The sequence below is a fragment of the Zophobas morio genome, unplaced genomic scaffold (assembly GCF_036711695.1).
Source record: "Zophobas morio isolate AGI-343-1 ecotype UQ-CSIRO unplaced genomic scaffold, CSIRO_AGI_Zmor_V1 ptg000010l, whole genome shotgun sequence".
Lineage (NCBI taxonomy): Eukaryota > Metazoa > Arthropoda > Insecta > Coleoptera > Tenebrionidae > Zophobas > Zophobas morio.
Window position 1 is genome coordinate 1,303,613 of NW_026972115.1, and position 524,691 is coordinate 1,828,303.

Consider the following 524,691-nt stretch of genomic DNA (forward strand, 5'->3'; position numbering starts at 1 on the left):
ACCCCTCTCTTAATTCTAGTCACCACTCTTGATATTGTTAATTAATGACAACATTATTATCTTATTAGTATTTACTCAAATCTGTTAAACCGTTGCTGAAAAAATAGATAAACTGTAAACGAAACATCTTTAAAGTAATGAGCTGGTGTTAATTAAACTTACCAGATGTGGAAATTATATTTAAAACGCAATATTACTGATGCTCCTCCCACTTGCACAAGCTCCACCTTAATAAATCGTTTCATTGGCTCGGAAAAGAAAGGCGGCGTTTACAGTTGTACCTGACTGTGTCTACTTTACATGATTTTCTCATATTTATATATAAACGCTGACTGCAAAGTCGTTTTTGGAATGAAAATAAAAATTTTATAAAAAAATATTCAGTTCTAGATTATATTATTTGTCAATATGAAATCGAATTTCCATCTCAGAGCCAATGAAATGAGATATCAAAAGGGAATAGGGGTGGGGCCAGACTTGACTTTGCTTTAAAACTTAGATTCTGTCGCTTTTTAAATCAGAATTTAATTCCTATTTTACAGTAAATAAAATAAGTCAGTGAAATGGAGAAAACTTGTGGGCGGAGCCAAGTTCAACTTTTGGTCACAGAGTCCGAGGAATAAGCAATAGCCCCACCCACCCACCCCCTTTTGATTCTGGTCACCTCTCTTGATATTGTTATTTAATCACAACATTATTATCTTCTTAGAATCTACCCAAATCTGTTAAACCGTTGGTGAGAAAATAAATAAACTGTAAACAAAGCATCCCCAAAGTATTAAGCTGGTGTTAATTAAGCATACCAGACGTGGAAATTATATTTAAAACGCAATATCGCTGATGCTCCTCCCACTTGCACAAGCTCCACCTTAATAAATCGTTTCATTGGCTCGGAACAGAAAGGCGGCGTTTGAAGTTGTACCTGACTGTGTCTACTTTATATATGATTTTTTAATATGCATATATAAACGCTAACTGCAAAGTCGTTTTTCGTTTAAAAGTCAAAATTTTATTAAAAAATATCCCGTCCTAGATTCTATTGTTTGTCAATATTAAATCCAACTTTCCTTTCAGAGCCAATAAAATGTGTTATTATTATTATTATTATTATTATTATTATTGAACAAGTGGTCAACAGGTCAAAACCCACTTACAGACCAACAGTACAATAAGAATCAGCGATCCGCAGCTGAAAATCACTACGTCTCCAATTTGGAGACGGCATGATCCTTATCGAATAAAATAAGGTAAAAAAAGATGTAGATTTAACAAAATGGACAAGTTTGGGAATAATCAAATTCTTTAACAGCACGTAAAGGGGCGGAGAAAAGGTCAATTTTATTGTGAATACAATTACCAATACGACACATTGTAAGCAATGGAGAAAATTTGGCAACATCTGTCCTTGAAGCCGTTAAATGAAATATTGCAGGGTGACGAGATATTATACTCCTAGGGCCCACATTAAAATGTAGTTGCTCTAAAATTAGGGAGCAATCAATGCAATTGTGTAAAAGTTTAAATAGAAAGACAGCATAGAATTTTTTACAAGTGTCCATAAAACTAGAAATATTGAAACGGTTCAAAAGACTAGACTGTGAAAAACCAATAGGGGGATAAACACCATCCTTGCGATAAGTCAGATATTTCAGAAATTTCCTTATAATACCTTCGAGTTGAGCTCCATGGATATTGTAGTGGGGACACCAAATTATGCATGCATAATATAACTTGCTTTCAAGAAGGGCATTATAAATCCGAATAATTGTATTACAATCCTTAAAATCTCTAGAATTTCTAATAATAAAGCCTAAAGTTTTAGTGCAATCAGTAACCACTTTACGTATATGGTCAACAAATGAGAGCTTGCAATCAAACACAACTCCAAGATCTGTAACCGTCTGGGGTCTTGCTAATACGACCGCATTGAGTTTGTAATCAAAACTGATCATTTCTCGTTTCAAGCCAAATGACATGACAAAACATTTGTTTTTATTTAATAAAAGTCTGTTTACAGAAGACCATATTAAAATCTTGTTTAAATTTTGCTGTAACACAATGCAGTCTTTAGTTGTACTGATTCTACTATATATTTTGATGTCATCTGCATAAAGAGCGTATTCAATATCCAATTCATCAGTTATGTCATTAATGAAGAGTAAAAAAAGAAGGGGGCCCAGGACAGAACCTTGGGGTACTCCCGATGAAACATTAATATAACGAGAGTTATACCCAAAACAATGAACATACTGTTGCCTGTTATACAGGTATGACATGAAGAAGCGAATGAGCTGGGGGCCAAATCCTAAAACGTCCAATTTATTTATCAAAAGGGAATAGGGGTGGGGCCAGTTCGACTTTGTTTTAAAACTTAGATTCTGTCGCTTTTTAAATCACAATTTAATTCCCATTTTACAGTAAATAAAATAAGTCAGTGAAATGGAGAAAAGTTGTGGGCGGAGCTAAGTTCAACTTTTTGTCACAGAGTCCGATGAATAAGCAATAGCCCCGTCCACCCACCCCCTCTTGATTCTGGTCACCACTTTCGATATTGTTGTTTAATGACAACATTATTATCTTCTTAGAATCTACTCAAATCTGTTAAACCGTTGGTGAAAAAATAGGTAAACTGTAAACAAAGTATTTTCAAAGTATTAAGCTGCTGTCAATTAAGCATAGCAGCCGTGGAAATTATATTTATAACGCACACTTGATGCTCCTCCCACTTGCACAAGCTCCACCTTAATGAATTATTTGATTGGCTCGGAAAAAAGAGGCGGTGTTTACAGTTGTACCTGATTGTGTCTACTTTATATGATTTGTTTATATTTATATATAAACGCTGATGGCTAAGACGTTTTTGGAATAAAAATCTAAATTTTATTAACAAATATCCAGTTCTAGATTTTATATTATTTTTTAAATTTACATTTTTAACAAATAAGATAAAATTTCGGCAATTTTATTAAATTTCTTTAAATATTTAACAACATTTGAAGCTTCTATCTTAAGCCATTTTGACAAAATATAATCAAATAATTCTAGTCTATTTCAGAAATGAAATTTTGATTTTGAAAAATTCACCTAAAAATCCTCAAAAAATTCTGGAATCTAGATTTGGACCTGCTGATTCGTAAAATATGGCTTTTCTGTTGTCCTGATTCATAGTTTTAGGAATATTTCTTTTGGAATTCAAATTTTACGAAAAATCCAAAAATTTCCAAATTTCGACTGGCGATTCTGAAAATATGGTCACAGTTATCGCAGAAACGAGCTCAAAAATAATTTCTGGATGTCGAAAACCACAAGAAAATGCTTTTAGGTAAATTTCGAAAATTGTCAAAAAACGGTCGAAACTGTCACAAGACGGAGAAAAATTTTGATTTTAAAAAAGTCGCCTAAAAATCCGCAAAAAATTCTGGGATGTAGATTTCGATGTGACGATTCGTAAAATATCACTTGTTCGTTGTCTTGGGGCATGGTTCTAGAAATATTTCCTTTGGAATTCAATAATTTTTACGAAAAATCCAAAAATTTTCATATTTCCAGTGGCGATTCTGAAAAAATGGTCAGTTATCAAAGAAACGAGCTCAAAAATAATTTCTGGATGTCGAAAACCACAAGAAAATGTCTTTAGGTAAATTTCGAAAATTGCCAAAAAACGGTCGAAATTGTCACAAGGGGGAGAAAAATTTTGATTTTGAAAAAGTCGCGTAAAAATTCGCAAAAAATTTTGGGATGTAGATTTCGATGTGACGATTCGTAAAATATGACTTGTTTGTTGTCCTGGGGCATGGTCTTAGAAATATTTCCTTTGGAATTCAATTTTTAAGAAAAATCCAAAAATTTCCATATTTCCAGTGGCGATTCTGAAAAAATGGTCAAAGTTATCGCAGAAACGAGCTCAAAAATAATTTCTGGATGTCGAAAACCACAGGAAAATGCCTTTAGGTAAATTAAAAAAATTGACAAAAAATGGTCGAAATTGTCACAAGGGGGAGAAAAATTTAGATTTTAAAAAAGTCACCTAAAAATCCGCAAAAAATTCAGGGATGTAGATTTCGATGTGACGATTCGTAAAATATGACTTGTTTGTTGTCCCGGGGCATGGTCTTAGAAATATTTCCTTTGGAATTCAATTTTTACGAAAAATCCAAAAATTTCCATATTTCCAGTGGTGATTCTGAAAAAATGGTCAAAGTTATCGTAGAAACGAGCTCAAAAATAATTTCTGGATGTCAAAAACCACAAGAAAGTACCTTTATGTAAATTTCGAAAATTGCCAAAAAACGGTCGAAAGGGGGAGAAAAATTTTGATTTTAAAAAAGTCGTAAAAATCTGCAAAAAATTCTGGGATGTAGATTTCGACGTGCTGAGTCGTAAAATATGACTTGTTTGTTGTCCCGGGGCATGGTTCTAGAAATATTTCCTTTGGAATTCAATTTTTACGAAAAATCCAAAAATTTCCATATTTCCAGTAGCGATTCTGAAAAAATGGTCAAAGTTATCGCAGAAACGAGCTCAAAAATAATTTCTGGATGTCGAAGACCACAAGAAAATGTCTTTAGGTAAATTTCGAAAATTGTCAAAAAACGGTCGAAATTGTCACAAGGGGGAGAACAATTTTGATTTTGAAAAAGTCGCCTTAAAATCTCCAAAAAATTCTGGAATGAAGATTTCGACGTGCTGATTCGTAAAATATGACTTGTTTGTTGTCCCGGGGCATGGTTCTAGAAATATTTCCTTTGGAATACAATTTTTACGAGAAATCCAAAAATTTTCATATTTCCAGTGGCGATTCTGAAAAAATGGTCAGTTATCGAAGAAACGAGCTCAAAAATAATTTCTGAATGTCGAAAACCACAAGAAAATGTCTTTAGGTAAATTTCGAAAATTGCCAAAAACGGTCGAAACTGTCACAAGGGGGAGAAAAATTTTGATTTTAAAAAAGTCGCCTAAAAATCCGCAAAAAATTCTGGGATGTAGATTTCGATGTGACGATTCGTAAAATATGACTTGTTCGTTGCCTTGGGGCTTGGTTTTAGAAATATTCACTTTGAAATTAAATTTTTACGAAATATCCAAAAATTTCCACATTCAATTGGCGATTCTGAAAAAATGGTCAGAGTTATCAAAGAAACGAGCTCAAAAATAATTTCTGGATGTCGAAAACCACAATAAAATGTCTTTAGGTAAATTTCGAAAAATGTCAAAAAACGGTCGAAACTGTCACAAAGGGGAGAAAAATTTTGATTTTAAAAAAGTCGCCTAAAAATCCGTAAAAACTTCTGGGATGTATATTTCGATGTGACGATTCGTAAAATATGACTTATTCGTTGTCTTGGGGCATAGTTCTAGAAATATTTCTTTTGGAGTTCAATTTTTACGAAAAATCCAAAAATTTCCATACTTCTAATGGCGATTCTGAAAAAATGGTCAAAGTTATCGCAGAAACGAGCTCAAAAATAATTTCTGGATGTCGAAAACCACAAGAAAATGCCTTTAGGTAAATTTAAAAAATTGACAAAAAACGGTCGAAATTGTCACAAGGGGGAGAAAAATTTTGATTTTAAAAAAGTCGCCTAAAAATTCGCAAATAATTCTGGGATGAAGATTTCTACGTGCTGATTCGTAAAATATGACTTGTTTGTTGTCCCGAGCATGGTTCTAGAAATATTTCCTTTGGAATTCAATTTTTACGAAAAATTAAAAAATTTTCATATTTCCAGTGGCGATTCTGAAAAAATGGTCAAAGCTATCGAAGAAATGAACTCAAAAATAATTTCTGGATGTCGAAAACCACAAGAAAATGTCTTTAGGTAAATTTCGAATATTGACAAAAATCTGTCGAAATTCACAAGTGGGAGAAAAATTTTGATTTTAAAAAAGTCGCCTAGAAATCCTCAAAAAATTCTGGGATGAAGATTTCGACGTGAGGATTCGTAAAATATGACTTGTTCGTTGTCTTGGGGCATGGTTTTAGAAATATTCACTTTGAAATTCAATTTTTAAGAAAAATCCAAAAATTTTCATTTTTCGATTGGCAATTCTGAAAAGATGGTCACAGTTATCGAATAAACGAACTCGAAAATAATTTCTGGATGTCGAAAAGTACAAGAAAGTGTCTTTACGTAAATTTCGACAATTATCAAAAAACTGTCGGAAATGTCATACGCTCATAAGGTATGGAAAAATTTTGATTTTGCAAATGTCGCCTAGAAATCCGCAAAAAATTCTGGGACGTAGATTTCGACGTGCTGATTCGTCAACTATGGTCTTTCTGTTGTCCCCATTTATAATTTTAAAAATATTCCTTTGGAATTCAAATTTTAGGAAAAATCCAAAAATGTTCATATTTTGATTGGCGATTCTAAAAAAACGGTCGATGTTATCGAAGAAACGAACTCAAAAAATATTTCTGGATGTGAAAAACTACAAGAAAATGTTTTTAGGTAAATTTGGAGAGATATCAAAAAACGGTCGAAAATATCCTAAGAATGTATGGAAAATTGTTATTTTGAAAAAGTCGCCTAAAAATCCGCAAAAAATTCTGAGATGTAGATTTCGACGTGCTGATTCGTACAATATGGCTTTTCTGTTGTCCCGATTCATCGTTTTGGGAATATTTCCTTCGGAATTCAAATTTTAGGAAAAATCCAAAAATGCTCATATTTCCATTTTCGATTCTGAAAAAAAGGTCCGCGTTATCGAAGAAACGAGCTCAAAAATAATTTCTGGATGTCGAAAACTACAAGAAAATGTTTTCAGGTAAATTTCGAGAGATATCAAAAAACGGTCGAAAATATCCTAACACTGTATGGAAAATTTTGATTTTGAAAAAATCTCCTAAAAGTCCACAAGAAATTCTGAGATGTAGATTTCGACGTGCTGATTCGTAAAATATGGTTTTTTTTGTTGTCCCGATTCGTAGTTTTAGGAATATTCCCTTTGGAATTCAATTTTTAGGAAAAATCCAAAAATTTCCATATTTCGATTGGCAATTCTGAAAAAATAATAGGAGTTATCGAAGAAACGAGCTCGAAAATAATTTCTGGATGTCGAAAACTACAAGAAGATGTTTTTAGGTAAATTTCGAGAGATATCAAAAAACGGTCGAAAATATCCTAAGAATGTATGGAAAATTTTGATTTTGAAAAAGTCGCCTAAAAATCCCCAAAAAATTCTGAGATATAGATTTCGACGTGCTGATTCGTAAAATATGGCTTGTTTGCGGTCCCAGACCATGCTTTTAGAAATATTCGCATTAACATTTAGGTTTTATGAAAAATCCAAAAATTTCCATATTTCAATTGGCGATTCTGAAAAAATACTCGGAGTTATCCAAGAAACGAGTTCGAAAGTAACTTCTGGATGTTGAAAACTACAAGAAAATATTTTTGGGTAAATTTTGAAAATTGTCGACAAACAGTCGAAAATTTGATTTTGAGAAAGTCACCTAAAAATCCCGAAAAAATTCTGGGATGCACATTTCCACGTGCTGATTCGAAAAATATGTCTTGTTTGTTCTCCCAGGTCATAGTTTCAGAAATATTCCCTTTCGAATACAATTTTTACGAAAAATCCAAATTTTCGATATTTCGATTGGCGATTCTGAAAAAACGGTCGTAGTTATCGAAGAAAGGAGCTCGAAATAATTTCCGGATGTCGAAAACGACAAGAAAATGTATTTAGGTAAATTTAAAAAATAGTCAAAAAACGAAGTATGGAAAAATTTTGATTTTGAAAAAGTTGCCTAAAGATCTTCAAAAAATCCTGAGATATAGATTTCGACGTGCTGATTCGTAAATATGGTTTTTTAGTGGTCCCGGTGTATGGTTTTAAAAATATTCCCTTTGGAACTAAATTTTTTCCAAAAATCAAAAATTTCCGTATTTCAATAGGCGATTCTGAAAAAATAGTCGGAGTTATCCAAGGAACGAGCTCCAAAGTAACTTCTGGATGTCGAAAACTACAAGAAAATGTCTTCAGGTAAATTTCGAAAATTGTCAACAAAGAGGTATAGAAAAATTTTGATTTTGAAAAAGTCACCTAAAAATCGGCAAAAAATTGTAAGACGTAGATTTCGACGTGCTAACTAGAAATATATGGCTTGCTTGTGGTCCCGGAGCACAATTTTCCTTGGAATTCAATTTATTACGAGAAATCCAAAAGTTTCCATATTTTGATAGGCAATTCAAAAAAAAAATGATAATTGAATAATTTCGAAAATGATCAAAAAATTGTCTAAAATGAATATTTAACAAAAAAAAAATGTAAAAGACAAAGGGCAATAATGATAAAATCAAGGCAGACTCATAAAGCACAAGTACATAATAATATTGTTTTGTAAAATTTAGACAAACTTTACCGAGCAAAATGATGAGAGAACATTCCTAAGTTGTTGTGGGGATGATTAGAAAAAGACAACAATCGGTCAAGTAGTTTTCTAGATTTTTTGTCTAATGAAAATCTTCAAGACAAATAACAGGGACATATTATCTCGTACTTTAGGCATCATGAAACGTCGAGAAAACAATAAAGTAGACATTCACTCAATGTATCCTTTTACAATACTTCCTAAGCTAGATATAGCTAAGCTAGCTTAGAAGATATATACATATATTTATTTAAAAAAGCAAAATATACTTCCTTACCTGTGGTTTGTTAATTGAACTTTATTTTTTTTTTAACAATTATGGAGAACTTATAAAAAACAAAATTCCTAAAATCCAGTTTTATAATGTTCCTAGGAAACTGAACTTCTTTGTTATGCCTTAAGATCACGAAAATCTAAAGCGCATAATTCTTTATAAACATTATTACTAAATAAACCCATACGCCGCCCCGGTACGACGCCTATGGGCCAAGAGCCTGGAAGTGGAAGTCGCGACGGCAACCCAGAAAAACCTCGAAGCGGCGTTCTCGATCCATCTAGAGAAACGTATACTTTTAAATAGATGCCACCATCGGGAACAAGGAGCATTCAGTTGGTCCAGTGAAGACAGAGTCTAGCCAAGTTGCGCCGGAATTATTTTGTACATAATCGCTGTGCAATCAATCGTGTAAATTCGAGTTATTAAGAAATAAATTGTTGAGTTTCACCCACGCCGATTTTAATTGCCCATTCAACGTAACAGTATGTATTTTTTTTATTCTTCTTTTTTTGTTTATAAATTATAAATAATAGAAGCCAGCTTGCATTTTAGTGGATTTTATTGAGATGTTTTTATTACATTTTAACAACATTTTTAAGAAACATCAAATTTTCATCAATGACAACCTCAAAAATAGACCAAACGTAACGACCAGTGTTAACCTAATAAACTGTGAGATACAAGAAACAAGAACAACGTGAATCATCCCTACAATGAATAGATTTCCTTTAAAAAAATAACAATATCCCTTAAGAGTCTCATATAAATGTACAATATATCAATAAGTATAGATATGGCCCTAATAGTATATACAAACTCACCATTACATAACGACTATATAATCAAGGACGTCGAAAAAAACTCGTATAAGTACCTCGTATGTAATATCTGAATCATAGTAAAACCCTCAATGATTACTGTGTTATTTACAACAACGTGTAACTGGGAAACCTAAAGTACAAGAAAGTCCATCGATTGTCCACGTCACCACACTAGTGTTACAAAATTTTGAGCTCAAAGCACTTAAACAGTAATGGAAATCGGTCTCTGAAACCCGTGGATGGGCGAAGCGTTTCCGGTGAATTATTAATGAATTCAGGAAGTCCGAACTTTCTGCACCGCAAACGTCACTTCATTCTTCCTCCTCGTGCTTAAATCTCCTGTCCGGGCGGCGTCCACCACTGCACTATTTACACATTTACACACGTTTCAGCGACTTTTTCCTCGACTTCTTGAGTTTGTTCCCCGGAGATGAGTTTATGGGCCCGCCACCGCCACCAGCACGCTGAGCAGGCAGGCCGAGAAGGGATACTCGAGGCGAAGCTGCCCTCCGTGCTGCATTGCTGCAGGATGTTCCCCTGAAAACAAGAAGAAAACAATCAGTCTGGGCTGCAAGGAACGGGAAGACGTTGCAAGATTAATCATTGTTGGTGTGGCGGGCGAGGGCTGAAACGGGTTACGTTCCGCAGATTTCGGTGGCAGGGAGAACGCAAACTACTGTTGTAACGCGATAGAATAAAAGAAAATTGGTCGACGGTTATTTCGAGAGAACCTTCCTTACCTCTGAAGTGCCGCCCGCTTCTTTGAAATGTTATTAAGATTTTTGGAAATTTTAATTTCCGATAACCTGTATAAAGTGAAAACCAGTGGCGTAAATATCACTCCCGCAGCCTTTTTGACTTGAATTTCTTCAATTTTTCACTTTGTTTGTTTCTTCTTTTTCGAGTTTATATGTTTAAATTTTTCAGTTTTTCGATTCCCTAACTTTCGAATTTTCCAGTTTGTAGACTTTGCAATTTTTCTATTTTAAAGTTTTTAAATTTTAATTACTCAATTTTTTTCCTTTATTTTTCAATTATTCGATTTCTCTATATTTATATTTTACAATCTTTTGTTTATTGATTTTTTTTTTCAATTTTCCGTTACTACAATTTTTTGATTTGTGATTTTTCAATTTTTCATTTTTTTTGTTTCTTCATTTCCCATTTATAATTTCCCGAGTTTTCAATTTTGAATTTTTCAGTTTTTCGGTTCTTTTTCAAATTTTCATTTTTCATTACGATTTTTTATTTTCTTTATTTTTACAATTTTTCGAGTTTTCAATACTCCGATTTTATAATTATACCTAGAATAGCTCACAACATTGATATATTTTATGATAATTTCACTTCTGCTAAGATGAAAATTAAATTGCTACATTTATGATATATCCCTCTTATTTATTTTCATTTTATTCTTCCTATTTGCTCATTATTAATTTTATTAGTAATTAGAATTTGAGTTAGACTTCATTATTTAGTTGCTTATTAGTGCTATGTTTCACTATAGAATTGTAGTCTGCTGGAAATAAATTATTATTATCATTATTATTATTATCATTTCGATTTTTCAATTTTTCATTGCTTCAGTTTATGGATTTACAATTTATAGTTTCTTAATTTTTTTACATTTCAATTTTTAGATTTTTTATTATTTTTATTTCTACAGTTTTTCGAGTTTTCGGTGTTCTTTTCTTTTGCAGTTTTTAATTGTTTTGCTCCTCTAGTTTTACGACTTTGAGTTTGCATTTTAACGTTTTCAATTTTTTCGATTTATTCTAACTCCTGAATGTTTCAACTTTTAAATTTTCCAGTTTTTCGATTTGGAATTTCACGAGTTTTCAATTTTTAATTATTCGATTTTTCGATTTTTCAATTTTTCATTGCTTCAATTTGTTGATTTGTAGTTTGTATTTTCTTCATTGTTTCAATTTTTAGGATTTCCATTGTCCTGATTTTATAATTTTTCGTTTTCAAAGTGGAATGTTTCAATTTATCAATTTTTATACTTTTTTATTTTTCAGTTTTTCAATCTTTTTCTGTTTCTGGATTTTTAATTTTTGTTCTTTCTTGCGACTTCTTAATTTTTATTTTTTTTTTCGTTGCTTAAATTTTTAATTTTTTAATTTTTCACTCTTTTAATTTTTCATTTCTTCAAATTTTTCTTGTCCCTTTCTAATTTTCTTTATTTATACAATTTTTCGAGTTTTTGATGTTCAGATTTTATTTTTTTTCCGCTTTGCACTTTTCCAATTTTTCACTTTTTTTTGTTCCTTTAATTTAAGACTTCGAATTCTCTGGAATTTTCAATTTATAATTATTCAATATTTAGATTTTTCAATTTTTCAATGCTTTAATTTTTGGATTTGCAATTTGTATTTCCTTATTTTTTTCAATTTTCCAGTTTTCCAAAGTTCTCATTTTTTTTTCTCATTGTAGAATCTTTTAATTTTGAATTTATAGACTTTTTAATTTTTCGGTTTTTTAATTTTAGATCTTTTAGTTTCTCGAATTTTCAATTTTTGTCAATTCAATTTTTCGATTTCTGATTTTTAATTTTTTTTTCTTTTTTTTGATACTTCAATTTCTAAATTTTTCTATTTTTCTCTTTTTAATTTCTCATTTTTTCAATTTTTCATTTAGCTTCATTTTTTTTTAATATTAAATTTTTCAATTTTCCGTTTCTTTAATTTCTCATTTCTTCAAAGTTTCCCTTTTAACTTTTTTATTTTTTATTTACACAATTTATTCGAGATTTCGATGCTCAGATTTTAATTTTTTTAATTTTTCGGTTCTTGAACATTTCGATTTGCAATTTTTAATTTTTTTTTCATCAATTTTTTTTTCAATTTTGCGACTTTTAATTTTCATTTTTATTCAATTTTTCGATTCGCGGTTTTTTAATTTTAGTTTTTTTTTTGTTCGTTCAAATTCTAAAGTTCTCAAATTTTCATTTTAAATGTGATTGTAAATATAATTTTTAAAATTTTTCACTTTTTCAGTTTTACGGGCAAGTTGAAAAATTAAATATCGAGAAACTGCAAAATATAAAAAACGAAAAATCGAATAAAAATTTAAAAAAATTAAAATCCAGTAATTGAAAAATGGGAAAATTTTAGAATTTTAGAGTTTTACCAATTTTCAGTTATTGGATTTGAATTTTTTTTTATTTTCATTCGATTTTTCAGTTTCTTGATTTTTAATTTCTCAATTTTTTTATTCGTTTTTTTCTTCTTTCCAATTTTTGATTCATTAATTTCTTTCGATTTCGAATTATTGAAAACTAAATAAATTTGGAAAACCGGATAAATGAAAAATCCAAAAATTGCAAAATTGAAAAATTAAAAAATCAAAAAACCGTCTAATCCAATCAAAGACTGAAAATTCAAAAAATTAAACAAACGAAAAATTATAAAATCAAAAAAAGTATCAAAAAAATAAGGAAAATAAATAAAAAAATCGATAAAATGAAAGTCCAGAAATTGAAAAACTGAAAAAATTATAGTTGGAAAAACGGAAAATTATGAAATCGAAGCACTGAAAAATGGAAAAATTGAAAAATTAAAGAAATTAAAAAGATTAAAAATTTTGATATCAGAAAATCGAAGAAAAAGGAAAAACGAAAAACCCTGGAATCAAAAAATTGGTGCAAAGTAATAAATCCAATTTTTTGGAAAAATTATAAGATTTGTTTTTCTTTTTAATATTTATATAAGTAATTTTACCCTGTATAAATAATTCTGGAAACTACGAGTACCTACATAACGTCTTATTTTATAAAATTAAAAAGAAAGTCTTACTATAAATTTCGTAATGACGTCATCCCATTGGTGGTGGGGATGATTAGCTAAATTACCATTAGTGTCTAAGAAAAATCGACACAGGCGCCAAACATAAGACAGACAGACAGACACACGGAAACGGGAGACTACTTTTTCCGTACTCTAGAGGTCACGAAACATCGAGAAAATATGAAAGTAGCAAATCGTCCGATAGACTCGATTACCATACTTCCTTAGCTTACGCTCAGAAAGTAAAAATGTGAACTCAGAAAACGGGCTTAGGTCTAATTTTTCGATATAATAAAACAGGTTACATTTAATCCCTTTCCCGCTTTTTTATGCTTCATAATTTCTGAAAGCCCGCACCAACAACAAACCTTTACCCGATTTTATTTACTGAAATACCTGACCCCGCCCCCGCCCCCAAAAAATTCCCCTCGCCTGCGAAGCCGAAAAATTAATTCCCATCCACAATCCCGGCTAAAATGTCGCTATTCACATCAGCCACTGCCACAGAATTAAATTGAATTACACCACAACTTCCTGATATTCAACACACATAAACGAATTTCATCAGTGATGTGCGCATAATACCGACGCCAATGGCAAAATCTCCTTAAATTTGCTCACTGTGAAAATCATTAAGTTGCCGGGGGAGCTCCTGATTAATGTTGTCCTTTGTTGCCTTCTTAATAGTCCCGGCTCTTATTTTGATAGCAAAATGTTGCGTGTTGTACTGTACATGTTGGGTTTAATCTGGGCCCTCGGCGTCCAATTTAAATGGGCCGAGCCGATTGGGCCGAAATGAAGTGAAAGATGGCGGGTAAGCCGAGATGGATGTCTTGTACATCTCCATCAGAGTGCGGTTTTTGTGAAGGATGGCACTTTCGCATGTTTGGGGGAACAATCGGCGAAAGTATGACGCGGGAAGTTCAACAGCGACGAATTAAACTGGAGTAAGAATCGCCACTACGAGTTCGAGGTTGGCGGAAAATGCGGTATCGCAGAGTTCGTTTTTCCTCGTAAATGAAACGTTATATTTCAATTACTCTTCCGGCGAAATCCACTCCCTGGAGCAAAGTTTCACCGCTGATGTTTCAGAAAATGTCAAAGGCTCGTAATATATTTATGAATTAATTTTGCTGATGAGAAATTCCTTACTACGGTGTCATGTCGGGAAGCTGCTTCATTACGCTGCCGCCCTGACACACGACAATAGGTTTACATGTCGATGACAAGCTTTCCTATTAATTATCGCGGGCCATAATGAGTGGAGAGCAGCCATTTCACCTGTGCACACTAATTACGCCGTGCTAGGGTGACTGATAGGATTCACGAAGTTTATTAGACCTAGGGTTGGAGTCGCAACGGGTTTTTCAGGCGAGTTGCGAATGTCTGAAATGTCAATTCGGTGTCAGAAATAATAACAAAGTTCGAACTATTAGACGATTTTATGCCGTTCGATTTCATTGTGTTAGTTTCCTCATCCGAACACTCTTGTTTTTTTAACTAGGTAGTAGTGTCCACGCGTAGTTTTTAAAGGCATCACGTACTCTGAACCACGATCTCATCTAACAATATCTTGCAATTTAACTTTGAATATGCAAATCCGAATGCTTTGAAACCTTGCAGAGGTTTTAAGGTTATCGTAAGCATGGTAATTTTATTCGAAAGATATCTGTTCAACCCTTACGAAAAATTGATGACATCATCTCAAAATTTTTCCGAATAAATCGTACCTAAAATGTGCAAAATAGGATTAGTTGCAAAAAAAGTGGTGACGTCACTACAAAATTTTGTAATGGAATAAACGCCTAACACGCTTCTTTATATTTACTTTAACATTACGTTTATATTTTTTTAACTTATAAGGGTGCTCTCAAAAAAAATAAAATTCGAAAAATCTTGAATTGTTTTATTGATTTCAAAGTCCAGCGAAATTTTTGATGACTCAATTTTGTAATTTTTAATTTTTGTACTTTCCGATGAAATTTTTAATTTTCTCAAGTTCTTTTCGATTTTTCAATTTTTCCATGGTTCAATTTTTCGAATTTTCGATTTTTGATTTTTCATTTCCGCTTCCATTTTTTGATTTCTCGAGTTCTCAATTTTTTATTGTTCTACTTTCCGGAAGATTTCTCAGTTTGTTCGATATTTCTAACGCTGAAATTTTCGATTTTTCAGTTTTCCCCTTCTTCAGTTTTTCGATTTTTATTTTTTTAATTTCCGATTTTTTCATTCATCGAGTTTCTTGTTTTTCGAATTTTCGATTGGATATTTCTAAGTTTGATTCTTGAAGTTTTCGATTATTCAATTTTTCCATTTTTCAGTTTTTATATTTTTCCAATTTTTTTATCTTTCCGATGTTTTGATTTCTCGAGGTCTCAGTTTTTCGATTTGTCAATTTTTCAATTTGTGGAAGAGTTTTTTAGATTTTTAAAATTTTCGAAATTTTGGATTTTTGGTACTTTTCAATTTTCGAGTTTCCAAACTCTCCGTTTATTCAATTTTTCCGTTTGTCAATTTTTTTCAATTCTTCATTCGAGTTTTCAATTTTTTATTTCCTTTTCGGTTTTCAGATTTCTCGATTTTTCATTTTATCCATCGTTCAGTTATAGACTTTTCAATTTCCTTTTTTTTTTCAATTTTTTAATTTCTTGAGTTTTCGATTTTTCAGTATTTTGATTTTTTACGTTTCGGAACATTTTAAAATTTTTTCTATTTCTCAAATTTTCGAGTTGTCGAAATTTTAATTTTCAATTCTTTTTTAGATTTTTGAATTTTTCTTTCTTCAGTTTTCCGATTTTTTCAGTTTTATAATTTTTGGATTTTCTGATTTATAGACTTTTCGATTTTTCGGAAATTTAGTTTTGATTTTTATTACTTTTCATCGTTCAGTTTTTGGTTTTTTCTGTTTTTTTTCATTTCGATTTTTTTATTTACCCAGTTTTGATTTTTCAATTTCTTTTTATTTCAATTTTTTGATTTCTGCGTTCTCGATTTTTCGAATATTTGAATCAAGTTTTTGATTTTTCAGTTTTTCCATTCTTCGTTTTACGATTTTTCAATATTCGAATTCTCGGTGATACTTCAGTATTTAGGTTGTTCAATTTTTATCTCTTCGATTTTTTGATTTCTCGATTTCGCGATTTTTCGATTTCTGGAATTTTTGGAAATTCGAATTTTCAATATTTTTACTTTTCGATTTTTCGATTTTTTTATTTTTCAGTTGTGCAATTTTTCAATTTTTCGACTTTTCGATTTTCGATTCCCCGAATTTTTGATTCGTCATTTTCGATTTTTCAATATTCGGGTTTTCAGTCTTACCATCTTCAGTATTTAGGATTTTCAATTTTTTTTCTTTTCGATTTTTTGATTTCTCTATTTCCCTATTTTTCGATTTCAGGAATTTTTAGAAATACGAATTTTCATTATGTTTATTCTTCGATTTTTCAATTTTTCGATTCTTCAGTTTTTCGACTTCTCAATTTTTTTATTCCTCAGTTTTTCTATTTCTCAATTTTTAGTTTTTGATTTTTTGACCTTCCGGTAGATTTTTGTACTTTTTGCATTTTCGAAATTCAGAATTTTCAAATTTTAGATTTTTCGAATTTTTCAATCAAGTTTTGATTTTTCCATTTTTCAGTTCTTCGGTTTTTAGACTTTTCAATTTTTTTAGTTTTTCGATTTTTCGAGATTCAGAATTTTCAAATTTTAGAGTTTTCAAGTTCTTGAATTTTTGATTCTTCATTTTCGATTTTTCAATGTTCGAGTTTTCAGTTTTAACATCTTCAGTATTTCGGTTTTTCAATTCCTTTTCTTTTCGATTTTTCTTTTCTCGATAGCTCAATTTTTCCATTTCAGTAATATTTAGAAATTCGAATTTTCAATATTTTTACTTTTCGATTTATCAGTTTTTCGATTCTTCAGTTTCTCGATTTTTCAAACTTTATAACTTTAGAAAATTTGTTGATTTGTTGACTTGTGGAGTTCTCGATTTTTTGATTCGTATTTTCAATGTTTTACTTTTCAATTTTTCGATTTCTTGATTTTTCAGTTGTGCAATTTTCAATTTTTTGACTTTTCGATTTTCGATATTTTGAATTTTGATTCTTCGAGTTTTCGATTTTTCAATGTTTTGTCTTTTCAATTTTTTGATTTCTCGGGTTCTTGAGTTTTCAAACTCTTTACTTTTCAATTTTTTTATTTCTCGATTTTTACTTTTCAATTTTTCGAGTTTTCGATTTTCGATTCCCCGAATTTTTGATTCGTCATTTTCGATTTTTCAATATTCGAGTTTTCAGTCTTATCATCTTCCGTATTTAGGATTTTCAATTTTTTTTCCTTTCGATTTTTTGATTTCTCGATTTCTCTATTTTTCGATTTCAGGAATTTTTAGAAATACGAATTTTCATTATGTTTACTCCTCGATTTTTCAATTTTTCGATTCTTCAGTTTTTCGATTTCTCAATTTTTTTATTCCTCAGTTTTTCTATTTCTCAATTTTTAGTTTTTGGTTTTTTAACTTTCCGGTAGATTTTTGTACTTTTTGCATTTTCGAAATTCAGAATTTTCAAATTTTAGATTTTTCGAGTTCCTGAATTTTTGATTCTTCATTTTCGATTTTTCAATATTCGAGTTTTCAGTTTTAACATCTTCAGTATTTCGGTTTTTCAATTCCTTTTCTTTTCGATTTTTCATTTCTCGATAGCTCAATTTTTCCATTTCAGTAATATTTAGAAATTCGAATTTTCAATATCTTTACTTTTCGATTTATCAGTTTTTCGATTCTTCAGTTTCTCGATTTTTCAAACTTTATAACTTTAGAAAATTTGTTGATTTGTTGACTTGTGGAGTTCTCGATTTTTTGATTCGTATTTTCAATGTTTTACTTTTCAATTTTTCGATTTCTTGATTTTTCAGTTGTGCAATTTTCAATTTTTTGACTTTTCGATTTTCGAATTTTTGAATTTTGATTCTTCGAGTTTTCGATTTTTCAATGTTTTGTCTTTTCAATTTTTTTATTTCTCGATTTTCAGGTTTCGATTTTTCGACTTTCCAGATGATTTTTATATTTTTCAATTTTTGATTTTCTATTTTGATTTTTCAATTGCCCCATTTCTCAGTTTTTTTCGCTTTTCTACTTTCTTCATTTCTCGATTTTTCGAAATTTCGATTTTCGATACGAATTTTCAATCTTCTCAGTTCTTGATTTTACGGATTTTTTACTTTTCGATTTCTCAAATTTATTATTCTTTATTTTTGGATTTTTCAGTTTTCAATTTTTTGACTTTGCAGATGATTTTATATTTTTTCGATTTTCGATTTTTTGATTTCCGATGTTTCGATTTTCTATTGTGATTTTTCACACTTTCTGATTTTTCAATTTCTCAGTTTTTAATTTCTTCTGGTTTCTATTTATCGATTTTTCGAATTTTCAATTTTTTCACCTTTTGATTTCTTGAGTTTCCGATTTTTCGATTGTTTTCTTTTCGATTTTCTGTTTCTTATAATTCTTAATTTTACGAGTATTTGATTCACTGAGTTGTTGATTTTTTCATTTTTCATTTCTTCAATTTTTACTCTCCAAATTTTTTTTTTAATTTTTAGTTTTCCCGAGTTTTTGATTCTGCGTTTTTCATGTTCAAGTTTTCAATCTTGCCATTCTTCAGTTTTTCGGTTTTTCAAATTTCTCTTTTCGATTTTTTGATTTCTTGATTTTTCAGTCATGCAATATTTCAAATTTTCGACGTTTTCATTTTCAACTTTTTTAATTTTGATTCTTCGAGTTTTAAATTTTTCAGTTTTTTACTTTTTCAATTTCTAGATTTCGATTTTTTTACCTTTCGATTTTTCTATTTCTCGATTTTCAGTTTTCGATTTTTCAACTTTCCAGATGATTTTTATATGTCTTCGATTTTCTTATTTTCGAATTTTCGAATATTTGAATCATGGATTCTTCGATTTTTCGGAGTTAAAGGTTATCACAAAAACAGAAATCTCAAATTCAACTGAGTCATCCATATCCAACGAATTAAAAGCTGAAACAGTTGATTAGTATTATCGACCGCCATTCCGCTTAACAAGTTTAGGGTTATCCCAGCTCGCATAACGCATCGACTACACTACTACTCACAGTTAGATACAGAAGAATGTTCGGATGAAAAGACACAGCACAATTGCATAACTAATTGAATCATTTGCACCTACAGCATAGACAACCATTAATTCAGACTCGAATAACCTCATGCATTGCTTTATTACCGTTCTAAAAATAACCCATCCGTGTTATTTCCGCAAAAATCTCCCCCGTTGTGCGCCCACTACATTTTACTAAATTTACCGGAACATAAAAGCATTGTTCCAACTTTTTAAAAGCACTCCATTTACCCATATTATGTAATAAAGCGCCATAAGCCAACAATACACAAACAACCACACGTCTGAAAATAACGCTTTTGTACATGCATCCAATTACCACTTCTAACTTCACCCGGTATGTTTCATCATTACACCGACACAAAACTAGCGAAATTTATTCCCTAGTTATTATGCAGTCACCGTAAAAATATCCCCACCCCAATTTCGGTTCCACAATTGTATTAAACCCAACAAAAATATAAATGCAGACAGCGAATTTCCCACAAATAATCCGCAAAAATGTACTGCTTACGTGTCGTAAACATATTCAAATTGAGGTCAGCTTCGACTAGAATACTAAAAATCGGGAGAAATAGTGCCTCGAACAACGAAATTTAGCCGTTTTTAATAAACCGAAAATCACCCAACGTTTGTTTGGCACGCCGCCGGAATTAGAATGGTCACAGAGCTGGATTTCGTGCTTTACAAGCGTTATTAATATTAATTGTTTACTATTTTCTATTGTGGGAAGGTGAGGGTTTTTGCAGCTGGCGTTTTATACTGGTTTTCGGTATTTGCATATCAGTGGACTGTTTTGATCGTAATAAAATTGACGTTCGCTTGTAATGCTAATATCTGTATTATTTACCGTAATAGTGAGTTGGCTCGTTTCAAAGCTTACCGTACACTGAGTATTTATACAACAGCAAGCACTGCGGCGTTTGCACAGTTTCCAACAATGCAATGCAAATTATGAATAAACATCTCACTATTAATTCCGCCAAATTGCCCCGTAGTGCTAAAACAGTAATAACTCTGTGTGTGGTTAAATTGAATTTTAATTAAAATTAGGGATAGTTCTCGCCCTGGTTTGTGGTGTGAAATTTGCCGTAGGTACGAATTCCGGACACTGAAAAATAATCCGGACTCTAAAATGGCTCCAGGCGGTTCTAATTTTTTTTTAATTTTTTAAATTTTGACGTTCCTGAAAAAGGACACCGTCTGGTATTTTGCTCAGTAAATTCCGCAGGGAGGGTATTTCAACTAAATAACTTCAGGGAATCCACTGGTGACAACAAAAAATCGGAATTTTCTATCATTTTGAAGTTATGACCCTTCAAACTTGAAATCTCCTATTGATTTAAGAAGAATTTCGTCTAAACTAATAAGGATATTCAACAATTGACACCAGACACGAATCAGCGTAGAAAAGTTAGTTAAAAAACTGAATTTTGGTCACACGGAAAATTTTTTTTCGACGCTTTTTTTTTGAACTTGTCAAAAATTTCCAATTTATATCAAGTTATCTCGCTTAAACAGGCCCCGAATTTTGTGAAAATTACTGTATGTACAAATTTTGGGCCCATAAAACATAATCTGGACGCTAAAAATCTCTCCGGGCTGTCTTGAAGATTTTTAGAATTTTGTTTTCTTCGACGCTCCTAAAAAATGACACAAATTTATATTTGGCTCCGTAGATTCCAAACGGACATCGATTTATAAGTGAAAATAAACCATCTGAACTAGATGGCTTAGCCGAATCCAATGGTGAAAACGAAAAAGCGGCATTTCTTACCATTCGAAAGTTACAGGCTTTTAAATTTTAAATTTCCTTTTTGACTACTGAAATAATAATAATTTTGCCCACAATGATGAATTTATTCAAAAATTGGCGCAAGAAACAGGCTCAGCGGTGCAGAATTAGTCCAGAAACTGAATTTTAGTTTCATGGAAAAATGTTTTTTTTTGACCACTTTTTTTCGAATTCGTCAAAGATTTCCAATTTATATTATATCAAGATATCTCGTTTAAACGGGCCCTTATTATTGTAAAAATTGGTGTATGTACAAATTCTAACCCCGTGAAAAATAATCTGGACTCTAAAAATGTCTCCGAGCGGTACTGAAATTTTATGAAACTTTTTATTCATCGATGCTCCTGAAAAATGACACCGTCTCATATTTTTCTCAGCTGATTCCAAACGTAGATCGATTCGGAGCTGAAAATCAAGATTTTCAACTAATAACTTCGGGGAATCGAGCGGTGAAAACGAGAAATCGGAATCTTTCACCATTCTGGAGTTATGACCCTTCAAACTTGAAATCTCCTTTTTGACTATTGTTTTAAGAAGAATTTCGTCTAACCTAATGAGGATATTCAACAATTGACACCAGAAACGGACTCAGCATAGAAAAGTTAGTCAAAAAACTGGATTCTAGTCACACGGAAAAATGTTTTTTCGAAGCTTTTTTTTGAAATCGTCAAAAATTTCCAATTTATACTATATCAAGTTGTCTCGCTTAAACAGGCCACGAATTTTGTGAAAATTGCTGTATGTACAAATTTTGGGCCCATAAAACATGATCTGGACGCTAAGAATCTCTCCGGGCTGTCTTGAAGATTTTTAGAATTTTGTTTTCTTCGACGCTCCTAAAAAATGACAACAACTTATGTTTTGCTCCGTAGATTCCAAACGGACATCGATTTATAAGTGAAAATAAACCGTCTGAACTAGATGGCTTTGTCGAATCCAATGGTGAAAACGAAAAACCGGGATTTTCTACCTTTCGAAATTTACAGGCTTTTAAATTTCAAATTTCCTTTTTGACTATTGAAATATTAGTAATTTCGCCCACAATAATGAAATTATTCAAAAATTGGCGCCAGAAACAGGCTCAGCGGTACAGAATTAGTCCAGGAACTGAATTTTAGTTTCATGGGAAAATGTTTTTTTTTGGCCACTTTTTTTCGAATTCGTCAAAGATTTCCAATTTACATTATATCCAGATATCTCGTTTAAACGGGCCCCTATTATTGTAAAAATTGCTGTATCTACAAATTCTGGCCCCGTGAAAAATAACCTGTCCCCGAGCGGTCCTGAAATTTTTTGGAACTTTTTATTCATCGATGCTCCTGAAAAATGACACCATCTCGTATTTTTCTCAGTTGATTCCAAACGAAGATCGATTCAGAGCTGAAAATCAACCTTTTCAACTAATAACTTCCAGGAATCGAGCGGTGAAAACGAGAAATAGGAATCTTTCACCATTCAGGAGATATGGCTCTTCAAACTTGAAATCTCCTTTTTGACTATTGATTTAAGAAAAATTCCGTGTAAAATTACGAAAATATTCAACAATTGGCCCCAGAAACGGTCTCAGCAGTGCAGAGTTAGGCTATAAATTGAATTCTCGTCACATGAGAAAACGTTTTTTTTTCTTCGTTTTTTCGAATTTGTCAGATTTCCAATTTATATCATTTCAAGCTATCTCGCTTAAACGGACTCCAAATTGAGTAAAATTGGTAAATGTGTAAATTCTGGACCTTTGAAAAATAATCTGAACTCTAAAAATGTCTCTGGGCGCCCCTGAATTTAAAAAAAAAATTTTTTTTCATTGATTCTCCTGAAAAATGACACCGCCTCATGTTTGGTTAAGTGGATTCCAAACGGAATTAGCTTCAAAGCTAAAAATCAACCGTCTCAACTAAATAACTTCGAGGAATCGAGTGGTGAAAACAAGAAATCGGAATCTTTAACCATTCTGGAGTTATGGCCCTTCAAACTTGAAATCTCCTTTTTGACTATTAATTTAAGAAGAATTTGGGTTAAACTAATGAGGATATTGAACAATTGACACCTGGTATGGACTCAGCGGAGCAAAGTTAATCAAGAAACTGAATTTTAGTCAGATAGAAATATGTTCTTTTTCCCTCTTTTTTCGAATTCGTCAAAAATTTTCAATTTCTACTATATCAAGCAATCTCGCTTAAATGCAAACAGATTTATGTAAAAATTGCTGTATGTGCAAATTCCGGCCCAAGAAAAAGAATAATCTGATGTCTAAAAATGTCTCCGAGCGGTCCTGAATTTTTTTAATTTTTTTTTTTCATTGAGGCTCCTGAAAAATGACACCGCCTCATGTTTGACTCAGTGGATTCCAAACGGAAGTAGCTTCAAAGCTAAAAATTAACCATATCAACTAAATAACTTCGAGGAATCGAATGGTGAAAACGAGAAATCGGAATCTTTCACCATTCCGGAGTTATGGCTCTTCAAACTTGAAATCTCCTTCTTGACTATTGATTTAGGAAAAATTCCGTGTAAAATAACGAAAATATTCAACAATTGGCGCCTGAAACGGTCTCAGCAGTGCAGAGTTAGGCCATAAAATGAATTCTCGTCACATGAGAAATCGTTTTTTTTTACTTCATTTTTTCGAATTTGTCAGATTTCCAATTTATATCATTTCAAGCTATCTCGCTTAAACGGACCCCAAATTGAGTAAAATTGGTGAATGTGTAAATTCTGGACCTCTGAAAAATAATCTGAACTCTAAAAATGTCTCTGGGCGCCCCTGAATTTAAAAAAAAAATTTTTTTTCATTGAGGCTCCTGAAAAATGACACCGCTTCATGTTTGGTTCAGTGGATTCCAAACGGAAGTAGCTTCAAAGCTAAAAACCAACCGTCTCAACTAAATAGCTTCGAGGAATCGAGTGGTGAAAACGAGAAATCGGAATCTTTAACCATTCTGGAGTTATGGCCCTTCAAACTTGAAATCTCCTTTTTGACTATTAATTTAAGAAGAATTTGGGTTAAACTAATGAGGATATTGAACAATTGACACCTGGTATGGACTCAGCGGAGCAAAGTTAATCAAGAAACTGAATTTTAGTCACATGGAAAAATGTTCTTTTTTCCCTCTTTTTTCGAATTCGTCAAAAATTTTCAAATTCTACTGTATCAAACAATCTCCTTAAATGGAAACAGATTTATGTAAAAATTGCTGTATGTGCAAATTCTGGCCCATGAAAAATAATAATCTCGTCTCTAAAAATGTCTCCGAGCGGTCCTGAATTTTTAAAAATAATTTTTTTCATTGAGGCTCCTGAAAAATGACACCGCCTCATGTTTGACTCAATGGATTCCAAACGGAAGTAGCTTCGAAGCTAAAAATCAACCGTCTCAACTAAATAACTTCGAGGTATCGAGCGGTGAAAACGAGAAATCGGAATCTTTCACCATTCCGAAGTTATGGCTCTTCAACTTGAAATCTCCCTTTTGACTATTGATTTAAGGAAAATTCCGTGTAAAATAACGAAAATATTCAACAATTGGCACCAGAAACGGTCTCAGCAGTGCAGAGTTAGGCCATAAAATGAATTCTCGTCACATGAGACAACTTTTTTTTTTTACTTCATTTTTTCGAATTTGTCAGGTTTCCAATTTATATCATTTCAAGCTATCTCGCTTAAACGGACCCCAAATTGAGTAAAATTGGTGAATGTGCAAATGCTGGACCCCTGAAAAATATTCTGAACTCTAAAAATATCTCTGGGCGGCCATGAATTTAAAAAAAAATTTTTCTTTATTGAGGCTCCTGAAAAATGACACCGCCTCATGTTTGGCTCTGTGGATTCCAAACGGAAGTAGCTTCAAAGCTAAAAATCACCCGTCTCAACGAAATAACTTCGAGGAATCGAGTGGTGAAAATGAGAAATCGGAATCTTTAACCATTCTGGAGTTAAGGCTCTTCAAATTTGAAATCTCCTTTTTGATTATTAATTTAAAAAGAATTTGGGCTAAACTAATGAGGATTTTCAAAAATTGACGCAGAAACGGACTCAGCGGAGCAAATTTAATCAAGAAACTGAATTTTAGTCACATGGATATATGTTCTTTTTTCCCTCTTTTTTCGAATTCGTCAAAAATTTTCAATTTCTACTGTATCAAGCAATCTCGTTTAATGGAAACAGATTTATGTAAAAATTGCAAATTCTGGCCCATGAAAAATAATAGTCTGGTCTCTAAAAATGTCTCCGAGCGGTCCTGAATTTAAAAATTTTTTTTTTCATTGAGGCTTCTGAAAAATGACACCGTCTCATATTTTTCTCAGTAGATTCCAAACGGACGTCGATTCAGAGTTGAAAATCCACCTTTTCAACCAAATAACTTAGAGGAATCGTGCGGTGAAGACAAGAAATCGGAAACTTTCACAATTCCGGAGTTATACCTCTTCAAATTTGAAATCTCCTTTTTGACTATTGATTTAAGAAGAATTTCGGCTAAACTAATGAGGATATTCGACATCTGACACTTGAAACGGACTTAGCGGAGCAAAGTTAAACCAGAAACTGAATTCTAGTCACACGAAAAAATGTTTTTTCCACCCTTTTTTTTTGAACTCCTCAAAAATTTCCAATTTATACTATATCAAGTTATCTCGCTTAAACAGACCCCGAATTTTGTGAAAATTGCTGTATGTACAAATTTTGGACCAATAGAACATAATCTGGACGCTAAGAATCTCTCGGGGCTGTCTTGAAGATTTTTAGAATTTTTTTTTTCTACGTTTCTAAAAAATGACACCAATTTATATTTTGTTTCGTAGATTCCAAACGGACATCGATTTATAAGTGAAAATAAGCGGTCTGAACTAGATGGCTTCGTCGAATCCAATGGTGAAAACGAAGAACCGGAATTTCCTACCATTCGAAAGTTACAGGCTTTTAAATTTTAAATTTCCTTTTTGACAATTGAAATAATAGTAATTTCGTCCACAATAATGAAATTATTCAAAAATTGGCGCCAGAAACAGGCTCAGCGGTGCAGAATTAGCCTAGAAACTGAATTTTAGTTACATGGGAAAATGTTTTTTTTGACCACTTTTTTTCGAATTCGTCAAAAATTTCCAATTTATATTATATCAAATATCTCGTTTAAACGAGCCACAATTTTTGTAAAAATTGCTGTATGTACAAACTCTGGCCCCATGAAGAATAATCTGGACTCTAAAAATGTCTTCGAGCGGTCCTGAATTTTTTTGGAATTTTTTGTTCAACGATGCTCCTGAAAAATGACACCGTCTCATATTTTTCTCAGTTGATTCCAAACGGAGGTCGATTCAGAGGTGAAAATCAACCTTCTCAACCGAATAACTTAGAGGAATCGAGCGGTGAAGACAAGAAATCGGAATCTTTCACCATTCCGGAGTTATGGCCCTTCAAACTTGAAATCTCCTTTTTGACTATTGATTTAAGAAGAATTTCGGCTAAACTAATGAGGATATTCATTTGACACCTGAAGCGGACTCAGCGGAGTAAAGTTAATCCAGAAACTGAATCTTAGTCACATGGAAAAATGTTCATTTTTATCTCTATTTTTTCGAATTCGTCAAAAATTTTCAATTTCTACTATATCAAACTATCTCGTTTAAATTGAAACAGATTTATATAAAAACTGATGTATGTACAAATTCTGGCCTGTGAAAAATAATCTGGATTCTAAAAATGTCTCCGAGCAGTCCTGAATGTTTTTGGAATTTTTTATTCATCGATGCTCCTGAAAAATAACACCGTCTCATATTTTTCTCCGTTGATTCCAAACGGAGGTCGGTTCAGAGGTGAAAATCAACCTTCTCAACCAAATAACTTAGAGGAATCAAGCGGTGAAGACAAGAAATCGGAATCTTTCACCATTCCGGAGTTATGGCTCTTCAAACTTGAAATCTCCTTTTTGACTATTGATTTAAGAAGAATTTCGGCTAAACTAATGAGGATATTCAACATTTGACACCTGAAGCGGACTCAGCGGAGTAAAGTTAATCCAGAAACTGAATCTTAGTCACATGGAAAAATGTTTATTTTTACCTCTATTTTTTCGAATTCGTCAAAAATTTTCAATTTCTGCTATATCAAACTATCTCGTTTAAATGGAAACAGATTTATCTAAAAATTGCTGTATGTACAAATTCTGGCCCATGAAAAATAATCTGGATTCTAAAAATGTCTCTGAGCGGTCCTGAAATTTTTTTAAAATTGTTTGTTCATCAATGCTCCTGAAAAATAACACCGTCTCATATTTTTCTCAGTTGATTCCAAACGGAGGTCGGTTCAGAGGTGAAAATCAATCTTTTCAACCAAATAACTTTGAGGAATCGAGCGGTGGAGACAAGAAATCGAAATCTTTCACCACTCCGGAGTTATGGCCCTTCAAACTTGAAATCTCCGTTTTGACTATTGATTTAAGAAGAATTTCGGCTAAACTAATGAGGATATTCAACATTTGACACCTGAAACGGACTGAGCGGAGCAAATTTAATCCAGAAACTGAATCTTAGTCACATGGAAAAATGTTCATTTTTACCTCTATTTTTTCGAATTCGTCAAAAATTTTGAATTTTTACTATATCAAACTATCTCGTTTAAATGGAAACAGATTTATCTAAAAATTGCTGTATGTACAAATTCTGGCCCATAAAAAATAATCTGGATTCTAAAAATGTCTCTGAGCGGTCCTGAAATTTTTTAAAATTATTTATTCACCAATGCTTCTGAAAAATAACACCGTCTCATATTTTTCTCAGTTGATTCCAAACGGAGGTCGATTCAGAGGTAAAAATCAACCTTTTCAACCAAATAACTTAGAGGAATCGTGCGGTGAAGACAAAAAATCGGAATCTTTCACAATTCCGGAGTTATACCACTTCAAATTTGAAATCTCCTTTTTGACTATTGATTTAAGACGAATTTCGTCTAAACTAATGAGGATATTCAACAATTGAGACCAGAAACGGACTCAGCGGAGCAAAGTTAATTCAAAAAACTGAATTTTAGTCGCATGGAAAAATGTTTCCTTTGACGCCTTTTTTTCGAATTCGTCAAAAATTTCTAATTTATACTATATCAAACTATCTCATTTAAACTGACCCCGATTTATGTCAAAATTCTTGTACGTACAAATTCCTAACCCCTGAAAAATAATCTGGACTCAAAAAATATCTCCTGACTTTTTTTTATTTTTTTATTCATCGATACTCCTGAAAAATGACACCGTCTTATATTTTTAACCATATCAACCGAATAATTTCGAAGAACGGAACGCTGAAAACGAAAAATCTGAATTTGCTTACAGTCCGGAGTTATGGACCATAAAACATGAATTTCACAACTAACGTGTGTCTATTCGTTGAATTCTAACCTAAAAATTTCTCAACACAGTTATTACCGCAGTTGGAATATCGTGTTTAATAACATGAATTTTGATCTCGTGCGTAATCACAAAATGCGCGCCTGCAGCTTTAATTAAACCCGTTTCTCACATTTCCGCTCAATAGGCAAACCGAACCGCCTTTCCTATCACTGTAAGAATTTAATTAAACCCTTTCCTATCAAAAATCGATTTTTTCCCCGTATCTCCCGGGAAAAAGCGGCCCTTCTCCGCAAATTGCCGCCCTAAATAATTCAAAGTGCGCTGCATAATCTCGGCCCTAAATGCGCAAGGGCCGGGCCGCGACACGGATTCGCATTAATTTCGTTCTAAATATTGCACATAAAACAGAGCCCGCGTCTGTTTATGTATCGTCGAAAATTAAATTGGCAGTTTATTCGTCGCGAAACGGTGGCTTCAGTCGATATAATGATATCAGCCGGAGATTACAAGACGTTGAGGAAATTTGCGAAGCTCATTGTATCGACGAAACGTAATCCAATATTTCAAAGTTAATTTTTCTCGAGCGGAAGAGACATGTTGTTGTTGCGCCGCTCCCAGCGAAATTTGCAGAAAAAGAGACTTTGTCAAGTCGGGCTTGTTGCATCTCATACATTATTCAGTCGCGGCGGGAGCAAGATTAATTAACCTTTTTCCTGGAGTTTGGGCCGACGGAGTGCTCGGAATTCCTCGCACTTGACGCACAAAACCGACTGTCGTGCACCATTTTTGCATACTAATAAAATTTTGCAGCCGGGCGGCGAGCAACCTCCACAAAAACCCTCGACCTTGAGCCTTGAGTGAAAGGCAACTACGACTACACACGAATCCGTCCATGTTCGCCGTCTGACGACCGACAAAGTATAGCTAAAGTAATTTTTCCACACTAGGCGGAGAATAATCGACGAAAGTCGTTTGAACCTTCGTAAGGTCGGCCACGGAACCGCAGCGCATCATCGAAATGGGTTCTTTGACCGGAACGTGAAAGTGTAAAAGCAATTAAAAAGCCACTTTTAATTAGGCGCTTCTGCAAAGTTGTTACGCCCTCACACAAAGTGAAATTGTGGAAGGTTGATAATTAATTTACAGTTTTACATTAATAAAAGATGGAAACAAACGAGCGTTCTTGCTACTTAAATTAATCACTTTTAGACGTAGAACGTAGTTGATTTTGCTCGCGATAAGTGCTACTTCTATCGGGAATTTATTATCCAATTTAATTTCAAAGCTGACGAGAGATAAAAGAAAACTGGTTTTTGCTAGTGTTTAGGTTTTCAATGGGCGCTCTTTTATTTTTGCAATCTTGTCTGTTGTGAGTCCTCTTTGACTTGGCAGAGTACAAAAGCTGTAGAGTTTTATATGGGAGGATCCGGGGTGAGGTAAGCTCTGCCTAAATAAGTGTAGACAATTTTTTTATAAATTATAAATATATAATTGTAAAAGTCAAACTGGGTGTACTTTTTGTTTTATTAATTCTGAGAGAAATTGCATTACCTACAGCCGCTTGCGGTAAAAATGAGCTGTTGTATAGTTTTGCCGCCTCTTAAAAAAATGACTACTACTAGAATAGGCGTGACGATGAGTTATTGTTCCAAAAGTTTGTTTTAGGCTTATTTTTGGTTGCATATTGTTCATTTTAATGAATTTCCGTGTCAGTTTCGACTGATTAAATCGAATCCGTATAATTTCAGTCAATGTCTATTTCAAACCGAGTTAAAACGATTTTAGATCGTGAAGTATGTTGAAGGTGCATTTCGCTGAAAACATGAAACTTAAGCCTTAATTGAAGAATTTACTTTGAACTCTGCTCCCGCAGCTGGATTTAAAAGGAGCAAATTACTTTGTGCTTTGGTTAATTTAAATCCCGTTCATAGCAACTAATTATTCCGCGTAATTGTTTTGTTTACAGTTGAAATTTAAAAACAAGGAAACCACGGTAAAATTTACACATGAATTATAAAAACACTGACTGAAATTTGTTAGTATTCCACAAATACAGCTTCCATTAAAAATTTTCATAAGCGAACCGCCCCCGACCTCTAGAAAAAGCAAATCGTACAATTAAAACGTTTTTTCTCATCAGGCCGTGTACGCGGCTGAAAAAATCTGTAGAAATGTTAATGAGACAAATCCCGGAACGGGAAAAAGACATAAATAACAGCAAACCCATTACCATTCCCGCTGTTCGGCAAAAGCTCAGTGCGTGTGGGTCCGTTAACATCGATTCAATCCCGAACTTTGTAACAGAGCTTTCACCTTAAAGCTCCACGCACTCGGAGTGCTTTCTCGTGTCGGCCGAGCCAACTTCGCCTCGTTATGATTGCATTAAAAGACAGAAAAAATCATTTACTAATTAAATCCGCCATCTTTTGTTCGATAATTGGGTTATTTTTCTCGGAGCTTTTTCGGCGGAATTTTTCCGCGCCGAGCCCGGGAAATAGATTGCCTGAATAATTAATGTTATTTTAAAGGGATGTTTGCGGTGGCCAAAAAAATCCCTTCACGAGGAAAAAGCTCGGATACGCTTATCCCTTTCACAATTGAGAATATCAACAAGGCAGCGACTGGCTGGGACATGATCTATTATTCAGGGGACGGCCGGAGGAGCGCATTTTTAGCAGAAACGCGGCCAATTTGATAAAGCACGAAAAGGAAGGTAATTAATGCAGTTCGGACACTGTAGTGGATTAAATTTTCAGTGGGCGGAAAAACAAGCCGCAGGAATTTTCCTCTGTTTAATGTTATCATATAACGCACGCCGTCTTTTTATTAAATCTGCATTTTCGTGGCGCAACTTGTCTCGTAAACTTCGGAAGTTCCGCCCCTGACAAATTGAGTTGCAAAACTCTTTTGACGTCATCGTTATCGTTAAAGCCAGCCCTGATTGACGGAGTAAATAAAATGCAGTCGAAGAGTTGCAGCGACTAGAACGTAACATAAATCCCCGTCGACTCGCCTCACTCTTTTATTCAAATTTCAAAAAGTGGCTCCGAGGCGGACTTCCTTCCCTGCAATTTCCGCATCTATCAAGGTTTAATTAAGCCCTTCCACCCGGGGAACCCTCCCTAAACAAGTTGATGTTTTACACATTCGGGATAAGTGGAATTGCCCGAGGGCGTGTAAAAAAGGGCGAATGTGTCCGGCCGCCCAGCTAAGGTCTGCTGATCGATCCTCTTTCACCTCAACTATTTGTCTTCGCCCCATCCCGCCATCTCTCACGGGAATTGGATCCAGACGAAATTTACATGAACACTTGCTCTTCGTTATTCGAGTCCCACAAGGTGTTGGGCGAGATTTATCAGCCAATCAGACCTACGGCGCGGAAAATTATTAAGAAGGGAGGAGAAAGTCTAATGGAAGGACATTATCAGAATCTTTTCTTGTGATTAAGGCGCGGAAATTTGGGCCATCGTGACTGATTTACCGGCAGTTTCGGCGAGAAGCACGTTTTAAAGGGACCGGGGAGGAATTAAAACCCCCACGGTGCCCAAAACCCGAAAAATCTCGTAGGGACATGCTTGGTAGTGATATTCACCCAGTGAAAGTATGCTTTCATTCCTCGTAGCACTGTTTTACATGTGAAGCGTTTTTCATCGATTAAGTGTCTACCCGGAAAAATCCTGTCAAAGCATCAACGTTCTCCAGTATCGCCGCTTGGAGTTGGAATTTGATATTTCACAGGCAGTTTTGAACAGTTTGTAATCATAAAGTGCGTTCCTGGGACAACGTATGTCATGTACAGGTGAATTCTGAGAAAAATTGTTCGGCGAAACTAAAAATTTTGTATTTTCATGACCGTAAGAAAATTGGTGACATCACAAAATTACTTGAACCTTAAACCTGAAAATCAGGAATAGTCGACGATTACTCAATGGAAAGTATCTTTAGAAATTTGTTTTTGCCGACAGTGCGCGAATTGTCATATCTGGGTTAAGTGTCCAAGTTGAAAAATACGGCGTTTAAATCCCCACCACGCCAAATTGTTATAAATCGTCCCTGCGAAGTCGCTTTGGGTTTTTGCAGCCTCTCGAATTCGGCCATGAATGCAGCCTTTGTCGTCGTCCCATTCCGAATTTATGACTTCTATTTAATTTTTGCTGCCGATATTTCAGCCTTACATCTGAATTACGTGATCAATACAAGCCGGAATAATCAGAAAAACCGGTCGCTCCATTAATAGACGAGAAAATATGGATTTCAGTTCCGTCTCATCAATCCCGCTATTTGTTTCTCGGAGCCAACATGAATTGCCTCCGTCGCGCGAACAAACAGACTTTTTCTGTCGTCGAGTGAATTAAAATCCGGAATGGCAGAAATTCCTCAATAACATGGCGAAATTTCGCATTCAGTTTTCAACCGGAACAGTTTTTCGTCATGCATTACCAATTCCAGAAAACAAAGCTTTATCGAATTTCCTGTCGGCATAATCCGGGAAATAAAAACTAACAACGCGAAGATTGAAACTTCGCTTACTAAAATATGCATCGACTTTTTGGTAACGCGAATCGCTTGTTTTAGTTGGGTGAGGCGCATTCAATAATGGACGGCCGCTGGGAGTCGAGCTCATTAAAATTACCGAGTTGATACTGTACTCTAGTACCTATGTGTGTACTTTATGAGGTTAGTTGTTTTAACAGTTGTAGTTGAGGTAAACTCGACCACGTCTTATTTCCTTGATTGAATCGCACATTTCAGAATTAATGTACGTTTTCGTCGTCTTGGCAAATACGAGCGATAAATACACATTTCGCCCTTTTTTTATTTTATTTATTTATTATGAAACTTTCCCGGCTTGAGCCATTTTTCTTGTTAGTGAAAAAGCGCCTTTTTTATCTCTCGACGGTCCTTTGCCCCAAAGAACTGAAAATTCGTCAAGGTCAGGCGGGAGCTTTCGGCCACATCGAAGCGAAAAGCACGCTTGGGAAATTATGGGGCGATTCCCATATATCCCGGAAAGTCCATGAATTTTCGTTAACAGGCAGGGGTTGCCTCCGTTGTTTTGTTGTATAATTCGGATGGTGGGAATTTTTGCCGGTGATAATTGCTAAGCAGCGTGAAACCCACGAAATGGAAAACTGTGGAGCGGAGCTGCTCTATGTGGGTTCTTAAGAAGCTTACACCATCACCAAGGAAGCGAAACGGATTAAGCTTTTCAGGTGGTTAGGGTGGAAGAAAGCCCTAATCCGGAGAAATACACTAATTATGCTCACGTCGATAGAAGTAGTGGGAAGCTGTTAATCACTCCGATATGAAGCTCAACTTCTCCCGAAAAAATGTTTCCGGGATGTGTAAGCTCACATTAAATTCCGTCTGATTGCTAAAGTGTCCTGTTTCCTAATCACTAGAGAGCGGAAAATATGCAGCAAAATTTTGGGAAATATGATCATATGATATGCACGAAATTTATGGAAATATGCAGTAACTTTCTTAATATATGCAGAGATATGCATTTGCATATGCTCCAACAATTAAAAAAAAAGCTTAATAAGTGAACTAAATTGATTTACAAATTACAAAAACAGGTTTCCGTTTTATTACAAAAAATACATAAATCATAAATATTAATATTCTTATACTAAAAATTAAATATAAACAGAACAAATCGAAAGATAGTAGTAATCGACTATTTAATTACTATTTTAGTAACAATTTATTTTTAAATATTTTTCGAAATATTGAACAAAAAGTGATTCTAAAGTATGTATTTGTAAATAGAAAAACTGTGTACCTACTACGTCCACAGATGTAAAAATAAATACCGGTTTAGAGCAGACGCGACAAAACACAGTTGCTTCTTGAAGAATAAGTTCAGGAAAAGGTTTAATCCATAAATTAATTTGAGTTATCTTCGACATATTGACACACCTGTATCGCTTTAAATGCCTCAATGCAAACTCACGATGAAAAATAATAGGATAACGTCCCTTTGACCACCACAAAACATGTCATTAATGCACTGAAGTAACGAACAAAAATATTGGGAATGAACGTAAGGCTTGTCCCAGAAAGTTTTGCACCATATTTAAATTCTGCTATTAAAGTTGTTTAATTGACATTTGAATTAAGTAAAATATATATGCTACAGTAGGCCATAGTCTACACATCTGTCATTAGTTTTTTTGTTTTAATCAGTCGGCTCTCAAAATGTCGTCAAAAAGAGTTAGTGTAAGACAACGAATTTTGCAAATTTGGTCCGAACATTGTCAAAAATCTTTAAATTTAATAGTGAAAGAGGCTAATGCGACGCAGTGGACGGTAAAACGGACCATTGATAAATGTCAGAGACAAAGAAAAATAATTTTTTTTGCAAAAATTTGGCCGCAAAGTTCTTGTTTGGCAAGCAATTTGCCAATGTGGAAAGAGAAACAGGATTTTTTTGTTGAAAGCAGCACCAACACTGATTTTTGTGTCCGAAAATGCCTTCAAGCTCGATTACTACCTTTTTTAAGAGCTCACCCTGGTTCTACTTTCTTTTGGCCAGACCTAGCTACTTTGCATTACTCACAATTAGCGAAGAATTGGTTTGCGCAGATTAGAGTGCAATATCCAGACAATGAAAATAACCCCTCAAACTTACCTGAACTCCGGCTTGTTGAAAGATATTGGGTTCTAGTTAAGGGAAGAAGGGAAATGCGCCAAAAATTTTGAATTCTTCAAAAAATTGTGGATGATGGGAAGTAAAAAAGTTTCTAGTGCAAATTTGCAAAAAATAATGCGTCGCATTAGATCTAAAGTGAGATTATTTTCCCGTAAGCCGTTAATTTTAAACAAGTAATTAAGAAATTCATAATTTTACTGCTGTTGTAGTATACTGTAAATAAATTTGATTCGATTTGTTGAGACGTTCTTATTTTATTCAAAAACAAAATATATGCAAAAGTTTCTGGGACAAGCCTTATTTCCAAAAGGAATTAGAGCGCGAATTTACCTGCTGGATGGTTTAACACCCAGTGGTTTCTCCAAACTACCATAAAACCCAAACCTTTCCTAGTTATTTGAAGCTCAGGAAAATATTTGCTATATGATGAATGAAATTTCGACTTTCTAGATATAGTCTTCCCAGTTTAAAGTGGTTTTTATGATAGGTCCATTGTGTCGAAGCTGACGATGGGGACAATGAAGTCATTCCCTAGCCATAAATAAGAACGTGGTCGGTTTCTTTGCAAGGCCGTACTTTGTTATTTAATATTGTCCGTCGTGGGGTAATAACGAAGTGATAATGTTAATTATCTTGTCATAAAAACCGCTTTAAACTGGGACTACAATAAATGCCGATAGAATGATAATCTTTTTTTTTTCAAATTACCACAAAAATGGATAAAAATGCAAAATATGCACCGGTTACGTGAAATATGCAGCAGAAGACAAATATATGCAAATATGCAATTTTTTTATAGCTGTATTCATTTTTAATTAGCATGATTCGTTCACATATTAAATATCAAGACTTATATGCAAAAAATAACGGATATGCAAATTTCATAAAATCCGCTCTCTACAGTAATCACTAATAAAATTTATATTTAGAGTGAAAAATGTTTTTGCTTTGAAGTTTTTAATTCTTGTTTGGCTGAGTTGTTTTAAACCACCCCTTCTGCAGAACTACCCCCTCCCGGTCCGCGCCTCATAAAAATTCTTCCCTAAACTGTTCCACTTTTCCCTGCAGCAACTAATCTACAAACAAAAAACACGGCCGCTGCGAGCACGCCCCAGAAGAGAAAACAGCGAAAAGAATTTTAATTTTATGACCCGGAATATTATTTACAACCCCCGCCCCAATTCTCATCGTCATCTGCAGCAATGATACAAAATGGAAGCGAAGTGGAGCGGAGCAAAAAAAGCGTCGCTCACAAAAGGGAAGGGCAAGCAGGGAGAAATATCCGAAGAGCAGCACCGTCTAGAGTGGTTATAAAACAAAGAACTTGACACTCATTTACGTTTAATTGTGTTGGAAAGTTCCATAACTCGTTACAGCAAGTTAAATTGTCTCAGTGCTAAGAACGACCCATCTAGATTAAAACGTCATAAAATACCCTTTATCGTTCTCTCCGATGCCGAAAATTCAAATGTTGGAGCAGGTCGAGGGCGGCGATCGATCACGTGATGCGAACGTCACGCGGTTAAGCCGCCGGTTAATATTCCGTATTCCGGGACGAAAGTTTCGCAGTTTTACATTTTATTAAAATCGAGCTGCAGTCCGGGGGCGGTTTGTTTGACTCCGTGCACGTGACGTTTTTACAAATCGTGAAGAAGCCAAGTTTAAATTTAATAGCAGAATTTGTAGCTCAGCGTAATTGACTTGTCCGGCGAACTAATACAACTTTGACAATTTAATAAAATATTCACGCCGCCCCCGATAAATAACCGACAATATTTTCGAGCGCAGGTGCCGGCGCGGAACTTTCGATCCGGGCCATTTCCATAAATAATTATTTATTTCTATTAATTCCCATAAACCCTCGTCAAAAATTAATCCCCCGTTAAAACTTCCCCGCTTTCCAAACTAAAAAAGTGAAGCCTCCGAAGACTATCTCGGCCCCGCCCCCCATGAATAATATACCCGAGAAGTTGTAGCGACCGTCTCCAGCAAGTGTCACAAACTTCGCCCCTATTACATAAATTTATTATTTACGTTATTTAGGGGCGTGTAGTGTGAAACCCCGTGTAAGTGAAAGAGCGAGCGGCACACCTGCAGCTCACCGGAAAAGCTTTTATGTAGTTTCCTTTTATGATATTATTTACAGCAGTTTTCTTGTAATGGAGGGTTGTAATGCGATTTTGCGGCCTCGAGGCAATTTATGCGATTTAAATCATCGAACGGGCTGGAAACAATTTCCTCACCGTTTAGCACGTGCACGATAACCGTCTTGGGGTTGGCGTTCGAGGGGTTGCATGTGTACTTCCCGGAATCGGAATCTCTGGCCCTCTGGACGAGCAGGTAGCTGAACGTGATGTCGCCCTTCTCGGTGATGACGCTCACGCCGCCGCGGGGCGAGTCGTAGTTGATCTCCTGGAAAAAAGTAGGTCGTTCAAATATTGCAAAAAAACAACAGATCTAAGTTTAAACCTTGCGTATCCCAGAACTGAGCAAAATGGAACGAGAAACGGTTTATTAAGCGGTACGTGAGAAATGTGCTCTATGATTCTGCAAAATTCCGCGTCAGGTTCTAACAGTGGAACAAAGCGGTTATTTCCTTTCCTCGTCCTTAAAATCACTGCAGCTTTCAGTTTTGTCTGAAAGCTTACTATCTTTTATTACGCTTTTAAATCAAATTTTTCTCTCATGCAGCGTGTAATCATTTTGAAATTCTTACATATGACAGCTAAAACTAAAAGTGAACAAATTAATCCAGTTTGGTACAGGACTCGCGAAATTGCCAGAAATAATGAAGTTTACGTGAGTTTCAGGATTACGTTTATCGGATATACTGCTAGGCAAATTTAGTTTAACGAGATCTATTGTTCTCCTTGAATATCGTAATTTCGTTTCCAACTAGCCAGACTGATATTTATTTCAGTTTTAGCGTTTTTATAAGGGGCAATTTGCATGGGACTTCTGTCGAGTGAAATCGAGATGCCGTTAAAACTTGGGGAAGATTCGAGTTTCAGAAAATTACGCAAGGCAGTGGTTACGTTAATAGCGGAAAATAAACAAAGTTTTACTGGACGACGACAACTGCTTTACTTTTGTAGGGTCGGATTTGGCAAGTCTGCAAACAGAAGGTCTTGTGATTGTTATAACTGAAGTTGTACGAATTTGTGAGACTTTAACAGCATCTAAATCTAATTGATCGGCATTAGAGGTAGTTTGGCTCGTCTTAAAACCTTGTTGGTAATGGCGAACTTTCTTTTCTAACGTTGTGGAGTCTCTTGAATAATGATATCGGTTTCCACCTGTGAACTCGTGTTCTACGAATATAACGATTAAAAAGTTAATTGGATTCACAGCTTCTAATTTCTCAGAATTATGTCGTAAAGACACGACGATCGGTCAGGTTAGATCAGGTCTGACAAGGTCGTTAGGTTTGACCTAGGCTGACTTAATCTAATTTGAACAGGGACGCATCGAAAAATATACAGGTCAGGTCAGGTCAGGTCAGGTCAAGTCAGGTCGAGTCAGGTCAGGTCAGGTCAAGTCAGAGACCGATGGACCTGTTGAACAAAGTAGTGGAAGAAATTGGTTCTGGTATCAAAGGAATAGTAAGAGAGTTTTATTACGATACAAACTTTGGCGCCCATCGTGTCGCTTTTGGCGCACCGTTCCCGTTTGATCCCTGTTTCCCTTGACCGAGCTTGATTTTCTTTTGCCCGTATTTCTTTATTCCATAAATTTTTATCTTAGATGTGTTTCTCCAGCTTAGAGTACTCCCTTTCCAGAAGGGAAACTGGCGCCCGAGCAACCGCCCCGTAGAAGACGCCTTCCACGTGGTATGAAAATGACGTCATAAACAAGGCAATAAACCCAGTTTCATCACAGGAAAGTCAGAATCACATATAGACATAGACATAGCATCCGAAAAAATGAGTGACGAAGAAAATCTAAATTTTCATAAGATATTAATGATAATATAACTAGGAAAATGACAAGTCGAGAAAATCGGGAACAAGGAGAAAGATTGAACAACTACAAAGGAAGGAACAGAGAAATGCGTACAGACAATAAAGGCAAAGTCAACAAAGAAAAACAAAGGGAAGAGAGAAAAAGGAAGACGTTTACGACTGGGAGTGATGCAACGAAAAAGTAATAGAGGCCTGCAACAGATCATTTTTAATGAAAGGAGAAAGGAGAAAAAACAAAAATGAAGTATATTAGTGAACAGAAGAAATTGCCGTCCTGGGAAAAGAGCTAAGAAAAATAGAGAAAAAGTAGAAGAGGAAAAAGGACATTTCACGAAATTTTAATATGTCAGAAAAACCCTACATTGGACCACAGAAGGAGCTTTCTTTATAAAATAAAAAAATCAAATACCCAAGTCTGAAGTACTCATGTAGAGCGACGCAGCCCTGTACAGTATTATTTGATAAGATAAGACTGATTTTGGCAAATGACATACCCTTTAAGAAAATAGAGGGTGGGTGGGCGGGATTAGTACTTAATAAAAAATGAGTGATTTTGGCAGATGACATACCCTGTAATAAAATTAGGGTGGGTGGGCGGGGCTAGTATTTCATAAGATAAGACTGAATTTGGCAAATGACATATCATCTAAGAAAATAGAGGGTGGGTGGGCGGGGTTAGTACTTGATAAGGAAAGAGTGATTTTGGCAGATGACATACCCTGTAAGAAAATTAGGGTGGGTGGGCGGGATAGTATTTCATAAAATATTCTGACTTTGGCAAATGACATATCATCTAAGAAAATAGTGGGTGGGCGGGCGGGGCTAGTATTTATTAAGATAAGACTGATGTTAGCAAATGACACTCTCTAAGAAAGTAGAAGGTGGGTGGGCGGTGCTAGTACTTACTAAGGTAAGACTGATTTTGACAAATGGCATACCCTCTTCGGTCGGGTCCCTGGTAAAGTTAGCGCGTTTCTTCACTTCGCCTTTTACTTCTCGAGTGTAAGCTAAGAAAGTATAGTAGTCGAGTCCATCGGAAGAATGGCCACTTTTATATTTTCTCGACGTTTCATGACCCTTACAGTACGAAAAAAGTAGTCTACCGTTTCCGTTTGTCCGTCTGTCTGTCTGTCTGTATCCATATGTAATCTCCAAAACTGCTGGACCGATTGTTGTCAAATTTTGTATTTTAAAATGTATTGAATGTTACACAAAAATATACTCACATACTTAAATATACTATATATGAATACATTTTCACTTTTTTGTCGAAGCGTTTAAATTTTCTCAAAAAGATCTGGAAGGTATAATGGAGAGATGGCGACCCTGCGGTAATGCAACTGTGGGTTCGATGTCGAATTTGGTCGTTTCCTTTTTTCTACGGGACATTCTTTCGATGTATAAACATAAATAAACACTCGAGCTTCAGATTGCTTTTGCCAGCTGCTGAAGGACAAGGTGTGTTATTTATGCCTCTGGTTTTTACTTAACACATTAATCACAAAACGAAAATCGCAGAAACAAATTTTATAATTTTTTTAAAGAGCTGGATTTGTCGAATTATATTTATAGCTTTCGACCAATTGTTAGTTGATCAAATTAAGAACCCCATTTTTTAGCTTTGCTTATGCAGAGTCACTAAAAAATTAATGAATCGGTCAATTTATTTTACTGAATAAATCAAGAATTGCAAAATGAATAGTTTGAAATATTGCAGACGCTTTAAAGTTATCGTCAGCATGGTAAATTGTTAATCAAAATCTGCCTGTTTATACCTCCCAAAAAATTTACCTAATAAATGCTAAGTAAAATGTGCAAAATATGATGAGTTTTTATTTCTGATTTATCATTGGGTTCGTATTTTTTTGATTTGCTTAGACAAGTGGATCAAAAAAATGTATGAATAAGCCAGTTTAATTTACTGATTTAAATCAGGAACGGCTCACTCCATTTCACAGAAAATTTTGGAAATACACTACTGTCAATTGCTAACATCAGTCTTATCTTAATAAATACCAGCCCTGCCCGCCCACCCTCTCTTTTCTTAGATGATATGTCATTTGCCAAAGTCAGTCTTATCTAATGAAATACTTGCCCCGCCCACCCACCCAAATTTTCTTACAGGGTATGTCATCTGCCAAACTCAGTCTTTTCTTATCAAGCACTAGCCCCGCCCACCCACCCGCTATTTTCTTATGTTATTTGCCAAAATCAGTCTTACCCTATCAAATACAAACTCCGCCCACCCACTCTCTGTTTTCTTAGAAGGTATATCATGTGCCAAAATCACTATTTTCTTATAAAGTACTAGCCCCGTCCACCCACCCTAATTTTCTTACAGGGTATGTCATCTGCCAAAATCAGTCTTTTCCTATGAAGTACTAGCCCCACCCACCCACCCTCTATTTTCTTAAGTTATTTGCCAAAATCAGTCTTATCCTATCAAATGCAAACCCCGCCCACCCACTCTCTATTTTCTTAGAAGGTATGTCTCTGCCAAAATCACACTTTCCTTTTCAAATAATAGCCCCGCCAACCCACCCTCTATTTTCTTAGACGATATGTCATTTGCCAAAGTCAGTCTTACCTTATGAAATACTAGCCCCGCCCACCCACCCTAATTTTCTTACAGAATATGTCATCTGCCAAAATCACTCTTTTCTTATCAGTACTAGCCCCGCCCACCCACCCTTTATTTTCTTATAGGGTATGTTATTTGCCAAAATCAGTCTTATCCTATCAAATACAAACCCCGCCCACCTACTCTCTATTTTCTTAGAAGGTATGTCTCTGCCAAAATCACTCTTTTCATATCAAGTACTAGCCCCGCCCGCCCACCCTCTATTTTCTTAGATGATATATCATTTGCCAAAGTCAGTCTTATCTTATGAAATACTTGCCCCGCCCACCCACCCTAATTTTCTTATAGAGTATGTCATCTGCCAAAATCACTCTTTTCTTATCAAGTAGGAGCCCCGCACACCCACCCTAACTTTCTTACAGGGTATGTCATCTGCCAAAATCAGTCTTATCTTATCAAATACAAACCCCGCCCACCCACTCTCTATTTTCTTAGAACGTATGTCATCTGCCAAAATCACTCTTTTCTTATCAAGCACTAGCACCGCCCACCCACCCTCTATTTTCTTAGAGGGTTTGTTATTTGCCAAAATCTGTCTTATCCAATCAAATACAAACCCCGCCCACCCACCCTCTATTTTCTTTGCCAAAATCAGTCGTTTGCCAAAATCAGTCTTATCTTATCAAATATTATATAGAGAGCAAATCAAGTTAAGTTAGATCTGACAAGACCTAACCTGACAAGAACTGACCTGACAAAACCTGACCTAATCACCGTTCCTAGGTTAAAATTTTTAAAATGTTAAAACGTTAATAAAATTGTTGTGATATTATTTTATTTTATCATGCCAGTATTACTATAATTTCTAACATTTTGCAAATTTACGTCACACCCGTGACACTGTTTTAAATGATGCAGTGTAAAATTGCATTGGTTATTCCAAGTAATTTATAACCAGAAATTGTTACCTATTTTTCGATAGTTTGTGTATTGGAGGAACAGCAATAATGTCTTTGATATTCGCAGAAATAGTAAAAATTTTCTTAAGGACATTGTACTCAATTTTCTACGAATCAGACCCATGACGCCATATATTGTTTTTTCTGTCTCTTACCCATTATTATATCTTGTCAATTTTTTTATAAATAATTCTTGGTACTCTGATCTACATGGTACCAATGGTATTTGTTCTAAAATATCTCTGATTTAAAACAAAAAATACAAAATGCCCTCATTGTGCCACACACGTGACATATGGATTTAGTGTTTGTCATTTGTCAAAATCAGTCTTATCTCAGTAAGTACTAGCCCCGCCCACCCACCCTTTAATTTCTTAGAGAACATGTCATTTGCCAAAATCATTCTTATCTTATCAAATACTATATAGAGAACAAATCAGGTCAACCTGACAAAACCTGACCTGACAAGTCCTGACAAGACTTGACAAGACCTGACAAGACCTGACCTGACAAGACCTGACCTGACCTGACCTGACCTAACCTGATAAGACCTGACCTGACAAGACCTGACAAGACCTAACAAGACCTGACAAGACCTGATCTGACCTGACCTGACCCGACCAGACTTGACCTAACAAGACCTGACCTGACCTGGCAAGACCTGACCTGTACTTATTTAACTGGAATCTAGTTATCACCAAATCAGTCTGTAAATTCGCAGAACAATCCACGTTTTTGACAAGACCTGACCTGACCTGAGAAGACCTGATCTAACCTGACCTTACCATACTTGACCTGATAAGACCTGACAAGACCTGATCTGACCTGACCTGACCTGACCAGAGTTGACCTGACAAGACCTGACCTGAACTTTTAACTGGAATCTAGTTATCACCAAATCAGTCTGTAAATTCGCACAACAATCCACGTCTTTGACAATAAGCAAAGCATTAACTGAATACGCTTTACTTAATCGTCCCATAAAAGTACAAAAACAGCTTTACGACTTAAATTTTATTATCAACGGATTACCCGAAAAGTTCCATCCGGTCCATTACGCTTGTATTTCTAACCCACTTGAACTAAATCACAATAAATAACTTACGCCACTTGCGCCACATACGTTCCAGAACTCTAAACAAATAATAAACCACTCGATCACTCCGTCCAAACAACCACATTAAAAACGTCCGACTTTCTCCCAAGTCGAGCCCATTATTCCTCAACCGAGTTACCCAAAGAGATGCAATCTCGCACCTCACTTTCCTCAACTTCTCGTCCCATTTTTTCGGCGAAACGATCAATTCCGCGCCGCTCGGTGCGTAATTAGCGTCGAGATGTTATCGAGTTGAGGTGTTTAGAGTATTTGCGAAAAATCTCCACGGAAAGCACGGCAAAGAAAACGGCGAAAGTAACATTTTATCACAAATTTCTTAGCGATGTAAAATATCAGCTCGTCCCCAGTGAGATGTAAAGCACCGTTTCATGTTGCAAGACGCCATTAATCATAGATATGGATTGCCTCTCAACAATGTAAGATAAAACCACCCTCCAGACTTATTCTGGAAGACGAAATATGCTGCCGGCTTGTGCACAATGGTAATTTTCGACAAGAGCCGGGGCCTAATTGACGAATAAATAACAATTATAAGATAAGAACGGTATTGTTGTGTTTATAAAGCTGCGAACAAAGCAAAGTGCGGCGTGAGGGACGCCGAATGTAAATAAATCACACTTTTTCGAAGCCCGTGCTAATTGCCCTTATTGGACAATGGGACGTTCCGCCCTTGTGCATATATACGCAGTGCGTTTGGTTAGCTGATTGATTAATCAATTAATTGGCAAACAGGGTCTCAGGTCCCCTGTTTGCGAGGCCTTGAACATTAACGCATTGTAGATTGTGTCAACATGTTTCGAAAATTCGCCGAAAGCTAATGAAGGTGTTTGCGCCAGCGACAATAATTTAAAACAGCGCCGAATTTTTATTCGCTTATTAAGAGAGGAATTACGCGGAAAAAGTTGTTTTCGAGGGTTAAAATACGCGCAGGAATTTTAAATAAATTTAAAATGACACAACATTTTCCCAGGGAGCGCTCGCCGCTAAAGTGGTAAACACAAAAATTGCGTTCCGCTTGTTCGGCCTGAAAAAATGCAAATTAGCGCCGCGGACGGAGAATGAAAGCCCGAGGACGATCAGGTTGAAAAAGTCACATTTTACTAGTCTGAAATCGTCACTCACGTATTTATTTCCAGCGCAAAATCCGCCCTTCCATCTCGCTGGTCGCGAAAAACACCTCCCATTCACGGCCCGCTCATTGTCGTTAAATTTACCCAACCGCATAATTTATTTTACGACTGGCATCGGGATCAAAACAAACATATTTAATAAATTTTCCCGCACAAAACGGGTCCCCAGCCCCTGAAAAACACTTTGATAAATCATTAATTAAATATCTCCAAAGCCTGCGACACGCCATCAAAAAATACTTTCGTTCGTGTAACCCGACATCAAAGGGATCCTACCTAAATAATCACCCTCATCATAATGGCCCAACAGCACGAATTTCCCTTCGATCAAATCCTCCAGAATCAAGCACCAGACAATGAAATTAACCTTTCTGTAACCCTTTAAACATTTCAAACAAGGAATCCACTCGCTGGAGGATTCCGCCCACTTTATCACGCCGAGAATTTCAATTTTTCGAAGGGTTCGGCCGTGTCCTGTTTAGGATGCACATACCTACGCAACGAGGAATGCCGAGTCGAAATGAAATTATTACGGTCTGCGTCGAAGGAGCAGGGTACCAAAATGGGAGCAAAGTGGCCGAGTTACGAAAGTTTCTTGACGTTTTTACCCCCCAAGAAGTAAGATAAAAGTGTCACACAACGTAGGCTACGAAAAAGTAGATTTTCCCAGTCCCGCGGGTGTCTAATTACTCCAAGAAACCACCACACTTTCTACTACATCAAACTAAAACTATCCCGGTTATCTATGACACTTAGTTTTAGTAACAAGGATGAAGGCAACAGTTTGTGTACTGAACCTAACTCTTAAACACCTTAAGAGTGGCTGGAGATTGGACTGGGACTTATTTGTGTTCCGGGGATTAGCTGTTCCGCAAATCTGTCTCGTGTTACTTAAGGGGTCAGTTTTAATTCGGTTGCCGGGATATAGGCGTAGGAGGGATGATTTGTGTGTTGGGGGATGATAAATTGGTAATTTTGAGTCACGGGCTTGGATTGTCAATAATGGATGAGAGTTTAGCCGGACAGATAATAACCGGAAAGGGATAATAATGACGTTATTTAAGGGTTTTTCGACTGAATAACCAACAGTACTAGAACAATTAAAGGATGCAATTGCCATGATTACGTCGAACATTCTGTATATAAACTTGCACAGTAATTTCCGCTTTACAATGTCTAGACGAAGTTCTTGGTCAAGCAACTTCTAGTTATAGTTAGCTGCTATCAGATACGTGTTTGATGTGTCCTCCAGGGAAATTCTCTTAAGTTAAGTTAGTCTTAGTCAAAACTGCTGAAATATCCAGTGTCAATTATATCGTAATCACAATCCTCTTCTCTAACACTATTGGTGGATGCGCCGGGCGAGTCCACTCCCACCTCCTCTTCTTTTTGCTCGAACGCCAGCAGGAATCGGGGCAGAAAATAATTACGTTTTGCGTTATTAGGGCACGATAACAAGTCGTCTGTGATTAAACAAAAACCTCCTTAATAAATTTCGCCGTGGCCTGGATCCGGGAAACTCCGGAAGGCCCGAAAAAATAAACCCGCCGCGATCTCTTCCTGCAACGGTTTTGACAGATCCTCGGCGATTTTTAACCGAGACTCCGGTCGATCAATCAGGACTTTCCGCCGTGGAGCAAAAACAGCGTGCCGACGCCGGGCCAACGAGAATAACTGTCAAACGCACTCGTCGACGAAATTCCCAATTTTAAACACCTAATCCGGGCCTGTCCCTCTGCTATTTTTCTTGTGTCGTTATTTCGCAGATGATCTTCGTCAAGGGTGGAGTTTTATTGGAAAGCTGTCATTCCGCGTCAGTTTATTTACACAACAAGTATGAAAAACGTCCGTTGTGGATAAGTGAATTAGGAAGAAAAAAAAAGATAAATAGGGAGCGGGAGCTCGATGGGACGATTACTTTACAATTTCTGTCATAATTTTTGAATGGATTATGTTGGTTTAATTTTTCAACGTCGGGGATAGGGGACGGCATGCGTGGCTTAATATGGCTGCTATCGTCTGAGGATGAATAATTGATGGAAAGCCTTCGCAATTACGCCGTCTACAATGTAATGACGGAGTGGTATTTTTTATCTTAATTTGCGTAATGCAGAAAGGCTCCCTGCGGGGCTTTTGCCTGGTAATGCGTGCTTTAACAAGCTTAGGATGTAATAACGTTTTTTGCATTCGTTTGCCGCAACGATAATTACTATCAAAATTGGTGTAGGAATGGCTTTTGTGCGAGAATTTCGCGCTAGATTTTTTTTTAATGTTGTACTTTTTTAATTTCGTCTTGGGATACCACGCAATTTACCGCTGGAATAAGCTTTTGGGTAATAACGTCACGTTAATTGTGGTTTTCGTTCGCTAATTCCTCTCGACAGTTTTTCTAGTTAACGCTGAGTGACTCGACATTTTTAGAATCAGAAAGTAAGGTGAAATTTTTTCGCGTCTTTGATTAAATTTCCGTAAAGAGAAAACATTCGAACTTGTCGAAAGCAAAAGCGAGTATTACGGCGGCAAAAAAAGTTCTGAGGGGTTTGACTTTTATTTTAATGTTCATGAATATTTAAATGTGTTGTTTACATCGTGCGTATTTGATTTTTTCTTTGTGATGATTTTCTTTTGACGAGTTTTTTTTGTTCGTTGTTTTTGGGAAAATAAAGATTACGACATTCAAATACACGTTATAGATTTTATAGCAATTTAGCAAAAATTTTCCAGATTTAAAAACAACGCGGGTGGAATGAACGCCCATTGTGGATAGTTAAATCACAAAGATTTTGCAAAACTGTTATTCGAAAAGGTGGTCTATATTTCTAGAAATTTTCCCAGGTTTACGAATCTGTGCTAATTTTTGCTGTACATCCTCAATCAAAGGAGGAAAATGTGTCTTAGCCTGGAGGATTTTCATAAAATTTGAAAATGGCTCAAATTGTATGGAAAGGTGGTCTACTTTATCCAAAATTTTCCCAATATTATGAATATGTGCTAATTGTTCCTATAAAAATCATCATAATTGAGATAGAGTGGGTGGGCGAGGCTACGTTTTTTTCTTAGTATGTGTAGTCATATAACTTAAAACATGTTTAAAAATGGTAAATTTGTATAAGGAAATATCGATTTTGCAATTACGCTCCGCCCCTCCCTCTGAAAACGGTTAAGGTCAAGACGAATGGGTGAGGCTTCTCTTTTGGTTTTCTTTTTTAATTATTACATTTAGTTTTCTTTGTTTACTTAAGTACATATTTCACATGGTAATTTGTCGTAGAAAATTAAGAATTTTACAATTAAGCTCGGCCCCTTGGATTACGACAAATAAAAAAGAATCGTCAGAATGGAGATAGGGTGGGTGGGCGGGGCTTATATTTGGCCTTTTTTCTTAATATACATAGCCATCTTTTAATAACAAAGAACGTAAAACATGGTTAAAATGGTTTTTACAAGGAAATACGGATTTTGCAACTAGTCTAATTGCAAAATCGATATTTCCTCATAAAAATTTTCCATTACAACATCTTTTAAGCTTCATGTTGTAAAAAGAAGTCTATACACATATTAAAACAAAAAAGGAAAATGCAAGCCCACCCACCCGCCCTATCTTAACAGTGATTTTTTTTTGTTCGCTGTGAACAAAGGAGACGGTGCTTAACTGCAAAATATTTATTTTTTTTATAAGTAATAAAAACATGTTTTTGAGAATCGTGTTGTTCAAACAATACTATGTATAATAAGAAAAAAAAACAAAATATAAACCCCGCCCACCCACCCGTCTCAATTGTGGTGATTTTTTTTATTCTTAAAAACGTAAAACATGTTTAAACTGGTAAATTTTTGTAGAGAAACGACGATAAAAAAAAATATATCACAATTGAGACAGGGCGGGTGGGCGGGGCTTATATTTTTCTTTCTTCTCAATATACGTAGTCGTTTTTTCAGAACAAGAAACTTAAAACATGTTTCAAATGGTAAATTCTTGTAGACAAATACGGATCTTGCAATTAATCCCAGCTACTCGATCTCAATCTCTCATCACAATTGAGAATTGAGTTCGGGGCGGGTATTGGTGTGGCCTAATCTTTGGCTTTATTTTTTCTTAGTATACAAAGTACTCTTTAAACAACAACATACTCATTAAAAATATGTTTTTAATTTCTCGTAAAGGATTTTGCAATTAAGTTCTTTCCTCTTGGCTAACGACGAATAAAAAAATCGTCGCAATTGAGACCGGGTGGGTGGGCGGGGATATATTTTGACTTTTTTCTTAGTATGTGCAGTTATTTCGACAAACAATCTTTCCATTTTATCATTTTCCCCAAACAAATGCGGAAAATAAATTTTTCTTCTGGCGACTCCACCATTTTTTCATATTATATAGCAATCGCTCAAACTGGTTCGAAACTTGGTCTATATTATCGCAAATGTTTCTAGGATTCCGAATGTATCCTAATTTTTCCTATACGGGCTCAGATAATGGAGAAAAGTGAATTTTTATTTTGGCGCCTCCACCATTTTTTATAAAATTTGAAAATCCGGCAAATTGCAATGGAAGGTTGTCCAGCTTATCGAAAATTTTCCTAGGATTACAAATCTATACTGACTTTTGCTCCAGGTCCCCAAATAACTCAGGAAAATAGATTTTTATTCTGGCGCCTCTACCATTTTTTCATATTTTATAACAGTGGCTCAAACTGGTTCGAAACATGATCTACACTATCGGAAATATTTCCAGGATTCCAAATCTATCCTAATTTTTTCTATACGGATTCAGATAATGGAGAAAACTGAAATTTTATTAAGGCACCTCCACCATTTTTTCATAGAATTTCAAAAACGCTCAAATTGTAATGAAAGGTGGTCTATCTCATCCGTAAATTTCCTAGGATTACTAATACGTGGCAATTTTTGCTCTAGGTCCTCAAACTAATATGGAAAATGGATTTTTATTCTGGCGCCTCCACCATTTTTTCATATTTTATAGCAATCGCTCAAACTGATTCGAAACATAGTCTATGTATATTATCACAAATCTTTCTAGGATTCCGAATGTATCCTAATTTTTCCTATACGGACTCAGATAATGGAGAAAAGTGAATTTTTATTTTGGCACCTAATCCATTTTTCCATAAAATTTCAAAATCGCTCAAATTGTAATGAAAGATGATGCATCTTATCGAAAATTTTCCTAGGATTACAAAACTATAGTGACTTTTGCTCTAGGTCCCCAAATAAATCAGGAAAATAGATTTTTATTCTGGCGCCTCCACCATTTTTTCATATTTTATAACAATGGCTCAAACTGGTTCGAAACATGGTCTACACTATTGGAAATATTTCTAGGATTCCAAATCTACCCTAATTATTCCTATACGGATTCAGATAATGGAGAAAACTGAATTTTTATTAAGGCACCTCCACCATTTTTTCATAGATTTTATTGATAAATGTTCAAATTGTAATGAAAGGCGGACTATCTCATCCGTTATTTTCCTAGGAATACTAATACGTGGCAATTTTTGCTCTAGGTCCTCAAACTAATATGGAAAATGTTTTTTTATTCTGGCGCCTCCACCATTTTTTCATATTTTATACCAATCGCTCAAACTGGTTCAAAACATGGTCTATATTATCACAAATGTTTCTAGGATTCCGAATGTATCCTAATTTTTCCTATCCGGACTCAAATAATGGAGAAAAGTGAATTTTTATTTTGGCGCCTCCACCATTTTTTCATAAAATTTGAAAATCGGTTAAATTGTAGTGAAAGGTGGTCCATCTTAACGGAAATTTTCCTAGGATTACAAATCTATTCTGACTTTTGCTCTAGGTCCCCAAATAAATGAGGAACAATGATTTTTATCCTGGCGCATCCACCATTTTTTCATAAAATTTGAAAATCGCTCAAATTGTATTGAAAGGTGATCTACTTTGTCCGAAATTTTTCCAGGATTATAAATATATGCTAATTGTTGATATAAATCCTCAAACAAATGAAGAAAATAAATTTTTATTCCGGCGCCTCCACCATTTTTTGATAAAATTTAAAAATCGGCCAAATTGTAAAGAAAGGTGGTCTATCTTATCCGAAATTTTCCCAGGATTACGAGTATATGCTAATTGTCGCTATAGATCCTCAAACAAATAGACAAAATAAATTTTTATCCTAGCGCCTCCGCAATTTTTTCATAAAATTTTAAAATCAGCCAAATTGTAAGGAAAGGTGGTCTACCTTATCGGAAATTTTCTTAGAATTACAAATCTATACTGACCTTTGCTCTAAGTCTGCAAACAATTGAGGAAAATGGATTTTTATTCTGGCGCATCCACCATTTTTTCATAAAATTCGAAAATCGGTCAAATTGTAATGAAAGGTGGTCCATCTTATCGGAAATTTTCCTAGGATTACAAATCTATACTGACTTTTGTTCTAGGTCCCCAAATAAATGAGGAAAAATGATTTTTATCTTGGCGGATCCACCATTTTTTCATAAAATTTGAAAATCGCTCAAATTGTATTAGAAGGTGATCTACCTTGTCCGAAATTTTTCCAGGGTTATGAATATATGCTAATTGTTGCTATAAATACTCAAACAAATGAAGAAAATAAATTTTTATTCCGGCGCCTCCACCATTTTTTCATAAAATTTAAAAATCGGCCAAATTGCAAAGAAAGGTGGTCTACCTTATCCGAAATTTACCCAGGATTATGAATATATGCTAATTGTCGCTATAGATCCTCAAACAAATAAAGAAAATAAATTTTTATCCTGGCGCCTCCGTCATTTTTTCATAAAATTGGAAAATCGGATAAATTGTAAGCAAAGGTGGTCTACCTTATCGGAAATTTTCTTAGAATTACAAATCTATACTGACCTTTGCCCTAAGTCTGCAAACAATTGAGGAAAATGGATTTTTATTATGGCGCCTCCACCATTTTTTCATAAAATTCAAAAATCGGTCAAATTGTAATGAAAGGTGGTCCATCTTATCGGAAATTTTCCTAGGATTACAAATCTATACTGACTTTTGTTCTAGGTCACCAAATAAATGAGGAAAAATGATTTTTATCTTGGCGGATCCACCATTTTTTCATAAAATTTGAAAATCGCTCAAATTGTATTGGAAGGTGATCTACCTTGTCCGAAATTTTTCCAGGATTATGAATATATGCTAATTGTTGCTATAAATCCTCAAACAAATGAAGAAAATAAATTTTTATTCCGGCGCCTCCACCATTTTTTGATAAAATTTAAAAATCGGCCAAATTGTAAAGAAAGGTGGTCTATCTTATCCTAAATTTTCCCAGGATTATGAATATATGCTAATTGTCGCTATAGATCCTCAAACAAATAAAGAAAATAAATTTTTATCGTGGCGCCTCCGCCATTTTTTCATAAAATTTGAAAATCGATCAAATTGTAATGAAAGGTGGTCTACCTTATCGGAAATTTTCTTAGAATTACAAATCTATACTGACCTTTGCCCTAAGTCTGCAAACAATTGAGGAAAATGGATTTTTATTATGGCGCCTCCACCATTTTTTCATAAAATTCGAAAATCGGTCAAATTGTAATAAAAGGTAGTCTACCTTATCGGAAATTTTCCTAGAATTACAAATCTATACTGACTTTTGTTCTAGGTCCCCAAATAAATGAGGAAAAATGATTTTTATCTTGGCGGATCCACCATTTTTTTAAAAAATTTGAAAATCGCTCAAATTGTATTGGAAGATGATCTACCTTGTCCGAAATTTTCCCAGGATTGTGAATATATGCTAATTGTTGCTATAAATCCTCAAACAAATGAAGAAAATAAATTTTTATTCCGGCGCCTCCACCATTTTTTGATAAAATTTAAAAATCGCCCAAATTGTAAAGAAAGGTGGTCTATCTTATCCTAAATTTTCCCAGGATTATGAATATATGCTAATTGTCGCTATAGATCCTCAAACAAATAAAGAAAATAAATTTTTATCCTAGCGCCTCCGCAATTTTTTCATAAAATTTTAAAATCAGCCAAATTGTAAGGAAAGGTGGTCTACCTTATCGGAAATTTTTTTAGAATTACAAATCTATACTGACCTTTCCTCTAAGTCTGCAAACAATTGAGGAAAATGGATTTTTATTATAGCGCCTCCAACATTTTTTCATAAAATTCGAAAATCGGTCAAATTGTAATGAAAGGTGGTCCATCTTATCGGAAATTTTCCTAGGATTACAAATCTATACTGACTTTTGTTCTAGGTCCCCAAATAAATGAGGAAAAATGATTTTCATCTTGGCAGATCCACCATTTTTTCATAAAATTTGAAAATCGCTCAAATTGTATTGGAAGGTGATCTACCTTGTCCGAAATTTTCCCAGGATTATGAATATATGCTAATTGTCGCTATAGATCCTCAAACAAATAAAGAAAATAAATTTTTATTCCGGCACCTCCACCATTTTTTCATAAAATTTGAAAATCGGCTAAATTGTAAAGAAAGGTGGTCTATCTTATCCGAAATTTTCCCAGGATTATGAATATATGCTAAATGTAGCAACAGATCCTCAAACAAATGATAAAATTAAATTTTTATTCTGGCGCCTCCACCATTTTTTCATAAAATTTGAAAATCGGTCAAATTGTAATGAAAGGTGGTCTACCTTTTCGGAAATTTTCCTAGAATTACAAATCTATACGGACTTTTGCTCTAGGTCCCCAAACAAATGAGGAAAATGGATTTTTATTCTGGCGCCTCCACCATTTTTTCATATTTTATATCACTTGCTCCAACTGATCCAAAACGTGGTCTATATTATCACAAATGTTCCCAGGACTCCGCATCTGTTGTAATTTTTCCTATGCGGACTCAGATAATGGAGAAAACTGAATTTTTATTAAGGCACCTCTAACAATTTTATTTCTATTGAATATAAGATCCACCTTTCATTGAGACCTAATAAAATAAACTACTGAAATCGAGACGGGATATGTCATTTGCAAGTCAATCTTATCTTATGAAATACTAACCCCGCCCACCCACCCTAATTTTATTACAGGATATGTCATCTGCCAAAGTCACTCTTTTCTTATCAAGTACTAGCCCCGCCCACCCACCCTTTATTTTTTTATAACGTATGTCATTTACCAAAATCAGTCTTATCTCAGCAGATACTAAACCCGCCCACTTGAACTATTCTCATTTTAACGATTTTATTTCTGTTGAGTATAAGATACACCTTTTATTCAGACTAGATAAAATTAATTACTGAAATCTAGGCGGGGTGGGTGGGCGGGGTTAATTATATGTCCTTTTGTAGAGTGGGAATAGGAATTAATAGAACATATGCTGTTAAAAAAAATCCACTCGTGATTTCCCTCCCATCTTCTTTCTTTTTTTTTCCTATTCTCTTAAAGGGTATTTCAATTGCCACAATCTGATGCTTCCAGAATTTTTAGACAACATTTTAAAATCATCCAAATCGACCCAAATTTTGGCAGAAATAAATTTATGCAAATTTCGACGTATAGACCAGGAAAACGAACAATTTTCTCAAAAAATTCGAAAGGAACAATTTTGTTATTGTAGATTATGTACCAATTTCCAAAACCGTCACTTAAATAAAAAATAAAAAATTACTAGTCTAGCAGCGAAGGCCAACTTCATCGCAATAAGTTGAAAATATTTAACCGGACCTGGTTCCAGTTTAGTTAGGTACTAATTGGTTCCAGAGCAGACTGGTCGGGAGCAAATCGCCACAAGCAACTATTCCAACGCCAACTACCGCTATCCCAGCAATTAGCCTCATTATTCCAAGTGAAGGGCAACCAAAGGGCCGAATTTGCAGGTCCGGCGCACCCGCCACTATCCACCCCCTCAAGCAAACTTCCCCCTCTAAAAACAGCCCAAAGAAAACTCACTTCCATGTTGTGCGTCCAGTAGATCGTGGGCGGCGGCTCCGGGCTGTGCTTCACTATACAGGTCAGGTTCATTGTGCTGCCCTTGTTGATGTACATTTCCGGACCGCCGAGGAGGGTCGTAATGGGCTCTGGAACAAAAGCTTACATGCACATGTGTGTACAGGACGCTTCGAAGATTATGTCACCGGCAGGGGACAACATCGTCTCGACCCGCTTTTATCTCGTTTCATTTATCACGAACCGCGCCGTTTCGAAACTTGAAAATGGCCGCTCCGGAGACGTTATTAAGAGCGAATTTAAAAAGGTTGCGGCTCAGCGGGTGCGTATCGGACTGCCGGGGACAGCCTGTATAACACATTATGTCCGTTATGTTTTGTTTAATTCCGGGCATTTTTTCCGGGGCCCGGCGCCGCCCGAAAGCTCGCAAATTCGCCTTAATTAAATTTTTACAGCGACATGACAGGAGTATCTTGCTGTGACGTGTTAATTAGGTCAATTTTTCATAGTGGCGAAGCGAAAATACGGTTAATTTGGCCCGTTTCTGCGGGGAGTTTCTGCTTGTGATATTGCCGAAAGTGATACCGGCCTTAATTGGCGCTTTGTTATGGGGCTTTTAGGTGCAGAGTGGGAGTGCGATAACTTGTTTACCTAAAATTGTATCGATCGGGACGGGGCGGATAGTTTGCTTTGAAATGGCAAAATTTCAAACGAGAATAAACAATTACAGCGAGGTCACAAAATGCTGTTTTACGCAGGGCGAATTTTGTTTGTTTTACAGCATTTTTAAAAAGCGAAATAAACTCTGCATGCTCTCAATTATGGATCAAAAATAGCTTTCAACATTAATTCGGTTTAAAATGTGCATTTATTTTGTGTTCTTTAATTGGTTCGGGGTGAATATGGACGCTGGAAACGCGAATTTTAACTATGTAAATGTAGCCCAGGGTTTTTAATGCAGTGCGCGCTTCCATTTACACAAAATCCCCATCTTTTCATTTTCTGCGAACGAAGTCAATTTTCATAAAGTCAATTTCAAACTGACCAATTCAACCACAAACTCGAAATGATTCAGCTGTTTAAATTAAATCTACATGACGACAGACAGATGGAAATGTGAAATGAATGACCGCAATAGTTCCTGCATTAGACAATTGAAAAAAATTGGTCCAGGGTTATTTGGGCAGAATTTCCCACTTCTTTGAAAAATTATATTTTTTTGCAATTTTTAATTTTTTTTGTTTTTTCAGTTTTCCGATTGGCAATTTTTCGAGTTTTCAAGTTTACGTTTTGCAGGTTTTTAATTTCCTAACTATTGAATTGTTCGAATTTAAAATTTTATTCGATTTTTCGGTGTTTCGATTTTATAAATTTGTTTTTCAATTTTAATTTTTTTCAGTTTTTCGTTTCCTTAGTTTTCCATTTGCAATTGTTCAATTTTCCATTTTGCTGTTTCTTGAATTTTTCGATTTTCAGATACCTTAAATTTTCATTTCTTGAAATTTTGATTTGGAATTTTTCGTTTCTTCAATTTCCCGTTTCCTCAATTTTTCGTTTCTTCAATTTGTTGTTTCTTCAAATTTTCGATATGTAATTTTTCAACTTCTCATTTTTTTGATTCTTCAATTTTAAGGTATAGATCTTGTCAAGTTTTTATTTTCGAATTTTTCATTTTTCCAACGTTTGAAATTTTCAATGTTTAGATTTTGCAATTTTCCGATTTGTACTTTCACGAGTTTTCAATTTTTTATTATTCAATGTTTAGATTTCTTATATTTTCATTTCTTCAATTTTTCGTTTAACAATTTTTCGTTTCAGTTTCATATTTTCTTTCTTTATACAATTTTTGGAATTTTCAATATTTCGATTTTATAATTTTTCAATTTTTAATTTCGTTTCGGTTTTCCATTCTCCTTATTTTTTAAATTTTTCTGTTTTTCAATGTTCTGATTTTATAATTTTTTTAATGTGAAATTTTTAAACTTTAGATCTTTTAATTTTTGGATTTAAAATTTCTCTAGTTTTCAATTTTTACCTTTTCAATTTATAGATTTTACAGTTTTTCACTCAACTTTACGAATTGCAATTTTTGGCTTCGGTTTTTTTATATTCTTTATTTTTACAATATTTCGATTTTTCATTGTTCCGACTTTATAATTTTTTATTTCCTCAATTTTAATTTTTTCAATTTTTTGTTCCTGCATTTTTTCAATTTTCAATTTTTCGAGTTTCAGATTTTTAATTTTTCATTTCTGCAAGATTCTCGATTTGGATTTTTATTTGTTTTTATTTTTACAACTTTTCGAATTGTAAATATTCTATTTTTTTTTCTTTAATTTTTCGTCTCTTCAATTTTCCGATTTTTTGGGTCTTCAATTTTACGATATTTATCTCTTACAGTTTTCATTTTAAAATTTTTCATTTTTCCGAAACCTTGGGAATTTTTAATTTTTTCGATTTGCAATTTCGCCAGTTTTCAATTTTTTGTTAATCAATTTTTGGACTTCTCAGATTTCCATTTCTTCAATTTTTCGATTTGAAATTTTTGGTTTCAGTTCTTTATTTTCTTTATTTTTAGAATATTTCGATCTTTCAATGTCCCGATTATATAACTTTTCGTTTTTTCAATTAGAATTTTTTTAATTTTTCGTTTCTTCAATTTTTCGATTTGAAATTTTTCAAATTTTCATTTTTCCGGTTGTTCAAATTTGGAATATGCTTCTCTTCGGATTTTCATTTTTAAATTTTTCAGTTTCCGATTTTTCAACTTTTTTATGTTTCAGTTTTCAGGTTTTGCAAAATTTTCGATTGGCATTTTCACGAGTTTTCAATTTTCAATTTTTCAATTTTCAATTTTTCAATTTTAATTTTTCAGTTTTTCATTTCTTCAATTTTTCGATTTGCAGTTTTTCGTTTCGGTTTTCCATTCTCTTTATTTTTTAAACTTTTCTGTTTTTCAATGTTCTGATTTATAATTTTGCTTTTTTGTCAATGGGAAATTTTCAGATTTTAGATTTTCTATTTTTCGGATTTAAAATTACTCTGGTTTGCTATTTTTAGTTTTTAAGTTTATAGATTTTTCGGTTCTTCATTCTACGTTTCGAATTGCAATTTTCCACTTCGATTTTTTATTTTCTTTATTTTTCAATCTTTGGATTTTTCAGGGTTGCGATTTTATAATTTTTTGTTTCTTCAGTTTTTCGATTTAAAATTTTTCGAATTTCCAATTTTTAATTTTTCGATTTTCAGATTCTTTAATTTTTCGTTACTGCAGGTTTTCGATTTGGAATTTTCATTTTTTGACTTCTGCTTTTTTACAATTTTGTTTTTTCAATTTCAAGTTTTCGATTTGACATTTTACAATTTTTCATTTTTTTTTTCTTCAATTTTACGATATGTAATTTTTTGTTTCACTTTTCATTTACTTTATTTTTACAATATTTCCTATTTTTTAAATTTTCGTTTTTTCAATTTTTCGATTGGAAATGTTTCAATTTTTTATTTTTTCTATTTTTTGAATTTTACGATATGCATCTCTTCAAATTTTCATTTTTAAATTTTTTAGTTTTTCAATTTTCCAACTTTTGGATGTTTTAACTATCAAGTTTTGCAAATTTTTGATCTGCATTTTTAGGAGTTTACAATTTTTAATTTTTCAATTTTTAGATTTTTCAATATTTTCCTTTAATTTTTCGTTTTGGTGTTATATATTCTTTTTTTTTTCAGTTCTTCGGTTTTTCAACGTTCCGACTTTCTAATTTTTCCTTTTTTCGACCTGAAATGTTTCAATTTTTTAATTTTTCAATTTTTCCATTTTCGATTTTTCAATTTTTAAATTGTTCCTTATTTTAATTTTAGATTTTTCATTTTCTCGATTTTTCCATTTTTTGTTTCATCAATTTTTGAATAATTATAATTTTCAATTATTGCATTTTAAAAGTTTTTCAATTTTTCGGTTTTTAATTTTTCAATTTCTGGAAAATTAGTTTTTCAAATTTTCAGTCTTCAATGTTACAGTTTTTCGACTTTACAATTTTGACCATTCTACAATTTTTCGAATTTAGAATTTTTTTGTTTTCCAATTTTAAAATTTTTAATTTTTCAATTTTTAGATTTTTCACTTTATTATATTCCTTTTTTCCAGTTCGTCGGTTTTTCAACGTTCCGATTTTCTCATTTTTCCTTTTTTCAATGTGAAATATTACAATTTTTGAATATTTCTATATTTCGATTTTTTAATTTTTTAATTTTTCGTTCTTCCAATTTTAGATTTTTCATTATTTTTTTGTTTTGTCCTTCTTTCGTTTCTTCAATTTTTGCTTTATAATTTTTTCAGTTTTCATTTTAAATATGTATCTAAAAATAATTATATTTTTCCAAACTTTTCGCTTTTAAATTGCAATTTTAATATTTTAGAATTTAGCCGTTTCAATTATTGGATTTTAAAACGTTTTCATTTAATCTATTTTTCAATTTTTTAGTTTCTGGAGATTTAGTTTTTCAATTTTTCAATCTTCAATGTTACAATTTTAATGTTTTTTCGACAATTTTGACAATTTTGCAATTTTTGGGTTTTCCAATTTTTCGACTCATTGACTTTTTCGATTTTTAGTTTTTCAGTGTTCCGATTTTTCGTTTATTCAGTTATTCTATTTGCAATTTTTCGTTTTTCAATTAATTTTTTTATAAATTGAAAAAAATCTGAAGAATCAAATTTGGGAAACTTAAAAATCAGAAAAGTGCAAAATCGAAAAAACTAAATATTGAAAATTAAAGAAATCGGAAAATCGGATAACCGAGAAATCCAAAAACTGCAAAACTGATAAATTTAAAAATTGGAAATTCGGGGAATAAATAAAAAATCCAACATTGAACATATGGGGATTTGAGTAAACGAAAAATCAGTAAATCGAAAGAAACATCGAAAAAATAAATGGAATGAAAGAAAAAAAAATTTTTATATAAAGTCCAGAAACTGGAAATTAAAAAATCGGGACAATGAAAAATGGAAATCAAGCGCTTGAAAAATTAAGGAAACAAAAAAATGGAGAAATATTATTATATCGAAAAAATTGCAAAATTGAAAAATCGCAAATCGAAAAATTGAAAAAACGAAAAATTATGGAACCAAAACATTGAAAAATGTAAAAATTAAAAAATTAAAAAAAATGTAATACTAATATAAATACAATAAACTGACTTATTCATTTTTTTTTTCAGTAACCTTATATAAATAATAATTATAAAAACTGTGAGTGCATTGATAAAAAGTATAGAATCATAATATTTTGCTTATTTCAGAAATTTTAAATATATTACGTATGAAATAATAAGCTTTAAAAGGATTACGTATCTCATTAAAGTTCTTTTTAATTAAAGAAACAACATAACGAACATAAAATTGGATAAAATTAAACGACCTCTTATCGGACCGATTAGGCCAACCCGAATTACAACTTCTATTTCTTTTATATGATAAGATACTAGGAAGATAAGCACGGATTCGGAATCTTGAGCAAATTTTCGGTAAGATTGACTCATTTTCGGCTTAATTTGAAATTCTTTAAATATTTCGTTACAAATGGTGGAGGCGCCGGGTTAAAAAAATTTATATTTATATATTTCTCTAAAAGTTTCTTTATCTGACTAAAACTGCAACACTTTTATAGCTCCAATTTTTTGGTTGAAAATGATGGAGGTGTCGGTTAAAAAAAAAGTAATTTGAATTATTGGTGGCTATAATTTACGAATTTCAGATCATAACTTGTTACGAATCGGGAGCTAAAATAAAGAGGAAGGGTTTGGCATTTATAAAATTTATTTGAAATAAGGGAATAGGTTTAAATATACATGTTTAGAATATCGCAGCAAACAACTGCATTATTCCACCCTGTACTGCAATTTAAAAATAGCCGTTCTTTCACCTCCTATCTGGTCCGATGGCCCCGAGCCAACTGATTCGAAGCTGCCTCACAAAGCACTCCACATCTCAAATATGTAAATCCCTCAACCTCATTTGACAACAAAAGCTCCATACAAGAATACAAATTCGCGCAATGTTTACACAAACAGCATGTCCACGCCAGATCCGCAACTGCGATTTCCTGTGCTCGGCCGAATCGCTTGCCAAAATAAAAAACTTGACACGAGTCCAGTTACTACAAAGACGGGGCTTTTCAGAAGCCATAAAACGTGTCATAAAAATTTTCGAATAAAATTCAGCTGAAACATATCCAGACACGTTTATTATGTGATATTAGATTTCAGGAGTTGGATTGTTGCAATAACTCCAGAGCCGGCTGGAACGCGTTCAAATCGAAAGGTCGACGCTCACATAAAAGCGTATTTTATCACTTTTTGCGAGTAATTGCCGCCGCTTTTTCCAAAAAAGTGTACAAGACGGCTAGCAATTAAGTGGAGGCTTGTGTATTAACGAGGCGTCTTTATGCGCACCGCCAATTCATTAGGGGACGTCGCTTTTATTCTGTTCTTTTAATTTTATATCGGCTTTGTTCGCCACTATCGCCGTTTGTACTTTTAATTAAAAAGTGCAAATTGCAGTTATGCCGCCTTCGGGATTCGAATGGGGGTAATTTCGGACGGCGGAGAGGGAGGCGGCTTTATGATCAGTGAAGGTGGAAATTTAAATTAAAGATCTATTAGCGTTTGCGTTTATTTCCTATTGTATCTCTTCTCTTAACTAATTCAAAAGAATCCGTTTAGAGTTTTAAAGTCAAATAACAGAGTCGAGACTAAATAGGTTCTTCGAATAATGAAATAACTTTTTGTATCTCGAGCGTACGCTAAGGAAGTATTGTAATCGAGTCCATCGACCTTTCATGACCCTTAGAGTACAAAAAAATAGGTCTTCCGTCCAGACCTTGATCAGACAGACAATCTTCGAAACTACTGGACCGATTGTTGTCAGATTTTGTATGCATATTAGGAATATTATCATATAGATGGTAAAACGCCAACCAAAAATTACCTAATCATCCCCACCAACAATTTGATGACGTCATTTCCAGAATTTACAATAGTAAATTGGTTGTTATGTTTACAAAATAAAATATTACTACGTTTGTGGTGTACCAATCCGACTTAATATATTATCGTAAACATGGTAAATCGTTAATCAAAACGATGTACAACCATTTTCCAGAAAATTTGGGGATACATTGCTGTTATTATTAGTATTACACAAAAATATTGATGACGTCATCACAAAATTTTATAAAGGAAAAACTCACTAGAAACAGACGCATAGCATGCTTCTTTATGTTTACTTTGACATTACATACACATCTTCATTTTAACTATGAACACGTACCATAAAAATAAAATTCACTATTTTTCGAAAAATCTGGATTCATTTACTTTCGACCAATTTTTTATAACAAAATATTTCGTTTTTTAAATTTTTCAATTGTCTAATTTTTCCATTTTTAAATGTTTTGGTTTCATAATTCTTCAACATTTCGTTCTTCAATTTTTCAAGTTTTTGCTTTTATTTTTTTCATTTTCCCGATTCTTTAATTTTCATTTTCTCGATTTTATACCAAAATTTTTCGTTTTTTCATTCCATCTATTTTTTTGATGTTTCTTTAGATTTAATATTTTTTCGTTTACTCAAATCCCCGAATTTTCAATGTTTGATTTCTCAGTTATTCCTTGATTTTCCAATTTTTCAATTTTGCAGTTTTTGGATTTCTCAATTTCGTTTTTCTATTTTACATTTTTTCTATTTTTAAGTTTCCCAAATTTTATTTTCCTTCAACTTGGAAGTTCTTGATTTCCAAATTTTAGATTTTTCAAAATTTTTTCTTTATATTTTTTGTTTTTTAATTTTTGGTTTTTCTATTTTACTATTTTTCAACTTTTTGATGTTTGAGCTTTCAATTTTCAATTTCTCAAATATCAATTTTTCAATTTTTAATTTTTCAATTTTTAATTTTTCAATTTTTAACTTTTCAATTTTTAATTTTTCAATTTTTAATTTTTCAATTTTTAATTTTTCAATTCTTAATTTTTCAGTTTTTAATTTTTCAATTTTTCATTTATCAATTTTTGGATTTGCTGTTTTTCGTTTCGGTTTTCCATTCTCTCTATTTTAAAATTTTTTCTGTTTTTCAATGTTCTGATTATATAATTTTGCCTTTTTGTCAATGGGAAATTTTCAGATTTTGAATTTTCTATTTTTCGGATTTAAAATTACTCTGGTTTCCTATTTTAAATTTTTCAGTTTATAGATTTTTCAGTGCTTTATTCTACTTTCCGAATTGCAATTTTTCGCCTCGGTTTTTTATTTTTTTTACTTTTCAATATATCGATCTTTCAGTATTGCAATTTTATAATTTTTTGTTTCTTCAATTTTTTCTGTTTTTCGATTTGAACTTTATCAATTTTTCATTTTGTTTCTTCAGTTTTTCGATTTAAAATTTTTCGAGTCTTTAATTTTTAATTTTTCGATTTTCAGATTCTTTAATTGTTCATTCATGCAAGTTTTCGATTTGGAATTTTTCCTTTTTGTTTTTTATTTTACAATTTAAATTTTTTCAAGTTTTCGATTTGAAATTTTACAATTTTTCATTTTTTTTGTTTCTTCAATTTTACGATATGCAATTTTTTGTTTCACTTTTCATTTGTTTTAATTTTACAATATTTCTAATTTTATAATTTTTCGTTTTTTCAATTTTTCGAATGGCAATTTTTCAATTTTTTATTTTTTCTATTTCTTCGATTTTACGATATGCATCTCTTCCAGTTTTTATTTCTAAATTTTTTAGTTTGCCAATTTTACAACTTTTGGATGTTTCAGTTTCCAGATTTTGTAAATTTTCGATTTGCGTTTTCACGAATTTACAATTCTTGATTTTTCAATTTTTAGATTTTTCAGTTATTCATTTCTTTAATTTTTCGTTTAGGTTTTTTATATTCTTTATTTTTTCAGTCCTTTAATTTTTCAACACTCAGATTTCCCGTTGAATTTTAAAACTTTCTCATATATTCGATTTTCCAATTTTTCGATTTTTAATTTTTCAATTTCTGTAGATTTAGTTTTTCAAATTTTCAATCTTCAATGGTCCAGTTTTTCAACTTCACAATTTTGACGATTCCACAGTTTTTCGATTTCACAATTTTTGAGTTTTCCAATTTTTCGATTCCATTCGTTTTTCTTCCTTCCAATTTTTCGATTCATTGACTTTTTTCATTTTTTGATTTTTTGTTTTTTTCCTTTATTCAGTTATTCTGTTTGCAATTTTTCGATTTTCCACATTTTCAATTTAGCAATTTTTCGAATAAAACAAATGAAAAAACCTTAATATTGTCAAATAGAAAAACCAAAAATTAAAAAACAAAAAATATAAAGAAAAAATTTTGAAAAATCTAAAATTTGGAAATCAAGAACTTCCAAGTTGAAGGAAAATAAAATTTGGGAAACTTAAAAATAGAAAAAATTTAAAATAGGAAACCAGAGTAATTTTAAATCCGAAAAATAGAAAATTCAAAATCTGAAAATTTCCCATTGACAAAAAGGCAAAATTATATAATCAGAACATTGAAAAACAGAAAAAATTTTAAAATAGAGAGAATGGAAAACCGAAACGAAAAACAGCAAATCCAAAAATTGATAAATGAAAAATTGAAAAATTAAAACCGAAAAATTAAGAATTGAAAAATTAAAAATTGAAAAATTAAAAATTGAAAAATTAAAAATTGAAAAGTTAAAAATTGAAAAATTAAAAATTGAAAAATTAAAAATTGAAAAATTGATATTTGAGAAATTGAAAATTGAAAGCTCAAACATCAAAAAGTTGAAAAATCGGCAACTGAAAAATTTAAATTTTAGATTTTCGAATTTTTATTTCTTGATGTTTGGATTTCTCGCTTTTTCAATTTTGCCATATTTTAATTGTTCAATGTTTTAAATTTTAGGTTTCTCAATTTCTCGATTTTTTGATTTTTTATTTCTTCAACATTTTTATTTTTCAATTTTTCACATTTTGACGTTGCTAAATTTTCAGTTTTCCGATTTCTTAATTAATATATTTTAATTTTCCTATTTCCCGACTTCTCGAAGTTTTGATTTTTGACTTTGCTTCTTTGGTTTTTCGATTTCTCAATTTTCCAAATTTTTAAATTGTCAATTTTTGAATATTTATATCAGTTTTGGGTTTTTCCAGTATTTTGATTCTTTGATTCTTCGATTCTTCGATTTTTCGACTTCAGAATTTTTCGATTTTTAATTTTTTGGATTTTGAGTTTTTCGTTTTTTAAACTTGTTGATACTTCAATTTTTAGATTGTTTCGATTTTTGAATTTTCCCATTTTTCAATTTACCAAATCTTTAAATTTTCGAATTTCGATCTCTCGATTTGTTGATTTTTCACTTTTTCGATTTTTAAATTTTAGATTCTCTAATTTTTTTTTTGACATTTAGATGCTTGGATTTCCCCATTTTTTAATTTTACGATATTTTGAATTTTATATTTTTCCATTTTTCGATTTTTCAGTTCTTCAATATTTTTTAATTTTTCAAATTTTAACGTTTCTGAATTTTCAGTTTTCCGATTTCACAATTAACCTATTTTTCGATATTCGCATTTCTCGACTTCCCAAAGTTTCGACTGTTTAGTTCCTTAGTTCTTCAATTTTTCGATTTTTCAGCTTTTTGATTTTTCTATTTCTCCGTTTTTTAAGTTCCGTTTGCGATTTTTCGACTTTGCTTTCTTGACATTTCGATTTCCCAATTTTTCAATTTTTTTAGTTTCCTTATTTTTGGATATTTCCTTCAATTTTGGGATTTTCAGCTTTTCGATTCTTCAATTTTTTTATTTTTCAATTTTTCGATTCTTCAATTTTTCTATTTTTCAATTTTTCGATACTTCCGCTTTGGGACTTTTTAGTACATATTTCGACTTTTCGATTTTTCGAGTTCTGGATTTTTCGATTTCTCGACTTTTTCCTTTTTGGATTTTCAACTTTTCGACTGTTTTATACTTCGATTTTTCAATTTTTCACTTTTTCGATTTTAAAATTTTAGATTTTCTGATTTTAATTTTTTGGATGTTTCGATTTCCCGATTTTTTAATTTTACTATATTTTGAATTTTATATTTTTCCATTTTTCGATTTTTCAGTTCTTCAATGTTTTAATTTTTCAAATTTTAACGTTTCTGAATTTTCAGTTTTCCGATTTCACAATTAACCTATTTTTTGATTTTCCTATTTCTCAACTTCCCAAAGTTTCGATTGATCAGTTCCTCAGTTCTTCAATTTTTCGATTTTTCAGGTTTTTGATTTTTCAATTTTTTCGTTTTTTAAGTTCCATTTGCGATTTTTCGACTTTGCTTTCTTGACATTTCGTTTTCCCAATTTTTCAATTTTTTAATATCTCTATTTTTGGATATTTCGTTCAATTTTGGGATTTTTTAGTTCATATTTCGATTTTTCGATTTTTCGACTTTTTACCTTTTGGATTTCAATTTTTCGACTGTTTTATACTTCGATTTTTCAGTGTTTCAACTTTTCGATATTTTAACTTTTCAATTTTTAAAATTTTAGATTTTTCAATTTCTCGAGTTTTCAGCTGATATTTTTTATTAATAAATAAAAAAAACATTTAATAAGACATTTATAAATTATAAACAAAAACAAACCTAATAAAAGAAACATCCATTAAAACATAATCAACTAAACACTAGAGAAGATGTTCAAAATTCCTGATTTGTACATACAAGTAAGCTCGTAATGTTTCCAAATTTTTATCATTTTTTGTAAAAAGAAGCCAATATTTTTCAGTTATATTTTAGCAAGTTTTAACCCCGCCCACCCACCCTCTATTTTCTTAAAAGGTATATAATTTGCCACCATCAGTCTTCTCTTAGTGAATACTAGCGCCACACACCCACCCTTTCTTTTTTTAAAAATTATGTTATTTCCCAAAATCAGTGTTACGTTAACAAGTACTAATTTTGGCAGTTTCCAATTGAATAAAGAAAATACAGAATAGCAGGTAAAACAACTTTAAAGAAAAACGTACAAAAGCAAAAATTAAATATATAATTTTTTATCCCGGCGCATCCACCATTTGTATCGAACAAATTAAAGTTTTTCCAATTGGTCGGAAAATGAGTTATTCTTACAAAGAATTTCCTCAGGATTACGAATCCGTGCTTATTTTCGCAGTTTCTCTTCATATAAAGGAGCAACGGGTTGTTGTTCGACATAGAAATTTAATCTTTCTTGGTCTAATCGTGTCCAGAAAGAGTTAGGAGGATTTAATTTGTTGTTCAAATCTGCTCTCTTTGACTTGTTTTGTTCAAAAAAGGGAATATTTAAAAAGATGCGTAATCTCTGTTAAAATATATAATTTCCTGTGTAATTTCTCTAAAATAAACCTGGAGAACTCACAAAACACAAAAAATTGTTTCACAAACGGCTTTCTTTTAGAAATAATCGAAATTGTCGACTATCTTAATACCGAACTGAAAACTAATTTCCTACTATTCATCACGTCCTCCCCATCCCGCACGCATATTTACCCCAGCGCCACCCGGAAGCACCGCATTATCATTTCGCGACTTTTAATATCAATGATAAATAGACACCGTATAAAAAATATGAGCACGTTATGCAATACTCTCGATGAAAAATGAACACTTTTACCTATATGCGACGTCCCGCATATCGCACGAGTTCGTGGAGTTTTATTGGCCAATTTAAGCAACTCGGGGATATATTTTTGCCCAAGGATAATTGTTATTTATTCAGATCTGAAACGACAGTCGCTCCAACTTTTTCCCTAAGTAATCCCTTCAGTTCCGGTTTATCTGGAGATGTCAGGCTTCCGCAGGAAGTCGATGCACCGTGATACTTCTACGCTTTCCAATAATCGCTAGTCTAGAGTTAAAGTTTTAATTAATTCAGCCGGATTCTAGTTCTCAGTCGCATTTTCTTCCGAGTTCCGGTCTACCTAATAATAGCTTCCTTAATTGAAGTAAGGTATTGGGTCAAAATTATGCCACGCTTATGTGACGTATTGCAGATGGAACTGGTCCCTGAAATTCCACCACAGCAACTAATTCCGAAAGTAAAACTAAACTAACCACAGTGCGTAAATTGAATCCTTGACACTACTCATTATGACATTCCATTATCTCCTCTGGTTCCATCATGCCTCCCAACGTCTCCCATTCCCGTTAACTCCTTATCTTCCCACACATTCTCGGCGGATTGAATGGCGTACTCGAGGCAAATTTAATCAGACGTCTGCAGTCTCTATTCAATTTTTCCTACGATTATTTGGTAGGAAACTAGATGTCTCAATTATTCATAAACGACGCACGAGCAAGTCGCAACGAAACACAATTCCCTTTCGATTGATACAACTCCATTGGAGTGCGGTTTTGTTTGATGAAACGTCGCACACACGCCGCCCGGATTTCTCGTAAATTATAGATAATGAAAGGAAAGAAAGCCCCGGAATTGCCTTAACTACGAAGCACTTTTACGAAGCTAAACCGGTTTGCCGACTCTTGGAGGGGTCGGGTCTTATTTCGCTTATGCAGTGATGAGGGGTTTAAATTCAAATGAAGTGGCGTTGAGGAGAAACCCGGGACGACTACGCGTTACTAATTTTATGGAAACAGTACGTGGGCTGAGTCTATTGTGGGCGCCAGCGAGTTTACAAAAAACGGGCTTATGGTTTTTAGAGCACGTTGAACATTGTTAACTGTTTGGACCCTTGTTATAATAAATATATTTACAAGTTCGAAAACATGGAAAGTTCTAACTCAAGCAGATCCGTACTGACAGAGAACCTTGGGCGTGGTTTCTACACGTAATCCCGTTTTAAGACAGTTTAATGACGTTGTCCCCGCGACATGTTGACGCAATGAGGCGCGACTCCGACTTAATAGCCCTAACGCACTAAACCTCCAACGTGTGTTCTTAATTACGCTAAAAGTGGCTTCTTTTCTGACCCTCGCCGGTTTTTCCTAATCAAGGCACGTCCTCCCCGAATTCGATAGTCCTGATTATAGAGGTAGCGATAATGTTTCAGTGGCGTGGCGAATTAGCATGCAAATTAAAATGATAGGTATTGGAACGGGGCGAGCATCTGAGCAGTTATTTTCGCGATTTCCCGTTCGGGGAGGCGATAAATCAAAGTTACTCCCTAAATTGCCTTCACTTAGAATAAGGTTGCGATTAATGCGTCTTACGCAAGGTGGCTGCAGCTGCGGCGGATGAAGGAACTTTCGATGAATACAAATTTTTTAAATGTGAGGTGATAGCGGGTGTATTGGATTGGGCTAAATGGAGCTGTTTCGGGAGATTGCGGCTGCTATAAGAGGGATGGTTTCGAGGGGGCGCGAATAGTGATTGACAGTTATGTTTTTGAAGTGTTGGCGTCAACCAAGACTTGTTACTTGATCAAGACCCTGAAGATGTCGATTTGGATTCTGAGATGGCAAAAATAGATGAGTACATGTGTAAAAAAAAAGTGTTTATTTCATTTGTAAGGAACAAACACTAAAATTTCACTTAAACATTGTTTTTATATGAATGGGGGCTCAACATACGTCTATTGTCGCATGCCACATTTAGCATCTGATCTTTAATTCTCAATCATCAGTTCGTTCTGCTCGCCCAATCTTCTTAGAAATGGAAATTTCGATTTTTCTGAACAGCCGATTTCCATATTTTCCAACTCCTTTTTTCACTTTTCTAAGATTACTAAAAGGGTTGGTAAAAGACAACAACCTTGCTCAAGTGCTTTGATGGGTTTAGCTCTTCTGAAACATTTTTCCGGCCTTAAATTGAATGATTTATCTATATAGCTATTACTAATGCTTACGTAAGTGCTCTTTATTAAGTACTTCCAAACGCTTATTAATAAGAACGTTACTATACCCCTTCTCCAGGTCCATGAAGAGGTACAAAAAAATGAAAATGCTTAAAATTTGGTGCAAGTAACAACGTGGATGATCTAACTAAAATTATACTTATTTTGTTGTACGTCAGGTAGTTTTTCACTCCCCGACAAGCTACAATTCACTCCATTTCCATTATTTCGCTACAAAAATCTGTATCATCACCGTCATTTTCAAATTCAGATTCTGAATCAGATTCACCTAGCGAAATAATGAAAGGAGGTATAGATTCGTACGAATGGTTTCCCATATTTTTTCCCAATCTGCCAAAATAAGTTTCTCACAATGTTTAGAAAAATTTTGCCACATGCTTGGAGTACATTTAGAAAGCGCCTCAAGCCATAAATTCTCCACCCTATTTTTTTATGAAGGTTGAGAATTTATATGCTTGTTGTAATAGTTTTTACAAAATCCCCACGCCATTTCAATTGGATTAAATTGACAATGGTACGGAGGTAATCTAAGAACTTCATGGCCACTTTCTCTTAATGTCTCGTTTACCAAATTTTTTTTCTATTGTTTCTGAAGGGTTTAATTAAATCCCACAACTGTTTCTTCGAAAATTTTTTGTCAAATTCAACACTACGAGTATGTTTAAAGACATTTTTTACTACAAAAATTGGGTGGTTTATCCAACTGAACCCAATGATATGGTGCATTGTCTAAAACCACCACACATTTTTGGTTCAACTTTGCCAAAGCAGGAATGAGCTGATTAACCACCCAATTTTGAAAAATTGTCCCGTCCATCGTTTTATGATAGTCTTTATCCTTATTTTTTTCATTTAAAAAATTGTTAGAACCCCGTTGAACAACCCGCGTGGAGAATAGTAAACCTTGATCCTTCACTTTTAATTTTGGTGGGATTGCTTTTTAGATCAGTATCGTGCACCCAGCGACGAATGGACGAACCATTTTGATAGATCCATGTTTCATCCAAATACACGAAAGTCAAATTTTCACAAGAATTTAGAAACTGGAAATATGTTCTCCAAAAAGTAATTTTGGCTGCAACGACATGTTTTGTTCACATAGAATTTTGCGACCATTTACTTCCCTGTGTTTATAACCCATTGACTTAAGAATTTTGTATTATGGTGTCGCCCCCCTTTAAATTCAAACTGTTCCCTAGAATATGCCAAAAGAGTATCTACAGTGAAATATTCGTTTTTTTCATTAAGTTGCCAAATTTGTCGTTGCAGGTCTTTCCGAAACATATAATTTGTAAATAAATCCGTTGCATGGTTTTCGCTTTCCAGATGGTGATGTTTTTAAATTTTGGTCCCCTGTTGATAAAATTTTCGCCACAGTTGATGTTCCACTTACGAGAAAAAAAGTTTTTCAAGAATGGTTGGTAACTCAGTTCACTATTTATCTCATCGTCATGTGGTAAAATTATCAAGTACTACAACTAAGTTACGACGCATCCGCCAGAGGAAAAGACAGTCCATCACTGAACTAATGCTCAGAAAAGGGCATTAATTTGCTAACTTTGATAACTTCTTTACTAATGAATTTTCGATAATCAAAAATTGGTGTCATTTCTGATATAAGAAAGGCCTTTCTACAAATCAGTCTTCATCCATCCGACAGAGATTTTGGCCAAATTAGTCTTATCTTGGTAAATATTGCCCCCGCCCACCCACCCTTTATTTTCTTAGAAAGTAGGTCATTTCCCAAAATCAGTCTTATCTTGGTAAGCACTTGTTCCGCCCACCCGCTCTTTATTTTTTACGATAGCTTGGCTTGTACCTGCTAAGATAAAACTGATTTTGGCAGATAAGATACCCTCTAAGAAAAGAGAGGGTGGGTGGGCGGAGCTAGTCCCTGCTAAGATAAGAGTGATTTGGGCAAATAACACACCCTCTAAGAAAATAAAGGTTATAGTGTCTATCATTTGACAAAATTAGTCTTATCTTGGCAAGTATTGGCCCCGCCCACCCACCCTTTATTTTCTTTATTTGCCAAAATCAGTCTTATCTTGACAAGCACTTGTCCCACCCACCCGCTCTTTATTTTTTGCGATAGCTTGGCTTGTACCTGCTAAGATAAAACTGATTTTGGCAAATAAGATACCTTCTAAGAAAACATAGGGTGGGTGGGCGGGGCTAGTAGCTGCTAAGGTAAGAGTGATTTGGGCAAATAACACACCCTCTAAGAAAATAAAGGGTAAAGTGTGTATCATTTGGCAAAATTAGTCTTTATTTTCTTAGAGAGAAGGTCATTTGCCAAAATCAGCATTATCTTGGCAAGCACTATCCTCGCCCATCCGATCTTTATTTTCTTAGAGAGATATCACCTGCTAAGATAAGACTAATTTTAGCTAATGAGAGCCCTCTAAAAAGCTAGAGGGAGGGTAGGCAGTGTAGTAGCTGCTAAGAGCTGTTTTGGCAAATGACATACATTCTAAGAAAAGAGAGAGAGAGTGGATAAGGTTAGTACTGTTAAGAATGATTTTGGCAAATGACAAATTCTCTAAGAAAATAGAGGGCGAGCGGCTGGGGCTAGTAGTTGCTAAAATAAGATCGATTTTGGTAAATGATATACCTTGTAAGATTATAAAGGTTAAAATGTTTAACACTTGGCAAAATCAGTCTTATCTTAGCAAATATTGGTCTCGTCCACCTGCCCTTTTTCTTTTTTACCAAAATCAGGCCTATCTTGGCAAGCACTAGCGGAGCCTAATTACAAAATCGATATTTCGTTATACAAATTTTCCATTTTTTACATGTTTTAAGCTCTACCCCTCGGCTTACGACGAATAAAATAAATCATCAGAATTCAAATGGGGCGGGTGGGCGGGGCTTATATTTGGCCTTTTTTTTTTCTTAATATTCATAGCCATCTTTTCACAACAAGAACCTTAAAACATAGTCAAAATGGTACTTTTTTGCAAAGAAATATGGATTTTGCAATTAGGGGACGGAGCCTAATTGCAAAATCGATATTTCCTTATACAAATTTTTCATTTTAAACATGCTTAAAGTTTCATCTTGTGAAAAGAAGAGTACACATATTAAAACAAAAAGGGAAAATGTTAGCCCGCCCACCCACCCTATCTCGATTGTGATGTTTTTTTTTATTTACCGTGAACCAAGGAGATGGAGCTTAACTGCAAAATACTTATTTCTTTACAAAAAATTAAAAACATGTTTTTGAGTATCGTGTTGTTCAAAAAATACCATGAATATTAAAAAGAGGCAAAATATTAACCCCGCCCACCCACCCTATCTCAATTGTAATGAAATTTTGGTCCCCTGTTGATAAAATTTTCGCCACAATTCATGTTCCCACCTACGAGAAAAAAAGTTTTTTAAGAGTGGTTGAAAGAAGGTATAATCGAAGAGGTTGACGACAGCGAGGTTGGTAATTCAGTTCACTATTTTCCTCATTGTCATGTGGTAAAATTATCAAGTACTACAACTAAGTTACGACCCGTGTTCGACGCATCCGCCAGAGAAAAAGACAGTCCATCACTCAACTAATGCTCAGAAAAAGGCATTAATTTGCTAACTTTGATAACTTCCTTACTAATGAATTTTCGAAAATAAAAAATTGGTGTCATTTCTGATATAAGAAAGGCCTTCCTACAAATCAGTCTTCATTCATCCGACAGAGATTTTTTAAGATTTTTGTGGTATGACAAAGATGAATGTATCATTTGGCAAAATTAGTCTTATCTTGGCAAGTATTGGCCCCGCCCACCCACCCTTTATTTTTTTAGACAGCTTGGCTTGTACCTGCTAAGATAAAACTGACTTTGGCAGATGAGGTACCTTCTAAGAAAAAATAGGGCGGGTGGACGGGGCTAGTACTTGCTAAGACAAAAGTGATTTGGGCAAATATCATCCCCTCTAAGAAAATAAAGGTTATGTGTGTATCATTTGGCAAAATTAGTCTTATTTTGGGTTGGTGTTTGGGAAGAAAGTAAGAAAGGAGAAGGAAGGGTGGGCATGTAGAGGGAAAAAATTGAACAGGTGACAGAGTTCCACTACTTAGGATATACATTAAAGAACAATAACTCAGAGAGAGAAAGTATATTCAAAAAATGGTCCCAAAAAACGAACAAAGTGAGGGGAATAATATGGGGAATAGGAGAGAGAAAATTTGGACAGCTGAGATTTGGGGACGGAGGGGATATGAAGAAATAGAGAGAGTGCAAGAAAGATACTTAAAATGGACATTGGGATTGGAAAAGTATACGCCGGGGTATATAGTGAAAGAAGAAACAAAAAGGAAGAAAATGACAGTGGGAGCGGGTAAAAGGGCGGTTGGATTTGAAGAGAAGTTTAGTGAGAGAGGTGATTGTAAAATATTGCAAGAATGTTGAAAAGAAATAAGAAAGGAAGGGGGAAAACATGCTTGGAACGAAAGAGGCAGATATTATGGAGAAAAGGGATATGCAGGTGTAGAAATAGAGAGAAATGGGAAGGAGTATGAAAGAAGAATTGAGTGTAAGAGATAAGGGTATAGATAAGCAAGAACGCAGATCGAGAATATCGGAGTCTAAATATAATGCAGAGTATAGAAAAATAGTAAAGGATGAAGTAACAAAGTACACACAGAGAGAGAGAGTATAAAGGAGAAAAGAATGACGGCGAGATTTAGATGTGGAAAGGAAGAGAAAGAGAATAATTTTTGGAGGGATAAAACTGACAGAAAGTGCAGGATATGTTGGAAGGTTGTGAAGGATTGAGAGAATCGGAGAAAAGTAGAAAAGAAGTGCTAAACGAAGATGGAAGAGGACTGAACTTGATGAAAGAAGTATGGAAGACAAGGGAACTAAGACAAGGGGTGGACAAGCAGAAAGAAGAGGGCAATTATTATTATTATTATTATATAAAACTTGAATATTTATTTTATTTATTTTTTATTGACTTATTTGTATTATGTAGATTAAGTTAATTTGTACCCCTACTGGGAATCCTATTAAGATGGTAAGGCAAATAAAAAATTAATAGTAGTAGTCTTACATTGGCAAGTATTGGCCCCGCCCACCCACCCTTTATTTTCTTAGAGAGTAGGTCATTTGCCTCCCATCCGCCCTAGACTGATTTTAGCTAATGAGATCCCTCTAAGAAAATAGAGGGAGGGTGGATGCGGGTAGTACATGTTAAGACTGATTTTGGTAAATGACAAATTCTCTAAAAAAAAATAGAGGGCGAGCGGTTGGGACTAGTAGTTGTTAAAATAAGATTGATTTTGGCAAATGACATACCCTCTAAGAAAATAAAGGGTAAAGTGTTTATCATTTGGCAAAATCAGTCTTATCTTGTATCTTGGCCCCGCCCACCCGCCCTTTATTTTCTTAGAAAGTAGGCCAAAATCAGTCTTACCTTGGCAAACACTAGTGGAGCCTTTGAAAATGGTAAAAAGTGAAAAAAAAAGAACAGGATGATACCCATTGGAAAAGGAAGAAAATATAACAAAAACAAAAGGAAAAATAATTTACAGGCAATCTGAGGTCGGGAAGTGGAAGACGGGGAGCTTTTAAGGGTAGAAAACGGTTCATCACGATTTCCGGCAAAACTACAAGTCCTATCGAAAAATGTTAAGTGGAAAAGTTCTAGGTAATAAGAGGATCTAGAACTTTTGTATTTAGACTTTTTTGCATAACCTCAAAATTTATGCCAAAAATGCAAATAACCGAGTTTTTGGTTTTTTATTTTTATCTCCCACAAAAAAAATTTTTTTTTCGCGAAATTCGGTGAAAACTTTACCTATTTATGTCGCAAACTCACTGTAATTTTTTTGATTCAAAATATTTATTTTTTCGCCTTATTTTGATTTAATATCGAAAAACTACCCTAATTTTCAATCGAAAATTCTCACGTCAAAATATTTGCTCTTTTTTTTTAAATCGGTGTGCTTTTTGTTCGCTGAAATCTCTACTTTCTGATGGTGTAAAAAAAATTATACATTACTACGGCAAATTTTCACAAGAAATGCAAAAAAACGAAGAAACTCGAATTAAAAATTTCTTAATTATTATGTAAAATTTGGAGCTGTTTATTAAAATTTACACGTTAATTACTCGAAAAACATAAGAATTCCATGTTACATTGATATATTAAAAAATTGCAAATCGAAATATACTACTATAATTAACAACCAAATAAGTTAATAAACTTAATACATGTAAACAAAGAAGATATCGCAAAAAATGGATTACAATTAATCAAATATATTTATAAATGTATAAATGACAATATAACCCTGAATCAATTAAGATTTCGAAAATCAATTGGCAAAAATTAAATCATCTTTCATATTGACAAATCTCTTACTTTTTTCGAATAATTAAAGTGTAAACTTTAATAAATATCTCAAAATTTTACATGATTAAAAAAAAATTCGAATTCGAGTTTTTTCGTTTTTTTGGATTTCCTGTGAAAATTTGCCATAGTAATGTTTTTTTACACCATCAGAAACTAGAGATTTCAACGAACAAAAAGCACACGGATTTTTTTTAAAAAGCAAACATTTTGACGTGAGAATTTTCGATTGAAAATTAGGGTGGTTTTTAGATATTAAATCTAAATAAGGGAAAAAAATAAATATTTTGAATCAAAAAAATTACAGTGAGTTTGGGATATAAATAGGTAAGTTTTCAACAAATTTCCTAAAAAAAAAATTTTTGTGGGAGATAAAAATAAAAAACCAAAAACTCGGTTATTTGCATTTTTCGCATATATTTTGAGGTTATGCAAAAAGGTCTAAATACAAAAGTTGTAGATCCTCTTATTACCTAGAACTTTGCGATGTAACTTTTTTCGATATCGTAGTTTTGCCGGAAATCGTCATAAACCGTTTTCTACCCTTAAAAGCTCACACTCTTTCACTTCCCGACCTCAGATCGCCCGATAATTATTTTTCCTTTTATTTTTGTTATATTTTCTTTCTTTTGCAATGGGTATCATCCTGTTCTAAATTTTTTTGTTCTCAAAAATAATCGGCACTGGCCTAAATTGCAAAATCGATATTTCCTTATACAAATTTTCCATTTTAAACATGTTTTAAGATTCATGTTGGGAAAAGAACACGTATTAAAACAAACAGGCAAAATGTAAGCCCGCCCACCCACCCTATCTCAATGTGATGATTTTTTTTATTCACCGTGAACCAAGGGGATGCAGTTTAACTGCAAAATACTTGTTTCTTTACAAGAAATTAAAAACATGTTTTTGAATATCGTGTTGTTCAAAGAATACCATGGATATTAAAAAAAATGCAAAATATTAACCCCGCCCACCCACCCCATTTCAATTGTAATGACTTTTTAATTCTTAGTAACTTTAAACACGTTAAAGATGGTAAACTTTTGTAAGGAAATATGACCTCTATGTCTTCCAACGAATGAAAACTTCATTACTGCTTTCATCAGGGCAATTATGGGTGGGACTTAATCTTTGGCTTTAATGTATAGGCTTAGGGTATATCGACATGTTAGAGTAGTATCTGGCGTCACATGCAGTCCCTTGTTATTGAATGCAGTTATCAAGAAGATTATTTGGAAGTTCAAGAACTCGTTTTATATTGACAATTGCGAATTTGGTGTTGACACACAAGAAGAGCTACAAGAATTCATCAAAAAAGATACTGAAATTTTTGCTGACCTCCGGTCATTTTCGGGTCAGTGGTGTCTCTAAAAATGATAATAAGTTTGCAGACTTGAAAGTCGCCTCTTTACTAAGTCGGTTCCATCCTGTCGCACTAAAATTTAATTATCCCGGATTTGCAAATTGTTGGTTCGGTATCGCATTAAATCCATCCCGGCGCATCCGCCATAATGCCACCAGCATGCAACAGGAAGTGCATAACCGAGTTTAGAACCGGCCAACCTCTCACCTGCCGTCGTAAATTAATTCCCTGACCGGAACTCCAGGGACTCGATGGAAATAGTCCGGACTTACCCATTAAATTACACGAGCTTTAAACACAGATAATCTATCGCGACTTTTAACCTTATCTGCAATTCCGGGTTGGCGCCCTTGTTTTTTCTGCACTAAGCTCGCCGTTCGCGCTTTGTTTGTGAGGAGCTTCAGCCAGATTGATCGTGCATCTAGTTTGCTTAAAGAGGCGGAGAAATGTTTGCACTTTGCAGTTTTCCAACTTCATTATGCTCATCGCTGTTTAATAGTTCTCGGGATTAATTCGTCGTAATGTTGCTGAAAACCGCTTGGGAAGTATGACGTTCGAGGATGGCGGAAAGAATTCCGAGGCGAGCTTTTATTAAAATAATTTCCATAACAATACAACTCGAGATTGGGTTTATGTCGGATTTTTGTAAAAAATCGGTTTGTATGTTCGGAATAATCACGGCTGTATACTTTCGGATTTGCGGGATTTTTCTATTTGTACATGTTTCGGATTCAGTTGGAGAACGGAGCGTCTCGTTCGTGTTGCAGCTGAAAAATACCGTTAAGGCTGTTATTGTTTTGAGTTAAATCGAATAGCAAACTCGTGTCTGAATTACGAGTCGGTTCGAGTTGGTGCAATTGACTTGGGCTGAGTTTGCCGGGGGGTTTTATCTGGATATTGTCTTCGGAAACAAAATGTTTAATCGGGGTTGACTATTGTTTACAGATGTGAACGAAGGGTTTTGGGGGTAGACTAAACTAATGAATTATCTGATATTACGCGATAAAGGTTAACAGTTAGTGCGGTTGTGGTTCTAACTTACGCTGAATATACATTTATAAAAACATTTTAATGTAGAACTTGGAAATATAAGTTGCTAATCTCTAGTTTTCTGCTGTTTACCTTACCAGCTTGAACATTTTCTCATCGATTGCATGTCTGCAGGGTATTTGAAACCTTTCAGGCGTAGAGAAATCTCGAACGAACATGTAAACTGGCCAAAATCGTAATGTTCGGAGTCTGGGATGATTTAGGTCAGTTGCATCGGTTCAGAGATCCAGAATGCGTATCAGTTGCGGCTAATTTGACAAGAACACTGATTTAGGGATCTCTTGAGTTTAAGAATTTCTTCGATATTTTTGTACCGTGCTTAAGATTATATGGCTATAATTATTTAGCCAAAGCTGCAGGCCTGAGAACATGGAAACAGCTACTGAAAATTGACAAGAAAACTGATTTATGGTAGAATTTATTTTTCCCTCGATGTATTCGAGATCTAATATTATTCAAAACTTGACCTGATCTGACCTGTTTTTGTTTAGCCTGCTTTTATAAATATATCGCACAAAACCGTTGCCAAAAGCCCCATGTCCGTTAAAAGTTCATTAATTTTCCTTTCCCTTTTGAATATTTTCTTTCGTTATTTCTAAATTAACCCGAACTGAATTGATCTTAACTGACCCGACTTGACTTATTCTGGCCTGATATGATCAAATCAGATCACTGACCTGGCGTGACCTAACTTGATCTGACCTCATTGGACTAGTCTAGGCCTGAACTGATTTATTTTGTCCAGTTCTGACTTGTTCTCACTTGACCTGATTTCGGGCGAACTAATCTGATCTATTCACGTGATAACTTTGTCTGACCTAAGTAATTCTGACCTAATCTGACCTGACTTTGTTTGATCTGACCTGACCTGATCTGATTTACCTTGTCCTAACCTATTTAACCTGACTCGGTCAAAGATGATCTGACCTGACTTACCCTGACTATGATTGAACTTGATTTCATTTGACCTGATGTCTGGAAGATCTTGTTCGAATTGACCTGCACTGACATAACTAAATCTGCTCAAACCCAATCTGAGTTGATCTAGACCTGACTTAATTTGGCCTGACTTAATTTGGCCTGACTTAATTTGGCCTGATCTACCTTGTCTTGTCTAGACCCGCCCTCTGGATGATCCAGGATAATGAAAACTATTCCGATCGCATCTGACCTGATCTAACATGATCCGCCCTGACCTGAACTACTTAAATCTGTCGTTAATCTATTCTGACTTGACATGATTTGACTAGACCTAATCTGACCTGATTTACCTTGTCCCATCCTGACATGATTTGAAACAAACTGAACTAAGATGACCTAATTTGATTTAACTTGACTTGGGTTGATTTGACTAGGTGTTTTAAATATCCAGGAAAGTGAAAACTGATCAGATCTGATCTGATCTGACCCTAAGTAAATTTGATATAATCTGACTTAACTTGGTCTCGTCTGACCTAAAATAGCCCGATTTGATTTGATTACACAACACGTAACTTGATTTTTCCTTGTTGACCTGACCTGATCTGACCTGACCGGTCTGAATTGATCTGACCTGACTTGACCTGGCTCTGATTTAACTTGATTTCATTTGAACTGGTGACTGGAAAATCCAGCATAATGAAAACTGACTGGACCGGATCTGATTTGATCTGAACTGATGTGCTCTGGCCTGAACTGACGACTAAATTTGTTCTAATTTAAACTGGGCTGATCTAGCTTAACCAGATTTAACCTGACCTTACTTGATTTGTATTGTTCCTTCCTAACTTGATTTGACCAGATTATCTTGTCTGACTGGGTCTGATTTGATCTAATCTGAAGTGACATAAATAGGTAATTATGTCTTTGTCTAATCTGACTTGGTTTAGCCTCACCTAATATGACCTCATCTAATTTAACTGGCTTGATTTCATCTGACCTGATCTGACTTGAACGTAACTAAATCTGACTTCATGTACCCTGATTTGGCCCGATTTGGCTAGCTTACTAAATAACTAAATCTGAATTAACCCGACCTAAGCTAACTTGACCTGAGTTGATTGAACTACTCTTGGCCTGAACTAATTTACCTTGCTCTTTCTTACCCTGTTCTTACCTAATCTGATCTGACCCAATCTGGAACTAAATCTGACGAATCTAACTGTTTGATTTATTTTTTCCAGTTCTGACCTGAGTAAATCTGACCTCATCAGAGATGATCTGACCTGACTTATCCTGATTCTTACTGAATTTGATTTAATTTGACCCCGTATTTGGGAGATCCAGGAGGATGAAAACTGACCGAATCGAATCTAATCTTACGCGAATTGACGTGCTCTGACCTGGACTGACTTAACTAAATCTGTTCAAACCCAATTTGGGTTGATCTGACTTGACCTAACCTGACCTGACCAGATTTAACTACACCTCACCTGACTTGATTTGCCTTGTCACCTCGTAATTTATCCTTACCTGACTAGATGTGGCCGGGTCTAACCTGAATTAATTTCACCTGATTTGATCTACTTAAATCTGTCTTAACTTGGCTTAATACGATTTGACTAAGTTGACATAACTTGATTTAACTTGAAATGGCTTGATTTGACTAGGTGTTTTTGAAAATCCACGATAGCGAAAAATGCACGGATTTGATCTGATCTAAACCTAAGTAGATCCGATATCATCTGACTTGACTTGGTGTAGTCTGACCTAAAATGGCCCGATGTGATTTGATTAAACAACATCTGACGTAATTTAACACCTGACTCTGTATTGATCTGACCTGATCTGACTCGATCCGGTTTGAGTTAATCTGATCTGACTCGCCCTGACTTTGATTTAACTTGATTTGATATGACCTGATGTCTGGAAGATCCATGATAATGGGAACTGACTGGATCGTTTCTGATTTGACTTAATTTGACCTGATTTATCTTTTATTGATTCGAACTGTCCTGTGGTCTGGATCATATCTAGTCTGATTTGATCTGACGTGATCTGGCCTGACTTGATCTATTTAAACCTATCTTAATCTAATCCGGCTTAATATGATTCGACTAAGTTGACATGGCTTGATTTCACTAGGTGTTTTTGAAGATACAGGATAGTGAAAACTGGACGGATTTAATCTGATTTGAACCTAAGTAGATCCGATACAATCTGACATGATTTGGTGTAATCGGTCCTAAAATGACTCTATTTGATTTGATTAAACAACACCTGACCTGATTTGACACCTGTTTCCGTGTTGAACTGACCTGATCTGCCACGACCCGGTCTGAGTTAATCTGATCTGACTTTCCCTGACTCGATTTAACTTGATTTGACATGGCCTGGTCTCTGGAAGATTCATAATAATGAAAACTGACTGGATCGTTTCTGATTTGACTGAATTTGACCTGATTTATCTTTTATTGATTTGAACTATCCTCTGATCTGGATCATATCTGGTCTAATCTGATCTGACGTGATCTGGCCTGACTTGATCTACTTAAACCTGTCTTAATCTAACCTAGCTTAATATGATTTGACTAAGTTGACATAACTTGATTTAACTTGACAGAGCTTAATTTGACCAGGTGTTTTTGAAGTTCCAGGAGAGCGAAAATTGGACGAATTTGATTTGATCTGAACCTAAGTAAATCCGACATAATATGACTTGACTTGGTGTAGTCTGACCTAGAATTGCCTATTTGATTTGATTAGAAAACACCTGATCTGATTTGACACCTATTCCCGTGTTGAACTGACCTGATCTGCCACGACCCGGTCCGAGATGATCTGATCTGACTTTCCTTGACTCGATTTAACTTGATTTGACATGGCCTGGTCTCTGGAAGATCCATGATAATAAAAACTGACTGGATCGTTTCTGATTTGACTTAATTTGACCTGATTTATATTTTATTGATTCGAACTGTCCTCTGGTCTGGATCATATCTGGCCTGATCTGATCTAACGTGATCTGGCCTGACTTGGTCTGCTTAAATTTGTCTTAATCTAACCAGGCTGAATATGATTTGACTAAGTTGACCTAACGTGATTTCACTTGACATGGCTTGATTTGACCAGGTGTTTTGAAGATCCAGGATAGTAATAACTGGACGGATTTGATCTGATCTGAACCTAAGTAAATCCAATATAATCTGACTTGACTTGGTCTAGGCTGAGCTAAAATGGCCCGATATGATTTGATTAGGCAATATCTGACTTGATTTAACACCTGATTCTGTATTGACCTGACCTGATCCTACCCGATCCGATCTGAGTTAATCTGATCTGACTTGCCCTGACTATGATTTAACTTGATTGGATATGACCTTGTGTTTGGAAGATCCATGATAATGAAAACTGCCTGGATCGTTTCTGATTTGGCTTAGTTTGACCTGATTTGTCTTTTATTGATTCGAACTGTTCTCTGGTCTGATCTGATCTGATCTGACGTGATCTGGCCTGACTTGATCTACTCAAACCTATCTTAATCTAACCTGGCTTAATATGATTTGACTAAGTTGACCTAACGTGATTTAACTTGACATGACTTGATTTGACCAGGTATTTATGAAGGTCCTGGATAGTGAAAACTGGACGGATTTGATCTGATCTGAACCTAAGTAAATCCGATATAATCTAACTTGACTTGGTCTAGTCTGACCTAAAATGACCCTATGTGATTTGATTAGACAACATCTGGCCTGATTTCACACCTGATTTTGTATTGACCTGACCGGATCTGACCCGATCTGGTCTGAATTAATCTTATCTGACTTGCCCTGACTCTGATTTAACTTGATTTGATATAACCTTGTTGTAACTTGAAATCTGGTCTAATCTAATCTGAGCTGATACTGAATCTTTCAGACATCAGGTCAAACCAAGTCAAGTTAAATTAAATCAGGACAGATCAAGTCAAGTCAGATCAGGTCAGGTAGGATCAGGTCTAGCTAAATCAGATGACGTCAGACCAAACCAAGTCAGATTAGATAAACACATAATTACTTATGTGTTTATCTAAGTAATTATATATTAAGTCAAGCCAGCTCACGTCAGTTCAAATCAAATCAGATCCAATCGGACTTAATCTGATTTGACCTGATTTGACCTGACCTTATTTTAAGTCGACTTAACCTAGTATCTAGGAGATCTAGAATATTGAAAACTGTCCGCACCTTATCTGATTTGAAGTGACGATGACTTTGTCTTGGTTTGACCAAAATAAATCTGTCCTAACCTAAATTGACTTGGTCTGCTCCGACGTAACCTGGACCTTTTTTAACTCAACCTGACCTGACTTAATTTAATTTAACTTAATTTGACCCGGTGTCTGGAAGATACTTAACCTGGACTTGATTTGACTAGACCTGACTTGTCCTGATTTGTCATGCTCTGTTGTAACCTGTTCTTACCTCACCTGATCTGACACGACTTTGTCTATGACGACTTGACTTGATTTGACTTAATCTGATTAAAATTTAGTCTAAATATGAGCTAATTTGTTCTGACTTGAAATTACCTACTTAGGATAAAATCTGATTTAGTTTTGCGTAAATATAGTCAATTTAATCAGATGTAATTATTACAATTTAAACTGAAAATAATTATTCTTGATTAAGTAGCAATTAACTTTGTCCAAAATAAATCAAAAGACACCAAACCACCAACTCTGCTTTGATTTTTGTCAACAAGCTATCGAAATTTCACCATATTTCAAACACTGAACTCGTACATGCAGTTGCAAGGTTTTATTTTCCACCGCGTGTAAACATAAATGACAACTTCCCCATCCGGCTTCGGCAGTCTGAAATGTTTACTCCGATGTTTAACAACGAACCGCTACTGAAGCACACATTGAAACTCGACTGCTTACAATTACAAAGAGAAGAGTTTCGTAAGCTTTCCATTATTTACCGCGTCGAAGCAAAGATTTATTTGCTTGCAACAAAAAATTGTATTGGGAGGTGAAGTAGGTACTCAGACTGGCGTAACCTACTCGGCTCGTCTTTGTTACAAAATACACAGCAATATTGTACTTAAGCGTCGTCTTTTTAAGAGCACAACAATTTGGGCCGTTATTCACAATCGGCTTTCCAATTGGAGTCCCTCATTTTGCCGGATTTGCCTTAAGCGCTCCCAAGTACAAGCCCTCGAAGACTGCTCGCCATATTTCGATTGTTCCCATATTTAAATCCTCCTTGAAAATAATTTTTTGTATTTTAGAACGAATGGGGAGTGGAATGAGAAAAAAATTACCAAGGTATGACGAATATTATTTCGTAATCAAAGTAATGGGTTCAGTAGTTTCGGGACACTATGCATAATCAAGTTGCAGTTTTCAGCGACCTGTGAAATTATAGCCACATCTCTGGGAATAAAAACGCGATTAAACTGAAACCATTCTGAATAACTCTGCAGTAATTCTCATTTCCCATCTGGGCCCTTTCCACTCCTAATTTTATCCGGTTTAAGTTTCCCATTTCGCCGCCACTATTTCTTTTCTAAACATCCACTCAAACTGCACTCGGTGGCAAAACGAAACCCGCAACCCCCACATCAAAGGCTTGATCAAAACCCACTGCATCTCCACTACTTAAACCGCTAAAACATCATTTCCGCTAATCTGGCGGGAAAGCTGCATGTCCCGGAAACTGGGTACCATTACGTCGCTGTCTTTCCCCGTGTCAATTATCCTTTCCGGGGCGTGCATTCGATACAGAATGATAATGCGGTCCTTCTGCATTATCCTGTCAAACGGGCGCATCGGGCGCAGACACTCTTATTAAATTTCATCGATCGTCCACAGCGTGTGAGATTCTTCGACTTATCCCTAAATTCCCTTTTCGTAACCTTGATCTGGCCATAAGCCGGGACGTGACTTTGCAGAGTTGCTGCAAGCTGGCGAGTGGGTTAACGTTGTTACAAACAGGAAGGGATGCTGGGACAAAAAGTAATTTGTCGGAGTGTGGACATCGGGAAAATCTTAACGACGCGAGGTCGTAATTTGGTTATCAAGTGAGGAAAAAATTGGGCGCAAATTCGTCGCTTACCTCCGCTACGAGGGTTATATCCAGAGAGCGGATTTCTAGCTTTAATGCTTTTTGTGAAAAATGTAAGCGCGTCAAAACTTTTTTATATCTGTAACTATGATACAATTTGGAGTCATTTGACACATTTTTTTTATGCTTATTTTTTTTTCAGTTTTATATATTTATTTATATTAAAACTTATATGCTTATTTAATGCTTTTTTCGACGAATATGAGTTTCAATGCATATTTTGTTCAAATGCCGGCCTTGTCGGGATGACAAATACTGGTTAGTTAGGCCTATCGTATCGTATGCATTTTAGCTGGACTTGACCATTGAAGTACACTTACTCAAGACCATTTCTGTGAATAGGTTCCGGTCATTTGGGTAATAAAATTTTATTATAGGATTGGAAAAATACTCCATAGATTTTATGACTTTAAATCCTTACTTCCGTTGATAATGAATTAAAGCTTTTAACCAGATGTTCTTTTTCGGCATTTTGCGGCAAGACCGTTGAAGATTTTCTAGAAAAAAGGATTATTGTACCCAACTACCTACCTTAAAATTTTTCTAATGGAAACTTTTAAGTAAATGAACCGTTTATTTCACAACCATCAGTCTATGGCATCTGTCGTAGTACCACGTATAACACTGTACAATCGCACGCAAATGTTTTGAGCCTATGGGCGGATCGTTTTTGCCTGCCCTCACCGAAGAAGGCGGTCCAAATCCTTCAAGGGCAGAATTTGTAGGTAGGCTCAAACTACAACGAAATTCACATTTTACCCAATAAAATTTTATTGACAATAACGGGACGGACAGTAGTTACAATTGGTAAGAAATATGTATGGTTTACACCAGTTCTCCCGAATTTGTCGGAGAAGATTTAGCAGGTAGTTGTTCCCATAAAATAATGGTCACTTTCGTTCGTGAGTAACGATGGTCCGGACATGAATTATTTTGCTTTCTAACATCTTTCGACCAATTGTTCCGTATAAAAAATTTCATCACTTTTTCAAATAAAATACTCTAAAAAAAAACGATATTGTCGTTGAGTGACATGTAACTGGCATAAAAATAAAAACGTGCCATTTTTGTTAACTGATTTTTTTTTTCATAAATGTCGCAAATTTATTAAATTTGTCTAATCATCCCCACCAATAATGTGATGACGTCACTTCAAATTTATGCATAGTAAATGGGTTTTAAATTGTATACAGTAACATAGTCCTACACATGTATGACTCCGTGTGCCAAAAGTATAAAACAAAATTTTGATATTTAATTTTGAAATTGCAAAATCGAATACTTTGAAATCTTGCAGATATTTTAAAGTCATGATAAACATGATACATTTTTAATTAAAATATATTTGGTTATCCCCTCTAAAAAAAAAAATTATGACGTCACCTCAAAATTTTGCAGAATAAATCCTTTCTTAAATGTATACAATATGATGAGTTTTTATACTTGTGATTTATCACTGCATTAATATTTTTTAGATTTGGTTATACAGGGTGTCTCAAAAAAGTTAATGAATACTTTGAAATATTGTAGATGTTTTGAATTTTTTATAAGCATGGTAACTTTTTCGAAAATTTGATTAATCAAATATGCGCAAAATCAAAAATCGGAAAAACTGAAATTCACTAATGCAAAAAACAGAAAATCTAAAAATACAAATCGTAAAAATCGAAAATCTAAAAATGGCTAATCAAAAAATCGAAAATTCAATGAATCAAATACCTAGGTTTATCGAAAAGTGGAAATTCACAAACCTCAAAAATCGAAAAATCGAAAATTGAAAAACGGGAAAACCAAAAAATCGAAAAGTCAAAAATTTGTAATATTGAAAATTAAAAAAATCAAAAACAAAAATAAAAAAAATCGGAAATTAAAATAATCAAAATATATAAAGTAGAAAAAATTGCAAAGCCTAAAAACTGAAACGAACAGAAAAATCGAAAAAGCAAAAAATTGGAAAAACAAAAATTCGAAAAATCTAAAATCTAAAAAGTGGAAAATCGAAAATCTGAATAAAGAAACTTGGGAATTCTGAAAATTGGAAAATCGAAAACCAAAAAATCGGGAAGTAACAAAATTGAAGTCTAACAGTTGAGAATGGAAAAATTGAAAAACCGAAAATTCTAAAAATCGACAATGGACAAATTGAAAATCGCAAAATTTAAATTGAAAAATTGAACATAGAAAAATCGATGAATTGAAAAATCGAAAATTCGACTACTTAAATTTTCTAAAAATCGAAAGTCTGAAAACTGAAAATCGAAAACTCTGAAAAGCGGAAAATAGAATATCGAAAAATTTAAAAGAAAGAAAATTGAAGTCTAAAAACCGAAGAATGGAAAAATTAAAAATCAAAAATGCTAAAAATCAAAACGGAAAAATTCAAAGATTTAAAAAGAAAATCGAAAAATCAAAAATCTGAAAATTGAAACTCGAAAATTTGGAAAATCGAAAAGTAAAAAAATTGAAGACTAAAAGCTGAAAAATGGAAAACTGAACAATCGAAAATTGGAAAATCAAATATCGAAAAATCGAAAAGCCGAAAAATTGAAAATTTGAAAAATCAGATATGCGAAAAACAGAAAATCTGAAAATACAAAACTGGAAAATCAAAAATCTAAAAATGGAAATACCGAAAATCGAAAATTCAATGAATCTAATACGTAGGTCGATCGAAAAACTGGAAATTCACAAATCTGAAAAATCGAAAATTTGCAAGATTGAAAAACCGAGAATTGAAAATTCAAAAAACCGAAAAATGGAAAAATCAAAAATCGAAAAATAGGAAAACCCAAAATTCGAAAATTCATAATATTGAAAACTCTAAAAGTCGACAATTCAAAAATCAAAAAATTGGAAAGTAAAATAATCGAAAAATCGAAAAGGTAAACAAATTGCAAAGCCTAAAAACTGGCGAACGGAAAAATCGAAAAATCGTAAAATCAAAAAGTGGAAAATCGAAAACTGGAAATTGAAAAATCGAAGATTGGAAAATCGAAAAATCGAAAATCGGAATATCGAGAATCGACAAATTAAAAAACCGAAAAATCGAAAAATTAAAAAATCGGAAATCGAAAAATGAAAAAAAAACGAAAATTAAAAAATCGAATAATCCGAAACTAAAATAATAGAAAAGTGGAAAAGTAAAAATTACAAAGTCTCAAAACTGACGAACAGAAAAATTGAAATATCAAAAAAATCGAAAAATTGAAAATCGGAAAATGGAAAAACCGATAAATCGAAAATCGAAAACTCGAAAAATCGAAAATTCGATGAAACAAATACTCGAAAAAATTGCAAGGCCTAAAAATTGAAAAATCAAAAAATCGTAAAAATGAAAATCAAAAAAACCACGATCGAAAAAAAATAAAAAAATCGAAAAGTGGAAAATCGGAAAGTAACAAAATTGAAATCTAAAAGCTGAAGAAGGGAAAATTCTAAAAAGGAACAATCGAAAAAAACAAAATTAAAAATTGAAAATTTGAAAAATGGAAAATCGAAAACTCGAATATCGAGATTTTGAAAAATCGTAAAAATGATAATCGAAAAATCGAAATGCTCAAAAATCGAAAATTCGATTAATCAATATTCTAAAAATCGAAAAAACGGACACAAATCCACAAATCTGAAAAATCGAAAATCGAAATATGAAAAATTAAAAAACCGAAAAATTGAAAAATCCCAAATCGAAAAATGGAAAAACCGAAAATTCAAAAATCAAACTATCGGACAGTAAAATAATCGAAAAATGGAAAAATAAAACAAATTGCAGAACCATAAAAACTGAAACAAACAGAAAAGTCGAAAAACCACAAAAGCGGAAAAACGAAAATCGAAAAATCGCAAATCGAAAAATCGTAAAATCCGAAAATGGAAAATCGAATAATCGAAAGTTGAAAAATCGAAGGTCGAAAAATAAAACAACCGAAAAATCGAAAAATTTAATGATTAATGGAAAATCGAAAAATCGAGAATAGAAGAATTAAAAAACCAGAAAATTGAAAAATCGGAAATCGAAGAATTAAAAACGTAAAATCGAGAATTCAAAAATCAAAAAAATCGGAAAGTAAAACATAATCGAAAATGCAAAAAAATTGCAAAGTCTAAAAACTGACGAACAGAAAAATCAAAAAATTAAAAAATCTGAAAATGGAAAGACGAAAAATCGAAAATTCAAAGAATGGCAAATCAAAAAATCGAAACATCGAAAAATCAAAAAATCGAAAAATTAAAAAATCGAAAAACGAAAAAACTGAAAACTCGAAAATTCAAAATACCGCAAATTTGAAAAATCAGAAAATTGGAAAGTAATAAAATCGAAAAGTTGATAGAAAAATGGAAACTGAAAAATCTAATTCGATGAAACGGTTGGTTGAAAAAACGAAAAATTGAAAATCGAGGTGACCTTTTTTTGAGACAGGCTGTATAAGTAAATCTAAAAAATATTACTGAAATGATAAATCACAGGTATAGACTCATCATATCAAATTTTACGATGACGTCATGCATTTTTTGGCGAAGATAAGCAAATACATTTTGATCGTGGCTTTGAAAGTATTCTTCGAATTTCGTTCCATTTCAAAATTTACTCTTTGTATATTTCAGTGGTCACAACGAGTTCACTAACTACGCTGAAGTATAGAAAGAATAAATTTGTCACCGAAAAGATGTCGGAAGTAGTAAATTATCCTATCGGTCGAAGAACGTTCGGTCCGGTGTTACACCTCGACCCAAGAGAGGCCGCAGTAAAGGATAACAAATGGAATGAATAAAATAAAGTGTCAAACATGATTGATAAACTTTAAACCAAAATTATGAAGTTTATAAACTGAACATTTTTTTTGCTTTTTGAAATGTAGTACACTTCAAAAAATGTCCGTGACTTATTTTAATGTGAATTTTATAACTACGGTCGGCACAATTAGACCTAATATTAGTGTGATTTTGAGCATATTCTCGATGTTATTAGAGCAGGACAGGTTTTTTTTTTCTAACTAATTGACAAGATTTCAAAGCATTCAGTTTTGCAATTTTTGATTTCTTCAATAAAATAAATTGACTCGGTCATTATTTTTTTTTTGAGTCACCCTGTATGTATAAACAAATCCAAAAAATATTAATGGAATGGTAAATCACAAATATAGACTCATCATATTCTGAATATTTTAGATAGGGTATTTATAAAATTAAAACTAATTCCAAACATACCATTGCCCCCACAGCCGATTATAACGAGGTGGGGAACATGGTTACAGGCCACATTTTATTATGACAAATATATCAAAGAATTTGAGGAAGTAGTTAGGGAGTTTAGCCAAGATTCTTCTCAATCGATTAAAGATTGCATAAATATTTTGGAAAACAAAGATTTGCGACAAGATCTAGTTTTTCTAAGAAGCAATTATCAATTCGTATGTGAGGTAATAGAAAAGTTAGAAAAACCCAACATGTTGTTGGTAGATGCCATAAACTTAGTGAAAGAATTTAAACAACAAGCAAACGCAGTAAGGGGTGATATTGGCACTAGAGTATCTCAAAAACTTGACGAAGTGTTAAATAAAAATGCAGGTTTCGGTGTTCTTTCCGACGTTGCTCGTGTTTTACAAGGCCAGAAGGTGGAAAATTTGGAGTTAGATTCAACATTAGTTGCAAAATTCAAATTTGCGCCAACAACGAGTGTGGATGTTGAACGCACATTCTCCAGTTTTAAACACATTTTAAATGATCGGCGAAAAAATTTTACAGTGGACAACATGGAACATATTACAATCATAAATTGTTTTAAAGAAAACTGAAATACGTGTGTAAAATATAAAGTCTAGGATTATTGTAATAATATTTTATCCGAAGTTCTAAGAAGTGTTCTTTGATTTGTAATATGATTATGTTTTTAATGCTTTTTTGCTTAAAATAAAACTTTTTTATTGAAAGTGTTATGCTTATTTAATGCTTTTTTGCTTAAAATAAAACTTTTTTATTGAAAATGTTGTGCTTATGTAAGCGCTTATTCTTAATTTTTTTGTGCTTATAAATCCGCTCTCTAGTTATATGTTTGTGCGAGACATAACCCCCCTGCACCATGCAAACTACCCCATTCATCCGCTCTCGAAACTTTATTAAATTTCCTCGCAGAGGTCATCACCGGCCGGGTCGGACTTCCGCCCAGATTAGACCGTCCAGTTAGCGAGACAATAAGGACTCCGACGACAGCTACTCACCTACGACGGACAGTGACATGGAGAATCCTATCGGGGGCGTCGTGCCGACCTGACACTCGTAGACGCCGCTGTCCCGACGCTGCGGATAGCGCACTTGAAGCGTCCAATCCTCCGTCATGGGATTGTGGATGCTGGTGAACCGCTGGTCGGAGGTGTACGTCGATCTGCCGACGGTGAGCAGGTGCAGGTCGCGGTGGCGGATCCAGGACACCTGGAACAAGAGGAGGTGTATTGTTGGTTGTCGGAGACGGGTCTGGGTTGCGCGAAGAGTGTTTATTTTTCATTTGCATCTGAAATGGGGCCGTGCTGTTTGATGTGTGTTGTGAGTATTTGTTCGGGGTAATTATAGGGCGGGGGAGTGGAAGGGGTGGGGTCGTTGGACTTGGCGAACGGGGATGTTTTGTGGGGGTTTTGGGGGAATTGACACTGAGAGAAGTGTAATTTCTCTCTGTCTGTTAAAACAAAAATAACGATCGCGACAGAAATGGCGGACCTACTTTTCCAAGGCGCAAAACGAACCATGCGTTCATATTCATACGTTTCACCTGTTCTGTATAAACAAAAGCAATTTTTATAAGTGACTAAGCACAGACGGTGAAAACATTTACTTTCTTGGAATGTTTATTCCGTACTTGGTCTGGAATAATTTTGACTGGGAAGGCGATATTTGTTGATTTAGCCATGTGAATTTTGCGCTCGAGTTTGGCAATGGCAGAAAGTGCATTTTAATGGCGCAGTTAGCAACAGGCGTCTTCATAAACTACCGTACTTTAGTTTGCGAGTTAAAGAATTTTCTACGAAACTGGGATCGTTTAAAACTCCATTACGTTGTGGCAGTAACAGTAATAATAGTAGTGTATTTTCGCTAGTAAAACACTTGAGTCTCCTGAGATTCTTAATTTTTTTTAAATTGAAACACCAAAGATTCCGCAAGATATTTTTCATTTTTTCAAAAATAAAACATCAAGAGATCTGAGATCCTATACGGGAAGAGTAACACACCAGGGATCTTCGACATTCTTATTTTTATGAATATAAAACATCCAAGCTCTTGCAATTGTTTTTTTTTTTATAAAACACTAGGCCTCTGAGACTTTTTGAGATGCCTATTTTTTTTTTAAATTGAAAAATCCAAGGTTCCTTAAGTTTCTTTAAATTCTATCGAAAATAATACATTAAGAACCGCTGACATTCTTTAATTTTTTTTCAAAATTAAAACACTGAAGCCCCCGAGACTATTATCTTTTTTTAAATTGAAACACCAAAGATCCAATAAGATTTTTTAAATTTCTTCAATAATACAATACATGGGACGCCCAATTTCAAAATTACCACATCGATAAAAAACAAGGACCTCCCAGCTTTTTAAATTCTTCCAAAAATGAAACACCATGAGGTCTGAGCAACCTTAAAATCTTTCCAACACCAGATAGACCAAGATTCTTTTAAATTTGTTCGATAATCAAACACTCGGGGCCTCTGAAGATGTTGAATTCTTTTAAAATTTATACACTAAATACAAATAGTACACTAGGGACCTCTGAGATACTTAAATTATTTTAAAATTGCAGCATGGAAAATCCTCGAGATTCTTAAATTTTTTCAATGATAGAACATTTCGAGGTTTGAAATTTTTAAAAATTTTTTCAGTAATAAAACACTTCGGAGCCGTGAGATTATCAAGTTCTTTGAAATATAAAACAAAGCACTCCGAGATTCTTAATTTTTTTTTTAAACAGAACACCATGAGACCCGAGATTCTTTAATACGTGAAACACTAGGGTTCCCTGGCATGCTTAAATTCATTTAAAATAGAAAAACCCAATATCTCCCGAGATTCTTCCAAATTCCTAAAAAATACATCTGGATCCTTCGAGATTCTTTCAAAATTTTAAAAAATAAAACACCAGCCCCCCCCCGAGATTCTTAAATTTTTCAAAAACAAAACACCAAGTGGCCCGAGATTCTTCAAAATTTTTACAATAGTAAAATACTGGCGACGCGACGCCTGAGATTCATAAATTCTTTTAAAATTAAAACTACAGATTTTTTTAATTTTCTAAGAAATAATAGACAAAGGAACCGACATTTTTTTTAAATTTGTTCAAAAAAATATAATACACCTCTGATCATTGACATTTTTCAAAAAAATGTCTAAAATAAAATATCAGGGCTGTTGGGATAATTATTTTTAAAAATAAATATCTGGACGCCTGAGATTCTTTAATATATTTTTTTTTAAATAAAACACTGTAGGCGCCCTAGATTCTTAAATTCTTTCAAAATTGAAACACCAAAGACATTGGAAATATTTTAAATTCCTTCAAAAATAAAACAGTAGGGGCCCCTAAGATTGTTAAATTATTTTAAAATTGCAGCATGAAAAATCTCCGAGACTCTTAAATTTTTTCAATGATAGAATATTTAGACGTTTGAAATTCTTTAAAAATTTTTCAATAATAAAACACTTCAGAGTCCTGAGATTATCAAGTTCTTTGAAATATAAAACAAAGTACTCCGAAATTCTTAAATTCTTTCAAAAACAACACCATGAAACTCGAGTTTCTATAATATGTTTTCGAAAGTGAAACACTAGGGTTCTCGGGCATGCTTAATTAAATTCATTTAAAATTGAAAAACCCAATATCTCCCGAGATTCTCCCAAATTCCTGAAAAATACATCTGGGTCCTTCGAGATTCTTCCAAAATTTTTTAAAATAAAACACCAAGCGCCTCCGAGATTCTTAAATTTTTAAAACATAAAACACCAGGTGGCCCGAGATTCTTCAAAATTTTTTCAATAGTAAAATATGGCGACGCGACGCCTGAGATTCGTGAATTCTTTTAAAATTAAAACTACAGATTTTTTTAATTTTCTAAGAAATAATAGACAAAAGAATCGACATTTTTTTTTAAATTTGTTCAAGAATAATATAATACACCTCTGATGATTGACATTCTCTAAAAAAATTTCTAAAATAAAATATCGGGGCTCTTGGGATAATTATTTTTAAAAATAAATATCTGGACGCCTGAGATTCTTTAATATATTTTTTTTTAAATAAAACATTATAGACGCCCTAGATTCTTAAATTCTTTTAAAATTGAAACATCAAAGACATCAGAAATATTTTAAATTTCTTCAAAAATAAAACAGTAGGGGACCCTAAGATTTTTAAATTATTTTAAAATTGCAGCATGAAAAATCTCGGAGACTCTTAAATTTTTTCAATGATAGAATATTTAGACGTTTGAAATTCGTTAAATTTTTTTCAATAATAAAACACTTTGGAGCCCTGAGATTATCAAATTCTTTCAAAAACAGAACACCATGAGACCCGAGATTCTATAATATGTTCTCGAAAGTGAAACACTAGGGTTCTCGGACATGCTTAATTAAATTCATTTAAAATTAAAAAACCCAATATCTCCAGAGATTCTCCCAAATTCCTGAAAAATACATCTGGGTCCTTTGAGATTCTTTCAAAATTTTTTAAAATAAAACACCAGGCGCCTCCGAGATTCTTAAATTTTTAAAAAATAAAACACCAGGTGGCCCGAGATTCTTCAAAATTTTTTCAATAGTAAAATACTGGCGACGCGACGCCTGAGATTCATAAATTCTTTTAAAATTAAAACTACAGGTTTTTTTTTATTTTCTAGGAAATAATAGACAAAGGAACCGACATTTTTTTTAATTAGTTCAAAAATAATATAATACAGCTCTGATCATTAACATTCTTTAAAAAAATTTCTAAAATAAAATATCATGGCTCTTGGGATAATTATTTTTAAAAATAAATATCTGGACGCCTGAGATTCTTTAATTTTTTTTTTTAATAAAACATTATAGGGGCCGTAGATTCTCAAATTCTTTTAAAATTGAGACACCAAAGGTCACAGAAATATTTTAAATTTCTTCAGAAAAAAAACACTAGGGGACCCTAAGATTCTTAAATTATTTTAAAATTACAGCATGGAAAATCCTCGAGATTCTTAAATTTTTTCAATGATAGAACATCTAGATGTTTGAAACTCTTTAAAAATTTTTCTATAATAAAACACTTCGGGGTCCTGAGATTATCAAGTTCTTTGAAATATAAAACAAAGTACTCCGAAATTCTTAAATTTTTTTAAAAACAGAACACCATGAAACTCAAGATTCTATAATATGTTTTCGAAAGTGAAACACTAGGGTTCTCGGGCATGCTTAATTAAATTCATTTAAAATTGAAAAACCCAATATCTCCCGAGATTCTCCCAAATTCCTGAAAAATACATCCGGGTCCTTCGAGATTCTTCCAAAATTTTTTAAGATAAAACACCATGCGCCTCCGAGATTCTTAAATTTTTAAAAAATAAAACACCAGGTGGCCCGAGATTCTTCAAAATTTTTTCAATAGTAAAATACTGGCGACGCTACGCCTGAAATTCATAAATTCTTTTAAAATTAAAACTACAGATTTTTTTAATTTTCTAAGAAATAATAGACAAATGAACCGACATTTTTTTTTTAATTTGTTCAAGAATAATATAATACACCTCTGATGATTGACATTCTTTAAAACAATTTCTAAAATAAAATATCGGGGCTCTTGGGATAATTATTTTTAAAAATAAATATCTGGACGCCTGAGATTCTTTAATATATTTTTTTTTAAATAAAACATTATAGACGCCCTAGATTCTTAAATTCTTTTAAAATTGAAACATCAGAGACATCAGAAATATTTTAAATTTCTTCAAAAATAAAACAGTAGGGGATCCTAAGATTTTTAAATTATTTTAAAATTGCAGCATGAAAAATCTCGGAGACTCTTAAATTTTTTCAATGATAGAATATTTAGACGTTTGAAATTCGTTAAAATTTTTTCAATAATAAAACACTTTGGAGCCCTGAGATTATCAAATTCTTTCAAAAACAGAACACCATGAGACCCGAGATTCTATAATATGTTTTCGAAAGTGAAACACTAGGGTTCTCCGGCATGCTTAATTAAATTCATTTAAAATTGAAAAACCCAATATCTCCAGAGATTCTCCCAAATTCAGGAAAAATACATCTGGATCCTTCGAGATTCTTTCAAAATTTTTTAAAATAAAACATCAACCACCTCCGAGATTCTTAAATTTTTAAAAAATAAAACACCAGGTGGCCCGAGATTCTTCAAAATTTTTTCAATAGTAAAGCACCGGGGACGCCTGGGATTCTTGAATTCTTTCAGAAATAAGAGACCAAGATTTTAAGATTTATACAAAAATAATATAACAAGATTTGTACAAAAATAATATAATACACTTGCGATCACTGACATTCTTTAAAAAAAATCTAAAATAAAATATCAGGGGTCCTCGGATTATTAAATTCTTAAAAATAAAAGATTGGATCCCTGAGATTCTTTAATATTTTTTTCAAAAATAAAACACCAGCGGGGCCCTAGATCCTTCATTTCTTTTAAAATTGAAACACCAACGACCGCAGAAATATTTTAAATTCCTTCAGAAATAAAACACTAGGGGACTCGGAGATCCTTAAATTATTTTAAAATTGTAGCAAGGATAATCTCCGAGATTCTTAAATTTTTAAATGATAGAACATTTAGAGATTTGAGATTCTTTCAAATTTTCTCAATAATAAAATTATTAGATTCTTTGAAATACAAAACGAAGGACTACGAGATTCTTAAATTCTCTTTCAAGAACAGAACACCATGAGACCCGAGATTCTTTAATATGTTTTCGAAAGTAAAACACTAGGGTTCTCTAACATGCTTAAATTCAGTTAAAATTAAAGCACCAAAGATCTCTCGAGATTCTTCCAAATTTCTAAAAAATACACCTGGAGCCTCTGGGATTCTTTCAAATTCTTTAAAAAGGAAACACCAGGGGCCTCCGAGATTTATAAATTTTTAAAAATAAAACACCAAGTAGCCCGAGATCCTTCAAAATTTTTCAATACCTAGTAAAATACTGGCGACCCCTGAGATTCATAAATTCTTTTAAAATGAAAACAACAAGTCTCCCCCGAGATTTTTTAACTTTTTTTTACAAATAATAGACAAAAAAACGATGTTTTTTTTAAATTTGTTTAAAAATAATATAATACACCTCTATTAAATTTTTAAAAATAAAACTCTGGATCCCTGAGATTCTTTAATAATTTTTCCAAAAATAAAACATTACCCGCGGTCTAGATCCTTAAATTCTTCTAAAATTGAAACAGCAAAGACCCCAGAAATATTTTAAATTTATTCAGAAATAAAACACTAAGAGCCCCCCATATTCTTAAATTTTTAAAAATTAAAACACCAGGTGGCCCAACATTCTTCAAAATTTTTTCAGGACTAAAATACTAGCGACCCCCAAGATTCATAAATTCTTTTAAAATTAAAACAACAAGAGTCCCCCGAGATTATTTTTTTTTTTAAATAATAGTCAAAGGAACCAATATTTTTTAAAATTTGTTCAAAAATAATAAAACACACCTGTGATCAGTCATTCTTTAAAAAAAAATTCTTAAGTTAAATTTCAGGGTTCTTGGGATTATTAAATTAAAAAAACAAAAATCTCTGAACCCCTGAGATTCTTTAATATTTTTTCAGAAATAAAACACTAGGGTACCCGGAGATTCTTAAATTATTTTAAAATTGCAGCATGGATAATCCCCGAAATTCTTAAATTTTTTCAATGATAAAACATTAACAGGTATGAAATTCTTCTTTTTTGAATAATAAAAGACTTCGGGCCTCTGAGATTCTCAAATTCTTGGAAACATAAAACAAAGGACTCTGAGATTCTTAAATTCGTTTAAAATTGAAACACCAAAGATTCTTCGAGATATTTTTCATTCTTGTAAAACTAAAACACCAAAAGATTTGAGATCCTCTAGTGGTCCCTAAGATTCTTAAATTCTTCTAAAATTGAAACATCAAAGGTCCCACAAAAGTCTTTAAATTCTTTCAAAAATAATACGCCAGGGGCTTTTGATATTCCTTTCTATTAATATAAAAATCCAAGCTCTAGACATTTTTAAATTTTTTCAAAATAAAACACTAGGCCTCTGAGCATTTTTAACATTTTTCAAAAATACAAGACTTGTGGCCTTGAGATGCCTAAATTCTTTTAAATTGAAATATCAATATCAGGTTCCTCAAGTCTGAGATTCTTTAATTTGTTTTTTTTTTTTTTAATAAAACATCAGCGGCTCCCTAGATCCTTAATTTTTTTTTAATTGAAAGACCAAAGATCTCCCCTGATTCTTCCAAATTCCTACAAAATACATCTGGAGCTTCCGAGATTCTTTCAAATTCTTTGAAAATAAAACACCAGGGGGCCCCCAGGATTCTTAAATTTCTAAAAATGAAACACCACGAGATTCGAAATTCTTCAAAATTCTTTCAGTAGTAAAACACTAGAGGCCCCTGAGATTCATAAATTCTTTTAAAATTAAAACGACAATGATCAGAGATTATTTATTTTTTTTTTTAGAAATAAGAGAGTAAGAGACCGATATATTTTTTTTAATTTGTTAAAAATAATATAATACACGAACATTCTTTCAAAAAATTCCTAAAATAAAATATCGGCGTTCCTGGGATTATTAAATTTGTAAAAATGAAAGTCTGGACCTCTAAGATACTTTAATATTTTTTTCAAAAATAAAACACTAGTGTCCTAAATCCTTAAATTCTTTTAAAATTGGGACACCAAAGACTCCCGAAATATTTTAAATTCCTTCAAAAATAAAACACTAGGACACCCTGAGATTTTTAAATTATTTTAAAAGTGGGGACCCCTGGGATTCTTAAATTCTTCAAGAAATAAAAGACCAACAAAGAACTGACATTTTGTTAAATTTGTACAAAAATTCTTTTAAAATAGCAGCATGCATAATCCCTGAGAATCTTAAATTCTTTCAAAATAGAACATCAAGAAGTATGAGATTCTTTAAGTTTTTTTCAATAATAAAACACTTTAGGCTCTGAGATTCCCAAATTCTTTCAAAAACAGAACACCACATGATACCCGAGATTCTTTAACTTGTCTTCGAAAGTAAAACACTGGGGTTCTCTAATACACCTGAAACCTCCGGGATTCTTGCAAATTCTTTAAAAATAAAACACCAGCCTCCCCGAGAATTTTAAATTTTTAAAAAATAAAACACTAGGAAGCCCGAGACTCGTCAAAATATTTTCAATTGTAAAACACTGGGGACCCTTGGGATTCTTAAATTCTTTCAGAAATAAGAGACCTAGGGGCGCACTTTTTAAAATTTGTAAAAAAATAAGATAATGCGCCTGCGATCACTCACATTCCTTAAAAAAAATCTAAAATAAAAATATCAGAGCCCTTGAGATTGTTAAATTTTTAAAAATAAAAGACGTGATCCGCGAGATTCTTTTTTTTCTCAAAAATAAAACATCAGATACTTAATTTTTTTTTTAAATTGAAAGACCAACGATCCCCGAAATGTTTTAAATTCCTTAAAAAATAAAACACTAGTGGACCCTGAGATTCTTAAATTATTTTAATATTGAGACAGTTAAGGTCCACCCAGATTCTCTAATATTTTCAAAGATAAAGTAACAAGTGGCCGCAAACTCTTGAAATTTTTTGAAAGTAAAACACCAATTAAAACACAGAACATCCTTTAATTTTTTTATTTTTTTTTTTTTTTCAAAAATAGAACATTAGAGTGTAGTGAAATTCTTAAATTCCTTTAAAATTAAAATACCAAAGGTGTTTAAAATTTGCTCAAAAATAAATCATTAGGACCGGTTACGATTCTCAAATAACTTTAAAATTGAAACATCAAAAACTTCAAAATTCTTCAAATTCTTTCCAAAGTAGTACAGCAGGAAGCTCTGACATTCTATGAAAAAAAAATCAAAAATAAAACATCAGGGGCTCTGGAATTTTTTGACCTGACTAAGCGTCCGACATTTTATTAAAGTTGTTCAAAAACAAAACTTTAAGGGCCCTTGAGATCTTAAATTCTTTCAACGATAGAACACCGAGGGGCTCCGAACTCCTAAATTTCTTTCAAAAATAAAACTCCAGGAGCTCCGGAGTTTCCTTTCAATTTTGATCTTAGATTTTGACAGTTTCATCTTCCTGTTTTCCTAATTTCTTCAGAATCTATGAACCTACCAAAATTTGCTTTTTAGAAAAACCCAATCTGCCTTTCGGTTTGCGGTTTGTCTAGAGGCAATCGTTTTTTCTTTTTTCTGACAAAGATCATGACTTTAGAGTATCTTAAGCATTGGTATATTTTTCAGCGAGCGAAGCTAGCGTCACTAGCAAATACCAACTTAAAAATAAATCACTGCTCAATTCGACGTTGTACAAACACAAATCACTCATTTATTAACACATAAAATAATAATTATCCGTTATAATTGAACACGTTCCTGCTTGTTATTTATTTGTAATTATAAACATATCACTGTTCCAATTTTAATAAATCCAATTATCCCCGTTATCTCCCATCGCTCGCATTTACCTCCACGTCGAAACCCAAATAAATTTAACAAAACTTACAAGGGGACGAGTTGAAGTTTATGAAACACGACATGTCAGGGCAGGCTTTCAGGGGCATCATTTTTATTTAAAGTTTCCTTAAAGTGAGCAGGAATCCATTAGGTGACAACGGTTTCCAATCATTCTCTTTCTTCAGGCTTCTCCTACGTTTGATGTTCTTTTGTGTATTGATTTGGCAGCTCGGTGGTACTAAAAAGATCAATACCGACTCTTGTCTTGATGCGTTCGCTGTTTTATTCATAGCGAACGGCCATAAATTTATTAATAATTGACATAGGCGGACTGGAAATTGGTGAAGCCAATGTCGGTTACGTGCCATGTTGAAAAGTAATCGGCTCTCATTATTAATTTCAAATCATGTAATCCATTCTATATTATGCGATTTATTGCATGTAATGGCTGCTGAAATTGCGATTAAATGTTGTAATCGAATCACGTATTTCGAATGAAATTCTGAAATTCTTGTTTTAAATTGAACAATTTCCGGCAATCGGATGTTGACAAGTGGTAAGGATGCTTCTAGACGACGCTGGAATCAAAATTGATTTGCTTACTCGAGCGCCAAGGGTTCTGTAATTTTAAACAGTACAAGATGCAGAAACTTAGCTCGAGGTGTGATACTCGAGTTGTATTTGTCAATGAAATTATGTGTCCGGGTGATTTTCCAACCGGAAAAATGCGAATAATAAGCGCACTAAAGCAAGCGATTTCCCACCACCGTCCTAATAGAAAAATTGATAGCCCTCCTGGCATCCCCTTCCGAAAAACATATCGATCACCCCAGCAGCGATTTTTCCGCCATTAATTATACGACGACCCAAGAACAGGGAATTCCGGTGGCAGAAAAAGCACCCATCTCGAGGTTATCTAGTCGATTAATCGACTCTTATTCGACTTCCACACACGCAGTTACGCCTAATGGAAGCGAAAATAATTTAGCATAAACACGCCAATAAATCACTCGAAAAATACCAAAAATTGAATCAACAAACATACGGCTGAGATCGGTGTTGACTCAATAACGGTCTCGGTTGATTTACATCACAAACGAGCCAAAGCCGCCATAATTAATTGAAAGCCGGCCGAATTAGGCGCGAAAAGATGAGAAAAAATGTCTTTTACGTGGAGAATTTGATATTAATTCAATGGTGCGGGTTCATTAGGGGCCTCCGCAGGGTGTAATCAGTAATCGGAGATTTTTCGGTCGAACCGGTGGACTAATTAGTGGGGCTGTGTGCCAGACAGATGAATCAATAGACCGGCAACGGGGGTTTGTCACCTAGTGGCAGAATGTTAAGCCGGGAACTAAATTGTGAATTAATGTAATTCGACGCACATGGGAAATTTATTGAATTAATTTGGGGTGGGTTTTCGACGGGTGTCTTTGCCGATTCGGAGAGGTGGAAATAAATTATGGCCGCGGCGGGCTTACGTGGGTTTGTGTGTTGGGGTGAACGGGACGGGGGTGGGAGTGCTGGATGCAGCGCAAAATTGGGTAACGAACTGCATGTAAACTCACTGGGGGAATAAGAAGAGGATTCGTGATTTGGCTAAACGTGCAACTGCTCCTAGAAAGAATGATAGCGTTTCGTGTCCTAATCCGGGTTTCATGTTGTTTTCTAGAGCTGACACTAAAATATTTTCAATTTTTTCACACTAAATCAGGTCAAGTCAGGTCAGGTCAGATCAGAACAAGTCAAAAATAGTTCCAATGTCTATCTTGTTTTTCAAATTTTGATTATTATTGTAAAGGTCAAAGTCCACCAGTTTATTAACAAGAAAGAATTTGAAAAATCTCGGGAACTTTTGATTTTTCAATTTTAAAAGAATTTAAGAATCTCAGGACTCCTGTTTCATTTTTGAAAAAAAATTAAAGAATCTTGGGACACTTGGTGTTTTAGTTTTGGAAGAATTGTTTTATTTTTAGAAAAATTTTAAGGCAGCTCAAGAGCCCTTGGTGTTTTCTTTTTAAAAGAATTTGAATTTTAACCCTTTTACCTTAAAAAAAAATTGAAATAGTCTGGGAATCTCCTGAAGGATAATTTTTGAAACAGTTTAAGGATCTCGGGAGTCTCTGGTCATTTCTAAAAAAATTAAGGAATCTCAGCGAACCCTAATGTTCATTTCCAAAAAACATTTTAAAGAATTTCAGGAGCTCCTGGTGATTAATTTTTGAATGAAAAATTGCGGGAGACCCTAGTATTTTATCTTTGAAAAAAGTGAAAATTTATTTTTGGAAGAATTTAACGGTTTCTAATGTTTTATTTAAAATAAATAATTTCAAAGTATCTCGGGATTCTAGGTTTGTTTTTGGGAAAGTTCTAGAAAATCTGTGAATATTTTGTGTTTCAATTTTAAAAAGATTTAAGAATCTCAGAGAAAATGAGTACTTTTTTATCTAAAATAACTCAAAGAATTTCGGATCTCCTGTTGTTTTATTTTTAAAAGAATTTAATTAATCTCTGGGGCTCTTTAAACTTTCAATTTTAAAAGAATTTAAAAATCTCAGGGTATCTTAGTATTTTACTTTTTTTAAAGAATTTAAGAATCACAGGGACCCCGACTGTTTTGTAGTTGAAAATATTTTCAAGAATCTCGGAACTTTTGGTGTTTTATTTTTGATTAAATTTAAAAATCTCGAGCCTCCCTAATGCATATTTTTGAAAGAATTTGGAAGAACCTCATGGGCTCCAAGTGTTTTTTTTTAAGAATTTGGGAGAATCTAGGAGGATATTTGGTGTTTCAATTTTAACAGAATTTAAGCGTGTCAGGGAATTCTGTGTTCAATTTTTGAAACCATCTTAAAGAATCTCTGGTTTCGTAGTGTTTTATTTTTGAAAGAATTTAATAATCTCAGGGGCAGTTAGTGTTTTATTTTTTAAAGAAAGTAAGCATCTCAGGCCTCCTTAGGGTTTAATTTTCGAAATAATTTGAAAGAATCTCGAGACTCGAGGTTTTTTTTGGAAAAGTTTTAAAAAATCTGTGAATCTTTTGTGTTTCAATTCTAAAAAGATTTAAGAATCTCATAGCAAATTATTGCTTTATTATCTAAAACAGCTTAGAGAATTTCGGATCTCCTGGTGTTTCATTTTTTAAAGACTTTAGAATCTCGGAGCTCCTTCTTGTTTTATCTTTAAAAGGTTCAAACAATCTCAGGAGTTCCACTGTTTCATTTTTTAAAACATGTAATTAATTTCTGGGGACCTTCAATGTTTCAATTTTAAAAGAATTTAAAAATCTTAGGGTCTGTTAGTATTTTACTTTTTTAAAGAATTTAAGAATCTCAGGGACCCTTGGTATTTTATTTTTTAAGAAATTTGAAAAAAACTCGGGAACTCCAGGTCGAAGAACTCTAGTTGTTTTCGAAAACATCTTAAAGTACCTCAGTTCTCCTGGTGTTTTATTTTTTTTTATGTTAAGAATTTCGAATCCCCTTGTTTGTTTTTTTAAAGAGTTTCGCGAATCTCAGGTAATCTTAAATGTTCCAATTTTAAAAAAAATTTAAGTATCACAGGGGCCCCTGACTGTTTTGTTGTTGAAAATATTTTCAAGAATCTCGGGACTTTTGGTGTTTTCTTTTGAATAAATTTAAAAGTCTCGAGCCTACCTAATGCATATTTTTGAAAGAATTTGGAAGAAGCTCATGGGCTCCAAGTGTTTTTTTTTAAGAATTTGGGAGAATCTAGGAGGATATTTGGTGTTTCAATTTTAACAGAATTTAAGCGCGTCAGAGAATTATGTGTTCAATTTTTGAAACCATCTTAAAGAATCTCGGGTTTCGTAGTGTTTTATTTTTGAAAGAATTTAAGAATCTCAGGGGCAAGGGAAAGTAAGCATCTCAGGCCTCCTTAGGGTTTAATTTTCGAAATAATTTGAAAGAATCTCAGGACTCTAGGTTTTTTTTGGAAAAGTTTTAAAAAATCTGTGAAAATTTTGTGTTTCAATTTTAAAAAGATTTAAGAATCTCAGGGAACATTAATGCTTTGTTATCAAAAACAACTTAATCACTTTAGGATCTACTGGTGTTTTTATTGTTTTAAAAGTTTATAATCTCGGAGTCCTTGTTGTTTTATCTTTAAAAGAATTGAACAATCTCAAGAGCGCCGTGTTTTATTTTTAGAAGAATTTAAGGAATCTCTAGGAACTTTTAATGTTTCCATTTTAAAAGAATTTAAAAATATCGACGTCTACTAGTATTTTACTTTTTTTTAAGAATTTAAGAATCTCAGGGAGCCTTGGTGTTTTATTTTTTAAGGAATTTGATAAAAACACAGGTCGAGGAAAACTAGTTATTTTCTTATAAATATCTTAAAGTATCTTAATTCTCGTGGTGTTTTATTTTTAGAGTTTGAAAGAGTTTTTTTTTTAAGAATTTGGAAAAATCTAGAAGGATATTTGGTATTTCAGCTTTAAAAGAATTTAAGCATGTCAGGGAATTCTGGCGTTTTATTTTTGAAGGCATCTTAAAGAATTTCGAGCCTCCTGGTGTTTTATTTTGAAAAAATTTAAGAATCTCAGGTTTCCTTAGGGTTTAATTTTCTAAAGAATTTGAAAGATTCTCGGAGCTTCAGGTTTTTTTTTGAGGGAATTTCGGAGGATCTTTATATTTCAATTTGAAAAGGATTTAAGATTCTCAGAGAAGATTAGTGTTTTATTTTCTGAAACAGCTTTAAGAATCTCGGACCTCTTAATGTTTTATTTTTTAAAGAATGTAAGATGTTTTATCATTAAAAAAAATTAAGAATCTCAGGAACCCTAAGTGTTTTATTTATGAAAGAAATTAAGAATCTCGGGAGAACTTTCATGTTTACTTTTTAAAGAATTTGAAATTCCGGGAGCCCCCTGGTGTTTTATTTTTTAAGGAATTTGACAGAAAGTCGGATGCTCCAAGTGTTTTTCTTAAAGCATTTGCGAGAATTTCGTGGGATCTTCCACGTTTCAATTTAAAAATAATTTAAACATATCGGGGAACCCAAGTGTTTTATTTTTGAAAACATCTTAAAGAACTTCGGGTCTCCTGGTATTTTATTTATTTATTTTTTTTTATTTTAAAAATGTCGGAGCCTCTTGTTGTTTTATGTTTGAAAGAACTGAAAAGTCTCAGGAGTTCCAAGTATTTTATTTTTGTTAAAATTTAAAAAATCTCGGGGAATCTTTGATGTTTCAATAAAAAAAAATTAAGAATATCTGGAACCCCAGCTGTTTTATTACTGCAAGAAAAATTCTAAAATCACAGGACTCCTGGTGTTCTATTTTTCTAAGAATTTAAGAATCTCAGACCTCCTGGTATTTTATCTTTGAAAGCATCTCAGAGGCCGCTGGTGTTTTATTTTGGAAATAATGTAAGAATCTTGCCGCCTTAGGGTTTCATTTTTGAAAGAATCTAAAAGAATCTCGGGAACTTCAGGTGTTTTGTTTTTGAAAGAACTTGAAAGAATCTGGAAGGATCTTTTGTGTTTCAATTTTAAAAAGATTTAAGAATCTATAACAACATTAGTGTTTTATTAACTAAAACAGTAAAGAATCTCGGATCTCCTAGTGTTTTAATTTTTAAAGAATTCAGAACCTCGGAGATCCTTTTGGTTTTAGTTTTGAAAGAATTGAACAATTTCAAGTGCCCCATTTTTTATTTTACTTACCATTTTTAGCCTTTTACTTTTTTGTAAGATTTTAAGAATCTGGAGAACCCTTGGTGTTTCATTTTTGAAAGAATTTGAAAAACACTCGGGGACTCTAGGTCGAGAAACCTTAGTATTTTATTTTCTAAAACATCTTAAAGTATCTCAGTTCTCCTGGTCTTTTATTTTTGAAAAAGTTTAAAGAATCTCGGGGAATCTTTTATATTTTAATTTTAAAAGAATTTAAGAATCACAGACTTTATTATTGAAAACAATTTCAAGAATCTTGAGACTTCTAGCGTTTTATTTTTTAATAAATTTAAGAATCTCGGGGGCCTCTAGTATTTATTTTTAAAATAGTTTGGAAGAATCTCATGGGCTTCAAGTGTTCTTTTTAAGAATTTGGAAGAATCTAGGAAGATATTTGATGTTTCAATTTAAAAAAAATATATATATTTCAGGAAATTTTCTTGTTTTATATTTAAAAGCATTTTAAACAATCTCGGGGCTCCATTTTTTTTTTAAATTGAAGCAATCTCCAAGGATCTTTTGTGTTTCCATTTTAAAAGAATTTAAAAAAACTCAAAAAAAAAATGTTTTATTTTCTAAAACAGATTTTCTGGTGTTTTATAATTTAAACAGTTAAGAATCTCAGAGCCCCTCGTTGTTTTATTTTTGAAAAAATGAACTTTGATTTTACTTTTTAAAAAATGTAAGAATCTGGAGGCCCTTGGTGTTTTAGTTTTTAAAGAATTTGAAAGAAACTCGGGTGCTCCAGATGTTCTTCTTCAAGGATTTGGAAGAATCTCTGGGGATCTTCAATGTTTCAATTTTAAAATAATTTAAAACTTGTGGAAGAACCTAAGTGTTTTTTTATTTTTTAAAACATTGTAAAGAACCTCGGGTCTCCTGGTGTTTTTTTTTTAATTTAAGAATCTCAGAGCCCCTTGTTGTTTTATGTTTGAAAAAATTTAAAGAGCTCAGGGGTTTCAAGTGTTTTATTTTTGTTAGTATTTAATAAATCTTTAGTGTTTCAAAAAAAAAGTAAGATTCTCAGGGAGATCGCCTCATTTATTTTTGAAGAAAATTCCAAGAATCTCGGGACTCTTGGTGTTTTATTTTTCTAAGAATTTAAGAATTTCGAAAGCCTCTGGTGTTTTAAATATTTTTTAAAAATTTTTAAAAATCCCGGGATGCTCAAGTGAAAGAATTTGGAAGATTCTCGAGGGATCTTTGGTGCTTCAATTTTAAAAGGATTTAAGAATCTCAGAGAAGATTAATGTTTTATTTTCAGAAACAACTACAAGAATCTCGGATTTCCTGGTGTTTTATTTTTTTTTAAATTTAAGTATCTCGGAGCCCCTTGTTGTTTTATATTTGAAAGAATTGAAGAATCTCAGGGGTTCCAAGTGTTTTATTTTTGTTAGAATTTAAAGAATCCCGGGGAATCTTCGATGTTTCAATTAAAAAAAAATAAAGATTCTCAGGGACATCAACTCATTTATTTCCAAGAATCTCGGGATCCCTGATATTTTATTTTTCTAAGAATTTAAGAATCTCGAAAGCCTCTGGTGTTTTCAATAGTTTTGAAAAATTTTGAAAAATCCCGGGGTCTTCAAGTATTTTATTCTTGAAAGAATTTGATCTTTGGTGTTTCAATTTTAAAAAAATTTAAGAATCTCAGAGAACAAAAAAGCTGCGAAAGTGTTATTTACGCCACTGATTTTAATTTTATAAAGGTTATCAGAAAAGAAAAATCGCAAAAAATGTTTATAATTTTTCAAAGAAATGGGATTTGTTGTGTTGCACATAACTTCAACTTTTGGCTATATTTTTAAGCTTGGCTTACGGTACTCAACTGAACATTATTATTATTATTATTGAAAATTAAAAACATGGTTTGTGTGTTTGTAGCCAGCATCGATTTCAAGCTGCGCACACAGGAATATTTATTGTTTAATGAAAATATGTATTGAAATGCAATGAGCATTTATTGGGATTTTCGTATGTCGCTGCAAAATTGCTTCCATTATCGAGTTTCATCAAAATATGGAACGAAATTTGAACACCAGGATTTTAATAAAATTTGATTGAAACTAAAATAAAATCATTAAACCTATCCGCGTTCCCAACTTTCCAAGTTTTATCGCTCTTCGGGCCGCCATGCGACGAGTTGTTTATTTTGTCGGTGTGCTTGCTACACATGTCAAAGAAACAGAATTAAAAAAATTGATCAACGCGGCTGAACCGCATAAGTTATGCAACCAGTAAACCAACCCCCCCTCTCCCACCCCTCGTGAAATATCGCGCGTCGCCCCTGTGAGTTATAAAACACATCCATCCCGTCGCGACATCATGTGCGTTTCATATTTGATACATTACTCTGTATAGGGCTGAAGGTATAACAAAGTACAAGACCTAAGGGAAGAGCCGGCGCCATTAACATGCCCAAACAGTTCCGGGGCATTTTACTTATTCATGGTCGACGTCAACTCGACGCTGTTTTTTGCGATTTTTCATCATGGCTTCATTACCATCGGGATAGGCCGGGCCTACCTGGAAACCTCTAATCTACAAATCGAAGAGTTCGACGGCTGAATTTTACCCCTGATTTCGAGGGTAAGCACGGGTTGTGGATTATAGATGAGCTCGGCGGTCGCTCTGAGCCAGAGAGAGACTAATTACCTCATGAAATTAAGTCGGCTTGTTTATTAAAATACGGTTTGCTGTGCACGTGCGAGGGGATAGATCGGCGGTTTAAGGGAGCCGGGCGATGGGGCAGGGATGTGTAATTGCAGAAAAGAAAAGGGACGGGGTAATAACATTTACATAATTATTAGGTCGTGTTACAAGTGCTGGTCACGACACCTTTAGATTATATAGTTTCGGTTTTTGCTGAAAGCGGAAGGTGCGGCAGGGCACGCCACTGGAAATTAATTTTCGGAATATTTAATTATTTAGAACTTGCTGTTGTTGAGGATTTTGGAATTTTCAACTTAACTTATTAAAATATTATTATTATCGTTGAAAGTTATATATCAGTCATCAAGTTCTTAGAAATCTTCTTTATGATATAATTTTTCGAATAGTTTTATTTTTAAATTCTTCAATTTTTCAATTTTCCAAATTTTGCGATTTGCATTTTTTCGTTTCGGTATTTTTTTCTTTATTTCTTGAATTTTTTGAATTGCAATTTCAAAATTCCCTCGTTTTCTCAATTTGAATTTCTTCAATTTTTCGTTTCTTCATCTCGTCGAGTTTTCATTTTTAAATGTTTTATTTTTCCGATATTGCAACTTTTAGATGTTTCCGTGTTTTGATTTTGCTATATTTCGATTTTCAGTTTCAAGAGCTTTCTGATTTATCAATTTTTCGTCATTTGTTTCTCGATTAGCAACTTTTCGTTTCGGCTTTTTATTTTCCTTGTTTCTGCAATTTTTCGATTTTTCACTGATCCGATTTTATAATTTTTTTATTTTTCCAAATCCAACTTTTTCAAAAACTTGTTTCTTCAATTTTTTGATTTACAGTTTTTCCATTTTTTATTTTTATTTGTTTATTCAATTTTACGATATGTATATCTTCGAGTTTTCATTTTTAAATTTTTTAGTTTCCGATTCTCTAACTTTTGAATGTTTGTTTTAATTTTTAGATTTGGCAATTTTTCATTATCCAATTTCTAGATTTTTCAATTTTTCATTTCTTCAATGTTTTGATTTGCAATTTTTGGTTTCGGTTTTTTATTTAATCTTTTTTTTTAACAATTTTGCGATTTTTCAGTATTCCGATTTTATAATTTTTTGTTTTTTCAATTTCAATTGCTTCGATTCATTGTTTCTTCATTTTTCCGATTTTTCAACCTTTGGATGTTTCAGTTTTTACATTTTGCAATTGTTCAACTTGCTATTTCACGAATTTTTTTCAATTTTTAGAATTTTTCGATTTTTCAATTAGTCGATTTTATCATTTTTTTGTTTTTCGAATTTCAACTTTTTCAAATACTCTTTTCTTCGTTTTTTCGATAATTTACAGTTTTTCAGTTTTTTATTTTTATTTGTTTAATCAATTTTACAATGTGTATCCCTTCGAGTTTCGTTTTGAATTTTTCACTTTTCGGATTTTCTAACTTTTGAATTTTTCAATTTTTCAATTAACAATGTTTTTATTAACAATTTCACTAGTTTTCAATTTTTAATTATTCATTTTCTAGATTTTTCAATTTTTCATTTCTTCAATTTTTCGACTTTCAATTTTTCGTTTCGGTCCTCCATTCTCTTTATTTTAAAAATTTTTCTGTTTTTCGATGTTCTCATTTTATGATTTTTGGATTCAAAATTTCTCTGCTTCTCAATTTTTAGCTTTTCAGTTTTTTCAGTTTTTCATTCAAATTTTCGAAATGCAATCTTCGGCTTCGGTTCTTTATATTCTTTACCTTTACAACATTTCCATTATTTATTGTTTTTTCATTTCTTAATTTTTTCAATTTTTTGTTTCTTCAGTTTTTCGATTTTCAATTTTTCAATTCTTCATTTCGTTGTTTCTTCAATTTTTAATTTAAAATTTTTCGAGTTTCCAATTTTTAATTTTCTGATTTTCAGATTCTTTAATTTTTCGTTCCTGCAAGTTTTCGATTTGGAACTTTTCATTTTTGTTTTTTATTTTTTTATTTTTACAATTTTTCGAATTTTCAAAGTTCTGATTTTATTTTGTTTTTTCAATTTCAAATGTTTTAATTTTTCGAATGGAAATTTTACAATTTTTCATTTTTTTTTTTTTTCAATTTTACGATATGCAATTTTTCGTTTCACTTTTCATTTGCTTTATTTTGACAATTTTATAATTTTACTTTTTTTCTATTTTTCGATTGGAAATTTTTCAATTTTTTATTTTGTCTATTTCCTGAATTTTACGATACGCATCTCCTCAATCTTTTTTCAATTTTAAATTTCTTAGTTTCCAATTTTCCAACTTTTGGATGTTTCGGTTATTAAGTTTTGTAAATTTTCGATTTGGATTTTCAGGAGTTTACAATTTTTAATTTTTGTTTTAATATAATTTTTTGTGTTTCCAATTTCAACTGTTTAAATTTATTATTTCTTCAATTTTACGATTTACAATTTTTCAGTTTTTATTTTTATTTGTTTAATCAATTTTACAATGTGTATCCCTTCGAGTTTCATTTTGAATTTTTTACTTTTCGGATTGTCTCACTTTTGAATTTTTCAATTTGGCAATTTTTTTATTAACAATTTCACCAGTTTTCAATTTTTAATTATTCATTTTCTAGATTTTTCAATTTTTCATTTCTTCAATTTTTCGTTTTCCAATTTTTCGTTTCGGTCCTCCATTCTCTTTATTTTAAAAATTTTTCAGTTTTTCGATGTTCTGATTTTATAATTTTTCTTTTTAAACGTGATATTTTCAAATTTTGGATTTTCTAATTTTTGGATTTAAAATGTCTCTGCTTCTCAATTTTTAGCTTTTCAGTTTTTTCAGTTTTTCATTCAACTTTTCGAATTGCAATTTTTGGCTTCGGTTCTTTATATTCTTTACCTTTACAATATTTTCATTTTTTATTGTTTTTTCATTTTCTTTAATTTTCCATTCCTGCAAGTTTTCAATTTGGAATTTTTCATTTTTGTTTTTTATTTTTTTACTTTTACAATTTTTCGAATTTTCAATGTTCTGATTTTATTTTGTTTTTTCAATTTCAATTTTTTCAATTTTTCGAATAGAAATTTTACAATTTTTCATTTTTTTTTTTCAATTTTACGATATGCAATTTTTCGTTTCACTTTTCATTTGCTTTATTTTGACAATTTTATAATTTTACGTTTTTTCTATTTTTCGATTGGAAATTTTTCAATTTTTTACTTTGTCTATTTCCTGAATTTTACGATACGCATCTCCTCAAATTTTCAATTTTAAATTTCTTAGTTTCCAATTTTCCAACTTTTGGATGTTTCAGTTATTAAGTTTTGTAAATTTTCGATTTGGATTTTCAGGAGTTTACAATTTTTATTTTTTGTTTTAATATAATTTTTTGTGTTTTCAATATCAACTGTTTAAATTTATTATTTCTTCAATTTTACGATTAACAATTTTTCAGTTTTTATTTTTATTTGTTTAATCAATTTTACAATGTGTATCCATTCGAGTTTCATTTTGAATTTTTTACTTTTCGGATTGTCTAACTTTTGAATTTTTCAATTTGGCAATTTTTTTATTAACAATTTCACCAGTTTTCAATTTTTAATTATTCATTTTCTAGATTTTTCAATTTTTCATTTCTTCAATTTTTCGTTTTCCAATTTTTCGTTTCGGTCCTCCATTCTCTTTATTTTAAAAATTTTTCTGTTTTTCGATGTTCTGATTTTATAATTTTTCTTTTTAAACGTGATATTTTCAAATTTTGGATTTTCTAATTTTTGGATTTAAAATGTCTCTGCTTCTCAATTTTTAGCTTTTCAGTTTTTTCAGTTTTTCATTCAACTTTTCGAATTGCAATTTTCGGCTTCGGTTCTTTATATTCTTTACCTTTTCAATATTTTCATTTTTTATTGTTTTTTCATTTTCTTTAATTTTCCATTCCTGCAAGTTTTCTATTTGGAATTTTTCATTTTTGTTTTTTATTTTTTTATTTTTACAATTTTTCATTTTTTTTTCTTCTATTTTACGATATGCAATTTTTCATTTCACTTTTCATTTGCTTTATTCTGACAATTTTATAATTTTTCGTTATTTCAATTTTTCTATTGGAAATTTTTCAATTTTTTATTTTGTCTATTTCTTGAATTTTACGATATGCATCTCCTCAAGTTTTCAATATTAAATTTTTTAGTTTCCAATTTTCCAACTTTTGAATGTTTCAGTTATTAAGTTTTGTAAATTTTCGATTTGGATTTTCAGGAGTTTACAATTTTTAATTTTTATTTTAATATAATTTTTTGTGTTTTCAATTTCAACTGTTTAAATTTATTATTTCTTCAATTTTACGATTTACAATTTTTCAGTTTTTTATTTTTATTTGTTTAATCAATTTTACAATGTGTATCAGTTCGAGTTTCATTTTGAATTTTTTACTTTTCGGATTGTCTAACTTTTGAATTTTTCAATTTGGCAATTTTTTTATTAACAATTTCACCAGTTTTCAATTTTTAATTATTCAATTTCTAGATTTTTCAATTTTTGATTTCTTCAATTTTTCGTTTTCCAATTTTTCGTTTCGGTCCTCCATTCTCTTTATTTTAAAAATTTTTCTGTTTTTCGATGTTCTGATTTTATAATTTTTCTTTTTAAATGTGATATTTACAAATTTTGGATTTTCTAATTTTTGGATTTAAAATGTCTCTGCTTCTCAATTTTTAGCTTTTCAGTTTTTCATTCAACTTTTCGAATTGCAATTTTCGGCTTCGGTTCTTTATATTCTTTACCTTTACAATATTATCATTTTTTATTGTTTTTTCATTTTCTTTAATTTTCCATTCCTGCAAGTTTTCGATTTGGAATTTTTCATTTTTGTTTTTTTTCGGATGCTTCAAATTATAGATTTTTCAATTTTTCATTTCTAAAATTTTTCGATTTGCAACTGTTTTTTTCGGTTTTTTATTTTCTTTATTTTTACAATTTTTCGATTTTTCAATGAACCGATTTTATAATTTTTTTGTTTCTCCAATTTCACCTTCTTCAAATATTTGTTTCTTCAATTATTCGATTTTAAGTTTTTCAGTGTTTTATATTTGTTTGGTTATTCAATTTTAGGGTATGTATCTCCTCAAGTTTTCATTTTTAAATTTTTTAGTTTTCAGATTTTCTAACTTTTGGATGTTTCGGTTTTTAGATTTGGCAATTTTTCCATTAAAAATTTTAATAGTTTTCAATGTTTATTTTAATTATTCAATTTCTAGATTTTCCAATTTTTCATTTCTTCAATGTTCCGATTTGCAATGTTTGGTTTCGGTTTTTTATTTTTTTTTTACTTTAACAATTTTTCGATTTTTCAGTATTCCAATTCTATAGTTTTTTTTTTAGATTTATTGTTTCTTCAATCTTTCCAGTGCTAAGTTTTTCAGTGTTTTGGAGTTTTAACTCCTTTCTTGTCGTAATATAGAACACGTATACGCGCCGGAATAGGAATGTCCAGTTCCAGCTACGAGCTTGGTGTCGATGTCGGTGTCGGTGTCGAGGTCACCGAGACCAGTCTAAACTGAGTCTGAACATCGGCATATAACGCTGCACTATAGAAAGAGAAAGAGAGAGATTCTATTATTTTTTATTTTTCACTCTTTGAATGTTAAAATTTTTCAATTCATTCGTTTTTTCTTCTTTCTAACTTTTCTATTAGTTATTTTTTATCGATTTTTAATTTTTCAATGTTTCAATTTTTTTTCTTCTCTGATTTTATCATTTTTCGTTTTTCCAATATGAATTTTTTAAATTTTTGGGTTTACAGTGTTCTAATTTTCTAATTTTTCTTTTTTCAATGTGAAATTTTTCGGTATTGAAATTCGATTTTTCGAATTTGAGATTTTTCAATTTTTCGTTTTTTCAATTTTAGATTTCTCGATTTTCTCAATTTGTCGTTTCTTTCAGTTTTGGTTTGCAATTTTTCTAGTTTTCGTTTTAATTTCTCTGTTAAAATAAATATGTATCTAATAGTAATTATACTTTAAAAAAAAAATCGTTTTTTCAGTTTTACGATTTTTGAATTTTTTCATTTTTCAGTTACTGGATTTTGAAACGATTTTTAATTTCCAATTTCTCAATAACAATTAAAATTTTTCAATCTATTTTCAATGTTACAGTTTTTCGACTTTAAAATTTCGAGGATTCTATCTATAATTTTTTGATTTTCCAATTTTCCGATTCAACTCGTTTTCTCTTCTTTCCAATGTTATGATTTATTGATTTTTTCCAATTTTTAATTTCCTCGATTTTTAGTTTTTAATTTTTTCTTAAGCTCTTCGATTTGCAATTTTTTGATTTTAAAATTTTTCATTTTTCAGCTTTTCGAATCAAAAAATTAAAAAAATGTAAGACTGTAAAATGGAAAAATCAAAAATGAAAAAACGTAAAGGATAAACAACAGTTTAAAACTCATCAAAAAATTGGAAATCGAAAACTTAAAAAATTCACGGAACGAAAAGTTGAAAAATCGAAAGATTAGAAATTGAGAAACATAAAATTTAAAAAAAACGAGATATGCAAAATCGAAATAATGAAGATTGAAGAAATCGGAAAATGAGATAAATCAGGAATTGAAAAATCAAAGATTGAAATTTTGAAGAACTGAATAAACGAAAAATTATAAAATCGAAAAACATCGAAAAAACAAAAAAATGAAAAATTGGAAAAATGAAAAATTGTGATATCAAATTGTAAAAACGAAGGAACAGGAAAAACGAAAAATTGTATATAAAAAAAATTGGTTATTTTACATTAAAGTTGGGAAAACACACACGGAAGCAAAAATGTCTAGTTTTCGATTTTGAAAATTTCAGAAACCTGTAATTTTTTTCTAGTAAAACTTCCAGCTACATTTGACTCCACCACCACCCAATCATCTCAGACAATTTAATTCGAACACACTCACGCCACCCTCTCCATTCCATACCCTAATTCAATCATCTCATCTAATTATTAACAACACGTCTAATTCCGCAGCGAAAATTCCCCTCTCCACCTAATTAAACATTTTCACTTGTTCGAAATTTCATCCAATTAAAACAATTTCGTGATACATCAAACTGTTAAATTACCAATTAAAATTCGAAATGAATTTAATTGTTTAGAAACGATTTCAGACAGCCCCATTAAACTTACCCCCGTTTCGGTTGTCCTTTGAGAAAAAATTTCAACTTATAATTTTATTACTGGCCACAACACGCTTCCCGGCCCGTGCACAACAATCCATTTTGCGAAGGCTCCCACTGATTTATGTTTCAAATTTTATTAACAGGATCCGCGCTCTTCCCTTGGATAATAAAGTAATGATAATTGGACGTCTGGTGCTTGGGTTATTGTAAGAATAAGAAAATAGAATTTTAGAGTGGCTGTGTGGGCGCCGACAAGGGATGACATCGCGAAAGACGATGATAATATTTTCAGGGAAAAAGTGCGGCTGTTTTCTTTGCAGCCGATTAAATTACGGAGGAAAGAGGCCTTTGGCGAAAAATGGCATCGTAGATAGTTTTTGCTGTTTTAAGTTGGTGTAGAGGAGATAGAATTCGGGCTTTAAGGCTTGAGCGGAGACGTCATTTGTATCAACAATGCCCGAACAACCTCCTGGGTAAAGATCCTCGTTAATATGACGCTTGCGCTTTGAAAGCTAAGTAAATAACAAGGGCGTTTGAAATATATGTAATAATGTTTGAAACTATAGGAGAGCTTTAATCACGACTGTGTACATGAAATTCTATCAAACACCAAGTCTGATATATCAAACCGGTTTATTTGAATAGTAAACAAACAGTAACTGAACGTTAATTGAATATTAAACTAGCAGTTTGTTTTTATTTCGTTGTACAGTTTGATTTATACCCTCAGGCACTTATTATTAATACGTCTGATTGATTTACCTTTTGATGAAACTGTTTTCATGATTTGAAGCGACTACTGAACACGGAACAGCCGGTAGAAATGAGTCATAATTGATTTGTTTTTTTTTTAGTAGGCTTTGACGTCAGCGACACGTTGCTAAGCATAATTGGGTTTTCGTTTGTCCTCAATGTGGATAACACAGATTTAATTACTCAAATCAAGTGTGTCAGCGATGGCCCGTGTGACTTAATTTTAATTATAAAATATTCTGCGTAAAGAGAAATTTCACCCCAGGTGATGTGGAAATATAATTCGTTTCGGCTGACACGGTGAAAATTACGGCGAAAGTAAGCACAGATTCGTGACCGTGGGAAAATTTCAGATGTACTTTTAAAGCACGAAATGTGAAAAAATTAGTTTTTTGACAGTAGCGAACTATGCACAGATTTGGACGCGATAAATACCCTTTCAAATTTTTTAAGTTAACAATTTTTGTATAGAAATGGTGAAAGCACGTCGACAGAAATTAATTAAAAAAATCTCTTCAGCATTTTCAAAGATCTTCTTGATAGAATAATGCGTTGTGAAGGTAAGTGGAGTCCTTGAGACATCTTGAGATCCAAATAAAATTACGCAGAAAACACAGATTTTCGTTCTAAGAAAGCTTAAGTTTTTCAGGCCAATTACGCCGAATTAAATTTTTTTAGACACTCGTTTTCTTAAAAAAAAATGTAATCCAGAGACAATTTTTATTAAGTCTCCTGTGGTTCAGCTATTTATTTTTTGTAAAAAATGGTGGATGCGCCGGGTCAGAAAATAAAAAAAAATTGCCTCAAACAACCTTTTTGAAAAAAAAGTACGCATTTTCTTATCAAGAAAACTCAGCTGCTTTCAAGCCGATTTTTCCCAATTTATTGTTTTTATAAAAACGAATTTTTTGTGTAAAAATGGTGAACAGAAAATAGTAAAAAATCTCTTCCCCAAAAATTTGTAAGCGTCTTATTGATAAAATAATCCTTCGTACATATAAGTCGAGACTCTTTAGCCCTCTTAAGACCTAAACAAACATATACAAAAAATACAGATTTTCCTACTGAAAAACTCAACCATTTTCAACTCGATTTCATCGCATTGAATTTTTTCCACAAATACGGTTTTTCTCCATTTATTTAGACAAATTGCAAATATTAGCACAAAATTGTGATTTTGAGACTGTTTTTGGACAGAATTGCCTGTTTTCTGAAGAGTTTCAAGAAGTCAAACTTTTGCATAGAATGGTGGAGGTGCCGGGCAAGAAAATTATTTAAAAAATATTTTAGAAGAAACAGCAAATTCCTTTAGACATCTTAACATTCGAACAAAATTCGCCAGCAAATTTATTGCAGAGAAATACGAATTTTGAAATTATGCTCCACCCCTCTCTGAGGATTGCAATTAAGCTCCGCCCTCTCAACTTGCGACGAATACAAAAAAATCATCACAATCGGGGCTTATATTTTGCATTTAATTTTTTTTAATATACATAGTCTTCTTTTCACAACAATAAACTTAAAACATGTTTAAAATCGTAAATTTTTGCAAAGAAATATAGATTTTGAAATTACGCTCCACCCCTACGAATGAAAATTTCATCACAATCGAGATGAAGGCGGGTTTAGGTGTAGCTTAATCTTTGACTATCTTTTTTACTTAATACATAGAGGTTTCTTTGACTAACACGATTACTTAAGAACGTGTTTCACATGAAATTTTTTGGAAGAAACTGAAGATTGCAATTAAGCTCCGCCCCTCGACTCACGACGCATAAAAAAATCATGACAATTGAGACAGGGCGCGTGGGCGGGGCTTATATTTCTTTTTTTTTCAATATACATAGTCTTCTTTTCACAATAAGAAACTTAAAGCATGTTTAAAATGGTAAATTTTTGCAGAGAAATATGGATTTTGAAATTACGCTCCACCTCTTCATATGACAACGAATGAAAAATTCATCACAATCGAAATGAGGGCGAATATACTTTCTTTTTTACTTAATACATATAGTTTTTTTTGATAATACGATTAATAAACAACGTGTTTCACACCGAAATTTCTTGGAGAAAACTGAGAATTGCAATTAAGCTTCGCCCCCCGACTCACGACGAATAAAAAAATTATCACAATTGAGACAGGGCGGGTGGGCGGGGCGTATATTTCTTATTTGTTTTTCTTAATATACATAGTCTTCATTTCACAACAAGAAACTTAAAGTTTAAAATGGTAAATTTTTCTGGAGAAATATGGATTTTGAAATTTCGCTCCACCCCTTCGTCGGACAGCGAATGAAAAATTCATCACAATCGAGATGAAGGCGGGTATAGGTGGAGTTTAATCTTCGACTTTCTCTTTTACTTAATATACATATAAATATAGTTTTGCTTGAATAACACGATTACCGAAGAACGTGTTTCACCTGGAAATTTCTTGGAGAAAACTGAGGATTGCCATTAAGCTCCGCCTCTCGATCCACGACCAATAAAAAAATCATCACAAGGGAGATAGGGCGGGTGGGCGGGGCTTATATTTTACATATGATTTTAATGTTTCTAATTTACGTAATCTTCTTTATTTTGAAATTGCGTCCCACCCCTTCGTCTGACCACGAATGAAAAATGCATCACAATCGAGATGAAGGCGGGTATGGGTGGAGCTTAATCTTTAACTTTCTTTTTTACTTAATACATATAATTTTCTATGATTAACAGGATTACGTTTTTAACTAAGTAAATGTTTCACATTGAAATTTCTTGGAGAAAACTGAGGATTTCAATCAAGCTCCACCTCCCGGCTCACGACGAATAACAAAAATCGTCCCAATTGAGATAGGAAAGGGGGGCAGGGCTTATATTTTGCTTTTTTTCGTAATATACATAGACTTCTTTTCACAACAAGAAACTTAAAATATGTTTAAAATGGTAAATTTTTGCAGAGAAATATGGATTTTGAAATTACGCTCCACCTCTTCGTCTGACAACGAATGAAAAATTCATCACAATCGAAATGAGGGCGGATATACTTTCTTTTTTACTTAATACATATAGTTTTCTTTGATAATACGATTAATAAACAACGTGTTTCACACCGAAATTTCTTGGAGAAAACTGAGAATTGTAATTAAGCTCCGCCCCCCGACTCACGACGAATAAAAAAATTATCACAATTGAGACAGGGCGGGTGGGCGGGGCGTATATTTCTTATTTGTTTTTCTTAATATACATAGTCTTCATTTCACAACAAGAAACTTAAAGTTTAAAATGGTAAATTTTTCTGGAGAAATATGGATTTTGAAATTTCGTTCCACCCCTTCGCCGGACAGCGAATGAAAAATTCATCACAATCGAGATGAAGGCGGGTATAGGTGGAGTTTAATCTTCGACTTTCTTTTTTACTTAATATACATATAAATATAGTTTTGCTTGAATAACACGATTACCGAAGAACGTGTTTCACCTGGAAATTGCTTGGAGAAAACTGAGGATTGCCATTAAGCTCCGCCTCTCGACCCACGACCAATAAAAAAATCATCACAAGGGAGATAGGGCGGGTGGGCGGGGCTTATATTTTGCATATGATTTTAATGTTTCTAATGTACGTAATCTTCTGGATTTTGAAATTGCGTCCCACCCCTTCGTCTGACCACGAATGAAAAATGCATCACAATCGAGATGAAGGCGGGTATGGGTGGAGCTTAATCTTTAACTTTCTTTTTTACTTAATACATATAATTTTCTATGATTAACAGGATTACGTTTTTAACTAAGTAAATGTTTCACATTGAAATTTCTTGGAGAAAACTGAGGATTTCAATCAAGCTCCACCTCCCGGCTCACAACGAATAACAAAAATCGTCCCAATTGAGATAGGAAAGGGGGGCAGGGCTTATATTTTGCTTTTTTTCGTAATATACATAGACTTCTTTTCACAACAAGAAACTTAAAATATGTTTAAAATGGTAAATTTTTGCAGAGAAATATGGATTTTGAAATTACGCTCCACCTCTTCGTCTGACAACGAATGAAAAATTCATCACAATCGAAATGAGGGCGAATATACTTTCTTTTTTACTTAATACATATAGTTTTCTTTGATAATACGATTAATAAACAACGTGTTTCACACCGAAATTTCTTGGAGAAAACTGAGAATTGCAATTAAGCTCCGCCCCCCGACTCACGATGAATAAAAAAAATATCACAATTGAGACAGGGCGGGTGGGCGGGGCGTATATTTCTTATTTGTTTTTCTTAATATACATAGTCTTCATTTCACAACAAGAAACTTAAAGTTTAAAATGGTAAATTTTTCTGGAGTAATATGGATTTTGAAATTTCGCCCCACCCCTCCGTCGGACAACGCATAAAAAATTCATCACAATCGAAACGAAGGCGGGTATAAGGGGGGCTTAATCTTTGACTTTCTTTCTTACTTAATACATATAATTTTTCTTGAATAACACCATTACCGAAGAACGTGTTTTACCTGGAAATTTCTTGAAGAAACCTAAGGACTGCAATTAAGCTCCGCCCCTCGACTCACGACAAATAAAAAAAGAACGATCGCAATTGGGATAGGGCGGGTGGGCGGAGCTTATAGTTTGCATTTGTTTCTCTTAATATTCGTAGCCTTCTTTTAACAACAGAAAACCTAAAACATGTTTAAAATGGTAAGTTTTTGCAGAGAAATATAGATTTAGAAATTACGCTCCACCCCTACGTCTGACAACGAATGAAAATTTCATCATAATCGAGACGAAAGCGGATTTAGGTGTGTGGCTTAATCTTTGACTATCTTTTTTACTTAATACATAGAGCTTTCTTTGAATAATACGATTACTTAAGAACGTGTTTCACATGAAATTTCTTGGAAGAAACTGATGATTGTAATTAAGCTCCGCCCCTCGACTCACGACAAATAGAAAAAGAACCATCGCAATTGGGTTAGGGCGGGTGGGCGGGGTTTATATTTTGCATTTGTTTCTCTTAATATACGTAGCCTTCTTTTCACAACAAAAAAACTTATAACGTGTTTACAATAGTAATTTTTTGCAGAGAAATATAGATTTTGAAATTACGCTCCACCCCTACGTCTGACAACGAATGAAAATTTTATCACAATCGAGATAAAGGCGAGTTTAGGTGTGTGGCTTAATCTTTGACTATCTTTTTTACTTAATACATAGAGCTTTCTTTGAATAATACGATTACTTAAGAACGTGTTTCACATGAAATTTCTTGGAAGAAACTGAAGATTGCAATTAAGCTCCGCCTTCCGGCTCAGGACCAAAAAGAAAATCGTCACAATTGAGATAGGGTGGGTGGGCGGGGCTTGTATTTTGCTTTTTTTTCTTAATATACGTAGTCTTTTTTTCACGACAATAAACTTAAAATATGTTTAAAATGGTGAAAGATTTATTAAGAAAACTGAACTAGTTTTTAAACCAATTACATGAGTTTTCTTTTTTCCGCATAATTAAGTTTTCTCCATTCCTTGGAGATATACAATGGAAATTAGACACAAGACCGTGCTGACGAAAATGTTCTTAAAACTATTCAGCCCGTCTCAGACTAGTTTCACAATTTTATTTATTTACTTGTTAATAATAATAATAATTAAAAACATATTCATCAGAATTTTTTAAAATTTACTTCAAAAAGAAAATATTTTCAAAAATTAACTATCAATTTCCTTAGATAACTTAACATTTGAATAAAAGTACACAAAAAACACAGACTTTCCTTTCAATAAAATAGAGCGCTTTTCAGACCGATTTGATCAAATTTGCTATAAAAATAACACACGATTTCTCCGCTCCTTGAAGATGTACTGCAAAAATCCGTCACAAGATCTAATTTCAAGAAGGACCTGGAAGCGATTTAGTCATTTTTAAATTAGTTTTAAAAAATTCAAAATTTTTTACTCATTTCATCAAATTTCTTTTTTTCACGAAAACGCGTTTTCTCCGTTTCTTGGAACCATACTACACAAATTAAGCACAAGATCGTAATGACAAACAGGTTTTTGAAAATGTTTGGCATTTTCAAACTTGTATCACAATTAAAAAATGCTTCGAGCAAAAATGGAGGAGGCGCCGGGACATTTAATAATTAAAAGTATTTATATTAACCATATTTATAAATCTAAAAAATTAATTGTAAATTGTCTTAAATGAAACACCGATTTCCTTTCAAGAAAACAGAGCTTTTTCACAACAATTTGATCAAATTTGCTCTAAAAAAACGCGTCTTCTCCGTTCCTTGAAGACATTCTGCGAAAATTAGATACAAGTTCTTAACGATAATGTTAACGTTAACGATTTAACGGAATTCCTTTTTTCTACAAAAATCGGATTTGTCAGACTTATTTCATGGTTTAAAAATGCTTTGAATAAAATGGTGGAAGCGTCGGGATGTACAATATTTAAAATATAATTCAAGAATTTAAAAAAATTTACTTTATAAACAAGATGCTTCCAAAAATTAATTATAAATTCCCTTGGATATCTTAACATAATGAATAAAATTACACAACAAACACAGGGTTTCCTGCCAAAAAAAAAACTGAACCAATTTCAGACCGATTTGATCAAATTTGATCTAATAAAATCGCTTTTTGTCCGATCCTTGAAGATATTCTACCAAAGTTCTTGATTTCGAGAGGATCCTGAAAACGATTTAGTCCTTTTCAGATTTGTTTCACAAGTTCAAATTTTTTTAACGATTTCACGGAATTTCTAGTACGTCAATTAAGCACAAGATTGTCATCACAAACAGGTCTTTGAAACGATTTGGCATTTTTCAGACTTATTTCATAATTTAAAAATACTTTGATTACAAATGGTGGAGGCGCCGGGATATAACACAAAAGTATATACTTCCAGAATTAAAAAGAAAATACTTTATAAACAATATGTATTCAAAAATTAATTGTAAATTTACTTAGATATGTTAACATATTTAATACACAAAATCGCACCAGAGGTTTCCTGTAAAGAAAACTAAACCTTTTTCAGATCGAGTTGATCAAATTTGCTTTTAAAAAAACGCTTTTTCCCCATTCCTTGAGGACATTCTGCGAAAATTATGCACAAGATATTAATTTCGAGAAGATTTTGGAAGCGATTTAGCGTTTTTCAGATCAGTTTCACCAGTTTTTTTTATAAAAAAAACGCTTTTTCACCGATTCTTGTAAACATAATACGCAAATTAAGTGTAAGATCGTGATGATAAACATTTTTCAGGCTTACTTCATAAGTAGTTTAAAAATGCTTTGATTAAAAATGGTGGAGGCGTCAGGATATCCAATAATGAAAAGGATATGCTTCAAGAATTTTTAAAAATTTACTTTATAAACAAGCTATTTTTAAAAATTAATTATAAATTCCCGTGGATATTTTAACATAATGAATAAAATTACACAACGAACACAGGTTTTCTTGTCAAGAAAACTGAGCTTTTTTCGGATCGATTTGATCCAATTTACTAAAAAAAACGCGTTTTCTCCGTTCCATGAGGACATTCAAGATCTCAATTTCGGGAAGATTCTGGAACCGATTTATCCTTTTTCAGGTTAGTTTCACCAGTTCAAATTTTTTTTACGATTTCAACAAATTTCCTTTTTTTTCTAAAAAATCGCGTTTTTTCCGATTGTTGAAAACATACTACGCAAATTAAGTACTACGAAAGCTTTTTGAAAAGATTTGGCATTTGTCAGACTTATTCCATAGTTTAAAAATATTTTGATTAAAAATGGTGGAGGCGCCGGGATATTCAATAATTAAAAGTATATCTTAGTTCAAGAATTTTAAAAAATTTACTTGATAAACAAGATGTTTTCAAAAATTAATTATAAATTCCCTTGGACATTTTAACACAACGAATATAGATTTTCCTGCCAAGAAAACTGAGCCTTTTTCAGACCGATTTGATAAAATTTGGTCTAAAAAAATGCGTTTTTTCCGTTTCTTGAAAACATCCTACGCAAATTGGCACAAGATCGTGATGACGAATAGATTTTTGAAAAGATTCGGCATTTTTGGAAATAGTTTAGACATTTTCAGAAATTAATTTTAAATTTCCTTGGATATCTTAACACAATTTCAATTTTTTTTAATAATTTTACGGAATTTCCTATTTTTCTATAAAAATGTGTCCGATGCTTGGAATTTACTATGCAAAATAGCCACGAAATTATGATGACGAAAAACGAAAAGATTTAGCCGTTTTCTGCCTAATTTCATGATTTCAAATTTTTTTAATAAAAATTAAGAATTTTTAAAAATCTGCTTTCTCAAAAATTACTCGTGGATTTCTTAAATATATAAAATTATACAACAAACACAGGTCGAGAAAACAGCCTTTTTTAAACCAATTTGATAAAATTTACTTAAAAAAGTTCAAAATTTTTGCCGATTTCATCGAATTTCGTTTTTTGAGAAGATTGTGATGTCGAAAAGGTGCTTGAAAAGATTTAACCCTTTTCAAACTAGTTTCACAATTTTAAAATTTTTTAATAAAAATGGTGGAGGCGCCGGGATATAACAAGCATAAAATCATTTATTTCAGGAATTTTTCAAAATTTTCTTTATGAGATTTGCAAAAATCAATTCTAGATTTCTTGAGATATCTTAACATTTGAATAAAATTACGCAAATAACATAGACTTGCTTGCAAAAACAAAACAAATCATTTTTATAATTTTTTTGTAGAGAACACATTTCTAAAAGTAAATGTAAATTTTCGTCAACTTTAAAAATGCTACGTCTAGAACAAAAATAGTCACAGGTAAATTGTCAATATCAGGAAAGACATTCGCTGTCTTACTGTTGTGATGAATAGGTATTTACACTGGTATAAAAAACCTACTTCGAACAACACAACTCCCCTCATTCCTACCACATGTTTGTCTACAAACATGCGACATGTGTAAACCTAGTACCCATCAATCAACCCCGACCAACCCTCTAAATTTATCCGCATCATCAATTACACTCTATTCCGTTTCCAATTATCCTTGCATTATTTTTGCAACAAGAAACACCCATTTAATTAAAAACACCACATTATTAGTCCATCGAACGAGCACCCCGTCCAATTAACTTTATACTGTTTTTCTACCACACCACCTCAAGCAAAAATAAATTTCCACTACACTTTTTTTCCGAAATAAACACACATTCGATTTTACGGCAAATTCCTTGCAAACACGCGTTCTAACCCACATCATACTTCATGCTATAAAGTCATATTACGCTTTACGTCCTGTTTTCATCACCACACCCCAAGCCACTGTTTAAATCTCCAATCATCTCGCTTATTTAGCTCATGAAAATGTTCCGGTGTATTAAAACCGGGCTGATAAAAGCGGCGCTGCCTAATTCGCAAGATTTATGTTCGCGAAAGAGGGAAAATCCGTCCTAATTAGGCCCCAGTAATTATCATTTTTCTTCGGCGGTTGCTGAACGAGCGGCGATTTGACTCAGGAATCGATGCTTGAGGAATGCCGGAGATGGACGACAGCGTCGGAGTGTGCGGATATCCATTACTGAGACTCTTACTGTTACTTTATGGGTCACGGAATACCGTTAAATGCGTTTACGGCGAGCCTTGAGCTTAGTTTGGAATGGACATTGTTTAGGGTAGTTTTGGGGATGATTTAGGTGAAGTGCCATTGCGGGAGCGAAGAAGAGACGGAAAAGGGTACTTTCGAGGGCCATTTTTCTCAACTTTGCTAATTTACTACATAATGAAGTTAAAAAATTCGAAACTGAACACGGATTCATAAACTACTATAAAAATTAACAAGTAGCTTCACTCAGGAATTAGAAATAATTTTAATAATCCAGCAATTAACAATGTCGAAGTTCTTGGATTAACTCTTAACAAGAAGATTTACAGTGATGTGTAACTCTGCTTTTATGGCTTGAACCACTTTATTCCCAGTAAAACACAAAGCTTGAACAAAGTAAATGCATCACGCTGTAAACGGCAATGCAGTTTAGACACTTAATCTACCCCGACGTCCTCAGCTTATAAAACTGTTTAGCAATTCCAAAGAAATCTCTCAAACTTAACTCATCAAACTATAAAAGCAACCATTTTATTTCTCCTCAATACGAATATATTTTCGACTCGCGCCCACTCACCATCAAAAAGTATCTCCTAAGCTGCTTTTGTGTGTACTTCCACGCTTGTACGGGGGCGTTTCGAAAAACCCGAAGACGATTTTACACCCGAATATTAAATAAATGACGATTTATATTAGGTTTCGATCCTTTCGCGAACCTCCCTCGTATCTCGCATCCACTTCCAGCTTCTTCGACACTCACCACATCCGCTTCCCCTCCCACGCATCCCATCTCCCACATACTCCAACAATAGCAAAAAATCCCTCAAAAGCGCTTTTCTATAAGCATTCCACTTCTTGAACGCGGATATTGCTTCTACTTAGTCGTAAATTGTTTCTCTTTCCCCTCGCCAGGCAAAAACAAGATTTATTGCGACGAAGGAGGGGGTTTTTATTGTTTTCGAAAATGCTGGCGGTGGTTAGGACCAGGAACAAGCTGTTTCTGACGGGGCTTCAAAGACAATGTATGCGGGGTCTTGGAACGGAACGTCAGTTTCCTGACACGAGATGTGTTTCACTCGATGCAGCGCTCGTTCCGCTAAGATGGAACTAATTTCGCTGCACCAATGGGGTTGCGGGCCTGTGCAGCCAAAGGTTGAATCGAATCAAGGAAATTGGAGCAGGATAAGAAGGGCCGGTGGAGTCGGAGAGGAGCTTGAGCACGAAATGAGAGTCGGGGCCAGGGAGCTGGAAAGAAGCACAAATTTGGTTATGTTTTGGAATCTAATAAACAAAAGGATAAAGAGTTTCGTGAAATATTTGGGCAAGTTTTATTGCTAAACCTATTTAGATGTTTGACATTGTACTTTTGTAGGTGATTAATAGGGTTAGAACGGATATTGGAGTTCAGGATATTTGGATGGCACTAGATGAAACTATAAATTCTAATGGGCAATACGTTGCAGATATTATAGTAGGAAAATTGTCTGTAGAGGCAGCTGCTACACCACATTTACTGGCATCGAAAATATTAGAAAAATGCAATAATGTAAAAGTGGCACGTTTTATCAATGAGCCGTTAGGCAATTCTATTAATTATAAACAAAAACCGTGTTTCTCTCAGATTCGGTCCAATTTTTTCGGATTATTTCGGGAATTATTTTAGATGCTTTTGGATTGTTCCAGATTCTTTGGAACTTTCAATATTCTGTCAAATTATTCAGTTCTATTCAGATCATTTCAGATCTCTGCAGTCTAGTCAAATTTTTCTAGATTCTTCGAGATTATTTGAGATTTTCTCAGATTCCCTCAGATTCCTTTAAATTCTTTCAAATTCTTTCCAAATCTCTCAAACTGCTCTCGAAACTGCTAATTTTTCTTAGATTCTCTCAGATTTCCCTAGTTTCCTCTAGATTCGCTGAGATTGCCCTTCAGATTCTTAACAATTCTTTCAAATTCTCTCAGATTCCTTCAAATTTTTTCCAACTTTCTCAGATTCCCTCAAATTCTCTCCGACTGTTCCAAATTTTTCCAGATTTGTCTAGATTCTTCTAGATTTTTTAAGTGCTTCAAAATTCCTCTATATTTTTCTATATTTTTCTGATTCCCTGATGTTCTCTCAGATTTTTTCCGATTCCCTCCGATTCCTTTTGATTCTTTTTCCCAATCTTTGTCTCATCTTCCCTCAGCTTCTCTCAGATTCTTCCAGAATCTATGTTCATCTAAATTCTCTGAAATCCTCCCAGACTTTTTCGATTCTTTCCGATCCCTTCTGATTCTTTCTGATTTTTTACGATTCTTATTTTATGTTACTTCAGATTTTCTTAGATTCGTATAGATTCCCTCAGACTCCTTCAGATGTTTTTAGACTCTTTCATTTTCTTTACGATTCATCTTTCGAATTACTTCTGATTCTCTCATTCAAAAGCTTTGGAAGTTTTTCAGATTCTTATTATTCTAGATGTTTTCGATTTGTTTCTGATTCTTTCGATTTTTTTTTTAGATTTTTTCAAATTCAGGGTCAGGAATCCCCAAGATTTTTTCAGTTTTTTCAGTTGTCTTCAAATCGTTTCAGATACCTTCAGATTGCTTCAGATTCTGCACAATTTTTTTAGATTATCACAAACTCTTCCGGATTTTTCAGGTTCTGTGGGATTCTCTCAGATTCTGTCAGATTACCTCAAATTTTCTCAGAATTTTTCACTTTTCGTTTCAAATTCTTCAAGATCGTTTCAAATTTTGCCAGATCGCTTCAGATTCTTACAGATTGTTCCAAATTTTTGCAGACTTGTCTAGATTCTTCTAGATTATTTAAAATTCTTCAAAATTTTTCTAGATTTTTCAACATTCGTCTAGATTTTCAAAGATTTCCTAAAATTCTCTCAAATTTCTTCCGATTTCTTACGATTCCTTTTGATTCTTTCTGATTTTTATCAATTCAGTATTTTATGTTTCGTTAGCTTCTCCCAAATTCTTCCAGAATCTAGATTCGCCTAGATTTCCTGTAATCCTCTCAGATTTCTTTCGATTCATTCCTTCCTTTCTGATTCTTTCCAATTCTTTGCTACACGTTCCTTCAATTTTTTTCAGATTCTTCCAGGTTAATCTAGATTCGTCTAGATTCGCCCGGATTTTCTGAAATTGTCTCAGATTTCTTCCGATCCCTTCCAATTCTTTCTGATTTTTTACAATCCTTTTTTTATGTTTTTTCAGATTTTCTTAAATTCGTTCAGATTCGTTCAGATTGCTTCAGATAGTTTCAAATTCGTTCATTTCCTTTACGATTCTTCTTTCGGATTATTCTAGATGCTTCTGGATACTTCCGGTCTGTTTCTGATTCTTTCACCGTCATGAAACCTCAAGATTTTTTCAGATTTTTCAGTTGTATTCTAATCGTTTCAGATTCTTTCAGATCCTTTCAGATGCCTGCAGACTTTTCCGAATTCTTGCAGATTCTTGGAGATTCCTTTAAATTTTTGAGTATTCGAGATAATTTGAGATTATCTCAGATTCCCTCAGATTCCTTTAGATCCCTTCAGATTCTTCCCAAATCTCTCAGATTCTTTCCAAATCTCCCAATTTCTATTAGATTCTCTCAGATCCCCTCAGTTTCCTGTAGATTCGGTCAGATTCCTTAAGATTTTTTCCAACTTTCTCAGATTCCCTCAAATTCTCTCAGAATTTGTCACCCTTCAAACCGTTTCAAATTCTTCAAGTTTTTTTCAAATTTTTACAGATCGCTTCAGATTTCTGCATTCTGTTCCAAATTTTCCCAGAATTGTCTAGATTCATCAAGATTTTTTTTTAAATATTCAAAATTCCTCTAAATTTTTCTGCTTTCTTCTAGATTTTTTCAGTTTCCCCTTTCTGATTTCTTCAATCCTTTGTTTCACTTTCCCTCAGATTCATCTAGATTCCCTGAAATCCTCTCAGATTTCTTACGATTCCTTCCTTCCTATCTGATTCCTTTTGAGTCTTTCCGATTCTTTGCTACACGTTACCTCAGATCTTATCAGATTCTTCCAAGTTAATCTAGATTCGTCTAGATTTGGCTAGATTTCTTGAAATTTTCCTACGTTTCTTCGGATTCATGTTTTTCAATTTCTTGCTGATTATTCCAGATGCTTCTGGATGCTTTTCGTTTATTTCTGATTCTTTTGATTGTTTTTAGAATTCTTTCAATTTCAGATTCTTTCAGATCCCTGCAGACTCTTCCAAATTCTTCTAGATTCTGCCAGATTTCTTTAGATTTTTGTAGATTCTCCGAGATTATTTCAGATTCGCTCAGGTTCCTTCATATTGCTTCAGATTTTTTATAATTTTTCCACATTATCACAAATTCCTACAGATTCGCTCAGATTCTGCTCGATTCTCTCAGATTCTTTCATATTCTCTCACATTCATTCAGATATTTTCCAACTTTCTCAAATTCTCTGAAATTCTTCCAGATTTTTTCGGTTCTGTCCGATCACTTTTGATTTTTTCTGATTTTTCCGATTCTTTGTTTCTCATCTTCTCTCAGATTTTTTCACAATCTAGATTCGTCTCGATTCCCCGAAATTCCCTCAGATTTCCCTCGAGTCCTTCCGTTCCTTTCTTGTGATTTTTTCCGATTTTTGTTACATGTTCCTTTAGATCTCCTCAGATTTTCTTAGATTCGCTCAGATTCCCTCAGCATCCTTCATTTTCTTCACGATTCTTCTTTCGAATACTTTCTTATTCTTTCGAAGTTTTTCGGATTTTTTCGAATTATTCCAGATGCTTCTGGATGCTTTCAGTTTGTTTCCGATTCTTTCGATTGTTTTTAGATTCTTTCAAATTCACCGTCAGGAATCCTCAAGTTTTTTCAATTTTTTCAGTTGTATTCAGATCGTTTCAGATTCTTTCAGAGCCTTTCAGATCCTTACAGACTTCCAAATTATTCTAGATTCTTTCAGACTCTTTTAGATTTTTGTAGATCCTTCGAAATTATTTGAGATTCTCTCAGGTTCCCACAGATTCCTTCACATTCTTTCCAAATCTCTGAGATTTTTTTCGATTCTTCTAATTCAATTCAATTTCCTGAAGATTTGCTCAGATTCCTTCAGGTTGCTTCAGATTCTTTACAGATTTTTCAGATTATCACCAATTTTTTGGATTCTCTCAGATTCTGCTGGATTCTCTCTTATTCCTTCAGATTTTCCCAACCTTCGCGGATTCCCTGAAAATTTTTCACCTTTCAAATCGTTTCAAATTCTTTTCCAGATTGCTTCAGATGACTGCAGCCTGCTCTAAATTTTTCCAGATTTGTCTAGATTTTTCTAGATTTTTTTAAATTCTTCAAAATTTCTTTAGATTTTTTTTACATTCTTCTAGATTTTTCGAGATTCCCTGAAAGTCTCCCAGATTTCTTCCGATTCATTCCGATCCCTTTTGATTCCCTCAGCTTCTCTCAGATTCTTCTAGAATCTAGATTCATCTAGATTCCATGAAATTCTCTCAAATTCTATTTTTTTCTAATTCTTTTTTATTCTTTCCGATTCTTTGCTAGAAGTTGCTTCAGGTTTTTTCGGATTCTTCCAGGTTAATCTAGATTCGTCTAGGTCCGCCTAGATTTCCTAAAATTCTATTAGTTTACTTCCGATTCCTCCTTTTTTTAGATTTTCTCAGATTCTTTCATACTCCTTCAGATTCCTTCCCATGGTTTCAGCCTCTTTCATTTTCCTCACGATTCTTCTTTCGGATTCTTTCGGATTATTCCAGATGCTCCTAGATTCTTTCTAATCCACCGTCAAGATTTTTTCAGTTTTTTCAATTGTATTCAGATAATTTCAGATTGTTTCAGATCCTTTCACATCCCTCCAGACTTTTCCAAATTCTTCTATATTCTACCAGATTCTTTTAGATTTTTGTAGATTCTGCGAGATTATTTGAGGTTCTCTCAGAGTCCCTCAGATTCCTTTGGATTCTTTCAGATTCCTTCCGAATCTCCTAATTTCTCTTAGATTCTCTCAAATTCCCTCAGTTTCCTATAGATTCGCTCAAATTCCTTCAGATTGCTTCTGATTCTTTACAAATTTTTCATATTATGACAAATTATTTCGGATTCTCTCAGATTCTGCTGGACTCTCTCAGATTTCTTGAGTTTTTCCCAACCTTCTTAGATTCCATCAAATTCTCTCAAAATTTTTCACCTTTCAAATCGTTTCAAATTCTTCAAGATCCTTTCAAATTTTTCCAGATAGCTTCAGATTCCTGTAGACTGTTCCAAACTTTTCCAGAAATGTCTACATTCTTCTAGATTTTTTTTAAATTCTTCAAAATTTCTCTAAATTTTTAGTTTTATCCAGATTCCCTGAAATTCTGTCAAATTTCTTTGGATTCCTTCCGATCCCTTTTGATTCTTTCTGAATTTTTCCGATTCTTTGCTTCTTGTTCCCTCAGCTTCTCTCACATTCTTCCAGAATCTTGATTACTCTAGATTCCTGAAATCCTCTGAAATTTCTTTCGATTCTTTCCGTTCTTTGCCACACGTTTCTTCAGATTTTTCCGGATTCTTCCAGGTTAATCTAGATTCGTCTAGGTTCGCCTAGATTCCCTGAAATTTGCTCAGTTTGCTACCGATTCCTTTCAGTTTCTTACGAAGTTTTCCGGATTGAGTCGAATTATTTTGGATGCTTCTGGATACTTTCGGTTTGTCTGTCATCAATCCTCAAGATTTTTTCAGTTGTATTCAAATCGTTTCAGATTCTTCCAGATCCTTGCAGATCCCTGCAGACCCCGGATTTCTTTAGATTTTTGTAGAATCTCCATGAAATTGTCTCAGATTCCTTCAGATCTCTCATTTTCTCTCAGATTTTTTTTGTTTTCTCTATAAAAATGTCCTAACAGACAAAAAGAAAAGCTCCTCTGATTATGTAAAATAATAAAATAAATGTAGCTCTCAAAGAAAACCAGAGAAAGTTCAATAAAACTTTTAGACAAATTTTGTAGATAAATTATTATCAAGTTCATAATGTTGGGAAAGGTGAAACCGTTAAACCGATGGTAAATTAATAGCAGGGATTATTACGTTATCTAGAAATACAACCGTAAGGCGATTAATTTAACCTAAGGCGATAAAACCATCTCAAATTGAGCGAAAAATAACAATAACACTATTTTTGAACTTGAACTTGAACGCGGATTTGTTCTGAATGATCTTGACTTAAGTATTTTCGACGCAGCGATTCAGCAAAGGTCACCGACTCTTACAAAATTTCTCCAATGATGCAATATAACACCAAAACTAAACAATGACTGGCATTTATGGAAACAAGTGTTTTAAAAATTTTCCAGGACCAAACACCAAAGCGCTGCGTCATTCTCGACTGATAATACAACTAATAAAATGCAGTCTTGAATCTGATAATTTCAGCGTAGTCGATATAAATGTCGTCACATATTAGCTCATTGCAGTAAACAGTGTGGTACGCATTTAACAACAACGCTGACATGGTAAAAGCGAAAAAATTCGTCCTGGAAAAACCATTCAACGGTTTTCCTAAAGCCAGCGACTTGAAACTGGTAGAAGAGGAATTACGACCCATCAAAAATGGAGGTAAATGATAATACATGAAAATTGTTGAGTGTTTCTATTGAACGATTTCTGCCAGAATTTTTGACAGAGGCGGTTTTTTTGAGTGTGGACCCGTACATGAGGTCCTTAGCACACGATGTAGCTATCGGACAGACATTCATAGGCTCTCAAGTGGCAAAGTAAGTACTAGGAAAAATAAAACCGTAAAAACATTTTTGGTTTTAATTATTATAGAATAATAGAAAGTAAGAATCCCAAGTACCCGGTGGGCAAATACGTGGTGGGTGAATTTGGGTGGAGGACTCACACCATTGCGGACGAAACACCACCACTACCTAAAGGGTACCCCATCCCATGGATCATTCCAGATCTGGAGGGGCTGCCGCTTTCCTTGTCCTTAGTAATTTTGGGCATGCCTGGGTAAGTACTCCCATTGCAACGTTACCATGGTTTTTATATAACCTGGCTTTAGCAACACGGCCTACTTCGGCTTCCTGGAAATCTGCAAACCCCAACCCGGGGAAACCGTGGTGGTGACAGGCGCCGCAGGCGCCGTTGGCAGCATTGTGGGCCAAATCGCGAAAATTAAGGGATGCAGAGTCATAGGGGTGGCCGGCTCGGACGACAAGGGCAAATGGTTAACCCAAGAACTAAAATTCGACCACTACGTCAACTACAAGGACAAAGATTTTGAAAAGAAGTTAGCAGAAGCCGCTCCTGATGGCATCGACTGCTACTTCGACAACGTGGGTGGAGACCTTGCCAATAAAATCATGAGACAGATGAACCTGTTTGGAAGGGTGTCTGTGTGTGGGGTTAGTTCAGCCTACAACAACAAAGACGGAGCCAAAGGTGACTTAGTTTCCACTGAGGGGGTGGTTTTAATTTTGAGTATTTCAGCTGATGTGGTTCAGTTCGCTGTGCTTTTCAAGCAACTGAAAGTGGAGGGATTTATTTTTACGCGATGGCTGGATAGGTGGTTTGAGGGTGTTTTGCAAAATAAACAGTGGATTAAGGAGGGAAAATTGGTTTATAGGGAAAGTGTGAGACAAGGGTTTGAAAACATGTTCGACGTGTTTGTGGAAGTGCTAAAAGGAGACAATGTCGGAAAAGCTATTGTTAAAGTTTGACGATTTTTTTTATTGTACTTACATGAATCTTTCGTTTTGAAAAAATTATTAAATTTATCTTCGTGTTTACACCGCAATCGCGTCAAACACCCCATATTAAGAAATCCCTTTCATCCAAACAAACAACCCTGTTAAACTTTCCGACCACACACGTCTCACACCAAATCCAGAACGTTCTAACGAGCTGCGAAGTAAAAAATATCGAGAACGTTACGTTTCGACGTTTCGAGGTTTAGAGCAGTCACGTGAGGTTGCAGCTGGATGCAAATTCTCTCTGATTCCTTCAAACGTTTTCCAACTTTCTCAAATTCCCACAAATTCTCTCAGAATTTTCACTTTTCAAATCATTTCAAATGCTTCAAGATCCTTTCAAGTTTTTCCAGATCGCTTCAGATTTCTGCAGACCGTTCCAAACTTTTTCAGAATTTTCTACATTCTTGTAGATTTTTCCAGATTAACTGAAATTCACTCAGATTTCTTTCAATTCCTTCCGATCCCTTCTGAGTTTCTTAGATCCTTTCAGGTTCCCTCAAGTTCAGACCCTTTCATTTTCTTCACGATTCCCCTTGCGAATTCTTCCTGATTCTTTCGAAGTTTTTCGGATTCTTTCGGATTATTCCAGAAGCTTCTGGATGCTTTCGGTTGGTACTGATTCTTGAGATTGTTTTTAGATTCTTTCAAATACACTGTCAGAAATCCTCAAGATTTTTTCAGTTTTTTCAGTTGTGTTCAGATCGTTTCAAATTCTTTCAGGTCCCTGCAGATTCTTTCAAATGCTTCTGGATTGTTCCAGATTCCTTTAGATTTTTGTAGATTCTTCAAGATTGTTTGAGATTCTCTCAAATGCCCTCAGACTCCTTTATATTCCATCAGATGCTTTCCAAATCCCAAATTCTTCCCGAATCTTCTAATTTCTCTTCGATTCTCTCAGGTTCCCTCCTGTGAATTCACAGAGATTTCTTCATATTGCTTCACATTCTTTACAAATTTTTCAGATTCTCACAAATTCTTTCGGATTCTCTCAGATTCCTCCAGATATTTTCCAATTTTCTCAGATTTCCTCAAATTCTATCTTCTTTCTGATTCTCTGATATTCTCTCAGACTTCTTCCGATTCCCTCCGATTCCTTTTGGTTCTTTTCACATTTTTGAATCTATATTCGTCTAAATTCGATGAAATCCGCCCAGATTTTTTTCGATTCTTTCCGATCCCTTCTGATTCTTTCTGATTTTTTATAATTCTTTTTGCATGTTTCTTCAGATTTTCTTAGATTCGTCTGGATTCTCCCAGAATTACTTCTGATTCTCTCATTTTAATTCTTTGGAAGTTTTTCGGATTCTGATGGATTATTCTAGGTTCTTTCGTGTTGTTTCTGATTCCTTCAATTTTTCGTTGTTTTAGATTCTTTCAAATTCACCGTCAGATTTTTTCAGTTTTTCAGTTGTATTCAGATCGTTTCAGATACTTTCAGATCCTTTCAAATACTTGCAGACTCTTCCAAATTCTTCTAGCTTTTTCCAGATTCCTTTAGATTTTTGTAGATTCTTCGAGATTGTTTGAGATTTTCTCCGATTCCCTCAGATTCTTTCCAAATCTCTCATCTTCTTTCCGAATCTGCTAATTTCTCTTAGATTCCCTCAGTTTCCTGTAGATTCGCTCAGATCCCTTCAGATTCTTCGCAATTTTTTTAGATTATCAGAAACTCTTCCGGATTCTTACAGATTCTGCTGGATTCTCTGAGATTCTGTCAGCTTTTTTCCAACTCTCAGATTACCTCAAATTTTCTCACTTTTCAAACCGTTTGAAATTCTCAAGATCATTTCAAAGTTTTCCAGATGGCTTCAGATTCCTCCAGACTGTTCCAAATTTTTGCAGACTTGCCTAGATTCTTCTAGATTATTTTAAATTCTTCAAAATTCCCCTAGGTTTTTCAACATTCTTCTAGATTTTCAAAGATTTACTAAAATTCTAGCAGATTTCTTCCGATTCCTTTTGATTCTTCAAAATTTTTTCAGTTTTTTCACTTGTATTCAAATCGTTTCAGATTCCTTCAGATCCCTGAAAACTCTTCCAGATTCTACCAGACTCCTTTAAATTCTTGTAGATTCTTATAAATTATTTGAAATTCTCTCAGATTCCCTCAGATTCCTTCAAATTCCTTCAGATTCTTTCAAAATCCGTCAGATTCTCTCCGAATCTCCCGATTTCTCTTAGATTCTTTCAGATTCCCCAAGTTTCCTATAAATTCGCCAAGATTCCTCCAGATTGCTTCAGATTCTTTACAAATTTTTCAGGCTATCACAAATTCTTTTGGATTCTCTCAGTCTGCTGGATCCTCTCAGATTTCCACTGATTTTTTCTAACTTTCTCATAATCGCTCAAATCCTCTCAGAGCTGTTCATCTTTTAAATCGTTTCAAATTCTTCAAGATCCTTTCAAATTTTTCCAGATTCTGAAATTCTCTCACATTGCTTCCGATTCCTTCCGATCCCTTTCGATTCTTTCTGCTTTTTTTTCGATTCTTTGTTTCATGTTCCCTCAGCTTCCCTCAGATTCTTATAGAGTCTAGAGTCATCTAGATTCCCTTCTTTACGGTCCTTCTTTCGAATTTTTTCTGATTCTTTCGGATTATTCCAGATGCTTCTGATTCTTTCGGTTTGCTTCTGATTCTTTCGATTGATTTTAGATTCTCTAAACTTCAATTCCACAAGATTTTTCCAGTCTTTTCAGTTGTATTCAGATCGTTTCAGATTCCTTCAGATCCTTTCAAATTCCTGTAGACTATCCTAAATTCTTCTAGATTCTTCCAGATTCCTTTAGATTTTTGCAGATTCTTCGAAATTATTTGAGATTCTCTTAAAATGTCTCAGATTCCTTTAGATTCCTTCAGATTCTTTCCAAATCTCTCATCTTCTTTCTGAATCTCCTAATTTCTCCTAGATTCTCTCAGATTCCTTCAGTTTCCTGTAGATTCGCTCAGATTCCTTCAGATTGCTTCAGATTTTTCCCAAATTTCTCAGATTCCCTCAAATTCCCTCAAAATTGTTCACCTTTCAAATCGTTTCAAACTCTACAAGATTCTCTCAAATTTTCCCAGATCGCTTCAGATTCCTGAGGACTGTTCCAAATTTCTCTAATTCTAATTTTCTATTTTTTTTTTTTAATTTTTCAAAATACCTCTAGATTTTTCTTCATTCTTCTAGCATTATCCCGGTTTTCATCCGATTGCTTCTGATCCTTTTTGATTCTTTCTGATTTTTCCAATTCTTTATTTCTCAGGTTCTCTCAGATGCTTTCACAATCTATATTTGTCTAGATTCCTTGAAATCCTCTCAGATTTCTTTCGATTTCTTCCTTCCTTTCCGATTCTTTTTTTCTTTCCGATTCTTTGCTACACGTTTCTTTAAATTTTTTCAGATTCTTCCAGATTAATCTAGATTCGTCTAGATTTGTCTAGATTTCCTGAAATTCTCTCAGTTTTCTTCCGATTCCTTCCGATTCTTTCGAAGTTTTTCGGATTCTTTCTGATTTTCTTAGATTCTAACACATTCCATGAAATTGTCTCCGATCCCTTCAGATTTTTTCCGAGTCTCCCAATTTCTCTGAGATTTCAGTTTCCTCTGACATTTTTATTCTAAAATCTGAATTTTCTATAAGCATAAGCACATTTTTCTTGCAATGGTCACATTTAATATTTCCTGTTGGAAGGGTTTAGATGTGTGGGGTTAGTTCAGCCTACAACAACAAAGACGGAGCCAAAGGTGACTTAGTTTCCACTGAGGGGGTGGTTTTAATTTTGAGTATTTCAGCTGATGTGGTTCAGTTCGCTGTGCTTTTCAAGCAACTGAAAGTGGAGGGATTTATTTTTACGCGATGGCTGATTTTTACGATTCTCTTTCATGTTTTTCAGATTCTTTCGGTTTATTCCAGATGCTTCTGGATGCTTTCCGCTTATTTTTGATTCTTTCGATTGTTTTTAGAATTTTGCCAAATTCATCGTCGGGAATCCTCAAGATTTTTTCAGATTTTTCAGTTGTCTTCAGATCCTTCGAGATTCTTTCAGATCCCTGCAGACTCTCCCAAATTCTTCTAAATTCTTCCAGATTCCTTTAGATTTTTGTAGATTCTTCTAGATTATTTGAGAATCGCTCAGATTCCTTCATATTGCTTCAGATTTTTTACATTACTTCAGATTATCGCAAATTCTGTTCGATTCTCTCAGATTCTTTCAGATTCTCTCACATTCCTTCAGATATTTTCCAACCTTCTCAGATTCTCTGAAATTTTCTCAGATTTTTTTAGATTCAGTCCGATCCCTTTTCATTCTTTGTTTCTCATCTTTTCTCAGATTCTTTCACAATTCGTCTAGATTCCCTGAAATCCCCTCACATTTCTCTCGACTCCTTCCGTTCCTTTCTGATCCTTTTGATTCTTTCCGATTCTTTGCTACATCTTCCCCCAGATCTCCTCAGATCCTTCCAAGTTAATCTAGATTAGTCTAGATTCACCCGGATTTCTTCATTTTCTTTACGATTCTTTTTTCGAATTCTTTCTTATTCTTTCGAAGGTTTTGAGATTCCTTCGGATTATTCCAGATGCTTCTGGATGCTTTCGGTTTGTTTCTAATTCTTTCGATTGTTTTTAGAATCTTTCAAATTCACCGTCAGGAATCCTCAAGATTTTCTCAGTTTTTTCAGTTGTATTCAGATCGTTTCAGATTCTTTCAGATCCCTGCAGACTCTTCGGAATTCTTCTAGATTCTTCCAAATTCCTTTAGATTCTTTCCAAATCTTTCAGATTCTTTTCGAATCTCTTAGATTTTTTCAACTTCACCGTCAGGAATCCTCAAAATTTTTTCAGTTTTTTCACTTGTATTCAAATCGTTTCAGATTCCTTCAGATCCCTGAAAACTCTTCCAGATTCTACCAGACTCCTTTAAATTCTTGTAGATTCTTATAAATTATTTGAAATTCTCTCAGATTCCCTCAGATTCCTTCAAATTCCTTCAGATTCTTTCAAAATCCGTCAGATTCCCTCCGAATCTCCCGATTTCTCTTAGATTCTTTCAGATTCCCCAAGTTTCCTATAAATTCGCCAAGATTCCTCCAGATTGCTTCAGATTCTTTACAAATTTTTCAGGCTATCACAAATTCTTTTGGATTCTCTCAGTCTGCTGGATCCTCTCAGATTTCCACTGATTTTTTCTAACTTTCTCATAATCGCTCAAATCCTCTCAGAGCTGTTCATCTTTTAAATCGTTTCAAATTCTTCAAGATCCTTTCAAATTTTTCCAGATTCTGAAATTCTCTCACATTGCTTCCGATTCCTTCCGATCCCTTTCGATTCTTTCTGCTTTTTTTTCGATTCTTTGTTTCATGTTCCCTCAGCTTCCCTCAGATTCTTATAGAGTCTAGAGTCATCTAGATTCCCTTCTTTACGATCCTTCTTTGGAATTTTTTCTGATTCTTTCGGATTATTCCAGATGCTTCTGATTCTTTCGGTTTGCTTCTGATTCTTTCGATTGATTTTAGATTCTCTAAACTTCAATTCCACAAGATTTTTCCAGTCTTTTCAGTTGTATTCAGATCGTTCCAGATTCCTTCAGATCCTTTCAAATTCCTGTAGACTATCCTAAATTCTTCTAGATTCTTCCATATTCCTTTAGATTTTTGTAGATTCTTCGAAATTATTTGAGATTCTCTTAAAATGTCTCAGATTCTTTCCAAATCTCTCATCTTCTTTCTGAATCTCCTAATTTCTCCTAGATTCTCTCAGATTCCTTCAGTTTCCTGTAGATTCGCTCAGATTCCTTCAGATTGTTTCAGATTTTTCCCAAATTTCTCAGATTCCCTCAAATTCCCTCAAAATTGTTCACCTTTCAAATCGTTTCAAACTCTACAAGATTCTCTCAAATTTTCCCAGATCGCTTCAGATTCCTGAGGACTGTTCCAAATTTCTCTAATTCTAATTTTCTATTTTTATTTTTTTTAATTTTTCAAAGTACCTCTAGATTTTTCTTCATTCTTCTAGCATTATCCCGGGTTTCATCCGATTGCTTCTGATCCTTTTTGATTCTTTCTGATTTTTCCAATTCTTTATTTCTCAGGTTCTCTCAGATGCTTTCACAATCTATATTTGTCTAGATTCCTTGAAATCCTCTCAGATTTCTTTCGATTTCTTCCTTCCTTTCCGATTCTTTTTTTCTTTCCGATTCTTTGCTACACGTTTCTTTAAATTTTTTCAGATTCTTCCAGATTAATCAAGATTCGTCTAGATTTGTCTAGATTTCCTGAAATTCTCTCAGTTTTCTTCCGATTCCTTCCGATTCTTTCGAAGTTTTTCGGATTCTTTCTGATTTTCTTAGATTCTAACACATTGCATGAAATTGTCTCCGATCCCTTCAGATTTTTTCCGAGTCTCCCAATTTCTCTCAGATTTCAGTTTCCTCTGACATTTTTATTCTAAAATCTGAATTTTCTATAAGCATAAGCACATTTTTCTTGCAATGGTCACATTTAATATTTCCTGTTGGAAGGGTTTAGATGTGTGGGGTTAGTTCAGCCTACAACAACAAAGACGGAGCCAAAGGTGACTTAGTTTCCACTGAGGGGGTGGTTTTAATTTTGAGTATTTCAGCTGATGTGGTTCAGTTCGCTGTGCTTTTCAAGCAACTGAAAGTGGAGGGATTTATTTTTACGCGATGGCTGGATAGGTGGTTTGAGGGTATTTTGCAAAATAAACAGTGGATTAAGGAGGGAAAATTGGTTTATAGGGAGAGTGTGAGACAAGGGTTTGAAAACATGTTCAACGTGTTTGTGGAAGTGCTAAAAGGAGACAATGTCGGAAAAGCTATTGTTAAAGTTTGACGATTTTTTTATTGTACTTACACGAATCTTTCGTTTTGAAAAAATTATTAAATTTATCTTCGTGTTTACACCGCAATCGCGTCAAACACCCCATATTAAGAAATCCCTTTCATCCGAACAAACAACCCTGTTAAACTTTCCGACCACACACGTCTCACACCAAATCCAGAACGTTCTAACGAGCTGCGAAGTAAAAAATGTCGAGAACGTTACGTTTCGACGTTTATGGCCGGAACGTGGTGTGGTCCTGCGGAATCCGAGCAGTCACGTGAGGCTGCAGCTGGATGCAGACGATTCGTGCAGGAAAATCGGCTTAAAACCGACTTCTTCCATTAGGAAATTACCTATTTCATACCGATCCTCGACTTCGCCCCTTTTATGAATAAACAAATTAAAGGGCGCTGAATGAACTCATCAGGGAATTGATTTTCAAACGGGCTTCCTTCAGGGAGCCGGGCTCTGCGAATCATCGGATATAATTGATGAGACAGCCATGAATAAAACTCAATACTGATCTGAACTTTTTCAATTTGAAAAGAAGCAAATTAGGCCTGCGAGGGAGTCGAGTAAAGGGTGGTGTAAAAGAGTATTTTAAAATCGGGCGCTTTCACTCACTGAATCTGATTTCGTGCTCGAAAGCGAGTTCCGCAACAAGAATTTTTTATCTGAATGGAGCATCACGTTGTGATGCATTAACGGATAGCTCGCTCCGCGAGCTCATCTCGTCTGTCATTTTCAAACAAATAATTACCGCGTGACCTTTTCGAGTATTATTCGCTTCTTCGTTCCTAATGAATACACTTACAAAATACCCTCTTAACGAAACCGTCGTTGTTACCAGCAAATAACATCTCCTTTATTTACCTCCTCACATCTTAAACACCCTCTCAGCCTTTCAGGCGTACTCATGATTTACGATTCCGAAAGCGTAACAATACTTGTTTAATCAACGATCCGTTATAAACGCAAATCGTCGAATTGAAAACAATCGCGACCTCCTCGGAGACTTGCAAACAAGAGACAATAACGCACCCTAACCCCAGCCAATCGATCGCGACGGAGACGTGCCAAAATTTACCAGGAAGCTAGGAGTGACACGGAATGTGCGTGCTGGCTCCGAACGGCGAAATGATCTAGATACACCGGGTGGCCAAAAAAAATTAAAAATATCAAACGATTAAATCTACGTTAAGAGGCGAGATTTGTGCGTAAGGTTAAGTTTTACAACCTCGTTGGTAGAGGTAAGCATTACGTTTGAAATGATTACCAACAAGTTTCTTTTAATTTAGGAGTTGTTTTTAAAATGCGTCTGAAGTACAAATTTTAAATCACTTTACAAATAATATAGAAGGTTCATTGTTATTATTATCATTATTATTATTGAAAGTCTGATTAAATAATAATAGGTTTAAACTCCAGGACTGTTTGTGTGTTTTTAGACAATTTTGTAAAAATTCAATTTTTCAACAATCTTTTGAAATTTTTGATTTTCTTTGGAGCACTTTCAAATATTTCCTGAAGACATTTTTTATTGTTATTTCCACTATGAAAAGTTATTTTCGACATTTCTTGGAAAATTCCAGTTACTTTTCCAAAATGAAAAAGTGATGTATTTTTGTGATATTTTAAAAGTTTGAGTTTGAAATCGAAATTTTTGAAATCTTGTCCTGAGTGGATCAACAGACGTATATTTTTCTAATTTTTTAATTGAGATTTATATCCCAGAAGTATTTGTGTATTTTTAGACAACTTTATAAGGAGCTCATATCTTCAACGCCCTTGTGAAATTTTTGACTTTTTGGGAATTCTTTGAAAAATTTCCTGAAAACCTCTTTTTTGTTGTTTTCCTCTAGAAGTAGTTTTTAGCAACATTTCTTGGAAAATTCCAGTCACTTTTCCAAAATCATTGGAATGAAATCAAGTCATTCTTGTAATAATTTAAAAAAAATTATTTTGAAACCGAAATTTCCGAAATCTTGGTTTGGGAAATCTGGCTAAGTTTCTCGAATTAGCTCATCGAATTTTATATTCCAGAGCTATTTGTGTATTTTTGGGCAACTTTGTAAAAAAATCGAAATTTCAACAATTTTTGGAATCAGCGTGTCGAGATCTATGTCCCTGAATTTTTTCATTATTTTTAGACAACTTTTTTAATGTTGAAATTTTTTAAACAATTTCGCAAAAATTTTGACATTTTCAAAACTCAACTAAATACACTTTCTTGTAGATTAGAGCTCTAGAACTCAAATCCGGCTTCGGTTTTTTGATCCCTGCAACCGTTTTTCCTAAATCGACCCTTGAAATTTCGAAATTTTTGAAGTTTTCAAAAATTCGCATTTCGTAGCAATTTTTTCGAAAATGTTTCGTGACCATCCACATGCTATATTTTTGGAATCAGCGTGTCGAGATCTACGTCCTTGAAGTTTTTCATAATTTTTAGACTACTTTTTTAAAATTGAAATTTTTTAATGGTCAAATTCTTCAAATTTCGCAAAAATGTTGACATTTTCAAAACTCAACCAAACACATTTTCTTGTAGGCTTCGAGCTATAGAACTCAAATCCGGCTTCGTTTTTTTGATACCTGCAACCGTTTTCCAGAATCGACCTCTGAAATTACGAAATTTTTAAAATTTTCAAAAATTCCCATTTCGTAGCGATTTTTTCGAAAATGTTGTTTCGTGACCATCAACATGCTATATTTTTGGAATCACCGTGTCGAAATCTACGTCCCTGAATGTTTTCATAATTTTTAGACAACTTTTTTAAAATTGAAATTTTTTAAAAATTCTTCAAATATCGCAAAAATTTTGACATTTTCGAAACTCATCTAAATACATTATCTTGTAGATTTCGAGCTGTAGAACACAAATCCGGCCTCGGTTTTTTGATACCTACAACCGTTTTTCCAGAATCGACCGTTGAAATATCGAAATTTTTTAAATTTTCAAAAATTCGCATTTCGCAGCGATTTTTTCGAAAATGTTGCTTTGTGCCCATTAACATGCTATATTTTTGGAATCAGCGTGTCGAGATTTACGTTCCTGAATTTTTCCATAATTTTTAGACAACTTTTTTAAAAATCTTTGTGAAATTTTTGACTTTTTTCGAAATTGTTTGAAAAATTTTCTGAAGACATTTTTTTTGTTGATTTCGTGTTTCTACCAGATGAGCCAGAATAATTTTTAGCAACATTTCTTAGAAAATTTCAACAACTGTTCCAAAACTATCAAAATGAAATAAGATGAATCTTGTGATAAATATGTATTTTAAAAATTTGATTTTGAAATCGAAATTTTCAAAATCTTGGTCTGGGTCCATCAAAAGATATGTTTGTCAGATCATCTCGTGGGTATTATATACAAGAAGTTTTGTGAATTTTTTTTTGGTAACTACAAAAATTCGATATGAAATTATTTATAATGAAATTTTTCAGCTTTTTCCGACATTTTCAAAAAGGGCGAAGAGATTTTTTTTTTGTTGACCTCGATTTGCAAAAGATTTTTTCGTATTCATTTTTTCGAAAATTTCAACCAGAATCGCCAATATGAAATAAGACAATTTTTGATTATTTTTAAAAACGTTATTTTGAAACAGAAAATTTACAAAATCTTACTCTGAGCCCACAAACAGACTATGTTTTCCGTGTTAGCTAAAAGACAGCCATCTATGGTCCCAGAACAAGATTTTCTAAATTTTTGGTTTCAAAAACAAATTTTTAAAATGTGTCAAAAATTGTCATATTTATTTTGAAAATTTTGCACAAGTGGTTCGAATTTTTGCCAAAATGCCTTCCGCAAGTCGAAATCAACAAAAAAATGTCTTTGGGTAATTTTTGAAAGTTCTCGAAGAAAGTTCAAAAATTTCACAATTAGGAGGTATTAAAAATTTGACCTTTTTGCAAATTTGTTTAAAAATACACCAAATTTTTGGAATATACATCTTGATGAAAGCACCTTGTCATATCGATATCCAAGTATTTTTTGCCACTTTGCACAAGCTCAATTTTTGACATTTTCAAAAATGTCCAAAAAGAATTTTTTGTTTTTATTTTCGTCTTCATTTCTTCGAAAATTTCAACCATTTCTCCCAAGCTACCAAGATGGAATATGTCAATTTTTGACTTTTTAAAATTTTATTTTGAAACCAAAATTTTGAAAACCTTGCTCTGGGTCCTTCAATAGGCAATGTTTTCCGAGTTATATCCTAAAAATATTTGTGTATTTTTAGGCAACTTTGCAAAAAGCTCAAATTTTCAATACTTCCTACTCGTAAAATTTTCGACTTTTGTCCGAAAACTATCGAAAATTACCCCAATTTTTTTTTTATTTCGACTTACAGAAGACGTTTTCGGCAAAATTTCTTAAAAAATTCGAACCACACACAATATGACGAACTTTAAAAATTTGATTTAACACCAAAAATTTCAAAAGTCTTGTTTTGGTAGTTGGGACCATAGAAAAAATCAGTTTTTCTAAGACGAAATTTTTTAGCTTTTTCGAGCATTTTAATAAAGACCGAATAGTTTTTTCATTGATTATGATTTGCGGAAGTTATTTTAGTTTTCATTTCTTCGAAAATTTCAACCATTTCTCCCAAATCACCAAGATGAAAAATGTAAATTTTTGGATTTTTTAAAAAATCGATTTTGAAACCAAAATTTCAAAAATGTTGCTCTGGGTTCTTCAGACCATGTTTTCCGAATTACTTCGTCGAGATGTATATACTAAAAATGTTTGTGTATTTTTAGGCAAAAAAAAAACACAAAAAAGCTCAAATTCTCCACACTCGTAAAGTTTTTGATCTGTTTCCAAAAACTTTCGAAGATTACCTAAAGACATTTTCTTGTTAATTTCGAGTTGGAAAAGTCATTTTCGGTAACATTTCTTAAAAAATTCCAACCACTCTTCCAGAATCATCAAAATGAAATAGGACCATTTTGTAAAATTTTAAAAATTTTATTTCAAAACCAAAAATTTAGAAAATCCTGTTGTGAGACCATCACAAGTTACGTTGTTTAAAACATCTGCTCACCATCCATTTCCAACAATTTTTGTGGATTTTTTTAGCAACTTTGCGAAAGCTCAAATTTTCGACACGATGAAATTTTTGAGCTTTTTCCGAACATTTTCAAAAATCACCGAATAGAGTTTTTTTGTTGATTTCTGTTTGTAGAAGTTATTTTCATATTTATTTCTTAGAAACTTTCAATCATTTCTCCCAAATCGCGAAGATCAAATATATCAACTTTTGGATTTTATCAATTTTTCGACATGATAAAATTTTTGAGCTCTTTCCGAGCACTTTCAAAAATCACCGAATAGAATTTTTTTGTTGATTTCTATTTGTATAAGTTATTTTCGTCTTCATTTCTTCGAATCTTTCAATTATTTCTCCCAAATCGCTAAGATGAAATACGTCAATTTTTGAATTTTTTAAAAATTTTATTTTGAAACCAAAATTTCAAAAATCTTGCTCTGGGTTCTTCAGCAAGCCATGCTTTCGAACTATTCCGTTGTAAATGCATATCTTAAATATGGTTGTGTATTTTAGGCAACTTTCCAAAAAGCCCAAATTTTCAATACCTTGTGAAATTGTTTACCTTAAGACCTTAAGACCTTAGAACTTAAGAAAATTACCTAAACACATTTTTGTAGATTTTGACTTGGAGAAGTTATTTTCAGCAACATTTTTTAAAAATCCCACCATTTTTCAAAAATTATCATAATAAAAATAGCAATTTTGGGAATATTTTAAAAATTTGATTTTGAAACCAGAAATTTCCAAAATCTTGTTCTGGAACCATAAAAAGACTGTGGTTTTTTAATCATCTCGTCGATTTCCATATCAAAAAATTTTTATGAATTTTATTGGCAACTTTGCAAAAAGCTCAATTTTCGATACCCTCATGATGAAATTTTTGAGCTTTTTCCGAACACTCTAAAGAGAGTGTGTTTTGTTGATTTAGACTTACAAGTTATTTTTGTCTACATTTCTTCGAAAATTTTAACCATTTGTCCAGAATCACCAAGAAAACTAAATACTTACTGCGAAAATTTGCACAATTTCGCCAAGTTTAATTTTTGGTATAAAAATTTTGTAGGGACCGAGATTTTTTGATAACATATCACCATATCAGTCACATAAGGTAAATATTTTAGCTTAGAATAGAATTAATTTAAGAAACCAACTGCTTTATATCGCTAGTACCATTAAGAAAATTCCAGTTAACGCCCCAAATTGCAAAATAGAGATCCTGAAAATGTAATAATGATTTCAACAGCAAAATATTGCAATTAATTAGATGGCTGCAAGTAACCTTGATAATGATAAGTAAGAAATCTATATATCTTGGGCAAGTTCATACATACCAATTAATTATTTAATTTAGTAGCCACTAAATAATACACCTTATGTCAACAAATTATCAAGAAATCAGAGACAATTCTGGTATCAGCGGAAATCTTGACTACTTCAGATGGAATGACCGTAATTCCGACTTTCTGATGTTTCCCGCCCCAAAAAAATCCGTACACTTTCACCCCCCAAACGATACTTTATCAGTGATTCCATTGCCAAATCTGAGGAAGCGCCTTAATGGCCTCAATAATTTTTCCGCAACGGCATTTGCACCATTTAACCCCGATGTAATAGTCTTGCAGGTGTTGAGGCCTCCCCGAATCATATTTTCCTCAGTAAAATAAAATTCGTCCGGCTATTATTTATCGACGCCGCGGGAATAGGAACGGTTATGATTACGGTTCCATAATGGACATTTCCAGCCGTTAAATCAAGCAATGATCGACTCCTCCGATAACCTAGTCTATTACCTAACAAGACAAATGACGAGGTCGCTCACGCACCCGAAAACGGCTTTCCGGGGCTCCGAGGGGATGACCACCAACCCTATAAATATCACGCTCGATTTGAGACATCAACGAACGAAAATAATTCACGCCTCTCCGAGAGTTTTAAAAAATTGAAACTTAGTGCTAGAACGAGCGCTCTAATTATGTTAATGCCTCATTTTTGCCGAAACGATCGCCTATAAATTGAAACATTCACCGAGGGTGAGCAAAGCGAATTTATTGTTTGCGAGCTGGTGAATTTATTCGGGTTGGTGTAAGGGTTGAGGAGGCTCTTATTGGACCGCAACTCCCTATAATTTACACTTTATTAGGTTTTAACTGAGAAAACTGGTGGTTTTTATTAAAATCGAAGCGGCGATTGCTTTACGATCGTTTTTACTAGGGGTGGTAATGTGGGGCCATCGATCTAGGTGCCGCTGGGAAGGCTCGGAGCGGCGTGTTCTTTGTTTTACGAGTTTTTCGGTTTACGTGTCGTTTGGCCAAATGGGCTGGGGGAACTCGGACGGGGTGGGAACAGGTGCGATGGTGTGACTGATTAATCAAGACGCCAAAGAAAATTAAAGTGGGGGTTATTTTTACAGAATTCAGAAATCCTCTCCAACCCCCACACCAATAATCAGCTTGATATTTCCACAACGGTTACCTCTCTGTTTTCCCCCCGGTTTGTCTCTATGCATATCAAAAACGGTCACATCACTCACATCACACGACCCAGCATCAAAGCCCAAGCCTCGCTTTGACTAAAACAAACGTCACGTTCCAGCTTGGCTAAAAATCATCCCCGAGCCTGCGACAGGACGCCACCAGGACTCCAATCCCTGCTCCTGGAAAATCGACCTTCGCACAAAGGTCGCAGGCATCTCCTTCTCAATAAAATCCCGAAATCATGAGCCGACACGAAATTTATATTTCGCTCCAAATCTACCATAAAAGCAACGAAATAAATTGATAGCCGTCGACAGATTCCTTTGATTTTTTTCTTCGCACGCACTTCTCGCTTCAAATTAGATTCAACGAGACGTTGTCTCTTCGGATCGGACCTTTTTCGTCTGGATGCACATCTCCAGTGTCCGAAGTTTTCGCCGAAGCGAGTAAGAGGGGGTTTATTGCGCGAGGGGTCGGTAATGTGGCGATTATTCAGCGTTCGAAAATATTACGAATTAAGGGGATTTCGCACCGTGCAGTCTACGCCGGGAACAGCCCTTTGAGGGTTTAGAAATGCAAGGCTGCGGCTTGTCGTTCATTGAAATGCATGGAGGGTCGTTTCGAAGTTTCGTTATTTAAATAACTTCCGAACGATACGCTGCAAAGTTTCCTTTAAAAATAATAAAAGCAACTTTATTTTCTTAAGGGTGTTTTATTTATGGTCGTATGCATATTTCAGTGTTGCATGTGATAATAGGGAAAGGTCGTTTTCCCGTGTTTTATTGCTCGTAAATGCGAATAACGAAATTAGAAGGGTGGGTGGTGGTTTACATATGTGGGGAGTTGTGCAGGGGTGGGATGTCGGCTGGATTGCATGCTACTAATAACTAGTTCCTGGAATGTGGGACGTGTTAAACGGTTTCAATCGCAGATTTGAATAAATAGGTGCGTATAAGTGGATGTAAATTGTTTTCTTTGACGCCACTTAAAAATAAATTCAAGTTGGCACTGGTGTTAATTAGGCAACCCCGAAGGGTTGATCACAGTACAGCAATTCTTATACACCACATTTTTTCAACACATAAAGCATAAGCTAGAGTACGAAGAAATAAGTCTCCCGTTTCCGTCTGTCTGTCCGTGTGTCTGTCCGTCTGCCGTCCCGATTTTTATTAGACAGATATTCTCCGAAAGTGCTGGGTAAATTGTTATCAAATTTTGTATTTAGATTATGAATATCATGTAGATGGTAAAACGCTAACCAAAATTTGTCTAATCATCCCCACCAATAATGTGATGACGTCACCTCAAAATATAGCTGCATAAATTTCTATTTTAAATGTGCAAAATTTGGTAAGTCTATACTTATAATTTATCATTGCATTCATATTTTTTAGATTTCCTTATACAGAGTGACCCAAAACAAAATAATGAATCAGTCAATTTATTTTATTGAATAAATTAAAAATTGCAAAACTGAATATTTTGAAATCTTCCAGATGTTTTAAAGTTATTGTACACATGGTTAATTGTTAATCGAAATATTAACACCATGTTTATTCCACGAAAAAAATTAATGGTCATCTCAAAATTTTGCCGAATAAATTCTATCCAAAATGTGCAACATATGAGTTTTTAATTATGATTTATCAATGCATTTATATTTTTTTAATTTTCTTAAAAAGGTGGCTCAAAAAATTAATTAATGAGTGAAGTTATTTTATTGATTAAATCAGGAACGGCTCACTCGACTTTCCCAGAAAATTTTAGAAATACAATGCTGTTATGTTTCAATTTCCACTTTACACTAAATTAAATAAGTCAGTGAAATGGAGAAAGTAGGTGGGGAGGGCTAAAATTAGCGATATTCTAGATTTATGAGAAAGTAGTAGCCCACGCATTCGTCGTTCCAGTGACTACTCTAAATATTGTTCAGTCCTATCTTAGCAAGTTTTAGCCCCGCCCACCCACCCGTTTTTTCTCTCAGAGGATATCTCATTTACCAAAATCAATCTTATCTTAGCAAATACTAGCCCACAGATTCTTCGTTTCAGTGACTACTCTTAATATTGTTCAGTCCTATCTTAGCAAATTTAAGCCCCGCCCACCCACCCTTTTTTTTCTTAGAAGATATTTCATTTACCAAAATCAATCTTATCTTAACAAATATTGGCCCACGGATTCTTCGTACCAGTGACTATTCTAAATATTGTTCAGTCCTATCTTAGCAAGTTTTAGCCCCGCCCACCCACCCTTTTTTCTTAGAGGATATCTTATTTACCAAAAACAATCTTATCTTAGCAAATACTAGCCCACGTTCCAGTGACTACTCTTAATGTTGTTCAGTCCTATCTTAGCAAATTTAAACCCCGCCCACCCACCCGTTTTCCCTCTTAGAGGATATCTCATTTACAAAATCAATCTTATCTTAACAAATACCACCCACAGATTCTTCGTTCCAGTGACTACTCTTAATATTGTTCAGTCCTAACTTACCGAGTTTTAGCCCCGCCCACCCACCCTTTTTTTTCTTAGAAGATATTTCATTTACCAAAATCAATCTTATCTTAACAAATATTGGCCCACGGATTCTTCGTTCCAGTGACTATTCTAAATATTGTTCAGTCCTATCTAAGCAAGTTTTAGTCCCGCCCACCCACCCTTTTTTCTTAGAGGATATCTTATTTACCAAAAACAATCTTATCTTAGCAAATACTAGCCCACGTTCCAGTGACTACTCTTAATGTTGTTCAGTCCTATCTTAGCAAATTTAAACCCCGCCCACCCACCCGTTTTCTCTCTTAGAGGATATCTCATTTACAAAATCAATCTTATCTTAACAAATACCACCCACAGATTCTTCGTTCCAGTGACTACTCTTAATATTGTTCAGTCCTACCTTACCGAGTTTTAGCCCCGCTCACCCACCCTTTTTTTTTCTTAGAAGATATCTCATTTACCAAAATCAATCTTATCTTAACAAATATTAGCCCACGGATTCTTCGTTCCAGTGACTATTCTTAATATTGTTCAGTCCTATCTTAGCAAGTTTTAGCCCCGCCCACCCACCCATTTTTTCTCTTAGAGGATATCTCATTTACCAAAATCAATCTTATCTTAGCAAATACTAGCCCACAGATTCTTCGTTTCAGTGACTACTCTTAATATTGTTCAGTCCTATCTTAGCAAATTTAAGCCCCGCCCACCAACCCTTTTTTTTCGTAGAAGATATTTCATTTACCAAAATCAATCTTATCTTAACAAATATTGGCCCACGGATTCTTCGTTCCAGTGACTACTCTAAATATTGTTCAGTCCTATCTTAGGAAGTTTTAGCCGCGCCCACCCACCCTTTTTTTCTTAGAGGATATCTTATTTACCAAAAACAATCTTATCTTAGCAAATACTAGCCCACGTTCCAGTGACTACTCTTAATGTTGTTCAGTCCTATCTTAGCAAATTTAAGCCCCGCCCACCCACCCGTTTTCTCTCTTAGAGGATATCTCATTTACAAAATCAATCTTTTCTTAACAAATACCACCCACAGATTCTTCGTTCCAGTGACTACTCTTAATATTGTTCAGTCCTACCTTACCGAGTTTTAGCCCCGCCCACCCACCCTTTTTTTTCTTAGAAGATACCTCATTTACTAAAATCAATCTTATATAAATATTAGCCCACGGATTCTTCGTTCCAGTGACTACTCTAAATATTGTTCAGTCCTATCTTAGCAAGTTTTAGCCCCGCCCACCCACCCTTTTTTTTTCTTAGAGGATATCTTATTTACCAAAATCAGTCTCATCTTAACAAATACTAGCGCCGCCCACCCGCCCTCTATTTTCTTAGAAGGTATGTCATTTGCCAAAATCAGTCATATCTTAGCAGATACTATAGCTCCACCCACACACGTTCTTATTTCTGAAGAAAAAAATGAGAGAACGGGTGGGTGGGCGGAGCTAAGTGTAACTTTTTCCTACAGAATCTTTTATCAGCAAGCAATAGCCCCGCCCCTCTTCATTTCAGTGATTATTCTTAATATTCTTCAGTTATTTACCAAAATCAATCGTATCTTAGCAGATACTATAGCTCCGCCCACACAAGTTCTTATTTCTGAAGAAAAAAACGGGAGAACGGGTGGGTGGGCGGGGCTAAGTGTAATTTTTTCCTACAGAATCTTTTATCAGCAAGCAATAACCCCGCCCATCCATTTCCTCTTCATTTCACTGATTGTTCTTAATATTCTTCAGTCATTTACCAAAATCAATCGTATCTTATAAGATACTATAGTTTCGCCCGCACACGTTATTATTTCTGAAGAAAAAACGAGAGAACGGGTGGGTGGGCGGGGCTAAGTGTAACTTTTTCCTACAGAATCTATTATCAGCAAGCAATAGCCCCGCCCATCCATTCCATCTTCATTTCAGTGATTACGTTTAATATTGTTCAGTTATAATACCAAAATCAATCTTATCTTGGCAGATAATATAGTTCCGCCTACAGACATTCTTATTTCTGAAGAAAAAAAACGGGAGAACGGGTGGGTGGGCGGGGCTAAGTGTAATTTTTTCCTACAGAATCTTTTATCAGCAAGCGATAACCCCGCCCATCCATTTCCTCTTCATTTCACTGATTGTTCTTAATATTCTTCAGTCATTTACCAAAATCAATCGTATCTTATAAGATACTATAGTTTCGCCCGCACACGTTCTTATTTCTGAAGAAAAAACGAGAGAACGGGTGGGTGGGCGGGGCTAAGTGTAACTTTTTCCTACAGAATCTATTATCAGCAAGCAATAGCCCCGCCCATCCATTCCATCTTCATTTCAGTGATTACGTTTAATATTGTTCAGTTATAATACCAAAATCAATCTTATCTTGGCAGATAGTATAGTTCCGCCTACAGACATTCTTATTTCTGAAGAAAAAAAACGGGAGAACGGGTGGGTGGGCGGGGCTAAGTGTAATTTTTTCCTACAGAATCTTTTATCAGCAAGCGATAACCCCGCCCATCCATTCCCTCTTCATTTCAGTGATTATTCTTAATATTGTTCAGTTATAATACCAAAATCAATCTTATCTTAGCAGGTAGTATAGTTCCGCCTACACACATTCTTATTTCTGAAGAAAAAAACGAGAGAACGGGTGGGTGGGCGGGGCTAAGTGTAACTTTTTCCTATAGAATCTTTTATCAGCTAGCAATAGCCCCGCCCATCCATTCCCTCTTCATTTCAGTGACTAATCTTAATATTGTTCAGTCATTTACCAAAATCAATCTTATCTTAGCAAATACTATGGCTCCGCCCACACACGTTCTTATTTTTGAAGAATAAAAGGAGAGAACGGGTGAGTGGGCGGGGTTAAGTGTAATTTTTTCCTACAGAATCTTTTATCAGCAAGCAATAGCCCCGCCCATCCATTCCCTCTTCATTTCAGTGATTACTCTTAATATTGTTCGGTCATTTAACAAAATCAATCTTATCTTAGCAGATACTATAACTCCGCCCACGCACGTTCTTATTTCTGAATAAAAAAAAGAAGAGAGGGGTGGGTGGTCGGAGCTAAGCGTAACTTTTTTCTATAGAATCTTTTATCAGCAAGCAATAGCCCCGCCCATCCATTCCCTCTTCATTTCAGTGATTACTCTTAATATTGTTCAGTCATTTCCCAAAATCAATCTTATCTTATCAGATACTATAGCTCCGCCCACATATGTTGTTATTTCTGAAGAAAAAAACGAGAGAACGGGTGGGTGGGCGGGGCTAAGTGTAATTTTTTCCTACAGAATCTTTTATCAGTAAGCGATAGCCCCGCCCATCCATTCCCTCTTCATTTCAGTGATTACTCTTAATATTGTTCAGTCATTTGCCAAAATCAGTCATATCTTATCAGATACTACAGCTCCGCCCACACACGTTCTTATCTCTGAAGAAAAAAACGAGAGAACGGGTGGGTGGGCGGGGCTAAGTGTAATTTTTTTCTACAGAATCTTTTATCAACAAGCAATAGCCGCGCCCATCCATTTCTGCTTCATTTCAGTGATTACTCTTAATATTGATCAGTCATTTATCAAAATCAATCTTTTCTTAACATATAATAGCCCCGCCCACCCGCTCTCTATTTTATTAGAGGGTGTGCCGTTTACCACAAGTAGTCTTATCCTAGCAAGTACTAGCCCCTCCCATGCATCCTTACATAAAGTTAATTTACCCATCTTCCAAATCAAAATTAGTTTGCCACTATTCAGTAGGAGTTGTACGCTTAGCTCGCTTCAGGAAACATAAATTACAATTAAACTCATCTTCATTTGTAATTTCTGATAACGCATCATTTATCCAACAGATACTAAATTTTAATGGACAGCCACTCTGATAAACAATTACAACTTCTTATCACTAAACACGATTGTTCGTAATTAGATAACACAAAACGACACAAAAATGGACCAAACCACAGTTAGCTGTATCTTCTGGGTCGCTCTATCTCTAACAGTCACCCAAACAACCTCACAAGGTACCTTTCCAACCCCATTATCCACAAATTTAACGCATTTTAGGTTGCAGCGTCGATTTATTTCAACGCCCGGACACAGGCCCACTAATCCTCAAAGTACTAAATAATTCATACTACTTTCCCGAACCATCGCTATCCGACAACCGAAGCGTCGACTTCGACTACGAAGAAGAAGCAATAGTGGCGTGTCCTGGTGGTCAGTTCACCCAATTAGGCTTCAACACGAACGGCCAACATGGTAGTTGCAAAGGTGGTACCGGTTTCATGGTTGCTGGTTATTTGTACCTCTACCACCGCTTGAATTGCACGCTACCCGACGTGAAAAGACCTGCACTAAGTGAGTCGTACGACAATCCAAACCTTGACGACACGTTAGTACCAGTTCTGGATGTTTGTTTCCACGAAACCACTCTAGTGACTTCATACACCAAGCACCGTCAACGTACCACGTCTTCCAAATCGAGCTTTCCCGTGTCGACGTTCAATCGTTATACAGGAGCGTCGACTCGATTTTGGCAAGTCTAGACCTTGACGGGTACATCAACGACACCCACTTTATCAAAATCGGGAATTTAGCACCATATGAACACTTCTTCTATATTTTCCAGCGGGACGCGACGTACCACCTAGCGAACTCAGCCCCTCAATGGAACACCTTCGACGAAGGCAACTGGAAGGTGGTAGAACAAGGGGTTTTAGACTTTTCTCAAGACGCTTTCGTCTATGGAGACGCCACGGTACTAACTGGTACTTTGAAAGTGGCCACACTTGCTAATTCCTCTGGTGTTCCCGTCGAAATCTATTTGTACTACGGTCGAGTACCTGTCCCCAGGTGGTTCTGGAAGCTAATTTACTACGACGATTTCAACGTCGGTGTGATTTTTTTCGGCTTTAATAATCCGTACGCGTCTAAGAATGAAGTGGATACAGAATTTTTGACAGAAGTTTGTTCCGTTGATGTTTTTGAAAGCGCGGCGACAAGTTGGCATTTGGAGGACGTCGACAATACGGATCCAGCTTTGGGGTACATTTACGCGTGTCGGGTGAACCTGGACGAGATTTTGGACCCTCTTGTCAACAGTATTGTTAGTAATGTCCTCCCGATGGAGATTAGGAGAGCAGATATTTTCTAGTCAATAAAATTATCTATTATCATGAACCTGATTACGATGAGATAACATCAACAAAATCACAACCCAGAGTAGTGTACATTATCGTCACGACGACGACAATATCACCATGTTTAGTACCAATCTTGTCACAATTTGTGTTATTTTCACCCCAATAGTGACACAATTGGCGGCTCAAAGTACGTCCCTTTTAACCCATTTCATTACTTAACTAAATCAAATTCTAGCTTGTCAACTCGACCTTCTCGTCAGGCCAGAAACCATCCCTCTAGTAATCAAAATCAACAACAACTCCTACTACTACCCCGTCCCCACCGCCTACGACGACCGACTTCTCGACTTCCTCTACGAAGAAGACGCAATTTTCGTATGTCCCGGTGGCCACTTCAACCAACCCGGTTTCAACCCAGATGGGCAACATGGGTGGTGTAAGGGTGGCGGGGGTTTCATGTGCGACTGGTTACTAACTTTTTACCACACCATGAATTGTACCATGATTGACATAATGAGACCTTTTTTAAGCGAGTCGTACGACAACTCGGGCACTAGTTGCCAAAACTCGGACCGAAACATCCAAGTGGGTTACCAAATCGACGACGTGTTGGTACCAGTTTATGATATTTGTTTCAATGGAGAAACCTTGATGGCCACTTACACCAGACATGTTCTTACCCGTTTTGCCCCCTTGGCTAGTGTCATGCGACCACCACCGAGTCACTATTTCTTCTTGGTTTCTCTTTATCAAACAGATGTAGAAGCAATATACGACAACTTTGTCACCTATTTTAGTGAATTGGGAGTCCAGGACTATGTAAATGACACGTACTTTCTGACACCCGGGCACTTGGTACCCTACGAGGACTTTCTGAGTCCGTTTCAGAAGGACGCGGCGTACCACTTCGCCAATGTTGCGCCTCAATGGAACACGTTCGACGAAGGCAACTGGAAAGTACTAGAAACCGGAATTTTGACTTTTATAGCAAACTCGACAACGTTCGAAGGGGTACTAATTGTGGGAGACGCCACAGTACTAACCGGTACTTTGAAAGTGGCCACGCTTGCGGGTTCAACTGGTACCACCACAGAACTATATTTGACACAAGGACGATTTCCCGTTCCTCGATGGTTCTGGAAGATCATTTACTTCGCTGCTGTTAACACCGGTGTTATTTTCTTCGGGTACAACAACCCGTTCGCTACAAAGGGCGACGTCGATGCCGAATTTGTAGCAGAAGTGTGTTCCGTTGACGTGTTTGAACTAGTTAGGGATGAGTGGTACTTGGACGACGTTGATAATGGGAGTCCAGGTTTGGGTTTGATGTATGCTTGTCGGCTGCACCTGGACCAGATCCTGGACCCTGTGGTGAACGGTGTTGTCGATAATCTTCTTCCAGAGGGTGTTACAAAAGCGGAATTGTTGTAAAATGATAAATAAATCTCGACGGTTTAAAATTTTATTTTTCCATTAAGTGGTACCTGTTGAAAAATCTCCACACTCGAAAAATTAAGATAACGTAAAGTGGCGAGATATAAACTCAAATCAGAACTAGTATAGATTAAATTATCACCAGTTTAACAACGACAATGATCGGGAAATTAAAATTAATTATAATCTGCTTATCGGTGTTTCCGTTAACACTAGCACAAGGTAGGTACTTTTCTCTATTTGTAGCCCTAGTGTCTAGTTCTAGATTTCAGATTGTCAAATCGACCTCCTCGCTAACCCCACCGCATCACCTCTACTTCTAACAGTACTCGACGGTACTTACTCCTTCCCCGACCCCACCTCCACCGATAACCGAACCCTAGACCTCCTCTCCAACCAAGAACTAGTTTTTGCTTGTCCCGGAGGCCAGTTCACCCAACCCGGTCTAAACACAAGAGGCCAACACGCTTTCTGCCAAGGCGGTACCACCCTCTCTTCCAATTCGTTCCTCTACGACTACAACATCCTCAATTGCACCCTCACCGACCTAACAAGACCAGCCCTCGCCGATTCGTACGACGACCCATCTCTCCTATGTGAAAACTCCGAGAGACCCGTCCGAGTGGGTTACAAAATCGACGGTACTTTAGTACCAGTACTCGACGTTTGCTTCAACGAAGCCACCGCGCTAGCAACATACACCCGACATCGACTGACCGGCTTTGCCCCTCTAGCCCAAAGCACTGCCCGTTCGCCACCAACGTACTTCCAGTTCTATTTATCACTATACAACAAAGACGTCCAGTCGGTGTACGACAGTTTCGAATTCTATTTCGAGAAACTGGGACTTGAGGAGTACCTCACTGACGCGTACTTCTTGCGAGCAGGTCACCTCGCGCCGTACGAAGACTTCTTCCACCCGTTCCAGCGCGATGCGGCGTACCATTACGTAAACGCGGCTCCTCAATGGAACACTTTCGATGACGGGAATTGGCGGGTTTTGGAAGATGGGGTTTTGCAGGTGGTAGCGAACGGAAAAATGGGTGATGGGGTGGTGGTTACAGGCGATGCTACGGTGGTGACTGGGACCTTGAAGGTTGGTACTTTGGTTTCAAATGCCACTGGGACGCCGGAGGTTGTGGAGTTGATTTTGCGGTACGGGCAGTTCCCGATTCCGAGGTGGTTCTGGAAGGTGGTTTATTTTGGGGAGGTAGATATTGGGGCTGTGTTCTTCGGGTTTAATAATCCGTACGCGGGGTTGAAAGATGAAGTTGATGCGGAGTTCGTGGCTGAAATTTGTTCCGAAGATGTGTTCGAGAGTTTGAGGGCGAAGTGGTACTTGGACCATGTGGATAATAGTGGGCCGGGTTTAGGGTACATGTTTGCTTGCAGTTTAGATTTGGGTGGACTACTGGACCCTACTATTAACAGTGTTGTTACAAATGTTCTTTCTAAATAATAAAAATGTACTTATATACTTGTGATTTATAAATCCGCCTTGATTTCTTCCTCTTGGATTAATAATTGCATTACACGGCTAAGTATCGGATTTCCATCGCAGCTCTGACCGCTGAAGGACGCCCCTTTTCTTGATTCGTTGGAGCTCAACCAACCCCTTTTTTAATTTAATTTAAAACTACTCTTATCTTAGTAGCAACTAGCCCCGCTTACCCACCCTCTCTTTTCTTAAAGTGTATCTCATTTGCCAAAAGCACTCTTACCTTAGCAGGTACTACCTACCTGTTGAAATAAGACCGATTTTGGCAAATAATGGACCTTCAAAGAAAGAGAGGGAGCATGGGCGGGGCTAGTACCTACTAAGATTAAGCTGATAATGGCAAATGACCTACTCCCTAAGAAAATGAAGGACGAGTAGACGGGGTTGGTACTTACTAAGATAAGACTGATTTTGCCAAATGACATACCCTCTGACGAATGGACGGTGAAGGATATATGATTTTGCAAAATCAGTCCTATTTTGGCAAGTATTGGCCCCGCCCACCCACCCTTTGTTTTCCTCGGAAGTATGTTATCTGCCAATATCAGCCGTATCTGGACAAGCACTATCCCCACCTACCCGCCCTTTGTTTTTTTAGAGAGCTAATATCTGCTAAGAAAAGACTGATTTTGGCAAATGAGATACCCTCTAAGAAAAGAGAGGGTGGGTGGGCGGGTCTAGTACCTTGTAAAATAAGACTGATTTTGGCAAATAACATACCTTCCAAAGAAAGAGAGGGTGGGTGGGCGGGGCTATTACTTGCTAAGATACGAGTGATTTTGGCAGATGAGATACCTTGCATGAAAGAAAAGAGAGGACGGATGAGCGGAGCTAGTACCTGCTAAAATAAGACCGATTTTGGCAAATGAGATACCCTTTAAGAAAATGGAGGGTGGGCGGAGAAGGCTAGTACCTACTGAGATAATATTGATGTTGTCAAACGGCATACCCTCTGATGAATGGAGGGTGGAGGGTATATGATTTGGCAAAATCAGTCTTCCGTTGGCAAGTATTGGCCCCGCCCACCCACCCTTTGTTTTCGTAGGAAGTATGTTTTTTGGCAATATCAGCCGTATCTGGACAAGCACTATAAACACCCACCCGCTCTTTGTTTTTTTAAAGGGCTAGTATCTGCTAAGAAAAGACTGATTTTGGCAAATGAGATACTCTGTAAGAAAAGAGAAGGCGGGTGCGCGGGCCTACTACCTGCTAAAATAAGACCGATTTTGGCAAATGACATACCCTTTAAGAAAATGGAGGGTGGGCGGGGAGGGCTAGTACCTACTAAGATAAGACTGAGTTTGCCAAATGACATACCCTCTAATGAATGGAGGATAGAGGGTATATGATTTTGCAAAATCAGTCTTAACTTGGCAAGTAATAGCCCCGCCCACCCACCCTTTATTTTCTTAGGAAGTAAGTTATTTGGCAATATCAGCCGTATCTGGACAAGCACTATCCCCACCCATCCGCCCTTTGATTTTTTTAGAGGGCTAGTATCTCCTAAGAAACGACTAATTTTGGCAAATAAGACACTCTGTAAGAAAAGAGAGGGCGGGTGGGCGGGGCTAGTACCTTCTAAAATAAGACTGATTTTGGCAGATAACGTAACTTCCAAGGGAACAGAGGGTGGGTGGGAGGCCCTAGTACTTGCTAAGATACGAGTGATTTTGGCAAATGACATACCCTTTAAGAAAATGGAGCGTGGGCGAGGAGGGCTAGTACCTACTGAGATAAGATTGATTTTTGCAAATGGCATACCCTCTGATTAATGGAGGGTCGAGGGTATATGATTTGGCAAAATCAGTCTTATCTTGGCAAGTATTGGCCCCGCCCAGCCACTCTTTATTTTCTTAGAGGGCTAGTAACTGCTAAGATAAGACTGATTTTGGCCAATGAGATATCCTGTTAGGAAAGAGAGGGCGGGTGGGCGGGGCTAGTAACTTCTAAAATAAAACTGATTTTAGCAAATAACATACCTTCCAAGGAAAGAGAGGGTGGGTGGGCGGGGCTAGTACTTGCTGAGATAAAAGTGATTTTGGAAAATGAGAGACCCTGTAAGAAACTCTCTTTTCTTGTGTCATTTGCCAAAATCAGTTTTATCTTTAGCAGCTACTAGCCCCGCACACCCACCCTTTCTTTTCTTAGAAGGTAGCTCATTTGCCAAAATCAGTCTTATCTTTAGTAGATACTAGCCCCGCCCACCCACCCTGTTTTCTTAGAGTGTATGTCATTTGCCAGAATCACTCTTACCTTAGAAGGTACTAGCTACCTGTTCAAATAAGACCGATTTTGGCAAATAATGGACCTTCAAAGGAAAGAGAGGGTGGGTGGGCAAGGCTAGTACCTGCTAAAATAAGAGTGATTTTGACAAGTGAGATATCCTCGAAAAAAGAGAGGGAGCGTGGGCGGGGCTAGTACCTGCTAAGATCAAGCTGATAATGGCAAATGACCTACTCCCTAAGAAAATGAAGGAAGAGAAGACGGGGCTGGTACTTACTAAGATAAGACTGATTTTGCAAAATGACATACTTTCTGACGACTGGAGGGTGGAGGGTATATGATTTGGGAAAATCAGTCTTATCTTGGCAAGTATTGATCCCGCCCGCCCACCCAACCTTTATTTTCTTAGAGGGCTATTACCTGGTAAGATGAGACTGATTTTGGCAAATGAGATCTGGTAAGAAAAGAGAGGGCGGGTGGGCGGGGCGAGTACCTTCTAAAATAGGACTGATTTAGGCAAATAACATACCTTCCAAGGAAGGAAAGGGTGGGTGGGCGGGCGTAGTACCTGCTGAGATAAAAATGATTTTGGCAAATGAGAGACGCTTTAAGAAATTCTCTTTTCTTGTGTCATTTGCCAAAACCAGTTTTATCTTTAGCAGCTACTAGCCCCGCCCACCCACCCTTTCTTCTCTTAGAGGGTATCTCATCTGCCAAAATCAGTCTTATCTTTAGCAGCTACTAGCCCCGCCCACCCACCCTGTTTTCTTAGAGGGTATGTCATTTACCAAAATCACTCTTACCTTAGCAGGTCCTAGCTACCTGCTCAAATAAGACCGATGGCAAATAATGGACCCTCAAAGGAAAGAGAGGGTGGGTGGGCAGGGGTAGCAACTGCTAAGAATAGAGTGATTTTGGCAAATGAGATACCCTCCAAAAAAAAAAGAGGGAGCGTAGGCGGAGCTAGTACCTGCTAAGATCAAGCTGATAATGGCAAATGACCTACTCCCTAAGAAAATGAAGGACGAGTAGACGGGGCTGGTACTTACTAAGATAAGACTGATTTTGCCAAATGACATACCCTCTGACGAATGGAGGTTGAAGGGTATATGATTTGGGAAAATCAGTCTTATCTTGGCAAGTATTGATCCCGCCCGCCCACCCAACCTTTATTTTCTTAGAGGGCTACTACCTGGTAAGATGAGACTGATTTTGGCAAATGAGATCTGGTAAGAAAAGAGTGGGCGGGTGGGCGGGGCTAGTACCTTCTAAAATAGGACTGATTTAGGCAAATAACATACCTTCCAAGGAAGGAGAGGGTGGGTGGGCGGGCGTAGTACCTGCTGAGATAAAAATGATTTTGGCAAATGAGAGACGATTTAAGAAATTCTCTTTTCTTGTGTCATTTGCCAAAACCAGTTTTATCTTTAGCAGCTACTAGCCCCGTCCACCCACCCTTTCTTCTCTTAGAGGGTATCTCATCTGCCAAAATCAGTCTTATCTTTAGCAGCTACTAGCCCCGCCCACCCACCCTGTTTTCTTAGAGGGTATGTCATTTACCAAAATCACTCTTACCTTAGCAGGTCCTAGCTACCTGCTCAAATAAGACCGATGGCAAATATTGGCCCGTCAAAGGAAAGAGAGGGTGGGTGGGCAGGGGTAGCAACTGCTAAGAAAAGAGTGATTTTGGCAAATGAGATACCCTCCAAAAAAAAAGAGAGGGAGCGTAGGCGGAGCTAGTACCTGCTAAGATCAAGCTGATAATGGCAAATGACCTACTCCCTAAGAAAATGAAGGACGAGTAGACGGGGCTGGTACTTACTAAGATAAGATTGATTTTGCCAAATGACATACCCTCTGACGAATGGAGGTTGAAGGGTATATGATTTTGCAAAATCAGTCCTATCTTGGCAAGTATTAGCCCCGCCCACCCACCCTTTGTTTTCTTAGGAAGAATGTTATTTGGCAATATCAGCCGTACCTGGACAAGCACTATCCCCACCCGCCCTATGTTTTTTAGAAGGCTAGTATCTGTTAAGAAAAAACTGATTTTAGCAATTGAGATACCCTGTAAGAACAAAGAGGGCGGGTGGGCGGGACTGGTACCTGCTCAAATAGGACTGATTTTGGCAAATAACATACCTTCCAAGGGAACAGAAGGTGGGTGGGCGGGCCTAGTACTTGCTAAGATACGAATGATTTTAGCAAATGAGATACCCTTTAAGAAAATGGAGGGTGGGCGGGGAGGGCTAGTACCTACTGAGATAAGGTTGATTTGGCAAATGACACACCCTCTGATGAATGCAGGGTGAAGGGTATATGACTTTGAAAAATCAGTCTTATCTTGGCAAGCATTGGCTCCACCCCCCACCCTTTATTTTCTTGGAGAGCTAGTACCTGCTAAGATAAGACTGATTTTGGCAAATGAGATATCCTGTAAGAAAAGAGAGGGCGGGTGGGCGGGGCTAGTACCTTCTAAAATAAGACTGAGTTTAGCAAATAACTTAACTTCCAAGGAAAGAGAGCGTCGGTGGGCTCTCTTTTCTTGGGTCATTTGCCAAAATCAGTTTTATCTTTAGCAGCTACTAGCCCCGCCCACCCACCCTTTCTTTTCTTAGAAGGTATCTCATTTGCCAAAATCACTCTTATCTTTAGCAGCTACTAGCCCCGCCCACCCACCCTGTTTTCTTAGAGGGTATGACATTTGCCAAAATCAGTTTATCTTAGCAGAGTTTTGGAGAATGTGGTTTTGCAGGTAGACGGGAATGGGAGAATGGGTGATGGGGTGGTGGTTACAGGGGATGTTACGGTGGTGACCAGGACGTTGAAGGTGGGTACTTTGGTTTCTAATGCTACTGGGACGCCGGAGGTTATATTTTGCGGTACTTATATACTTGTGGTTTATGAATCCGCCTTGATTTCTTCCTCTTGAATTAATAATTGCATTGCATGGCTAAGTATCGGATTTCCGTCGCAACTCTGACCGCTGAAGGACGCCCCCTTGTCTTGATTCGTTGGAGCTCAAACAATCCCTTTTTTAATTTAAATCATCGGGCATCCCTCCAGCCTCCTGTAGTCAAAAAGCGCCTCCAAAGCATTCATGTCGTTTCCAAATTCCAATTAAATTCCTCTTTTATGTGAAAAACTAATTAAGAAAAGCTTCACACGTAACTTTCACTTTGATAAAACAATACACGTACCCTCGAGGCGCCCGCATGCCGCCGCCCCCGCAGCCTTATCTCCGACATAAAAGTGAGTTTTGACTTCATAAAGCGATTTACTCGAGCCTTTCTCGTGCTAAAAATCAAGCAGCTTCCTTCCAATCGATTTGATTCTGGTGCAGCTGAAAGGGGGGCCACATTGCTTGTTAAGGAACTGCTGCAGCGGCGATATCGGAATTTTCAGACAGTAAGTCGAGATTCTCGAAACACAAAAACATCCGCGACGGGAATTACTAATCAGTCTCCAAAAATCCAGACTAAGTTGACCGTGTTTTAAAACAAAACAATTCGATAAAAACCCATTTCGGCGTCGCCGAAAATTGGTAATTAAAGCGGTTTCGGGTTGCGAACACGTCAAAGCGTGCCACCCCGCCGAGGCGGCTCGATATTTCACCCCCGAAGTTATTTCCCGACATCTCGAAGCTTCTGCATCGCTTAACACCGCAAACATGCGATTCTTTTTATTCACCACAACCCAATTGAGTGGTTTTATTTCATTTACAATGCAGCCAGCGGAATGTGGAACACACAAATTCTCGGCCTGTCAATGTTGGGGTTTTATTTTCTTCATGTTCAACACTTCTCTCCTTCCCGCTTCATTTTTTATTTACTTATTTATTTGATAGACTCGAGGTTTTATTGGGTTTTTACGTTCGCTTTTTTCGTAAATATTTATGGAGTTTTGTTGTGGGGGTGCGGGCCGCTGACGTCAGAGGGGAGTGACGTCACGATGCATGCGGCGACCGATCGGGATAACGGGATAACTAATTTACAGAGTCGTCCCAAAGTAGCGCGCTTAACCTCCGTCGACTATTATTTTTTCAAATGATGGTGGGAGACTGTTTCGCAAATTTAGAGCTTTCAGTTATTTCTCTTCCGAGAGACTTCAAATGAGTTTAATGATTGCGCTTGTGTTATGTAACGTCGCTAGTGCAACTGCAGTGCATTTTGTGTGTAATTTCAGATTCAATTGGCGCAAAGGAGCGCTTCATAAAGCCCTCTTATCACGCGCTGCCGATTTCAAACCGTCATTTGGATCCTCTAGAAACATAACCTATAAATTCGAGACATAACCTCAATTCAGACATCCATTCTGAGTTCAATTACAACTCCGGTTTGTTATCGCAGACACTCGCTTTGTATCTGCAAGTACGGGTTTAAGATATTCTATACGTCAAACTGCAGTTTTTTTCATGTACAATCGACCAAAAAAATGTGACAGAGAGATATCGTATAAAAAGCACCATTGTCTTCTCGTCGCCTGCGAACTTGTTTGATCTACAGACCAGAGCTCAATCAGGCCAATGTCGACCTTAAGCGTTCAGAAGCGATTTGATCTTAAGCCAATTATGTTTGGTACTGGCAAAATTCCCCAAATTAACAGTAATCTTAAAATCGTCATCATGTAGTAGATTTTTTTTCGGGAAAGTATAGTTATCTGACTCTTTTGGAAACATTAGGATCTACTTTGCATGATTTTTTTTTTTTAATTTAAATGTTTTCATAGTTTCCCGAATGACAAAATTTACATTTCAAAGCTCTTGACAGCTGGTTTAACTTAGTATTGTAGCTTAGTATTACAATCATACAAATTATTCAGTTCAAGTAAAATAACTTGACTACTCTAAATGTTGAAAAGTAACATTGTGGTTTATGAAGCCGCGTTGAATTTTTTTTTTCATGTTTCAGTTTTCTGAATTTTCTAATTTTCGGCTTTTTGATTTCCCGATTGTCGAATTTCAATTTTCGATTTCTCGATTTTTTATTTTACGAATTCCCAATTTTCCGATGTTTCATTTTTACGAATTTTTAGTTTTCCTAGTCTTCTGTTTTGGGGTTTTTAAATATTTCGATTTTTCAATTGTTCAGTTTTTGACGTTTCTGATTTTTCAATTTTTCGATTTTCCCATTTCTCGACTTTCGACTGTTTCGAATTTTCACTTCTCCGATTCTTCAGTTTTTCGATTTTTCAACTTTACTTTTTGATTTTTCAGTTTCTCAAATTTTCAATTTTTGGATATTTCAGTTTTGGGATTCTCCAGTTTTTCGATTTTTCAGTTTTTCTTCCAGTTTTCAACTTTTCGATAATCACGTTTGGGGTTTTTGAATTTTTCGATTCTTCAAATTTTCGATTTCTCAAATTTTTTAATTTTTCGAAATCCCAATTTTCCGATGTTTCAGTTTTACTATTTTTTAGTTTTTCTTCTCTTCAGTTTTGCGATTTTTAAATATTTCGATTGATCAATTTTTCAGTTTTTGACGTTTTTAAATTTTCAATTTTTCGATTTTTCAGTTAATCGGTTTTTTGATTCTTCCTTTTTCTCGCTCCTAAACTTTCGACTGTTTCGATTTTTCGCTCCGTCAATTCTTCAATTTTTCAGTTTTTGATTTTTCAGTTTTTCGACTTTTCAACTTTGCTTTTTGATTTTTCGATTTCGCAATTTTTCAATTTTTTTATTTCTCAATTTTTGGACGTTTCAATTTTTCTTCCAATTTTCAATTTTTCGATGTTTCATTTTTCGGATTTTTCCATGTTTCAGTTCTTGGACTTTTCAATTTTTCAACTTTTGGATTTTTCGATTTCTCGATTTTTAACTTTTTGTATTTTTCAACTTTTCGTATTTTTTATTTTAGATTTTTTAACTTTTCGACGTTTCAATTTCTCAATCTTTCGATTGTTCGATTTTTCGGTTTTAAATTTTTTTTGACTTCTCGATTTATCAAGATTTGTCAATTTTTGAATTTTTAACTTTTCGATTTTGGCCTATTTCCGTTTCACAATTTGTCGATTTTTCGACTTTTTACTTTTCGAATTCTCGATTTTTTGTTCTTGTGATTTTCCGATTTCTTGATATTTCAATTTTTCAGCTTTTCGAATTTTTAAATTACAGATTTTTCATCTTTTTGATGTTTCGGTTTCTATCATTCGATTTTTCGATTTTCCGGTTTAATTTTTTTTTTCAATTTTTCAATTATTCTACTTTTAAAATTTTCGGATTTTCAATTTTTTGATTTCTCGATTTATCAAGATTTGTCAATTTTTTAATTTTTAACTTTTCGATTTTGGCCTATTTCTGTTTCCAGTTTGTCGATTTTTTCAACTTTTCGACTTTTAGAATTCTGGATTATTTGCCCTTGTGATTTCCCAATTTCTTGATATTTCAATTTTTCAGCTTTTCGAATTATTAAATTATTGATTTTTCATCTTTTTGATGTTTCGATTTTCCGGTTTATTATTTTTTTTTTTTCAATTATTCAATTTTTCGATTTTTCAAATTTTCGATCTCTCGATTTTTATTTTTTTAGTTCTCAATTTTCTGATGTCTCAGTTTTACGATTTTTTAGTTTTTCTCCTCTTCAATTTTGCGATTTTCAAATATTGCAAAATTTTCAATTTTTCAGTTTTTGACATTTTTAAATTTTCAATTTTATTCGATTTTTGGATTTTCCCATTTATGGACTTCTCGACTTTCGACTGTTTCAATTTTTCATTTCTTCAGTTCAATTTTCCGATTTTCAGGTTCTTGGTTTTTCAATTTTTCGACTTTCGAACTTTGCTTTTTGATTTTTAGATTTCTCAATTTTTCAACTTTTTAATTTGTCGACTTTTGTATATTTCGGTTTTGGGATTTTTCAGTTTTTCTATTCTTCAGCTTTTCTCCAAATTTTCAATTTTCGATATTTCGATTTCTCGATTTTTTACTGTTTGTATTTTTCAGTTTTTCGTATTTTTCAGTTTTATATTTTTTTGTCGTTCCGATTTCTCGAATTTCCGGTTTTAAATTTTCTTTTTTTCGATTTTCTGACTTCTCGATTTGTCGATCTTTTGATTTTTCGATTTTTCGATATTTCAATTTTTCAAATGTTCGAATTTTTAAATTTTTGATTTTTCAGCTTTTTGACGTTTCGATTTTTTGACTTTCCAGTTTTCATTTTTTATTTTTTCAATTTTTCGATTTTTCAAATTTGCACTTTTTCGATTTTTTGAATTCTCGTTTTATCGACTTTTTAATTTTTACCTTTTCGATTTTGGTCAATTTCGGTTTCTCAATTTTTCGGTTTCTCGATCTTCCGATTTTTCGACTTCGAGGTCTTAGATTTTTTTGTTTTTGAATGTTTCGATCTTTCAAATTTTCGAATTTTCGTTTTTTGTTTTAATCTTTCAATTTTTTAGTTTTCCAAATTTCTGATTTTTCTATTTATCGAGATTTGGATGTTTCGATGTTTACTCGCTTTTTCGACTTTGGCTTATTTCGGTTCTATTTTTCGATTTTTCGATTTTTAAATTATGGAATTTTTCATTCTATTGCTTTTTTGATATTTCAATTTCCCAATTTTTCGATTCTTCGAATTCTTGATTTTTCCACTTTTCGATTTCTCGATCTTTTGATTTTTCGATTTCTTGATATTTCAATTTTTCGGTTTTTCGAATTTTTAAATTTTAAATTTTTCAACTTTTTGACGTTTCGATTTTTCGACTTTCCAGTTTTCATTTTTTTTTTTCAATTTTTCGATTTTTCAAATTTACGCTTTAACGATTTTTTGATTTCTCGATTTATCGATTTTTCAATTTTTACCTTTTCGATTTTTCGATTTTGGTCAATTTCGGTTTCTTAATTTTTCGATTTCTCGATCTTCCAATTTTTCAATGTTTAACTTTTCGATTCTTGGATTTTGGCCTCTTTTGACTTCTGAATTTTTTAATTTTTCGACTTCTTGACTTCTCGATTTCTCGATGTTTCAGTTTTTGAATCTTTCGTTGTTCCGATTTTTCAATTTTTCGCTGTTTAACTTTTAGATTTTTGGATTTTGTCCTCTTTTGGCATCTCAATTTTTCGATTTTTCGACTTTTTGATATTCAAATTTGTCAAATTTTTGGAACATTAGAATTTTAGACTTTTTGAGATCTCGATTTTCCAGTCTTTCGATTTTTCGACTTTCCGGTTTTAAATTCTCTTTTTTTCAATTTTTTGATTTTTCAAATATTCGGCTTTTCTTTTTTTTTACTTCTCTATTCGTCCATCTTTTGATTTTCGATTTCTCGATGTTTCAGCCTTAGAATCTTTCAACATTTCGATTTTTCGATTATTTATTTTTCGATTTTTAACTTTTCGATTTTTCGATTTTGGCATATTTCGATTTTTCGGTTTTTCGATTTTTCGACTTCTTGACTTCTCGATTTCTCGATCTTTTGATTTTTCGATATCTGGATAATTGAATTTTTTGGTTTAGTCTTTCAGTTTTTAGTTTTTCAATTTTTTGATTTCTCGATTTATCGAGATTTGGATGTTTCGATTTTTACTCGCTTTTTCGACTTTGGCCTATTTCGGTTTCATAATTTTTCGACTTTTCGACTACTGAATTTCTCGATCTTTTAATTTCTCGAATTCTCCGTTTTTCGATTTTTCAATTTTTCGATTTTTAAATTTTGAAATTTTTAATTTTATTGATTTTTTGATACTTGAATTTTAGTTTTTTCAATTTATCAGTTCTTCGGTATTTCTATTTTTTAATTTTCCGATTTCCAACTTTTGATTTTTGATTTCTCGATGTTTCAGCCTTAGAATCTTTCAACGTTTCGATTATTTATTTTTCGATTTTTAATTTTCGATTTTTCGATTTCCACATATTTCGATTTTTCGGTTTTTCGATTTTTCGACTTCTTGGCTTCTCGATTTCTCGGTCTTTTGATTTTTCGATATCTAGATATTTCAATTTTTTGGTTTAGTCTTTCAGTTATTAGCTTTTCAATTTTTTGATTTCTCGATTTTTAAATTTTGAAATTTTCCATTTTATTGATTTTTTGATACTTGAATTTCTCAGTTTTTCCAATTTATCAGTTCTTCGATATTTCTATTTTTTAATTTTTCGATTTTTTAAATTTTACATTTTTCGATTATTCAATTTTTTAAAATTAAAATTTTTCGAATTTTCGATTTTTAGATTTCTCAATTTACCAGATTTTTCAATTATTTTAATTTTCCATTTTTTTTATCAATGTCACTAAAATAAAATTGTCACTAAAAACTTTTAAAAATTCATAGGAAGTAGAACCCAACATTTCCAAAACATAAAAATAACTTTATTTTCCCGAAAAAAATCCATTGCATTATTACAATTTCAAACAACTTAGTTAAAAAGCATGTTCACTTATTCGTTAACCAAATCGCTTCTGAACGCTTAGAGTCGACATTGGCTTGCTCACGCGCTGGTCTCTAGATCCAACAAGTTCTTAAACGAAAGAAACCGAACTCGAAATAAATTACCTTGCATCTGCGTAAATAAATTCCACTGTATCTACTTTATGTAAAAATTTAACTTATCCCATCACACAAAAAAAAACCGTTACAGAAAGTACAAACACAGCAGATACACAATAGCAGCGTACATAAACTTAGATTGTATTTTTATATTTATTCGGCAAATTTCATTAGCAATGTAGATGTAATACTAAAAAGACACTGTCAGTCCGCAACAATAAAAAATAATCCCCGGCATTATTCAGCCTTTGTTCTCCCTCCCGATAAACCCCCTCATTGACAACAAATGCATTTATGTTTGTATTTTTCGTATCGCCCAGATATCGCCTCCCAATTTCCCCAATCTCCACCCTTTCCCCATCCGCAAATGATAGATCTGCCGTTTTTTCGTACATTAACCCTCTAAACCGCTTTCCTCGACACACTCCCCCTCTCCATACAAGAAAGCAAACAAAGGAAGCATTGTTTCAGCCCGGCCCTATCAGCCAATTGCCCTTTTCCTCGTTGTGTTATTGTTATATGGGAGAGGGTTGATTTTTCAAGACGGAAATGGGATTCGTATCTAATCTGAGTAAATATTTTATTATTCCGACAACGGGTGCCACTAGTGGCGTAATTAATAAGCGCGGTAGGCTGAACCGGAGCTTAATGAATCCGGTGCGCTATTTTTGGGTGATGAGATGATACTCGAACGCTGGTAATTCAATCGGCCGGACCGACTGACCTTCGTCAACACTGTCAACACCGAAATGATTAAGATTGGGCGATGGAAGGGTGAGTGAAAGCATCGGCTAAATTAGAATGGAGATAAACAAGGTGGCGGCTTTGATCAGGGAAGACCAGGTTAATTCGGGAGACTGGAAGCCGCTTTGTGCTGTTATTTGGAAAGTTGAGTTTGATTGTGTTTCACATAATTTAAAGCTTCTACCAAACACAACCTCATTAGTGAGGGGAGCCGCAGGTGGGGGATAGATTAGGAAGAGACGTCTGAAACGAAAATAAAGTGTCTTTTGTTTCTTTAGAAACATATATACAAGTCCCGATTTTGTCTCTAGTCCCCAGCTTTCGCGTTCTGCTAATAATCGAAAGAACGGCTCCAATCTCACTCCCTTTGTGATTATTGCGAAATGTATCCATTACAGTGGGTGTTTATAGCTACAGAAATGGATTATTTTGTGGCCTAAACGAAAACCGATAATGGCTATTGTCATGAACTCATCCACAAACACCGAAAGTTATTTGTCGGGACTAATAAACGACTTATTGCTACAATAACGATAAAACCAACACGAATCAAACTCAGATATCCGAAATCCATTAGCATCACTGGCGGTACTCACCGTTCTGTTCCCTAAATTCCTAATTCGGCAGTTTAAATAAGTGGTCTTGCCGACGAGGGCCGTCACATTTCGGGAGGCGGTTTTATCGAAGTAAGGACCTCGGTCTATGATCAAAGGCTCAATTTCGGCGTCGGTGTCGCCGTTTTCGGAGTCGTCTTTCGTCTTAGGCCGGCTCCAACCTGTTGACAAAGAATTTCATTTTTTTAACTTCAACTAATAATTTCTACTACTCAGACTACAATGCCGGTAGTAATTTTTTAATTGGGCGATTTTCCGGCACTTCGGGCGGATGATATCGTTGCAGGAAAGTTGGTTCAGGACGCCTTAAACAACAATTAAGGAGCAATGGAAGTTTTACAGGTAACATAAAACCCAGGTCAGGAGATAAAAGACGCCATTGTGTTGACTCATAATCCTTACAAAATTAGAAATAAAGTGCTTGTAGTGATCGTAAAGGGTAAAATTTTCAATGCTACAATGTCGCAGGATTGTGAATGTAGCTTTGGTCGGGAAACACTAAAACCAGTTGCTTTTGATTGTGGAATTCTATTACGGCTATTCCTGGGGAAACGGAGAGTGGAAACGTTGTTTTAGAATCAGTAACGCGTTGAAGTGTGGGTGGACTTTAATTTAAAATCGATGGATTAGAGAAAAAGTGACTAAATAATTTGCAGGAAAGGTCGACAAATACAAATCGATAATTATTTTTATGAAATGACGGGGTTATTGTAAATTTAAACACGAAACTTTATCACTAACATTTAAGACAATCTCAGATTTATATTAAAAATTAACATGAATTAACTCAAAATTAAACTGAAAAAAGAAATTATTTTGGTAATTTTCGACGATACCTACGAAAAGCTCAAAAATTTCATATGTAGGGATACTGGGAGACCGAGCTTTTAGAGGAGTTGCCTAAAAATCTACAAAAAATTTCAGGTCATAGATCTTGACAAGCTATACTAATAAACATAACGTAATAACCTTTGCGGATCAAAATTTTTCAAATAAATTTTCGGTTTCGAATTCAAATTTTTGAGATCTCAAAAATTACCATAATAAGAAAATTGGTTTTCGAAAAAGTCGGGCTCAAAGTCAATTTTTAAATGTCTGAAAAATTCTCAGATTGCATTTGGAGATTGTACGTAAAAATAAAAAAAATCCAGGTCAAAGATCTTGACGATCTGAAGCAAAAACCAAAGCGTGTTGAAATTACTCATCCGAATTTTTCTCTAAGTCAAATTTTAAGATATCCCAAAAATTGCCACATTTCAATTTAGAGATTCTGAAAAAAGGATAGAAATTTAGAAGTCAAGGAACTCTTTAGAGAATTTTCGAAGGTGTTCGATGAAAGGTCAAAAATTCAAACGAGGGAGTATTTAAAAGTTACCTAAAAATCTACAAAAAAATTCAGGTCATAGATCTTGACAAGCTGTACTAATAAACATAACGTATTAATATGTCATTTAAATTTTTCAAAAATTCGTTCTCTAAATCAAATTTTTAAGATATCTCAAAAATTACCATATTTTAATTTAGAGATTCTGAAAAAAGGGTAGGTATATAGAAGTCAAATTTAACAAAAGAATCTCTTTAGAGAATTTACGAAGGTGTTCGATAAAAGGTCAAAAATTCAAAAAAAGGAGTATTGAAAAGTTGAACTTTCTTTGACACAGATTTTGACGAACGGGCTCAAAAAATATTTCGTGTTGATGATTCCGGACCAAGAGTATAGGCAAATATCGAAAATTCCGGAGGAATCGAAACAGGTATATCTTCTTTAGAATCATTCCTGAAGAACTGGGAGTCCAAAAAATGACGAAAAAATTGTGTTTGCTCAAGATGACACATCTATCGAGGGAAACTAATCCCAAATTAATAAGAAGATTGGTCTACGAAATATTCGAACTGAAAATCAAATTACTAAAATGCTCAAAAATTTCTCATATCATATTTTGTATTTTTTAACAGTAGGAATTTCCAAGAAATGAAAGCGAAACCAACCTCTGGAAGTCAAAATCAACAACAAATTAATAGGTCAACAATTTTCGAAGGTGTTCGATAAAAGGCCAAAAATTCAATGGAAAAGTTGAACTTTTGTCAAAGTTGCCCAACAATCCACAAAAATTCTTAGAGAGAGATTTTAGCGAACGGACTCAAAAAAAAATGCGTGTTCATGATCCCGGACCAAGATTTCAGGCGAACATCGAAAATTCCGGAAGAATCCAAACAAATATATTAAGGAATTCTTTAGAATCATTCCTGAAGAAATGAGTGTCCAAAAAGTGATGAAAAAAATTGTGTTTGCACAAGATCATACATCTATCTGGGGAAACTAACCCCAAATCAACAAGAAGATTGGTTTCCGAAATATTCGCATCCAAAATCAACTTTCTAAAATGGTCAAAAATTCTCATACTTTATTTTGGGTATTCTAGAAAAATGGTAAGAATTTTCAAAAAAAGATGAGAACTTGAAAAACTTCTGGGTGTCGAAGATAGCAAAAGAAATTATTGTGGTAAATTGCAATGGCACTTGAGAAAAGTTCAAATTTCATACGTTGGCGAAATTGTGTTAAAAATCTATAAAAAATTTTTGGAGCAATCGTAGCATTTTTACCATTAAGCGAAAAACTGAGTGAACAAAAATTGTGACAAAAATATGTGTTTTGTAGAAATGACACGTCTATCAGGAGAAAATAAACCCAAGTCGATTAGGAGACTAATTTTTCAAATGTTCGGTTTCAAAATCAAATTTTTATAGTACTCCAAAAACCTATTATTTTGGCCAGTCTGTAAAAACCGTAAAAAATTTCGAAGAAATGAAACCGAAAACGACTTCGGTAGGTCGAAATCAATAAAACAATCTCTTTAGATCATTTTCGAAAATGGTCAGGAAAAGGTCAAAAATACGAACGAGACAGATTGAAAAACTGAATTTTGGCAATTTTGCGTAAAAATAAAAAAAACGGGACATAGACCTTGACCAGATGAACCAAAAAAACATAACGTATTAAGCATTAATATTGCCAGACCAAAATTTTTCAAATATTCGGTTTCTAAGTCACGTTTTTAAATTACAAAAATTGACACATTTCGTTTCAGAAATTCTGGAAAAACCGTAGGAATTTTCCAAGAAATGAAACCGAAAACAAGTTCTGTAGGTCAAAATCAACAAAAGAATCTCTTTAAAGAATGTTTGAAGGTGTTGGATAAAAGATCAAAAATTCAAAGGAGGGAGTATTGAAAAGTTGAACTTTTGGCACAAATAATAAGTCCCAAAAATTGACACATTTCGTTTCAGAAATTCTGGAATAACAGTAGGAATTTCCAAGAAATGAAAGGGAAACCAACCTCTGGAAGTCAAAATCAACAACAAATTAATAGGTCAACAATTTTCGAAGGTGTTCGATAAAAGGTCAAAAATTCAATGGAAAAGTTGAACTTTTGTCAAAGTTGCCCAAAAATCCACAAAAATTCTTAGAGAGAGATTTTAGCGAACGGACTCAAAAAAAAATGCGTGTTCATGATCCCGGACCAAGATTTCAGGCGAACATCGAAAATTCCGGAGGAATCCAAACAAATATATTAAGGAATTCTTTAGAATCATTCCTGAAGAAATGAGTGTCCAAAAAGTGATGAAAAAATTGTGTTTGCACAAGATCATACATCTATCTGAGGGAAACTAATCCCAAATCAACAAGAAGATTGGTTTCCGAAATATTCGCATCCAAAATCAACTTTCTAAAATGGTCAAAAATTCTCATCCTTTATTTTGGGTATTCTAGAAAAATGGTAAGAATTTTCAAAAAAAGATGAGAACTTGAAAAACTTCTGGGTGTCGAAGATAGCAAAAGAAATTATTGTGGTAAATTGCAATGGCACTTGAGAAAAGTTCAAATTTCATACGTTGGCGAAATTGTGTTAAAAATCTATAAAAAATTTTTGGAGCAATCGTAGCATTTTTACCATTAAGCGAAAAACTGAGTGAACAAAAATTGTGACAAAAATATGTGTTTTGTAGAAATGACACGTCTACCAGGAGAAAATAAACCCAAGTCGATTAGGAGACTAATTTTTCAAATGTTCGGTTTCAAAATCAAATTTTTATAGTACTCCAAAAACCTATTATTTTGGCCAGTCTGTAAAAACCGTAAAAAATTTCGAAGAAATGAAACCGAAAACGACTTCGGTAGGTCGAAATCAATAAAACAATCTCTTTAGATCATTTTCGAAAATGGTCAGGAAAAGGTCAAAAATACGAACGAGACAGATTGAAAAACTGAATTTTGGCAATTTTGCGTAAAAATAAAAAAAACGGGACATAGACCTTGACCAGATGAACCAAAAAAACATAACGTATTAAGCATTAATATTGCCAGACCAAAATTTTTCAAATATTCGGTTTCTAAGTCACGTTTTTAAATTACAAAAATTGACACATTTCGTTTCAGAAATTCTGGAAAAACCGTAGGAATTTTCCAAGAAATGAAACCGAAAACAAGTTCTGTAGGTCAAAATCAACAAAAGAATCTCTTTAAAGAATGTTTGAAGGTGTTGGATAAAAGATCAAAAATTCAAAGGAGGGAGTATTGAAAAGTTGAACTTTTGGCACAAATAATAAGTCCCAAAAATTGACACATTTCGTTTCAGAAATTCTGGAATAACAGTAGGAATTTCCAAGAAATGAAAGGGAAACCAACCTCTGGAAGTCAAAATCAACAACAAATTAATAGGTCAACAATTTTCGAAGGTGTTCGATAAAAGGTCAAAAATTCAATGGAAAAGTTGAACTTTTGTCAAAGTTGCCCAAAAATCCACAAAAATTCTTAGAGAGAGATTTTAGCGAACGGACTCAAAAAAAAATGCGTGTTCATGATCCCGGACCAAGATTTCAGGCGAACATCGAAAATTCCGGAGGAATCCAAACAAATATATTAAGGAATTCTTTAGAATCATTCCTGAAGAAATGAGTGTCCAAAAAGTGATGAAAAAATTGTGTTTGCACAAGATCATACATCTATCTGAGGGAAACTAATCCCAAATCAACAAGAAGATTGGTTTCCGAAATATTCGCATCCAAAATCAACTTTCTAAAATGGTCAAAAATTCTCATCCTTTATTTTGGGTATTCTAGAAAAATGGTAAGAATTTAAAAAAAAAGATGAGAACTTGAAAAACTTCTGGGTGTCGAAGATAGCAAAAGAAATTATTGTGGTAAATTGCAATGGCACTTGGGAAAAGTTCAAATTTCATACGTTGGCGAAATTGTGTTAAAAATCTAAAAAAAATTTTTTAGAAATCGTAGCATTTTTACTATTAAGCGAAGAACTGACTAAACAAAAATTGTGACAAAAATATGTGTTTTGTAGAAATGATGCGTCTATCAGGAGAAAATAAACCCAAGTCGATTAGGAGACTAATTTTCTAAATGTTCGGTTTCAAAATCAAATTTTTATAGTACTCCAAAAACTTATTATTTTGGCCATTTTGGAAAAACGGTATAAATTTTCGAAGAAATGAAACCGAAAACAACTTAGGGAGGTCCAAATCAATAAAACAATCTCTTTAGATCACTTTCGAAGATGGTCAGAAAAAGGTCAAAAATACGAGACAGATTGAAAAACTGAATTTTGGCGATTTTGCCTAAAAATAAAAGAAATCCGAGACATACACCTCAACAAGCTGAATCAAAAGTTTTCGAATATTCGGTTTCTAAGTAAAATTTTTAAGATATACCAAAAATTGCCACAATTCGTTTCAGAAATTCTAGAAAAACAGTTGAAATTTCCAAGAAATGAAAGCGAAAACAACTTCTGAATGTCAAAATCAACAAAAGAATCTCTTTAAAGAATTTTGGAAGGTGTTCCATAGAAGGTCAAAAATTTTCGAAAGTGTTCGATTAAAGTCAAAAATTCAAAGGAGGGAGTAATGAAAAGTTGAACTTTTAGCAAAGCTGCACAAAAAGTATAACTAAATAATTTGAAGAATAGGTTGATTTCCACATGTGGTTTTCCACAAATTCGGTTTTAGGGTCAAATTTTTAAAATATCCCAAAAACTGTCATATTTTGTTGTGGCGATTCTAGAAAAATGATGGAAATTTCAAAAAAATGAATCGGAAAACGATTTCTGGAAGTCGAAATTAGCAATAGGATCTCTCTCATTTTATAAAATTTAAATAAAATTCTGAAGAAGTAAGACGAAAGAAAGTTTTCCCTGTGGCAAACAACGAAAACAATTAAATCCACGTATACGGTCCTGTAATGCTGTCACGACAAGGGTCTGTTAAATAAACACTTTTGCAGCCCTCACGGATACTAGTAAAGATTTGTGAAAATTAATACCACTCTAGGTCATAATTAACCGAGGTTCACATGTTTAGAGACCCGAGTTGTTCTTTTCAGAACTTGTTGTTATCCTCAACGACACTAAGCCCGTGGCACGACCTCTAATTTATATCTTCCTTGTTAACATGGCAAAGTCCGGCTCTGCACCACCCCTCATTGCCTCCCCGCCATTCTCTCGCCGCCCCCGAAAATGATCTTGGCTCAAAACCGACCGATAATCCCGCTCTTGTCCCCCTGACGCGACTTATCTGCGATAGACCGCAATTTACGACTTGCTGAAGCCGCAACATGCGCACATACTCCGTTTTCATTAAATTTTTTTGGCTGTGATAAGTGAAGCATGTCTGATGTTGTGAAATATCGATCCTCTTCCAAAATAAAGCCCCGAGGGACGGGCGAAGTGTAAACCGACCGGCAGCGGTTATTTTTATTCGAATCAGCAACGATGAAGGCCGTTGTTTAGGGTGGATTACACATTTTTCCGGATTAATCCAGCAGTCGAAATGTGTCGACTTTGCGGAACGGCCCGGACCCTTTCCGGACACGATTTATCCCGGAATCAGCCGGAATCGGGAATTTTAATGGTAATAAAGGCGATTATTGTCTGCACGTGACACGGAGATAATAGCGTCTTTCGGACGATTGAGTGCCGGGGTGGGTATTTGCATTTTTGTGGGGAGGATTCGCGGTTTACAGGGGAGAAGTTGGAGGGCGGAATGTAGCGGCTGTTTCACCTGGAAGTTAACATTCCGGGTTCTGGGAACTTTTTACACAAATGAAATGATGGGAAAAATTGTTTAAAATTTAAAAACCTTGTTACAAGAAAAATTGAATTTGATTCGCAATACTTCGAATGCTACAGTCGTTGGAACTACGATACGACTCAACTCCAGGGAACACTAAACTGAAATTGCGCCATTTTACTAAAAGATAAAATTCTTTGTTTGGTGGTGGAAACGCATTCATTGCTTTCCGTTTTAACATCACGTTAAATTTTAAAAGTTAGCCAGCTGTCGTGCTCTACAGAGTAGGCGGCCATTCGTTGTGAAAATAAGACGGCAAAATGTGTTTATTGATTCTAAGAAAATAATTTAAAATCAATTAATTGAAAAGTTTGAGTGATGATTAAAACAAGTGTTATCTTTTATCTAGCATTGTTTTCGGGTTTTTAGTGTTTTTATTGGAGTTTTAACTCCTCTCTTGTCGTAATATAGAACGCGCCAGAATAGAAATGTCGAGTTCCAGCTACAAGCTTGGTGCCGGTGTCAGGGTCGGTGTCGGTGTCGGTGTCGAAAGATAGAAAGAGAAAGAGTGAGAGAAAGAGAAATAAGCTATCAAAACAACGTCTTCTGGACATATAACACCTTTTTTAAAATAATTGGCTTTAAAAAATGCATATTTATACATATTTCTGTAAAATTATCAAATTGTACCTTTATTCAGGAAATACCAATACATTTTGGTAGAATTTAATTACCTGCAAAAACCCGTAATTAAGACGTTCTAATCACTGATTTTAAGGACAATTTTGAGTATCCCCACATATGTATTTTTTTAGCTTTCTCCAAGTACCCTCGAAAATCTCCAAAATATTGTTTTTTCTTTGAAAATTCTTGTCACTTTTTCAGAGTGAAATTTGGAAATTTTAGAAATTTGATTTTGAACTCAAATGTTTCGAAAACCAATAATATTTTTAGCACGGTTTTTTTCATCATTATTTGCCCACCTAGATTTTACGGAGTTCTGATAAAAAAGTCCTCCCGAATTTTCGATGTTAGTCTGTAATCTTGCTCCGGGAAATAACACGCAACTGTTTTTGATCGAAATCTATTTCTGACAATTTTGCGGGTTTTTGGACAACTTTCCCAAAAATTTTATCTGATCAATAATTCCTGCTTCGATTTTTATCTTCATCAACTACGAACGTTTTCTAACGAGATCTTTCTCATGATTTCGACTTCCAGAAGTCGTTTTCGGATTCATTTTTTTGAAAATTTCACCCATTTTTACAGAATCGCCAAAATAAAATATGGCAGTTTTTGGAACATTTTATAAAATTTGACATTAGAACTGAATCTGTGGAAAACCAGTTTTCCTATCGACTTGAAAGTATTTTCTGCTGATAGACGTGTTATTCCTGCGTAAACACTATTTTTTTCATAATTTTCGATCACTCAGTTTTTCCGGTCTATAACAAAAGTGCTATCGATTGTTCAAAAATGTTTTTCTAGATTTAGGGACATTTTTGAGTAACCATACATATGAAATTTTTTAGCTTTTTCCAAGTACCATCGAAAATCACTGGAATAATTTCTATTTGCTTACTTCGAGATTCAGAAATTTTTTACACTTTCATTTCTTTGAAAATTCTTATCATTTTTCCAGAATGGCCAAGTGGAATACGGAAAATTCTCGGACATTTTAGAAATTTGATTTTGAACTCGAATATTTCAACAAGCCATATTCGTATTTAATTTCCCCTCATAAACACGTCATTCTTGAGCAAGCACGTTTTTTTTTCAGCATTATTTGGTCACCTAGTTTTCACGGAGTTATGCTAAAAAAGTTCTTAATAAACATATTACGATTTCTCCGGAATTTTCGATGTTCTCCTGTAATTTTGGTCCGGGAATTAACACGCAATTTTTTTTGAGTCCCCTCATCGACATATTTTTCTCAAAATTTTGTAGATTTTTGGGCAAATTTACCAAAATTTTATTTTTTCAATACCTCAACCTTTGATTTTTGTTTTTCTATTGAATAGCTACGAAAATTCTCTAAAGAGTTCCTTTTCCTGATTTCGACTTCCAATCGTCGTTTTTGGATACATTTTTTTGAAAATTTCCACCATTTTTCAAGAATCGCCAAAATAAAATATGGCCGTTTTTGGGGCATTCTAAAAATTGGAAGTTTGAACCGAATCTATAGAAAACCAGTTTTATTATCGACTTGGAAGAATTTTCTGCTGATAGACGTGTTATTCCTGCGTAAACACTATTTTTTTCATAGTAGTTGATCACTCAGTTTTTCCGGTCCTGTAACAAAAGTGCTATCAATTGTTCAAAAATATTTTTCTAGATTTAGGGACATTTTTGGGTACCCTCACATGAAATTTTTTAGCTTTTTCCAAGTACCATCAGAAATCACTGGAATAATTTCTATTTGCTTACTTCGAGATTCAGAAATTGTTTACACTTTTATTTCTTTGAAAATTCTTTTCATTTTTCCAGAATGGCAAAGTGGAATACGGAAAATTTTGGGACATTTTAGAAATTTGATTTTGAACTCGAATATTTGGACAAGCCATGTTCTTAAATTAAAAAATTTCCCCTCATAAACACGTCATTTTTGAGCAAGTACGTTTTTTTTTTCAGCATTATTTGGTCACCTAGTTTTTCCGAAGTTATGCTAAAAAAGTTCTTAATAAACATATTACGATTTCTCCGGAATTTTCGATGTTCTCCTGTAATTTTGGTCCGGGAATTAACACGCAATTTTTTTTGAGTCCCCTCATCGACATATTTTTCTCAAAATTTTGTAGATTTTTGGGCAAATTTACCAAAATTTTATTTTTTCAATGCCTCAATCTTTGATTTTTGTTTTTCTATTGAATAACTACGAAAATTCTCTAAAGAGATCCTTTTTTTGATTTCGACTTCCAATCGTCGTTTTTGGATACATTTTTTTGAAATTTTCCACCATTTTTCAAGAATCGCCAAAATAAAATATGTCAGTTTTTGGGACAGTTTAAAAATTTGACGTTCGAACCGAATCTATAGAAAACCAGTTTTATTATCGACTTGGAAGTATTTTCTGCTGATAGACGTGTTATTCCTGCGGAAACACTATTTTTTTCATAATAGTTGATCACTCAGTTTTTCCGATCCTATAACAAAAGTGCTATCGATTGTTCAAAAATATTTTTCTAGATTTAGGGACATTTTTGGGTACCCTCACATATGAAATTTTTTAGCTTTTTCCAAGTACCATCAGAAATCACTGAAATAATTTCTATTTGCTTACTTCGAGATTCAGAAATTTTTTACACTTTTATTTCTTTGAAAATTTTTATCATTTTTCCAGAATGGCCAAGTGGAATACGGAAAATTTTGGGACATTTTAGAAATTTGATTTTGAACTCGAATATTTGGACAAGCCATATTCTTTTTTAATTTCCCCTCATAAACACGTCATTTTTTAGCCAGCACGTTTTTTTTTTCAGCATTATTTGGTCATCTAGTTTTCCCGGAGTTAGGCTAAAAAATTTCTTAACAAATTTATTGCGATTTCTCCGACATTTTCGATGTTCTCCTGTAATCTTAGTCCGGAAATCAACACGCAACTTTTTTTGAGTCCCCTCATCGACATATTTTTCTCAAAATTTTGTAGATTTTTGGGCAAATTTACCAAAATTTTATTTTTTCAATACCTCAACCTTTGATTTTTGTTTTTCTATTGAATACCTACGAAAATTCTCTAAAGAGATCCTTTTCCTGATTTCGACTTCCAATCGTGGTTTTTAGATACATTTTTTGAAAATTTCCACCATTTTTCCAGAATCGCCAAAATAAAATATGGCAGTTTTTGGGACATTTTAAAAATTTGAAGTTCGAACCGAATCTGTGGAAAACCAGTTTTCCTATTGACTTGGAAGTATTTTTTGTCGATAGACGTGTTATTCCTGCGTAAACACTATTTTTTTCATAATTTTTGATCACTCAGTTTTTCCGGTCTATAATAAAAGTGCTATCGATTGTTCAAAAATATTTTTCTAAATTTAGGGACATTTTTGGGTACCCCCACATATGAAATTTTTAGCTTTTTCCAAGTACCATCGGAAATCACTGGAATAATTTCTATTTGCTTACTTCGAGATTCAGAAATTTTTTACACTCTCATTTCTTTGAAAATTCTTATCATTTTTCCAGAATGGCTAAGTGGAATACGGAAAATTTTGGGACATTTTAGAAATTTGATTTTGAACTCGAATATTTGGACAAGCCATATTCTTTTTTAATTTCCCCTCATAAACACGTTATTTTTGAGCCATCACGTTTTTTTTTTCAGCATTATTGGTCACCTAGTTTTCCCGGAGTTATGCTAAAAAAGTTCTTAATAAACATATTACGATTTCTCCGGAATTTTCGATGTTCTCCTGTAATCTTAGTCCGGAAATCAACACGCAACTTTTTTTGAGTCAACTCATCGACATATTTTTCTCAAAATTTTGTAGATTTTTGGGCAAATTTATCAAAATTTTATTTTTTCAATGCCTCAAGCTTTGATTTTTGTTTTTCTATTGAATACCTACGAAAATTCTCTAAAGAGATCCGTTTCCTGATTTCGACTTCCAATCGTCGTTTTTGGATACATTTTTTTGAAAATTTCCACCATTTTTCAAGAATCGCCAAAATAAAATATGGCAGTTTTTGGGGCATTTTAAAAATTGGAAGTTCGAACCGAATCTGTAGAAAACCACTTTAATTATCGACTTGGAAGTATTTTCTGCTGATAGACGTGTTATTCCTACGTAAACACTATTTTTTTCATAATTTTTGATCACTCAGTTTTTCCGGTCAATAACAAAAGTGCTATCGATTGTTCAAAAATATTTTTCTAGATTTAGGGACATTTTTGGGTACCCCCACATGAAATTTTTTAGCTTTTTCCAAGTACCATCAGAAATCACTGGAATAATTTCTATTTGCTTACTTCGAAATTCAGAAATTTTTTACACTTTCATTTCTTTGAAAATTCTTATCATTTTTCCAGAATGGCCAAGTGGAATACGGAAAATTTTCGGACATTTTAGAAATTTGATTTTGAACTCGAATATTTGGACAAGCCATATTCTTTTTTAATTTCTCCTCATAAACACGTCATTTTTGAGCCAGCACGTTATTTTCAGCATTATTTGGTCACCTAGTTTTCCCGGAGTTATGCTAAAAAAGTTCTTAACAAACATATTACGATTTCTCCGAAATTTTCGATGTTCTCCTGTAATCTTAGTCCGGAAATCAACACGCAACTTTTTTTGAGTCCCCTCATCGACATATTTTTCTCAAAATTTTGTAGATTTTTGGTAAAATTTACCAAAATTTTATTTTTTCAATACCTCAAACTTTGTTTTTTGTTTTTCTATGGAATACCTACGAAAATTCTCGAAAGAGATCCTTTTCCTGATTTCGACTTCCAATTGTCGTTTTCGGATACATTTTTTGAAAATTTCCACCATTTTTTCAGAATCGCCAAAATAAAATATGGCAGTTTTTGGAACATTTTAAAAAATTTGATATTAGAACCGAATCTGCGGAAAACCAGTTTTCCTATCGACTTGAAAGTATTTTCTGCTGATAGAGGTGTTATTCCTGCGTAAACTCTATTTTTTTCATTATTTTTGATCACTCAGTTTTTCCGGTCAATAACAAAAGTGCTATCGATTTTTCAAAAATGTCTTTCTAGATTTAGGGACATTTTTGGGTACCCTCACATATGAAATTTTTTAGCTTTTTCCAAGTACCATCGGAAATCACTGGAATAATTTCTTTTGCTTACTTCGAGATCCAGAAATTTTTTACACTTTCATCTATTTGAAAATTCTTATCATTTTTCCAGTGAAATACGGAAAATTTTCAGACATTTTAGAAATTAGATTTTGAACTCCAATATTTCAAAAAGCCATATTCTTTTTTAATTTCCCCCCATTAACACCTCATTTTTGGGCAAGCACGTTTTTTTTATCATTATTTGGTCACTTAGTTTTTCCGGAGTTTTGCTAAAAAATTTTTAACAAACATATTACAATTTCTCCGGTATTTTCGATGTTCTCCGGGAATCTTGGTCCGGGAATCAACACACAACTTTTTTAGAGTCCCCTCATCGGCTTCTTTTTCTCAAAATTTTCTAGATTTTTGGGCAACTTTGACAAAATTTAATTTTTTGAATATCTCTTCCTTTCATTTTTGAACTTCTATCAAACACCTACGAAAATTCTATAAAGAGATCCTTTGCCTGATTTCGACTTCCAGAAGTCGTTTTCGGATTCATTTTTTTTTAAATTTCCACCGTTTTTCCAGAATCGCTAAAATTATATTATATTGCAGTAGTTGGAATATTTTAAAAATTTGACTTTGAAACCGAATCTGTGGAGAACCAGTTTTCCTATCGACTTGAGATTATTTTCTGCTGACAGACGTGTTATTCCTGTGTAAACATTATTTTTATCATAATTTTTGGTCACTTACTTTTTCCGGTCTATAGCAAAATGCTACCGATTTCTACTAAAATTTTGTTTAATTTTCAGCACATTTTTGAGTACCCCCACATATGAAATGTTTTAGCTTTTTTCAAGTACACTCTAAAATCACCAGAATAATTTGTTTTGCTAACTTCGAGATCCAGAAGTTTTTTACGCTTTCATTTCTTTAAAAATTCTTGCCATTTTTTCAGAAGTGAAATTTGGAAAATTTTCGGACATTTTAGAAATTTGATTTTGAATCCAAATATTTCGAAACCCAATGTTCTTTTTTAGTTTCCCCTCATAAATGCGTCGTTTTTTGGCAGGCACGGTTTTTTTTTTCATCATTATTTGGTCACCTAGTTTTTCCGGAGTTATGCTAAAGTCTTTAACAAACATATTATAATTCCTCCAGAATTTTCGATGTTCTCCGGGAATCTTGGTCCAGGAATCAACACGCAACTTTTTTTGAGTCCCGTCATCGGCTTCTTTTTCTCAAAATTTTCTAGATTTTTGGGCAACTTTGTAAAATTTTATTTTTTGAATATCACCTTCTTTCATTTTTGAACTTCTCTCAAACACCTATGAAAATTCTCTAAAAAGATCCTTTGCCTACTTTCGAATTCCAAAAGTCGTTTTCGGATTCATTTTTTTGAAAATTTGCACTGTTTTTCCAGAATCGCCAAAATTATATATTGCAGTATTTGAAATATTTTAAAAATTTGACTTTGAAACCGAATCTGTGGAAAACCAGTTTTCCTATCAACTTGAGATTATTTTCTGCTGACAGACGTGTTATTCCTGTGTAAACATTATTTTTTTCATAATTTTTGGTCACTTAGTTTTTCCGGTCTATATCAAAATGCTACCGATTCCTACTAAAATTTTGTCTAATTTTCAGGACATTTTTGAGTACCCTCACATATGAAATGTTTTTGCTTCTTTCAAGTACACTCGAAAAACACCAGAATAATTTCTTTTGCTATGTTCGAGATACAGAAGTTTTTTACGTTTTCAATTCTTTAAAAATTCTTGTCATTTTTTCAGAAGTGAAATTTGGAAAATTTTCGGACATTTTAGAAATTCGATTTTGAACCCAAATATTTCGAAACCCAATGTTCTTTTTTAGTTTCCCCTCATAAATGCGTCGTTTTTGGCTAGGCACGATTTTTTTTTCATCATTATTTGGTCACCTAGTTTTTCCGGAGTTATGCTAAAAATTCTTTAACAAACATATTATAATTCTTCCGGAATTTTCGATATTCTCCGGTAATCTTGGTCCGGGAATCAACACGCAACTTTTTTTGAGTCCCCACAGCGACTTCTTTTTCTCAAAATTTTCTAGATTTTTGGGTAACTTTACCAAAATTTTATTTTTTGAATATCTCCTCCTTTCATTTTTGAACTTCTATCAAACACCTACGAAAATTCTATAAAGACATCCTTTGCCTGATTTCGACTTCCAGAAGTGACCCAATTTTTCCGGTCTATAACAAAATGCTACCAATTGCTACTAATTTTTTTTCTAGATTTTAAGGGTATTTCTGTATACGCCCACATATGAAATTTTTCATATTTTTCCAAATACCCTCGAAAATCACCAGAATAATTTCTTTTGCTAAGTTCGAGATATTTTTTACGTTTTTATTTTTTTGAAAAAACTTATCATTATCGTCTCAGTTATAATTTCTGGTCAAGTATTTTCAAATGTTTTATTATTAATTTTCGAGTGACGAAAATTATACTAATTTAAATTTATAAATGTACATTTTCCACATAAATGAGTTGTACCTGTAATTGGTGCATTTTACACTGTTCCGCAATAAAGAAATATTAAAAATGAATTAATTCATTTAATATATTAGTTATTTATGAAATTCGGCCAGCGTTCTATTAACATTAATGTGAAGCTAAACGTGTCAAAGCCGCAACCACAACACCACCTGTTCCTCCCAGCCTTCGATAACTCCCCTCCTCATTGTTATTTACACCCACCTTAGCAAAACTACCCAATTTGCAGTTTCAGCGTCTTCTCCACTTCCATATTTAACAATGTCGTAAAATATCCGCTTATTCACCAAGACAACATTTGCAACCGTCCCCTCCATCGGATCCACCTCCATTCGGCGCCGACTAAGACCGTAAATTCGGCATTGTAAGCACGTGTCACGACCATTACCATATTAATTTTGTGGCGATTATCAAAATCAAACACGAAACGTGGCTTGTTTTGCGATGAATATGCATGATGGATATTAATCGCACAGATACGACTTGGTGGATACGTGTGACAGAAGCCACGTTCAATTATATCTCTGTCGGATTCCGGCAGGCTCCGCTTAAATTGAAACGTTATTCCCGGACGGGATAATGTTGTTGTAAAAGCAGAGAATAATGCGGGGAGTACGGACCAATCGCTCGCAATTTACAATAAATATCCTCTTATATTGTCGGATCGATTTTCAATAAGCCGGCCCGGATAGCTTACGCACATAATAAGCTAAGCCGCAGGATGCGATGACCCTTTGCGACGAGCGAATGCGCGATTTTCGCGTGCGAGCGGACGTGAATGCGACAAAGGGATGCGGCGGCGGGGCGGGGAGGGATGGAAACACAAAGAGCGAAAGCGGATGAGAAATAATCCAGTGCAAACTTAGTACATAAATTTTTTTAATTATTTACTCGGAACCCGGCGCATCCACCATTTTTACACAACAAGCTGAAATTGGTCAAATCGAGCCGAAAGTGTGCTATTCTTAGCCGAAATGAGGCCACAATCACGAATCCGTCTTTATTTTCGTCACAGGTCGTCACAAAAAGGAGAGAAAATGTTATTAGGAAAAAAAAGTCGCCCCCAAAACAATTTATTTACCTCAGTTCCAATTTGTGCGTGTTTCGTTGTTTTATTCAGAATGAAAAATGAAATCTTGAAATAAATATTTTTAACTAGAAATTCCATCGGAACGAGTTTGGGCTGTATTTGTGGCTTATGAATCCGCCTTGATTGTTTACCTTACGTATCCACGCTTGCATAATAACGCCGCATTTCATAATAAAATGTAAATCAAAGTCAATTTTCTCTCAATAAAGCACTTTTACGGATTTTTATTTTTGCGAAACGCCGTCAAAGCTACAACATATTCCACTGTATTATTTAAAGCAAAAATAAGAAATAAAGCAAAAAACTACTCCAAAATAAAATGTTCCATAACAATACAATATTTTCTCGTCGACGATGTTAGCTGCAGCTGCTGCCTCTGATACGTCTTGCACGAAATGATGTCCTAAAGCAACAACAAGCACAAACATTTTCCCTGTTATTTTATTGTGTTGCCGAATTTAAAAAAATTCAACCAGCACATTTTATTCGTAATTGCTTTTATGTTGATGGGGAAATATTTACCCACGACTGCAGAACAAACCCAATTAAAAATAGTGCACTATGGCAAATTTTATTTATACAAATGTGCACTGATTTTATGCTTTGTTTATTTTACGCGGTATTGGGGCGAAATAAAGTGCAAAATATACTCGTACATAACGAATATTTCATTACATTAACATCGACCGGAAATTGTAATTGAAATGTATTTAAATAAATAAATTTTAATTTGGGTCGTCGTGCGTCAATATGCATTTGGAATTTGCATCAGGTCGTAGAATATGAATGTGCAGGTTTTCTTTTTTAGTTCAGATTTAATAAATAACTAGCTTGTTTTTTCCCCCGATTTGCCCCCGACAAACAAATAAATAACGTCCAAAGCAGCACTATTCGGCAGATTCATATTTTACCAAAGTTTTTATTTATTGAGTCCTGGCGCAGTGGAAAAGTATAGGAACAGCACGGCATTTCGCAATTATTAACACCCTCCGAGTATCACTACATCCCTTGCTTAAACACTATTATTTCATGAGAGCTTTCGTTCCGTCTACCTGCACGATATCGACTCCGAATCATAATACCCACCAAGAGAAATTTTTATTTCCATTCAAAGCCTGTGCATTTCCTCCATAGATTTACCCCTTCGGTGCACTCTGCACAACAACGCAATACTCTCCCCGAGATTGAACCGATGAAATTTCGCCCCCCGAAAAACTTCATCTCCTCGACTCAGTCATCCACTAATTCACTCTAGTCGTTGCGAGAAAATTAAAACGAGCAACAAGTCTCGGCAGTCCAATTCGTGCGCTACAATTCTCCTATATTAAATCTATAAAATGGAGGAAGAGTCCGTAACGCGAGTCCATTTCTGCCAAGAGAACGACTCTCCTTCAGGCAAATACCCCGACAATAGAACTCACGTATTCCCGACGACATGAAAAAACAAGCGCGAATCGTTTGAGGGGCTCATCCCGAGTTTTGCATGTGGACGCCTTGGGCCTAATTCGGGATCTCGTCCGGGAAAAAAGACAAGGAGGAATTGCAGGCGCAGGTGGCGTTCTTTACGCGAAATTAAGGACATCAGCGTTATTTCGACTTATTACATCAATTTGGGCGCATCGTAATGGCGGGATTAAGCGGCGACATAGATTACTTCTTGAGGGGATGTGAGCGATTATTATCACTTAGGAGGAGCGGTGATGGATCCTGGCTTGATTGTCCATTATTAAATTTTTAATTAATTATTCTGTTTGGATAGAGGAGTCGGGAGTTAGGGGGAAGTTCGGCCTAATCCGGGTTTAAAGTTCGGGAGTTCGGATGTACGAAATCGGGGCTCGGCTGGATTTGGCTGCTCGTTTAGAAACAATCGCGATTTGAAAGAAAAATGGATTTCGGTTCAAAAGCCGACTTTGGATCGCGATTCTGTGCTAATTTTCGCCTAAAGCATCCAAGTAATGAAGAGAAGCGCATTTAATAATGAAAAATTGATTTTTTTAACAAAAAATTTGTCTTTGTTATGTAATTTTGAGCAGACGACAAAATGTCTAAAACTACGATTAAAGTATGTAATTTTGTAAAAATTTCTAAAGATCCATAAACGACGTACTTTTGTAATTATTTTTTATCTCGGCAGCCCCAAATTTTTTTTCCAAAAATTGAAGTGCATGAAACTATTCAGAAAAACAAAATATCGGTTGAAAACCTTTTCAGAAATAAAGGATTTCTGTTCGGAATCCTTCTTTAATCACAATCTTGGATAAATTTACTTCTTATAACTTCAAGTAAAACAAAAAAAACGCATTTTTTATGAGAAACATTGATTTTACTGACTCAAAAATCTGTATTGGTTATGTAATTTTGTCCAGACGACATTTATCTAAAATTACGTTTAACATAAATAATTTTATTAATAAATATTTCTAAACGTCCCTTCAAGGAATATTTTTTAAATTATTTCCTATCCCGGCCCCTCCACCAATTTTTGCAAAAATTAAACTTTCTGAAATTATACAGAAAAAAAAAGGATTTTGTTAAAAATTATATTTTATATGAGGATCTTGTTCTAATGTCCGTGATTTAACACCAGGAAATGAAGAAAAATGCAAATCTGTGAAAAACATTGATTTTTCTGACTCAAAAACTGTGTTTGTTAAGTAATTTTTTCCAGAAAACATTATATCCAAAATTATGTCTACAATATACAATTTTGTAAAAAAGATTTCTAAAAATCCGCACGAGGAATTTTTTTATTATTTTCTATCCCGGCGCTTTCAATAGTTTTAAGCACAAAATTAAACGTGATAAAACTATTCAGAAAAAAAAGATTATTATTCAAAATTTTTCTGTAATCACAATGTTGCAATTTACTTTTTATAACATCAAATAAGAATACAAAAAAAAACATTTTTTGAGAAATATCGATTTTCTTCAGTCAAAAATCTGTACTGGTTATGTAATTTTGTCCAGACATTTATTTAAAGTTACGTTTAACATAAATAATTTTATAATAATATTTCTAAAAATTCCCTCAAAAAGTATTTTTTAAATTATTTCCTATCCCGGCACCTCCACCAATTTTTGCACAAATTAAACTTTCTGAAATTACCCAGAAAAAAATGGGATTTTTGTTAAAATTCTTGTTTTATATGAGGACTTTGTTCTGGTGTTCGTGATTTAACCCCAAGAAATTAAGAAAAATGCAAATCTATGAGAAACATTGATTTTTCTGACTCAAAAAGCTGTATTTATTATGTACTTTTTCCCAGAAGACAATATATCCAAAATTATGTCTACAATATACAATTTGGTAAAAAAGATTTATAAAAATCCACACGAGGATTATTTTTATTATTTTCTATCCCGGTACTTACACCAGTTTTAAGCACAAAATTAAACGTGATGAAACTATTCAGAAAAAAAGGATTTTTATACAAAATTTTTCTGTAATCACAATGTTGCAACCAATTTACCTTTTATAACATCAAATAAGAATACAAAAAAAAACATTTTTTATGAGAAATATCGATTTTCCTCAGTCAAAAATCTGTACTGTTTATGTAATTTTCTCCAGACGACATTTATTTAAAGTTACATTCAACATAATTAATTTTATTAATAATACTTCTAAAAGTCCCCTCAAGAAATATTTTTTAAATTATTTCCTATCCCGGCGCCCCCACCAATTTTTGCACAAATTAAACTTTCTGAAATTACTCATAAAAAAAAGGATTTTTGTTAAAATTCTTGTTTTCTATGAGGACTTTGTTCTAGTGTTCATGATTTAACCCCAAGAAATTAAGAAAAATACAAATCTGTGAGAAACATTGATTTTTCTGACTCAAAAAACTGTATTTATTATGTACTTTTTTCCAGAAGACAATATATCCAAAATTATGTCTTCAATATGAAATTTTGTAAAAAGGATTTATAAAAATCCACACGAGGAATTTTTTTTTAATTATTTTCTATCCCGGCCCTTTCACCAGTTTTAAGCACAAAATTAAATGTGATAAAACTATACAGAAAAAAAGGATTTTCATTCAAAATTTTTCTGTAATCACAATGTTGCACCAATTTACTTTTTATAACATGAAATAATAAAAAAAAAACATTTTTATGAGAAATATCGATTTTCCTCAGTCAAAAATCTGTATTGGTTATATTATTTTGTCCAGACGACATTTATTTAAAGTTACATTTAACATAAATAATTTTATTAATAATATTTCTAAAAGTCCCCTCAAGAAACATTTTTTAAATTAATTCCTATCCCGGCGCCTCCAACAATTTTTGCAAAATTAAACTTTCTGAAATTACTCAGACAAAAACTGATTTTTGTTAAAATTCTTGTTTTATATGAGGACTTTGTCCTAGTGTTCGTGATTTAACCCCAAGAAATTAAGAAAAATGCAAATCCATGAGAAACATTGATTTTTCTGACTCAAAAAACTGTATTTATTATGTACTTTTTTCCAGAAGACGATATATCTAAAATTATGTCTACAATATACAATTTTGTAAAAAAGATTTTTAAAAATCCACACGAGGAAATTTTTTTATTATTTTCTATCCCGGCGCTTTCAGCAGTTTTAAGCACAAAATTAAACGTAATAAAACCATTCAGAAAAAAAGGATTTTTATTCAAAATTTTTCTGTAATCACAATGTTGCATCAATTTACTTTCTACAACATCAAATAAGAATACAAAAAAAACATTTTTTATGAGAAATATCGATTTTCCTCAGTCAAAAATCTGTACTGGTTATCTAATTTTGTCCAGACGACATTTATTTAAAGTTACGTTTAACATAAACAATTTTATTAATAAATATTTCTAAACGTACCCTCAAGGAATATTTTTTAAATTATTTCCTATCTCGGCGCCTCCACCAATTTTTGCAAAAATTAAAATTTCTGAAATTACTCAGAAAAAAAAGGATTCTTGTTAAAATTCTTGTTTTATATGAGGACTTTGTTCTAGTGTTCGTGATTTAACCCCAAGAAATTAAGAAAAATGCAAATCTATGAGAAACATTGATTTTTCTGACTCAAAAAACTGTATTCATTATGCAATTTTTTCCAGAAGACAATATATCTAAAATTATGTCTACAATATACAATTTTGTAAACAGGATTTATAAAAATCCACAGGAGAAATTTTTTTTATTATATTCTATCCCGGCGCTTTCACCAGTTTTAAGCACAAAATTAAACGTAATAAAACCATTCAGAAAAAAAGGATTTTTATACAAATTTTTTCTGTAATCACAATGTTGCACCAATTTGCTTTCTATAACATGAAAAAACAAACATAAAAATGCAAATCCATGAGAAACATTGATTTTTCTGACTCAAAAAACTGTATTTATTATGTACTTTTTTTCCAGAAGACAATTTATCCAAAATTATGTCTACAATATGCAATTTTGTAAACAGGATTTATAAAAATCCACGCCAGGAATTATTTTTATTATTTTCTATCCCGGCGCTTTCACCTGTTTTAAGCACAAAATTAAAGGTAATAAAACCATTAAGAAAAAAAGGATTTTTATACAAAATTTTTCTGTAATCACAATGTTGCAACCAATTTACCTTTTATAACATCAAATAAGAATACAAAAAAAAAACATTTTTTATGAGAAATATCGATTTTCCTCAGTCAAAAATCTGTACTGGTTATGTAATTTTGTCCAGACGATATTTATTTAAAGTTAAGTTTAATATAAATAATTTTATTACTACTATTTCTAAAAGTTCACTCAAGAAATATTTTTTAAATTATTTCCTATCCCGGCGCCTCCTCCAATTTTTGCAAAAATTAAACTTTCTTAAATTATTCAGAAAAAAAGGTATTTCTGTTAAAAATCTTTCTTTAAATCACAATCTTGTCCTAATTTTTGTGTTATAACTTCAAGTAAAGAAGAAAAACGCATTTTTATGAGAAACATTGATTTTCCTGACTCAAAAATATTTATTTGTTATGTAATTTTGTCCATTTGATATTTATCCAAAGTTATGTCTAACGTAAGAAGATTTGTAAAAGTTCCCTCAAGAAATATTTTTTTTAATTATGTCTTCTCCGGGCGTCTCCACCAATTTTTGCAAAGAATTAGCTTTCTGAAATTATTCAGACAAAAAAGGGATTTTTGTTAAAAACCCTACTTTATATAACGATCTTGCTCGAATCTTCGTGATTTACCCCCAAGAAATGAAGAAAAATGCATTTCCATGAGAAAAATTTATTTTTCTAAATCAAAAAACTGTATTTGTTACTTAATTTTTCCAGAAGACAATTTCTCTAAAATTACGTCTAAAGTATGCAATTTTGTAAAAAAGACTTCTAAAAATTCACACGAAAAAAATATTTTTAATTATTTTTGTCCCGGCGCTTCCACCTATTTTAAGCATAAAATTAAGCATGATAAAACTATTCGGAAAAACGCAATTTATTTCCTTGATTCCAAAATTTGTTTGCTATGTAATTTTGTCCATTTGACAATATATTTAAAGTTACATCTAAACGATATTCTTTTATTAAAAAAACATCTAAAAATTGCTGCAAGAAACACTTTTTTAATATTTTCTATCCCGGCGCCTCCACATATTTTAAGTACAAAATTAGACTTGATAAAACTATTCCGAGCAAGGCATTTCTGGTCAAAACCTTCCTTTAGGTCACGATTTTCTGCTAATTTTTACGTTATGTCTCCAAGTAAGAAAGAAAAACGCAATGTTGTAAAGAAAAATTGATTTTCTTCATTCCAAAATCTGTGTCTGTATTGTAATTTTGTCTACATGACAATATATCTGAAGTTACGTCTAAAAGATATTATTTTATAAAGAATATATTTAAAAATCCCCGCAAGAAATATTTTTTTAATTATTTTCTATACCGGCGCCTCCGCCAATTTTAAACACAAAATTAAACGTGACAAAACTATTCCATAAACACACAGAAAAGCGCAATTTTGTGAAGAAAAATTGATTTTCTTTATTCCAAAATCTGTGAATTTCCTGTCTTAAAAATCTGTGTTTTTAGTTAATTATTCTGTTTAAATAGAGGAATCCGGAGTTAGGGTTAAGTTCGGCCTAATCCGGGTTTAAAGTTCGTGAGTTCTACGAAATCTGGCCCGGATTTGGCTGCTCGTTTCGAAACAATCGCGATTCGAAATCCGAAAAATCGGCTCAGCCCTAAACATCCGGCGACTTCTGGTGTCAATATTTTTCGGCAAGTTTTCCATTCGTCTATTTTTCCATTTGATTTGTTTCCGCTCCGCCGAACAGAAAAACATCAAAACTAACTTGCGTCTTCCGACCATTAAGAAGTTTACTTAGAAAGACTGCTCTTCCGTCCGCCGGGGGCCCGGCGAACTTATGGCCCCTCGGCGGCTTTTCATAAAATCGGCCGATTCCGCCGAACTTTCCTACCTTTTGGCGCTAATCCCGCGCATCGATCCTGTTTCGTTAAAAATTTGACATTTCAATTAGTCCGCCGTTGTTTTTTAAAAAGCCCATTAAACTTTCGAGGCGCGCTCGCAACGATGTTGACATGTAAAGAGGAATTCTTTTTCTTTTCCATTTTTAATATAGCGATTCGGAGTGTTATTAAAATTCTACAAATGATGTTGTCTTGGGCGATTTTCACTCTCCTTTCTTTGAATCGCGGACGGACGAACTCTAACTAATTTACTTCGCGACTTATTCGTGCATTCAGTGTAATCTTTTTTCTTTGTCTGTAGAATAAGATGCAAATTAATCATTAGGAATCAAGAGAGGTGGCAGACGGGCATCGGGCTCCTTGAATTTTTCATAAAATCACCCCTGTGCGAGTTTTCGCTGCGAATCTCTGTTTTATTATTTTAATCACTGGGCCTTTCAGACGCACGACGGAGGGCGGGAATGACGAAAAAAGACCGTGTGACTAATTATCCCGACTTTAAACGAAAAATATACAGTTTAATCGCTGGAGAAAGCTCGTTTTGGCTGAGTCGAACCGGAACTTATTATGATAAGCAGAAAATTGGAAAATCAACTAGAAGCGCAATAATCCACACCCACTAAAGCCACAGAAATATACAAATTAACACCACAGCGTGACTCTCGAGGCGGCTCTTTGATGTACGCTTAATAGTTTCTCTGGCCTTGAGCGTTCAATCTACATTACTATTCAGCTTCAGGAACCGTTGCGCGCTTAGGCTGGGTGAGCAATCTTGTCGGATTCAAGGTTCACCCCAAACCGTTACATCTTTCGTTTCTTCTTGTTTATTTTTCTTCCTCCATTGCCATCGTCATCCTAAATGTCGCAGACTTATCTAGATCGATCGAGCGATGTAATCAGTACGACCTACTTCGACCCGAGTTTTCAGTCTCCTTCTCGTCTTGGTAAAAATCAATAACAATTACTAAATCCCATGAACTCTATTTAAATTCATATACACACATTTCACGTATGAAGCTTGAACTTCGCAAAATAAATACAGAACGGTGTAATGTCAATTTTCCATTTAAATAATAAATATTATCATTTTCCATCAACTAAATTTATATTTTGTTATAAATTAAAAGCAAATATTATTAAATTTCTAATAAGATAAGCAGATAACGTTAAAATATTTGTAATGCGATGAGATTAAAAAAAGATTATCGGGATGCTGAAGCGCCGGCTCGATTTGTTTGCTTACAGGGGATTTTAAAAGGGTAATTTTATACTTATTCAGATGCACAATTTCGATTTTTCCAAAAATGTATATGTCGAATTAAAAAATCAAAATGGATTAATAAACCACAAGTACGAAACGACAAAAGACAAAAAATTTATAAATAAATCCCTCATAATAATGTAGTAAAACACTGAAGCCGCTTTCTGACTCCCTATTAACAACTTCCACCCACCACTCCCCCGTTTATTTAAATTCCGCACCCCGGAGCCTCACATCAAAAGTAAAACATTTTGTTAAATCTGATCTCCAAATCTCCCGGTAGATTTTTTGTCAAAGCCGGCACTCCTCGTGAAAACGCACATACACATCCCAAAATAATACGTGTTGGGGGTTGTTACTCACCGTTTTTTCAGCCGTGCTCATCTAGAGCCAAAAAGCGGCAACTTTTTGCCTCCGGCAGCAAAGCAGCTCGAGCTTTTCACTTCATTATCATCGCACTGAGCGGCTTTGACAAAATGCGCTTTCCTCTTCTTTGCAGTGAAAAGTTCCAGCTCGGCTGATCGGTCTTGCATCGAGCCGATACGGGGCCGGAAAATGGGATTGGAGCGTCTGCGGATTTGCATTGTGGGCTGGTGCAGCATGCGATCACGCATACTTCTTGTAATGTTTATGATAACGCCGCCTCCTTACTTAATCCATCATCGTCCCGCTTTTACTTATCGTAAAGCGTGACGTGCTCGTGTGTTTCCGCCCGATTCGCCATGAAAGCGCCGCTAATTACACGAAAACGCCGCTTGGAGGGCTCGGCAAATTTGAAATCTATATGTCTGAGGGGTTTAAAGAGGGGTGTTGCTAAAGACGTGATAGTTGAAATGGTGGTTTTACAGGTATTGAAGTCAGGGTGAATAGCTCACTATTACCCTTACGGAACTCGGGTTAAAAGTTCATTCAAATATCCTGCAAACACATCTGTGGTATTGGCGTGACTATAATATATAAGTATACATAATCGTAACTTTACAATGGAATACATAGTGGATAATTTCATTTTTGAAAAAAATCGCCTAAAACTTCTTAAAAAATTCAAGCTTGTACACCTTGAAGTGCAAATTCCAAAAATATAGCGTGTTAGGGTCGCGAAGTAATTTTCCAAAAAATTCGGTATGAAATTAGGGTTTTTGAAATTTTTGAAAACTGCTATATTTCAATTAAATTTGGAAATAGCCAATTTTTTACTCACAAATAACATCTTCCTATATATCTCTCTCAGATTCTATACTGACAGAGTTTTCGGTCTGGAAACTTGGCTCTAGAACTAGAAAACATTAAGAAATGGATTGCTTTAACCCAAAATGCCGTTTCTTGTGCCGTTTGGAAATTATATTTCATTAAATTTGAAAAAAAAAACAAATTTTTAACTCAAAAATGCTATCCTCCCATATATTTGTCTCTGCGATCTACACTGATAGAGCATATAGCCTCTAGAACTAGAAAACTTGAACGAATGGAGTGCTTTAACCCATGATGCAGATTTTTGTGCCGTTCTGGATTTATTTCTGGTTATATTTGGAAAATGCCTATTTTTTACTCAAAAACGACATCTTCCTATATATTTGACTCTGCTATATAAACGAATATGGCATCCGGTCTGAAAATTTGCTTGTGGATCTAGAAATCATCAAGAAATGTAATGCTTTAAACCATAATGTTGGTCCCTATGCCGTTTTGGAGTTATTTTTCGTTAAATTTGGAAAATGCCTATTTTTGACTCAAAAATATCTTCCTATATATTTGTCTCCGTTACTTAAAGGGACAGAGCATCCAGTCTGAAAATTTGCTTGTGGAATTATAAATCTCCAAGGAATAAAATGTTTTAACCATAATGTTGACCCCTGAGCCGTTTTAGAATTATTTTTTGTTCAAATTAAAAAGTGCTTATTTTTGAGTCAAAAACAACATCTCCCTATATATTTGTCTCTGCTACCTAAACGCATAGAGCATCTGGTCTGACAATTAGCTTCTGGAACTAGATATCTTCAAGGAATACAATACTTAAAACCATAATGTTGAATCTTGTGCCGTTTTGGAGTTATTTTTCCTTAAATTTGAAAAAAGCCTGTTTTTTACTTAGAACTAACGTTTTCGAGTATATTCGTCTCCGCGATTAAAACGGATAGAGTTTTCGGTCTGTAAATTTGCCTCTAGAACTAAAAAACATTAAGGAATGTACTGCTCTAACCCAAGATTTTCTTGTGACGTTTGGGAGTTATATTTCATTAAATTTGAGAAAGAGTGTATTTTTAACTCAAAAATGACATCTTCTTACATATTTGTCCCTGCGATATACACTGATAGAGCATTCAGTCTGAAAATTAGACGCTAGAAAAAGAAAAATTCAAGGATTCGAGTGCTTTAAACCATGATGTGGGTTTTTGTGCCGTTCTGGATTTATTTCTCGTTACATTTGGAAAATGCCTATTTTTGATTCAAAAACGACATTTTCCTATATATTTGTCTGTGCTATTTAAACGGATAGAGCATCCGGTCTGAAAATTTGTCCCTAGAACCATAAAACTTTAAGGAATGGAATGCTTTAACCTGAAAGCCCTTTCTTGAGTCGTTTGGAAATTATATTTCACTAAATTTGAAAAAAAAAACATATTTTTAACTCTAAATTGCCATCTTCCTATATATTTGTCTCTGCGATCTACACGGATAGAGCAACCAGTCTGAAAATTTGCCTCTAGAAAAAGAAAACTTCAAGAAATCGAGTGCTTTAAACCATGATGTGGGTTTTTGGGCCGTTCTGGATTTATTTCCTGTTATATTTTGAAAATGCCTATTTTTGACTCAAAAACGACATTTTCCTATATATTTGTCTGTGCTATTTAAACGGATAGAGCATCCGGTCTGAAAATTTGCCTCTAGAACCATAAAACTTTAAGAAATGGAATGCTTTAACCTAAAATCCCTTTCTTGTGTCGTTTGGAAATTATATTTCACTAAATTTGAAAAAAAAAACATATTTTTAACTCTAAATTGCCATCTTATTATATATATTTGTCTCTGTGATCTACACAGATAACGCATCCAGTCTGAAAATTTGCCTCTAGAACTAGAAAATTTCAAAGACTAAAGTGCTTTAAACCATGGTATGGATTTTTGTGCCGTTCTGGATTTATTGCTCGTTATATTTGGAAAATGCCTACTTTTGACTCACAAATGACATCTTCCTATATATTTGTCTCTGCTATTTAAACGGATATAGCATCCGGTCTGAAAATTAGCTTCTGAAACTATAAATCTTCAAGGAATACAATACTTAAAACAATAATGTTTTAATCTTGTGCCGTTTTGAAGTTATTTTTCCTTAAATTTGAAAAATGCCTGTTTTTCACTTAAAACTAACATTTTCGTGTATATTCGTCTCCGCGATCAAAACGGATAGAGTTTTCGATCTGTAAATTTTCCTCTATAACTAGACAACATTAGGGAATGGACTGCTTTAACCCAATATTTTCTTGTGTCGTTTGGGAATTATATTTCTTTAAATTGGTGAAAAAGCGTATTTTTAACTCAAAAATGACATCTTCTTATATATTTGTCCCTGCGATATACACTGATAGAGCATTCAGTCTGAAAATTTGCCTCTAGAAAAAGAAAACTTCAAGGAATCGAGCGCTTTAAACCATGATGTGGGCTTTTGTGCCGTTCTGGATTTATTTCCCGTTATATTTTGAAAATGCGTATTTTTGACTCAAAAATTTTCCTATATATTTGTCTCTGCTATTTAAACGGATAGAGTATCCGGTCTGAAAATTTGCCTCTAGAACCATAAAACTTTAAGAAATGGAATGCTTTAACCTGAAAGCTCTTTCTTGTGTCGTTTGGTAATTATATTTCACTAAATTTGAAAAAAAAAAACATATTTTTAACTGTAAATTGCCATCTTCCTATATATTTGTCTCTGCGATCTACACGGATAGAGCATCCACGGTGAAAATTTGCCTCTAGAACTAGAAAATTTGAAGGACTAAAGTGCTTTAAACCATGGTGTGGATTTTTGTGCCGTTCTGGATTTATTGCTCGTTATATTTGGAAAATGCCTACTTTTGACTCACAAATGACATCTTCCTTTATATTTGTCTCTGCTATTGAAACGGATATAGCATCCGGTCTGAAAATTAGCTTCTGAAACTAGAAATCTTCAAGAAATACAATTCTTGAAACCATAATGTTGAATCTTGTGCCGTGTTGAAGTTATTTTTCCTTAAATTTGAAAATAGCCTGTTTTTCACTTAAAACTAACATTTTCGTGTATATTCGTCTCCGCGATCAAAACGGATAGAGTTTTCGATCTGTAAATTTTCCTCTATAACTAGACAACATTAGGGAATGGACTGCTTTAACCCAATATTTTCTTGTGTCGTTTGGGAATTATATTTCTTTAAATTGGTGAAAAAGCGTATTTTTAACTCAAAAATGACATCTTCTTATATATTTGTCCCTGCGATATACACTGATAGAGCATTCAGTCTGAAAATTTGCCTCTAGAAAAAGAAAACTTCAAGGAATCGAGCGCTTTAAACCATGATGTGGGCTTTTGTGCCGTTCTGGATTTATTTCCCGTTATATTTTGAAAATGCCTATTTTTGACTCAAAAATTTTCCTATATATTTGTCTCTGCTATTTAAACGGATAGAGTATCCGGTCTGAAAATTTGCCTCTAGAACCATAAAACTTTAAGAAATGGAATGCTTTAACCTGAAAGCCCTTTCTTGTGTCGTTTGGAAATTATATTTCACTAAATTTGAAAAAAAAAACATATTTTTAACTCTAAATTACCATCTTCCTATATATTTGTCTCTGCGATCTACACGGATAGAGCATCCAGTCTGAAAATTTGCCTCTAGAACTAGAAAATTTCAAGGACTAAAGTGCTTTAAACCATGGTGTGGATTTTTGTGCCGTTCTGGATTTATTGCTCGTTATATTTGGAAAATGCCTACTTTTGACTCACAAATGACATTTTCCTATATATTTGTCTCTGCTATTTAAACGGATAGAGTATCCGGTCTGAAAATTTGCCTCTAGAACCATAAAACTTTAAGAAATGGAATGCTTTAACCTGAAAGCCCTTTCTTGTGTCGTTTGGTAATTATATTTCACTAAATTTGAAAAAAAAAACATATTTTTAACTCTAAATTGCCATCTTCCTATATATTTGTCTCTGCGATCTACACGGATAGAGCATCCACGGTGAAAATTTGCCTCTAGAACTAGAAAATTTCAAGGACTAAAGTGCTTTAAACCATGGTATGGATTTTTGTGCCGTTCTGGATTTATTGCTCGTTATATTTGGAAAATGCCTACTTTTGACTCACAAATGACATCTTCCTATATATTTGTCTCTGCTATTTAAACGGATATAGCATCCGGTCTGAAAATTAGCTTCTGAAACTAGAAATCTTCAAGAAATGCAATACTTAAAACCATAATGTTCAATCTTGTGCCGTTTTAAAGTTATTTTTCCTAAAATTCGAAAAAAGCCTGTTTTTAACTTAAAACTAACATTTTCGTGTATATTCGTCTCCGCAATCAAAACGGATAGAGTTTTCGATCTGTAAATTTGGCTCTAGAATTAGAAAACATTAGGAAATGGACTGCTTTAACCCAAGATTTTCTTGTGTCGTTTGGGAATTATATTTCTTTAAATTTGAGAAAAAGCGTATTTTTAACTCAAAAATGACATCTTCTTACATATTTGTCCCTGCGATATACACTGAGAGAGCATTCAGTCTGAAAATTTACCTCTAGAAAAAGAAAACTTCAAGGAATCGAGTGCTTTAAACCATGATGTGGGTTTTTGTGCAGTTCTGGATTTATTTCTCGTTATATTTGGAAAATGCCTATTTTTGACTCAAAAAGAGACATTTTCCTATATATTTGTCTGTGCTATTTAAACGCATAGAACATCCAGCCTGAGAATTTGCCCCTTGAACCATAAAACTTTAAGGAATGGAATGCTTTAACCTGAAAGCCCTTTCTTGAGTCGTTTGGAAATTATATTTCATTAAATTTGAAAAAAAAAACATATTTTTAACTCTAAATTGCCATCTTCCTATATATTTGTCTCTGCGATCTACACGGATAGAGCATCCAGTCTGAAAATTTGCCTCTAGAACTAGAAAATTTCAAGGACTCAAATGTTTGAAACCATGGTGTGGATTTTTGTGCCGTTCTAGATTTATTTTTCGTTCAATTTGAAAAATGCCTATTTTTGACTCAAAAACGACATCTTCCTATATATTTGTTTCTGTTATCTAAACGGATAGAGCATGTTGTCTGAAAATTTGTTTCTGGAACTAGAAATTTTCAAGGAAAATAACGCTATAAAGCATAAAGTTGATTCTTGTGGCTTTTTTTTAAAGCCTGTTTTTGACTTAAAACTGACATCATAGTTAAGTTTTGAAAATCGTAGAAAATGCAATACAGAGGGGAAAATTAGGTTGCTGTAAAAGTCGTCTACAAATTCTCAAAAAATTTAGGCTTATAGATCTTAACGTGCTGATTCCAAAAATCTAGCGTGCTTAGAGTCATGGAGCAATATTTTCGAAATATTCGGTGTGAAATTCGAATTTTTTGAGATTTTGAAAAATCGCCTTATTTCAAAGGGTGATTCTTGAAAAATGGTTGGAGTTATCAAAAAAAATGTAATTAGTTAAATTTCGAAAATCGTCGAAAATTTCATTTTTGAAAAAGTCGTCTAAATACATTGCTAACATTGTAGTGTGAAAATTATTAAAACATAACTTTGTTCACTCAGTTACCCTTATGACTCTTGCTTTAAAAGTCTATTTAAATATTACCCAATTCAGGCTAGTTACATTTCTCAAAGCAACCATTACTGAAAGTACCTCAACTCCTCCTCTTCCGTTATGGTGCTCATACATTCCTCCCAATAAAACGAAATAAACAAAAAAGTACACACCACCCCTAAAACCCACCACCCCACCCCGCCCCACCAGGAACTCCGCTTGATGTACTCTTCATTACAACGTAGCGAACGTTCTGCGGTGAAAGTAATTAGTGTTATGGCGATGATGCAGTTTGCCCAGGCAAAGCGAGAGCTTTTGCATTAAGCTTTTGACATTTATTCAAATGCGTTTACGTAATGTTCCTCCACCAAATAAGAGCTGAAATGCACCACGCTAATTTATGTACCTTCGCAATTAGCGGCGCAGCACGAGCGCAATTCGCCCCTGCAAAAGTGTAATAATGACGTTACCGGCAAAAAACCATCACGGATGGAGTTTAAACCGTTCGGCCTGGACGTGAGTGTATTGCGAATTAAAATCTGCAATCGTAGATTGTTTTGGAGCTGGATTTGGGCCAATTCCATTACGGGGGATGAAGGGACGGCGTTCGGAGAATTTAAAAAGTGCGCCCGAGATAACAATGACAAGTTGTTAGGTGCAGCGGGGTGCATGCTAAAGGGATGACGGCGGGGATGGGGTGGGGAATTAGGTTGTGAAATATGGCTACGGTAGGGTAATGTATAATTCGATTTATGAGGTGACGTTTAATAATAATAAACAATAACGTGAGTTATCGGGCTTTTAGGGAGAAGGTTGGAGGATGGAGCGACAGGGGAATTAGCAGACGGCGAAATTACTTGAGAGGTGATTATGTCTAAAAATACAAACATAATAATTTATAAACGGCACAATATTTAGTTAAGAATGTAATTACCTTAAGATTGTACTATGTAGTTTGTGACGTCGTGGCTGTGGCTAAAGTGTCTGTATTGAACTTCTGAAGTGATTTAAGTTCGAGGAAAATGTCGCAGACTTTTGCAGTTATTACCACCAAACTAGTTCAGTTTTGATAGTTTAATAATGGAAGTTCTATGGAATAACTCAGACTCCGCTATTAAAATGGAAGACTTTATTATGTCATGTAATAATATGACGGGAAGTACAAAGCACCATTTGTCTTAGTTGCCTTCAGACAATACTTGTGTTATTTTTCCAAAGCACAATTTATCATATTTTAATCTAAAAATATTTACATTGCCGATTTAACACGTTCTCACGTTCAACCTTGCTAAAAATGACCAACAAAAAACAAATTTAGGTGGATACGTCTGATGGAACTTATATTGTATAATAGGAATTTTAAAGTTGGTCCTCACCATTTCCGAAACCTTCTTGTTGATTTCGACTTGCAGAAGTCAAAACTAACATTCCTTAGAAAATTTCAAGCGTTTTTCTAGATCCGTCAAAATGGCTATTTTTTGGATATTTCAAAAATTTCTATTTTGAACCAAAAAACAGTCTACGGTTTTTCAAATCAGTTCGTCGATATTTATATCTATGAATTTTTTTGGAATTTTTTGACAGCTCTACCAAATACAAACTTTTTCATTATGAAATTTTTTACATTTTTCTGAAAACTTCGGAAAATTACTTACGAGACTTTTTTGTTGACTTCGACTTGAAGAAGTTATTTTTGGCTTCATTTCTTCGAAAATTTCAAACATTTTTCCAAATGCGTCAAAATAGCTATTGTCGGGATATTTCAAAACATTTTATTTTGAAACCAAAAACAGTCTACGGTTTTTCAAATAAGTTCCTCGATATTTATATATCCATGAATTGTTTTTGAATTTTTTGACAAATTTGCCAAATGCTCAATTTTTATTATGAAATTTTAGACATTTCGAAAAATTACTTAGAGATTTTTTTATTGACTTCGTCTTGAAGAAGTTATTTTGACTTCATTTCTTCGAAAATTTCAACCAATTTTCCAGCCGCCAAAATTGCTATTTTTGGACTATTTCAAAAAATTTTATTTTGAAACCAAAAACAAATCAGTTCGTCGATATTTATACCGAAAATTTTTTTTTGGAATTTTTTGACAACTATGCCAAATGTTTTTGTTTTTCATGATGAAATTTTTGACATTTTTCGGAAAACTTCGAAAAATTACACAAAGATTTTTTTGTTGACGTTGACTTGAAGAACTTAGTTTTGGCTTCATTTCTTCGAAAATTTTAACCATTTTCCCAGATCCGTCAAAGTGGCAGTTTTTGGAATATTTCAAAAATTTCTATTTTGAAACCAAAAACAGCCTATGGTTTTTCAAATCAGTTGTTCAATATTTATATCCAAGAATTTTTGGAAGTTTTTGACAACTTTGCCAAATGCTCGATTTTTCATTATGAAATTTTTTACATTTTTCGGAAAACTTCGAAAAATTACCTAGAACTTTTTTTGTTGATTTCGACTTGAGAAAATTATTTTTGGTTTAATTTCTTCGAAAATTTCAACCATATTTCCAGATCCGTCAAAATGGCTATTTTAGGGATATTTGAAGAATTTCTATTTTAAAACCAAAAACAGTCTATGGTTTTTCAAATCAATTGCTCGATATTTATATTTAGAGAATTTTTTTGGCAATCTTTTGATGACTTTGTCAAATGCTCAATTTTTCATTATGAAATTTTTCACATTTTTCTGAAAACTTCGAAAAATTACTTAGATTTTTTTTGTTGATTTCGACTTGAAGAAGTTATTTTTGGCTTCAGTTCTTTAAAAATTTCAACCATATTTCCAGATCCGTCAAAATGGCTATTTTAGGGATATTTCAAAAAGTTCTATTTTGAAACCAAAAACAGCCTATGGTTTTTCAAATCAGTTGTTCGATATTTATATCCAAGAATTTTTGGAAGTTTTTGACAACTTTGCCAAATGTTCAATTTTTCATGATGAAATTTTTGACACTTTTCGGAAACCTTCGAAAAATTACTAAGAGATTCTTTTGTTGACTTCGACTTGAGGAAGTTATTTTTGGTTTCATTTCTTCGAAAATTTCAACCATATTTCCAGATCCGTCAAAATGGCTATTTTAGGGATATTTGAAGAATTTCTATTTTGAAACCAAAAAGCAGTCTATGTTTTTCAAATCAGTTTCTCGATATTTATTACATCCATGAATTTTTTGGAATTTTTTTTAACAACCTTGTCAAATTCTCAATTTTGTATTATGAAATTTTTGACATTTTTCTGAAACCTTCCAAAATTGCTTCGAGATTCTTTTGTTGACTTTGACTTGAAGAAGTTATTTTTGACTTTATTTCTTCGAAAATTTCATGCAATTTTTTCAGATCCGTCAAAATGGCTATTTTTGGGATATTTCAAAAATTGTTATTTTGAAACCAAAAACAGCCTATGGTTTTTCAAATCAGTTCGTTGATATTTATATTCAATAATTTTTTTGGAATTTCTTTGACAACTTTGCCAAATACTCAATTTTCCATATGAAATTTTAACATTTTTCTGAAATCCTCCAAAAATTACTTAGAGATTTTTTTTGTCGACTTCGACTTAAAGAAGTTATTTTTGGCTTCATTTCTTCGAAAATTTACACCATTTTTCCAGATCCGTCAAAATGGCTATTTCCGGGACATTTCAAAAAAATTTATTTCGAAATCAAAAACAGCTTACGATTTTTCAAAACAGTTGTTCGATATTTATATCCAAGAATTTTTTGGAATTTTTTGACAACTTTCCCAAATGCTCAATTTTCCATTATGAAATTTTTGACATTTTTCTGAAAATTTCAAAAAATTACTTGGAAACTTTTTTGTTGATTCCGACTCAAAGAAGTTGTTTTTGGATTCATTTCTTCGAAAATTTCAACCATTTTTCCAGAATTACCAAAATGATCTGTTGCTATTTTTCGAATATTTTAGAGATTCTAAATTTTGATCTGTTACCCTAAAGGGTCTACTTATTAAAAAGTTTGTCCAAGCCTATATCCGAGAATTTTTTTCCCGTTTTTTTTTTGATAACTTTGTCAAATGCTCAATTTTCCATTACGAAATTTTTTAAATTTTTCTGAAAACTTAGAAAAATTATTTAGAGACTTTTTTGTTAACTTCTACTTAAAGAAGTTATTTATGACCTCATTTCTTCGAAAATTCCAACCACTTTTCCAAAATTATACATAGATATTTTTTGAATATTTTAAATATTCTATTTCGAAACTAAAATTTTCAAAAATTTTGATCTGTCACCATAAAAAACCAAAAATTTCAAAAATCTTGATTTGTCACCCTAAAGAGGTTATTTATTAAACCAATTCGTCGATGTCCATATCCGAGAATTTTTTGTGGATTTTTTTGATAACTTTGCCAAATGCTCAATTTTTTAATAGGTACTCCTCCCTTATGAGATTTTTGACCTTTCGCCGAACCTTTTCAAAAATTTACCTACAAATGTTTTCCAAAATTGTCAAAATAAAATATGACATCGAAAAATTTGATTTAGATACCAAAAATTTAGGAATATGTATACATATTTTTTTTGTATATTTTTAGACAACTTTGGAAAAAGATAAAATTTTTAATATTCCCCCTCATTTTGGATTTTCTAATTTTTTTTGAGCACGTTCGAAAATCACTTAAAATTTCACATTTTTCGAATATTTTAAAAATTTGAAATTAAAACAAAATATTTCGAAAATCTGGATCTGAGACAACAAACAAACTACGTTTTTTAAACCAGTTCGTCGATATCAATATCCAAGAATTTTTTATATGTTTTACTTTTGCCAAAAGCTGAATTTTTTAATACTTCTTCCTAATAAGTTTTTTGATTTTTAGAGATCTTCCAAATATGTAACAAGAAATTTTTTTGTTCTTCAACTTGAAGAATTATTTTCGGACTCATGTCTTTAAAAATTCCAACCATTTTTCCAGAATCACCAAAATAAAATATGTCTATTTTTGGGATATTTTAAAAATTGCAAATTCAGACCAAAAATTTCGCAAATCTTGATGTTTTTTAAATCGGCTACATTCAAAATTTTTTGGGGACTTTTTTGTCAAGTTATATACTCCCACTTTCGAGAATTTTTGACCTTTTTCCAAAAACTCTCGAAAATTTACTTGAAATTTGTTTTGAACAAATTATTATTTTTAGCTTCATTTCTTCGAAAATTCCAGCCATTTTTCTAGAATCACCAAAATGAAATATGGCCGTTTTTGGGATACTTTAAAAATTTATTTTGAAAGTCGACGATTAGAAATTTCTTTTTCTAATTTTTCTAAAAATTCACCCCGAGAATTAAAAAACAGGAATGTCACTGTACTACAAATATTTGAAACTGTAAATAAATATAAACTTCACGAATTAAATTTAAATTGTGATGATTAAAGCACTTAATAAACAATTTTGTGTTGATCTCTTATAAATTGCAAAATTTATTAATAATTTAACACAAATATTTATATGTTTAAAGTTGGGGTGTTTATGGTGACATTTTAATTAATAATACAGATAATTAAAATGTAATTTTATAGAATGCTACTATTTTTAAGGATATAGCTTTTTCTGGACCACCTTGACGAGGCTATTTATCAGTACAAATTTAGATTTTGTAGAATTTGAAGAAAAAAATGTTTCAAAAGGTATTAAATTTCCCGGCAAAATTAGATTTAAATCTGCCTTCGACAAATTTATGGGCTCATAACATAATCCAGAAAGCAAATACAAATAAAACGGTTTGCAAACATAAATCGACAAAATATTTAATTAAGTTGATTAAATGGAAACTGAAACATTCACAGCAAAGTTCATCCCACCAGCGACAGTAATTTCTATTGTATATTTGTTGTTTAAAGGGTTAAATAAAGTTATTTCCGTCTATATTAAACCGCGATCCTCTTAAATAAAACAACGCTTAGCTTTTGAATTAAGTGCTTTAAGGAACAAAGTAATTAATTGTCGAGAAAATACAGTTTCAAATTTGGAATAAACAACGACTAAGGAATCGCAGTCATTCTAAATAATGAATTTTTTTATAAAACCCCAATCTTGTGACACTATCGCAGAAACGTAATGCTCTTTTTCGAGTGGTATATTTGTAGAAAACGGGACACCAAGGCCACAATTTGCGTGTTGCTCCATTTTCTACATTTTTAAACAAAGAATAAAGATATCACGGTGAAATTAAATTTATGGTTCTCGTAATAACCGTCTTGGATTCCAGCAATGCCACTCGAGGGTAATTTCCTTCAAAACCGGACATCGCATGTACGTGAGACGTCTCACTCCCAATTCTTCGTTTAATTCCTTTCCACACCGGCAAAACACATAAAAGGGTGGCACCCGTCGAAATTTACATCCACCAGCACTTATCAGCCCCAACCCTTCCGAGTCCAAGCACGTAATTCCGCCAAATAAAGATCTCCGGGGGTGACCTCCGCCTAAATAATCGCCAATCGATATCTTAAAAATAGCATCCTGAACCGCCCCCTTGTTCCACCGCCCCGCCGATAAATCAAAACCGCGCTGTGTGTTGTACACGTTTCGTTTTTAAAGTGGCCGAATATCTGAATTATGGCTAATGCGAGTTCATGAAATTGATAGCAATAACTCTCCGATTTTATATATTGGCTCGGTTTCGACGGAAGAGATATCGTAATGAAAAAAAATATTGTTCCCTTTTATTGGCGGAGCGTAAAGCCCCGAATTTCTTCTCTTATCGGAAATAAATTATTCATCGTTGCACCTACATAAAATATTTTTCGAGCTACTCGTTAAATTCAAGTCAAAACACGTAAATTTACATAACTTTCTGGATATTTGATGTATGGGCGGGATCCAGTGGTTGCTGCGTGCTGGGTCCAGGGTAATATGGAAAAGATAATGTCGGGAGGTATTCGGAACGTATTCATGGCTTACAGCCGAAATCCTGCGCTGCCACAATTCATGCATATTAATGGGGCCGTTTCGGAGGGTTTTTTGCCGGGGCACGATTAGGCCACGCCGGAACGCCCTCCACGTGTCGATTAGGTGTGCGACGAGGCTCCGGGGCGAGAGCGAGGCGATTTTCACCGGAGGAATTGGCGGCGGACGGAATTCATGGACTAAACAAAAAACTAACAAGATCGGGCGTTAAGCGGTAATCGAACACGAAAAGGAGGGAGAGCGAAGCGAGCGACATGTAAATGTGAATCGTATTTTATATTTTTCTGTTTATAGCAACTAGCATGGTAGTAAATCGTTAAACTGGCAAGCAGACGTTTCAAAATTATCATACACATAGTAAATCCCTAAGCAGAATTTTGTTATTTGTCTTTCTAAAACCGTAATGGTCTCATCTCAAAATTTTTGTGGTTTGGTTTGATTATTTGTTTACAAATTACGTGTTTTTCTAGAAGAATCTGTTGCCGAAATCTCTTGCAAAATATTGATTAAATATTTTTAATATTATCTCGACGCCTCCACCATTTTTATGCAAAAATTAAAATTTGGTTAAATCGGTTCGAAAATGAGTAATTTGAATTAAAAATTCTCCCAAGAACGCAAATTTGTGATTATTTTTATGGTATCTCATCACATCAGACAGATAAAAAAATTTTTTACAAAAAGTAAGTGATCGTCAAATTGTTCCGAAAACAATTTGTTTTGTTTCAGATTTGCTATAGTTTCGGTATTTTCTACAAGAAACTTAAAGAAATGTGCATTTATTTTATAATACGAAATTTTTTACCGCCATTTCGGACGCAATCTTGAAATTACTACTTTTAAATTATTTGTTATCCCGGCGCCTCCACCATTTTTATGCAAAAATTAAAACTTGGTTAAATCGGTTCGAAAATGAGTAATTAGAATTTAAAATTCTCTCAAAATCGCGTATTTGCGATTATTTTCGACATATCTTGTCATATAACGAAGAAAAAGTTGTCTTAATACAAAGAATTATCGCTCATCAAATCGCTCCGAAAACAATTTATTTACCTTGGTGTAAATTTGTGTTTGTTGTGTTATGTTGTCCCGAACTCAAGATATTTAAAGAAGTACATGATGTCTGAAAGTGTACAAAGTCTAAAATTATTTACAAAATCTTGAATCAAGCGGTTTTTTAAGATTTAATATCCCGGCACCTCCAACATTTCTATATAAAAATTAAAGTTGATGAAATCGGTCCGAAAATGGATCACTCTCGCCAGAAATTTTTCCGGAATCATTACTCTGTGTTTATTTTTGTCATATCTCATCACCTAAGACAAACAAAAACATTTTTATGCAAAAAATTAGTCATCGTCAAATTATTCCGAAAACAATTTACTTGTTTTGTTTCAGTTTTGTTATAAATTTGTTATTTTCAACAAGAAACTTAATGAAATGTGTCATTCATTTCATAATATGAATTCTCTTACCGCCGTTTCAGAAGCAATCTTGAAATTATTATTTTTAAATTATTTGTTATCACAGCGCATCCACAATTTTATATAAAAAATTTAAAAATTGCTTAAATCGGTTCTAAAATGACTAATTTGAATTAAAAATACTCTCAAAATCACGAATTTATTTATTATTTTCGACATATATTGTCACATAATGAAGAAAAAGTTGTCTTAATACAAAGAATTCTCGTTCGTCAAATTGCTCCGAAAACAATTTATTTATCTTGGTGTAAATTTGCATTGGTTGTGTTATGTTGTCCCCAACTCAAGATATTTAAAGAAATATATGACGTCTAGAAACGTATAAACTCTCTTGTTGATATTTCTTTCAAAATCTTGCATCAAGTGGCTTCTTTGAGCTTTGTTATCCCGGAACCTCCACCAATTTTATCCAAAAAATTAAACCTGATCTTATAGGTCCGAAAATAGACCACTCTCACTAGAGATTTTCTGGGAATCACTAATTTGTGTTTATTTCGCCATTTCTCATTACATATAGCAGATAAAAAACATCTTTATGCAAAAAATTAGTGATCGTCAAATTGTCCGGAAAACAATTTACTAGTTTTGTTTCAGATCTGTTATGGTTTTGTTACTTTCTAGTAGGAACTTAAAGAAACATGTCATTTATATTATAATATGAAATTTCTTACCGACATTTCGAACGCAATATTAAAATTTCTAATTTTAAATTATTTGTTATCCCGGCGCCTCCACCATTTTTATACCAAAAATTAAAAAAAATTGGTTAAATCCGTTCGAAAATGAGTTACTTCAATCAAACTTTGTTTCAAGATAACGAATTTGTGAATATTGTCATCATATCTCATCAAGTTAGGTAGGAAAAGGTGTCTCAATGCAAAAAAATTATATCTCGTTAAATCGCGCAGAAAACGATTTATTTACCTTGGTCCAAATTTGTGTTTATCGTGTTAAGTTGTTCGGAACTCCAGATATTTAAAAAAATATGTGACTCCTAGAAAAATATTAAGTCTCTTTTTGAAATTTCGTACAAAATATTGAATGAAGTGTTTTTTAATCTTTATCATCCCGGCACCTCCACCATTTCTATGTAAAAATTTAAAGTTGATCAAATTTCTTCGAAAATTAAAGAACCCTCCTCGAAATCACCAATCTGTGTTTATTTTCCTCGAAACTCATCACATAACATCGATAAAAATATTTTTACGAAAAAAATTAGTAATCTTCAAATCGTTCCGAAAAGAATTTACTTGTTTTGCTTGAGATTTTTCATTGTCTTGTCATTTTCTACAGGAAACTTAAAGAAATATAGAATTCTTTTCATAATATGAAACCTCTTGCCGAAATTTCTGACGCAATCTTTAAATTACTATTTTTAAATTATTTGTTATCCCGGCGTCTTCACCATTTCTATACGAAAAATCAAAAATTGGCTAAATCTGTTCGAATCTGTTCGAAAATGAGTAATTTCAATCAACAATTGTTTCAAGATAACGAATTTTTGTATATTTTCATCAAATCTCATCGACTCAGGGAGAAAAAAATGTCTCAATGCAAAAAAATTATATCTCGTTAAATCGCTCAGAAAACAATTTATTTACCTTGGACCAAATTTGTGTTTATCGTGTTAAGTTGTTGGGATCTCCAGATTTTTAGAGAAATATGTGACTCCTAGAAAAATATTAAATCTCTGATTGAAATTTCGTACAAAATATTGAATGAACTGTTTTTTAATCTTTATCATTTTAGCACCTCCACAATTTCTAAATAAAAATTTAAAGTTGATCAAATTGGTCCGACAATTAAAGAAATTTTCTCGGAATCATCAATCTGTGTTTATTTTCCTCGAAACTCATTATATAAGATCGATAAAAATATTTTTACGCAAAAAATTAGTAATCTTCAAATCGTTCCGAAAAGAATTTACTTGTTTTGCTTGAGATTTTTCATTGTCTTGTCATTTTCTACAGGAAACTTAAAGAAATATAGAATTCTTTTCATAATATGAAACCTCTTGCCGAAATTTCTGACGCAATCTTTAAATTACTATTTTTAAATTATTTGTTATCCCGGCGCCTCCACCATTTCTATACGAAAAATTAAAAATTGGCTAAATCCGTTCGAAAATGAGTAATTTTAATCAACAATTGTTTCAAGATAACAAATTTTTGTGTATTTTCATCAAATCTCATCGACTCAGGGAGAAAAAAATGTCTCAATGCAAAAAAATTATATCTCGTTAAATCGTTCAGAAAACAATTTATTTACCTTGGACCAAATTTGTGTTTATCGTGTTAAGGTGTTCGGATCTCCAGATTTTTAGAGAAATATGTGACTCCTAGAAAAATATTAAGTCTCTGATTGAAATTTCGTACAAAATATTAAATGAAGTGTTTTTTAATCTTTATCATCCAGGTACCTCCACAATTTCTCAATAAAAATTTAAAGTTGATCAAATTGGTCCGACAATTAAAGAAATTTTCTCGGAATCATCAATCTGTGTTTATTTTCCTCGAAACTCATTACATAAGATCGATAAAAATATTTTTACGCAAAAAATTAGTAATCTTCAAATTACTCCGAAAACAATTTATTTGTTTTGCTTGAGATTTCTCATTGTCTTGTCATTTTCTACAGGAAACTTAAAGAAATATAGAATTTTTTTCATAATATGAAACCTCTAACCGAAATTTCTGACGCAATCTTTAAATTACTATTCTTAAATTATTTGTTTTCCCGGCGCCTCCACCATTTCTATACGAAAATCAAAAATTGGCTAAGTCCGTTCGAAAATGAGTAATTTCAATCAACAATTGTTTCAAGATAACGAATTTTTGTATATTTTCATCAAATCTCATCGACTCAGGGAGAAAAAAATGTCTCAATGCAAAAAAATTATATCTCGTTAAATCGCTCAGAAAACAATTTAGTTACCTTGGACCAAATTTGTGTTTATCGTGTTAAGTTGTTCGGATCTCCAGATTTTTAGAGAAATATGTGACTCCTAGAAAAATATTAAGTCTCTGATTGAAATTTCGTACAAAATATTGAATGAACTGTTTTTTAATCTTCATCATTTTGGCACCTCCACAATTTCTAAATAAAAATTTAAAGTTGATCAAATTGGTCCGAAAATTAAAGAAATTTTCTCGGAATCATCAATCTGTGTTTATTTTCCTCGAAACTCATTATATAAGATCGATAAAAATATTTTTACGCAAAAAATTAGTAATCTTCAAATCGTTCCGAAAACAATTTACTTGTTTTGCTTGAGATTTCTCATTGTCTTGTCATTTTCTACAGGAAACTTAAAGAAATATAGAATTTTTTTCATAATATGAAACCTCTTACCGAAATTTCTGACGCAATCTTTAAATTACTACTTTTAAATTATTTGTTATCCCGGCGCCTCCACCATTTCTATACGAAAAATCAAAAATTGGCTAAATCCGTTCGAAAATGAGTAATTTCAATCAACAATTGTTTCAAGATAACGAATTTTTGTATATTTTCATCAAATCTCATCGACTCAGGGAGAAAAAAATGTCTCAATGCAAAAAAATTATATCTCGTTAAATCGCTCAGAAAACAATTTATTTACCTTGGACCAAATTTGTGTTTATCGTGTTAAGGTGTTCGGATCTCCAGATATTTAGAGAAATACGTGACTCCTAGAAAAATATTAAGTCTCTGATTGAAATTTCGTACAAAATATTGAATGAACTGTTTTTTAATCTTCATCATTTTGGCACCTCCACAATTTCTAAATAAAAATTTAAAGTTGATCAAAGTGGTCCGAAAATGAAAGAAATTTTCTCGGAATCATCAATCTGTGTTTATTTTCCTCGAAACTCATTATATAAGATCGATACAAATATTTTTACGCAAAAAATTAGTAATCTTCAAATCGCTCCGAAAACAATGTACTTGTTTTACTTGAAATTTGTCTTGTTATTTTCTACAGGAAACTTAAATAAATATACAATTCTTTTTATAATATGAAATCTCTTACCGAAATTTCTCAATCGTTAATTACTGTTTTTAAATTATTTGTTGTCCCGGCGCCTCCACCATTTTTATACAAAAATCAACAATTGCTGAAATCGTTCGAAAAGAACAGTTTGGATCAAAAATTCTCTCAAAATCACGAATTTATGATTATTTTCGTCACATCTCGACACATAAAGAATACGAAAAATTATATCTCGTCAAGTCGGCCCGAAAAAACTTATTTACCTTGGTCCAAAAAATTTGTGTTTTTGTGCTATCTATATATAATACAACTGTTTCTACAACGTATAATTTCTAATCGAATGTTCTTAAGAAATCGTCTTGTAAATATTACTAAATAATACGGTCTACAAATTTTCAACTTCACTAGAGAAAGTTCTGATAATAGATCAAAGAATTAAATCCACTCAACTAAAACAAAAAAAGTTCGTTGCTCTTACTAGTTTTTCCAAACTCTATTGTTCACTCCATTTTCATTTTCCCCCCTTCTAGTAACTCGTCAGACAGACCCAACTAAGATTGAAGTACAAAAAAAACTACAAAGCAAACTCTTATAAACAAATACTTACTAAAATCTCGATAATCACTTTAAAAAGTTTGCTTTTTCGCCCACTCTCCTATTCACAACCCAAACAAGATTCGTTTTCGTCGACCGAACTTAATACAGCGTGAGGTCGCCGGCATTAAAACCAGTTTCTCTCCCAAACTTGTTTAAAACAAACACACGTCGAAGTTGGCCAAACTCTAGAAATTTTTTAGGCCGTCTAATTGGCCGAACTTGGTAGTAATTCGCGTAAAAAATTATGGAAATTAGCGACGGTTTGTTCGGAAACCTCCTGATTATTTAGTAGGGGACGACGGGACGATGTTCACATTTCATTTTGCATTTTCAGCAAAACAATCCGAAATAGCGGACGTGTTGCTTGGGGCTGATTTGCATTCGCAGCCGGAGATATTGCAAAAAGGGAAATTATGCAGGTTGTAATTAAAACGGAATTTTTGGCGGGGAAATGAGCGGGTTTTGAGCTGTAACAATGCGGGGAGAATTGATTGTAATCTATTATATTATAGTTAATTAAAAAGCGACACTATGCGGATATTCGCTTTCACGTAAATAATATAGTTGAACAAAAATATGATTTGGATAATTTTATTTATGTTATGGAAATTGGCCGGATTCATAAAATTTTGAATATGCTTTTATATCATATTTATTTAACGCTTTAAATTTCAGTTATTGCATTTGTTAGATAGAAACACGGGACAAAGTTGTCAGCGAAATCAGTAAATGGATTTATAATTTTATTTAAAAATTGGACTAGTCAAATCTAAATTTAGCTGCCATTTTCATTATTTCAGTGTAACAAGTTTTTTCATGGATTTAATTTATTTATTTAATTTTCCTGTGCAATTTAAAAATCGATGATGCAAATCCGAATTTTCATTTAACCACGAAAAACCCCAGCCCTTCCACTTTCATTAAGGATTTCCAAACAACACACAAAAGCTTGATTTTTACAACCGAGTAAAACAACATCCAAACACCCAAACATTCTGAAAGGTTTTGTGTTCCCTAATACATTTTATAAAAAATTTTGAGGACTTGAAAAAAATTTCCCGGCTCATCCTTCCCCAGAAAAATGACCTCCGCATAAGCAATTAGAAATCCTCGTTCGTTTCCCTTAAACGGGGGCGGTGGGAAGTAATGAAATTATTTAAAACGAAACGAAGACGGTAAAGTGACGTATTCCTTCTAGGCTGGATACTCATTAAACCCGTTGCTTTATGAGCGAGAGAAACCCTCCGAGGATTTAATAAAATACGGAGGTCAATTAAGGAAAGTGGCTTTTTATCAAAATTGCTCGAATGCACGGCGCGAATAACCGAAACGGTTCTTTCAGAGTGTTAATGTTCTTTTCTGCACTGGCTCTTAAACACTGTGACGGCTCCCCGTCGAAGGCGGCTGATAAGTTCGAAAGTCGGAAGATATGGGGCTAATGCGCGTCTTTTGTGCTATTGAATTAGGGGAAGATTAATCGTGAATAAAGGGGTTGGGGGTGGCGTGTTTATTGCACTGGAACAACATTCGAGGAAAATTCGTGTTTTGGAAATGTGGGGTGGCGCAAAATCGACCAGCCGACTTGGAATTACAGACAAATTGCTTCCATAAAGTTACCTTTCATGAAATAGCGACAACCAACTGTGTTTTTCTTTCAAGAATCGCAAACCCGTCTTTACTTTTCGTACCGAAAATGCGATTAAAATGATAAATCAAAGTGATGTGCTGCTGGAAGTGTTTTTTAACGGCTAGACGAAAGCGTCATGTGTGCTTGCTACGTTTGAAATGCATTTCTATATTATTAAAACGTCGGTGTACAATTTCATGAAGTTTGTTATTTTTGCATTTTTTCTTTGTCCTATTCAGAAGGTATTGATTTCCCCGATATTTGTATGCAGTTGCATGGAAGATATTTCTCGGTTCCACCACATCATTGTTCGACATGCAGCCTTTTATCTACCTGTAAGCTCCTTTAACAATTTATAAATTCCCTGTGCTTCCAAAGCTCCATAAAGCTAGCATAACTTCCTCATTTTCGGATAGAGAGATAAGAAAGGAAGCGTCGCGGTTATTTTGCTCTCTTTGATAAAATTCGTAACTACAAACTTAAAACCCATTTACTTCTCATCAGTTGAGAAACTACGAAAGCTCCAGCACCCAGAACGTCTCCAGGGTAATCCTAATCGATCGCGATGGTTCTCAACGTCCATGATTTTTTTATACGCAATCATGAAGTCATTCGGCCGAAAAACGTTAATGAAAAGCCCAATTTAACGTTCCTGTAGAAATCTCTTTCTGTAATTAACAATTTCGTATTAAACGGTGGCTGGATCGATCAATGATGGATCTTAAAATGACAAACCTAGTTCTAACCCATTCAGGAAGTTTTGTCTTTGCCCTAACCTAATCTGACTTGATCTAACCTGACTTCATCTGACCTAGCCGAATCTGACCTGACCTGACTAGATCCAAGCTGATTCAATATAACCTAATTTGAAGTGACTTAGAACTAGAACATCACTAACAAAATCCACGTGACCAAATTTTACCTGACCTGACCTAGCCTAGAACTGACATAATCTCAATTGTCCTAACTTGCCACAATACCTAGAGTACGAAAAAGTGGGTCTCTCATTTCCGTCTGCCGATTTTTGTTGGGCCGATAATAATCTTCGAAACTACCGCACAGACTATTGTCACATTTTATATGGAAAGCTAATTATTATTTAGCGATTTTTAAATATTCCAGTGGTTGCATTGGGCAGTTAATAATAATTCATATGGGCATTATTTAGTTAGTAGAATAATGGAATTTGTTTATTAATTTACCACTATATCGACAGCTCAAAATTTACTCGAGTGTCACTGACATTTTTATTTACTGTAAAATGGGAATTGAATTCTATTTTGGCAATGTGGAATCTAAAATTTAAAACAACGTCAAAAGTGGCCCCGCCCATCCACCCCTATTCTGCTTTGATGACTCATTTTATTGGCTCCGATACGGAGGTTCGATTTTATATTGACAAATAATGGAATCTAGGACTACATTTTTTTTAACAAAACTTTTTTTACTAAATTTTAATTTGTATTTGAAAAACAACCTTGTCGTCAGTGTTACCACGTAAATAATAACAAATCATATAAAGTAGACACAATGATGTACAATTGTAAACGCCGTCTGTCTTCTCTGGACCAATGAAATGATTTAGTAAGGTGGAGCTTGTGCGAGAGGGAGGAGCATCAGTAATATTGCCTTTTAAATAACACCCGCTTAACACTTTCTAGATAACTTGTTTAACAATTTGTCTATTTTCTCAGCAACGGTCCACCAAATTTGTCTAAAATTCTAAAAATATAATAACATTGTGATTAATTAACAATATTAATAGTGGTCATTACAATGAAGAGGGGGTGGGTGGGTGGGGCTAGTGCCTGTTTATACAAATGTCGAAAAAAGGTAAATTTAGTCCTGCCCAACTCAGATAATAACGTTGTCAAAAGCAAAGTCAAAAATGGCCCGGCCCATCCACCCCTATTCAGCTTTTATCACTCATTTTATTGGCTCTAATGAGGAAGTTGGATTTTATATTGACAAATAATGGAATCTAGTACTCCATTTTTTTAACAAAACGTTTTTACTAAAATTTAACGACCTGATTTGATCAGATCTAACATGGCCAGACTTAATCAAATTCGACTTGTCCTGACCTGACCTGACCTGGCTCAGTTTGACTTGATCTAACCTAATTGGATCGGACATGACCTGACCTGATCTGACCCGATCAAATTTGACCTGACGTAATTTGATCTGATGTAATCTGACGCGACTTGAACAAAATTACTTGAACTGACTTGACTTGAGCTGGCACAGTACTAGCATATATTATCAAGATCTAGAATACATACCACTGGTACAAGATTCATATGGATATGACCTGACTTGACCTGACCTGAACTGACCATACTTGACTTGACTTGATCCCACCTGACTAGAGCTAATCTGAATTGATCTATTTTGACATGATCTCATTTAGCCAGACCTAACCCAATTCTAATTGACTTGACTTGACCTGAAATGGTACAGTTTCTATACCGGGTGTCTGGAAAATGGTGGATTAATTCTCCGCTACGAACGGGCGGATGGGGCTAGTACGTGCCACAATAAGACTGACTTTGGCAAATAATCTACTTTCTAAGAAAATCAAGGGCGGGTGGGCGGGGCTAGTACTTGCTAAGATAAAACTGATATTGCCAAATGGCATACCCTGAAGAAAATAGAGGGTGGGTGGGCGGCGCCAATACTTACCAAGATAAGACTGATTTTGCCAAATGATATACACGCTACCCTTCATTTCTTAGAGGGTACGTTATTTGGCAAATAACTCTAGTAACTCTACTAATAAATCTTAGTAAGTACCAGCCCTGTCCGCTCGCCCTTCATTTTCTTAAAGAGTAGGTCATTTGCCAATATCAGTCTTATCTCAGCAGGTACTAGTCCCGCCCACCCACCCTCTCCTTTTTCAGAAGATGTATCATCTGCCAAAATTTGTTTCATCTTAGCAAATACTGAGGACTAACTTTTACAAAAATATGTCATATGCCAAAATCAGTTTTATCTTAGCAAGTACTAACCCCGCCCACCCACCCTGTATTTTCTTGGAAGGTGTATCATTTGCCAAGATCATTCTTATTTTAGCAAGTATTAGCCCCGCCCACCCACCCTCTGTTTTCTTGGAAGATATGTCATTTGCCACAACTTTCTTAGAAGGATCTCATTTGTTTGTCAAAATCAGTCTTATCTTAGCAGGTACTAACCCCAACCACCCGCCCTCTTTTTTCTTAGAAACAAGGTCATTTGCCAAAATCAGTCTTATCTTGACAAGTACGAGCCCCGCCCACCCACCCTTATTTTCTTAGAGGATATGTCATCTGCAAAAATCAGTCCCATACTTGCCAAGATAAGATTAATTTTTGCAGATGACCTATTCTTCCAAGAAATAAAGGGTGGGTGGGCGGGGCTAATACTTGTCAAGGTTCTATTTTTAGAAGAGTAGTTTATTTGCCAAAATGAATCTTATTTTGCCAAATACTAGCCCGACAGTCTTATCTTAGCAGGTACTAGCCCCGCCCACCCACCCTCTGTTTTCTTAGAAGGATCTCATTTTTTCGCCAAAATCAGTCCTACCCCGCCCACCCACCCTCTATTTTCTTAGAAAGATCTCATTTGTTTGCCAAAATCAGTCTTATCTCAGCAGGTACTAACCCCAACCGCCCGCCCTCTTTTTTCTTAGAGACAAGGTCACTTGCCAAAATCAGTCTTATCTTGACAAATACCAACCCCGCCCACCCACCCTTATTTTCTTAGAGGATATTTCACATGCAAAAATCAGTCTTATACTTGCCAAGATGAGATTAATTTTTGCAGATGACCCATTCTTCCAAGAAAATAAAGGGTGGGTGGGCGGGACTAGTACTTGTTAAGGTTCAATTTTTTTAGAAGAGTAGTTCATTTGCCGAAATATTTCTATTTTCTTAGAAGGATCTCATTTGTTTGCCAAAATCAGTCTTATCTTAGCAGGTACTAACCCCAACCGCCCGCCCTCTTTTTTCTTAGAGACAAGGTCATTTGCCAAAATCAGTCTTGTCTTGACAAGTATCAGCCCTGCCCACCCACCCTTATTTTCTTAGAAGTTATGTCATTTGCGAAAATCAGTCCCATACTTGCCAAGATAAGATTAATTTTTGCAGATGACCTATTCTTCCAAGAAATAAAGGGTGGGTGGGCGGGGCTAGTACTTGTCAAGGTTCTATTTTCTTAGAAGAGTAGTTCATTTGCCAAAATGAATCTTATTTTGCCAAATACTAGCCCGACAATCTTATCTTAGCAGGTACTAGCCCCGCCCACCCACCCTCTGTTTTCTTAGAAGAATCTCTTTTTTTTTTGCCAAAATCAGTCCTACCCCGCCCACCCACCCTCTATTTTCTTAGAAAGATCTCATTTGTTTGCCTAAATCAGTCTTATCTCAGCAGGTACTAACCCCAACCGCCCGCCCTCTTTTTTCTTAGAGACAAGGTCACTTGCCAAAATCAGTCTTATCTTGACAAATACCAACCCCGCCCACCCACCCTTATTTTCTTAGAGGATATTTCATATGCAAAAATCAGTCTTATACTTGCCAAGATGAGATTAATTTTTGCAGATGACCCATTCTTCCAAGAAAATAAAGGGTGGGTGGGCGGGACTAGTACTTGTTAAGGTTCAATTTTTTTAGAAGAGTAGTTCATTTGCCGAAATATTTCTATTTTCTTAGAAGGATCTCATTTGTTTGCCAAAATCAGTCTTATCTTAGCAGGTACTAACCCCAACCGCCTGCCTTCTTTTTTCTTAGAGACAAGGTCATTTGCCAAAATCAGTCTTATCTTGACAAGTACCAGCCCCGCCCACCCACCCGTATTTTCTTAGAGGATATGTCATTTGCAAAAATCAGTCCCATACTTGCCAAGATGAGATTAATTTTTGCAGATGACCTATTCTTCCAAGAAAATAAAGGGTGGGTGGGCGGGGCTAGTACTTGTCAAGGTTCTATTTTCTTAGAAGAGTAGTTCATTTGCCAAAATGAATCTTATGTTGCCAAATACTAGCCCGACAGGCTTATCTCAGCAGGTACTAGCCCCACCCACCCGCTCTCTTTTTTCTTAGAAGGATCTCATTTGTTTGCCAAAACCAGTCTTACCTCAGCAAGTACTAACCCCAAACGCCCGCCCTCTTTTTTCTTAGAAACAAGGTCATTTGCCAAAATCAGTCCTATCTTGACAAGTACCAGCCCCGCCCACCCACCCTTATTTTCTTAGAGGATATGTCATCTGCAAAAATCAGTTCCATACTCGCCAAGATGAGATTAATTTTTGCAGATGACCTATTCTTCCAAGAAAATAAAGGGTGGGCGGGCGAGGCTAGTATTTCTCAAGGTTCCATTTTTTTAGAAGAGTAGTTCATTTGCCAAAATGAATCTTATTTTGCCAAATACTATCCCGACAGTCTTATCTTAGTAGGTACTAGCCCCGCCCACCCACCTTCTCTTTTCTGAGAAAGTGTATCATCTGCCAAAATTAGTTTTCTCTTAGCAAGTACCTAGTGATGACTAACTTTTACAAAAAATGATCAAAATTTGGAAATATTACGAGCACAAGACAGGAATTTTGAACATTTCTCTCGTGTTTAGTTTCTGATTTGACCAAATTTGATTTGGCCCAATTTGATCTGACTTGACTTGACACGACACAATCCTCAGATATAAGATGATGATTTAGAATAGTTACTACTGTTAAAAGATAAAAAATCAGTTTGACCTAAAATTACGTCACCTGTTCTGAATTGATCTAATTTGCCCTGACTTAACCTGACCTGACCTGATCTAATTTGATGTGATATGACTTGACCTAACCTGACTTGACCTGACCCAATTTGAACTACAACATATAACAAGACGATCTATAATACTACTATTACAAGGTTCATATTTAGAAAATCAGTATGACCTTACATGACCTAATCAAATCTGACCTGACTTGTTCTGACCTGACCCAACCTGACCGCACCTAACCTGATCCGACCTGGCAGAAGCAAGGTAATTTAAAACGGCTCAAAAGTATCCTTACCTTTCACGATAAAAATTGGGTACATATGACAAAAAAGTCTAATAATGTTTATTAATGGAAAACAATTAAAATTATACTCACAAACGAATTTATTGATTTAACGTACAAAAAATAGGGACAAACCCTACTATATTTTCAATTGTGTCGACCACCTCCTCACACCGCCGCCATAAAATTTCAGTGTACACAAACCCACGTTCAACAAACTAACAAAATCTGAAAGTTTGAAGCCACATATGTCAACACCATACCCTGCTAATTTTTTATCGAAGTGTGCATTCAACTGTGCAAACCTGGCGATATATACCAGAACCGTCCCCGCGGCCATGTTTAACATGCATCCCCCACCCACACCGCGGCAAACCGCCCAACTTGTAACGAAGCGGTTGGCAAGACTGATGCTTCATTACCAGTGTTACCACAAGATGCACTCGCACGCAGTCAAACTCCCTCACCTCACCTAAACCCATAATTAACCCGCCCTCCCACAAACACGCCCCAATTAATCACAAACAATAAAAAAGCCCGCGTTTTTTGCCATCCAACAAATCAATGTTCCATCAGACAGCTCCTCGATGAACAACAAATCCTTTTTGTTTCCATGCTGTACCGGCGCTATTTAGGGAATGTGTCTGCCGATAAATAATTTCAACCGGCAGAATAAAAAAGCGCAGAGACAGCGCACAAGATCGATGGAAATACTTCACCTTACCTCACATTCCGTTATGTTAGGAATTTTCATTTTGTCATGTTTACACTGGGATAAAGTACTAAATAACCGCGCCGCCTCTTATTTACCTATTCGCACCGGTTTGTTTACACTTTTAACGCTCGGTGAAAAGGCGAAATCTTATTCTAGGCACTTGCCAGCCCTCGGATAAAAAGGTGAGAGCTTTGACGTTATTCGATAAATCTGCTAGACGAGGCCCGACGGCTTCGTAAAAGTTCATGGCGGAATTAAGTTGTAAATGAAAAGTCGAAGCGCGAGGGCAACTATTTGCAGCGAATTAGTTTTTAAAGTTGTCTCCGGAGGGAGTTTAGTGCATGTCGAGCGATGCCGAATTATTTGGAGCAAATGAAATTCTTGCTTTATTGCAGACACAAAAGGAGATCTGAAAAGTTTACGGAATAATGTAAGCAGATTTTAAATAGGAGGGGTGGAAGTTTCGCTAGGAAATTCATGACGGGGATTTGTTTGATACTTTGACGGTCGAGTATAAAGACAAAGATGTGCTTTTATAATTTTACGGGATTGATTGGCGTCAACACAAAAATTCCACGTACATAGTTGGAAATAATACGGTGTTTTCTTCCAGAGGGATAGAAGACTTATACGTAGAGGACCTGCAACCACCAATACAGGGCATTTTTTAACCATTAACAAACAACTGAATTAATATCTCATTTTTGGAGTAGATTTCATTCTGTTTTTTTATTGGAGTTTTAACTCCTTTCTTGTCGTAATATAGAACACGTATACGCGCCGGAAGAGGAATGTCGAATTCCATCTATATGCTTGGTGTCGGTGTCGGTGTCGACGATTTTCTACATCTATAATTATTTGTAAAAGCAAACCTTTGCAGTGCCCGCTTATGAAAAATTCTGAACTTTTCGATCACCTTTAAGAAGAATTTTGTCCATAATAATGGAGATAGTTTGGGATATAAAAGTGTCTTCGGACCATTCTATTTTTTTTTTAATTTTTTATATATGGCACTCCTGAAAAATGACACCGTTTTATATTTTAGTGTGTAGATTCCAACGGAACATCAATTTGGGCCTGAAATTAACCATTTCAACAAAATAACTTTTGTCATTCCGGACTTTGGTGCTTCAAACTTGAAATTTCCTTTTGACAACTGATTTAAAAAGAATTTCGTCTAAAATACTGAAGACATTCAAGAACTGATACTAGAAACGAACTCAGTGGTGCAAAATTAGTCTATGAATTGAATTTTAGACAGACCGGAAAAAAATTTTTCACCAGTTTTTTCGAATTCGTCAAAAATTTGGGATTGAAACAATTTCAAGCTATCTCACTTAAACCGACCCCGATTTGTGTGAAAATTGTTTTATGTACAAATTTGAGTCTATTGAAAGATAATTTGGGCTATGAAAACGTTATCAGGTTTTACTAATTTTTTTTAATTTTTAATTCATGAACATTCCTGAAAAATGACACTTATATTTTGGTTTGTACTTTCCAAAGGGACATCGATTTCGGCCTGAATATTAACTATTTGATCAAAATGACCCCAAGGGATCGAGTGGTGAAATCGAGAAATCGGAAACTTTTGCCATTTGGAGTTATTGGCTTTCAAACTTGAAATTTCGTCTAAAATACTGAAGATAATCAACAACTGGCACCAGAAACGGACTCAGCGGTCCAAAGTTAGTCTAGAAACTGAATTTTAGTCAGATGGGAAAATGTTTTCTTTTACCTTTTTTTTTTAAATTCGTCAAATATGTCGAATTTAAACAATTTCAAGCTATCTCACTTAAACGAGCTCCGATTTGTTTAAAAACTGCTGAATGTACAAATTCGAGCTTTCTAAAAATTAATCTGGGCTCTAAATGTGACCCCGGGCGGTCCTGACTTTTTTTTTTAATTTTTTATGCATCGACACTCTTAAAAAATGACACCATCTTATATTTTGATCCGTAGATTCCAAACGAACATGGATTTCGGCCTGAAAATCAACCATTTCGACTAAATAACTTCAAGGTATCCGGCGGTGAAAAGGAAAAATCGGAGTCTCCTACCATTCCCGAGTTGTGAGCATTCAAATCTGAAATTTCCTTTTTGACCAATGATTTAAGAAGAATTTCGTCTAAAGTCTTGAATATATTCGACAAATAATACGAGAAACGAGGTCAGCGATGCAAAGTTAGTCCAGGAACTGAATTTTAGTCAGATAGAGAAATGTTTTTTGCCCTTTTTTTCGAATTCGTCAAATATTTCGAATTTAAACAATTTCAAGGTGGGTTTCTTACACTTCTTGAGTTTTTTGATTTTTTGCTTTTTGAATTTTTGTTTTTTTTTGGATTTTTTAGGTACTACTAGATTTTTGTTGAATATTTTCAAGTTTTTAGATTACTGATTTTCTTGCATTTCTTCGGTTTTTTGCATTTTTTTGCTATTTGGATTTTCTTTTTTTTGGATTTCTCGGAATTCTGAACTTTTTGAATTTGCTCGATTCCTTAGATATTTCAGATTTTTCGAATTTCTACGACTTTTTTGGATTTCTCGGATTTTTCGTTTTTTTTTTTGGATTTTGGAATTATTGGAGTTCTTGATTTTTTGAGTTTTAGTTTCTCGGGTTGATTTTTCTGATTTTTTGGATATTTTAAATTATTCGATATTTTGGATATTTTCGAATTTTTGTATTTCTTGCGTTTCTTGGGTTTCTTGAATTTCTTAGTATTGTTTGATTTTGAATTTTTTTGTATTTTTTGGAATTTCGGGCTTTTCGGATTTTTTGGGTTTTGGAAGTAAAGGAGTTTTATTTTTTTGGATTTTTTTATTTTCTGGGATTTTTTGTTTTTCTTATGTTTCGGATTTTTCGGAATTTTTCGACCTTTTGGATTTTTCGGATTTTTTAATTTTTCAATTTTTTGGATTTTTGTTTTTCTTTATCTGAATTTATTCCATTTTTACGATTATTTGGATAATTTTTGTTTTTTTTTAGTTGGATTTTTCGAATTTTTTTGATATTTTCGATTTTTTGAGTTATTCAACTTGTTCAATTTTTGAGTTTCTTGGGTTTCTTTGATTTTTAGATTTTTTGATTTGTTTTTAAATTCTTTGATTTTTCGTGCTATTGGATTTCTTCAGTTTCTGGGATTTCTTACATTTGATTTTTAGATTTTTGGAGTTTTTTACTTTTTATTTTTTTTTTTTATTTTTAGGATATTTTCGAGTTTCTGGCATTTCTTGCGTTACCTAAATTAGTCTACGAACTGAATTTTGGCCAGATGGAAAAATATTTTTTGTTGATCCCTTTTTTTCGAAACCCTCAAATATTTTGAATTTAAGCAATTTCATTTAACAAGCTCCGATTTATGTGAAAATTGCTGTATGTACAAATTCAGGCCCCCTGAGAAATAATCTGTAGCCTAGAAATGTCTCCGGGCTATTCTAACTTTTTTTGAAATATTTATTCATCGACACATCTGAAAAATCACACCGCTTTATATTTTGGCCTGTAGTGTCCAAATAGACATAGATTTCCAACTAAAAATCAACCATTGCAACAAAATAACTTCGAGGAATCAAGCTGTAAAAACGAGAAATGGAAATCTCCTGCCCTTCCGGAGTTATGAGACATCAAACTCGAAATTTTCTTTTTGAGATTGATTTAAGCAGAATTCCGTCTAAAATAATGAAAATATTTAGCAAGTGACGCCAGAAATGGACTCAGTGATACAAAATTAGTCTACGAACTGAATTTTGGCCAGATGGAAAAATATTTTTTGATGATCCCTTTTTTTCGAATTCCTCAAATATTTTGAATTTAAGCTATGTCAAACTATGTCATTTAAACAAACTCCGATTTATGTGAAAATTGGTGTATATACAAACTCAGGCCTCCTGGAAAAGAATCTGGACTCTAAAAATGTCTCCCGGCCATCCTAAATTTTTTTGAAATTTTTATTTATCGCCACTCCTGAAAAATCACACCGTCTTATATTTCGGTACGTAGATTCCAAACGGACTTCGATTCTGGCCTCGAAATTAACCATCTCAACTAAATAACGTCGAGGAATCGAATGGTGAAAACGAGAAATCAGAATCTCCTGCCATTCCGGACTTACCGTGCATCAAAATTGAAATTTTCTTTTTGACTTCTGATTTAAGGATAATTTCATCTAAAATAATGAAAATGTTTAAGAACTGACACCAGAAATGCACTCAGTGATACAAAATTAGTTTACAAACTGAATTTTGGCCAGATGGAAAAATATTTTTCGATGATCTTTTTTTTTGAATTCCTCAAATATTTTGAATTTAAGCAATTTCAAGCTATCTCATTTAACCAACTCCGATTTATGTAAAAATTGCTACATGTACAAATTCGGGCCTCCTGAAAAATAATCTGCAGCCTATAAATGTCTCCGGGCCATCCTAAATTTTTTTGAAATTTTTATTCATCAACACTCCTAAAAAATCACACCGCTTTATATTTTGTCCTGTAGTGTCCAAGCGGACATAGATTTCCAACTGAAAATCAACCCTTTCAACAAAATAACTTCGAGGAATCGAGCGGTGAAAACGAGAACTCGAAATTTTCTTTTTGGGGATTGATTTAAGCAGAATTCCATCTAAAAAAAATGAAAATATTTAGCAACTGACGCCAGAAATGGATTAGTGATACAAAATTAGTCTACGAACTTAATTTTGGCCAGATGGAAAAATATTTTTCGATAATCCTTTTTTCGAAGTCGTCAAAGATTTCGATTTTATACAATTTCAAGCTATCTCGCTTAAACAGGTCCCGATTTATGTGAAAATTACTCTATTTGCGAATTTCGGCTACCTGAAAAATAATATGGACTCTAAAAATGTCTCCGGAAGGTCCTGCTTTTTTTTTAATTTTTTATTTATCGACAATCCTGAAAGATGACACCATGTTATATTTTGGTCCCTAAAATTTCACAATTTTAATCAACGAAAGTTTTGATGCGACAGATGGTTTTAAAAGGACTTTCCACCCTATAGACAACAATGAGCTACTTCAATTATCTTTAATCCCAGATTCAAAAACAAAATAAAGTGTATCATTCTCAATTAAACAAACAAAGAAGTAAATTAATTTGAATCCGAAAAGACTTAATTAAAACAACACAAAGTGTGGTTTATTCTGTATAAAATCATTCACATGTCACAATTTTAGGAGTATTTTTGTTTCAGTGCTGACTCAGAATTAAAAAAAATACGAGTGAGCACTTTTAATATTTTATAGTGAAGAAAATTTTTAAAGTCAAGAGTTCTTCATTTTAGAATTCCAATAAATTTGTTTCACACAAAAATTTCACATTATATTTGACTACACTTATAAACAATTCTACGTCAAGTTGAATTTCAATTTTTTTTTTATTTTTGAAAGAAGCACCTAATAAGTTTAAATTTGGGAAGGTATTTTTCACTGTACTTTTTTACAGTTTGAGTGAGAAATTTCCAAGTTATAGAAATGTATAAAAGTTATTGCTTGAAGCTCCCAAATTCTACTAAAATGGAGCCTAATAAAAACTTAACAATTCACTAAATTAATTGCGAAAATTGTAAACAACACAACAGAACAGAAAGGTCAATCTGACGAACACTAATTAGACAGTTTAGAAAATGTCAAGGGTCAAAAATAAATTACTTGTTTTTCGAGGATTATCTTATCCAACATTCGCTAAAATTCATTTATTTATAATGGCGTTGTTAAGCTTCTTCAGTCTGCTTGCTGCCTGATACGTAGGCAACCAACAATTCAAGTCTTGCCAAGCCACTATATATTTCATGATTATTCAGCAGTTTTTGGCGTAGTTGAAACAAAATCAAATGTTGTATTTTCAAGCCAGTCAACAAAGCGAAAACTTTACTTTTAGAGCCCGTTGTAAGAAAAATACCCCCCAGTCCTCAACCCACACATTCAGAACCGCTGAGCTAGATCATTCGTTTCGTTACGCATCCGTTATCACTTAGCCGAGGCGTTTTGCCTGCAAACAAAGAAAGCTCATTTTGTTACGGATTCATTAACGCTTAAACAAAGGGAAAACCGCGCCGGCATATAAATAAAAGAATTTTCCGCCGGTTCACACGCGGTATCTTGGCGCTTTGTGAAAATGCCGCCCCATTGGACTCGGCAGTAAAAATTCCAGGTCTGAAAGTCACTTTTCACAATCGCGCCACTCCCGTGTAGGTGTCGTGTTTATGTGGGTTTGCCGGAACGGCTCATATCGCAGTATTTACACTCGACGAGACGAGCGAATGGGATCTGCAATCCGTGCTAAGTATGCTCTTTCTAATGATTGCTAGTCGTACTAAACGCGCGAGAGAGAGACCGAAGAGGGATTTATCTTTTTTCTCTTTAGTGCCTAACCGAAACGAAAGATAAAAGGGGATTAAGCGCTTTACATGTCCATTGTAATAAATTGGCCCTAGTCGATTTGGGGTTTTTTGGATTGCGTGGGGGGCAAAGTATGCCCGATTTTGCAATTTATGGCAGGGGAGATAAATAATAAGCGCGGAATGGCGAAAGAACGAATATCTTCAAGTGGGATTGCGGGTTTATTGGTTTTGTCTTTTCGGTGTCGCGCAGTGGTAAATAGTGTCGTTCCTGAGGCGTTTTGTTTGCAAGGAATTAAAGAAATAAATCCGTTTTACGGCTAATTCTTTCCTGGTTTGTTCCAAGAATGCAAGTGTAATATTGTAGCAAAACGTTTACACTGGAACAATTCCACAGAGTGTGCACTTTTGGTCCCAACAAGCTGATTATGTTCTTCAAACATCTATTACACTAACAAATTAATATCGAGTTGGTAATTTCTGCCGTAGCTGTTGACTCAACTAATAGCTACAGCGCGCACTGTTGGAACTAAAAATTACTTTCGCAACACTGTTGACTATTGGTTAGACAGAAATGTCAATATGTTCGAATGGTATTAGTTCTTCTGATGACTAATTTGCGGAGTTTGTCTACAAAGATAATTGCTCTAAGTTTTTAGCGCTTTCAGCGTAGTAAAATTCTTAAAAGAAAATTCATAAACTCGATACTTATCAAGTTTTATCGACCCTCGTGGCCGCCCCTTCGTATTCAAAGTCAGGGTGTTTTTGAAACTGCGTCATTACTTTTAACAACCCTACAAAAATATTTTTACGGTAATTGGTTAGAGTTAATTGGTGGCGCTTAATTTGTGTTATGATAATACGCCGACACTCACGACAACACAAATATTTTTCTTATAACTGCTTCTAAAGTACGGTTCGGGTTATTAGCCACGTTGAAAATGAATCATTTGAGTTGATTTCGTATTCATCAAAAATGCAGGGTAGGTATCAACCTGTCATTCGATCTGAATTACTGGTTGCCTAGCTGTAAACACACTGAAAAAGGTTTTGGCAATGTTACTATAAATAAATGGGCTTTGGTGAATATTGGAGAAGCTTATTCGAGAATTCCTTCATGTGTTAAGGTAATCCCGAAAAACAAGTCATTTATTTTTGACCTTTGACATTTTAAACTGGATAAATTAGTGTTTCTGGAATTTCGGGAGATTGACCTTTCTGTTCTTTTGATTCAACTTTTGTAATTAATTTGGTGAATTGTTGGCGGGACTTTATTGTAGGAGATTGTGGAAGCTGGAAGCAACACTTTTTATTCATTTCTACGACTTAAAAATGTTTCAGTAATGTTAGCTATTAAAATAAAAATTGTTTTGTGTGATTTATATCAGCTGATTTTAAAAAATGCCTCTTCATTGTTGGAAGTAGCAAATCTATCATTCGAACTGATTTATTGGTTGGCTACCCATCACATAGAAAATACCGAAAAATTCACCAAAAAAATTATAACATTGTTCAAGCCTAATTTTTCAGATTCTCTCTATAAAAATAAAACTTTGTTTACTTTTTTGGTTATTTAACCGGTTACACACCACACTTGCTGAGCAAAAATGTTTAAATTTGAAAATTATTAAAAATGAACGGTTTAACATAGATACTGTAGATATTTTATTCATCTTAAGAGGTTGAATGTAAATTATGAAATCTACAATCATTTTATGGCTTCGGGCAGAATTTTAGAAATATTTCGTTTGAAATTGAATTTTTTAAAAACAACCAAAAACTGTCATGTTTCAATGGACGATTCTGGAAAAATGGTAACATTTATCGAAGAAATCGGGCCGAAAATAACCTATAGAGATCGAAATCTACAAAAAAATATCGATGGTTAAATTTCCAAGGTAGTCGAGAAATTCCAAAATTTTATTTAAAGGAGATTTTGGAAAATTTTGATTTTATAAAAGTTGACTAAAAGTCCACAAAAAAATCTGGTATATAGATTTCGTCTTGCTGTTTCCAAAAATATAGCATTTTATGATCCCGGGGCAGAATTTTAGAAATTTTCGGTTTGAAATTAAATTTTTGGAAAACAACCAAAAAACTGTCATATCTCAATGGTCAATCTGGATAAATGGTAAGAATTATCGAAGAAATCAGGCCGAAATTAATTTGTAAAGTTCGGAATCTACAATAAAATGTCTATAGTTAATTTCCAAGGTAATCAAGAAATTCCATAATTTTCGTATAGGGGAGATTTTGGAAAATTTTGGTTTTAAAAAAGTTGACTGGAAATCCACAAAAAATTCTGATATATAGATTTCAACATGTCATTTCCAAAAATATAGCATTTTATGGTCCCGGGGCAGAATTTTAGAAATATTCGGTTTGAAATTGAATTTTTTAAAAACAACCAGAAACCGCCATATTTCCATGGACGATTCTGGAAAAATGGTAAAATTTGTCGAAGAAATCGAGCCGAAAATAACCTCTAGAGATCGAAATCTACAAAAAATGTCTGTGGTTAAATTTGCAAGGTAGTCGAGAAATTCCAAAATTTTCATTTAAAGGAGATTTTGGAAAATGTTGGCAAAAAAAAACAAAAAATTCTGATATATAGATTTCAACGTGCCGTTTCTACAAATATAGCATTTTATGGTCTCTGGACAGAACTTAAGAAATATTCGGTTTGAAACTAAATTTTTGAGAAACAATCAAAAAACTGTCATATCTCAATGGCGAATCTGGAAAAATGGTACGAATTTTCGAAGAAATCAGGCGGAAATTAATTTGTAAATTTCTAAATCTAGAAGAAAATGTCTGTAGTTAAATTTCCAAGTTAGTCAAGAAATTCCAAAATTTTCATATAGGGGAGATTTGGGAAAATTTTGGTTTTTAAAAAGTTGACTAAAAATCCACAAAAAAAATCTGGTATATAGATTTCGACTTGCCGATTCCAAAAATATAGCATTTTATGGCCTCGGGCAGAATTTTAGAAATTTTCGGTTTGAAATTCAATTTTTGAAAACTAACCAAAAAACTGTCATATTTCAGTGGACGACTCTGGAAAAATGGTAAGAATTGTCAAAGAAATGAGGCTGAAATTACCTTGCGAAGATCGAAATCTACAAAAAAATGTCTTTAGTTAAGTATCCAATATTGTCGAAAAATTCCCAAATTTTCATCAGAGTATTGAAAAATTTTGATTTTAAAAAAGTTGCCCAAAAATACACAAAAAATTCTGGTATATAGATTCCGACGTACCGATTCCAAAAATAGAGCATTTTGTGGGCCTGGGGCAAGATTTTGGGCAAATTCGGTTTGAAATTCAATTTTTAAAAAACACCCAAAAACTGTCGTATTTCAACGGACGGTTCTAGAAAAATGGCAAGAATTATCAGAAACATGAGGCCGAAATTAACTTGTAAAAGTCAAAATCTACAAGAAAATGTGTTTAGTTAAGTTTAGAATTTTGTCTAAAAATTCCAAAATTTTCATGAGGTTATTTTGATTAAAAAAAATTACTCAAAAATTCACAAAAATTCTGATATATAGATTACGACGCGCTCATTACAAAAATGTAGCGTATTTATGGCCCACGGGCAAGAATTTAGAAATATTCGGTTTGAAATTCAATTTTTGAAACAGATCCAAAAGAAGAGAAAATTTTAATTGACGATTCTGGAAAAATTGTAGGAGTCATCATGAAATGAGGCCGAAAATACATTTTAGAGACCGAAATCTACAAGAAAATGTCTATGGTTAAATTTCCAAAGTAGTCGAGAAATTCCAAAATTTTCATAAACGGGAGATTTTAGAAAATTTTGGTTTTAAAAAAGTTGACTAAAAATCCACAAAAAGTTCTGGTATATAAATTTCGGGATGCCAATTTCAAAAATATAGCACTTTATGGTCCCTGGACAGAATTTTAGAAATATTGAGTTATAAATTCAATTTTTGAAGAACGTCCAACAAATTGTAATATTTCGATGGACGATTCTAGAAAAATGGTAAGAATTATCCAAGAAATGAGGCCGAAAGTAATTTGTAGATGTCGAAATCTACAAGAAAATATCTTTAGTTAAATTTCGAAGGTGGTCGAGAACTTCCAAAACTTTCAAAAGGGGGAAATTTTGGAAAATTTTGGTTTTCAAAAAGTTGACTAAAAATCCATAGAAATTCTGATATATTGATTTCGACAAGCCGATTCCAAAAATATGGCATTTTATGTTCCCGGGGCAGGATTTCGGAAATATTCGATTTGGAATTCAATTTTTGAAAATATCCAAAAAAAACTATTATAATTCAGTGGACTATTCTAGAAAAATGGCAAGAATTATCAAAAACATGAGGCCGAAATTAACGTATAAAAGTCAAAATCTACAAAAAAATGTCTTTACTTAAGTATAGAATTTTGTCTAAAAATTCCAAAATTTTCATGAGCTTATTGTCGTCAATAGATCATTATTATTGTAAAACTTTGATTTCAAAAAAATTATAAAAATCCACAAAAATTCTGATATACAGATTTCCACGCCCTCATTCCAAAATGTAGCGTATTTATGGCTCAGGGACAAGAGTTTAGAAATATTCGGTTTGAAATTCAATTTTTGAAACAGATCCAAAAAAGAGCATATTTTAATTGACGATTCTGGAAAAATTGTAGGAGTTATCAATGAAATGAGGCAGAAAATAAATTTTAGAGCCCGAAATCTAAAAGAAAATGTCTATGGTTAAATTTCCAAAGCAGTCGAGAAATTCCAAAATTTTCATAAACGGGAGATTTTGAAAAATTTTTATATTAAAAAAGTTGACTAAAAATCCACAAAAAATTCTGGTACATAAAAAAATAGAGCACTTTATAGTTCCGGGGCAGAATTTCAGAAATATTCGATTTGAAATTAAATTTTTGAAAATATCCAAAAAAAAACTATTGTATTCAGAAAAAATGGCAAGCATTATCGAAAACATGAATCCGAAATTAACTTATGAAGGTCAATATCGACAAAAAAATGTTTTTAGTTAAGTTTAGAATTTTGTCTAAAAATTTCAAAATTTTCATGAGCTTACTGACAAATTTTGATTTAAAAAAAATTTACTCAAAAATCCACAAAAATTCTAATATATAGATTACGACGCGTTTATTACAAAAATGTAGCGTACTTATGGCCCAGGCGCAAGAATTTAGAAATATTCGGTTTGAAATTCAATTTTTGAAACAGATCCAAAAAAAGAACATAATTCAATTGATGAATCTGGAAAAATAGAAGGAGATATCGAAGAAATGAGGCCAAAAATAAATTCTAGAGATCAAAATCTACAAGAAAATGTTTAAATTTCCTAGGTAGTCGAGAAATTCCAAAATTTTCATAAATGGGAAATTTTGGAAAATTTTGGTTTTAAAATAGTTGACTAAAAATCCACAAAGAATTCTGGTACATAAAAAAATAGAGCACTTTATGGTTCCGGACCAGGATTTCAGACATATTCGATTTGAAATTCAATTTTTGAAAATGTCCAAAATATTTCAATGGGCGATTCTGAAGAAATTTATCGAAGATATAAGGCCGAAATTAACTTGTGAACGTCGAAATCTACAAGAAAATGACTTTAGTTAAGTTTCGAATGTTGTCGAAAATTTCCGAAATTTGGATGAGAGTATTGAATAATTTTGATTTTTAAAAAGTTGCCCAACATTTCATAAGAAATCCTCATATATAGATTTGAACGTACTGATTCCAAAAATAAAGCGTGATTTTGGTCAGGGGCCAAGAGTTTATAAATTTTCGATTTGAAATTCACATTTTGGAATTCATCCAAAAACCGGACATTTTCCGGGAAATTATTCTGAAAGAATAATAGAAGTTATAGAAGAAATGAGGCAGAAAATAACTTTTAGAGATCTAAATCTACAGGAAAATGTCTGTAGTAAATTTCAAACGTAGTCGAGAAAATCCAAAATTTTTATATATTTTTCCAAAAATACAGCATTTTTTAGTCCCGGGGCAGGATTTTAGAACTGTTCGGTTTGAAATTCAATTTTTGAAAAACATCTAAGATAAGTTAGTTAAGTTTCGAATCCTGTCGAAAAATTCGTAGTAGCTTCTAGAAGTTAAAATCGACAATAAAATGTATTTAGTTATGTTTCGAAGTCAAAAAATTCAAAATTTTGATTAAAAAATTTCCTTAATCTCCACAAAAGGAATGTGGTTTATATTTATATTTAGATTTCGACATGAAATTGAACTATGAAGATCTAGTGTTGGAATAATAATTTGGGTGCAGATCTTAGTTGTTTTCTGCCAAGAAAATACCAACAGTGTTGATTAAAGATATCCAGACTCGAAAACTCGGTCTTTTCACTGTTTTCAGCACATTCAACAAATATCACTTTTAATTTTATATCTCTTTTTTCTTGAAAAACAATTGTCTGCTTTTTCACATCTTTATTTCATTTTACAATACGTTTAGTGTATCAGAAAATAAAAATTCATTAAAAATAATCATGAAATCTACCCCAAAAATGAAATATTAAATTCCGCTGATTGTTTAGTGGTGTGGTTAAATATTCTGCACATAAAAATTCTTTATCCCTCTCGGAACCATTACAACTACTTTCCTGCGGCGAATCTTTGCGTTGACGACAATCAATACCGTAAAATTTTAAAAGCACATCTTTGTCTTTATAGCCGAGCGTCAAAGTATCAAACAAATACCAGCCATGAGTTTCCTAGCGAAATTTCCATCCGTCCTAGTTAAAATCTGCTTACATTATTCTGCAAACTTTCAGTTCTCCTTTTGCGTCTACAATAAAGCAAGAATTTCATTTGCTTCCAATTCTTTCACCACTTTGTTAGCACTATGTTATTTTGGTCTTAGATAACAAACAAATAAATAAACAACAAAATTCTTTTGAATAAAGTTTTCCGCCGACTGCGCCATTTACCCACCACTTTTTATTGAAATCCCCGTAGCCAACGCGTTGTTTAAGTGTTAATAAATCCACAGCAAATGAACAGTCTATATCTATCCCATCCTGCGTCATATTTATACTGCGCCATCCACTCGCCCCTAGAGTTTTGTATTGTGGTAATCCGGCGGTTTCCCTCATCGATGCTCCAAGCCGCAAAGCAAATTAGTGTGGCGAGGGTTCGTTTTGGTATCGTTTAACGAATTTTCGAGTATGGGCTGAGTCCGAAGCCATTGTGCGCGCAATAACGCCGCTTTCATGCAAATACTAGTTTAGAAGCCTTTGTCGCGCCGAAAACACAACTATCCAGGGTTTTTACCGCAAGAAACAATATTTGGGGTAATTAACCGCGAGGAACGTGATACCTCGTAATGGTAATAATATAACAGAGGAAGCTCCAACAACAACAATTAGGGTTTATGTTGCAAATTTGATTAAGTTGATGTTTCCAGTAGAACAATGATGAGATGGGAAATGTGGCAGGCCGATGCAGAATGATTGCAGCGCCCTATTTACATAACTGTCTAATTGTGTGCGCTTGTCCGAGCATCAATTTGGGGGAGATTACTGACCTGGTTGGTTATTAATTGCGGGGAAGTGGGTCAGAGGACTTGCATTATGCAAGCAACTCGAGTGCACTAGAGGATATAAATTCCAACAACAAACTGAAAATAATCCTACCGACTGCGCCACTTTCGCAGACTCGCTAAAAATCACCGAAAAATGAAACTGAGCCTATGCGACGTGGTGCCGACAAACTATTAGCCTACCGTACACCCGGAGTGTCCAAACCACAACTAACGGCTTAATTAAATTGGTCGAAGTTTCACAGGGCCGGTGTCGGATCCCGCACTCTACAAATTTGATTCAATTACACTTCGAGTCGCAGTATAAAAGCAGCCGCACAATCATCCGGATTAGTCCGGAAACACCTCAATAAACGAAAGTAAAAAAACTCATCGAAAAAGCCGTAACACTCGGAATTTTAATATTCCCTTGTTATTGTCTATAACTTTTACAGCGTGCCCTTTATGGCCACTGTAAAATGTGATCTTCATAGTTCAATTTCATGTAGAAATCTAAATATAAATATAAACCACATTTCTTTTGTGGAGATTTAGGAAATTTTTTAATTAAAATTTTTGAATTTTTTGACTTCGAAACATAACTAAATACATTTTATTGTCGATTTTAACTTCTAGAAGTTACTACGAATTTTTCTTATTTCTTCGGTAATTCTTACCATTTTTCCAGAACTTTTGTAAACCAATATATCACCCTTTTATAAAAATTTTGTATTTTCTCGACTACGTTTGAAATTTACTACAGACTGTAGATTTCGATCTCTAAAAGTTATTTTCTGTCTCATTTCTTGGATAACTCCTATTATTCTTTCAGAATAATTCCCTGGAAAATGCCCGGTTTTTGGATGTATTCCAAAATGTGAATTTTAAATCGAATATTTATAAACTCTTGGCCCCTGAGTAAAATCACGCTTTATTTTTGGAATCAGTACGTCCAAATCTATATATGAGGATTTCTTATGAAATGTTGGCCAACTTTTTAAAAATAAAAATTGTTCAATACCCTCATGAAAATTTCGACAACATTCGAAACTTAACTAAAGTCTTTTTTTTCTTGTAGATTTCAACGTTCACAAGTTAATTTCGGCTTGATTTCTTCGATAATTCTTACCATTTCTTCAGAATAGTTCATTGAAATATGACAGTTTTTGCATATTTTCAAAAATTGAATTCCAAATCGAATATTTCTGAAATCCAGTCCCAAGAATATAAAATGCCATAATTTTGGAATCGGCTCTTTCCCTCTTATGAAAATTTTGGAATTTCTCGACCACCTTCGAAATTTAACTAAAGATATTTTCTTGTATATTTCAACATCTACAAATTACTTTCGGCCTCATTTCTTCAATAATTCTTACCATTTTTCATGAATCGTCCATCGAAATATCACAGTTTGTTGGACGTTCTTCAAAAATTGAATTTACAACTCAATAATTCTAAAATTCTGTCCAGGGACCATAAAATGTTATTTTTTTGAAATCGGCATCTCGAAATCTATATACCAGAATTGTTTGTGGATTTTTAGTCAACTTTTTAAAACAAAAATTTCCCAAAATTTCCCCTATATGAAAATTTTGGAATTTCTCAATTACCTTGGTAATTTAACTATAGACATTTTCTTGTAGATTTCGATCTCCAAAAGTTACTTTCCGTCTCATTTCTTCGATAATTTCCACCATTCTTCCAGAATTGTCCAATGATATATAACAGTGTTTTTGGATGTTTTTCAAAAAATGAATTCCAAACCGAATAGTTCTAAAATACTGCCCCAGGACCATAAAGGGATATTTTTTTGGAATCGGTACGTCGAAATCTATATATCAGAATTTTTTATGGATTTTTAGTAAATTTTTCTAAAAAAAAAAAATTCGAACAATCCCCTTAAAAAATTTTTGGAATTTTCCCACCACCTTCGAAATTTAACAAAAAATATTTTCTTGATTTTCTTGCAGATTTCGACCTCTGGAAGTTATTTTAGGCTTCATTTCTTCGATAACTCTTAAGATTTTTTCAGCATCATCATTGAAATAGACAGTTTTTTGAATATTTTCAAAAATTGAATTTCAAATCGAATATTTCTGAAATCCTGCCCCGGAACCATAAAATGTTCTATTTTTTTATGTACCAGAATTTTTTGTGGATTTTTAGTAAACTTTTTTAAAATCAAAATTTTCAAAAATCTCCCGTTTATGAAAATTTTCGAATTTCTCGACTACTTTGGAAATTTAACCATAGACATTTTCTTGTAGATTTCGGTCTATAAAATTTATTTTCGGCCTCATTTCATTGATAACTCCAACAATTTTTCCAAAATCGTCAATTAAAATATTCTCTTTTTTTTGGATCTGTTCCAAAAATTGAATTTCAAACCGAATATTTCTCAACTCTTGCCCCTGAGCCAAAAATACGCTACATTTTTGGAATGAGGACGTCAAAGTTCTACAATACGTTCATGAAAATTTTGGAATTTTCAGACAAAATTATAAACTGAAGTAAAGACAATTTCTTGTAGATTTTGACTTGATAAGTTAATTTCGGATTCATGTTTTTGATAAGTCTTGCCATTTTTCCAGAATCGTCCATTGAATTATAATAGTTTGTTTTTTTGATATTTTCAAAAATTGAATTCCAAATCGAATATTTCTGAAATCCAGTCCCAAGAATATAAAATGCCATAATTTTGGAAACGGCTCTTTCTCTCTTATGAAAATTTTGGAATTTCTCGACCACCTTCGAAATTTCACTAAAGATATTTTCTTGTAGATTTCGACATCTACAATTTACTTTCGGCCTCATTTCTTCAACAATTCTTACCATTTTTCCAGAATCGTCCATCGAAATATCACAGTTTGTTGGACGTTCTTCAAAAATTGAATTTACAACTCAATAATTCTAAAATTCTGTCCAGGGACCATAAAATGTTATTTTTTTGAAATCGGCATCTCGAAATCTATATACCAGAATTGTTTGTGGATCTTTAGTCAACTTTTTAAAACAAAAATTTTCCAAAATTTCCCCTATATGAAAATTTTGGAATTTCTCAATTACCTTGGTAATTTAACTATAGACATTTTCTTGTAGATTTCGATCTCTAAAAGTTACTTTCCTTCTCATTTCTTCGATAATTTCCACCATTTTTCCAGAATTGTCCAATAATATATAAAAGTGTTTGTGGATGTTTTTCAAAAAATGAATTCCAAACCGATTAGTTATAAAATACTGCCCCAGGACCATAAAGGGATATTTCTTTGGAATCGGTACGTCGAAATCTATATACCAGAATTTTTTATGGATTTTTAGTCAATTTTTCTAAAAAAAAAAATTCGAACTATCCCCTTAAAAAAATTTTGGAATTTTCCCACTACCTTCGAAATTTAACAAAAAATATTTTCTTGATTTTCTTGCAGATTTCGACCTCTGGAAGTTATTTTAGGCTTCATTTCTTCGATAACTCTTAACATGTTTTCAGCATCATCATTGAAATAGACAGTTTTTTGAATATTTTCAAAAATTGAATTTCAAATCGAATATTTCTGAAATCCTGCCCCGGAACCATAAAATGTTCAATTTTTTTATGTACCAGAATTTTTTATGGATTTTTAGTAAACTTTTTTAAAATCAAAATTTTCCAAAAACTCCCGTTTATGAAAATTTTGGACTTTCTCGACTACCTTGGAAATTTAACCACTGACATTTTCTTGTTGATTTCGGTCTCTAAAATTTATTTTCGGCCTCATTTCATTGATAATTCCTACAATTTTTCCAAAATCGTCAACTAAAATATTCTCTTTTTTTGGATCTGTTCCAAAAATTGAATTTCAAACCGAATATGTCTCAACTCATGCCCCTGAGCCATAAATACGCTACATTTTTGCAATGAGGGCGTCGAAATCTATATATCAGAATTTTTGTGGATTTTTGTCATTTTTTTGAACTCAAAGTTTTACAATGAAAATTTTCGAATTTTTAGACAAAATTCTAAACTTAACGAAAGACATTTTCTTGTAGATTTTGACCTTCATAAGTTAATTTCGGATTCAAGTTTTTGATAAGTCTTGCCATTTTTCCAGAATCGTCCATTGAAATATAATAGTTTTTTTTTTGATATTTTCAAAAATTGATTTCCAAACCGAATATTTCTGAAATCCAGTCCCAAGAATAAAAATGCCATATTTTTGGAATCGGCTCTTTCCCTCTTATGAAAATTTTGGAATTTCTCGACCACCTTCGAAATTTAACTAAAGATATTTTCTTGTAGATTTCGACATCTACAAATTACTTTCGGCTTCATTTCTTCAATAATTCTTACCATTTTTCCAGAATCGTCCATCGAAATATCAGTTTCTTGGACGTTCTTCAAAAATTGAATTTACAACTCAATAATTCTAAAATTCTGTCCAGGGACCATAAAATATTATTTTTTTGAAATCGGCATCTCGAAATCTATATACCAGAATTGTTTGTGGATTTTTAGTCAACTTTTTAAAACAAAAATTTCCCAAAATTTCCCCTATATGAAAATTTTGGAATTTCTCAATTAACTTGGTAATTTAACTATAGACATTTTCTTGTAGATTTCGATCTCTAAAAGTTACTTTCTGTCTCATTTCTTCGATAATTTCCACCATTTTTCCAGAATTGTCCAATGATATATAACAGTGTTTTTGGATGTTTTTCAAAAAATGAATTCCAAACCGAATAGTTCTAAAATACTGCCCCAAGACCATAAAGGGATATTTTTTTGGAATCGGTACGTCGAAATCTATATACCAGAATTTTTTATCGATTTGTAGTCAATTTTTCAAAAAAAAAAATCGAAATATCCCCTTAAAAAATTTTTGGAATTTTCCCACTACCTTCGAAATTTAACAAAAAATATTTTCTTGATTTTCTTGCAGATTTCGACCTCTGGAAGTTATTTTAGGCTTCATTTCTTCGATAACTCTTAACATTTTTTCAGCATCATCATTGAAATAGACAGTTTTTTGAATATTTTCAAAAATTGGATTTCAAATCGAATATTTCTGAAATCCTGCCCTGGAACCATAAAATGCTCTATTTTTCTTTTGTACCAGAATTTTTTGGGGATTTTTAGTAAACTTTTTTAAAATCAAAATTTTCAAAAATCTCCCGTTTATGAAAATTTTGGAATTTCTTGACTACTTTGGAAATTTAACCGTAGACATTTTCTTGTAGATTTCGGTCTCTAAAATTTATTTTCGGCCTCATTTCATTGAAAACTCCTAAAATTTTTCCAAAATCGTCAATTAAAATATTCTCTTTTTTTTGGATGTGTTCCAAAAATTGAATTTCAAACCGAATATTTCTCAACCCTTGCCCCTGAGCCATAAATACGCTACATTTCTGGAATGAGGGCGTCGAAATCTATATATCAGAATTTTTGTGGATTTTTGTCATTTTTTTGAAATCAAAGTTTTACAATGAAAATTTTCGAATTTTTAGACAAAATTCTAAACTTAACGAAAGACATTTTCTTGTAGATTTTGACCTTCATAAGTTAATTTCGGATTCATGTTTTTGATAAGTCTTGCCATTTTTCCAGAATCGTCCATTGAATTATAATAGTTGTTTTTTTTTGATATTTTCAATAATTGAATTCCAAATCGAATATTTCTGAAATCCAGTACCAAGAATATAAAATGCCATAATTTTCGAATCGGCTCTTTCCCTCTTATGAAAATTTTGGAATTTCTCGACCACCTTCGAAATTTAACTAAAGATATTTTCTTGTAGATTTCGACATCTACAAATTACTTTCGGCCTCATTTCCTCAATAATTCTTACCATTTTTCCAGAATCGTCCATCGAAATATCACAGTTTGTTGGACGTTCTTCAAAAATTGAATTTACAACTCAATAATTCTAAAATTCTGTCCAGGGACCATAAAATGTTATTTTTTTGAAATCGGCATCTCGAAATCTATATACAAGAATTGTTTGTGGATTTTTAGTCAACTTTTTAAAACAAAAATTTTCCAAAATTTCCCCTATATGAAAATTTTGGAATTTCTCAATTACCTTGGTAATTTAACTATAGACATTTTCTTGTAGATTTCGATCGTAAAAGTTACTTTCCGTCTCATTTCTTCGATAATTTCCACCATTTTTTCAGAATTGTCCAATGATATATAACAGTGTTTTTGGATGTTTTTCAAAAAATGAGTTCCTAACCGAATAGTTCTAAAATACTGCCCCAGGACCATAAAGGGATATTTTTTTGGAATCGGTACGTCGAAATCTATATACCAGAATTTTTTATCGATTTGTAGTCAATTTTTCTAAAAAAAAAAAAAATTCGAAATATCCCCTTAAAAAATTTTTGGAATTTTCCCACTTCCTTCGAAATTTAACAAAAAATATTTCCTTGATTTTCTTGCAGATTTCGACCTCTGGAAGTTATTTTAGGCTTCATTTCTTCGATAACTCTTAACATTTTTTCAGCATCATCATTGAAATAGACAGTTTTTTGAATATTTTCAAAAATTGAATTTCAAATCGAATATTTCTCAACTCTTGCCCCTGAGCCATAAATACGGTACATTTTTGGAATGAGGGCGTCGAAATCTATATATCAGAATTTTTGTGGATTTTTGTCATTTTTTTGAAATCAAGATTTACAATGAAAATTTTCGAATTTTTAGACAAAATTCTAAACATAACGAAAGACATTTTCTTGTAGATTTTGACCTTCATAAGTTAATTTCGGATTCATGTTTTTGATAAGTCTTGCCATTTTTCCAGAATCGTCCATTGAATTATAATAGTTTTTTTTGGATATTTTCAAAAATTGAATTCCAAATCGAATATTTCTGAAATCCAGTCCCAAGAATATAAAATGCCATAATTTTGCAATCGGCTCTTTCCCTCTTATGAAAATTTTGGAATTTCTCGACCACCTTCGAAATTTAACTAAAGATATTTTCTTGTAGATTTCGACATCTACAAATTACTTTAGGCCTCATTTCTTCAATAATTCTTACCATTTTTCCAGAATCGTCCATCGAAATATCACAGTTTGTTGGACGTTCTTCAAAAATTGAATTTACAACTCAATAATTCTAAAATTCTGTCCAGGGACCATAAAATGTTATTTTTTTGAAATCGGCATCTCGAAATCTATATACAAGAATTGTTTGTGGATTTTTAGTCAACTTTTTAAAACAAAAATTTTCCAAAATTTCCCCTATATGAAAATTTTGGAATTTCTCAATTACCTTGGTAATTTAACTATAGACATTTTCTTGTAGATTTCGATCTCTAAAAGTTACTTTCCGTCTCATTTCTTCGATAATTTCCACCATTTTTTCAGAATTGTCCAATGATATATAACAGTGTTTTTGGATGTTTTTCAAAAAATGAGTTCCTAACCGAATAGTTCTAAAATACTGCCCCAGGACCATAAAGGGATATTTTTTTGGAATCGGTACGTCGAAATCTATATACCAGAATTTTTTATCGATTTGTAGTCAATTTTTCTAAAAAAAAAAAAATTCGAAATATCCCCTTAAAAAATTTTTGGAATTTTCCCACTTCCTTCGAAATTTAACAAAAAATATTTCCTTGATTTTCTTGCAGATTTCGACCTCTGGAAGTTATTTTAGGCTTCATTTCTTCGATAACTCTTAACATTTTTTCAGCATCATCATTGAAATAGACAGTTTTTTGAATATTTTCAAAAATTGAATTTCAAATCGAATATTTCTGAAATCCTGCCCCGGAACAATAAAATGTTTTATTTTTTTTATGTACCAGAATTTTTTGTGGATTTTTTGTAAACTTTTTTAAAATCAAAATTTTCAAAAATCTCCCGTTTATGAAAATTCTGGAATTTCTCGGCTACTTTGAAAATTTAACCATAGACATTTTCTTGTAGATTTCGGTCTCTAAAATTTATTTTCGGCCTCATCTCATTGATAACTCCTACAATTTTTCCAAAATCGTCAATTAAAATATTCCCTTTTTTTGGATCTATTCCAAAAATTGAATTTCAAACCGAATATTTCTCAACTCTTGCCCCTGAGCCATAAATACGGTACATTTTTGGAATGAGGGCGTCGAAATCTATATATCAGAATTTTTGTGGATTTTTGTCATTTTTTTGAAATCAAGATTTACAATGAAAATTTTCGAATTTTTAGACAAAATTCTAAACTTAACGAAAGACATTTTCTTGTAAATTTTGACCTTCATAAGTTAATTTCGGATTCATGTTTTTGATAAGTCTTGCCATTTTTCCAGAATCGTCCATTGAATTATAATAGTTTTTTTTTTGATATTTTCAATAATTGAATTCCAAATCGAATATTTCTGAAATCCAGTACCAAGAATATAAAATGCCATATTTTTGGAATCGACTCTTTCCCTCTTATGAAAATTTTGGAATTTCTCGACCACCTTCGAAATTTAACTAAAGATATTTTCTTGTAGATTTCGACATCTACAAATTACTTTCGGCCTCATTTCTTCAATAATTCTTACCATTTTTCCAGAATCGTCCATCGAAATATCACAGTTTGTTGGACGTTCTTCAAAAATTGAATTTACAACTCAATAATTCTAAAATTCTGTTCAGGGACCATAAAATGTTATTTTTTTTAAATCGGCGTCTCTCGAAATCTATATACCAGAATTGTTTGTGGATCTTTAGTCAACTTTTTAAAACAAAAATTTTCCAAAATTTCCCCTATATGAAATTTTTAGAATTTCTCAATTACCTTGGTAATTTAACTATAGACATTTTCTTGTAGATTTCGATCTCTAAAAGTTACTTTCCGTCTCATTTCTTCGATAATTTCCACCATTTTTCCAGAATTGTCCAATGATATATAACAGTGTTTTTGGATGTTTTTCAAAAAATGAATTCCAAACCGAATAGTTCTAAAATACTGCCCCAGGACCATAAAGGGATATTTTTTGGAATCGGTACGTCGAAATCTATATACCGGAATTTTTTATGGATTTTTAGTCAATTTTTCTAAAAAAAAAAATATCCCTTTAAAAAATTTTTGGAATTTTCCTACTACCTTCGAAATTAAACAAAAAATATTTTCTTGATTTTCTTGCAGATTTCGACCTCTGGAAGTTATTTTAGGCTTCATTTCTTCGATAACTCTTAACATTTTTTCAGCATCATCATTGAAATAGACAGTTTTTTGAATATTTTCAAAAATTGAATTTCAAATCGAATATTTCTGAAATCCTGCCCCGGAACCATAAAATGTTTTTTTTATGTACCAGAATTTTTTGTGGATTTTTAGTAAACTTTTTTAAAATCAAATTTTCAAAAATCTCCCGTTTATGAAAATTTTGGAATTTCTCGACTACTTTGGAAATTTAACCATCGACATTTTCTTGAGATTTCGGTCTCTTAAATTTATTTTCGGCCTCATTTCATTGATAACTCCTACAATTTTTCCAGAATCGTCAATTAAAATATGTTCTTTTTTTGGATATGTTTCAAAAATTGAATTTCAAACCGAATATTTCTAAATTCTTGCCCCTGAACCATAAATACGCTACTTTTTTGGAATGAGCGCGTGGCAATTTATATATCAGAATTTTTGTAGATTTTTGTCATTTTTTTGAAATCAAAGTTCTACAATAAGTTCATGAAAATTTTGGAATTTTCAGACAAAATTATAAACTGAAGTAAAGACATTTTCTTGTAGATTTTGACCTTCATAGGTTAATTTCGGATTCATGTTTTCGATAATTCTTGCCATTTTTCCTGAATCGTCCACTGAAATACAATAGTTCTTTTTGGATGTTTTCAAAAATTTAATTTCAAATCGGATATTTCTAAAATCCTGCCCCGGGAGTATAAAATGCTATATTTTTGGAATCGGCACGTCGAAATCTATATACCAGAATTTTTTGTGAATTTTTAGTCAACTCTTTTAAAACCAAAACTTTCCAAAATCTCTCCCTTACGAAAATTTTGGAAATTGTGGACTCCCTTTGAAATTTACTACAGTGATTTTCCTGTAGATTTCGATCTCTAAAAGCTATTTTCTGCCTCATTTCTTCGATAGCTCCTATTATTCTTTCAGAATAATTCTCTGGAAAATGCCCGGTTTTTGGATGAATTCCAAATGTGAACTCCTGGCCTCTCTCAAAATCAATTTCGGATTCATGTTTTTGATAATTCTTGCCATTTTTCCAGAATCGTCCACTGAATTAAAATAGTTTTTAAAATTTGATTCAATTACACTTTGAGTCGCAGTATAAAAGCAGCCTCACAATCATCCGGATTAGTCCGGAAACACCTCAATAAACCAAAGTAAAAAAACTCATCGAAAAAGCCGTAACACTCGGAATTTTAATATTCCCCTGTTATCGTCTATAACTTTTACAGCGTGCCCTTTATGGCCACTGTAAAATGTGATCTGCTTTCAAACAAGTCTGTATCAATCTGACTCAGAGTTGCATTTAAATTTGTTGAAATTAAATATTCGATGGCATTAAGACGGCGATAATTTCATTCCAGAAATGCCTGTCATAACTTCGCTGATTTGGAAGGCTTTTATGAGTCGTAAAGTCGATGGAAGTTTTATGAAAGAGGTATGTGAATGCTGATGATCGTGGAAATTGCTTCCAACTAATTGTTGAAAAATTACGCTGATAAAGAGGTCAGCGCTTAAATAAACGGCGGAAATAATCGCATCGGAATTCCTTCACAATTTGGAATTCTTGCAACATTGAGTCTAGCACAATACGACGGGAGCGCTAAATTTCGACTTTTTAGATCAAAGTAAGTATCTTACCGACTGCGCCATTTTAGTGATCTCTCAAACTTGTTAATTATGAAAGTTATTAATTATATGCTACAAGTTAAACACACCTTCAGTGATAATTAAACATGCAGGAGACATGCTAGTGCCTGTGGAATTTCAATGAAGCAACCGACAAAGCTCGCTACGTATAGACGAGCTAGCGTTCCCAACAACTATCAAATTCTTGTAATGAACGCACCGTAATCTCGACTCTCTCGAAAAAAGCGCTCGCTTTGAAATTCCCGTCGTTAAAATTATCGTAACGTAAAATTTCGCTGTTAATTTTAAGCTCTTTTTGCGAGCTTTTCGCAACGATCGGTTAACCCCCTCTGCGAAATTATAAATAATTACGTAGGGGTGCCTCCGTCTCAAATTTAATTAACAGGTATTGTAACAAATGACACGGGATTAATACCGGCATTGAGCCGTCCGGGGGTTGCTTTTGGTAATTCTAATTTCATTTCGGAAGTTTAATACAGTGCTCAGGAGCACTCCCTATTAGTGTTTCATTTAGTTCAACTTTACATACAGTTTTGCGAAATTTACAGCCATTATTGTGCTTCTTAATTAAACGGTTCGAGACCATAACGGACTGTTTTCTTATTGTTTCTGGGCGGAATATCTGCAACTTTAATGCCAGACTTTTACCCCCTAAGTACCTTTTAATGAAAATTCAGATGAATGTCCGCCACTGGCTTGCCTAATGTCCCGTGGGAGAGGCGCTCTTTAGATAATTCCGTTCAAGGATAGACGGGGTCAGACGGGAAAAAAACCCAAGAAGACTTTTTGTCGCAGAGACAATATAATTCGTTTTTTGCTAAAACCCGTTTTTATCCTACCGCGACTGCGCCGTGAACGCAGCCAATTTTCGAAATCATGAAAAAGTCTTTGTTTGTTCGACTTTTATCCACGCCATTAAATTAAAAAAAATAAATAAAGTAGTCAAGGTTTCACGACGCTAAAAAAACCACATCGCTGCTTCTTATTTTCCAATAATGATACTCCCATCGAGTCTTTTTTGTTCCTGCGTCTTCGCACCCCAACACTATCTCGCTAATTCCAGCACGCAAGCAATAAATCTTTCATCGTCCGACTTGTCCGAAATCGCCCTTATCGACAAAACACGACCCGCCGATATTCAAAGTGTGTATCGCCAATTCCCGAGATTTTCTGGCGCAGATTTGGGTCGTTTACGGAATTTGCGGGGGAAATTTTTACTGGGACTTATTAGAAGGGGATCAGCCCCGCCGTCGGTAATAAACATTAAAAGGCACTATAAAAGGCTTTCGTGTCATTAGATGGATTAGCGGAATGCCTGTTCTGGCATAATCTCGTTTAGAGGTAATGTTATCAGCGAGTGACGAATCGCAGCGGCCGTGATTAGAGGCAAAATGGCCGACGCGCCATTTTCGTAACAGGTGGAAAAATGAAAACATGGGCGGAGGGGGAATTAAGGGAAAGATGGATTTGCAGGTCGTAAAGTTTTACGGCGGGACGGGTGTTCGAAACAATGTGGCGGTTTGGGTTCGGGGAAATTCGACAGGGCCGGATTAAGAGTTTTGGAGTTGGGTGGACAAATCGACGTGAATGCGATTTGGGGGTGTTAAATTGCAAGAAATAATTATATTTTTGAAAATTGTGAAAATGGAAGGGATTTCCAAAGAAATGAAACCTAAAACAACTTCTGTAGGGCGAAATGAACAAAAAATCTCTTTCGCTGATTTTTGGAAAAGAAGGTCCAACATTTTATTTTTAAAAATTTAGCGTTTGGTGAAATTGCCTAAAGATTCACAAAAAATTCTATAATGTAGATCTCGACGAGTTGAATAAAAAACAATCGTGTTCATTGTGGCAGACAAAATTTTCGAAATATTCTGTCTCAATGTCAAAGGAATATCTCAAAAATTGCATTATTTCTTTATGATGAAATGGAAAAACAATACGAATTTTCAAACAAATGAAACCAAAAATGACGGTCGAAATCAACAAAAGAATATCTTTTGGAAAATGATCGGAAAAAAGTCAAAAATTTCATATTGTAAAATTTAGCGAAATTGCTTTGAAAATCACAGAAGTTTTATGGTCTCAGATCAAAATTTTTCAAATATTCAGTTCCAAGATTCCGTTTTGGTAATTTTGGAAAAAACGGCAGGAATTTTCGAAAAAATTAAACCAAAAACAACTTTTGGAGGTCGAAAGCAACAAAAGAATAGGAATAGAATTTTTTTTAAAAATGGTTGGAAAAAGGTCAAAATTTTGAATCTGAAAATTCCACCGTTAAGTGAAGTTGCTTTAAAATTCACAAAAATTCTAGGATAGAGATCTCGACGAGCTAACCTGAGAAACATAGAATATTTATGGTCTCAAACAAAACTTTTACACATATTCGGTTTTAAAATGAAATTTTCAAAATATCTCAAAAATTGCTTTTTCCCGTTTTGGTAATTTTGGAAAAATGGTAAGACTTTTCACAAAAATGAAGCCGAAAACAACTTCTAGAGATCGAAAACAACAAACGAATCTACTTAGAAAATGTTTGGAAAATGGTTGGAAAAAGGTCAAAATTGTCAATTTGAAAACTCAAACGTTTGGCGAAATGACTTTAAAATACTTCACAAAAATTCTAGGATACAGATCTCGATGAACTGGGTCGAGAAACATCGAACCTTTATGATCGCAGACAAAGATTTTTCAAATTTTCGGTTTCAAAATCAAATTTTCAGAATATCTCAAAAATTATCTTATTGCCTGTTGTGGTAATTTTGGAAAAACGGTAGGAATTTTCCAAAGTAATGAAACTGAAAACAACTTCTTGAGGTCGAGCGCAATATAAGAATCTATTTATAGAATTTTTGGGAAATGACTGGAAAAACGTCAAAATTGTCAATTTGAAAATCGGGAATTTCTTAAAGTTACCTTAAAATTCACAAAAATTGTAGAATATAGATGTAGACGAGCTGAATGGAGAAACATACCTTTCTTTTAGTCTCAGACAAAGATTTTTCAAAAATTTGGTTTCAAAATTAAATTTTCAAAATATTTCAACAATTGCGTCATTTCGTTTTGGTAATTTAGGAAAAACTGTAGAACTTTCTGAAAAAAAAACAAAGCCGAAAACAATTTCTGAAGGTCGAAAGCAACAAAAGAACCTATTTAGAAAATTTTTGAAAAATGGTTCGAAAAACGTCAAAATTTTCAATTTGAAAACTCGAGCGTTTAGTGCAGTTACTTTAAAATTCACAAAAATTCCAGGATAGAGATCTCGACCAGCTGACCTGAGAAACATAGAAGATTTATGGTCTCAGACCAAGTTTTTACAAATATTCGGTTTTAAAATAAAATTTTCAAAATGTCTAAAAAATCGCTATATTTCGTTGTGATAATTTTAGAAAACAGTAGGAATTTTCACAAAAATGAAGCCAAAAACAATTTCTAGAGGTCTAAAACAACAAACGAATCTACTTAGAAAATTTTTGGAAAATGGTTGGAAAAAGGTAAAAATTTTCAATGTGAAAACTCGGACGTTTGGCAAAGTTACCTTAAAATAATTCACAAAAATTCTAGGATATAGATCTCGACGAACTGAATTGAGAAACATAGAACCTTTATGGTTTCAGACAAGGGTTTTTCGAATTTTCGGTTTCAAATTCAAATATTCGAAATAGCTCAAAAATTGCCTTATCTTGTTTTGGTAATTTTGGAAAAACGGTAAGAATTTTCGAAAGTAACGAAACTGAAAACAAGTTCTCGAGGTCGACAGCAACATAAGAATCTATTTATAGAATTTTTGGGAAATGGCTGAAAAAACGTCAAAATTGTTAATTCGAAAATCGAGAATTTCGTAAAATTACATTAAAATTCACAAAAATTGTAGAATACAGATCTCGACGAGCTGACTCGAGAAACTACGTTTATATAGCCTCAGACCAATATTTTTCAAAAATTCTGTTTCAAAATTAAAAGTTCAAAATATTCAAAAATTGCCTCATTTCATTTTGGTAATTTAGGAAAATCGGTAGAACTTCCTGCAAAAAATAAAGCCGAAAACAAATTCTGAAGGTCGAAAGCAACAAAAGAACCTATTTACAAAGTTTTGGTTCGAATAACGTCAAAATTTTCAATTTGAAAACTCGAGAATTTGGTGAAGTTTCCTTAAAATGACAAAAATTCTAGGATAGAGATCTCGACGAGCTGATCTGAGAAACAGAATATGTATGGTCTCAGACAAAATTTTTACAAATATTCGGTTTTAAAATAAACTTTTCAAAACATCTCAAAAATTGCTTTATTTCGTTTTGGTAATTTTGTAAAAATGGTAGGAATTTTCGCAAAAATGAAGCCGAAAACAACTTCTGAAGATCGAAAACAGCAAACGAATCTACTTAGAAAATGTTTGGGAAATGGTTGAAAAAAGGTCAAAATTTTCAATTTGAAAACTCGAACGTTTGGCAAAGTTACCTTAAGATAATTCACAAAAATTCTAGGATATAAATCGACAAACTGACTCGAGAAACATACGTTTATATAGTCTCCGACAAAGATTTTTCAAAAATTCTGTTTCAAAATTGAATTTTCAAAATATCTCAAAAATTGCTTTATTTGAAATTTGAAAACTCAAGCGTTTAGTGAAGTTACTTTAAAATTCACAATAATTTTAAGATAGAGATCTCGACGAGCCGACCCGTGACACATTGAAAATTTATGCTCTCAGACAAAGTTTTTACAAATATTCGGTTCTAAAATAAAATTTTCAAAATATCTCAAAAATTGCTTTATTTCGTTTTTGTAATTTTGGAAAAACAGTAGGAATTTTCGCGAAAATGAAGCCGAAAACAACTTTTAAAGGTCAAAAACAACAAACCAATCTACTTAGAAAATTTTTGAAAAATGGTTGGAAAAAGATCAAAATTTTCTATTTGAAAATTCTAGCCTTTGGTAAAATAGACTAAAAATTTACAAAAACTTCTAGAAAACATGATCTTAACGAGCTGAAACGAAAAACTGTACACATTTTCAAAAAAATGAAACCGAAAACCACTTCTGCAGCTCTAAATCAACAAAGACATTTCTTTTGCTGATTTTTGGAAAATGGGCGGAGGAAGCTCAAAATTCCGTATAAAAAAATAAGCGTTTGGTGAAGCCGCCTAAAAATTTACAAAAAATTCTAGGATATAGATTTTGACGGGTTGAATCGAAAAACATATTGTGTTAATGGTTGCAGACAAAGATTTTCAAAATATTCGGTTTCAAAGTCAAATTTTTAAAACATCTCAAATATTGCCTTATTTTGTTTCGATAATTTTGGAAGATTGGTACAAATTTTCGAAAAAATGACATGGAAACGACTTCTATAATAATAATAATCATTTTATTTCCAGAGAGACAAATACATTTGTATGGAAATCGTCAGTATAGAAAATAAAACAAAAGAGAATACATTACAAAGACATACATCAAACTAAGAATTCATTCACTGTATACAAACACTTCTTAACTAAAAGATCTAAATCAACAAACTGATCTCTTTTGCTGATTTTTGGAAAATGATCAGAAGAACATAAAAAATTTCATACAGAAAAATTGAGCATTGGTAAAGTTGCCTAAAAATTAGCAGAAAATTCCAGGATACAAATCTTGATGAATTGAATCGAAAAACATAGCGTCTTTATAGTCCTAGACACAAGTTTTTCAAATATTCAGTTTCAAATTCAAATTTTTAAGATACCCCAAAAACGATTTTATTTTGTTTTGATGATTTTGGAAAAACGGTAAGAATTTTCGAAAAATTGACGCCGAGAACAATTTCTGTCGAAAATATATAACTACATACTTGGGTAATTTTCGAAAATGTTGAAAAAAGGTCAAAAATAGGGCATTTGGCAGTTGGCCAAAAATCCAAAAAAAAATTAGAATAAAAATCTCGGCTACATAAATCGGAAAATAGCGTGTTAATAGTCCCAGACAAATATTTTCCAAATTTTCAGTTTCAAAATCAAGTTTTTAAAATAAATGTCTCAAAAATGATGACTTTGGAAACGACATGTGGTGAGGCCAAATCTTCTTCATCCCCAACAACCCCAAGAATCCACCCCGCGCCATCCAGGGGCGGCGGTCATCGATCCCCGGGGGCGAAACCGTGTCGATGCGCCGGACACGGTTTAAACTAGATCAGGAATAAAAAGCGTTAATCACACTTTTTCAAATCCCTTTTCGATCGCCGCATGCAAATTCCATAATTTTAAACTCGTTACTCGCAATTTTTTAGTGCGTATAATTAATTTCCGAGATAAGAAATGCTCAAATTGAAATTAGAAGGTGAGCGTTAAATAATCGTTTTATCGAAACAATTCGCTTAATTATTTTGGCACGCGATCGCGTCACGCTGCCGAAATTAAAAGAAAATTTACCCTTTCGTTCTCGCTCTCGGCTGTTTTTCTTTGTCGGCGTAAATGGAAAAGTGAAATTGAAAATTAAACAAGGCGGACGAGGGGGCGATTCTGGGGTAAGTCGCAGGAAAATCCAATGACAAAGTGGATCCGGCTACAATCAACATGTCAAAATTATCTCGTTTTTGTGTTTTTTTTGGAGTTGATTTTGTCCTTCGATTTTCGGTTAACCTGATTCGAAGCTCTTTCACGTGCGACAAAACTTTCCCTCCGAATTATTTCGCGTTACAAAAGATTTGCTAGACTTTTCGGAATGTTTTCGCATCGGACAACCAGCGAACAAAGCCCGAATATCCGATATCTCGGTGCAGGATCGGAATCTTTTCTCGTTCTTGCAGTCAGATCCATCCCGGCGATCCAGTCGCTGATTAAGCAACAATGCGATGATTAATGATTCCCTCTAATTCCCCAGGCTTAGAGACTTATGAAGTTATCATCAACAAATCCTCGCGTCAATCTGGACAGTCAGTCTGGCTTCGGCTTGACCTTCGCCTTATCGCATTTCAGACAGATTTCGGAACTGTTGCGGGCGGTATTGTTCGAGTTATTGTCGGTTTTGGACCAGAGACGAGGGTCTGATTGAGGGGCGCTTTGTAGGAAAATGACGGATTTAAAATGCACAAAACCAGCAGTCAGGACGAGATAAGACGAGAGAAGTGTTTTTCGTGTTCGCGCTTTGTTGAAGAAACGTCATTTGATAATAAAATATTTGTTTGTTTGTATTATTATTTCTTGGCTGCTCAACAGTGTAAAAAATCAATCAAGCAACCTCGCTACTTCCAAAAACATCTCAGACATCCCTGCCGCAAAGCAGAAACAACCCCCTCCACCCAACTCGAAAAACTACTTAAAACCTTCCAACTTCCTCACTTCCACATTCATCATCCGCCACCTTATTATTATTATATTTTTTAAAAAAAGAAGGAATTATGATGGATACGCGGCGACCGTCTCATTCCCGGACAGACATCTCGGAAGGTGCGCCCCGTCCCATATATAAATCTTACTTCCCCACAAAGTCGCACAAGTGATGATAAAATAAAAAGTTATACGAAGATGAATTATCGCGGCTAAAACAAAAACCGCGTTTTATTTTCATTACTTCAACTGCAGTGTCTCCGGAGAAATCCGGCCGAGGCTTCCGCCAGTAATTACGGGCCGAGGCCCGGAATTGTCGTTCTGGATATTAAAATCGAGCAGCTGTACACCGATGCACGTTATTGTCCAGATCTGATTGTAACTGATTTGTTGTGGCCGGAGAGACGGCTTGCAGCTGCGCTGCGATTAATTATTCAACTTTATTGTTTATGGAAGTTCATTGTTTAATTGATTTTCGATAAATGTGCTCCGAAGCTGAGGAAGTTTCCGGGCTCATAAATCAACGTATGGAAAATTACGGGTAGTGAGAACGTGTACGTGGTACGGAGTTATTAAGAGTGAAAACATCCGGGGTATGTGAAGAGACCGAGAAGTTATTAAATCTACCAGGGAGTCAATATTCCCAGGTATCGGGCTTGTTAATTAACAGGGGTGAAAAATTGTAGTGGGATGACGTGCCTTATTTCAATCAGGGAGTGGAAATATCAGTTATGGTTAATGATAATGTCCGGGTGATATTATCGTAATAACTGTAATGAATCGATTGTGGATTACGCTGTCATTGTCCATCATTGGCGTATTAATGGTTTAGTGCTGGGAAACAAAATTTTATTTTTTCTAAAACTTGATAGATTTGAAACGAAATCCGGTTTCGTTAAATTATAAAGCAAACACATTAAAATAGAAAAACTTAAATTCGATGAACACAGTTTGATTTCCTGTACACGAAAATGTATGTCTGAGTTGTTATTTTATTCAGAGAGCAACATGTCTATAGATGCATTATTTATTTTTAAAATGTACTACAAATGAATATTTTAAAAATTATTTTTCATTTCAGCGTCTCCACTGCTTCTATAAATTAAAATTCTCTACTCGTGATCATGAATTTGTCCTCATTTTCGACGTATAACTTCAAATAATGCAGAAAATCTCTCTTTTATGGAAAATTTAAATTCTATGATGTCTGTTTGAAAAGGGATTTTGACATGAAACATTTATATGTTATGCAAACAAATATTAAACTCAGTGAACTAATTGAAAAAAATAATGTTGTTCAAAAATCGTGTCTAAATCACTATCTTATGCTAATTTTAGCAATATATCCGTAAATAATTGATAAAGCCCGCCTTTGTAGAAAATATTAAATTGGTTGTAAATAGTTTAATTTTCTTGGAACGAAAATCGAGGTTTTATGTGTAATTTTCTACTAAAATGTATTATTTTTAAAAGAAAACCTTTAAAAGTTCTCGAAACAGATAACTTTCAAATTAATTTCTGGCCCGGCGCATCCACCATTTTTGTGCAAGAAATAAATTTGCTTAAACAATTTGAAAAAAAGGTAATTATGTAAAAAATCGTCTCTAGATCTCAATCTTGTACTAATATTAGCACTATACCGTCAAATCACGGAGGAAAACCGTCTTTGATAAGAATATTACACTGAATCAAATTGGTCCAAAATGAGTTTAGTTTTCTCAAAAGAAAATCGGGGTTTGCTATGTAATTGTGTTCAAATGGCAATATATCATCTACATTTTTATGTAAAATGTATTCTTCTGGAAAAATATATTAAAAAATTCTTGAGACAAATAATTTTCAAATTATTTGTTAGCCCGGCGCCTCCACCATTCGTGTGGAAAATTAAACTCGTCGAAACTACTCAGAAAACAAGGAATTCTAATTAAAAATCATTTATAATTCAACATTTTGTATTAATTTAAACACTGCATCTTCCAAAAACAAAGGGAAACCATTTTTGTGAAAAATATTAAAATCGATGAAATCGGTTCCACAAGGATTCAGTTTCCTTGAAACGAAAATCTGGTTTTGTTGTATAATTGTGATTAGATGGCAATATTTCAAAAGAAATCTACATTTTCTGCTAAAATGTATTATTTTAAAAAGAAGACCTTCACAACTTCTCGAAACAAATCATTTTCAAATTATTTTCTAACCCAGCGCCTCCACCATTTTTGTGGAAGAATTAAACTTGTTTAAACAATTTAAAAAAGAGGTAATTATGTTAAAAAGTCGTCCCTAGATAACAATTTTCTGCTAATTTTAGCAATATACCTTCAAATCACGGAGAAAAACTGATTTTGATGAAAATATTAAACTGAATCAAATTGGTCTAAAATGAGTTTAGTTTTCTTGAAACGAAAATCGGGGTTTGCTATGTAAATGTGTTCAAATGGCAATATATCATCTACATTTTTATGTAAAATGTATTCTTCTAGAAAAATATATTAAAAAATTCTTGAGACAAATAATTTTCAAATTATTTGTTAGCCCGGCGCCTCCACCATTCGTGTGGAAAATTAAACTCGTCGAAACTACTCGGAAAACAAGGAATTCTATTTAAACATCATTTATAATTCAAGATTTTGTATTAATTTAAACATTGCATCTTCCAAAAACAAAGGGAAACTATTTTTGTGAAAAATATTAAAATCGATGAAATCGGTTCCACAAGGATTCAGTTTCCTTGAAACGAAAATCTGGTTTTGTTGTATAATTGTAATTAGATGACAATATTTCAAAAGAAATCTACATTTTCTGCTAAAATGTATTATTTTAAAAAGAAGACCTTCACAACTCCTCGAAACAAATCATTTTCAAATTATTTTCTAACCCAGCGCCTCCACCATTTTTGTGGAAGAATTAAACTTGTTTAAACAATTTGAAAAAGAGGTAATTATGTTAAAAAGTCGTCCCTAGATCACAATCTTCTGCTAATTTTAGCAATATACCTTCAAATCACGGAGAAAAACTGATTTTGATGAAAATATTGATCTGAATCAAATTAGTCTAAAATGAGTTTAGTTTTCTCGAAACGAAAATCGGGGTTTGCTATGTAAATGCGTTCAAATAGCAATATATAATCTACATTTTCATCTAAAATATATTCTTCTAGAAAAAGATATTCAAAACTTCTCGAAACAAATAATTTTCAATTTAATTTCTGACCCGGCGCCTCCACCATTTTTGTGCAAGAAATAAATTTGCTTAAACAATTTGAAAAAAAAAGTAATTATGTAAAAAATCGTCTCTAGATCTGAATCTTGTGCTAATATTAGCGCTATACCTTCAAATCACGGAGGAAAACCGTCTTTGATAAGAATATTAAACTGAATCAAATTAGTCTAAAATGAGTTTAGTTGTCTCGAAAAGAAAATCGGGGTTTGCTATGTAATTGTGTTCAAATGGCAATATATCATCTACATTTTTATGTAAAATGTATTCTTCTGGAAAAATATATTAAAAAATTCTTGAGACAAATAATTTTCAAATTATTTGTTAGCCCGGCGCCTCCACCATTCGTGTGGAAAATTAAACTCGTCGAAACTACTCGGAAAATTAGGAATTCTATTTAAACATCATTTATACTTCAAGATTTTGTATTAATTTAAACATTGTATCTTCCAAAAACAAAGGGAAACCATTTTTGTGAAAAATATTAAAATCGATGAAATCGGTTCCACAAAGATTCAGTTTCGTTGAAACGAAAATCTGGTTTTGTTGTATAATTGTAATTAGATGACAATATTTCAAAAGAAATCTACATTTTCTGCTAAAATGTATTATTTTAAAAAGAAGACCTTCACAACTTCTCGAAACAAATCATTTTCAAATTATTTTCTAACCCAGCGCCTCCACCATTTTTGTGGAAGAATTAAACTTGTTTAAACAATTTGAAAAAGAGGTAATTATGTTAAAAAGTCGTCCCTAGATCACAATCTTCTGCCAATTTTAGCAATATACCTTCAAATTACGGTGAAAAACTTATTTTGATGAAAATATTAAACTGAATCAAATTGGTCTAAAATGAGTTTAGTTTTCTCGAAACGAAAATCGCGGTTTGCTATGTAAATGTGTTCAAATGGCAATATATAATATACATTTTCATCTAAAATATATTCTTCTGGAAAAAGATATTCAAAACTTCTCGAAAGAAATAATGTTCAAATTAATTTCTGGCCCGGCGCTTCCACCATTTTTGTGCAAGAAATAAATTGGCTTAAACAATTTGAAAAAAAGGTAATTATGTAAAAAATCGTCTCTAGATCTCAATCTTGTGCTAATATTAGCACTATTCCTTCAAATCACGGAGGAAAACCGTCTTTGGTAAGAATATTAAACTGAATCAAATTGGTCTAAAATGAGTTTAGTTTCCTCGAAAAGAAAATTTGGGTTTGCTATGTAATTGTGTTCAAATGGCAATATATCATCTACATTTTTATGTCAAATGTATTCTTCTAGAAAAATATATTTAAAAATTCTTGAGACAAATAATTTTCAAATTATTTGTCAGCCCGGCGCCTCCACCATTCGTGTGGAAAAATAAACTCGTCGAAACTACTCGGAAAACAAGGAATTCTATTTAAACATCATTTATAATTCAAGATTTTGTATTAATTTAAACATTGTATCTTCCAAAAACAAAGGGAAACCATTTTTGTGAAAAATATTAAAATTGATGAAATCGGTTCCACAAGGATTCAGTTTCCTTGAAACAAAAATCTGAGTTTGTTGTGTAATTGTGTTCAGATGACAATATTTCAAAAAAAATCTACATTTTCTGCTAAAATGTGTTATTTTACAAAGAAGACCTTCAAAACTTATCGAAACAAATCATATTCAATTTATTTTCTATCCCGGCGCCTCCACCATTTTTGCCCAAGAATTAAACTTGCTTAAACAATTTGGAAAAGAGGTAATTATGTTACAAAATCGTGTCTAGATCACAACCTAGTGCTAATTTTTGCCAAATACCTTCAAATCATCGAGAAAACCCGACTTTGATAACAATATTAAACTGCATCAAATTGGTCTAAAAAGAGTTTACTTTCCTCGAAACGAAAATCGGGGTTTGCTACGTAATTGTGTCTAAATTCTTCTAAAAAAAGATATTCAAAAATTCCTGAAACAAATTATTTTCAAATTATTTGTTAGCCCGGCGCCACCAACATTTGTGTACAAAAGTTAAACTTATCGAAACTATTCGGAAAACAGGAAATTCTGTTTAAAAATCTTTTCTATCCCGGCTCCTTCACTTTTTTTATGCAATAATTAAACCTGCTTAATCACCTGTAAACGAGATAATTCTCTTAAAAAATTGTCTCTAGATCAAAATTTTGTGCTAACTTTAGTAATATACTTTCAAATCACGGAGAAAAACCGTCTTGGACGAGAATAGTAAATAGGTTGAAATTGATCTCGAAAAGGTTTAGTTTGATGTGTTATTGTATTCATATGGCAATATATCAAAGGAAATCAACATTTTCTACAAAAATGTACTAAGTATTTTAGAAAGAAAATCATTAAAATTCCTCGCAACAAATAATTTTCGAATTATTTTCTATCCGCCTCCTTCCCCATTTTTATACAAGAATTAAACCTGTTTAATTACCTGGAAACGAGTTAATTCTCTTCAAAAATCGTCTCTAGATCATGATTTTGCGTTAATTTTAGCAGTATACCTTCAAATCACGGAGAAAAACCGTCTTGGACGAGAATATTAACTTGGTTGAAATTGATCTCAAAAGGGTCTAGTACTTTTTAAACAAAAATCAGGGTTTGACGTTTAATTGTGTTCAGATGTGGATATGTCCAAAGAATTCAACATTTTCTTCTAAAGTCTGTTGTTTTGTAAAGATCTTCAAAAACTCCAGAAAGAAATAATTTTCAATTTATTCTATAAGCCGCTATTCCACCATTTTTATACACCAAGTATACCTGTTGAAAATATTCGCAAAACCGCTAATTCTGTACAAAAACCATCTCTAGATCATCACTTTGTATTAATTTTACCATTGCGGTTTCAAATAAAAGACACAAACCGTTTTCGTGGAAAATATTAAATTCTGAAATATTGGTCCGAAAAGGGTTCAATTTTCTTGAATGGAAAAATCTGGGTTTGCTGTCTAATTGTATTCAGACGACAATATTTTAAACAAAATGTACATTTTCTGCTAAAATGTATTATTTTAGAAAAAAAAATCTTCAAAAGATCTCGAAACAAATAATTTTCAAATTATTTGTTAACCCGGCGCCTCCACGATTTTTGTGCAAAAATTAAACTTACTTAAATAATTTGGACGAGAGGTAATTATGTTCAAAAATCGTCTCTAACCACGATATTGTCCTAATTTTAGCAATATACCTCCAAACCACGAAGAAAAACCGTCTTGGACGACAATATTAAATTAGATGAAATTGATCTCGAAAAGTTTTAGTTTTTTTGATACGAAAATCAGGGTTTGATGTCTGATTGTATTGAGATGGCAATAAATCAAAGGAAATCAACATTTTCTGCTAAAATCTATTATTTCAAAAAGAAAATTTTTAAAAGTTCTCGCAACAAATAATTTTCAAATTATGTATTTTCTATCCCGGCGCCTTCACCATTTTTAAACAAGGATTAATCCTGCCTAGTCACCCGGAGACGAGTTAATTCACTTCAAATATCGTCTCTAGATCACGATCTTGTGCTAACTGTAATAATATATCTTCAAATCGCGGAGAAAAACCGTCTTGGACGAGAATAATAAATTGGTTGAAATTGACCTCAAAAGGGTTTAGTATTTATTAAACGAAAATCAAATTGTGTTCAGATGGGGATGGATATATATAAGAATTCAACATTTTCTTCTAAAATGTCGGTTGTTTTATAAAGATCTTCAAAAATTCCAGAAAAAAATAATTTTTTAGTTTTCTATAAGCCGTGACTCCACCATTTTTGTGCAAAAATGAAACCTCCTGAAAATATTCGGAAAACAGATAATTCTGTACAAAAACCATCTCTAGATCATTGTATTCATTTTACGATTGCATAAAAGACGTAGGCCGTATTTGTGACAAATATTAAATTCGGTGAAATAAGCTCAAGAAGAATTCAATTTTCTTGAATGGAAAATTTGGGTTTGCTGTGTAATTGTGTTCAGATAGCAATATATCAAGAGAAATCTACATTTTCTGCTAAAATGTATTATTTTAGAAAGAAAATCTTCGCAAGTTCTCGAACCAAATCATTTTTAAATTATTGTCTAGCCCGGCGCCTCCACCATTTTTTGTGCAAGACATTAAATTACTTAATTAATTTGTATAAGAGGTATATTTGTTCAAAAATCGTCTCTAGATCACATATTGTGCTAATTTTAACAATATTCCTTGAAGTCGGCATCTTTGTCGAAAACATTAAATTCGATAAACTTCGCTGAAAGCTTTAATTTATTTTGTAACGAAACTCTGAAAGAACATACGTTATTCAAAATCATTTACTTAAATTCTGATTTTTCGCTAAAAACGCTCAAATTTCGGCAAAACCTCCACTTAACCCTTTTTAAAGACTCCACCCTGCGCCATTTTTACGACGCACTTCACCTCTCTCCTAAAAGCATCCCCAACTCCCCCGTAAACCCGCCCCGTTGTTGCAACAATTATCGTCGCGTTAATTTCGATGGTTTATCGATGAGATCGTGTCCCGTCCCTTAATAACGCAGCAGATGCCTCGAACGACGTTTACAAGGGCCTGACGTGAGTATTTTCATTGTTAATGAGTTTCAGCCGGCCGAATTCCTAAATAATTCGGTCGAAATTAGAAATTTCCCCAACAAACAGCGACAAGAAAACGACAAGTTCCCGGCTTAATCGGGGCGATTCATCACAGGTGCTGGCAGCAGCCCGGTCAAGTATCAAGTGCACACGTGGGAGCGGCTAATTGGGCGCCGGCCGTCACGTGACCCGCTCCAGCCGCGACTTCATTACGCCCGTAATGCGGAGGTGATTACGAAGAAATTCCCCGCGCTCTGCTTTTTCCCAAATTACCATATTCATAAGATGTGAATGATGCGACAGGCATGGTGCTGATGGAATTCCGATATCTACACGTACGGGTAATGGATGATGGGTGCGTCCGACTATCGATTTTAATCAAGGAAAGCGATGACCAGAAGACGCGAAAAACGGGCTAATTCGGCTTAATTTAATTTAGTGTAAGGTTTCGGGAACTTGCGCTGGAATTATCAAATTTCATAAATGTTAAAGGAAGGCGGAGACGCCGGGGCATGCGAAAGACATTTGCATTAGATTAAATTTAATTGTGAACGTTTCACAATCAGATGTACGAATACAGCGGGATCTACTTTTGTCTGAAGACGGAGATAGCGGGAATGATGAGGGGTGCTCTGCAAATAAAAAAATGATGATTTTGGAGCTGATAGGCCGGGGTGCTATGAAATACGGATGATTAAGGGGGCGAAAGATAACAAAAGGTGTTATGGGCGCGGGAATTTGAAGGATAAGAATTGCGTTAAAAGTCAACAGACAAACAGTCAATAACTGGAAAATTCTTTGTCTTGGAGTACGAATTAGCGTGCCGAGTTTACTTAACGAGGGATTATATAATGGGAGATTTTTTTTCTCGGGCAATTAAGTCGCTGAGTTAGAATGCTGAAAGCGGGGCCGACGCATCAAAAATTCACAACCACGCCAACTTTTTCTGGGCGCTGCATTTTTAATCAAGAATCAGCAAAAAAAAGTGAATCGTCGTGCCAAAAATATAAACATAACGAAGAAAGTTTAAAACTGCAAAATTCGGCTACTTTAGAAGCATAATAAAGCGCCCCCTACTAGCCACCAGCGGCATCTACACTGCAGAGTTCTACATTACCGACGACGCACGCTGTGACTTAAGAGTCACCATTTTGAAAGTAGTGTGACGTATACGCTAAAATGAACCTACTCAGTGTAATTTATTTGTCTATTTCGTTATTTAAACAACCGTAACAAACAAAGACAGCATTTTTTCAATTTATTTGGTTGCCATCAACAAAAGATTTTTTTAATTATCGCTTTTACGTAAATAAGTTACAGCAAAGTTTTCAAAGTGATAAAATTCTTCACAAACTTCATCAGAATTAAATTTTATTTGCACCCCTGTTTCCAAATAATGGAAGTTCAGACATAAAGGAGAAGCCGTTCAACGTAAGCTTGAAAGAATTTCGGAATTTTAGCTCTCTGACCTCTCGCTTCGCCGAGATTTGAGCATTTTCAATCACACAAATAATTATAAAGGAAAAACGAAAATTTAAGTTTGACACTCAGCAATTTCCTAAATTTATCGCAACTGCATATTTACTAACACAACACGTTAAATCACTTTAAAACGTCACCGCTATAATTTTATGGCCCATAAATAACGCTATCAAACATTTTATTAAATTGGATTATTTCGGACAATGACGTGATCCATTCACGATTTTTGTTCCCGGAAGCCGCATTCACAGCAATAAAGTAGTTAACTTTGAACTCCAATTTATCGATTGATAACTCCGATAATCCGCTTTAATCCCAACTTATCGATCGCGTTTTTTATGCGTCGAATTTTATAGCGATCTGAAAATCCAACACGAATATCGCGCTTATATTTCTGAAAAGTGTGAGTTTTTCTTGCAAATAATAGCTATTTGTCAAATAAAGATATCCGAAAAAGCAGGCGCCCGATGTGACAGATTTTAAATAAAAAATATTGTCGTCGCAACCTTCGCAACAATATCATGTTTCTAAAACTCGATCCCAGTAAATAATGGGGTGTCACCGCTTAGAATGTGAAGCTGCTCCATTATTTATACCCTTCTATTATCTATTCATATTGCAGCGGTCAGGCGACAATCCGCGACAAGACGCTGCGACATAACCTCACTCGCGATTTGTTCCAAGCGCTAATTCGATCACACATTTTCACTGTCAATTTGCAACACCACTATCGCACTAAACCCGCTAAAGTATCCATAATCGAGCCATCAATAATCCCGCGTCACAAAATAAGAGCGAATTTCAAACATCATCACTTCTTTTCACCATGTCTACAAAACTCCGGCGCACCTTGGAAAAAATTGCTCCAATCTATCAAAATTGACGCAAAACCGCAGTGTTTTGCGGCGGAATGGATGAATTTTTCAATAAAACCAACGTCATATGTCATGTGCCGAATTTAAATAAAAAACTACTTTAAATGGATCAAGGAGGCTGCGGAATATGACAGAAGGGATAAGGCAGGTTTGACAAAACGCGAGTCGGATCGACTGGAATAATTGCGGTATTTATTCAAAAAAATGCGGCTCGAGAGGCAGATAAAGCAAATATTTGCATGAGAACGAGTTGTTTTTGTAAGTGGGGATCGTTAATTTGATCAGTGTGTTTACAGTTTGAGTGTAAACATCGACGGATGTTTTCGGATACTTGTATATAGCATATGAACGATAATAAAAATTCAGGGGGTTTGTTTCAATGTTTTTTTGGGGGAAATTTCAAGAATTACAAAAAATTGGAAAATTTTGATAACAGTTTTGTTAATATTAGGACCGACGGGAGGCGAGCAAGTCCAGGAAGAGTCTAGAATTATATAGAAATAAAAATCACACGTATACAACTAAGTATTGTGTGTTGCCTAACCAATGTATGCTTGTTCAAACAAGTTATTATTTCAACTTTGACATTCAAAGCACACTATAAATTATGTATAAAAAAATGCATTATCTCTATGAAGGATTTTAAAAATTCAGAGATTTCGTCGAGACACGGGTTTAAAAGCCATAAAACAACGAGCACAGAGATTTTAAATGGAAGACAAACAGCGAAAATGGAATTTACCTGAAAATCTTAAGAAATGAGGAATTTTTAAGAACTTTAGGAAAACGTCTCAAGTTCATTTCAGCATAATTTGCTTACTTTTCTGATATTAATTTTTCAGAGGTAGCCATCTTGTTATTTTATTTTTCATGTAATATTAACAAACAGAAGAAATTAAAATTCAAAAAAAAAAAACTCTTATTTCACTTTTGACTGTCCTTGACGCTCTTCATTTTGATTTTTTTTTTTTAATTAAAAACAATCTTCGAAAACTTTTCAAACTCAACAAGTCACCGCCCGCCCCCCGACTTTAAACCAATCCCCCCCTCCCCAATTAGCCGCCCCTTACCTGTTGATATGAACATCGAGACGATGGCGATTTTTATGAGGAACCCCTCCTGCAGCATCGCGCCTCTTGACCGTGCCCGTCCGCCGAATCACTTCACTGTCATCGCAACATCCGCCTCACCGCCGCCGGAGGCCCGCCGCCCCACTCGGTATTTTTAGCGCCCGTACCCGCGTCGGAGAGGTGTGCGAATCGCCGCCACCGGCCGCCTGAGTCCCCGGTCGCCGGCAGACACTCCTCGGAAAATCCGCGAACTTTCGAACTTACGCCGCCACACTCATCCCTTTCCACGAAAAGTCGACGCTAGCGGCGCGAAATCAGCGCGAACTCGTCCGGAGCGTATGCGGCGCGTCGCGACGTCGAACTGGAGCCCGGGCCGGCGTTTTGCGCCGCGACGCCGCCCGGACCTGCGCCAATATGGGCCCGAGACGTTGGCGGCGCTTCCTGACTTTCGGCGAGTGAAGGGACGCCAGCGAGCGGCGGAGGTGGCGGTGGTGCTGGGTATCGGGTGACCTTTGGGGGGTTGTGTTAATGTAGAGGGGGGTTTATTGTTGTCTTGAGTTGTTGTTTATTTAGACGTAAAGTTAGTTTGGGAAAAGTTGCTTTTATTTTAAATTCGGGAAACGTGTAACTCTGATCTAGCCCCTTCGTGCTAAGGCGTCCCCCCAAACACAATTAAACTGTTGAAAATTAAAACACAAACACCCACTAGAAGCAATTTTCATATATTTACATATAATTTCAAAGTATTGATCCGAAAACTTTATAGGATTATAAATCAAGTGGATTTAGAAGATGAGGGTTGCGAGATTTTCGCTGAAGAAGTTTCTGTTCAAGTGGCCATCAAACTCAGGTTGTTAAATATGATTTTAGTGAATTTTTTGTCAACGAAAAGTCTCTCTATCTCTTGCTATCTAATCAATCCCATATTATACTCTTATACAGGGTGTCTCAAAAACAATTATTTAAAAATTCTTTAACTCTTCAGTCTGACAGAAGTCACCTAGGGCTACAATTTCAAACTATTTTTAAATATACAGAGTGTTTCATTTGACTTTTTGAGTTTTAGGTACACATTTTTAGAGCTTTCAATTCACGTATAAAGAACGGAAAAATAACACACAACGGTATATATTGGGTGCTATGCCACCACAACGAAACACCCAGTACAGTGGAAAATAATTTTAATGTGTACAACTTTTGTATGTGACTTTTTTACTTCTGAGCGTAAGCAATAAATTAGAAATTGGCGAAAAGAGTCCTACTTTTAAGCCAAAACAGAGCTCCGATGTTGCTGCCACCAGGCCGGAATCTAAATTGAACACAAAGAGCCGAAAAATGTGACCTTTGCTCAGGTGGCTCGTGACAGTGATGTCATCGTACGTCACATGAGATTGCAGAAATTATTTTCGAGGTTAATTTAAGAATGTTTAAACAAATTGATTTGTTTTTAATAATTTCGGGCTTGTAGTAAAAATGTTTTTGGTTTAATTATCATATATTAATACTTATCTCATTTAAATATTGCAAATAATATTAATTATGTGTAATATTGTTTAACAATGTCATGATAATTTATAAGAGTAATTGCACACTAATAGATTTTACTAATAAAATTGAAAATCAACGAAAAGTTACAACACGAATGTATTTTATACATATATCAAGATCAATATAGTAAAAAAATTAACAAGAAATTGTAACTTGATTTGTTTTTAATAACTTCGTGTTTATAGGAACACTCTTTTTTTTTCTGTTATAAATTAACAATCAGATGTTTTTCCAAATTTTTATCCATGAATTTATTAAAGTTTATAATTTTTTTTTGTGGAGATGGGTATGGGTGGAACTTATTCTTTGGCCTTATTTTTTACTTAATATGAATATTATTCTTTGAACAACACAATGCTCAAAAAGATGTTTACGTGATAATTGCTTGTAGAGAAATACTACGGATTTTGCAATTAAATTCCGCCCCTTTGGCCATCGACGATTAAAAAAAATCATCACAATTGCAATAGGGTGGGTGGGCGGGGCTTATATTTTTCGTTTTTTCTTAATATATGTAGTCATCTTTTCAGAACAAGAGACATAAAACATGCTTAAAATGGTAAATTCTTGTAGATAAATATGGATCTTGCCATTAAGCCCCGCCCCTCGATCGGATAACGAATAAAAAGTTCATCACAATTGGGAATTGAGATTGGGGCCGGTTTGGATGGGGCGTAATCTTTGGTTTCACTTTTTTTCTTAATTTACATAGTATTCTTTGAATTAAACGATACTCAAAAACATTTTTTTAATTTTTTGTTGAGAAATAACGATTTTGCAGTTAAGCTCCGCCCTCTTGGCTCACGATGAATAAAAAAAATCATCACAATTGAGATAGGGTGGGTGGGCGGGGCTAAATTTTTCCTTGTTTTTTCTTAATGTACATGGCCATCTTTTCACAACAAGAAACTTAAAACATGGTTACAATGGTTCATTTTTGCAAGGAATTAGGGATTTTGCAATTATGGGGCGGAGGCTAATTGCATTTCCCTTATACAAAGTTTCCATTTTAAACATGCTTTAAGTTTCTTGTTGTGAAAAGAAGTCTATACCATGTTAAAACAAAAAGGCAAAATAGAAGCCCGCCCACCCGCCCTGTCTCCATTGTGATCATTTTTATCTGCAAAATACTTATTTCTTTATAAGAAATTAAAAATATGTTTTTGAATATTATGTTGTTCAAAGAACACTCTATATATGAAGAAAAAAAGGCTACATATAAACCCCACCCACCCACAATTTTTTCTTAATATACATAGTATTTTTTGAATAACACGAAAGTCAAAAATATGACCTACATGATAATTTCTTCTAGAAAAATAATAAGAATTTTGCAATTCAATTCCGCTCCTTTGGGTCTCGACGATTAAGAAAAAAATCATCGCAATTGAGATAGGGCGGGTGGGCGGGGCTTATATTTTGGCTTTTTTCTTGATGTACGTAGTCGTCCTTTTAGAACAAAAAACTTAAAACATGCTTAATATGGTAAATTCTTGTTGATAAATACGGATTTTGCAATTAAATTCCGCCCCTTTGGCCATCGACGATTAAAAAAAAAATCATCACAATTGCAATAGGGTGGGTGGGCGGGGCTTATATTTTTCCTTTTTGCTTAATATATGTAGTCGTCTTTTCAGAACAAGAGACCTAAAACATGCTTAAAATGGTAAATTCTTGTAGATAAATATGGATCTTGCCATTAAGCCCCGCCCCTCGCTCGGATAACGAATAAAAAGTTTATTACAATTGAGAATTGAGATTGGGGCGGGTTTGGATGGGACGTAATCTTTGGTTTCACTTTTTTTCTTAATTTACATAGTATTCTTTGAATTAAACGATACTCAAAAACATTTTTTTAATTTTTTGTTGGGAAATAACGATTTTACAGTTAAGCTCCGCCCTCTTGGCTCACGCGGAATAAAAAAAAATCATCACAATTGAGATAGGGTGGGTGGGCGGGGCTAAATTTTTCCCTATTTTTCTTAATGTACATAGCCATTTTTTCACAACAAAAAACTTAAAACATGGTTAAAATGGTTCATTTTTGCAAGGAATTAGGGATTTTGCAATTATGGGGGGGAGCCTAATTGCAAAATTTCCTTATACAAATTTTCCATTTTAAACATGCTTTAAGTTTCTTGTTGTGAAAAGAAGTCTATACCATGTTAAAACAAAAAGGCAAAATATAAGCCCGCCCACCCGCCCTGTCTCCATTGTGATCATTTTTATCTGCAAAATACTTATTTCTTTACAAGAAATTAAAAATATGTTTTTGAATATTGTCTTGTTCAAAGAACACCTTATATATTAAGAACAAAAGGCTACATATAAACCCAACCCACCCACAATTCTTTCTTAATATACATAGTATTTTTTGAATAACACGAAAGTCAAAAATATGTCTTACATGATAATTTTTTGTAGAAAAATAATAATAATTTTGCAATTCAATTCCGCTCCTTTGTCTCTCGACGATTAAGAAAAAAATCATCGCAATTGAGATAGGGCGGGTGGGCGGGGCTTATATTTTGGCTTTTTTCTTGATGTACGTAGTCGTCCTTTTAGAACAAAAAACTTAAAACATGCTTAATATTCTTGTTGATAAATACGGATTTTGCAATTAAGCCCCGCCCGTCGATCTGACAACGAATGAAAAATTCATCACAATAGAGAATTGTGGTCGCGGCGGATATGGGTGGAGCCTAATCTTTGGCTTCATTTTTTTCTTAACTTACATGGTATTCTTTGAACAACACGATACTTAAAAACATGTTTTTAATTTCTCGTAGAGAAATAAGGATTGTGCAGTTAAGTTTCGCCTTCTTGGGTCTCGACGAATAAGAAAAAAATCATCATAATTGGGATAGGGTGGGTGGGCGGGGCTTATATTTTGCCCCTTTTTCTTAATCTTCGTAGACTTCTTTCGCAACAGAAAACTTAAAACGTGTTTAAAACAGAAAATATAGATTTTGTAATTACGCTCCGCCCCTCAGTCTGACAACGAAATGGAAAATTCATCACGATTAAAAACAAAGCTCGGGGTGGGGCCTATCTTTTTTTTTGTTTTTTTTTTTTACTTAATACATGTAGTTTTCTCTGAGCAACACCATCACTGAAGAATATGTTTCACATGACAATTCTTGTAGAAAAATGCGCATTTTGACATTAAGCTCCGCCCCCCTTGACTAACGACGAATAAAGATAAAGCGTCACAATTGAGACAGGGTGGGTGGGTGGGGCTTATGTTTGGCATTTTTCTAGTGCTATCTACGGAAAAATGACATTGTCCGGTTTATCGATCTCTCAAACATGAACGTTTACCTTATCCACAACAAAAGATCAGTTACTCCGACTTAAAAACTTCAAGAAATCGAATCGTATATTTTGAAATGGTGGGCCCGTAAATTCGGAAAATATTTTCTAGAAGTTAGTCTTTCAATCCCGAGAGAATTTCTTCTATTATTCGTAAGACGATTTCTTTAGTGATAAAGATATTTCGCTGCTGTTATGCTCTAGTATTATGTAAGCTTTGTGTAGCAACGCGTCTAAACACAAATAAATTATTATTATTATTATTGTTATTGCTAATACGATTGTTATTTTTAATATTATTATTATTATTTTCCCGTGGGTTTATCGCATATTCCAGTCGACGGCTAATTAAATGGAAACTCTGGAGACCACCAGTCAATATCGGGAATGGGTTCTGTAATAACACACCGATAAAAGTTGTTACAGCCGTATCAAATTTTTAAACATAATAGTGTGCAAATGGCTGCGTAATTGAGCCGACTAGATACATATCAAACGGGGGCTCCAGGGAGTCTAAATTATCCCCTTCTGGAACGGAGGCAAATTGTGCGGAGGGTCGCGCGTGCAATCTGAAGGTTATCCAATTTATTTTTATGAGGAAGATGTGGTTTATGTTGTAAACTAATTAATCGTAAATTCCCTGCCCCATTTAATCGCTGCAAACGCTCAAAAGAAAGAACTAGTCCCAAAGTTGGCGCAGCCGGCCGGATTCACCTACGCCGATTAATTTTTGGCGCAGTCGGTGGGATTTTTGCACACAAATCGCTCCACTATCGAATGCAAATGCACTTATCGATCCCGGTCTCCTCCACAATGGTGCAACTGTGCGAAGTAATTGAACGTGTAGCTGGCTATTTTTAGCCGGGAATAACAATTTCGCCCCTGTATCTGCGTCTTCGTCGGAAATGAAGCCGGAAACATAACTTTCCAGATTTTTAATTCTATGCAGGGCGAACTCGCCCCGCATAAAGATCAAATTTCATAAATAATCGGTCATTTCATTACCGGAACTGTGTGAAAACTCCGGTGAAACCGGAATTGCGTCTAATTTTTAAGCGGCGTCGAGTCGTGTCAGGCGTCTCGTCGACTTGATTAACTCGTACCTTCATCAAAAAAACGAAATTTAACGTCGGGTGGTTAATTAAGATGTATTTTTCGAGGGCCGGGGTTTTGCGCTTTAGACGAGGAAGAAAATGGGGAATATTTAAATTTGCTTTTTTCAAACTATTAAACGAGGGATATTTTCTGGATAAATATGGAGCAGTGGGAAGTTGCGGGTGTTTATTCAACTGATTGTCTTTGTTGAAACTTGCATTTTCGCAATCTAGGAGCTGTGAAGCATAAAAGGAAAAATAGTACCAGATAATCAAAATTTAAAACACGTGTAACCAAGCGATGAATCCAAAATGACAAACAAAATAGAAAAATTGTAGTAGGATAAGAAAAACTATTGTACTTAGATAAATAGTTACTTAAGTCACAGGAAGCAATTAGATAAAAGACGTCAGAGTAAAAATTTAAGAAAATTCTGAAAAAACAACAGTAGAAGAAATACAACTTGCAAATTTTCAAAGCTTCTTATGAATCACAAAATTTACAAAAATTTATTTGTGAATCAAAATTTGAATTTTGTGAATGTAAATATTATTGGATAGGATTTATGTCCCCCAAAGAAGATTTTTTTATTTCTACGTTGTAATTCAGACAATAAATCGTTCATCAATTTGGATTTAATATTAATCAGTTAGGAAGATGTCATTTCATCTGCTGTCACATCGATAAACTGAAACATGTGTTACGATTAAAATTTCAAGTGGTACTTGAGAAATATTTTGATAAAATAACTTACGATAAACAGATTATTATTTTTCGAAATGCAAACATTTTTGGATATATCGACTGCTAACATATATTTCAATAATGGGATTCAAGATTGAATATTCTGTATTTATTGTTGTAGTGTATGACCTTTGATCTACTGACTTTTTGTCAAATAGCAATTTTGCTGTCGATATATGATGTTATTTTTATTGTACTTACTGTGTTATACAGGTGTCCCAAATTGTGGCGAAAGATTGTGTATTTTTCTTAAACGTACATTTGACACAACTAGAACGCATTTAAGAGCACGATTTGCAATTGTTTTCAAATATACAGAGTGTTCCTTCTGAAGATTATAAGTCAAAGTTATGTTTTTTTAAATAATCTTATAGATTTACACTCTTAGGTAGAGATTTTTGATTAACGGTTTTCAAGGTAATTGCATTTTTACGAAAAAAAAAGATTATATACAGGGTGAGTCTCTAAGCGCGCGGTCCTCGATATCTCATTAACTCTTAGAAACTGAAAAAATTAGCCGGAGAAGTTGGGCTTTAGAGTTTGAGAGATCGATTAACCGGACAATGCCATTTTTGTATATAAGTATAACATCATACAAAAAATTTGAAAAAAAATCAGGAACCTGCGTAGATTAATTCAAATCCCGGATTTGTCTTCAGGATGTCTAAATAACTAAGTGCCCAAATTTTAACAATCTCCGTTACCGAATAAGGAAGTTAATACGATCGACTTGCTTAAATATACAAGTATCTAGTTTTTTTAACAACACAAAGTAAAATTTAATTTTTTTTTCTTAAATTTACGTTTCTTTCTTTCCACAGCAAGAAACTTAAAACGTGTCCAAAATGGTAAAGTTTTCTAGAGAAATATGGATTTTGCAATTATGCTCCTCCCCTCGGTCTGACAACAAATGAAAAATTCATCACAATTGAGATAGGGCGGGTGGGTGGGGCTTATATATGTTTTCCCTAACTTTACGTTTCTTTTCACAACAAAAAACTTACGGCTTGTTCAAAATGGTAAATTTTTATAGGGAAACATGGATTTTGCAATTATGCTTCGCCCCTGGGTCTGACAACGAATAAAAAATTAATCACAATTGAGATAGGGCGGGTGGGTGGGGCTAATATTTTTTTTCTTAACTTTACGTTTCTTTCTTTTCACAACAAGAAACGGAAGACGTACCCAAAATGGTAAATTTTTATAGGGAAACATGGATTTTGCAATTATGCTCCGCCCCTCGATGTCACAACAAATGAAAAATTCATCACAATTGAGATAGGGCGGGTGGTTGGGGCAATTTTTTTTCTTAACTTTACGTTCCTTTCTTTTCACTACAAGAAACTTAAGACGTGTCCAAAATGGTAAATTTTTGTAGGGAACTATGGATTTTGCAATTATGCTCCACCCCTCAGTCTGACAACAAATGAAAAATTCATCACAATTGAGATAGGGCGGGTGGGTGGGGCTAATATTTATTTTTCTTAACTATACGTTCCTTTCTTTTCACAACAAGAAACTTAAGACGTGTCCAAAATGGTAAATTTTTGTAGGGAACTATGGATTTTGCAATTATGCTCCGCCCCTCGATCTAACAACAAATGAAAAATTAATCACAATTGAGATAGGGCGGGTGGGTGGGGCAAATATTTTTTTCTTAACTTTTCGTTTCTTTCTTTTCACAACAAGAAACAGAAGACGTATCCAAAATGCTACATTTTTGAAGGGAACTATGGATTTTGCAAATATGCTCCGCCCCTCGATCTAACAACAAATGAAAAATTCATCACAATTGAGATAGGGCGGGTGGGTGGGGCTAATATTTTGCTTTTTTTTCTTAGTATACGTACTCTTTTTTCCATAACAAGAAACAGAAGACGTACCCAAAATGCTAAATTTTTGAAGGGAACTATGGATTTTGCAATTATGCTCCGCCCCTCCATCTAACAACAAATGAAAAATTCATCACAATTGAGATAGGGCGGGTGGGTGGGGCTTATATTTTGCTTTTTTTTCTTAGTATACGTACTCTTTTTTCCATAACAAGAAACAGAAGACGTACCCAAAATGCTAAATTTTTGAAGGGAACTATGGATTTTGCAATTATGCTCCGCCCCTCGATCTAACAACAAATGAAAAATTCATCACAATTGAGATAGGGCGGGTGGGTGGGGCTTATATTTTGCTTTTTTTTCTTAGTATACGTACTCTTTTTTCCATAACAAGAAACAGAAGACGTACCCAAAATGCTAAATTTTTGAAGGGAACTATGGATTTTGCAATTATGCTCCGCCCCTCGATCTAACAACAAATGAAAAATTCATCACAATTGAGATAGAGCGGGTGGGTGGGGCTTATATTTTGCTTTTTTTTCTTAGTATACGTACTCTTTTTTCCATAACAAGAAACAGAAGACGTACCCAAAATGGTAAATTTTTGAAGGGAACTATGGATTTTGCAATTATGCTCCGCCCCTCGATCTGACAACAAATGAAAAATTAATCACAATTGAGATAGTGCGGGTGGGTGGGGCTTATATATTTTTTCATAACTTTACGTTTCTTTCCACAACAAGAAACTTACGGCTTGTTCAAAATGGTAAATTTTTATAGGGAAACATGGATTTTGCAATTATGCTCCGCCCCTGGGTCTGACAACAAATGAAAAATTAATCACAATTGAGATAGGGCGGGTGGATGGGGCTTATATTTTGCTTTTTTTTCTTAGTATACGTACTCTTTTTTCCATAACAAGAAACAGGAGACGTACCCAAAATGGTAAATTTTTGAAGGGAACTATGGATTTTGCAGTTATGCTCCGCCCCTGGATCTGACAACAAATGAAAAATTAATCACAATTGAGATAGGGCGGGTGGGTGGGGCTTATATATTTTTTCCTAACTTTACGTTTCTTTCCACAACAAGAAACTTATGGCTTGTTCAAAATGCTAAATTTTTATAGGGAAACATGGATTTTGCAATTATGCTCCGCCCCTGGGTCTGACAACGAATAAAAAATTAATCAAAAATTTCCGTGTCCTTCTTTTCACAACAAGAAACGGAAGACGTACCCAAAATGGTAAATTTTTGTAGGGAAATATGGATTTTGCAGTTATGCTCCGCCCTTCAGTCTGACAACAAATGAAAAGTTCATCACAATTGAGATAGGGCGGGTGGGTGGGGCTATTTTTTTCTTAACTTTCCGTTTCTTTCTTTTCACAACAAGAAACAGAAAACGTACCCAAAATGCTAAATTTTTGAAGGGAACTATGGATGTTGCAATTATGCTCCGCCCCTCGATCTGACAACAAATGAAAAATTCATCACAATTGAGATAGGGCGGGTGGGTGGGACTAATATTTATTTTTCTTAACTATACTTTCCTTTCTTTTCACTACAAGAAACAGAAGACGTACCCAAAATGCTAAATTTTTGAAGGGAACTATGGATTTTGCAATTATGCTCCGCCCCTCGATCTGACAACAAATGAAAAATTCATCACAATTGAGATAGGGTGGGTGGGTGGGGCTAATATTTATTTTTCTTAACTATACGTTCCTTTCTTTTCACTACAAGAAACTTAAGACGTGTCCAAAATGGTAATTTTTTATAGGAAAACATGGATTTTGCAATTATGCTCCGCCCCTGGGTCTGACAACGAATAAAAAATTAATCACAATTGAGATAGGGCGGGTGGGTGGGGCTTACATTTTTTTTTTAACTTAACGTTTCTTTCTTTTCACAACAAGAAACTTAAGACGTGTCCAAAATGGTAAATTTTTGTAAGGAAATAGTTTAGTTTTTGCAATTATGCTCCGCCACTTGTCTGACAACAAATGAAAAATTTATCACAATTGAGATAGGACGGGTGGGTGGGGTTTATATTTTTTTTTTCTTAACTTTACGTTTCTTCTTTTTCACAACAAGAAACTTAAGACATGTCCAAAATGGCAAATTTTTGTTGGGAAATATGGATTTTGCAATTATGCTCCGCGCCTCGATCTGACAACAAATGAAAAATTCATTACAATAGAGATAGGGCGGGTGGGTGGGGCTAATATTTTTTGTTATTAACTTAACGTTTCTTTCTTTTAACGACAATAAACTTAAGACGTGTCCAAAACGGTAAATTTTTGTACGGAAATATGGATTTTGCAATTATGCTTCGCCCCTCGGTCTGACAACAATTGAAAAATTCATCACAATTGAGATAGGTCGGGTGGGTGGGGCTAATATTTTTTTTCTTAACTTTCCGTTTCTTTCTTTTCACAGCAAGAAACGGAAGACGTACCCAAAATGGTAAATTTTTGTAGGAAAATATGGATTTTGCAATTATGCTCCGCCCCTCGATCTGACAACAAATGAAAAATTCATCACAATTGAGATAGGACGGGTGGGTGGGGCTAATATTTATTTTTCTTAACGATACGTTCCTTTCTTTTCACTACAAGAAACTTAAGACGTGTCCAAAATGGTAAATTTTTATAGGGAAACATGGATTTTGCAATTATACTCCGCCCCTGGGTCTGACAACGAATAAAAAATTAATCACAATTGAGATAGGGCGGGTGGGTGGGACTTACATTTTTTTTTCTTAACTTAACATTTCTTTCTTATCACAACAAGAAACTTAAGACGTGTCCAAAATGGTAAATTTTTGTAGGGAAATAGTTTAGTTTTTGCAATTATGCTCCGCCCCTTGTCTGACAACAAATGAAAAATTATCACAATTGAGATAGGACGGGTGGGTGGGGTTTATATATATTTTTTTCTTAACTTTACGTTTCTTCCTTTTCACAACAAGAAACTTAAGACGTGTCCAAAATGGCAAATTTTTGTAGGGAAATATGGATTTTGCAGTTATGCTCCGCCCTTCAGTCTGACAACAAATGAAAAGTTCATCACAATTGAGATAGAACGGGTGGGTGGGGCTATTTTTTTTCTTAACTTTACGTTTCTTTCTTTTCACAAGAAGAAACTTAAGACGTGTCCAAAACGATAAATATTTTTAGGGAAATATGGATTTTACAATTATGCTATGCTATATGACATCATTAAAAAATTGTTTCAAAAATCAGGATTCTCCGTAGAATAATTCCGAACCCGGATTTGTGTTCAGGACGTCTATAATAAGTACAGCAAGTAGTTTGAGAGATGGATTAAGCAAACGATGTCATTTTTCTATAGATAACATCATTTAAAAAATGTAAACAAATCAAACAAAACGATTCAAGATACCAACTTCGGGTTTATATCATTCGATTCCTTGAAGTTTTCTAGCCGCCTCAAATGATTGTTTCGCCCTGATAAATAACCGTTCGTGTCTGAAACACCGATAAACCGGGGGTATCATTTTTCTACTCATTTAACTTATATAAATTATCCGCATAGTTTTTAATTTCGTAGTGAACCATTTTGACTATTATTTTTAGCCCGAAATTTGATTAGACAAAATTTCGATAAAAGCATCAAATTTTCAATCAACGTCGGAACCAAATCCTAGAAATGAATTTTCGTTGATTTATTACCGACCTTGCAACTTTTTTTAAGCTAGACGCTAGTACTGGGTATTTACAAATCGGGCCGTGCCAGGCCTGTACCAAGCCCTGCAATTGCATGTCCGCGAAGTTGGCGCAGTCGGCGGGATCTCGCCGCCCTTAATCGCCGCATTGAAAAATAACAAACTACCTGTGGCTGTTGAAATTCAATTGTTTTTCTCTCGTAAACCCGCCGACTCGATGGCGCTTTTTACGAGCGACAACACAATTCCCAAGAAAACATTCAAAATCAAATTTCCAGTGCGTCGGGCGGATTTAACATTTCATTGGGGTCTTGTTGACACCACTCCAGCGGCACGCCGACCCCCATAATTAATCACGTACGTTTGTACATCGGCATGAATTTTTAAGCGCGCTCGATACCGAGACAGGTGTTCCGAGCTTTCTCTTATTTTTTCTGATAACAGCTTTATCGACTGCTTGCTCGAAATGTGGAGGAAAATAAACAGTTACGCGAGGATTTTCCAAGTTGTTTGTGTAAAGCGTTCGCCTGTAATTTATGAATAATTGTGATTAATATCTTGACAGTTCAATCAATGCGGCAATCACTACGATCGAATAACTTCGGAGCGGTGGAAGTTTTAACGAAGTTTGGGGGTTAATAAAGGGAAAGATAACAGACCGAAGTCTTATCTCCCAACTTAATTGTACACAGGTTTTTCCACGAGTTTTCTATTCAGGAATCAATTTTGCTACAGCGATCCGTTACGACCTCCATATTTCATTATAGGTTTTGTTTGTTTCTGTAGCTTGAGGCCTCCGTCTGCTAATTCTATAACTCGGCGAAATTATTGACATTCGTGCTATTTACCTTGGACCAAGCATTCCAAAGCGAGGTCTCTTGAGATTGGATCAATCTCAACAATCTCGATAACAACGACGGCTGGGGGCGGCGGCAAACGCTGCTGTGTTTAGCACATCACTCGCTAATTAGCTCGGAGTGGACGAAAAATCTCATCTGCACGTTTAGACAGCCTGCTCACAACTCCGTCCCCCGGGAACTGCATTTAATATGGTTTGTTCCAGCTTCAGAACTCCTCCGGGATTGTTAGACCCTCGTGAAACACCTGCAATTTTCCCGTTATGATTGACATGAAGGTAACGTCGTGAGCCCTTTGGGGGAAATTACGGCAGAAAATCGATTATCTCCAAGACTTACTAATTGCCAGAACGTGATTTTTCCCCGCGCCGGAGTATGCACAAGGTGTTCGATTAATTAGACAGAACTAGACACCGCATTTTTGCCAAAAACTTACGCTTATTTAATTGGAGACTGCATTATAAAGTTTTAATTATAATACAACTTAGTTTCTTAAGCGTCTCCTCGTCTCTCCTTTAAAAAATCGCCAATAACCCCCTTTTCCCATCTGCTCGTCCCCAAGGAAAGAGGAATAATGAATCACCCCCGTCATTGCGGTTACAAAATGTGTATCTTCCTGGCAAAGTCTCTGTTCGCAGAGCTAATTTATAATCAAGTCCCACTTAAAACCGCATCCTTACTCGACGACAGCTGTTTCGCCACACTTGAGGGAATTTAGGAAAATCCCCTGTCGAAGCGTTCCTTTTTCGGTTTGTCGATTTTTTTCGGTTAATATACGGTCTTTCGCACCGAGAGTGTGATGAGTAATGGTGCGGGTGGCTCAACTACCGTTCCGCCATCTCCTACGTCAGCTAGATGTCACAAGTTGCAAGATTTATCGCTTGCGTACTAAACAGAAATTCCACGGTTATTAAATTAAACGCGATTTGTAATGTAAATAATGAAGACTGCTGACAACGTGCGGTCTGTGGTGTTTTTTTAATTTTAAATGGGCTGGGGGGTCGATTAGGGTAATAGACCGGCGGGGCTGGGGGCTGACGAAGGACGAAGGAGTGCTCGGGTGACGGGAGGTTCGGAAATTATTAAGGCGGGAGCATTTTTTACTGAGGCAACTAGATGGCGCTAGGTGGGTGTGGAAATCTCGATGAAGACTGCAATAATGATTTTTTTTTTGTTTAATTAATTCGTTGCTTTTCCATTCTTTTTTACAAGTCGTTTTTTCATCTTTATTTGTTATTTTTGCCGCCTTTTTTGTCATCATTTTTGTAGACCTTTTTTGTCGCTTTTATGATTCCTTTTCTTAGTGGCATTTTTTGCTTGTCTTTTTTTGACGCGTTTTTATATCCTCTTCTTTTATCGCTTTTTTTTTGTTGCACTTTGGTCGCTTTTTTGGTGGTATTTTTCGATCGTCTTTTTTTTGTTCTTTCTTTTTATCGCTTTTGGTGACTGTTTCGTTCTTTTTCTGTTACTTTCTTGCCGCTTCTGGCATTTTTTATTTTTTATGGATTTTTGGGGCCCTTTTTTATCACTTTCTTTATCGTTTTTTAGTACTTTTCGTAATTGTCTTGTTTTGTTGCTTTTGTGTCGTTTTTTTTTTGTTTTTTCAAGCATCTGTGTGTTTTTGACTACTTTTTATTAGCCTCTATTACTCCCCTTCTTTGTCGCGTTTTTCTGTTATCCTTTTCTTAGCGTTTTTTATTCCATACCTTTTGTAATTTTTTAATAGCTTTTCAAGTTTTCTTTGGACGCTTTTGTTATTGTTTTTGTGGCGTTTTGTCGTTTGTTTTTTGCTCTTCTCCTTTTTTTGTCAAGTTTTTATCTTTCTTTTAAGCTTTCTTTGTCACTTTTTTCGCCTTTTCTTTACTTGCTTTTTTGTTCTCCTTTTTTTTGGTCGTCTTTTTCTTGTCTTTTTATCATGTCTTTGTGACTCCCATGAACGTAATTTTGTGGCTTTTTTTGTCGTTTGTTAACCGCTTTTTGCAGCATTTCTCGTCGTCTCTCTTTTTGTCGAATTTTTGGCCGTTTTCGTTATGGTCTTTTTGGTGGCTTTTTTATCAGTTTTTCTGTTTTTACTCCCCTTTTTTAATCGCCTTTTTCCTGCTCGCTTTGTCGTGTTTTTGTGGCTTTTTTGATGCGTTTCCGCGTTATTTTTTGCCGCTTCTTTTATAGAGTTTCGGTCGCATGTTTTATTAATATTTTTACCCTTTTTTTTTGTCGTAACTTTCTGTCCTCTTTGCGTCACCATTTGTAGCGTTTTTGAACATTTTTTGTTGCATTTTTTTACAGTTTTCAGTCGCTTTTTTTGTTTTTCAGCTTTTACTATTATTTTTTGTTTTTTTTTTAGTCACCTGCCTTAGTTTCTTATGCCCTTTTTGCCGTCTTTTTTGTACCTTTTCGTATGTTTTTTTCGCTTTTTCGCTTAATCTGTCGTTTTTTTTGTCACTTTTTTTACTTCCCTTTTTTATTCGTTTTTTCAATTTTGTCGCTTTTTTATTGTTTTATGTGGCCATTTATTGTCACTTTGCTGTATTTTATTGCTTTTTTGATCTCCTTTTTTTGTTCATCTTTTTTTGGCTTTCCGTGTCTTTTTCTCATCTCTTTGTAGCTTTTAGTAACGTAATTTTGTGGCCTTTTTTTGTCGTTTTTTTGCTACATTTCTTGTCGTCTTTTTTCGCTCCTTTCATTGTTCCTTCTGTTTATGGGTTTTTGGTGACTGTTTCATGCTTTTTCTTTTGCTTTGTGCTCCCCTTTTTTAGTCGTTTTTTCCTGTGGCTCCATTTGTCCCACTTTTGACTCTCTTTTGAACGACATTTTTACCTTTCTACTGGCTTTTTTGTTTGCCTTCTTTTCGTGGCATTTTTTCTCGTTTTTTTTTCGTTGCATTTTTTTGTAGCTTTCTTAGTTGCCTTTCCTGTGTCATACTTTTCTTTGACGTTCTTGATACTTTTTATTTTTTATGAATTTTTGTGGCCTTTTTTTTAACTTTGTTTATCGTTTTTTACTACCTTTCATTATTGCCTTGTTTTATTTCTTTCTTTGTCGTCTCTTTTTTGTTTTTATTTTCAAGCATCTGTGTGTTTTTATTACTTTTTTTGTTGGATTTTTGGCCCACTTTTTTTTCAATATTTTTCTGTTTTTATTAGCGTTAGTTTTTCTGTTATCGTTTTCTGGACCTCTTTTTTAATAGTTTTTCTTCGTTTTCTTTGGTCGCTTTTGTTATTGTTTTTGTAGCCTTTTTTGTCAAGTTTTTATTTTCCTTTTAGCCCTTTTTGTCGCTTTTTCCGCCTTTTCGCTTTCTTTGTCCCTTTTTGTGTTTTTTTTTGACGCATTTTTTAAAGCTTTTTTTTGTCACTTTTTTACTCCCCTTTTTTTATTTGTTGTTTCATTTCGTCGCTTTCCATTTTTTGATCTCTTTTTTGTGGTCGTCTTTTTTTTGTCGAATTTTTCGTCGTTTTCGTTGTCGTCTTTTTGGTGGCTTTTTGCCACTTTTTTCTATTTTTGCTCCCCTTTTTTAATCGCCTTTTTCTTGCTCACTTTGTTGTCTTTTTTGTGGCTTTTTCAGTCACTTTTAAAGTTTTTTTAGCTGTTTTCTTGCTATTTTTTGTCGTTTTTTATTCTCTATTTTTAGTAGTCTGTGTTTATTGTTTTTTTATGCCATTTTTTATGCCGTATCATGTCGTTTTTTTTTCTCATCTTTTCGTGGTGTTTTATTTATAAGGTATTGTTGCCTTTTTTTCACTTTTATCGCTTTTTATTGTTTCATGTGTCTTTTTATTGTCACTTTGCCGTTTTTTACTCTCAATTTTTTTTACAAGTTTTTTAATTGCTTTTTTTTGATCTCTACGGTAAAGGGCATTACCGTCTTTTGAGTCTTTTCATATTTTTTTTCTCAGCTTTTCGTGACTTTTTTGACACATTTTTTAGGCTTTTTTGTCATTTTTTTTTGCTGGAATCTTTGTCGTCTCTTTTTGTTGAACTTCTGGTCGCTTTTTTTGTTAGTCACCTTGTTTTCAACTTTTTCTTGTAGCTTTCTATTGTGTTTTTTGATCAATTTTTTGGCGCATTTTTCTGGCATTTTTTGATACTTTTTTACTCTCTTTTTTTAGTTATCTTTTTTGTCACTTTTTTACTCTCTTTCTTTAGTTACCTTTTTGTCAGTTTTTTCCTCTTTTTACCGTTTTATGTGGCTTTTTGTTGTCATTTTGCCGATTTTTACTCTCGATTTTTTTGCTGCTTTTTTTGATCTCCTTTTTTTTGGTCGTCTTTTTTTCGGCTTTTCGTGTCTTTTTGTCATTTCTTTGTAGCTTTTATTAACGTAATTTTGTAGCTTTTTTATGCGTTTTTTTTTTATTTTTTTTTTATTGCTTTTTTTATTGTGCTTTGACATTTTTACCCTTTTTGCCTGCCACCTGTTTGTCGTAACTTTATGTCCTTTTTATTCTGAGCTTTTTTTGTTACATTTTTTACCTCCTTTTCAATTGTTTTTTTATCGTTTTTTTCTCTCCATTTTTAATCATCTGTCTTTGTTGGTTTTGTTATACCTTTTTTACCATCTTTTTTGTGTCTTTTCATATGTTTTTTTTTTCTGATATTTTCGTGGCTTTTTTGACACATTTTTGTGGGCTTTTTTGACACATTTTTGTAGGCTTTTTTGTGACTTTTTTTGTTCGATTCTTTATCGTCTCTTTTTTCTCTAACTTTTTTTGGTCGCTTTTTTGTTAGTTGTCTTGTTTTCAACTTTTTCTTGTAGCTTTCTATGTGTTTTTTCATTACTTTTTTTTGGCGTATTTTTGTGGCATTTTATGACACTTTTTACGCTCTTTTTTAATTGTCTTTTTTGACACATTTTTCGTTTTTTTATTGTTTTATGTGGCCTTTTATTGTCACTTTGCCGATTTTTACTGCCAATTTTTTTACTAATTTTTTATTATTTTTATGTCCTATTCACGTAATTTTGTGGCCTTTTTTTGTCTTTTTTACCGCATTTTTTGCTGCATTTCTTGTCGTCTTTTTTTTATTGAATTTTTGGCCTCCTTTGTCTTTTTTGTAGCTTTCTTGTCACATTTTGTTTTTTACGCCTTTTTTTGATAGCCTTTTTTCCTGTTTTCGTTGTCGTCTTTTTGTCGTTATTTTATGCGTTTTTGTGGTTTTTTTTTTGCTTCTTTAAACGCATTTTCGACATTTTTACCCTTTTTTTGTCTCCCACTTGTTTGCCGTAACTTTCTGTCCTTTTTGTGGCCATTCTGAACTTTTTTTATTACATATTTTACCGCTTTTTCAATTGTTTTTTCTTTCGTTTTTAGTGCTTTTCTTACTATTTTTTGTTTTTTTTTACCTTCATTTTTAATCATCTGTCTTTGTTGGGTTTGTTATACCTTTTTTACCATATTTTTTGTGCCTTTTCATATGTTTTTTTCTGATTTTTTCGTGGTTATTTTGACAGATTTTTGCGGCCTTCTTTTGTCACTTTTTTTGTCACCTTTTTTGTTGGATTCTTTGTAGTCTCTATTTTGTGGAACTTTTGGTCACTCATTTTGTTAGATGCCTTGTTTTCAACTTTTTCTTGTAGTTTTCTATGTGTCTTTTCATTACTTTTTTTTGGCGCATTTTTGTGGCATTTTTTGACATTTTTTTTTATTTTTTTTAACTGTCTTTTTTTGATACTTTTTTCGCTTTTTTATTGTTTTATGTGGCCTTTTATTGTCACTTTGCCGCTTTTTACTCCCATTTTTTTTACTACTTTTTTACTATTTTTATCTCCTATTCACGTAATTTTGTGGCCTTTTTTTTGTCTTTTTTTCGCCACATTTTTTGCTGCATTTCTTGTCGTCTTTTTTTGTCCAATTTTTGGTTTTCTCCTTTGTCTCTTTTGTAGCTTTCTTGACACATTTTTGTGGTCTTTTTGTCACTTTTTCTGTTTTTTGCTCCTTTTTTTTTGATAGCCCTTTTTCCTGTTTTGGTTGTCGTCTTTGTGTGGCTATTTTATACGTTTTTGTGTTATTTTTTTATTGCTTCTTTGATGGCGTTTTCGACATTTTTACCCTTTTTTATCTCCCACTTGTTTGTCGTAACTTTCTCTCCTTTTTAGAGCCTTTTTGAACTTTTTTTATTGCATTTTTGACCGCTTTTTCAACCTTTTTTTTCATTTCTTAGCGCTTTTCTTACTATTTTTTGTCGTTTTTTACTCTCCATTTTTTGGTCCTTGTTGGCTTTTATGCCCTTTTTACCCTCTTTTTTGTGTCTTTTGGTATGTTTTTTCCCATCTTTTCGTGGCTTTTTTGACACATTTTTGCAGCCTTCTTTTCTCACTTTTTTGCTGGATTCTTTGTTGTCTCTTTTTTGTCGAACTTTTGGTCGCTTCTTTTAGTACATTTTTGTGTTCTTTTTTTGATACTTTTTTTTACTAGGTTTTTTTTGTTTTTTACCTCCTTTTTTTGGTCGGTTTTCTTTTCTGGTTTTCGTTATTTTTTTTGCCATCTCTTTGTGGTTTTTATTAACTAATTTTGTGGCCTTTTTGTAGTTTTTTACCGGTTTTTTTGTTTGCTGCATTTCTTGTCGTCTTCTTTTTGTCGAATTTTTGGTCGTTTTCTTTGTCGTCTTTTTTGTGCCTTTCTTGACACATTTTTGTGGCCTTTTGTTACTTTTTCTATTTTTTTACTCCTTTTGATCGAGTTTTTTCCTGCTGTCGTTGTCGTCTTTTTGTGGCTTTTTTATGCGTTTTTGGGTAATTTTTTTGTTACTTCTTTTATCGTGATTTCGACATTTTTACTCTTTTTTTGTCTCCCCCCTGTTCTTTGAACTTTTTTGTTGCATTTTTTACCGCTTTTTCAATAACTTTTTTTCGTTTCTTATGCCCTTTTTACCGTCTTTTTAGTACCTTTTCGTAGTTTTTTTTTGATACTCTTTTTTACTCCCTTTTTAAATAGTTTTTTGTCACTTTGTTTGTCCTTTGTTTTTAATGCCATTTTTGTGGCATTTTGACAGTTTTTCACTACTTTTTTTTTAGACCTTTTTTTAATGATTTGTCTCTTTTTACTGTTTTTTGTGGGGTTTGTTATTTCATAGGTTTTTTAGTAGTCGCTCGTTGTTTTTTCCTTTTCGTGTTCTTTTAGGTCTATTTTTGCGGCCTTTTTGTTGCTTTTTTGTCGAGTTTCTTGTCTTTTTATAACCACTTTGTTTTCCATCTTCTTTCCTATCTTTTTAGGTCCCTTTTTTTCGTCTTTTTTCGTCTTTGGTAGTCGACGTCTTTTTTTTTGTGGCATTTTTGTGGCTTTATGTAGCAGCGAAAGTTACAGTCGAAAATAATAAAATAAGACGTACAAATTTATTTTAGTAGCTTTATTTACCACATTTTAGATAAAAAAAAAACAAGTTTTGACGTCATTAAGTAATTATCTAGTAACTATTATGTTTTTACTGTCCTGTACCAACTTATCCATAGAGATAATAAAATAATTCTTAAGGGCTACTTCACATATCTGTCATTAAACTTTTCTTTCTTGTTTGACATAACAACTATTTTAAATTTGTAAATAAAATTTATAAAAAACACATTATTTTTAATGTCATACTATAGTTCTTGTGAAGTTATTTAAAATTCCGAGCACGTGCTACACACTATATATTTTATTAAAAATTGCCACTACTAATCTAACAAAAAAATTAACAACCATAAACAAAATAAAATATGGAAGATTTTAGTAATTTCTCATTAAATTTCAAGTGTCTGTGTATACAAATACAAAGAACAATTTTATTATTACCCGGCTATATGTTCTTTAATCTTATCGTATCGTTTATAGCGGTATTTAGCTTTTAATGATCAATATTAAGTGACTAAGCTTGCATTTGTGGACACAAGCAGATATCAATTTTTAAAGATCTAAAGTACAAAGATGTTTTTTTTTAAGTATTGCAGTTTAATGTTCACTTTTTCGGCTGATACCACCATACTTATACCTATTTTAATATCTTACATCCACTTTAACAAAAATGTCGGCATTTCCAGACTTCCAAATTTTAACAAGAACACTCAAAGACGATGACTTTAAAAAATATGTGCATTTTGACGTCACGACGCAACGAACTACGTTTTATCAATTCTCACATGTACCTCAACCCATCATCTCGTTTTTATCACTCATCGACAGATTAAAGCAATCGTTGCTAATTCTTATCAATTCTCACGCTATCACCACTTCCCAGCCATTGTTCGACTCACGATGTTCTCCAAATCGTGTCTTGTGTTAACTTTGCTCGTCCGTAAGTATTTGACTCGAAAATATCTGCAGGTTTACTAAACACTATTGCAGTTTTTGAGGCCTCGACATGCTACCAAATCACCTCGGACACCCGCCTCGACGAGTTCCCGCTCCAAGTGCGCAATTTTAAAAACCCCGACACCTTCTTCCGCTTCGACTTCTTCCATCACGTAACAATCGAGGAAATCGCGTGTCCGGAGCAGTACACCTTCGACCCCACCGTCAACCACTGCGTCACCAGCTCCAAGAACCACGGGCTAGTCCCGGTGGAGACCTGCACCGTGAAACCGTGGTCCACGGGCCTGCACTCCAACCCCGACAGCTGCTTCAGCTACTACAACTGCAACGAGCAGCAGTGCTGCTACTTGATGTCGTGCCCCAACTACCTCGTCTACAATTCGACTAGTGGACAGTGCGACTACCCCAGACAGGCACAATGCTGCGAGTACGTCGAGAAAAACCCAGATAGACTAGTTCAGTGATTTATTTAGCGGTGTAATACAGGTTTTAATAAATGATTCAGTGGTAGCTGGGCAGATGGCGCGCTGCGTTGTTTCTTGTGCTGACATCTGGTGACGAAACGCGCAGTCTTAAGCTAAAATGGTGTGTAAATTAGTACGAAATAAAGGTTCAGTTGAGGAAGATGCTTCCTTCGTAAGACCAGAGTTTTTGTTTTGGGTCCTCTTTCTTGGGCTTGGCGACCGTTTTGTCGATCCTGCCCACGAGCTTGAGGTTGACGATTAGGCGGAGGGTGCAGTAGTAGAGGATTTCGACGATGGTGACGAAACTGCAGCCGAGGAACAAGCTGTAGACGCCCCCAAAGGATGCTAAAATTGTCACGTGTCGGTTACATGGCCACAGCATGGAATTAATATTTAAAAATGAAACATGTTATTAGAGTGATTATAGATGATAAATGGCGTTATCAGTCTTGTTGGTGTGTGTGATAACGTGGGTAAAGTGTCAAGATAACTACCATCCGGTTTTAATTAGAATGTCAATTACTTACACAACAAGTATATAGTCGAAGTTATGATGTCCTTGAAGAGGATGGTTTGCCTGTCTCCTGAGAAGTAAATATAGAGGGCGATACTGTTCTCTGTGACGTTCTGATCCTCCCTACAACATCCCTTGTATAAAAAAACTTTTACCTTCACCCCTTACAAAAATTCTGACGTAGGGGCGGCCTCCTCTCTCCCCAACGTGGCCGTCGACGACAGCACGCTATAAAATATGTCCTCGCACTGCGAAGGACAATTGCAGGCCTTCGTGATGTTCACCAATGTCGTCCCTGAAACGTTAAACTGAACCGGCGGCAAATTCGAACCGGGCTTTTACCTACCTATCGAATCCTTCAGACACGGGATGCTGGTGATATTGCAGACCCGCCTCCCTGGAAGAAAATACTTGAGTACGTGACCACTTGACAAAATCCTAACTGACTCGAGAAAGGATAATAAAAAGGGACGCATCCGCATTTATCGTACAGATATTTCTCCTCACATTCACTCAGGCAGTTCGTGTCCGAATAAAGTTGAAAATATTTCAGTTTAACCTCGTCGCTGTAAGCGCACTGTCTTTGTTCTATCGAGAGCCTTTTAATGTCGCTGCTGCAGATTATCTTGCTTGCTGAGACCTGGAGGTAGGATTGTCTGCCCGCTGATACGATTTTGTAGATGGAGCCGGAACCGGGGTAGTCCCACGGGCTGTGAATCATCACCTGGGGAATTATGGGTTGCCTAAGTTGTTTTTACGCAATAATCGCCACTTACTTTCAAGCCGGAGGAATGCAGACTCGAGTACTGGATTTCTTGGATTTGTGGATCCAAATGTAGCTTCAAACCGGTGTTAAATCCGTTGTATGGGGTGTGAATGGGGCGACGACTAGCGCTGAAAATAATTATTTGTAGGTGAATTAGTAGCTTGAAGGGTTGCTCTTTTACTTTATGTACTCTCGAATATAATTGAAAGAGCAGCAGTGGCCATCAGTGGTCAAAGTGTGTTCGAAAAGTCGGTCACAAGGGACGGTTTTAAACTGCCAAATACACTTCAGAAGCATATGTCTACAAGGTTGTGTGATCTTCTTCATAACCACACCTATGTCGTTGTAGTTATTTTCTACTAAGACATTATGTAAAACCATCAACTCTGATATGTTGTATTTTCTTGAATCCAGACTTGTGAAAGAAAGAAGTTGAGGTATCGCCCGTCTGATAGTTTCCACATCCTCCTCTGGTATAGTCCTAGTAGTGTTCCAGTTTGTTAAAATGATTATAGTATTATGGTGGAGGCGCCGGGTCTAGTACCCTACTTACAAGTCCTCCACGAACTCCTCCACTTGGTCCGCCATAATCCTGTTAATGTTGCACAACGTGACCGCCGGAAAAGGCACCGCCGTGTTGGGGGCGTACGCCGTCAAGATCGAGGTCCTCGTGGGGTTGCTGGTGTACCTATTCCAGAACAGCACCGTCATGTACCCGGCACCACCCAGTCCCGCTAGTACCACGACCATCCAGAACATCCTGCAAACACACTTTATTATTATTTACGATTTCAAAATGCCTTGTACTCACTTTTCGTGCGTCCCCACGTCCCTCTTCACCGTGTACTTGAGACCATGGATGCTGGTGTTCTCGGCGAAGTCTTTGTACGTCTCGAACACAATAGACGCAAAGTCTTTTCTGTTTTTACGTCCATCAATCATCGTCAGCTTATTATTCTGCGGCGGTCTGCGGCATTCTTTTCCGATAAATTTCCACGACGGAAAATTGTGGAAATTAGGAACGGAAGTGGGTTCATATAAAATTTATGGAGGTGTGTTTACGCCGACTGGTTAATTGGAAACGGGATTGTTGTCAGCGCGAGACGGGGTTTATGGTTTTATTGACCAGTAGGGGAAGTTTAATAATGGGTATTAATTTATTTTAATATCTTGTTTTTAATAAAGTTGAGAACAGACAGACAGACGGACGGACAGACAAATTCGTACGACAATGCGTCGTCTGCAGAGAAATATTTCATTGCACGTCAAAGAGGGATTCAGATGTCTTATTTTTGTTAAACATTGCTATTTAAAAATAATAACAATTTTATTATGCAACCAACAGCACCTCGATTTAAATATTTTAGTGTTTTTGTGTTTACAGTTGGCAACACATCGCGAGTGACAGCTGACATGAGTATCATCAAACATTCAAAATACGGCTATTTTATTTCACACAAAGCGCTAATCGACGAAATATATAGCACAGTGGACACCCCTGAGACAAGTTTTCAACTAAAACCACAACTTTTTAACATTGCAGCCCCATATAAACCCCCGAAAAGTAAACACAAGAAGACGAAAAATCCAGACGACCCGTTCGAGTCCGAGGTATTTATTTACAATGAAAGCATCACTATTGACACTAAATAACGCTAATTGAAGGTCCGTCATGTCGAAACTATCTTCCAGAACTTGTCCGCCGAACTTGAAGATCATTTCACTAAAACTGATTTTGAGGTTAGGAACACTGAAGCGCTGGACACAGCGACTGCACTTTACGACGAATCGGGGAACAACTTGACCACGGACCTACACGGCGCGAACCCCGACGCCCCCACTAGTAAAATAATCGAAAATCGCGCTTTTCTGTTCCCCCACAACTGCAAATTTTACAGCAGAGACGTCAAAGACATGTCTTTGTATCTCAAGGAGAAGTTTGATTTGATCCTTTTGGATCCGCCCTGGTGGAATAAATACATCCGTCGGAAACGCAAACACACGGATCATGGTTACAACATGATGTACAACGAAGATTTAAAAAATTTGCCACTTGAAAATCACTTAAACCATGATGGTTTGATTGTAGTGTGGTGTACTAATTCAGCCCAACATTTGAGCGCCTTGCGTGACGAAATTTTCCCCAAATGGGGTGTGTCTTATTTAGGGAAATGGTACTGGGTGAAAGTCACCCAAATGGGTGTCCCTATTTGTGAGTTTGCTGAGCCACCCAGAAAACAACCCTTTGAACAAATTGTTTTTGGGGGTAGGGGGTCTGAAGGGTTGTTGCCGTGTGACAAGGTCGTGATTAGTGTGCCAAGCGCCCTTCATTCACACAAACCACCCTTAATAAGTATTTCTTTAATTTGTTTGTTTTTTTTTGTGTTGTTATTTTTTTGTCATAGGGTTGTTGGAGCCCTTCCTCCCCGACAACCCCACGTGTTTGGAGGTCTTCGCCCGCTACTTACTCCCCAACTGGACGAGCTACGGCAACGAGGTACTAAGGTTCCAACACGAAAGTCTCTATACAAAAGTAAGTAAATTTATTTAGTGATGCCCGTTGGTCATTTTGGTCGTTTTGTTGCGATATCCGTGCGGATTCATCGTCTGCCATCTCCAGAAATCAGTGCCTGTAATAATAGATCATTGACATGATTGTTTAAAAAATTAATAAAGTACGTACACATTTCCTCCAGGGTGTGTTTTGATTTCCACCCCAGTTCCTTTTCGGCGAGGTCTGCGTTGGCGTACATTACCGAGATGTCGCCTTCTCGCCTCTCCACTATTTTGAACGGAATCGTGGTCCCGGTGACTTTTTCAAACGTTTTTACGAGCTGGAGCACTGAAACTCCTTCTCCTGTACCTAAATTGTATACTTTGTAGTTTTGGTGGGATTTTTGGAGGAGGCTGAGGGCTGCCACGTGACCTGTGGCCAAATCCATAACGTGGATGTAATCCCGAACGCCTTAAAAAAAAAAATTAGACACTAGATACACCCATAATTTTTTTAAAACTCACCCGTCCCGTCCTCTGTGTTATAATCCCCGCCAAAAATGGTCAAAACTGGTAAGCGCCCCATCGCCACTTGCGAAATCAGCGGCATAATATTGGCGAACGGTTTAATGGGGTCTTCACCCATCAGCCCCGAGGGATGGGCCCCCAAAGGGTTGAAATACCGCAGCGCTATAATATTCCACTTTTTGTTAGCATGCGTGATATCTTGCAGCATCTCCTCGATAAAATATTTGGTTTTTCCGTACACATTCGTGATACTATTTCCCACGCTGTGCTCCTCTGTGATTGGTAGAAAACTAGGTTCACCATACACCGTACACGAACTAGAAAAAACTAGTTGGTAGCAGCTGAATTGTTCCATAATTTCGAGCAGATTTAGCATCCCGATTAGATTGTTCTTGTAGTATAGCAGCGGATACTCCATCGACTCCCCGACGGATTTTATGGCGGCGAAGTGGATGACGCAGTCGATTTTATGCTGCGAAAGAACACATTCCGCCATTTTGTGACAACGTTTTGGCACCCACCTTGGAGAAGATCTCCTCCAGAGCGCCCTTGTCCAGCAGGTCGCACTCGTAGAAGGTTATGCTTTTCCCAGTGATGGTCTCGACGCGCTTCAAGGCCATGGCTTCGCCGTCGGGCCCGTTCACGCTGTTGACGAAGTTGTCGACGACGATGACCTCGTATCCGGCGCTGAGGAGCTCCACGATGCAGTGGCTGCCGATGTATCCGGCGCCCCCGGTCACGAACACGGTGGATAGGGACATCCTGCAAGTTTTGATGGGTGCTTACTGGCGATGAAGATGTTATCGATTGGGAAATTGAATGGAACCTTGGATGTGATCATCGCGGTGCGTATGTGTATCCTTGGTGAGTCAGCGGTTTCGGGGAATTCTGCGGTGGATGTGTGAAGGTACAAGGAATTTGACCACAACGGTTTAACAATTTAGCGCAAATTTAGGGTCATCAGCCTGATGCAAGACTCAAACGTTGCTGAGGATGTGAAAATAAATAAAATTACGCAAAAAAAAGATGTGAATTAAATTATTCTGTCTTTATTTATATTTATTTAAATATTAAATTATGAAAATGTTGCTCTGTGTAATAAATCACACGTAAAAATTAATCATATTTTACAAATTTTGGGTGAAGTTTATTCAGCAAAATTTTGAGATGACGTCATCAATTTTTTTGGAGGGAATAAACAGATATATTTTGATTAACAGTTAACATACTTACAATAACTTTAAAACGTCTGCAAGATTTTAAAGTATTCAATTTTGCAATTCTTGATTTATTCAACAAAATAAATTGACTGATTCATTAATTCTTTGAGCCATCCTGTATAATTAGGACTGTTATTTTATACAATTTAAAACCCATTTGCTAAGTACAGTTTTGAAGTGATGTCATCACATTATTGGTGGGGATGATTAGACAAATTTTATTTAAAATTTACCATTTTAGACATGTTTTAAGTTTCTTGTGGTCGAAATAAGTCTACACATATTAAGAAAAAAAAGGCAAAATAGTAGCCCCGCCCACCCGCCCTATCTCGATTGGGATGATTTTTTGTATTCATCGTGAGCCAAGAGCACGAAGCTTAACTGAAAAATCCTTAAGTTCTCATTCGTTGGCAGACCTAAGGGCGGAGCCTAATTGCAAAATCCATAAATTTACCACTTTAAACGTATTTTAAGTTGCTAAGAACAAAAAAAATTATCACAATCGAGATGGGGTGGGTGGGTGGGGTTTATGTTTTGCCTTTTTTTCTTAATCTATACAGTGTTCTTTGAACAATACGATACTCAAAAACATGTTTTTAATTTCTTGTAAAGAAATAAGTATTTTGTAGTTAAGCTCCGCCCTCTTGGCTCACGGCGAATAAAAAAATTATCAGAATTGAGATAGGGCGGGTGGGTGGGGCTAATATTTTGCCCTTTTTTTATTGTACATAATATTCTTTGAACAATACGATATTCAAAAACATGATTTTAATTTCTTGTAAAAAAGTAAGTATTTTGGTTCACGGCGAATAAAAAAAAATCATCAGAATTGAGAGATTATATTTTGCCTTTTTTTCTTAATGTACATTCTATTCTTTGAACAACACGATACTCAAAAGCATGTTTTTAATTTCTTGTAACGAAAAAAGTATTTTGTAGTTAAGCTCCGCCCACTTGGTTCACGGCGAACAAAAAAATCATCACAATCGAGATAGGGCGGGTGGGCGGGGCTACATTTTGTCTTTTTGTTTTAATGTGTTTAGACTTCTTTTCACAACATGAAACTTAAAACATGTTTAAAATGGAAAATTTGTGTAAGGAAATATCGATTTTGTAATTAGGCTCCGCTTCATTATTGCAAAATCCATATTTCCCTGCAAAAACGTATCATTTTAACCATGTTTTATGTTTCTTGTTGTGAAAAGATGGCTATGTATATTAAGAAAAAAAAAGGCAAGGTATAAGCCCCGCCCACCCGCCCTATCTCAATTGTGATGATTTTTTTTATTCGTCGAGAGCCAAGAGGGTGGAGTTTAACTGCAAAATCCCTATTTCTCTATGGGGAATTAAAAACATGTTTTTGAGTATCGTATTGTTCAAAGAATAATATATATATATTAAGAAAAAAAATATAGCTAAAGATTAGGCCCCACCCATACCCGCCCCGATCTCAATTCGCAATTGTGATGATTTTTTCATTCGTTGTCAGATAGAGGGGCGGAGCTTAATTGCATGATCCATATTTGTCTAAAGAATGAACATGTTTTAAGTTTCTTGTTCTAAAAAGACGCCTATGTATATTAAGAAAAATAAAACAAAAAATAAGCCCCGCCCACCCGCCCTGTCTCAATTGTGATGATTTTTTCATTGGTTGTCAGATACAGGGGCGGAGCTTAAGTGCATGATCCATATTTGTCTAAAGAATGAACATGTTTTAAGTTTCTTGTTCTAAAAAGACGCCTATGTATATTAAGAAAAATAAAACAAAATATAAGCCCCACCCACCCGCCCTGTCTCAATTGTGATGATTTTTTTTATCATCAAGAGCTAAAGAGCGGAATTTAATTGCAAAATCCTGATTATTTCTCTACAAAAAATGACCTTGTAAGACATGTTTTTAAGTATCGTGTTATTCAAAAAATACTTTGTATATTAAGAAAAAATTAAAGTCAGAGATTAAGCCCCACCCATACCTGCCCTGATCTAAATAATACCTAATGAAGTTTTCATTCGTTTCAAGACCTAGGGGCGGAGCCTAATTGCAAAATCCATATTTCCTTACAAAAATTTATCATGTTAAGCGTATTTTAAGTTTGTAATATTTTGCTTTTTTTTCTAATATACATAGTATTCCTTGAACAACACGATTCTCAAAAATATGTTTTTAATTTCTTGCAAAGAAATAAGTAATTTGCAGTTAAGCTCCGCCCCCTTGGCTCACGGCGAATAAAAAAAATCATCACAATCGAGACAGGGCGGGTGGGCGGGGTGACATTTTGTCTTTGTGTTTTAATGTGTGTAGACTTCTTTTCACAACACGAAACTTGAAATATGTTTAAAACTGAAAATTTGTATAAGGAAATATCGATTTTACAATGAGACTCCGCCCCAAAATTGCAAAATCCATGTTTCCTTGCAAAAATGTACCATTTTAACCATGTTTTAAGTTTCTTGTTATGAAAACATGACTATGCGTATTAAGAAAACAAAGGGGAAATATAAGCCCCGCCCTCGCTCATTTCGGATGATTTTTTTTTATTCATCGTAAGCCGAGGGGCGGAGCCTAATTGCAAAATCCATATTTTCTTACAAAAAATTACCATTTTAAATGTGTTTTAATTTTATACAATTTTGTCTTTTTTTTTTTCTTAATTTACGTAGTATTCTTTGAACAATACGATACTCAAAAACATGTTTTTAATTTCTGGTAAAGAAATAAGTATTTTGCAGTTAAGCTCCGCCCTCTTGGTTCACGGCGAATAAAAAAATCATCACAATTGAGATAGGGTGGGAGGGCGGGGCTTATATTTTGCCTTTTTGTTTTAATATGTGCAGACTTCTTTTCACAAAATGAAACTTAAAATATGTTTAAAATGGAAAATTTATACAAGGAAATATCAATTTTGCAATTAGTCTTCGCTCCATAATTGCAAAATCCATACTTCCTTGCAAAAATATATCATTTTAAATATCATGTTGTGAAAAGATGGATTTGTATATTAAGAAAAAAAAAGCCAAAATAGAAACCCCGCCCACCCGCCCTATCTCATTTCTGATGATTTTTTCTATTCATCGTAAGCCGAGGGGCGAAGCCTAATTGCAAAATCCATATTTTCTTACAAAAAATTACCATTTTAAATGTGTTTTAATTTTCTAATATTTTGTCTTTTTTTCTTAATTTACGTAGTATTCTTTGAACAATACGATACTCAAAAACATGTTTTTAATTTCTGATAAAGAAATAAGTATGTTGCAGTTAAGCTCCGCCCTCTTGGTTCACGGCGAATAAAAAAATCATCACAATCGAGAAAGGGTGGGTGGGCGGGCTTATATTTTGCCTTTTTGTTTTACTAGTATGTGTAGACCTCTTTTCACAACATGAAACTTTAAACATATTTAAAAACGTAAATTTGTATCAGGAAATATCGATTTTACATTGAGACTCTGCCCCATAATTGCAAAATCCATATTTCCCCGCAAAAATGTTTCATTTTAACCATGTTTTAAGTTTCTTGTTGTGAAAAGACGGCTATGTATATTAAGAAAAAAAGAGCAAAGTATAAGCCCCGCCCACCCGCCCTTTCTCAATTGTGATGATTTTTTTATTCGTCATGAGCCAAGGGGGCGGAGCTTAACTGCAAAATCCTTATCTATGAGAAATTAAAATCATGTCTTTGAGCTTCGTATTGTTCAAAGAATACTATATAGATTAAGAAAAAAAATAGAACTAAAGATTAGGCCCCACCGATACCCTCCCCGATCTCAATTCTCACTTATGATGAATTTTTCATTCGTTGTCAGATGGAGGGGCGGGGCTTAATTACATAATCCATATTTGTCTAAAGAATGAACATGTTTTAAGTTTCTTGTTCTGAAAAGGCGACTACGTATATTAAGAAAAAAGACAAAATATATGCCCCACCCACCCACCCTGTCTCAATTGTGTTGATTTTTTTTTTATTCGTCGTAAGCCGAGGGGCGGAGCCTAATTGCAAAATCCATATTTCCTTACAAAAATTTACCATTTTAAACGTGTTTTATGTTTCTAATAGTTTGCCTTTTTTTCTGATATATATAGTATTCCATGAACAACACGATACTCAAACACCTGTTTTTAATTTCTTGTAAAAAACAAGTATTTTGCAGTTAACCTCCGCCCTCTTGGTTCACGGCGAATAAAAAAAAATCATCACAATAGAAATTGGGTGGGTGGGCGGGGCTACATTTTTCCTTTTTGTTTTAACATGTGCAGACTTCTTTTCACAAAATGAAACTTAAAATATGTATAAAATAGAAAATTTGTATAAGGAAATATATACCATTTTAACCGTGTTTTAAGTTTGTTGTTGTGAAAAAATGGATATATATATTAAGAAAAACAAGGCAAAATGGAAGCCCGCCCACCCGCCCTGTCTCAATTGTAATGATTTTTTTTTATTCGTCGTAAGCCGAGGGGCGGAGCAAAGTACAAAATCCATATTTCCTTACAAAAATTTACCATTTTAAACGTGTTTTATACTTCTAATATTTTGTCTTTTTATTCTAATATACATAGTATTCTATGAACAACACGATTCTCAAAAACTTGTTTTTAATTTCCTGTAAGGAAATAAGTATTTTACAGTTAAACTCCGCCCTCTTGGTTCACGGCGAATAAAAAAATCATCACAATTGAGATAGGGTGGGAGGGCGGGGCTTATATTTTGCCTTTTTGTTTTAATATGTGCAGACTTCTTTTCACAAAATGAACCTTAAAATATGTTTAAAATGGAAAATTTGTACTAGGAAATATCGATTTTGCAATTAGTCTTCCTTGCAAAAATGTATCATTTTAAATTTCTTGATGTGAAAAGATAGATATGTATATTAAGAAAAAAAAAGGCAAAACATAAACCCCGCCCACCCGCCCTATCTCAGTACTGATGATTTTTTTTTTATTCGTCGTAAGCCGAGGGGCGGAGCCTAATTCCAAGTCCATATTTACTTACAAAAATTTTCTAATATTTTGTCTTTTTTTCTTAATTTACGTAGTATTCTTTGAACAATACGATACTCAAAAACATGTTTTTAATTTCTTGTAAAGAAATAAGTATTTTGCAGTTAAGCTCCGCCCTCTTGATTCACGGTGAATAAAAAAAATCATCACAATCGAGATAGGGCGGGTGGGCGGGCTGACATTTAGTCTTTGTGTTTTAATATGTGTAGACTTCTTTTTACAACACGAAACTTGAAATATGTTTAAAATTGAAAATTTGTATAAGGAAATATCGATTTTACAATGAGACTCCGCCCCATAATTGCAAAATCCATATTTCCTTGCAAAAATGTACCATTTTAACCATGTTTTAAGTTTTTTATTATGAAAACATGACTATGCGTATTAAGAAAACAAAGGGGAAATATAAGCCCCGCCCACCCGCCCTCTCTCAATTCGGATGATTTTTTTTTATTCATCGTAAGCCGAGGAGCGGAGCCTAATTGCAAAATCCATATTTTCTTACAAAAATTTACCATTTTAAACGTGTTTTAAATTTCCAATATTTTGCTTTTTTTTCTTAATAGGTACACGTAGTATTCATTGAACAACACGATACTCAAAAACATATTTTTAATTTCCTGTAAGGAAATAAGTATTTTGCAGTTAAGCTCCGCCCTCTTGGTTCACGGCGAATAAAAAAAATCATCACAATTGAGATAGGGTGGGAGGGCGGGCTGACATTTTGTCTTTGTGTTTTAATATGTGTAGACTTCTTTTCACAACACGAAACTTGAAATATGTTTAAAACTGAAAATTTGTATAAGGAAATATCGATTTTACAATGAGACGCCGCCCCATAATTGCAAAATCCATATTTCCTTGCAAAAATGTACCATTTTAACCATGTTTTAAGTTTCTTATTATGAAAACATGACTATGCGTATTAAGAAAACAAAGGGGAAATATAAGCCCCGCCCACCCGCCCTCGCTCATTTCGGACGATTTTTTTTATTTATCGTTAGCCAAGGGGTGGAGACTGATTGCAAAATCCATATTTTTTACAAAAATTTACCATTTTAAACGTGTTTCATGTTTCTACTATTTTGCCTTTTTTTCTAATAATATACTATTAGTATTCTTTGAACAACACGATACTTAAAAGCATATTTTTAATTTCTTGTAAAGAAATAAGTATTTTGCAGTTAAGCTCCGCCCTCTTGGTTCACGGCGAATAAAAAAATCATTACAATCGAGAGAAGGCGGGTGGGCGGGTAAGATAAGACTGATTTTTGTAAATGATCTACTCTCTAAGAAAACAAAGGGCGGGAGGGTGGTGCTAGTACTTGCCAAATAACCTACTCTTCTAAGACAATAAAACCTTGACAAGTACTAGCCCCGCCCACCCACCCTTTATTTTCTTGGAAGAATAGATCATCTGCAAAAATCGATCTTATCTTGGCAAGTATGGGACTGATTTTTGCAAATGACATATCCTCCAAGAAAATAAGGGTGGATGGGTGGGGCTGGTACTTGTCAAGATAAGACTGATTTTGGCAGATGACCCACTCTTCCAAGAAAAAAAGGGTGGGTGGGTGGGGCTAAAATTTGCTAAGATGGGACTGAACAATATTAAGAACTATCACTGAGACAAAGAAGGGTTGGGTAGGCGTGGCTATTGCTTGCTCCTAGAACTAGAAAACAATTAAATTTTAGCCCCACCCAAGAATTTATAAGGATTGTTTTTTTTTATTGCAACACTACATATTTTTTCATGTCCTGATTGCTGTCTTTTTTACAACTATATTCTATTTTTGAAAATTTGATGCGACGTTGCCACTTATTCCCATTTTCTTGGCACTTTTTAACAATTCAAAGGAATAACTTTACCGACAAAAATATTCGTGAAAATTATTATTAATCATACTAAATAAATAAGAAACTCAATAATTTATGAGGTACAATATAAAACTTGTTTTTTTTTATTAGAACACAATTTTTTTTCAGGTTTTGATTGGCCTTTTTTTATGACCATATCTTATTTTTGAAAAATTTTTGCGACATTGCCACGTATTCCACTTTTTTGACATTTTTTGATAATTCAAAGGAATAACTCGCAGACAAATATATTAGTGACATCATTTCAAAAATTATTATTCACAATAAAGAATTAAGAAATTCTAGAGTTTGAGGCGCAAAATAAAATTCGTTTTTTTCTTGGAACACTATATATTTTTTACGTACTTGACGTCTTTTTGTTTGAGTATGTGTAGAGTGATTTTTTAACAATAAATGAATCTTTATTTACCAAATTTATTACGGGTGCCCTTAAGAACAGAAAGCATGTTATTTAGAATAGTTGTAGTAACAATAATAACGCAAACATTGAATAATCCGCCCACGACACAGCCAAGACCAAATCTAAAATTAAAACGACCTTTCTATTCTTTTTTGTGTTTCTTTGTTACGAAAAAAATATAAAGTGGCACTTTTTCAATGTTAGCAAACACGTGCGTAAAATCACTAAGGACAAACGCGTCCAGGCATAATTAGCATTAAAACGCGATTCCTTTAGCAGCAGTCGCTCGAAACTTTCTACCCATTTCATAAGTACTCCCATTATCTTATTTACTGTTTACAACGCAGTTTAATCCACAAAGCAATTAGCTCATTTCAAATCGCATGATTCACCCCCCCCCACATCCGGCTATATCTTACATTAACAAAAACAAAAATTTATGGCATGCATTACAACCAAAGTGTAGACATCCTTATCACATTCCCAAGCATGTGTACACGCTTTTTCACCAGGAAACGACAACACATGACCTAATCCCGCCAACAAGAAACTAACTGAGTGTTTAGAGCTTGTTCGATTTACACAATATTGTAATTACAACCATGAAAAATTCTATCCTTGACCGAATAAACCATGAACCCGCACTGAATTATAATCACGTCGGTCCAAGCGAATTTTAAAAGCACGTGCCGCTACACAGATAAACTATTCTTACACGTTCCACGTCGTCCTCGGAAACCACCACAAAACCACCCGAGCCCACTCAATATTCCGCAATAAATTCGCAGCGAGCGATTGTACTTACGTGTGTAGTCAAAAACGATAAGTCAACTGCAGGTAGTGTACAGTTAGGTTGGTCGTTCACCTTACACAAAAAGCAACAGTTATGAACATCTTCACTTTGCCTTGCTCTTTCAGCTCGGTCTTGACGGACCCATCATTGACGGGACAAAAAAAAGAGAAAAGCTTGTCCGCAGACGACGTAACAAGGGACAAGAAACCTTGAACTTAAGAACTCTCAAGGTCAGCCGCATGAATAAGCGCCTTTAGGAAAGCGCGACACGCAGGAATTTCGAGTTGTTATTTTGCCGGAGATGACTGAGTTTTAAAGAAATGTCGCCGACAAGTGGGGCTATTAATAGAAAAAAGAGGCGACAGTGGATTGGTGTCGTCTTTGTCTAATTAGAAAAGTGTTTATTTTTACTATCACTACAAGGAGACAATTAAACCATTTCTTTAAGGCCGGGCCGCCTTTGAGGTCGGTTGTAGCCACTATCACCGGTGTTCCGTGTGTTGTCTCTAAAGCGACTAAATTTATTTATTTGACGATTATTCATGATAGGGGGCTGCTGGATTTCCGAACATAAATGGGAATCCAAAGTCTGAAAAACGGTATTAATGGCAAGCAATGACACCTCATTGTGATTACCAAATCTGAGATGTGCCCCTCCTTTTCAAACAACTTCTCCACCTTGTTGTACTCCAACGTGAGGTCTGGATTTTCAAGTTTGTCCACCGCGGCTTTCACACACTCCATTACTTCTTTGTTAAAAGTCTGGGTGACTTCTCCTGGTTGGTCCGTCGCGATTACTGACTTAAGTAAAACGATGGCGTCTTCTACGCGTCCAATTTCGCTCAAAGCCCTCACCTAAGTACTCAGACAATTTTTAAAAGTCGCGCTTCGTGTCAATACATACTTTTAAGTTACGAATCGTGACATAGTTGGGGTTTTTCACCGCCCCTAGAATCTCTAAAGCGACTTCAGGTTTACCCTGGTTTAAAGCCAGACCTGCGCAGAACGTCGTCGCTCGACGCATGGGGAAGTGACCCGCAGCCATCAACTCGTTCCACAAGTTTAAAGCATACTCAGTACCTTCTTTAGAATTCTACAAAAAAAACAAATCAGTTGGTGACAAAAATCACACAATTTTATTACGAGTTTGTAGCACCCGGCCATCACAAGAACCACCGCGTTCCTAGGGTACTTCGCCCCCTGCAACTGTTTGCCCTTGACTAAGTCAAACACCTCCAGCATTTCTTGATACTTGTCATTCTCATACAACAAATCTAACAAAATCTGGTACGTGATTAACTGATCGAACAGTCCCTCGAGCTCCGGCGACTTAAAGCACTCCAGCGCCAAGTCGGGCTTATTAAAAACGTGAAGCATGCGCATCACAACAGGCCCAAAAACGAAATTGCCAAACCGGAGCTGTTTGTTTTGTCCATTGAACCTACAACCCCCAAGTTATATAATGAAACGACACGCAAAAACCTACTTTTTCGCCATTTTTACAACTAAGTCGAAATCTTCGTCAGTTTCTGCTATATGCACCATGTTTTTAAGGTCTTCTGTAAAAATCATACTCGAGGAGTCTTCAGCCGCAAAACCCTTCATCCGCTCCCGGAATTTCGCCTCTATGTTTAACATCTGACTCTTGGTTTGTTTCTGCTGCTCTCTGAAAGCGTCAATCCCGATTGTCGCTTTGGCGTACAAATAGCGGCATGCTGGAAATCGCGGTGAGAAAGTGGGGTTAGAAAATTGTTACTTACTTTGGGGCGACGAAACGGGTGCTAGTTTGAGTAAGTCGGTTTTCAAGGGGTAACAAAGGGTCCTGAGTGTGAGTCGTAAAGTATGAGACATTTTTGACGAATTTAATTCCGGCTAAATTTAAAGTGACACTTGCGGGTGACGTAACCTCAAAAATTTATTCACTTGTGCAACAATAACGCACTAACGCAAAAAAGTAAAACTACACTCCAGATTTCTAATTAATAAACAAAAACGGTATTAGTTGTTGGAATCTGGAATTAATTAAATTTTGGCCGGTTTTATAATAATCATTTGAACTATCAGTGCTACCAATTCGTTAAGTCAAAAGTCACTAGTCGGAGAAATTGATTTTCTGTTTAGTCAAGCAATCGATTCATTAAAACTTTCAATTTTTTTGCTTTTCGAGTTTTCGATTCTCGAATTTTGAATCTTTCTACTTGTCGAATTTCCAAATTTTCAATTTTTACAGTCCTCAGCTTTTACACTTTCCGATTTTTTTACTTTTCGATTTTTCAATTTTTCGGAGTAGTTATTAACGCCACTTTATAAATAAAATTTTACATTTTATCAAAAGTTGAAAAATAGAAAATGTAGCCCCGCCCACCCACCCTATCTCAATTGTGATGTTTCTTTTATTCGTCGTGAGCCAAGGGGGCGGAGCTTAACTGCAAACTCCTTATTTCTCTACAAGAAATAAAAAACATGTATTTGCAATTTTTTCTTAATATACATAGCCATCTTTTCACAACAAGAAACTTAAAACATGGTTAAATGGTACATTTTTTCAAGGAAATATGGATTTTGCAATTATGGGTTGAAGCCTAATTGCAAAATCGATATTTCGCTATACAAATTTACCATTTTAGACATGTTTTAAGTTTCTTGTTGTAGAAATAAGTCTACACATACTTAGAAAAAAGGGAAGATGTAGTAACCCCATCGATCCGCCCTATCTTAATTATGCTGATTTTTTAATTGCAATATTCTTATTTCTCTACAATAAAAAACAGGTTTTTGAGTATCGTTTTGTTAAAAAAATACTATGTATATTAAGAAAAAATTAAAGCCAAAGATTAAGCCCAAACCATAGATATGTATACTAAACTCACTTGATATACACTTAGTAAAACTTTTGATTTGAACGGCTTAAGTCAAACTGGCTATTGTAAGCTTTATGGACCCAGACCGCAAGGATTATTACTGTCAATTGTAGCCATAATGGAGTTGTAAACTCTTACCTAGGTATATGTCAAGTGAGTTAAGTTTAGTCATGAAGTTTTCATGCTTTGCCAGACCTAGAAGAACTTAATTATAAAATCCATATTTCCTTACCAAAAATTTTCCATTTTTAACATGTCTTCAGTTTCTACGAATAAAAAATCATATAATTGGGATGGGGATTTAAAATATTAAAAAACAAAAAAATCGAAAAATTGGAAAATAGAAAAATTTTAAATTTTAAAAATCAAAAAATGGAAACATCTAGAAATCGAAAAATTGAAAGCCCAAAACAAATTTAAAAATTCGAAAAACTGGAAAACAGAAAACTCAAAGTACTGCAACAGCGAGAATTCGAAAAATTCAAAATTAAAAAAAAAAATGGAAAAATTAAAATGTACATAAACTGAAGAATCAAAAAATTGAAAAATCTCGACAAATTCAAACATTAAAAAATCAAAAAATTCAATCCATCAGTCAAAGATTAAAAACTTGAAAATACGTAAAATTGAAGAATTGAAAAAGCACCGAAAAGTGGAGAAATCGAGAAAACGAAAATTCGAATAATCGAGGAATAAAAAATTCGAAAAATCGACAAACTAAAACTTAGAAACGACAATTGAAATTTGGAAAATCGAAAAAAAAAATGGAAGAATTGAAAAAATCTAAAACTGAAATAATGAAAGAACGAGAAATTAAAACATTAAAAAATTGAAAAATCTCGAGAAATCGAAACATCAAAAAATAAAAAAAAATGAAAAAAAAAAACAAAACGAAATGTCGAAAAATCGAAAATTTAAAAAATGTCTTAAGTTTCTACGAATAAAAAGTCATTTAATTGGGATGGGGTGGGTCGGCGGGGTTTATATTTTGTCTTCTTTTCTTAATATATATAGCAACGTCAGCGGCAAGTTTATAAATCGACCCGAAGTTTTTCACCACGTTTCGTTACATCGAAAATTTAAAATATTAAAAAACAGAAAAATCGAAAAATTGGAAAATAGAGAAATTGAAACATTAAAAAATGGAACAATTGAAAAATTTAAAATAGAAAAATGTTAAATTTTAAAAATCAAAAAATGGAAACATCTAGAAATCGAAAAATTGAAAGCCCAAAACAAATTTAAAAATTCGAAAAACTGGAAAACAGAAAACTCAAAGTACTGCAAGAGCGAGAATTCGAAAAATTCAAAATTAAAAAAAAATGGAAAAATTAAAACGTACAGAAGCTGAAGAATCAAAAAATTGAGAAATCTCGACAAATTCAAACATTAAAAAATCAAAAAATTCAATCCATCAGTCAAAGATTAAAAACCTGAAAATACGTAAAATTGAAGAATTGAAAAAGCACCGAAAAGTGGAGAAATCGAGAAATCGAAAATTCGAATTATCGAGGAATAAAAAATTCGAAAAATCGACAAACTAAAACTTAGAAACGACAATTGAAATTTGGAAAATCGAAAAAAAAATTGAAGAATTGAAAAAATCTAAAACTGAAATAATGAAAGAACGAGAAATTGAAACATTAAAAAATTGAAAAATCTCGAGAAATAGAAACATCAAAAAATAAAAAAAATGAAAAAAAAAGTACAAAACGAAATGTCGAAAAATCGAAAATTTAAAAAATGTCTTTAAGTTTCTACGAATAAAAAGTCATTTAATTGGGATGGGGTCGGTCGGCGGGGTTTATATTTTGTCTTCTTTTCTTAATATATATAGCAACGTCAGCGGCAAGTTTATAAATCGACCGGAAGTTTTTCACCACGTTTCGTTACAACGAAAATTTGAAATATTAAAAAACAGAAAAATCGAAAAATTGGAAAATAGAGAAATTGAAACATTAAAAAATGGAACAATTGAAAAATTTAAAATAGAAAAATTTTAAATTTTAAAAATCAAAAAATGGAAACATCTAGAAATCGAAAAATTGAAAGCCCAAAACAAATTTAAAAATTCGAAAAACTGGAAAACAGAAAACTCAAAGTACTGCAACAGCGAGAATAAAAAAAAATGGAAAAATTAAAATATACAGAAACTGAAGAATCAAAAAATTGAAAAATTTGGAGATATTCAAACATTAAAAAATCAAAAAATTCAATCCATCAGTCAAAGATTAAAAACTTGAAAATACGTAAAATTGAAGAATTGAAAAAGCACCGAAAAGTGGAGAAATCGAGAAATGGGAAAAAATCGAGAAATCGAAAATTCGAATAATCGAGGAATCAAAAATTCGAAAAATCCACAAACTAAAACTTAGAAACGACAATTGAAATTTGGAAAATCGAAAAAAAAAATGGAAGAATTGAAAAAATCTAAAACTGAAGTAATGAAAGAACGAGAAATTGAAACATTAAAAAATTGAAAAATCTCGAGAAATCGAAACATCAAAAAATAAAAAAAATTAAAAAAAAAATACAAAACGAAATGTCGAAAAATCGAAAATTTAAAAAATGTCTGAAGTTTCTACGAATAAAAAGTCATTTAATTGGGATGGGGTGGGTCGGCGGGGTTTATATTTTGTCTTCTTTTCTTAATATATAATGCAACGTCAGCGGCAAGTTTATAAATCGACCCGAAGTTTTTCACCACGTTTCGTTACATGGAAAATTTAAAATATTAAAAAACAGAAAAATCGAAAAATTGGAAAATAGAGAAATTGAAACATTAAAAAATGGAACAATTGAAAAATTATTAATTGGAAAAATTTTAAATTTTAAAAATCAAAAAATGGAAACATCTAGAAATCGAAAAATTGAAAGCCCAAAACAAATTTAAAAATTCGAAAAACTGGAAAACAGAAAACTCAAAGTACTGCAACAGCGAGAATTCGAAAAATTCAAAATTAAAAAAAAATGGAAAAATTAAAATGTACAGAAACTGAAGAATCAAAAAATTGAAAAATCTCGACAAATTCAAACATTAAAAAATCAAAAAATTCAATCCATCAGTCAAAGATTAAAAACCTGAAAATACGTAAAATTGAAGAATTGAAAAAGCACCGAAAAGTGGAGAAAACGAGAAATCGAAAATTCGAATAATCGAGGAATAAAAAATTCGAAAAATCGACAAACTAAAACTTAGAAACGACAATTGAAATTTGGAAAATCGAAAAAAAAATGGAAGTATTGAAAAAATCTAACACTGAATTAATGAAAGAACGAGAAATTGAAACATTAAAAAATTGAAAAATCTCGAGAAATCGAAACATCAAAAAATAAAAAAAATTAAAAAACAAATACAAAACGAAATGTCGAAAAATCGAAAATTTAAAAAATGTCTTAAGTTTCTACGAATAAAAAGTCATTTAATTGGGATGGGGTGGGTCGGCGGGGTTTATATTTTGTCTTCTTTTCTTAATATATATAGCAACGTCAGCGGCAAGTTTATAAATCGACCCGAAGTTTTTCACCACGTTTCGTTACATCGAAAATTTAAAGTATTAAAAAACAGAAAAATCGAAAAATTGGAAAATAGAGAAATTGAAACCTTAAAAAATGGAACAATTGAAAAATTTAAAATAGAAAAATTTTAAATTTTAAAAATCAAAAAATGGAAACATCTAGAAATCGAAAAACTGAAAGCCCAAAACAAATTTAAAAATTCGAAAAACTGGAAAACAGAAAACTCAAAGTACTGCAACAGCGAGAATTCGAAAAATTCAAAATTAAAAAAAAAATGGAAAAATTAAAATGTACAGAAACTGAAGAATCAAAAAATTGAAAAATCTCGACAAATTCAAACATTAAAAAATCAAAAAATTCAATCCATCAGTCAAAGATTAAAAACTTGAAAATACGTAAAATTGAAGAATTGAAAAAGCACCGAAAAGTGGAGAAATCGAGAAATGGGAAAAATCGAGAAATCGAAAATTCGAATAATCGAGGAATCAAAAATTCGAAAAATCGACAAACTAAAACTTAGAAACGACAATTGAAATTTGGAAAATCGAAAAAAAAAAATGGAAGAATTGAAAAAATCTTAAAATGAAATAATGAAAGAACGAGAAATTGAAACATTAAAAAATTGAAAAATCTTGAGAAATCGAAACATCAAAAAATAAAAAAAATGAAAAAAAAATACAAAACGAAATGTCGAAAAATCGAAAATTTAAAAAACGTCTTAAGTTTCTACGAATAAAAAGTCATTTAATTGGAATGGGGTGGGTCGGCGGGGTTTATATTTTGTCTTCTTTTCTTAATGTATATAGCAACGTCAGCGGCAAGTTTATAAATCGACCCGAAGTTTTTCACCACGTTTCGTTACATCGAAAATTTAAAATATGAAAAAACAGAAAAATCGAAAAATTGGAAAATAGAGAAATTGAAACATTAAAAAATGGAACAATTGAAAAATTTAAAATAGAAAAATTTTAAATTTTAAAAATCAAAAAATGGAAACATCTAGAAATCGAAAAATTGAAAGCCCAAAACAAATTTAAAAATTCGAAAAACTGGAAAACAAGAAACTCAAAGTACTGCAACAGCGTGAATTCGAAAGATTCAAAATTAAAAAAAAAATGGAAAAATTAAAATGTACAGAAACTGAAGAATCAAAAAATTGAAAAATCTCGACAAATTCAAACATAAAAAAATCAAAAAATTCAATCCATCAGTCAAAGATTAAAAACTTGATAATACGTAAAATTGAAGAATTGAAAAAGCACCGAAAAGTGGAGAAATCGAGAAATCGAAAATTCGAATAATCGAGGAATAAAAAATTCGAAAAATCGACAAACTAAAACTTAGAAACGACAATTGAAATTTGGAAACTCGAAAAAAAAAAATGGAAGAATTGAAAAAATCTAAAACTGAAATAATGAAAGAACGAGAAATTGAAACATTAAAAAATTGAAAAATCTCGAGAAATCGAAACATCAACAAATAAAAAAAATGAAAAAAAAATAGAAAACGAAATGTCGAAAAATCGAAAATTTAAAAAATGTCTTAAGTTTCTACGAATAAAAAGTCATTTAATTGGGATGGGGTGGGTCGGCGGGGTTTATATTTTGTCTTCTTTTCTTAATATATATAGCAACGTCAGCGGCAAATTTATAAATCGACCCGAAGTTTTTCACCACGTTTCGTTACATCGAAAATTTAAAATATGAAAAAACAGAAAAATCGAAAAATTGGAAAATAGAGAAATTGAAACATTAAAAAATGGAACAATTGAAAAATTGAAAATAGAAAAATTTTTAATTTTAAAAATCAAAAAATGGAAACATCTAGAAATCGAAAAATTGAAAGCCCAAAACAAATTTAAAAATTCGAAAAACTGGAAAACAGAAAGCTCAAAGTACTGCAACAGCGAGAATTCGAAAAATTCAAAATTAAAAAAAAAATGGGAAAATTAAAATGTACAGAAACTGAAGAATCAAAAAATTGAAAAATCTCGACAAATTCAAACATTAAAAAATCAAAAAATTCAATCCATCAGTCAAAGATTAAAAACCTGAAAATACGTAAAATTGAAGAATTGAAAAAGCACCGAAAAGTGGAGAAATCGAGAAATGGGAAAAAAATCGAGAAATCGAAAATTCGAATAATCGAGGAATCAAAAATTCGAAAAATCGACAAACTAAAACTTAGAAACGACAATTGAAATTTGGAAAATCGAAAAAAAAAATGGAAGAATTGAAAAAATCTAAAACTGAAATAATGAAAGAACGAGAAATTGAAACATTTAAAAACTGAAAAATCTCGAGAAATCGAAACATCAAAAAATAAAAAAAATGAAAAAAAAAATACAAAACGAAATGTCGAAAAATCGAAAATTTAAAAAGTGTCTTAAGTTTCTACGAATAAAAAGTCATTTAATTGGAATGGGGTGGGTCGGCGGGGTTTATATTTTGTCTTCTTTTCTTAATATATATAGCAACGTCAGCGGCAAGTTTATAAATCGACCCGAAGTTTTTCACCACGTTTCGTTACATCGAAAATTTAAAATATGAAAAAACAGAAAAATCGAAAAATTGGAAAATAGAGAAATTAAAACATTAAAAAATGGAACAATTGAAAAATTTAAAATAGAAAAATTTTAAATTTTAAAAATCAAAAAATGGAAACATCTAGAAATCGAAAAATTGAAAGCCCAAAACAAATTTAAAAATTCGAAAAACTGGAAAACAGAAAGCTCAAAGTACTGCAACAGCGAGAATTCGAAAAATTCAAAATTAAAAAAAAATGGAAAAATTAAAATGTACAGAAACTAAAGAATCAAAAAATTGAAAAATTTGGAGAAATTCAAACATTAAAAAATCAAAAAATTCAATCCATCAGTCAAAGATTAAAAACTTGAAAATACGTAAAATTGAAGAATTGAAAAAGCACCGAAAAGTGGAGAAATCGAGAAAACGAAAATTCGAATAATCGAGGAATAAAAAATTCGAAAAATCGACAAACTAAAACTTAGAAACGACAATTGAAATTTGGAAAATCGAAAAAAAAAATGGAAGAATTGAAAAAATCTAAAACTGAAATAATGAAAGAACGAGAAATTGAAACATTAAAAAATTGAAAAATCTCGAGAAATCGAAACATCAAAAAATAAATAAAATGAAAAAAAAAATACAAAACGAAATGTCGAAAAATCGAAAATTTAAAAAATATCTTAAGTTTCTACGAATAAAAAGTCATTTAATTGGGATGGGGTGGGTCGGCGGGGTTTATATTTTGTCTTCTTTTCTTAATATATATAGCAACGTCAGCGGCAAGTTTATAAATTGACCCGAAGTTTTTCACCACGTTTCGTTACATCGAAAATTTAAAATATTAAAAAACAGAAAAATCGAAAAATTGGAAAATAGAGAAATTGAAACATTAAAAAATGGAACAATTGAAAAATTTAAAATAGAAAAATTTTAAATTTTAAAAATGAAAAAATGGAAACATCTAGAAATCGAAAAATTGAAAGCCCAAAACAAATTTAAAAATTCGATAAACTGGAAGACAGAAAACTCAAAGTACTGCAACAGCGAGGATTCGAAAAATTCAAAATTAAAAAAAAAAATGGAAAAATTAAAATGTTCAGAAACTGAAGAATCAAAAAATTGAAAAATCTCGACAAATTCAAACATTAAAAAATCAAAAAATTCAATCCATCAGTCAAAGATTAAAAACCTGAAAATACGTAAAATTGAAGAATTGAAAAAGCACCGAAAAGTGGAGAAATCGAGAAATGGGAAAAAATCGAGAAATCGAAAATTCGAATAATCGAGGAATCAAAAATTCGAAAAATCGACAAACTAAAACTTAGAAACGACAATTGAAATTTGGAAAATCGAAAAAAAAAATGGAAGAATTGAAAAAATCTAAAACTGAAATAATGAAAGAACGAGAAATTGAAACATTAAAAAATTGAAAAATCTCGAGAAATCGAAACATCAAAAAATAAAAAAAATGAAAAAAAAATACAAAACGAAATGTCGAAAAATCGAAAATTTAAAAAATGTCTTAAGTTTCTACGAATAAAAAGTCATTTAATTGGGATGGGGTGGGTCGGCGGGGTTTATATTTTGTCTTCTTTTCTTAATATATATAGCAACGTCAGCGGCAAGTTTATAAATCGACCCGAAGTTTTTCACCACGTTTCGTTACATCGAAAATTTAAAATATTAAAAAAAGAAAAATCGAAAAATTGGAAATTAGATAAATTGAAACATTATAAAATGGAACAATTGAAAAATTTAAAATAGAAAAATTTTAAATTTTAAAAATCAAAAAATGGAAACATCTAGAAATCGAAAAATTGAAAGCCCAAAACAAATTTAAAAATTCGAAAAACTGGAAAACAGAAAACTCAAAGTACTGCAACAGCGAGGATTCGAAAAATTCAAAATTAAAAAAAAAATGGAAAAATTAAAATGTTCAGAAACTGAAGAATCAAAAATTTGAAAAATCTCGACAAATTCAAACATTAAAAAATGAAAAAATTCAATCCATCAGTCAAAGATTAAAACCTGAAAATACGTAAAATTGAAGATTTGAAAAAGCACCGAAAAGTGGAGAAATCGAGAAATGGGAAAAAATCGAGAAATAAAAATTCGAATAATCGAGGAATCAAAAATTCGAAAAATCCACAAACTAAAACTTAGAAACGACAATTGAAATTTGGAAAATCGAAAAAAAAAATGGAAGAATTGAAAAAATCTAAAACTGAAATAATGAAAGAACGAGAAATTGAAACATTAAAAAATTGAAAAATTTCGAGAAATCGAAACATCAAAAAATAAAAAAAATGAAAAAAAAATACAAAACGAAATGTCGAAAAATCGAAAATTTAAAAAATGTCTTAAGTTTCTACGAATAAAAAGTCATTTAATTGGGATGGGGTGGGTCGGCGGGGTTTATATTTTGTCTTCTTTTCTTAATATATATAGCAACGTCAGCGGCAAGTTTATAAATCGACCCGAAGTTTTTCACCACGTTTCGTTACATCGAAAATTTAAAATATTAAAAAACAGAAAAATCGAAAAATTGGAAAATAAAGAAATTGAAACATTATAAAATGGAACAATTGAAAAATTTAAAGTAGAAAAATTTTAAATTTTAAAAATCAAAAAATGGAAACATCTAGAAATCGAAAAATTGAAAGCCCAAAACAAATTTAAAAATTCGAAAAACTGGAAAACAGAAAACTCAAAGTACTGCAACAGCGAGAATTCGAAAAATTCAAAATTAAAAAAAAATGGAAAAATTAAAATGTACAGAAACTGAAGAATCAAAAAATTGAAAAATCTCGACAAATTCAAACATTAAAAATCAAAAAATTCAATCCATCAGTCAAAGATTAAAAACTTGAAAATACGTAAAATTGAAGAATTGAAAAAGCACCGAAAAGTGGAGAAATCGAGAAAACGAAAATTCGAATAATCGAGGAATAAAAAATTCGAAAAATCGACAAACTAAAACTTAGAAACGACAATTGAAATTTGGAAAATCGAAAAAAAAAAATGGAAGAATTGAAAAAATCTAAAACTGAAGTAATGAAAGAACGAGAAATTGAAACATTAAAAAATTGAAAAATCTCGAGAAATCGAAACATCAAAAAATAAAAAAAATTAAAAAAAAATACAAAACGAAATGTCGAAAAATCGAAAATTTAAAAAATGTCTTAAGTTTCTACGAATAAAAAGTCATTTAATTGGGATGGGGTGGGTCGGCGGTGTTTACATTTTGTCTTCTTTTCTTAATATATATAGCAACGTCAGCGGCAAGTTTATAAATCGACCAGAAGTTTTTCACCACATCGAAAATTTAAAATATTAAAAAACAGAAAAATCGAAAAATTGGAAAATAGAGAAATTGAAACATTAAAAAATGGAACAATTGAAAAATTTAAAATAGAAAAATTTTAAATTTTAAAAATCAAAAAATGGAAACACCTAGAAATCGAAAAATTGAAACCCGAAAACAAATTTAAAAATTCGAAAAACTGGAAAACAGAAAACTCAAAGTACTGCAACAGCGAGAATTCGGAAAATTCAAAATTAAAAAAAAATGGAAAAATTAAAATGTACAGAAACTGAAGAATAAAAAAATTGAAAAATCTCGACAAATTCAAACATTAAAAAATCAAAAAATTCAATCCATCAGTCAAAGATTAAAAACTTGAAAATACGTAAAATTGAAGAATTGAGAAAGCACCGAAAAGTGGAGAAATCGAGAAAACGAAAATTCGAATTATCGAGGAATCAAAAATTCGAAAAATCGACAAACTAAAACTTAGAAACGACAATTGAAATTTGGAAAATCGAAAAAAAAAATGGAAGAATTGAAAAAATCTAAAACTGAAGTAATGAAAGAACGAGAAATTGAAACATTAAAAAATTTTGAAAAATCTCGAGAAATCGAAACATCAAAAAATAAAAAAAATGAAAAAAAAATACAAAACGAAATGTCGAAAAATCGAAAATTTAAAAAATGTCTTAAGTTTCTACGAATAAAAAGCCATTTAATTGGGATGGGGTGGGTCGGCGGGGTTTATATTTTGTCTTCTTTTCTTAATATATATAGCAACGTCAGCGGCAAGTTTATAAATCGACCCGAAGTTTTTCACCACGTTTCGTTACATCTAAAATTTAAAATATGAAAAAACAGAAAAATCGAAAAATTGGAAAATAGAGAAATTGAAACATTAAAAAATGGAACAATTGAAAAATTTAAAATAGAAGAATTTTAAATTTTAAAAATCAAAAAATGGAAACATCTAGAAATCGAAAAATTGAAAGCCCAAAACAAATTTAAAAATTCGAAAAACTGGAAAACAGAAAACTCAAAGTACTGCAACAGCGAGAATTCGAAAAATTCAAAATTAAAAAAAAAATGGAAAAATTAAAATGTACAGAAACTGAAGAATCAAAAAATTGAAAAATCTCGACAAATTCAAACATTAAAAAATCAAAAAATTCAGTCCATCAGGCAAAGATTAAAAACCTGAAAATACGTAAAATTGAAGAATTGAAAAAGCACCGAAAAGTGGAGAAATCGAGAAATGGGAAAAAATCGAGAAATCGAAAATTCGAATAATCGAGGAATCAAAAATTCGAAAAATCCACAAACTAAAACTTAGTAACGACAATTGAAATTTGGAAAATCGAAAAAAAAAATGGAAGAATTGAAAAAAACTAAAAAATAAAATAATGAAAGAACGAGAAATTGAAACATTAAAAAATTGAAAAATCTCGAGAAATCGAAACATCAAAAAATAAAAAAAAATGAAAAAAAAAAAATACAAAACGAAATGTCGAAAAATCGAAAATTTTAAAAATGTCTTAAGTTTCTACGAATAAAAAGTCATTTAATTGGGATGGGGTGGGTCGGCGGGGTTTATATTTTGTCTTCTTTTCTTAATATATATAGCAACGTCTGCGGCAAGTTTATAAATCGACCCGAAGTTTTTCACCACGTTTCGTTACATCGAAAATTTAAAATATTAAAAAACAGAAAAATCGAAAAATTGGAAAATAGAGAAATTGAAACATTAAAAAATGGAACAACTGAAAAATTTAAAATAGAAAAATTTTAAATTTTAAAAATCAAAAAATGGAGACATCTAGAAATCGAAAAATTGAAAGCCCAAAACAAATTTAAAAATTCGAAAAACTGGAAAACAGAAAACTCAAAGTACTGCAACAGCGAGAATTCGAAAAATTCAAAATTAAAAAAAAAATGGAAAAATTAAAATGTACAGAAACTGAAGAATCAAAAAATTGAAAAATCTCGACAAATTCAAACATTAAAAAATCAAAAAATTCAGTCCATCAGTCAAAGATTAAAAACTTGATAATACGTAAAATTGAAGAATTGAAAAAGCACTGAAAAGTGGAGAAATCGAGAAATCGAAAATTCGAATAATCGAGGAATCAAAAATTCGAAAAATCGACAAACTAAAACTTAGAAACGACAATTGAAATTTGGAAAATCGAAAAAAAAAATGGAAGAATTGAAAAAATCTAAAACTGAAATAATGAAAGAACGAGAAATTGAAACATTAAAAAAATGAAAAATCTCGAGAAATCGAAACATCAAAAAATAAAAAAAATGAAAAAAAAAATTCAAAACGAAATGTCGAAAAACCGAAAATTTAAAAAGTCATTTAATTGGGATGGGGTGGGTCGACGAGGTTTATATTTTGTCTTTTTTTCTTAATATATATATAGCAACGTCAGCGGCAAGTTTATAAATCGACCCGAAGTTTTTCACCACGTTTCGTTACATCGAAAATTTAAAATATTAAAAAACAGAAAAATCGAAAAATTGGAAAATAGAGAAATTGAAACATTAAAAAATGGAACAATTGAAAAATTTTAAATTTTAAAAATCAAAAAATGGAAACATCTAGAAATCGAAAAATTGAAAGCCAAAAACAAATTTAAAAATTCGAAAAACTGGAAAACAGAAAACTCAAAGTACTGCAACAGCGAGAATTCGAAAAATTCAAAATTAAAAAAAAATGGAAAAATTAAAATGTACAGAAACTGAAGAATCAAAAAATTGAAAAACCTCGACAAATTCAAACATTAAAAAATTAAAAAATTCAATCCATCAGTCAAAGATTAAAAACTTGAAAATACGTAAAATTGAAGAATTGAAAAAGCACCGAAAAGTGGAGAAATCGAGAAATGGGAAAAAATCGAGAAATCGAAAATTCGAATAATCGAGGAATCAAAAATTCGAAAAATCGACAAACTAAAACTTAGAAACGACAATTGAAATTTGGAAAATCGAAAAAAAAAATGGAAGAATTGAAAAAATCTAAAACTGAAATAATGAAAGAACGAGAAATTGAAACATTAAAAAATTGAAAAATCTCGAGAAATCGAAACATCAAAAAATAAAAAAAATGAAAAAAAAAATACAAAACGAAATGTCGAAAAATCGAAAATTTAAAAAATGTCTTAAGTTTCTACGAATTAAAAGTCATTTAATTGGGATGGGGTGGGTCGGCGGGGTTTATATTTTGTCTTCTTTTCTTAATATATATAGCAACGTCAGCGGCAAGTTTATAAATCGACCCGAAGTTTTTCAATACGTTTCGTTACATCGAAAATTTAAAATACATATTAAAAAACAGAAAAATCGAAAAATTGGAAAATAGAGAAATTGAAACATTAAAAAATGGAACAATTGAAAAATTTTAAATAGAAAAATTTTAAATTTTAAAAATCAAAAAATGGAAACATCTAGAAATCGAAAAATTGAAAGCCCAAAACAAATTTAAAAATGCGAAAAACTGGAAAACAGAAAACTCAAAGTACTGCAACAGCGAGAATTCGAAAAATTCAAAATTAAAAAAAAATGGGAAAATTAAAATGTACAGAAACTGAAGAATCAAAAAATTGAAAAATCTCGACAAATTCAAACATTAAAAAATCAAAAAATTCAATCCATCAGTCAAAGATTAAAAACTTGAAAATACGTAAAATTGAAGAATTGAAAAAGCACCGAAAAGTGGAGAAATCGAGAAATGGGAAAAAATCGAGAAATCGAAAATTCGAATAATCGAGGAATCAAAAATTCGAAAAATCGACAAACTAAAACTTAGAAACGACAATTGAAATTTGGAAAATCGAAAAAAAATGGAAGAATTGAAAAAATCTAAAACTGAAATAATGAAAGAACGAGAAATTGAAACATTAAAAAATTGAAAAATCTCGAGAAATCGAAACATCAAAAAATAAAAAAAATGAAAAAAAAAATACAAAACGAAATGTCGAAAAATCGAAATTTAAAAAATGTCTTAGTTTTTACGAATAAAAAGTCATTTAATTGGGATGGGGTGGGTCGGCGGGGTTTATATTTTGTCTTCTTTTCTTAATATATATAGCAACGTCAGCGGCAAGTTTATAAATCGACCCGAAGTTTTTCACCACGTTTCGTTACATCGAAAATTTAAAATATTAAAAAACAGAAAAATCGAAAAATTGGAAAATAGAGAAATTGAAACATTAAAAAATGGAACAATTGAAAAATTTAAAATAGAAAAATTTTAAATTTTAAAAATCAAAAAATGGAAACATCTAGAAATCGAAAAATTGAAAGCCCAAAACAAATTTAAAAATTCGAAAAACTGGAAAACAGAAAACTCAAAGTACTGCAACAGCGAGAATAAAAAAAAAATGGAAAAATTAAAATATACAGAAACTGAAGAATCAAAAAATTGAAAAATTTGGAGATATTCAAACATTAAAAAATCAAAAAATTCAATCCATCAGTCAAAGATTAAAAACTTGAAAATACGTAAAATTGAAGAATTGAAAAAGCACCGAAATGTGGAGAAATCGAGAAATGGGAAAAAATCGAGAAATCGAAAATTCGAATAATCAAGGAATCAAAAATTCGAAAAATCCACAAACTAAAACTTAGAAACGACAATTGAAATTTGGAAAATCGAAAAAAAAAATGGAGGAATTGAAAAAATCTAAAACTGAAATAATGAAAGAACGAGAAATTGAAACATTAAAAAATTGAAAAATCTCGAGAAATCGAAACATCAAAAAATAAAAAAAATAAAAAAAAAATACAAAACGAAATGTCGAAAAATCGAAAATTTAAAAAATGTCCTAAGTTTCTACGAATAAAAAGTCATTTAATTGGGATGGGGTGCGTCGGCGGGGTTTATATTTTGTCTTCTTTTCTTAATATAAGTATATAGCAACGTCAGCGGCAAGTTTATAAATCGACCCGAAGTTTTTCACCACGTTTCGTTACATCGAAAATTTAAAACATTAGAAAACAGAAAAATGGAAAAATTGGAAAATAGAGAAATTGAAACCTTAAAAAATGGAACAATTGAAAAATTTTAAATAGAAAAATTTTAAATTTTAAAAATCAAAAAATGGAAACATCTAGAAATCGAAAAATTGAAAGCCCAAAACAAATTTAAAAATTCGAAAAACTGGAAAACAGAAACTCAAAGTACTGCAACAACGAGAATTCAAAAAATTCAAAATTAAAAAAAAAATGGAAAAATTAAAATATACAGAAACTGAAGAATCAAAAAATTGAAAAATTTGGAGAAATTCAAATATTAAAAAATCAAAAAATTCAACCCATCAGTCAAAGATTAAAAACCTGAAAATACGTAAAATTGAAGAATTGAAAAAGCACCGAAATGTGGAGAAATCGAGAAATGGGACAAAATCGAGAAATCGAAAATTCGAATCATCGAGGAATCAAAAATTCGAAAAATCGACAAACTAAAACTTAGAAACGACAATTGAAATTTGGAAAATCGAAAAAAAAAATGGAAGAATTGAAAAAATCTAAAACTGAAATAATGAAAGAACGAGAAATTGAAACATTAAAAAATTGAAAAATCTCGAGAAGTCGAAACATCAAAAAATAAAAAAATTAAAAAAAAAATACAAAACGAAATGTCGAAAGATCGAAAATTTAAAAAATGTCTTAAGTTTCTACGAATAAAAAGTCATTTAATTGGGATGGGGTGGGTCGGCGGGGTTTATATTTTGTCTTCTTTTCTTAATATATATAGCAACGTCAGCGGCAAGTTTATAAATCGACCCGAAGTTTTTCACCACGTTTCGTTACATCGAAAATTGAAAATATTAAAAAACAGAAAAATCGAAAAATTGGAAAATAGAGAAATTGAAACCTTAAAAAATGGAACAATTGAAAAATTTAAAATAGAAAAATTTTAAATTATAAAAATCAAAAAATGGAAACATCTAGAAATCGAAAAATTGAAAGCCCAAAACAAATTTAAAAATTCGAAAAACTGGTAAACAGAAAACTCAAAGTATATGCAACAGCGAGAATTCGAAAAATTCAAAATTAAAAAAAAAGTGGAAAAATTTAAATATACAGAAACTGAAGAATCAAAAAATTGAAAAATTTGGAGAAATTCAAACATTGAAAAATGAAAAAATTCAACCCATCAGTCAAAGATTAAAAACCTGAAAATACGTAAAATTGAAGAATTGAAAAAGCACCGAAAAGTGGAGAAATCGAGAAATGGGAAAAAAACGAGAAATCGAAAATTCGAATAATCGAGGAATCAAAAATTCGAAAAATCGACAAACTAAAACTTAGAAACGACAATTGAAATTTGGAAAATCGAAAAAAAAATGGAAGAATTGAAAAAATCTAAAACTGAAATAATGAAAGAACGAGAAATTGAAACATTAAAAAATTAAAAAATCTCGAGAAATCGAAACATCAAAAAATAAAAAAAATGAAAAAAAATACAAAACGAAATGTCGAAAAATCGAAAATTTAAAAAACGTCTTAAGTTTCTACGAATTAAAAGTCATTTAATTGGAATGGGGTGGGTCGGCGGGGTTTATATTTTGTCTTTTTTTCTTAATATATATAGCAACGTCAGCAGCAAGTTTATAAATCGACCCGAAATTTTTCACCACGTTTCGTTACATCGAAAATTTAAAATATTAAAAAACAGAAAAATCGAAAAATTGGAAAATAGAGAAATTGAAACATTAAAAAATGGAACAATTGAAAAATTTAAAATAGAAAAATTTTAAATTTTAAAAATCAAAAAATGGAAACATCTAGAAATCGAAAAATTGAAAGCCCAAAACAAATTTAAAAATTCGAAAAACTGGAAAACAGAAAACTCAAAGTACTGCAACAGCGAGAATTCGAAAAATTCAAAATTAAAAAAAAATGGAAAAATTAAAATGTACAGAAACTGAAGAATCAAAAAATTGAAAAATCTCGACAAATTCAAACATTAAAAAATCAGAAAATTCAATCCATCAGTCAAAGATTAACCTGAAAATACGTAAAATTGAAGAATTGAAAAAGCACCGAAAAGTGGAGAAATCGAGAAATGGGAAAAAATCGAGAAATCGAAAATTCGAATCATCGAGGAATCAAAAATTCGAAAAATCGACAAACTAAAACTTAGAAACGACAATTGAAATAATGAAAGAACGAGAAATTGAAACATTAAAAAATTGAAAAATCTCGAGAAATCGAAACATCAAAAAATAAAAAAAATGAAAAAAAAAATACAAAACGAAATGTCGAAAAATCGAAAATTTAAAAAATGCCTTAAGTTTCTACGAATAAAAAGTCATTTAATTGGGATGGGGTGGGTCGGCGTGGTTTATATTTTGTCTTCTTTTCTTAATATATATAGCAACGTCAGCGGCAAGTTTGTAAATCGACCCGAAGTTTTTCACCACGTTTCGTTACATCGAAAATTTAAAATATTAAAAAACAGAAAAATCGAAAAATTGGAAAGTAGAGAATCTGAAACCTTAAAAAATGGAACAATTGAAAAATTTAAAATAGAAGAATTTTAAATTTTAAAAATCAAAAAATGGAAACATCTAGAAATCGAAAAATTGAAAGCCCAAAACAAATTTAAAAATTCGAAAAACTGGAAAACAGAAAACTCAAAGTACTGCAACAGCGAGAATTTGAAAAATTCAAAATTAAAAAAAAAATGGAAAATTAAAATGTACAGAAACTGAAGAATTAAAAAATTGAAAAATCTCGACAAATTCAAACATTAAAAAATCAAAAAATTCAATCCATCAGTCAAAGATTAAAAACCTGAAAATACGTAAAATTGAAGAATTGAAAAAGCACCGAAAAGTGCAGAAATCGAGAAAACGAAAATTCGAATAATCGAGGAATAAAAAATTCGAAAAATCGACAAACTAAAACTTAGAAACTACAATTGAAATTTGGAAAATCGAAAAAAAATGGAAGAATTGAAAAAATCTAAAACTGAAATAATGAAAGAACGAGAAATTGAAAAATTAAAAAATTGAAAAATCTCGAGAAATCGAAACATCAAAAAATAAAAAAAAAATGAAAAAAAAAAATACAAAACGAAATGTCGAAAAATCGAAAATTTAAAAAATGTCTTAAGTTTCTTCTACGAATAAAAAGTCATTTAATTGGGATGGGGTGGGTCGGCGGGGTTTATATTTTGTCTTCTTTTCTTAATATATATAGCAACGTCAGCGGCAAGTTTATAAATCGACCCGAAGTTTTTCACCACGTTTCGTTACATCGAAAATTTAAAGTATTAAAAAACAGAAAAATCGAAAAATTAGAAAATAGAGAAATTGAAACATTAAAAAATGGAACAATTGAAAAATTTAAAATAGAAAAATTTTAAATTTTAAAAATCAAAAAATGGAAACATCTAGAAATCGAAAAATTGAAAGCCCAAAACAAATTTAAAAATTCGAAAAACTGGAAAACAGAAAACTCAAAGTACTGCAACAGCGAGAATTCGAAAAATTCAAAATTAAAAAAAAATGGAAAAATTAAAATGTACAGAAACTGAAGAATCAAAAAATTGAAAAATCTCGACAAATTCAAACATTAAAAAATCAAAAAATTCAATCCATCAGTCAAAGATTAAAAACCTGAAAATACGTAAAATTGAAGAATTGAAAAAGCACCGAAAAGTGGAGAAATCGAGAAATGGGAAAAAACAGAGAAATCGAAAATTCGAATAATCGAGGAATCAAAAATTCGAAAAATCCACAAACTAAAACTTAGAAACGACAATTGAAATTTGGAAAAATCGAAAAAAAAATTGAAGAATTGAAAAAATCTAAAACTGAAATAATGAAAGAACGAGAAATTAAAACATTAAAAAATTGAAAAATCTCGAGAAATCGAAACATCAAAAAATAAAAAAAATGAAAAAAAAATACAAAACGAAATGTCGAAAAATCGAAAATTTAAAAAATGACTTAAGTTTCTACGAATAAAAAGTCATTTAATTGGGATGGGGTGGGTCGGCGTGGTTTATATTTTGTCTTCTTTTCTTAATATATATAGCAACGTCAGCGGCAAGTTTGTAAATCGACACGAAGTTTTTCACCACGTTTCGTTACATCAAAAATTTAAAATATTAAAAAACAGAAAAATCGAAAAATTGGAAAATAGAGAAATTAAAACATTAAAAAATGGAACAATTGAAAAATTTAAAATAGAAAAATTTTAAATTTTAAAAATCAAAAAATGGAAACATCTAGAAATCGAAAAATTGAAAGCCCAAAACAAATTTAAAAATTCGAAAAACTGGAAAACAGAAAACTCAAAGTACTGCAACAGCGAGAATTCGAAAAATTCAAAATTAAAAAAAAAATGGAAAAATTAAAATGTACAGAAACTGAAGAATCAAAAAATTGAAAAACCTCGACAAATTCAAACATTAAAAAATTAAAAAATTCAATCCATCAGTCAAAGATTAAAAACTTGAAAATACGTAAAATTGAAGAATTGAAAAAGCACCGAAAAGTGGAGAAATCGAGAAATGGGAAAAAATCGAGAAATCGAAAATTCGAATAATCGAGGAATCAAAAATTCGAAAAATCGACAAACTAAAACTTAGAAACGACAATTGAAATTTGGAAAATCGAAAAAAAAAATGGAAGAATTGAAAAAATCTAAAACTGAAATAATGAAAGAACGAGAAATTGAAACATTAAAAAATTGAAAAATCTCGAGAAATCGAAACATCAAAAAATAAAAAAAATGAAAAAAAAAATACAAAACGAAATGTCGAAAAATCGAAAATTTAAAAAATGTCTTAAGTTTCTACGAATTAAAAGTCATTTAATTGGGATGGGGTGGGTCGGCGGGGTTTATATTTTGTCTTCTTTTCTTAATATATATAGCAACGTCAGCGGCAAGTTTATAAATCGACCCGAAGTTTTTCAATACGTTTCGTTACATCGAAAATTTAAAATACATATTAAAAAACAGAAAAATCGAAAAATTGGAAAATAGAGAAATTGAAACATTTAAAAATGGAACAATTGAAAAATTTTAAATAGAAAAATTTTAAATTTTAAAAATCAAAAAATGGAAACATCTAGAAATCGAAAAATTGAAAGCCCAAAACAAATTTAAAAATGCGAAAAACTGGAAAACAGAAAACTCAAAGTACTGCAACAGCGAGAATTCGAAAAATTCAAAATTAAAAAAAAATGGGAAAATTAAAATGTACAGAAACTGAAGAATCAAAAAATTGAAAAATCTCGACAAATTCAAACATTAAAAAATCAAAAAATTCAATCCATCAGTCAAAGATTAAAAACTTGAAAATACGTAAAATTGAAGAATTGAAAAAGCACCGAAAAGTGGAGAAATCGAGAAATGGGAAAAAATCGAGAAATCGAAAATTCGAATAATCGAGGAATCAAAAATTCGAAAAATCGACAAACTAAAACTTAGAAACGACAATTGAAATTTGGAAAATCGAAAAAAAATGGAAGAATTGAAAAAATCTAAAACTGAAATAATGAAAGAACGAGAAATTGAAACATTAAAAAATTGAAAAATCTCGAGAAATCGAAACATCAAAAAATAAAAAAAATGAAAAAAAAAATACAAAACGAAATGTCGAAAAATCGAAATTTAAAAAATGTCTTAGTTTTTACGAATAAAAAGTCATTTAATTGGGATGGGGTGGGTCGGCGGGGTTTATATTTTGTCTTCTTTTCTTAATATATATAGCAACGTCAGCGGCAAGTTTATAAATCGACCCGAAGTTTTTCACCACGTTTCGTTACATCGAAAATTTAAAATATTAAAAAACAGAAAAATCGAAAAATTGGAAAATAGAGAAATTGAAACCTTAAAAAATGGAACAATTGAAAAATTTTAAATAGAAAAATTTTAAATTTTAAAAATCAAAAAATGGAAACATCTAGAAATCGAAAAATTGAAAGCCTAAAACAAATTTAAAAATTCGAAAAACTGGAAAACAGAAAACTCAAAGTACTGCAACAGCGAGGATTCGAAAAATTCAAAATTAAAAAAAAAATGGAAAAATTAAAATGTACAGAAACTGAAGAATAAAAAAATTGAAAAATCTCGACAAATTCAAACATTAAAAAATCAAAAAATTCAATCCATCAGTCAAAGATTAAAAACTTGAAAATACGTAAAATTGAAGATTTGAAAAAGCACCGAAAAGTGGAAAAATCGAGAAATGGGAAAAAATCGAGAAATAAAAATTCGAATAATCGAGGAATCAAAAATTCGAAAAATCGACAGACTAAAACTTAGAAACGACAATTGAAATTTGGAAAATCGAAAAAAAAAATGGAAGAATTGAAAAAATCTAAAACTGAAATAATGAAAGAACGAGAAATTGAAACATTAAAAAATTGAAAAATCTTGAGAAATCGAAACATCAAAAAATAAAAAAAATAAAAAAAAAATACAAAACGAAATGTCGAAAAATCGAAAATTTAAAAAATGTCTTAAGTTTCTACGAATAAAAAGTCATTTAATCAGAATGGGGTGGGTCGGCGGGGTTTATATTTTGTCTTCTTTTCTTAATATATATAGCAACGTCAGCGGCAAGTTTATAAATCGACCCGAAGTTTTTCACCACGTTTCGTTACATCGAAAATTTAAAATATTAAAAAACAGAAAAATCGAAAAATTGGAAAATAGAGAAATTGAAACCTTAAAAAATGGAACAATTGAAAAATTTAAAATAGAAAAATTTTAAATTTTAAAAATCAAAAAATGGAAACATCTAGAAATCGAAAAATTGAAAGCCCAAAATAAATTTAAAAATTCGAAAAACTGGAAAACAGAAAACTCAAAGTACTGCAACAGCGAGAATTCGAAAAATTCAAAATTAAAAAAAAAAAGGAAAAATTAAAATGTACAGAAACTGAAGAATCAAAAAATTGACAAATCTCGACAAATTCAAACATTAAAAAATCAAAAAATTCAATCCATCAGTCAAAGATTAAAAACTTGAAAATACGTAAAATTGAAGAATTGAAAAAGCACCGAAAAGTGGAGAAATCGAGAAATGGGAAAAAATCGAGAAATCGAAAATTCGAATAATCGAGGAATCAAAAATTCGAAAAATCGACAAACTAAAACTTAGAAACGACAATTGAAATTTGGAAAATCGAAAAAAAAAAATTGAAGAATTGAAAAAGTTAAAACTGAAATAATGCAAGAACGAGAAATTGAAACATTAAAAAATTGAAAAATCTCGAGAAATCGAAACATCAAAAAATAAAAAAAATGAAAAAAAAAATACAAAACGAAATGTCGAAAAATCGAAAATTTAAAAAATGTCTTAAGTTTCTACGAATAAAAAGTCATTTAATTGGAATGGGGTGGGTCGGCGGGGTTTATATTTTGTCTTTTTTTCTTAATAAATATAGCAACGTCAGCGGCAAGTTTATAAATCGACCCGAAATTTTTCACCACGTTTCGTTACATCGAAAATTTAAAATATTAAAAAACAGAAAAATCGAAAAATTGGAAAATAGAGAAACTGAAACATTAAAAAATGGAACAATTGAAAAATTTAAAATAGAAAAATTTTAAATTTTAAAAATCAAAAAATGGAAACATCTAGAAATCGAAAAATTGAAAGCCCAAAATAAATTTAAAAATTCGAAAAACTGGAAAACAGAAAACTCAAAGTACTGCAACAGCGAGAATTCGAAAAATTCAAAATTAAAAAAAAAGGAAAAATTAAAATGTAGAGAAACTGAAGAATAAAAAAATTGAAAAATCTCGACAAATTCAAACGTTAAAAAATCAAAAAATTCAATCCATCAGTCAAAGATTAAAAACTTGATAATACGTAAAATTGAAGAATTGAAAAAGCACCGAAAAGTGGAGAAATCGAGAAATGGGAAAAAATCGAGAAATCGAAAATTCGAATAATCGAGGAATCAAAAATTCGAAAAATCGACAAACTAAAACTTAGAAACGACAATTGAAATTTGGAAAATCGAAAAAAAATGGAAGAATTGAAAAAATCTAAAACTGAAATAATGAAAGAACGAGAAATTGAAACATTAAAAAATTGAAAAATCTCGAGAAATCGAAACATCAAAAAATAAAAAAAATGAAAAAAAAAATACAAAACGAAATGTCGAAAAATCGAAATTTAAAAAATGTCTTAGTTTTTACGAATAAAAAGTCATTTAATTGGGATGGGGTGGGTCGGCGGGGTTTATATTTTGTCTTCTTTTCTTAATATATATAGCAACGTCAGCGGCAAGTTTATAAATCGACCCGAAGTTTTTCACCACGTTTCGTTACATCGAAAATTTAAAATATTAAAAAACAGAAAAATCGAAAAATTGGAAAATAGAGAAATTGAAACCTTAAAAAATGGAACAATTGAAAAATTTTAAATAGAAAAATTTTAAATTTTAAAAATCAAAAAATGGAAACATCTAGAAATCGAAAAATTGAAAGCCCAAAACAAATTTAAAAATTCGAAAAACTGGAAAACAGAAAACTCAAAGTACTGCAACAGCGAGGATTCGAAAAATTCAAAATTAAAAAAAAAATGGAAAAATTAAAATGTACAGAAACTGAAGAATAAAAAAATTGAAAAATCTCGACAAATTCAAACATTAAAAAATCAAAAAATTCAATCCATCAGTCAAAGATTAAAAACTTGAAAATACGTAAAATTGAAGATTTGAAAAAGCACCGAAAAGTGGAAAAATCGAGAAATGGGAAAAAATCGAGAAATAAAAATTCGAATAATCGAGGAATCAAAAATTCGAAAAATCGACAGACTAAAACTTAGAAACGACAATTGAAATTTGGAAAATCGAAAAAAAAAATGGAAGAATTGAAAAAATCTAAAACTGAAATAATGAAAGAACGAGAAATTGAAACATTAAAAAATTGAAAAATCTTGAGAAATCGAAACATCAAAAAATAAAAAAAATAAAAAAAAAATACAAAACGAAATGTCGAAAAATCGAAAATTTAAAAAATGTCTTAAGTTTCTACGAATAAAAAGTCATTTAATTAGAATGGGGTGGGTCGGCGGGGTTTATATTTTGTCTTCTTTTCTTAATATATATAGCAACGTCAGCGGCAAGTTTATAAATCGACCCGAAGTTTTTCACCACGTTTCGTTACATCGAAAATTTAAAATATTAAAAAACAGAAAAATCGAAAAATTGGAAAATAGAGAAATTGAAACCTTAAAAAATGGAACAATTGAAAAATTTAAAATAGAAAAATTTTAAATTTTAAAAATCAAAAAATGGAAACATCTAGAAATCGAAAAATTGAAAGCCCAAAATAAATTTAAAAATTCGAAAAACTGGAAAACAGAAAACTCAAAGTACTGCAACAGCGAGAATTCGAAAAATTCAAAATTAAAAAAAAAAGGAAAAATTAAAATGTACAGAAACTGAAGAATCAAAAAATTGACAAATCTCGACAAATTCAAACATTAAAAAATCAAAAAATTCAATCCATCAGTCAAAGATTAAAAACTTGAAAATACGTAAAATTGAAGAATTGAAAAAGCACCGAAAAGTGGAGAAATCGAGAAATGGGAAAAAAACGAGAAATCGAAAATTCGAATAATCGAGGAATCAAAAATTCGAAAAATCGACAAACTAAAACTTAGAAACGACAATTGAAATTTGGAAAATCGAAAAAAAAAATTGAAGAATTGAAAAAGTTAAAACTGAAATAATGAAAGAACGAGAAATTGAAACATTAAAAAATTGAAAAATCTCGAGAAATCGAAACATCAAAAAATAAAAAAAATGAAAAAAAAAATACAAAACGAAATGTCGAAAAATCGAAAATTTAAAAAATGTCTTAAGTTTCTACGAATAAAAAGTCATTTAATTGGAATGGGGTGGGTCGGCGGGGTTTATATTTTGTCTTTTTTTCTTAATAAATATAGCAACGTCAGCGGCAAGTTTATAAATCGACCCGAAATTTTTCACCACGTTTCGTTACATCGAAAATTTAAAATATTAAAAAACAGAAAAATCGAAAAATTGGAAAATAGAGAAACTGAAACATTAAAAAATGGAACAATTGAAAAATTTAAAATAGAAAAATTTTAAATTTTAAAAATCAAAAAATGGAAACATCTAGAAATCGAAAAATTGAAAGCCCAAAATAAATTTAAAAATTCGAAAAACTGGAAAACAGAAAACTCAAAGTACTGCAACAGCGAGAATTCGAAAAATTCAAAGTTAAAAAAAAAGGAAAAATTAAAATGTTGCGAAACTGAAGAATAAAAAAATTGAAAAATCTCGACAAATTCAAACGTTAAAAAATCAAAAAATTCAATCCATCAGTCAAAGATTAAAAACTTGATAATACGTAAAATTGAAGAATTGAAAAAGCACCGAAAATTGGAGAAATCGAGAAATAGGAATAAATATTTATTAAACAACGAATAAATCCGTGGGTGTGTCGGTGCTTTTGTGTTTCTTGCGTTGGCAGCGATCACTCTACACATGAGTCGGAAGTGAGGATCGCCATTTTGCGTAATTTTTGAGGTAAGTTTATTTCAAAAAGTACGTTTTATTTGTAATAATTTTCATCATTGTGGGTGCTTCGGGGACTTTGTGGCCCCCCCAGTTCCCACTTTATCGGATTGCGGCTTTTCACTTTACACGTGATTGCGTCAAGGTGGCTGCCACCTTTGATTAGGTAATCACTGACAGTTCGCAAACTAACTTGGTCGTTTTAGATAATGGCTGGCAGACTCTTGTCGATGAGGGCTCTGCCCCTCAGGGTGTCGTTCCAGAAAGCTTCCATGAGCGATATGCGCTCCATTATCGGTAATAGGGAAATCGTAGGTTTTGGGTACAACGGACAGCCCAACTACGCGGATCGCCCAGATTTCCCCCTACCGGCTATCCGATGGAAGGAAAGCACGGCAGACATTCAAGTAAGTTCCCCCATTTTTCGGACCCTTGTGACCGAAAGTGTTTAGGCCCTACGAGAAAAAGAGAAGGGTGATTGGCGAAAATTGAGCCTTGAGGAGAAAAAAGCGCTTTATAGAGCGTCCTTCTGTCAAACGTTTTCAGAAATGAAAGCCCCCACGGGAGAGTGGAAGTCGGTGATAGGGTGCGCCCTCATGTTAATGTCGCTGGGTTTCTGGGGCTACTACTTCATGAAGACTTTCGGTAAGTTGGTAAAGTGTGACAGTGCAGCTGCTACTAATTGGGTTGTAGTGTACGGTCCGCTACCTGAGAGTTTCAAGGAAGAAAATAGAAGTGCGCAGTTGAGGCGTATCATCGATTTGCAAGTTAACCCCATCCAGGGTCTTGGTTCAAAGTGGGACTACGAAAAGGACGAGTGGAAGAAGTAATTTCGTTCGAGTATTGAATGAGTGACAAATTCATTCGGTGTGTTAGTTAATTTAGCCCACTTTTAAATTACAGTCCATGTAATTAAACGTTTCTTTACTTACTTTTTCTTTATGTGATACCATTTCTTACATTATTTATGTAAAAGCGTTGATCAATAAACAGTCGGTTGAATTGGCGTATTGATTGAGATAGGTTGGCAACAATGCGGTTGTTGTGTTGGCGACGCACCGTCTTGACGTTTGACGTTTACGACCTTGATGGCATCTACATAGAGGTTGTGTGAAATTCGTGCTGTGTTCTTTGTAATTTTAGTTCATAGTTCCTTCTAAATTTAGCTAAATAACATTTCCTCTTCTTTTGACAAAGGTGGGTATTTATTTGGCAACGCCGCCAAACTTGCGGTGCGAATCACAAACAAAAACTTCCTCCTTGGTTGCTGTTTACATTTTGTCTGATTGTTATCTGTGACTTTGATTGAGAGCACTTTGGCAAATTTAAACTAATCTTTGACTTCCTGATAACAGCGCAGTTTTCAGATGGCGGCTGTCGGTGACCTGTGGGTGTCTTGGTTCAGTTGTTGCGTGCAACAGCCGCAAAAACGAAGAATTCGGATTGACAGGTAGAGACAAACGGGGTGAAATTCGTGTAATGCGGGTTGTTACAGGTCGATGATTGGCTCGCCGACTAATTTCCAGCACACGGGACACATAGGGAGCAGGGACGTCGAAATGCCCGGCGATCAACTCGTAGCGTTACAGAACCAAATGAAAAGTAAAGGTGGCTACGACACCACCTACAAGGTATGACTTACTCAGTGGAAACAATTTTATTGGTTGGTGGTTTGCAGGAGTTGAACTGGTGCCAATGACTTGTTATTATTTATTGTGACAGTGCGAATGTGTATTTATTCAAAGTATTAGGTCACACGGATGCGTGTATATATGTGTTGTTTTGTATATAGGAAAGGTAGCATTGAAGTGTATTCAAATCCGCATTTATCTTACATACCTACATTAGGTTTATAAGTGCACTCGATTTCATTCGTCACGTTATTTGTTATCATTCAAGTGGTGCTCTTGTTATCAGTTTTGTAAACATGATAGTTATAAGCCGTGCCAAAAATCATCTAAGTTAAGTATTTTACTCTTATTTAAACCAAAATTTGTTGTGATTTATGTTTTATTGTTAACACAGACCTAGCAATACAATGCCTTCATGTGTAACCTTCTCATGGAACGAGGTTCCAAGTCGCCTTAACGAAGTGAAATATTTTTGCACATACCTGTTGAAGCACAAGTATTATTCTTGATAATTACTGTTACTGTACTTACTAGTGTAAATTTGTATCGTATGAATAAAGTAGTTCAATGACAAGCGTTGAAACGGCGCGGGTTTTTAAACTGACAGGTGCGTCAGAGCATGGTAGAAGGAGACATGGTATAGGCATCCGATGTACCAATTTAAAAATGGTCTGCGCATCCATTTGTGACGTTAGGTGGCATCAACGACCTTGTGATTCTTGTGAGCTTCGCTAGGGAAGTCTAGGGAATTTCAGCTTGAGTTGTCATTGCTCTGTCCAATACGTCAATTAGTTGTCGGATAACGAATTGTATTTTAAATTTCGCGCTAATTTCACCCCACTTGACGTCACACCCGATGCGTATGCCTATACCATGTCTCCTTCTACCATGCGTCAGAGAACGTAGAGAAGCGTCATAGTTTAAACTGAATGACGATTGGGGACTCCTCGACTTATGTTGGCAACAGTGTTTGTTAGTAACTAGGAATAAAATTAACTACAATTTTTAACGACGCGTTTTAATTTCGACAAATTGACACTTTAATTCAGGTCACACGAATTACAGTTCGTCGTCCGAGAACTTGTTTGATCACTTGATCAGTTTTCAGTTTACTCCTATTTATTTTTTGGATTTTACAATTTCTTAATTTTTCAATTTCTCGGTTTTCTGTTTTTCTCTTCAATTTTACGATTTTTAAATATTTCGATTTTTCAATTTTTGACTTTTATAAACCCTTTACTTGTCGATTTTTCAGGTTTTCAATTTTTCTATTTATTCAGGTTTCGATTTCTCAATTTTTTAATTTCTGAGTTTTTGGACATTTCACGAACGACGATCTTATGATTTTGCAGGTTTTTGATTTTTCGATTCTTTAGGTTCTCAGTTTTTGTATATTTCAGTTTTGGAATTTTTCAATATTTCGATTCTTCGACTTTTCGATTTTTGACTCCTGAATTTTTCGATGTGTCGATTATTTTACTTTTTCGATTTTTCAATTTTTTGATTTTGAAATTTTAGATTTTTTAATTTTTAAAAAGTAAGATTTTTCGATTTCTCGATTTTTCAGTTCAGTTCTTCGGTATTTGAATTTTTCAAATGTTTTGATTTTTCGACTTCCCGGTTTTAGATTTTCTGTTTTTCAATTGTCGTTTTTTCAAATTTGACATTTATAAATTGCCAATTTTTCGATTTTTCAATTAATCGATGTTTCGATTTTCCCATTTCTTGACCTTCGAGTGTTTCGATTTTCCTGTACTTCAATTCTTTAATTTTTTGATTTTTCAATTTTTGGATTTTTTAGGGTTTCTATTTTTCGACTTCACTTTTTTGATTTTTCGATTTTTTATTTCAATTCTTCGGCTTTTCTATTTTTAACTTCTGGATTTTTCGATGTGTCTACCTTTTTACTTTTTCAAAATCGATTAAATGAAACATTATAAAATCGAGAAAATGAAAATTAAAAAAATCAGGAAAATGAAAAATAAAAATCAAGAGTTTGAAAAAATAAGGAAACGCAAAATTAATTCATTGAAAAATTAAAGAAAATGAAAAAAACGAAAAAATGTGGCTTAAAAAAATTGGTCGAAGGAAAATAAATCCAGATTTTTCGAAAAATTATGAGATTTCATTTTGCGAATTTTATTTTTTATAATAACCCTTATTTTTTAAATTGGAAATCGAATATTGAAAATTTGAAAAATTGAATAAGCGAAAAATTATAATTTTGTGTTTTTTATTTTTTCGTGTTTCAGTTTCATAATTTTTCGCTTTTTCAATTCCAATTTTTGCAATTTCCTAATTCTAGATATTAGATTTATTATTTTTTGCTTTTTCAGTTTTTCAGATTTTTGATTTCTGTTTTTCATGTTTCCGATTTTTTAATTTTAATTTTTTCAATTTTATATCACAATTTTTCATTTTTTTTATTTCCTTTATTTTTCAGTTGTTCGAGTTTCCAATTTTTAATTTTTCCGACTTCTTTAATTTCCAATATTTCACTTTTACAATACATTTTTTTTTCAGTTTTGCACATTCGATTTTTAGCTTCCACTTTTACAATACATTTTTTTTTTCAATTTTGCACTTTTCAATTTTAGCTTCCTTAATTTTTATTCTTTCGATTTTTGAATTTTTCGTTTCTTCAAGTTTTCAAGTTCTTGATTTCCAATTTTTAGAGTTTTCAAGGTTTTTTTTATTTTAGATTTTTCTATTTTACAATTTTGCATTTTTTCCATTTTTTTATGCGAAAAGTTTAAAAATCGAAAAATTAGAAAATCGGGAAAAATGAAAAAACCCAAAACTTGAAAAAATGAGAAATTGGAAAATCGAAAAATTGTAACTCGAAGGACTGAAGAAACGAAAAATTCAAACATTGAAAAACGAAAATTGGAGAAACTTAAAAATCGAAAAAAATAATTAATCCAAAAACTGGAAATAAACGAAAATTGGAAAATCGAAAAATATAAAAAAAAATCTGAAATCGTAAAAATGTGAAAATTTTTAAAAATTATATAATAATGATTTATTACATATTTCAATGAACACTAGAAAAATTGCAAATCAAAAATTGAAGAAACATAAAATTGAAAATTGCACAAACTGAAAAATCTAAAATCGAAACTAAAAAAGTGCAAATCGAAAAATTACAAAAATCAAGATTAAAATTGAGAAACTTAAAAATCCAAAAATCAAAATATGTACAGTATTGTCCGGTTATAATGAACCCGCTTGTAATGAACTTCCGGCTATAGTGTACTGTATTTCAAGTAACGAAATTTTTTCCATATATCTAATGTATTTTTTTTCGGTTATAATGAACCACTGAATCCGCTTGTAATGAACTTTCGGATAAAATGAACTAAATATTATTCAAAATAAAGTGCAGTTTTCCGTTTATAATGAACTTTTCGGGGATTCCCTGATTTACGCGCTACGCATTTCCCCACCAACTTGCTTTCTGTGCCAGTCGATTCTTGGTCACTGTGTCGAAGTAGCGCTACATAAGTACTTACTTGTGTAATAACATTGTTCGAAATGGAAAAACAAAAACGTAAAGCTCTAACCTTAAAGGACAAGTATGATATTATACAAAAAATACAAAGTGGTGTTAAACAACGCGATGTTAGCCAGGAAATGAACTTGATAAAATCCACTGTTTCTATGATATGGAAGCAAAGAGAAGCCATTTTATCAGCGTATGGTCAGGGAAATTCTACGTGTAAAAAAATGAGAAAATCAAAGCACCATGAAATGGATCAAGGGCTTCTTAAGTGGTTTACACAAAAAAGACAAGAAAACGTTCCTGTAAGTGGTATTATTCTACAAGAAAAAGCTAATGAAATGGGTAGTAAAATCGAAAACAAAGACTTCAAGTGTTCTAAAAGTTGGATTGAACGTTTTAAAAGAAGACATAATATCCGAACAGGAAAAATTGTGGGTGAGTCTGCAGCAGTAGATTTGAATGTTGTTAATGACTGGTTAACTAATGTTTGGCCTCATATTCGGAAAAACTATGACAGTGAAGACATTTTTAACGCTGATGAGACAGGGCTCTTTTATCAAATGACTCCTGATAAGACTTTAAAATTTGTGGGAGAAAGTTGTGCTGGAGGAAAGTTATCTAAATTGAGGATTACAGTTTTAGTAGCTGCCAATATGTCTGGAACAGAAAAAAGGAAATTGTTGGTTATAGGCAAATCTGCCAATCCTAGATGTTTCAAAAATAAACAATTGCCCGTAAAATACAAATCAAACCGTAACGCGTGGATGACCTCTGAAATTTTCACAAATGAACTGCTTGAATGGGATGAACAATTAAAACAAAAAAATAGGAAAATTGTACTTTTAGTTGATAACTGTACAGCTCACCCTGAGATTAAACTAAACCAAATTAAATTAGTTTTTATGCCACCGAATACGAGTTCAAAATTACAACCGATGGATCAAGGTGTAATTCATTCATTAAAGAGCCATTATAGGAAAATTTTACTCGCGCAGATGATAGAGGCTATGGACAACGGAAAAACATTTTCAGTTAGCATTTTAGATGCTGTAAATTTTATTCACATGGCTTGGCAAAAGGTTAGCAAAGATACAATAGCAAACTGTTTCAAGCATGGAGGATTTTCTGAAAAAAGTGCTGAATTTGATGCAGACGATGAGCTTCCCCTAACAGAATGGTTAAAAAAACATGAAGATGATCCTGGACTTATTTTCACAGATGTGGATAATGCAATTGAAATTGCAGTGCAAGAGAAAATCGGGGAATTTAATTTTGAAGAATATGTGGAAATTGATAACGACATAACGGTAACAGAAAGACTAACTGACGAGCAGATTATAGAATCAGTGACATCAGTCATGGCAACAAGTGACGAGGCCGAGGGTGAGGAAAATGAGTCTGATGAAGATGTTGATGTTTATGTTCCTTCTCTTAATGAAATGGCGCAAAAAATGGCAGAGACTCGCAACTTTTTAGAATCGCGCACTGTTCCGGAGCCTATATGGAACAGCTTTTGCAACCTCGAACGCTATATTAGTGACATTCACTTTTCTAATAGATATGTACAGACAAAAATAACTGATTTTGTCAAGTAGACTTGTGTTTATGTGACGTCTTGTTATATGTAATTACATAAATAGCTATGTTTTTTTTTATTTTTAGTTTATAAACCAAGAAATATTTTTTGAATTGTTCCCAACGTAGAATTGAAGTAAATTGAATTTAAACAAACGCAGTTTTTATTTTTCCGTTAATAGTGAACTTCGGATATAATGAACTAGTTTTGTTACATTTTTTGAGTTCATTATAACCGGACGCTACTGTATTGTAAAATCTATTTTTCGGCTTCACTTTTTTAGATTTTCTGTTTATCAATTATCATTTTGTCAAATTTTCGATTTTTTAATTTTTCAAATTTGACTTTCATAAACTCTCAATTTTTCGATTTTTCAATTAATCGATGTTTTGATTTTCCCATTTCTTGACCTTCGAGTGTTTCGATTTTCCTGTTCTTCACTTCTTTAATTTTTTGATTTTTCAGGTTTTTGATTTTTCAATTTTTCGATTTTTTAAGGTTTCTATTTTTCGACTTCACTTTTTTGATTTTTCGAGTTTTCAGTTTTAGGATTTTTGAGTATTTCAATTCTTCGGCTTTTGTATTTTTAACTTCTGGATTTTTCGATGTGTCTACCTTTTTACATTTTCAAAATCGATTAAATGAAACATTATAAAATCGAGAAAATGAAAATTAAAAAATCAGGAAAATGAAAAATAAAAATCAAGAATTTGAAAAAATAAGGAAACGAAAAATTAATTCATTGAAAAATTAAAGAAAATGAAAAAAACGAAAAAATGTGGCTTAAAAAAATTAGTCGAAGGAAAATAAATCCAGATTTTTCGAAAAATTGTAAGATTTGATTTTGCGAATTTTATTTTTTATAATAACCCTTATTTTTTAAATTGGAAATCGAATATTGAAAATTTGAAAAACTGAATAAGCGAAAAATTATAATTTTGTGTTTTTTATTTTTTCGTGTTTCAGTTTCATAATTTTTCGCTTTTTCAATTCCAATTTTTGCAATTTCCTAATTTTAGATATTAGTTTTTTATTTTTTGCTTTTTCAATTTTTCAGATTTTTGATTTCTGTTTTTCATTTTTCCGATTTTTTAATTTTAATTTTTTCAATTTTACATCACAATTTTTCAGTTTTTTATTTCCTTTATTTTTCAGTTGTTCGAGTTTCCAATTTTTAATTTTTCCGACTTCTTTAATTTCCAATATTTCACTTTTACAATACATTTTTTTTTTCAGTTTTGCACGTTTCAATTTTTAGCTTCCTTAATTTTTATTCTTTCGATTTTTGAATTTTTCGTTTCTTCAAGTTTTCAAGTTCTTGATTTCCATTTTTTAGAGTTTTCAAGGTTTTTTTTTTATTTTAGATTTTTCTATTTTACAATTTTGCATTTTTTCCATCTTTTTATGCGAAAAGTTTAAAAATCGAAAAATTAGAAAATCGGGAAAAATGAAAAAACCCAAAACTTGAAAAAATGAGAAATTGAAAAATCGAAAAATTGTAACTCGAAGGACTGAAGAAACGAAAAATAAACGAAAAGTGGAAAATCGAAAAATATAAAAAAATCTGAAATCGTAAAAATGTGAAAATTTTTAAAAATTATATAATAATAATTTATTACATATTTCAATGAACACTAGAAAAATTGCAAATCAAAAATTGAAGAAACATAAAATTGAAAATTGCACAAACTGAAAAATCTAAAATCGAAACGAAAAAAGTGCAAATCGAAAAATTACAGAAATCATAAATAAAAAAATCAGGATTGAAATTGAGAAACTTAAAAATCCAAAAATCAAAACCTGTATTGTAATTCTTTAATTTTTTGATTTTTCCGCTTTTCCAATTTTTCAAGTTTTAACTTTTTGTTTATCGATTTCTCTATTTTTCGATTTTTCGACTTCATCACTTTTCGATTTCTCGTTGTTTTGATCTTTCAATCTCTCAATTTTTCGAATTTTTAAGTTTTTTGATTTCTCGATTTATCGAGATTTGGATTTTTCGATATTTTGATTGTCAGTTTCTCAATTTATAAATTGTTCAATTTCTAACTTTTCGATTTTGGCCTATTAAGGTTTCTCAATTGTTCGACTTTTCGACTCCACGATTTATTGATTTTTCGATTTCTCGGTTTTTCGATTTTTTAAGGTTTCGATTTTTCGATTATTAGATTTCTCGAATTTTCGATTAAGTATTTTAATTTTTCATTTTTTTTTCTCACTGTTAGTATTATACAGTGTATCGAAAACAACCACAAAAATTTTGACTAAAACCATTTAAAAAATCAGCCTGTATGTCGCATCTACATTAATCTATGGGTGCGTCGGTACCACCACTTCACGAAACCTGCATTACCGACACTGACACTCTAATGACGTAAAAATGGCATACAACAACAAAAACATGCAGTCCAGCGATGTTTTGAATTATTATTTAACAATGAACATAAATAACATTTGTAGAATATGTCTGGAACGCAACCCGAAACTAATGCCGATCTTCGACCCTATCAAACCCCCTCACTTTTCCATTTTAATAATGGCTTGCGCTTCCGTGCAGGTAGGAGCAACCCAACCCCAAACCACCACTAATACACCCTTTCAGGTGATAGAAGGTGACGGTCTTCCACCCTACATCTGCCAGAAATGCATCTCCAAACTCAACATAGCATTCCAGTTCAAAACTCAGTGCGAATCCTCGGACGCCAAACTGCGCCAATGTTTCGAAAACTTCAACCACCTACCCACCACCCCGGACCTCAGCGGCTTCATCGAGGTGAAAAAAGACAACTCCGCGGTGGCGTTCGCCGAAAACACTCTAGAGCAAGTGCAGGTCGCCGAAAACGCCGCTCAAGAGGGCAACATCTCGGACAACCAAATCGAGCAAAACCAGCTGCAGCCGCTGCAGAGCGTGCACATCGAGCCCACCACGTCGCTGCACGACCTCGACAAGAGCACCTTCACGGAGCTGAAAATCGAATTCGGGGACTTGAAGCCGTCCGAGCTCGAGTTGAAAGTGGAGGATTTGCCGCTCATTGGAATCAATCAGAGCTCGAAGTCGAAGAAGCCGACGAAGCAGCACCAGTGCGACACGTGCGGGAAGATTTTTCGCACCAAGCCGGGGCTGATCCATCACATTCGGATCCATACGGGGGAGCGGCCCTACGTGTGCCATTTGTGCGACAAGCGGTTTATCAATGGGGGCCATTTACACACCCACATGAGGACGCACACGGGGGAGAAGAACCACGTGTGCGCGGCGTGCACTAAGGCGTTCGCGACGGCGCAACAGCTCACGAAGCACACTATAGCGATACACACGTCGGAGCGGCCTTATGGGTGCACGTACTGTCCAAAGAGGTTCGCGAGCTCGAGTAACTTGAACACGCATACGAAGATCCACACTGGGGAGAAGAACTACAGGTGCGACCAGTGCGGGAAGGCGTTTTCGACGAAGGGGCAACTGTACCAGCATATGTTGGTGCATACGGGGGAGAAGGCGTTTTTGTGTGAATATTGTAATAAGAGGTTTTCGCAGAAGGCGCATCTTATTAGGCATTTGAAGACGCATAAAAACCAATGATTTGGTGGGGGGAGGTGGACGGGTGGAGCTTCCCAGGTTGGTAAAATTTTAACTCGACTGATTTTTATAAAATCTTTTTTGAAAACGTTTATATTAAACAGTAACAATCATGACTACGGTGATAGAGAAGTATTAATCAAATATGTAAAGTGTTTCGTGATATTTTAAAGAGCCATGTGCTGCTAGATGTGTATAACTCACTCAAATGTTTTTGTTGCTTATTATTAGGGTTAGGCGGTTGAGATTTAAGCGCTGCGTATTGACTTGTACCACGGTAGACCAGTGGCTCGAAGTCGGTGTTGAAAGTAATACATTACTTTCACAATTACTTTTTACACTTTGAAAAATTTGATGAAAACATAATTTTAGATATTTGTTGTGTTATAGACTTGAATGGACCAGAAAAATGGCTAAAGTTTGTTTGACCACAAATTTTAAATATTCTACCCTTGTTTACTCAATTATTTATTAAGATATTTTATTTCTGTAAAACTCAATTTTTTGGTATTTTAATTTTTCAATATTTCAATTCTTCGGCTTTTCTATTTTTGACTTCTGGATTTTTCGATGTGTCTACCTTTTTACTTTTTCAAAATCGATCAAATGAAACATTATAAAATCGAGAAAATGAAAATTAAAAAAATCAGGAAAATGAAAAATAAAAATCAAGAATTTGAAAAAATAAGGAAACGAACAATTAATTCATTGAAAAATTAAAGAAATGAAAAAAACGAAAAAATGTGGCTTAAAAAAATGGTCGAAGGAAAATAAATCCAGATTTTTCGAAAAATTATAAGATTTGATTTTGCGAATTTTATTTTTTATAATAACCCTTATTTTTTAAATTGGAAATCGAATACTGAAAATTTGAAAAATTGAATAAGCAGAAAATTATAATTTTGTGTTTTTTATTTTTTCGAGTTTCAGTTTCATAATTTTTCGCTTTTTCAATTCCAATTTTTGCAATTTCCTAATTCTAGATATTAGTTTTTTATTTCTTGCTTTTTCAATTTTTCAGGTTTTTGATTTCTGTTTTTCATTTTTCCGATTTTTTAATTTTAATTTTTTCAATTTTATATCACAAATTTTCATTTTTTATTTCCTTTATTTTTCAGTTGTTCGAGTTTCCAATTTTTAATTTTTCCGATTTTACAATTTTGCATTTTTTCCATTAAATTATTAAAAAATCTGAAATCGTAAAAATGTGAAAATTTTTAAAAATTATATAATAATAATAATTTATTACATATTTCAATGAACACTAGAAAAATTGCAAATAAAAAATTGAAGAAACATAAAATTGAAAATTGCACAAACTGAAAAATCTAAAATCGAAACGAAAAAAGTGCAAATCGAAAAATTACAGAAATCAAAAATAAAAAATCAAGATTAAAATTGAGAAACTTAAAAATCCAAAAATCAAAATCTGTATTGTAAAATCTATTTTTCGACTTCACTTTTTTAGATTTTCTGTTTTTCAATTGTCATTTTGTCAAATTTTCGATTTTTTAATTTTTCAAATTTGACTTTCATAAACTCTAAATTTTTTGATTTTTCAATTAATCGATGTTGATTTTCCCATTTCTTGACCTTCGAGTGTTTCGATTTTCCTGTTCTTCAGTTCTTTAATTTTTTTATTTTTCAGGTTTTTGATTTTTCAATTTTTCGATTTTTTAAGGTTTCTATTTTTCGACTTCACTTTTTTGATTTTTCGATTTTTCAATTTTTAGATATTTCAGTTTTAGGATTTTTCAATGTTTCAATTCTTCGGCTTTTCTATTTTTAACTTCTGGATTTTTCGATGTGTCTTACCTTTTTACTTTTTCAAAATCGATTAAATGAAACATTATAAAATCGAGAAAATGAAAATTAAAAAAATCAGGAAAATGAAAAATAAAAATCAAGAATTTGAAAAAATAAGGAAACGAAAAATTAATTCATTGAAAAATTAAAGAAAATGAAAAAAACGAAAAAATGTGGCTTAAAAAATTGGTCGAAGGAAAATAAATCCAGATTTTTCGAAAAATTATAACATTTGATTTTGCGAATTTTATTTTTTATAATAACCCTTATATTTTAAATTGGAAATCGAATACTGAAAATTTGAAAAATTGAATAAGCGAAAAATTATAATTTTGTGTTTTTTATTTTTTCGTGTTTCAGTTTCATAATTTTTTGCTTTTTCAATTCCATTTTTTGCAATTTCTTAATTTTAGATATTAGTTTTTTATTTTATTTTTTTTCAATTTTTCAGATTTTTGATTTCTGTTTTTCATTTTTCCGATTTTTTAATTTTAATTTTTTCAATTTTATATCACAATTTTTCATTTTTTTATTTCCTTTATTTTTCAGTTGTTCGAGTTTCCAATTTTTAATTTTTCCGACTTCTTTAATTTCAAATATTTCACTTTTACAATACATTTTTTTTTTCAGTTTTGCACTTTTCGATTTTTAGCTTCCTTAATTTTTATTCTTTCGATTTTTGAATTTTTCGTTTCTTCAAGTTTTCAAGTTCTTGATTTCCAATTTTTAGAGTTTTCAAAGTTTTTTTTTTATTTTAGATTTTTCTATTTTACAATTTTGCATTTTTTTCCATTTTTTTATGCGAAAAGTTTAAAAATCGAAAAATTAGAAAATCCGGAAAAATGAAAAAACCCAAAACTTGAAAAAATGAGAAATTGAAAAATCGAAAAATTGTAACTCGAAGGACTGAAGAAACGAAAAATTCAAACATTGGAAAACTAACAATGGAGAAACTTAAAAATCGAAAAAATAATTAATCCAAAAACTGGAAATAAACGAAAATTGGAAAATCGAAAAATATAAAAAAAATCTGAAATCGTAAAAATGTGAAAATTTTTAAAAATTATATAATAATTATAATTTATTGCATATTTCAATGAACACTAGAAAAATTGCAAATCAAAAATTGAAGAAACATAAAATTGAAAATTGCACAAACTGAAAAATCTAAAATCTAAACGAAAAAAGTGCAAATCGAAAAATTACAGATATCAAAAATAAAAAATCAAGATTAAAATTGAGAAACTTAAAAATTCAAAAGTCAAAACCTGTATTCTAAAATCTATTTTTCGACTTCACTTTTTTAGGTTTTTTGTTTTTCAATTGTCATTTTGTCAAATTTTCGATTTTTTAATTTCTCAAATTTGACTTTCATAAACTCTAAATTTTTTGATTTTTCAATTAATCGATGTTGATTTTCCCATTTCTTGACCTTCGAGTGTTTCGAGTTTCCTGTTCTTCAGTTCGTTAATTTTTTGATTTTTCAGGTTTTTGATTTTTCGATTTTTTAAGGTTTCTATTTTTCGACTTCATTTTGATTTTTCGATTTTTCAGTTTTTAGATATTTTAGTTTTAGGATTTTTCAATATTTCAATTCTTCGGCTTTTCTATTTTTAACTTCTGGATTTTTCGATGTGTCTACCTTTTTACTTTTTCAAAATCGATTCAATGAAACATTATAAAATCGAGAAAATGAAAATTAAAAAAATCAGGAAAATGAAAAATAAAAATCAAGAATTTGAAAAAATAAGGAAACGAACAATTAATTCATTGAAAAATTAAAGAAAATGAAAAAAACGAAAAAATTTGATGAAAACATAATTTTAGATATTTGTTGTGTTATAGACTTGAATGGACCAGAAAAATGGCTAAAGTTTGTTTGACCACAAATTATAAATATTCTGCCATTGTTTACTCAATTATTTATTAAGATATTTTATTTCTGTAAAACTCAATTTTTTGGTATTTTAATTTTTCAATATTTAAAATTTTAGATTTTTCGATTTCTTAATGTTTTGATTTTTCGACTTCCCCGTTTTAGATTTTCTGTTTTTCAATTGTCGTTTTTTCAAATTTTCGATTTTTCAGTTTTTCAAATTTGACATTTATAAAATGTCAATTTTTCGATGTTTTGATTTTCCCATTTCTTGACCTTCGAGTGTTTCGATTTTCCTGTACTTCAATTCTTTAATTTTTTGATTTTTCAACTTTTCGATTTTTTAGGACTTCACTTTTTTGATTTTTCGATTTTTCAGTTTTAGGATTTTTCAATATTTCAATTCTTCGGCTTTTCTATTTTTGACTTCTGGATTTTTCGATGTGTCTACCTTTTTACTTTTTCAAAATCGATTAAATGAAACATTATAAAATCGAGAAAATGAAAATTAAAAAAATCAGGAAAATGAAAAATAAAAATCAAGAATTTGAAAAAATAAGGAAACGAACAATTAATTCATTGAAAAATTAAAGAAAATGAAAAAAACGAAAAAATGTGGCTTAAAAAAATTGGTCGAAGGAAAATAAATCCAGATTTTTCGAAAAATTGTAACATTTGATTTTGCGAATTTTATTTTTTATAATAAGCCTTATTTTTTAAATTGGAAATCGAATACTGAAAATTTGAAAAATTGAATAAGCGAAAAATTATAATTTTCTGTTTTTTATTTTTTCGTGTTTCAGTTTCATAATTGTTCGCTTTTTCAATTCCAATTTTTGCAATTTCCTAATTTTAGATATTAGTTTTTTATTTTTTGCTTTTTCAATTTTTCAGATTTTTGATTTCTGTTTTTCATTTTTCCGATTAATTAATTTTAATTTTTTCAATTTTATATCACAATTTTTCATTTTTTTTATTTCCTTTATTTTTCAGTTGTTCGAGTTTCCAATTTTTAATTTTTCCGACTTCTTTAATTTCCAAGATTTCACTTTTACAATACTTTTTTTTTCAGTTTTGCACTTTTCGACTTTCAGCTTCCTTAATTTTTATTCTTTCGATTTTTGAATTTTTCGTTTCTTCGATTTTTCAAGTTCTTGATTTCCAATTTTTAGAGTTTTCAAAGTTTTTTTTTATTTTAGATTTTTCTATTTTACAATTTTGCATTTTTTCCATTTTTTTATGCGAAAAGTTTAAAAATCGAAAAATTAGAAAATCGGGAAAAATGAAAAAACCCAAAACTTGAAAAAATGAGAAATTGAAAAATAGAAAAAGTGGAAAATCGAAAAATATAAAAAAAATCTGACATCGTAAAAATGTGAAAATTTTTAAAAATTATATACATAATAATAATTTATTATTATGAACACTAGAAAAATTGCAACTCAAAAATTGAAGAAACATAAAATTGAAAATTGCACAAACTGAAAAATCTAAAATCGAAACGAAAAAAGTGCAAATCGAAAAATTACAGAAATCAAAAATAAAAAATCAAGATTAAAATTGAGAAACTTAAAAATCCAAAAATCAAAATATGTATTGTAAAATCTATTTTTCGACTTCACTTTTTTAGATTTTCTGTTTTTCAATTGTCATTTTGTCAAATTTTCGATTTTTTAATTTTTCAAATTTGACTTTCATAAACTAAATTTTTCGATTTTTCAATTAATCGATGTTTTGATTTTCCCATTTCTTGACCTTTGAGTGTTTCGATTTTCCTGTTCTTCAGTTCTTTAATTTTTTGATTTTTCAGGTTTTTGATTTTTCAATTTTTCGACTTCACTTTTTTGATTTTTCGAGTTTTCAGTTTTTAGATATTTCAGTTTTAGGATTTTTCAATATTTCAATTCTTCGGCTTTTCTATTTTTAACTTCTGGATTTTTCGATGTGTCTACCTTTTTACTTATAAGGAAACGAAAAATTAATTCATTGAAAAATTAAAGAAAATGAAAAAAACGAAAAAATTTGATGAAAACATAATTTTAGATATTTGTTGTGTTATTGACTTGAATGGACCAGAAAAATGGCTAAAGTTTGTTTGACCACAAATTTTAAATATGCCCTTGTTTACTCAATTATTTATTAAGATATTTTATTTCTGTAAAGCGCAATGGATTTTTTAATACAATTTCTACTAGTGTACCTTTTTAAAAATTTAAAATTGATCCATAAATAGCGAAAACCAGATAATCTCATACTCATCACAATTTTAACGCATTGTAGTTTTTTTTGGCAACAAAATGTAAAAAACGGAAAAGCAGTCTGGGTAGGATTTTTTACGCTCATGTCAACGGTGTGAAGTTTATTACAATCGGAAGTATACTTTTGGCAGAAATTTATGTGTATTTCTCTATACTGGAATATGTTTTAGCCATCACCCTTAAATGATGAAGAGCTTATGTATATTATGGTTACCTGGGTTCTTAACAAATTCTGTGCTAAACTCGTTTTAGATTTTAACTCCTTACTGGATTCCTGGTAGAAGGAGACATGGCATACGCATCGGGTGTGACGTCAAGTGGGATCAAATTCGCGCGAAATTTAAAATACATTCTACATTCTTTAAATTGCAAAAATGTGTGATGTGATCGCAGAATTTAGGTTTGTGGAGAGAACTGGGCATAAATATGTCAACAACCTCTTTTCAACACTCAAGAGATAAGAGCAAATTGGTATTTGCATTTGCTGATGTCCTACATTTATCGAAATTGATACGAAACCACATTTTTGGACCGTTCAACTTTCAATAATTACATTTTTATCATTATTAATTTCATTAACTTTCGTTAGCCGACAACTAATTGACGTATTGGACAGAGCAATGATAACTCAAGCTGAAATTCCCTAGACTTCCCTAGCGAAGCTCACAAGAGCCGCAAGGTCGTTGATGCCACCTAACGTCACAAATGGATGCAGACGATTTTTAATTTGGTACATCGGATGTCTCCTTCTACCATGACTTCGACGAACCAGGAATAATTCCAGCAGAGAAAAACAAAACAATATTTTGAGTACTTGGGTTAAAAGTAATTGTAAAAGTGACTGAATTACAGTATTGAATTACTTACAACCACTGATCCACGAAATAATAATAATAATAATAATAATAATAATAATTTTCAAGTGTCCGTCTCGCTGAAAATAAACCTATTTGTGTAAATTATCAAAAATAATGCACAATTGGAAAGCGATAAGCGAGTAAGGCAAGGTTGCAGCGGCCTGCACTGCAGACGGGTAGTGGGGATAAATAAATTTCGACCGCCCAGCTCTACTTATTATACATCACAGATAATGATATTTTACAGTAAAATGTGCTGTAAGCATGGTAGATAAGAGGTACAATAATAAAAAGTAACAATTTTATTTTCGTGACAAGTATTTCTTCCTGGATTTTACCAGTGCAACCCTTTCCTTGTCCAATTAAAAAAATATACAAGGTCCTTTTTGTAGTATATACCATTCATGAGAAATGTTGAAGTTTATTGAAGTCTGAAATTTCCAGAAGAACGCCGGTCGTACCCTTATTGGCGTTCGTCATTGTGTTTTGTGATTCTTTCGTGGGTCAACTACAGGTTGCTGTTCCCGTTGACGTCGGGTTTTCAACCAATGAAATTGCGGTGGTGTGCAGTGCTGCCAACTTGAAGGAAAAACCCCTGAAGTAGCGGGGACATTTTTCTGATTGAGGCACTACTACGAGGGCTTACATTTTGCCCTTCTTTCTTAGTATGTGTAGTCTTCTTTTCATAACAAGAAACTTAAAACATAGTTAAAATGGTACATTTTTGCAAGAAAATATGGATTTTGCAATTATGGGGAGGAGCCTAATTACAAAATCGACATTTCCTTATACAAATTTTCCATTTTAAACATATTTTAAGTTTCATGTTGTGAAAAGAAGTCTGCATATATTACAACACAAAGACAAAATGTCAGCCCGCCCACCCACCCTCTCTCGATTGTAATGATTTTTTTATTCGCCGTAAACCAAGGGGACGGAGCTTAACTGCAAAATACTTATTTCGTAACAAGAAATTAAAAACCTATTTTTGAGTATCGCATTGTTGAAAAAATACTATACGTCACATTAAGAAAAAAAGGCAAATATATAAGCAATATTTCAATTGTGATGATTTATTTTTCCTTAGAAACTTGAAACACGTTTAAAATGGTAATTTTTGTAAGGAAATATGGATTTTGCAATTAGACTCCGCCCCTAGGTCTGCCAACGAATGAAAACTGCATTGCTATTTAGATCTGCGTAGGTATGGGTGGGGCCTAATCTTTGGCTTTTTCTTAATGTACGTAGTATTCTTTGAAAAACACGATACTCAGAAACATGTTTTTAATTTGAAATAAGGATTTTGCTGTTAAGCTCCGCCCCTCGGCTTACGACGATTAAAAAAAATCATCAGAATTGGGATAGGGCGGGTGGGCGGGGCTTATAGTTTGCCTTTTTTTTTTTTTTTTCTTGATATACATTGCCATTTTTTTCACAACAGGAAACGTAGAACAAGGTTAAAATGGTACATTGTTGCAATTATGGGGCGGAGCCTAATTAGAAAATCGATATTTCCTTATACAAATTTTCCATTTTAAACATATTTTAAGTTTCGTGTTGTGAAAAAAAGTCTACACATATTAATTAAAACAAAAAGACAAAAAGTCAGCCCGCCCACCCGCCCTATCTCTATTGTGATGTTTTTTTTTTATCCGCTAAGAACCATTTTTTTTAAGCTAAACTGCAAAATGCTTTTTCGTAACGAGAAATTAAAAACCTGTTTTTGAGTATCGCATTGTTGAAAGAATACTATGCACATTAAGAAAAAAAGGCAAATATATAAACAATATTTCAATTGTGATGATTTATTTTTCCTTAGAAACTTAAAACACGTTTAAAATGGTAATTTTTTAAGGAAAAATGGATTTTGCAATTAGGCTCCGCCCCTAGGTCTTCCAACGAATTAAAACTGCATTACTATTTATGTCAGCGTAGGTATGGGTGGGGCCTAATCTTTGACTTTTTCTTAATATACGTAGTATTCTTTGAACAAAACGGTACTCAGAAACATGTTTTTAATTTGAAATAAGGATTTTGCAGTTAAGCTCCGCCCCTCGGCTTACGACGATAAAAAAAAATCATCAGAATTGAGATAGGGCGGGTGGGCGGGGTTTATATTTTGCCTTTTTTTTTACTTAATATACATTGCCATTTTTTTCACAACAGGAAACGTAGAACAAGGTTAAAATGGTACATTTTTGCAATTATGGGGCGGAGCGTAAGTACAAAATCGATATTTCATTATACAAATTTTCCATTTTAAACAAATTTTAAGTTTCATGTTGTGAAAAGAAGTCTGCATATATTAAAACACAAAGACAAAATGTCTGCCCGCCCACCCACCCTATCTCGATTGTAATGATTTTTTTTATTCACCGTGAACCAAGAGGGCGGAGCTTAACTGCAAAATACTTATTTCGTAACAAGAAATTAAAAATATGTTTTTGAGTACCATATTGTTCAAAGAATACTATGTACATTAAGAAAAAAAGACAAATATATAAACAGTATTTCAATTGTGATAATTTATTTTTCCTTAGAAACTTAAAACACGTTTAAAATGGTAATTTTTTTAAAGGAAATTTCGCAATTATTAGGCTCCGCCCCTAGGTCTGCCAACGAATGAAAACTGCATTACTATTTAGATCACGGCAGGTATGGGTGGAGCCTAATTTTTAGCTTTATTTTTCTTAATATACATTGTATTCTTTGAACAAAACGGTACTCAAAAACATGTTTTTAATTTGAAATAAGGATTTTTCAGTTAAGCTCCGCCCCTCGGCTTACGACGATTAAAAAAAAATCATCAGAATTGAGATAGGGCGGGTGGGCGGGGTTTACATTTTGCCTTTTTTTTTTCTTGATATACATTGCCATTTTTTTCACAACAGGAAACGTAGAACAAGGTTAAAATGGTACATTTTTGCAATTGTGGGGCGGAGCCCAAGTACAAAATCGATATTTCATTATAGAAATTTTCCATTTTAAACATATTTTAAGTTTCGTGTTGTGAAAAAAAGTCTACACCTATTAATCAAAACAAAAAAGCAAAATATAAACCCGCCCACCCACCCTTTCTCGATTGTAATGATTTTTTTATTCACCGTGAACCAAGAGGGCGGAGCTTAGCTGCAAAATACTTATTTCGTTACAAAAAATTAAAAATTGTTTTCGAGTATCGTATTGTTCAAAGAAGGCTATGTATATAAAAAAAAGGAAAATATTAGCCTCGCCCACCCACCCCATCTCAATTTTAATGATTTTTTTTATTCTTAGAAACTCGGTCAGGGGTTTAATCTTTGGTTTTAATTTTTTCTTAATATACACAGTATTCTTTGAACAACACGATACTCAAAAACATGTTTTTAATTTCTCGTAGAAAAATAAGGATTTTGCAGTTAAGCTCCGCCCTTTGGCTGACGACGAATAAAAAAAATCATCACAATTGAGATAGGGCGGGTGGGCGGGGCTAGATTTTGTCTTTTTTCCTTAATATGTGTAGACTTATTTTGACAACAAGAAACTTAAAACATGTCTAAAATGGTAATTTTTGGTAGGAATCAACTTAAATCCTCCACTTTTCTTCTACAACCCCTTGAAATACGGCAAAAGTTGAACATCAAAGTTACTATCAATAAATACTATAAATCCCACTTACACAGTGTTTGCTTTAGTTCTTTCCCACCTAACTCAGGTCAGTTCTTTTCAGAACTATAGAATATTCCATCTTTAGTGAAAATCATCAAAATCAGAATGAATTGCAACATTAGTTGGCCATGGTGAAAATATAGTCACCAAAATTGATTGAGAGAGTTGGTACTCTCTGTTTTTGCCGTGAAGTTTGTCAACCTTATGACAGATTTGCTTATATTTAACCATTTTTTTTTTAAATATCTGTAATCTTTTCATAACAAAAAACTTAAAACCTATTCAAAATGGTACATTTTTGTAGAGAAATATGGATTTTCCAATTAATCTCCTCCCCTCCGTCTCACAACGAATGAAAAATTCATCATAATTGAGATCAGGGAGGGTGGGTGGGGCTTAATATTTATATACAGTTTTCTCTCAACAATAGAATATTTGAAATATTAAATAGTGAATCTGAGGTCAGAATTATGTCGAACAATTTGTGAAAAACAAAGTGTCGGACATAATTCTAACCTCAAATTCACCATTTGATATTTTAAGTATTCTGTTGTTGAAAGAAAACTATTAAGAGAAAAAAAGACAAAGATTAAACCCCACCCACCCGTCCCAACCTCAGTTGTGGTGAAATTTTCATTCGTCGTGAGTTGGGAGACGGAGCTTAATTGCAAAATCCATATTTCTCCACAAAAGTTTACCATTTTGAACATGTTTTAAGTTTCTTCTTATGAAAAGAAGATTAGATATATTCAAAAAACAAGGCTAAATATAAACTCCGCCCACCCGCCCGATCGCAGTTGTGATCATTTTTTTTTTCATTCGACGTGAGCCGGGAGGAGGAGCTTAATTGCAAAATTAATATTTCTCTACAAAAATTTACCATTCCCATTTTTTTTAATGAAACCAGTTCTGAATAACATGCCTGTAAAAAATTAGTAACTAATAAACATAGTAGAAAGGTTTTTACATTATAAAAACGTATTATCTGTTCAAAATTGAAAGACCACTCAAAAAAACCAAAGATTAAGCCCCACCCACCCTAATCAACAAAAAACAGTGAATAATTTTCGAAAAAGCTCGGGAAAAGGTCAAAATCTTCATACGACAAGGTTTTGAACAATTGAGCTTTTGGGGAAATTGACTAAAAATCCATAAAAAAATCTGAGATGTAGATCTCGACAAGTTCAATCGAAAAGTATAGTACTTTGATAGTCCTGCGCCAAGACCTTCGAAGTATTCGGTTTCAGAGTCAATTTTTTAAAATATCTCAAAAATCCTATTATTTCATTTTGCGAATGTGGAAAAGAAGTTGAAATTTTAGAGGAAATAAAACCGAAAAACACTTACGGGGGTCGAAATCAGAAAGAGGACCTCATGAGAAATTTCGAAATGCTCAGGAATATGTCAAAAATTTCATATGGGAAGGTATTCAAAAAATAAATCTTTGGAAAAATTACTTAAAAATACTTCAAAATATCACAGAAATAGCTCTCGACAAATTCGATCGAAACGTAGAGTTCTTGTCTTGCATCAAGATTTTCAAAATATTTGGTTTCATTTTGACGATTCTGGAAAAATACTTGAAACTTTAGAAGAAATAAAGCTTGAAGAGGTCGAAATCAGCAATAGGAACTCCAGAGAACAATCGAAATGCCCAGGAAAATACCAAAAATTTCATAAGAGAAAACTGAATTTTGCAAAAATTGTTTAAAAATCCTTAAAAAAATCTAGGAAATGGATCTTGACAAGTTCGATCGAAAAGTATAGCGTTTTTGATCGTGGACCAAGATTTCGAAATATTGGGTTTCAGAATCACATTTTTAAAATATGTCAAAAATCATGATAATTCATTTTGACGATTCGGGGAAAATAGTTAGGAGTATAATTTTAGAAGAAATAACGGCTAAATGTAGTGATCTGTTCTGTGCGAATGATGCGCCACTGGTCAAGGTCTAAGTGGCAAATTGTGGGAATTAACATGCTGACACTCGGACTATTTTCTTAGTTCGATAATAATTAATCTTCCTTTGTTATACTTACTGCCCTTTCGACGATTTTTCGAAATTACACGAATTTATCCCTCTCCGCGCATGCGCTCGTTTCAAACAACCCTTTGACAGCAAACATAACCTCAAACATGTCTACCCTCGAAGACTTAAAATTCTACCCCCAAGACCAACTAAACTACTACTGTGATCTCAACACAGCCCCCATCTGTCGAATCTGCCTCGAAAAATCCCAAACCAAAAAAATGTGCAATATTTTTGAAGGAACAGACCCCATCTACACCATGATAATGTCGTGCGCTTCAGTCCAGGTAACCCCTTACTGCACCCCAACCCCGCTTAATACTCACTTCCAGATCCTCCAAGGCGACGGCTTACCAACCACCGTCTGCCAGAAATGCCTGGCCAAACTAAACGTAGCATTCCAGTTCAAACTCCAGTGCGAGAACTCCGACCTGCGCCTCCGCGAGTTCTACACGAACACAAACCTATCCCAGTTCAACTTCAACGAACCCGACAACAAAAACATGCCCTTCGAGAACGAAACGCAAACCACCGTGGAGAAACCACCTGAAAAAAAATCCCCCAAGAAGCGCCCCAAAGAAACCAAGATCCACCAGTGCGAAACCTGCGGGAAGATCTTCAACAGGCGCGAGTATTTGACGCAGCACATTCGCATCCACACGGGGGAGAAGCCCTATTGCTGCCATATTTGCGAGAAGCGGTTTGTGAATTCCGGGCATTTGACCACGCATATGAGGACCCACACGGGGGAGCGGCCGCATGCGTGCACATTGTGTCCGAAGGCTTTTTCCACAAGACAAGAATTGCATAAACATACAATGGTGCACAATGGAGAGCGGCCGTTTGTTTGTACAACCTGTGGGAAGTGCTTTGGGAGCAGTAGTAATTTGTATTCGCATTTAAGACACCATACGGGTGAGAAAAATTTCACGTGTGAACACTGTGGGAAGGCTTTTTATACCAAGCAGGAACTGAAGCAACATTTGGTGATTCATACGGGAGAGAAGGCGTTCGTTTGCAAGTTTTGCAATAAGAGGTTTTCACAGAGCGCGCATTTGAGGAGGCACTTGAAGCTGCATTCGTGATTTTTCGTCGTTTTGGTTCTTGATTGGCTGATTAGTGATTTTTTGTTGTGATATTATTTCGTATTTAAGTACTTTTTGTACTGTTGGTTTATTAAAATTTTTACTTGTTTTTGGAGATTGTGTCTGTTGTTTAAACCTAATTATCCATGGTAATGAGTCAAATGGAGAAAGCTCTTTTTTTATAAACTGAATGGGAATTACTTATTTAAATTTTAACTCACGGCGTTGCGAAAAAACTAATAAATGTTTGTCATGTAAAAACTGTTTTATGTGGGTGAGCCCACAAACAAAGCTCAATAATTAAAAAAAACGCAAAATCGGTTTTCACAGAATCGTAGCAACACAAAATTCGGGTTTTAGTGAGTTCGGAAATATCTCCACAGATGGCGACACTCACACAAAACCATTTTTTAATAACCAAAGCTCGGGATTATATGCAGAAAAAAACATTTAAATATGCGCATTTATACGCAGAGAAATTTGGCATTATATGTTTTTCCATTTTAAATGTCTTCGATCATTTAAAATATAGTTATACACTGAAAAACGAATATTTTGAAAATCTTGATGCAAGACTAGAGAACTCTATGTTTCAAAGATTCAATTTTTGAATACCTTCCCATATGAAATTTTTGACATTTTCCTGAGCATTTCGAAATTTCTCAAGCGATCCTCTTTCTGATTTCGACCTCCTAAGTGTTTTTAGGCTTTATTTCCTCTAAAATTTCAACTATTTTTCCAGATTCGCAAAATGAAACGATAGGATTTTTGAGATATTTTAAAAAATTGACTCTGAAACCGAATAGTTCGCAGGTCTTGGTGCAGGACTATCAAAGCGCTATACTTTTTGATTGTACTTGTCGAGATCTACATCTCAGATTTTTTATGGATTTTTAGTCAATTTTCCCAAAAGCTCAATTTTTTAAAACCTTGTCGTATGAAGATTTTGACCTTTTCCCGAGTTTTTTCGAAAATTACTCACCGTCTTTTGTTGATTAGGGTGGGTGCGGCTTAATCTTTGGTTTTTTTGAGTGGTCTTTCAATTTTGAACAGACAATACGTTTTTATAATGTAAAAACTTTTCTTGAGCATTTCGATAGTTCTCTAAAGAGTTCCTGTTGCTGACTTCGACCTCTTCAAGTGTTTTTTTGCCGTTATTTCTTCTAAAATTGTACTCCCAACTATTTTCCCCGAATCGCAAAAATTAAATATTACGATTTTTGACACATTTTAAAAATCTGATTCTGAAACCCAATATTTCGAAATCTTGGTCCAGGACCAAAAACGCTATACTTTTCGATCGAACTTGTCGAGATCTATTTCCTAGATTTTTTTAAGAATTTTTGATCAATTTTTGCAAAGTTCAGTTTTCTCTAATGAAATTTTTGACATTTTCCTGAGCATTTCGATTGTTCTCTAGAGAGTTCCTATTGATGATTTCGATCTCTTCAAGCTTTATTTCTTCTAAAATTTCAAGTATTTTCCCAGAATCGCCAAAATGAAATATTACGATTTTTGACATATTTTAAAAATCTGATTTTGAAACCCAATATTTCGAAATCTTGGTCCAGGACCAAAAACGCTATACTTTTCGATCGAACTTGTCAAGATCTATTTCCTATATTTTTTAAGGATTTTTAATCAATTTTTGCAAAGTTCAGTTTTCTCTTGTGAAATTTTTGATATTTTCCTGAGCATTTCGATAGTCCTCTAAACAGTTCCTATTGCTGATTTCGACCTCTTCAAGCTTTATTTCTTCTAAAATTTCAAGTATTTTTCCAGAATCGTCAAAATGAAACCGAATATTTTGAAAATTTTGATGCAAGACTATCAGAACTCTTACGTTTCGATCGAATTTGTCGAGAGCTATTTCTGTGATATTTTGAAGTATTTTTAAGTAATTTTTCGCAAAAGCTCAATTTTTCAAAACCTTGTCGTATGAAGATTTTGACCGTTTCTCGAGTTTTTTCGAAAATTACTCACCGTTTTTTGTTGATTAGGGTGGGTGGGGCTTAATCTTTGGTTTTTTTGAGTGGTCTATCAATTTTGAACAGATAATACGTTTTTATAATCTAAAAACCTTTCTAGTTTGTTTATTTGTTACTAATTTTTTACAGGCATGTTTTTCAGAACTGGTTTCATTAAAAAAAATTGAAATGGTAAATTTTTGTAGAAAAATGTGAATTTTGAAATTAAGCTCCTCCTCCCGGCTCACAACGAATGAGAAAAATCATCACAACTGCGATCGGGCGGGTGGGCGGGGTTTATATTTATTCTTGCTTTTTTAATATATCTAAACTTCTTTTCATAACAAGAAACTTAAAACATTTTCAAAATGGTAAATTTTTGTAGAGACATATGGATTTGGCAATTAAGCTCCTCCTCCCTTTAGGCAATGTTTCCAAAAGTTCAGTTTTTCAGTACTCTCCCATATGACATTTTTGACATTTTCCTGAGCATTTTGATAGTTCTCTAAAGACTTCCTGTTGCTGACTTCGACCTCTTCAAGTGTTTTTTCGGCGTTATTTCTTCTAAAATTATACTCCTAACTATTTTCCCTGAATCGCCAAAATGAAATATTACGACTTTTGACATATTTTAAAAATCTGATTCTGAAACCGAATATTTCGAAATCTTGGTCCGGGACCAAAAACGCTATACTTTTCGATCGAACTTGTCAAGATCTATTTCCTAGATTTTTTAAGGATTTTTAATCAATTTTTGCAAAGTTCAGTTTTCTCTTATAAAATTTTTGATATTTTCCTGAGCATTTCGATTGTTCTCTAGAGAGTTCCTATTGATGATTTCGACCTCTTCAAGCTTTATTTCTTCTAAAATCTCAAGTATTTTTTCAGAATCGTCAAAATGAAACCGAATATTTTCAAAATCTTGATGCAAGACTATCAGAACTCAACGTTTCGATCGAATTTGTCGAGAGCTATTTCTGTGATATTTTGAAGTATTTTTAAGCAATTTTTCCAAAGATTCAATTTTTGAATATCTTCTCATGTGAAATTTTTGACATATTCCTGATCATTTCGAAATTTCTCAAGAGATCCTCTTTCTGATTTCGACCTCCTTAAGTGTTTTTCGGCTTTATTTCCTCTAAAATTTCAACTATTTTTCCAGATTCGCAAAATGAAATAATAGGATTTTTGAGATATTTTAAAAAATCGACTCTGAAACCGAATACTTCGAAGGTCTTGATGCAGGACTATAAAAGCACTATACTTTTTGATTGACTTGTCGAGATCTACATCTCAGATTTTTTATGGATTTTTAGTCAATTTTCCCAAAAGCTCAATTTTTCAAACCCTTGTCGTATGAAGATTTTGACCTTTTTCCGGGCTTTTATCGAAAATTACTCACCGTTTTTTGTTGATTGGGGTGGGTGGGGCTTAATCTTTGGTTTTTTTGAGTGGTCTTTCAATTTTGAACAGATAATACGTTTTTATAATCTAAAAACCTTTCTACTTTGTTTATTTGTTACTAATTTTTTACAGGCATGTTATTCAGAACTGGCTTCATTAAAAAAATCTGAAATGGTAAATTTTTGTAGAGAAATGTGGATTTTGCAATTAAGCTCCTCCTCCCTTTAGGCAATGTTTCCAAAAGTTCAATTTTTCAGTACTCTCCCACATGACATTTTTGACACTTTCCTGAGCATTTCGATAGTTCTCTAAAGAGTTCCTGTTGTTGACTTCGACCTCTTCAAGTGTTTTTTCGGCGTTATTTCTTCTAAAATTATACTCCCAACTATTTTCCCCGAATCGCCAAAATGAAATATTATGATTTTTGACATATTTTAAAAATCTGATTCTGAAACCCAAATTTCGAAATCTTGGTCCAGGACCAAAAACGCTATACTTTTCGATCGAACTTGTCAAGATCTATTTCCTAAATTTTTTTTGAATTTTAAATCAATTTTTGCAAAGTTCAGTTTTCTCTTATGAAATTTTTGATATTTTCCTGAGCATTTCGATTGTTCTCTAGAGAGTTCCTATTGCTGATTTCGACCTCTTCAAGCTTTATTTCTTCTACAATTTTAAGTATTTTTCCAGAATCGTCAAAATGAAACCGAATACTTTGAAAATCTTGATGCAAGACTATCAGAACTCTATGTTTCGATCGAATTTGTCGAGAGCTATTTCTGTGATATTTTCAAGTATTTTTAAGTAATTTTTCCAAAGATTCAATTTTTGAATACCTTCCCATATGAAATTTTTGACATATTCCTGAGCATTTCGAAATTTCTCAAGAGATCCTCTTTCTGATTTCGACCTCCTTAAGTGTTTTTCGGCTTTATTTCCTCTAAAATTTCAACTATTTTTCCAGATTCGCAAAATGAAATAATAGGATTTTTGAGATATTTTAAAAAATTGACTCTGAAACCGAATACTTCGGAGGTCTTGGCGCAGGACTATTAAAGCGCTATACATTTTGATTGAACTTGTCGAAATCTACATCTAAGATTTTTTTATGGATTTTTAGTCAAATTTCCCAAAAGCTCAATTTTTCAAAACCTTGTCCTATGAAGATTTTGACCTTTTCCCGAGCTTTTTCGAAAATTACTCAGCGTTTTTTGTTGATAGGGGTGGGTGGGGCTTAACCTTTGGCCTTTTTGAGTGGTCTTTGAATTTTGAATACACAATACGTTTTTATAATGTAAAAACTTTTCTACTTTGTTTATTTTTTACTAATTTTTTACATGCATGTTATTCATAACTGGTTTCATTAAAAAAAATTGAAATGATAAATTTTTGTAGAAAACTGTGGATTTTGTAATTAAGCCCCTCCTCCCGGCTCACAACGAATGAGAGAAAATCATCACAACTGCGATCGGGCGGGTGGGCGGGGCTTATATTTAGCCTTGCTTTTTTAATATCTCCAATCTTCTTTTCATAACAAGAAACTTAAAACATTTTCAAAATGGTAAATTTTTGTAGAGAAATTTGGATTTGGCAATTCCCTTTAGGCAATGTTTCCAAAAGTTCAATTTTTCAGTACTCTCCCATATGAATTTTACATTTTACACTTTCCTGAGCATTTCGATTGTTCCCTAAAGAGTTCCTGTTGCTGACTTCGACCTCTTCAAGTGTTTTTTCGGCGTTATTTCTTCTAAAATTATACTTCTAACTATTTTCCCCGAATCGCCAAAATGAAATATTACGATTTTTGACATATATTAAAAATCTGATTCTGAAACCCAAATTTCGAAATCTTGGTCCAGGACCAAAAACGCTATACTTTTTCGTTCGAACTTGTCAATATCTATTTCCTAGATTTTTTTAAGGATTTTTAATCAATTTTTGCCAAGTTCAGTTTTCTCTTATGAAATTTTTGATATTTTCCTGAGCATTTCGATTGTTCTCTAGAGAGTTCCTATTGCTGATTTCGACCTCTTCAAGCTTTATTTATTCTAAAATTTCAAGTATTTTTCCAGAATCGTCAAAATGAAACCGGATATTTTGAAAATCTTGATGCAAGACTATCAGAACTCTACGTTTCGATCGAATTTGCCGAGAGCTATTTCTGTGATATTTTCAAGTATTTTCAAGTAATTTTTCCAAAGAATCAATTTTTGAATTCCTTCCCATATGAAATTTTTGACATATTCCTGCGCATTTCGAAATTTCTCCCTCGACCTCCTTAAGTGTTTTTCGGCTATATCTCCTCTAAAATTTCAACTATTTTTCCAGATTCGCAAAATGAAATAAGAGGATTCTTGAGATATTTTAAAAAATTTACTCTGAAACCGAATACTTCGAAGGTCTTGGCGCAGGACTATCAAAGCGCTATACTTTTTGACTGAACTTGTCGAGATCTACATCTCAGATTTTTTTATGGATTTTTAGTCAATTTTCCCGAAAGCTCAATTTTTCAAAACCTTGTCGTATGAAGATTGTGACCTTTTCCCGAGCTTTTTCGAAAATTACTCAGCGTTTTTTGTTGATTAAGGTGGGTGGGGCTTAATCTTTGGTTTTTTTGAGTGGTCTATCAATTTTGAACAGATAATACGTTTTTAATAATGTAAAAACCTTTCTACTTTGTTTATTTGTTACTAATTTTTTACAGGCATGTTATTCAGAACTGGTTTCATTAAAAAAAAATTGAAATGGTAAATTTTTGTAGAAAAATGTGGATTTTGCAATTAAGCTCCTCCTCTCAGCTCACAACGAATGAGAAAAAATTATCACAACTGCGATCGGGCGGGTGGGTGGGGCTTATATTTAGCCTTTCTTTTTTAATATATCTAATCTTCTTTTCATAACAAGAAACTTAAAACATTTTCAAAATGGTAAATTTTTCTAGAGAAATATGGATTTGGCAATTAAGCTCCTCCTCCCTTTAGGCAATGTTTCCAAAAGTTCAATTTTTCAGTACTCTCCCATATCAAATTTTTTACATTTTCCTGAGCATTTCGATAGTTCTCTAAAGAGTTCCTGTTGCTGACTTCGACCTCTTCAAGTCTTTTTTCGGCGTTATTTCTTCTAAAATTATACTCCTAACTATTTTCCCCGAATCGGCAAAATGAAAAATTACGATTCTTGACATATTTTAAAAATCTGATTCTGAAACCCAATATTTCGAAATCTTGGTCCAGGACCAAAAACGCTATACTTTTCGATCGAACTTGTCAAAATCTATTTCCTAGATTTTTTAAAGGATTTTTAGTCAATTTTTGCAAAGTTCAGTTTTCTCTTATGAAATTTTTTATATTTTCCTGAGAATTTCGATTGTTCTCTAGAGAGTTCCTTTTGCTGATTTCGACCTCTTCAAGCTTTATTTCTTCTAAAATTTCAAGTATTTTTCCAGAATCGTTAAAATGAAACCGAATATTTTGAAAATCTTGATGCAAGACTATCAGAACTCTATACGTTTCGATCGAATTTGTCGAGAGCTATTTCTGTGATATTTTGAAGTATTTTTAAGTAAGTTTCCCAAAGATTCAATTTTTGAATACCTTCCCATATAAAATTTTTGACATATTCCTGAGCATTTCGAAATTTCTCAAGAGATCCTCTTTCTGATTTCGACCTCCTTAAGTGTTTTTCGGCTTTATTTCCTCTAAAATTTCAACCATTTTTCCAGATTCGCAAAATGAAATAATAGGATTTTTGAGATATTTTAAAAAATTGACTCTGAAACCGAATACTTCGCAGGTATTGATGCAGGACTATCAAAGCGCTGTACTTTTTGATTGAACTTGTCGAGATCTACATCTCAGATTTTTTTATTGATTTTTAGTCAATTTTCCCAAAAGCTCAATTTTTCAAAACCTTGTCGTACGAAGATTTTGACCTTTTCCCGAGCTTTTTCGAAAATTACTCAGCGTTTTTTGTTGATATTGGTGGGTGGGGCTTAATCTTTGGCCTTTTTGAGTGGTCTTTGAATTTTGAACAGATAATACGTTTTTATAATCTAAAAACCTTTCTACTTTGTGTATTTGTTAGTAATTTTTTACACGTATGTTATTCATAACTGGTTTAATTAAAATAAATGGGAATGATAAATTTTTGTAGAAAAATGTGGATTTTGCAATTAAGCTCCTCCTCCCGGCTCACGTCGAATAAAAAAATTCATCACAACTGCGACCGGGCGGGTGGGCGGGGCTTATATTTAGCCTTGTTTTTTTAATATATCTAATCCTCTTTTCATAACAAGAAACTTAAAACATTTTCAAAATGGTAAATTTTTCTAGAGAAATATGGATTTGGCAATTAAGCTCCTCCTCCCTCTAGGCAATGTTTCCAAAAGTTCAATTTTTCAGTACTCTCCCATATGAAATTTTTGACACTTTCCTGAGCATTTCCATAGTCCTCTAAAGAGTTCCTGTTGCTAACTTCGACCTCTCCAAGTGTTTTTTCGGCGTTATTGCTTCTAAAATTATACTCCCAACTATTTTCCCCGAATCGCCAAAATGAAATATTATGATTTTTGACATATTTTTAAAATCTGATTCTGAAACCCAATATTTCGAAATCTTGGTCCAGGACCAAAAACGCTATACTTTTCGATCGAACTTGTCAAGATCTATTTCCTAAATTTTTTTTGAATTTTCAATCAATTTTTGCAAAGTTCAGTTTTCTCTTATGAAATTTTTGATATTTTCCTGAGCATTTCGATTGTTCTCTAGAGAGTTCCTATTGCTGATTTCAACCTCTTCAAGCTTTATTTCTTCTAAAATTTCAAGTATTTTTCCAGAATCGTCAAAATGAAACCGAATTTTTTGAAAATCTTGATGCAAGACTATCAGAACTCTACGTTTCGATCGAATTTGTCGAGAGCTATTTCTGTGATATTTTGAAGTATTTTTAAGTAATTTTTCCAAAGATTCAATTTTTGAATACCTTCCCATCTGAAATTTTTGACATATTCCTGAGCATTTCGAAATTTCTCAAGAGATCCTCTTTCTGATTTCGACCTCCTTAAGCGTTTTTCGACTTTATTTCCTCTAAAATTTCAACTATTTTTCCAGATTTGCAAAATGAAATAATAGGATTTTTGAGATATTTTAAAAAATTGACTCTGAAACCGAATACTTCGAAGGTCTTGGCGCAGGACTATCAAAACGCTATACTTTTTGATTGAACTTGTCGAGATCTACATCTCAGATTTTTTTATGGATTTTTAGTCAATTTTCCCAGAAGTTCAATTTTCCAAAACTTTGTCGTATGAAGATTTTGACCTTTTCCCGAGCTTTTTCGAAAAGTACTCACCGTTTTTTATTGATTAGGGTGGCTGGGGCTTAGTCTTTGGTTTTTTTGAGTTGTCTTTCAATTTTGAACAGAAAATACGTTTTTATAATCTAAAAACCTTTCTATTTTGTTTATTTGTTACTAATTTTTCACAGGCATGTTTTTCAGAACTAGTTTCATTAAAAAAAATTGAAATGGTAAATTTTTGTAGAAAAATGTGGATTTTGAAATTAAGCTCCTCCTCCCGGCTCACAACGAATGAGAAAAATCATCACAACTGCGACCGGGCGGGTGGGCGGGGCTTATATTTAGCCTTGCTTTTTTAATATATCTAATCTTCTTTTCATAACAAGAAACTTAAAACATTTTCAAAATGGTAAATTTTTGTAGAGAAATATCGATTTGGCAATTAAGCTCCTCCTCCATTTAAGCAATATTTCCAAAAGTTCAATTTTTCAGTACTCTCCCATATGAAATTTTTGACTTTTTCCTGAGCATTTCGATAGTTCTCTAAAGAGTTCCTGTTGCTAACTTTGACCTCTCAAGTGTTTTTTCGGCGTTATTTCTTCTAAAATTATACTCCCAACTATTTTCCCCGAATCGCCAAAATGAAATATTACGATTTTTGACATATATTAAAAATCTGATTCTGAAACCCAATATTTCGAAATCTTGGTCCGGGACCAAAAACGGTGTACTTTTCGATCGAACTTCTCAAGATCTATTTCCTCGATTTTTTTTGGATTTCTAATCAATTTTTGCAAAATTCAGTTTTCTCTTATGCAATTTTTGATATTTTCCTGAGCATTTCGATTGTTCTCTAGAGAGTTCCTATTGCTGATTTCGACCTCTTCAAGCTTTATTTTTTCTAAAATTTCAAGTATTTTTCCAGAATCGTCAAAATGAAACCGAATATTTTGAAAATCTTGATGCAAGACTATCAGAACTCTACGTTTCGATCGAATTTGTCGAGAGCTATTTCTGTGATATTTTGAAGTATTTTTAAGTAAGTTTCCCAAAGATTCAATTTTTGAATACCTTCCCATATAAAATTTTTGACATATTCCTGAGCATTTCGAAATTTCTCAAGAGATCCTCTTTCTGATTTCGACCTCCTTAAGTGTTTTTCGGCTTTATTTCCTCTAAAATTTCAACCATTTTTCCAGATTCGCAAAATGAAATAATAGGATTTTTGAGATATTTTAAAAAATTGACTCTGAAACCGAATACTTCGCAGGTATTGATGCAGGACTATCAAAGCGCTGTACTTTTTGATTGAACTTGTCGAGATCTACATCTCAGATTTTTTTATTGATTTTTAGTCAATTTTCCCAAAAGCTCAATTTTTCAAAACCTTGTCGTACGAAGATTTTGACCTTTTCCCGAGCTTTTTCGAAAATTACTCAGCGTTTTTTGTTGATATTGGTGGGTGGGGCTTAATCTTTGGCCTTTTTGAGTGGTCTTTGAATTTTGAACAGATAATACGTTTTTATAATCTAAAAACCTTTCTACTTTGTGTATTTGTTAGTAATTTTTTACACGTATGTTATTCATAACTGGTTTAATTAAAATAAATGGGAATGATAAATTTTTGTAGAAAAATGTGGATTTTGCAATTAAGCTCCTCCTCCCGGCTCACGTCGAATAAAAAAATTCATCACAACTGCGACCGGGCGGGTGGGCGGGGCTTATATTTAGCCTTGTTTTTTTAATATATCTAATCCTCTTTTCATAACAAGAAACTTAAAACATTTTCAAAATGGTAAATTTTTCTAGAGAAATATGGATTTGGCAATTAAGCTCCTCCTCCCTCTAGGCAATGTTTCCAAAAGTTCAATTTTTCAGTACTCTCCCATATGAAATTTTTGACACTTTCCTGAGCATTTCCATAGTCCTCTAAAGAGTTCCTGTTGCTAACTTCGACCTCTCCAAGTGTTTTTTCGGCGTTATTGCTTCTAAAATTATACTCCCAACTATTTTCCCCGAATCGCCAAAATGAAATATTATGATTTTTGACATATTTTTAAAATCTGATTCTGAAACCCAATATTTCGAAATCTTGGTCCAGGACCAAAAACGCTATACTTTTCGATCGAACTTGTCAAGATCTATTTCCTAAATTTTTTTTGAATTTTCAATCAATTTTTGCAAAGTTCAGTTTTCTCTTATGAAATTTTTGATATTTTCCTGAGCATTTCGATTGTTCTCTAGAGAGTTCCTATTGCTGATTTCAACCTCTTCAAGCTTTATTTCTTCTAAAATTTCAAGTATTTTTCCAGAATCGTCAAAATGAAACCGAATTTTTTGAAAATCTTGATGCAAGACTATCAGAACTCTACGTTTCGATCGAATTTGTCGAGAGCTATTTCTGTGATATTTTGAAGTATTTTTAAGTAATTTTTCCAAAGATTCAATTTTTGAATACCTTCCCATCTGAAATTTTTGACATATTCCTGAGCATTTCGAAATTTCTCAAGAGATCCTCTTTCTGATTTCGACCTCCTTAAGCGTTTTTCGACTTTATTTCCTCTAAAATTTCAACTATTTTTCCAGATTTGCAAAATGAAATAATAGGATTTTTGAGATATTTTAAAAAATTGACTCTGTAACCGAATACTTCGAAGGTCTTGGCGCAGGACTATCAAAACGCTATACTTTTTGATTGAACTTGTCGAGATCTACATCTCAGATTTTTTTATGGATTTTTAGTCAATTTTCCCAGAAGTTCAATTTTCCAAAACTTTGTCGTATGAAGATTTTGACCTTTTCCCGAGCTTTTTCGAAAAGTACTCACCGTTTTTTATTGATTAGGGTGGCTGGGGCTTAGTCTTTGGTTTTTTTGAGTTGTCTTTCAATTTTGAACAGAAAATACGTTTTTATAATCTAAAAACCTTTCTATTTTGTTTATTTGTTACTAATTTTTCACAGGCATGTTTTTCAGAACTAGTTTCATTAAAAAAAATTGAAATGGTAAATTTTTGTAGAAAAATGTGGATTTTGAAATTAAGCTCCTCCTCCCGGCTCACAACGAATGAGAAAAATCATCACAACTGCGACCGGGCGGGTGGGCGGGGCTTATATTTAGCCTTGCTTTTTTAATATATCTAATCTTCTTTTCATAACAAGAAACTTAAAACATTTTCAAAATGGTAAATTTTTGTAGAGAAATATCGATTTGGCAATTAAGCTCCTCCTCCATTTAAGCAATATTTCCAAAAGTTCAATTTTTCAGTACTCTCCCATATGAAATTTTTGACTTTTTCCTGAGCATTTCGATAGTTCTCTAAAGAGTTCCTGTTGCTAACTTTGACCTCTCAAGTGTTTTTTCGGCGTTATTTCTTCTAAAATTATACTCCCAACTATTTTCCCCGAATCGCCAAAATGAAATATTACGATTTTTGACATATATTAAAAATCTGATTCTGAAACCCAATATTTCGAAATCTTGGTCCGGGACCAAAAACGGTGTACTTTTCGATCGAACTTCTCAAGATCTATTTCCTCGATTTTTTTTGGATTTCTAATCAATTTTTGCAAAATTCAGTTTTCTCTTATGCAATTTTTGATATTTTCCTGAGCATTTCGATTGTTCTCTAGAGAGTTCCTATTGCTGATTTCGACCTCTTCAAGCTTTATTTTTTCTAAAATTTCAAGTATTTTTCCAGAATCGTCAAAATGAAACCGAATATTTTGAAAATCTTGATGCAAGACTATCAGAACTCTACGTTTCGATCGAATTTGTCGAGAGCTATTTCTGTGATATTTTGAAGTATTTTTAAGTAATTTTTCCAAAGATTCAATTTTTTAATACCTTCTCATATGAAATTTTTGACATATTCCTGAGCATTTCGAAATTTTTCAAGAGATCCTCTTTCTGATTTCGACCTCCTTAAGTGTTTTTCGGCTTTATCTCCTCTAAAATTTCAACTATTTTTCCAGATTCGCAAAATGAAATAATAGGATTCTTGAGATATTTTAAAAAATTTACTCTGAAACCGAATACTTCGAAGGTCTTGGCGCAGGACTATCAAAGCGCTATACTTTTTGACTTAACTTGTCGAGATCTACATCTCAGATTTTTTTTATGGATTTTTAGTCAATTTTCCCAAAAGCTCAATTTTTCAATACCTTGTCGTATGAAGATTTTGACCTTTTCCCGAGCTTTTTCGAAAATTACTCACCGTTTTTTGTTGATTAGAGTGGGTGGGGCTTAATCTTTGGTTTTTTTGAGTGGTCTTTCAATTTTGAACAGACAATACGTTTTTATAATGTAAAAACTTCTATACTTTGTTTATTTGTTACTAATTTTTTATAGGCATGTTATTCAGAACTGGTTTCATTAAAAAAAAAATGGGAATGGTAAATTTTTGTAGAGAAATATGGATTGTGTAATTAAGCTCCTCCTTCCGCCTCACAACGAATGAGAAAAAATCATCACAAATGCGATCGGGTAGGTGGGCGGGGCTTATATTTAGCCTTGATTTTTTAATATATCTAATCTTCTTTTCATAACAAGAAACTTAAAAAAACATTTTCAAAATGGTAAATTTTTTATTGAGAAATATGGATTTGGTAATTAAGCTCCTCCTTCCTTTAGGCAATGTTTCCAAAAGTTCAATTTTTCAGTACTCTCCAATTTGAAATTTTTTACATTTTCCTGAGCATTTTGATAGTCCTCTAAAGAGTTCCTGTTGCTGACTTCGACCTCTTCAAGTGTTTTTTCGGCGTTATTTCTTCTGAAATTATACTTCCAACTATTTTCCCAGAATCGCCAAAATGAAATATTACGATTTTTGACATATTTTAAAAATCTGATTTTGAAACCCAATATTTCGAAGTCTTGGTCCAGGGCCAAAAACGCTATACTTTTCGATCGAACTTGTCAAGATCTATTTCCTATATTTTTTAAGGATTTTTAATCAATTTTTGCAAAATTCAGTTTTCTCTTGTGAAATTTTTGATATTTTCCTGAGCATTTCGATAGTCCTCTAAAGAGTTCCTATTGCTGATTTCGACCTCTTCAAGCTTTATTTCTTCTAAAATTTCAAGTATTTTTCCAGAATCGTCAAAATAAAACCGAATATTTTGAAAATCTTGATGCAAGACTATCAGAACTCTACGTTTCGATCGAATTTGTCGAGAGCTATTTCTGTGATATTTTGAAGTATTTTTAAGTAATTTTTCCAAAGATTCAATTTTTGAATACCTTCCCATATGAAATTTTTGACATATTCCGGAGCATTTCGAAATTTTTCAAGAGATCCTCTTTCTGATTTCGACCTCCTTAAGTGTTTTTCGGCTGTATTTCCTCTAAAATTTCAACTATTTTTCCAGATTCGCAAAATGAAATAATAGGATTTTTGGGTTATTTTAAAAAATTGACTCTAAAACCGAATACTCCGAAGGTCTTGGTGCAGAACCATCAAAGCGCTGTACTTTTTGATTGAACTTGTCGAAATCTACATCTTAGATTTTTTTATGGCTTTTTAGTTCATTTTCCCAAAAGCTCAATTTTTCAAAACCTTGTCGTATGAAGATTTTGACCTTTTCCCGAGCTTTTTCGAAAATTACTCACCGTTTTTTGTTGATTAGGGTGGGTGGGCCTTAATCTTTGTTTTTTTGAGTGGTCTTTCAATTTTGAACAGATAATACGTTTTTATAATCTAAAAACCTTTCTACTTGTTTATTTGTTACTAATTTTTTATAGGCATGTTATTCAGACTTGGTTTTATTAAAAAAAATTGAAATCGTATTTTTTGTAGAAAAATGTGGATTTTGTAATTAATCTCCTCCTCCCGGCTGACAACGAATGAGAAAAAATCATCACATATGAAATTTTTGACATTTTCCTGAACATTTTGATAGTTCTCTAAAGAGTTTCTGTTGCTGACTTCGACCTCTTCAAGTGTTTTTTCGGCGTTATTTCTTCTAAAATTTTACTCCTAACTATTTTCCCCGAATCACCAAAATGAAATATCACGATTTTTGACATATTTTAAAAATCTGATTCTGAAACCCAATATTTTGAAATCTTGGTCCGGGACCAAAAACGCTATAGTTTTTGATCGAACTTATCAAGATCTATTTCCTAGATTTTTTTAAAGGATTTTTAATCAATTTTTGCAAAGTTCAGTTTTCTCATGAAATTTTTGATATTTTCATGAGCATTTCGATTGTTCTCTAGAGAGTTCCTATTGTTGATTTACACCTCTTCAAGCTTTACTTCTTCTAAAATTTCAAGTATTTTTCCAGAATCGTCAAAATGAACCCGAATATTTTGAAAATCTTGATGCAAGACTATCAGAAATTTATATACGTTTCGATCGAATTCGTCGAGAGATATTTCTGTGATATTTTGAAGTATTTTTAAGTAATTTTTCCAAAGATTCAATTTTTGAATACCTTCCCATATGAAATTTTTGACATATTCCTGAGCATTTCGAAATTTCTCAAGAGATCCTCTTTCTGATTTCGAACTCCTTAAGTGTTTTTCGGCTTTATTTCCTCTAAAATTTCAACTATTTTTCCGGATTCGCAAAACGAAATAATAGGATTTTTGAGATATTTTAAAAAATCGACTCTGAAACCGAATACTTCGAAGGTCTTGGCGCAGGACTATCAAAGGGCTATACTTTTTGATTGAACTTGTCAAGATCTACATCTCAGATTTTTTTATGGATTTTCAGTCAATTTTCCCAAAAGCTCAATTTTTCAAAACCTTGTCGTATGAAGATTTTGACTTTTTCCCGAGTTTTTTCGAAAATTACTCACCGTTTTTTGTTGATTAGGGTGGGTGGCGCTTAATCTTTGTTTTTTTGTAGAGAAATATGGATTTCGGAATTAAGCTCCTCCTCCCGGCTCACGTCGAATGAAAAAAAAATCATCACAACTGCGACCGGGTGGGTGGGTGGGGCTTATATTTAGCCTTGTTTTTTGAATATATCTAATCTTCTTTTCATAAGAAACTTAAAACATTTTCAAAATGGTAAATTTTTGTAGAGAAATAGGGATTTTGCAATTAAACTCCGCCTCATATCTCACGACGAATGAACATTTCAGCACAACTGAGGTTGGGGCGGGTGGGTGGGGTTTAATTTTTGTCTTTTTTTTTTTCTTAATACAGTTTTCTTTCAACAACAGAATACTTAAAATGTGAAATGGTGAAATTGAGGTTAGAATTATGTCCGACATTTTGTTTTTTTACAAATTGTTCGACATAATTCTGACCTCAGATTCACTATTTGATATTTCAAATATTCTATTGTTGAGAGAAAACTGTATATAAATATTAAGCCCCCCCCACACGCCCCGATCTCAATTATGATAAATTTTTCTTTCGTCGTGAGACGGAGGGGAGGAGCTTAATTGCAAAATCCATATTTCTCTACAAAAATGTACCATTTTGAATATATTTTAAGTAAGTGTAAGTTGAATAATTTGAATTTGAAAAAAAATCCAATCAAAAAAATCGTCAAACATAGGCAACCATGTGCACGTTAGCTTTTTTGGGTAGTGTGTCGTTCTGCTTGAAATTTTAGTTAGAAGGTTGGTCAAAGAGGGCGTAACGACGACGACGCCACGGTTTTCCCCAACACGCGCAGCTAATTCTAATCGGAAAAATGCTAATTTTCGACCGACGCTAACACGTGCGGTAAATTTGTTTAATTGTTTGTAAATTAACAGATCAGGTTAGGACTTTCATCGTTAACCGATGCTGACACAATTTAACAGGCATTAGATTTATTTAGATAAATCACTTACTAGGAAATTACGAATAACGTTTCTGGATACCAATTCTCACCGTCGCGGGTAGGAGAACAGCCACGACCGGGAGCCCCAAACTCCCGGTTTTTGTCCGTAATAACTTGTGTATTTGCATCCAGTTACTTTAATTAAGATTTTTCTTGGTTTTTATTCAATTTGTGATATTCAAATATTTGCATTGATTCAGAACGTTTAATTTGATTATTTCCTTTAAGTCATTCAAAGTTTTTTTTTAATTATACATTTTGCATATTATTCGAGTCTTATTAATAGCACAAATTATTAATAAAATTTTGTTTGTAGTAAGCTTTTTTAGAGCTCAACGAGTAGAAATCCACACAATAATAATAAGTTTCAATATAAAAGTGCAAGTGTATTTTTCATTGCATACACAAGCAATGCTATTAATATTTGTTATTTACATTTAAAATTAACTACGCTTTTACTATGAAAATAAATGTGACAGTAATTGTTTCTAAATAGATATGCTTAAATCATCAAATTTTACAGTAGATGAGTATAGAACCTCAACTCAATTCTGTTTATTCCTTGTAGAGCTTTGATGACCTCATTTCCACCATTATCTTTAACTTTGCTTACTTTTGCATCCTTGGCCTTGCGTTTCATCCAATCAGAAACCTTCTATTTGAAGTCCACACAAAAGGTGACTAAAAGTGCGCCAATGTCACCACGACCACAAGGAACAAAAATGATGAGACACGAAGTAGTTCGGTAGTTTGAATAATTCTAACCTGCTTTTATGTAGGTGTCAAAGTAATTTAAAACACATGTTTACACTTTGTCTCCTCGTCCTCGCCAGCGTACTATTTCCCACATGACCGCACATAAATAAGACATCTAATAGTCGACGCAGTGATATTTTAATGGCCTCATTTACTTACCAGTTTGTTTATTTCCCCACATACCGCACAAAGTAGTCACTTTATGACCACTCCGAGTTCCCGCCGCTCACTTCCATGTTCCTTCCAGGCGAGCGCCTCAGGTGTGGGTGTTCTGATTTTCACAGAGAGAGCGAGCGTTTTAAATAAGACATATTTATTACAGGTCATTTAGTTACATATCTTCATATAATTTCATATTTTATTCATTTATTTATATATTTATAGATACAAGATTCATTACAGGCAGTTTTCACCATGCGCATGCTTTGAATCTCACATTGTGTTCACATATACAATATTGGCAAAACAATAAACAAATAAAACAAAAGAATACTGCTTAGATCAGCTCACAACGATGAATTCACACACACCTGCGCGCGCACCCATTCGCACGTTGACACATTTCCCATACCTAGACAAAATTGCTTTTACTGCAGTTGTGCAATACCCGACGACCTAGGTCACTCAGAGTCACCAGGAGCCAGGAAGAACAGGTTCATGTATGTTATCGGCATATTACTGACGCCACGAGAAAACAATACACATAAAAATATTCGAAAGAAAAACTTAACAAGAGCTTCCTGCATTTCACACAGAACGGACTACGAAAATGGAGCAATATGCTGATATAATACAGTCAGCCGAATCTTAGAGTGTGTATATAGTCAAGAAGTAAAACTTTTATCTATACATTCATTGACATCGAATATTCTGGCCGGTAAAAGATTTTTTTTTTTCATTTTTTTGTTTGTTTTCGAGTAAAGAAAGGTTTCTACGACTTGACCACAAACTCACTTTTACAGATATAAATATTTATAATTTATTAACAAATATAACATTCAGTAAACTTTTTAAACTGGAACAGTGCAACTCGCCGAAATAAAAAATGAACAAACGTAATTTCATTGTTCCGTTTATTAGACTAGCGGCACATATATATTTTATTATTAATTAGTCACTACCGAACTAATAAAAGCATGAATTTATTAGAGTGATAATCCCGCCGAACCGAACTCACAAATAAGGTAAAACTCAAGGAGGACAGAAATGAACGAGAACGAAAGTGTGACACGAAGAACGAAATACACTGATCTATAGTGATGTATTACACTAGTTCCGTACCTTATTTTACAAGTTGGTTTCATGGACATATAGCTAGATTCACACTCTTCTTTGTGCATCTACAGATTGTAAAATTAAAAGTCTCCATCGCTTACACTATCTGTAGTATATTAGTAAACCAACAACTAAACCTTAATCTACTCAACTCAAAAACGCGCGCCAATAGCGACCCTCTCCCCACCCCAGCACACACGACTTAAGTACGAAGCTGTATTCTTTGAATTGAGCAGAAGATCATCAGATGGAAACACAAAAGGGAAAGTTCAAAGCAATATAAACATCAAGATTGTGCCAGATCAACTAAAATTATTGCACTAACTCTAATCTCAACGGATAATAAAAATAAATACACTTTGTTTTAAGAATAGGTTAACATATAAAAAATATATCGTTACAAATAATGATTGTTAACTGCTAAAGATCCAATTTTCAAATGAGATTGCACACGAAATTCGACTTTTTTTTACAAACAATTCATTGATAAGTGTATAAAAAGTTTAGATTATCACAATTCCAAAAGTATGAATAAAATTCATGAACATACAATTCACCGATCGAACGTGTAGAGACGCTTCCGGGCGAGGTCGCTCTACTTTTACCATGATCCTCTACAATAGAAAAAAAGAGAGCACCATTTGCGACCGCCGCCGCCCCAGATCTACCAGATTCGTCTAAAACGCCAGTGGCGCCCTCCTAACCTAACCTAACCGCCTCTACCCGCGAAAAATAAAGATAAACATGTAAATTTACAAACAATACTCGGTAAATCAATAACTTATTTGCTATTTTATATGATCTATATAAACACTAATTTGATATCACAATGATGTTCATGAAAAACACATATGGGTTATGATATTAAAACAAAAAACGCAATCGAACGCAACAGATTAGTATGGCAAATTGACTGAAACTTCAGTGATTTGTACTTTTTTTCATGATACTGACGTCTAGAACGAATACAAAATTGTCAAAATACGAACAGATCCATGAAATGCATTAGAAATGATACACAATATACCACGTGACGCGACTGACAACAGGGAACACGTTACGTTTGCCAAATTCTCAACTTTTTATTGACACTATCATAGAAAGTAATGCGTTGTCTCGGTTGGTCCTACGGTTTTGTGTGTGTTGTGTGTGTGAGTGTGTGTGTGTTCGTATTTCTCGTTTTTTTTTTATCATTTTTTGTTACATTTTCTATTGTATTAACTTGACAAACGTAAGCATAATGGAATCGACTTGTTAGTAAGAAAGCGTTGGAGACAAAACAGACTAAAAAATGAGGTGGGCGGTTATAAGAGTTCATACTGGCGAAGGTGCATACGCTGAATGATATCACGGCAGTCGTTAAACACTCTCTTGATATTCTCCGTATCAACGGCACAAGTAAAGTGAGGATAACAATAGTGCTTGCCTTCACCAGAGGCTGTACTTATGCGCTGAAAAAGACAAAGGACGCCCACGGTTTAGAATCTGGTTATCACGTTCGAGCCACTGATCCGACGATACGAAAATAGAGCGGAACGCAACAGATCACATCATAAAAAAAGCGCGGCTTTTCTTTTTCGGCTTTTAGCCAACTTTACGATACGTAAATCTGAAGATAAAAACGCGCGAGCCGGAAGATGGAAACGACAGTCGCTTGTCAAATTTGGTCCATTGTTGTCTATTTTTATCCCATTTTCTCTATTTACTTGATCATTTTTAAGCCTTTTTTTGTTTTCGAGAATTTTTAGCCAAGAAGGTTCGGGTAACGTCCTCTCGAGAACGGAAGCAAAGAGTACAATTTTATTCCGTTTCACGAAAGATTTTGAAGAATTTAGTTTAAAAAATGACAGCAGACAAGAATTACAATCGCAATCGGAATTCAAAAAAAAAGATTCTTCTATGTGAAAATACATTTCCAGAAAAAGTTAATTGATGGATATTCAAGAAGATTCTAAAAAATTCCGAAGATGGAACAGATTGAAATTGAAGAAAGAAGATAACTTACGATGTTTCATTAGGTTTCTAAAATATTCTCAAGAATATTTTAGATTTCAGAACCAGAAGAATTATAGAAGTTCTGGAAAATTCGTTAAAAGATCATTTTTCTGACAGTTTAGAACAATTTTGTTATAAAATAAAGACAGGATTGATTTCTAAACAATTCGTTGGTGGAAGCAATGTAAAACAAGATCAGACCACATTCTCGAACATTCTATGGAAGAAATAAAAGCATTTCTAGAAGTTTCTGTTTTGTAACTAGAAATAGCAAAACTGAGGAGTTCCTGAATCAGTCATTTTTTGACAGACATCAAATGGCAGATTTTCAAAAGGATTCTCAAAAATTCCGAACGTAGAACAGGTTGAAATTGAAGAAAGAAAAAAACTGAACAATGTTTCTTAAGCTTCTAGAATATTCTAGTGTGTTTCGATGATATCCATCAAGAAAGGATTGAGAACAGCGTTTCCAGAAAATTTTAGATTTTAGAACTGCAAAAAATGCGACAATTCTAGAAAATTCCATAGAAGAAGATTCTCCTGGGAGTGTAGAAAAGTTTTACAGAAAAATGTAGAAAGGAGGAAATTCTAGGCAATTCATCGTTAGAAACTATGTAAAACAAAACCAAAAGATCCAGTTTAAATTCATAAATTGAAAACGCGATTTTATGATGAATTTTCGACCACATTCCCAAAAGGTCTGTTGAAGAAATAGAAGAATTTCTAGAAGTAGAAGTTTCTGTTTTGTAACTAGAAACATCATCTCAAGTAGACATCAAACGGCAGATCTTTAAGAAGATTCTCAAAAATTCCGAACATAGAACTGGTTGAAATTGAAGAAAGAAGAAAACTGGAGAATTTTTCTGAAACTTCTAGAATATTCTACCCATCAAGCATTTCTAGAAGTAAAAGTTCCTGTTTTGTATCTAGAAACATCATCTCAAGTAGACATCAAACGGCAGATCTTCGAGAAGATTCTCAAAAATTCCGAGCGTAAAACAGCTTAAAATTGAAGAAAGAAGAAAACTGAAGAATTTTCCTTAAACTTCTAAGAAGAGCGTTTCTAGAAAATTTTAGGTTTTAGAACTGAAAAAAATGCGAAAATTCTAGAAAATTCGATAGAAGAATATTCTCCTGGCTCTGGACAAGTTTTACAGAAAAATGAAGAAAGGAGGAAATTCTAGGCAATTCGTCGTTGGAAACTATGTAAAACAAAACCAAAAGATCCAGTTTAACTCCATAAATAGAATGCGAATTTATGATGAATTTTCGACCAAATTCCCAAAGGTCTGTTGAAGAAATAGAAGAATTTCTAGAAGTAGAAGTTTCTCTTTTGTAACTAGAAACATCATCTCAAGCAGACATCAAACGGCAGATCTTCGAAAAGATTCTCAAAAATTCCGAACTTACAACAGGTTGAAATTGAAGAAAGAAGAAAACTGGAGAATTTTCCTGAAGCTTATACAATATTCTAGTGATATCCATCGAAAAGGGTTCGGAAGAGCGTTTCCAGAAAATTTTAGGTTTTAGAACTGAAGAAAATGCGAAAATTCTAGAAAATTCCATAGAAGAATATTCTCCTGGCTCTGGACAAGTTTTACAGAAAAATGAAGAAAGGAAGAAATTCTAGGCAATTCGTCGTTAGAAACTATGTAAAACAAAACCAAACGATCCAGTTTAAATCCATAAATTGAACGCGATTTTATGATGAATTTTCGACCACATTCCCAAAAGGTCTGTTGAAGAAATAGAGGCATTTCTAGAAGTGGAAGTTTCTGTTTTGTAACTAGAAACATCATCTCAAGCAGGCATCAAACGGCAGATCTTCGAGAAGATTCTCAAAAATTCCGAACGTAAAACAGGTTGAAATTGAAGAAAGAAGAAAACTGGAGAATTTTCCTGAAACTTATAGAATATTCTTACCCATCAAGAACCGGTTCGGAAGAGCGTTTCTAGAAAATTTGACATTTTAGAACCGAAGAAAATGCGAAAATTCTAGAAAATTCCATAGAAGAATATTCTCCTGGCTCTGGACAAGTTTTACAGAAAAATGAAGACAGGAGGAAATTCTAGGCAATTCGTCGTTGGAAACTATGTAAAACAAAACCAAAAGATCCAGTTTAAATCCATAAATTGAAAACGCGATTTTATGATGAATTTTCAACCACATTCCCAAACGGTCCGTTGAAAAAAATAGAAGAATTTCTAGAAGTAGAAGTTTCTCTTTTGTAACTAGAAACATCATCTTAACTAGACATCAAACGGCAGATCTTTGAGAAAATTATCAAAAATTCCGAACGTAGAACAGGTTAAAATTGAAGAATGAAGGAAACTAGAGAATTTTCCTGAAACTTATAGAATATTCTTACCCATCAAGAACCGGTTCGGAAGAGCGTTTCTAGAAAATTTGACATTTTAGAACCGAAGAAAATGCGAAAATTCTAGAAAATTCCATAGAAGAATATTCTCCTGGCTCTGGACAAGTTTTACAGAAAAATGAAGACAGGAGGAAATTCTAGGCAATTCGTCGTTGGAAACTATGTAAAACAAAACCAAAAGATCCAGTTTAAATCCATAAATTGAAAACGCGATTTTATGATGAATTTTCAACCACATTCCCAAACGGTCCGTTGAAAAAAATAGAAGAATTTCTAGAAGTAGAAGTTTCTCTTTTGTAACTAGAAACATCATCTTAACTAGACATCAAACGGCAGATCTTTGAGAAAATTATCAAAAATTCCGAACGTAGAACAGGTTAAAATTGAAGAATGAAGGAAACTAGAGAATTTTCCTGAAACTTCTAGAATATTCTAGTGATAGCCATCAAAAAAGGTTTCAGAACAGCATTTCTAGAAAATTTTAGATTTTAGAACTGAAAAAAATGCGAAAATGCTAGAAAATTCCATAGAAGAATATTCTCCTGGCTCTGGACAAGTTTTACAGAAAAATGAAGAAAGGAGGAAATTCTAGGCAATTCGTCGTTGGAAACTATGTAAAACAAAACCAAAAGATCCAGTTTAAATCCATAAATTGAAAACGCGATTTTATGATGAATTTTCGACCAAATTCCCAAAAGGTCTGTTGAAGAAATAGAGGCATTTCTAGAAGTGGAAGTTTCTGTTTTGTAACTAGAAACATCATCTCAAGCAGGCATCAAACGGCAGATCTTCGAGAAGATTCTCAAAAATTCCGAACGTAAAACAGGTTGAAATTGAAGAAAGAAGAAAACTGGAGAATTTTCCTGAAACTTATAGAATATTCTTACCCATCAAGAACCGGTTCGGAAGAGCGTTTCTAGAAAATTTGACATTTTAGAACCGAAGAAAATGCGAAAATTCTAGAAAATTCCATAGAAGAATATTCTCCTGGCTCTGGACAAGTTTTACAGAAAAATGAAGACAGGAGGAAATTCTAGGCAATTCGTCGTTGGAAACTATGTAAAACAAAACCAAAAGATCCAGTTTAAATCCATAAATTGAAAACGCGATTTTATGATGAATTTTCAACCACATTCCCAAACGGTCCGTTGAAAAAAATAGAAGAATTTCTAGAAGTAGAAGTTTCTCTTTTGTAACTAGAAACATCATCTTAACTAGACATCAAACGGCAGATCTTTGAGAAAATTATCAAAAATTCCGAACGTAGAACAGGTTAAAATTGAAGAATGAAGGAAACTAGAGAATTTTCCTGAAACTTCTAGAATATTCTAGTGATAGCCATCAAAAAAGGTTTCAGAACAGCATTTCTAGAAAATTTTAGATTTTAGAACTGAAAAAAATGCGAAAATGCTAGAAAATTCCATAGAAGAATATTCTCCTGGCTCTGGACAAGTTTTACAGAAAAATGAAGAAAGGAGGAAATTCTAGGCAATTCGTCGTTGGAAACTATGTAAAACAAAACCAAAAGATCCAGTTTAAATCCATAAATTGAAAACGCGATTTTATGATGAATTTTCGACCAAATTCCCAAAAGGTCTGTTGAAGAAATAGAAGAATTTCTAGAAGTAGAAGTTTCTCTTTTGTAACTAGAAACATCATCTCAAGTAGATATCAAACGGCAGATCTTTGAGAAGATTCTAAAAAATTCCGAACGTAGAACTGGTTGAAATTGAAGAAAGAAGAAAACTGGAGAATTTTCCTGAAACTTCTAGAATATTCTAGTAATAGCTATCAAAAAAGGGTTCAGAAGAGCATTTCTAGAAAATTTTAGATTTTAGAACTGAAAAAAATGCGAAAATTCTAGAAAATTCCATAGAAGAATATTCTCCTGGCTCTGGACAAGTTTTACAGAAAAATGAAGAAAGGAGGAAATTCTAGGCAATTCGTTGTTGGAAACTATCTAAAACAAAACCAAAAGATCCAGTTTAAATCCATAAATTGAAAACGCGATTTTATGATGAATTTTCGACCAAATTCCCAAAAGGTCTGTTGAATAAATAGAAGAATTTCAAGAAGTAGAATTCCTCTTTTGTAACTAGAAACATCATCTCAAGCAGACATCAAACGGCAGATCCTCGAGAAGATTCTCAAAAATTCCGAACTTACAACAGGTTGAAATTGAAGAAAGAAGAAAACCAAATATTTTTTCTGAAGCTTCTAGAATATTCTAGTGATATCCATCAAAAAGAGTTCAGAAGAGCGCTTCCAGAAAATTTTAAACTTTAGATCTGGAAAAATGCGAAAATTCTAGAAGATTCCATAAACGAAATTCTCCTGGTAGTGTAGAAGAGTTTTACAAAAAGTAAGAAGAAAACTGAAGAATTTTCCTGAAGCTTCTAGAATATTCCAGTGAATTTCGATGACACCCATCAAGAAAGGATTGAGAACACCGTTTCCAGAAAATTTTCGAGAAGATTCTCAAAAATTCCGAACGTAGAACAGTTTGAAATTGCAGAAAGAAGAAAACTGGAGAATTTTCCTGAAACTTCTAGAATATTCTAGTGATATCCATCAAAAAGGGTTCAGAAGAGCGCTTCCAGAAAATTTTAAATTTTAGAAATGGAAAAATGCGAAAATTCTAGAAGATTTCATAAACGAAATTCTCCTGGTAGTGTAGAAGAGTTTTACAAAAAGTAAGAAGAAAACTGAAGAATTTTCCTGAAGCTTCTAGAATATTCCAGTGAATTTCGATGACACCCATCAAGAAAGGATTGAGAACACCGTTTCCAGAAAATTTTCGAGAAGATTCTCAAAAATTCCGAACGTAGAACAGTTTGAAATTGAAGAAAGAAGAAAACTGGAGAATTTTCCTGAAACTTCTAGAATATTCTAGTGATACCCATCAAAAAAGGGGGTTCAGAACAGCGTTTCCATAAAATTTTAGATTTTAGAACTGAAAAAAATTCGAACTTTCTAGAAAGAAGAACATTCTGTTGGCAGTATAGTGTAGAAGTTTTACAGAAAAGTGAAGAAAGAAGGAGATTCTAGGCAGTTCGTCGTTAGAAACTATATAAAACAAAACCAAAAGATCCAGTTAAAATCCATAAACAGAAAGCGATTTTACGATAAATCTTCGACCACATTCCCAAAGAGTCTGCCGAAGAAATAGAGAAGCATTTCTAGAAGTTTCTGTTGTTTTTTTTTTTTTTGTAACTAGAAACAACATCTCAAGCGGCAGATCTTCGAAAAGATTCTCGAAAATTCCGAATCTAAAACAGGTTAAAATTGAAGAAAGAAGAAAACTGAAGAAGTTTCCTGAAGCTTCTAGAACATTCTAGTAAATTTCGATGATAATCGGAGGAATTGAGAAAATTCTAGAAAATTCCATAGAAGAACATATCTATAACTAGAAACATCATCTCAAGTAGACATCAAACAGCATAGAATAGCTTGAATTTGAAGAAAGAAGAAAACTGAAGAATTTTCCTGAAGCTTCTAAAATATTCTAGTGATACCCAACAAGAAAGGGTTCAAAAGAGCGTTTCCAGAAAATTTTAGATTTTAGAATCAAGACTAGAAGATCTAGTAAATCTACATATGGAAAGAGATTTTATGAATAATTTTCGACTATATTCCCAAGCATTCTGTCGAAGAAATAGAAGCATTTCTGGGGAATGGCGTTTCCAGAAAATTTTACAGTTCAGAGCCGGAGGAATTGAAAAAATTCTGGATAATTCCATAGAAGAACATATCTTGACAGAGCAGGAAGAGTTTTACAGAAAAATAAAGAAAGTAGGGATTTCTAGGCCCTTGTTAGAAACTACGTAAATCTACACCAGAAGATCTAGTAAATCTATAAATAGGATAGGATTCTAAGAAGAAACTTCGACCACATTCCCAAATATTCTGTGTTCGAAATAGAAGCATTTCTGGAAGTTTCTACTTTGTAACTAGAAGAAGCAAAGCTGACGAGTTCCTGAATTAGTCATTTTCAAATAGACATCGGAAGATAAGTCTTCGAGAAGATCCTAAAGAATTTAGAACGTAGAATAGGTTAAAATAGGAAAAAGAAGATAACTAAAGAAGTTTCCTGAAGCTTCTAGAATATTCTAGCTAGTTTCGTTGATAACCATGAAAAAGGATTGAGAATGGCGTCACCAGAAAATTTTCGAGTTCAGAGCCAGAAGAATTGAGAAAATTCTATAGAAGAACATCATTAGGACAGCCTAGAAGAGTTTTACAAAAAAATAAAAAAAGAAGGGATTTCTAGGCCGTTGCTGGAAACAACGTAAACCAAGACCAGAAGATCTAATAAATTCGGAAATAGAATAAGATTGTAAGAAGAAACTTCGACCACATTCCCAAATATTCTGTGTTCGAAATAGAAGCATTTCTGGAAGTTTCTACTTTGTAACTAGAAGAAGCAGAGCTGACGAGTTCCTGAATTAGTCATTCTCAAATAGACATCGGAAGATAAGTCTTCGAGAAGATCCTAAAGAATTTAGAACGTAGAATAGGTTAAAATAGGAAAAAGAAGATAACTAAAGAAGTTTCCTGAAGCTTCTAGAATATTCTAGCTAGTTTCGTTGATAACCATGAAAAAGGATTGAGAATGACGTTACCAGAAAATTTTCGAGTTCAGAGCCAGAAGAATTGAGAAAATTCTATAGAAGAACATCATCAGGACTGCCTAGAAGAGTTTTACAAAAAAATAAAAAAAAGGAGGGATTTCTAGGGCGTTGCTGGAAACAACGTAAATCAAGACCAAAAGATCTAAAAAATTCGGAAATAGAATAAGATTGTAAGAAGAAACTTCGACCACATTCCCAAATATTCTGTGGAAGAAATAGAAGCATTTCTGGAAGTTTCTACTTTGTAACTAGAAGAAGCAGAACTGACGAGTTTCTGAATTAGTCATTCTCAAATGGACATAGGAAGAGAAGTCTTCGAGAAGATCCTAAAGAATTTAGAACGTAGAATAGGTTAAAATAGGAAAAAGAAGATAACTAAAGAAGTTTCCTGAAGCTTCTAGAATATTCTAGTTAGTTTCGTTGATAACCATGAAAAAGGATTGAGAATGGCGTTTCCAGAAAATTTTCGAGTTCAGAGCCGGAAGAATTGAGAAAATTCTATAGAAGAACATCAGGACAGCCTAGAAGAGTTTTACAAAAAAATTAAAAAAAGGAGGGATTTCTAGGCCGTTGCTGGAAGCAACGTAAACCAAGACCAGAAGATCCAGTAAATCCTTAAGTAGAATAGGATCTTAAGAAGAATCTGTGACCACATTTCCAACAGTCTATCGAAGAAGTAGAAGCATTTCTGAAAGTTTCTGCTTTGTAACCAGAAAAAGCAGAGCTGACGAGTTCCTGAATTAGTTAGTCATTCTTAAAGATACATCGATGGACAAGTCTTCAGGAAGATGCTAAAGAATTTCGAACCTAGAACAGGCTGAAATTGGAAAAGGAAGATAACTGAAGAAGTTTCCTGTCTTTCTTCAATTCAACCAAGTGTAGAAAAAACTACAAAACATCGAGAAGCACCAAAGAAAAAAAGGATGGACATCAAAAACAGTGTAGAAAACTGTGACTTTGACAAAATGCTTTCGAAGCGATACCTATTCTTCTAGAAGGTGTTGCAACCCTAAGAATGTTAAATTTACCGTTCTCAATCGCACTCAAAGCAGCTCTTTTTTCGTATCGTCGTCTCTCACCCCTCCCTCACCCATACTCACCAGGAACTCGTCTCTTATGAAGTACTTAGCGCGAAACACCTCAGGAGGCTCGTTTGCATCGTTCGCGACGTCCTGCGGCGGCGTATACCGCGCGAATTCAGCAAAGTACTCCTCGAGTTTGCTTTTACCTGCGAACAGAAACGCCGCCCTTTAACCCTCCGCCAACTCTTCACCCACCACCCACCTGCAAGAATTTTTTCCGCGAGCAGGTCCTGCTTATTGAGAAAAAGGATGACGGAAATGGTACGCAACCACCTGTTGTTCCATATGGACTTGAACAGGTCGAGGCTCTCGCGCAGCCTATTCTGGGTGGGATCCTCCCGCAACACCATGTTGTATGAGCTACACGCCGTGACGAATATGATCGCCGTGACGTCATTGAAACACTGGATCCATTTTCGTCTTTCGTCCCTTTGGCCACCGACGTCGAACATGCTGCGGAAAGAGGTTCTGTGAAAAGCGACCTTGACGGAAAACGGGGGCGGGGCTTACTGGAAGTTGACTTTGTCAACCTGGAAGAGCGTTTCGAATATGCCGCTGGTAAGTACACGGCAGCGCAGGATGTCCTGTTCTGTTGGAGTGTAATTGGGTTGTTTGATTACGCTCACTTGATCAAGGAAGTACTTCGCACAATCTATCAACTGGTATTCGTTACTTCTGTCGTACGTGGCCTGCAAAAACACGCTTTGAGACGACGACGACCAAAGTAAAAAGTCGTCTGGTAAGCCGTGAAATTTACTTTAGAATCAAATGTTTATACGACGTTATTGTACAATCGAACCGTTCCAAAGTCCACTTACAGCGCCGAAATTTTTTCCGACAACCTCTCAATTGCCCCACTTAACCTCACCGCCGCCGCAAACGGCATCGAGATGTCTAATATTCATTAACAATTTAGCGTATTACACTACAGCGGCTCCCTTAATGTCCCCGCATTCGCATTGGGAAGCACTAATTTCCTGAAATCCATCATCAGTCACATATTGTGAACCGTTCTGTGCATTATTAAAAGACAAATATTGACATTTTATCAATACTCGTAGCAACCAATAATTAACCGACCAAATTTTCGCTGAAACATTAACACGTGATAATTGCTTCGTCCTACCAGGACAAACAATTACAACGCGCTACGGTAAGGCGACGTCCGAGTCGCCAGAGGGCGCCCAAAATACTCTACCTGTACGCCTCTGTCTTTCCAGAGAGCCTCTGTATGTTCATAGAACTCGGGTGGGTAATCGAAGTCTGGACCAGTAGCGCAATCCTGGATCCAGTCCACTCGGGCTTGGTTTTCTGGCTTTTCGAGTTGCACGGGAGGACTTAAAGTCGACATCGCTCCCGATATTGTCTGGAAAGAAAAAAAAAAAAAAATCACAACTACTATTTCGAACTGGAAGTTAAAGGCAACCAATCGCGTTGCACCAAGTCAGCGACAAACGCGCCATCTAGCCACTCCCCCCTTAACTCCACTAGTTTCCGGCAGATGACGTCCGAGATGAAAAATGGCCTACGCCGCTGACCGCACAGTCATACGACATAGATCTCTCGTTAAAAAAAGTTCAGGTTTTTATTAAAGCGTGAGGTGAAGCTTATTTATGTCAGACTCGCTATTTTTGTAAGTATCACAACTATCTAATTATAAATGTGCGAGTCAAAATCCTCTATTGTTCGGATTTTCCGTGATTTGCACATCAATTAAAACACACAGATAACGAACTATAAATATATTTCATGCGTGTTGTAGGTAACTGAGACAGCTCTACATGTTATTACCATGTACATGAGTGCACGTGTTACTGAACGCATCTAAAAATAAATTCTGGACTGTATTTAAATATCTATTTATTACATATTTTAAAGAAATTCTGTTCGGAGGAGAGGAGGCGGGGACGTGGTGCACCATAACACACACAAAGGTAGATTGTTATTGATTTCGCACGCTCGGAATGCGTTAGAGCTGGATCCGGTTCGAAGGACCGATTTTTTGATCAGTTTTGACAAACAGGAAAATCGGGTCTCTAATGTGCGGACAATCGAACTGACTCCAGGAAAACCGCAGAACGTAGAGACAAAATTGGCACTTCCTGTTTAAGTTTATTTTTGATATGACACACGTATATGTTAGACGTGGACCGCTTCGTCCAAAAGCGGACGGTACTAATTGTGCCGCTGTTCAAAAATATTACACATACTAAAAATGAGAAATTAGTTCTGTGGTAATTTTTTTTAGTTAGTCTGTTTTCGTTTTTGGTAACTTAATTAAACTATATATCCTAGCGATAGACAGTGCGCAGTTTTTATACCTGATAATTGTCAAAGCAAAACAGTAAAGTGAATCATCACGAAATTTGAATATTCTATTTTTAAAAATGCAAAAACAAATATAACGTCCACGGGATTAAGGTAAGTTAACACGTACTTTGAGCGTTGTCAAGTGCCTGTTAAGATTTATTCTGGGCTGGAAGTGAATAAAAATTGTAAAACGGCGATAAATGCGAAAGGAACAAGATAAGACAATTACTATAAATGAGACTTCTAATTACAGAGGATATCAATGAAAACGTGTTTATAGTAAAATACATGTTTCTGTGGCATTGAAGTTACTAGTTCGGGAATCGTTGCTTACTCATTAGTGGGACTACAAGTCTAATAAAAAAACTTTCTTCTCACGTGGCACACATTTTTTTTCAACGACTGTCAATAAAATTGCGGGTGATTTTTTAATTTGTGACCCAAAATGTGTTGACAGAACGAATTCGTCCGAAAAGCAGGTCGTAACTTGACGCAGTTTTTACTCAACATATTTTACACATTTTAGATACAGGGTGTTCAAAAAATGAAGCCCAACTCAATGACACATGATTAAATTCACAACTTCAAGTTCGTGAAAAATCATTAAAAAGTTCTTTACGTCAATTTGACGTTCACTTAAAAAACGAAAATTTAGCCACTTTTTAAATAATGAAAAAAGTCCAATCGATTTCAGGCTATTATTTTTTCTCTGGCTCCATAAATGGTCCTGAACAATGCGTCATAGAGTGGTGCGCCATTTTTTAAACACCCTGTAGGAAAACTATACGTTTATCTTTAAAAATAAAAAAGTTACAGGGTCGTATCAAATAAAAGAAACAGATGGTATAGTAGTCCAAGAACTATAAGGTTATATGGCCATCATTAAATTATCCCATTGTGACGAAGTTAAATCGTTTACAATAGAAAACGTTTTATTAGGGTCGTAAATAACGTATCCACTGCAGCTCGACCGGCTGTTGTCATTTCGTTCAGGGGCGACTTTCACTAATTATCTAAATCTAAGCAAGAAATGTTTAGCAGACCACTTTTATGATGGTCATATAACCTTATAGCTCTTGGACTACTCTATATGTTATATGTATATATTTAATACTTGCTAACATGAGACTGATTTTGCAAATGATACCGTCTAAGAAAATAGGGGGCGGACGGGTGGGGCTACTACTTGCTAAGATAAAACTTATTTTTGCAAATAACATATCCTCTGAGAAAATATGGGGCGGGTGGGCAGGGCTAGTACTTGCTAAGATATGATTTATTTTGGCAAACGACGCATCCTCTAAGAAATTTAATTAATTATATTAAGAAAATTTAACTTAAACAGGAACTTAATCGCTTTCTCTCTCATTCTCCCATTTATCACTCTCTGTTTCATTCTCGCATTTATCACTCTCTCTTTCATTCACCCATTTATCACTCTTTCTCTCATTCTCCCTTTATCACTCTCTTTCATTCTCCCATTTATCACTCTTTCTCTCATTCTCCCTTTACCACTATGTCACATTCTACCATTTATCACTCTTTTTCTCATTCTCCCATTTGTCACTGTTTCTCGTTCTCCCGTTTATCACTCTCTCTCATTCTCCCGTTGATCATTCTCTCTTATTCTCCCGTTGATCACTCTCTCATTCTCCCATTTATCACTCTCTCATTCTCCCGTTTATCACTCTCTCCCTCATTCTCCCATTTATCAGTCTCTCTTTCATTCTCCCATTTATCAGTCTCTCCCCCATTCTCCCATTTATCAGTCTCTTTCATTCTCCCATTTATCACTCTCTCCCTTATTCTCTCATTTACCACTCTCTCTCATTCTACCATTTATCACCCTTTCTCTCACTCTCACATTTATCACTGCTTCTCTCATTCTCCCATTTATAACTCTCTCTCATTCTCCCATTTATCAATCTCTCTCATTCTCTCGTTTATCACTCTCTCTCTCATTCTCCTATTTATCACTCTCTCTCTCATTCTCCCATTTATCACTGTTTCTCATTCTCCTATTTATCACTCTCTCTCTGTTTCTCATTCTACCATTTATCACTCTCTCTCATTCTTCCGTTTATCACTCTCTCTCATTCTCCAGTTTATCACTCTCTCTGTCATTCTTCCATTTATCATTGTTTCTCTCATTCTCATTCTCTCGTTTATCACTCTCTCTCGTTCTCCAGTTTATCACTCTCTCTCTCATTCTCCCATTTATCACTCTATTTTTCGATTCTTAATTTTTCAGTTTTTATTATTATTATATTATTCAATATCACTTCTCTTCAGTTTTTCGATTTTACAAATTTTCGAATTATCAGCTTGCGAATTTTAGAATTTAGATTCATACTTTTTAAGCTTTTCTTTTAAATTTTCGATTTTTATTTTGCAATTTTTCGATTTTTTTTAATATGAATATTTCAATATCTTTGAACTTTTGAATTTTTTATACTCCGATTTTTAGTTTCTACATTTTTCAGTTTTTCATTTATTCTTAGAGTTTTTAATTTTCAACTTCTCTATTTTTCGATTTCTTAATTTTCAATTCTCAATTTTTCGATTTTTCAACTTCTAGATTTTTAATTTTTTAGTTTCTCTAGTTAATCACTCTCTCTGTCATTCTTCCATTTATCATTCTCTCTCATTCTCCCATTAATCACTCTTTCTCATTCTCCCGTTTATCACTCTCTCTCATTTCCCTATTTATCGCTTTCTCTCTCATTCTCTCATTTATTACTCCCTCTCATTCTCCCATTTATCGCTCTCTCTCTCTCTCTCTCTCATTCTCCCAATTATCACTGTTTCTCTCATTCTTTCTCCCATTTATCACTCTATTTTTGGATTCTTGATTTTTCAGTTTTTATTATTATTATATTATTCAATATCACTTCTCTTCAGTTTTTCGATTTTACAAATTTTCGAATTATCATCCTGCGAATTTTTAAAATTTAGATTCATACTTTTTAAGTTTTTCTTTTAAATTTTCGATTTTTATTTTGCAATTTTTCGATTTTTTTAAATATGAATATTTCAATATCTTTGAACTTTTGAATTTTTTATACTCCGATTTTTAGTTTCTACATTTTTCAATTTTTCATTTATTCTAAGAGTTTTTAATTTTCAACTTCTCTATTTTTCGATTTCTTAATTTTCAATTCTCAATTTTTCGATTTTTCAACTTCTAGATTTTTAATTTTTTAGTTTCTCTAGTTTATCACTCTCTCTGTCATTCTCCCATTTATCATTCTCCCTCATTCTCCCATTAATCACTCTTTCTCATTCTCCCGTTTATCACTCTCTCTCATTCCCCCATTTATCGCTTTCTCTCTCATTCTTTCATTTATTACTCTCCCTCATTCTCCCATTTATCGCTCTCTCTCTCTCATTTTCCCATTTATCACTCTCTCTCATTCCCTTATTTATCGCTTTCTCTCTCATTCTGCCATTTATCATTCTCTGGCATTCTCCTATTTATCACTCTCTCTCATTCCCCCATTTATCGCTTTCTCTCTCATTCTCCCATTTATCGCTTTCTCTGTCATTCTCCTACTTATCACTCTCCCTTATTCTCTCATTTATGAGTCTCTCCCATTCCCCCATTTATCGCTTTCTCTCTCATTCTTTCATTTATTACTTTCTCTCATTCTCCCATTTATCACTCTGTCTCTCATTCTCCTCTGAGAAGATACGGGGCAGGTGGGATGGGCTAGTACGTGCTAAGATAAGACTTATGAAATACCCTCTAAGAAAATGGAGGATGGGTAGTACTTGCTAAGATAAGCCCGTTCTATTTTTGGAAAATACTGACCTGACCTGTTTTTGAGTTAATTTTGGGGACTGCTTTTTTTTGAAAAATTTAAAACACGCTTGAGGTTCTAAGCATTCCTGTTTCGAAAGAATTTGAAAGTGCTTTTGAGCCTCTCAGTGTCTTTTCTTAATATAATTTAATTAAATTTCTTAGAGGATACGTAATTTGCTAAAATCACTCTTATCTTAGCAAGTACTAGCCCCACCCGCCCACCCTCTATTTTTTTAGAGAATGTCATTTGCCAAAATCAGTCTTATTTTAGTAGGAACTAGCCCCGCCCACCCACCCTCTCTTTCTTACAGTTTTATCTTAGTAGGTACTGATTACTAACTTATCAAAAATGATCAAAATTTGGAAACATTAGAGATCGTGGCACTTTAAGATCGACACAGTTGTAAAACTGCGTAAAAGCACAAAATCTGTCCACTTTCAAATTTAAGGGGTGGGCGCACTTTCAGAGGCGTCCATCATCGTTTCTCTATCATAGTTAACTTTTCTGTTTAGATTAGTGCCTAATGGATGAATTCGTCTGTGTTATTGTTTGCGATTTAAAAAACCACCCCACCTTTTGAAGTATGAATGTTACGCTACTGACTGACAGTTCGTTGTCAGATTCTGATGACTCACCATGTTGAACTTAAAATGATCCATCTCTACGAGCTTACTTATAATTTTTGAACATGTTCTTTAGTGTTTAGTTGGTTATGTTTTAATGGATTTTTCTTTTGTTGTTTTGGTTTTGTTTATGATTTATAAATGTGGTATTAAATGTTGTTTTTGGTTTATTTATTAATGAAAAATAACAGCTAAAAAAATAAAAGGTGGGAAAGTTGGAGACAAGAAATAATCTAGGGGTGTCAAATCAAGTGATCCAGGTGGGTAGATACGGTCTGTGTGAGGTTTGAGCTGTGTGAGCTGTTGAACAGTCATGTTGAAAATACCAATTTTGCACTTCTTCAAGATCAAACTTGGTCATAATGATTTGATACCTCGCAAATGTAAGTGATGAAATTTTTGAAAACATGAATTTCTGATGTACTTCGGAGAATATTTTTCTCGAGATGAAAATTCTGCTTCTGGATAGCTTTGCTTCACTCTCAAATAAAAAACTGATTTTTGTCGAAACTAAATCAAAAATCAAAAAATCACGCGGTATAAACAAAATTGTTATCGTTGCCATGTTTGTAGTGTCGGATCTTGCCAGACCGTAGTTCCAATAAAGACACAAATTTGCACCTTACTGGAAAATGATAAATTAAACACGACTTCTACAAAGGTAAACAAACTGCCTCGAAACGGAAAAATTTATCAAAAAAAAACCTGTGTTTTGTGCCGGCGCCATTTTATATTTGGCTAAACATGGCGGCGACTCAGTGCCGCCCTCTATCGCCGAGTAGAAACGATTCTTTTCAAATAAAGCGTTTCGAGTCGTCCTTTATAAACAGCAAATCGTCTTTCTGTTCCTGGGCCACATAAAACCGGAAGGATGTGAAGAAAATCAGCATGCACTCACGGCCGGAAATGTCCGACGAGACGTGTCCTGCACGTCCAACTAGGGAATTAGGATTTTCGATGGACGTCCGAAAAACTCTCAAACATTAATATCAATTTCGTTCCATCTACGGATAAAATTCGGCTGAAATCGTTTAAATTTCGATACGCCATAATGTATTTTGTGTGTTGGAACCGACTCCTATTGATTAACCTCTCCAATAAAAAACATTAGGTTAAGAGATATAAATCAATGTGATACTGCTGGTATTCGTGATTTGTTATTATAAACGCCAGTCGGGACTAAGTATGAATTACGAGCGAGCGGTTGAACTCGGAATTTAATTCTCCTTATTTATTAAGATTAGAATTAGAATAAAAAGTCGGGTGATTCGGTTAATAAAGTTAAGATAACGCAGGAAAAAAGAGGCGAGGATTAGAACGACTGTTTACACATGACAGATAAATACCTGGAATTGTGGTTAATAAATAGAAGCAATCAAAATGATATCAACTTATTTGGAGAGGCGTTCGTTTATCGAAGAAAAAGTTGGGCTTGTTTGGATGTCTCCGTGGTTAAAAATAGAACCTGCGGCTGATGCAACAATAGAATAAAATCAAAATCCCTCGGACGTAATGACCGAGCACAAAAAAAATAGATCGGACTTCCACGCCCGTAATGAACAAACGATATTTTTAAAAACAGATAATTAAAACAATTCAGTCGGAAAGTTCAGCAGTGCTCATTAAGCATCTGGAAGTTCAATTCGGTCGAAGGACGTCTGACGATGATGCGATGTATGCACCGAATGCATCTCTAAAATTTATATTGATAATTAGACGATTTTGGGCAAACGTGACGCCACAGCGGAAAAATTCACACTAAGGTCAAAGTTGACACAAGTGTGACAACCGGGGAAGTCGCAAGGGCCGACGACGCACTCAAGACCCTGCGACACGACTTCGCACTAGCCTCTTATCGCACGTTTTTCATTTTCGTGTAATTCCGTCTATCATACATTAAAACAAACCTTGTAATTTGTTATCTAGGCCTCGTTTCGTTGCATTCATTTTCACAATGGAACTCTTGCGACATTGAATTAAGTACCGCATTTTACTATGAGCACTTATAAATAGCCTCACCATTGATAAATCTATAAATTTTTGACGAAATAAATAACAGTTCGATCGTGACCCGTTTCGAACTAATTTCGACTCGCACTCTTCGGTCGGATTTTTCCCCTGAAATGCATCGCTGCCAAAAATGCATTTTACCAAAAGTGTGCCACGCTGACATTTCGCCGGAACTAGTTCTTCAGAGGCCGCTGGTTTACTACTGACATTTAGTAAAGTCGTCGCTAAGTCATTACTTTCTTATATTGGCGTGACATTTGACAGATTTCTTTTCGGCTTCACCCGGTATGGCCGACATTTGCGTATTGAGAAAATTGCGCGTCCGTATCTATGTATTTTTAAAAATAAACCTCGATCCGGCGAATTCGGTTAAAACGGACTAGTGAAAGTTGTCATGAAGTATTCAAACTGCTTGGTAATTTCCTTTTTGTTTCCTGGAGTGGCGGCCGACATGAAACTAGAATAAAAATTTCTCTTGGGCTTGGGCCGTCTTATTAATGCAAAGTTTGTCTATAGCGCAACGTGAAAAGGGGCGCTTCGATGGCTCTTCGGCGGGGAAACGCGAAACATCAAAAAAGGCCCAGCTGCAATCATAATTTTTATTTATTATTCACCTGGAAGTCCGGGATTTTTTGCTGTTATTTAAAAAACTAGTCATCCCCTCTGAAAGTTGATGACGTCATCCCAAACATTATTAAATGACGTTTCGGCTTTATTTTTATAAACCAACCGAATTAATTTTTATTTCTGTTTTAATAACGAACGATTTCGAACGACACGTTATTATTATTAGCAGGCGAGAACGCTGTAAAGATAACATCAGTTAATGTACCTTTTTTTTTGAATTGGCATTTTTAAGGCTCGCTAGTTTAATTTTTAAATTTGGAACGAGTGTTTCCTAATCGTTACAAAAATTGTAATAATAAAAAACAACGAGGTAAATAAACAATAAAAGTTAATTAGGAGGAAACTTACCAACATGAAAAATTTTATAATCTAATTAAAGAGTAACGATTTTTTTATATACTACACGGGATATTTCCATTTTATCGAGAAAACGGTTGCTAATTAATCCAAGGAGCTTAGTTTTTTCGCAATTTGTGGACAAACCCGAGGCGGAGGCGAGGGTTAGAAAACGTTAATACTATCAGTTTCGGCCAGATTTTGGAGGTGATCGTGATTTTCTTGTTAATTTTGAAATGGTTTTTGGATTTTTTGATTTTTCAATTTTTATTATTTTTTTATTCAATATTACTTCTCTTCAATTTTTCGATTTTACAAATTTCCAAATTATCAGCTTGTGAATTTTTCAATTTTTCGATTTTTCATTTCTTCAATATGTATTCGGATTTTAGATTTAATTTTTAAACTTTCGATTGTTATTTTGCAATTTTTCGATTTTTCAATTTTTCGTTTCCTCAATTTTCGATTTTTCCAATTTTAAGTTACGGATTTTTCAATTTTCCACATATTCTTAGATTTTTTAACTTTCAAGTTCTCTATTTTTAGATTTCTTGATTTTCAATTTAGCAATGTTTAAAATTCTCAATTTTTCGATTTTTCAACTTCTAGATTTTTAATTTTTTAGTTTCTCTGTTTTTTCAAATGTTTTATTTCTCAATGTTTCGATTTCAAGATTCTCAATTTTCGACTTTTCAGTTTCTCGATTAAATTTGTAATTTTTTTTCAACTTTTTGAGAAATCAAATTATTCAATTTTTCAGTCTCAATTTGACAATTTTTCGGTTATACAATTGTCCGGTTTTTCAAGTGCTCCATTTTTTTTCAATTTGTTGACTTTCCAGTGTTTCCATTTTTTAAAATGTTTGAATTTTACAATTTTTCAGTTTCTCGATTCTCGATTTTTTCTTTTTTGCTTTCTTTTTCAAAATTACTTTTCTTCAATTTTTCGAATTATCAGCTGAAGAATTTTTCAATTTTTCGATTTTTCATTTCTTCAGTACATATTTGGATTTTGGATTCAATTTTTATTTTCGATTTCTTGATTTTCAACTTTTAGATTTTTAATTTTTTAGTTTCTCTGTTTTTTCAAATGTTTTATTTCTCAATGTTTCGATTTCAAGATTCTCAATTTTCGATTTTTCAGTTTCTCGATTAAATTTGTAATTTTTTTTCAACTTTTTGAGAAATCAAATTATTCAATTTTTCAGTCTCAATTTGACAATTTTTCGGTTATACAATTGTCCGGTTTTTCAAGTGCTCCATTTTTTTTCAATTTGTTGACTTTCGAGTGTTTCCATTTTTTAAAATGTTTGAATTTTACAATTTTTCAGTTTCTCGATTCTCGATTTTTTCTTTTTTCTTTTCTTTTCTTTTTCAAAATTACTTTTCTTCAATTTTTCGAATTATCAGCTGAAGAATTTTTCAATTTTTCGATTTTTCATTTCTTCAGTACATATTTGGATTTTGGATTCAATTTTTATTTTCGATTTCTTGATTTTCAACTTTTAGATTTTTATTTTGCAATTCTTCGATTTTTTCAATTTCCGAATTTTTTATAATTTTCAAGTTACGAATTTTTCAATTTTTCAATTCTTCTAGTTTTCTTTTGATTATTAATTTTTTAACTTCTCCATTTATCGATTTTTTTATTTTCAATTTATTAATTTCTAAAGTTATCAATTTTTAGATTCTCCTTGTAATTTTTAATTTTTCACCTTTCAGATTTTTCAGTTTCTTAATTTAAAATTTTTCATTTTCTTGATTTTTAATTTTTTATTTCTATATTTTTTACATTTTTGCCTTTTGAATGTTTCGATTTTTTTGTGTTTCCATTTTTAAATGTTTCAATTTTATAATTTTTGGAATGTTCAGTTTCCCGATTTTCGATTTTTCAAATTTTCATTTTTTTTATTCATTATTATTTCTCTTCAATTTTTTGTTTTTACAATTACTTTTAGAATTTACAATTTTTCTATTATTAAATGTTTCAAAATTTCGCATTATCTGCTTTGGAATTTTTAAATTTTTCACTTCTTCAGTGTTTGGATTATAGATTCAATTTTTAAACTTTTCTTTCAATTTTTCGACTTTTTACCTTTGAGTTTTTCAATATTTCGATCTTTGAACTTGAGAATTGTTTACTATTCCGATTTTTCAATTTTTATTGCTTCAATTCTCAATTTGCCCAATTTTTAAGTTGCAGATTTTTCAATTTTTCATTTATTCTTAGATTTTTTTTTCAATTATTAATTATTCAACTCCTCTACTTTTCGGTTTCTTGATTTTCAATTTCTCGATTTTCATTTTGTAATTCTTCGATTTTTTTGCTTTGGAATTTTTCAATTTTTCGTTTCTTCAGTTTTCGATTATACAGCTTTTCGAATTTGCAAATTAAAACACTTTCAATATTTAATTCTTCGATTTTTCTTTCAATTTTTCATTTTTCAACTTCTCTATTTTTCGATTTCTTCATTTTCAATTTATTAATTTTTAAAGTTCTCAATTTTTGGATTTTTCAGTTTTTAGATTCTTCTTGCAATTTTTAATTTTTCACCTTCTTGATTTTTCTCGGTTTCTTAGTTTAAAATTTTTCAATTACCCGATTTTTAATTTTTCATTTCTGTATTTTTAAACATTTTCGCCTTTTAAATGTTTCGATTTTGTAGCATTTTCGTGTGTTGTTTCAATTTTATAATTTTTGGATTATTTATTTTCTTGGTTTTCGATTTTCCAAATTTTAATATTTTTTTTATCTATATTCATTATTACTTTTCCCCAATTTTTTGTTTTACAATTATTTTTCAATTTTACAATTTTTTCTATTATTGAATGCTTCAATTTTTTGAGTTTTTAAATATTTTTATTTAATCTTTCGATTTTTCAATTTTTCGCATTATTAGCTTGTGAATTTTTCTATTTTTCATTTCTTTGGTATTTGAATTTTGGATTCAAGTTTTAAACTTTTCTTTCAATTTTTCGATTTTTTTACCTTTGAATTTTTCAATATTTCGATCTTTGTACTATTTAATTTAATATTCCGATTTTTCATTTATTCTTAGATTTTTTCAATTTTTAATTTTTCAGCTCCTCTATTTTTCCTATTTTTCGGTTCCTTGATTTTTATTTTGGAATTCTTCGATTTTTTTACTTTTGAATTTTTCAATGTCTCGATCTTTGAACTTTTGAATTTTTAATATTCCGATTTTTTAATTTCCGAATTTTTAAAATTTTCGTTTCCCAAGACTCCGATTTTTCATTTTTTCGAATTTTCAAGTTACGAATTTTTCAATTTTCCAATTCCTGAATTTTTCTTTGAATTTTTAATTTTTCAACTTCAGTTTATTACTCCTAATTTTTAAAGTTCTCAATTTTTAGATTCTTCTTGCAAATTTTTAATTTTTCACCTTTTTGATTTTTCGGTTTCTTAATTTAAAATTTTTCGATTTCCCGATTTTTAATTTTTCAGATTTTTATTTTTATGCATTTTCGCCTTTAGAAAGTTTCGATTTTTTAATGTTTCAATTTTATAATTTCTGGATTATTCATTTTCTTGATTTTCAATTTTCCAAATTTGCTGTGTTTTTTTAATCATTTGATTTTAATCAATTTTTTTGTTTTTACAATTACTTTTCAATTTTACGATTTTTCTATTACTGAATGCTCCAATTTTTAGATTTTTTTTTTCATTTTCATTTAGTTTTTCGATTTTACAATATTTCGAACTTTCAATTTTATCAGCTTGTAAAACTTTCAACTTTTCGGTTTTTCGTTTCTTCAGTATTTGGATTTTAGACTTAATTTTAAAATTTTCTTTCAATTGTTCGATTATTTTGCAATTTTTCGATGTTTTCCTTTTCAATTTTTCAATATCTTGATCTTTGAACCTTTGAATTTTTTAATTCTCCGATTTTACAATTTTTCGTTTCTTCAATTTTCGATTTTTGGAATTTTTAAGTTATGGATTTTTCGATTTTGCAACTCCTATATTTTTAATTTTTCAATTTCAAATCTTTTATTTCTCAGTGTTTAGATTTTTTGATTTTCGAATTTTCAATGTTATTCAATATTCCTTCTCTTCAATTTTTCGATTACTCAATATTGAGTTTTTTTGATTTTTTTTAATATTATTTCGATTTTACAATGTTTCGATTTTTCATTTTTCAAAATTTCAATTTTCGAAATATCAGCGAATTTCGCAAGTGTTTGTTTTTTTCATTCCCTCAGTATTCAGATTTTAGACTGAATTTCTAAATTTTTCATTTAGTTTTTAATTTTTCAATTTTGAGATTTTTAATTTTTCATTTCTGAGATTTTGAAACATTTTCGACTTTTGAATATTTCAATTTTTTAATGTTTCCATTTTTTAATGTTTCAATTTTATAATTTTTGGATTATTCACTTTCTTAAATTTTCGATTTTCCCATTTTCCATTTTTTTTTTATTCGTTATTACGTTTCTTCAATTTTTCGATTATTTAATGCATAAATTTTTCGATTTTTTTTATATTTTAATTTAGTTTTTCGATTTTTCAATGTTTCGATTTTTTAATTTTTCGGTTTTTCATTTCTTCAGTGTTGGGATTTTAGATTCAATTTTTAAATTTTTCTTTCAATTTTGCGATTATTTTGCAATTTTTCGATTTCTTGATTTGTCCATGTTTAAAACTGTCAATTTTTCGATTTTTCAACTTCTAGATTTTTAATTTTTCAGTTCCTCCATTTTTTCATTCCTTCTTCATATTCCTCATGTTACTCATGTTTCGATTTTTAAATATTTCCAAAGTTGAATGTTTGAATTTTACAATTTTTCGATTTCTTGATTTTCGATTAGTCAGTGTTTGAATTTTTTGATTATTTCATATTTTTCCAATTTTACAATGTTTCGATTTTTCATTTTTTAACTTTTGGATTTTTCAATTTTCGAAATATCAGCTTGTGAATTTCTCAAGTTTTCGGTTTCTTAATTTAAAATTTTTCAATTTCAAGATTTTTGATTTTTCATTTCTCTATTTTTAAACATTTTCGCGTTTTGAATGGTTCGATTTTTTAGTTTTTCCATTGAAACATTAATCTTTGTAGTCAGTTTCTTGATTTTTTCGAAAATTTTCCAGTTTTTTTAATTTTCTCAACTTTTCGACTATTCAATGCATCAATTTTTCGATTTTTCAATTTTTCATTTCTTCCCTATTTGGACTCTCGGTTCACTTTCTAAACTTTTCTTCCAATCTTTCGATTTTTATTTTGCTGTTTTTCGATTTTTTTACCTTTGAATTTTTCAATATCTCGATCTTTGAACCCTTACATTTTTTTTATACTCCGTTTTTTCAATTTCTAAATTTTTCGATTTCTTGACTTTCAATTTTCGGTGTTTAAATCTGTCAATTTTTCGATTTTTCAACTTCTAGATTTTTAATTTTTCAGTTCCCGTAGTTTTTCAATTTTTTTATTTCTCAATGTTTCGATTTTTCAATATTTCCAAAGTTGAATGTTTGAATTTTACAAATTTTCGATTTCTAGATTTCGATTTTTCGATTATTCAATTTTTAACTTTTCGATTTTTCATTTCCTCAGTATTTGTATTTCAGACAATTTTTAAATTTTTCTTTCAGTTTTTAATTTTTCGATTTTTCAATTATTCGAGTTATTGGTTTCTTGACTTTCATTTTCCCGATTTTTTTAGGTTTGAATTTTTCAATATATCGATCTTTGAACACAGAAACGTATTTTTTTCGACTTTTTACAAATAAAATTCATGTAAAGTTCGCGGAACGAGCAAGATTTTACCTAGACAGATCTGACTACATGTAATCCAGAAAAATTGCTGTCCATTCATAGTTTTCTCTCGTTCCTTTTCCGAGTATAGAGTGAACGTTCCGCTTAATTCTGAGTCAGCGAACACCAATGATACCACTATTTTTAACGCAAATTCCCCGGAACAACCACTTCCAAATATTACGATGTTGTTTGCGTCAATGCAGTCTTAATTGCAATTATCCACCCCCAAATAAAACAATCCCTCCCGAAAACCACATTCCACCCCCCGATACCTCACCCCCGACCCAAATCCCCATCAAAAACCCCCACCACCCCGAAAAAATCCACCAAAACAAAGCCCCATAAAAACGCAAATTAAACAAAACAAATAAACTAAGCGCTCGATCGCTCGACGACCGACATACTTCCACGAAAAATGTAGGGTAAATAGTTCCGCCGACTATTTTTATCCCCCATCACCCCGTTATGAGCGGACGTGCCTACGTCACTGGTATGCACCACTTTTATTCTCCTCTTTCGTCGGCCGACGTACGAACGTGTGAAAGGTCGTCCATTCAAAAAATAAAAGCGAAATAAACAAAAACAAGCCGCCCGAAAACAATCGGCGGGATCAAGGGCGTACCCGGCGGGGGCGATAATTCTATAATTAAATCGACAATGTTTACAGAGTGTCGTCCCGAAAAAAAAACACTTCGAATTTGGCAGCGCGTCTCATAACGAAAAAATTCGAACGCCCGTAATTTGTCCAGCTGCGTTTAATTAAGAACCGGTGCGTTTGCTGCTTTTATCAACGGGTTTTATTTATCGATATGATATTGATACGTTTTTGTTGTCGACGGTTTCTAGAAACAAGGAAATAATGATGCTCTCAATTTTTATCAGTAATAATAGGATGACGGACGTTTTAATGCATATTTAAGGTTCGATCGGAAAGAGTGACGACGCCACTGAGATTTATGGAAAAAAAATTTCAATTGTGAACAGTGGCGTTACAAACACACTTTCCGCACGGACTTCGTAGAAAATCGGATGACCAATGTGCTATAGCAAGACAGTTCGTGGAAAAATTCGAAAAACACGAAACAATTGCTTCACATTATTCATAATTCAAACACGTAATTAAAGTCGTAATGTAATCATCAACATTACGCTGATTTTTCGGTCAACAATTCTATAGAACTTATTTAGTCAAAGAAATGACGTTCTTTTTCAGCGAGGGTTCCAATTCCACACCCGTCAAAGCAGCAATGATTTGATTTGTGGGGGAAGCCGCAGGTAGGATGTAGATCAGGTCGAATTATTTACTACTTCTACCACAATCATTTAATCAACTGTGTCGATGTCCCAAAAATAATAACTGTCACATTCCAACCCCGCAATAAAGCAGCCTCACGAAACAATTAAATCCACCGCCAGCCGCCCCTTTTCCAAAAATTCCTCCACTTTAATTAAACGCTCATCGTCTATTTTAAACGTTCGTTAAGTTTTTGAAAATATTTTCAGCTCGAAAATAATTCTCGAATTCACCGACGTTATCAGCCCACGCTTTGGCCTATAAACAAGAAGCGATATTTAAGGTATTCCTCGAGGATCCGTTCGCCTTTTCCTACTTTTCTACGTTTGAAATGATTAAAGTATCGACGTTAATCGAAGGGTCAAACGTAATCGTTACAGTCTAGTTTTAAAATAGACCGTCCGGATTGCGTGGGGGTGTGAATATCAACATAAATAGTACATGTATGCTTCTAAAAATGTTCGTGCGAAGAAAACGATCTTCTTGACAAGATAACAATTTCGTAAGAACCGAGACTGGCTTATCTGGATTCTTGAAAGTATTGTTGTGCAATTTTAGCTCAGACTGTGTAACTTGGGTTAAGCAAGCGGAGGTCTTTAAGTTAACGCGGTGCCAAAATGTGGACGATATGTGGAGCGTGGATTTTCAAAATGAAAATGCACTTTTTCACTTTTTTATATACATCTATGTACCTAAACGCCAAAAGATCGTGGATATCACACCTCCATGGTCAATTTATTTCGTCTTCCGTTATCATGTCTGGAAACGTCAATGATGATCTAATCCAGAAACTGAGCTTTTACGTAATTAGGTATGCACAAGTGTCTATAACTGCCGCTCTGTCAACAATGTGAATTATAATCCAAATGTCACAACTGATGATTCAGAACCATACCAAACCATCAACAAACTAAGCTTTTATATAACTAAAATTCTATATTTGTAAAGACTGTCACATCATAGCGCGTGTGAAATGTAACGGGTCCAAGGTCCAAAGTAATTGGATTATGTGGTGTTTAATAGAATGAATGGTAAACTTATCGTTAAATAAAACACTTCGACTTCACACTCCTGCCAAATCAGAAAATCGAGCGAAAATAAAAAAAATTACTTGATTTACGTGTTTCAAGCTACATCCAAAATAGAGAAAAAAATCTGTGAGAAATGCAAATGCTAATTTAGATACTCTTCAAAGAATTGATGACATCATTCTAAGATACTTAGTAAATTTCCACTGAAATGCGGATAATTCGCGGCTGTCTTGTCAGTTATCAAACATCTACCGATTCCAGACCGAGTTGATACATGAATCTTATTTTCATAAAGTTTTGTGTCATTCCGCTTCTATTCGTGTTAAAATTAGATTTTTATATATGAAAATTTCGTACTAAATCGACTTATTTCTTGAATTTTCATAATTTTGTGATTCTCACAATGTGACTTTTACTGTACTAGTGTTTTTAAATTTCTACACATTTTTTTTTTGTCGGGATTTGGATTTTAGATTCAATTTTTAAACTTTTCTTTCAATTTTTCGATTTTTATTTTGCAATATTTCGGTTTCTTTACTTTTGAATTTTTCAATGTCTCGATCGTTGGACTTTAAATTTTTACGTTAGGCATTTCGGATCTTTCAATTATTCTCAGTTTTTTCAATTATCGAATTATCAATGTTTGAAATTCTAAAATTTTCGATTTTTAGTTTTTTAGTTTCTGTATATTTTTCAATATTTCCAATGTTGGATTTGTGAATTTTTCAATTTTTGGATTTCTGGATTTTCGATTTTTCAAGTTTTTTAATCAATATTCGTTCTCTTCAATTTTTCGATTATTCAATGTATGAATTTTTTGATTTTTTAATATTTTTATCCAGTTTTTCGATTTTTCATTTCCTCAGTATTTGGATTTAAGACTCAATTTTTAAATTTTTCTTTCAGTTTTCAATTATTCGATTTTTTTACTTTTGAATTTTGGAATATCTCGATCTTTGAACTTTTGAATTTTACTGTTAATATTTCAATTTTTCGATTTCTGAATTTTTCAATTTTCCGTTCCTTCATATTTTGATTTTTCAATTTTTAATTTTTAAAGTTCCCAATTTTTCCATTTTTAAATTCTTTCAATTTTTAATTTTTCACCTTTTTGACTTTTTTCGATTTTACAATTTTTCATTTCTTCAGGATGTGGATTTTAAATTCAATTTTTAAACTTTTCTTTCAATTTTTCGATTTTTATTCTGCAATATTTCGATTTTTTTACTTTTGGATTTTTCAATATCTCGATCTTTGGACTTTTAAATTTTTTAATACACCAATTTTTCAATTTCAGAATTTTTTAATTTTTACGTTAGGGATTTTGGATCTTTCAATTATTGTCAGTTTTTTCAATTATCGAATTATCAATGTTTAAAATTCTAAAAATTTCGATTTTTAGTTTTTCAGTTTCTGTATATTTTTCAATATTTCCAATGTTGGATTTGTGAATTTTTCAATTTTTGGATTTCTGGATTTTCGATTTTTCAAGTTTTTTAATCAATATTCGTTCTCTTCAATTTTTCGATTATTCAATGTATGAATTTTTTGATTTTTTTAATATTTTCATCCAGTTTTTCGATTTTTCATTTCCTCAGTATTTGGATTTAAGACTCAATTTTTAAATTTTTCTTTCAGTTTTCAATTATTCGATTTTTTTACTTTTGAATTTTGCAATATCTCGATCTTTGAACTTTTGAATTTTTTTTTAATATTTCAATTTTTCGGTTTCTGAATTTTGCAATTTTCCGTTTCTTCAAATTGTGATTTTTCAATTTTTAATTTTTTAGCTTCTCTATTTTTCGATTTCATGATTTTCCATTTATTAATTTTGACAGTTCTCAATTTTTCCATTTTTAAATTCTTTCAATTTTTAATTTTTCGCCTTTTTGACTTTTTTCGATCTTACAATTTTTCATTTCTGCAGGATTTGGATTTTAGATTCAATTTTTAAACTTTTCTTTCAATTTTTCGATTTTTATCTTGCAATATTGCGATTTCTTTACTCTTGAATTTTTTAGTATCTCGATCTCTGGACTTTTAAATTTTTTAAAACACTGACTTTTCAATTTCTGAATTTTTAAATTTTTACGTTAGGAATTTTTGGATCTTTCAATTCTCAGATTTGTTCAATTTTCAATTTATCGATGTTTAAAATTCTCAAATTTTCGATTTTTCAACTTCTAGATTTTTCATTTTTCAGTTTCTGTAATTTTTCAAATGTTTTATTTCTCAGTGTTTCAATTTTTCAATATCTCCAATGTTGAATTTGTGAATTTTACAATGTTGGGATTTCTTGATTTTCGATTTTTCAAGTTTTTTAATCAATATTCGTTCTCTTCAATTTTTCGATTTTACAATTTCTCGATTATTAAATGTTTGAATTTTTTGATTTTTTAAATATTTTCCTCAGTATTTGGGTTTAAGACTCAATTTTTTAATTTTTCCTTCAGTTTTCAATTATTCGATTTTTTACTTTTGAATTTTGGAATATCTCGATCTTTGAACTTTTGAATTTTTAATAGTTCAATTTTTCAATTTCTGAATTTCTCAATTTTCCGTTTCTTCAAATTTTGATTTTTCAATTTTTAATTTTTCAGCTTCTCTATTTTTCGATTTCATGATTTTCCATTTATTAATTTTTAAAGTTCTCAATTTTTCCATTTTTAAATTCTTTCAATTTTTAATTTTTCACCTTTTTGACTTTTTTCGATCTTACAATTTTTCATTTCTGCAGGATTTTGAATTTAGATTCAATTTTTAAACTTTTCTTTCAATTTTTCGATTTTAATTCTGCAATATTTCGCTTTTTTTTTCTTTTGGATTTTTCAATATCTCGATCTTTGGACTTTTAAATTTTTTAAAACACTGACTTTTCAATTTCTGAATTTTAAATTTTTACGTTAGGGATTTTGGATCTTTCAATTATCGATTTATCAATGTTTAACATTCTAAAATTTTCGATTTTTAATTTTTCAGTTTCTGTATATTTTTCAATATTTCCAATGTTGGATTTGTGAATTTTTCAATTTTTGGATTTCTGGATTTTCGATTTTTCAAGCTTTTTAATCAATTGTCTTCAATTTTTCGATTATTCAATGGGTGAATTTTTTGATTTTTTTTATATTTTTATCCAGTTTTTCGATTTTTCATTTCCTCAGTATTTGGATTTAAGGCTCAATTTTTAAATTTTTCTTTCAGTTTTCAATTATTCGATTTTTTACTTTTGAATTTTGCAATATCTCGGTCTTTGAACTTTTGAATTTTTTTTTAATATTTCAATTTTTCGATTTCTGAATTTTTCAATTTTCCGTTTCTTCAAATTTTGATTTTTTAATTTTTCAGCTTCTCTATTTTTCGATTTCATGATTTTCCATTTATTAATTTTTAAAGTTCTCAATTTTTCCATTTTTAAATTCTTTCAATTTTTAATTTTTCACCTTTTTGACTTTTTTCGATCTTACAATTTTTCATTTCTGCAGGATTTGGATTTTAGATTCAATTTTTAAACTTTTCTTTAAATTTTTCGATTTTTATTCTGCAATATTTCGCTTTTTTTTCTTTTGGATTATTCAATATCTCGATCTTTGGACTTTTAAATTTTTACGTTAGGGATTTTGGATCTTTCAATTATCGATTTATCAATGTTTAACATTCTAAAATTTTCGATTTTTAATTTTTCAGTTTCTGTATATTTTTCAATATTTCCAATGTTGGATTTGTGAATTTTTCAATTTTTGGATTTCTGGATTTTCGATTTTTCAAGTTTTTTAATCAATTCTCGTCAATTTTTCGATTGTTCAATGGATGCATTTTTTGATTTTTTTTATATTTTTATCCAGTTTTTCGATTTTTCATTTCCTCAGTATTTGGATTTAAGACTCAATTTTTAAATTTTTCTTTCAGTTTTCAATTATTCGATTTTTTTACTTTTGAATTTTGCAATATCTCGATTTCTGAATTTTGCAATTTTCCGTTTCTTCAAATTTTGATTTTTCAATTTTTAATTTTTCAGCTTCTCTATTTTTCGATTTCTTGATTTTCCATTTATTAATTTTCAAAGTTCTCAATTTTTCCATTTTTAAATTCTTTCAATTTTTATTTTTTTTCCTTTTTGACTTTTTTCGATTTTACAATTTTTCATTTCTTCAGGATTTGGATTTTAGATTCAATTTTTAAACTTTTTTTTCAATTTTTCGATTTTTATTTTGCAATATTGCGATTTCTTTACTCTTGAATTTTTCAGTATCTCGATCTTTGGACTTTTAATTTTTTTAAAACACTGACTTTTCAATTTCTGAATTTTTAAATTTTTACGTTAGGAATTTTTGGATCTTTCAATTCTCAGATTTTTTCAATTTTCAATTTATCGATGTTTAAAATTCTCAAATTTTCGATTTTTCAACTTCTAGATTTTTCATTTTTCAGTTTCTGTAATTTTTCAAATGTTTTATTTCTCAGTGTTTCAATTTTTCAATATCTCCAATGTCGAATTTGTGAATTTTACAATGTTTGGATTTCTTGATTTTCGATTTTTCAAGTTTTTAAATCAATATTCGTTCTCTTCAATTTTTCGATTTTACAATTTCTGGATTATTCAATGTTTGAATTTTTTGATTTTTTAAATATTTTTATCCAGTTTTTCGATTTTTCATTTCCCCAGTATTTGGATTTAAGGCTCAATTTTTAAATTTTTCTTTGAGTTTTCAATTTTTCGATTTTTTTACTTTGAACTTTTGAATTTTATTTTTAATACATATTCCAATTTTTCGATTTCTGAATTTTTCAATTTTCCGTTTCTTCAAAATTCGATTCTTCAATTTATTAATTTTTAAAGTTCTCAATTCTCAGGATTTGTAATAGAATAAAATAAAAATAAAATAAATAAAATTTGGATTTTAGATTCAATTTTTGTAACTTTTCTTTCAATTCCTAGGTTTTTATTTTGCAATATTTCGATTTTTCCCTTTAAATTTTTCCATATTTCAATCTTTGGACTTTTGAATTTTTTAGTAATCTGATTTTTCAATTTATGAATTTTTACATTTTTACGTTAGGGATTTTTGGATTTTTCAATTATTCTTAGATTTTTTTTCAATTTTTAATTTTTAAGCTTCTTAATTTTTCGATTTTTCAAAATGCTAGATTTTTCATTTTCCAGTTTCTGTATTTTTTTTTAATGTTTTTATAATATATCGATTTTTGAAAATTTCCAATGTTGAATGAATTTTCCCATTTTTCGATTTCTTCATTTTCGATTTTTCAATTTTTTTAATCAATATTCGTTCTCTTCAAGTTTTCGATTATTCAATGTTTGTATTCAGTTTTTCGATTTTTCATTTCCTCGGTATTTGGATTTTGGACTCAATTTTTAAATTTCTCTTTCAGTTTTCAATTTTTCGGTTTCTTGATTTTCAATTTTTCGATCTTTTTACTTTTGAATTTTTATATTCCAGTTTTTCGATTTCTGAATTTTTCAATTTCCCCTTTCTTCAATTTTCGAATTTTTAATTTTTATTTCAATTTTCAATTTTTCAGCTTCTCTATTTTTCGATTTCTTGATTTTCATTTTACTAATAAAGTTCTCAATTTTTCGATTTTTAAATCCTTTCAATTTTAATTTTTCACCTTTTTGACTTTTTTCGATTTTACAATTTTTCAATTTTTCGTTTCTTCAGGATTTGGATTTTAGATTCAATTTTTAAATTTTTCTTTCAATTTTTCGATTTTTATTTTGCAGTATTTCGATTTTTGTACCTTTGAATTTTTCAATATCCCGATCTTTGGACTATTGAATTTTTTAATATTCCAATTTTTCATTTTCTGAATTTTTTAATTTTTACGTTAGAGATTTTTCGATTTTTCAATTATTCTTAGATTTTTTTGAATTTTTAATTTTTCAGCTTCTCAATTTTTCGATTTTTCAACTTCTAGATTTTTAATTTTTCAGTTTCTCAATTTTTTCAAATGTTTTATTTCTCAATGTTTCTATTTTTCAATATTTCCAATGTTGAATGTGTGAATTTTACAATTTTTCGATTTCTTGATTTTCGATTTTTCAATTTTTTTAATCAATATTCGTTCTGTTCAAGTTTTCGATTACCCAATGTTTGAATTTTTTGAATTTTTAATATTTGTATACAGTTTTTCGATTTTTCGTTTCCTCAGTATTTGGATTTAAGACTCAATTTTTAAATTTTTCTTTCAGTTTTCAATTTTTGGATTTAGCAGTTATTCGATTTTTCGGTTTCTTGATTTTCAATTTTTCGATTTTTTTACTTTTGAATTTTTCAGTATCTAGATCTTTAAAGTTTCGAAATTTCAATATTCCAATTTTTCGATTTCTGAATTTTTCAATTTTCCCTTTCTTCAATTTTCGCATTTTCAATTCTTAATTTTTCAGCTTCTCTATTTTTCGATTTCTTGATTCTCATTTTATTAATAAAGTTCTAAATTTTTAGATTTTTCAATTTTTAAATTGTTTCAATTTCTAATTTTTCATCTTTGATTTTTTCGATTTTACAATATTTCGATTTTTCATTTCTTCAGGATTTGGAGTTTAGATTCAATTTTTAAACTTTTCTTTCAATTCTCCGATTTTCATTTTGCAATACTTCGTTTTTCTACCTTTGAATTTTTCAATTTCTCGATGTTTGGACTTTTGAATTTTTTAATACTCCGATTTTTCAATTTCTGAATTTTTACATTTTTACGTTTGGGATTTATCGATTTTTCAATTAAATTATCCTTCCATTTTTTTCAATTTTTTAATTTTTCAACTTCTCAATTTTTCGATTTTTCAACTTCCAGATTTTTAATTTTTCAGTTTCTCTATTTTTTCAAATGTTTTATTTCTCAATTTTTCAATATTTCCAATGTTGAATATGTGAATTTTACAATTTTTCAATTTCTTGATTTTCGATTTTTAAATTTTTTGAGTCAATATTCGTTCTTTTCAAGTTTTTGATTATTAAATCTTTGAATTTGTTGATTTTTTAATGTTTCTTCAGTATTTCAATTTTAGGTTCAATTTTAATTTTTTTTTTCAGTTTTCAATTTTTGGATTTATCAATTATTCGATTTTTCGGTTTCTTGATTTTCAATTTTTCGATTTTTTTACTTTTGAATTTTTCAATATCTCGATGTTTGAACTTCTGAATTTTTAATATTCCAAATTTTCAATTTTCCGTTTCTTCAATTTTTCAATTTTTAAGTTTTCAGCTTCTCTATTTTTCGATTTCTTGATTTCCAGTTTATTAATTTTTAAAGTTTTCAGTTTTTCGCTGTTTCAATTTTTAAATTCTTTCGATTTTTAATTTTTCACCATTGTAATTTTTCTTGATTTAAAAAATTTTTCATTTCGCCATTTTTAACATATTCGCCTTTTGAAAGTTTCGATTTTTTAGTGTTTCCATTTTTTGATTTTCGATTTTCCAAATTCTCAATATTTTTATTCATTATTACTTCAATTTTTCGGTCTTACAATTTTTGGATTTTTCATTTTTTCAAGATTTGAATTTTAGATTCAATTTTTACGTTGGAGATTTTTCGATTTTTCAATTATTCTTAGATTTTTAAAATTTTTAATTTTCCAGCTTCTCTATTTTTGGATTACTTGGTTTTTGATTTTTTATTCATTATTGCTTTTCTTTAATTTTTAGATTTTACAATTTTTCGATTTCTTGATTTAATATTCTTATTCAGTTTTTCGATTTTTCATTTTCTCAGTAGGTATTTGGATTTTAGACTCAATGTTTAAATTTTTCTTTGAATTTTCAATTTTTGGATTTATCAATTATTCGATTTTTCGGTTTCTTGGTTTTCAATTTTTCGATTTCTTTACTTTTGAATTTTTCGATATCTCGATCTTTGAACTTTCGAATTTTTAATATACCAAGTTTTCAATTTCTGAATTTTTCGATTTTCCGTTTCTTCAGTTATTAATTTTTCAGCTTCTCTACTTTTCGATTTCTTCATTTTCAGTTTATTATTTCTTCTTTCCATTCTTCACCTTTTTAATTTTTCTTTCAATTTTTTTATTTTTATTTTGCAATTTTTCGAGTTTTTCGCCTTAGAATTTTTCAATATCTCGATCTTTGGACTTTTGATTTTTTTAATACTCCGATTTTTCAATTTTTACGTTACGGATTTTTCGATTTTTCAATTAATCTTAGATTTTTTAAATTTTTAATTTTTCAGCTTCTCAATTTTTGGATTATTCAGTTCTTTGATTTTCGATTTTCCACTTTTTCAGTTTTTTTATTCACTATTACTTTTCCATAATTTTTGGATTTTACAATTTTTCATATTTTTCAAAAACTATTCAAAATTTTTTCTGTCGTTAAAATGTGATTTTTATTTAGTACCATTTCGTTAAATATCGATTTTTGTTTTGAATATTCACATTTTTTACATTTCAGCTGCATGTATCATATGTATTTGAAAATCTACTTTAAATTCTGCCACAGTTTTTTCATAGTAATAACCATAAACAGTACTGATTCTACAATTCAATGTCTTTAAATTAAAAAGTCAAAAACCGCTGTCAAATACAAAATTATTTTAAACCATACTTTAAAACTTTGCAATTGGTAAATTCAACATGTCATTAGATTTACCAAAATCCTATACTATAAATACTATATATACCTAATAAACAATCGAGTGATATTAAAAATTAAAATTTACTGACAAGGCAACAAAAGTGAATGTCACATTCTCACTCCCGCCCTTGGGTCAAACCTGACGTGTCAAACTGTCACGAGTGTGAAAACAATAACTTCATAAAAACCAGCTACGTCACTTTGGAGAAGAAGTGAAAAATGACGTCACTGTTTTGAGCACGTTTATACGAATGTTCTAACCCACAAATATAATTCATTAAAACAAAAAGATCAAAGTGACTTCAATGGTATCATAACACAAATGGACACTTGATTATGAAAGAAAACAACAAAATAGGGCTGTGAAGCGAGGTACCGTGTAAACGAACTAAAGCGTGTCAAAACAGCATTACCAACCAAGATTACGTTCAGATGTTGGTATTAAAATTATAGCCAATGTTTTTCGATAAAGATTTTTTTGAAATACTGTTTGTTTCTGAGTTAATGTGCAGAGTTATTTACATCGAATGTCTTGCCTATGAAGCTGATGGTACTTCAGAGACCAAGAAAGTTCAGTGGAAATAACTTTGCATTTTTTTAACCGCTGATATAAAAATATTGTAATGTTCACCCCTGAATGAAAACTACATATTTTGACTTCTTTGTCAACAGTTTCGACTACGATATCTTCAGGGTTTTAGTAGATGACATAGTTATTATACAGGGTGAACATGTACTGTTTTGATTTTGGTTGTGATAAAAGTTCCATAAGTGTACAAACAAACAAACAAACAGTTCCAACAGGTAGTATGCACCCCCACAAGTCCTTAATCCGTGATCAGGATGACTTACAATAATGGCATCTCTAATATTCTTCTTGATATCCTCAATCTTCTGCTTCTTCTCCCTCTCGCTGAAGCCGTTCACGTGCAGAATCCGCATCTGCTTGACGATCGTCGACTTCCCGGACTCTCCCGCCCCCAGCAGCAGCAGCCTGTGCGTGGCCCTGTAGACCTGCTTCTCCTTGGCCAGCTGCCTGTTGATGTGGTCGTTGATCCTCTTCTGGCTGCGGATGTCCTCGGAGGCCGCGGCGGCATCCCTGTTGCCGAAGCAGCCCATGGCCGCCAGAGGGGACCACCAGCAATCCGCCCCCTTGTCGGCGGCCACGGGGCCGCACTCCGGACCCGACGCCACCGTGGCTGTCCCTGCTGCGGCGCCCGCCCCTCAGCAGCCGAGCGTCGCGCCGCGCCGGCCCCACGTCGGCCCCCAGGTCAGCGGCGGCATCGCAACGCTATTTTTACGCGCCAGAAATAGCGGCTCTCATGGAGCCGCCCGGACGACGGCACTCGAGTCTCTGCGCGGCCCTGTCAACGCTTACACCACCCTGCGGACGCTGCGGTTGGCGCCCACCACGGCTCGGAGGCGGCCCGGAGGCGGCGGCGGCGGCGGCGGCGAGGGACTCGGGGCCGGCACGAGACGGGAACGGGGCAATTTCACCACTTGCGGGGCGACGGCGGCCGACAGAACACCGTAGAATTTAACATGTCCGACACTGACTAACTCGCGCGAACGACGGCCTTGCGAGAGCGGCGCCACCGGCGCTGTCAAGCGTGCGCGCGGCGGCCCGCCCGTGGGACGGAGTTTGAATTTGCGCCGGCGGCGGCGTGGGGGCGCGGACGCCCCCAGCGGCCGACGCCGACCCGACTTTTGACATTTGCGGATGACAGGTGACAAGTGGCGGGAAGGATTACAGCCGAAGTGGGCTTTGAGGGCGAGAAATAACAAAGGATGAGCACCGACGACCCTCGAAAAAATTTTTTAAAGATTTTTTGCTCGCAAAATCGACGTTTTTTCAAGCAAATTTCACTTTGAAACAGCGAGAACGAAAATCCAGAAATCATAAATATACAGAAGCGTCTACAGAGTGATCACAATAAAACAGTGTTGCCAGACGGCTCGAATTTCCGTAGATCAACTCGTCATTTTTCGGCAAATGTCGGAATAATTACAAAAATCTTTATTTTTGCTTTGATTTAAATGAGTAAAAATACACAAAAAAAGAAAAATAAAAGAAAGAAACAAAAGCACATAATATGCTGTTTGCAAAAATACAAAGTTTAATTAATGATTGAATAAACAGAAACTTCTTAAAGATTTTCCTGTACATTTTTCAGAAGGTCACCTTAGATCAGAACAGGTCAGTTCAAGTCAGGTCAGGTCAGATCAGGTTATCAGAATTCATACTTTTAACAAGTTTGACAGTCAATAAGAAACTCGAAACAATTGTTTTCGACATTACTAATTTTCTGACATGCCCACAAAACTGTCATTTATATTGAAACACCACCCTATTGATTTTGCCGAAAATTTAGCAACGGGTAGTAGCTTTGGGTTGATTGTAACCGGCTTTCATTTAGAAAATTATGTGAATATCAACGTTGCCAAATTTACAATCAACAAATGTGTTTCAGTAGAAAGTAGAAATGACAAAGACTGTACTATAGTTTTCTAGGATCAATAAGCATTTATTAATTTATTATTATTAAAAAAAACACCAAACCTTAATGTCGTATCAGACAACTGACTGTTTTTAACTTCTTGTCAAAATATAACATCATCTGAAAACGAATGAATTCTTTTATATTTTGTGTGGAGTGCTCCCATTTGGTTTTCGCACCAAATCTGTATTGTGTGTTGCCTATACTAAAATATTAATATTTTCATTATATATGATACATGAACATTTTCTATTTAATTATATACAACAGAATTTCCGCTACTTTTTTTCTACTTCGATCATCTATATTGAACAGTTATTTTTAATTTATTTTATCGACAATGAAACCTACCATTAAATTAAATGTCGATTTCAATCAAATTCGTGGCAACAGAGGACGCCACTTTCAAAGTACGTTTGCAAATTGCAGAAATTAATTTCTTATAAAAAAAATTAAATAAATAAAATTTGGATTTTAGATTCGATTTTTAAACTTTTCTTTCAATTGTTCGATTTTTATTTTGCAATATTTCGATTTTCACCTTTAAACTTTTCAATATCTCAATCTTTGGACTTTTGAATTTTTTAGTACTCCGACTTTTCAATTTATGAATTTTTACATTTTTACGTTAGGGATTTTTGGATTTTACAATTATTCTTAGATTTTTTTCAATTTTTAATTTTTAAGCTTCTCAATTTTTCGATTTTTCAAATTATAGATTTTTCATTTTCCAGTTTCTGTATTTTTTTAAATGTTTTTATAATATTTCGATTTTTCCATTTTTTTAATCAATATTCGGTCTCTTCAAATTTTCGATCATTCAATGTTTGAATTTTTTTATTTTTTAATATTTGTATTCAGTTTTTCGTTTTTTTATTTCCTCAGTATTTGGATTTTGAACTCAATTTTTAAATTTTTCTTTCAGTTTTCAATTTTTGGATTTATCAATTATTCGATTTTTCGGTTTTTTGATTTTCAATTTTTCAATTTTTTTACTTTTGAATTTTTCAATATCTAGATCTTTAAAGTTTTGAAATTTTAATATTTCAATTTTTCGATTTCTGAATTTTTCAATTTTCCCTTTCTTCAATTTTCGAATTTTCAGTTTTTAATTTTTCTCCTTCTCTATTTTTCGATTTCTTGATTCTCATTTTATTAATAAAGTTATAAATTTTTAAATTTTTCAATTGTTAAATTGTTTCAATTTCTAATTTTTCATCTTTTTGATTTTTTCGATTTTACAATATTTCGATATTTCATTTCTTCAGGATTTGGAGTTTAGATTCAATTTTTAAACTTTTCTTTCAATTTTTCAATTTTTGTTTTGCCATATTTCGTTTTTTTACCTTTGAATTTTTCAATATCTCGATCTTTGGACTTTTGAATTTTTTAATACTCCGATTTTTCAATTTCTGAATTTTTACATTTTTACGTTAGGGATTTACCGATTTTTCACTTATTGTTAGATTTTTTTTAATTTTTAATTTTTCAGCTTCTCAATTTTTCGATTTTTCAAATTATAGATTTTTTCATTTTCCAGTTTCTGTATTTTTTTAAATGTTTTTATAATATTTCGATTTTTCCATTTTTTTAATCAATATTCGGTCTCTTCAAATTTTCGATCATTCAATGTTTGAATTTTTTTATTTTTTAATATTTATATTCAGTTTTTCGATTTTTTATTTCCTCAGTATTTGGATTTTGGACTCAATTTTTAAATTTTTCTTTCAGTTTTCAATTTTTGGATTTATCAATTATTCGATTTTTCGGTTTCTTGATTTTCAATTTTTCAATTTTTTTACTTTTGAATTTTTCAATATCTAGATCTTCAAAGTTTTGAAATTTTAATATTTCAATTTTTCGATTTCTGAATTTTTCAATTTTCCCTTTCATTAATATTCGAATTTTCAATTTTTAATTTTTCATCTTCTCTATTATTCGATTTCTTGATTCTCATTTTATTAATAAAGTTCTAAATTTTTAGATTTTTCAATTTTTAAATTGTTTCAATTTCTAATTTTTCATCTTTTTGATTTTTTCGATTTTACAATATTTCGATATTTCATTTCTTCAGGATTTGGAGTTTAGATTCAATTTTTAAACTTTTCTTTCAATTTTTCAATTTTTTATTTTGCCATATTTCGTTTATTTACCTTTGAATTTTTCAATATCTCGATCTTTGCACTTTTGAATTTTTTAATACTCCGATTTTTCAATTTCTGAATTTTTACATTTTTACGTTAGGGATTTACCGATTTTTCACTTATTGTTAGATTTTTTCAATTTTTAATTTTTCAGCTTCTCAATTTTTCGATTTTTCAATTCTAGATTTTTAATTTTTCAGTTTTTCAATTTTTTCAAATGTTTTATTTCTCATGTTCATATTTTTCAATATTTCCAATGTGTGAATTTTACAATTTTTCAATTTCTTGATTTTCGATTTTTAAATTTTTTGAGTCAATATTCGTTCTCTTCAACTTTTTGATTATCTTCGAATTCGTTGATTTTTTTTCAATTTTTCGGTTTTTGATTTTCAATTTTTCGATTTTTTACTTTTGAATTTTTCAATATCTCTATCTTTGAACTTCTGAATTTTTAATATTCCAATTTTTCAATTTTCCGTTTCTTCAATTTTCGATTTTTCAATTTTTAACTTTTCAGCTTCTCTATTTTTCGATTTCTTGATTTTCAGTTTATTAATTTTTAAAGTTTTTAGTTTTTCGCTGTTTCAATTTTTAAATTCTTTCAATTTTTAATTTTTCGCCTTTGTGATTTTTCTTGATTTAAAATTTTTCATTTCGGCAATTTTAACATATTCGCCTTTTGAAAGTTTCGATTTTTTTAGTGTTTCCATTTTTTGATTTTCGATTTTCCAAATTTTCAGTTTTTTTATTCATTTTTGATTTTCGATGGTTCAATGTTTGAATTTTTTGATTTTTTAATATTCTTATTCAGTTTTTCGATTTTTCATTTTCTCAGTAGGTATTTGGATTTTAGACTCAATGCTTAAATTTTTCTTTAAATTTTCATTTTTGGATTTATCAATTATTTAATTATTAAATCTTTCCGTTTCTTAATTTTCTATTTTTCGATTTTTTTACTTTTGAATTTTTCGATATCTCGATCTTTGAGCTTTCCAATTTTTAATATTCCAATTTTTCAATTTCTGAATTTTTCGATTTTCCGTTTCTTCAATTGTTAATTTTTCAGCTTCTCTATTTTTCGATTTCTTCATTTTCAGTTTATTATTTCTTCGTTCCATTTTTAATTCTTCACCTTTTTGATTTTTCTTCATTTAAAATTTTTCAATTTCGCGATTTTTAATTTTTCATTTCTCTATTTTTAAACATATTCGTCTTTTGAAAGTTTTAATTTTTTAGTGTTTCCATTTTTTGATTTTCGATTTTCCAAATTTTCAATTTTTTTATTCATTATTACTTCTCTGCAATTTTTCAATTTATTTTTTTTAGCTTTTCAGTTTTACAATTTTTCGATTTTTCATTTCTTCAGGATTTGGATTTTAGATCAACTTTTTAATTTTTCTTTCAGTTTTTTTTATTTTTATTTTGCAATTTTTCGAGTTTTTCGCCTTAGAATTTTTCAATATCTCGATCTTTGGACTTTTGAATTTTTTAATACTCCGATTTTTCAATTTTTACGTTAGGGAGACAGAGGGCGCCACTTTCAAAGTACGTTTGCAAATTGCAGAAATTAATTTCTTATAAAAATAATTTCCACATAAAGCTTTATTTCTATCTCTGTTATTTTGATTAACCCAGGACTGAAATAGCGAAATTCAATTAATTCATACTGGATGTCCAAATGTAGCGTGTACATTACTGTTTCAGTTGACATCAATATACCGGGTGTCTGGAAAATGGCGGATTAAGTCTTCGTTGCGCTCTTAACAATCAACTGGTGAGTCTAGGAAAAATAGTAAAAAATTCCTTATCACATTTTAGTGAAGTTATAATGATGATAAAATTCTCTTTGACAACAATGTTAAATATAAAGCGAAGAGACAAATCAGCAAAAATCGAGTAAGCAGCTAAAAATGTTTGACGTATCAAAAATTGTCAAAGTTGTAAATTCACAGATCAGGTTAGGATTTAAATCGTTAACTGGTTGTAACACAATTTAACAGACATTAGATTTGTTTAGATAAACACTTGCTAGGAGATTTCATGAAAGTCACTGAGTTAGGACTCGTTCGATTCTGTTTGTCTAATTACGAATGAAGTTGTTTTAAGTAACCAATCACTTGGATGATGGCATACTATAACATCATATAAATTCTTTGTTTGAATCGTTGATAAAGTGTGGCATAACTGAACATAATGTAAACTCTTTGTTTGAATCGAATCATACAATATTTCTCTATCTCACAATTTTAACTTCAGTAATTTTCTGTGTTATATAATTTAAATTGAACGTAAACTTTCATGCTCCGAAGTTTCTAACCTCACGTAATATTTTATCTTCACAAATTTTATTTCACACCAGATCTTTTGTCTTTATATCTTTCTTTTTTTATGTAAATGTTTTGTTCTTGAATGTTTCCATCATATAAATTACCTGATGTCCAATCTTAATGTCAAATAAGAATTATTTGTTGTTTAAAATTTCACAAGATTGTATGGCAAATTTAAATGTTGTTTAATGCTCTTTTTAAAACTTTGACACTTGTTCAGTTGTAGTTTAATATTAGAGTTATAAGAATTGAACATATAAATGGAATTGGGGTTAAATAACACAGAAACACGTGGTGGAAGCGGAGTGCGCGGTTCCTAGTCGAGCTGTCGGGATTTATCGCGCCATCTGCACAATAAAAGGTGGATTTCAGTCACCATCGTTACTAAGAAATCAGAAAGTAAGCGTAAAAACTCCTCATGTTTTCACAGGATGGCAACTTGAAAGGATAAAGCAAGCAAAACCACTTGAAAAAATGACATCACTTTATAATCTCTATTAAATACATTAAACAATATAAATCTATAAGTGCAATTTAGTCATAAAATAACAATAAAAAAATAGTAATCAACATAAAATAGTAAACATTATCACAAAGACGCGCGTCAACGCAGGTAAGATCAAAAAGTTATACAGAGAATCCCCATGATTCCAAAAGTTAACATTAAAACTAAGTGTTGCCAACCTAAATTAAACACAGACGACTGAAACACCGAAGTTAAATGAACAGATTAAGGCACAGACAACTATTCACGTTCTGCTCTATCAAAGGCACGAACTTACAAAACCGAGACGGGGAAGCACTGATTCTAAACATCCGCTGTCTTCAAAGTATCACAAAGAAAAATACTGACGGATGAAGCTCTGATTACATTCGATAGTGGTTTAAGTACGTTATTATCACGTTTTACGTAAATACACGTCGTTCGTCAGTGAATTACAGGACACTAGTATACACAATAAGGACGTGAAATAAGAATAAAAATGCACATTTTGACGTTGCGACCTAGATTAAATCATAATCGAGGAGGTTTTTGATTTGTACGACTTCCCTGCACGCGTCGAACACCCTCTTGATGTTTTCGGTGTCGACGGCGCAGGTGTAGTGGGAGAAAAACCGGTGGTCCACGGTCCGGTTACTCGTCATACTGATTTTCTGGGAAAAACACCAAAATCGGTAACGAAATCGACACTGGGGACTGTACACACCTCGAACTGGAGCTTGATGAACTGCTTCGCCTTGTTGATTTCAGGGTGCTCGTTCGGCTCGAGTTTCTCCGATTTGAAGTTCGTGTACGACGGGAAGTAGTCTTCCAACTTACTTCGACCTAGATACAATGCGCGAGTTTATTAAGTTTTAAATTAAAAAATAAAACTTTAGGACTTATTTTACCGGATAGAATTTTTTCTCGAAAGAGATCTTGCTTATTCAAGAAGAGTATGACCGAAATGTGGCCCAGAAACTTGCTCTTCCACACTCGCTTGAACAATTCGAGACTCTCTATGAGGCGATTTTTCGTTGGGTCCTCACGCAGGACCATGTTGTAAGAGCTGCACGCTGTTATGAAAATTATGGCTGTGACGTCATTGAAGCACATGAACCATTTTCGGCGTTCATCGCGCTGACCACCCACGTCAATGATTCTATTAAGAAAAAAAAAATTTTTTTATTAAAATTAATTATGGATGAATTTTCAACGAATAAAAATTCACCAACTAGTCGTAAGTTTTCTTAATTCAGATTTTAACGGTCACTGTGGTTGCCATTAAAGTATGGGTCATGACGTCAAAGGCTATTTTTTGAATAGAGTGATACATACATTATCTTTATTTGAAGTCTATTCCTTTTGAAGCTATATTTACTAGCTTTATTTTTACTATCAAACAGATGCCGCAATCACGTGAAAATCGCATGAAGTCGATGTCTGCCTTTAAGACACGTTTTCCAACCAACAAGAGGGTGGGTTTGTTGATCACAGGATGGCCACGTGCTTTTATTTAAGTAATATATTGATCAGGTGAGTCTAAGTTCAGTGAAAATTTATATTGTTTTAGGGCACAAAATAACTGTTTTTCGTACTTGATGCAGCATATTTTCAAGAATCAGTTATATTTTAAATTACTTATTTCAGACATAATATCGAGAAATCGAAAATTCGAAAATCTAAAAACCAAAAAATCGAAAAATCGAGACATCGAGAAGTAGAAAAATTGAAAAGATCGAGAAATCGAAAAGTCGAGAAATCGACACACAAAAAAAGAAAAATCCAGAAATAGAAAAATTGAAGTGTTGAAAAGTTGAAAATTTGAAAAGTGGAGAAATCAAAAAATTTTAAACATGGAAGAATTTAACAAAACAAAATATTGAAAAATCGGAAATCTGAAAAATCAAAAAACGGGAAATCGAGAAATCGAAAAATATAAAGTTAAAAAAATCTAAAATTGAAAAGTCAAAGCTCAAAAATCGAAAATTCTAAAAATCGAAGAACTGAAAAACTGAAGAATCGAGAAATTAAAAAAGAAATAAATTGAAAATTCGACCATCGAGAAATCGAAAAACTGAAAATTCGAAAATCCAAAAATAGAAAAACCGAAAATTCCAAAACCAAAAAATCAGAAAACCGAAAAATCAGAAATTGGAAAATAGAGATTTCGAAAAATCAAAAAATCCAAGAATCGGAATGTAACAAACGAAATATAAGAACGAAAGTCGAAAAACTGGAAATTCTAAAAGTGAAAATGCGAAAAATGGAAAAATCGAAACATCGAGAAATCGAAAAGTCGAAAATCCGGAAATTGAAAAATTCCCAAAATTAAAGCTTTGAAAAGTTGAGAACTCGAAAACTTGAAAATTCCAGAAATCAAAAAAATTTAAACATCGAAAAACCGAGAAGTCGGGATATGGAAAATTAAAAAAATCGAAAAATTGAAACATCAAAAAATGTTTAATTTCACAAAATAATATATTAACAAATCGGAAATCTGAAAAATCAAAAAACGGGACATCGAGAAATCGAAAAATATAAAATTAAAAAAATCGAAAAATTGAAAAGTCAAAGCTCAAAAATCGAAAATTCTAAAAATCGAAGAACTGAAAAACTGAAGAATCGAGAAAATAAAAAAGAAATAAATTGAAAATTCGACCATCGAGAAATCGAAAATTCAAAAATAGGAAAACCGAAAATTCCAAAACCAAAAAATCAGAAAACCGAAAAATCAGAAATTGGAAAATAGAGATTTCGAAAAATCAAAAAATCCAAGAATCGGAATGCAAAAAACGAAATATAATAACGAAAGTCGAAAAACTGGAAATTCTAAAAGTGAAAATTCGAAAGATGGAAAAATCGAAACATCGAGAAATCGAAAAGTCGAAAATCCGGAAATAGAAAAATTCCCAAAATTAAAGCTTTGAAAAGTTGAGAACTCGAAAACTTGAGAATTCCAGAAAGCAAAAAATTTTAAACATCGAAAAACCGAGAAGTCGAGATATGGAAAATTAAAAAAATCGAAAAATTGAAACATCAAAAAATGTTTAATTTCACAAAATAATATATTGAAAAATCGGAAATCTGAAAAATCAAAAAACGGGACATCGAGAAATCGAAAAATATAAAATTAAAAAAATCGAAAAATTGAAAAGTCAAAGCTCAAAAATCGAAAATTCGAAAAATCGAAGAACTGAAAAACTGAAGAATCGAGAAAATAAAAAAGAAATAAATTGAAAATTCGACCATCGAGAAATCGAAAAACTGAAAATTCGAAAATCCAAAAATAGGAAAACCGAAAATTCCAAAACCAAAAAATCAGAAAATCGAAAAATCAGAAATTGGAAAATAGAGATTTCGAAAAAACGAAAAATCCAAGAATCGGAATGTAAAAAACGAAATATAATAACAAAAGTCGAAAAACTGGAAATTCTAAAAGTGAAAATTCGAAAAATGGAAAAATCGAAACATCGAGAAATCGAAGTCGGGAATTCGACACACACAAAAAAAGAAAAATCCGGAAATAGAAAAATTCCCAAAATTAAAGCTTTGAAAAGTTGAGAACTCGAAAACTTGAAAAATTGAAGAATCGAGAAATTGAAAACTAAAAAACCTGAATGAAAAAATTGAAAAATTGAAAATTCGAAAATTTGAAAAATCGAAGAACTGAAAAACTGAAGAATCGAGAAATCAAAAAGGAAATAAATTGGAAATTCGACGATGGAGAAATCGGAAAACCGAAAATTCGAAAATCTAAAAATCGGAAAACCGAAAATTCCAAAACCGAAAAATCAAAAATTGGAAAATAGAGATTTCGAATAATAAAAAATCCAGGAATCCAAATGTAAAAAAAACGAAATATCAAAAGTCGAAAAATTGAAAATTCTAAAACTGAAAAATGGAAAAACTCAAAATTCGAAAAATAGCAAAATCGAAAAGTCGAAAATTAGACACGCACAAAAAAGGAAAAATCCAGAAATAGACAAAAGTTGAGAACTCGAGAAATGGAAAATTCAAAAATCGAAAAATTAAAACATCAAAAAATATTATATTTAACAAAACAAAATATTGAAAAATCTGACAAATCAAAAAAAAAACGGGAAATCGAGAAATCGTAAAAATCTAAAATTAAAAAAAATCAAAAAATTCAAAAGTTGAAAAACTGAAGAATGATAAACTTGAAAATTCAAAAATTCAAAAATCAAAAATCGAAAAATTTGAAAATTAAAGAATCGAGAAATCGAAAAGGAAACAAAATAAAAATTCAATATCGAAAAATCCGAGAAATCGGAAAACCAAAAAATTAAAAATTCGAAATTGGAGATTTCAAAAAATCAAAAAATCCAAAAATCGAAATGTAGAAAAAACGAAATATCAAAAATCGAAAAACTGAAAATCCTAAAACCGAAAAATGGAAAAATGAAAAAATCGAAAAATTGAAAAATCCATATTCCAGAAATAAAAAAATTCCCAAAATTGAAGTGTTGAAAAGTTGAGAAATCGAAACTTGAAAAATGGAGAAACCGAAAAATTTTAAACATTGAAAAACCGAGAAGTCGAGAGAGAAATGGAAAATTCAAAAAATCGAAAAACTGAAAAATCGAAAGATCAAAAATTAAAAATTTGAAAATTTGAAAAACTGAAGAAGAAGAATTGAGGAATCAAAAAGGAAACAAATTGAAAATTCGATTATCGAGAAATAGGAAAACCGAAAATTCGAAAATCTAAAAATTGGAAAACCGAAAAGTCAAAAACCCGAAAATGGAGATTTTGAAAAATCGAAAAATCCTAGAATCGAAATATAGAAAAAACCAAATATCGAAAGTCGAAAAATCGAAAATCCTAAAATCGAAAAATGGAAAAATTGGAAAATCAAAAAATGGAAAAATCGAAATTTCGAAAATTGAAAATTTGAAAAACCGAAAACTTGAAAAATCCAGAAATAGAAAAATTCCCAAAATTGAAGTGTGGAAAGGTGAGAAATCGTAAACTTGAAAATGGGAAATCGAAAAATTTTAAACATTGAAAAACCGAGAAGTCGAGAGAGAAAGGGAAAATTCAAAAAAACGAAAAATTGAAACAGAAAATTGTTAAATTTAACAAAACGAAATATTCATTGAAAAATCGAAAAACTGAAAAGTCGGAGGTTCAAAAATCAATTAATTAAGGGTAAAAGTCGAAAAATCGAAAATTCTAAAATCGAAAAATGGAAAAATAAAAATTTCGAAAATTTGAAAAACTGAAAAATCGAAAATTTTAAAAATCGAAAAATTGAAAATTGTTACATTTAACAAAACGAAATACTCATTGAAAAATCGAAGACATGAAAAACTGAAGAATCAAGAAATCAAAAAACAAAAAACATTGAAAATTCGACTATCGAAAAATCGAAATATGAATAGGAAAAACGAAATATCTAAGTTGAAAAATCGAAGATTCTAAAATCGAAAAATTGAAGAATTCAAAAATATGATATATGACAAAAAAAATTCCAAAACTGGAGTATTGAAAAGTTGAGAAATGGAAAACTTGAAAAATGAAAATTTAGAAATTCCAAAAACTGAAATATTGAAAAATTGAAGAATTTAAAAATTGAAGAATCGTAAAACTGAAATATCGCAAAATAGAGAAATCGGAAAACCAAAAAATTAAAAATTCGAAAATGGATATTTCAAAAACTCAAAAAATACAAAAAAAACGAAATATCAAAAATCGACAAACTGAAAATTCTAAAACCTAAAACCGAAAAATGGAAAAATGAAAAAATCGGAAAATTGAAAAATCCAGACTCCAGAAATAGAAAAATTCCCAAAATTGAAGTGTTAAAAAAGGTTGAGAAATCGAAACTTGAAAAATCGGGAAATCGAAAAATTTTAAACATTGAAAAACCCAGAAGTCGGAGAGCAGTGGAAAAATAACAAAAAAATCGAAAAATTGAAACATCGAAAATTGTTAAATTTAACAAAACGAAATATTCATTGAAACATCGAAAAACTGAAAAATCCAAAGATCAAAAATCAAAAATTTGAAAATTTGAAAACTGAAGAATCGAGAAATCAAAAAGGAAACAAATTGAAAATTCGACTATCGAGAAATAGGAAAACCCAAAATTCGAAAACCGAAAAATCAAAAGCCCGAAAATGGAGATTTCAAAAAATTCAAAATAAACCCAAAAATCGAAAATTTGACAAATCCAGAAATTGAAAAATTCCCAAAATTGAAGTGTTGAAAAGTTGAGAAATCGAAAAATTTTAAACTTTGAAAAACCGAGGATTCGAGGAATGGAAAATTAAAAAAATCGAAAAACTGAAAAATCGAAAATTTAAAAATCAATCGAAAATTCGAAAAATCGAAGAATTGAAAAACTGAAGAATCGAGAAATCAAAAAGAAAACAAACTGAAAATTCGAGCATCGAAAAATCCGAGAAATTGGAAGACTGAAAATTGGAAAACCTAAAAATCGGAAAACCGAAAAAACAAAAATTCGAAAATAGAGACTTCGAAAAATCCAAGAATCGAAATATCGAGTCGAAAAATCGAAAATCGATAAATGAAAAAATTGAACATTCGAAAAATGGAAAAATCAGAATTTCAAAAAATTTTAAAAACCGAAAAATCGAAAATTTGAAAAATCCAGAAATACAAAATTTCCCAAAATCAAAGTATGTATTGAAGAGATGAGAAATCGAAAAATCGAAGATTCTAAAATCGAAAAATGGAAAAATAGAAATTTCGAAAATTGAAAATTTAAAAAACCAGAAAATTGAAAAATTGAAAAATGCAGAAATAGAAAAAGTCGCAAAATTGAAGTTTAGAAAAATTGAAAAATCGAAAACTTGAAAAATCTAGAAATCAGAAAATTTTAAACATTGAAAAACTGAAGAATCGAGAAACCAAAAAGAAAACAAATTGAAAATTTGACTATCGAAAGATCCGAGAAATCGGAAAACCGAAAATTCGAAAATCTAAAAACCGGAAAACCGAAAAATAAAAAATTCGAAAATAGAGATTTCTAAAAATCGAAAAATCCAAGAATCGAAATATAGAAAAAACGAAATATCGAAAGTCGAAAAATCGAAAATTCTAAAATCGAAAAATGGAAAAAAAGAAATTTCGAAAATTTGAAAAACTGAAAAATCGAAAATTTTAAAAATCCAGAAATAGAAAAATTTCCAAAATTGAAGTGTTGAAAAGTTGAGAAATCGAAAACTTGAAAAATCCAGAAATAGAAAAATTCCCAAAATTGAAGTGTTAAAAAGTTGAGAAATCGAAAATTTTTAAACGCTGAAAAACCGAGAAATCAATAAATGGAAAATTCAAAAACTCGAAAAATTGAAACATTGAAAATTGTTAAATTTAACAAAACGAAATACTCATTGAAAAATCGAAAAAACGGGAAATCGAGAAATCGAAAAATCTAAAATTTAAAAAATTGAAAAATCCCAAAACTGAAACCTGAAAAAATTGGAAAATCGAAGAATCGAAATATAGGAAAAACGAAATATCTAAATTGAAAAATCGAAGATTCTAAAATCGAAAAAATGAAGAATCCAAAAATATAATATGATATGACAGAAAAATTTCCAAAATTGGAGTATTGAAAAGTTGAGAAATGGAAAACTTGAAAAATCGAAAAATTTGAAACACTGGAAAACCGAGAAGTCGAGAAACAGAAAATTAAAAATCGAAGAATAAGACATCGAAAATTGTTAAATTTAACAAAACAAAATATTCATTGAAAAATCGAAAAAACCGGAAATCGAGAAATCGAAAAATCTAAAATTTAAAAAATTGAAAAATCCCAAAACTGAAACCTGAAAAAATTGGAAAATCGAAGAATCGAAAAACCGAGAAATCGAAACATCGAACAATTGGAAAATTGATACATCGAGAAATCGGAAAGTTAAAAAATCAAAAAATTGAAACGTCAAAAACCTGAAAAATCGAAATATTGAAAAATTGAAATTCCTAAAATCGATAAATGGGAAATCAAAACAGCGAAAAATCTAAAAGTCGAAAAATCTTAAAGTTAAAAATCAAAACATCGAAAAATTGAAAATTTAGAAATTCCGAAAACTGAAATTTTGAAAAATCGAAGAATTTAAAAATTGAAGAATCGTAAAACTGAAATGTCGCAAAATAGAGAAATCGAAAAATTGAAAAATCCCTAAAACGACATCGAAAACGAAAATGAACGAATAAATTTTGATTTCACTTTTAAAGTTTCAAAGTTAAATTCGAGAATGTTGTTATACAATTTTGATTTCTTCCCCAAAAATCTGGATGTCTAGAGTCGAAACTCAAAAACATATTCATAAACCACAAGTGCAGAAGTATTTTATTTTATAAAATTTAAATAAAATTTGCTACTGTAAATTTTGGAGATGACGTCATCTTATTGATGTGGGGATGATTGCCCAAATTTTGGTTGGCCTTCTACAACTTAATACACAAACCGGACAAAAACCGGACAAACCTCGAAAAAACATAAAAGTAGCCAATTGCTCTGTTACAATACTTCCTTAGCTTACACTCCACTCTCAAATAATTTCTGCACTAATCGTTGAAACTACTGCTTCATTAACTATTTTTTCATCCCCTCCAAAAAGACTTATGACGTCATCGCAAAAATTATCAAATATTGTAGTTACAACGCATGTATTAAAGCCGAACCTCGACTCAATAAGACTGTCCATGCGACTGTCACGTGATCACTGCATCAGTTCTAAACCCCAGTTCCTAGACCTTTCTAAAATACCAAATTTTGAAACAAAATGGGAAAAAACTAAACGAAATTCAATCTACGTCATGTTATTATTCCAATGGTACCAAAGATCGAAAAAAAAGTCGTCTGGTAATCATCAAAATTGAATTCCTTGTTTAGTTTGACAGTTGCGGTCAAATGACCGTCAAATAGCTGCAATCAAAAATAAATTCCACGGCCAACTAGACGACTTTTTTTGATCATATGGAACTTCAAGCAAGGAAACATAAAACCCTGAATTTTACCACTAGGTGTTTCCATGTACACAATTAAATTAGATAACAAAGGAAGTAAATATTTAACACAAAACATGAAAAACTTACTGGAACTTCGCATCTTCGACCTGAAAATTAATCTCGGAAATCCCAGTGGTCAAAACTCTACATCTCAGTATATCCTGATCCGTAGGGCGATAATCATCCCTGCTGATCTCATCAACCCTGTCTAAAAAATATTTGGCACTATCTATCAACTGATACTCGTTACTCCTCTCAAAAGTCGCCTGCAAACACCCACTTAAACTTAGCCTTGACCAAACTCAACACTACCTGGACCCCCCTATCCTTCCACAGAACTTTCGTGTACTGGTAAAATTCACTTGGATAATCGAACCCTTGCTTAGTCGCGTACTCAACCACCCACTTCGCCATAGTCTCGTGCTCCGCACTGTCCAGCTGCACCGGGGGCTCTATACTCCCCATCGCCCTCACAATACTCTGAAATACTCCCATCAGCTCTCACCACCGCAAAAGCCCCCACTTACGGCAATAGCCTCAAGTAAGTTATTGCGAATGTCGTCCCTGCGCTGCCTCCTCAGCCCCTCGCTGAACTTCTCCCCGTGAATCAGCTGCATCTGCTTGATCACCGTGGACTTGCCAGACTCCCCGGCTCCCAGCAGCAGCAGCCGGTGGGTCTTGACAAACTCCATCTTCTCCCCCTGCAGCCACTTGTCGATGTCGTCGCTGTGCCGCTTTGTGGTCAAGTCATCCGAATCCAGCGGGTACAAACAGGGAAAAAACGGGAAGAAACATCCTGGTTTTTTGTTGGTCATCTTGCATTGTGCATCCTGCGTCCGGTTCAAATCGCTGCCATTATGTGAGTGTACATAACTCATTATATGGGTACACAGTTGACATGGAGCAAGGTTACAACAACGATATAAACGGACTGACGAATGCGTTATCGGCAACTCGCGATTAATGTAAATAAAGTTAGGTTAAACGGTGACAGCTGTCAAACAATGTGACGTCTCGCGAGGAGCCAAAGTTACTAAACCGAATCAAAAGTTCGACGAGGTTTTGTAACAAGAAACCGACGAAAAGTAATTTTATTCCGTTGGCGTAAGACAGTTTCGTCCCGGAAAGGAAACCGCTGGACGCTATTATGATTATGAAGTACATGGTGTGAAGGTTAAGCGTTTGGTCTAAAATCCGTTCATCGGATACAGTCACGTGTCGGGAGTTGGCAACCCGTTATACACTATAGAAATAAAAACCGACTATTGCAGAATAATATATTTTGTAAGAATTAAGTAAACATAGCTATGCTCTATATTGAAACAATGAGAATTTAAGTACAGACTAGACAGAATCGATGCACGGCATCGTAACTAACAGCAGTCCATTACATGGGTACTTAACTACAAGCTATAACTATAATGTATGTACACATGTATTATATGAAAAAATGTTAAATATATCTGAATTAACCGCTTAACACTGGGGCGTCAGCCCTATAAACAAACTTTGCATAAAATCTCAGTTATATGTTAACTCGAAATTATACTAAACTATGAAAAACCAGCAGCAAAAACAAAAAATGCAGCACATACACCCAACAGAACGGCAAGGCAAAATAAAACAGTTAATACTGCGAGAACTTGAGCGATCAAACGACTATCGCTCTACGGGTTTGACCGTTCAATCACCGCTTAAATATAAGACATGATAATGTGCTATGTAAGGAAAACAATTATACAATACATTTAAATATTCAACATTGCTAAATTCATCACTGATTATGATTTATTATGCATTCACATTACACGAATTCGATAAATCTCGGAAATGAAATTCGTATTCAATAAGCATATCGTATCACTTTTAATCGAATATATTGATCCACGTAGAAATCCGCTCTACTTTAGTAAAAAAACTGTCATATTCTACTTACAATAGAACACACAATGATTCGAAAAAGTGACAATGTGAGTATGCTCAAACGCGCGGTTCGGCTCGGGGATTATTGTCTTATTTTTATCAAAAAACACCAAAGTCGTTTGAATTAGGCTCCGGGTTTCTAAACGCTGGTTTTAGGAATGTCACCGGAAGAATTTTGATTTAAACAAGTGGCACTTTTTGTTTGATCAAAAAACATTTTTGTACTTCATTTAGAATGCGGTTTAACTTTTTGGAGATTTTTCTGCCCCAATTATCGTTGCTTGATCACTTTAAATACAGTCGCAGTTTAAAAAAATGAGATCAACACACACAAAAATTACCCTTACGGAACGACAAGATACACAGAATCGTCGTAAAGACTTTGGAAAATTTATATTGCTTACGGTACTCTGTTGACACTTCAGGGTTTTGTTTCGCGCTCAACCGACAGATGGCGCCACTCAATCGTTTTTGAAAATGACTTTTCGAGTACTTAGGTATTACAAAATTATTTCATTAATTTGTATAAGTACGATTAATGTTGGTGGCGCCATCCACGCCAAATGGGAGAAATTACGATGTCAAAACGCCATTTTCGTACACAGAACTTTCTGTAAAAAATGACAAGTGTCTGTCTATTCTTGGTGTCTTGACTTAACGTATTTAGGACTAAAAACTTGTCATAACCACTTACAATGGTCTCTAGTTTATTTTTACTTGAAAAATAGTGCTACCATCGTAGAAATTAAAATGAACTAAAGACAAATTTTGTGACGGCAACTGTTAACTTTCGAAAAACACTTAAATTAAAAATAAGTTTGTTATAAAAAATTGAACACTCGTATTGGAAAGTTTCTTTTTAGAAAAAATTGGAATATTTCGAAATCAATCATCGTGGAAGTTTGATCGAGTTGGAAATGTCAGTCTTGAAAAAACGTTTTCTTTGTAAAGTATCGAAAATAAAAAAAATCGAATGTGGTATAACGTTTGAGCAGAACTCGCTTGTGATTCGTCGAAAACTCGGCCGTCGATCCGAGCCGAACCTCGCGTTCTCCATTCATCATAGCAATTTATTTCTTGTGCTCCCTCCCTCCCGCTCAACATACTCCCTAATCTAAAACGCAAAAAACTATCACAACTCAATTTTGGTATTCCACACGAACGAAAGAAACCGAAAGTCGCCGATTTGATTGCTTCGTTATTGTTCGAGTCACGCTAAGGTACTTGCACGTGAAATTTGAAATTTTCCTCGAGTATGTCGTCCGTGCTAAGAATTAAAATGCTATGATCGCGCGCGCTCGTGAGGTCTCGTCAGGTGGAATGTACGGCGGCGGCGGCGGGGGCGGCGCCATCTCACGTCAGCTGCGACTTCCGACAGTTGCACAGCCATTTGATGATGCGGGCGTTGCGCTCGACGATCGAGGGCGGCTCGCTCGGCCTGAACGACGAGGGACAGTAATCGACGCTGTCTAGGGGGCGGCTCGAGTCGACCGTCGACACGTCCGAGAAGAAAACGGGGCTATCCGAGGACCTACTGTTACTCAGCATCTCCTCGTAGCTGTCGCTGGTGAGGCCGAGGTGCTCGAAGAACTGCTCGAGGTGGCTGGTGGGGGGCTCGGGGGGGCGCCAGTAGCGGTCGCTGATGTCGGACTTGGAGCGGAGGATGGGGCGGTCGCGCTTGTACCGAAGGCATTTCTGACGTTTGAAGGTCGACGGCGGCGGGTAGGCTTGGCGGGCGCGGCACTCGGGCTCCTGGCAGCAGAAGTACGAGCTGCCGCCGCTGTGCTGGGTGCTGGAGCCGGAGTCGCGCCGGGTGTCCTGGAACGAGGATGGCGCGATTACGACTGGTGGAATGCCGAGTGCACATAAAGCGGTGATTAGGAGTTAAACTCGGTGAACTACCCGTGTTTGGTTGGGCGCCAACGTGACGATTCATTTCAAATTCAAAACATGGTGGCACGGTAATGTGGTGTGCGTGAGCGGAGTGACCAAGTTTTAAAGCGCCAATGCTTTTTTACAGTTTGCTTTTCAGCTGCATTTTTTTAGGGATACTAATTTACAAGTTTTAAAAATTTAAAAGCGTCTCCGGCACGCAATTTTCACATAAAATTCCAATAAAACGGTTTGTACGGACAAGTTCTGAGCGTTCTAGGTCTTCTAGATACATACAATCAAGTATGCTCCGAGTCTCAGATTTTGACAAAAAAAAATATATTCAAATTCGAGCTAAAATTCATTTTCTCAATAAATTTCAATACGACAAATCTTAGATCTGCTAAACAACTCAAATTCAAGGCAAAAAAAACAAATTTTGGATCTAGAGGCTTCCTAGTGTGTTATTTTTGAACAAAATTAAAATAATTTTGTAAGAATTTGAAAAGCCTTGTGTATTCTTAAGATACAGTTTTTTTTTTAATTTTGGGGGTTCCTGGGATTTTTTTTGAAAATTTGAAAGAACGTCTGGCGCTTTTTTTGAAAAATTTGAAATAATCTTGGAGGTTTCTGAAAAAATCTTAGGGTTCTTGAAGGTTTTTTTAAAGAATCTTGGAAGGTCTTGGCAGATCTTTTTTGTGAAGACTTTAAACGAATCTTGGAGCCTCTAAAGATTTTTTTTTGAACAATTTGAAAATAATCTTGGGAGTTCTTGACGGTAAAAATTTGATCAAATTTTAAGCACCTCTGAAGGTTTTTTTTTTTTTTTTGAAAAAATTTTAAAAGAATCTTGGGCTCTCCTGACCGTTTTTAAAGACTTTGAAATAATCTTGGGGAGGGGGGGGTTCTTTTAATTTAAAAGAACCTTTAGTTCCCCCGAGCTTTTTTTTTGGGAAGAATCTGAAAAAATCCCGAGGGGACTGACGCTTTTTCTGGGGAAATTTGAAAGAATATTGGGGCTGACGTTTTTTTTGAGGAATTTTTTTTTTAAGAATCCTGTTTTTTCAACAATGAAACAATCTTGGGGCCCTTGAGGTTTTTTTTTGAAGAATTTGAAAGAATCTTGGGAGTTCCTGACAGATTTTTTTTCTGAAAAATTTGAAACAATCTTGAGGACCTCCAACAGGTTTATTTTAATTCAAAAGAATCTTGGTGCCGCCTGACAATTTTTTTTAAGAATTTGAAAGAATGACAAGAATTTTAGAGGGTTTTTTGAAAAAAAATAATTTTGGTCCTGAGTTTTTTTTTTATTTAAAAGGATCTTGGGACAACCTGACGCTTTTTGTTTAAGAATTGGAAAAGCCTTGGGGGTTCTTAATATTTTTGTTTTAAGAATTTTGTGTTCCCGAGATATTTTTTTAGAAATTGGAAAGAATCTTGTGCGCCTACGACGGTTTTTTTTTTTAAGAATTTGAAATAATGTGGGGATTTTTTTGGAAAAATTTTGAAATTCGTGGGGCCCTGACGACTTCTAAGAATCTTAGGGTTCTTGAAGGTTTTTTTAAAGAATCTCGGAAAGTCCAGACAGATTTTTTTTTGTGAAGAATTTAAACGAATCTTGGAGCCTCTAACAGTATTTTTCGGAAGAATTTGAAAAAATCTTGGGAGTTCCTGACGGTAAAAATTTGACAAAATCTTGGGAACCTCTGAAGTTTTTTTTTTTTGAAAAATTCTAAAGAATCTTGGGTTCTCCTGAGGGTTTTTTGAAGACTTTGAAATAATCTTGTGTGCCTCTTAGCTTTTTTTTTAATTTAAAAGGACCTTAAGTCAAGTAAATTAAATGAATTTTCTTTTGGAGGAATATGAAAAAATCTTGGAGGTTCCAAACAGATTTTTTTTTCTGAAAAATTTGAAAGAACCTTGAGGGCCTTTTAACAGGTTTATTTTATTTCAAAAGAATTTTGGGGCCGCCTGACAGTTTTTTTTTTAAGAATTTGGAAGAATAACAGGGTTTTAGAGGGTTTTTTGAAAAAAATATCTTAGGGGGTTCCTGAGTTTTTTTTTTTAATTTGAAAGAATCTTGAGGCGCTTTGAGTTTTTTTTAATTTAAAAAAATCTTGGGGCCACCTGACGCTTTTTTTAAGAATTTGAAAAAATATTAAGGGTTTTTAAAAGATTTTTTGGAAAAAAATTGGTAAAATTTGTAAGAATCTCGTGGACCTGACTTTAAAGGTTCTTGAGGGTTTCTGACGTTTTTTTGACAATGTTTGGGGCTTGACTGTTTCTTTTTGGAAAAATTTTAACGAATCTTAAGGGTTCCTGAGGGAAAAAATTTGAAAGAATTTTCGGTTTTCCCGTTTTTGTTTTTGAAGAATTTGAAATAATCTTGGGGTTCCTGAGACTTTTTTTCTGAAAAATTTGAAAGAATCATGGGGGCCTCTAACAGGTTTATTTTAAGAATTTGAAAGAATGATTGAGTTTTAGAGGGTTTTAAAAAATATATATCTTAGAGGGTTCCTGAGTTTTTTTTTTTTTAATTTGAAAGAATCTTGGGGGCTCTGAGTTTTTTTTTTAATTCAAAAAAATCTTGGACCCATCTGACGCTTTTTTTAAGGATTTGAAAAAGTATTGGGCGTTCTTAAGGGATTTTTTTTTGTAAAAATTTTGAGTTTTTTTTTCCAAATTTCTTTGGTAAAATTTGTAAGAATCTCGTGGGCCTGACTTTAAAGGAATCTTGAGGGTTTCTGACGTTTTTTTGACAATGTTTGGGGCTTGACTGTTTTTTTTTTTTTGGAAAAATTTTAACGAACCTTAAGGGTGCCTGATGGAAAAAATTTGAAAGAATTTACGGTTTTCCCTTTTTGTTTTTGAAAAATTAGAAGTAATCTTGGGGGTTCCCGAGATTTTTTTTTTATTCAAAAGAATGACAGCTTTTTTTTTTAAGAATTTGAAAGAATGATAGTTTCAGAGGGTTTTTTTTGAAAAAAATATCTTTTTTTTTTTTAATTTGAAAGAATCTTGAGGGACTCTAAATTTTAATTTAAAAGAATCTTCGTCCACCTGACGCTTTTGTTTAAGAATTTGAAAAAGTATTGGGCGTTAAGGGATTTTTTTGTAAAAATTTTGAGTTTTTTTTTTTAATTTCTTTGGTAAAATTTGTAAAAATCTCGTGGACCTGACTTTAAAGGAAAAGGAATCTTGAGGGTTGCTGACGTTTTTTGACAATGTTTGGGGCTTTTTTTGGAAAATCTAATTTTAACGAATCTTAGAGGTTCCTGACGGAAAAAATTTAAAAGATTTTTTTTTTTTGAAGAATTTGAGATGATATGAGTGGGCCGCTGACTATTTTTTATTTAATTTAAAAGAATTTTGGAGGTTTGTACATTTTTTTTAGTAAAAATTTGAAGGCATATTGAGGCTATTAACGTTTTTTTGGGTTCCTGAAGATTTTTTTTTTTTAATTTAAAGAAACTTGGGGTCACTGGTTTCGTTTCTGAAAAGAATTAGAAGAAGCTTGGGGGTTCCTGAATTTTAAAGAATCCTGGACACTCCCGAAGTTTTTTTTTAACTGAAAGAATCTTGGGAGTACTTGACAGATTTTTTTTTCTGAAAAATTTGAAAGAATCTTGAGAGCCTCTAACAGGTTTATTTAAATTTAGAAGAATCTTGGAGCCACATGACGATTTTCTTTAATTTGAATTTTTTCAAGAATATTAGGGTTACAGTTTTTTTTTTGAAAATTTTAGATTTCTGACGTTTTTTTTTTTGAAAATTTAAAACAATTCTTGGGACTCCCGACAGTCTTTTAGGAAGAATTTTAATGAATCTTGGGCTTCCTGACGGAGAAAATTTAAAAGAATTTTCGGGCCCCCAAACTGTTTTTTTTTTTTGGAGAATCTGAAATATTTTTTTTTAAATCTGAAAAAATCTTGTGGGTTCGGTCGGTTTTTTTTTGAGAATTTGAATTGAGCACTTTGGGTTTCTTACGGTTTTTTTTTGTAAAAATTTGAAAAATCTTAATTTAAAAAAAAAATTGAGGCCCCTGACGGTTTTTTTTAAAGGAATTTCAAAGAATGTTGGAGGTTCCGAACGGTTTTTTTTCTTGAAAAATTTGAAGGAATCTTGTGGATAAATTTTGAAAAAATTTAGTAGATCTTGGAGGGCCTGACGGTTTTTTTCTTAATTGAAAGAATTTTGGGGCCTTGACTTTTTTTGGAAACATTTGAAAGAATCTTGGGAATTCTTGACAGATTTTTTTTTTGAAAAATTTGAAAGAATCGTGAGGGCCTCTAACAGGTTTATTTTTTAATTTAAAACAATCCTAGGGTTCCAGAGTTTTTTTTTAAGCACCTTGGGGCTCTGCGATTTTTTTTTTTTTGAAAAATTTAAAAGACTTGGGGGTTTTTGAAGATTTTTTTTGAAAATTTAAATGAATCTTAATAATAATAATAATAAAAAAAAAGCATCTTGGATGTTTTTTAATGAATTTGAAAGAATCTGGATTGTCGATTTTCTGGAAGAATTTTAAAGAATAATTTTTTTAATATTAAAAGAATCTTGGTGGCTCTTGACAATTTTTTTCTTTTTAAGAAATTGAAAGGAACTTGGGGGATTACTGACGGATCTTTTTTTTTGGAAAAATTTGAAATAAGTTCTGAAGGTTCCTGATGTTTTTTTTTTTTTAATTTAAAACAATTCTTCGGGGTCCTGCCGGTCATTTTTGAAGAATTTCAATGAATCTTGGTGTTCCTGGTGGAGAAAATTTAAAAGAATTCGGCAAACGGAATCTTATGAAGCTGACTTTTTTTTTGAAAAAAATTAAAAGAATCTTGTGGGTTCGGAGAATTTGAATTTAAGCTCAGATTCTTGACGTTTTTTTTTTTTGTAAAAATTTGAAAAAATCTTTGGGTCTAACTTTTTTTAATTCAAAAAAATCATGGGGCCCCTGTTTTTTTGCTTGAAAAATTGGAAGGAATCTTGTGTATCCTTTGACTTATTTTCAAAAAATTTAGAAGAATCTTGGAGGCCCCGATGTTCTTTTTTAAAGATTGAAAGAATTTGGGGGCCTTGACTTTTTTTGGAAGCATTTGAAAGAATCTTGGAAATTTTTTACAGATTTTTTTTCTGAAAAATTTGAAAGAATCTTGAGGGCCTTTAGCGGGTTTATTTTTTAATTTTAAAAAATCCTAGGGTTCCAGAGTTTTTTTTTTGAAAATTTTAAAAAAACCTTGGTGAGCCTTAACATTTTTTTTCTTTTGAAATGCACCTTGGGGCTCCTTTCCATTTTTTTTTTTTTTAAGAATTTGAAAGACTCTTTGGGGGATTGTCGGTTTTCTGGAAGAATTTGCAAGAATCTTAGGGAGAATTGACTTTTTTTTTCTTGGAGAATTTTAAAGAATCCTGGAGGCTTTCGACGTTTTTTTTTAATATTGAAAGAATCTTGGAGCCCTCGACGGTTTTTTTAGAAGGTTTTGAAATAATCTTGGGAGTTCCTAAATGATTTTTGCTCTGAAAATGTTTAAAAGAATCTTGGGGCTACTTGACAGTTTTATTTTAAGAAAATGAAAGAATCTTTAGGTTCTAGAGGATTTTTTTAATAATCTTGAAAAATTTGGAAGAATCTTGGGGCCCCATCCGATTTTTTTTTAAGAATTTGAAAAAATCTCGAGGGTTCTTAAAGGATTTTTTTAAGAATCTTGGGGTTCCAATTTTTTTTCGAAAATTTTAAAAGAATTTTGGCGATTCTTGACATTTTTTGTCAAAATTTGAACAAATCTTGGGAAGTTCTGACGGAAAAAATGTATCTGACGTTAAAAAAAAAAAATCTTGGGGACGCTTTTTTCTGATAAATTTGAATTCGATCGCACCTTGTGTCCCTAACGATTTTTTTTTAATTTCTGAAAAAATCTTGGGGCTCTGACTTTTTTTAATTCAAAAAAATCTTGTAGCCCCTGACGTTTTTTTTTTTTTGAAAAAATTGAAAGAATCTTGTGGATTCCTTATTTTATTTAAAAAAAAAATCCAATATTCAGAGGGCCGTAGTTTTGGCGCAGTCACCGAAACCATAAAAGAATCACAAAAAAATTAGCTAAAAATTTAAAATCTACATAATTTCCTTGTTGCAAAAATAGAACCTAGCACACAAAACGGCGTCTTTGAACATCCTCAACACAACAACCTAATTAATACGAAACCGACGATTCCGCCGTCTGCATGACGTCCGCAGACAATACGTTGGCAAGTTTTGAAGTTATTGTTCAAACACAAACAAGCCCACAAAAAATCATGCTTAATAATCGATGCCAGTTCCATTCAGGCACATCCCGTCTCAGTTTATCATTCCCCGACAAACGCTATTTATTCACTCCGACTTCACGCTACCTCTACTCCAATTACGCAACGCCACATTCGAATTCTACTTTATCAAAATAAAAGCCACTCACAAAATTGCCGCCCTCCACTCGGTTACTCCTTGACGAGATTGTTTAAAAAACTTCAAACCCTCTATTCAGTTTGTAAATATTTAAACACGCCAAACAGTAATTGAAACATCCATCCTCATTTGAATAATTCAAATCGCTCGTTGAAAACACAAAATGTAAATATTGAATAACGACCGTTTTTACTGCAATGAATTAATAAGGGAATATTGTTGTCAATATTTTCCGCATTAGCATTATGAATACAAAAATAGCACGAGATTTAAAAATAATGTGCCTGGGAAGCGGATCAATATGGTCAAAAATACCGTGCAAGCCGCCTATCACACAATAAAATCTTACACTTTTTTTTTAGTGTGGCTAAAAAGCGACTGAAACAATTTGTTTGACAAAGTTGGCGAAAAAAAACACCTTTTTACTTTGGTGATTTTCGTTGTCAGAATTTATCGCGTGGCGCCACCTCGTGACCAACTTCCGTACTCCGTTCATCTATAGCGCCGCCACCAATTCAACTCTTACCTGTCTCGGGGGCGGCGCCGGCTCGCTCCTCTGCGTGTAGTGGCCGCTCGAGCCGCCACTGTCCCTATTAGAAAGACTCTTGTTACTACTCTTATTAGAACTAGGTTCAGCTCTGCAGTGAAGATCTGGAAGGCTTTTGTGGCACCTTTGTGCGTATTCCGCTGGAGGACTCAAGGGTGCCATCTGTTCGACGCTTAATTCCTCCGCGCTATCACAAACCAGTAACTGGCGAAGTTTATTCTGAAGAAGATCGTTGCTGCCCAAATGTACGGAGCGGCGGTGAGAGAGGGGCGGGAGGGAGCGCGAAGGGGAGACGGCCATATCTGAAAAGGGAAAAAACGAACGCCATTGTTAAGATAACGGTAATTAAGACAACAAAACTCAATTTGCTAAGTCTTTTTATGTTCGGTCGGGGCTGTTATGCTCGTAATTAGAAATTTCGCGGCTGGTGCACGAGCCAAAAAGGCGACGTCGATCACAGGACGGACGATTTGGCAAAAATAAAAAAATATCAATGACTGCACTATTAGAAAATGTGTCCAAGTTGTAAAAGCTGAAAAAATAAAACGCATTTTTTTCGAAAATTTTCCAAAAAAATGGCGAAAATTGGGCCAATCGACCAAAAATTGGTGTCAGATTGCAGACAATGTTCCTCCAGTTACAAATCTGCAATCGCCGTCTTGATCTCTGTTCCACCAAAGACAAAAAATGAGTTCAAAATTTTCAAAAATTTTCCAAAAACATTATTAAAATTGGTTCAATCGACGGACAATTGGTGTCAAATTGTATATAATCTGCCGCTAGTTACAAACATAAAACCGCCGTCACGATATCTGCTGCAATAAGCACAAAAATTGAATTCAAAATTTTCAAAAATTTTCCAAAAAATTGGTTAAAATTGGCTCAATCGACCCAAAACTAAAATATCGAAAAACTGGAAATTCAAATAATCGAACAATCGAAATATTGAAATGTCGAAATATTCGAGAAATCGAAAATTAGAATATCGAAAATTGAAAAATTTTTAAATTTCAAAATCGAAAAATCTAAAAACTGAAAAATACGTAAAGTCAAAAGAATTGAAACATCAAAAATTTGGAAAATCTAAAATTATAAATTCGAAAAACTGAAAAATAGAAATGTTGAAGAACTGAAAAATCGAAAAATTGAGATATCGAGAATTCGCAGCATCGAAAAATTGAAAAATTCAAACTCAAAAATCGAAAAGTCAAAAAATCAAAAACTTGAACAATTGAATTATTGTAAAATCCCAAAACTGAAACATCATAAAGTTGAAAATTCGACAAATGGGAAAATCAAAAATGTAAAAAAGTCAATAATTGAAAAATTGAAACAACGAAAAATTTAAGAATCGAAGAACTAAAAAATCGAAAAAAGTAAAAAACTGAAAAATCGAAATACCAAAACTTGAAAACTCGAGACATCGAAACATCAAAAAATCGAAAAAAGAGAAATCGGGGCATCGAAAATCCGAAACTTCGGAAAATTGAAAATTTGAAGAACTGACGAAACATCAGAAGAGCGACAAATTGAGAAGTCAAAAAATCTAAAAATTGAGAAATCGAAACAGACCAAAATCAAAAAGTTAAAACCTGAAAAATTATGAAATTTTAAATTAAAAACCATTTTAAAAATCTAAAAATTAAAAGACCACAAAATCTAAAACTAAGAAGTCTAAAAATTGAAAGACATAAAAATTCAAAAACTAAAATAACGAAAAATTGAAAAATGGAAAAAATAAACAATCGAAAAACTGAAAATCGAATAATCAAACAATAAAAAAATCGAAACATCGAAATCTTGATCAATTGAGAAATCGAAAAAGTAGACAATCGGAACATTGAAAAATTGAAAAATTTAAAACCGAAAAATTAAAAGATCAAAAAATACAAAAACTCAAAAGTAAAAAAATCTAAACATCAAAAATCTGGAAAATCTAAAATTTACAAATTCGAAAAATGAAAAAATCGAAATATTGAATAACTAAAAAAAAAATCAAGAAATTTTAAATTTTAGAAATCGAAAAGCAAAAAATCGAAAAATTGAAGAGTCGAAATACTGAAAAACCCAACATAAAAATATCGAAATCTGAAATCGCCCTCACGATATCTGTTCCAATGAACACGAGAAGTGAATTAAAAATTTTCAAAAATTTTCCAAAAATTTGTTAAAATTGGTTCGATCGACTGAAAATTTGTCTCAAATTGCAGACAATCTTCCTCCAGTTACAAATCTGAGATCGCAGTTTTAATCTGTGTTCTAACAAACACAAAAAATGAGTTCAAAATTTTCAAAAATTTTCCAAAAACATGGTCAAAATTGGTTCAATCGACGGAAAATTGGTGTCAAATTGTATATAATCTGCCGTTAGTTACAAACATAAAAACGCCATCACGATATCTGCTGCAATAAGCACAAAAATTGAATTCAAAATTTTCAAAAATTTTCCAAAAAAATGGTGAAAATTGGCTCAATCGACTCAAAACTAAAATATCGAAAAATTAAAAAATGCAAAAACATGAAGAATCTGGAAATTCGAATAATCGAACAATCAAAATATCGAAACGTCGAAATATTCGAGAAATCGAAAAATTGGAATATCGAAAATTGAAAAATTGAAAAATTTGAAAATTTCAAAAATCGAAGAGTCTAAAAACTAAAAAATACGTAACGCAGAAGTCAAAAGAATTGAAACATCAAAAATTTGGAAAATCTAAAATTTAAAAATTCGAAAAACTTAAAAATGGAAATATTGAAGAACTGAAAAATCGAAAAATTTTAAGTTTTAAAAATTTTGAAGTTAAAATATCGAAAAATTGAGATATCGAGAATTCGCAGTATCAAAAAATCGAAAAATTGAAAAATTCAAACTGAAAAATCGGAAAGTCGAAAAATCGAAAACTTAAACAATTGAATTATTGTAAAATCCCAAAACTGAAACATCATAAAGTTGAAAATTCGACAAATGGGAAAATCAAAAATGTAAGAGTCAATAATTGAAAAATTGAAAAAACGAAAAATTTAAGAATCGAAGAACTAAAAAATCGAAAAATTAAAGAACTGAAAAATCGAAATACCAAAAAATTGAAAAACCGAGACATCGAAACATCAAAAAATCGAAAATAGAGAAATCGGGGCACGAAAATCCGAAACTTAAAAATTGAAAAAAGAAAAATCGGAAAATTGATAATTTGAAGAACTGAACAATCGGGAAATTGAAAAATTCCAAAACCGAAATGACGAAAAATTGGAAAATTGATAAACTGGAAAATCGAAAGATCGAAAAATTGGAAAACTGAAACATCGAGAAAACGAACCATCAGAAGAGCGACAAATTGAGAAGTCGAAAAGTCAAAAAATTTAAAAATTGAGAAAACGAAATAAACCAAAATCAAAAAGTTAAAAACTGGAAAAAATAGGAAATTTTAAATTAAAAAACATTTTAAAAATCTAAAAATTAAAAGACCACAAAATCTAAAACTAAGAAGTCGAAAAATTGAAAAACAAAAAAATCCCAAACCTAAAATAGCGAAAAATTGACAAATGGAAAAAATAAACAATCCAAAAATCTGGAAAATCTAAAATTTACTAATTCGAAAAACGAAAAAATTGAAATATTGAATAACTAAAAAAAAATCAGAAATTTTCAATTTTAGAAATCGAAAAGTCGAGAAGTCAAAAAATCGAAATATTTAGAAACCAAAAAAATTGAGAAAGCGAAACATCAAAAAATCGAAACATTGAAAAACGAAAAATAAAGTTGAAGATTCGAAAAATTGAGAAATCGAATAATCGAACAATAAAAAAATCGAAACATCGAAATTTCGATCAATGCAGAAATTGAAAAATTTAAAAACCGAAAAATTGAAAAAACAACTTTCAAAAATAGAAAAAAGAAAACCCGAGAAATACAAAACCCAGAGGTCAAAATATCAAAAAATCAAAAATTTGGAAAACCTAATTGGCGTCAAATTGTTGATAATTTTCCGCTAGTTAGAAATATGAAATCGCCCTCGCGATATCTGTTCCAATAAACACGAAAAGTGAATTCAAAATTTTCAAAAATTTTCCAAAAAAAAAAGTTAAAATTGGTTAGATCGACTGAAAACTAGTCTCAAATTGCAGACAATCTTCCTCCAGATACAAATCTGAGATCGCAGTCTTAATCTCTGTTCCACCAAAGACAAAAAATGACTTCAAAATTTTCAAAAATTTTCCAAAAAAATGGTTAAAATTGGCTCAATCGACTCAAAACTAAAACATCGAAAAATTGAAAAATGCAAAAAAAATGAAGAATCGAAAAACTGGAAATTCCAATAATCGAACAATCAAAATATCGAAACGTCGAAATATTCGAGAAATCGAAAAATTGGTATATCGAAAATTTTTAAATTTCAAAAATCGAAAAATCTAAAAACTGAAAATACGTAACGCAGAAGTCAACAGAATTGAAACGTCAAAAATTTGGAAAATCTAAAATTTAAAAATTCGGAAAACTGAAAAATAGAAATATTGCAGAACTAAACAATCGAAAAATTTTAAGTTTTCAAATCTTAGAAGTTAAAAAATCGAAAAATTGAGATATCGAAAATTCCCAGCATCAAAAAATTGAAAAATTGAAAAATTCAAACTGAAAAATCGAAAAGTCCAAAAATCGAAAATTTAAACAACTGAATTATTGTAAAACCCCAAAACTGAAACATCATAAAGTTGAAAATTCGACAAATGGGAAAATCAAAAATGTAAAAGTCAATAATTGAAAAATTGAAACAACGAAAAATTTAAGAATCGAAGAACTAAAAAATCCAAAAATCGAGATATCAAAAAACTGAAAAATCGAAACATCGAAACATTAAAAAATCGAAAAAAGAGTAATCGGGGAATCGAAAATCCGAAACTTTAAAAATTGAAAAAAGAAAAATCGTAAAATTGAGAATTTGAAGAACTGAACAATCGGGAAATTGAATAATTCCAAAACTGAAATGACGAAAAATTGAGAAATTGATAAACTGGAAAATCGAAACATCGAAAAATTGGAAAATCGGAACATCGAGAAGTCGAAAAATTGAAACATCGAAAAATTGAAAAACTGAAACATCAGAAGAGCGACAAATTGAGAAGTCGAAAAGTCAAAAAATCCAAAAATTGAGAAATCGAAATAGACCAAAATCAAAAAGTTAAAAACTGAAAAAAATGGAAATTTTAAATTAAAATTTAATTCAAAATTTTCAAAAATTTTCCAAAAAAATTATTAAAATTGACTCGATCGACTGAAAATTGGTGTCAAATTATAGCTAGTTACAAATCTGAAATCGCCCTCACGATATCTACTCCGATAAACACGAAAAGTGAATTCAAAATTTTCAAAAATTTTCCAAAAAAATTGTTAAAATTGGTTCGATCGATTGAAAATTAGTCTCAAATTACACTATGCAACAAATTAAAAAAAATTAAAATTCACAGAATGCGCAGTATGTAGTTAAAATTTCTTACCTCAAACTCAATTGAGGATTATACTTGAAAGAATCGTATCACATCAGGTTTCAAAATGAAAAGTGTTTATTGATTTTTTTGAAATCATACAAAATTAATAAAACAAAACTTCATTTTTCATTGAAAAAGGTCTTTTTTTTCGAACGATTGACATTCCTATTGTACCCAGATCTCGCAGTATCCCTCTGAAGCACCAACAGAAGTCTGCAAGCATGGATGGATACATAAAAGCGATATTTTTACGATTAAATGCAATCAAGTGTCCCAAAAAGTAAGAAAAACAAAACACCCGTTATCTATGTTTTGTGATGTGATATGGGTATAAAAGATTTTTTTCTTTAGTATATGAAGTATAGGTACCCAACCTATCACATCAGGTTTCAAAATGAAAAGTGTTTATTGAATTTTTTAAAATCATACAAAATTAATAAAACAATACTTCATTTTTCATTGAAAAATGTATTTTTTTTCGAACGATTGGCATTCCTATTGTAGCCAGATCTCGCAGTATCCCTCTGAAGACACCAACAGAAGTCTGCAAGCATGGGTGGATACATAAAAGCAATATTTTTACGATTAAATGCAATCAAGTGTCCCAAAAAGTACGAAAAACAAAACACCCGTTATCTAGTTTTGTGATGTGATATGAGGATAAGACATTTTTTTCTTTAGTATATGGAGTATAGAAGCTATTACCTATCACATCAGGTTTCAAAATGAAAAGTGTTTATTGAATTTTTTAAAATCATACAAAATTAATAAAACAATACTTCATTTTTCATTGAAAAAGGTATTTTTTTTCGAACGATTGGCATTCCTATTGTAGCCAGATCTCGCAGTATCCCTCTGAAGACATCAACAGAAGTCTGCAAAAATGGGTGAATACATAAAAGTGATATTTTTACGATTAAATGCAATCAAGTGTCCCATAAAGTAAGAAAAACAAAACACCCGTTATCTATGTTTTGTGATGTGATATGAGTATAAAACATTTTTTTCTTTAGTATATGGAGTATACCCAACCTCAAACAGTATCTGAACTTTCTGTGAATTTTTTAGTGTTGCATAGTGTTACAGACAATCTTCCTCCGGTTACAAATTAGAAATCGCCGTCTTAATCTCTGTTCCAACAATCACAAAAAATGAGTTAAAATTTTCGAAAATTTTCCAAAAACATGATTAAAATTGGTTCAATCAACGGAAAATCAGTGCCAAATTGTGGATAATTTTCCGCTAGTTACAAATCTTAAATCACCGTCACGGTATCTGTTCCAATAAACACGAAAAGTGAATTCAAAATTTCCAAAAATTTTCCAAAAAAAATGGCTAAAATGGGTTCAATCAACCGAAAATTGGTGTCAAATTGTGGATAATCTTCCGCCAGTAACAAAACTGAAATCGCCGTCACGACAATAAACGCAAAAATTAAGTTCAAAATTTTTCCAAAAAAATGGTTAAAAAGTCGAAAAGTTCAAAAATAGAAAAATTGAACATCGAAAAACTGAAGAAATGAAAAACTGAAAATATTTAAATTGACATAAATCATGCAATAGGAACATTAAAAAATGGAAAAACCGTAAGAAATAAAAAAAATAAAAAACCCAGACGAAAAACTGCAAAAGAAGAATTTCAAATAGTAAGTGAAAAAGTTTTAAAATCCAATAATTGAAAAATAACATCTAAAATCATAAAATTGAAACGGTGAAATTTTTTTAATAATTATTATTAAAAAAAAAAATCGCAACTCAACAGTTGGAAAAAAGCGGGATTTAGTTGAGCTGCACCCAAGGGCTACAGAAAAGTCCCGTCGAATAACCTTCGACAAATTTTTTTGATTGAATGTTAACAAAAAAACTGCATCGTTTTATTTTGTAAACAGCTGCTTAAAGGTCAAAGTCTGTTTCATAAAGCATAAATAATTAGGTCAACGGCATCTGTTTATGTATGTCCTTATATCTGTGGTATAATCAGTAAAACAGCTATTTGGTAATTATTCTTGCACTCCTGAATAATTCATGTTTCTATTTTTTATTATTCTTTTAACTAGTTCACCATAATTTTGAATACTAATGCGTGACGGAATAGCACGCTTTTGTAATGTTAATTGTTTCAAACTAAATAGCATTACTTTTTTTCTTTAATTGGTCGGATAAGAAAAATTCACAAGTTTTACTAAATAGGAATTTTACACACTAAAAGGAACTTCTTGTAAGTTATATAAATAGAAAGAACATCAAAATAGGTGTCACGTCGCAATCTATATTTAGATTACAAATAGTAGTCTCCAAACTTCACACAAAAAACACCAAGCATGCGCAGTACAGCAATCCATAGTGTTTACTTCTGTTATATTTTCGAACAAGAGGACCAACTGCGACGGATCAAAATAAAATTTAGCTGAAATAAATCTAGCAAGCTCCACCTAACCTAAAAATGTAAACATATAAACGTGGCAACAACACTATTACCAACCGAATTTTGTAAGCATGGCCAACTCTAATTCCCTTTTTTCACACACGCATCTCCCGCTTTGTAATTTTGTTTTCACTAAACATGACCCGATTCATCTTGCTTGTTAAAAATAATTAAAAACTAACAAGCTCCCTTTCAAAGAGAATATTAAATGAGTAAACATAAATGTTGCATACACAGCATTTGAACTGCTTCCACAACCTCGTTTCCATTGTTAATAAATAATGTACCAATCAATACTTGCACTGAATTAATCCCATGGTAAAGATTTAATCACTCGATTGTTTTGATTGTCCCAGTTAACCGAGCTCATTAATTTCATACCCCTTTATCAAATCCACCGCAACGAAAACATGCCCCCGCCACTTACACTGCGGCAGCGTCGTGGGCCTGTAGTTGGTCCCATGGCCCGCCACATTGACCGACTTGCTCCTGTTGTAGCCCCCATACCCGGGCCCCACGCTCGAAAGGCGCGTCGGTAGAGCCTGCGTGGTGTCCCTAACTATTTCAGACTTGACGTAAAAAGGCTTGCTTTCAGCTAAGAGCTCGACGGCGGATTTGCGCTTCGACCTCATGCTCTGAGACTTGGTGAGCGTCGGGTACATCATGGTGGCCATTGTAGTCTCGGGGGCAGTGAAATCCGGAATGGTGTGTGCGGAAACGGGCAATCGCTCCTACATGCTCCTGGCGCTCCTGCGAACACAGGGGCGGATTACGCACGCAATCATCACACAAACTCCTACGCACTTACGCAAAGCAGGGCCGCACTGCCCTTCCAGTTCGAACCGCGGCTGGCCCCAGTGCCATTTATCACATTTTTTCGCTTTTCTGGGTTTGTTTAATTCGTAAATTGCACCACTGACCGACTGCTAGGAGCCATTTCTCGGGCCACAGCTGATTGCGTGTCGCGCATGCGCTCCGAGGGGGAGAATTCAAAAAGTGGGTCCTGTTTTGTTTATTTATGAGAGCGGAGTTCCTGCTGGAATTACCGGGAGGGGGCGAGGGCCAGACGAAAAAGGGGCGATATGGGCGAAAGACGGGGTATTGTGGGAGCAGGGACGATAAGAATGATTGTTTTTCAACAATGGATGACAACCCCACAATGCGTATTGTTAACAAGTGAAAAGCGGGGGTGTCAACACCAATGTCAAATTTTCGCTAGGGGTGCCAATTGCACGACGAAAAAGTTTTGTAAACATTGTTATTTACATTCTCGTAACAAAAATATCCACCGTCTCGGGTTTTTCTTTACAACAAAACGATTTCAATTTGTCGATTTTAAATCATAATATACTGGGTGACAGTTTTTAAAAGCTATATACACAGTGAAACAGCCAGCTATTTAAACAAGTTTCAAGGTCGCATCTGTCACACCCCTGCCAGTGTGAAATAAAAGCGGTAAATTTAAAAGCACGTTTGTTATAAACAAAAAAACAACTTGTCAAATTTATTGCCGACTTATGTGAACTGCAGGATTTTCTCAACACACGAAAACGCAAATTCTGAAATCAAATGTTGGTACATAGAGTGAAACTTGGAAATGAGGAAACTCAACCACATAACTTGAACAAACAAAAAACGCTGGCAACCTCGACCGGTCATTGAATACCTGCCCAGAATTTTTTGCTGGAATACAACTGGTCGCCGGTACCGGTTAACTTCAAATTTTAAAATTTAATAGCGGAAATAAAGTTTAACGACGGTTTTAAGTTTACGTCTACGTGTAACAATTTTCCCCTAGATTACTTATTTCAACATGAGTACATTTTTTCTAAAAGGTAATTCAAACTACAGTTTAGAAAATAATGGTATTTACTTTATCACAAAATGTAATTAATTTATACAAAAAATACATATAGGTAGCTCTTTTGCTAAATAAGCACAACTAACTAAACGAAATAAACATTTCAAGTTTCAACACAACCAAACCTCAGAAGACGCCGAAAATTTAACAAAAGAGCTAATACATATCAATTGCACAAGCCACTAAATCAACTAATCAGTCTATAGAAATCATTACAAAATAGAGAATCTTAAAAGCAGACACTGGGTTCTTCCAAACATTTTCCACTTAGAAATAAACGAGACAGATTCGAAAAAATCACAAAACGCAAAAATATTTTGTCTCTAAACTAACACGCAACTGTAGAAAAAAAGCGAAATTGTAATATACAACAAGAACTAAAAACCATATTGTTACAATATAGACTCTTCGTATGTACACGTGTTCACAGAACACACTATTTACTCTGATTAATAGTATTATTATTATTATTATTACTCATTTGTGGTTTATTGGCACCTTGGGTACCATTGACCGCGTTTTGAGGCCTCGGTATGTTCCGCACAGGCCCTAACGTCAGCATCGTGGTGGCGCCCAGCGCCGCCACATTGCCCGGATTCCGCCCATTTATAATGGGCAGAGCGAACATGCCGTCTGGTCCCGACGTCGGTAAAGGAATATAGTTAAAAATGCCCATGGAACTGAGTTTCTGGAAGATCCCTGGTTGCTTGAGATTGATCAAAGGCACGCCGATTTCACACATGCCGCTGTTCGTTTTGTGGTAGTTTTGCCGGTGCTTGCTCAGACCCATCGCGTTGGGGTACTGCGCTGGACAGAGGTCGCACTTGAAGGGCAGACCTTGCCTCTGGGGGGGCTTCTGCTGGGAGTTTGCCGTTTTCATGGGCTGGGAGACTGGGGAAGTGTCGTCGGTTAAATCGACGGTGGGAAGATGAGGTTCTTGGCCGGAGTTGGCAGCCTGGAAAATCGCATAACCTCACTTTCGCGAATGCGTCTATTGGTGGCGAACTAATCACGTGACGACTATGACTTACCTTATTGGAGTTTTTGGCCGACGGGATAATACTGACAGCCGCGTTCAGGTTGAGCTGCGGAGGAATGGCGGGATTCTTCTGGCCGTCGCATTTATCCTTCGGCTTCGGCGTCGCCGTCACCGTGATCCCCCTCGTCGCTAAAATGTTGGCGACCGCCTTAGCGTCGGACTTTTTGGGGCTCTGGGGCCGGGGCTGTGGATTCCGTACAGACAAAGTAATAGAGTCTGACAGATGCATGACACTGCTTTCTGACGGTTCAGCGGTACCACCCTACACCAAATTTAGTTACCAACCACCGGGCGGAAAATCCCTGCCAACTAACCTGTACACTGGAGATCTGCGGCAAGCCTCCGTCGGTATTCTTCGGCTGCATGCAGATCACCTGACAATCCTCGTCGTCTTTGTCGGGCGTCAGCACGTCCAGCCTCTTCTTCTTTGCTTGCAGCGCTTGAATCTGCTCGGGCGTCCTTTTCACCAAAGGTTGCCTAAGTTGCCCGTTTTGGTTCACCGGCATTCGCGGCCTCACGCTGCGCACGGCCGTCATGCCTCCACCTCTGGGTCGAACCATGGGCGCCCTTTGTCTGGGCATGGGCTGCCGCTGGTTGTTCATGGGCTGCCTGGGCGCGACGGGCATGCGCTGAGGCTGCATTTGCCTCGGTGGGGGTTGCTGGCGCGGCGCCAGAGGACGATAAGGCTGATTCTGAGGCTGCGCCTGCGACGACGGAGGCTGGCCCATTTGGGGCTGACCCATGGGCGGCTGACCCATCGGGGGTTGTCCGAGCTGAGGCATTTGCGGCTGAGGCGGAGGGGGCGGCATGTGTTGGGGATACCCAGTAGCGGGCGGGTAGTACATGGGGTTAGGAGGCGGGTACGAGGGGTACGACTGGTGGTACATGGGCTGGGGAGGGTGGTGGTACATGTTCGGGGGGTGGTACGGGGGCGGCGGATGCGGCGCTTGCGGAAACTGCTGGATGTTGATAAGGACGTTCTGTTGGTGCATGCCGTTACCGGATGGTTGCAAACGGGACACTTGCTGGGCGAGGGCTTCCATGGGCAGCCCCGCGAGGCTGCTGAGGGCGTTTTGGTTCATTTGGTTTTGGGAGTGGTTGTAAAGTTGCTGCAAGAGTAAACAGGATCAGGAAGGGTTAACATCATGGAAATGATAAATCACTGGTTCCCAAATTTTTTCCAGGACCCTCTTCTGGGAAGAATTTTGCTTGTTGCGCCATCTATCACCAAGTAGTTATTTCAGTTCCAACTTGTGTGATGTGGCTTGAGTGCAATATCTATCGAATATTTTGACATTTAATTATATGTATATGTTCCAAAAAATGCGAGTAATTATTTTGAAAATTCTTTCGCACCCTTCAGAGGGTCCCGACTCACAAAAAAAAAACGTTTTTATTGTCGAAAAAGAAATTACCAAAGCGTTGCTGTTCCTGTCGCCTAGTCGATCCAACGGAATAAACTCGCTATCGCTCGTGGTGAACCCAAAATCCTTGGCCCGCTCATTGTTGTTAAAAATGGCCAGAATGTCGTCGTTCCCTGGCAGCTTCAGCGGATCCTCCATCGACGTGTTCCACGCCTCCTTCTTCCCCTCGCCCCCCATGTCCGCGTCCCCGTCCGGATTATCGTCCGTGATCTCCGTGATCGTCAGCGGCTCCTTCAGCAGTCCGGTCGTCTTGATCCGGATCTTGGGGTAGTCCGGCGAGGGCTCCGGCGGCGGCGTGGGCTCCGCCCCCGGGATGCTGCCGCACTCCGACCCATCCCCTCCCACTTCATCGATTTTGGCACCCGAAATGGAAGAGTCGCTATCCGCTGGAGAGCTCTCCGGGACGTTCACTTCGGCAAAGTTCGGCGAGAAGTTCACATTGGCATCTTCATCTGGCTCTTCAGGTTGCTCCACCTCTTCTTCGTGGCTCTCCTCCTGTCCGCCCTCCTCGTTTTCCGCCAGATTGTCTGCTGATTCCGACAGTTGAATGGGAGATCGGTCGCCGGTTGGCGAGTTGATGATTTCGAAACTGTTGCCTGCTTTGTTCTTGAGGGTGATCTTGAGGGGCGGCAGTTGGACGCGCGTTAAGCTCACTTGGGGTTGCTTGATGTGGTGGAAGAGGTGGTCGTACAGATAGTGTTTACTTGTGAAGTTGACGTTGCAATCCCAACATCGTAGGGGGTCTAGGTCTTCACTATCGCTCGAATTTTCTGAAAAAGGAAAGAGAGTGAGGTTGAGCGGGTGCGGGGGTGGGGGGTGAGGTTGTTAGGGGTGCGAATAGGCGGTGTTTATTTGTGCAACTAGAATTATAGGTGGGGAAATTAGTATAAATAAGCTAAAAATGAATTGGCAAAAATTATAGCGAGCCTTTGTATTTTAAATAAACCTTTGTATCCTACGACGTGTTGTCTGCTTAGAAATTTAAACCAGCGTGAACATCTGTCGCATTGTATACCAATTTGAAGATAAAATTGCACTTGATAAAGTTATGTGTAAAAATAGCTTCTAAAATTTAGCTACAAAGAATTATTCATATTGCATTTGCAAGTATAATTTATAAGCAAACTTTTTCTGTTGATTTTAAAACACACCAACTCTCTATTTTTCCTATGTCTGTGATATTATAGAACACTTCAATGAGTGATTTATAACCTCTATAACATCTTATCGTATCAGATTAACACATTTGACACGAATCTAATCTCTGTGTTCATCTTCCATTAAGTCGATTATAACATACACTACTCTTGCTCATAAAATTCGTTGCCAGAATATATGCAAACTTTTACGACTAATTTAGGTTTGGCAAATGTTCAAACAATGATATTTAGTGTCAGTGTGAATGAAAAGTGTACTTCACACTACAAAAAAACACTTACCCGAATAAAATTTCAGTATTCAAGTGTGCTGAACACGAATTGATCACAAACATGTCAGCACTTTTTTCACTGAACTGACAGTGAACGATGTTTTCTCAACGTCAATTCAAACTGTCAGTCATTTTTTGACACGAAATATGGATGTTGTCAACACTGTTCCAGTCAATGCGTGATCATTGTTTGAACCAGTCTGACTGCGTCAAACCTGATTTTACTGCTTAGTGAGAAAAAACGGTTGCGGTGTAGAAGTTTTTTATTCTAGGTGAATCGAAAACTTTTTGAGTTGCATTAGGCCGCGACATGCGCCAGTAGTTGGCAAGTAAGTGCGTTGCAGTTAGAGGTAAATGAGATAAATTATATATGGCCAGAAGTAAATATTTAATTATAACTGCAGGAAAGCAGATAATCATTTAAGAATATGAAAGAGTCGTAGAAAAAAAAATTACTGAATAAAAAATTTTTATGCGAACGTTGTAGTAAATATTTGTCCAATGTAAAAAACAACACCCTTAGTAGCAGACCGAAAAATGAGCTAAATAGAAATTAATTGATCGAAATAAGTGATTGTTTAGTGTTTAATTGATCGTTCATTGCATTTTTAGACGAGGAGAGAGCATGTTTCGCTTCAACTTTTATATCAGTGCAAAGACAACATTGAGCTCTATGAGGAAGAACCGGTCATTTTTGTTTAAAATTTATATTTATCAAAATATTTGCTTTGTAAAAAAATATTGGATAATGATAATAACTACATTTCCGAAAAACGCCAACGTCCATCAGTCGATTCCAAGAGGTTGCTGAGTTTGGCCTGAAGATTAAACACCATCGTTAAAAAACTTCAAAAAACCGAACGCTGAAACCGGAGTCCGCTGTCTCATCCCGTCTTGCTAAAATAAGAATAATTTTGGCAAATGACATACCTTCCAAGAAAACAGAGGCTGGGTGAGCGGGGCTAGTATTTGATAAGATAAGACAGATTTTAGCACTTTTGACATTTTGAACCATATCCAAAATTTAATTGAAGACTTTTTTGTACATTTCGATATCCAGAAGTCATTTTCAGCTTCGTTTCTTTGGAAATTTCTACCGTTTTTCTAAAATCGCTACTTGAAATACAGAAATTTTTAAAGTTTCCTCAAAATAGCTTTCTATAAAAATTTTGTAGATAAAAAAGGAAATTATTATTAATTTTTGTTCCATTGTTCCATTATTGGTTTCCACTTCCACTCGACAGAAGAACATATTTAGTATTTGCTAAGATAAGACTGATTTTGGCAAATCACATACCTTGCAAGAAAATGTAGGGCGGGTGGGCGGGGCTATTACTTGCTAAGATAAGACTGATTTTGGTAAATCACATACCTTGCAAGAAAATGTAGGGCGGGTGGGCGGGGCTAGTATTTGCTAAGATAAGACTGATTTTGGCAAATCACATACCTTGCAAGAAAATGTAGGGCGGGTGGGCGGGGCTAGTATTTGCTAAGATAAGACTGATTTTGGCAAATCACATACCTTGCAAGAAAATGTAGGGCGGGTGGGCGGGGCTGGTACTTGCTAAGTATGAGAGTATTGAAATATCGAGCTTTTGAAAAAGTTTGCTAAAAATTAACAAAAAATTCCAGGATATAAATTTCGACGTATTTATTCGAAAAAATATTAAATGCTCCCGGAAAAAAAAAATTGAAAATATTCGATTTAAAAGTTAATGAAAAGAAATTATAATAAAAATATTCTGGAAAATAAAAGGAGTTTTTGAAGAACTGAGAGTGAAAAAAACTTCTGGAGGTCAGTAACTTACAAAAAAATCTTTTTCGGTAATGTTCGAAGTTGGTTGAAAAAAGACTGAAATTTTCAAAAGAGAAAGTATTGAAATATAGAGCTTTTCAAAAAGTTTTCTAAAAAATTTAGAAAAAAATCCAGGATATAGATTTCGACTTACTGATTCGAAAAATATAGCGCATTTATGTTCCCAGAAAAAGATTTTGGAAAAATTCCATTTGAAAGTCCATTAAAAAATAATAGTAAAAATTGCGATGTTTCATTGAGCGATTTTGGAAAAATGGAAGGATTTTTCAAAGAAATGAGAGTGAAAGTAACTTCTATATGTCGTAATCTACAGAAAAATCTCTTTAGATAATTTTTGAGGGTGGTCGAAAAAAGGGTGAAATTTTCAAAAGAGGAAGTATTGAAATATTAGAGCTTTTGAAAAAGTTTACTAAAAAATTTAGAAAAAATTCCAGGATATAGATTTCGACTTACTGATTCGAAAAATATAACGCGTTTATGTCTCGGAAAAAATGTTTGGAAAAATTGCATTTGAACGTCAATTAAAAAAAAAATTAAAAATTGTCATATTTTGTTGGGCGATTCTGGAAAAATGGAAGGACTTTTCTAAGAAATGGAACTGAAAGTAACTGCTAGATGTCGTAATCTACATAAAATCTCTTTGGGTAATTTTCGAAGCTGATCGAAAAAAGAGTGAAATTTTCAAAACAGGAAGTATTGACATATAAAGCTTTTGAAAAAGTTTGCTAAAAAATTTAGAAAAAATTCCAGGGTATAGATTTTGACTTACTGATTCGAAAAATATAACGCGTTTATGTCTCGGAAAAAATTTTTGGAAAAATTGCATTTGAAAGTCAATTAAAAAAAAATTAAAAATTGTCATATTTTATTGGGCGATTCTGGAAAAATGGAAGGACTTTTCTAAGAAATGGAACTGAAAGTAACTTCTAGATGTCGTAATCTACAGAAAAATCTCTTTGGGTAATTTTTGAGGGTGGTCGAAAAAATGGTGAAATTTTCAAAAGAGGAAGTATTGCAATATTAGAGCTTTTGAAAAAGTTTGTTAAAAAATTTAGAAAAAATTCCAGGATATAGATTTCCACTTACTGATTCGAAATATAGCGCATTTATGTTCCCAGAAAAAGATTTTGGAAAAATTCCATTTGAAAGTCAATTAAAAAATAATAATAAAAAATCGCGATGTTTCATTGAGCGATTCTGGAAAAATGGAAGGACTTTTCAAAGAAATGAGAGTGAAAGTAACTTCTAGATGTCGTAATCTACAGAAAAATCTCTTTTGTACTTGAGGTGATAATAGTTAATAAGATTGAGTCAATTGATTGCATTATTGTTTTAATGCACTTGTTAACAGCTGCTGTTATTGTGATCACGACTGCAATGTGTTGGTGTATCTTTCGTTTTGAATTTTAAAAGTGTACTGATAAGCTACAAAGCAATTTAACTATTGCTGTTTATAAAAATTAAAAATGTAGTAAAACTTTTATCACATGTATAATTTATAAGTTAAAGATAAGGTAGTTACAATGTAAGCAGTAATTTTTTTCACTTGTCATTAAAATAATAATAAAAATGCTGCTATCAACAATCAAAATCGTGGTTTGAGTACACATGAAAAATGTAAGATGATCACCTGATTCTTGAAACGTAGTTTTTGTTTTGAATTCTAATCGATCGCAGTGTTGCCATCTGCACAAACAAACTTGTTAATATCTTAAACTTCAGGAAAAAATCGAGTGAATGAACAATGCGTTTGAAAATCCGTGCCTTTGTGTGCTTAAACACAAAAAATCTTTTTATGTCTTTGAAGACTTGTTTACTTCTCCAGTTATAAAGACTGTTTAAAAAGAAGCCTAATCCAAGTTTTTCTCACCACATAAAGGTGCCCACTTGTGTGATTTCCCATTTATCTTATTCATATTTTACAAATAATTTAATCTTTTAATGAAAGCTTTCCTTGTTTCAACAAGTCTCAGTTAACCATTCAAAGTACTTTGAACCACGACTGCACAAAACTGTAGCACGAAACCTAGTCGACATTGCAAACGTAAAGTAGCTACACCTTGTACGAGAGCCCTCCAACAAACTCAGAGCGTACTTGTCCCAGTCGTGCCCTGATTTCAAGTGCTTGAGTCCACAGCTGCTCCATTCATTACACAAAGACTTAATTTTTTACTGCGTTTGGTTTCCTTAGTGGCGTTTTGACAGTTCTAGTCCCTCGTGAGCGTCTTCTGGTGGTCTTATAACATTCAGACGAGTTTGGCATACTTCCTTATAAACGTTATAACCCTTTTCGCATATTTAAGTAACTCAAGGATCGAAGGATTTACGTTGTGGCCTACTCCAACTCAAAAAGTTTTCGATCGCATGATGTAATAGGTTTTCATTACAGAGTCCACACAAAATAGATCACAGATGAGACGATTTTCTCCAACTCAAATAAATAATCTCGACGAGATTTAAATTTAACCAAAGAAGATACAAACTCAAACGTAGATTTATTATTGGTAATTAGACTTCGTGGTATCGACAGCCGGCACCACAAAAAGGAAACGGTTTCTTTTTTCCTTCAGTTAATTTGCCAATATATTGCTACGATATTTCTACAATTATAAACTTCTTTGAACCAAAGGACTGTTCTCAGAATCTTTAAAGCAAAGCTTAAAGGGAGCTCAATAATGAAAATAATACGCCTCCAGTCCTTTTGTCGAGTCAGCGCATTTTAGAGAAAATTAAGCAAGTATGAAATTAGTTTTGGAAAACCTTAATTGCATACAACATGGATACACAAAAATGCCTTGGATTTCATGTGAGTAAGATTGTAGAGAACGTCAAGATATTTTCCGGAAAGAAAAGTGAACAACAGGAAAAAACTTCAGACATAGAACTTCACCAGCTTACACTCCACTACAATTAATAGATTTATGAAAATCTCTCATATGAATTAGTTCTACAAAAAAATCAAATTTGTTACTTGTCTGTCAAGAATTTTGACTCCAACACGGTGAATTTCAAACGTGTATGTTTGGTTGCATACGCTACACATTGACAGTCATCAACTTAAAATTAGTTTATTTATAATAATTTAAGCCTGGTGTACTATAGATGCCACAAAAAATATGCAAAAATATAAATATCGATATTAAAATATCCATTATATATGTTATTAACTTTATTATATATTCTATTATAAACAAAAAAAAAACATCAGAATTGGTACTCATTATTTGTAATGAATAATGATCAATTTCCAATATTGACTGTATGACATGAACTAATCTTGCGCTGCAATAATAAATAACAATCCATCATAAATATTAACACGAGTTCAAGGTTACTTCCTGATGTCAGCGCCGCTTTAATTGACAATTACACAAAAACATAAATGACTACCAATTTGTTTTTACTCCAGATAATTAAGTGCAATGCGACTTTCGTAATTAGAAGTGATCACCAATTTGAAGCTAAAAAAGTAACCTTCAATATGAAACGAAAAAACAAATTAATTAAATGACAGTCATTAAACCACAATTATGTGGCACTCAGAAACCCTAAACGATCATAAAAAGCAAGTGCGCCTTTAAAAAAAAAAAAAAAGTTAGCCAGTCAATCAACCTAGGAAGTGTTAATACCAATCAAGATCGCCAGCCAGAAAAAATGACAGCGCGCTTTTCGTTAATTGGTGAAGGCGGGATAAGCGTGGGTCAAAAACCAAAAAAAAAAAAGAAAAAAAAAAGAAAAACAAAAAATATTTACCACAGTTCAAGGCAGTCGCGTCGTTCGAAACATCCCCGTCGCTTTTCATTTTCGGTCTGGAAAAGAAAAAACCAATAGTCGAATGATCGGCTCGCTATCAAATATCATACGTCATTGTCAATCACGCTCATTAACGTGTCAACGTCAACTCGGTCAACTGTCAACGGAAAAGAACGCACCAATCAAGATAACGCCTCGCATCCGCACACAAATAAATGGCAATGCGCAGCTGAAAAGCTCGTTAGCCGACTAAATACTCACAAGCATTATTGCCGGCGAAACTGGCGGCCACCTCTCGAATCGCTCTGAGGAACACCCGCGGAAAAGGCAGAAACGTGGTTCGGAAACGATCGCGCCCGGCGATGCAACACGCAGACAGCAGCGAAATGCGGCAGGAGCGGCCCGCGCGGGGCGGCCGCCGGGGGCGGGGGGCGGCGATGGTTGTGGTGGGGCGGCGCAAGCGGAGAACCACGAACCATTTGGCCGGGGAGGGGGGCGAGTGAAACGGCAGTGAAACTCCTTTGTTCGCCGTGAAACACGGCGGCGGGACGCGGGAGGGGGCTGATTGCGTTTCACAGCCGGCGGGGCGATTAGCGTACGGAGGGCTACCACTAATTTATGCGGAGCGTGTAAACGCCGCAAACGTTAACGGATTTGCGGCGTTATCTTATCGCAGCGGACTGAGAATGCGGCCTTGAGATACCGCCTCGGGATTCGAGGAGGGTTATCTCAGGATGTTCGAACGTGGCGCGCTCGGACGGGGTCGGAGCGGGGAGGGGGAGGTTGCGTTCTCCAGCCAGTTGGCTGAGATAGCGGCAGCGGGGAAAGCCGGGTTTGATGGGAAGTTGAGGAGTTACCGTGAAAGGAGTTCGGTAAATTGTAACGTTGCGTTCCCCCACTACCGCTGCGCTACTTGTAGACTCAAATACTAGGACATGGAGTATTGTTTATTTACAGTTATGTAGATGCATATATATTACGTTGAATTTTATGGTTGATAATGATCGCGTGATGCGAGCACTTATGATGAGTTACTGACAAGTATATGACTTAAGTACGTACTTGCTGATCAGGGTCGGACTTGTCTTATTTGTTAGTCGACCAGCCAGAAGTATTTCAAGATATTTAATTTAAATTAAAATATGTACATATAAAATTGAACATCTCCGCCACTGGAGTCTCTGCCCGATACAATATCAATATTTATTCGTGTAGTATAATAACGGATTGTAAAAACGAGGCAAGTTCTGTACTGCCATAAGTTATTATTAATTAAAAAGAACTTCCCTCGCCCCTGAAGTACAGTGCAACAAATCCCGCTTTTTATGAATTTAAAACTGTATTTTTTTTGTCATATCCTCTATAAATTCAAAAATATGGATGGTAAGAGTGGCAGTTTAAGGAAAACTGCAGATAGACAAGCAGACAGAAAAGAGTACCTACTTTTTCGTACTGTAGGTGTGATGAAACGTGGAGAAAAAATGAAAGCTGATGGACCCTATTAAAATACTTCATTGGCTTACGCTTGGGAAGCAAAAAGGAGTTTCAGCTTGATTAATAGATTTTTCAACATGAACTGAGTTAGTAAGCGAAATATTGAGTAAAACACAACTTAAATAAATATGAATAACCAAAACAGTAACTTTTTCGAAAAACTTTTTAAATTTTAGATCTCGTGTTAGAAAATTAATTTTTTTGTCATAATCTCTACAAATTTAAAAATATTAATAATAAGACGAGTCACGGTTTAAAGGAAGTGACAGGCAGACAGAAACTTGGAACCTAATTTTTCGTACAAAATAAACCAGTCAGAAAAGCCACCATGTGAAAATGAACCAATTGTACAATCAAGCTGTCAAACTGACATTACTTGCTAATTTTGACAGGTAATAACAGTAAATGTTACTTTAAACATTAACAACAATTCCCGCTAAATTTGAAAATAATTTTTTGTCATAACCTCTATAAATTAAAAAATCAGAAAATAAAAAAAATTAAAGTTATCCAAAAATTGAAAAAGTTAATAAATCCAAAATTGTTAAAAGAAAACAAAAGGTTTAAAAAATCCAAACAATACAAAAAAGCCCAAAAACTAAAGAAATAAAAAAAATCCGATAATAAAAAAAACTGAAAAATCCGAAATATCCGAAATTTCCAAAGAATCCCAATAATCCGAAAAATCCGAAAAATTCGAAAAATTTGAAAAATCTGAAAAACCCAAGAAATTTGAAAAATCCGAGAGATGCAGATGATACAAAAAGTCCAAAAGATCCGGAAAATCCAGGAAATTCAAGAAATCTAAAAAATAAAATCAAGAAATCCAAAAAACGCGGGTAATCAAGGAAATCAAAGAAATTAAAGCAATTCAAGGAATCTAAGAAAGCCAAGAAATCGAAGAAATCGAAAAAAATCCAACATATTCAAGAAATCAAAAAATCGAAAATATTCGAAAAGTACAAAAATATCCAAAATATCACAGAATTTAAAAATCCAAAAATCTAAAAAATCCAAGAAACCTAATAAACTCAAAAATAATCCAATAACTTTAAAAGTGTAGAAAATGTAAATAAAAACTATAAAAAACCGAAGAAATCCAATAAATCAAAGAAACTCAAGCCGTTCGATAATTCCGAAAAACCAAAAAAAATAAAAAAAACTAAAGTTATGCAAAAATTGAAAAAGTTAATAAATCCAAAATTGTTAAAAGAAAACAAAACGTTTAAAAATACAAACAGTACAAAAAAGCCCAAAAACTGAAGAAATAAAAAAATCCGATAATCCAAAAATTTGAAAAATCCGAAAAATCTGAAAAATTCGAGAGATCTAAAAAATCCAAAGAATCCATGAGTTCCAGATGATACAAAAGATCCAAAAAACCCCAGAGACCCAACACATCCAAAAGATCCAGAAAATCCAGGAAATTCAAGAAATCTAAAAAATAAAATCAAGAAATCCAGGAAACGCGGATAATCAAGGAAATCAAAGAAATTCAAGAAATCCAAGAAATCGGAGAAATCGAAAAAAATCCAACATATTCAAGAAATCAAAAAATCGAAAATATCCGAAAAGTACAAAAATATCCAAAAAATCAAAGAATCTAAAATTCCAAAAATCTAGAAAACCCAAGAAACCTAATAAACTCAAAAAAAGCCAATAACTTCAAAAATGTAGAAAATGTAAATAAAAACTAAAAAAAATCGAAGAAATCCAATAAACCGAAAAACCGAAGAAATCCAATAAACCAAAGAAACTCAGGCCGTTCGGTAATTCCGAAAAATCAAAAAATTAAAAAAAAATAAAGTTATGCAAAAATTCAAAAAGTTAATAAATTCAAAATTGTTAAAAGAAAACAAAAGGTTTCAAAAACCCAAACAATACAAAAGAGCCCAAAAACTGAAGAAATAAAAAAATCCGATAATCCAAAAATCTGAAAAATCCGAAATATCCGAAGAATCCCAATAATCCGAAAAATCCGAAAAATCCGAAAAATTTGAAAAATCTGAAAAATCCAAGAAATCTGAAAAATCCGAGAGATCTAAAAAATCCAAAAAATCCATGAGATCGAGATGACATAAAAGATCCAAAAGACCCAAGAAGTCGAACAGATCCAAAAGATCCAGAAAATCCAGAAAATTCAAGAAATCTAAAAAATTAAATCAAGAAATCCAGGCAACGCGGGTACTCAAGGAAATCAAAGAAATCCAAGAAATCCAAGAAAGCCAAGAAATCGAAGAAATCGAAAAAATGCAACATATTCAAGAAATCAAAAAATCGAAAATATCTGAAAAGTACAAAAATATCCAAAAACGAAACCTAATAAACTCAAAAAAAAAATCCAATAACTTCAAAAGTGTAGAAAATGTAAATAAAAACTAAAAAAAAAACCGAAGAAATCCAATAAACCAAAAAAACCGAAGAAATCTATTAAACCAAAGAAGCTCAAGCCGTTCGGCAATTCCGAAAAACCAAAAAAATAAAAAAAAATAAAGTTATGCAAAAATTGAAAAAGTTAATAAATCCAAAATTGTTAAAGGAAAACAAAAGGTTTAAAAAATCCAAACATTAGAAAAAAGCCAAAAACTGAAGAAATAAAAAAAATAGTCCAAAAATCTGAAAAATCCGAAACATCCGAAGAATCCCAATAACCCGATAAATCCGAAAAATTCCAAAAATCTGAAAAATCCGAGCAATCTAAAAAGTCCAAAAAATCCATGAGATCCAGATGATACAAAAGATCCAAAAGACTCAACAGGTCCAACAGATCCAAAAGATCCAGAAAATCCAGGAAATTCAAGAAATCTAAAAAATAAAATCCAAGAATTCCAAGAAAGCCAGGAAACGTGGGTAATTAAGGAAATCAAAGAAATTTAAGGAATCGAAGAAATCGAAAAAAAATCCAACATATTCAAGAAATACAAAAAATCAAAAATATCCGAAAAGTTCAAAAAATCCAAAAACCAAAGAATTTAAAAATCCAAAAATCTGAAAAATCCAAGAAATGTAAAAAATCCGAGAAATTAAAAAATCCAAAAAATCCATGAGATCAAATGATACAAAAGATCCAAAAGACCCAAGAGGTTCAACAGATCCAAAAGATACAGAAAATCCAGGAAATTCAAGAAATCTAAAAAATAAAATCCAAGAGTTCCAAGAAATCCAGGAAACGCGGGTAATCGAGTAAAATCAAACAAATTCAAGAAATCCAAGAAAGCCAAGAAATCGAAGAAATCGAAGAAATCGAAGAAAATCCAACATATTCAAGAAATACAAAAAATTGAAAATATCCGAAAAGTTCAAAAAAATCCATAAAATCAAAGAATTTAATAATTCAAAAATCTAAAAAATCCAAGAAATCTAATAAACTCAAAAAAAAAAATCCAGTAACTTCAAAAATGTAAATACAAACTAAAAAAAAAACAAAGAAATCAAATAAACCAAAAAAAACGAAGATATCCAATAAACCAAAGAAACTCAAGACATTCGATAATTCCAAAAAACCAAAAAATCCAAAGTAATAAAAAAAAATCGAAAAATCCAAAAGATCCAAAAGAATCCAGGAAACCCAACAAATTCAAGAAATCTAAGATGTCCAAGAATTCCACAAAAACCAAAAAAATACTACAATCCCAAGAAACTCAACAAATTGAATAATACAAAAAATCAACAATATCCAAAATGTTTTAAAAATTAACAAAAAAAACAAGAATTTAAAAAATCCAAAAATCTAAAAAATACAAAAAATTCAGAGAATCCCAAAAATCCAAAAAAAGCAAGAAACCCAAGTGTTTTAAAAAAGTCAACAGTCCCTTTTTGGACAAAAAGAATGTTAAAAATCCAAAAATCTAAAAAATCGAAAAAACCCAAGAAACTCGAAAAACTCAAGAATTCCTATAATTTCAAAAATCCAGGAAGTGCATAATATCCCAAAAATCATAAAATAAAAGAGCAAATAATAAAAATTATCGAAAAAATTTAAAAAATCCAAAAAATCCAAAAACCAAACAATCCAAATGCGAAAAATTAAAAGAATCCAAATGATACAAAAGGTCCGAAAGATACGAAATATCCAAAAGATGCAAAGTATCCAAAAGATTTAGGAGATCCAGAAAATCCAGGAAATTAACGAAATACAATCCAAGTATTCCAATAAATCCAGGAAACGCGGGTAATCAAGGAAAGCAAAGAAATTCAAGAAATCCAAGAAATCGAAAAAAAAACAACATATTCAAGAAATACAAAAAATCGAAAATATCTGAAAAGTTCAAAAAAATCCAAAAAATCAAAGAAAATAAAAATCCAAAAATATGAAAAATCCAAGAATCTGAAAAATCCGAGTAATCTAAAAAATCCAAAAAATCCATGAAATCAAATGATACAAAACATCCAAAAGACCCAAGAGGTTCAACAGATCCAAAAGATCCAGAAAATCCAGAAAATTCCAGAAATCTAAAAAATAAAATCAAGAAATCCAGGAAGAAATCGAAAGAAATCTAATATGTATATTCAAGAAATACAAAAAATCTAAAATATCCGAAAAGTACAAAAATATCCAAAAAATCAAAGAATTTAAAAATCCAAAAATCTGAAAAAACTAATAATCTGAAAAATCCGAGAAATCTAAAAAATCCAAAAAATCCATGAGATCAAATGATACAAAAGATCCAAAAGACCCAAGAGGTTCAACAGATCCAAAAGATCCAGAAAATCCAGCAAATTCAAGAAATCTAAAAAATAAAATCCAAGAAACCCAAGAAATAGAAGAAATCGAAAAAAATCCAACATATTCAAGAAATACAAAAAATCGAAAATATCCGAAAAGTTCAAAAATCCAAAAAATCAAAGAATTTAAAAATCCAAAAATCTTAAAAATTCAAGAACCCAAATAAACTCAAAAAAAATCCAATAACTTCAAAAGAGTAGAAAATGTAAATAAAAACTAAAAAAAAACGAAGTAATCAAAAAAAACTCAAGACATTCGATAATTCCTAAAAATCCAAAAAAAATAAAAAAATCGAAAAACCAAAAGGATCCAAAAGAATCCAGGAAACCCAACAAATTCAAGAAATCTACGATATCCAAACAATCGAAGAAATGGAAAAAGTCGTAAAAATCCAAAATATTCAAAATGTTCAAAAATTAAAAAAAAAACAGAATTTAAAAAATCCAAAAATCTAAATTATACAAAAAAAATTCAGGGAATCCAAAAAATCCAAGAAATGCAAGAAATCCAAGTATCTTAAAAAAGTCAACAGTCCATTTTTGGACAAAAAGAATTTAAAAAATCCAAAAATTTAAAAAATCCAAGAAACTCAGGGAACTCGAAAAACTCAAGAATTCCTATCATTTCAAAAATCCAGGAAGTGCATAATATCCCAAAAATCATAAAATAAAAAAGCAAATAATAAAAATTATCGAAAAAATTTTAAAAATCCAAAAAATCCAAAAACCAAACAATCCAAAAATGCAAAAAATTAAAAGAATCAAAATGATTCAAAAGGTCCGAAAGATACGAAATATCCAAAAGATGCAAAGTATCCAAAAAATCCGAGAGATTTAGGAGATCCAGAAAATCCAGGAAATTAACGAAATACAATCCAAGAATTTCAATAAATCCAGGAAACGCGGGTAATCAAGGAAAGCAAAGAAATTCAAGAAATCCAAGAAATCGAAGAAATCGAAAAAAACAACATATTCAAGAAATACAAAAAATCGAAAATATCTGAAAAGTTCAAAAAAATCCAAAAAATCAAAGAAAATAAAAATCCAAAAATCTGAAAAATCCGAGAAATCTAAAAAATCCATGAAATCAAATGATACAAAACATCCAAAAGATCCAAGAGGTTCAACAGATCCAAAAGATCCAGAAAATCCAGAAAATTCCAGAAATCTAAAAAATAAAATCAAGAAATCCAGGAAGAAATCGAAAGAAATCTAATATGTATATTCAAGAAATACAAAAAATCTAAAATATCCGAAAAGTACAAAAATATCCAAAAAATCAAAGAATTTAAAAATCCAAAAATCTGAAAAAACTAATAATCTGAAAAATCCGAGAAATCTAAAAAATCCAAAAGATCCAAAAGACCCAAGAGGTTCAACAGATCCAAAAGATCCAGAAAATCCAGGAAATTCAAGAAATCTAAAAAATAAAATCCAAGAAACCCAAGAAATAGAAGAAATCTAAAAAATAAAATCCAAGAAACCCAAGAAATAGAAGAAATCGAAAAAAATCCAACATATTCAAGAAATACAAAAAATCGAAAATATCCGAAAAGTTCAAAAATCCAAAAAATCAAAGAATTTAAAAATCCAAAAATCTTAAAAATTCAAGAACCCAAATAAACTCAAAAAAAATCCAATAACTTCAAAAGTGTAGAAAATGTAAATAAAAACTAAAAAAAAACGAAGTAATCCAATAAACCAAAGAAACTCAAGACATTCGATAATTCCTAAAAATCCAAAAAAAATAAAAAAAACCGAAAAACCAAAAGGATCCAAAAGAATTCATGAAACGCAACAAATTCAAGAAATCTAAGATATCCAGAAATCGACGAAATGGAAAAAATTAAAAATCCAAAAAATACTACAAGCCCAAGAAACTCAAAAAATTTAATAATACAAAAAGTCGAAAATATCCAAAATGTTTGAAAAATTCAAAAAAATCAAGAATTCACAAAATCCAAAAGTCTAAAAAATCCAAAAAAAATCAGCGAATCCAAAAAATCCAAGTATCTTAAAAAAGTCAACAGTCCAAAAAATCAAAGAATTCAAAAAATCCAAAAATCTAAAAAATCCAAGAAACCCAAGAAACTCGAAAAACTCAAGAATTCCCATCATTTCAAAAATTATCGAAAAAATTGAAAAAACCCAAAACCAAACAACCCGAAAATTCCAAAAATGCAGAAAATTAAAAGAATCCAAATGATTCAAAAGATCCGAAAGATACGAAATATCCAAAAGATCCAAGAGATTCACAGGATCCAGAAAATCCAGGAAATCCAAGAAATCGGAGATCGAAAAAATCCAAGAAACCGAAGAAATCGAAAAAAATTGGTCGGAAGTTGCTTCGACAGAACTTCCCTCGCTCCTGAAATACAATGATAATTTTTTTGCGCCACCCTGTATACGCAAATCCAAAAAAATAACGGAAATTATACACTACAAGTACAGACTCAGACGGAAACGCTTACGCTCGGAAAGTAAAAAATTGAAAATTTAGACACTTACAGTAAAACTCAAGACGGATTCATAAACCACAAGTACAAGATTAAGATATATTAGAAAATTTAAACTGCGTTTATTAAAAAAAGTCTGAGGGGATGATGAAACGATAAATCACTTAATAATTAATAATAGTAAAATAATAATTGTCACTGAGTACTTCGATGCGCCACCTCTAATACTTGAAAATAAATATCGAAAGAATGCGGCGATTAAGCACGTAGCCAGTTTCACGCGAAGTAGCACTTGTCACATTCAAACCACTACCGAACCATTTTTCCACTGGAAAATAAATTTGAAAATGTTTTGATCCCCTTCCCATCACGTGACGTTCTATAATACTGTCTTTTAAAACAGTAGCGAAGTGCGTTAAAAACAGTGCACAGTATATACCACAAACAAATACAGGTAACCTTAAGTTATAATTACTCCGCATTTAGTACGTAGTTCTAGTGACAACTCGTTATATAACACGAACATAGATATAAAGTTACAATTATTTCGCACTTATCAGTTGCAATGACAACATTTTTTACTTTAATACGCCAACGTGCTTCAATTTAAACACCACTCGAAAACAAAATTAGTAAAAGAAACCGTTCCAACTTTGACCAATCCTGACGTTCGCCAGTGTTGACGCAGCTTTTTAAAATCAACGTTAGTTTCAACACAGAACAATGGGATCTTGTTTACTGACGAGGTCGTAAGTTTACCCAATTCCCCTCTTTCGTTGCGCAACAGCTACGCCAGCGTTAACAGCTTCCGAAACATTGTTCACATTCTTATGCGGTTGCACAATTCCTTGTATGCCACCTCTGCATTTCTTGTTCGTAGACGCATCAACAGCATAAAATAAAATAATCGTACTTGAGTCATCAAAGTGAAGCGATTGCATCCGGTTCTATTAAATTTTTCTTTTGTTTGGGAGCAGTCGTTAATTACAAACAATCAAGGCAGATTCATAAACCACAAGTACATCGTGTAGGTGTTTGAATAAAAAAAAACTACTGTAAATATCAGTCATAGAAAAATTGGCAGGATTATCTCCTTGATAGCTGCAGGAACTGGATTTTGTAAGAAATTAGGCGACAAACGTGACGTAACTAATAATAGAGTCAGAAAGGTTACGAAAATAGCGATAATTTTATTCACAAGCCATAGAGTTGTAGGAATGTGATTTTTTTTAGACGAAATCGTAGTTTCGGGCAAAACTTGGTCAAAATTACCACCCAGTGGTGTTACTACAAGTTTTGGTGTTACTCTATACAGATCAGTGTTTATGTTGATTTCTCTAATTGGGTTTGTTGACTAGAAACTAGTCGTATTTATTATCAGATATTTAGATAGTGGCAGGAAACCGTGGTGTTGGCGTCCGGCCAATGGCGTTATGCGGCGAGTTCATTCTAGTTCAGTTCTAATTTGTAGTCAGGATGTTAACTCGCCAACGGGGGAGGGAGAGAGGAGCTAGATAACTCCCCCCCCTCCGTACAGCTGCTGTTCTTCCACTACAGTTACAGAGAGGGACTATAATTTTTTACGTCCATGAAACTTTAATTACCCGTTATATATTTATGAAATCAATTAGAAACCCAGCGCTGAAAAAATCAATATCAATCTTATTAACAACTCTCCAGAAAATTTCGTCTCAAACTGGATAGAGTATCAGGCTTCTCTGGCAATATCGTAAAGGAAGCCATTATCGTAATCACGGAGCGTAACGACATTATTTAACGGCCACAATTTACATTTGCTTGCGCAGACTAACGACAGCCTGAAGATCGCAGGTAAAAATCCCCCTTTTCTACTACTTCAAGGTTCTTTGGCCCTAATACCATAAGCCATATGCTCTGTCGCTTTGTTGTTTATGGGTCTTCAAGTCTTTGTGCAGCCGTTCGAAAACCGGATTTGAACTACCTGCTTTGTATGGAAAAGGAATTGTGGACAAAAGTTGCTCGCTACAGGATGCCGGACTAATGCGGGAGATCTGGGTTCATAAATCTATTTATAGACGACTAGTCGAAGATTGTCACAGTGTTTGAGGTTCTGGCTAGAAACAACAGCGCTGGCAGAATATTGTTTAGTTTGTCTATTGAAATTACTAGCGGGAATGAACTAGTTCGAAAGCAGTGGACGGTGTAGTCATTACAATGCTGCGACCGACTTTTTTCAAATTTTTAGCTTTACATTTAAGCGACAAAAATTCTCTTGGTAGCTGTGTTAGAATTAATTTAATTCTTCTTGAGAACACGCACCAAACACTTCACAAATGAAATGACTACAATTTTAATAAAGATATAATTTAACAAAATACAAAGCTCGGGAGAAAACTCCACTTCTGCTCGAGAAAGTATTTTTGAATTTTAACTTTCCCCTTTGTAGTTGTTTTTCTTGTTTTAATAAAGTTGTCAATTCTGAAAATTCATATTCTTGTTCTGACACCAGGCTTCGTATCGTGAAATATTTAACTTGTTTACTACAATTATTTTTCTTTAATTATAAATTCACGAAGGGAGTTTTTAAAATCCCATTTAGAAACACAAATGTTTTTTCGATGCTTTAGTTTAATCTCGAGCTGCTTTCATTTTTTGTTGTTCTTAATTCGGTTAAAAACCTTAATCCGCCAAAATCGTGCGTTTTAAACTGAAATCAATTTCAGGTTCGTCAGAAACCATAGTCGGTGTATGCGCAGCTATAGAATTATTACTATGTATTTGTATAACATACATTAAACCACATTATTGCACTGTAGTGAGTTTGGTTGTTAAGATTAATGTACACATAAATTCCGCTGATAAAAGAACCATTTCTTTGGATTTTTTCGCTCGCAACGAAATAATATAAGCAAACTTTTTATTTAAATTTAATGTTCTTGAAAAATCCGCCATAAAATTATAAAACAATAATAATAACAATAAATTTGAGTCACGATGATGACGCAGTGTCTTAGTTTCGTATCATATAATAGAAAACTTTGTCCTCGTTTAAACCTAACCTCAAAGTATGTTCAAACAAAAGAACAATGTATTAGAATTAATGAAAGTCGTATTAAAAATTATTAACGTAAGACACTCACTTAATATAGAAAATAATTTTATCTGCATTACTTTTCACTTTTCGAACGTTATCTTCAAATGTAGTGCTTGTTAATACTGTTAGTATCACTTTATCAGGCTTAAATGATAAGAAAACTTGACAACTTTAATATATTTGTCAAATAATATACTTTTACTAAAATTGATAACTGTATCAGGATATATTTAGGACAGAAAGTCCATCACACTTACGTATACTTAGCACAAATAACCTCTAACTGCTAATTTTATTGAATAATTGTAGTAATTCATTCTTCTAATCTAACTTCAGTTGCGTCACCGTCTCGTTAGATTTGATCCAATTAAATTCTGAATAGCATCAATTGTGACAATTTCAATTGACTATTTTACATTATCAATAAATGCTCTTGACGTCATAAGTTTATATTGCAATTGTATTATCAAGGGAATGATTGTTTTACAGCATGATCTCTCAAGATAAGGGAGTAACATGTGATCTGAATTATTCAAATAATTCGCCAAATTTTGTCTAGGTTATGTTCGATTTACGTCAAATCAAGAGCAGTGGTACCACCCCAAGCTCGACAGCCAACGCCAGCTCTAATTCATGTCATTTTCGTCGCACAATGTATTTATTTAGAAACAGTTCCACCAACACACACTTAGTTCCTAGATGATTAGATCTAAATGAAGCCCAGCTGAGCACCACTAAGTATATGTTGGTTTTGCGAGTCATGCTATTAGTGAGATGGCCGACATCCGGTTGAGCTAGTTGCAAGCTATTTCTAGATAACGTCACAGCTCATTGAAAGTTTCAAGAGGGCGACGCACTTGATGCAATGATCGACGCTCAAAATATTCCATGCATGTTCAATGGGGAAAAGATCAGAGGAGAGTGCTGGCCATGGCAACGGCGCTGTAATCGAGTGACGCTTGCGGTATGGACTGAAAAATAAACGTAGCACCCTGAAATTTCTAAGGTCAAATGAAGGACGAGGGTTTAAAGCTTCTTAGAAAGCCGGATTTTAGAAGAAGGGATGATGCGAAAGGTTCGGGTTCTTTGAAGGATTCTAAGGCGACCGTGAAATAACCTTGGAAGACTCTAGCTAAAGCTCAATTCTCTCAAAATTCCGAGTAGTCGCAGGTACTGGAACTTGCTTTCGTTCCAGAATAAAGTAAATCCGCCCCTGTTGACAGTTTGTCGACCGGCATATTTTAGCCGAGAATTTGCGGTGGTACCAGTTTTAGTAGTTACGATTACTATTATTTAATAAGATAAAGTGCTCGTAGTAATAACCTTGAACCAAACATGCTTTCTAACTTGTGATAGCGTTCCCCAAGAAAATTTATGAGGTACAACGTACACAAGTTAGCACAACTTTCAGGTTTCGTAATTTGTTCACAACGTTGAGTACATAAAGGTTTGGATTGACACTGAGAAAATAAAGTAGGGTCGATCTATGTAAACAAAAATGTCTCAAGTTTATTTTTTGAATTATACAGAGTGTTGATTTGAAAATTATTTTGTTTGTTTGGAGTGAAGAATAAAAACAGTCCTGTGGGTCGCATAATTGAAAGGTATTTTTAGTAACTTCGCGATCTATGGTGTGTCTTAAAATAAAGTGGGACCTCCTCATTGTTGTGTCATTAAAAAATTGTGGACAACTAACTAGTGAAATAAAAATTTCTCTGTGGAGTAACATATAGAGAAAATACTAGTCATTCCGTAAATTCTTGTACAGAAATATGGACTTTGCACTTACGCTCCACCCCCCGGTCTCACGACGAATAAAAAAAATCATTACAATTGAGACGGGGTGGGTGGGTGGGGCTTATCCATTTCAATAAGAAAATATTTACTTAATATATCAAGTGGTCAATTCGAGGTTAGAATTATGTTTTAAGTATTATGTTGTTGAAAGTGAACTATATATTAAGAAAAAGAAGCAATGATTAAGCCCCACCCACCCACCCCTATCCCAACTGTGACATAGTCATCTTTTCACAACAAGAAACTTAGAACATGGTTAAAATGATACATTTTTGCAAGGAAATATGGATTTTGCAATTATGGGGCGGAGCCTAATTATATTTTACGTGTTTTGTAAATATACGTAGTCGTCTTTTCAGAACAAGAAACTTAAAACATGTTTAAAATGGTAAATTCTTGTAGACAAATATAGATCTTTCTATTAACCCCGCCCCTCGATCTGACAACGAATGAAAAATTTATCATAATTGAGAATTGAGATCGGAGCGGGTATGGGTGGGGCCTAATCTTTAGCTTCATTTTTTCTTAATATACATAGATAGTATTGTTTGAACACGATACTGAAAAATAAGTTTGTAATTTTTCGTAGAAAAATGAGGATTTTGCAGTAAAACCTCGCCCTCTTGGCTCACGACGAATAAAAAAAATCACCAGAATTGAGATAGGGCGGGTGGGTGGGGCTTATATTATGCCTTGTTTTTCTTAATATACATAGCCATCTTTTCACAAGAAGAAACTTAAGAGATATGGATAATTATGTGGCGGGGCCTAATTGCAAAAATAATATTTCCTTATACAAGTGTTCCATTTTAAACATGTTTTAAGTTTCATGTTGTGAAAAGAAGTCTACATATATTAAAACAAAAAGACAAAATATAAGCCCACCCACCCGCCCTATCTCGATTGTGATGATTTTTTTTATTCGCCGTGAATCAAGTGGGAGGAGCTTAACTGCAAAATACTTGGTTCTTTAAAAGAAATTAAAAACATGTTTTTGAGAATCGTGTTCTTCAAAGAATACTATGTATATTAAGAAAAACAGGAAAATTATTAGAAACTTTTTGTAAGGAAATCTGGATTTTGCAATTAGGCTCCGCCCCTAGGTCTGCCAACCAATGAAAACTTCATTACTAAATTTAGATCGGGGCAGGTGTAGGTGGGGCTTAATCTTTAACTTTATTTATTTTTTTTAATATGCATAGTATTCTTTGACTAACAAAATACTCAAAAACATGTCTTACATGGTAATTTCTTGTAGAGAATTAATAATAATTTTGCAATTAAATTACGCCTGTTTGGCTTTCAACGATAAAAAAAATCATCACAATTGAGATAGGGTGGGTGGGCGGGGCATATATTTTGTCTTTTTTTTCTTAATATAGATAGTAATATTTCATTATACAAATTTTCCATTTTAAATGTAAGTTTTATGTTGTGAAAAGAAGTCTACACATATTAAAACAAACAGGCAAAATATAAGCCCGCCCACCCACCCTATCTCGATTGTGATGATTTTTTTTTCGCCGTGAAGCGAGGGGGCGGAGCATAACTGCAAAATACTTATTTCTTTAAACGAAATTGAAAACATGTTTTTGAGTTTAGGGTTGTTCAAAGAATACAATATATATTAAGAAAAATACCACCCCACCTTTATTGTGCTTATTTTTCTAATTCTTAGAACCTTAAAACACGTTTAAAATGGTAAATTTTGGTAAGTAAATCTGGATTGTGCAATTAGGCTCCGCCTCTAGGTCTGCCAACCAATGAACACTTCATTAGTATTTAGATCAGGGCAGGTATGGGTGGGGCTTAATCTTTGGTTTTAATTTTTTCTTAATATACACAGTATGTATTCTTTGAATAATACGATACTCAAAAACATGTCTTATATGGTAATTTTTTTAGAGAAATAATAAAAATTTTGCAATTATATTCCGCTCCTTTGGTTCTCGACAACTAAAGAAAAAATCATCACAATTGAGACAGGGCGGGGCTTATATTTTGTCTTTTTTCTAAGCATACGTAGCCGCCTTTTTAGAACAAGAAACTTAAAACATGTTTAAAATGGTAAATTCTTCTAGACAAATATGGATCTTGCTACTAAGCCCCGCCCCTCGATCTGACAACGAATGACAAATTTAGCATAATTGAGAATTGAGATCGGAGCGGGTATGGGTGGGGCTAATCTTTAGCTTCATTTTTTTATTAATATACATATATATATATATAGGATTCTTTGACCACGATACTCAAAAATATGTTTTTAATTTCTCGTAGAAAAATGAGGATTTTACAGTAAAACCTCGCCCTCTTGGCTCACGACGAATAAAAAAATCACCAGAATTGAGATAGGGCGGGTGGGTGGGGCTTATATTATGCCTTGTTTTTCTTAATATACATAGCCATCTTTTCACAAGAAGAAACTTAGGAGATATGGATAATTATGTGGCGAGGCCTAATTGCAAAATTAATATTTCCTTATACAAATTTTTCATTTCAAATATGTTCTAAGTTTCATGTTGTGAAAAGAAGTCTACATACATTAAAATAAAAAGACAAAATATAAGCCCACCCACCCACCCTATCTCGATTGTGATGATTTTTTTATTCGCCGTGAACCAAGTGGGCGGAGCTTAACTGCAAACTACTTATTTCTTTAAACGAAATTAAAAACATCTTTTCGAGTTGTTCAAAGAATACAATATATATTAAATAAATATACCACCCCATCTTTATTGTGCTTATTTTTCTAATTCTTAGAAATTTAAAACACGTTTAAAATGGTAAATTTTTCTAAGGAAATCTGGACTTTGCAATTAGGCTCCGCCTCTAGGTCTGCCAACGAATGAAAACTTCATTAGTATCTAGATCAGGGCAGGTATGGGTGGGGCTTAATCTTTGGTTTTAATTTTTTCTTGATGTACACAGTATGTATTCTTTGAATAACACGATACTCAAAAACATGTCTTATATGCTAATTTTTTGTAGAAAAATAATAAAGATTTTGCAATTATATTCCGCTCCTTTGGCTCTCGACAATTAAAGAAAAAAATCATCACAATTGAGATAGCGCGGGTGGGCGGGGCTTATATTTTGCCTTTTTTGTAAATATACGTAGTCGTCTTTTCAGAACAAGAAACTTAAAACATGTTTAAAATGGTAAATTCTTGTAGACAAATATAGATCTTGCTATTAAGCCCCGCCCCTCGATCTGACAACGAATGAAAAATTTATCATAATTGAGAATTGAAATCGGAACGGGTATGGGTGGGGCCTAATCTTTAACTTCATTTTTTTTTTTTTAATATACATACATATTTAGTATTTAATTTCTCGTAGAAAAATGAGGATTTTGCAGTAAAACCCCGCCCTCTTGGCTCACGACGAATAAAAAAATCACCAGAATTGAGATAGGGCGGGTGGGTGGGGCTTATATTATGCCTTGTTTTTCTTAATATACATAGCCATCTTTTCACAAGAAGAAACTTAGGAGATATGGATAATTATGTGGCGGGGCCTAATTGCAAAATTAATATTTCCTTATACAAATTTTTCATTTCAAATATGTTCTAAGTTTCATGTTGTGAAAAGAAGTCTACATATATTAAAACAAAAAGACGTAATATAAGCCCACCCACCCGCCCTATCTCGATTGTGATGATTTTTTTATTCGCCGTGAACCAAGTGGGCGGAGCTTAACTGCAAAATACTTATTTCTTTACACGAAATTGAAAACATGTTTTCGAGTTTTGGGTTGTTCAAAGAATACAATATATATTAAGAAAAATTCCACCCCATCTTTATTGTGCTTATTTTTCTAATTCTTAGAACCTTAAAATACGTTTAAAATGGTAAATTTTGGTAAGTAAATCTGGATTGTGCAATTAGGCTCCGCCTCTAGGTCTCCCATCAATGAACACTTCATTAGTATTTAGATCAGGGCAGGTATGGGTGGGGCTTAATCTTTGGTTTTATGTTTTTCTTAATATACACAGTATGTATTCTTTGAATAACACGGTACTCAAAAACATGTCTTATATGGTAATTTTTTTAGAGAAATAATAAAGATTTTGCAATTATATTCCGCTCTTTTGGCTGTCGACAACTAAAGAAAAAATCATCACAATTGAGGTGGGCAAGGCTTATATTTTGTCTTTTTTCTAAGTATACGTAGTCGTCTTTTCAGAACAAGAAACTTAAAACATGTTTAAAATGGTAATAAGATTCATATTTGTTTTCTAGACAAATATGGATCTTGGTACTAAGCCCCGCCCCTCGATCTGACAACGAATGAAAAATTTATCATAATTGAGAATTGAGATCGGAGCGGGTATGGGTGGGGCCTAATCTTTAGCTTAATTTTTTTCTTAATACACATATATAGTATTCTTTGACCACGATACTGAAAAATATGTTGTTATGTAAGGATTTTGCAGTAAAACCTCGTCCTCTTGGCTCACGACGAATAAAAAATATCACCAGAATTGAGATAGGGCGGGTGGGTGGGGTTTATATTATGCCTTTTTTTTTCTTAATATACATAGCCATCTTTTCACAAGAAGAAACTTAGGAGATATGGATAATTATATGGCGGGGCCTAATTGCAAAATTAATATTTCCTTATACAAATTTTCCATTTTAAACATGTTTTAAGTTTCATGTTGTGAAAAGAAGTCTACATATATTAAAACAAAAAGACAAAATATAAGCCCACCCACCCGCCCTATCTCAATTGTGATGATTTTTTTTATTCGCCGTTAACCAAGGCGGCGGAGTTTAACTGCAAAATACTTATTTCTTTAAAAGAAATTAAAAACATGTTTTTGAGTATCGTGTTCTTCAAAGAATACTATGTATATTAAGAAAAACAGGAAAAATATTAGAACCTTTTGTAAGGAAATATAGATTTTGCAATCAGGCTCCGCCCCTAGGTGTGCCAATGAATAAAAACTTCATTACTAAATTTAGATCGGGGCAGGTGTAGGTGGGGCTTAATCTTTAACTTTATTTATTTTTTTAATATGCATAGTATTCTTTGAATAACAGGATACTCAAAAACATGTTTTACATGGTAATTTCTTGTAGAGAAATAATAAGGATTTTGCAATTAAATTACGCCTGTTTGGCTTTCAACGATTAAAAAAAAATCATCACAATTGCGATAGGGTGGGTGGGCGGGGCATATATTTTGAACCTTAAAACACAGTTAAAATGGTACTTCTTGCAAGGAAGTATGGATTTGCAATTATGGGGCGGAGCCTAATTCCAAAATCGATATTTCCTAATACAAATTTTCCATTTTAAACATGTTTTAAGGTTCATGTTGTGAAATGAAGTCTACACATATTAAAACAAAAAGGCAAAATGTAGCCCCGCCCACCCGCCCTATCTCAATTGTGATGATTTTTTTATTCGCCGTTAACCAAGGGGGCGGAATTTTACTGCAAAATACTTATTTCTGTAAAAGAAATTAAAAACATGATTGTTTTTGAGTATCGTATATGAATACTATGTACGTTAAGAAAAAAAATATATAAGCCCCGCCCACCCCCCCTATCTCAATTGCGATTATTTTTTTTTATTCGCCGTGAACCAATACCCACTCATATGACTGCTCGTTTTGAATCATCTTTCTCATATCTGGCTCCCTATATTGTGAATCACTTAGATCAATTCCTTGATATGTCCAGCCAAGTCATTAAAAAGCAGCTAATTTTTGATATTTTACGAGGTACCGACTTAGGCATTTCTTTTAATAAATTTTAAATTTGTGTTCCTTTTTTATTGTGTTTGATGTATGATTTTATTTGTTTTATTCTTAGGTTAGTTAAGTTAATTATCAGTAGGTATACACTGTTAACTAACCGTTTGTACTGCTGTACTGTTGTGCAATAAACTTATCTATAAGGTGGCTGAGTTTAACTGCACAATACTTATTTCTTTACAAGAAATTAAAGACATGTTTCTGAGTATCGTGTTGTTCAAAGAATGCTATGTATATTAAGAAAAAAAGGCAAAATATTAGAAACGTAAAACACGTTTAAAATAGTAATTTTACTTTCTCGTGGAGAAATGAGGATTTTGCAGTTGAAGCCCCGCCCTCTTGGCTCACGACGAATAAAAAAAATCATCACAATTGAGAGAGGGCGGGTGGGTGGGGCTATATTTTGCCACTTTTGTTTAATATGTGCAGACTTATTTTGACAAGAAACTTAATGTTGGACCTAAAATAATCCAACTCTAACAACCCTTGACCTTGAACACTAGGTAATAGCAATCTGACGCTCAAGTGTTATTTATGTTTATACATCGAAAGAATGTCACGTAGAAATTAGTTTGATTTCAGTGAGTTTGTCTTCTCAAAGAATGTTCTGAATATTATAATTATTATATAAATTTTATCATTATTATAATAAAGACGTACGTATTCTTCACACTAATTTGACCAATAAAAAAATTGTGATGACGTCATCAAATTGTTGGTGGGGATGATTAGCCAAATTTTGGCTAGCATTTAACCATCTACGTAATATTTCTAACATACCTTGAAAATTTGACAACAGTCAGTCCAGCAGTTTCGGAGATTACGTGCCTAATAAAAATGGATACAGACAGACAGACGGAAACAGGAGACTACTTGTTTGGTACTGTAGAGCCAAGGAGGTCCAGTGGCGGCTCGTGAGCTTTTGAAATGGGGGCCACAATTTGATTGATGAATTAAATATGAAAATTGTCTGAGGGAAATAACTACAAAAATACATTCAATAAAAGTAAAAAAGTATTTGTCCACTTACCTTTTTGCCTTCGGTCAAAATTTTACATTGATGTTGCGATAACGAAACGTCTTGATTATTACACACAATTTAAGAACTTATAAAAGTACAAGTCACAATGCACACACAATAATAAAGTTTTTATTTTACATAGTCTTTGAGTCCATCACTAGAATGTATTTTTATTTATAATTAAAATCTGATCTCCTGTTGGTGCGATTTACAAAAATGTTTAACACTTTGTTGTCAAAATTTTCAATAGTTTGGGTTAATTTTTTTTCAACTGAGAGCATAGCGAGTGCGTTTAGTCTGTCTTGAGTCATAGTCGTACTCAGAAAGCACTTGATCCTCTCTAGGGTCGAAAAGCATCTCTCACGTTCGCAGGTGGTCATTGGTGTAGTACAAAGAATGTCTAAAAGTTTGTAAGTCTCAGACAAAGCCTCCCGTAAATTATTGCTGTCTATGAATTTTAAGAACAGCAAAACACCATTACACTGCAAGTCATCTCTGCCATAAATAATAGTCAACTCGGTCTTTAATTTTTCTTTATCGATAAAGGGATAGGCTTCAAGAGTGCTATCAAAAGTGTCTTCGGGGAAGTGAACCTCATATGCATTAATCAAATCTGGGAAAAATAATCTAGCAGCGGATAAATGCCCGGTGAAATTGTACCTGTCACTGATTTGGTTAAGAATCACATCACAATATTCCTTAAGAATAATTTTATTATTTTCCAATGTGACATCCATTTTGCGACGCTTTGGGGGTAAAGCTTCACCGTCGTCAGTCATTGGAATGTCATCACTTAGGGGGTCAATCTGATCACAGCCGTTACCCATTGCGATGTACTCACTTAAGGTGTCAATCTGATTTTCTCTAATATCTGCAATGTCATTTTGAAAATTTTGCAAACATTTTTGGACATATTCGCTGTCAACTCCTCGAACTTTCATTTCGTTGAAAAGCGCTTCCACAAGCGGCGCAATATAACGAATTCCTTCCAAGAAAAAATTAAAATCTTCACAATTCAAAACCCTCAATAAACCATTCGCTTCACTGATCGTTCTCGAATCGTTTTCTACAGTCACAATGTGTTCCAAGCACTCATAGATCACTTCTTTGTTTTCGTACAACGTATTGACAGTTCTGGTTTTAAAATTCCACCTAGGTGGAATTGCTCCTGGAAATCTCCTCTTCAACACGTCGTCCAACATTGACGTCCGTTTCGTCGATCTGGAAAAAAACGCAGCAAAAGATTGCACTTCCGCAAAAAATATTTTTAGTTTTTTGTAGCAAAAAGCCGCTTTTTCGAGCATTAAAGTGAACTGGTGAGCGTAAGAGTGGGTGAAATAGGCACCGGGGTATTTTTGTCTGATGATTGATTGAACTCCGCCATTTTTAGCACTCATAACTGAAGACCCATCGTAGGTTTGAGCAATGAGTTTGTTTGGTGGGATACCAATAGTGTCGAGTTCTGTTATTATAGCGTCGGCTATATCTTGCGCTGTGTGTCCTGGTGGTCTAATGAAGCCCCAAAAGCGCTCAAAAATTTCTCCCTTGAAAATATAGCGAAGAATTAGGACGAGTTGCTCCTGGTTGAACGAATTCGTGGTTTCGTCGGCCTCAATCGCCACGAAATTTGACTGTGCAATCTGTTCCGAAATTTCTTCTCGACAGACTTGTAACATAGCGTCTAGAAGCTCGTTTTGGATCGCCTTAGACGATCCTTTGAAAACGGTGGCTTCTTTTAGATGATCTGACAAAGCGGAGTCCAATTCGGCTGTAAAATCGATCAAACCTGGAAATATACCTGGGTTTTCTGATTCGGTGGTGTCGTTGTGTCGACGAAGTAGAGCCAGTTCGAACACCCCACAAAACTTGATACACATGATCAAGCGACGTAAAATGTGGCGATTTTTGTCCACCCGTGCGTTATGCGCACGGTAGTTGTTAATATATGCTGTGTCCAGTTGTGTCCGGATATCCCTATTACCCAGAAGGTTGTAATCCACTAACCGATCCAAATGACTCGCAGTTCTTGCGTGTTTTGTGGCTCTTTCCTTAAGGTGTCGTAAGTCATCCATGCCCGCAGTAACCCAAACCGGGGGTTGTAACTCATTACTGAGCAGACACACAAAACAGTACAATTTATTGGTTTTTTCGCTACCGCACATCCACGAATAGTGATCATAGGTGTTCCGCCTGTTAAAATATCTATTAAACTCTCGCCCTTTTCCTTGAACACTTTTTTTTATCACTAAGTCCGGAGTAGGTCTGCCTAAATTTTTCACTATAATTTTGTCGTCGTACGACAGAGGTCGATTTTCTATTATGTATTCAACTGAATTCATTTTTATTTAAAACGTAACAAGTTCACTGGAGCAGAATTGAAACAAACACCCGCAGTTGAACTACTGATAGCGGTCACTGCAACGAATGTGACCCGACACCAGCCCAATCCGGCGGGGAGAGGCGCGGTTTCCATGCCAACAGCGTAAACAAAACGTGACAGAGTCTCGATTTCGCCTCGGCTTTCATTGAAACCCAGCGATATCCAAGACACAACTTAGATGTGAGTTTTGATACATTTTATACGACTGCAGCGAGATGAAAAAGCAGTTTTGATAATTTTTAAATATTTTTTAGTCTAAAGGGTCAATTACACGTGCTTGTGTTCGGTCAGCACCGGATCGTGAACGCTCTTTACAGCACGTCAATAATGATTAGTATAATGAAATTACTATTACTCATTACTAATTTAAAATTATTGTGCATTGTGTTGCAACTTTGTTAAAGAAATTAAAAAAAAAACGGCAACATTGTACATAAATTACATAGAATATTTAACTGTCGTTGATTATATTCGTTAGGTATTCTTTATGGGGGCTTGAGTGTCTTACCAAACATATAATTATGTTGTTGGTTGTTAACTAATGTCTAGTCGGGACGATAAATAACAAAATAAATTGTCGTTTTATCAGAATCAGTACCCAAAAATGCACTTTTAGCCATAATTTTCAGAATCGCTAGTTTTATCTTATCTAGTATGTTTGTGTAGGTACTAGGGCTCATAAACACTACAGTAGAGATAAAAAAGCAATTAAATTTAAATTTCCAGCTTATATTGTTGTTGTATTCATAAAGGACGTACGTGCATTTTGTATGCAGCCTTTAGTATTAATGATAATAATATAACGCAACAAAGTACGTAGCAGCTACGCTAATGAATTTTTAATGACTAAGCTATTTTTACAGTCGACGTTATCACTTTTAAACGAAGCTAATAATAGAGCCTTTGGAACGTTTATCTTGCGCCTTATTATGAAACGAAGTCGAATAACCTTGTCAGTTCTCCCACTGGCGTCGCGATATCATTAAACGAGCCAATCCATCATTTAAAAATGACTGCGTATTAAGTGCTGTCATTATAACATCATTGTTACCACCCAAAGCCAGTATTTATGACAACTTCGATAACAAAGCCCCGATCAAAGTTATCTCAGTGCGCGGTTGTTTTTCAACATCACCGAGCGATAAACCGAACAAAAGAAAACCGAGAATAAATTGTCAAAGTAGTTTCATCTCCGTCCCACCGGAGTGTAAACCCGTGTTATATCATTTTTATGACAAGGAAGACAGTATTGACTGTTTTGCACTCCCATCCGAGTCCATCAAACCGTGAAACGAAGTTAGAAGACGAATTCGAAAATACTCCATCAACTTCTGAACCTAATTCATCGTAAAAAACGCGTCGCCGCTCCGATTGGTTCCTGCGATATTGATCAAAAATTTTTACCCAATGACAACCTGGGCTCGTCCCGTTTAATCAAAATTTCGACTTAATGCGTCTAGTTGCTTTTGAGATTGAAAGCTACAGATAATGACTAGCGCCGTCTCTCTCTGGCCAATCAGAAAAAAAACCTCCGAGAGTTCTATCGCGCGTCTATTTCGAGGCGCCAGCCTCACTCCCCCACGACGTGGACCGGCCCGTAATTTATTCTATGTTGCGCCGAGTTCTCGGAAGTCCTCCCCTCCCGCCAGGCCATAGCCCCCTCCCGCGGAACCATTTAAAGCAAATATTTAGATGAGTCCGAAAAATGACGCTTTTTCAGCCCGAAGTCGAAAAAACAAATAATAAGTGGGCGGCGTCGGTACTGCGATGTTGTTTTGTTCGGTGTGCGAGAGAGAGGTGGATAGGTTGTGAAACTCGTCGCTATGGCAACGCGACTATTGACGTCATGCCCATATTACCAAGTTCTTTGTGCGGCCCCAACTGGTTAATATCTGCCATAAAATACCATTTCGATGCGCGCTTGTTTGGCGCTTGTTATGGGTCGTACTAGCCAACTTGATTTGAGAATCGAGGTCGCGATGACGCAACGCTGGCATTTATGACAAATAACCAGACGAACTCTGGTTTAACTGCGAGGTTTACAGTTTACGCTTTACAGCGTGGGCTAATGAATTATTGATCTGTTTAGGTGGAACGAGTTAAATGGGCTCGGGCTTAGTTAATTAGAACCGGATTTAATTGGACTTGATCATAACCGTTTTTCTTGATCGGGCAAGGTCGCCGGCCTTTTTTAAGCCCTAGAAAGTATTGATCTGAGTGTGGACGAGGTTTATTTTGCTTCTCGCGTTTATTTTGGATTCGGATCTGGATCCTGGCCAAGGGTTCTCGACAGATGATTTGACGGGATTGGGGGGAACGCTGCCATTTTTAGGTATCGATCGGTGACGTACTGGTATTAACTGGCGCTTTTAGCTGCTGCCATTTCGATGATACGCGAACATAAGTCAGTTAATGGGACTCGCTGGAATTATGGACGGAAATTACTCATGTCAGCGATTAATTTTTGACCTTTGATATATTGCAATTGTACACAGTTTTTATTATCAGCTTCAGCTGCCATTTATATTATTCATGCCCGGATATATTTATAACTTGCCCGATCGATGTGAAAGTTACTAGAATGAGGGAAAATTTTCGATTGGAGGAGTTTTACAGTTCTGAGATCGCTTAAGTACGACAAACTTTTCTATATTTTTTTATAACATTGTTTTAGAAGTTCTAGAAAGTTTCGGTTAACACGAAACTATCGTGTGTATGTTTCAATTATCGTTGATCATTTTATATCGACAGCAGTGACATGATTTAGCTTAAATTCGTCATGTCATAGAAATGTAGGGCAAAGATAAAATTAAATGTTTATTGGCTTATAATACACTATGAAAAAAATACAACGTTGTATTTTTAACAAACTCAATGTTTTAACACATAATAAATTTATTCGAAAATTATACAGGTATATACAGGGTATAATTATCACAATTATTTTTAACTATACAGAGTATACACCCTAGATATCTTTACATCTTTCGTTTGACGTCCTCTCAGGCTTTACAGTCACAGTTTACTTTTGAAAATAGGTGCGACGTTGCCACGTTTATTTTTTGCCACGTTTTTTTTTTAATATCTTTAGCAATGGAAGGATTCACAAAAAAATCACGCTAGGGTTATTTTTAACATCTGTGTTACAACATTTTGTGGTAAGATAAAGAAAGGAGCGCGCTTTGTTGTGGTATAAATGACATTAAATTTTCATATACAGAGTGCTTCTAAAAATGTTTTAATTTATTTGTTGCCTTCATTTTTCTAATATGTGGATGTGTCTTTTTAAAAAATTAAAAATCGCAGAAAATATCAACTGTCAATATGGAAAATACTCTACTCAAATGTAGTTCATACCACAACAAAAATATTGTAAAACAAACTTTGAATTTAACTCTATTGTGATTTTTTTGTGAACCCTTACACTGGCAAAAAATTGCAAGGAAATTGGAATAACGTGACAACGTCGCATCGGAATTTCAAAAGTCAACTGTAATTGTAAAGCCTAAGAAGAGCTCCAACAAAATATGTAAAGATATATAGGGAATTTCATTAAAAAAACACTCTCTACAGGGTGAGTCAGCTAAAAGGGGACACGAATAACTGTTGTATTTATGAACCTATGTTAAGTGGAATTTAGTTTAGTAATAGAGACGAATGAGTTCTGTGTGCATCACTTCAATAACATGAAATAATTAATAGAAACCTCAATAATGAAAAAACAATCGTCACTTTTTACTTCCCGAGCGTAAGCTAACGAAGTATAGTAATCAAGTTCATCGGACGAATTGCCACTTTTATGTTTTCTCGACGTTTCATGACCCTACAGTACGAAAAAAGTAGTCTTCCGTTTTATCACAATTCTTTTAAAAACGAGTCAGTTACCCCATTTTCTCGAGAATATGAGAAAATGCACATCTTTATATAATAATGATAAAATAAGAATTATAATGTTCATAACATTTTGGTCGATTGTGTTCTAATTTATAATTTTAGTACTCTGTTTTGAGAAGACAAACTCATTCAAATCAATAGAGAAATATGTATTTTGCAAATACGCTCCGCCCCTCGATTTAACAACGAATGAAAAATTCATCATAATTGAGATGGGGACGGGTGGGTGGGGCTTAATTTTTGTTGTTTTTTTTTAGTATATAGAGTTTTGTGTCCACAACAGGATAGTTAAACATATTGTCAGTTTCTTGTTGGAAAAAGAAGACTTCCCATGTTAAGAAAAATGGACCAAATATAAGCCCCGCCCACCCACCCCTTCTCAATTGTGATGAATATTTTATTCATCGTGAGCTAACAGGCGAAACTTGGTTGCAAAATCATCGTTTCTCGAAATAATATGTTACAATTAAACTCCGCCCCTCGTCTGATTAGGAATGAAAAAATGTAAAATTGATCACAATTGAGATCGGGCGGGTGGGTGGGCCTTAATTTTTGTTTTTTTTTTTTAATATATAGAATTTTCTTTCAACAACAGGATAGTTAAATATATTGTCAGTTTCTTGTTGGGAAAAGAAGATTTTGTATATTAAGAAACAATGGACCAAATATAAGCCCCGCCCACCCACCCCTTCTCAATTGTGATGAATGCTTTATTCATTGTGAGCTGAAGGGCGGGGCTTAGTTACAAAATCCTCATTTCTCGACAACAAATTACCATATGAAATATGTCTTTAAAAGGGTAGATTTTTTTTAGAGAAAGTATATGTTAGAACTAAACTCCGCCCCTCGTCTAATTAGGAATGAAAAAATTAAAAATTTATCACAATTGAAGTCGGGCATGTGGGTGGGGCTTAATTTTTGTTTTTTTTTTAATATATAGAGTTTTCTTTCAACGACAGGATAGTTAAACATATTGTCAGTTCCTTATTGAAAAAAGAAGACTTCGTATATTAAGAAAAAATGGACAAAATATAAGCCCCGCCCACCCACCCTTTCTGAATTGTGGTGAATGCTTTATTCATCGTGAGCTGAAGGGCGGAACTTAACTGCAAAATCCTCATTTCTCTACAAGAAATTACCATATGAAATATGTCTTTAAAAGGGTAGAATTTTCTAGAGAAATAATATGTTCCAATTAAACTCCGCCCCTCGTCTAATTAGGAATGAAAAACTCCTCACAAAATCGAGATCGGGTGAGTGGGTGGGGCTTAATTTTTGTTGTTTTTTTAATATATAGAGTTTTCTTTCAAAAACAGGACAGTTGTTTAAGATATTATCAGTTTCTTGTTGGGAAAAGAAGATTTCGTATATTAAGAAAGAATGGACCAAATGTAAGCCCCGCCCATCCACCCATTCTCAATTGTGACGAATGCTTTATTCATCGTGAGTTGAAGGGCGGAGTTTAGTTGCAAAATCCTCATTTCTCGACAAGAAATTACCATGTGAAATATGTTTTTAAAAGGGTAGAATTTTCTAGAGAAATAATATGTTCCAATTAAACTCCGCCCCCCGTCTAATTAGGAATGAAAAACTCCTCACAAAATCGAGATCGGGTGAGTGGGTGGGGCTTAATTTTTGTTTTTTTTTAATATATAGAGTTTTCTTTCAACAACAGGATAGTTAAACATATTGTCAGTTTCTTGTTGGGAAAAGAAGACTTCGTATATTAAGAAAAAATGGACCAAATATAAGCCCCGCCCACCCACCCATTCTCAATTGTGACGAATGCTTTATTCATCGTGAGTTGAAGGGCGGAGTTTAGCTGCAAAATCCTCATTTCTCTACAAGAAATTACCATATGAAGTATGTCTTTAAAGGGGTAGAATTTTCTAGAGAAATAATATGTTCCAATTAAACTCCGCCCCTCGTCTAATTAGGAATGAAAAACTCCTCACAAAATCGAGATCGGGTGAGTGGGTGGGGCTTAATTTTTGTTGTTTTTTTAATATATAGAGTTTTCTTTCAAAAACAGGATAGTTGTTTAAGATATTGCCAGTTTTTTGTTGGGAAAAGAAGACTTCGCATATTAAGAAAAAAATGGACAAAATATAAGCCCCGCCCACCCACCCATTCTCAATTGTCACGAATGCTTTATTCATCGTGAGCTGAAGGGCGGAGTTTATTTGCAAAATCCTCATTTCTCTACAAGGAATTACCATATGAAATATGTCTTTAAAAGGGTAGAATTTTTTAGAGAAATAATATCTTACAATTAAACTCCGCCCCTCGTCTGATTAGGAATGAAAAAATGAAAAATTTATCACAATTGAGATGGGGCGGGTAGGTGGGGCTTAATTTTGTTGTTTTTATTAATATATAGATTTTTCTTACAAAAACAGGATAGTTAAACATATTATCAGTTTCTTGTTGGGAAAAGAAGATTTCGTATGTTAAGAAGATTTCGTATGTTAAGAAAAAAAATGGACCAAATATAAGCCCCGCCCATCCACCCCTACTCAATTGTGATGAATGCTTTATTCATCGTGAGCTGAAGGGCGGAGTTTAGTTGCAAAATCCTCATTTCTTCTCAAGAAATTACCATATGAAATATGTCGTTAAACGGGTTGAATTTTCTATAGAAATAATATGTTACAATTAAACTCCGCCCCTCGGTTGATTAGGAATGAAAAAATGAAAAATTTATCACAATTGAGATCGGGCTGGTGGGTGGGGCTTAATTTTTGTTTTTTTTTTTTATATAGAGATATCTTTCAACAACAAGGTAGTTAAACATATTGTCAGTTTCTTGTTGGGAAAAAAAGACTTCGTATTTTAAGAAAAAAATGGACCAAAGATAAGCCCCGCCCACCCACCCCTTCTCAGTAGTGATGAATGCTTTATTCATCGTGACCTGAAGGGCGGAGTTTAGTTGCAAAATCCTCATTTGTTCTCAGGAAATTACCAGATGAAATATGTCTTTAAAAGGGTAGAATTTTCTAGAGAAATAATATGTTACAATTAAACTCCGCCCATCGTCTGATTAGGAAAAAAAACTTATCACAATTGAGACCGGGGTGGGTGGGTGGAGCTTAATCTTTTTTTTTCTTTATATACATAGTCTTCTTTGAACAATTCTCTGCCGCAAAGAACAAGAGATATTATATTGGAGGATCGGAAAGCTCGAAGAGATATCGTAAAATTAAAAAAAAACGAAAAATTGAAAAATTGATGAAACCAAAAAATAAAAAGTGAAATTGAAAAAACAAAAAATTATAAAATCGGAACGTTGAAAAATTGTAAAAATAAAGAAAATAAACAACTGAAACCAAATATGTATTGCAAATGGAAAAATTACAAATTGAAAGCTCGAGAAACTCAAATCGAAAAATTGCAAAATCTAGAAATTGAATTGAAAAGTTCAAAATTGTAAAATTAAATTTAAACTTCAAAAATGAAAAATTCAAGAAAAAAATCAAGTAAAATAAGCTGCGGAATCGTTATTTTTATTCTGTAAGAGGTTATCAGAAAATAAAAATCGCAAAAAAATGATGATTTTTCAGAGAATTGGGATTTATTCGGCTGTACTTCAGGGGCAGATTATTGCCTAATAGATTCATTCGCATTCGTGTTAGCGTGTTAGCCAGTTTACTTAAGTTTATGTTTCCGCGTGTTATTGTTTGCGATTTAAATTAATTTAAAAACCACCCCCTTCTGAAGTGTGCATGTTACGCTACTGACTGACATTCTGTTGTCAGATTCTGATGACTTACCATAGACTAGGTAATAGCAATCCGATGCTGAAGTGTTTTTTATGCTTATACATCGAAATAATGTCACGTAGAAATTAGTTTGATTCGAATGAGTTTGTCTTCTCGAACAAAATGTTCTGAATATTATAATTCTTATTTTATCATTACTTGTAATTGAATTGCTTCCAAGCACTGCAATAAAACTGGAATTTCCACTATACAAAGTGTTTATAAAAAATTAAATCATACAGTTTTCAAATAGTCATAAGATTTTGATAATCTTAGTAGGTAACGACCTCGCTGCATGTCAGCTTCTAGTGAACATTTGCGTAATCCACCAATATTCAACGAAATATGATAACGGAATATTTCAGAAAAAATGTATTTTTCAGTTTCAGCAATAATTTTATTGATATAGTGATACCACGATAACCGCTGCGGATGCACATACCTAGAAATGGTTTATTTGATATTAGACTGTAGATAACAAACAATGTCAATAAATCTAGGTTACATGATAAACTACTCTGTAGATTTGTTTTAGTAAAAGTAGTGTCATCAGCAATACACGAAATTCGTCATCAAAAATAGCATTCTGAACGTCGTTGATATAAATACGGAAAAGATCGGAGTCAAAACTGACCCTTGAAGAACGCATTTTCAAAAAATGGATATAATTTGACTTTAAAATTCACCTAAATGTGGCACTTCTTCGTTTAACAAGTTTAATTGTGTCTGGAACTTACAATTTCAAATTTCCTTTGATAAGAAAATTTTATTCAAGTGCACTAAAACGTCAAACGACTAATAAACTTTCAAATTAGACCAACGTGTCTCTTCCTACTGATAATGATTTCATCCGTGCTTTCAAGAATCCAGAGAGCTTTGCAATTCGTTCCTTGATGTGGCCCAAAATGGCGGAACACTCGCGATCGCCTAAAAATCAAGCCATGTTAGAAATGTGTCATCCTCGTGTGAGCTATCTTTATTGACGAGAGTTTATCTTTCAAAGGATGCGAAAACATGTACTACATAATACTAAAGTTTTACAGCTTCGGCGCCACGAACGTAGAAGAAATTTTCTTTGTAGCACAACGTTATCATTTAGTTACACTGTTTCCCGCTAATGGCATCAGAACTAACCATTCCCTTTAAGCAAATTTTCTGCAAGTGCTTCCGTTCAGAATTCCTCGTAGCTTCAGTCGATCGAAATTCGATATCATTAAAGGGATTTATTTTGCGTTGATGGACTTAAAGTACGTTGCAGAAATGAAGTATTTGAAAAAGTGTTAAGTAAATAAAATAGTTTTCTTTGTTTTTTCATTTTTTATCGCTGAGTAGAGTTATCACTACCTTACAAACGTTATCATGCTTATCAGCGTGGAGTTAATGTGTTACATTGTTTCATGTTTTACAAGTGAAGAATAAAAGTCGCTGGAAATAAAAAATCTTTTATTATTAAAACACCGTTAGTTTTTATGTGTGCTAAAATTTAAGTACTCAGTTTTGTTTATAAGTACCTTGTAAAAGCCAAAATCTGTTTTCCTGTGATTTGGATCAAATGGACCATCGATCTACTTTGTGTCACTTTTGCAAAATCAACCAGCAAAAAAATCGTTTGATAAATGGTTGAAATGGCTTATTTGATTTATTTTGGTCCCGTCCTCCAATAATAAAAGACTGTGAATGCTGTTAACATTAACATGCACACTTTCGTGATTTTTTACATGATGACATTCTCCTGACATTTATGACGCGTCTTTAAATTTCAGCAGATCACAGGCGAAAGGTTCTGAGTTAAAACGCTGGCATTCACCCAAAAGATAAAGTTCTGCAGAGAATCGAGCAAGAAGGGACGAAACGAAAGGGAAAATGACAAATCTTGAAATTGCATGTTCTCAGCTTCCTCTCAGCGTTTCGGGATTTATCAAAGAAACATTTTTGCGCAATGCTGAGAGAAGTGTATGAGAGAATTCGCTGCTTGCAAACTAATGTTGCGGCTTTTTGCTAAACATGTTAAAAGCAGTTTACTATTTATAGTTTCGTAATTTATTGCTCAATGTTTAGTGTGAGATGTATCTCTTGCCAAACTCAGTGCAGTCGAATCAACAACGTGCTGCTGTTAAAAGTTTAAAAGTAAGCCACTTTGGATTGGATCTACGAATTACAACTTTCATCATGTTGCAAACTCTGTAGATTTTTACTTAACACAACTCGTCCTAATGAACTACACTTTCACTTTAGAAAGCGAGCTGTAGATTTTTTCTGCTGGAATTAGGTGAGTAGAGTGGTTCTTTGTGAGCGATTGCATACATTAGAATAATGATAGTGACGTGGAGATGCTTCGAAAGTTTGAGAGTAGGATAAAGTTATATCGTGCGAGTAGAAACTTTTTGAGTTGCAGTAATCTGTAACGTACGCTGTGCAGTTGGCATACTAAAATTATTTCAGTTACTATTAAAATTATAATAAAAATGCTGCTGTCAACAATGACTAAAATTCCGGAAAAAAGGTTGCAAGTATCAAAAAACCGAAGCCGGATTTTAGTTGTAGATCTCGAAATCTACAAGAAAATGTATTTTGTTGAGTTTCGAAAATGTCAAAATTTTTGCGAAATTTGAAGAAGGGGGGACCATTAAAAAATTTCAGTTTTAAAAAAGTTGTCCAAATATAATAAAAAAATTCAGGGATAGATCTCGACACGCTGATTCCAAAAATATAGCATGTTTGATGGTCACGCAGCAACATTTTCGAAGAAATCGCTACGAAAGACGAATTTTTGAAAATTTCAAAAATTTCGAAATTTCAACGGTCAATTCTGGAAAAACGGTTGCAGGTATCAAAAAACCGAAGCCGGATTTTAGTTCTAGAGCTCGAAATCTACAAGAAAATGTTTTTGGTTGAGTTTCGAAAATGTCAAAATTTTTGCAAAATTTGAGGAAGGGAGGAAGGACCATTAAAAAATTTCAATTTTAAAAAAGTTGTCTAAAAATTATGAAAAAATTCGGGGACGTAGACCTCGACACCCTGATTCCAAAAATATAGCATGTTGCTGGTCACGAAGCAACATTTTCGAAGAAATCGCTACGAAATGCGAATTTTTGAAAATTTAAAAATTTCGAAATTTCAACGGTCGATTCTGGAAAAACGGTTGCATGTATCAAAAAACCGAAGCCGGATTTTAGTTCTAGACGTCGAACTCTTCAAGAAAATGTATTTAGTTGAGTTTCGAAAATGTCAAAATTTTTGTGAAATTTGAAGAACGGGGGACCATTAAAAAATTTCAGTTTTAAAAAAGTTGTCTGAAAATTATGAAAAAATTCAGTGACGTAGAACTCGACACCCTGATTCCAAAAATATGGCATGTTTGATGGTCACGAAGCAACAGTTTCGAAAAAATCGCTGCGATATGCGAATTTTTGTAAATTTAAAAAATTTCGAAATTTCAACGGTCGATTCTGGAAAAATGGTTGCAGGTGTGAGAAAACCGAAGCCGGATTTTAGTTCTAGAGCTCGAAATCTACAAGACAATGTATTAAGTTGAGTTTCGAAAATGTCAAAATTTTTGCAAAATTTGAAGGAGGGACCATTAAAAAATTTCAATTTTAAAAAAGGTGTCTAAAAATTATGAAAAAATTCAGGGACGTAGAACTCGACACGGTGATTCCAAAAATATAGCATGTTGATGGTCACGAAGCAACATTTTGGAAAAAATCGCTGCAAAATGCGAATTTTTGAAAATTTCAAAAATTTCGAAATTTCAACGGTCGATTCTGGAAAAATGGTTGCAGGTATCGAAAAACCGAAGCCGGATTTGAGTTCTAGAGCTCGAAATCTATAAGAGAAAGTATTTAGTTGAGTTTCGAAAATGTCAAAATTTTTGCGAAATTTGAAGAAGGGGGGACCATTAAAAAACTTCAATTTTAAAAAAGTTGTCTAAAAATTATGAAAAAATTCAGAGACGTAGATCTGGACACGCTGATTCCAAAAATATAGCATGTTGATGGTAACGAAGCAACATTTTCTAAAAAATCGCTGCGAAATGCGAATTTTTGAAAATTTCAAAAATTTCGAAATTTCAACGGTCGATTCTGAAAAAACGGTTGCAGGTATCAAAAAACCGAAGCCGGATTCGAGTTCTAGAGCTCGAAATCTACAAGAGAATGTATTTAGTTGAGTTTCGTAAATGTCAAAATTTTTGCGAAATTTGAAGAACGGGGGACCATTAAAAAATTTCAATTTTAAAAAAGTTGTCTAAAAATTATGAAAAAATTCAGGGACGTAGACCTCGACACGCTGATTACAAAAAAATATAGCATGTTGATGGTCACGAAGCAACATTTTCGAAAAAAGCCCTGCGAAATGCGAATTTTTGAAAATTTCAAAAATTTCGAAATTTCAACGGTCGATTCTGGAAAAATGGTTGCAGGTATCAAAAAACCGAAGCCGGATTTTAATTCTAGAGCTCGAAATATACAAGAAAATGTATTTAGTTGAGTTTCGAAAATGTAAAAATTTTTGCGAAATTTGAAGAAGGGGGGACCATTAAAAAATTTCAGTTTTAAAAAAGTTGTCTAAAAATTACGAAAAAATTCAGGGACGTAGATCTCGACACGCTGATTCCAAAAATATAGCATGTTGCTGGTCACGAAGCAACATTTTCGAAAAAATCGCTGCGAAAAGGGAATTTTTGAAAATTTCTATAATTTCGAAACTTCAACGGTCGATACTGGAAAAATGGTTGCACCTATCAAAAAACCGAAGCCGGATTTTAGTTCTAGAGCTCGAAATCTACAAGAAAATGTGTTTAGTTGAGTTTCGAAAATGTCAAGATTTTTGCTAAATTTGAAGAAGGGGGGACCGTTAAAAAATTTCAATTTTAAAAAAGTTGTCTAAAAATTATGAATAAATTCAAGGACGTAGATCTCGACATGCTGATTCCAAAAATATAGGATGTTGATGGTCACGAAGCAACATTTTCGAAAAAAGCGCTGCGAAATGCGAACTTTTGAAAATTTCAAAAATTTCGAAATTTCAACGGTCGATTCTGGAAAAACGGTTGCATCTATCAAACAACCGAAGCCGGATTTGAGTTCTAGAGCTCGAAATCCACAAGAAAATGTGTTTAGTTGAGTTTCGAAAATGTCAAAATTTTTGCAAAAATTGAAGAAGGGGGGACCGTTTAAAAAATTTCAATTTTAAAAAAGTTGTCTAAAAATTAAGAAAAAATTCAGGGACGTAGATCTCGACATGCTGATTCAAAAAATATAGCATGTTGATGGTCACGAAACAACATTTTCTAAAAAATCGCTGCGAAATGCGAATTTTTGAAAATTTCAAAAATTTCGAAACTTCAACGGTCGATACTGGAAAAACGGTTGCACCTATCAAAAAAACGAAGCCGGATTTGAGTTCTAGAGCTCGAAATCCACAAGAAAATGTATTTAGTTGAGTTTCGAAAATGTCAAAATTTATGCGAAATTTGAAGAAGAGGGGACCATTAAAAAATTTCAGTTTTAAAAAAGTTGTCTAAAAATTACGAAAAAATTCAGGGACGTAGATCTCGACACGCTGATTCCAAAAATATAGCATGTTGATGGTCACGAAGCAACATTTTCGAAGAAATCGTTACGAAGTGCGAATTTTTGAAAATTTCAAAAACATTTTGCCTTGAAAAATGAAAGAAACGTGTCAAAAAAGGGGAAAAGGCGTTCGTTAGAAAAAACTGGCAAAAAGGAAGACAAAAAAGATAATGTAAATGGTTTAAAGAATGTGACAATAAAAGAGTAATAAAAAGTCACAAGAGAGATAAAAAAGGCGGCCAAAAGACTACAAAAAACGCGACTAAAAAGGGGGCAAAAAGACATCAAAATAAAGGTGAAGAAAGGCATTAAAAAATGAAAGAAAAAACAAAAAAAACCCGGAGAAATGGTGAACAAAAAAGGAGCACAAAAAATGTGATCAAAGAACAAGCTGAGTAAAAAAAAGAGTAAAAAAGTCATAGAAAAAAAACGTCAAAAAAACACGCTAAAAAAGAGGCGAGAAACAAGCCACAAAAAATTGGTCTAAAGAGTTTCGACAGTACTTCCCTCGCTGTCGGAAACGTGACGACTGCATGCCTATTATGTTTTTTTTTTCGCAGTGGATTTCAAAGAATTCGGTTTTGTTGTTTCTGAGTAAATCAGTAAAATAAATTTACGCATTCATTAATTTTTTTGAGTCACCCTGTATATGCAAATCCAAAAAATATGAATGGAGTGATAGATCACAAGTACAGACTCATCATATTTTGTACATTTTAGATATGATTTATTCGGCAAACTTTCGAGCTGACGTCATCAATTTTTTGGAGGGGATAAGCAAATGTATTTTGACTAAACATTTATTATGCTCTTTATAACCTTAAAACATCTGCAAGATTTCAAAGCATTCGGTTTTGCAGTTCATGATTAAATCGAAAAAATAAATTTACGCATTCATTAATTTTTTTGAGTCACCCTGTATATGCAAATCCAAAAAATATGAATGGAGTGATAAATTACAAGTACAGACTCATCATATTTTGTACAGTTTAGATAAGATTTATTCGGCAAACTTTCGAGCTGACGTCATCAAGTTTTTGGAGGGGATAAGCAAATATATTTTGACTAAACATTTATTATGCTCTTTATGACCTTAAAACATCTGCAAGATTTCAGAGCATTCGGTTTTGTAGTTCCTGATTAAATCAATAAAATATATTTACGCATTCATTAATTTTTTTGAGTCACCCTGTATATGCAAATCCAAAAAATATGAATGGAGTGATAGATCACAAGTACAGACTCATCATATTTTGTACATTTTAGATATGATTTATTCCACAAACTTTTGAGCTGACGTCATCAAGTTTTTGGAGGGGGTAAGCAAATATTTTTTGACTAAAGATTTATGATGCTCTTTATAGCCTTAAAACATCTGCAACATTTCAAAGCATTCTGGTTAGCAGATTAAAAATTAAATTTCAAAATGTTGTTTTATAATTTTGATTTTTTTTCCAAAAATCTGGACGTTTCGGGTGAAAAGTCGATTCGGAGTTGTAAACTACATGTGTAGGACTATGTTATTTTATACAATTGAAAACCCATTTACTATGTACAATTTTGAAGTGACGTCATCGCATTAGTGGTGGGGATGATTAGACAAATTTTGGTTAGCGTTTTACCATCTACATGATATTCTTAATATAAGTACAAAATTTCACAACAATCGGTCGAGTACTTTCGGAGATTATCTGTCTAATAAAAATCCGGGACAACAGACGGACAGACGGACGGACAGACGGACAGACGGACGGACAGACGGACAGACGGACAGACGGACGGACAGACGGACAGACGGACAGACGGACGGACAGACGGACAGACGGACAGACGGACAGACGGACAGACAGACGGAAATGGGAGACCTATTTCTTCGTCTTCTAGGGGTCATGAAAGATCGAGAAAACGTAAAAGTAGAGAGTCGGCCGACGGACTCGATTACAATACTTCCTTTGCTTACGCTCGGGAAGTAAAAAGGGACAAAAAAACGACAAAAAAGGACTCAAGAAAACGACAAAAAAGGCGACAAAATAAGATAAAAATGACGAAAGAAGGGGAAAAAAGGAGCAATAAAAATGTCCAAAAAACAGAAAAAAGGCAAAAAAGCCCCATGAAGAAAAGGCGAAAAAAAGGCAACAAAAAATTAGTCAAACCATCCGTAAAAAAAGGCGACCAAAAGAGACACAAAAAAAGTGATAAAAAAAGGTGAGTACAAAAATTCACAAAAAGAGAGGTAAGGAAAAACGATCAAAAAACGGGAAACAAAAGAGCACAAAAAAACTGACAAAAAAAAATGCCAATAGAAAAAAGAGTCACAGAAAATCACAAAAAAAAACAACAAAAAAGGCGGGAAAAAATGAGAAAAATACGGCGTCCAAAAACAAAAGATCAACAGAAGGGCAATAAAAAGAGGACGAAAAAAACGCAATAAAAAAAATGGCGACCCTAAAGGAGTGTTAGAGAAAGTCACAAATAGATGACAAAAAAGCGGCAAAAACTGAGGAAATAAGGCGTTCAAAAACAAAAGGTGAATAAAAAGGCAATACAAGTGGCCCAAAAAAGACAACAAAAGAGTGTCACAATAAATGTGATAAAAAAGCCGACTTAGAAAAACAAAAAACAACATTTTGCCTTTTTTTCTTAATATGTGTAGACTTATTTCGACAACATGCTTTCAAGTATTATGTTGTTCAAAGAATACGATGTATATTAAGAAAAAAGGGAAAATATAAACCCCGCCCACCCACCCCATCTCAATTGTGATGATTTTTTTAATCTTATAAACTTAAAACACGTTTAAAACGATAAATTTTTGTAGGGAAATATGGATTTTGCTATTATGCTCCGCCCCTAGGTCTGGCAGCGAATGAAAACTTCGCTACTACATATTTAGATAGGGCAGGAATGGGTGGCGCCTAAACTTTGCCTTTAATTTTTTCTTGATATACATGGTATTCTTTGAACAATACGATACTCAAAAACATGTTTTTCATTTCTCGTGGAGAAATAAGGATTTTGCAGTTAAGCTAAAAAAATAAAAATAAATAAAAAAAATCATCACAATTGAGATAGGGCGGGTGGGCGGGGCTAAAATTTGCCTTTTTTTCTTAGTATGTGCAGACTTATTTTGACAACAAGAAACTTAAAAACTGACTATCGTGCTCCTCCTCTTCACAGTCACAGTCAGAAACGTACAGCACACTGGACTAAGCTAACAATATGAAGGTAACCCGCAACCAAATTTATTTTCTCCAGCTCACATAAATAATCTCGACGAGATTTAAATTTAGCCAAAGAAGGTACAGAATCTAACGTAAAGATTTATTATTGGTAAGTACACAATGATTTCTTTTTCCCCTCAGTTAATCGACTTCTTTGAAGCAAAGGACTGTTCACAGACTCCTTAAAGCAAAGTTTAAAGGGAGCTCAATAAGGAAAATAATACGCCTCCAGTGCTTGTGCCAATTCAGCGCATTCAGTTTTGGAAAACCTTAATTGCATTACGATATGCCGCTTCGTGGATACACAAAACTGCCTTGGATTTTATGTGATTAAGAAGAGTGTTATTCCACACTACACTTTTGCACCCTTTATTATTAACCCTGAAATAACGTCAAGATATTTTCCGGAAAAAGAAGTGAAAAACACGGTTAGAGGTTTCACGATGACGTAAAAACAACAAAAAATGCACAACATGGCGACACGCCTGTCCTGGATATTCCAGAAATTCTATACTTCCGGGATAAACCCTTTTCCCCTTCCGGCAGGCATTTACTTCCACAAGTAACCCTTGAATGTCATTTCTCTTGCGAGTTTCAGTTCAATCCCATCGTTCCTATTTCACCATGCCATGAAAATTATTGTTATATATTAAGTTGTATCTCCGTATCTCCAGACGTGGAAGGAAATACGTTGGCTTTGAAGTTGGACATCTAGTATATACAACGAATAAGTTTTGTGAGTTTGAAACCGAAGTTCCAGCAGAATAAATACCGAACCGAAAGAAAAGCCAAGAAGAAACAGTCTGAAGTGCTCCCAGAAATTCGTTCCTGCCGCATTCGAAAGTTTATTCGCAGTATTCTTAAAATATTTTATTAGAATCGGAAACGGGAGACCTACGTTTCATGTTCTAGGAGCTATGAAGCGTCGACAAAATATACATTACAATATTTCCCGGGAGTAACGTAAATATGTTTGAAATTTTAAGTACCACAGTTCCTATACTTCTGAATTTTGCATTGAGCAGATAAAATCGCATATAATAAGTATACTATTTTGTGTACTAATAAAATTTTATAGCCCTGTTAGTGTCATTTCAATAACGGTCGAACAACCTAGGGATGCTCATCGATCCTTCCGGACGACGCGTGGCGCTTTGAAATCTGCGTAAATTTCAGGGTTGTACTTAGAAAAATACACAGAAACAATATTACTATATCCGTCCCTGTCCATTATTTGCCAAACTTCTTTCAAAAAATTGATGACGTCGCAGATCGAAAAGGAAGAGACGATAATCATTTGCAGATCTTTTACACCAAACGTACAAATTTAATTAAATATTATTCAGCCTTTTATCTATGTATAAACATATTTTCGATAACCTTAACTGAACAAATCAGTAAGAACATCATTACAAAAGACGACATTGCAGAAGAGAAATTATCACGAAAATGAAAGCAATCATAACCCTGGTTTGTATTTTAACACTAACAAATCTTTGCCAGGGTTTAACACTCCGTAAGTACTTTTATAATGGTTGTTTTAAATAATAATCATAATAATAATAATAATGAAACTTCAGCGTCTGGTTTTAAAAAATGCGACAAAACGAAAAGCGACTTTAATCCCTGCTTATCGACGGCTATTCAAGGTGCTATCCAGCAGCTGAAAGAACCACAAACCGAGTATGGCTTGCCCACACTAGACCCTTTTGTTGGTCCAGACGACATGATTGTGGAATATGGAGACGAAACCACCGGTCTTCGACAAAAATACACCAGTTTTAAATTTAACGGTTTGACCGACGTGACCTCGACAAGCGCCTCGTAAGTACTTCGTTTTTCAAAAAATAAATCAGTACTTACAAAAGTACGTGAATTTCCAGATTCGACTTCAGCACTAAAACCTTGCATCTGAATATCACTTTCGTCGAAGTTGTGGTAGAATTTGACTACCAAATTTCTGGGTGGTTTATTTTGTATCCTGTTAACGTGTCCACTACGGGAAGTTGCACTTTAAGTAAGTCAAAGTCGGTAGAATTGACATATTTAAATATGCCGAATTTCAGTCAAACCGTTGTTCAAGCTGGCGTTCAATTTGGAAGAATACGAATTTGAGAAGCAAAGCCATTACAGAGTGGCGGGTGGCGGAAAACTTAATTTTTTTCCGGAAGCGATTATTTTTGACTACAAAGATATTTTCAAGAAAGGGAGTTTGACTGAAGAGATCAATAAAGGGATGAGCGAAAATTGAAAATCGTTACGGCGTACTGGCAGGGGATGTTTCCGAGGCTTTTTATGGATGTTTTTGAGGAAATTTTTGACGAGTTATTGAAGAGAGTGCCAGTTCCGGATTTGTTTGATGGTTTGTAGTAACAATAATAAGTTTTACTATAAAAAAATCAAAAACAACGTCAATAATAATTGTATATAATAGAAGTATCGAATCCTCCAATGCAATCTTTTTTTTTCTCTAGAAATTAAATTTTATGTATATCTAAATTATAAAATTTAATTTTGCGAATTTGACATTTATTTAAGATAAAAAAAGACCAAAAATCTCTCACCGAAAAGTCGTCACCAAAGCTGACAAAAAAGATAATATAAATGGCCTAAAGAATGTGATAATAAAAGAGTAATAAAAGGTCACGAAAAAGATAAAAAAGGCGGCCAAAAAACTACACAAAGGGCGATTAAAAAGGGGCAAAAAGACGTCAAAATAAAGGTGAAGAAAGGCATTAAAAAAGGCCAAAAAAACTTAAAAAAACTAGAGAAAAGGTGAACAAAAAAGAAGCACAAAAAATAGTCAGACAAAAAAAAACGTCAAAAAAAAAACGCGCTAAAAAAAAGAGGCGAGAAATAAGTTGCAAAAAAGGGACAAGAAAATGACAAAAAGAGCTCAAGAAAACGACAAAAAAGGTGACAAAATACGACAAAAATTGCGAAAAAAGCCTCGAAAAAAAGCGTCAAAATAAAGGGAAAAAAAGGAGCAATAAAAATGTCCAAAAACACCAAAAAAGTTATAAAAAAGAGCAATGAAAAGGAGAAAAAAAGTTACAAAAAAATGATAAAAGAACAGAAAAAAAGAAGGTAAAAAGCCCCCTAAAGAAAAGGCGACAAAAAAAGCAATAAAAAATGGGTCAAACCCTTTGTAAAAAAAGGCGACCAAAGGAAAAACAATCAAAAAAAGGGAAACAAAAGAGCACAAAAAACTGACAAAAAGAATGCCAATAGAAAAAAGGAGTCACAGAAAATCACAAAAAAAAATACAAAAACGGCGGGAAAAATGAGAAAAATACGGCGTCAAAAAAAAAAAAAAGATGAACAGAAGGGCAATAAAAAAGGGCCAAAAAAACGCCAGACAAAAAAAAATTCGACCCAAAAAAAAGTGTTAGAGAAAGTCACAAATAAATGACAAAAACGCAAAAACTGAGAAAAATAAGGCGTTCAAAAACAAAAGGAGAATAAAAAGGCAATAAAAATGAACCAAAAAAGACGAGACAAAAGAGTGTCACAATAAATGTAAAAAAACGACTTAAAAAACCACAACAAAGCGATTAAAGACTATTAAAAAAGGGGCGGGAAAAAGCAACAAAAAAGTGGACGAAAAATAGACAAAAAATGTCATAAAGGCGATGGAAAAAGGCGTCAAAAAGAGCCGAAAAAAGGGAATTAAAAAAGGTGCAAAAAGTCTCACTGAAAAAAAAGGAGACAAAAAAAGGTGGAAAAAAAGTACGGTATAGAAATAATAACCAAAAAAAGGGCAACTAAAGAGTCAGAAAGTCATAAAAATGACAAAAATTGTTAGAAACCGAATTAATAAGGGGTCCAAAAACAAAAGGTGAAAAAAGCGCTAATGAACCTTCCAAAAAAAAAAACACAAATGTTGAGAGGGAGTTAAAAAAAATGTAACGAAAAAAAAGGAGACTCCAAAAAAAAGGAACAAAAAAGTCACCAAAATCGACCAAAAATTATTCTAAGAACAGATGAAAAAAGCAATAAATAAAGGGGACAAGAAGAAGATAAAAAAAGCGAGAAGAAAAAGGACCCTAAAAACTCACCAAAAAATAGACGAAAAAAAAACTCCAAAAAAAAAGGACGAAAAAAAAAGGGAAAAATTAAAAAAGGGGACTCTAAAGATTTAAAAAAGCCCCCAAAAAAGGACAAAAATGCACTAAAAAAACTACTCAAAAAGATTCGGGAAAAAGCAACAAAAAACTGGACGAAAAATAGACAAAAAAGGTCGTAAAGGCGATGGAAAAAGGCATCAAAAAGAGGCGAAAAAAAAGGAATTAAAAAAGGTGCAAAAAGTCTCACTAAAAAAAAAGGAGACAATAAAAGGTGAGAAAAAGTACGGTACAGAAAGAATAACAAAAAAAAGGGCAACTAAAGAGTCAGAAAGTCATAAAAATTACAAAAATTGGTGGAAAACGAATTAATAAGGGGTCCAAAAACAAAAGGTGAAAAAAGCGCTAATGAACCTTAAAAAAAAAAACAAAAAGTTGACAGGGAGGTAAAAAAAAATGTAACCAAAAAAAAGGAGACTTCAAAAAAAAGGAACAAAAAAATCACCAAAATCGACCAAAAATTATTCTAAGAACAGATGAAAAAAAGCAACAAAAAAAGGGGAAAAAAATCAAGATAAAAAAGCGAGAAGAAAAAGGACCCAAAAAACTCACCAAAAAATAGGCGAGAAAAAAACTCCAAAAAAAAGGCCAAAAAAAGAGAAAAAACTGAAAAAGGGAACTCTAAAGATTTAAAAAAGCCCCCAAAAAAGGACAAAAATGCACTAAAAAAACTACTCAAAAAAGAGGCGGGGAAAAGCAACAAAAAAGTGGACGAAAAATAGACAACAAAGGTCATAAAGGCGATGGAAAAAGGTGTCAAAAAGAGGCGAAAAAAAAGGGAATTAAAAAATGTGCAAAAAGTCTCACCGAAAAAAAAGGAGACAAAAAGGTGAGAAAAAGTACGGTACAGAAATAATAACAAAAAAAAGGGCAACTAAAGAGTCAGAAAGTCATAAAAAATGACAAAAACTGGTAGAAAAACGAATTAATAAGGGGTCCAAAAACAAAAGGTGAAAGAAAGCGCGAATGAACTTTCCAAAAAAAAAACAAAAAGTTGACAGGGAGGTAAAAAAAATATAACCAAAAAAAGGAGACTCCAAAAAAAAGGAACAAAAAAGTCACCAAAATCGACCGAAAATTATTCTAAGAACAGATGAAAAAAAGCAACAAAAAAAGGGGACAAAAAAGAAGATAAAAAAAGCGAGAAGAAAAAGGACCCAAAAAACTCACCAAAAAATAGGCGAGAAAAAAACTCCAAAAAAAAGGGCGAAAAAAAAAGGGAAAAATTAAAAAAGGGGACTCCAAAGTTTTAAAAATCCCCCAAAAAAGGATAAAAATGCACTATAAAAACTACTCAAAAAGATTCGGGAAAAAGCAACAAAAAGGTGGACGAAAAATAGACAAAAAAGGTCTTAAAGGCGATGGATAAAGGCGTCAAAAAGAGGCGAAAAAAAAGGAATTAAAAAAGGTGCAAAAAGTCTCACTAAAAAAAAAGGAGACAATAAAAGGTGAGAAAAAGTACGGTACAGAAATATTAACAAAAAAAAGGGCAACTAAAGAGTCAGAAAGTCATAAAAAGTGACAAAAATTGGTAGAAAAACCAATTAATAAGGGGTCCAAAAACAAAAGGTGAAAAAAGCGCTAATGAACCTTCCAAAAAAAAACAAAAAGTTGACAGGGAAGTAAAAAAAATGTAACCAAAAAAAGGAGACTCCAAAAAAAAGGAACAAAAAAGTCACCAAAATCGACCAAAAATTATTCTAAGAACAGATGAAAAAAAGCAACAATAAAAGGGGACAAAAAGAAGATAAAAAAAGCGAGAAGAAAAAGGACCCAAAAAACTCACCAAAAAATAGGCGAGAAAAAAACTCCAAAAAAAAAGGGAAAAAACTAAAAAAGGGGCTCTAAAGATTTAAAAAAGCCCCCCAAAAAGGACAAAAATGCACTAAAAAAACTACTCAACAAAAAGAGGCGGGAAAAAGCAACAAAAAAGTGGACGAAAAATAGCAAAGGTGCAAAAAGTCTCGCCGAAAAAAAAGGAGACAATAAAAGGTGAGAAAAAGTACGGTACAGAAATAATAACAAAAAAAAGGGCAACTAAAGAGTCAGAAAGTCATAAAAATGACAAAAATTGGTAGAAAAACGAATTAATAAGGCCAAAAACAAAAGGTGAAAAAAGCGCTAATGAACCTTCCAAAAAAAAAAAGTTGACAGGGAGGTAAAAAAAAATGTAACCAAAAAAAAGGAGATTCCAAAAAAAAGGAACAAAAAAGTCACCAAAATCGAGCAAAAATTATTCTAAGAACAGATGAAAAAAAACAACAAAAAAAGGGGACAAAAAGAAGATAAAAAAGCGAGAAGAAAAAGGACCCAAAAAACTCACCAAAAATTAAGCGAGAAAAAACTCCAAAAAAAAGGCAAAAAACTAAAAAAGGGGCTCTAAAGATTTAAAAAAAAAGGACAAAAATGCACTAAAAAAACTACTCAAAAAGAGACGAGAAATCGCGACCAAAAACGGAGCGACACAAAAAGGCGATTAAATACGCGACAAAAAAAGACGAGGAAAACAAAAGAACGAATTAATAAGAAAAAGAGATGAGAAAAAGCAACAAAAAAAAGAGGGAAAAAATGGCAAAAAACGAAAAAAAGTAACAAAAAAAGGACCCAAAAAACCTCCGAAAAAAACAGCCACAACAAAGCTCCAAAAAAAGGCGACAGAAAAGGAAAAAAAAATTAAAAAGGGGACTTAAAAAGATTTTAAAAAGTCCCCAAAAAAAAACAAAAACACGCTAAAAAAACAACCCAAAAAGAGGCGAGAAATCGAGACCAAAAATAGACAGAGAAAAAAGGCGATTAAATACGCGACAAAAAAGGTCAGAAAAAAAAGAACAGATTAAAAAGAAAACGAGATGAGAAAAGCAACAAAAAAAGTACCAAAAAACTCTCAAAAAAAAAAATTGGCGACAAAAAAGCTCCTAAAAAAATTGATAAAAAAGATTTTAAGAAAGTCTCCAAAAAACTGCAAAAATGTGCTAAAAAACGACACAAAAAGAGGCGAGAAAGCGCAACCAAAAACAGAGCTACAAAAGAGGCGATAAAATACTTGACAAAAAAGGCCAGGAAAAAAGAACAGACTAAAAAAGAAAAGAGATGAGCAAAAGCAAAAAAAAAAGGATGACAAAAAAAAAGACAAAAAAAAGCGGAAAAAAGGTAACCAAAAAAGGACCCAAAAAAAAACTCTCAAAAAAAAATAGGCGACAACAAAGCTCCAAAAAAAAGGCGAAGAAAAGGGCAAAAAATAAAAAAAGGGGATTGAAAAAGATTTAAAAAAAGCCGCTATAAAACCGATACAAATGGACTAAAAAAACGACCCAAAAACAGGCGAGCAATCGCAACCAAAAATAGAGCGACAAAAGAGGGGATAAAATACGCGATAAAAAAAGACCAGGAAAAAAACAGATTAAAAAGAAAAAGTGATGAGGAAAAGCAACAAAAAAGGGACGAAAAAATTACAAAAAAAAACGAAAAAAAAAAAGGGTAACAAAAAAATGACCCAAAAAATTCTCCAAAAAGAAATAGGCGACAAAAAAACTCCTACAAAAAAGGCGACAAAAAAACGAAAAAAAAATAGAAAAAGGGGACTGAAAAAGATTTTAAAAAAGCCCCCAAAAAACGACAAAAATGCTTTAAAAAAGACACAAAAAGAAGCGAGAAATCCCAAAAACAACGAAGAGCGACAAAAAATGCGAGGAATAAAAGACCAAAAAAGAGGTTATAAAAAGAGCAAAACAAATCTCAAAAAAGGAGTTAAAAACGCGTCAAAAAAACACAAGAAAAGGTGACAAACAATAATAAAAAAACAATAAAACGCAAAATATTTTCTGTATTTTAGATAGAATTTATCCAGCAAAAGTTTAAGATGACGTTTAGAATTTTAGGGGGGGGGAGGGGGGGGAGACAAAAAAATTCGATTAGCGATTTACCAAGTTTTCTACAATCTTGAAACATTTGCAAGATTTCAGTAGAGTCGGTTTTATAGTTTCCAAGTTGAATGCAAAAACGTTGTTTCACAATTTAGATTTTTTCATAAAAATTCAGAGGTCGAAGGTAAAAATTAGGAAAGACCAGTAAATTTTGGCAAGCGTTTTACCATCTAGACGATACTCCTAAAATTTCATAACAATCAGTCTAGTAGTTTCGGAGATTATCTATTTAATAAGTGAAAATACGCAAAATAGTGTCAGAAATGCGGTGTTAGCCAAAAATAGCTAAAAAAAGCTAAAATATTCAAAGATACGAGTAAATTTGCGCCTATATAAAAAGCTCACAGTATTCAGAACACCGCTCATTTAAAGACCGAAAGAACCAACTCCAATGCTTAACCACCCGCCCAAGAAATGCGTTTACAGCCCAGATTAATTTCAGCGTAATTAATAAACTGAAACTTCTCCCAATTCATGAAGACCCCGTTAACTGAACACACAATAGCCCGTCTTCCCCTCTATTGTGCTCGTGCGTGCATTTGGAACCCCTATTGTCATAAAAGCCCTCATTCCGGGTTTGCCTTTAACGTGATCCTAAAATCATCCATCGCCCTTTCCACCCAACCCCAACCCAGCTCGTCCATCGCCGTCCCCTTCCCGGCAAAACCCGGAAAAAGCGCAAAACCCCGCCGAAAGCAATCCCGTTAGTTTTCGTCCATGAGGTACTCGAACCGAGCGATCGAACGTGAACATGAACATGTTCACGCTGTTCACGTCTTCCCTCTCTCTCTCTAGCCTCGAAATCTATGGAGATGATTACACTTAGCCCCATGCCAGGCTGCTTGGGTCGGAACGCAGTTTCGATTCGTCGACCTTTCCCTCGGAAGAAAGTTCTGATGCGATTCAGGTTGCTTGTAGCTTTTTTACGAGCGCGTTCTGAATTCTGAATTAATTTTCTGTTTGCGTGCTGGATCAGAAGACCGGTTAATTAGCTTGTGATCTGAGCGCTGGCTTTCTTTTGGGAAAGTCGGCGCAGAATGCAGATGGGTGGGAAGTCGGAATGGCACAGAAAGCGGATGCTTGAGCTGTTTCAATTAGTGACTGGATTTTAAACCTTGATTCACTGCGGGTTCAGTGCTTTGCGGTGCGATCGAGCGGGGCGAAAGTTGTGACTACGGTTGAGGACGTAGACCTCGTCGAGTTCTGGGACTTTAGTGTTATGGCTATAACAGTATAGTAACAGATTAATGTCACGAGAACGTGACGGCGGAATTATCTTGGAGTTCGGATTTCGGCGCGGCGGCGACGAGGTATACGGAGCTAACGGGAACGAGGAACAAGCACTAGCTTATTAGTAGAGCTTGGGAAATGTGTACGAAAAAATACGAAAATATGCTGGCAAAGACGGCTTATTTGTATGCACAGAGTTGCCAGATCAACCATGGCCAATTCTAACTTTATTTATATTTATTTCAATCCGTGTTTTGGGTATTAGCAAAATGCCAACAACTGAATAACCCAAATCTATTTTTCTGGGTAAACCCTCAAGGAACAAATTTTATTGCGCAGCTAAGTACGTAGATAGGTTTTAAAATAATTAAAACACCCAGTTACAGACCCCGACACAAGTTGTCTCTTGCTTTTCTAGGAAAAGCTTTGATGTGTTAAATACACCAAGCCCTCCTACAACTTTCTTTTCGAGTTCTCTTCCTGTATCAATTAATTCGTGTTGGATTTTCGTAAAGTGAAGTTCAAAAGTGTAAAAGTGTTTTAAAAATTGTTTATCATCTAGTATTTTGTGCTATTTTTAAAAATGTCCAAAATTAAATTGAGTGGTTGACTTTTTCAGAAAATGATATCATCTGATTTGTCTGTCTCCTGAAACTAAACGCTTCGAGTAAACGGCCTGAAATTTAACTGGATGGACCAAAAAGCTGCAAGGAATCGAACTGTGTAAACCGCAAAAACCAGTTTTAAGTCATTTTGGAGTTATATCCTGTTAATTAAACGGAAATGAAAATTTTTATCATTTCGACCATCTCAAACTATCTCCCTTTAATATAGTCTTTGATCCCTCTGAAAATTTCCTTCTTTACTTATTCCGACCCACACAATAAAAACCCGGGTTCCTAGAATGTTTTCGTTGGCTCCTGCATTTTTTCGTAATTTTTGAGTGGTTGACTTTTTCAGAAAATGACATCATCTGATTTGTCTGTTTCCTGAAATTAAACGGTTTGAGTAAACGGCCTGAAATTTAACTGAATGGACTATAAAGCTGCAAGGAATCGAACTGTGTAAACCGCAAAAACCAGTCTTAAGTCATTTTCGAGTTATATCCTGTTAATTAAACGGAAATGAAAATTTTTATCATTTCGACCATCTCAAACTATCTCCCTTTAATATAGTCTTTGATCCCTCTGAAAATTTCCTTCTTTACTTATTCCGACCCACACAATAAAAATCCGGGTTCCTAGAATGTTTTCGTTGGCTCCTGCATTTTTTCTTAATTTTTGAGTGGTTGACTTTTTCAGAAAATGACATCATCTGATTTGTCTGTTTCCTGAAATTAAACGGTTTGAGTAAACGGCCTGAAATTTAACTGGATGGACTATAAAGCTGCAAGGAATCGAACTGTGTAAACCGCAAAAACCAGTCTTAAGTCATTTTGGAGTTATATCCTGTTAATTAAACGGAAATGAAAATTTTTATCATTTCGACCATCTCAAACTATCTCCCTTTAATATAGTCTTTGATCCATCTGAAAATTTGCTTCTTTATTTATTCCGATCCCCACAATAAAAATCCGGGCTCAGATAATGTGTTCGTGGGGTCTAGATTTTTTTTAATTTTTGGACGGTAAACTCTTAAGGAAAATGACAGCATGGAATATATCTCTTTTTCAATTCAAAACGGATCAAGTATTTGGCCTGAAGATTAATTGATTCGAGTAAAAAGCTCCAAGGAACCGAATGGTATATGCCACAAAACCCAGTTTTAAGTTATTTTGGAGTTATATCCCGTAAATTGGACAAAAATGATAATTTTCAGCATTTAGATGACTTCACACTATCTCCCTGTAATAGAGTCTTTTTGATCCTTATGAAAATTTCTTTCTTTGCTTATTCCGACCCCCACAATAAAAATCCGGGTTCCTATAATGTTTTCGTTGGGTCCTGCATTTTTTCTTAATTTTTGAGTGGTTGACTTTTTCAGAAAATGACATTATCTGATTTGTCTGTGTCCTGAAACTAAACGAATCGAGTAAACGGTCTGAAATTTAACAGGATGGATAATAAAGCTGCAAGGAATCGAACTGTGTAAACCGCAAAAACTAGTCTTAAGTCATTTTGGAGTTATATCCTGTTAATTAAACGGAAATGAAAATTTTTATCATTTCGAACATCTCAAATTATCTCCCTTTAATATAGTTTTTGATCCCTCTGAAAATTTGCTTCTTTGTTTATTCCGATCCCCACAATAAAAATCCGGGCTCAGATAATGTGTTCGTGGGGTCTAGAGTTTTTTTATTTTTTGGATGGTTAACTCTTAAAGAAAATGACAACATGGAATATATCTCTTTCTCAATTCTAAACGCATCAAGTATTTGGCCTGAAGATTAATTGATTCGAGTAAAAAGCTCCAAGGAATCGAATGGTATATGCCACAAAACCCAGTTTTAAGTTATTTTGGAGTTACATCCCGTAAATTGGACAAAAATGATAATTTTCAGCATTTAGACGACTTCACACTATCTCCCTGTAATAAAGTCATTTTGATCCTTCTGAAAATTTCCTTCTTTACTTATTCCGACCCCCACAATAAAAATCCGGGTTCCTGTAATGTTTTCGTTGGCTCTTGCATTTTTTCTTAATTTTTGAGTGGTTGACTTTTTCAGAAAATGACATCATCTGATTTGTCTGTCTCCTGAAACTAAACGGATCGAGTAAACGGCCTGAAATTTAACTGGATGGACTATAAAGCTGCAAGGAATCGAACTGTGTAAACCGCAAAAACCAGTCTTAAGTCATTTTGGAGTTATATCCTGTTAATTAAACGGAAATGAAAATTTTCATCATTTCGACCATCTCAAACTATCTCCCTTTAATATAGTCTTTGATCCCTCTGAAAATTTGCTTCTTTATTTATTCCGATCCCCACAATAAAAATCCGGGCTCAGATAATGTGTTCGTGGGGTCTAGATTTTTTTAAAATTTTTGGATGGTTAACTCTTAAGGAAAATGACAGCATGGAATATATCTCTTTCTCAATTCTAAACGGATCAAGTATTTGGCCTAAAGATTAATTGATTCGAGTAAAAAGCTCCAAGGAATCGAATGATATATGCCACAAAACCCAGTTTTAAGTTATTTTGGAGTTATATCCCGTAAATTGTACAAAAATGATGATTTTCAGCGTTTAGACCACTTCAAACTATCGCCCTGTAATAGAGTCTCTTTGATCCTTCTGAAAATTTGCCTTTTTATTTATTCGGACCGCCAGAATAAAAATCTGGGCGCCTATAATGTCTTTGTCGGCTCCTGAATTTTTTCTTAATTTTTGAGTAGTTGACTTTTCGGAAAATGACATCATCTGATTTGTCTGTCTCCTGAAACTAAACGGATCGAGTAAAACGCCTGAAAATTACCTGAATAGATTATGAAGCTGCAAGGAATCGAACTGTGGAAACCGGAAAAACCAGTCTTAAGTCATTTTGGAGCTATATCCTGTTAATTGGATGGAAATGAAAATTTTCATCATTTCAACTATCTCAAACTATCTCCCTTTAATATAATCTTTGATCCTTCTGAAAATTTAACTCTTTACTTATTCAAACTCCCACAATAAAAATTCGGATTCGGACAATGTCTTCGTGGGCTCCTGATTTTTTTTTTTTTAATTTTTGGATGGTTAACTCTTAAGGAAAATGATAGCATGGAATATATCTCTTTCTCAATTCTAAACGGATTGAGCATTTGGCCTGAAGATTAAATGGTTCGAGTAAAAAGCTCCAGGGAATCGAATGGTGTATATCACAGAACCCAATTTTAAGTTATTTTGGAGTTATAGACCCTAGATTGAACAGAAATGATAATTTATCAGCATTTTGACCATCTCAAACTATCTCTCTGTAATATACTGTCTTTGATCCTTCTGAAAATTTGCCTTTTTATTTATTCGGACCCGCACAATAAAAATCCGGGCTCCTAGGATGTTTTCGTTGGCTCCTGAATTTTTTCTTAATTTTTGAATGGTTGACTTTTTCAGAAAATGAGATCATCTGATTTGTCTGTTTCCTGAAACTAAACGGTTCGAGTAAACGGCCTGAAACTTAACTGGATGGACTATAAAGCTGCAAGGAATCGAACTGTATAAACCGCAAAAACCAGTTTTAAGTTATTTTGGAGTTATGTCGTGTTAATTAGATAGAAATGAAAATTTTCAGCATTTCGACAGTGTTAAACTATCTCTCTTTAATAGAGCCTCTTTGGTCGTTCTGAAAATTTGTCTTTTTACTTATTCGAACCCCCATAATAAAAATCCGGGCTCAGATAATGTCTTCATGGGTTCCTGATTTTTTTTTTTTATTTTGGATGGTTAACTCTTAAGGAAAATGATAGCATGGGATATATCTCTTTCTCAAATCTAAACGGATCAAGTATTTGGCCTGAAGATTAATTGGTTCGAGTAAAAAGCTCCAAGGAATCGAATAGTATATATCACAGAACCCAATTTTAAGTTATTTTGGAGTTATAGATCCTAAATTGAACAGAAATGATAATTTATCAGCATTTTGACCATCTCAAACTATCTCCCTGTAATATACTGTCTTTGATCCTTCTGAAAATTTGCCTTTTTATTTATTTGGACCCGCACAATAAAAATCCGGGCTCCTAGAATGTTTTCGTTGACTCCTGAATTTTTTCTTAATTTTTGAATGGTTGAATTTTTCAGAAAATGACATCATCTGATTTGTCTGTCTCCTCAAACCAAACGGGTCGAGTAAACGGCCTAAAATTTAACTGAATGAACTATAAAGCTGCAAGGAATCGAACTGTGTAAACCACAAAAACCAGTTTTAAGTTATTTTGGAGTTATATCCTGTTAATTAGATGGAAATGAAAATTCTCAGCATTTCGACCATCTCAAACTATCTCCCTTTAATAGAGTCCTTTTGATCTCTCTGAAAATTTGCGTATTTACTTAGTCGGACCCCCACAATAAAAATCCGGCATCAGATAATGTCTTCGTGGGCTCCTGAATTTTTTCTTAATTTTTGGTTGGTTAACTCTTAAGGAAAATGACAACATCTGATTTATATCTCCGTCGATTCTGAACAAATCAAGCATTCGGCCTGAAGATGAATTGGTTGGAGTAAAAAGCTCCAAGGAATCGAAGGGTGTAAACCGGAAAACTCAGTTTTAAGTCATTTTGGAGTTATATCCCGTAAATTGAATGGAAATGAAGATTTTTAGCATTTCGAAAATGTCAAACCGCGCTCAAAAAAATTCTTCTTGCCTGTTTACTTATTCGGAAACCCACAATAAAAATCCGGCCTCAGAAAATGTTTTCGTGCACTCCAGAATTTTTCTTAATTTTTGAGTGGTTAACTCTCGAGGAAAATAGTAACTTCGGATATTTCTCTCCCTCGATTCTAAACGGATCAAGCGTTCGGCCTGAATATTAACTAGTTGGAGTAAAAAGCTTCAAGGATTCGAATGGTGTAAACGGTAAAACTCAGTTTTAAGTCATTTTGGAGTTACAACCCATAAATTGAAAGGAAATGAAGATTTTTAGTATTTCGACCATGTGAAACCATCTCATTCTAAATAAGTCACTCTGATCTTTCTGAAAATGTGTATACTAACTACTTTTAGTTCCTGCAACAAAAATCCAGGCTCTAAAAATATCTTTGTGTGCTCCCGAATTTTTTCTTATTTTTTGGGTGATCAACTCTTAAGGAAAATGATATCATCGGACATATATCTCTGTCTCTAGATTCTAAAAGGATCAATTATTCGGCCTGAAGATTAATTAGTTGGAATGAAAACCTCCAAAGAAGCGAATGGCATACACTGCAAAACCCAGTCTTAAGTCATTTTGGAGTTATATCCCGTTGATTGAATAGAAATGAAAATTTGCAGCATTTCGACCATGTCAAACTATCTCCGTTTAATAGAGCCTCTTGATCTTTCTGAAAATTTGCATGTTTACTTATCCGGAGACCCACAATAAAAATCCGGCCTCAGAAAATGTTTTCGTGCACTCCAGAATTTTTTCTTAATTTTTGAGTGGTTAACTCTTGAGGAAAATAACAACTTCGGATATTTCTTTCCCTCGATTCTAAACGGATCAAGCGTTCGCCCTGAATATTAACTGGTTGGAGTACAAAGCTTCAAGAATTCGAATGGTGTAAACCGTTAAACTCAGTTTTAAGTCATTTTGGAGTTACAACCTACAAATTGAAAGGAAATGAAGATTTTTAGTAATTCGACCATGTGAAACCATCTCATTCTAAGGAAGTCACTCTGATCTTTCTGAAAATGTGAATATTTACTATTTTGAGTTCCTGCAACAAAAATCCGGGCTCTAAAATATCTTTGTGGGCTCCCGAATTTTTTCTTATTTTTTGGGTGATCAACTTTTAAGGAAATAGATATTTTCGGATATATCTCTCTCTCGATTTTAAATGGATCAATTATTCGGCCTGCAGATTAATTAGTTGGAGTGAGAACCTCCAAAGAAGCGAATGGAATAAACTGCAAAACCCAGTTTTAAGTCATTTTGGAGTTAAATCCCGTTGATTGAATAGAAATGAAAATTTGCAGCAGTTCGACCATGTCAAACTATCTCCCTTTAAGAGAGCCTCTTGATCTTTCTGAAAATTTGTTTGTTTACTTATCCGGACACCCACAATAAAAATCCGGCCTCAGAAAATGTTTTCGTACACTCCAGAATTTTTTCTTAATTTTTGAGTGGTTAACTCTTGAGGAAAATAGCAACTTCGGATATTTCTCTCCCTCGATTCTAAACGGATCAAGGGTTCGGCCTGAATATTAACTGGTTGGAGTAAAAAGCTTCAAGGATTCGAATGGTGTAAACCGTAAAACTCAGTTTTCAGTCATTTTGGAGTTATAACTCATAAATTGAAAGGAAATGAATATTTTTAGTATTTTGACCAGGTGAAACCATCTCATTTTGAAAAAGTCACTCTGATCTTTCTGAAAATGTGTATATTTACTATTTTGAGTTCCTGCAACAAAAATCCGGGCTCTAAAAATATCTTTGTGGGCTCCCGAATTTTTTCTTATTTTTTGGGTGGTCAACTCTTAAGGAAAATTATATCATCGGATATATATCTCTCTCTCGATTCTAAATGGATCAATTATTCGGCCTGAAGATTAATTATTTGGAGTGAAAACCTACAAAGAAGCGAATGGAATAAACTGCAAAACGCAGCCTTAAGTCATTTTGGAGTTATATCCCGTTGATTGAATAGAAATGAAAATTTGCAGCATTTCGACCGTGTCAAACTATCTCCCTTTAACAGAGCCTCTTGATCTTTCTGAAAATTTGCCTGTTTACTTATGCGGAGACCCACAATAAAAATCCGGCCTCAGAAAATGTTTTCGTGCACTCCAGAATTTTTTCTTAATTTTTGAGTGGTTAACTCTTGGGGAAATAGCAACTTCGGATATTTCTCTCCCTCGATTCTAAACGGATCAACGGTTCGGCCTGAATATTAAATGGTTGGAGTAAAAAGCTTCAAGGAATCGAATGGTGTAAACCCTAAAACTCTGTTTTAAGTCATTTTGGAGTTACAACCCATAAATTGAAAGGAAATGAAGATTTTTAGTATTTCGACCATGTCAAACCATCTCATTCTAAAAGAGTCACTCTGATCTTTCTGAAAATTGGTCTATTTACTACTTTGAACCCCCGCAACTAGAATCCGGGCTGAAAAAATGTCTTCGTGGGCTCCTGAATTTATTCTTATTTTTATTATCCGCCCTCAGATAATGTCTTAGTTGTTAGGAATCAGATGGTGGATTTCTCTATAATAAAGGAATTCAGTATTCGGTCTAAAATTAGCCCGCAGGACTAGAAAGCTGCAAAGAATCGAGTACTTCTAACCGCAATGCGGTCTTCTGCACCGTTTTGGAATTATGTCCCGTTAAATTTGAAACCGAACTGATTTTTAATTCGGAAATGTAAACGTATGGTGTGACTAAAAACCTTCAAGGAATCGAACACAAAACAGAAATTGCCCACGTCTATAATTCTCAATTATTAAAATATTGATTTTCATAGACTAAAATAATTAATCTGAAACATTTTTATCCACAAACTCGACTTAATTCTCACCAAGAAAGTGTATTTATACAAAATGATAAATTAATGACAAGTTCGCTAACATCGAACACGTATTTTAAAACAGAAGCGAAGAAAGAGAGAGGCAGAAACACTGCTTCTTACCCCAAACATCTACGTTCACCCTACTACAAAAATTTCCTCTTCGGTTGTAAAAGCGTACGAGCAACTCGAATAAAAAAACTTGTGTGTTTTCGTTTTGTTCGTTACTTCCTGGGCGATATTCTAAAACGAAACAATTCTGAATAAGCAGACTTACACTTGTTTTTAAAAAGACTGCTGATGAAGTGCGACAAGAGAAATCACGACGACAATCGATTCTTGGAAGTTCTACACAAACTTCCACCTCACAATGAATCCAGCTTTTTAGATTGGTGGTCAACTTTCCTACAATTTTGACGTGTTTTGTTAGGCTGCAGACAAACAAGTGAGTTTTTTCGCGAAACAGGTTTAGGTTTAACAATTTATTTTCTTAGCCATCGCGTGTGGAGCCAATTAACGTGGAAAAGTTCGACGAGTTCTCTAGAAAGTTGGCAAGATTAAGTCGGGCTTTGTATTTAATTTCGCATGCTAAGCTCTGTTCGTGAAAAAATCCACAACACCTACATCTAGCTTAACCAAAACGTGTACAAAAAGTTGTATTTTATATACAATGTACGCATTAGCAAAACGCGTTTTGTGCTGATTAGTCCATTTATAAACATTGTGTGGTGGTCACGTAATATTAAATTTCACCGATATTCTACTGGAGCGAGTCATTATATACTTACTTGTAGTTTAAAAAGTGTAGTTACCACTACACCTTGGGTTATACGAAAAGAAAGTCTAGTGTTTATAATTAGGTAACGGTAAATATACTTTGTGTAAGAGTGTGTACACTGACACCTACTTACCTACTTTCGTGGCAAATTTATTACTTACACACGTTTTTATAAACTTTTATAACCCCCAAGCGCGTTATCATTACATTATAAAATTCAAATATTTATAAATGTCTTTAATTACTTGTATACCCAGCAACGCTAATTAAACACGCATTTGTTTTATTTTTTATGGTCCCTGAACATCGAAAGCATAATTTCAGACATAAATACCTTTACAATATTTTACATTTCAGCCCGAAATTAATTATGTAGCTTAATTACGTTTTAAACAAAGATTTTGCTTATTCAGATATCATAATTTGTAATTAAAGTCAGCGTGAGGTCATGTGAAGTGGAAATCAACCAACCTACATATGACAAAGTTGCAGTGCAATAATCACTGCAATAAAATTATACTTTGTAATTGTGAAATTAACAACTCACTTTGTAGAGCTCAAAGGAAGCGAATTGCAAATCGCGCGTTTTTAAAATTCGACTTGATCCTTTGTTATTTATATTAGAGAAGTCGACGTGTTTCTCCAGTAAAACTGGCATCCTCAGGTCAGCAACGGTGTTTATAACCCAACTTATTTGCAAGGCCAACCACTAAATAAGTTTTGTGGTTGCTGTAACCACATATCCGCCTTGACACAAAAATATCATTGAACGCAGTCTGGAATATTATGAATGGCTAAATTTAGTGTAGTCTTTAAAACTGTAAGAACGGAGGAGCAAATATTTACTGTGCATTAGGGAGTCGTTCTCGAATTCCTTTTCAGTAAACACTTCTAATGGACTCTTAATAATCGCCACTGAAAATTCATAATTTTAACACCGCGGTGTAGAAAGAAAGAGTGTAAATTTCTAGTTTTTAAGGTTATTTTGGTGCGGAATACCGCAAGGTAGCGTCTTAGATCCTATCATCTTGTCTATATTTTCGAATGAGTTACTTCCATACAAATACTCGCTGTTGTCGTTGGTTTGAATAAAAGACAATTTTGTAACATATAACATCAACATTCCATCCGGTGAGTTGGTGGAAAAGACGATTAGCATTGACCTCGATGTGTTTAAAAACACGCAGTGCTAGCTTTTATCTTAATTCCGAACATTTGTGTTTTATTTCACACAAATAATAAAAAAGTAGTGCCTAAAGGAACGAACTTATTAAAAAAAATTAATTTTTTAAATTGTAACGATTTATTGTTGTTCCAAGCGCCTCCAGACAATTGTAGCAATTCAATGTTAACAACATGCTAAGTTAACTAGAAACATAAAATTTAAATAACAAATGTTCATTTTCATTTTAATTGATTGCTTGCTGTCTCTTTATATGGCTGAACTCGATTTTAAATGTTCGATGTTAATGTTCGTTTTAATTACTATTTGAAACGAAAGTTCGTGTTTGCGGTTTTTCTAGATTTATTTTATTATTAGCATTAGTTTGTTCAGGAAAATAACAATAATATTTAATTATGAAAAGATGAATATCAAATAATTTTCGACAGAACTTTGCCCTTGACCTACAGTCCAACAAATTCTGATTTTTTGAAAATTTATAAAGTTTGGTTGTGCGAAATTTTACTTATTATGATAACCTCAATTGACTAGTACTAGTCACAGTGTAAAAAAAAGAAGATTTCACTTCCGTAAAATTCACAGTTAGGGCTCCCGAGAAGGTTTCACATTCTTAAAAAAACACACTTGGTGTTCCTGAGAAGGTTTTACCTTTGTTAAAAAAAAGACAGTTGGAAGCCCTGAGAAGGTTTCACATTCTTAAAAAAAAGACAGATGGGACCCTCGAGATGGTTTCAACTTCTTAAAAAAAAGACACGTTAGGACCCTTGAGAAGGTTTTACATTTTTAAAAATAAACACTAGATGCCCCTGAGAACGTTTTACCTTCTGTAAAAAAAGACAACTGGGACCCTCGAAATGGTTTCTACTTCTTAAAAAAAAGACACTTTAGGACCTTTGAGAAGGTTTCACATTAAAAAATAAAACCGTTGGGGCCCTGAGAAAATTCCATATAAAAAAAATCACTTGAAGCCCTGAGAAGGTTTTACCATGTTAAAAAAAAACACAGTTAGAATCCCTGAGAAGGTTTCACATTCTCAAAAAAAAACCAGTTGGGACTCTTGAGAAGGTTTCTCATTATTAAAAATAAACACTTGGTGTCCCTGAGAAGGTTTCAACTTCTTAAAAAAAAAGACACGTTAGGACCCTTGAGAAGGTTTTACATTTTTAAAAATAAACACTTGGTGCCCCTGAGAACGTTTTACCTTCTGTAAAAAAAAAGACAGCTGGGACGCTCGAAATGGTTTCTCCTTCTTAAAAAAAGACACTTTAGGACCTTTGAGAAGGTTTTATATTTATTAAAAAAAAAAACAGTTGTTGCCCCGAGAAGGTTCCATATTAAAAAAAATCACTTGGGGCTCCCGAGAAGGTTTTACCATGTTAAAAAAAAGACAGTCAGAATCCCTGAGAAGGTTTCACATTCTCAAAAAAAAAACCAGTTGGGACTCTTGAGAAGGTTTCGCATTATTAAAAATAAACACTTGGTGTCCCTGAGGAGGTTTTATCTTCTGTAAAAAAAAGACAGATGGGACCCTCGAGATGTTTTCAACTTCTTAAAAAAAAAGACACTTTAGGACCTTTGAGAAGGTTTTATATTTTTGAAAATAAAGACTTGGTGCCCCGAGAAGGTTTCATCTTCTTCAAAAACCAGTTGGGGCCCCCGAGAATTTTTCAGTTTCTTAAAAAAAAAATAGTTGGGATCCCGAGGTTTCACATTTATTAAAAAAACAACAGTTGGGGCCCTGAGAAGATTTCATATTAAAAAAAAAATCACTTGTGACTCCCGAGAAGCTTTTACCATGTTAAGAAAAAGACAGTCAGAATCCCTGAGAAGGTTTCACATTCTCAAAAAAAAAAACAGTTGTGACTCTTGAGAAGGTTTCGCATTATTAAAAATAAACACTTGGTGCCCCTGAGAAGATTTCATTTTCTGTAAAAAAAGACAGATGGGACTCTCGAGATGATTTCAACTTCTTAAAAAAAAGACACGTTAAGGCCCTTGAGAAGGTTTCACATTTTTAAAAATAAACACTTACTGCTCCTGAGAACGTTTAAGCTTCTGTAAAAAAAGACAGCTGGGACCCTCGAAATGATTTCTCCTTCTTACAAAAAGACACTTTAGGACCTTTGAGAAGGTTTTATATTTTTGAAAATAAAGACTTGGTGCCCCGAGAAGGTTTCATCTTCTTCAAAAACCAGTTGGGGCACCCGAGAATTTTTCAGAGAAGGTTTTATATTTATTAAAAAAAAACAGTTGGGGCCCCGAGAAGGTTCCATATTTAAAAAATTGGTCTAAAGAGTTTAGACAGCACTTCCCTCGCTGTCGGAAACGTGACGACTGCATGCCTATTATGTTTTTTTTTTCGCAGTGGATTTCAAAGAATTCGGTTTTGTAGTTCCTGATTAAATCAATAAAATATATTTACGCATTCATTAATTTTTTTGAGTCACCCTGTATATGCAAATCCAAAAAATATGAATGGAGTGATAAATTACAAGTACAGACTCATTTTAGATATGATTTATTCGGCAAACTTTCGAGCTGACGTCATCAATTTTTTGGAGGGGATAAGCAAATATATTTTGACTAAACATTTATTATGCTCTTTAGAACCTTAAAACATCTGCAAGATTTCAAAGCATTCGGTTTTGTAGTTTCTGAGTAAATCAGTAAAATAAATTTACGCATTCATTAATTTTTTTGAGTCACCCTGTATATGCAAATCCAAAAAATATGAATGGAGTGATAGATCACAAGTACAGACTCATCATATTTTGTACATTTTAGATATGATTTATTCCACAAACTTTTGAGCTGACGTCATCAAGTTTTTGGAGGGGATAAGCAAATATTTTTTGACTAAAGATTTATGATGCTCTTTATAGCCTTAAAACATCTGCAACATTTCAAAGCATTCTGGTTAGCAGATTAAAAATTAAATTTCAAAATGTTGTTTTATAATTTTGATTTTTTTTCCAAAAATCTGGACGTTTCGGGTGAAAAGTCGATTCGGAGTTGTAAACTACATGTGTAGGACTATGTTATTTTATACAATTGAAAACCCATTTACTATGTACAATTTTGAAGTGACGTCATCGCATTAGTGGTGGGGATGATTAGACAAATTTTGGTTAGCGTTTTACCATCTACATGATATTCTTAATATAAGTACAAAATTTCACAACAATCGGTCGAGTACTTTCGGAGATTATCTGTCTAATAAAAATCCGGGACAACAGACGGACAGACGGACGGACAGACGGACAGACTGACGGACAGACGGACAGACGGACAGACGGACGGACAGACGGACAGACGGACAGACGGACAGACAGACGGAAATGGGAGACCTATTTCTTCGTCTTCTAGGGGTCATGAAAGATCGAGAAAACGTAAAAGTAGAGAGTCGGCCGACGGACTCGATTACAATACTTCCTTTGCTTACGCTCGGGAAGTAAAAAATCACTTGGGGCTCCCGAGAAGGTTTTAGCTTGTTAAAAAAAAAAACAGTTAGAATCCCTGAGCAGGTTTCACATTTTCAAAAGAAAAACCAGTTGGGACTCTTGAGAAGGTTTCGCATTATAAAAAATAAACACTTGGTGTCCCTGAGAAGGTTTCATCTTCTGTAAAAAAAAAGACAGATGGAACCCGAGAGATGGTTTCAACTTCTTAAAAAAAAGACACGTTAGGACCCTTGAGAAGGTTTTACATTTTTAAAAATAAACACTTGGGGCTCCTGAGAACATTTTACCTTCTGTAAAAAAAAGACAGCTGGGACCCTCGAAATGGTTTCTCTTTTTTAAAAAGACACCTTAGGACCTTTGAGAAGGTTTTATATTTATTAAAAAAAAAAAACAGTTGGGGCCCCGAGAAGGTTGCATATTAAAAAAAAATCACTTGGGACTCCCGAGAAGGTTTTACCTTGTTAAAAAAAAGACAGTTAGAATCGCTGAGAAGGTTTCACATTCTCAAAAAGAAACTAGTTGGGACTCTTGAGAAGGTTTCACATAATTAAAAATAAACACTTGGTACCCCTGAGAAGGTTTCATCTCCTGTAAAAAAAAAGACACGTTAGGACCCTTGAGAATGTTTTACATTTTTAAAAATAAACACTTGGTGCCCCTGAGAACGTTTTACCTTCTATAAAAAAAAAGACGGCTGAGACCCTCGAAATGGTTTCTCCTTTTTAAAAAAAGATACTTTAGGACCTTTGAGAAAGTTTTATATTTATTAAAAAAAAAACAGTTGGGGCCCCGAGAAGATTCCATATTAAAAAAAAAAATCAATTGGTGCTCTCGAGAAGGTTTTACCTTGTTAAAAAAAAAACAGTTAGAATCCCTGAGCAGGTTTCACATTTTCAAAAGAAAACCAGTTGGGACTCTTGAGAAGGTTTCGCATTATTAAAAATAAACACTGGATGTCCCTGAGAAGGCTTCATCTTCTGTAAAAAAAAGACAAATGGGACCCTCGAGATGGTTTCAACTTCTTAAAAAAAAGACACGTTAGGACCCTTGAGAAGGTTTTATATTTATTAAAAAAAAAAACAGTTGGGACCCCGGGAAGGTTCCATTTTAAAAAAAATCACTTGGGGCTCCCGAGAAGGTTTTCCCTTGTTAAAAAAAACAGTTAGAATCCCTGAGCAGGTTGCACATTTTCAAAAGAAAAACCAGTTGGGACTCTTGAGAAGGTTTCGCATTATTAAAAATAAACACTTGGTGGCGCTCAGAAGGTTTCATCTCCTGCAAAAAAAAGACAGATGGAACCCGAGAGATGGTTTCAACTTCTTAAAAAAAAGACACGTTAGGACCCTTGAGAAGGTGTTACATTTTTAAAAATAAACACTTGGTGCCCCTGAGAACGTTTTACCTTCTGTAAAAAAAGACAGCTGGGACCCTCGAAATGGTTTCTCCTTCTTAAAAAAAGACACTTTAGGACCATTGAGAAGGTTTTATATTTATTAAAAAAAAAAAACAGTTGGGGCCCTGAGAAGATTCCATATTAAAAAAAAAATCACTTGGGGTTCCCGAGAAGGTTTTACCTTGTTAATAAAAAGTAAATTAGAATCCCTGAGAAGGTTTCACATTCTCAAAAAAAAAACCAGTTGGGACTCTTGAGAAGGTTTCGCATGATTAAAAATAAACACTTTGTGCCCCTGAGCAGGTTTCATCTTCTGTAAAAAAAGACAGATGGGACTCTCGAGATGTTTTCAACTTCTTAAAAAAAAAGACACTTTAGGACCTTTGAGAAGGTTTTATATTTTTGAAAATAAAGACTTGGTGCCCCGAGAAGGTTTCATCTTCTTCAAAAACCAGTTGGGGCACCCGAGAATTTTTCAGTTGCTTAAAAAAAATAGTTGGGATCCCGAGGTTTCACATTTATTAAAAAAACAACAGTTGGGGCCCTCGACAAGGTTTCAACTTCTTAAAAAAAGACAGTTGGGGCCTCCGAGAAGGTTTCAACTTAAAAAAAAGGTAGTTAGGACTCTTGAGAACGTTTAACCTTCGAAAAACAACCCAGTTGGGGCCCCCGAGAAGGATTCAACTTCTTAAAAAAAGACAGTTGGACCATCCAAAAAGTTTTCGCATTCTAAAAAAAGGAAAAAAAAAAATAAGAGAGAAGATTTTACCTTGTTAAAAAAAAGACAGGGAGAATCCCTGAGAAGGTTTCACATTCTCAAAAAAAAAAAAAACAGTTGGAACTCTTGAGAAGGTTTCGCATTATTAACAATAAATACTTGGTGTCTCTGAGAAGGTTTCATCTTCTGTAAAAAAAAGACAGATGGGACCCTCGAGATGGTTTCAACTTGTTAAAAAAAAGACACTTTAGGACCCTTGAGAAGGTTTTACATTTTTAAAAATAAACACTTGATGCCCCTGAGAACGTTTTACTTTCTGTAAAAAAAACACAGCTGGGACCCTCGAAATGGTTTCTACTTCTTAAAAAAAAGACACTTTAGGACCTTTGAGAAGGTTTTATGTTTATTAAAAAAAAAAAAACAGTTGGGGCCCGGAGAAGGTTCCATATTAAAAAAAATCACTTGGGGCTCCCGAGAAAGTTTTTCCTTGTTAAAAAAAAGACAGTTAGAATCCCTGAGAAGGTTTCACATTCTCAAAAAAAAATCAGTTGGGACTCTTGAGAAGGTTTCGCATTATTAAAAATAAACACTTGGTGACCCGAGAAGGTTTCATCTTCTGTAAAAAAAAGACAGATAGGACCCTCGAGATGGTTTCAACTTCTAAAAAAAAAAGACACTTTAGGACCTTTGAGAAGGTTTTATATTTTTGAAAATAAAGACTTGGTGCCCCGAGAAGGTTTCATCTTCTTCAAAAACCAGTTGGGGCCCCCGAGAATTTTTCAGTTTCTTAAAAAAAAAAATAGTTGGGATCCCGAGGTTTCACATTTATTAAAAAAACAACAGTTGGGACCCTGAGAAGATTTCATAATAAAAAAAAATCACTTGTGACTCCCGAGAAGCTTTTACCATGTTAAGAAAAAGACAGTCAGAATCCCTGAGAAGGTTTCACATTCTCAAAAAAAAAAAACAGTTGTGACTCTTGAGAAGGTTTCGCATTATTAAAAATAAACACTTGGTGCCCCTGAGAAGATTTCATTTTCTGTAAAAAAAGACAGATGGGACTCTCGAGATGATTTCAACTTCTTAAAGAAAAGACACGTTAAGGCCCTTGAGAAGGTTTCACATTTTTAAAAATAAACACTTACTGCTCCTGAGAACGTTTAAGCTTCTGTAAAAAAAGACAGCTGGGACCCTCGAAATGGTTTCTCCTTCTTAAAAAAAGACACTTTAGGACCTTTGAGAAGGTTTTATATTTATTAAAAAAAAACAGTTGGGGCCCCCGAGAAGGTTTCAGATTTAAAAAAAAAAATGCAAAATTATTTCGACAGACATTCCGTCTAGTCCGAAAAATCCCGCTTTTTTAAAATAATATAAAGTTTCATTTTGGGATTTTCGTTTTGTGATGATTTTTATAAACTAAAAACTAGTGGCTTAATTAAAATATCGCGGTACGCATAAGTGTGTATAGTATGAAATATATTTAAAGCAGCAATTTTTCAGTACATGCTTAACTTCGACTGTTTATGTTTATACTTCGAAAAAATTCGACTATTAGCACAAGTATCACAGGTTAAAAGGAAACAAAACTCGATAAACCACAGGAAGTAAAAATGAGATGGTGCAGTATCATTTTAACCCCGAGTTAGATAATGATACGTTACGCTACAAGTGGCACAAGAGCATCATTATTCTCCGAGTGTCCACCGAGGCATTAGTCGAGTTGTATGCGCATCCGTGTGTGATAATGATAATCCATTAACCCACGTATAACGTACATTTTTATCTTACCGTAAATAAATAAAAAAAATTTTCATTCGCTTTAAAAAATGAGTTATTCATTATTATCTAACCAGCGCGTGGGAGTTTTATCACTGCAGATAAACAATGAACTGAAAAATAAGCTCGAGCTTTGTTCATAAATTTGTTGTTAAAATAAACTGCGTCCTACTAGAAACGT

At 33.2% G+C, this 524,691-nt stretch overlaps 19 protein-coding genes across 29 annotated transcripts; 11 read left to right on the forward strand and 8 right to left on the reverse strand.

The window, feature by feature from the left end:
• Nucleotides 1–9,199: 9,199 nt before the first annotated feature.
• On the reverse strand, nt 9,200–270,562 carry LOC135125975 (lachesin-like). The gene is made up of 6 exons (XM_064051762.1): nt 270,218–270,562; nt 173,690–173,868; nt 91,721–91,931; nt 54,852–54,979; nt 37,443–37,611; nt 9,200–10,012 (listed from the first exon to the last, which is right to left on the reverse strand). Exons 1-6 carry the CDS (start codon nt 270,273–270,275, stop codon nt 9,912–9,914), a joined length of 846 nt encoding a protein of 281 aa, XP_063907832.1. The 5' UTR covers nt 270,276–270,562; the 3' UTR covers nt 9,200–9,911.
• Nucleotides 134,436–135,762, forward strand: LOC135125972 (prostaglandin reductase 1-like). Its single transcript, XM_064051758.1, has 5 exons — nt 134,436–134,596; nt 134,652–134,754; nt 134,810–134,995; nt 135,048–135,427; nt 135,476–135,762. The coding sequence occupies exons 1-5, from the start codon at nt 134,491–134,493 to the stop codon at nt 135,703–135,705; spliced, it is 1,005 nt and encodes a 334-aa protein (XP_063907828.1). The 5' UTR covers nt 134,436–134,490; the 3' UTR covers nt 135,706–135,762.
• On the forward strand, nt 156,408–157,732 carry LOC135126415 (uncharacterized). Its single transcript, XM_064052465.1, has 3 exons — nt 156,408–156,591; nt 156,635–156,962; nt 157,007–157,732. The coding sequence occupies exons 1-3, from the start codon at nt 156,519–156,521 to the stop codon at nt 157,722–157,724; spliced, it is 1,119 nt and encodes a 372-aa protein (XP_063908535.1). The 5' UTR covers nt 156,408–156,518; the 3' UTR covers nt 157,725–157,732.
• Nucleotides 157,765–159,173, forward strand: LOC135125973 (uncharacterized). Its single transcript, XM_064051760.1, has 2 exons — nt 157,765–157,900; nt 157,949–159,173. Exons 1-2 carry the CDS (start codon nt 157,831–157,833, stop codon nt 159,142–159,144), a joined length of 1,266 nt encoding a protein of 421 aa, XP_063907830.1. The 5' UTR covers nt 157,765–157,830; the 3' UTR covers nt 159,145–159,173.
• On the forward strand, nt 159,201–160,624 carry LOC135125974 (uncharacterized). Its single transcript, XM_064051761.1, has 2 exons — nt 159,201–159,369; nt 159,420–160,624. Exons 1-2 carry the CDS (start codon nt 159,306–159,308, stop codon nt 160,604–160,606), a joined length of 1,251 nt encoding a protein of 416 aa, XP_063907831.1. The 5' UTR covers nt 159,201–159,305; the 3' UTR covers nt 160,607–160,624.
• A 20,883-nt stretch (nt 270,563–291,445) lies between the features above and the next one.
• On the forward strand, nt 291,446–292,212 carry LOC135126093 (uncharacterized). The gene is made up of 2 exons (XM_064051899.1): nt 291,446–291,555; nt 291,606–292,212. The coding sequence occupies exons 1-2, from the start codon at nt 291,516–291,518 to the stop codon at nt 292,034–292,036; spliced, it is 471 nt and encodes a 156-aa protein (XP_063907969.1). The 5' UTR covers nt 291,446–291,515; the 3' UTR covers nt 292,037–292,212.
• Nucleotides 292,023–294,531, reverse strand: LOC135126089 (sodium channel protein Nach-like). The gene is made up of 9 exons (XM_064051893.1): nt 294,128–294,531; nt 293,870–294,076; nt 293,498–293,797; nt 293,327–293,444; nt 292,998–293,274; nt 292,897–292,947; nt 292,719–292,845; nt 292,564–292,673; nt 292,023–292,381 (listed from the first exon to the last, which is right to left on the reverse strand). The coding sequence occupies exons 1-9, from the start codon at nt 294,256–294,258 to the stop codon at nt 292,185–292,187; spliced, it is 1,518 nt and encodes a 505-aa protein (XP_063907963.1). The 5' UTR covers nt 294,259–294,531; the 3' UTR covers nt 292,023–292,184.
• Nucleotides 294,532–294,561: 30 nt separating this feature from the next.
• On the forward strand, nt 294,562–296,011 carry LOC135126091 (N(6)-adenine-specific methyltransferase METTL4). The gene is made up of 3 exons (XM_064051895.1): nt 294,562–294,927; nt 294,982–295,669; nt 295,722–296,011. Exons 1-3 carry the CDS (start codon nt 294,649–294,651, stop codon nt 295,865–295,867), a joined length of 1,113 nt encoding a protein of 370 aa, XP_063907965.1. The 5' UTR covers nt 294,562–294,648; the 3' UTR covers nt 295,868–296,011.
• Nucleotides 295,843–305,930, reverse strand: LOC135126092 (UDP-glucose 4-epimerase-like). 3 transcript variants are annotated; one of them, XM_064051896.1, is made up of 5 exons: nt 305,637–305,930; nt 296,859–297,099; nt 296,335–296,809; nt 296,000–296,281; nt 295,843–295,946 (listed from the first exon to the last, which is right to left on the reverse strand). In XM_064051896.1, the coding sequence occupies exons 2-5, from the start codon at nt 297,096–297,098 to the stop codon at nt 295,864–295,866; spliced, it is 1,080 nt and encodes a 359-aa protein (XP_063907966.1). In that variant the 5' UTR covers nt 297,099; nt 305,637–305,930; the 3' UTR covers nt 295,843–295,863. The 3 variants fall into 3 exon arrangements, with proteins under 3 accessions (XP_063907966.1, XP_063907967.1, XP_063907968.1); XM_064051897.1 differs by lacking the exon at nt 305,637–305,930 and adding an exon at nt 305,547–305,631; XM_064051898.1 differs by lacking the exon at nt 305,637–305,930 and adding an exon at nt 297,164–297,258.
• A 74-nt stretch (nt 305,931–306,004) lies between these two features.
• LOC135126090 (pentatricopeptide repeat-containing protein 2, mitochondrial-like) lies at nt 306,005–307,685 on the reverse strand. Its single transcript, XM_064051894.1, has 6 exons — nt 307,385–307,685; nt 307,111–307,339; nt 306,768–307,065; nt 306,529–306,717; nt 306,261–306,479; nt 306,005–306,213 (listed from the first exon to the last, which is right to left on the reverse strand). Exons 1-6 carry the CDS (start codon nt 307,473–307,475, stop codon nt 306,055–306,057), a joined length of 1,185 nt encoding a protein of 394 aa, XP_063907964.1. The 5' UTR covers nt 307,476–307,685; the 3' UTR covers nt 306,005–306,054.
• Nucleotides 307,686–333,293: 25,608 nt separating this feature from the next.
• LOC135126094 (cytochrome c oxidase subunit 4 isoform 1, mitochondrial-like) lies at nt 333,294–334,297 on the forward strand. 2 transcript variants are annotated; one of them, XM_064051901.1, is made up of 4 exons: nt 333,294–333,378; nt 333,573–333,773; nt 333,819–334,011; nt 334,060–334,297. In XM_064051901.1, exons 2-4 carry the CDS (start codon nt 333,576–333,578, stop codon nt 334,194–334,196), a joined length of 528 nt encoding a protein of 175 aa, XP_063907971.1. In that variant the 5' UTR covers nt 333,294–333,378; nt 333,573–333,575; the 3' UTR covers nt 334,197–334,297. The 2 variants fall into 2 exon arrangements, with proteins under 2 accessions (XP_063907971.1, XP_063907972.1); XM_064051902.1 differs by having other exon boundaries at nt 333,312–333,371; nt 333,567–333,773.
• Nucleotides 334,298–334,451: 154 nt separating this feature from the next.
• LOC135126095 (CDC42 small effector protein homolog) lies at nt 334,452–335,580 on the forward strand. Of its 3 annotated transcripts, none has more exons than XM_064051904.1 (4): nt 334,452–334,563; nt 334,722–334,816; nt 334,862–334,997; nt 335,045–335,580. In XM_064051904.1, the coding sequence occupies exons 2-4, from the start codon at nt 334,734–334,736 to the stop codon at nt 335,063–335,065; spliced, it is 240 nt and encodes a 79-aa protein (XP_063907974.1). In that variant the 5' UTR covers nt 334,452–334,563; nt 334,722–334,733; the 3' UTR covers nt 335,066–335,580. The 3 variants fall into 3 exon arrangements, with proteins under 3 accessions (XP_063907974.1, XP_063907975.1, XP_063907973.1); XM_064051905.1 differs by having other exon boundaries at nt 334,727–334,816; XM_064051903.1 differs by having other exon boundaries at nt 334,734–334,816.
• A 2,951-nt stretch (nt 335,581–338,531) lies between these two features.
• On the forward strand, nt 338,532–340,094 carry LOC135126429 (tigger transposable element-derived protein 4-like). Its single transcript, XM_064052477.1, has one exon. It carries the CDS (start codon nt 338,532–338,534, stop codon nt 340,092–340,094), a length of 1,563 nt encoding a protein of 520 aa, XP_063908547.1.
• A 2,330-nt stretch (nt 340,095–342,424) lies between these two features.
• Nucleotides 342,425–357,327, forward strand: LOC135126430 (zinc finger protein 70-like). The gene is made up of 4 exons (XM_064052478.1): nt 342,425–342,632; nt 342,678–343,643; nt 356,124–356,414; nt 356,460–357,327. Exons 1-4 carry the CDS (start codon nt 342,456–342,458, stop codon nt 357,210–357,212), a joined length of 2,187 nt encoding a protein of 728 aa, XP_063908548.1. The 5' UTR covers nt 342,425–342,455; the 3' UTR covers nt 357,213–357,327.
• A 17,387-nt stretch (nt 357,328–374,714) lies between these two features.
• On the reverse strand, nt 374,715–413,774 carry LOC135126096 (guanine nucleotide-binding protein G(s) subunit alpha). Its single transcript, XM_064051906.1, has 6 exons — nt 413,042–413,774; nt 386,978–387,145; nt 386,290–386,468; nt 385,982–386,232; nt 385,798–385,925; nt 374,715–377,144 (listed from the first exon to the last, which is right to left on the reverse strand). Exons 1-6 carry the CDS (start codon nt 413,306–413,308, stop codon nt 376,998–377,000), a joined length of 1,140 nt encoding a protein of 379 aa, XP_063907976.1. The 5' UTR covers nt 413,309–413,774; the 3' UTR covers nt 374,715–376,997.
• Nucleotides 413,775–419,624: 5,850 nt separating this feature from the next.
• LOC135126097 (guanine nucleotide-binding protein G(s) subunit alpha-like) lies at nt 419,625–429,818 on the reverse strand. Of its 2 annotated transcripts, none has more exons than XM_064051908.1 (6): nt 429,170–429,818; nt 428,955–429,122; nt 428,730–428,908; nt 420,551–420,801; nt 420,367–420,485; nt 419,625–420,313 (listed from the first exon to the last, which is right to left on the reverse strand). In XM_064051908.1, exons 1-6 carry the CDS (start codon nt 429,518–429,520, stop codon nt 420,164–420,166), a joined length of 1,218 nt encoding a protein of 405 aa, XP_063907978.1. In that variant the 5' UTR covers nt 429,521–429,818; the 3' UTR covers nt 419,625–420,163. The 2 variants fall into 2 exon arrangements, with proteins under 2 accessions (XP_063907978.1, XP_063907977.1); XM_064051907.1 differs by having other exon boundaries at nt 428,952–429,122.
• Nucleotides 429,819–429,905: 87 nt separating this feature from the next.
• Nucleotides 429,906–448,451, reverse strand: LOC135126099 (uncharacterized). 2 transcript variants are annotated; one of them, XM_064051910.1, is made up of 4 exons: nt 448,130–448,451; nt 447,753–448,075; nt 439,397–439,719; nt 429,906–432,383 (listed from the first exon to the last, which is right to left on the reverse strand). In XM_064051910.1, exons 2-4 carry the CDS (start codon nt 447,997–447,999, stop codon nt 431,919–431,921), a joined length of 1,035 nt encoding a protein of 344 aa, XP_063907980.1. In that variant the 5' UTR covers nt 448,000–448,075; nt 448,130–448,451; the 3' UTR covers nt 429,906–431,918. The 2 variants fall into 2 exon arrangements, with proteins under 2 accessions (XP_063907980.1, XP_063907979.1); XM_064051909.1 differs by having other exon boundaries at nt 448,134–448,450.
• Nucleotides 448,452–449,186: 735 nt separating this feature from the next.
• Nucleotides 449,187–481,509, reverse strand: LOC135126100 (protein piccolo-like). 4 transcript variants are annotated; one of them, XM_064051912.1, is made up of 6 exons: nt 458,909–459,041; nt 458,648–458,703; nt 451,641–452,419; nt 450,540–451,334; nt 450,218–450,487; nt 449,187–450,141 (listed from the first exon to the last, which is right to left on the reverse strand). In XM_064051912.1, exons 2-6 carry the CDS (start codon nt 458,694–458,696, stop codon nt 449,623–449,625), a joined length of 2,412 nt encoding a protein of 803 aa, XP_063907982.1. In that variant the 5' UTR covers nt 458,697–458,703; nt 458,909–459,041; the 3' UTR covers nt 449,187–449,622. The 4 variants fall into 4 exon arrangements, 3 of the variants coding, with proteins under 3 accessions (XP_063907982.1, XP_063907984.1, XP_063907981.1); XM_064051914.1 differs by lacking the exon at nt 458,909–459,041 and adding an exon at nt 458,758–458,898 and having other exon boundaries at nt 450,218–450,409; XM_064051911.1 differs by lacking the exon at nt 458,909–459,041 and adding an exon at nt 458,758–458,897.
• Nucleotides 481,510–499,210: 17,701 nt separating this feature from the next.
• Nucleotides 499,211–500,255, forward strand: LOC135126101 (uncharacterized). The gene is made up of 4 exons (XM_064051915.1): nt 499,211–499,319; nt 499,384–499,627; nt 499,687–499,820; nt 499,870–500,255. Exons 1-4 carry the CDS (start codon nt 499,253–499,255, stop codon nt 500,052–500,054), a joined length of 630 nt encoding a protein of 209 aa, XP_063907985.1. The 5' UTR covers nt 499,211–499,252; the 3' UTR covers nt 500,055–500,255.
• Nucleotides 500,256–524,691: the final 24,436 nt, after the last annotated feature.

Excerpts from the sequence above, each read along its gene's own strand:
- LOC135126100 (XM_064051911.1), bottom strand. Across the intron at positions 452,420-458,647 it reads CGCGACTGCCTTGAACTGTG|AAAATTCGAGCGATAGTGAA; the intron begins GTAAATATTTTT and ends TTCCTTTTTCAG. Across the intron at positions 450,142-450,217 it reads CGGCCAAAAACTCCAATAAG|GCTGCCAACTCCGGCCAAGA; the intron begins GTAAGTCATAGT and ends GCGATTTTCCAG.
- LOC135126090 (XM_064051894.1), bottom strand. The coding sequence starts at position 307,475 with ATGTCTCATACTTTACGACTCACACTCAGGACCCTTTGTTACCCCTTG. Across the intron at positions 306,718-306,767 it reads TGGCCGGGTGCTACAAACTC|AATTCTAAAGAAGGTACTGA; the intron begins GTAATAAAATTG and ends TTTTTTTTGTAG. Across the intron at positions 306,480-306,528 it reads TCACGATTCGTAACTTAAAA|GTGAGGGCTTTGAGCGAAAT; the intron begins GTATGTATTGAC and ends CTGAGTACTTAG.
- LOC135126091 (XM_064051895.1), top strand. The coding sequence starts at position 294,649 with ATGCAACCAACAGCACCTCGATTTAAATATTTTAGTGTTTTTGTGTTT. Across the intron at positions 294,928-294,981 it reads ACGACCCGTTCGAGTCCGAG|GTCCGTCATGTCGAAACTAT; the intron begins GTATTTATTTAC and ends CGCTAATTGAAG. Across the intron at positions 295,670-295,721 it reads ACACAAACCACCCTTAATAA|GGTTGTTGGAGCCCTTCCTC; the intron begins GTATTTCTTTAA and ends TTTTTGTCATAG.
- LOC135125974 (XM_064051761.1), top strand. The coding sequence starts at position 159,306 with ATGATCGGGAAATTAAAATTAATTATAATCTGCTTATCGGTGTTTCCG. Across the intron at positions 159,370-159,419 it reads TCCGTTAACACTAGCACAAG|ATTGTCAAATCGACCTCCTC; the intron begins GTAGGTACTTTT and ends TCTAGATTTCAG.
- LOC135126099 (XM_064051910.1), bottom strand. The coding sequence starts at position 447,999 with ATGGCCACCATGATGTACCCGACGCTCACCAAGTCTCAGAGCATGAGG. Across the intron at positions 439,720-447,752 it reads GCCCACGACGCTGCCGCAGT|ATATGGCCGTCTCCCCTTCG; the intron begins GTAAGTGGCGGG and ends TTCCCTTTTCAG. Across the intron at positions 432,384-439,396 it reads CGGCGCCGCCCCCGAGACAG|GACACCCGGCGCGACTCCGG; the intron begins GTAAGAGTTGAA and ends TCCTCGTTCCAG.
- LOC135126097 (XM_064051907.1), bottom strand. The coding sequence starts at position 429,520 with ATGAGTTATGTACACTCACATAATGGCAGCGATTTGAACCGGACGCAG. Across the intron at positions 429,123-429,169 it reads ACTTACTTGAGGCTATTGCC|AGTATTGTGAGGGCGATGGG; the intron begins GTAAGTGGGGGC and ends GGAGTATTTCAG. Across the intron at positions 420,802-428,729 it reads GTCGAAGATGCGAAGTTCCA|AATCATTGACGTGGGTGGTC; the intron begins GTAAGTTTTTCA and ends TTTTCTTAATAG.
- LOC135125973 (XM_064051760.1), top strand. The coding sequence starts at position 157,831 with ATGTTTAGTACCAATCTTGTCACAATTTGTGTTATTTTCACCCCAATA. Across the intron at positions 157,901-157,948 it reads GACACAATTGGCGGCTCAAA|CTTGTCAACTCGACCTTCTC; the intron begins GTACGTCCCTTT and ends ATCAAATTCTAG.
- LOC135125972 (XM_064051758.1), top strand. The coding sequence starts at position 134,491 with ATGGTAAAAGCGAAAAAATTCGTCCTGGAAAAACCATTCAACGGTTTT. Across the intron at positions 134,597-134,651 it reads ACGACCCATCAAAAATGGAG|AATTTTTGACAGAGGCGGTT; the intron begins GTAAATGATAAT and ends GATTTCTGCCAG. Across the intron at positions 134,996-135,047 it reads GTAATTTTGGGCATGCCTGG|CAACACGGCCTACTTCGGCT; the intron begins GTAAGTACTCCC and ends ACCTGGCTTTAG.
- LOC135126092 (XM_064051896.1), bottom strand. The coding sequence starts at position 297,098 with ATGTCCCTATCCACCGTGTTCGTGACCGGGGGCGCCGGATACATCGGC. Across the intron at positions 296,282-296,334 it reads TAACACAGAGGACGGGACGG|GCGTTCGGGATTACATCCAC; the intron begins GTGAGTTTTAAA and ends TTTTTTTTTAAG. Across the intron at positions 295,947-295,999 it reads ACACACCCTGGAGGAAATGT|GCACTGATTTCTGGAGATGG; the intron begins GTACGTACTTTA and ends CTATTATTACAG.
- LOC135126089 (XM_064051893.1), bottom strand. The coding sequence starts at position 294,258 with ATGATTGATGGACGTAAAAACAGAAAAGACTTTGCGTCTATTGTGTTC. Across the intron at positions 293,798-293,869 it reads GAGGAGTTCGTGGAGGACTT|GACTATACCAGAGGAGGATG; the intron begins GTAAGTAGGGTA and ends GAACACTACTAG. Across the intron at positions 292,382-292,563 it reads TTCGACTATATACTTGTTGT|CATCCTTTGGGGGCGTCTAC; the intron begins GTAAGTAATTGA and ends TGACAATTTTAG.
- LOC135126094 (XM_064051901.1), top strand. The coding sequence starts at position 333,576 with ATGGCTGGCAGACTCTTGTCGATGAGGGCTCTGCCCCTCAGGGTGTCG. Across the intron at positions 333,774-333,818 it reads AAAGCACGGCAGACATTCAA|GCCCTACGAGAAAAAGAGAA; the intron begins GTAAGTTCCCCC and ends GAAAGTGTTTAG. Across the intron at positions 334,012-334,059 it reads CTACTTCATGAAGACTTTCG|TGTACGGTCCGCTACCTGAG; the intron begins GTAAGTTGGTAA and ends ATTGGGTTGTAG.
- LOC135125975 (XM_064051762.1), bottom strand. The coding sequence starts at position 270,275 with ATGCTGCAGGAGGGGTTCCTCATAAAAATCGCCATCGTCTCGATGTTC. Across the intron at positions 173,869-270,217 it reads CTCGATGTTCATATCAACAG|GTTGGAGCCGGCCTAAGACG; the intron begins GTAAGGGGCGGC and ends CTTTGTCAACAG. Across the intron at positions 54,980-91,720 it reads CATGTCACTGTCCGTCGTAG|AGCCCATTACGACCCTCCTC; the intron begins GTGAGTAGCTGT and ends CTTTTGTTCCAG.
- LOC135126415 (XM_064052465.1), top strand. The coding sequence starts at position 156,519 with ATGGACCAAACCACAGTTAGCTGTATCTTCTGGGTCGCTCTATCTCTA. Across the intron at positions 156,592-156,634 it reads CACCCAAACAACCTCACAAG|GTTGCAGCGTCGATTTATTT; the intron begins GTACCTTTCCAA and ends AACGCATTTTAG. Across the intron at positions 156,963-157,006 it reads AATCCAAACCTTGACGACAC|TGACTTCATACACCAAGCAC; the intron begins GTTAGTACCAGT and ends AAACCACTCTAG.
- LOC135126429 (XM_064052477.1), top strand. The coding sequence starts at position 338,532 with ATGGAAAAACAAAAACGTAAAGCTCTAACCTTAAAGGACAAGTATGAT.
- LOC135126430 (XM_064052478.1), top strand. The coding sequence starts at position 342,456 with ATGGCATACAACAACAAAAACATGCAGTCCAGCGATGTTTTGAATTAT. Across the intron at positions 343,644-356,123 it reads TTAGGCATTTGAAGACGCAT|TTTGTTATACTTACTGCCCT; the intron begins AAAAACCAATGA and ends AATTAATCTTCC. Across the intron at positions 356,415-356,459 it reads TGTCGTGCGCTTCAGTCCAG|ATCCTCCAAGGCGACGGCTT; the intron begins GTAACCCCTTAC and ends ACTCACTTCCAG.
- LOC135126095 (XM_064051904.1), top strand. The coding sequence starts at position 334,734 with ATGGCGGCTGTCGGTGACCTGTGGGTGTCTTGGTTCAGTTGTTGCGTG. Across the intron at positions 334,817-334,861 it reads CGAAGAATTCGGATTGACAG|GTCGATGATTGGCTCGCCGA; the intron begins GTAGAGACAAAC and ends GGGTTGTTACAG. Across the intron at positions 334,998-335,044 it reads GCTACGACACCACCTACAAG|GAGTTGAACTGGTGCCAATG; the intron begins GTATGACTTACT and ends GGTGGTTTGCAG.
- LOC135126096 (XM_064051906.1), bottom strand. The coding sequence starts at position 413,308 with ATGGGCTGCTTCGGCAACAGGGATGCCGCCGCGGCCTCCGAGGACATC. Across the intron at positions 386,233-386,289 it reads GTTGACAAAGTCAACTTCCA|CATGTTCGACGTCGGTGGCC; the intron begins GTAAGCCCCGCC and ends CTCTTTCCGCAG. Across the intron at positions 377,145-385,797 it reads TCATAAGAGACGAGTTCCTG|CGCATAAGTACAGCCTCTGG; the intron begins GTGAGTATGGGT and ends TGTCTTTTTCAG.
- LOC135126093 (XM_064051899.1), top strand. The coding sequence starts at position 291,516 with ATGTTCTCCAAATCGTGTCTTGTGTTAACTTTGCTCGTCC. Across the intron at positions 291,556-291,605 it reads TGTGTTAACTTTGCTCGTCC|TTTTTGAGGCCTCGACATGC; the intron begins GTAAGTATTTGA and ends ACACTATTGCAG.
- LOC135126101 (XM_064051915.1), top strand. The coding sequence starts at position 499,253 with ATGAAAGCAATCATAACCCTGGTTTGTATTTTAACACTAACAAATCTT. Across the intron at positions 499,320-499,383 it reads TTGCCAGGGTTTAACACTCC|CGTCTGGTTTTAAAAAATGC; the intron begins GTAAGTACTTTT and ends ATGAAACTTCAG. Across the intron at positions 499,821-499,869 it reads TACGGGAAGTTGCACTTTAA|TCAAACCGTTGTTCAAGCTG; the intron begins GTAAGTCAAAGT and ends GCCGAATTTCAG.